The following is a 576,716-nucleotide window of genomic DNA, read 5'->3' on the forward strand; positions in this document are numbered from 1 at the left end:
GATACTGAGAGTATCTTCCACTCTGGAACGTGCCGCAAATATACTATATATTATTTTAAATTAATTAATTGTGAAATAACACAAATTAATCAAATAAAATTTATTTGCGCACGCCGGGTTCGAACCCGCGACCTTCGGATCTGTAGTCAAAAGCGTATACCACTAGACCACGCCGGCCGTCAAATGACAATATTTACAAAGTTATAAAAGTTAGTATAATAATTGGTACCAATGACATGTCGCTAACATATATACATAGGAGGTATATTATACATTTACGGTTAAGTTACATTTTTAAGTTAAGTTAATTAGTGTGCTGGGGAAGGAGAGAGGTGTGTGTGAGTGTTTGTGTGTGTGAACGTGTGCGTGTGTGTCTGTGTATGGTTGTATGTGTTATGTAGTCGAATTTAGTGTGCTAAAAAAGTTTTTCTTAAATAGAGGGAGAGAATCAAAAAATATATCGGTACTTGTGCTTGTTTGAATTGAGTTGAATGTTTGAAGGATGCGAGAAATAGGGAAATTGGCTGCAGCGTTTGTATTATTACTAGTTGTGTAAAAAAGGTTGGTGTGTCGAGTTTAATAATTAATAATTTAATAATTAATAATTTAATAATTTTTTTTACATTAATCTGTATTTTTATCCGAAAGAAACTCGACATGGAAATACTTTGAAGTTGGTAAGGAACTGTGAATTTGATTAAGTTTTAATTTGTTTTAGGATATGTAGATTTGATGCACTTTTGTAATTTTCTTGGAAATATATGTTAGTTGCGTTTCCAACCGTTTTTCTATCAGGGCAATAAGGCCCCGTTCAGATGAAGCATTTTATGTAGCGCTTTTCCCAATGTACGCCTCCAATTAACGAGTTTTGTTCAGTTCCTATTTTTGTTAAATCGCGTTGATCGGAGTGCAAATAGGACTTACTTTAAACTGTTTACTGGGGCATTCCTCCTCTGTCCCATAAAATAAACCACCAAACATGTTCATCGTATTTAATATTAATAAATAAACATTTTTTTCATATCCTTATAAAATATATCATAATGGAATAAATCAACTAAGCCAGCAACACATTAGGAATCTGTTGCTCCAAAGGCAATAAATATATTTAATCGAATGTTTTGAATGGCCACTGACATCATGATGGACATAGTAAGGCTATCTGAAAACCTTGCGATGACGAAGAGGGAGCCCAGTACGACGTATCACTCCAAAAATCAATCTTCACAATACACAATCTTCACAAGATCTGTGAGAATCTAAAATCATATCTTTTACTGAACTTTTTATTGCCTGTCACTTTTCATCCTGACCGGAAAACGGTCAGGAAAGCAACCGGTAAGGGAGTGAGTCCCTCCGCCCGCCCCCGGTCCCACCCCATTGTGGGGTGCTACGGATCGCGAAGGGTATGTCTCAGTAACAGCAGTAGCGCAGAGCGACCCGTGGAAGGCGCACGTACTCGGGTTAGTGAGAAGTTTGTTTATGTTTTCCGCGAATCCGCGAGCGTCATTATAAAAGGTAGGAAAACCAAATATTAATATTTCATTGAATTCATTTTACTGATTTTACAATTAATCAGAATATTTATCAAGTTTTTACAAGGGTGGCGAAAAAGATTTAAAAATAATATCTACGTTTTTAACTTGTTTGATTCTTTTCAATAAAGTGAAAACTTTGATGGACGTAACTTTAAGAACGTTATTTTCGAAAGATGTAAATTTTTTATCGATGTCAAGGTCGGAAATAGATAAGGAATTAATGACAATTTTTTAAAGTTTTTAAATGTGTCCACCAGTTGCGATTTTCGTAAGTAGACACTACTTAATTTTGCTATAACAGATATTTATTTATTTATTTTTATTTATTCGAGACACAAACAGGATATTTATAAAAACATTAATTATGGATTACAAAATAAAAAAGTACAATTATAAATATCCATAGACTAATGTGTCTGCAGCAATCACATTTGAACATTCACATAAGCAAACATGTAAAACAATGACAGTATTTATATACAAAACTTAAAAATAAATTACAAAGATTGAAGCACATAATAAGTAGAAAAATTTAAAGAGTACATATTAAAAAAAATTCTAAACCACTAAACAATTATTTTATTTATTTATTTTTCTTTTTTTTAAGTACAGAAATCGTGGAGATATTTCTTGAAACACGTTATATTATTTGCAAAAATATCTATGATAGTGTGTATTTTAGCAAGATCATTGTATGATCGAGACATTAATTGTTAAAAAAATATGTACAGTTAAATAAAATCAACAATAAATAATTGTTTAATACTTTGATGTCAAATGGCGAGAACACAATACACGCGATTGCAATTATTTATAGTAACAATGAGATTTAAAAAAATGGGACTATGGCATCACCGATTGAGATATGTTATAAGGCTGAAGTGAGTATTAGTGTATATTCAGAACTGGGGGTGTTTCGATTTAGAATGATGACACATCCGGCATCCACCAGGACGATACTGAGAATATTGCATAAAATATAAAGGTGGTTTTTTTAAGAGAATCAAAATTGAACCAACTTATTAAAAAAAAACACACCCTAATGAGGTTGAGAATGACAGTGGGTTTAGAGGTTTACAATAATCGATATTGTTTAATTTTCTGTAGACTAATTTACTTGCCATAACAACTAATGTTTGTAGTACCTACTGCGAAGACAAGTATCGAATTATTCAAGATAAAATATTGACTTCATAATATTTTCTCAATAGTTTTTTGAGTCTTGAGACCCTCCATTAGAATTGCTAAAGGGAGGGAAAAGACTTCCCTTCCAGCTGTTATTAATTAATGTTTTGACCGGATCACTATCTTCCAACCACTTGTCTCCCCATTTCAACCCTCACTTATAACTCGTTGGTTATACGTGGTTAATGAATAGTTGTTGATATTCATCTAAATTCAAATAGATTCCACGCTATAAGTTTTTAAGGGTTAGATTTTTCGACAATTAGCAATGTGCAATTTGCAATCCTTAATCTCTTCAAATCCAATCTCCTTCTTGTTTTTTTATTAGTTCATCTTTATTGATTCAATTACACGGGTGATATGTTGTGCCTGTCTCACTAGGAACTCGTGTGTTGAGAGCAGGCTCAGTTTATAATATTAATACAAATAACAGCACGATGTTATGTTTAAGTTAATAAACATATTTAAATTAAACACATAGCATTCTTATAGCAAACAGAGTACATCACACAATATTATTGTAGTAAAATAAAATGTTTTGGTCTGGATAAAAACAAAAAGTTTAGAAATTTTTACATAACTTAATAACACCAAATCAAACATAACACAATAACATCTGATAGTGTTTTTATCTAAATGACTACACAGTTTTGATTGTTATAGACGGAAGTGGAGCCCTCTGTTATTTTCAAAACGAATCGTTAAAGTTTTCAAACAGAACCCCGATGAAAAATAAATAATTTACAGTATTACGTCATCCTTACTTTACACTTCATAATATTGTACATATGTATTGTATATAGATATTTTTAATATTATAAATTGTTCCGTTCACCTGTAGCCCGCACAACGCGCTGAGCCACTTCCAATCAGCAAGAGGGTAAAAGGGACGTCAATTCCCATCAGTGTTCAAATTGGGGGATTATGATTTGAGATTTTCACGGCCAAAAGTAGTATAGTAATTTATTTTTGGGGTACTATGCCATGTTGCGTTACTTCCTTCTTTGGACAACATTTACACATCTGCCCTGGTAATGGACACTGTAATGCTTTCAAATCGTAGACTAAAGAAGGTAGCAGTTTGGCTTTGTACTTCCCCACTTTCCTTTCCCACATATCCTTCCCCTCCTCACACTCAGAACCTCAATTGAGGATTCCATAGTCTTACTGGTTCCGGTTAGCAGTTAGGAATCTTGTGCCATATTTACATAAACAAATCATTCATTATATTTGCAAAACCGAGTCAAATGTCCTTTTTTGTAAAAATTATTTATTTTGGCTTTATCTTGGCCATACAAAGATTACATTTTTTCTTAACGTTAGTTACATTTTTTTAAAACTAAACTATAGTTACATAAAATAGATAAACTTATAAACAAATGAGGGTAGAGAAAAATTACGGATGATTATAGAATAGTGTCTTAATATAAACAGTCGGAGTTTTTGTATAAGTAATCACAAAATTTTATGTGGTAACAAGAACAAATACATACAAATGAAAGTGGAAAAAATCTGATTAATGGTCAAATGTTAAGGCCATTTTTATAAATAAATTTTGCCCACAGAATTTTACGAGACTTGCGATTGAGATAAGGGTACACTGGTAGGGAATTCAAGTTATACCATTTCGACCAAGGGTTTATTTTTGTTGGTGTATCATTATCACCATGTTCAGGCTCTCTCTATAAATTTCATGAAGAGCCCCCACAACTTGCTCTAATCTCCCTCTGTAATTAAATTATGTTGCCACATGTTTCTGGCGAATTTATTTTTCTCCCAACGGACCTTAGAAGGGCAGAAGGACCTTAAGTCCTCTTACCTCCTATTGAATTGAAACTAATAATCAAAAAATAATTTATTTATAATATATATATATATATATATAAATATATTACATAATATTTATAATAATAATAAATAATTGCATAATAATATAGTTAATTCTGAATTTGAAATATGAGATCGATAAATATCACTTTTAATAACTTGGTTCCAATGGTCGAGTGTTTAGACGTAGACGACCAAGAGATCCTGGGTTCGATTCCTAATTGTGACCGTTATCTTTTTATTTTCTTTGTCTTGTTCTGTTTCATGTTTCATTGAGATTTGTTAGCATTATCTTTTTCTTCAATGACATTTTACATTGAAAAGTATAACCTTCAATAGCTAAAGGAAAGTGGTTTCATTTAGACTTTCAGAAAAAAAGTCAATAGGTATCCCATGCAAAATGAATATCGGATATGTTTATCCAAGACACTATTTAGGTTACACACCAATTCATTGGGAATATTGTTTATTCTGAATTTGAAATATGATGTTTAATAAATAGGTCCTAATGGTTGGGTGGTTAAGACGCTGTCCCGGTAATCCTGGGTTCGATTCCTAATTGTGACCGTTATCTTTTTATTTTCTGTGCCTTGTTTTGTTTCAGTTTTCGTTTAGATTTGTTATTATTATCTTCTTCTTTAATGATGGTGATAATAAATCATTTTATTTAAGCATCGGTAAATCCACGTTAGAAATTATTAATCCGGCAAAAGCAAATTTACAAGAACTAATTCCAGGTAAATATGCTCACGAGTTTTGTGGGAAAATTTACATTATTTCGTTTTTACGTTCATAGTGGTAATTATGTTCTTTTATTATCAAAGGTGAATTTTCTGGTAATGGTATCACGCATCGTAACACAATTTATTAATAATTATAAATCCTCCCTTGATTGTTTAGCTTCATATTACGTATAATGCTTTGCGAAGTTGTATCTACATAGGAAAATCACGAGAAATTTGTAATTGCCTACTCAATTAACGTTTGAAATAAACCATATTCGAAAACATGTTATTTATTAATTTCGAAGGTCGCGATCTCCAAAAGTTTTATCTTTATAGGTTTGAGTTTCCAACAATTCCAACTTCTTCCAGAATGATGAGCAATAGAATATTGCCGACGCAGTCATTTTGCCTTTTCTGGGTTGTTGCATTGAGCGTTTAAAGTTGTCATGAAGACATCTCCGTAAGTATAGTGTCAATAAGTTAGGAACTTATTTTAATACTATTACTTTTTCTATATTACTATAAAGATTTAACTAAAAGTTATCAATATTATATAAATATTGATCAAAATATGCAGTAAAGCAGGAAATATATACCAGTGCAGTACTTGAATATTGGAAAGCAGGAATATACCAGAAAAAAAATTTAAACAAGCGAAAAATCGTCAATTTTTTTCTCTTTGATTTCGGCAAGGAACTTTCAAGTGCATTTAATCCGTAGTTGACCACAACATTCACTGTAAAATGATTGTAAAAAGGTAATTCAAAATATTTTATTCAAACCCGAACTTGAAAAACTACATACAGCCTACCTAATTATGAATAAAAATTAAGCATTTTTAGTAAAATAACCACAATAATCAAAATTAACATTAAGGACGGGTTGTTTCAGAGAATTTGAACAATTCATCAAATTTGAAAGTTGATTTTCAAGTTCTATTACTATTTCAGTTATGGGAAGCAACTGGCCAATAATGATATAATAGTAGAACTTGAATAGAACCTCCACATAACTTGTGAATTAACTTTGAAATTTTAAGAATTGTTAAAATTCTGAGAAATATTTCACACATTTATAAGGTATTTATGGTTTGTGAAAGAACGCCATTAATAGTTAATATTGAGTAAATTAATCAGGATATAATCGAAATAGATAACTGAGAAAAATCCCTTATCATAACCCAAGGAACTTTGTGATTAGAATTTTTCACGAAATTGAAAACAAAACTGCTTTCAAAACGAATAATTAAAAAAAATAAACCCTAAATAAACACATTGGAAAAATGGACTTCGAAGATACCAACAAAAATTTAATTATATTATATTAAAATATCCTGCCGAAGATACGTGTTGTAGTATAAATCTTTTATTGTTTGTTATTTAATTACTACTGTATTTTTTGATTTATTTTTTAAAATGTTATATTTATTCATATTTGAGAATATTAATTTCCATTCCAACAATAATATGAGAGACGCAATGGAGATTTTATTTCGACTTACAACAACTATTAAGTAAATTTAAATTCTAACTGAGAGACTTCAGTTTGCAACACAAAGGGTATAAAAACTAAATATTTATTAGTAAAAATATGTCGTATATTAAAATTTACAAGAATTTTAACTCTTACTAAATAAAAGTTCTACGAAAGGCAATATATTCAAACTTTATACACGTCACATGTCACACTACACATCTTATATAATCGAAATAAAATTCATGATCCGGTCGACAGATTATATAAGTCGTAAATAAAATAAAATTGACATATAAATGCACTTAGTGAATGCTTCCTTGAATTGAAACGGCACGGAATATAGTTACAAGAAGGCTATAGTAACATACCTAAATAATATTAATAACTAAGCATAGTACTAATTTTATGCATTGAATTTCTATATAACTAATATCAAATTTTACTTCTTGATTACTGTTCCACAAAACTATTATGTACATCAAATGTTTGTAAAAGCCCGTATGAGCGGAGAATCCATATAAATAAAAATGTAAATCGTGTTCGTTTGTTCAAAATCTTAAATCTCTTAAAGTGCTTCACCGATTGCTTGAAATTTTGACATAACGTTGCATTCAAATACGTGTGTATTTTAAATGGATGTCACATGTGACAGGTAAAAACGTCTTTTTAAAAACAGCGCCATCTGTTGGACGTACATACAACACTCGTTATTGTTTCTTCATCTACACAGATAGACTAAGCCAATCAAGTCAATCTGATGAGTACAGCTAGTATATAAATAAATAAATAATATGCAACCAACTAATTCCTATTTTTATTCTATGCGATCAAAGGCTTTTTTAAATGAACATTTTTATTGCTATTTTAAGCTACTACTAAGATTTATCAACATTTTCATGTGTGCAATGAGTTGAGCATTTAAGCATCTTTATGAGAATTCTTTATTTTACTCGTTAAAAATTTGAAAAAAACAAGTTTAGAATTAAAAATATTAACTACCTTTTAGAATTAGTTTTCAGTCAAGTTCCCAATGACCGAGTTTGCTTAGGTGTTGTCTCGGCAAGACAATGATCCTGGGTTCGATGTCCAGTTATGACCGTTATCCTTTTATTTTTCTGTGTTAGTATTAGTCTTATTGTTATTATCTTTATCTTTAGGAATATTTTATTGTTCAATTTCTATCGTTTCTGGGAATGACAGACGGGAGCTACTGGAGCGAGATGAAACTAGATACAATATTGCAGTCTGCAGCACCTATAAGAAAGCATCTACGTGACTGGGAAATATTTCTAAATTGGGAACCTTAGGTGGTGAATTTTTATCAGTTTATCCGACCAAACATTCGTGGTATTTTTCATTGGGTTTTCAGAATTTCAGAAGAGAAGACGTTATATTTCTACTCGTATACCTAATTCATCAAATTTTCCCTCATTTTTATTTTCAAGTCCTTTTCCACAAAACTAGAATTATTTTTATAATGTATGCAAAACTGTATTTTGCCATTGTATAGTATTAGGTATAAGTAACAATAATAACTGCGAAAAATCAATAAATGCAACTTTCTGATTTTATAGTCGAAAGCCGAAACCAAACTAGAGAAAGCACAACAGAATATTGCATTACTAGCGACTAAGACCAAAAAGACACTACTACTAGACAATTAAGACAAAATCTGTTTTACAGATGCTATTAAAAGCAAACGGTTGGAGAAATATAGGAATATTAAAAATTAAAACGTCTCGTTCAATCTCGGTGAAATTCTGTATCTCGGTGCACAAACATCTTCTTGTTTTGACGTATATTATAAAATTTCACCGTCAGGGGAATTGTTTTTTGTATGAAGTATTTTGTGCCGATTCTATAACGCATAGCATGGGAATATCGGGTTAATTTTTGACAGTATTTTTCGACAGTGACGATTTCATATCTATTTTATAATTTAATTATTTTGATGGGGGTTCACAGCACAAACGCACCGTAGAGGAAACCGCCACTGATTGTTACCAATTTAATTAAAAATGGTTAAAAACAGAAGTTATTAATGAGTAAAGTTGGCTCATACTAATAAAAATTTTCTGACGTGGGAAATGTTTTTTCATGTTAACTACTTTTAGTTTCTGGTTTATAATCGTATGTCTTTCCTGTCGGTACTATGTTTTCCATACTTTTAATATCCTGTGGTTTTCCTGCTTCTGCGTAACAACTGATAATTTTATAATAATATAACTTAAAAATGTTTTGTTATATCAGGTATGATTAGAGATTTTCAAAGCCAAAAGTATTATCGTGTTTTATTTTTGCCAAAACTCATATTTGAACCTAACCTCATCTGTCCTGATGATTAACACTGTTACGCTGTTCGAAACGTTGGCTAAATGTGGACCGAGTGCGACATGGCATAATACCCCACAAACAAATCACGATCATATTGAACTAACTCATCACCACACCATTTCTCCGCAGGAGTAAGAACACAGAATAGAACGCCATACAATTCCTTGCTTCATTCACATTTATAAATCATCTCATATATACATACTCTTCTCTTATTCTGATCTTGACATGGCCCGACTCAAGGCTTTGATTAACTTGATCGTGCCACATCATTTTCGGGCGTCTCCGATATCTTCTGCCATTAACTTCCGCATCATTTATATAATTTACATAAGAATTTTCGACTCCTGGGGCCCAGAAGAGCGAACGAAATTGTTTGCAAGTTCAAGAGAGAATTTTTTATTTCAAAATATTTTATGTATGGTTTCATAAAAATCGTAGTGTCTCCATTACGTCATAGTTAGAAATATGAACTAATCGATATTAGAAAGAGAAAACACCAAGCTTTATACCCAAATAAAGAAGTTAACAACAACGTAATTAAAAAGTGCACTTCTATGACACTAAAAAATTATGAAAATTTATTAATCTTTCATTAATTATTTTCAAATAAAACTACAGAAATATTCGTCTAATGAAATATGTATTTTTTCGTTTTCAATAATTTTATTTTAGTTCAGTGTTAAAACCTAAGGTGAGATATTTTAAAACGTTTGTATGTTTGATTTGAAAATTAAAATATTTCAAAAATTGTGTTCATTTCTAATAACAAAAATTTTAAGCTGATTTCGATTCAAATATAGTTTTTTCGGATAGCTTGAGAAATGTTTCAATTTTACTATTTTTTATTTTTTATCATAGCTACCATTTAAGCATTGTACATAAAAAAATATTATATTAAGGCGATTCCATACGTAGTAATGCAAAATCATGTGTTTTTGGTTTGAAAATTTGGTCGCCTAGAAATGTTTCAGATGCTTTAATTAAATACATCTTGGCCTTTGAAATAATCGAATATTTTTTAAATAAGTCTTTTTATAAGCCCAGAAAAAATAATGAATGAAACCTATGAAAATTGCTTTAAAGTTCAAAATCTCCTGCTTACGAACCCATTTTCGCTTATGATTTTATTGTATAATGTAGAAAATTGAGTTATTTATAAAATGATCGAAAAAAAGTTAAATATTTATGCCTGAACATCCACAAAATAAAATAAAAGGCACTTTTTGGGCATGTTTTTTTCTTGCATTAATCAAAATAGGCGGATGGTGTTAAGTGGGAATTTAAACCTTATCGCCATCTGCGTAAGGGTTATTATTGATAGCGGCTCAATTTAAAATATTACACGACTTAGTGCATCGCCTTAAATCCTCACTAGGGTGACATGTGCTGAGGCGAATTAAAGTTATTAATTTCTTTTTTATTATTTTTCTATGTCGTTTTTAATGTTTTTTTCAGAGTTTTTTCATTAATCTCTTTCAGTCATATATTTATTCTTGATTTGTAATTATTCAAATTTTCTATTCGCTTTATATCAGGGGAAAGGATGTTGTGGAGTTTCGTCGCAAAATAAATATAATTTCTTTGTGGGAATGTGGTTTTGTGACCTGGAATATTTATTACGTCATTGTGATTTGACCTTGTTTGATGAATACGTGTAATTGTAGAGATTCAGTATTTTTGAATAGTTTCAATGGTACATTTTTAGCATAAATTTTTTGTACATTTGGTACAACAAAACTATTGAAAAATTCAATCGAAGGCTTCTTATGGGTACTTTTTGGATTGTATTCAGGTTATGTTTATACTTAGATACAGCAGATCCCCATCCTATAATTTCGTATTCAATACGAGAATGACATAAAGCGTAAAAGGTTTTTTTCTTGTCCTTTTTATTTAGAACATTTCTTAGATTTTTAAAGAAAAATATGAGCTTTTAAGTTTTTCCGTGATAATTTTGAAATGTAATTATTTGGATTTTATTAAAAATCGCAAATATACACAAATTCTCAGACTTTCTGAGAGCATCTTTGAGCAATATAGTGGTCAATAAGCCAGAGACTACAATATGAGGGATGAAATATATTTTTAAAGAAGCTACTAAAATTGATAAAGACTTCAAAAATAAATCAAATTAATTTTAGAAAGAAACATTAAAAATATGTGGTAGTTTGCCTCTGCATATAAAACAGATGTGAAAGCGAAATGAAAAAGTTCTTACTGTCTTATAAAAATAAACTTTCGCTTGCTGGCAATGTGTGCAATGTACGCCAAGTGTATCTAATATAATGGAGAATACACTGCCTGGTTCTAAAAAAATATTTTTCTCTAAAAACTGTTGAAATGGTAATTGTATGACACGTTATTTATGACATGTAATTTATACAGCATAAAAACAACACTATTATTTCGCAATGCTGCTACAATAATATTAAAAAATTGCTCTCAATAGTGAAAAATACATTTTCCCTCCCGCGTGAAAAAAGGACAACACTCTTATGTATCTAAATGTATATTGCTAAATTCGTTAGTGGCTGAGTTGACACATGCATCAGGTTTCTACTCAGGCATCGCGGAGTTAATTCCTTTGCTAGCTAAGTCCACTGTCATGGCACAAGCTACATTTTCCGCTTATAATGTTGGAAAAAGGAGGAATTGAAATATGGTAAGGTTATTGATGTCCCCGGAATTTTTGTCTTTCTTTAAAAAAATCAAACGTCATCGAAAATACTAATTTCGTTTGTGTGTGTGTGATATTAACTCTGTTCCCATAAATTCGGATTTTGTTTTGAATAAAAGTATAATTTTCAAAATTGGGACTGTTTTCGTGAAGAATTCAGACAGAAAATTATTTTGATTGTCATTGGAGCTGATGTACCAAGAATTCAAAAAGCTACAAAGTACCTACCTATATAATAGTTTTTTTTTTCCACGAAATTTTCAAAAGTGTGTTTCTATTGTGTAAATTTCTTAGGTTTAATCTTGATAAGTAAAGTAAGTTTTCTTGAATTTGTAATTGTCTGCGATTTTTAGCTAACATGTTAGTATTATCAATCCTATAACTATATGGAGACAAATGATTAATAACGGGATAGCGTACTATTTCCTTATAAACTTTTAGAACATTCATAATATTTCAGAACACGTGTTCATGCACCTGCGTTTGTCCTGATAGTACACAATGACGATATGCGAAAATATTATTGTATGTATACATTTGCGGACCGAAGTGCGGGAAAGGAACGAAGCAATTGCAAGATGCATTTCGCGCCATTTGCGGGTGCTAAGTTCCTTTCCAATTAGTTGAGGTTCAGCTCGGCAGTTCGGCTCGCGTGTGTAACTAGCATTAGAATTTTTATGAACCCGTGTTCCGACATCGCCAGTACATTCATGTTCTACTGATAGTTTATCAGGAAACCTGTCAATTCATTCGTTAAAGGCCCGCAGTCCCGTTTTTAACCGGAATACTAATATTTTAAGAAATTTTTAATAAATTATGAATATTTTATAAATGTAAGATTTCTTCGTGTATCCTACCCGTGATTTTTGACGGGTTAGTCTACGATAAAAAAACAGTGTTTGTATTTTCCATCATGATCCAAGTTATTTATTTATTTAAAAAAACGTATGGCAAAACATGTGCCATTAACATAGGTGTAAATTACAAAGTGTAAGAAAATATAAAAAGTTAAAACCAATTTGTTAAAATGACGTATTAAAATATAATAAATTATTTTAACCCATAAATAACAGTTATTATCAAATTACAGGTGACTTAAGTAGCGAAACTATCTGTTTGTTGTCAGAATAACCACTTATTTTTTATGGTTCAAGAAAAGATAAAAGAAAAAAAAATAATTGCAAAAAAACAATAATCTCTTAAGTGAGAATATTAGTAAGGGACAATATAAATGTATCAGATAATAAACAAGGCTGTTAAAATATCTGGATCAAAAACAAGAAATACAAGCTACGTAGCTTGTTCCAAATTATTCAGTTCAATTAGGAGAAAGAAAATTGTAAAATAATGTAACTCGATCAAAGCTGGGTAGTAACTACAGTAAAAATAGTTATTCTTTACTTTAGAGGTTTTAGAGGATTTAGCATTATATCCAATTGACATTTCTAATTATTTTGTAATAACTTTTATCTGCCATCCCCAAATGTCCCAAAAACATTAAATCCAGGTTGTGATTATTTATTTTAATCCGTTCAATCACGTTAATTATTAAATTAAAATAGAAGTTTTAGAACAAAGAAATCTTTCGTCCTTAAACTGTCAAAAATTTGATGAAAACAAATTTATTTTATTCGTGAGCAAAATTAAAGAAATTCCTGGAAATTTTATTTTTAATCTGATTTAAAACACTAGAACGACCGGGTATTACTCCATACCTATAAAGACCACGACCGTCATATTGACGGCTGATAGCAAGTTAGTGTAATTTTTGATATAATTTAAAACATTAATTCATGAAATAGATTACATTGTTTAATGAGGCACACATTTGGTAGAATTTTATCAACAAAAACACAAACGAAATGAATATTCGGTGACTTAAAATACGAGCAAAGAGATCAACGTCAGATATAATACAAACAACTGACACAAAAAAACAGTCAATCAACGTACAGATCAAGTTCGAATGATATGCGATACCGAAAGAAAGACAGACAGATTAGTACTATCTTTTTGCGAGGTGGAATGGGTATGTTATAAATTTGGAGGAAAAAGGTTGTAAACAAACTCACCTTAATGGCCCTAACCGTCACATTGACGGTGGCAGTCTTTATAGGCATAAATTATTATATTTCAAAAAGTAAATAAGATAATAACTTTCAGCAAAATATCGTCACGTTACATCAGGCAGCCGTCAAAATGACGGCTACGGTCTTTCTAGTATTAATCATTTTATAGGGTAACTTATAGGGAGTTCACAAAAAATAAAAATTATAATTTAATAATAATTTAATAAAATAATAATTTTCGAAAATAACATTAATATTTACAGTTCCCCACATTCACGTGCGACTGGTAACATAACAACCTCGCGTGAGATGCCTCTCGCGGAAATCATTTCATTCTCTCTCCAGTGGTCTCAGCCGCCGGTTTAGCCCTAAATCTCCTCCAACGTACGCGATATGTTTTGTTCATTTAATTATTGTAACGTGAGTTTGTTAAAATAAAAACTAAATTGAAAATATTCGAATTCTGATTTTACACACCGAGAGTAATCACGCAACCTTGGATTCTGCGGATTGGAGAACCACAGAATCATCCAGCCAACAATCCATTAATATTGGTGATAATTACTATCCTCCAAAATTTAATTGAAATTTTTATTAAATAACAATTTTTAATCATTTTGCGAATCTGTTCACAAAGATAATCTTTCTTTTGTCAGTTTTATTGACTTTAATTTATTCCCGTACTCATAAGTAAGATTGTACCTACGTTACTGAATGTACTTTTTCCAACTTCTTTGTGCGTAAAATATGACCAACAAATTGTAATACCTGCGTTAAAAGGGTGTTTGCTTAGCGACCCGAAAATAATTCCAGTAAAAACAGGGCCGAATCTACACAAGGAATCAGGATGCCAACTAACTAATCGTCACGCCGTTTCACGAAAGGGTAGGCAGAGAGGAAGGACCGTCAAACAACTCGGTCTTAGCATACACACATTTGCGTCATACATTCTCCTTAGACTTCTTTCATCGTTCATTCGATCTGCAAGCCCAAACAATCTGAGCATCCCTTTATTTAAAAACCATAAAATGCGCTAGGATTCGTTCAATATCGTTACAAAATAGTCAACCATGGACATTTAAGATTTTTACGTCGTAATTTTTCACAAATAATTTTTGGGTTACTATGCCGTGTTGCGCTTCCAACTTCTTTGGCCAACGTTTCGGACAGTGTTCATCATCATGGCAGATTCACATGGCAGGGCACACATACACGGAGAAAAATAAGTAATGCTCATTTACTGAAAATCTCTTCAAATTATTAGTCATCCTGTTAAAAACGGGACTGTAAGCCGCTTCCTCGTAGTGTTGGTAAATTCATAATAATAGACCACGGAATACGTGGTAATCTACCAGCGTTGGTCTAAATAATATATTAGGACGAAATGCAAAAATGTGAAGACTTTTTCAAACACGTTTCGTTACAAAACATTGGTATATAAATTTGGAGGAAAATGGTTGAAAAACAAACTCCCCTTAATGGCCCTAACCGTCACATTGACGGTGGTAGTCTTTGTAGGTTTAAATCATTATATTTCAAAAAATAAATTAGATACGTACCTGTTTTTTTTGCAATAGTCGTTAAATCTAGAATGTTGAAAAGATAAAAAAATTAATGAATACAATGAACTTTAAGCAAAATATCGTTACATTACATCGTTCGGTCTTTCTAGTGTTAAACATTTAATTGAAATTTTCATTAAATATATATATTTTTAATCATTTTACGAATCTGTTCACAAAGATAATATTTGTTTTGTCAGTTTTGTTGACTTTAATTTATTAGATACGAATGGTCTACAATCCCGTTTTTAACCGGAATACGAAAAATTTGAAGAGATATTTAATAAATTAGAAATTTTTTAGGATGTTTTATCCGTGTATCCTTATGATGGACACTATAACGCTATCCGAAACGTTGGCAAAATAAGGAGAAAACATACTTACTTTAACTACGTCATTATATTATTAATAATCTGATCATTCTCCTTTGCACAGTTTTCGAAATATCTCTCATATTTTTTCATGGGCATCTCTGTATTAATTTGTTATGTTCTATAAAACATCCAATCTGTCGTAATAAATGTTTGCTAAATAAAAACATGCTTTACAACAAACCGTATCGTGTTTATTTTTATAATTATCATCAAAGTTACTACACACTGCTCTGTAAGTACTTTCATAGTACTTATATTGTACTCTTGTAATTATATGCAATTATTGAACTCCTTTGAGCAACAGAACTTTCCACGATAGCTTAAATTGTACCTGCTTATAACGTTCATGCTCAGTTAATTATTTTATGTACTATACTTTATTTTACTTGTGCTTTATTTTTTTTTAAAGAAAGACTAATATTCCCTGGTTACTAATAACCTGACGATATTTAAAAATCTCCTATTACCACCACAGAAAATGTTGCTTGTGTTGTAATCGAGGAATTAGCCAGCCGAGGAATTGAACACACTACGCCTGAGTGGGACTTAAACGCGATGCCAACTTAGCCACTGACCGGTCAAATATATTTGCGTCATTTCTATGAAACAATTTATAACAAACACAGATATCCAATGTGCAACCTTTTTGAACCTTAATACACATGTTCGAAAAGACGGTGTTGGCAAATCATAGTGATGTTTCGCCAAAGCATGCTATATTTGCTTGCTTTTTGAACTCAACCCTCTACTTCTGTAATATTATATGTAATGTGAATATTTATATAATACGTATATCGTTGAGTTTCGATAATTGCATCGGCATGGCTGTGAGTGGAAGAAATTTACTGTTAAATGTACGGATGTAAATCATTAAAAAAACACATTATGGAAATTAACGCTGTGCAGGATTTTATTAAAGTGAGTTTCATATTAGTGCTTAGACCGGGCCGGCCCTGTGCAGGGGCAATTAGAGCAGTTCACTCCAGGTGCCGACTAGGCCAGAGCCAAGCTGCCAAGGCGCTGATAAAACCTAATACCTAATGCTACGTATACATTTGGTAGGCGAACTGCCGAGCTGAACCTCAACTTATGGGAAAGGAACGAAGTAGCGGCAAATGGCGCGAAATCTTTCCTTTCCCGTAATCCTTGTCTCTGTTCGCGTTTCGCTTCACAAATTTATACGTACAATAACAGCCCCTGAGTTTTTTTTACTAGCACCAGTCGCCGTTGAGCTCAGGTCCGGCCCTGAGCTTAGAGACTTAGAAGTTAGAGCTTCTCAAGTGAAGTCTCTTGAAGTTAGTAGATTTCGTAGAATTGAATTTGAAAAAGTCAAAGACTCGAATTTGAAAATCTTTCTTGTTGAAATGCGGCGCACTTTTTATGAAGAAGTTATTATAAGTTTGTTTTTTAACTTTCAAGATTCTTGTCATTTCTTTTTACGAGACTCTTACATAAATATAATTCAATACTGGTTTTCTTGAGTCCACTTGTCGGTCGCTTTGCGATTTGATACAAAACAATTTTTAATAAAAAAGTCCTTCACCGTTTCATAGGAAAAATACCTTTGACTCTTGACTGGTTGTCTGATGTAAGATATTTGTTTGTTGAAGTAAGTCTTCTTAATTTTTTTTTATTTAAAAAAATATATATGCAGAGTGATTTGTTCTAGATACTGAATGACCTTTTTTAAGAAAAAATCATGGCTCATTAGAAAACAATGAGGAGGAAAACAGCGCCAAACAGTACCTACGTGATAATAAAAAATTGCATCAGCCAATTCTATTGAAATATGTATCTGTACACATTAGAAAAAAATGTTTAATATAAACTCCAAACTGACCCTAATATTCTGAAAAACCGTAATTTGTTAACCCTTTTTATTAATTATTGAAGTATCAGTTTTTTATTGAAGCGTTGAATGTGTTGACAAAATACATAATAAACACATATTGGTTTTTTCTGAAGCGTTGAATGTGTTGAAAAAATACATGATAAACATGTATTGTTATTTACTGAAGCGTTGAATAAGGTGACAAAATACATAATAAACATATATTTTGTTTTGATCGGAAACAAATCTTAAATTTTTTGGAAGCTGTTTGTAAAATATTTTTAAATCTTTCGCTTTTCCTGCTTCCGACAATTTAATTTTACACCCGAAGATTTATTTATCAGTTCCACCCCCTTATCAATTCCACTGGAGTGTTACTGAAAGTAATTATTAATCACATAGATGGACTGAGAACATTTCATATTCCACTGTATCATTATATTTACACAAAAAATGTGGAAAATTGATTGGTGATTACTTTACGGGAATTTTATTGTATTAAATGGTGTTCAAGTTCATAAAACATAATATACAGGGTGTAACAGGACTTGTTCGACCTAAAGCTCCTAGATCTCAAGGCCGAGATCGAGAAACAGAGAATCTCCAAAAAAGTATTTTTTTAGTATTTTCTTAAAATTAATTGAAAAATTTTAATAAATTAAGATTAATTGAAAAATAAATTAAACCAACAGTTTTTTAGGATTTCATATAAGATATGAAATCTGGCGGCTGCTTTGAATGGGTGTCCCGGCCTTGTGATCTAGGAGATTTTGGTTGTACAGACTTGCAGCGATTCCCAAGATTATTTGATGAATGATATTTTGTAATAAATATCATTTTGGTTTCCGGAATGCGGCAGTGGCGTTATGATTTTTATTGTAAAAAAGATATTGAATTTTTTGCTGAACATAAATCGCTGGTTAAAGTACCTATGTAGAAATGGTCGTAGTACACCCTGTGCTCCCGTATGTTATTTATACAGCATGTTTCACGCTCTCACCGTGAAACTTTGAAGTGTAAATTCATGAAAAACTTATTTCCATCAGTCCCCCAAAAAAAATTGTCCTGATAAATTCAATATTTTTGTGTGTTTTATAAAATGTTCGTATGAACACACCTTTGTAAATATTATTTCTTCTCACTCGGTCAGCTGATCTATTTTAGATTGGAAATTTGAGGGTGGCCATTTTTTACCCAAACAGTTGCATTAAAGCGATGCACTACATTGTGTAATATTTTGAATTGAGCCGCCATCAAAAACACTCCTTACGTAGATGGCGATAAGGCTTAAATTCCCGCTTAACACCATCCAGCTGTTTTGATTTATGCAAGAAAAAAACATGGCCAAAAAGTGCCTTTTATTTTATTTTGTGGATGTTCAGGCATAAATATTTAAATGTTTTCAATCATTTTATAAATAACTTAATTTGCCACATTATACATTAAAACCACAACCGAAAATGGGTTCGTAAGTAGGAAATTTTTAACTTTAAAGCAGTTTTTATAGGCCTTATAAATTTTTTTTTCTGTGCTTACAAAAAAACTTATGTAAAAAATACTCGACCATTTCAAAGGCCAAGATGTATTATACACGCGGTATTTATTTGAAGCATCTGAAACATTTCTAGGTGACCAAATTTTCAAACCAAAAACACATGATTTTGCATTGCTACGTAGTGCATCGCCTTAAGGTAGAAATACACCGCGCACGCAATACACGCATTACTATGTTCCCAGGCCAACGTTTTTATTAGCTCTACGTATGCAACGCATGTGACCACGTGACAAGTGGTTTAGTGGTCTCTAGTTCTTAAGTAATAATACAAAATGAAATAAATAAACAAAGACAAACGTTCGGAGAGTTCCATGCTCTGGTAAAGGAACTAGAAACTGATTACAAACGATTCTTCATGAACTTCCGTATGAGCAAAGTGAAGTTTGACGAGCTTCACAGCATTGTTAAATTTAACATAAGAAAAGAAAATACACGTCTTTGGAAGTGAATTCTTGGTACCAGAGAAAGAATGGCTGTTTTTTACAGTACAATTGCCATTAATTCTATGGGTACAATGAGAATAATATTGAAAAGAATTATATTTTAGAATTTTTTTATTCAATATAACATAATATGTAAATAATAATCCTAGAGATTCATCACGTTGAGTCTTCTGCACCTGCTCGCTGAGCTGTTGAAAAGGTCCTCTTCATGTTTGGCTGAATGCAAATTCATATCTTATCTATAATAAATTCATTTCAAGCCAGCTGTTATTTAATTGACTGTCAAATCAATTCGTCAAAACAATGATAACCCTAGTGCCTTAGATGCACAGATAATGCATAGATAATACCACTCACAGATGTCTGATGAAATCTACTTGCTGGATGCGTGACGCTAACTCGCAGACCAGATCGGTGCAGCGTTTGGTGTGACAAGTGTGTTTCTAAAGCATCTGCTTCTATCATTAGTAAAGCTACGATTACACTGCACATTTTTTATTACAATTTTTTTGTGTTTAGATATGCTTTGTTTAAATTTTTTATTACACTTTTTTTCATGAATAACCAACCACCCCCAAAGTTTTGAGGTTCAAGGTGTATTTAGGTGTGTTTCCACTCTCATGACGTAATTGTACACAAAAGGCTTATTCAAAGTATTTAACTATAGTATTCACCTAATTAGGGTCTTTTATTTTATATTGAACTTTTTTCATATTTTTCCCGGCCACCTTGGAAAGCCGAATTCATTAAAAGGTACTTAACGAATACAAATTTAGAAACTGAAAATTGAAAATTGAGAGAAAAAAGAAATAACGATATGGTTATCGAGATTCGTTGTATATATTATAGCTAGGTAAGATCTTAGCTAGTTGAAGTCTCAGATTTAGTAAAACAATCACAATAATCTGATCGCCTATGCTACGACGCCTTGTCGAGAGTTCTTTCATTATCACATAGTAAAAAAATACATAACACAGTTTCACTAGCTTCGACAGAAGGAACTCCACAGAAAAATGGGACAGCGTTAATAGGCACTTATTATTTAAAAAAATACTTTGTATCAATTAGAAAACAATGATATATGACTGTTTCGGTAAACGAAAATGAATAAAATGCGTTTTAATAGTTATTTCGCAGAAATTAAAATCGATTATTAACTTTGTGGCCATTGTTATTGATGTAAAAGTTTTAAATTTTGTTTTTCCCTTCTCTTATTTATCCAAAACTCTAGATACCAGAAGCAAAAATAAGTTCTTAGTTAGGGTTTGATTTGATTTGAAGGCTTCTGCAGTCATGGGGTAAGGATCCGGACGTCGTGGGTTCTCAAATCTCCTCACCCTCCATACTACATTCAATCTGCAACATACCCCAATTGGGAATGTCACAGTTTCACTGGCTTAATGCGATTGGGAGCAGTTGGAACTCTTGTGCGGTATTCATATAAAAAAATAACTAGTTAATAAACTAGTTCAATATTCTTTTGTCAAAACATGGCGCGAAGTAAAGTATTTAAATATATTATTTTTACTCTTGGTTACTGAAATAGTTTTCTCATTGTTATTTATCTGATACAAAGCTTTTTAAAAATAAAATATACCTATTAACAGCCTCTCAATTTTCTTATATTTACCAAAAAAACCCATACCTACCTCTCGGCTTTCCTCGTTGGTAATTTTTTTTGCCTTGGATTTTTTTACTTTCAAATGCATTTAGCGTTTCGGAGCAGCTATCAACTTTTATTAGTTCAGAAACTAACTGTATTACAACCTCTCGAGAGCAGGCTTGCCTGGGGGGTAATGAAAACTTGTATTACTCTCAAAAGAATTCTTCTAAAAACATTATTTTATAAGAATCGTATGGTTGGATAACATATACAGAATACTGAATCAAGAACGTAAGATTTCCACAAAGCGAAGGCTCTATCAACAGATATTTGGTATTTGACCATAAATGTTTGAAGAAAGAACAAATACTAGAACCTTTAAACTATGGTTTGGTATATCAGTCGGTCCGTATCCTCGTTATGTACGACATTCCTTAAGCAACATGTCTTATTTGACATTTACGTAAGTAATTGTATACTTTCATTTCATTCAACATTCCTATGTTTTTGTCAGTGACAGCAATTCATGAAGGATGATAGTCAATCAAAAACAATCAATGTCCAGAGATTTGATGGGTTTTTGTGTAAATATTAAAAGTAACTGGTATTTAAGTTAGTGGGTCAATATAGATTTTTAAAAATGTACTGGAGTTCATTATTACGGAATTTTAAAATAAAACAATGAGAGGATTAATACCAATCATGCTGTTTCTTTGTAAGACTAGAAAGAGAGGGTGAAACCCAAAAACCCCCTGTTCTGCCACATAAACCTTGCTTCATCCAAAATTCATTCTGAAGCTTGACCCTTTTGTGTAGCGCCGTTCAATTATTACATCCCTTGAAGGACCATTCAAACAGTCGCTAGTGAATATTGAAACTTTTATGAACAAAAGGTTTTTTACATGTAACAGATCTAACATTATGTATGGCAGTTGATTTCAAGTACATATATTGATTAAAAGGTTTTTGCAAGTAACAGATTAAACATTATATTATATGGCAGTTGATTTCAAGTTTGATTAAAAGATTTTTGCAAGTAACAGTTCAAACATTATATATGGCAGTTGATTTCAAGTACATATATTGATTTAAAGGTTTTTGCAAGTAATAGATCAAGCATTATATATGGCAGTTGATTTCAAGTACATATATTGACCAAAAGGTTATTGCAAGTAACAGATCTAACCTTATATATGGCAGTTGATTTCAAGTACATATATTGACTGAAAGGTTTTTTGCAAGTAACTTGCAGTATATGTGGCAGTTGTTTTCAAGTATTGACCTAAAGGTTTTTTACAATTAACATATCTAACATTATGTATGGCAGTTGATTTCAAGTACATAAATTGATCAAACAATTTAAATGCTCTGTTCCTTTGAACAAAGGAAGGCACAACTGATCTGCCCACGAAGTATTTAATCATATTTGTTCAAGGAACCTTAAAAACATGCTTTTCAGTCATATTATATTTTCGCTAAACCCCTTTTTTCGTTCATCCGCTATAAAACTTGTATAAACCGTTTAGCGTTTATACTCATTGCTAACCTTTGTTAGATCTTTGTATGTCAATTGGAGGTAAAAAAATTAAACAAATTTTTTCGTTCATATCTCATTTAAATATAATACCTATTAAATAAATAAACATTTGAACTCAGATACAGGTAGTATCTGTAAGTTAAAAAAATATATATCTATTTAAACATTACAATTTCTTTATACAACACTTATTGGAATCCAATTGGAATACAATTAAGGCGATGCACTACGTAGCAATGCAAAATCATATGTTTTTGTTTTGAAAATTTGGTCGCCTAGAAATGTGTTAGATGCTTTAAATGAATACCGCCAGTAAAATATATCTTGAACTTTGAAATGGTCAAGTATTTTTTACATAAGTCTTTTTATAAGCCCAGAAAAAAATTATTAATAAGGCCTATGAAAACTGCTTTAAATTTCAAAATTTCTTATTTACGAACCCATTTTCGGCTATGGTTTTATTGCATAATGTGGAAAATTAAGTTATTTATAAAATTATCGGAAAAAATTTAAATATTTATGCCTGAACATCCACAAAATAAAATAAAAGGCACTTTTTGGCCATGTTTTATTCTCGCCTAAATCAAAACAGATGGATGGTGTTAAGCGGAAATTTAAACCTTATCGCCATCTACGTAAGGAGTGTTATTGATGGGGGCTCGATTAAAAATTTTACATGACGTAGTGCGTCGCCTTAATCTATCTAACTACCTACCACAACTAACTAACTACCAGATACGTGCACCTATTTCTCACTTTCATACAGTTAGATATAAATTCACCTCAAATATAGACATATTTAATATCAGTCTACCTTATTTTTTAGGAGTTAACAGAATGATATTTTTATATTTTGGGATATTGCAAAGAAACTTTTGCATTTTATGTTATATTTAATTATTTTTTATAATATTCATTACATTATATGCAAGGAAGCTTTTGACTGTCCAACTAGGAATGTTTCCCTTTTAGGACTGTCAAATGAACAGGTTAAGAATAGAGAGAATAAGTCTGGCCTAGATCTAATACATTTTAATATTCTTTCTATTTATCCACAAATGAAAAACTACTTGTTTGTCTTTTATTTTTTCTATAATATAATTTATTATGTATTATGCACTTCTAAATTATGTATTTTGAACCTCCATTATATTATTTCTTAAGCTATCTGCAATTCAAATACTGTTATTTTCTCTCTCTCTCTTTCTCGTATATTATAATATACGGGTTTATGGAAAACTACCAGGAATTATGTAATTGTTTAGTGTTTTATTTTGTTATCTAAAATCTTTAAAACTTATTTTTGTTCTCTTTATGCACTCAGACAGAAGATATTAGAAAAAACGAGAGGTGCTATGAGCAGTTCATACTGTGTGGAATTGTTACGCCCAGTGTCGCCGGTTTTGTTCACCAATACTACTGCACACCTTCGCTTACGCTAAGGTATCCGCACTAATACATAGAACAGATTTCTGTGCGTACACGTTCCGATAGCATTCAAAGTACCCTAATTAGGTAGTACTCCGCCTACGGTCCGGCGGCCAACATAGCATATCTCGTTCTTCTAATATCTTTGACTCAGACATATAAACTGTAAAAATATATAGAAAGTCGTTGATGATTAGCAAATAAAATGATTAACAATATGCTATCATTAGTTGGGGATGCGCATATAAAACTAACCTTCTCCCAATAGGAGTCTTAAAATAATAATTAAGAGCATATTTAAAAAAAAAACAGCGACTACCCAATGCCGACGGATCGCTTTTTAGAAGAATTTCAAGTACCTTCATTTAAAGATCTGTGAATTTAAAATTCAATAATTAAATTCACAAAAGAAAAAGAAAACTTCCAATTTTCAATTTACAACCATACTCGACTAAAAAATCCAAGCATCGAACATAGTTAAAAAATATTTTATAAACATTAAAAAAAACTATTTCCACTTGAATTAATCTTAAAATAACATATATTTAATTATTTTTTATGAGTGACAATTTCTTCTTCCAATACTTACCTACATAATATTCACATTTACCAAACACGTAATATAATTATTTTTTACTTTTTCACTGCAATTTATTTACAACATCTGCCCATCATATTATTAATTATTTATAAACAACCACAATAATATACTGTACACTCCTCTTCCAACCGCAAGCTAACGCTTCCATGGAAGAGTAGTTACGAAATAATAATAAATAATTAAGAAATAATAATAAAAAAATATGTCATCCCGCCTACACACAAGTTCGGTTAAATTATGGGGAACGTCATTTATATAAATATAAGACAGTCATACATATTACATTGAGAGAATCCAACATAAATTACTGTGTCAAAATTAGAGCACCGGCGAAAACATAATAAATATGGTTCACACAAGTCTCTTCAAAATCAGTACAAACTTTGTAAACATGTTTTCGTAATGAAAACGTGACTGAAAATGTTATGTTAAGTCAGGTAAAGAAAAACATTGTCCCCTCGTTTAGACATTTTGACGACAATTTTATCCTTTCATGTAACCGGACAAGTGTATTTGTTTCGGTAAGAATACGATTGCTTCTTATTTGATAAGAACAATTTGCATCCGAATCATTGTTTCATAATTTACGAGGGTGGCCATTGCTGAATTTACTGAACAATATAATTTTAACCATAGTTTCAATGCCTGTCCTAAAAAGGGAACAGGTTCCTAGTCGAGTCGCTAAACTTTTCTTCTAAAGTAATATAATGTATTGCTTTTAGTATACTATATAAACTAGTAGTTCTGTGAAGAGTTGTAGACAAATCTTTTTAAAAATCGATATCAAAATTACCTCAGAAATCATACGAATTGTTAGTATATAGGTAATACATATCTAATTTATTATTAAGCACAACAATTTTACATTAGTAAAACGAATCTTGATTTATTTTATTTACTAACCCGTAGTGTGCCGCGTAAATTATCGCCGTGCGCCAGCTGATAATTTATTAGAGTATTTCCGCAATAACAATTTTTGTATTTTGTAAAAATATGTATTTATAAATGGTACCATATTACCAGATAACGTGGTTATATATATATTTTTAAATAAAAATAGTATATGATCTAACAAAAGTACCTATTCACCCCAGAATGGCTACTCATATTGAGAGAAATGATTTTTTTGATCGTGTCTATCGGCTACTGCGGCGCGTGGCAGGTTAAAACGGCCACCATTTTGAACTGGAACCGAAATGTAATAAACAAATTTTTAGACACATGAAATGTCAAATTTTCAAGTTAAACAAGACTATCCACAGTTAATAAAAAATGAAGAAGAAACTGTTTGTAAAAGGCAAATGATTGCGACTCAATTCAATCAGATTTATTAGCCTACTAAATTAGGTTCAGCTTGACACGTTATTGATAGATTTTTTGATATCCACAAAATTACACTGGTTACAAATTTGATCTGCCTTCTTTTAAAAGCCGTCTGGAGTCTTGTCTTTTTATTGGCAATAAAATGAACATTAAAGTTACGAGGGTGATAGAAGTGAGGTTCGCAAGTTAATATTATATTACGTGCTAACCTAGAAATTGTAAAGAGAAAATCTGCACCAGAGTTCACCATTCGAGTGTTTGTTGTGCATCAGAAAACAGGCTTAGGTAAAATAGCGTATTTAATGTTTCATAATTCATGATGGAAGCAAAGATTGCAGGCTGATAATATAACTGTTAACTTAAAATATACAAAGAAAAAAGGTGCACGAGAGCTCACATTTCGAGAGTTTATACTTTTCAGAAAAGAGCTTTAACAATTTTCTTTTTGCTAAGTTTTAACAATTCCGATTTTATATTTTTAGTTACTTGTCTTGCCAGTCTCTTCTAGTGAATTGTAAATCTACAATTATAGTATTTTTCTTCAAGAAGAGGGGCTATAAATTCTATTGAGCAGAAGCAACCTATTGTTAATTCAAATGATATTCTATTCAACCCAGAATCTTAGGGAATTGAACCGCAAGTGAAAATCTCGAAACAGTTATTTACATTTTAAATTTTGATGTATTTTCTATACAGTTCTTTATATTACACAACCCCAGGGTAAAACTACTTCCCTTTAGTAAGTACTATTCTTACCTTTCAAATAACAATCAAGATTTTGAATATGATTCAACACTCGGAACATATATTCTTTATTCTATACTCGGAACATACTAACATCTCATTGAACTTCAACAAAGACAATCAAATTTCAGTCAAAAACACATCGTGCAAAATATGGATTGAAATCATTCAAATATAGGGTGTTAAGGAACGTACTTGACATACTTTAATTAGTGATTTCTGACATTGTTTGGAGTAAAAAGCGTAAATAAAATGTTGGTCTTGGGTGACACATGCTATATTTTTTTTCAACTAAAAATATAGAAAATGAGAAGGTGTTGGACAGCTTACTTTGGAGTTTCGAGATTTGGTGGTTACTCGGCTGAGCGACCAGCGATAAAATGTGGAAGAATTAAATAAAAAAAAATGAAAAAAAAAATTGTTAAAAAACATCCAAAAAGTATGTATTCTCTCGAGAAATATAAGTAAATTTAAAATTTAAGTTCGATTCTGACTAATTCATTAGTTGCATTGAAAAAAAAAATGCTTATTCGTACAATTAGTCGATCTATTTTAAAAGTTTCATCAAACAAACTACGTGGTAAAACGACCATAATGTCATCCGAGCCCAATCGCAGTGCCATTTCGGAGCATTGTGTAGAGATTGACAACTATTGTGACGTCATCTAATTCAAATCAGACGTTTCTCACAAGTAAGGTATGAATTAAAAAAAAAGTATAAAATATATATTAGGGAAGCGTGCCTTAACCCTCTGATTGCCAAGAATTCAGTGACGCCAAAAGTCAGGCATCACCATCAAGTATACATACATACAAGTATAATTGTAAAGGCAATCTGTGCTAATAATATTTTCTGGTTGCCACACTAAGAGTTAACCCATAACCTAAACTATCATCTGATTTTTGTTATGGAGAAAATTCCACCCTGAGAGAAGAAAAATGTCCGGCTATATAACTTACTTATGCTTCTAATGAAAATATAAAATTAATACAGCTGTCTGACCGAAGATTGGTAACTGATGACGTTTTTCTCTTTAAAATCAATAATTCCCTTATAGCATGCCTTGCATTATTGCAATCGATTTCATTTCATCTTCCTAATAGGGTCACACGAACTGAAAACATTGTTCACTGCAACAATAATGTCAATACCAATTCGTTTATAAACACTCTTATACCACGCCTACACAACTTAGGTAACCAATATGCAGAAGTAGCAGATATTTTTAGTAGCACCGAAAGAACTTACAAAAAAGCATTTCAAATATTTAAAAAAAAAAGTTATTAGAAAACATTTTGTTTCCTATAGCCTGATTGTAATTTTTTTTATAGAATTTAATTATCATATTAGTATAATTACACTGCATAATTGGTTTTCAATTCTTTTTACGAAAACATTATATATTCTGCAATTAAATGTACTTAATAAATTTCATGAGAAATTTGTGGAATTATTTTTTTTGTTTTTTGATAAAAAGACTTTTTTTGTATTTATTACAAGATGCCAACATATTGCTTATGACATTCAATGACATTCACAATACAAATTCTACTACCATACTCGTAGTCGGCACCCCGCTAAAATTACCAATTACGAGTATAATCGTACTTGGCGTTCAAAGGGTTAAAAATCTATTATTGTTAGACGATAAATATTGTCAAAAACCTCCTAATTAATGGAGTTTGGAAATCATTAATTTATAAGATTTTTATGCCATCTTCTAGTACTCAGCGAGATTTTCTCTTAGGAATCTTCAACCAGATTGGTGATGTATATAATCCCTGTTAATTATTTTCAAGCAAAAATCTTTAAACATTGCGCCTTGGCTTCGTTTTATAGAAAAAAATACTCCGTATCCTGTCCCTGATAAAAAATAATTTCAATACAAAATATATTCATTAATTAAATTGAAATGTTGTTATATTATTCCTGAAAGGGTGTCTTTGCTTGACACGTTTCAAAGAAAATCGAAACAACTCTTGTTTAATTGCGAAATTACGTTCATTAGCAGCTTACTCATTCGTGTGCTAATTCTAATATGTGAAACAATAAACAATCTAAACACAAACTAGAAAAGGCTGAAAATTGTGATTCAGAAAATCATCAGAAAATGTGCTATGTTTTATGGTACGAGTAAGTAGAAGATCTGAAAGGTCACCATTCAGAAATGAAACATTGCTTGAAATGAGTTTAGCTATGTTTACTGACTGTTGAAAAGGAACATTTCGGTTAAAAACTTGTAAATAAAAAAGCCAAACATATATTAAAAAAACACAAAAGTCAGATTATGAGCGACACGTTTCTTCAACATACCTGTTTGTGCAGAAGTTTTGTGTATTTGTGTCTCTGTCTCTGTTATGTCTCTGCTTTACTTGCAGATTTCTGTATTGGGAACTCTTTGATAAAGTAAAAGGTTCTTTTACTATAATTGTGTTTATTTACGTAACAATTAATAAGTCTGGATTTAGCTACACTGTACATTACCCGAGGGTTGGTAATTCTCTGTTTCTAAAAGCTTGTTGCCTACACTCAAGCGACATCGGTCGGACTCTGGAGTAAGCTTTATGACTAGTGCCATCTATCGCTTGAATATCCAACTTATTACCAAACATCACAGTCTCCATCCGAAATCTGAATACGGATTTGGTGAAGCTCCTTCCGGGAACATCGCTAGATGTCATCAAGTGTTGATTTACACTGCAAATCGTACTCACATATTTGTATAGCTATATAATCTGGTTGGGACCTTTTGAGTTTTTCTGACCCACATTCAGAAGCACAATAATCGCCGCAAGGAACTGATGAATTGCATGCCATTGCATTATTATTCGCTAAAAGCTCTTTGCTATTCGATATTCGCTATACGCTATTTGCTACTCGCAATTTGCTGTTAGCAGTTCGCTATTCATGCCACTCGCAGTGACAAATCGCGAAATTAAAAAAGCACACAAGAGAGTAAAAGATCGAGACCAAGAGAAGAAAAATAAGCCGTAGGTCCCCATTTCATGTTTATAGTGGAGGTTGGGCTTTTGGGATCTCGCATTACAATTCTTCTTGTGCAATCATAACCTCTTACATTTATTTTTCTTTAATAATATTATTTTTTAATTTTTTTATTTGATGCAATATTTTTTACATTTTAAAGTTTTCCAGTAATGTTGGCCTCACTGGGTGGCTTGTCCGTGCTGAGGCCTTTAATACACCTTTCGCTGTTACTTTAATTAAATATAGCAGTCGACTATTTATACGTCGATTGATTTTAAATCATAAAATGCCTTAAATAATTTTTCAATGTTGCTTTTCCAAATTTCCAAATCACATGAAGTGAATACTAGCCGGCTTTAATGTGGAAGCTCCGTGTGTTTTCCTTAATAATATGCGGAGTTTGGAACAATGGTGTTGTTTGAAATTTGCGACATTTTTAAAAGCAATTAAGCTGTTTTTCCCCACTGCACCAAATTTATGTGTTTTGACTATAATAAATTAATTCACATTTACAAGAGTCGAGGAATGGCGCCATTGTTGATTTTATCATTGTTTACTTACAACCATGTGCAGAGGATTGCACAAGAGTCCCTACTGCTCCCAACGGTATGGAGCCAGTGATACTATGGCATTATACAACTGGGGTATGTTGTAGTGGAGAGGGGAAGGAGATGGGAAGAGGAAGGTGAGGAAGGACCTGACTATTCATATCTGTTTACCAAACACTGCTAAAGCCATTTGAAGTAACGGTTCAAATCCGAATGGTGGTCTTACACCAGGGTAATACTGAGAGTATCTTCCACTCTGGAACGTGCCGTAAGTACACAATATATTATTTTAAATGAGTAAATTGTGAAAGAAAACAAATTAATAAAAAAAACTACTTGCGCACGCCGGAATTTGAACTCGCGACCTCCGGCTTGCTAGTCGAGCTGGTCAGATTGTCTGGATAATAAAAAAAATCTGGTCAAAAGAAAACAACGACAATAAAAAACTTTATTCATTCATTAGTTTCCTGATACCGTTCATATATAATGTAAATAAAATATAGATCCAAAAATAGGCAATCATTTTTTTTATATAATAAAATTTAAATGTAAATAAAGTAATAAATTATGTATCAAAAATATTATTTTTTAAAATGTTCACAAAAATTCCCTCAAGTTATGAATGAAGCAAGGAGTGTGTGCAAAAACAGAGTTGTGTGGTGGTCCACCCTTTTCTGCCTACACCTGCGGGAAAAGCTTGATAGTTAGTTAATTCTGATAGAGTGGTAGGTACTCTCAGTATCAACAACTTGAAAGACCCACCATTCAACACTCAGAATAAAAAATTATCAGGAGAAGTTGGTAATTTTGTGGCGTATTTTATCAAAAAAAAGGAGTTCTAATAAAGTTTTGCGAAAAACCATAATGTTTTTGGGTGTATCAATGAAACACACAAAATCAATTTACTTACAGGAATATTGTTTGATAGAAATACCTTAATCAACCATATCAAGAGGAAGCTACGAGCCAAAAATATGTATATTCTTGGTATGGTATATCGTAGAGTCTAGAAACGTTCGATTTCAAGCACAAAACCGTTTTTTTTAATTTATTTTGTAAATAATTTTATAAGAAAGCAAAAAAGTTAGTGAAATGAAACTGTCACTGATAATAATCTTAGCTATAATACTGTATTTTTTAAAAGTTGTGACCTTTTGCGTTTATACATTTCCATTGAAAAAAATATTTTTTTAGTTTACATTTATATTTTATGTTGAATAATTTATTTGTATTCTACTCAAGCGAAACGATAGGAAATCATTATGGATTCATAATGTACACCAATTCGTTATAAAGCTTTATGAAAATAGTGATTAATTAGGCATTAAGCTCCGCGTTAATAAGCAAAACAGTTGAAGAAAAAATCTACATAGTTTTAATGCAAATACAAAATTTGCGCAAGGTTACTTCACGTCACTCTCTGCATGACATGTATATGCTGTTTGGTTTGCTGTGTGGGATTATCCTGACTTCCCAACAATCTGGAATAAAGAATTTATTATTATATTTACCCAAAGACTTTACAAACTAAATCCGATGAAGCAGAGAAGTGACTTTTCTTTTTTGTCCCAACGTAGCTAGCTACAGTATGTACTTATTACGGCGCGGCGGGTTGTAAGAATGCTTAAATCAATTTTTCTCATCTTTCAAAGGCGGCACAAAGAATCAGGCAAAGATTGAAAATGCCCCATAGTGCCCCATCGATAAATCCTGTCACCTTTCTAGAAACTTTCCACAAGCTGCATCTTACCATCTTACAAAGCAAACATTGGAAAATTTATTTACCGCCGGGTAGCAGTTAAGCCAGGAGGCTTCGCTACCACCAAAGAGTGAGAGAAAGACTACTTTTTGGGATTTTTTTTATTTTGACGCGATTTAATTCATTTGTTTTGGAACTCATTACACTTTAGTTCATCGTGTTGGCTAGAAAAAATGATGTCTACTGCTAATAACTCTTTATTTCGCACTTTGGCTACTGTTATTAATTTGTTTCCATTCTTACTTTTTCACTATTTCCTGTGCCAATCAGTGAAGACTTTTTTTCTTAATACTGACATGGTTCCTAAAAAAATTCAAAAAAAAAATTAAATAGCGCATAACTGAGCGTGACTTGACGCAAAATAGAAATTCAGTGATCGATTCTTGCTTCTAAGAAAACAAATTTGTCGAATATGCAGGTTTTCAATATAATCAAAATAAATAATTAAAAGCAATAATTAGTCGCCTGAAATATTATTACTAATTTAAAATATCTCCGATTTGAACCCGTACCTTCTAATGCCCGGTCAGGTGCTCTGAACCACTGAGCTATCTCGGCTTATTTCCAACACGCCAAATAACTCAATACGTACTAGGACCCCAAACAAAAATTACTGCTTATTATATTTTTTTCCACCTGGAAACAACCAACTTTATTTTTTCAATTCAAGGTTCCATTCCTGTTGGCGGCATTTATTTTTACTCAGGAGATATTTTCAATTTGTATTGATGTTTCAGGCGACTAATTATTGCTTATAATTATTGGTTATCCTTTATGCTATGCATAAAACCTTGTCTTATAAACATTAGTTTATCATAAAAAAAATAAAAAAAAATAATTTAAAAAATCATGAGTCCGAAAATCATGAGTCCGAAAATCATGAGTCCGAAAATCATGAGTCCGAAAATCATGAGTCCGAAAATCATGAATCCGAAAATCATGAGTCCGAAAATCATGAGTCCGAAAATCATGAGTCCGAAAATCATGAGTCCGAAAATCATGAGTCCGAAAATCATGAGTCCGAAAATCATGAGTCCGAAAATCATGAGACCCAACTGTCTGGAACCGGTGAGACTATAGCATCCCTATTCGGGTTATATTGTGAGGCTGAAGCTAGTGGGGAGAAGGCGATGGGGTAGAGGAAGGTGGGGAATACCTGGCCACACCAAACACGACTAAAGCTATTTCAAGCAACGTTTTAATTCTTAAACCAAGGCATACTAAACTATATATTAATAAAAGTATAATAATATATGGTATACTATGTATATATTTTTATACTATATATTATTTTAAATAAATGAATTGTGATAAAACATAAATTCATCAAATAAAATTACTGGGATTTGAACCCGCGACCTTTGAATGGCTAGTCGAGAGCCTTATTCCTCGACCACGAATGTATTTAAGGCGATGTCATACATAGTAATGCAAAATCATGTGTTTTTGGTTTGAAAATTTGGTCACCCTAGAAATGTTTCAGATGCTTTAATTAAATACTGCGAGCAGAATACATCTTGGCCTTTGAAATAATCGAGTAATTTTTTAGATAAGTCTTTTTATAAGCCCAGAAAAAAATAATGTATAAGGCCTATGAAAACTGTTTAAAGTTCAAAATCTCGTACTTACGAACCCATTTTCGGTTATGATTTTATTGTATAATGTAAGAAATTAAGTTATTTATAAAATGATCGAAAAAAATGAAATATTTAAGCCAGAACATCCACAAAATAAAATAAGAGGCACTTTTTGCACACGTTAGGCGGGAACTTAAACCATATCGCCATCTACGTAAGGGTTGTTATTGATAGCGGCTAAATTTAAAGTATCACACGACGTAGTGCATCGTTTTAATAACTGGAGGGTTGTCCACCGCTTTCCCGCCATGGTAAACGTTATTCTTTCAGGACTCTCGCAAGGTTTTAAATTTTTTTTAATGAACGAATCTAAACCTCTAATGTCCCTGCGTGCGGGTTAGAGAGCATTATGCAGGATGCTAACACTATGTTATTTACAGAACATAGTGTTAGTAATATAAATATATATACAATAGTGGAGAAACGAAATCAAATATAGGCCGAAGTGCTGTTGTTGGCCGTGTCCCTATCTAGGAAGAAACGAAAAGTACTTAATAAATACATATTACGTATATGCATAAACAGACAGCAAGCATTAACAGTTATTCAATAAATATATAAAGGTGGGTTTTTTAGAATTTGTAACAATAAACATAAAGGACTTTATATTTCTTCGGATTAGTAGGTATTTCTCCTCATAGTGTGCCACCGTACTAACTTGGTACTAACTTTCAAAACGGTTATTGGATTTCGTCGCTTGGAACAAACACATAAGTCTCTAGTTTGCAGAAGGTGGTAAAGTTAGAACATTTGTTAACCTTTCGTACCAAAGGTGGCATCTTACATTATCTAACTTCTTTGATTCTAACTCTTCCATGAGCTTACACAATGCTAGCCTTAAAATTTCCACAAAAACGTATTTTTAACACTATTTTATGCATTATAAATTTAAAAAATCTCATTAAATAATTATTTTTACACATCAACATGTTTAGTTGACGAATATTTCCAAAGAGGCAAAATATTTAACATTTGAATGGTTTAAAAATGAATAAACCTTTAATTTTCTGTGTGATATTAATTACAATTGAAGGTAAGGCGGGGTATTCTCTTGATAGCTTATATCAAAGATAACCTATATTTTTGATTTACAATTCATATGTTTGAGTCTGAGTTTACAATTCGGTACTCGAACCCACAAATAGTGGTTGCATATATTTTAATAGTTAGCCGAGTTTCCTACCTATTAGGACTGTTTATTTTTTATTTAATCAATATTCGTTATCCTATCATAAACTATCGAAAGGATGGTGAGGACCCCAAGGTTGGGACCGAGACTCGAACTTGGGATCTTTCCTCTATCCGGGAGTAACTTAGTAGAATTGTAGAGATTGTATAGTTTTCTCGCAAAAGTGAGAGTATACAATTTTTTAGAGTAACAAACTAAATAAAGAATGAATAATCTGATTTAATAGAACCATTAAGGAGATATTAGCGTATTCCGAAAGGCTTTGAAGAATATAATCAAGAGGGGGTGGGGAAGGAAGCACAGGTAGAAAGTCGGGGACTTTTGTAAAAATATATGTCTGAAGGTCTTCTAACATCTGTGAAAAATTCAGCTTCCGGTGAATTAGTTCCGACACAAAACCTTCATTGACTGGTCTACTAGGATTTTTGCTGCAGAGTCTCCATCTTCTTTCTTTGTTAAACGTCACAGCGGTGCTGAAAAGGTCTGGTATCTATGTGAGGATATTGTGTCAGCGCTTTATTAGCAGCAAACACATACCTGGACGGATGACGAACCTCGTGCTGGCACTGTTGGTGGACTCTCGCTGGAGCAGCTGGTCCAGTTTCTTCACCCCTAGGATTCTTGCTGCAGTCTCCATCTTCTATCTTCATGTCACCTGTTCCTGTTCATTTTACTTAACTTAACTTCAGTTTATTTTTGTAATATTAATATTTTTTGTAATACCTGCATCAACTGTAAAGCGCCCCTGAGGTGATATCTCACAAAAGCGGCGCTATAAAAATTGTCCAATATTATTATAATACTATTATTGACTACCGATCTATTTTCTCACAGCCATTTTCATCAACCTAAAAATGATTTATTTCCCGATATTGGCATCCATCAATCGTAAAGCTTACAAATTCCAAAGGCTCCCATAGGCAAATTCGTAAATAACTAGAATGTTACGGTAACGCTGGGGTGCCAAATTGGGTGCGGAAGTAAATTTTTGAACTTGGTAACTGGAAAGTTAAATAATATGACATTGTAGATTAAGGTGTGTTTTAGCCTTTCTTAGATTACAAAATGCTTTTAGGGAAGTGCGATTCGGGTGAGAAAATTGCATGGCAAAATTTTATGATAATATATTTTTAGAATACCGTCGCGCACGCTATCTGCAGGAGGGTGTGCTGATTTTTGGGACCTTGCTCGCGCTTTCGGATTCTTGTAGAATTTTGTCAAGTTTATGCAATGCAAATATTGAAAAGTTGCCTGGCAGAAATTTAGATTTAATATTAAAGTTGTTGGGGTATGGTGTGTAGAATGCAATGTCACCGATTTCGGTAACGGTAATATCAATAACAAATGAATCAGTTACATCACATAATCCTACAACATGGGACTCTTCAAGACCCATGTTCACTCCTTCCTGTCCACAAAAAGACCCTCCACACAGCATCCCCAAAGATGATATAGGCCCTGAGGGAAATTATTTTCTTCAGGGCCTCCTGTGTGGAGTTAATATAAAAAAAAAAAAAAATAATACACTTTTTTGTATAAACTATGTTTAATCTCCTATGTATATATTTATATTTGTAATTAAAATGGTTGTTTTCTTATAAATAAATTCCTATTTAAAGATTTTGAAGATGCAAAGAAAAATCAATTTTAAATTTAAATAAAAAAAATAACTTTGTATTAACGAAAACTTAACCAAAAATAATCGACATGTTTCAAAACCAATGGTTCCTTCTTCAGGATAAACGTATAATGAAAATTTAAAAAATAGTTAACGCTTCCTAAACTAGGTATCCATACCCGCCTACCAAACAAGGTACCCATGCCCGCGTCCCAAACTAGATACCCAGGCCCGCTTCCTAAACTAGGTACCCATGCCTTCCTCTCAAACTAGGCACCTATACCCACCTCTCATTTTAGGTACCCATGCCCGCCTCCCAAACTAGGTACACATGCCAGCTTCCCAAACTAGGTACTTATGATTTCCTCACTAACTAAAATTAGGTACCCATGCCCGATTCCCAAACTAGGTACTCAAAACCGCCCCCCAAACTAGGTACACATGCCGGACTCCCAAACTAGGTACCCATGCCATCTTCCCAAACTAGGTACCCATGACCGCCTCCCAAACTAGGTACCCATGCCATCTTCCCAAACTAGGTACCCATGACCGCCTCCCAAACTAGGTACCTACCCATGCCTGACTCCCTAACTAGGTACCCATGCTCGACTCCCAAATTCTAAACAATGTAACCAATTCAATCCTACTCAACACCCATCTTGTGTGGTTAAAAAATATAATCAACGACTTTTTGCTCTCGTGCGTTTAGATTGTACTGTAAGGTACTCGGAGAAAATTTTTTATTGCTGATTTATTAAAATCCTGTAAAAACGTGATGGCAGGCCATTTCCTAATAAAATATTAGGAAATTCTGAATTTATCGGAACACGTGTTCTGGCAACTTAATAAATAAAATGACGAAATGCGAAAATATTAGAATTTTTATGATTACGTGTTCCGTCATCCTCATAAAACATTCGTTTTTTGCTGATAGTTTGTTAGAAATTTGATCAATTCATTAGTTTTCTACGTGTAGTTTAAAAATCCGATTCTATTCCAATCAAATGAAACGGCAAAAATTTTATAAAAAAAGAATCATTGGTACATATTAATGAATTGCTTCGATATAAGCTGATGCTTTGTGGAGGGTCTTTTGATTGAAAGGAAAGATAGAAAGTTCTGGAAATGAAAAAGGGTGTAGAAATCTGGGGGTTAATGTTTCCAGGAGTGAGGGAAGTAAGAATCAATCCTTCCCACTGCGATGCAAAGCGATGAGTCGATAAGGAATGGGAAGAAGTCAAAATATCTCCCTCAATCAGTCTTTCCTGATTCGGCCCGCCACGCAGTAGGTGAGCAAATGTCGAAAGTTCACTCCTTGTTATTATTACGCCCAAAATAACGCTAGATATAAATAGTCATTCCTACACAGAGAAAAATCGATTTTCGCCCTTACGACAAATTAACATGCCTTATTAATAAAACATCAATTTTACAACATTTTATTGATCGCCGATAGTATACCATAACGACACAAAGAATTTTCGGTGTGGTTGAAAAATATTCGGATTTTCATAATTCGTAATTTACTTTTATTTCGTTCATTCGTAAGGCCTGCAATCCCGTTTTAATTGGAATTAACAATACTTTGAAGAGATTTTTAATAAATTATCAATAATTATTTTTCTCCCTGTACGCAGTCTTACTGTCTATAGAAGATTATTTTATGAAAAACGAACGAGAATAAGAAACAAGTATAACCTTTTTGTATTTTGGAAATTGTGCAATTTAAATATCTGTAACCCAAATCATATTCTTTTAATTTAATGTTTACTATCTTCAAAGATGTAAAATAGGCTAAAAGTTAAAATAGTAGAGATGTTTTTTTTTCGGTAGGATCTTTCAGTGGCACATTATTTATACAAAAAAAATTGTACGTCGGTTTTTTTTGTAAATATAGACAGGGTTTTCCAATAAGAGGTGTTATTTTAAATAGCCCGTTATTTCGGTAGATTTTAAAGCAGTCATTTTTTGACATTTAACAATTAAAAACTACGCCATTAATAAAAATGGAACGATACACGCTTCAACAACGCATTGAAATTATTAAAATTAACTTGAGTGAATCAAATGCAAATCATCTTGAGTGATGTGGCCCATTTCCACCTCGGTGGCTTCGTCAACAAGCAAAATTGTCGCATATGGGACTCGGAAAACCCAAGATTTATTGTTGAAAAGCCTCTTTTTTCTCAACGTGTGACTGTTTGGTGCAGTTTATGGTCCGGCGGAGTCATTGGACCTTACTTTTTAGAAAATGAGGCTGGAGCAACAGTTACGGTTAATGGATTGCGCTATCGAGAGATGATTAATAATTTTTAATGGCCGAAATTGTATGGTATTGATTTAAACAGCGTTTACTTTCAACAAAACGGTGCTACGTGCCACACAAGCAACGAAACCATTGATCTTTTACGATTGAATATCAAAATAACACCTCTTATTGGAAAACCCTGCACATTTGAATTTCATTATTTTTTTCGTGAATGAAGAAAGCAAATCTTGGAAGTGGAAATAAATCCCTTCCTGACATCCGATCGGCAGATAGACTCTTTGTCGACGACAATGCATTCTATCAATTTTTGGTGGCAATCCCACGTACACACGTAGAAATATACTAATTTTTCTGAAATAGAATAATGAAATTACAGCAGTTAATATTCTAAATAAATGTGTTTACTCCAATTCCTGGGTAGGAAGGTTCAATCCTCAGTCAGAGGGAAAAAAATGTTATTAAGTACATTTGAAAATGAATTTTAGTAAAAAAAAAAGTTTTTTTGCTGGTTGAATTTTTTTCGTATGTAAATATCCCCATAGCGCAAGATATGTCTGGGCCAATGAATATTAATGATCCCAATTAGGAGATCCGAAAATATGTTACTAGGTATTTATTTTGTAATTTAAAAAATAAATTGCTCAAATAGGTTTTTTTCTTATCAACCGAGTTTCTCTAAAATTTCATGCACATAATGAAAATTTAGAAATACGCAGGAATTGTTAATTATTCAGCGAAATGACTTCAAAATATGACCAAAATATGACCTCGTTACAAAATCACAAAAGCTTCAAAAACAATTATTAATTTCTTTATCAGTGTAAATGAATTAACAGTTTTAATCCCTGGGCTTTAGCTTCAATGCTACAAGACATTGGATATCTCATTAGGCACCATAATAACGATCTAATAAAACGTCTTAGTAACTTTACCCCTTCAATTTAAAGATTTGAAACATCTTGAGGAAAATAATGACCGCTTGGTAGCGTTCTTGATTATACTGTTATTTTTGGAGTCATTTAAGGTTTGGTAAAATTATTTTTTAATTATTTTCAACACTTCAAAGGTTTATTCGATCTAAATGTTAATCGCATAAAATGTTGTGGTACGTCAGAATATGAACCGAAAACCAGACTCAGCTTATATCGAAGCAATTCATTAATATGTACCAATGATTCTTTTTTTATAAAATTTTTGCCGTTTCATTTGATTGGAATAGAATCGGATTTTTAAACTACACGTAGAAAACTAATGAATTGATCAAATTTCTAACAAACTATCAGCAAAAAACGAATGTTTTATGAGGATGACGGAACACGTAATCATAAAAATTCTAATATTTTCGCATTTCGTCATTTTATTTATTAAGTTGCCAGAACACGTGTTCCGATAAATTCTGAATTTATCGGAACACGTGTTCTGGCAACTTAATAAATAAAATGACGAAATGCGAAAATATTAGAATTTTTATGATTACGTGTTCCGTCATCCTCATAAAACATTCGTTTTTTGCTGATAGTTTGTTAGAAATTTGATCAATTCATTAGTTTTCTACGTGTAGTTTAAAAATCCGATTCTATTCCAATCAAATGAAACGGCAAAAATTTTATAAAAAAAGAATCATTGGTACATATTAATGAATTGCTTCGATATAAGCTGAGTCTGGTTTTCGGTTCATATTCTGACGTACCACAACATTTTATGCGATTAACATTTAGATCGAATAAACCTTTGAAGTGTTGAAAATAATTAAAAAATAATTTTACCAAACCTTAAATGACTCCAAAAATAACAGTATAATCAAGAACGCTACCAAGCGGTCATTATTTTCCTCAAGATGTTTCAAATCTTTAAATTGAAGGGGTAAAGTTACTAAGACGTTTTATTAGATCGTTATTATGGTGCCTAATGAGATATCCAATGTCTTGTAGCATTGAAGCTAAAGCCCAGGGATTAAAACTGTTAATTCATTTACACTGATAAAGAAATTAATAATTGTTTTTGAAGCTTTTGTGATTTTGTAACGAGGTCATATTTTGGTCATATTTTGAAGTCATTTCGCTGAATAATTAACAATTCCTGCGTATTTCTAAATTTTCATTATGTGCATGAAATTTTAGAGAAACTCGGTTGATAAGAAAAAAACCTATTTGAGCAATTTATTTTTTAAATTACAAAATAAATACCTAGTAACATATTTTCGGATCTCCTAATTGGGATCATTAATATTCATTGGCCCAGACATATCTTGCGCTATGGGGATATTTACATACGAAAAAAATTCAACCAGCAAAAAAACTTTTTTTTTTACTAAAATTCATTTTCAAATGTACTTAATAACATTTTTTTCCCTCTGACTGAGGATTGAACCTTCCTACCCAGGAATTGGAGTAAACACATTTATTTAGAATATTAACTGCTGTAATTTCATTATTCTATTTCAGAAAAATTAGTATATTTCTACGTGTGTACGTGGGATTGCCACCAAAAATTGATAGAATGCATTGTCGTCGACAAAGAGTCTATCTGCCGATCGGATGTCAGGAAGGGATTTATTTCCACTTCCAAGATTTGCTTTCTTCATTCACGAAAAAAATAATGAAATTCAAATGTGCAGGGTTTTCCAATAAGAGGTGTTATTTTGATATTCAATCGTAAAAGATCAATGGTTTCGTTGCTTGTGTGGCACGTAGCACCGTTTTGTTGAAAGTAAACGCTGTTTAAATCAATACCATACAATTTCGGCCATTAAAAATTATTAATCATCTCTCGATAGCGCAATCCATTAACCGTAACTGTTGCTCCAGCCTCATTTTCTAAAAAGTAAGGTCCAATGACTCCGCCGGACCATAAACTGCACCAAACAGTCACACGTTGAGAAAAAAGAGGCTTTTCAACAATAAATCTTGGGTTTTCCGAGTCCCATATGCGACAATTTTGCTTGTTGACGAAGCCACCGAGGTGGAAATGGGCCACATCACTCAAGATGATTTGCATTTGATTCACTCAAGTTAATTTTAATAATTTCAATGCGTTGTTGAAGCGTGTATCGTTCCATTTTTATTAATGGCGTAGTTTTTAATTGTTAAATGTCAAAAAATGACTGCTTTAAAATCTACCGAAATAACGGGCTATTTAAAATAACACCTCTTATTGGAAAACCCTGTCTATATTTACAAAAAAAACCGACGTACAATTTTTTTTGTATAAATAATGTGCCACTGAAAGATCCTACCGAAAAAAAAACATCTCTACTATTTTAACTTTTAGCCTATTTTACATCTTTGAAGATAGTAAACATTAAATTAAAAGAATATGATTTGGGTTACAGATATTTAAATTGCACAATTTCCAAAATACAAAAAGGTTATACTTGTTTCTTATTCTCGTTCGTTTTTCATAAAATAATCTTCTATAGACAGTAAGACTGCGTACAGGGAGAAAAATAATTATTGATAATTTATTAAAAATCTCTTCAAAGTATTGTTAATTCCAATTAAAACGGGATTGCAGGCCTTACGAATGAACGAAATAAAAGTAAATTACGAATTATGAAAATCCGAATATTTTTCAACCACACCGAAAATTCTTTGTGTCGTTATGGTATACTATCGGCGATCAATAAAATGTTGTAAAATTGATGTTTTATTAATAAGGCATGTTAATTTGTCGTAAGGGCGAAAATCGATTTTTCTCTGTGTAGGAATGACTATTTATATCTAGCGTTATTTTGGGCGTAATAATAACAAGGAGTGAACTTTCGACATTTGCTCACCTACTGCGTGGCGGGCCGAATCAGGAAAGACTGATTGAGGGAGATATTTTGACTTCTTCCCATTCCTTATCGACTCATCGCTTTGCATCGCAGTGGGAAGGATTGATTCTTACTTCCCTCACTCCTGGAAACATTAACCCCCAGATTTCTACACCCTTTTTCATTTCCAGAACTTTCTATCTTTCCTTTCAATCAAAAGACCCTCCACAAAGCATCCTCAAAGATGAATCTGAGGGATTTCTTTCCGCAGGGTCTCTTGTGTGGAGCTGATGTAAAAAGAGCATTGAAAAACTTACAAAAATGCATTTCACATTGTTATGAAAAGAGTTGTTAGTTAACATTTTGTTTCCTATAACTTTATTTTAAATTTGAGTTATTTTCAATGACCTACGTATGTTTACATTGTTAATAATGTACAAATGTTCATACTGTCAATAATAATCATTTTGCGGTAAATTTTTCCAGTTTAAATTATTCATTCTCTCTATTTGTAGAAAGGTAGGTACCGTGGAATAAGTTTCCTGCGCAATTCTACAGTATTGCCAGTTATCTATCATTTGCTACATATTCGATTACAGTCTATCTGCAGTTCGTCGTCAAACTTAATTAAATGTTGACAGGTGCTACACATTGAGATTGAGCACCATTTCTGTTTTAGCCGAACGATTTACAAACTGACAAGGTTTCCCCTAAAGCCTACCACAGACAGCTGCGTACGGCTACGTTTAACATGTGGCTTTATCTTCGTCATATATCCACATACAGCGGGCCACGGGCTAGCGGGCGTGGGTATGTGACGTCGTAGTCACACGCGTGGGCTGCAGTGTCTGTGCCTGCCGAGCGTAGCTTCCGGGGCCCACGTGCGGCGGCCACGTTACGCACGTTTCTCCCCCCGAACACCGCTCCCTTTCCTAATTTTCAAACTGTCGCAAGCGCTTGAACGAGTTGTGTTTTTCTTTGATAAAGCATCCTGAAAATGGATGTTTTCGTGGCGTAGCTCCGCTAGCAATGTGTGACCACATCGCTGTATCAAGCCACGCAGCTTTCGCGTTAATCGTGGCCGTAAACTTCGAGCGCAGTAAAACATATGAGTTTGTATAACCTTGATGAAGATTCCAGGTGAATAGAAACCGGTTGGTTTTATATATAAAAAAATAAATTTAATAAAGTGGTATTAAAAAAGAAAATCTTTATTATAATCTATTTTTATCAGTTTACACACTAAAAACCTAAAAACAAACGCTTAAAATGTATTATTAAGACATAGAAAATTTTTATATACCATATTTAGAAGTTGATGAAATGAAAAGAATTAAAAAAAAACTATCGATCAATTTTCAATGTCCATTTTCGAGTTCTGTGAAAATTCTATTCAAGTTATGTTATTATAGGCCAGTTACTTGACAGAACTGAAATAATAACAGATCTTGAAAATTGAGTTTCAATGTTCAAATTATCTGAAACAACCATCCTTTGGTGTTCAAATTTTTAGTGTGTTAAGGTGAAATTAAAAATATTTAGAATTGTTAATCATATTTCTGATTATTTATAAATGGTAATTAATAAAAAAATACATCCCCATTTTAAAAATTGAATTTTACAATATTTTATTTTATTTCTTTATATTTTGGAATTGGGAGAAGTTATGTGTGTTTAAGAATTTTACAATTTTTAAGGAAGTATTTTTGTTATTGTTGCTATTTTGCTTTGTATGTGTAATGCTTTCAGTGTTTTCGCTTTCAAATTCTTAAAATACACATATTGAATATGATTACGGTTTATTTAGAATAGTTTTAAGAACCCGCATTGAATACTACTTTTGGACAAAATACACAAAACTACTTAGGAACAAATTTGTATACTCCATATTATCCCAGCAGTAATTGAAACACAAAATAAACAAACTTGATTTAAAAATTTAAGTTAACAACAAGTAACAAAAAAACTGGATATAAATACATGATTTATTTTTATATTAGAGGTCCAAATCATTATAAGAAGTAAATCAATAATTATTGTATTATGTAGATCTAGAAAAACAATGAGTGTTTCGATCCACTCATTGCTCGAGTGGAATGACTTTCGACGTTTGGCGTATGTATCTTAGACGAGAGTCAAGAATAAGAACTTCGACCAATGTATGTGCGATTGCGAACGGTCTGGATTGGAGAATCGTTACCCAGGTATAATAATAATCCCTCTATAAACACAGGTTATTATCAATCATGGAGATGTTTATTAAATTAACAGCTTAGAACTTGTTATTTATTTGCATTGCTCATATGTTTAGCATTTTTGTTTTACATTATTTTTTTATATAATTAATATAGTTAATCTCTTTTTTTGTATGAAAATGTTAGAATTATATTTCAATAAATGAAAATAAAAAAATTAAATATTAATGTCTAATACAACAAAAATAAATAATTCGTTTAATTTTTTCGACTTATAAATTTTAAAAGATTCTACCCACTCATTGTTCGAGTGGAATGACTTTTGACGTTTGGCGTATGTCCTTTAGACGAGAATCGAGAGTAAGAACGTCGACCAATGTATGTGCGATTGCAAGCGGTCTGGATTGGAGAATCGTTACCCAGGTATAATAATAATCCCTCTATAAACACAGGTTATTATCAATCATGGAGATGTTTATTAAATTAACAGCTTAGAACTTGTTATTTATTTGCATTGCTCATATGTTTAGCATTTTTGTTTTACATTATTTTTTTATATAATCAATATAGTTAATCTCTTTTTTTGTATGAAAATGTTAGAATTATATTTCAATAAATGAAAATAAAAAAATTAAATATTAATGTCTAATACAACAAAAATAAATAATTCGTTTAATTTTTTCGACTTATAAATTTTAAAAGATTCTACCCACTCATTGTTCGAGTGGAATGACTTTTGACGTTTGGCGTATGTCCTTTAGACGAGAATCGAGAGTAAGAACGTCGACCAATGTATGTGCGATTGCAAGCGGTCTGGATTGGAGAATCGTTACCCAGGTATAATAATAATCCCTCTATAAACACAGGTTATTATCAATCATGGAGATGTTTATTAAATTAACAGCTTAGAACTTGTTATTTATTTGCATTGCTCATATGCTTAGCATTTTTGTTTTACATTATTTTTTTATATAATTAATATAGTTAATCTCTTTTTTTGTATGAAAATGTTAGAATTATATTTCAATAAATGAAAATAAAAAAATTAAATATTAATGTCTAATACAACAAAAATAAATAATTCGTTTAATTTTTTCGACTTATAAATTTTAAAAGATTCTACCCACTCATTGTTCGAGTGGAATGACTTTTGACGTTTGGCGTATGTCCTTTAGACGAGAATCGAGAGTAAGAACGTCGACCAATGTATGTGCGATTGCGAGCGGTCTGGATTGGAGAATCGTTACGCAGCTATAATAATAATCCCTCCCTAAACACGAGTTATTTTCGATTAGGGTGATTTTTATTAAATTAACAGCTTAGAACTTGTTATTTTTTGCATTGCTTATATATTTAGCATTTTTGTTTTACATTTTTTTATAACCATAATCGTTGATAATTACTAATTAATCGTTGGTAACTTCTAATAATGTTAATCTGTTTTTATTTTGTTTGAAAATGTTACATGAATTATATTTCAATATACGAAAATAAAGAAGAAAAAAAAAGTAAAGTCTAATATAACAAAAAAAAGTTGTAAAACTTTTTCGATTTATAAATTTTTAAACAACCTTTATAAATTAGTATTAAAATATTTTTTAGATAACAATCCGTTTTCTCAAAATTCATCCCTTTGCTGTCCAAAAAGACTATAAAAGAGATTCGGGATACAGATAAAATCACCATTTTGTATTTAAAAAGGGAATCACATAACATCACAGCGTATTTTTAGCCGAATTTCAATGATATTTTGAACACAATCTACGCTTTTATAACGAGAACTTCTATATTAATTTGTGAGAGTTTTTCCATCCCTAAATGGAACTGACATTTTTTTGTATTAATATAAATGAAATGTTGATTAGAAAACGTCTTTTTGAAAATAGAGCGGTAAATCTGTTGTTTTGTTTTTGACTAAGATCTTCTGAGCGGAAAACCTTCAACATTCATAATAATAATCAGTGATTTCTCCCAAATCTAGCTAATTTCGGATAAAATTATTGTACGTTGGCCGATAAGTAAAGTTGTACAAGCAAATAAATGGTCTGATATGAAATTATATGCTTTATTATGCTACATTTGTTGTAAAACCATTGACAGCCTATAAATTAATTTTGCCCGTAATTCTGCCTCAATACGGCTACTAAATGTCCAACTAAAATATACTTACTAATAATAACTCTTTTTTTCTGTGATGTTATAAATTATTCAGGATAGCAGTCACATTCAATTAGATGAAAAGAATGGCACGCCATGCCAAATAATAATTTACACAATGTATGAAAAAAATAATAAGGCTTTTTACAAAAAATGTACGGCGTGCTATTATCATAGAAGTAATAGTTTAAAGTGGACATACTCCGTGGTCGAGGGGTAAGGCTCTCGACTAGTAATTCAGAGGTTGCGGGTTCAAATCAGGAGTACGCAAGTAAATGTATTTTTATTAAGTTGTGTTATTTCACAATTTATTCGTTTAAAATAATGAGTAAACTATATTTGCGGCACATTCCACAGTGGAAGGTACTCTCAGTATCGCCCTGGTTATGACCTGGCTATGAAGAAAAATATTTGCTTACGTCTTACGAATAAAAATATTTGCTTAGTCTTACGAATGAATTAACAGGTTTCGTCACTTTTAGAAAATTACTATTAGTATGAAAATCCGAATATTTTTGCATTTCATAATGATATATTGTCAAGGCAGATCGTCTTGCAATTGTTCGCTATGTACAACGTTGCTTGAAATGGCTTTAGTCGTGTTTAGTGACCAGATCTGAATAGCCAGGTTCTTTCCGAACTTGCCCATCCCCATCTCTTCCCCTCCCCACTACTTTCAGTCTCACAATATACACCATTGGGGATATCATAGTTTCGCTGGCTGCAGATGGTTGAGAGCAGTTGGGACTCTTGTGCAGTAATTCAGATGAACAAATACAAAGGAGAGTAGTTTATTCTAGGGATTCCTGCCTGTCCTGGCGGACTGTATGTAGTTGCGTTGGTATTACATCATTATTTCCTCATCTTCGTGTTTGTTAATTTTCTCTCCTTTATGTTCGTTGATTTCAACATTTTCGTGTTTATTGATTGTAGGTTATGTTACCGTTACTTCATAATAATTGTGTTGTGATAAACTACCTTTAACCGCAGAATTTTCCTTGAAGTGAATGCAATAAATAAAACCGTCTCGATGCATAAAATAATAAAAATTTAACCGATTTAAGTTCAGAACTTTTTTTTGCAATGACAATTGAATTGTGAATATAAATAGTTTCACTTGATAAGTACGTAGTAGTTTATTGGTCGAAAACATTAAGGGGTATTATATTATAATAAATTTTATTTTTTTATTGTTCTACAGATTGATAATTATCAAAAATTACTTATTTTAAAATTCTTAACGTTTGAAGATTGATATAAAATCGTTTTTTTAGATTTTAAAATAATTAAACATATATACTGTTTTAGAAATTTCATTCAATACCGCATGTGCTAGAAAATCTGTTATGCATTGTGATATCTTGAAAAATTCCTGGCGATGACTATGGCTGAAGTTCTCAGGCGTGTCCGTTTTCATAATGTATTGTAACAAGCTGTTGACAACATTGCTTATAAAAACTTAAAATATATATAAACTATCGTAATCCTTAAAAAATAAATTATCGTAATCCTTATTTTTTGTTAATATTTTAAATACATAAAAGTTTTTTTTTACATTCGAGATATAAATAATGTTTTTGTTGTTGTTATTGTTGGTTCATTCTTTTTTTTTCGATCGATACTTAAAAGAGTCATAGTTACCTGAAATTTTAAAAGTTTACAGGATTTCAAACCTACGCGGGTAGAAAAAACGGCATATTTCGCGAAATGACAGTATAAAGTTGCGCTGACGCTTTATTGGTGGGATTTTACAAAGGTAAATAAAAAATGCACGTTTAAAGTGACAGAAAAAATATTATTCGTTTACCCAATTAACTTCAATCAGACAGACGGGTTATGAGAATAATATGACGTTAAACATTTGCAGACATGTAAAAATATAAAATATTTATAACAACAAAAAAGATCTTGTCATAAAATCTTACACCCAGGGTTACATTTAAAAACAGAATGTATTTAAAATTAATTGAAAGAAAAAAAATATTATTCTTAATGTAAAAGACAAGGTTTTTTATGCATAACACAAAGCAGCACCGGACCAGTGAACGGAAGGCCGCAGGTTCAATTCCCGTTGGCGGCATGTATTTTTTCTCAGAAGATTTTTTCAATTTGTACTGGTTTTTCAGGCTAATAATTATTGCTTAGAAATAATACGTTAAAATTATTAATTACGTTAATCACGAAATGTTCCGATGGGACAGAGTGTAGTGCGGGCTTTATAACGACTGCAAATAAATTTAATGTTGTCAAAAGTTGTAATTTTCGCTACTGTGACCTTAAAAATAAACCAATGTTTAGGTTTTTAGTATCAAATTAATAAGGATACTATGTTTAAACATTCTTGATACTATTATATAAATAATTATTAAATTATTGTCGTTTTATGAAAAAAATATAAGAAACAAGATTGAGATACACTTGAAGATATTCGTTAATACTTTGCACAAAATACAAACCATTATTAGTAATTGGAAAGTTTAATTAAAAGCTGTATACTAAGCGCTTCTTCAATCAATGCTTTCATTTAATGTTGTCTGTTGGGGTTCTTGTCACAATATCACTATAGAGCCTTTACATGTTGAATAAAAAATAATTTAAAAAATAATGTAAAGGAAAATTTTTTGTATTCGTCTCAGATATTATATAGTGAAAGTAAAATTATGTCAATAAGGCAGTTGTACATAATAAAGGCTGTCTGTAAATTTGACTGTCAACAAACAACATTGATTCTACCAAAAGATCACAACAAGTTCGCCACACTAGATTGGGTTCTTCTTTAATGTATCAGCGGGTGAATACCAGAACAACCTTTAGACAAAGGAATTTTTCTTATAAAGATCGTTTGCTTTATAATATGCTCGGTGAAAATATAAAAAACTATAGGTTCGTTGAATCTATTCAAGAAAATGGTAAAAAATACCATACTGGCTGAGAGTGGTGATGTTTGTTGGATTGCCCATGTCGTGACTTCTGTCATTAATTACCTTAGGATCCCCATATTCGATGTGATTCATCTGTGTGTATGTGTTATGTGATTTACTTATTCGATTAAATATAATTGTAAAGCTGCTTATCTCGACACAGGAAATCCCTAGTGAGATTAGCAGCGGACAAAAAAACATGAATAGAAAAATAAATTTAACATTTTCTATTTCTTTATATTTGTAAGTCCATTATTGTGGTCCGGGGCAAGAGAGTGAAAATGGATCGGTGCGGTGGTCTTTCGGTATACCTCGCTAAGTTTTAGTCGATTCTTTACGACCCATAGCACGACTTTAGTCTACAAACACTCCGTCTGCAGTCTTTATATAAATAAGCTTCTTTGGCTGTCGGATTTTTTCCATCTTACTTTATCACATATTTCGGGTTTTCTAATAAGAGGTGTTATTTTGATATTCAATCGTAAAAGATCAATGGTTTCATGGTTTAGTGGTTGGTGTGGCACGTAGCGCCGTCTTGTTGAAAGTAGACGTTGTCTAGATCAATACCATCCGATTCCGGCCATAAAAAACATTAATCATCTCTCGATAGCGATCCATTCATCGTAACTGTTGCTCCAGCCTCATTTTCGAAAAAGTAAGGTCCAATGACTCCGCCGGGCCATAAACCGCACCAAACAGTCACACGTTGAGGATAGAGAGGCTTTTCAACAATAATTCTTGGGTTTTCCGAGCCCCAGATGCGACAATTTTGCTTGTTGACGAAGCCACCGAGGTAGAAATGGGCCTCATCACTCAAGATGATTTGCATTTGATTCACTCAAGTGAATTTTAATGATTTCAATGCGTTGTTGAAGCGTGTATCGTTCCATTTTGATTAATGGCGTAGTTTCTACTTGTCAAATGTAAAAAAAAATGACAGCTTCAAAATTAACATCTACCGAAATAGCGGGCTATTCAAAAAAACACCTCTTAATGGAAAAACCCTGTATATATCTCTTGAGATCGATAGCTTTTTAAGCATTTGCAATAGTTCGTGATTGTACCTTGTCTATTAGATGTATTCTTTCTGTATGTCTACAAAGACCCTCCTTTCAAATATTTTCCTCTTAAAAATAAGTCTTTGACAATTTTTCATCAGTTCCCAGTAGGTCCTTACTCTGAGAGCTTTGTACTAGTACGTTGAGTGTCATATGGAATTCTCATTTGGTCCTTCTCAAGAGGCGTCTAAATTTTATATGAAAGGTAGAAAGCACTCTTATTTTCTTGGATTTAATCGTTTTCCCGCATGGTAAGAATTTCGAGGTAATTAGCTCATCAAGTTCACTCACCCATTAAATGCATGTATAATGAACATCTTCGGTGAGCGGTGAAATTGAGTTGTGAAATCTAAGTAGGATTTTTGTTGTAGCTTCCATCACTCCAAAACTCCCCACCTTGGCACTGTCTCGTTGTAGAGTAACTAATTTACACTTTAAATGAGAAATCCTACTTAATACGAATAGGTTGTTCTAAGAATTTTGCGTTATTTCTCTAGAGTGAACATAATACATGAATTTTGAAGGAGATTTCTCTAGTATTTAGTAGAGAACATACAAAAAAGGAGATGCCTTTGTGACTCCTTCTGAAAGCAGAATTTTTTTTATTTGATGGGCAGCCGCTTCAAGTGATGATGTCATGCTACATCTGTAACGTTATTGAAAATTCTTCTATCGTGACATGTTCTTAGGACGGTTTGTTTCACAGAATATGAGCATTTTATCAAATTTAAAATATAAAATTCAAGTTCGCTGAATGTTCTGTTCGATTTCTGTTGTTATTTCATTACGGACCGGTTATTTCCTCGTACTTGGATAATACCAGAACTTTAATAAAACTTTCACAGAGCTTGACATTGGAATATGATGAATTGTTCAAATTCTGTGATCATCTACCTCACAGGTCTAACCACAATCTGTTTTCCTTCAATATTGCTTTGGATAACAGATGTAAGATTAATTTTGCCAATTATAAGGCCAAAGATTATAAATTTCCGGTACTTTAATGTCATAATAACCTTAGTTCTTTCTTTATGCATGAACAAATTATTATAAGCAATAATTAGTCGACTGAAACATCCATACACATTGAAAATATCTCCCGAGTAAAAATAAATGCCACCGACGGGAATTGAACCCACACCTTCTGATTGCCGGTCAGGTGCTCTGAACCACTAAGCTACGTCGTGTTATTCCCAACCCGCCAAATAATTCCATATGTACCATTATTTCAATTATTGCTTATTATATTTTTTTCACCTGTAAACAACCAATTTTAATTTATATGTATACCATAAGTTTTTCTTCCAGACTCTGCCGACGAAATAATTTTTCATATTTTTTGACAGCTCAAAAAACAGTTTTTCCGATTCGTAGCTAAGATTTGATATACATTGATGATATACATATTCAATAAAACAAAGCCTACATTCTTAAACCATAAAAAACAGATCTTATTGAGATGTAGTGTTTTCTGGTTGACGTTTTCTTTATCGAGTTAACGTCTTTGTATCAATAAAGGATTTTCGGTTTCCATTTGTACCGAGTGGGGTATTCTGTGTGATGAATTGTTTATTGAGCTAACGTATTTGTGCCAAGGAACCTGGAATCCCTAGGCGGGTTGAGAATGAATCACACAGCGTACAACAGGACTTAGGTGTAATTTAATCAACATTATTTCCCACTACGAAGCTGGGACAGGACAAAACAATGGATGCACTTTAAAAAAGGATGGAATTTATTTTTATAAATTTGCCTTAGAGGCATTATTGACATTAATTCTTTGAAGTGAAACTTTTTTATGCGCGTTATACATTTTCGAAGACCGGAGTAAAACCGACTCATTACTGTCACGAAAAACCGTGATCATTTCGCTATAGGAGCCTAGCTTATATTATATACCTAGTTTAGGTCACTCTCCAAACTCAGTTTCACGGTCTAGAGGCAGAGCGCCCGACTCTCGTCGTGAAGAACCGAGGTTCGATCCCCGCTTTAACTAATTTTTTTTTTCTTTTTGTGTTTTTTTTAATACGAGGAGAAGTGATAAAATGCTCTCGTGCTGCGACTTTTAGATATTTAGACTATATGATATTTTGGTCGAAATATAGCTTACAAATCGAGCCGGTAGAGTCGCTCGGTATTTTGATTAATTATTTTTATTTTGAATCATTAAAATTACCAATCAAGGCCGATAACGCGACTAATTACCCTCGCAGACGTGCGTGACAATTTTTTTTATTAAAAAATATAGCCGTAAGTGAGTTTTTCAAAATTTAGACTCCATACGGGTATGAGACTGTTAAAACACGATAGATCTTTTCCAAAACGGACAAATATACGGAAATATTTTGAAAAACGACAGATATGACTTAAAACTGCCGATATATCTTCGATTCGACCCTATATAAAGCGTTAACGAGACGTTATGTGATAGGAGTACACGTTATATACGCGGTTCTCGTCGCGTGAGATACTTCTCCTCGCGGTCTAGAGGCAGAGCGTTTGACACTCGTTATGCAGGACCCGGGTTCGAATCCCATATTTTTATAACTTTTAATTTTTTTTTATCACATGCTACTTATAAATATGTCAATATTAGGAATCTAGTTAAACGTTCATTTGTTAACAACACGCCTATAAATAAATTTATGCTTTTTAAAACTATAATGTACAGCATTCTGAATAATAATAATATGAAATGAAAAGAGAGAGAGAAGAATACTAAAAGTTTCACTTCCGTCGTGCGTAGGCTTGCTGCACACTGTATTTATTTTTTTAGTATTTAAATTATCGTACAACAGATTAATTATTCATTTATAGTACAGAAAGTCTAATTTTAACATTTGAAAATGGTTCCATGACATTTCATCAAAATGAAAATTCAACACACCATTAAAAAGTGATATAGAGTGATTAAAAGTGATGAAAAAAAAGCTAGGTTTAATAGTTACCTACGTAACCTATTTAACCTAGTTTTTGTTGTACCACTTTTCATAACTTTATATCAATTTTAGAGGTGTGTTGAATTCTCATTTTGATGACTTTATATCATTTTTTGTTTTTTAATGAGTTTTATTATTCACAATGTACATTTGTAACTTATAAATTTTATTAATTAGCGACCGGTTTCGACACGTTCGTTTCATTAACTAGCTATCTTAAAACTGTATACGTTTTACAGTTAAACAGTTTTAAAATAGCTAGTTAATGACACGAACGTGTCGAAACCGGTCGCTAATTAATAAAATTTATAAGTAACAAATGTACATTGTGAATAATAAAACTCATTAAAAAACAAAAACCGCCTAGAAATTGTTACATAGTGAATGCCAAAGAAATAAAAAAAAGACTTTATATCAATTTTAGAGGTGTGTTGAACTCTCATTTTGATGACTTTATATCAATTTTAGAGGTGTGTTGAACTCTCATTTTGATGACTTTATATCAATTTTAGAGGTGTGTTGAATTCTCATTTTAATGACTTTATATCAATTTTAGAGGTGTGTTGAACTCTCATTTTGATGACTTTATATCAATTTTAGAGGTGTGTTGAACTCTCATTTTGATGACTTTATATCAATTTTAGAGGTGTGTTGAATTCTCATTTTAATGACTTTATATCAATTTTAGAGGTGTGTTGAACTCTCATTTTGATGACTTTATATCAATTTTAGAGGTGTGTTGAACTCTCATTTTGATGACTTTATATCAATTTTAGAGGTGTGTTGAATTCTCATTTTAATGACTTTATATCAATTTTAGAGGTGTGTTGAACTCTCATTTTGATGACTTTATATCAATTTTAGAGGTGTGTTGAATTCTCATTTTGATGACTTTATATCAATTTTAAAAAGTGTGTTGAATTTTCACTGTGCTGAGTTGCCATGGAATCCACTTAAAGGTAAATCATAGTTCTTACAGTTAACCCAATTAACAATGACAAAAAATGATATGGTATGATAGAATGATAAAAAATATTAAAATTTTGCGAGAAAATATTATAAAAACAAAATATGGCTCGCGATAAAAATATTGAAATTCAAGAAAATTATGCAAAAACAAAACATTGCTCGTGAAAAGTAAGAAAACATATATTTTATGGAGCTTATTCAGGTGAAATTGAAATTATCATATTAAGACAAAATATCATTTTAAAAATATATAAGATAGGATATAACATTGATTAAGTTCAATACAAAATTATATAAAGCTACAACGACAAAAAATCACTCATTATCACTCATGATGACTCAATCAAATAGTCCTGGCTCTGTGATTGGCAGAGAAGATAACAAAGTTAGCGTGAACCAATGGCGTTATGAAACAAAAATTATAATTCAAATATTTTTTTTTTCAACGTGCATACCTATAGTCACGTTTGTCATTTATTGGTAACCATAAAAAGTATGGAAATACAGGGTTTTCCAATAAGAGGTGTTATTTTGAATAGCCCGCTATTTCGGTAGATGTTTTTTTTTATTTTTTATTTTTTTTATTTTTTATTTATAAGAACATAAAACAGGCATGGTGCCCAAGAATTTACATACATGGATGTTTAAATACATAATAACAACAAAAATAGTAACAAAATGAATAAGCTAAATATGCAGAAGTAAATAACAATTAAGAATGGGTAAAAGGTAAATACAAATATGTTCATAAACGATTTGTTATTGTCACACCTGTACTGGTGAGACACTGATTAGGTAGGTACAATGTTGCTTCTCATTAAATAAAGGGTTTGTTACTTTTGAAGCTGTCATTTTTTGACATTTGACAAGTAAAAACTACGCAATTAATAAAAATGGAACAATACACGCTTCAACAACGCATTGAAATTATTAAAATTCACTTGAATGAATCAAATGCAAATCATCTTGATTGATGAGGCCCATTTCCACCTCGGTGGCTTCGTCAACAAGCAAAATTGTCGCATCTGGAGCTCAAAAAACCCAAGAATTATTGTTGAAAAACTTTTTTATCCTCAAGGTGTGACTTTTTGGTGCGGTTTATGGTCCGGCGAAGTCGTCGGACCTTACTTTTTCGAAAATGAAGCTGGAGCAACAGTTACGGTGAATGGATTGCGCTATCGAGAGATGATTATTGATTTTTAATAGCTGAAATTGGCTGGTATTGATCTGGACAACGTTTACTTTCAACAAAACGTTGCTATGTGCCACACAAGCAACGAAACCATTGATCTTTTACGATAGAATATCAAAATAACACCTCTTATTGGAAAATCCTGTATGTTAAAGAAATTTAATTGATAACAGAATTATAAATATACATAGCTGAATGGTAACAGAAGTCAGGGACGCCTGAGGAAGATATGGCACTACCAAGTAAATCAGATACTTGAGTCGGGCCATGTGAAAAGTCAAAATAATAGAAGAGTATGCATGAGACGATGTTTGAATTTGAATGAGGCTAGGAGTGTGTGCCAAGATCGAGTTGTTTGGCTGTCCGTCTTCTCTGACTACCCCTGCGGAAAAAGGCGTAATAGTTAGTTAGTCAGTCAGTTATTAGCAACAGAAAAGTTACACATTTATGAAATTGTAGTGGACCTTAGAAAAGTGGAACTAGTGGACCCGAAAAAGAGTAATTACTGGACCCGAGAAAGACATAAGCAATAGATTATATTATATTATAAGTCTTTCTCGGGCGTCTGCGACTTTTTCCACCATTCAATACCGTATACCATAATGTTACTGTTATTAAACTACATTACATCGACTTTAATTCGACGTTAAGTATTCCTCGTGTGTTCCCTACTTCTTCTACCATTCAAACACTCGGGGCACTAATAAAAACAAACTTTGAAATTTTCATCGATATCGGTAGACTACTTTCGAGTTTTACGAGCACAAAAACATGCTGGCTGAATTTTTATACATACTAGCTTTTTGCCCGTTGCAGGCAACTAATGGGTAAAAATTAATTGCGTGGTGTAGTATTTGAATGTAGATGAGGCGAGGGTGTGGGACTACAAATTTTTTAAGTAACAAAAAATTGCCCCTTAAATAACGCCTGCTCGCGTCCCCTTTAGAGTTACATCCCAGTTTTCAAATAGTATGTGGGCTACGCTAGGTTTGTATAGACTGGTTTGTGATTTAAATCTAATACATTTTTCCATGTTCTAACCTAACCTAACCTCAAAAACACGCAAAATTTTAAAAAATTTGAAAATGTAATATGTATGTTTGCATATAAATGAAACAATGAGTGTGTGACCACAAATGTATTAAAATATATGGATTTTCAGAAAGAAATGGATATTTTGAGAAAAAAAAGTGCCAAGGAGCTAACTGATCATTTTTTCACCGAGCCATTCGGATTTTGTAAGTCGAGACACGTAATTTGATACCCATATCGTATGTACGGTTTTTGTCACCGACATTCTTCAAAAGTCCCAGCGATTATTATTTTGGAAAAAGAATTGCTCGATGAACACGCAAAATTTAAAAACTTTTAAAAATATAATATGTATTTTGCATATAAATGAAACAATGAGTGTGTGACCACAAATGTATTAAAATATATGTATGTTTAGATAGAAATGGATATTTTGAGAAAAAATATTATTAGCTGACGAGTACCCGGAGTTACTAGGGGTTACGGTTAGGAGATAGACATATTATATACTATCGTCCATCTTTTTGTAGATCTTTGAAAGGTGTATAATTCCGTAGTACATAATGTTGATGTATCTCACAAGGTTTAGCCCTCGTTAGCAATGTAAGCACCCGAAAATATGTTTTTACGACTTGATTATAAAACATCGACTTTTCTCTACTTTCTATAAATATAATATTGCGTGTATTATATATGCAAACCTTCTGGTAGAAATTCTCTAAATGAAAATGAAAACCTTATCAAAATTCGTTGCATAGTTTAGAAGAACTAAGGGCTCAAACAGACAGACACGGATAGTGCTTTTATTTTATACTATTTAGTGATAGTGATTAGTGATTAAGATTAGAGAAAATTCCTATTTTCATATCCAATATCAAATTATTTTATCGTTTTGAGATTCTCGTATTATTATGGTCGGTAAAAAGTTTCCGGGTAAAATAAATAAAAAAATCATTTAATATTTACAAGCCCCATTCAAAAGTGGTTTAGTTATGTTTGAGGGGTTGATGGATGATTGGTGCGGAATTTCGGAGTTATTACAAAATAACTTGACGGAGTTGGATTATTTTCCTAACCCGTATTTACAACCCCTTACCTCTAGATTAAGATTGGAAAGTTTAAATAAACAATGCGGCATATAAATTATTTAAGATATTAAGATAAGATTAATTTTAACATTAATGTTAAAAATTATTTGAGACAGGAAAACATGTAAAAAATTTATGATAAATCTCACTTTTAAAGTTTTTTTTGCTTAAGATAAATATATTTTCGACTATATCAACTTAATGATTTTAATGTTGGTAGAATTCTTGGTCGAATTACCACAGTTAGGATGTGTTGTTTCATAGAATTTGAACAATTCATCAAATTTCAACGTTCATTTTCGGATTCTGTGAAAGTCCTCTTAAAGTTCTGTTATCATATCACTATAGGCTAATTGCTTGGCAGAACTGAAATAATAACAGATCTTGAAAAAAATCTTTCACAGAACTTGAAAATTAACGAACCAGCCACGCAGTGGGTGGACAAACCTCAACCCATGAACTCGGGCACCCCTGCTAAGTCTCCAAACGTAGAAAACCTCTAAGGGTGACCTATGGCAGAAATGTATGGTTGTGTTTTAAATAGTTCCCGGGGCGGCGGTACCGATACCTACCTCCTGAATTGATCTTGAAGCACTTTTCTTCTTTTCTTCTTCGAGTCGTTGAAGTAATGATGTTGGTAACATATTTGCTTATGGGGCACATTGGGCTCTAAAATATCACCAATCGCAGAAACTTAAAAAAAGCTTGTTTATTAACAAAAAACTCGCCTTTAAATTTGATTGCTATACAGCTGTCGATATAACCTTTTACGGCAATCAAATATGTACCCGACCATTATAAATAATTAGCAAGAACATAGTTTATCTTATAAAAGTAAATAAGTCCACCAGATACGACTTAATTAATACGAGTTAATAACGGTGCCAGAGAAACATAAATGAGAAAATAAAGTTTTAATGTAAAAGAAACGCAGTTGAATAATAACTAGGGAACTGATGCCAAAATAAGCGACAAAAGTGGCAGAGAGATAGGAATTTACAAAAAATAGGCAATTAAAAATTTAAAAAAAATGCTAATCATTTTTTGCATTCAGTTGTATTTTTATTTTCTTTGATGGAAAAATAGATAGAAATTCGATTTAGTTTTCTTGATTAAATGAATAAATGAAATGGAACATTGGAAGCCGAAAATAACCCGTTTCCCGACACGAGCTGAAACTAGGCAGAAAGACTCGTTGCCACTTATACACACGCATTTCTTTGAAATTGGATTACATTATAAAATTTTACAGCAGTTTACATACGAAATAAATCTCGGTACCATCCAATTAGGATTTGGCTTAAGGGTTAGCAATGTTCACTCATTCATCTAGTCAGTCCTTGTGGAGGAAGGTTCAACCCTCACACAAACCAAAAAAAAGTTATATATTTTTAAATAGATCTAATAATAAAAATAAATTAATTTTTGTTTTTGTTTTTTACGGGTTGATTTTTAATTCAGTGTGGTTTACTTTAGTAGGTATTATATTACTGTATAATAACAATACATAAATAACGTTCAAAATACATCATTAACATCAATACATAACAAACATTCGCTTTACATATTTAACATCAATAAGACAAATATACATAATATTTACATTACATAAAAAAATTCGCAATACATAATTACATCAATAAGAAAGGTAATAAATCGGATTTCTCTATAACTATATAACTATAGACCTGCAGCCGTCAATCCCGAAATTATTTGAATCTGCTCTGCTCTCTAAATTCTCGCCTGAGATCAATAAAATAATTTTGCACCGTCAACATGGTTTCATTGCAAATAGAACTACGCTAACAAACTTAATGATTTATCAGGAATATTTATTTAATACAATGAACAAACCTCTTCAAACAGACGTAGCGTACACCGATTTTAGTAATGTTTTTAATAAAGTCTCACTTTAAATTTTAATTTAAAAAATTAGGAACTTTTGGACAAAACGGGGAATATTTTGAGATGGTTAGGAAGTTATCTGCACAGAAGAAAAATATCAGTTAAACTCAATTAACACCAGTTTAAAGTCTTTACAAGTATTCCACAGGGGTCTCATTTTGGACCAATATTGTTTTCCTTGTTTATCAAAGACATAACTATGTTTTTGATGGAGTAATGATACTCCTATTTGCCGATGATCTTAAAATTTACAAAACTTTTACTAATCTCAATGACTGTTATGTATTACAATTAAATCTTGCGAGATTACAAGAATGGTGCCCCCCGTAATGAACCATTCCAAAATATTGAAAAATGTCAAACATTAACTTTTGCCTGTATCGAAAATGTTTTATGTATACCACCAATAACATTATTCTAAAATGAGTTTGTCTGAAATGAGTCTAAATGAGGACCCTGGTATTATTTTTGACAATAAATTAACTTTTGTTCCTTTTGATATGGTGGCATACAGCCAAAAAGGCCCCTTTCTCTTTCATCATGAAGCTTTTGTTCATATAAATGAAATAACAAACGAGGCCATGAAATGTTAAGGGTTTATTTTGAGGACGGTGAAAGATTTTAAAATAATTAATTAATTTTAATTACTATTTCCTGGGTTGGTGAGAAGCAATCTAGAGAATAATTCAACAATCTGGGCTCCATTGTATAAGATTCATCAACTAAATATCGAGAGAGTGCAGCATTTCGAAGTCAGTTAACTATAAATTAGGAATTCCAGTCGATCTTAACAATACCTTTTTAATGGACTTAATAAACTTGACCAACTTATCACGTAGGCGCACTATTACTGATTTAGTTTGTCTTTTCAAAATAGCGAATGGCAAATTGGACGCCATGGATTTAAGAAACCTTATTATTTATCGTGTACCCACGCGTAATAAAATAATAATAATAACAAGGCATTTATATAGCGCAGTTTAGTGTCATTTCGTTTCAAGTGCGCTTAACAAACTTAAAAACGGTAATTTAGTATTACTGGTCATGTTCTTAAAATCATTCCTACAGTGTGCCTTACCCAATACAAATCTAATATTTTACTGATAAATATACTGTTTATACAAAGTGATGACAAAACTTAGAATAACAATAACAGCAGGATAGGACAAAACAATAATATTAAAACTAAAGACATAATATAAAGCAGGAGGCAGTTTGTGCTCAGAAATGATAATCTTCTGAGTAGACATTTTAAAAGGTACAAGAAGCCAACCGAAACGAAACAATTGCCGGAAGTTTTAGAATATGGCTTATTATAAAATATCGAAAAGAAGTTAAGATTTATGAATGATAAGATTTTGAAAAAATTTGGATTTTAAAGCCCGTTTAAATTCAGCCAAATTATGAGAATTGGGAAGAGCTGAGGGAAGTCTATTCCAGATCAGAGGTTCTGTTATAGTTATAGTATACGGCTCGATTTGATCGCACTCATTTAAAAAAACAGATATCAAACCCAACATACCTGCTTCCATCCCGATGATTAAGTCTGAAACAACCCGCAAATTAAATAGTTACCGTTGAATGAAACCGTCGATAAGCGGATTGATTTTTGGCACACAGACCAGCGGAGTTCAAGTACCCCACTAATTGTTTGGCAACGATTTTCTCAAGCAGTTTTGATAGGAATGGTAGATTGGATATTGGCCTGTAATTATCTGTATTATCAGTATCAAGATTTTGTTTTTTTTAGTATCTGAGTAATAATTGTTTTTTTAAGTGTTCCCGGTCACCAAAAGGTAGATTTTTTCTGCGATACTTCTTCCTTGTAGGCATTTTGCTTCGTAATCCAAAGTTGCCGATTGCTGAAAGTCGTATTTCATCTGTAAAACCTCTCATATTTCCGCATTTCCCTTTTCTTCTTGAGACAATCAGCATCAAACCATTTGCAGCAATTTCGAATGCTGCATTCCTTCTCTGTGAAAGGCGAATTTTTATCAAGTAGAATAATAAAGAATTACTAACTCTTCTACCTAGTTTTCACAAAACTTTTCCTTATCACAGAGCGTCGAGCTTTTCAGCTCTTTGCAAAATGCCTCGAAGTCGAATTCTCACCAATTTCTATAAATAACGGATTTGAACTCCAATTTTGGAGGATCGAAGACAAACACGGTAGTGACGATACGATGATCCGATAGTCCAATATCAGTAACGTGAGTTCTATTTGGGGGAAACCCAACTCAGAAATTATAACATCAAGTGTACCTCCTGCATCACGAATAGGTGAATTCACCCACTGCTCGCAGCTGAAGTAACACAGGATTTTGATGAGTTTTTCGGACATAGGCTCAGTTCTCTTTTTTAAGTGAATATTTACATCTCCTAAAAGGATAACATCGAAATTTTAGTTGGAGGTGTATTCTAAAAGAGACCTGCTATTTAAAAAAAAAATAGCAGTCGGTGCGCACGACCCGGGACGGTAGATGGGGATTACGACGAGGAATGTACCATTGGCAGAAGCCTTGCAACTGACAAACTCGAAAGTGGTATACACCTGACGTATCCCTATACTGTCTAAGCGAATACCACTTTGCGCTACAAATGCGACTCCCCCGTGATTGTTATAATTAATACTGGTTGTATCATTTTTAATGGGCCTCGCAGCTTCATATACCGAGAACCCGCTTGATCAAAGGGTTTTGATTGAATGTGAGTCTGCATTTTCGTGCCAAGTCTCCGATAGCGCCAAAATGTCAATACCTTTGTCACGTATCAGATCCACAATATCATCGTGTTTGTTTGCAATGGATCGCGCATTCCAGGCAGCAACGGTTAGAAACTCAGGCGGATGAGCATTCCTGGTTTGTGCTAACCACAGGATTTTGACAAGCTTAACCTTAATCCCAGCTCTACAACCTCGTTTTATTCCTTTACGTCGGGGAAATAGTACACTATTGTTATTGTCATTATCACTATGGTTTTTGTCATTATCACTACCAATATCACTATTATTATTGTTTATTACTGGTAAGGGTCGTAAAGCTTACAATTCGTCCAAAGTATATCCTATCATGATTTATATTTATGACCCTCACGACCCATTTTGAAAGTTCACAGAAAAAAAAGAACGTACCCTTATATCGGTCATCGCTCCATCCCAGCAGAAAACATGTGGCATGCATCTGTGAACTCACACAGCACCATTCAACAAACTATGTGTGCTAAAAGTTTTTGAATAAAACTTTTACTTTCAATATTTGAAAATGTCATATCTATTAGAATGTACACAATACAATTATTTTAACACAAAAAACACATAATTTGGCATGTTTCACTTATAAGGACACACTTTAAGAACACTAGTATAAGAACTACCCTTTCAACAGAATTAAAATCTGGGAGCTTATACAGATACGTGTCTGCAGCTTCTAAGCGCGCTTTATACTGTTCCAAAGTCTGCTAATAGTTATTTAGAAAATACACCAATTCAGAGGCTACACAGAATAGGTAATAATTATAGTTCAATCGATGTTTACCGCCACCACTCGGTGACCCAGTGATTAGAATATTTGTAAGTGATCCACAAAATGTCTTTTTCTTACATGCACACTTTATCTTTATATAAATTTTCCATAAAACCCCCAATCGGGCCTAATATTTAATCAAAGTTTATCATTATATAAAAAATACCTGTGATGTTTTTTTTATGTAGCTTATAATTAATTTAGGAGTATCGCGTACGAGCGATTACATTTTTATCATTACTTATTATCGTAAATTACCTATTACCAACCTGTTCAATTAACTTATTTTTATGCCATATGCACTTTTAAAACTGGATCATATATTTTTTCTCTTTTCTTATATTATGTATGTCTAAATTTAAAATTATATTTACTAAGTATTATGTTAATTTTTTGTTTTTGGTTTTAATTTTGTTGTTGTTTTTTCTTTTAAAAAAAACCTTCTGTTGGCACTGTATTATGTAGTAAATCATGTAAAATTTGTATCATTTAAAAGCCCACCAGGGCGTTTAAATTAATAAGTAAAAAAATAAATAATAATAATAAATAATTAATACTCACAATCATAAACTAAAATTCGCAATAAATAATTAACCTCAACAGTACATACAATATTCACAATACATAATTTTTTTTTTAAAGTTTCTTTATTCATTGAAATTATTTGTTACATGCATTGAGGATTTTTCGACCATTAGCAATACATAATTAACTATATTAAAATTAACTATATTATATAAAAATTAGCAATATATAATTAACTATACAAAATTTACTAAATACACAATTAACATAGCGGCTAAAAAAATAAAAGATAAGAAACTAAAATGGGATATCTATATCAATTTAATCACAAAAAATCGGACACTATCGTACACCTTCAAAAAACAATATGAAACATCACGTCATTAAATGAACTAAAAAATATATATTTTGCGCATTGTCAGAGTATTCTAACGTGTCAGTATTGGGAAGAAAGAAAAGCAGATACTTACCTCAAACCACTTAAATAAAATATTAATTAGAATCACCTTTAAAAAGCCTTACCAATATCCGACAGAACTGCTAATGATTAAAAACGAATTATTAATTATGACGTGACAATACCCTAAAATAAACTTAACGACGAACTTAAAGAATCTTATCGACGTAAGTGAAGCAGCCGTTTACAAAAATATTCGACGCTCGGCCCTGGTGTACTGAATAGACCTACGGTTGAATTTGCCTTATCAAATCTTTAAAATAAAGTGATGAAGTCGTGTAAGAACAATATTCGGCGCGCGACCATCTTTATGAAACCTTTCACAATTGACTTGTTTTTTTTTTTTTAATTTCGTTAGGTAATAGTTTGTATTGTGTGTAAGCCATACATTAATGTTTGACTAAGGATATAGTCCATATGGTTTAGCTAGAGTTCGAAAAACATCTTAAATGATTTTTAAATAAAAAAATGCTTGTTTCGAGATTAATGAAAACATTTTCAAAACGTCATAAAATCCCCCAACGTGTCGATGTATGAGCTTGAAACACGGTGTATAATATTTATAAAGGTATTGTTTAATGCTGATAAATGTATAAAATATGAAGCAGAAGAATATTAGAGAACCAAATGTGAAGGTTGTGAATACCCTTTTATTTCTCAGAAGCGCGTGGCATTTTCCACATTTACTACTGAGCAAATATATTTTAGCAGATGTAAATGTAGAGTTGCCTTCAGCTACCGGAGGGATATGTAAGCTCAAAGTAAAAAGAAATTTTTATAAAAATTTGAGTATTCGTGAATTTTTCGAGGTTGTGTAGGTACATTATCCTCAGCATTGGCTTCCAGAGCAGTGCGCTGTTGCATTTAATATACATAACAGTAAATACACTTTATATTATTTTGTGGCTGTGGTGGTTGTTGTGCTTTTTGCGGTGGTTGTGGTTCTGGTTGAGTTGGTGGTTGTGGTGGTGGTTGTGGGGGTAGATGTGGTTGTGGTTGTTTTGATTGTTGTTTGGGTGGTTGTTGTGATGGTAGTTGTTTGTTTGTTGTGGTGGTGGTAATTGTGGTTGGTTGTTATGGTAGTTTTGTAGTATTTGTTTGTTGGTTATGGCGGTGTTTTTATGGTGGTTGTTGTGGCGGTTGTGGTGGTGTTTTTTTAAAAATTTATTAAGTAAATAGAAACAATTTTGTACAAATTTAAGGTAGTCCCACAAAGCTGTCATATGGCAGCTTGTCTGTAGGTTATACCAATTTAAAATTCTACTAAAAACAAGTTATACATATAGGTAGATACATCCAAAAAATACAAGGATACATGAAATTTTCATACATTAGCCACAGCTTTACCATTTTTGGACATAGTCTCTCATTTTTTTCAAATTTAAGATTTTTATTGATTTTATTGAAAATCACTGGAATTACATATTGAAGAGTACGGCTTCCATATTTATTTAATATTCGAGGAGTTATTAGACCCTTTCCTTCTTTAAATCTTGTGGTATGTTTGTGTACCAGTGGGTGTTAGTATGAGCTTTCCCCCATGTTATCCATAAAAATAGTGAACCAAAGGAGACCTTTTATTGTAACCAGGCTCTATGATCCATATAGTACTTTTAGGTTATGTCTCTGATTGTAAATATTAGTTGTGACAATATTTTTTACTACGGCAGTTTGTAAATTTTGAATATATTTAATGTAAATAGTGCTTGCGTATCCCCAAGTTCGAATTCTGTATCTTAGGATGGATTCGACCATAGAAAAATATAAGCATTTAAGAGTGTAATGAGGTAAAATAAATTTTAAATTGTAAAAGTTACAAGCTAAGGATCTGAGCTGGTTACAAATTTTTGCCCCTTGTTTATCCCACTTAAAACTACTATCAACAATTATTCCCAGATAAGTATATTCATTTATGAAATCAATTTTTTCACAGTCGCAAATATTAACAATTTCTCTATGTATACAGTCTATGAGTCTATGAGCGGTTATTTAAGGTATATTCCACATTTTCAAACTCGGTGATCTTATATACATGCATTTAGTTTTTTTAACATTTATAATTAGTCCTACATCATGGGTACATTTGAGAAGCTCGTTAAAGTCTCTTTGTAATTCTTGTATAGCTATTAAGGGTTTTTCATTTGATACTACAAGAGCAGTATCATCAGCAAAAATGAATCTACGAGATTTTTTGAAAATCTTACACAAGGCAATAACATACATAATATATAATTTTGGTCCTAGAATTGACCCTTGCGGTACTCCTAATTTGATATATCTTGATTTACTTATTATATTTAAAATTTCCCCACTCATTTTTCTATTTGATAAATAGTTTTTGAAGAATAAGAGGAATATACCCCGGATTCCTATAATTTCAAGTACTTTAATTATTTGTATATGGCTGAGTGTATCGAAAGCTTTTGAAAAATCAATAAATAGAACCAGTACATGTTGTTTAGAATTAAGTTGTGAATTTATATAATTAGAAAAATTTTCAAGCAATTTATCGCAATTTTTTTTTTGATAACCATACTGGCATTCATCAATAATACTCAGATTTTTTAAATGTTTATCTAAATTAATAGAGTATAGAAATTGGCCTGTAATCATTTATTAAGGAGTGATTTCCATTTTTAAAGATAGGCCTTACAATGCTATATTTTAATTCATCGGGAATGTGGCTCGTGTCAATTATTCTGTTAATTAAGTGTACTTAGTAAGAAAAAAAAACTTATTAAGTGACTAAGTAATTTTACATACTTTTTTAAATCATACATACGAATTAAATCTACGCCTGGTGTCTGGAATTTTTCATACCTCCGATTATAATTCAATTTGCTTTGCATTAGCTCTTGGTAGGTACATTGAATGAGGTAAATATTCCTGCACGTATTCAGACGCACGGACATTACATTCACTTACTAACTTATTTACTCCCTCATCAAAGAAGTCTGCAAAACTTTCTAATTTTCTATTTTTAATTTTCTTGTTATTGTGGTGATTTTTGTTGTGATTGTTTTGGATGTTTGGTGGTTGTAGGCTAAATAATCTAGTATTAATAATTAATGAAAAAAACATAAATAATTTAAGCTGTAGAGTAAAAGATAATGCGGCGGCAGTGTGTATTTCAAATTGGTAGATTAAAACACAGTGTGTTCGCACATGTAAGTATACATGTAGTCATTTCTGTGTAGGAACTGTGTATTTATTTACATAAACAAGAATACAAACCAAACCCAATTTATATTTATTTACTACAAAAACCGAGTAATTAAAAAATGCTTTTGATGAAACATAAAAAAATCGATACTTATTAAATTCCTTACTCAGTTTATTGCCGTCGTTTGAAATTTGAACCCAATGGCGTTAGTTTTTTTTTAACAAAAGTTTTTTTTCGTTTTTTTTCATTCTTTATTTGAAAAAAGTCCATTACAAGTAGGTTGATTTAAAAAAATCCATTGTACATAAAATTGTATATTATACGCATAGGAAGTAGGTAGAACTAAAAAAGTCCATTGTACATAATATATTATATTATGCGCATAGGAAGTAGGTACAACTAAAAAAGGTGTGCAATTTTTCTATACTTTTCTTTCCTTTCGCCACATAATTTTACTTTATTTTCACCACATAACATCTTTTCACGAAAAATACCGAAGAAACAAGAGATTTAATGTCGAGATATATCACCAATCACTTGGGTCATTAGGTTTCCATTACGCGCTGTCGTGACGCCGATGTTGCGGTGGTGTTGCGTCAATGTTGTATTAGTGCAGTACATCACTTTTCAACCCTCCTCACAATTTCAAGTCAAATCTGTTAAGAAGGTAAAAACACCCAATAAATTCTTTCATTAACGCGTTTTCCTATAGAGTGTGCACAGACAACATTTGAAGGATACTATTTCATCTTTTTCCCCTTGTCATATACGGGTTCGTTATATTGCTTAAGGTTTTTTAGTGAATAATTTTAAGAACATGACCACTAATACTAAATTACCGTTTTAAAGTTTGTTATAGTAACGCGCACTAGAAGGGAAAAAAACACTTAAATTGCGCTATATAAATGCTATGTTATTATTATTTAACTCAATCAGTTACTAATGATAGGATTGTGACAATTCACTCAATAAACAATTATTTTTGTGACACCAACCTCCCCTAAAATCAAAAGTGGAATCTAAAATTTTATTTGCCCAAGCGATGTCGATTTGGTTTTTCACACATTTTTCAATGCGTAAAGGACAAAATCACATCGCAAATAATTCTAACAACGATAATATTAGAATGCTCGCATTTTCCACGGAGACCCATCAGAATTTAAGGGTGATTTTGTTCGAAGTTTTCGTTTGTTTTTTTTTACCAATATTTCATTACTGTTCACAAGGGTATAAATACTTATCTATCATCCATATATATGGTTTAGTGGAGCTCTCGTTCAAGGGAATTAAACATTTTTTTTTGTTTAGTATAAATTATATTATTATATCAACATACCTTTCGCAATGGAATTTCTTGATGAAGAATTACATAACCAAAACCTGCATTATGCAACTTCAGATACTAATATGTATATGTAAACGCCTGATTGGAAACTCTACCAATACCAAAATTATACACCAAAACATAAGATCTAGAAATAAAAACTTTGATGAACTCTTAATACAACTTCACTACTTAATGTTGATTTCGACATAATCATTCTGACCGAGTGCTGGTTGTCAGACACATATACACCTAAAATCATCAAAAACTACACATCACACGACTCAACTATTTTTGATAATCAGAACGATGGAATTGTTGTTTACACAAAAAATAATGAAAACTTCACAGTAACCGAACTAAAGATTCAGGATGCAAGTTGCACACAAAAAGAATACAAAAATGATACAGTCGTCCTCGCTATATACCGCTCGCCATCGACTCGGAACATCATTCGACGGCCGGCGTGGTCTAGTGGTATACGCTTTTGACTACAGATCCGAAGGTCGCGGGTTCGAACCCGGCGTGCGCAAATAAATTTTATTTGATTAATTTGTGTTATTTCACAATTAATTAATTAAAAATAATATATAGTATATTTGCGGCACGTTCCAGAGTGGAAGATACTCTCAGTATCGCCCTGGTGTAAGACCACCATTCAGAATTGAAACGTTGCTTGAAATGGCTTTAGCCGTGTTTGGTGACCAGATCTGAATAGCCAGGTACTTCCCCACCTTCCTCTTCCCCATCTCCCTCCCCTCCCCAATACCCTCAGCCTCACAACATACCCCAATTGGGGATGCCATAGTCTCACTGGCTCCAGACGGGAGCAGTTGGGACTCTTGTGCGGTAATACTGTAAAAAAAAAAAAAAAATCAGGCCATTTCTAAACAGTCTTAGTTGCACACTTTCAAATCTTTCCAATGCTAAAAATATTAAAATAATAGGCGATTTTAATATAAATATACTACCGAGCAACCAAAACCACCAAAGCCAAGACTATTTTAACATTCTAGAATTTCATGGATTAGTGAGTACAGTCAAATCACCAACTAGAACAACAAATGGATCTATATCATGCATTGACCACATTATGGTAAAGTCCAAAAAAACCATCTAAAAGTATCGTCTACAAATCAACTATCACGGATCATTATTCAACTATTTTTGAACTACAAACAGCTACCAAAATAAATAAATGTAGCCTGTCTTTAGCATACAATAAAATCAACTTTCAAAACCTAAAACCCAATTTTAAGAACAGATCATTGCAAGAACTCTTCCAAATTAAACAATCGGAGGACGCATAGACATACTTTGTTAACTATTTGAAAAACGAATTACACCACCATACCTTGACGATGACCAAAAATACAAGTAACAAATTGAAACCCCTGAAATCATGGATTAACCACTCCATTATAAATTGCATTCCCAAAAGAAACACGCTACACAAAAAAACCAAAGATAATCCATTTGACCAACTAACATCCAACTACTATATAAAATATAGAAACATGTGTTGTAACGTCATCAGAAAAGCAAAAAAAAATTAATACTCAGAAAAAATTGAAGAAAGTAACAATAATCCCAAAAAATATGGGAAATACTAAGAGAAGCCACAAACTCGAAAACTACAAAAGAGAAACAGAGCATAAATAAACTTTATATTGATGGATATATTGTTGATACCACAAAAAATTCTAAACTCATTGCTGATCACGTAAACAATTTTTTATTAATATCGGTCCAAATCTTGCTTCTCAAATTGCCCAGAGTGGAACCACACAATCTACCGATACAGTGGATCAAGCAAATAACAAAAATACAAAATTCATATTCGAAACTGGGTCACAGGAAGAAATTTTCAAGACAATTAAATATTTAAAAAAACACTTCTTCTGCTGGAACAGATGAAATTCCAACCAAAATCCTTAAAACGCTGTCTTCGGAGATTACATTGTCTCTAGAATATCTTATAAATCTAAGCAAAATAATACCTACCGTCATTGATTACACAGATAGTGAATACGCTCCACATTAAAACTTCCAAAACATTAGAAAATTGCAAGTAAACACAACATAAAGTGTCGAAGTAGTTAAATCACTTCATCTTCGAAATATTCAATCAGTTAGATTTTTAAATTATCGTGTGTGCTGTGCAGTGCTGTGTTTTAAAAATATTAAAATAACAATTTTCAACTGGTAAACATACCAAACGCGCAGGCGCATTATCAGTCCGTCATTACTATCGCCATTGGTCGAAAGTGTCGTCACTTTTGAATAGTGCTAAACAGTTTGCGGGAAACAGGCGTTTGTGTATAAACTAATTACGAATAAAGTTAACATATTTTTAACTCTTTTTAAATAAATTTTAATATGGATTTAAACGAGAACTCTCTTAACTATATGACCAAGGCCAAGGATCTACTCTGTTCGCTGATAAAAATTATTAATGACCCCGGCAACAAATTTACGAAGGAGCAAATGGGTAAAATTACCCCGATAACAACGGATCTGTTAGGAACCACAGGATTGATGGCTGTTCGTATGGGAATGTTGGAAGGAGAATTGTCAACATTAAAAAGTGTAACGGATACTCAGTCTATTGTTACTAACCCGACAAATACTTCATCTTCAATAAATGATTTGCTCGCAGAGGCCGAGGAAAGAAAAACCCGGTCAAAGAACATTATTTTATTTAATGTTCCCGAAAGTATTTCAGAATCAACAACAACAATTATTAAAATGGACAGCGATAAAGTAGTTTCAGCGATTAGTGATATAAATAATGAATTAATACCGAGTGTGGTTAAGTCGTACAGACTTGGTGTAAAAAAGTCCAACAAAATTAGACCGATTAAGGTCGAATTCAATGACTCTGTCTCGGCTCGTGAGGTTTTGACCAGGAACGCAAAACTGAAAAACGGTATAAAGGCCAGTAACGACCAAACACCATTGCAGAGGACTCAACTTCTAGATTTACGCCAACAACTCGAGACGAGGAAGAACAACGGTGAAACCAATATAACTATCAAATATGTGAACTCTGTACCTAAAATTATTGAATGTGCGCCAAAAAACTGAAACAACAAAAAATAAAATGCTACTACCAAAATGTGAGAGGGATCCGCACTAAACTTCCCATGTTGCTGACTTCGGCGGCAACTATCAGCAGTGATATCTTCATTTTAACCGAAACATGGCTCGACTCAGGAATCAATTCCGCCGAATTAGGCTTCCCTAATTTCAACATCTACCGTATGGATAGGAATTCTAAAACAAGTGCCAAAACGAGAGGAGGTGGTGTAGCCATTGCTATCTCAAAAAATCTCAGTTCTTCAAAAATATCCACAAAAAACACATCCATCGAGCAACTATTTGTCAATGTGAACACTTCTAGAGGTAAAATAATAGTGGGATGTGCATACTTACCTCCGAATTCTGATGTCCAAAGCTACAGCAATCACTGCGACGAGGTTGAATCAATTTGTGCTAAATATCCTAATACTAAACTACTTCTAGTTGGTGATTACAATCTGCCACATTATGATTGGTGTAATATGAATTCTGTCAATTCTTGTTCTAATGTTAATATTCGTGTTATTAGAGATATGGCACTGTTCTTAGGTCTAACACAGTGTAATAATGTTCTTAATATAGGAGGTCGTACGTTGGATTTGGCACTGTCAAATGTGTCTGACATCTGTGTTGTGAGAAGTACCGAAATTCTATTACCTGTCGATGTTTACCATCCACCACTAGAAATATGCATGTCCAATCTTAAACCAATTCCTATCGTAAAAAAGGTAGTAGAAACTCGAAATTTCAAAAAAGCTGACTATGTTAAAATTTCAAATTTCCTTAAACAGACTGACTGGTCATTCTTTGATAGCGACGATGATATTAATGTACACCTTAAAAAATTTTACTTCATCGTTAATTCTGCAATTGAACAATTTGTTCCTTTAACGACTTACAGAGAAACTCTATACCCAAAATGGTTCTCAAAAGACCTGATAGACTTAATTTACCTCAAAAAATTATCTCATAAGAGATTCAAACAAAGTCGCCTGGCCATCGATTATACTGCGTTTCAAAAATTGAGGGCAGAGTGCAATAAGCTCTCCGCAAAATGTTACAAAAATTACATTAGTGATGTCGAAGGCTCTATCATGGACGACTCAAATTTCTTTTGGAAATATGTTAAATCCCAAAAAGAAAATGGTACTTACATACCTAGTAGTGTGTCATTCGATTCTAAATTATCCCAAAATCTTCAGGAAACTGTTAATCTTTTTGCTGATTTTTTTAGCGGCGTTTACATTAATGCAAGTGAAGACAGCAATATTTCGTGCTTTGATTTGGTTGAAACTCTTGATATATCTGACTGTAATGTAACCATAGACGATATTATGTCTAAGCTGAAGAGTCTTGATTCCCGAAAATCCGCAGGACCTGATAATGTTCCGCCCAGGTTTTTAGTAAATTGTATGCATACATTGTCATATCCTATTCATAAGTTATTTACAAAGTCACTCTCATCAGGTGTATTCCCGGACCTTTGGAAGTTTAGTCTTTTAACGCCCATTTTCAAAAAAGGTAATAAGAGCGAAGTAACAAATTATAGGCCAATATGTATAATGTCTACTTTACCCAAACTTTTTGAAAGCCTAGTACTAGATAAGTTGATATCCCGAATCAATCGAACCATCTCTCCCCTTCAACATGGATTCATTAAAGGTAGATCTACTCTTACCAATTTGATATTGTACACGAATGATATTGTTAATGCCCTTAATGCATCACATCAAACTGATTCCATATATACTGACTTCAGTAAGGCATTTGATAAAGTAAACCACAAAATATTATTACGTAAACTAAAATTGTTGGGAATAAGAGGGAGCATGTTGGAATGGTTTAAGAGTTATCTATTAGGAAGGTACTTAGCAGTCAAGATAGATTCGTTTACTTCTTATACATTTGCTGCCTCGAGCGGAGTACCACAGGGATCTCACTTGGGCCCAATATTATTTTGTTTGTTTATCAATGATATTGTTAATATTTTTACTAATGTTAAAGTCCTGTTATTTGCCGACGATCTGAAGATATACAGAATAATCAAAGACGATGACGATCGCGCAATTTTGCAGTTGAACCTTAATAAACTATGTGCGTGGTGTTCTGTCAATGATTTGCAACTAAATTTAGGTAAATGCCAGATTATCAGTTTTTACAAAGGCAAAAATCCACTTAATTTTTCCTATTTTATGAATGGTGCTAATCTTCTTCGTGTATCACAGATTCGTGATCTTGGTGTTATATTCCACGAGAGTCTACAGTTTAACGAACACATCGATGAAATAACAAGCGATGCGATGAGAATACTAGGTTTTATTTTGAGAATGGGAGCAAATTTTAAAAGTATGTCAACATTAAAACATCTGTATTGCTCGTTAGTACGAAGCAAATTAGAATACAATTCCACCGTATGGTCACCGTACTACAAGGTCCATTCTCAATCATTAGAAAAGGTACAAAATAAATTCCTTCGGTACATTAATTTTAAAATGAAAATTCCAATCGAATTTATAAATTACAATAACTTGCTTGCTGAAACTAAACTTCTTAAATTATCTGATAGAAGAGTGTTAATTGATTTGCTATTTTTATTCAAAATTATTAAATCTTTAATTGACAGCCCTAATTTGTTGGAACTTATTTGCATTAATGTTCCTGCTAGGCAAACTCGCAGTAAAGATACTTTTAAATTTAACAAGAACCTCAACACTAATTATTCTATTTTTTCACCAATTCCTAGAATTCACAACCTTGCGAATAAATACTGTGAACTTATAGATATGTTTGGTTTTGACAATTTTGTGAGCTTTAAAAGGCAACTTATTTCGATTCTATCGGCTAATAATTAACTTTTATAGCTTTAATAATTTTATTACATCTTCTCCCATTCGAAACCTTTCAAGTAAATTATATCCATATTTGTTTGTTTTTTATTTGCTCTACTATACACTTATAATTGTATGCATATACCTACTAACTACTTTTTATACATAACACTATGTTCCATCTCAGATCTTATTATTTCTTATTCATGTCGATATTGCTAAATTCTATTAGTTTTTGCTTTTTACAGGTGCAACTCTTATTTTGTTATTTTTTTTTTTTTTTTTTAAATCTCTGTTATAATGTTCTTTACCTCACGAGTAAGTTACACTCTAATTTATATTGGTTTATCGATTTGTTAAACTCACAATTAATACTGGGTTTAAACACACCCACTTACTTACTTTTTATGTTGAACTTTCTTTTACTTACTATTTCATGCTTGGGTATATTTTATATTGAATCCATCTTATTAGTGTTTTGCTAATTTGCACAAAATTTTATTATATGTGTTGCTTTCTTACAATTAACTCCATTTATCTTCTTATGTTCAATTATTGTAATCAATGTAAATGTATATTTTCATGTAAAAGCCCATTAGGGCGTAAATAAAATAATAAATAAATAAATAAATTACACAGGGCTACTTCCCCTCTAACCTAAAACAAAGTATTGTATGTAATTCCCATCTACAAACCTGGAAACAATACAGATACCAACAACTATAGACCAATTACTTTACTGAATAGCTTGTCTAAGTTAAGAATTTTTTGAAAAACTCATTAACGCACAACTTTTAAAATTCGTCGAGAGCCATAAAATACTTTCAAAAAATCAATATGGCTTGGGTGACTTTTTTTTCACTGTAAAAAGCCTTGATAAAGGAAATAAATGTATATCAATCTTTTTACACCTCTATAAGGTTTTTGATACAATATCACACAATAAACTAATTAAAAAACTAGAAAAAATCGGCATTACGGAAAAAGAGCTAAACTTCTTTAAAAGCTACCTAAATGGACGCAAACAACAGGATAAAATACAAAATACCCTCAGTAATCAGCGCTAAACTATGAATTACTGACTATGGAATTCCACAAGGAAGCGTATTGGGACCGACTCCGTTCTTACGGTATATTAACAACTTTTGCAGCCTATAAATTGAGGGAAGCATTGTTAACTTTGCTGACAATACTGTCTTACTATTCGAAGACAACAATTGGTGAGCTGTATTTAAAAAAGCTGAAAAAATATTAACTTACTTAAAAAATGGTTAGAAATAAACACGCTTACCCTTAACACGAAAAAAATGTCACTTCAAGCATCAATACTACAAGCCAACCTAATGATGATCCATAAAAATACATAACTGTACGAATTCCAATTAATGTAATGAGTGCCCCAGTATAGAGCGCAGTCCACAGATGAAGTACCTCGGCCTCACCATTGACCCATACCTCAAATGGAATCTACATACTCAGATCATTGCAAATAAAATAAGGAAAACAATACATTTCTTCAGATCCATAAGGAACTTCCTTAACGTACAAATTCTAAAGACGATTTATTTTGCAATCACCCAATCCATCATTGAGTATGGTATCATTGCATGGGGAGGGGGTACTTCATCAGATCTAGATCCTGTTGAAAGGTGCAGAAAACAATTATGAAAATTATTCTCCAACTTTCTCAAACTGCAGCAGAAACTTAATTTTCCACATAATGAGAGTATTTGATGTTAGACAGATCGATGTAAAAAATATCCTCATGCATCTTTTTAAAAACAAACATGTACCAACTTTAAAATTAACTTAAGATTTACGCGTAATTCGACAAAAAGACATATTGCAAGCTCCAGCACTATCTTCAAACTTTAATCAACGTAGCTTTAGATACTTAGCCACAAAAATATTCAAAATGCTCCCAGAAAATATTAAACTGAGTTAAACACAAAAAGAATTTAAAAAATTATAAAAAATTGGATTAATTCATATGATCGAGCATGTACCCACCCAAATACCTTGTCACTGATAGTTATTATAGTATGTATTGTAATAAAACTTGCTGTATTTGTATTGTGTTATACAATAAAAATATAAGAAATATAAGAAAATAACATAACATAAAATAACATAACATAAAATAACATATAAATAACAAATATTAGCATATTGCTAGTAAAAATGTAACCTAAAATAATGTATTACTGTATAGGAACCTATATTCAACATTTGTAAATAAACCATAGGCCAAATGCGAGAAATAATTAGCAAAAAAATTTTCTTCAACACAGTTTCGCATAGCGAGGCAGGTTATGCACAACTAAAAATATAATATATTGTGCCATATTTTTATAACACTCAATTTATAATACTCATAAGCCATTTATTCATGCTCTATGGTATCAAACGGGCTGATATTTTGGAATCCTGATAAGAATCATGGTCCAAAGCGAAATCAGTCACAAACACTGCATAAAGTTGGATTTTTGGAAAAATCACCATTCCTATTGGCACGAATTTCAGACTTGGGTTCGAACTTAAGAAGCCATTTTGTTATGCTCTATGGAACCAAACTGGCTGAAGATTTGACATCGAAATAAGAATCATGGTTCAAAACGAAATAAGTCACAAACACTGCATAAAGTTGCAGTTTTGGAAAAATCGCCATTCCTATTGGCACTAATTTCAGACTTGCGTTCGAACTTTGGATGCAATTATTTTATGCTCTATTGTACCAAACGGCTTGAAATTTTGGAATCGTTATAAGAATCATGTTCCATAATGAAAACAGTCACAAAATCTGCTAAAGGTTTTATTTTTTGAAAATTCATTATTCTGATAAGCACTAATTTCAGACTCGGGTTCGAACTTTAGAAGCCATTTTGTTATGCTCTATGGCAGGTGTGGCGAACCTAGGGCACGCGTGCCCGAGGTGGCACGTTTGATCATTTGGATGGCACACTAACGATTTCCAAGTTATTATTATTTTTTTTTAATTTTTTGTTTTAAAAAATATTTTTTTTTGATTTGACCAGTTGTTTCAAAAATATCTGAACAATCGTTCATATTCTTCTTTTCTTTTCAAATATAACAGTCATTCTGTTGATTTTTTTCAAACCAGAATTGGGTTGTTTCAACTCAAATTTAACTTACGTTACATTTGAAAATTTCATTCAATGTTCCCCGCCGAAACTGAAAATTTTTCCAGAGAAATCGATTAGAGAAATATTATCAATTTTCTCTTCTACATATGCTTGTGAGTCATTATTTTCAGAAATGAATTTCATAAAATGTGATTCAAGAACGAGAATGACTGATGAATCCAGTTGGTCGTGTGTGTGTTACTAAAAGTGACGAAATATGATACTGATATTAAGAATTTGTCATCGAATGTACAACAGCAAAAATCTCATTGATAAATAACTAATATGTACATTTATTGATTATGACTTTATTTTTATGAAACTCTATTGTAATTTTTAAGCTTATGAATAAATTAAAAAAAAAAAACTTTTTATTTTATCTATGTGGTTAATTTTTTTTACAGCTTGGGCACGCCACACAATCTAGAAATAATATTTGAGGATTTTTGGCACGCGAGCCCAAAAAGGTTCGCCACACCTGCTCTATGGAACCAAACGGGCTGAAGATTTGAAATCGAAATAAGAATCATGGTCCAAAAAGAAATCAGTAACAAATACTGCATTAAGTTGATTTCTGGAAAAATCATCCTTCCAATGTGCACTTATTTCAGACTTGGGTTAGAACTTTATAAGTCATTATTTCATGCTCAATGGTACCCAACGGGTTGATATTTTGACATCATCCTAAGAATCATGTTCCATAATGAAAACAGTCACAAAATCTTCTAAAACTTTTATTTTAGAAAATTCATCATTCCGATGGGCACTAATATCACACTTGGGTTCGAACTTTAGAAGCCAGTTTTTAATGCTCTATGGTACCAAACGGGTTGAAATTTTCGAATTGTGGTAAGAATCATGGTCCAAAACGAAATCAGTCACAAACACTGCATAAAGTTGCATTTTTGGAAAAATCACCATTCCTATTGGCATTTATTTCAGACTTGGGCTCGAACTTTGGATGCCATTTTTTCATGCTCTATGGTACCAAACGGGTTGAAATTTTTACATCTTCCCAAGAATCATGTTCCATAGTGAAAACAGTCAAAAATCTTCTAAAACTTTTATTTTTAGAAAATTCATTATTCTGATGGGCACTAATAATTTCACTGTTGAGTTGTTTAAATACTTAAGTGACACTGTAGATATTCTCTTGCCCCGTTACCCATCGGCCGAGTTTGTAATCCCGGGGGACTTCAATGTTCATAATGAACAATGGCTGAAGTTCTCGGGCCCAACAAACTCTGCCGGTAGATCAGCGGAATCCTTTGCTCTTATCCATGGACTAAGCCAACTCGTAGAATCTCCGACCAGAATACCAGACATCCCATCACATCGAGCCAACCTACTCGATTTGTTTCTCACTAGTGAGCCACTCAGGTACAGAGTGGAGGTGACAGCGCCCTTAGGATCCTCTGACCACTGCCTGATTACCACCTCTGTCCCATCCTCCATGAACCGTCAACCCGACAAACATGTAAAGAGGAAGGTATGGCACTACAGGGCAGTGAAATGGGACGGCATGCGGTCTTTCTTCGGCGCCTTTCCTTGGAGTACTGTATGCTTTAGCTCCGAGGACAATCAATTTGTGCACGTGAGGTAGGAGAAGTAATCACATCAGCAATGGATTGCTACATTCCCTTCTCCGTCAAATCCTCTGGAGCGGGCACAAAACCGTGGTTTGACCATCGCTGTGCTGAAGCTGTCAAACTCAAAAATACGGCTTTTAATGCACTCCGGAAGATTAGCTCCATGAATAATCTTTCGGATTACCGAAAACGGGCAAGGGAATGTAAGAGAGTTCTAAATAGAGCTAAGAGCGATCACGACCAGAGAATTGCGAAAAAGCTGGCTGACTGCCCCACTGGTAGCCGTGCTTTCTGGTCACTCGCTAGCTCGATCGGAAGAAATTTCTGCAGAACCACTTTCCCACCTCTGATCAAGCCTGATGGTCGGCTGGCTAACTCGGCCCGTGAGAAAGCTGAATTATTAGGCAAAATTTTCGCGGAAAACTCAACTCTTCAAGATAACGGAGAGACTCCCCCTTCCATTCCGCACTGCGGTTTTCAAATGGAGGAACCGAAGATCCGGAACAGAGAGGTTCTCCAGTCTTGAACGAGCTGAAAGTCAACAAAGCCAGTGGGCCGGACGGAATACCTGCCTTGGTCCTCAAGAGGTGTTCTGCAGAAATGACTCCAGTGCTCGCGAAATTATTTAGGCTCTCTCTCAAAAGTGGAAAGGTGCCAGATCTTTGGAAAAAGGCAATCGTTCACCCAATCCCAAAAAAGGGGGACCGCTCCGACCCTTCTAACTACCGCCCCATAGCCATCACTTCCATACTCTCGAAGGTATTAGAAAGGGTGGTTAACAACAAATTGCTCACATATCTCGAGAATAACAATATCCTAAGCGATCGGCCATATATATTTCGTCGTAACCGATCGTGTGGCGATCTACTCGGATATGTAACGCATATTTGGGGGCGGTACATGGAACGTTTTGGTGAAACCCAAACCGTTGGGTTGGATATCTCCAAAGCCTTTGACAGAGTCTGGCACCGGGCGCTTGTCGGGAAGTTACCATCGTATGGGATCCACCCAACCCTGCATAGTTGGATTGCGGACTTTCTGAGGGGAAGAACAATTCAAACCGTGGTTGACGGCTCTTCTTCCTCACCGCACCAAATCAATGCGGGGGTGCCACAAGGATCTGTGCTGTCTCCGACGCTGTTTTTATTGCACATCAATGATCTCGTTGAATGTGCACCAATTCACTGCTACGCTGATGACAGCACCGTTCACGAGGGTTATCTTTTTGACAAGCCCCCTTCCACCTATGATGTCCGAACAGCTCGGGAAGTTTTGAAGCAAAAAATTGACCACCACCTAGAGATGGTTCGTGCCTGGGGTAAGGCCAACTTGGTCAGTTTCAACGTTTCGAAAACCCAAGCGTGTCTGATTTCGGCAAAGAGGGAGATCAATGACTGTCTGGTGCAATTTGATGGGACCACTCTCCCCAATAAAGACTCCATTGAAATGCTTGGAGTTACTATATCAGACCAGCTCAAGTATCGGGGATCCATAGAAGCCCGAGTAAATCAGGCCTCCAAAAAGTTGGGCGTCTTGTACAGGGCTAGGAGATTCTTCAACAGTGACCAGCTGCTGACCCTGTACAAGTCTCAAGTCCGCCCAACTATTGAATTTGGGAGCCACCTTTGGGCTGTTGCCCCAAAATACTTGATAAACCTGCTTGAATCTGTGCAAAGGAGAGCGATCCGTCTGATTGACAAACCGTTGTTAACAGACCGATTGCCTTCTCTAATGCATAGACGCAATGTAGGCATGCTGTGTCTGTTCTAGAGGTATTTCAATGGAGCCTGCTCCAAGGAGCTAGCAGCATTGATTTCTGATGCACCGGTGCACGTGCGCGAAAATCGACGGACACGAACTGAACACCCGTTCACGGTTGACGTTGGCTTCATGAGAACGGCCGTTTTTACGACTCGTTTTTGTGTAAGTCGGCTCGTATGTGGAACGAGCTACCAGCATCTGTTTTTCCTCCCTCCTATAATCCGAGCCTCTTCAAGGCCCGCATTAACAAATCCCTTCCCACAGCCCCTACCTTACTCCGCCTCACAACGCCGCCCAACCGGGTGGTGACATAGTTCCCCTGTCTGTGCACTCCACAGGCAGGGACACTCTTGTGAGGTGTCACATAAAAAAAAAAAAAAAAAAAAAAAAAAAATTCAGACTTGGGTTCGAACTTTAGAAGCCTTTTATTCATTCTCTATGGTACCAAACGGGCTTAAATTTTGGAATCGTGGTAAGAATCATGGTCCAAAACGAAATGAGTCACAAACACTGCATAAAGTTGCTATTCTGGAAAAATCATCATTCCAATGTGCACTAATTTCAAACATGGTTTCGAACTTTATAAGTGATTATTTTTATTTTTTTTTTATTTTTTTTTTATTTATTTATTATAAATTTTTAAAGATACAGGTATATGCAGTCCCACAAAGCTGTCACACATGACGGCTTGTCTGTAGGTTCTACAAATAATATGTATAAACATTTTTAATTTTTAATACATGTATGACACAAAATTATACAATAAACAATATCACAAAATAATATATATCAAAGTACCTACCTATATACAAATTATTTAGGCAGGTACGTTGAGATGTTCAGGAATACATCAATAATAATGTTCAGAGATACATTGATTCGTCGCTTATTAGCCAACGCTTAGTGTTTTTGGGGCAGGGTCTCTCATTATTCTGAGGTTTAAAATAATTATTAAATTTATTGAAAATCTCTGGTATTAAATATTTAAGCGTTCGGCTTCCATACTTATTTGTTACTCTTGGAATAATGAGGCCCTTATTTTCAGTGAATCTTGTTGTGTGATTATGCACCGGTTGCTTTTTATATTTGCTATCTCCCTCATTATCCATTATAATAATGTACCAAAGAAGACCCTTTATTGGAAGTAGGCCCTCAGAACCATACAGTAGTTTTAGATTACTTCTTTGTCTGTAGATATTCGGTGGTACAATTTTTTTTATTATAGCAATTTGTAAGTTTTGTATATATTTAATATAAATATTGCTTGAGTGCCCCCAAGTTCGTATGCCATATCTGAGTATGGATTCGACCATAGAAAAATAAATTATTTTAAGAGTACAATGAGGCAAAACAAATTTCAGTTTATAAAAATTACTTGCAAAAGATCGGAGCTGGTTACAGATTTTAGCCACTTGTTTATCCCATTTAAATTTATTGTCTACTATTAGTCCCAGATAAGTATATTCGTTAGTAAAGTCAATTGTTTCACAGTGGCAAATATTTTCAATTTTTCTATGAATACATTCAGAATTATGAGAAATTATTTTGGGTATATTCCATATTCCCAGGCTTGGTGATTTTACACACATACATTTTGTTTTTTTAACATTAATAATTAAACCAACATCATGAGCCCATTTAAGTAGCTCGTTAAAGTCACTTTGCAATTGTTGAATAGCTATGATAGGATTTTCATTGGATACTACAAGTGCAGTATCGTCAGCAAAAATGAATCTAAAGGCCTTTTTAAAGAGTTTTGACATAACAATAACATATATAATGTACAATTTTGGACCTAAAATTGATCCTTGCGGTACTCCTGATTTAATATGTCTTCCTTTACTCATATCATTTAAAATCTTTACGTTCATTTTTCTATTAGTTAAGTAGTTTTTAAAGAATGAGAGGAGTTTACCCCGGATTCCAATGTTTTCAAGAACCTTAATTAATTGTATATGGCTGAGAGTGTCAAAAGCTTTTGAGTAGTCAATAAAAAGCACCAGTACATGTTTTTTAGAATTAAGTTGAGAATTTATAAAATCAGAAAATTTTTCCAGCAATTTATCACAACTTTTTTTTTTCTGGAACCCGTACTGGCATTCATCTATAATATTCAAATTATTCAAATATTTATCTAAATTTATCGAAATATATTTTTCTAAAATTTTTTCTAGTGCCGGGAGAATAGAAATTGGCCTGTAATTGTTAATTTCGGAGTGATCTCCATTTTTGAAAATAGGTCTTACAATGCTATTTTTTAATTCATCGGGGATGAGGCTGGTATCGATTATTCTATTGATAAAGTGAGCAATAACAGGGCTAAGTAATTTGACATGTTTTTTTAAATCAAACATACGAATTAGATCTATGCCCGGTGACTTTGAATTTTTCATACCTCCGATAATATATTCAATTTGCTTAGCATTAGCTCTAGGTAAGTACATTGAATGCGGTAGGGATTCTTGCAAGTGATTAGACGCTCGGAAATCACATTCATGTAACAACTTATTAACTCCTTCATCAAAAAAGTTAGCAAAATTTTCTGCCACTGCATCAGAAGATTGTGACTTTAGGAAATATTTAGATAAGACTTCATCGCAACCAGATTTATTTTTCCTACCCAAAATTGTATTAATTTCATTCCATGTTTTTTTAATGTCCTTGAAACAGTGATTAAATTTGTTATTATAGTATGCCTTTTTTGTGTTTAATATTTGTTTATTAAGTTTATTTCTATATTTTTTGAAAGAGATTTCATATTTTTTATTATTAGGCGTGTTTTTCCACTTTTTCCACATGGCATCTCGTATTAGAATTTAGTTTTTTGGTTATTTCGAAATTTTTTTGTTTTTAATTTTGTAAAGGTACTTTTTTCATAAATATTTTTAAAAATCGATTTTAATTCTGCATAAATAATGTTTGGTTCAGACAATTTTAACATTGCATTCCAATCGGTGATTTCGATCAATAAATCAATCCTTTTGTCCGATAGTGCAGTGTAATACTCTTGGTGCGATTTGTCGACGGTACATTTATCATAGTAACAGAAGTTAATACTAGCTGCAGTTAGGTAGTGGTCAGCTATTATTGAATCGCATACGCATGAACTGATTTCGGTCGTCTCCTTCACTCTTACATAGATATGGTCTAAACATGAAGCCGTTACATAGTTAGTCAATATCGCTTCTCTAGTCACATCATTTATACATCTGGTCATTCCAAAATGAGACATGAGGTTTTCATATTGCATAGTTATGGGTTCGTGTACATTTAATAAGTTAATATTCGTATCACCTAGAACCAATACGGATTCTTTTATATCAATATTTCCCAATATTGTCTCCAGCTCATCAAGAATTTTTTTTTTTTTTGTACTAGGCGGTCTATATATTGCTAAAAGATGTAAGCGAATATGTTTGTTTACTGAAATGGTTCCGTAAACGCATTCAAAATTATTAGTCATAATATTTATTTTTTCAAATGTAAGGTGATCTTTCACGTACACAATAATACCGCCACCCGATCTTTTTGTTCGACAAAAATGGTACGAATTAAATCCCGGTAATTTATAAAGATTTATATTATTTTCATTAATAGACGTTTCGCATAGCGAAATTAAGTCGATGTTTCTCAAAGAGCTAGAAACAATTAATAGTAAAGTGTCCCAATATTTAGATAAAGATCGTATATTTAAGTTGAGGGCAGTTATTTTATTATTTCCTAACACATGTTTTTTTGTAGCCCAGTTTTCAAAAATTGACGTGCGTTCATAATCTATTTCTGCTGTATCAAAATCACAGTTCAAGTCACCCATATAGAATAATATTTTAATTGGCAGCAATAATATATAAACATGTATTGGGATTTATAAATATAAATACGATAGATACATAACAATATAGCAGTAAGTATTTCCGATATGTTCCAGGTTAGATTATAGTTTTGTACAGAACAAGGTAGGTTTACTAATTGGCACCAATAATTACATATTGAACTTTTTCTACACATACGAATACACGAAGAGTGCGCGAACATCAATATAATCATAGATTTCAGTATACTAGCGTTTAACACTGTGGCAACGGGATAATGCATTGTAACATAAATGGGAAAAATTTTCGGCAAGGATATGAAATATTTATGTCTCAATAAATTATATACATTACGATGCATAAATGAAAGTGATAATATGAAGTTAAAAAATGAAAAAATTGTGATTAGCATTGTAATTGTTTTTTAGAATTATGATACATACCTAATCATAGTCTATACGACTTTGAGCGATATGCATCATCTTTTTGTAGTAAGAACAATTAGTATTATTAGCTTTGTGATTGGTATTTAGGGTCATCTTGAATAAGGTGTTCTGATGTGCACAGTTACTACATTTTTCTTCAGTGTTTTTGTTAGGGCATTCCTTCCATTCGTGATCTTTTGAGCAATGTAAACACGTCGCACGTTTGTCCTTATTAAAACATTTTAATGCAGTGTGACCAAATTTGAGACAATGGTAGCATTGCGTCAAGGGGCTGGCATCTTCCACTCGTACTCTGCTAAAACCAATGTTAATTTTTTCCTTTTCCATGAGGTAAGACCTTACTGCTCCGCTGGTTTCAAATATATAATTAGTGAGTCCATTTTGGTTTTTTGGCTTAAACATTTTTATTAGTTTAATCGTGTTTTTAGTATCGCTATTCATGATATCTTTTATTCCATCGTTTTGTGTTTTTATTGCCTCAATTATGTCCTCTTCAGTTAAATCTACTTGAAGATTTCTTATGAATATTTTTGGATTTTTCTTTCTTAATTCCTCTGCAACCATGTTTTTTTAAGGGTTTTATTGATTTCATCTGTCAATTTCTCTGCATGTTCTTTTGAAGGACAAGATATAATTAATTTATTTTGCGAGGCTTTTCGTATTCCGTTCACTGCGATACCCAAGTTTGCTATTTTAATTTTCTTTACGATTTGTTCTTTAATAGCATCCGATGTCATGTTCGAATCTTCACCTTTGATGATCAATGAGAATTTGGATTCCGGGATTACTTTGAGACAACTTGCGTATGTTTTTTTTTCAAAATTGCTCGTATTCTCGATTTTTTTTTCTAATTTTTCAATTAGTTTTGACTGGAGACAAACAATCTCGTTTTGAAAAGATATTTTTTCCTGAGTCCATTTTTCTTCTAATAGTTTTATATTTAATTCCAGATTATTTTTAGCTTTCGAGTCCTTTACCGTAGAAATATTTGAAATTTCTAATTTTATGTTTTCTATTATCGACAGCACGTCCATAATGGGTTAAGCTTGTGACCGCCTCGCGGAACACCTCGCTCCCCGGCAAAACTTAGATAAATGTGACAATTCTCTAATAATGTATTGTCTTTCTATAAACACGTCTACACACTACCACGGTAGAATGACGAATGATTTCATGCTCTTTGATTTTTTATGCTCTATTATACCAAACTGAAACGGCTTGAAATGTTGGAATCGTTATAAGAATAATGTTCCAAAATGAAAACAGTCACAAAATTTGCTGAAAGTTTTTTTTTTAGAAAATTCTACATTATTCTGATGGGCACTAATTTCAGACTTGGGTTCGAACTTTAGAAGCCATTATTTCATGCTCTATGGTACCAAACGTGTTGAAATTTTGACATCGTTCCAAGAATCATGTTCCATAATGAAAACAGTCACCAAATCTTATTAAAATTTAATTTTTATAAATATCATCATTCCTAGGGGCACCAATTTCAGACTCGGGTTCGAACTTAAGAAGCCATTTTATCTTGCTCTATGGTACCAAACGGGCTGAAATTTTGGAATCGTTATAAGAATCATGGTCAAAAACGAAATCAGTCACAAACACTGTATAAAGTTGGATTTTTGGAAAAATCACCATTCCTATGGGCACCAATTTCAAACATGGGTTCGAACTTTAGAAGCCATTTTTCGTGCTCTATGGTACCAAACGGGTTGAAATTTTGGAATCGTTATGAGAATCATGTTCCACAATGAAAACAGTCACAACGTCTGCTAAAAGTTTTATTTTTAGAAAATTCATTATTCTGATAAGCGTACATACAGACGTAGAAACACAAGTAAGATGCACATCAGGGATGTCACCAACATTTCCAATTAAAGTGGGGGTACACCAAGGATCTGTCCTCAGCCCATTGCTATTCAAAATGGTCATGAATTACCTAACGAGTCAAGAAATGAACAGTATTCTCAAGACTATGCTTTTTGCAGATTATGTAGTACTGATAGAAGAAAATCATTGTGATCTACAAAATAGCCTGGAAAGGTGGAGAAAGATCCTGGAGGATAATGGACTAAAAATTAGCAGGAAAAAGACGGAATATTTGTATTTACCATTTGAAGACCCAAATGCTGTAACTCCTTCGATGCAATTGGATGGAAGAACATTAGCCAACTGTGACTCATTTAAGTATCTGGGCTCACTCATCCACAGAGACGGAGGATGTGCAGCGGATGTCAACCATAGGATAGGAGTGGGATGGATGAAATTTAGATTCGTAACAGGAATTTTGTGCGACACGAAAATGCCAATAAAACTTAAAGGAAAGACATACCAGACTATTGTTAGACCCGCGATAATGTATGGCTCCGAATGCTGGACTATGTACAACTCCTACTCTAGGAAACTCGAATCAGCAGAAATGCGAATGCTTAGATGGACGGCAGGAGTATCATTAAAAGATAAAATTAAAAGCTCACGCATTCGTGGTAGCCTGGGTGTCACTGACATAAACAGTAAGCTAGAGGAACGACAGTTAAGATGGTATGGGCACATAAGACGGAGACCACCAGACCACACAGTGAAGCAGGCAATGTCTCTAGAGCTTCAAAGACAGTCATCCAGAGGTAGACCAAAGAACTCCTGGATGACCCAATGCTCCAAAATCCTACAAAGAAACGGCCTAGATGAAAGCGACACTCAGAACCGAAGAAGCTATAACCTGAGAACGAGAAGAGCCGACCCCAACAGCCTACCTAGGCAATGAGTTGGGATAGTGCTAGGAAGAAGAAGAAGAAGATTATTCTGATAAGCACTAATTTCAGACTCGGGTTCAAACTTAAGAAGCCATTTTGTAATGCTCTATGGAACCAAACGGGCTGAAGATTGGAAATCGAAATAAGAATCATGGTCCAAAACGAAATCAGTCACAAACACTGCATAAAGTTGCATTTTAGGAAAAATCACCATTCCTTTGGGCACCAATTTCAAACTTAAGTTCGAACTTTAGAAGCCATTTTTTCATGCTCTATGGTACCAAACGGGTTGAAATTTTGGAATCGTTATAAGAATCATGTTTTATTATGAAAACAGTCACCAAATCTGCTAAAAATTTTATTTTTAGAAATATCATCATTCCTAAAGCCACTAATTTTAGACTTGGGTTCGAACTTTAGAAGACATTTTTTTATTGCTCTATGGTACCAAACGAGCTGAAAAATTGGATTCGTGATAAGAATCATGTTCCGAAACGAAATCAGTCACAAACACTGCATAAAGTTGCTTATCTGGAAAAATCATCATTCTTATGGGCATTAATTTCAGACTTGGGTTCGAACTTTAGAAGCCATTTTTTCATGCTCTATGGTACCAAACATGTTGAAATTTTGACATCGTCTTAAGAATCATGTTCCATAATGAAAACAGTCACAAAATCTGTTAAAAGTTTTATTTTTATAAAATTAATCATTCCGATGGGTACTGATTTCAGACCTGGGTTTGAACTTAAGAAGCCACTTTGTTATGCTCTATGGTACCAAACGGGCTGAAGATTTGAAATCGAAATAAGAATCATGATCCAAAACGAAATTAGTTACAAACACTGCATAAAGTTGCATATCTGGAAAAATATTATTCCTATCCGCATTAATTTCAGACTTGGGTTCAAACTTGAAAAGATATTTTTTAATGCTCTATGGTACCCATCGGTCTGAAATTTCGGAATCGTGATCAGAATCATGGTCCAAAATGAAATCAGTCACAAACACTGCATAAAGTTGCATTTTTGGAAAAATCGCCATTCCTATGGTCACCAATTTCAGACTTGGGTTCGAATATTAGAAGCCTTTTTCATGCTCTATACTATCAAACGGGTTGAAATTTTGGAATCGTTATAAGAATCATGTTCCATAATGAAAACATTCACAAAAGCTGCTAAAAGTTTTATTTAGAAAATTTATTATTCTGATGGGCACTAATTTCAGACTTGGTTTCAAACTTGAGAAGCCATTTATTGATGCTCTTTGGTAGCAAACGGGCTGAAAAAATGGATTCGTGATAAGAATCATCTTCCAAAACGAAATCAGTCACAAACACTGCATAAAGTTGCTTATCTGGAAAAATCATCATTCTTATGGGCATTAATTTCAGACTTGGGTTCGAACTTTAGAAGACATTATTTTATTGCTCTATGGTACCAAACGGGCTGAAAAATTGGATTCGTGATAAGAATCATGGTCCAAAACGAAATCAGTCACAAACACTGCATAAAGTTGCATTTTTGGAAAAATCACCATTCTAATTGGCACTAATTTCAGACGTGGTGTCAGTGATGTTCAGACGTTCGAAATTTCGATGCCATTTTTTTATGCTCTATTGTACCAAACGGCTTGAAATTTTGGAATCGTTATAAGAATCATGTTCCATAATGAAAACTGTCACAAAATCTGCCAAAAGTTTTACTTTTAGAAAATTCATTATTCTGATGGGCACTAATTTCAGACTTGGGTTCGAACTTTAGAAGCCAATTTATTAATGCTCTATGGTACCAAACGGGCTTAAATTTAAGAATCTTGATAAGAAACGTGGTCCAAAACGAAATAAGTCACAAATACTGCATTAAGTTGCATTTTTGGAAAAATCACCATTCCTTTTTACACTTATTTCAGACTTGGGTTCGAAATTTTGATGCCATTTTTTATGCTCTATTGTACTGTGGTTATTGTGGTGTATAAATGAAAGATCTCTCCAATTCAGGTATAGCGTTTATTGATTAGTCGAAAGCTGATTTTACAATCGCAATATTTCACGTTTATTTTGCACAAATACTGTGGAATGCTCGCGAAACTGGGTCGTAGTACAATAGGTAGGTGCAGCTGACGATAGTAAATACTGAATACTAATAATATGCTCGCTGCGTCGGGCTTATTTATATTGTTCGGCTGGTGGCAGCAGTAGGTAGATAAATGGCAGCTAAATCGAGGCCACTCGCTCGGTCTGGACCTTTCGCGAACTTTCGGCGTCGCGGCAATTATGCCTAGGCGGTAGACTTGAACCTTCTGGCGAGTTCTCGTAGTGTCCCAGACTGACTGCAGTATTATTGTCGCCGATAGACAAGTAGGTGCTTGTAGTAAGTAGATTACTTTGTTTACGATGCGATTTTGACTGCAGGTACGTAATTAGGGAGTAGGTACTAAGTAGGTCGAGCGGTATATTATTAATTCGTTAATCTAGATTTTTCTCAACGCCACAACACCCCCTTCCCAGCAGCTTTGCTGAGGGCTGCGATAGAAGAAATATCTCGGAGACGAACGTTTTTTAAATTGTGACACTTCATAAAAGAAAATTTTTGCGAAAACACATGTTCACAACACAGGCTGAAGATACACTCAGATAACCATGGTGGCACTATTATCCGCGCTGGTGCGGAGATGGTCTGGTTCATGATGCTCCGTGGTGCCATAACTGATCACTACAGCACTCTTCGTCATCAAAACGCGAAGGATTGCGTTTAGGGTTGAACGTGCCTTTAGGCGTTAAAGTAGTCCGGAAAACGAACACGCCTACCGGAATGTGTGGTCGTATTAGTGCTATCCGGGTTGGTAGCGTGCAAAGGAAGGGCTGAACTTATTCCTTGCGTAGTTTCCTTAGTTTCCTGGGCAATGTACGCAGGTTTGAGGCGGTCTATAGTCACAGTTACCTCTTTGCTACTTTTCCACTTTGGGGATCAATGGTGAGGCACAAAATGAAAAGGCGTGTCGCGAAGGTCACTGTGTTTATTGAGTCAGTTGCCGTGACGAGTAGATGATGTAGGACAAATGTTGAATACTCCGGTTGCTGCGGTGATGTGGTCTAGGCGGTAGTTGGCGACGGCGCGTTGAGACCGGACTCGATGACTGTCAGGCACTGGCGATCTGGGGAATCAATACTCCAGTACTGACGGAAGGCCGAAGGTGCGGCGGACCTTGTAGGCAGTTGAACGGGAGCAGCGTAGACCAGTGAGGATGCTGCGTGTCCTCGTGGTGGTCATGGTGGCGTGGAAGAAGCGCTGGTCAGAGACACTGGAACCAGGGCGCTTGCAATCCGAGTAGCGCTTGCCAGGAACGGCGATCTGGACAAGGCGCTAAGATGATGTCCCAATAGAGTCCATGATAGTACGGGCGAAGCCGGGTACGTTGTCCTTCGCATTAGTAAGAGGAGCGCGAATTATCACTCGTTGAGATTTGTCCACGGACGGCAGATTGATGACGAACTGACTGACTGACTCGCTGCGTCGGGCATATTTATACTACACGGCTGACGGCAACAGTAGGTAGATGGATGGTAACTAAATCTTAGGCACTCGCACAGTCTGTGTGTTTCACGAAGTTTCGACGGCGCGGCAATAATGCCTAGGCGGTAGACTCGAATGTGAAAGATGGCCTGTGACGTATTGTCACCTGGTAGACAAGTAGGTGCTTGTAGTTAGTAGATTGATTTGTTTACGATGCGATTTCGACTGCAGGTACGTAATTCGGGAGTAGGTACTAAGTAGGTCGAGCGGTTTATTATTAACTAGTTAATCTAGATTTTTCTCGACGCCACAGTACCAAACGGGTAGAAATTTTGGAATCGTGATAAGAATCATGGTCCAAATTGAAATCAGTCCTAAACACTGCATAAAGTTGCATTTTTGGATAAATTATCATTCCTATGGGCACTAATTTCAGACTTGGGTTCGAAATTTAGAAGCCTTTTTTATGCTCTATGGTACCAAACGGGCTGAAATTTTGGAATCGTGATAAGAATCATGGTCCAAAACAAAATCAGCCACAAACACTGCATAAATTTGCATTTTTTGAAATATCATTATTGGTCTTCCTTTGGTCTTTAATTTCAGATCTGGGTTCGAACTTAAGATTCCATTTTTTATGCTCTATGGTACCAGTACAGGTTTTTCAGTACCAAAAGTGCTGAAATTTTGGAATCGTTATAAGAATCATGGTCCAAAACGAAGTCAGTCACAAACACTGCACAAATTACATTTCTGGTAAAATCATCTTTCCTGCTGGCACTGATTTCAAACATAGGTTTGAATTTTAACTGCCATTTTTTCATGCTCTATCTTACTAAACGGACTGAAATTTCGGAATCGTGATAAAAATCTAGGTCCAAAAATTAAATCAGTCACAATCATATATGTATACATTAGGGTGGAACACTTTTGTATGAAAAAATTTTTTTTTTCGAAATTCGAATTGGAATACCAAGGAAAAGTTGCTTTATGTAATTCTAAATAACAGTTCTCAATTTGGAACTTCTAGCTCGACATCTTGAGGTCCCGCCAGAGACTTGAAATTTTATTTTTTAAGTTTTTATAGACGTTTTGTATTAAACACCCTATAAACAAAATAATAAGTAAATATAATATGTTATGCATGAAATGATAAAATAAAAGTAGATTTTAATTAATAAAAACATTTATTTCAAAATTAAACACAGATTAAGAAAGTTTGTTGGTATGAATAAAATCATTTTTTATAGCAAAAAACCATTTTTAGGTTCAAACTTTGGCATGAGTTTTCGAGATGCTAATTTAGATTTTATGAATCCCTCTCGTCTTATCTTGTCGAATGCACTTAGAACTGCTTCTGTCACAACTTTTACAAATCTTTCCACAGCCTGGGTATGGCAAGTCAGTCTCATAAACTTCAACAATGTATCTTCTCCATTTTCAATAAGATCTTGTAACTGACCATCGGAAATATTCATCAGTATTGAGGGTTCGTATATATTTTGTTGCCAGTCAATCATGTCTATGTAAGAACATGCATTTAAGTTCACTTTTGGCACCTCAAAAATGCGCGAAACAGATTTTTTATTAACTTGACGAGCCTTTTAAATGCGTCTTGCAGCGAGTTCTCTAATGTGCTTACATGAATCTGTTATCATACTCAACAACAAGTTTTCTGGATGAGCGAAGTAACTGTTACAAATTATAACAGGGTCCACTATCACTAACAACTCGTTGGACAAATATCGAGTGCTGTTAATGAGCTTCCATAAATGATTTGAACCATCTTTGCAGGATGAATGTGTTTTGATAGTAAACCAGACAGGAGCGTATGATTATACGAAAAACGTTGCTAAAGTCACAAGATTTTGTTGTGGATTTTCTGCAGAAATATACAAATGCAGTATGCGATTAGCTCTTGTCAACCAGCGGGCATGGGGTAGTTTACCTGAGCTTCTCTTTAATAAATCCAGGAGACCAGGATCCATTTATGACAGCAGTAGTAATTTCTTGTAAATATTTCTGGTCTGTACTGAGATCTGTGGATATTTGTGGAGGTAGTTCACCTTCTATCTTCTCAAAGTTAGCCAAGCGTCTCGCATATCTCTAATGCTTTACCAATTTGACGTGCAAATGATTTAGGTCCTGCAGTAGGGCCATCCAAATAGGTAAACAAATGCCTCAATGGTAACTCATTGGAGTGTAAGAGACAAATTATCCATTGCAATGGTCGAGATTGTCTGTTTTCCCTGTATTTGTGTGTTTTTCCATCACAGCCAACAGCCATTAAACCATCTAGTGATATCTTTTCAGTCGTTTAAAATCTGTGGATAGCTCTTTCAATATTTCTTGCACTGCCCGATGTTGGAACCCCATACCCGACATAAACAGTACCTGGTTCTTTTATAATCGAAATATTTTCCTCTTGTACAATCACTCTTAGCCTCTTCGATCTTTTTAAAACAGTTTTAGCCGTCTTGTCTTTCCTTCCATCGAAATATAATGAAGGAATTTCTGTTACTCTTTCTTCGGTTAAAATTTGCTCGTGTCTCATTCTGCCCTATTGTTCTTAGTTTCATCCTATCTATTATGCCTCATTTCTTTTTTGAGAGTACGTAATCTTCTATTTAGGATTTTTTTACTATGGATAAGATCAGTTCTTCCTAAAGCCATTAGTCAGTTAGTGCGTTGGTCTTCTTAAAACATTTGTTCCTCTTTTGTAACTTTTTTTTCTCTCAAACAAGTACAGCTTACAAATTCTTGACATTTACTTGCAGCTATGTCAAAAATCTTTCTATTCTGTACTCTGAACTCTTCTAACTTTTCTTCCTTAAGTTTCTTCAAAGACTTTTTCGAATTATAACACTTCGAGTGATAACTTTTTAGTAACTGTAAGATTATTTTGTGTGTGACAATTGGAATCGAAGATTTTATCCACAATTCTTCAATTTTCGTTCAAACTACTACGGCAATTTCCAAATACGTAGGTTCTTTTGTTGTGTTATTCCTTACTTTTAAGTCTTGTCTAACCAATTCGTAGAATTTCATCACATTTTCGTAGGTAGGATATTCTCTTTCAACTCTGCGCTTACACCAAATATTGGACATTTTAAATTTTGTCTTCTAGAAATCAGTTTAATTCACTTAAAAAACGTTTATCAATAAGTACTCGTGAATATAATTGACGCGCGACCTTTCACCTGAGACAATTATTGACAGTAGTTTAAACAAAATAACTGCATTTCGTAGATTGTCAGGTGCCGCTCTCCGCTTCGTCCCGCACTTTGCACCTCTGTTACAGCGCCAAAGTATATTAAAATAAAGAAATATTTGATTGCAATAGCTAGTTAACTATATTTGAATATGTTTTTAAATAAAATAAACCTATTTTAATAAATTCTGTACTATTTTCTAGGCCGCGCAAATATCCCCTAAACTGTAGTTTTTGTAAATGTTCGATGTCTTGGCGGGGGCTCTTACCGTTGTCTGATATTTTTTATATTTTTAATTGAGGTAATTGATGGCAATTGGCAACTTAATACAACTATTCTAAATCAGAATTAGAAAAAAAAAATTTTCGTTCCGCCCTAGTATACATGTCATCTGCAACCATTTTTATTTTGCAAAGCAAACATTCTTGTGTTACGAATAACCTTACAATATTTGATAGTATCCAACTACCACCATAGTAAGCTAAATATGCTGGTTGTGTGGTTATGGAGGACTTATTCCGTCGAGGAATTGAATGTTAGACTCCTGGGTGGGACACAAACGCGATGCCAACTCAGCCAAAAATATTAAATTGTATATATGCACTTTCTTTGTTACTTACAACAGGTTGAGAAAGCGGCGGGTCTCTCAACTGTCATATACTGAGATAGTTTCGTTAACATGCCTCTAGGCATCCCCATCCCGGGTTACTACAGACCCAGCCTCTCTTCCCACAGATTCTGTTGCTTTCTCCAACTCTTTCGTATCTTTGTTTGCCTCAACATTTTATTTGCCCTTCCAAATTTCCTTCAACCTCAAAATACTCAACATAATAGGTATGCCGTCGGCCAACTGATCAAGGCAGTTGGGAGTTGGGATTCTTAGGTACATTAATTTTTTAATTGAATTGGACGTTCTTCAAAATTTGGTCAAGGGTCTAAAACATAGATTTTTGTTTGCGTTTATAACTGCGTTTGCGTGTTTTTTAACCATTTTATTTATTAAAAAAATAAGGTGTGATGTTTTGGTGTAGCTATTTGGACACTTCAAGATTAAATCACCGACTTATAACGACTGTCCAATACCAACTCTATATTAACATTTTTTATTATATTAATTTCGTTTGTGGGTGACAAAATCGTAATTATTTCCAACATTAGCTGATAAGAAGTTGTTGAGAAATAAAAATAAGTATTTAAAAACATTGTGTCAATGTGGAAAGCATGCTGAAAAAATCTATAAATGTGGCAATTTCATCCACGTGGATTTTTGCCTTCGCGATAAATTATTGTGTTCAGGAGTGGCGGATGTTTGAATTCATCCCTTTAACTGAGATGCAAGGCGACAGGTCGAGAGAGTCCGGCCAATAAGTTCAAAAGGCCTCCCTCAACTAATCTTAACGAGACCTAGACAAACATCATTACTTGAACCCAGGCACCTCTCCTAAGTCACCAAACGTATGGCAGATGTGTTGGTTATCCAATCAATGGTGCCCGGGGCGGCGGTACCTATACCGCCCTCCCAAATATATATCATGACGGTACAAGAATTTTCGTTGTAATGTAAAAATATTCGAATTTTGTTCTTATCACGTGGCATCATGAAAATATATTCGTTATTTTCTGAAAGTAAATTCGTTAAATGAAATTCATTCGTAAGACTTTTTACCGGAATTACCAATAATTTGGAGAGATTCTTAATATATTTTTTAAGAGAGTACATACCCTTGAATAATTACGAAATCTAACATTACTTGTCACGATTACCCCTAAAAAATTTAAACAATAGAAACACCAATTTCAAATTCAGCATGAAAATAATTTTCTGGTGAAAAATATAAAATTTTCGGTAGGCACTTTATCGTTTTTTCGACCAATTTTAATAATAACATTCAAAATAATTCGTTGATAAAATTTTATATTATAGGTAGGTACTTTATCTCTGATCTGAGTTTTTGACACAATCTGATCCAATTTTGAAATAGACACATAAATTCAAAACAAATCCGTTTGTTGTTCCGCTGTTCGATGTTGATTGTATTGGCCGATAAACATTTAAAAAACTCGGTTAATCTGTTGGAGTATTGATAAACAAACAAATGTTTTGACAACGAACCTTTTGATCACAAATTGTTGTGAAAGCTGTCAAAACATCAAATTTATCGGTAAAATTCGGAATTTAAAAATGGTAACACTGAAGCTTTGTTTCGTAAATGAAGCCTGTTAACTCGACAGTCTTTTGATATCATTTTCATATAATATTATTGTTGTTTTGTATACTGTAATCATATCTCCGTTATTATCATTATCTTACTAGTGTCATTTTCATGATGTTGTTTTTTTTTTAATGTGAAACCACACAAGATTCCCAACTGTTCCCGTCCGTCTGCTGCCAGTGAGACTGTATCATACCCAATTGAGGTATGTTGTGAGGATGAAGGTAGTGGGGGGGAGGAGAAGATGGGAAAGAGGAAGGTGGGAAAGTATCTGGCTATTCAGATCTAGTCACCAAACACGTCCAAAGCCGTTTCAAGCAAAGTTTCAATTCTGAATGGTGGTCTTACTCTTGAGAATATCTAACACTCTGGAACGTTCTGCAAGAATACTTTATTTTATTTTAATTAATAAATTGTGAAATTACAAATTAATTAAACTAATTTTACTTGCCCACGCCGGGATTCGAACCTGCGACCTTCGGCTTGCTAGTCGAGAGCCTTTCCCCTCGACCACGGAGGCCGTCACGGTGAAATTTATCTGCGTATATCTCACATTTAGGGAATTCAGTGCGCCTAAAAGCAAATCTATGTATTCCATATGATTTATCACTATTTACACCTATTCTAAGCGCAGGTAAAGGCAGGATTTGGAGTCCCCAGAGAGAAGATAATATAGTGGAAGGACTGAAGATTGTATACATGTATTCAATTTTGAAAACATTCAATTTTGAAGCTATTCAGCAAACACTTCAGAAAATCGATTGATTATATGGATAAACGCAAATAATGTGAACCTACTTGCTAACTGAATCGTCCGCAATCTTTTGGTTTTGCCAACATATTTAAAACTGTGACCAGATAAAATATTGAAAATAATAATTCATCACATCTTTATCATATCTTAAGTTATATAAAGTCATGGAAAGTGATGAATCAAAAACTTTATTAACTGGGTTAAGTAGGTTAGGTTAGGTTAAAAAAAAGTTTTTTCATCGTTTTTAATGACTTTTTATCACTTTTTAAAGGTGTGTTGAATAGTCACTGTGTTGTGTTAGCATGGAACCTTTAAAACATTTATTTTTCGGTGGTAAGAATCGAACTTACAAGAAGTTTGTTGGTAGAATTCTCCAACTGTCAACTAAGGACGGGTTGTTTATTGAATGTGCACACTTCATCAAATTTCAAAGTTAATTTGCAAGTTCTGTGAAGGTTCTATTACTATATAATTGTTGGCCAGTTTCTTCACAAAACTGAAATCACAACAGAACTTGAATAGAAACTTTGAAATTTGACAAATTGTTCAAATTCTGTGAAACAGCGGGTCCTAGCGGGTATCATGATTGTTATGAAGACTGAATTAAATTTATGACAATTATTTTCTTATGTACCTAAGTAAGTTTTTATACATGACATGTTTTTGTTCTTGACTGTTCGACTGTGAATAAATTAATTCTTTGGAATGTATTTTTGATGCAAATGGATATTATGTAATATTAAGCGAACATACGTAAAAATTATCAGTTATAAGCAACTGCCTCCTTTAAGAGGGTGCTAAAATCAAAATTGTGTATATTATTGGTATTCCTTATATTGTAGGTAATAGGCATTAAAATCGCTTGACAAACGGAGTCTAGAAACGTTCGATTTCAAGCACACAACTAGCATTTATTTATTTTTTGAATAATTTTATAAGAAATCAAAAAAATTAATCAACTGAAACTATCACAGATAATTTTAGCAATAATAACGTTTTTTTTAAGTTGTTTCCTTTACGCGTTCATATATTTCAAATATTTTTTTTAGTAGTTTACATTTATATTTTTTATTGAGTAATTTATTTTTTTATTTGTATTCTACTCAAGCGAAAAGATAGGAAAACCTTAAATTTATCTAAATCATATTTTTTGGTATTCATAATGTACACCAATTCGTTATAAAGTTTAATCAAAATGTAATTTAGCATTAAGCTTCGCCTTAACACACTCTAAAAGCATAACATATGTTGGCATTGGAATCGATGAAAATCTTCGATGGGACTCCCATATAAATAGCATTACAAAGAAACTCATAAAACTCATGAACTACTTGAGAAATATACGCAATATACTAAGTAAAAATGATCCTTATAAAGTCTACCATGCTATTTTCCAAACACGTGTAGAATGTGGTATTATTCAATGGGGATCTGCTTCAAACACTCACGTTAAATAGCTCGTTAAAACACAAAACGTAATAGTAAAAATAATCCCGAAAGTTCCCACAAGAACTCCACCACAAGAACCAATTTTTTTTTTAAAACGTTAATGTTTTCAGTATTATAGAACTCTACTAAAAAATGATCTACTCAAATTTAAAGGAAAAATGAGTACCCCACTTATCAACACACCTTCACTACAATGACGAATACCTCAAATCTACTGAAAAATCCTAAATTAAATACATCTTTTGGCAAAAAAAACACGATTTCCATAGTACAAAATTATATTATGCTCTTTTAAATGAACCTAAAAATACAATGGAGATAAATACAAATTTAAAAACTACATAAAATCATTAAAATTATGTAGTAACATAAACACAACTATGAACATTTTTTTTATTTTGTGGAAATCAACTGAGAATGAAAATGAGAAAATCATGACGTAATACCCAAATAACAAACTATTGCCCACCTCAGAACAGGAATATACTACATTGTGTTTTTAAAATAACCATTAATAAAAAAAATAAAAAATAACGGTAATGGTTTATAACTAAACACATTAATCTCGTTATCTGTGATATACATAAGTTATTACTGCGTCTTAATTTGTAAAATGGATCTAGTGGATCCATCTACCCACGAGGTATAATATAATTTAAGCAGTAATTCAAATATGGAAGCAGATTTTGTAAAAGCGTTGTGGTGTTTTTGTCAATTTTTTTGGATCAAACAGATTTGGATCACAAACACTGACTTTGGTCATGCCAGTTATTGGTGTCATAAATAACATATTTTCTGTAATAAAAATAAAGCGTTTATTTCATTATTTCACCGACCTTCAAAAACGTATTGTTTTTCATCAGACAAAGATATTATTCATTTTAATCACCATGTAAAGTTGACAATCAAAGAAGTTTGTAGTATTCATTCGGATGTCAGGCATTGGTTGCTTTACCGTACATGTTTTTTTGGTGACCGGATAAATCATCACAATGATAATTCATCACATCTTTAAAAAGTTATATAAAGCCATGGAAAGTGATGAAACAAAAACTTTATTAACTGGGTTAAGTAGGTTAGGTTGGGTTGGGTTAGGTTAGATTAATTTTTTTTTATTGTTTCTAATGACTTTATATCACTTTTTAAAAGGGTGTTGAATTGTCACTGTCTTGAGTTATCATGGAACCGTTTTTTTACATGCGAATAAGCGTACTCTAGTTTAGACCTCGTAATGTATTTGACCTTAGTAGGATTAATTTCAAGACGGTATAACTCTGAACGGAAAACCATTTGTCCTTAGTTGTAATTGTATTTACCCTAAAAAAAACTTCTATCCAGTTATAATTATAGTATCAATCTATTACCTCAATACTATTGATGGGTATCTCGCCGTATCGCTTTTACTTTGAGATCTTATTTTATTTTCCTTTAAAAAAACATCCTGATTACCTTAATATTACGAAAAAAGCGCTTAAAGTCAAAAAGACTCTTTCAAAGAGATTACAATGAAAGTCCCCCCTTAATAAATAAAAACTTAATGCGTTTATTTGGGAGACAGGGTAACGTAGAATAAAGAATAACACTAGAAGTGCCTTTCATAAAAAAGTTAATGAAAAAAAAAAAAGGGATTGCAGGCCTTATCCTGTTCACGAACACGTGTTCATGCACCTGCGTTTGCCTTGATAATGACGAAATGCGAAAATATTTAGATTTTTGTGGACACGTGTTTCGACATCGTCATAAAAGAGGCAAGGCTCTCGAATAGCAAGCCGAATGTCGCGGGTAAAAATCCCGGCGTGCGCAAGTAAATTTTATTTGACTAATTTTTGTTATTTCAAAATTTATTCATTTAAAATAATAAGTATACTAGAGTCACTTTTAAGATTGGAAGATACTCTCAGTATCGCCCTGGTGTAAGACCAAAATGCGCTACACCCTCCGACGCCCATGTCATAATACATTTGTATTTTACTAAAAGATAATCAGGAAACCCATCAATTTATTTGTTAGGGGCCTGCCATTCCACTTTTAACCAGATTACGAATAATTTGTAGAGATTCTTATTAAATTAGTAACATTAATTTTTCTTCGGTTAAGAAAAAGTCTTGCGGGCGTGGTTTTTTAAATCTGAGCAGGTTACCTACCAGTTTTAGTAGGTATTTAATAAGAGCTTAAGGCACAGTACAGAATCTGACAAAGTATTGATCAAGATTGGATATTTCTAGACGATTTTGTAAGACTTCATTCCGTAAAATTACCTTGTTATGGCTAATTTGGATAGATACGGGGAATGCCCGGTCAAAGTTGGTTTTCGTAACCCGATATCGAAAAGGAAATTCGCTGACATTTGTCGGTGAAATAACGTTATTGATTTTAAATGATTTGAAGGTTTTGTATCTGCTCATTTTGGGGTCAGTCAGAAAGTATTCATTACTACGTACCTAGTTCTATCGACCGGCCTCGCCCGTGTATTTTAACGATCTCTTTAGAAAACTGTTTTCTTAACAGAACGAATAATATTATAGCGTCTTGACACATTATCTACATAAATGTAAATGTTCGTTTGTTCAAAATATTAAATTTACGAAAGTTCTTCACCAATTGCTTTGAAATTTTGACAAAACGTTGCATTCGCATACACGTGTGCTTTTATATACCTATATTATATACAGGGTGTATCGGCACTAACCCGACAAACTTTAACCAGCTATTCCTTAGCACATTTGGAGTAAAAAATGTTATGGGCACTTTGCTGTCCGGTAGCATTTTTTTCCAATTAAAAACAAAAAAATTTAAAATTTCCACACTACATCACTGTCATTGGCATTGCGTTTCGTGTTCAACAGCTATTATAAGCAAGTATGTCAAAAAGCGTCTTCGCTCTTTCGCACACACTAAATAATAATAGTTAAAAATGAGACGAATGGTGTCGTGCCATTTCGTTGTGATTGTAGAAGTGCGCCAATATAGGTACACACGTGCATTATTCAACGGAATTCGAATAAAATATTTGCCAGATGGGTTTTCAAACTTTGACAAAGGATAAAACAGTGGTGACATGTGGTGAAAATATGAATAGTAAATTTTTTATTAAAAAAAAAATGTTACCGGACAGCAAAGTGCACATAAGATTTTTTACTCCAAATATGCTAAGGAATAGCTGGTTAAAGTTTGTCGGGTACGTGCCGATACACCCTGTATATGTCACCTGTGATAGGTAAAAAAGTGATATTGTTTTTTAAAAACAGCGCCATCTGTTGGACATACAAGGTTTTTGGAAAAACAGCGCCATCTGTTGGACATACAAGGTTTTTTGAAAAACAGCGCCATCTGTTGGACATACACGCTTTTCTGAAAAACAGCGCCATCTGTTGGACATACAAGGTTTTTGGAAAAACAGCGCCATCTGTTGGACATACACGCTTTTCTGAAAAACAGCGCCATCTGTTGAAGGTGAAAGCAAAACACGTTTTTGTTTCTTTATCTGCACAGACAGAAGAGCCATAGCAGCGCGTGGCGGGGTACAGCTAGTTAGAAATATAAATGGAGTAAATACATACAGTTTCATTATTCATGATTGAAATGACACGGAAAGCTAAAATTTGTAGTGTTTACCTGGAAAATCAAGACATAAAAGCTTTTAAAACATCATAACGGCTGCGCTTACTGCTTTGTTTAAATTTTGGCGAGTTCATGGAAGAGGTTTATTGTTATATAGTGAACATTTTCGGACCGTCTGGAGCCAGTGAGATTGAAGGGGCATGTTGTGAGGTTGAAGGGTGTGGAGATGGAAAGGAGATGTTGAAGAGGAAGGTGGGAGAGTACATGGCTATTTAAATCTGGTCACCAAAACACGGCTCAAGCCATTTCAAGCACCGTTTCATTTCTGAATTCTGGAACGTGCCGCCAGTATACTTTATATTATTTTTAATGAATAAATTGTGAAATAACAGAAATTAATCTTTTGAAATTAGTGATTTTGTGTTATTTTGCCGGGATTCGAACCCGCGACCTTTAACTCACCTTACCCCTTGACCACGGAGTCCAATAAAAATATGTAGGTACAAAAATTAAGTAAATATTAATAGTTACACCTTGCCTACACCCTTCCTTTCAATACTGTCAATCGTTTGACTCAGGATAAAATCGACGTCGTGAACTGAAAATATTTGGTCTGACCCAAAAGTTCTGTATTAAAAGAATTTTCTCAAGAACACACCAAAACATTTCCTATTCATAATGCAAGATACATATAGATAATGTAAGATAAGAATTTAAAAAAAATCATCCGTCGACGTAAACAGACAAAACAGTATTTTTATGAGACATTTAAAATCACGAACACATTGAAAACTAAATAAAGGGAACAAATTATAGATATAAAATAAGACTATTTGCTCAGTGAGCTTGTTTTTCCAAGCAAGTTACTTGAGATTAACGATAGTGGAAGGTGTTTTGGAATGGCCGTACTTGTGGAATGAAGACTGAAGTTAGGAAATAATTTCAGGGAGCTAGAATCGCAAAATCACACGGTAAACCTTCAAGCCAAATAGGAAAAATAACAATTTTTTTGGGATACCAAGAAAAGATATTATATGGTAAATAAAATAAATTAACTCGGGAATTGGTGGCTTGGAATAGGTTAAAAAACTGTGATGACATTAGCCACAATTTTTTGTAAAGGTGTTACGAATTCTATGACCGTGTAAAGATATCACGAATTTAATGATTCAATCGAAGATCTAAGCTATAAACAGGAAAAAAATCGAACCACTCTGGCATGTGCAACAAACAGGTAAAAGAGGTACGTATTATTTTTTAATTGAGTTGTATATATTATAATACACCATTCGTGAATTTATACTCATAAATTACATAATTTATATTTGAGCAGGTCGGGTTATTATTATATTTTTTGTCATCGCCATAATAATTAACTTCAACTAACTTGTGTTCTAATTCAATGGCTTTGATTTGTAGCTTAGATTCTTCTCGCACAGCTTGCGCACTTGTATGCATACATAAGCACTTGTATGGTTTCCGTTTCGGTTCGACCAACAATAACTAAAAGTCTTCTGTCTTGGCATCTTTATTACGTATCCTAATTGTCCAAGATACCTCACCTGGTATTTAGCTATAAAGGAAATCACAGGTTCGATGCCAAAATAGTGGAACACAGTTCCATTGTGAGATTCCTGCCTCCTAGGACGAGGCAATAACCTAAAATAAAGTCAAAGAGTTTCATAAAGACACCAATTTAAGTATTTTACCACAAAATTTTTGCCAAATAATTTGAATTTTTCAAAATTTTTATTAGGATATTTGTACAAAATGTGGCTTAGAGGGCTCTTGTGGACCCCATTTATATCTCATGCACACCGTTTTTTTTCATTGACATGGACCCCTTACGGATAAAATCGACCCCTGGGGGTCGACATAGACCATTTTGGGAATGACTGCTTTAGACTAATCAAAAATGAAATTGGCTGCTTTATCGGTATGATTCTTACATTTAACATTACCTTTCATTACATTTTATCCCTTGGCAAATTTCTTATTCTCATTTCTGTCTCGCCTCTTTAACCTTCCCCTCTCTTATTTTGTGACTGTAATGATCTGACCTTTCTACTTCAAACTTTTCCTTCTCTTCTTTCTACGATACATTTTCCTTAAGTCCCGTAGGTAACTTTTCCATAAGGCTTTGGTTATATATATATCCGGGGTAGGAAGGTCCTCCCTGCCGTCTTTTCTTTATTACACACCCCTTCAAGTGTGTACATCCTAGTTTGTCTACGTGACGTACGACCTTGAACGTACTCATTTCACGTGACGGTTCAGTATAAAAAGGCTTCACCGAACGTTGTGTTGGGTTTTTGTTTCTCGGTTTAGAAACCTAGTTATTTATGTTTTGTGTGGTATCCCTTGGTTCTTTTGAGATAGAGTGAGTTGAATCCATTACCGCTGTTTTTCAAAACCATTTTATAAACCTTATCTTCTAAGTCGCCTGCTCACCCCCCCCTAGCTACTCGATTCTACCTATCGTAGGGTAATGTGAATATAATAAAGTGTTAGATTTTATATATGTGATATACATACGATAAATTTATGGTGTTAGTTGTCGGCGCCATCCATGTATATATTTTGGGAGGGGAAGGAGAGGAAAGGAAATGAATTTTTTTCAAGTTAAGATTGGCTCCTCCGCTTACCAAACAAAACTGATGGATGATAATTTGAGCAAGGCGATCGATATCTGCGTGTCTGGATATCACAACCGGCCGGGTCTCCCCTTGTTCCAAATCGGCAACCTTCACGCCAGAATAAAGAAAACCAGGTCTCTTCACCAATTTCAGAATTGCCCCAATCTCAAACACCTCCAGGATAAACTACTTTACTGAGTGTATAAGGGGAAAACCATAACATCCCTTTATCACGAATCTAGTCGCGAAAATGTGACACGCAAGGTCCTAAGTTACGTGCCACCTCCAGAAAACGTTGTAACTCCCACGCCGTCGGGGATTTACATCCCTTTCTAGGTCAATACACATATAACACACGACGATCTTGTCGACATTCTGCCTGCTTATTAACGATAGGTTGTGTGCCTACCCATTCAGCCAATTATCATGTGAGATATATGTAAGGTCTACTCGATATGCCAAATTTGGGATGAGGACTGTCTGTATTTTAATATTTGGTTCCAGTATTTATTTTATGAGGTTACTAGCATCCTCGTGTATTAGGTATGGGTAACTTCTACTGAATACCTATCCTCTCAGGTAAGGTATAAACGGATAATTGGTTTGATTTTTTGCATTTAATTTAAAGAGGCTGCCTACCTCTCGAAAGATACCTGTTGAGAAAAGTTGTTCGGTTGGTAGTTTTATTTCGGAGATTACCATCTCCCTCTTTCGACTTTAGATTTGTTTTTGTGCATCCCAATTCGTAACTTAGAAAGTCAAACAATAGATGAAAAGTATTAAATTTGTTCCGTCTGGTTGCATCCGATCGCTTTCAATTTGGGACGGCATACGCTAGCAAAACTTCCCCTTTGACTGACTGTACTCCGCGCCTCTCGGCCTATATATGAAAAGGTCGTTGACTCGTCTCTCGCTCACAGCTGATTGACAATGCGTCTAGCGTATCCCTTCTTATGGGAAGATTATTTGGGTTGCAGGCGTTGCAAACTCGGTTCCTGTACCTCGGTTGTATCCTATTATTAAAAAGGTCCTCTGAAATTTAATAAATAATATAAAAAAAACTCACCCTGTTAGTCACCTCCAAATCCTCGTGTGAAACTTACCTGGTTACACTATATAGCTAAATCACTTTAATTTTCGACCTCCTCCCTACGCTTATAAAAGGGTAATTAAATATTCCTGTAAATAAAATTGTACCTCCCTAATCTGTTAGGATTCGAACCCACAGTTAATAATCTATTTGATTCTCTGGTTTTCGGTCTCCGTGGATAGAATGCCATCTCGCCAAATCAATAACTTAGCCCGATTAAACACTTCCTGCCTTTAAGTACATTCACTCTATTTTAAAACGCAATCAATATTTTTATTATTTTCATGTTTTTAAGACAAGCAATCTAGTTCGAACTGTATACGAAATCACGTTTAAATCAACACAACTTTATAACACAATCGCGATTGCACAACACCTGGCGCCCCTGAGGTGGGTTTTTACAAAACGGCGCTCTACAAATTATCCAATTATTATTATTGTCATTATTATTAATTGTTTTCCCACTGAGTCGAATCACTTTCACTTCACACAAACACCGGATCAATAATCTTTCACTTTAATTCAATATTCCGCAATATTCTCTAATACCATTTGAATTCAATAATTAACTGCAATTTCAAACAACACTTCTGATTTGTATCCCTTTCTCGGGGCTGTCAATCCACCCAAGTTCCAAACTCGACTGTCCTCCGGTCTCTCCTTTCCCGTGGGAATCTGTTTACTCAAGGCCTGTCTGTCAATAAATCTTCCGTCGTTGTTTAAACAAAAAAATTTTAGAGCACGTTATTTTATTATTTATCGTTTATTTTTGTGGATGTCCAAAACATCACATGACCTATTTAGAAATGGGGCACTTGTTGCCAAAGTTGGTAACACGCTGCTGTCTATATTTATACCTATTGATGCCACGTACTTTGATATTGGCAAAGATTTGCGTAACGACGCTGAGCGGAACATTAAATAATGTCTGCAAAATAACCAACCATTTAATAATGTACAAATCAAAGGGAAATCAATGTGAGGCGGAAAGTTTATGCGAAAACCTCGAAGGATAAGATCTGGCGATTTGAAATTTACGATGATTTTTCGTCTCACTGCATCATTTCTGTAAAGAGTTATGGCGATTTTAACTTTCTTTTTTTTTTCAAGAAAAATTGATACTCTAAAACAGCGTTGAAATTCAGGGAGATTCGGGTAGTAAAACAAGAATTAAGAAATTTCAGTTTTTTCTTTAATAATTTCAAATTAACTTTAATAATAATGAAAATAAATCAATTTGTCTGTGTTTTTTGTGATATAAATACAAAAATTTAATTACCTATTTTATAATAATAATATTTATTTTTAATAATATATTTTAAAATAGAAATAACTAATTAATCACCGCTCATTTTAAAATTTTTTGTCCACAGGTACTTAATTATCTATTCTTATTCACTTTCAATATATGATTATTATAATGAAGAAACCGTTGGTTTCGAAATATTTCTATTATTTTGATTACAAATGGTGTACAACGTGATTTATTTTCATTAAATTTAAATATATAATGTTTGTTATTGAAATGTGATGTTAAGAAAATTTTAGGGGAATGGAAGATTTCACTCGTTGCAGGAAAAAATCATGACAATAGTTTTGATAGGTAGTTACTGTATTTAATTCGTAGAAATTAATTTTTATATATTTTTTTTATATTTAAAGTAAACCAAATTTACTACAATAAAAACCTAGGGTAAATACGTTACGTTAGGTAAGACTTATTGGCTAGTTTATTTCCATCACTTTTCATGACATTATATTACTTCTCAAAAGTGTGTTGAAAAGTATGTTCGAATGAATATTAGACAAGAGATGTGTGCCAAACATTGATGTAATAGCTCTATGGTGCCAGTTCACAATTGAAGGAGTTCATCAAATCTGCCTGTCCCTAAATGACACGATGTAAAGGAGAGTTAGTAAGACAGTAGCGTAGGGAGTGTAGCAAACCCATCGCTCAGGGAGTGGAAACACGACCTACAATAGCATCCTAAGCTAAAGTGTGAGCTACTAAGCTCAGACGGAATGACCTGGGGAATAGCGTCACAAACGGCGCCTTCGGGAAACAGGGTCGCATCTCGGAGTACTTACCCCAACACTAGGGGCTTTACTGGAGTGGACATTCTATTTCCCTAGATAGTGGAACAAAAAATTGGACCATTCAAAAACTCTTTCTTCCCTCGTGGGGCCTTTAGTGAATCAAGGAGAAGAGGAGAGAAGATATGAGACCTGGGTCACACTGGAATCAGAAGACAGCCTCACATTCAATGACAACCCCGGTGAACTTTATAAAAGGGACCGGGTGACTGTTAACGGAATGTAGTAAAAAAGATACGATGAGTCTATAGCCCAAATGCTCACGAGAACTATACGTAAACCGTCTCCGCTCTGTAATAAAAAAAGACAGTAGTTAGTTACAACATGCGAAGTTTCAGGGTGTTGATTTAATTAAGACAAAAGTTTTGCTCTGAACTAGTAATAGCATTCCCTTTCGGAGCTCGTTCGCACTACTTGCTTTGTTCAAATTTGTATCTTCTTAAATATTTGTATTAATTAATTTATTTATTTATTGGACAATTTGTATAGCACCGCTTGTGTGAGATATAACCTCAGGGGCGCTTTAAAGTTGATGCAGGTATTACAAAAAATATAAATATTACAAAAATAAAGTGAAATTAAGTAAAATGAAGAACAGGAACAGGTGACACGAATATAGAAGAACCCTAGGTGGTGAAAAAACTGGACCAGCTGCTGCAGCGAGAGAGTCCACCAACAGTGACAGCACGAGGTTCATCATCCATCCAGGTCTGCTGCTAATAAAGCGCTGACACAATATCCTCACATAGATACCAGACCCTGGCAGCAGCGCTGTGACGTTCGACGAAGATAGAAGATAGAGACTGTGCAGCAAGAATTCTAGGTGGTGAAAAAACTGGACCAGCTGCTGAACTTACCCAAATTTTAATGCTCCCTATGTCGCAATTTTCCAGCCATGCATAAAACATATAGGTAGATTTAACAATATGCTTGCTTACGAAATACTGCGCAATGTTAATTGAAAAACTTACCTACCTAGATATTTATTTTATGTTACGGGCATGCTGTTAAAACTGAAAATAAATAAACGTTGTCATAAACTATAAGAACTCATCTGAATCCGCTATCCGCTCTGTGATATTGTGATAAATAAAAATAGAAACTACCAGTGCATAAAGCTTGAAAAAAGATATTTTAAAAAAACCACAGTTGCGGTTGCCTCGATAGCGGTTGCTTGTTTAGTAGAATTTTCCAGAGACCATATATTTTTTTTAATTTTTTTATTTATTTATTTATAATGTATTACAAAAAACATGGTAAGTAACACATTATTCCCAATGAGTTGAGATAAAACTCATTACGGGAAGTACAGACACATAAAATACATTTTACAAGGATATTACACTTTTAAAAAAATACAACATATTGAAAAGGAAAAGAAAAATAAATAAAAAAGGAAAAATACATTGTTAAGAATAGAGATTTTAGAAATACTGAGAGACATCTATACACATGAAACATAGTAAACCAACATATGAAAGCGAGCGAAAATTCACTGGTTTAAAAACATTTTCAGGAAATAATCTTTAAGCGTTTTAACTAATATTTTTTTGTTAGTTACTGATTGCTTTATTTCATTAGGTAATGCATTGTATTGTCTATATGCAATATATTGTAATGAGTTAATACCAAATTTTGTTGTGTGGGTAGACGATGCTAGGTGTATTAGATTTTGGGACCGTGTTTTGTGCTGGTGTATGTCTGAATTAAATGCTGGTTTGATGTTAGTGTGTGAGGATCTATGTATGATTTGTAATATTGTACAAGTGATATTGTATTTAGGTAGAACCGTAAAAGGAAGTATGTTCGTCTTTAAATATATATCTTTGATATGTATATCCCACGGTAGACGGTAGATATTCCTTATTGCTCGATTTTGAATCACTTGTATTTCTGATATTTGTTTTTTAGTAATAGTGCCCCAGATACTAACTAAATAACTCAGATGGGAGTGAATCATCGCATAGTATGTGGCCCTTAGTAGAGATGTAGAGAGAAGACCTTGGAGTCGGTACAGTACGCCGGTTATTGGGGATATTTTAGATTTCACATGCTCAACATGGGAATTCCACGAAAGTTTAGAGTCTATTAATAGCCCTAAATATTTCGTGACTTCTATATTTTGGAGCTTCTCAGTTCCAAGTGTGATATTCATTGGCACATAATCCTTATTACCGAAAGTTAGGTAGTGCGTTTTTTTTATATTGAGGCTCAATTTATTAATACGCAGCCAATTAGCTAGAATTGAGACATCTACATTCATTTGAGACTCCAGGTCACTCAGGCTTGTACTGTGATAATAGATTACAGTGTCATCCGCATAAAGTTGGAGGTTTCCAGAGATACCACATTTAGTTATGTCATTGACATATAGCAAGAAAAGCAGAGGCCCAAGAATTGATCCCTGTGGCACTCCACATGTGATTTTACCTAAGCCACTCGAGACACCTTTGACTTCAACAAGACAAAATCTATCATCTAAGTAGCTTCGGAGGAGATTTAGGGGCTTCCCAACAATTCCCAAATATTCCAATTTCTTTAAGAGTATTTCATGATCGACCGTATCAAAGGCTTTTTTGAGATCTATAAATATGGCTGCCACATATTCACCCTGGTCTATATACTGTTGAAGGTTGGAGATAAAATCAAAGGCGGCACATTGAGTACTAGAATTTTTCCGAAAGCCATATTGTTGTGGTGTAAGGATATTATTCGCAGATATGTATTTTAGGAGTCTATCTTTGATTATGGTCTCAAATACTTTTGAAAAAACCGATAGAAGTGATATAGGACGGTAGTTAGAGATACATGTTTTACAGTCTCCTTTGTGTATAGGTATTATCTTCGCTAACTTTAATTCATTTGGAAACTTTCCCGAGGACAGTGACCAATTAAAAAGTTCTGTAAGGTGACCCGCTAATTCTTCTTTACAAGTTTTAAGAACTGATGGTGTTACTCCATCGAGTCCCGGTGCTGCTTTCAGCTTAGTTTTAGAGATGATCCTCAGTACCTCATCTTTGTTTGTCCTAGCCATGTACAAGGATTGGCAAGCCTTCGGTTCCACAAAAACGGTATTACAGTCATCCGGGAATGACGGAATGGTAGCTGCTAGCTTTTTTCCTATTGAGAGAAAAAACTCATTAAATGCGGATGCTATTTGGCTCGGATCCTTAATTACGCAGTCATTTACCACGAGGGATTCTATTTCGTTAGTTGGTTTATGTGTTCGGTTTGATAGAATAGAGTTTATGATTTTCCAGGTTTTAGTGGGGTTATTTTGGTTTTGTTGAAAGCTGTTCGCATAATATTTGTGTTTTAGATTTCGCCTATAATTAGTAATGGTATTTCTCAATCTCTTTTTAAGTGTTACAAGAGTAAGATTACCAGGGTCTTGTTTCCACTGCTTGTGAATCTGGTTTCGTTCTTTGATTAATGTATTTAATTTGGAATCAAACCACGGAGTATTCAGTTGTACCCGACTTCTTAATCCTGTTTTTGGTGTAGTTGTACCTGATTTTATTGCCTTTTTAATGTGATAATTGAAACTTTTAAAAGGGTCTTCTGAGTTGCTTAAGTTGATCGTGAAATTGTTATCAAGAAGATAGGATTTTACTGACATACTGTTGATGATAGGTCTCGTAATCCGGGATTTGGTTCTATTATTAAAACATTTTTTAAAGTTGTTCTTATAATCAACAATAAGTATATTATGGTCACTAAGTGGATCATCAATATTCGATATAGTAGTCTGAATGTTTTGCCTATTTGATAAGATGTGATCTATTAAGGTGCAGCTTGTATCAGTGACTCTCGTGGGAAATGTTTTGTTATGTATTGAAAAATTGTAAGATTGTAAGATGTTGCAAAAATTTAATGAAGAATGTGTGGATATGGATATGTCAATGTTAAAGTCTCCGAATATTAATGTATCTTGTCTACTTTCGTTCAGTATTTTTTCTAGATGTATTAGAAAATCCTGCATATTTGTGTTGGGTTTTCGATAGATAGCATAGATGTTAACTGGTTTCCTATCACTGCTACTAAGCGTTATACCTAAAAAGGAATTTTCATTTGAGAAATTTTCAATAATTGCACACTTCATAGTATCAATCACATATATTGCTACGCCGCCTCCTCCTTCGTTGGGGCGAGAAGAAAAAACACTTTTGAAACCATTCAGGGAGTAAAACTTTTCCTCTCCAATCTTAAGCCACGTTTCCGTAATGACGAGCACGTGTACAATGTACCGCGAACTTCTTACTTTTTCTTCGATCTCATCAAACTTATTACGGATGCTTCTCGCGTTCATATACATTATTCGTAGACAGTTCGTCACGGGATTATAATTCTCGATGGTGAGGCACTTATGCTCATGTATGTTACACTCCATAATCTATAGTTGCAAGGTCGTTCTTGAGTGCAGCGATGTAGGCCGGGCAGTTGTCCCTATCTCCAGTTGAGTGATCAGCAGGCTTACCAAATCTGGTGCATGTCGCGCAAACTGGTTTGATGGTGGAATTTGGGCAGGACTCACCAGTATGATTCTGTTGAGCACAATGTCCACATGTGGGTTTGGTATCTCTGCAATACTTGTATGAGTGACCAATCATGTAGCATTTGGTGCAGACAGTAAGGCCAATAAAATCTCGGACGCGGCAAATAGTCCAGCTTATAAATACTTTCTCTTGCTCGACTAGAAATTTACGTACGGTAGCGGGTACTGCGTAGATACGGTGACAAGCGTTACCTGTGCGAGCACCAGCCAGGTGACTTAGTTTACAGCCTGCAATAGTTTCTTCAATGTCTTCAACGTTGGGAATACCAGTGAGAGCCATCCTTAAAAAATCTTCGTCGGTCAGGTCCCGGGGAACATTAAAGAATATCAGTCTCGGTAGACGCTTTGACGGTAGTCGGGCCTTCAGTTTGCTCGAGTTGTCGAAGCAAGGTGCATTTAATAGCTTTTGTTGTTCGCCCGTGGTTGCCGTATTGATCAGGATGCCTTTATTTCTTATTTTTTTTATTCCCGTGACCCGAACGCCTAGTTCAGATGGCCGAATTGTATCTTCAATCATTTTTTTCGTACCGTCACTGTCCTTTGTGGCGTCCGCATCCGTTGGAAAGATGCAAACGGCAGGTCTTGGTGGTCCGACGCGATGTCCTTGTTGAGTGATTGGTGGGGGTTGGTGAGCATCATATGGCTGTTTTCGGGCGATGTCAGCAAAAGAGAGGGTAGCCTCCGTTGCCACTGCCACTCTCCGCATTACAGGCCCGAGATCAGACTCTAATTGTATGATTTTTTGCTCAAGGTGCCTTTTTTCCCTCTTCTCGTGGCGTATTTTTATTTCTGCCATTCTAAGTTGTGCTGTAACTGTAGCTAAATCCGCACGCATCGTCTCTCGCTCCAACAACAGCTGAGATACGGATCTAAAAACTTCCGATACGTTTCTAGCGATCCTCAGCTGCTGGTCTTTTGAGACCTTAGATTGCTTCTCTGCTAACACAAGTTGAAGAGCTGTCAAATGTGCTTGGGTTTCATTGAGCACATCTACTCCTGAAGCGCAAGGATATTCCGCTTCGGTGACGTCCGAGCCTTTGGATGACGTAACCGAGCTGTTTTCATCCGCATCCTCAATCGTGACGCACTTTCCTCCTATATCCTCTGGACTAGGAGACATCATGGTGCTTATGTGTCGTTTTTTAGGACGATTCATTATTAAACACTACTTTATAAGGACACATAAAAAAAAAACAATGTTTGAAACAGAGTATTAGTTCTGTTCAGCTTTGCGCCTGAAAATTCGTAGGTGGGCAATCGGTCTAGCTCTATGTAAATCAAAACAAAAGTCGCCGTATCGAGTTTTTATATCACGATTTTTTTTATATTTGCACTAATTGAGCACAAATAACTTTAAACAGTTTATCACTATGAATGTATCTACGAAATCCACTATCGGTTTTACCGAAAAGTTTCTGTTTTATTCACGAAATTATCGGATATGTTTTTTTGTAGGTTCTGGATATTTTTATTTAAAAGAAAAAATACACAAATGTATACTAAAAAGTATTTTGCGAGATGAGAGTAATCTCTTTCGACGCACAATTGTCACTTTAAAAGGATTTAATACAGAGAATTTAGATAGTTTCGATTGTAAACAAGGGGTATGACAAATTCACAACACAAACGCAACCAATAGGAGCCCTGAAAGGTGAGCTCATAATTAAAGCGGCCAATCCGCGCACTTTATCCGTTGTACACAACACTTTGGTTTGGGATGCAGTGAATTTTATAGTTTATATTATAAAAAAAAAACAATGGTAAAATGTTAAAAAGTCACTGGAGAACACTACCACGTGTTAAACTTTCGTTGTTTTTAACGACGATTACGTTTTATCTTGCGTCGGATTTATTATAAAGTTGTTTACTATTATTAACGATAGCTTGACAGAGCACGACGCTTCGCTTTGTAGGTACGATTTTATTATTCTATTCTATTCTATTTTTTATATATATATCAGCACTTGCAATCAGGGTCGGCTCTGAGCGAAACGCTGCTTAGCACAAGTAAAATTTTAACGCCCTTGTTAAAACCAGTACATGCCAATAATATTCGGATGATTTTTGAGCGCCGATTTTGTGAAAAATAATTTCCTTGTATGCACTACGTCGTGTAATATTTTAAATCGAGCCGCTATCAATAATAGCCCTTACGTAGATGGCGATAAGGTTTAAATTCCTGCTTAACACCATCCGCCTGTTTTGATTTATGCAAGAAAAAAACATGGCCAAAAAGTGCTTTTCCACGGAAAATGTGCCAATCCACATTTTCCGCTTAGTGCGGTGGTGGTAGGAACATTTACAGGTTATTTGTACCAAGGGAATGTTTACACTTAGTAAAAAAAATTAAATTATGTACGATTCTATAACAATTTTTTTAATAAATAACTGAACTTGCCAAGCAAAAATCTTTTGTATTAATTTAGTGATAAATTGAAGATGTCCACTAATTCCATTAGTATCCTCATTCGATAAGGATCAGGTATAGATACATATTACGGTAGTTAGTCCCAGAATTTCTGCACGGAAAACAACCTAACTTCAGTTTTCTGATGTTGATGTAAACTTATAAGAATCGAATGCTTAAAAGCATGTAAAAATTTGGGAGGAAATGTCCCATGAATATAGAGCTATATAATCATTGACATAAATACACATCTAAGTATATAATACATCTATGCATGTGGCTTATCCGGGGAGCCCACGCAGCACAGGTCCGGTAGTTATTTATTTAGAATTAATGGCACAAGTGCCGTTCACATACATGAAAGTTATTGATGGTCATAGTACAATATGGAAAGAAAGGAGAAAATATAAGAATGTATAAATTAACAAGAAATAATAATTTACATTAAGAAGAACCAAAGAAGGACCAAAAAACTGTTGTGCAGTCCAGATTTTTCGAAAGAGGCATATTGAAAACATTAACTACATTAGCTACATTGCGTACGAGTGCGCAGTGGCGTGTAATCTATTAACTGTGGGCAATGCGCACTGGTGTGTAATCTATTAACAACTGTGGGAAGTGCGCAGTGGTATGTAATCTATTATAAACAGTGGGAAGTACGCAGTGGTATGTAATCTATTATAAACAGTGGGAAGTACGCAGTGGTGTGTAATCTATTAACAACTGTGGACAGTGCGCAGTGGTGTGTAATCTATTAACTGTGGGCAATGCGCAGTGGTGTGTAATCTATTAACTGTGGGCAATGCGCAGTGGTGTGTAATCTATTAACAACTGTGGGAAGTGCGCAGTGGTGTGTAATCTATTAACTGTGGGCAATGCGCAGTGGTGTGTAATCTATTAACAACAGTGATTATAGAGAATTATAGGCTGAAACCGTAGTATGATTGTTAAAATAAGTGATTTTAAAAACTAAATAATTTATCACTAAACGAAAATATATATAACATTGAGATTTCAGCAGTAAGTCAAATATATGTAAGTTGAAAACCCCTGCTTTAGTCTCAGATGAATGAGCATTGGCGTTTCAGGGTATTCAGTTATTTCAGTCCTTCTTTGCGAGAATCTCACGCGTTGCCGCCTTTCGGAATATTTCACCGCTTCTTGCGAACTAAAGGTTGGAATTTCTCCAGTTTTGGGCATAATAATTTCTTCAGCTTTGGCCGCAAAACAGACGCCTAGACGGCTCGCAGAACTCACATTACATTACATTACCTACATAGACTACAACCTCTGTACATTCAAGGCGCCGGAAATTCTTGCGTAATAGAGAAATATGCGATATACTTTTATCGCTTTGAGATGTGAGGAACGGAATGCTGGTGTATGTAATTTTTACACACTTTATTGACTTTATATAACTCACCACTGGCGCTTTTTCATCGATGATGCAATACATAATACGGACCCTTTTGACATATTTAAAACCTTTCAGTCCTGTATCAAAGTAAAAACATTTTTTTAATGTAACTAATGTGCATTTCAGTTATTTTAAGTTTCCACAATTATTTTGGTTATGTTTGACTAACTAATGCTATACTCCTATTGAACCAAAAATCCTACAATAAACATATAAATCAATATGATTACATTACTGTCTGCCGTACTAACTAGCTCCGTATGCCAACAGAAGTGGCACCATCTATAATTTTCAAACAGAACTGTTGAAGTTTTCATAATATATTATAGTACGTAGATGTATATTCTATGTATGAATGGTTTTCCTCTTTGGTATTGTCTGATTACTTTCGATATGGTTTGAAATTGGTGTAGGGTAGGTCAGATGGGAGATAAATTCGAATATGAAGTCAAAATGTAAAATTTCGGTAACCATCTTGAAGTTCTTGGCGAGTTCTCAACCGTTGTAAAATAGTATCAAAGCCTGATAATGGCAATTATTACTGAGCATCAAGAAATTAAGCATTTTGTGGGGGAGAGAAAATGTTTGATTATTATTTATAATCATAAGAAATTATACCTAACATAATTTTGCACTTTAATCGCTGTTTACCACTAAAATTAGACCACTCGTTCAAAGTTGTGTTCTATAGAAAAGTGGCGTGACGTAGAGTTGAATTTTTAAAGACTAGAAGAGTAATTCTGTAATGATTGTTCCATTTTCACGAAAACCCGGAAGAAAAAGAAGTGGAAAGTAAAAGGTTCCGGGCAAATTTCCTGGTTCCGCCACATATTTTTTCGCCGAAGGTCGTTTAATGCTTGATAAATCAAAATTCGGAAGGTACTTCCGTATGAGATTTTTTCCAATATTTGAACGGTTCTCATAATGTGTCTACGAGGTATAAACTTTACGATTTCATTGACATATTGAATTTTTGAGAAAAATAGGCTTTAAAAGGGAAAACAGTGCTTAAACGAGGGGTTTGAAATTGATCGAAGGGTAGAGGTGATTGGGATGAGATTGTTTCATGCGTGAAGTTTATTGAGTAGTGAAAATTGGATACCGAGATGTATACAGGGTGTTAAGAGACGTGCCTTATAACCTTTAACCGACATTTTCTGTGCTTATTTGGAGTAAAACATCTTAACGCCATTTTGATCTCTGTAATTTTTTAAACATTTTATTGGTCACTGTAAAGCCCTCGCATACCGAATTTCTACCGATTTATGACAAGTTTCTCGTGAACTCTTTAAGTTTTTAAGTTTCAAAAAAAAAGTTATTTTTGAAGACAATATTTTTATATTTGTTATGCCGAAACGTTAATTGTATGAAATTCAGTCGATAGAAAAAATTGCACAGTAAGCTCCGAAACTTATTTAAAATACGTTTTGTTCTGTTACTTAATATGTTTTTGCATGAAAAAATTCACAGTTTACTTTTAACGCAGCTAAAGTATTTGTCGGAAGATTTTTACTTCAAACGAGTCGTGTTTTATTACACATTTTCGCTTAATTATTATCGTTTTTTAATATTAGCGGGCTCCCTCTAACATTCGTATTTACATTTTTCCCTTTCAAACCATCTTTGCGCGCTTATGACGGGGCCTTAAACACCGACTCTAGGTCTGTTTCAGCTTTCTATGGAATTGTAATATTCTGAGCACCTTTAAAAGATGATAGTTATCCTCTTCAATTATCACAATTTGTAAAAAAGCTGAAACGTACTTAGAATCGGCGTTTGACGGAACGCTTTCAACTGTCAAAAAACGAATTGGCATTGAATGGCCATTTGATGACTTTGTCACAAAAATGGCCTATCTTGAAATCTGAAGAAATAAGAACTTAAGAAGGAAGACCGACGCGGGTGTTATTCGTTTGTTATTAACACATATATTTCATTTGTTTTACGATTGGTATTTTCGTCGGAATTGAGAGTGCGTGTTATTTTGCTGCTCGTATCAATAATCTCGTGAAAAGAACATTTAATAGTGCAAATATCATCCCCAAGTTCAATTTTGTCGCGTTATGAATGTAAACAGAGTTCGTATTGTGAAAATCTAACATTAATGGTGATTGTAACTTAGAAACATGGTGACTAACAGAATCTTCAAGAAACCAGCAGGACTCCGAAAAGAATCCGACATCATCACCAAGTAAATGCTTCCTTTCACCTCTCCTCGTATTTCCTTGTGATATAACACGATCCTCTCTTTTCATTTACATACAGTTCTTTTTAAATACCAATTTAAAATTAATGTTCTTTATACAAATAGAACGGCGTCATATGCGCCTCACATTTTTTACCTCATATGGGTGTTTTAAATGTTACCTGGCTATTACAGTCATAGAGGCCTTGTGTTTTTCTCGGTAGGGAAAATAATTGTTTGCCTAAAGATATGTATATTATGGTGAAGTGTGTATTTATGTATGTAGAAGTGATACCGTGTTGCAAGCTTTAATTCTCTTAAAGTGTTTAGTTCTGGTGTAGCCGTCTAATACCGGCTATCAAGAACTATTAATCGTAGCCCCATCGTTCCTATCAATACTTATGGTTTTCATATTAACCTTGCCGTGGTATCACATTTCGAATGTAGTGTTTTCAAATGATGCTATCCTAAATATTTAAGCACGTCGTCCCACGAAAGTTCAAAACTGAATCCAAACCGTGGGATCTCCACATAAATCACGTGAAGAAGAAAAATTACCCCCATTACTTGTGTACTATATATAGGCTTCAGAAATAACAACCCATTCTCTTAATAACTTCAGTGTATTATGCTATGGTACATTCGCACCTATCCCATCTGTGCTGTGCCCAAACATGAAATCACGACCACAATCCTACAAATTACCCAACAATCAACCCACACTAACATCAAGCTACTTTACAATCAAGACATCCACAATTACAATACAAAAACAATAAAATCAGCATTCATCTAAAACACACTACAAACTATGGGATAAAATTTCTTAAATATATTGCCTACACACTCTATAACGCTGTAAAAGAATATTTTTCAAATACATATAAAAAAGAAAATACGTAATTCGTGTCGTGTTGTATTTTGTCTTGTTTCTTTCACTCGCTTTTCCTATTCCCCGTATTTGAAATTGAGCATACTCCATTTTTAACAGTGGGTAATATTAGTGGGTAATAACCTTCTTGTAAATTCTTACCTTGGCTTTGTGCTTATGTGTATATCCCTGTCTGTTTCCTTTTTTGTTTTTTTGTTGTTGGTTCTAATTAACCTCCATTTTTCTATTTTTGTACTGTTTTGTATGTGAAACTTATAATTTTGATATCAAAATACCAATGTAAAATTGTACCTTTTAACTCCCATATTGTAAGTTTCTCTCGTCCTACAATGAGTTCTATAACTCATCGGGATATCTCTAGCAAGAAATAAAAATAACAAAAAACTGCGCTGCAGACTGTTACCTTAAAACTACGCAGGGTATTGCAGCATTTGGTTTATGTCGATTGCTAAGCGACCCGTGGGACGACTGGCTTAGATTTTTTTTTTGCTGAAACTGCCCCTCCTTTCAAAGTCTGAACTGCGCAGTGTGAAAATTAGTTTAAACTAGTTCACGATAGTTGCATAACTCCAAGATCAGCTACGTCATCTGCTAACGAAGGGTTGAATGAACAAAAACGTGGTCCAGATACGATAGGAGTTCCCACTTTGAGGCCCCGAGGCTCGTAATAAACTTCCCCTTTAACAAGACGTATAACTCATCTTTAAAGAATTTTTTTCAAATTCTTTCTCAATGTTTTCTCTTCTTTATCTTGTTCAGTTTTATAAAATTTTAGGGCTACGTCAATATGCTGGTGGTTTGACAATTTATGGATCATTTCACATAAATTTTTTTTATTTTTATTTAATTTTTAATTTAAAAACTTATTTAAAAAAATATATTATTTTATCTTTTACAACAAAATCTGTTTCAATGTATATAAATATAAATAATAATGTTACATAAAAGGGAAAGAAACCAAGCAACTGCAAGCGGCGTTTTGCGCTATTAAACCAATTATTGTGTACGTTGTTTAAATATAAATATATAAACAACGTACACCATAATTATGGGGCTGACAGATTACGCTATACGCATCAGTATAAAAATATAGCGCGCTTATACCGTGGTCTATCACAAGCTTTAAGCTGATATTGTGTGCATGGGTGTGTTCTATTTTTATTTATTTATTTGTTAATCATTAATATTATTATTAGCTATCTTCCGGACAAACATATATCTGGGACTCTAAACGAAAATCTGAAACAGAAAAATCAGAAAAGGAAACGGTCACATCTGGGACTCGAACCCAGGAGTCGAACAAGGGTCCTGGGTTCGAGTCCCAGATGTGACCGTTTCCTTTTCTGATTTTTCTGTTTCAGATTTTCGTTTAGAAATCACTAATATTGTCTTCAATATTTAAATATTACAATTTGAGGTTTTACTCAATAAAGTTATTCCGAAAAATAAATATTCATTCTAGACTTGCAGAAAAGTCAACAGATGTCGCACATTAAAAATAAAAAAAATAAGATAGGTTTATCTAAAAAAGACGCTGTCTGGATTGCATTTAGTTCGGGTTGAATCTTGCGATCATACATAAAGATAGTTGCCAATAAAAATGTGCGGTGAAAAAATGAAGACAATGTTAGTAGTTCTTATTCGAAGTATGATACAGTTAAAAGTGACCGAGGGGAATAGGGTCCCATTAGCTCAGTTGGAAGAGCACTGTCACGGAAAGACAAGGGTCCTGGGTTCGAGTCCCAGATGTGACCGTTTCCTTTTCTGATTTTTCTGTTTCAGATTTTCGTTTAGAAATCACTAATATTGTCTTCAATATTTTAATATAAAAATGTTCTACGTTCTTGAAACAACCCTTTATTCTTCCACTCTACCTTCCAAGATTAATGTTATACGTGCTTGAAATAGCCCTTTATTCCTACCTTCCAAGCTCAATGTTCTATGTGCTTGAAACAAGACTTTATTCTTCCACTCTTCCTTCTAAGATGAATGTTCTACGTGCTTGAAACAACCCTTTATTCTTCCACTCTACCTTCCAAGCTCAATGTTCTACGTGCTTGAAACAAGACTTTATTCTTCCACTCTTCCTTCTAAGATGAATGTTCTACGTGCTTGAAACAACCCTTTATTCTTCCACTCTACCTTCCAAGATTAATGAAATACGTGCTTGAAACAACCCTTTATTTATCCATTTCACCTTCCAAGGTCAATGTTCTAAGTGCAATTTCAGTAATTGGGATATGTTGCTTCGAAACGTGTATACGATCCTTAAATAGTAAATAGATATTACACATCAATAAAAATACCTACAATGTAGATTTGAATGGAAACCAATGTCGCCACCGACTTATAATTTCCACCGACCCTTTGCTTCTAACCCATTTAACACGCGCTCTGTTTGTCCATATCATATCACCATCCAATTTGAATTTCATTATTATGATGAAACAAAGTTATGTATTTCGAATTTAAGGTAAGAGTTTTTTTTACTTTGGGTCGCGAAATACGTCCACACCGCATTTCTTGTGTTTTTCTTTATTCCACGTATATTTTTTTACCGGATTCATTATTTCATTTAGTAAAATATGTGGAAACGTAAATCTATACAATATATTGGGCCTCTAAAGGTCTAGTGATGAAGTTTCAACGCCGGAATATTCTTAGGATGGTGGCCAAAAATACACCACAAATTTAGAAAAGTGTCAAAAATATATAGCAAAGAAGGTTATTCATGATGAGTTTTTACTCTGAACACTGCTACCTTTTCTTGTCACGTGAAATAACGATTTTTTGTTGTTTTTTTATTTGTTACTTCTTCCTACAATGAAAGCGACCAGATCACCTTTCAAATTTAGCTATAAACCATTTTATGGGAGATATAATATTTCAGAAAAAATATCGTTTTACCCTAAAAATGTTTTATTTCAAGAATTTTCATATTCGATTATTACATTTTTGGTATTGATACTAAGTTAGTAAAATAAAATTTTACAGAGCGAAGAAACACAAGCACTAATTTTGGGAGACCGGTTATGGGTACCGCCGCTCCGGTAATCATTCGTTGGATGACCAATGTCTTTGCCATAGGTCGTTCCGAGCGGTTCGGTACGTTTGGTGACTTGCAGGGTTGCTCAGGTTTATATGGTGAGGTTTATCACAGTTTTGACGGTGAATGCGTCTGCCGTCAGATGCGTGGCCGGCTGGATTCGTGAAGTAGACCCTTAGACCTCTTCAGCCGGACCCTTTCGAACTATCGCCTTGCATCGCAGTGGGAAGGATGGATTCGTACGTCCGTCACTCCTGAACAAATGACCCACTGCATAAGTGCACGGCATTTCCTCAGATGACATAGGCCCATAGGGAAATTGTTTTCCTAAAAAAAATAAAATCAGAAAGCTCTTTGGCTGGAAAAATGAACATGCTGTGAGTTATTTACGAGTCTACATTACTCCAATTATTGATCCGTTCCAGCTTTTGATCATATCGTGATCAGCTGATGATTTTGTTGTTTAATAAATATTCAATTTCTACGGTATAAATATACCATGTACATTGTACAATGACATCCGAAAGTATAAAATTAAAGAGACTCTAGACGGATATAAAAGTAAGAGATACAACTGCCTGTAAAAATTATAAGTAGACTTGGTTTAGATGAGTATTTATTGGAAAGATAAATTGCAGTTAAATAGATCCACTACATCGGAATACCTATTACTAACTTCATGTATTTTTTATTCAGGGGTGTGGGAAGATTGATTGTATAATATGATAGCTGAAGATACATAAATTTAAACAACAGTTAAGTGAAATTTTTTTTTAAGAAAAACAAGAGAATCTAAATATAAATAAAATAAACATTAATTACGTGAATTCGATTAACTTTAAGAAATTCGTGAGTCTAAAAATAAGCAATTTAGAACATTTATGCAGCTTAAAATTAAAATTTGACAAATAGTTAAAACGGATCAAGAATCGGCGTTTAGCGGTAACTATTTAATTATTGTCACAAATGGCACTGATCGTTGATCGTCGCCTCGTCCTTCAAATATAAATTAAATAACAACTACCATCACGCCGTTTCACCGCAAGGGAGGCAGAGAGGACGGACCGTCAAACAACTTGGTCTTGGCACACACTTCTTGCCTCATTCACATTCTTACATACTCTTCTATTGTTCTGACTCTTGACATGGCTTGACTCAAGTATCTGATTTACTTGATCGTGCCATGTCTTCCTCGGGCGTCCCTGACTTCTGCAACACTCTTTACACTCCTTTCTGCGCTGATTCGCTCTATATGCCCAAGCTATCAAAGCATCCCTTTCTTAACCTTACTCATTACGCTTACATAAGCCTTGCATTCTTTGCGGATCTCCACATTTCTCACACGATCATACATGGTTTAATCACACATACGCCTTAGGAATCTCATTTCTACAGCATTCAGTCTATAATTTTGAAATACCTCAACAATTATAAATATCATATATTGTAAAAAAAATAATAATTTATTAGATTATTAGAATTGTCTGAGCCCGAAAATAAACGCGGAAACACATGTCCTCCGGGTAACTGTTTACCCAGTCCTGCACACCAGCCTTGGTCTTATTTGCGGAAGGTTACTAATTTGCATATAATAATACATAATAAGTTAATCCATTTCACATTACTAAAAGGAAATATCATAATAATTTTAATAAAGGTTCATTTCAAAAAGGTCAAATGCTACACGAGTACTGAGAAAAATACTTAGAAGGACCATGGGATTACACTAAAAGTGGCAAATCAGTTTAATAAATTAATGTACGATTATGTAGGCTTCTATTTGCTTTGATCTGAGAACCTTTTAGCACCATAATAGTTGAATCCTACAATTTATGGTATCGTTGGTAATGTTGTTTTAGTAATTTGTCTTATATGTAGTATTGTCATTGACAATAATTAAGTCCATTAATTTTGTTCTTGAAAAAATCGCACATTATGATTGGGCACATACTTGTTTTTATATGTTGCATGGTAAATATGTTATTGTTATTACTACTAATTATGTACTTAGATTTTTTTTGTAAATTGTGTATGGTGAGAACCAATAAGAGTCTAAATAACAAAATAAATATTGTTCATATTATACCAAAACCTTTGTCAGAAGGTTTTAACCCCTTCAGAGATAAATATATATTACGGGGTACAGCTACTACCCGCCCGTCGTTTCTGTGACTCAGTCTGTCAGATAGAGAAACAGTAGTGCATGTTGCTTTTTCGTCCAACAGATGGCGCTGTATAAAAAATAATGTTTTTACCTGTTACAGGTGGCATCTATATAATATAGATATATAAAAACACACGCATATTCGAATACAAAGTTGTGTCAAAATTTCAAAGCAATCGGTGAAGAACTTTCAAAGATTTAAGATTTTTAACGAACGAAAATTTTTTTTTTTTTTTTATATTTAGTGATGATAAGTTAGATTGTGATTTCGAAAAAATGCCATCAATCATGATCTCTAGACCGTAGAACCGTTCACCGACATGTCAACTTCTCTGAAGTCATGGAAGTCACTCCTTGAAGACCGTCACCATAAATAAACTAATATAAATTAATTAAAACTAGATTGACAACTCTGAGATTTTTGTGTGGAAAAAGTTTGTCCACTATTTAACCATAGATCTGTAGCGGTTATGTCACCGCTCCTAGAGTCATCAAAATCATAACCAGACGGCATGTGTTAAACAGCCGAGACAGCAATCATTCTTACGAAACTTCGGTACCACCATACGTAGACTGCTGACTTGCATATAGGGTGATACAAACGCTCACACAATAAACCGAGTCAGCGGTCCTGCGGGTTCGAAGTCCAGACGCTACTCCAACCCGTGGCAGACGAGAACAAAGGAATCAGCAGCTTTATAAGCGGTGGAGGATCATCTCCTCGTCACCGCAACTGACTCTCAATAAACACCACAACAACAACATCCTTATCTTTCATTGTCTCACTACCAATTCCCATAGATCTGCCAATAATTAGACAGATTTTAGATATGACAAACCGTACAGACACAGCGTAGGCAATATGATCTTCCCTCGGAGCTTACGCCATTCATCAAATTATTATGTTGAAAAATAATGTATATAAATTGACAAGTCGGTGGCTGTGTTGACATCGCGTTTGGGTCCTACCCAGGCATAGTGTGTTCAATTCCTCGGCTGGCTAAGTCCCCCATAACAACAAAAGCAACATTTTCCGCTTACTGTTTTGGTAGTAGGAGATTTTCAAATATTGACAGGTTATTCGTAACCCGGGAATGTTTGGCTTTCTTTAAAAAAAATAATATATATTTATATATTTTTGAAATTTCAAAACGTTCTTTCAGGATAATAAGGCTCCATCTCACAAAGTGCGGTCCTGAGAAAAGGAGCTGTAAAAAGAGATGTAAACCTGTCGTTCTGAGAAGCCGTCGTAAAAATAACTTGAAACTACTTTAAATTTGGATTACTTTTCTTTAAATAAATTAAAAACATATTCAAATAACGATTGTGCTTTTCTAAGACAGTATTGAATGTTGACATTTCTCCTTTTATCAGAACAATTAAAAACTTACATACACACATTTTAAATGTGTATCAATACAGCAAGCGGAACATTGAAGACAAACGAAACGAGATTTGCACCTGTATTTTCGTTACAATAACGAATCCAATGTTGTTATAAATACGGATATTTACCGATGTCGAGAAGATTTAACGTTGGCAGCACATAATTTATTAATGATCCATTTGCCTTTTTGCTTCAGATCGAGAAATGGGAGCCACAAACTGACGCATATCTCGCTAATATAAGGTACGAAATGTATTCACATTCGGCCAATTATCCACGACCACTCACGTTTCCTCAAAGTTTCAGTGGGTCGGATATTTATGTCGAGTAGAATTTTTGTCTGTAAAGCCTTTTATACAACATGGCTTATTAACTTTATCGGGAGACATTTTGACACAAACAGTTAATTCAAAATATTAACGTTCACGACACGAGTTTGGATAACAATCAACACAACAATGATAAACGTCACTCAGAGAAAAAAAGCTGATAGCTTCTCTTTCTGTTACACGGGTCTTATGATAGAGAGAGCGAGAGATCAACAAAACAGTTTTTTCACTAAACAACCATGAAAATGTTTCCTGTCTTTTCTTCGGTTTCAAATTTGGATCGGAGTTTTACCCCCAAGGTTCGTAGAAAATGTATTTAAAAATGTTGGCTCAAACAGGCAACACCGGGTACACTTCAGCTATTAGATATAATTTTTGGTATATCTTTCCATGCACTTATGTTGGTTTGTAGCTCTACATACTTTGAATACATCGCCATTACATACTTTTAACCACTTATGAGTTTGGCAGCCACCTCTGGTCCAGAGCCCAAAGAACTTAAAAAACCCTTGATTTTAGTAAAAATTATAGGTTTGGTTGACCTTTTGTTTAACTTTTTGACTTACGTTTATTTATCTCACAATATGGGTTGTTTCTTCAACTCGTTCTTGAGTTCAACAGTTCGGCTGTGGAAAAACTTACTTACTTACTTAACTAGTGTTTTTTCTCCCTCCCACAACATGAGTCTCTTATAGACCCATTTTCACAACCTCATCTTCTCGAAAAGACTCTCCGCACAGCATCCCTAAAGTTGACATAGGCCCAGAAGATTTTTTTTGTCGGGGCCTCCTGTGTGGAGTTGATGTTAAAAAAATACTTATAAATTTGGGCTAATTCCATTTATCCGCGATGAAAAGAGTTGGGACTATTTCGGTACGGGGAGGGGAAAGAAATAAGAAAAAGGAAGGTGGGGAAGTACCTGGCTATTCACATTTGGTCACCAAACATGGCTAAAGCCAGTGGTGGCTCGTGACTTTTGGATTACTAGAGTGCTAATATTACAAAAAATGGCTTAATTGATGTTGTTGTAGCTGAAAACGATTATTTATTTTCGAAAAATTGATTTATTGTATCAAGATTTTCAGGAATTCCGTGCGGCGCACGGCTATACTGAAATTTCCTGAAAATCTTCATACAAAAAATCGATTTTCGAAAAAAAATCGTTTTCAGCTAAAACAACATCAGAAATGCCATTTTTTAAATATTAGCACTCTAGTACACCTAAAAGTCACGAGCCGCCACTGCTAAAGCTATACCTATATCAAGCAACGCTTTGGTTTCAAATGATGGTCTTTCACGACTTTCACCAAGGCGATACTGAGAGTATATACCACTATGTGCGACTCTTTGTATAAATACAATTATTCTCAACACTTTCCTTGTCATATCCTTATCATGATAGTTTTCTAAATGAGATTTTTAATTTGACAATTCCTGGTATTTTTCCTTTTTAATGTAATAATTAGTATAATGTTATCTACGCATTATTTTTTTTATATATTAACTCCACACAGGAGGCCCTGAAGAAAATAATTTCCCTCAGGGCCTATGTCATCTTTGGGGATGCTGTGTGGAGAGTCTTTTTGTGGAGAGGAAGGAGTGAACATGGGTCTTGAAGAGTCCCATATTGTAGGAGGGAGGAAACACAGAGGCTGGCAGTTCGTTCCACAGCCGAGCTGTTGAACTTAAGAACGAATCATTAGCATTATAAATAAATCATTGCAAATGAAGTAATTTTACGCCACTTGTATTTCAATAAATTCAAATCTCCCAATGGAAAATGGGCTTCTATCTACGTCACGATTTTCTAACCTTGTTATATACATTTTCTACGAACCTTCCCTCTGGCCGTCACCAAGTTACTGAAGAGCGAAAGCTATTTTCCACTGTATATCTTGGCTCTATACTAGCGGCTAGTAAATTAACCATGTCTCTCCAGCTTGCTAGTTTGCGCATTTCGGGATGTGAAGTTTAAAATCGTTATAACACCAGCAATTAATTGAAAAAGACATCTGACAATTTTTATTCGCTCCAGATAGAGAGGGAAATATTCTTAAATCTCTGTATTTTCAAATATACACTCGGAGTATTGTGATTTATGATCTCTGAGCCAGTAGGTACAATATATAATGACCACCCCATCCATGAACAAACCTCATATACCAGAGTCACCGATTTTGATCACCCAAAGGCTCATGATAAATAGAATAGGTATAGGTCTAATTAAACATCTACCCAAACAATTTAAAATGGTTAAAACTTAGGGTTTGTCTAATTAACAATTTAACTCTCTATTTCAATGAAAAAGTTATTCTAAAGTGGGTTCGCATTATTAAAAATGTATGTATGTCCTATGAATACTGAATTAATTATTATCACGACTGAGCTAAGTTGGTGAAATGAGTTAAAGATTACCGAACTTGAATGGCGCAATTAAGTTGTTATGTTTTATCTTTAATCTCCCAGTGAAATGAAACCCACGCAGAGTGACAGGGCCAAATTAGCATGCGCCATAATCCAGATTTCACTCAGACTTTAAGCCCCTGCAGTCCTAATTTCTACCGATTCATATTCATTGCTCTTAAACACTTAAGTTGCCGAAAAATACTTGTTGTTCTTGAAAATAATATCTATAGGTTTCTAGAGGCGAAACGATAATTATATGAATTTCCCTCGATAGAAACAAATCGAAACAGATGCTCCGAATATTATTAAAAACACATTTGATCTGTTATTTAACATTTTATAGGTATGAACAAATTCACAGTGTATCTTTGAAGATTGCATTGCAAAAAAAAAAAAAAAAATCTTTGAAGATTGCATTTAAATGCTACTTGGGCACCGGTCAGTTGCTGACTTTGCATCGCGTTTGGATCCCACCTTTTAATTCCTCGGCTGGCTAAGTCCTCCATAACAACACAAGCAATATTTTCCACTTACTGTGGTGGTAGTAGTGGATTTTAAAATATTGTCAGGTTATTCGTAACCCGGGAACGTTTGTCTTTCTTTAAAAAAATATATATTTATTTGTCTAGAGATTTTTGCTCTATTTCAAACATTGCATTTCTTAGAATAACATGATTTTTAAGAAAAAAAATTAATGATTGATTTTTTTTCGAATTGTTTTTCCTGACATGAGCATGAAAATAATGAAATACACATTATTTTCAATTCTAATAAGTCGTGCATTTCTAGCATCGAAATGCTATAAATTTTCCGTTTTAATGTATAGTGTAATGGTAGTTACCCGGTTTTACGCGAGTTTTAATGTATGGTGTAATAGTAATTACCCGGTTTTACGCGAGTTTTAATGTATGGTTTAAAAGTAGTTACCCGGTTTTACGCGAGTTTTAATGTATGGTGTAATAGTACCGGTTTTACACCATGTTTATATCCTTTCTCAAGAAAATTTGAATACATCTATTAATATTACTACCTTCTATATTTTTTGAGACTTAAATTTGAAAGCTCCGTAGCTCGTAATGGAAACGACTTTACTGTCTGAGAATAGTAAACAATATAAAAGACTTATCGTGATTTATTTTTGGGTTACTACGCCGTTTTGCGCTTTCTGTTTATTTTGCTAAAGTAAAGAAAGGCGTCTTCTATCATTTCATGATACACACACTTAGCTGAAAACAGTTACAACGACTTACAAACAAGCTGTATAATTTCAATGATGATCGTTTGAAAGTTGTCAGCGGGAGTTTATCGCCATCTGTATTTCACGTGTTGAATGATAATAAGCATTTTTAGAGCATTTTAAATTCGCCGAATGAAATGACTGAGTATTTTTCTTGGTTTATTTCACCCTAAGTGTTGGTATATTAGAGCTTTACTCAGTCCGCCTCTTCAGACCTCTCGCGTTATCCGAAAGCCTAGGAAGCTTAGCCTCTCAGTTAAAACAGAGACGGCCGTGGTATATTCAAATTGAAATACGACAAAGATTATTCGAATAAAACTTTCCCGTCATAATACAAAGGGATTTGCGGCAGGCAAATGGTACACACGGAAGAGGATTTTTAAATGTGAATATAAAATATGCAGGTCCAACATTAAATACCTTAAACCATGATCGCAGAGCCTGCAGTTGATGGAGGTTATAAAACTGATTTTGCTCCAAGAAAAGAAGATAGAAAATCGATTATAAATATAATAATGAGAACCCCTCGAGCTTTGATAAAATAATATCGTGTCAGCAAATATTCTCGCTTGTCATTCAATTCCAAATAGTAATAATTTTGAACTTATCCGAAAATGAAATGATGTTTTTGAAAGCAGATGAAAGATTCTTTCATAGCTAATATTTAAAATTGAAATGACTTTATCCATGTTTGATGACCAGATCTGAATAGCCAGGCACTTTCTCATCTTTCTTTATTCTACCTCCTTTCCCTCCCCATTACCTTTAGCTTAGCAACGTAGCCTGGACGGTTGGAACTCTTCTCCGGAATCTTTCATAATAATAATTTAACATACCTTTTTTAAATCGCCTACCGATTATTTGTAAAAAATAGTGATAATTGTTTTAAAAATAATTATAAAAAATTTTGGCAAACCTTTTCCAGGTGAACTGTATATAAAATTATACGGAAGTGTCTATTGTAAACTTTTAAATGCAAAAGAGAGCTTGGGGTTGTCTCTTTCTAAGACTTTTTTTATATAATATGTCTGACTATTATAGAAAATAAGTTAGGATGAGTTATATTAGGACATGTCATTTGGTGACACACTGCGTGGCCCAAGTGGTTAAGAGTATTTCTTTTGTGCGTGTCAATATTCACGAATGCATTAAATATTAATGTGGTTTTCACCGCCCACGTAGTAGAAGTCCAAAAGTGGCGTGGCCCAAGTGGTTAAGAGTATTTCTTTTGTGCGTGTCAATATTCACGAATGCATTAAATATTAATGTGGTTTTCACCGCCCACGTAGTAGAAGTCCAAAAGTGGCGTGGCCCAAGTGGTTAAGAGTATTTCTTTTGTGCGTGTCAATATTCACGAATGCATTAAATATTAATGTGGTTTTCACCGCCCACGTAGTAGAAGTCCAAAAGTGGCGTGGCCCAAGTGGTTAAAAGTATTTCTTGACTGAATGTTATTATTCACGAATGCATTAAATATTAATGTACTGTACATGTGGTTTTCACCGGGTACATAGTATGCTTGTAATAGTTAACAATCAATAGGACAATGTTCTAAACATACAAAAAGGGTACGTTTAAAATGTTGGAAAATAGAACCCAAATTGGAACAAATATGTATTTGTTTTAAAACACATAAAAAAACAGTAAAAGATACAGAATATTCACACAGTTAAGAAACGGTACACTAGAATCAATTCACAAATAAATTTAAATATAATATGGCTCGATGCCATCTAGCCGAAAATTCAGCACTAACAAAGCCTTACCTACAAAAATAAAGTTGATTGTTTCAGGAGAAAAAGATGTAATAAGCAATAATTGTTGAATGGATAATACTAGTATTCGTACATATTGAATTATATAATAAGCCGACATAGCTTAAAGGTTAGAGCAGCTGACTTGCAATCAGAAGGCTACGGGTTCAGTTCCCGATTGTATAGTGCGCGATTTAATCTTTTTCTAGAGATTTTTTCAATTTGTAACCTATTCTGGCGAATAATTATTGCTTATAATAATTTGTTACACTTGAAAACTTGGGTTATTGAATAAAGTATATCCGTCGTCCAATTCCAATAAATATTGTAGCTTATTCTGGCTCCCTCTCAAATAAATAAGTGCAGCAAACTTGGATAAACATATAAATAATATGGAATTCCACCAAAAATGAATGAATACTATAAATAACTACACCTATAAATATACTGATATAACTATAATAGGTCGCAAATTGTTGTACATATGTTGTATTGTTTTGGCCATTGGAATGTGGGGGTGTTTTTGAAGGTATAATAGACAGTAAATGTATCCCTGAAAATCAAAATAAGTACATCTACAAACAGAAACGGAAAGGAAAATAAATGTTATTTGGTGTTTCAACTAATAAGTCCATTACACTATTTTTATATTGTAACAATTTCATGTTGTTTTAATTCCCTACCGCGCCCACTTGCGTATATAAGTCAAAAGAGGGTACTATTTAATTGTCATCAGTATTACTTCAACTCTTAATTCTAGTGTTTTAACGAACTGTGGCAATAATGGTATCACGGCCAATTATGCGCTGTTAAAAGTAGAAATACAAGAAAATATGTGTTGTTTAAACAATTTCCCGCCGTTATTATAATTGCAAAATTGTTACATTTATTGTTTTAATAGGTGCGTAATTTATTCATGAAACAACATTGTTGTTTACAACCTCAACAAAATATTTGTAATGTTAGAATCATAAATCCCATACAGTACGGATTTCAAAAAGAAAAAAGTACTACACAATTACTTTCTAATTTCACTGACCACATAAATTGTCATTTAAATGAAAAATATTACGTTGGTATAATTTTTATAGACTTTAAAAAGGCCTTTGACACATTGGACCATCAAACATTACTAAAGGCAATGGAAGAATGTGGTATTAGAGGTCCTTTAAATAAAATGTTTAAAAATTATCTGTTAAATAGAAAAATTAAAGTTAAAATTGACGGAATTTTCAGTGATGAAATGTTAACAGACACTGGAGTAGCAACAGGGTCGATATCGGGACCTACGTGTTATATAATGCAAGTAAACAGTTTACCTAACGTAATAAAACGTTGTAAATGTTACATGTTTGCAGATGATACTTGCATCATAAGTGCTGACAGAAATCTACAGAAAATTGAGGATTTTTTACAAACAGACCTAAATAACATAATTAAATGGTCCCACGACAATGGAATTATTATTAACGCAAAAAAAACAAAATATATGCTTATACACTCTCCATATGCAAGTTGTCAGGATAAAGAACTGCATATAAAAAGTCATTCATACGATTGTGTTCACACAAAAAACCAATCTCTGCCATGTAAATGCCCAAACATAGAAAAAGTTTACCAATATACATACCTTGGTCTTACAATAGATGTCAATTTTAACTGGTCAAATCACATTAAAAATGTATGTAATAGATTAAGATCCATATTAGGGAAATTTTATCACCTAAAAAACTTTGTTAATAAAAATATATTATACTGTATATATAATGCATTAGCGGAATCAATTATAGGATACGGAGTAAATAGTTACGGATTAACGTATAAAACGTACTTAAATAAAATAGAACAATTACAAATCCGTTTCCTAAAATTGATATCAGGCAAAAAAAAAATACAATTATGTGAAGGCGATTATAAAAAAATGTTTTCTTTGTGTAATGTGCTCTCTATACATAGTAGGATAGATTACCAACTAACGCTAGATGAATTCTGGAATACAGAATTCAAAAAACCTGTAAACCATAACTACCCTACTAGGCATAGAGAAGCACAAATGTTTATTATTAAAATATCGCAAAATGTATACGGAGATAGAACAAAAAGACATAAAATTCCGGAATTGTTTAACTCATTACCAGAAGATATTAAAAATGAGACATGTCATTCAAAAATAAAAACGAAAATTAGATCGTTCTACCTCCGTCAAACATAACAACAATTAATATTGTGGTACCAAGATATCAAGTTGAAATTAAATATATTATTATAAGCTAATAAATAGAAAAAGTGAGAGATTTCTTACAATTAAACTGATTGATCAGTTTTGTAAGATCTAAGTAAGAGAAAATAATGTACAAATAAAAAAACTGAATAAAATCCTCAAATTTACACTCTACGTCGCGCTGTCGGTCAATGGCACAGTTACACCCAAGTTACACCCCTACACAAATGTCGAATAACATTCCCGAGACCTCTGTGATTATGAATATTTAATTCAATATTTTTCGTTGTATTGCCTTCTTTCATTTAGTGACAGATTAGCTATAAATAAAATAAATATTTTATTTTATGAATGTTTTGTTTAAAAGTGAAGATCATCTTTACAAGTTAGGAGGCTGCTTTGAATGATTGTCCCGGCCTTGTGATCTAGGTGGTTTTGGCTACACCCCCTCACTGTAACTCAGAATATAGTGGTATCTCCTTGGAAAATTAACTTCATCTCTGTAATGTTAAATTGCAGCTCGTTTGGTAAAAGCAGAAAACAAATCATTTTGTCAAATTTCTCAAATAATTATAATTTATCATAACCATTAATAAAAATGAAGCGTGCCTAATAAAGTGTAGGAGGGAATTCCTTATAAAATAATTAATGTGGGTAGTTATAAATATCACTTACAAAAGCAGACGTGATAAAAATATTGTGCTCGTAAACAGCCATGACTTTATTAAACACCCAGTAGTACGGGCACAACAAACGATAAAACTAATTTGCTTTGTTGGGACCATTAAGATGAAATATTTCATATCTATTGACCGGTTAGTAGCTGCGTTTAGTAAAGTCATCATTGCACAAGCAAAATTTTCCGCTTATGATGATGGTTGTAGGAGTTTATATTATATATTTATATATAACTCGGGAATAATAGTTTAAAAAAATCGGAATTCGGATATGAAAGATGGTCCTTCACAGAGTAATAAAAAATTATTAATTATTATTTTTTGGTAAAATAATATTTAAGACAAGATTTTTTATGCTTAGCACAAAGGGTAACAATTATTTTATAAGCAATAATTATTAGCCTGAAACACTCATCCACATTGAAAAATCTCGCTATCTAGTGAGAGAGTTAGCACTTACAATGCCTTTCTCATATAAAATAAAGTTGGTTGTTTCAGGTGAAAAAATGTAACAAGCAATAATTGTTGAATGAAACACTAGTATACATTGAATTATTTCGCAGATAAGAGATAAGCCGCCATAGCTCAGTGGTCAGAGTTGTCGACCGGAAATCGAAAGGACACGGGTTCCCGTTGGCGTCATGTATCCTTTATCAGGAGATTTTTCAATGTGGATAAGTGTTTCAGGCTAATAATTATTGCTTATAAAAAAAAAATATTGTTGCTTTATTTTTTGTACAGTGTGTGATTTTACATTTCAAATGAGACACACCTCTAGCGATCAATGTGTTATAAATACCCCCACAGAATATGAATCTATTGTCACAATTATTTTATCAGTAAATCAGTTTAACCGGTAGTAAATCATTTTAAATTGGGAGGGGGTAAAATAGAATCATATAAATAATTCGTCTAAACGTGGCTAAAACCACATTTTGAAAATGGCCTTGAAAGCCAAAACAGCTGTAACAATGACAAAAACCAAATAATACTTGCAGATTAATTTTGATTTTAATTAAATTTTAAAAAAAGTCATTTTAGTAGTTTATGAGGTGAAAATTTCTAATTAAAACCTAAAAGTAGTTATAATTTTTGATTCTTATTTATTTATGGGGTGGAGATGGTTTACATGTAGTTCCCGTGAGCCCTTAGGCCATAGGCCCATTGTGCTATCTCCCGTTTTACCTCAATCCTTTAACAGTCACCCAGTCCCTTTTATAAAGTTTAGCAGGGTTGTCGTTGTACATTTAGCTATGTCTTTTGGTTCCACAATGTGTCTTCCCATGTTTCATCTCTCCTCTCCAATTCCCCTTGGTTCCCTGAAGGCCCCACGAAGGATAAGAGCCACATTTCTCCTCTTCATTCCCCTTTGATTTTATTACTTTTTTAATAAAGATCCTCCATACAGCTTCCCAAAACATGACTTAAGCCCTAAGTGAAATTATTTTTCAAAGAGGCCTTTCCTTCTTGCAACAACCGGTATAAACCGGTCATGGTGATATTTTACGATGGGTACATTGGGCAGGTAGGATAATTGCAGGATTTGAAGTTGAGATTTCCTATTCACCTAGTATTTGCGAATACATACCTACCAAAACCATAAAATAAGGAATATGTAAAAAAAATATTTATACTTTTAAAAAACATATTCATGCACACTTGTTATGAATATACTCACATATTTTTATATTTTCACTCTCAAAATTATTAAATCGTTCTTGAAAAATGATTTAAAAGCTTTACTGGTCAAATGTATTCCGTGTTAAATTTGTATAACGTAATGATTACACATCTCTTTCTGTTACATGCGTACTTTGATAATAAGAGGGAGAGGTCGCTATACAGTTTTGAATTGCGTGGTAAGGTATGTTGATCTGAGTTTTTGAGATGATTTGCGTTAGTCTTTTTTATCTTTATAAATTGTTTTAACTTAAATCGTAGTATCTTCTGACATTTTAGAAAATTATGTTACATTCAAAGCGGTAAAATTGAATAATTCCATAATATAATGCAACTCAAACAACTAGCGCGATTGCCACTAAAATCAACTGAATGCTAATTTAAGGTATTTGTAAAAATGAGTAAGTAAGAACTTATTTCAAATGTACCTAAAAGCGATGGCAATAACCCCGCTGGCGAGAATCCGCCGTACTGCCGCCCGTGGCGTGAGCTAAATCGGTACATCGATGATACCGTGTAGACCAGGGGTGTCAAACTGAATATTCTTAAGGGCCGTTTATAACATTTGGCTTGTGTAAGCGGGCCGGACTCAATATTTAAAAAATAAAACACATACTTAATTGTTAAAATCTTTATTTTGTTAGATACCTATTTATTATAAATTCAGTAAGTTAAAAAGAAGGGTAACAAGGTAAATTATCTTGAGCCGGACACCTGACTTCTCTTGTTTTTGACAAGTTCATTGATGTCGGGTGTCATATTCGTCGTAGTTACTTTTAGAATCGATTGGAAATTTTCATCCGTAAGTCGTGAGCGATGTTTGTTTTTATTTATTTTCATAACGGAAAACATCTGCTCGCATAAATACGTACTACCAAACATACACAGGATACGTGCCGCATGATTTCTTATACTTGGATAGTTATTCAAACTCTTGAAATATTGTGTATAAAATGTAGTAACATTAACTTCCTTAAATTTATCCTTTACAATGCTGTCGCATTGGAGATCTATCAATTCCATTTGCAAATGAATTGGTGCCAGTGCAGCATCAAAAGTAAATGGATTGTTGAGAAGTGGGAATTCTATTTTATGCATTTTGCGAAAATCTTCAAAACGACTGTTAAATTCTGTGATCAGATTCAGCAAAAGTTGAGAATACTCATCCAATTTTGTCTGGTTCACTGTGCCAAATGATTTAACGTGAGGGAAATGATCGAGTGTTTGGTTTTTTATGTGAATTTCCCACAGTCTTAATTTTGTTTCGAAGGCTTGTAAATGCGAATACATTTGAGTGACGATCAAGTCTTTACCCTGTAACTTTATATTGAGGTCATTCATGTGTTTTGTCATATCTACCAAAAATGCACAATCAAGCCACCAGTCGTTGTCATAATCAATTGGCTTGCCTTTTTCTAACATGAAAGCTTGAATAGGGTCACGTAACTCAAAAAATCTTTCCAAAACTGCCCCTCAACTGAGCCAACGAACTTCCGTGAAATAAGGTACCTACATCGGAATACTTTTCGTCCAAATCTTGTAAAAATTGCCTGAACTGCCTGTGATTTAGACCTCTGCTCCTTATAAAATTAACTATTTTAATTACCGGTTGCATGACATGGTCAATTTTTAAATATTTTGATGCGAGTGATTCCTGGTGAATGATGCAGTGAATTTCCACAAAATTTTCTGATATTTTCTGTTTTAATTTAGTCACAACACCCGAATGTTTGCCAACCATGGCAGGAGCGCCATCCGTAGTTATGCTGCAAAATTTATTCCAGCCGAGTTCATATTCTACTATTAAATGCTCAATAGCAGAATAAATATCATTTGCTGTAGTGGTGCCTGTCAATGGAACGCACTTCAATAGTTCTTCACATATTTCAAAGTTACTATTAATACCTCGTATAAAGACAGCAAGTTGAGCAGTATCAATAATATCAGTGCTCTCGCCAATAGCCAGCGAAAAGTGTGTGAATTCCTTAATTTTTTTCTTCAGCTGGGAATCTAAATTTTGAGATAAATCACTTATTCTTGAAGCAACAGTGTTTCTTGACAGCGGAATATTTTGAATGGTTGATTTTTGTGATGGGAATGAAACATCAGCCACTTTTAACATACATTCTTTAGTAAAATTACCATCAGTGAAAGGTTTTGATCTCTTGGCGATTCTTAATGCAATAATGAAACTGGATTTTTAGGCGTCTTCGCTTTCAGTTTTAGCGTTAGTGAATATCGACTGTTGGCCGTGAAGGTTAGATTTTAAAGATAATAGTTTGTCCATTCTTATCTTTTCAGTGTAACCTTCAAATTTTCCTTTATGATTCGAATCATAATGTCTCTTTAAATTAAACTCCTTACAAACAGCAATTGTTTGATTGCAAATCAAACAAAGTGATTTACCTTTCCATTCCATGAAAAAATATGCGATTTCCCATTTTGTCTGAAAAAGTCTGCACTCACTATCAACTTTACGTTTTTGCGACATTATGCCACGTACCAATATTAGAACTTGAATGAACAACAAACTATGAGTACGTAAGTAATATAAACACTCGACGCGACCGCTCGATGCTAAGGCTTAAATCTGACTGCGCCGGCGACCGGCAACTGCGATCCTTGTGGTGCGGGTCGGGGGGGAGGGGGCGTCGTGAGTACAAGTCGTGCACCAGACCAGCGCCACCAGCCGGCGTAAGAAAAAAGGTTACGCTCACGCTCGGTGCACGGCGCACCGCGTCCGATGCGTGCGTCTCTTGAAATTACACTGTAAATCAATCGCTTGCAACTTTAAACACGCGTAGGCATCGACTGTTCTCTGAATATCTAAAATCTACAATGAAAGAGTGCGGTTCTGTCCTCCGCGACATAATATTGTCACGTGGTAGCGAGCCGTAATGATGGGACCTGAGTGCCGCATACGGCTCGCGGGCCGTATTGATAGGGTCCGAGGGCCGCATGCGGCCCGCGGGCCGTATCTTTGACACCCCTGGTGTAGACCTTACTGTACGAAATTTGTCCAACGATGTTTTGGACAGCATCATAAATTCTAACGTTAACAATTAATTCCATTATGTAATTTTGATATAAAATATATACTCTTAATTTTGTTAGACAGTGAACATATATAAAAAAATGTATTGGAATTCCTTACTAAAGAATAAAAAATATCTCCATAGAAAATGCACTAACCACAGGAAGTTCAGCGTACGGATGACGTCACGCACCTTCCCGCTTCTTACCGCTCGGATAGCGATCGTTTTGGCGGGCTAAAAAATATTCAAACTTGGAAAATTAATTTATCCATGAAAACAAACTTAATCGAAAAATACCAGTATTTAATTTTGAACATGAATGTTGATAATACATATTGTTTTTAAATTAACTCAAATTACTTATTCCTTATTAAGACCCTTATAGTATTCGCTACATATTGTAAATATTTCTTTTTGTATTAAAAGAACAGCTCCTTTAAATATCTTATGCAATTCGTTCTCCAAAGACCCTCTTCGTCTAATCTAAAATTCTTGACTTAATCCAGCATTCTTGTGAACCCATCTTATATATAGCCTCATTTCCGTTGAAATGACTTGTCACAAATAAATGGAAAACTTCTTGTAGAACCCAAACGAAGTTCTTATTACGAGGAAAATGGATTATGTAATTAATTTTGCGATAATTGGGATAGAAACACAGAACGCTGTTAAAAATCTTTTTATTGCTTACATAATTCATTATTTTTTTAAAGGCGACTAATTTATTATAAAACTAAATTCCAGAGTAGAAGATACTCTCCGCACCACACTGGTGTAAGTTACAGTATCGAAACGTTGCTTGAAATGGCTTTAGCCGTGTTTGGTGACCGGATTATGACCCACCTTATTCTTCCTCTCCCCACTACCTTCAGCCTGGGGATGCCATAGTATCACGGGCTCCAGACGGTTGGGAGCAGTTGGGACTCTTGTGCGGTATTAAAAAACTAAAATAACTTTATGCAATACTCACTACTGGCTTCGGAACAGTAAGAATGGTTTAAGAAAGATTTTTCATTTTAGAACTGAGATTTCTCTGAAATACGCTTGTGAACTTTAAAAATAAATTTTCACAACAATCCAAAAAATACCGATCAATACATTAAACCCAAAATGTAAACTGCATTCGACCATCTGGAGCCAGTGAGACTATGGCGTCCCCAATTTTGGTATGTTGTGAGGTGGAAGATACTGGAGACGGGAAGGATATTTGGAAATGGAAGTTAGCGAAGTACCTGGATCTTCAGATCTAGTCACTGAACACTACTAAAGCCGATTCAATTCTTAAAGGTAGTCTTACAACAAGGCGATATTGAGAGTATCTTCCACTCTGGAACGTGTCGCAAATGTACTATAGATTAACAAATAATTAGTAGCTTGAAATTGAAACACGAATTGAAAATATCTCCCGAGTAAAAATAAATGCCGCCAACGGGAATTGAACCCGTGCCTTCTGATGTCCGGTCAGGTGCTCTGTATCCACTGAGCTATGTCGGTTTATTTCCAACCCGCCAAATGATTCAACATGTACTAGTACCTCAATCAACAAATACTGCTGATTATATTTTTTCCACCTGTAAACAACCAACTATGTTTTTGTAGGAAGGCTTTGATAGTGCTAAATTTCTGACTAGATGGCGTCAAGACATACAATATCTTCATTTATTGGTGAAATATTTTTGACTTGTCAAATATTATTATTTTTTTTATTGATAAACTAATGTTTATAAGACAAGGTTTTAATTTAATAAATAAATAAATTTTATTAATGTATAACAAATACAAAAAAACAAATTTTATCCTTTATGCTACGCATAAAACCTTGTCTTATAAACATTATTTTATCATTAAAAAATAATAATATAGCTTATTTCAAATTAATAAAATGTGAAAATAAAACAACTTAATAAAAACAAAAACCTTAAACCCACTACCTCTAGAAAAACCAATGGCTTCTTCGTCATGAAAATGAAAATTAACGAATTTTGAAGCCATTGGCTTGAAACGTGTAGATTATTATTGATTAAAAAGTGGTGTAAACGAAGTATTTCGTTTATTTATGAACTTAAAAATTATACCGAATCTATTTCACAATTAAATTATATAGTTAAATTTAATATAATAAAACTATACAAACTATGTAGCTCTGTTTATCTTACCAATTTATCTATTGTAATTTTCCTAGTGTTATATTTTTCCATCTTGCTTGGTGGAGTATCTATTTTCGATTTTATTTGGTTTTTGACTTTGTTTTTGTTTTATAGGTTGTTTTTTATATTTTGTCTTCTATTTTACTTTTGATTTTTTTTTTTGATTATGCTTTAATTTTTTTGATCTTGCTTAGAAAACGCTTTTGTAAAAGCCCAGCCGGGCGTGAAATTATAAATAAATAACTTCTACTCCCTTCATACACGACATAAAATTTTTGATCAAAACTAATTATTTAAAATTCTGAATAATTGAAGTTAACTTGCCAGAGCTTACCAATTTAAGGCCCCTTAGTAAACGTTCAAAGATGGTTTGAAAGAGAGACGCGTGAAAATGAGCGAAAATGGTGATGATATTTCATGAAACACAACTCGTTTGAAGTAGAGTAAAAATTTTCCGATAAATGCTGTAGTTGCATTTGAAAATATACTGTGAATTTTTTTATACCTATTACATATTAAATAAGTGAAAAAAAGCGTTTTTAATAATTTTTGGAGAGTACTTTGCGTTTTTTTTCTATCAAAGGAATTTCATATAATTACCATTTCGGCATAACAAACGTAAAGATATTATCATAAATTTTTTTTTTTTTTTTTAAATTTGAAAATCTAAAGAGTTAATGAGAAACATGTTATACTGATTCGGTAGAAATTGGGAATGCGGGGGCTTAATACAAATTCGTATTCCGTCCATATAAAAATATAACACAAAATGGTTATTTTAACCTCCAGAAATTTCAACTAGAAGTAACGTACATATTCGTAAATTAATTCTCGAGTTTGGGATGTATCAGAAGCATTTCATATCCTTATCCTTTATTCCTGTTCCTTTCCCTCCTTACCTAAAATTAATTTTAAGACAATAACTTATCATAAGGTATTTTTGGTTTGACTTCAATTAACTTATTTTATAAATCATTCCTTGTATTCTATGTATAAATTGTTTTCTTCTAACAGATAAATAAATTAAAGTTATTCCCACTTTTTTCCTTTTAATATAATTTGCACATCTAGAGAAATATTTTTTAATTGCTGAATAATGTTGTTAAATAGAATTCTTTCAAATTTTTCGGGAGCGTATATGATAACTTTTTAATATGTAAACTAAAAGCTCGGTATTCTCTATCTTTCGAACACTGTTATATTCATATATATATTTATCACAGTAATACAAAATTAGATTTTTATGAGACCGTGCAAAGCTAAGAGGTATAATATATAGTCCTAAAAAGACTCTAAGGGTGTTTGTTGCCTCTGACGAACACTGGGTTCCATCAGATTGCTAAGGTTTTCCAAAACTCATAGATCAATCCAATAAATACGTGTTTTCATGAATATACTTTCGTTTGCCAGTAACGTGTCTTTGAATCGGCAGGGGGAGGGGCAGTTGACCCACTTCCTTGAAAAAATTATCAACAAAAAGATAATAACTTTAAAATTTTACTATTAACTCCGCACAGCAGGCCACGATTGAAAATTAGTTATTCCACATGGCAGACGGACGTTCTGGCCCGGCAGAGCATAATACGAGGTATGGTGCTACTAAATGAAATATCTAAGTCTCTTGACATTTTCGACATTGGCCTTGAAGGCTTCAAGAGTCATTTTACACCAGGACTCAATTATTGTTAAATATTTAAAGTTATGCATACTATCCCATGTGTATCGTATTAGGCTTTTATAAATCTTTAATACACAATTTTTTTTAAATAAAGTTTCTTAAGGCATGATGTGTCATCTTAAGATGCTATGAGAATGGAACATATTGAGGACATAGGGTTCGGAAAATAATATGTTAAATTTTATGTATGGCCCCAATGTCGAAAGGGGCCCCGGCTAGGTGTCAATATGACACACATTGAGGAACAAGACACATTTTTCGGCTAACATACAAATGTTTGTTGGCAATCATAAGGTGCGGGTTCAATTCAATGACCAGTCGGTGGCTGAGTTGACTTCGAGTTTGGGTCCCACCCAGGCGTAGTGTGTTCAATTCCTCGGCTGACTAAGTCCTTCATCACAACATAAGCAACATTTTCCGCTCACTATGGTGGTAGTAGGAGATGTTCAAATATTCTCAGTTTATTCGTAAGCCGGGAATGTTTTTTTTTATTTAAAAGAAAAAAAATTACCATCTTCCGCATTTATTTGTTCTCGGAAGATTTTTTCAAATTTTATATTTGGATTTCAGGCTAATGATTATTGCTTATCATATTTTTTTATCCATTGTGCTTTGCATAAAACCTTATCTTGTAAACATATGTTATATACCTTTAATAAATATTCAAAAATTTTATTTTTTAGTGTTCGTCTAAAGGAATATAAGCGGAGCATACCATGATCGTGCTACGCCCGAGCCGCGAATTATGTGAAAGGTACAAAGCAACTGCAAACGGCGCGAAATGCAGTTGATTTGTTCATTTACCGTAATCATGGCTCGGTCATAGCTAGGTCATAGCTCGGTCATAGCTTGCTCATGGCTCGGTCATATCTTGGTCATGGTACGCTCCGGTTATGTTGGCAGGCACTTTAAGTGTGTAATGAAGAATTTTGTTTGGAAACTCGGTGCTATAGAAATCGGTAAGTGTCTGAATAATAAATTTGTGGAATTTTTTTGCACGAAAAACAGTTTAAAATTTAAAAAAAAACCTTCCCGTGTTAAAGGTGGGTTGTTACCTATTCCATTTCCAGTATAAAAGTTCCCCCTTTACAATTATTCACTTTCCATTTTTACGAGCATCATTATATATTCATGACTCCGGCATTTAAAGTGTACTTGTTTATTGTTTAAGCTTATAATTTGTCGTTTTAAAAGCAAATTGCGTAATTAAAGCCAAAAGATAATTCTTACGACCAACCAACCAGTAAGAAGAAACTCCTTTTTATATAAGTATTCAGATTTAATTTTGCAATGAATAAAGAACGTTAACTCTTATTGAAGAAGTTTGTAAATCTGAACCCTATGAAGTATGTTTTTTTTTGATAATCTTTCTATAAATTAAACTTGAACCAGTCTTGATTTGTAGCTCTAAAAACGAACGCATTTTTCTCTCCTAATTTCGTACGTAAATAATTTGATTTGTCTTAGTATTTCGGTACAATCTGTTGATTAAAAAAAGTATTTTTTTTATTTTCAACTTAAACCAGATTTTCCATGTGAATCTTTATTTTATGGGGCACGAATGTTTAATCAAATACTACATAAACTAGAAGTACCTAGGCAGATACCACACGCTCAAAATGCTGGCAACACGTACGCCGCCCGCGCCGCACAGTGGTCCCAAATCCCGATCTAGCTAGACAAAAATATTTTTTCATGGCATTTGATACAAAAGGGTCACAATGTAATAAAAAAATACTTAAAAAATATACATTTATTTTAGCCATTGTTGCAGATTTTTTAAAACAAAATTAATTACTAATAAAATGTCTATAGTATAATGGTTCGGTTAAGTCATAACGAAGCACTTATTTTAAGTTATTAGTTAAAAATATTTTTTTAACATAATATAAGAACAAAAACGAATGACATTTTTTGTTTATGAATCATAGCCGAGTGGCTATCGTCACTATTATTAAATGCTAATGTTCCAACATTGGCTTTGTTAACAGACTTCTGTATTTTCTTCGCTAGAACTTCTGGAATCCATAATAATTTTAAGACACCAGTATGTAAGACATTGCAATATATTGTTGATATTTTGGCAGCATCCCGTTTTCCATGTGACCTCAAGTTGATTTGAGTAGTATGAGAGAATTCTTGTGGACTTCGAGATTTTCTTGTTTTGCTTTTTGACGAGCATAAACCAAATTCTTTTTCTGGTCTACCATGTAGTCTCTCATCACGCGTCTCTACAGGAAGAATAAATACTGTGTTAAGCCATTTTGCGTGTTTAAACTTCAATTTTAAAGTACTTCTTCCGACTTCAAACCATTTTCAAAATATTAATATAAACGAAGGGATTTTTTTCTTAAGTAAACTATCCTCGAAACTTTAAAAACTGTTTTTTTTTCAACAAATATTTTAAATGTTTATAAACACACTGCCGTATTGCAGCACAATTCAACTTTGACGTGCCCTTTACTTCTAGAATGTCCAAAATATCTAAACGATAGATTGTAGGTAGAGGCTCTGTAAAAGACAAAAGAGCAAGTTTGAGCAAACAAATTTTATAAGATATTATACATAAAGAATAAGTTTATATGAAACTAGTTTTGTTTGGTGGTAAAAATCGGTACACGATTTTGAAAGTTTAATTAAACTTTGGCAAATAATTTTAAATATTGATACTTTTTTCACGATTTTTAATTAATAATTAAGTAATGTTGAACAGGCAAATTATAAAATAATTAAACTAATTTGAAAGAACATACCATAGACTTCAATTTTTGCCTTTGCATAATTTCTCTCTGATTTCAAATAACAACACTAACGATCGAACAGCGTGCACACCCGAAAGCGTCAGACCGCTGGGCGAACGATTGGCACATCCGAAGTGTCGTGTTTACAACGTCGCCACGTATCGCGCGTATTGTTTTAATTTTTGTATCGATGTGAACATAATACTATGGACATTTTTCAATATTGTGATAATATTTTTGTACAGAAATAAAAACATTGTTGAAATCTTTTTGTCTAGCTAGTTTCCTCAAAGGGGACTATAGTGCGCCGGCGCGATTAGATTTGGTATAATTTTAGAATGTCGTTGTTCCTTTCGGACTATATTATAGCGGCAAACAATTAATTTAATAGAAAAATAAGAAAATATGAATGATTTATCATATTTTAATAGTGTGGAAACTTCCTGACAGTTAAACAAGTATATTATACCATCTTTCAAATCAATAAAGATAGAGCGTGAGCGCGGTGCTTATAAAGACTGTTAATACAAACCCAATAAATAGCTTCTTTTATTATTTTTTAATGAAAAACTAATGTTTATAGTTTTTATGCATAGCATAAAGGATAACAAATAATTAGTCGCCTGAAATATCAATACAAATTGAAAATATCTCCCAATGATTCAATATGTACTAATACCTCAATCAAAAATATTTCACCAATAAATGAAGATATTTTATGTCTCGACGCCATCTAGTGAGAAATTTAGTACTGACAAAGCCTTTCCTACAAATATAAAGTTGGTTGTTTACAGGTGGAAAAAATATAATAAGCAGTAATTTTTGATTGCGGTACTAGTACACATTGAATCATTTGGCGGGTTGGAAATAAGCGGACATAGCAGTGGTTTCAGAGCATCTGACCAGGCATCAGAAGGCAATTTCCGCTGGCGGCATTTATTTTTACTCGGGAGATATTTTCAATTTGTATTGATATTTCAGGCGACTTATTATTTTTTATAATTATTTGAGCTTCTTTTATATTTTTTTATAGATTACCAAAAAAGCAGGTTACCTTTTTGTTAATAACTTTAGTCAGCCTCAGCACAGGTCACCCTAGTGAGGAGGACTAAGAAATAAAATTTACTGTACATATATTTAATATCATATTTTATATGCACAATGTTTAAACAGTCGCTAGAATAAAAAATAAAAAAATTACTTAGGACGGGTTGTTTTAAATTACAGATTTTTTTATTTATTTTTTTTTATTAATATCAATAGCAAAATTTGTACATTATGTAGGTTTAAAGTATAATATAAGTATTTTTTTTGTATTTTTTTCACAGTCCTCCTCACTAGGGTTTCCTGTTCTGAGGCGGCCTGTAGTTTTTCTTAAATTTTTGTATTTAGTTTTGAATTGTCTTTACATTGTCTTCATAATGTTTGTAAGTTGATTATTACTTTGATCTCTAAGCCATGTTTTGACTTTTCTTTTAAATATACTCATTTCGTTTATTTTTTTGGTTTCATTTGGTAGAGCATTGAACAATTTTATAGCATGGAATTTATTATTTCTCTGTCCAAAGGATGTGTTCAAACTGGGAGTAATCAGGATATTTTCGCTTTTTGCCCTGGTTGTGTATTTATGTTGGGCAGTGGAGTATTCGGATATGTTTTTTTTCAGTTTAAATAAAATATTTTTTGAATATAGTTTCTGTATATTGTAAACATTGAAGTTTTTGAATATTTCTTCTGACGGAGTTCTAAGCGGAACTTTCAGTATAGTCTTTAATACTCCTTTTTGTGCTATATTGAGCCGCTCTGTGTGAGTGCTCAAGGCAGACCCCCATCCAGTTATTCCGTACTCTATTTGTGATTGACACAAAGCATAGTATACTTTTTTAATATCGTTTATATTGAGGATATTGCGAATGTTTCTAAAGAAGTATATGTACCTGGTTAGTTTTTTTTGTAATTACATCTATATGTGAGTTCCAACGGAGATTATCATCAATTTCAATTCCAAGATATTTGATGCTTTTGGAGTGTGCTATAGTGGGACAGAGGCATGATAAGCCTTGATTTTTTTGATAAATTCCTTGGCATGAATGTAATTTGAGATTAAGGTCCTCTGACGGCTGCCCTCTGGCTGTTTTAGAAAATGTCAGATATTTTGTTTTATTGACATTAAGCGTCAGGGAGTTTCTTTTAAGCCAGTTTTGCAGGAGACCAAGTCCGTGTTCAGCTTCTTTGTAGGTATTTATCCAATCTTTTTCTTTAAATAAAATTACTGTGTCATCAGCAAAACTAATGATTTTTCCTCTTGTTTCTAGGTTACAGATATCATTAATGTATATTAAAAATAATATCGGACCTAGTACGCTTCCTTGTGGTACTCCATGGTTGATTAGGAGAGGTTTGCTTTTTCTCTTGTTAATTTGGACGCTCTGTGTACGCTCCGTCATATAGCTTTTTAGTAAGTTTAGTGTTGTACATGACATACCAATTTTTGAAAGTTTTGAAAAAAGTATTTTGTGATCTATCGTGTCAAAAGCCTTTTGTAAGTCTATGAAGATTGCCAAAGTTTTTTCTCCACTCTCTAAACTTTTAGTGATCATATCGGTAATTTTTTCTATGGCGTCACTAGTACTTAAGTTCTCCCTAAATCCATACTGAGTTTTTGATAATTTTTTATTGTCTTCTAAGTAGGATAAGAGTTGTTTTTTTAGTATTCTTTCCAATATTTTTGAAAATGCATTTAGTAGGCTTATTGGTCGGTAATTGTTTATGTCATTTTTACATCCTTGTTTAAATATTGGTATAACAATCGCTTTTTTGAGGGCTGTAGGGAATATGCTATTCGTTATAGACATGTTGACTAAGTATGTAAGTGGTTCGATAAGTTCTTTGCAGAAATATTTTATTGCGTTGGTTGAGATTGTGTCCTCCCCCGAAGAAATATTTGATTTTAAAGAAGAAATTGTGTTTTTGATATCGTCAGCTGTAATTTGTTTAAAATTGAGCTGATTTCCTTGCTCAGGTGGTTCGTTTATTTGTACATCTTCATTACATTTTGTAACTTGCTTTGCTAGATTTGATCCTATATTTATGAAAAAATTATTGATTTTCAAGTTCTGTGAACGTTTAAGTTCCTTCATCATTTCGGTTTTATGAAACAACTGGTCAATAATAACATAATAACAAAACTTGAATATAACCTTTATAGAACTTGAAAATCAACTTTGAAATTTTATGAATTGTTCTAATTCTGCGAAACAACCCGTCCTTAAAGTTTATCGGAATATCTATCAGTACATTCGTTAATGACCTACAATCCCGTTTTAACAGTAATACGAATAATTTGAAGAGATTTTTAATTAATTGGCAAAGTCCGAACACGTGTTCATAAAAGTAACAACATTTTTGTATTTCGTCATGATATATATTAAGAGGGAACACGTGTTCCGATATAATTACGAATTTATCAACACTTTATCAGGAAGCAGCTTGCAGTGTGACTAAAAATTTTAAAAGATTTTCAATAAATAGCATAACTCCTTTTCTCCATGTTTCCTGACTAATGAACTTTTCATAGCATGGGGAGGCGGCACTTCATCTGCACTAGACCCAATCATAAAGGCTCAGAAAACAATTTTAAAAATAATTCTAAGGCTACCTATAATTACAGACTCGAATCTAATTTTTAATATTATGAATGTATTCGATGTTCGGCAGCTATATGCAAAAACTATCCTAACTCATCTATACTCAAATATAAATAATTACTACATAAAAAGTTCAAATACACGATGTACTCGAAGCAATAACAAAATCTTATTACAAATTCCGAAAACACATACTACGTTTGGTCAACGAAATTTTAAATACTTTGCGACAAGACTCTACAACATTCTTCCAGACAGCATAAAACAATGTGATTCACAAAAAAATTTCAAAGATAATGTAAAAATTTGGATTAAAAATAAGAATAGGGCCTTTACCGGTGCATTCACCCAAACTTGCAGTTATTGAAGTCACCACATTACCACCACATTATTGAGCGAATACTTCTTAATACAAGTATAGGTATGTTCAATGGTATTAGGAACTAACACAAATAATTCTGCCTCAACACAGGCTAGCCTAGTGAGGCGGTATTTGAGAAACCACAACTGTGCTTTTATTTTCTATTTACCTTCAAAATATTATGTTTGTATTAAAAGTTCTTAATTTTTGTTAAATTTATAACCTTAAATATAAAAGTTACAAATTAATGTACACCATAATATGTATGTATAGTTGTAATGTGTAAACTTTCCTAAATAAAGATATTATTATTATTATTATTATCATTTTCCTCACCATCTTTTTGAAATTCGGGGTAAAAAGCCTTGAACTGAATCAGTTCTTTTCCCAAATTATTGATCGTCCAAGTCATTGTAATATTTATGTTTCTACAAATATTTGAGCTGCTGTATTTATCTTTTCATTAGTATAATGTGGATCGAACTAGTCGAGAAAACAATTTGTAGTGTGGGCCCCTTTGGTCTGGGGGTATGTCAAAAGCTGGACGTATTATTATTCTTCGACCCCCTGTTACACATTCATGGTAAAACGTCGTTCCCTCGTTGTTAGATATCGTGACCTACATTTCAACAGCCAAGATGAACCCATTTCTGCCTCTCCCCATGGTTCTGCGCAACAAGAGATTCATATATATATATATCATTATTCTGAGGTTAATATTACGCCACACCTTATAAAACTTCGTGCCGTACTCATTCAAGAACCCATAAGCCCCTTCTATAAATGTAGCTTCTAGGTAAAAGTGAAACTTAATCTGGCACTGACTGATAGACTTATCTCGTTATTCAGTGGTGATCATAATCATAAGAGAATCTAATGCTACGTATTCATACGCGAGCCGAACTGCCGAACTGAACCTCAACTTATGGGAAAGCAACTAAGCTTCGTTCCTTTCCCTAATTCGTGGCTCGGTTCGCGTTTCGGTTCGCAAATGTATACGTACCATAAGGTTATTCTAAAACCCGTTCAATCGACAATATACACAACGTCGGGTTGAGTGATTGGCACCATTAAAGCAAGGATTGAGAAGAAAGTTAATAATAATGGATTTATGGAAATAATCTAAACATAAAAAATATTTTTTATCAGTAAAAGTTAAGTATTATTTTTCTAATAATTATTTAAACCAAAAAATGGAAATTATTTAATACTTATTTATATGCCACAAACTTACATGAATATTATGTATTGTGAAATACCGATGAACCCATTAGTATTCTGAAGGCCGATCTGATTATGCTAATGAAATATTAATAATAATTAATCTCGAAGGGGATATCTATTTTTGGATTACTTGCTTCTAAAACATACATTTTTACGTCGATATTTCGCAGAAATAATAACGATGTATCATAAAACTGTGTCTGGAATTTTTCCTACAATCCTTTACAAAGAATTTTCCATTACAAAACTTTTGGAAAAATCTTCGCCACATTATTTTTTGATACATGTTACTATTAAAAACTAATAATTGGTAGAACTATTACGGATTGCGTAAAATATGTTGTAGGACTTTCGTCGAATTTGTTATGTTTTTACTAATATTATAGAAATTACATATGAACAAACATTATTTTTATGTAAACAAAGTACATTCTTTTTTATTCTAATGTAAATTTGTTGGCTTGTCTCTGGACCCAGAGCGTAATTTCATTAAAATTTATATAATTTTATATGAAATTTTATTTAAAAATAATGTGCTTGCTCTTGTTCTATGGTGATAGATTATACGTTTAAGATCACCTAGTCAGAGACTATGATTCAGAATATCAAAGTTACCTGGAACAGATTTAATAACCTTCGATTTACCCATTTCATTCCCATCTCCACTTCCGTTAGCATCACAACATACCCCAAATTGAGTATATTTATGAAAAACACTTTTTTTTCATTGTATCGAACAAAACATTAAATTTACATGAATATTATTCTGTATTTAGAATTAATAGGTCGTACAACAAAGCTTTGACATGACAGCTTGTCTGTAGGTTTTACCTATAAATATTTATAAATATTTAATACATACTATAACATTTCTAAATACATCTAGTGTTTTATAGATATAATAATCTTAATTCTGTGTACTTATTTGTAATTTTAGCTTATTTTTTATTGTTATTTCAAAATATGAAATGTATTGCATTTCACTAACCCTGCATACATTTTGGAATAAACTATAATTATAGAAATAGGGACGTAAAGCTTGAAACTGAAACTGTTGCGGTAATCATTTAAAACATATGTTTTTTTTTATATTCTTGCGTTTTTTATTATAATATCTTTAATCTGTAGTGGAAGATACTCTCAGTATCGCCCTGGTGTAAGACCACCATTCAGAATTGAAATGTTGCTTGAAATGTCTTTGGCAATTTTAATATTTTTTTATTAACAAAAGACAAATAATACATACTGTTAGAAGTAAGTAAGAAGATCAGTAAGTGTACAGCAGACAGAGGTTTAATATTAAGAAAATTACAAACTACTAACAAAGTATATATACCTGAGATTCCTCTACCTGAGGGAGTATGGCTACTACCCGTGGCTCTATCCTACTGACTTTCTCTTGGGCATGCTCGGTATGAACCATCTACGGGTCAGAAGAGATGTGCATATTGTATCACACTTCTTCAAACTGATTCGTGGATGGTTTGAAAATCCAACTATCATGGAGAGTATAAGGCTGGCCGCATACATACGTTTTCCGTATTCGATTTCCGAATTCGTTTTCCGTATTCGGAATTCCGTGAAACTAGCGCAAACGTTCGTTTTTCTTCATTCGGAATGTATAAACGTCAGTACCAGTGTTGCCAACAAGGGCGATATATCGCCATTTAGGCTACTCAGAGCGAGAATCGGCGCCGAAAAAATCTAAAAGGCGACTGGTCGCCAATTAAGCTACTTCAAAAACATCAATTTTAAACATGTCCCACCTAACAGCAAATTCGGCTACTTTACGCTACCTTATGTATGAGAAACGGCGATATTAGGTCAAGATCCGTTGGCAACACTGAATTACTGAACAGAAATTACCGAACGTTTGCGTCGGCACAAACAAACTGTATGCAATAGCTGCGTTCCGCATGACGTCATTAGGTTTTTTCCATTCGGTTTCTCCGAACGCGCCGGCTCGCATTCGGAACGTGCGTAAGGAATTTGTTCCGTTCGGAACTAAAATGAACGTGTGCGGCAGTTAATGTATTTTCTACTGATTCCGTGCATTCGGATGTCCGAATACGGAAAACGAATTCGGAAATCGAATACGGAAATCGTATGTATGCGGCCAGTCTTAGTCTCTATGTTCCTGATGGTTATCTCCGTCACCGCCAGCATAGACTGTTTAATCTCCCGGCCTGCAGAATTAACTTGCCTGCAGGTCATGCCGGTGGGGAGAGCAGTCTTGCTGTTGAACAGAATCATTTCGGATATCGACATATTTAGCATCGGTGAAGCTGCCTTTAAAAGGCAAGCTCTATTGATGCTGATATAGTTGATACACCGCTTATTTATTATGTAATACCATTTTACAAATTTACTTAAAAACGAAATAAAATGTAATTTTGTAATGATTTTAAAGGAATAAACTAATTGAATTGAATTGATTTGAATACCAACCGTCCAATGGCGGTGTACAACAGTTGGTAATTTACATGATCTGTATAATTATATTATATATTTTTTTATTTTTTTTATTTTAGCGACTATATAAAATAATTGTTACATACAAAATATAATGGTGAAATTAAGTATAAAATATTGTATTTCTTAGTCCTCCTCACTAGGGGGTCCTGTGCCGAGGCGGACTAAAGTTATTTAAATATGGTTTATTTGTCTTCTATGTCGTTTTTAGTGTCTTCCATGTCGTTTTTAGTGTCTTCTATATCGTTTTTAGTGTTTTCATTAGGGTTTTTTCATTGACCTCTTTCAGCCATATTTTTATTAATGATTTGTATTTATTAGGATTTTTTATTAGTTTTATGTCTTGGGGAAGGATGTTATGGAGTTTTGTTGCAAAGTATTTATAGTTTCTTTGTCCGAATGTGGTTTTATAACTTGGAATATTTTTTATATCATTTTTGTTCGATCTAGTATTATGCATACACAGTCTAGTAGAGGATTTGTTATTTTTGAAGAGCTTCAATAATATATTTTTGGCATATATTTGCTGTACATTTGGTACGTCAAAGGAATTGAATATTTCAATTGAAGGCGTTCTAATTGGTACTTTCAATATGGTCTTTATGATTCCTTTTTGAATCGTATTCAGGTTGTGTAGGTACGTATGTGTAGCAGATCCCCATCCTATGATTCCATATTCAATTCGAGAATGACATAATGCGTAGTAGACCTTTTTCATATCCTTTTTATTTAATACGTTTCTTAGATTTTTAAAGAAATATATAAGGCTTGTGAGTTTTTCCGTAAAACCTTTGATGTGTAGGTCCCATCTAAGATTTTCGTCGATTATTACTCCGAGATATTTTATGTTTTGTGTTTTTTCGATGACGGGGCAGTAACATTGTATATTATTTCCATGGCATTCGTGTAGTTTTAGTTCTAGTGATTTTATTGGTTGGCTCCTTGCGTTTATTGAAAATGTTATATATTTTGTTTTGCTTATATTAAGGGTAAGCGAGTTGATTTTAAGCCAATTTTGAAGTGCACTAAGCCCCTTTTCAGCCTCATTAAATGTATCCGTCCAATTTTCTTCTTGAAATAATAAAACAGTATCATCAGCAAAACTGATTATGTTTCCCTTAATGGTAAGGTTAGTTAAATCGTTGATATAGATAATGAATAGGATCGGTCCCAGTACACTTCCTTGAGGGACGCCATAGTTTAAAGATAGTAGTTTGCTCTTTTGTTTGCCAATTTGTACTTGTTGTTCTCGCCCTGTTATATATGACTCTAATAAGTTCATTGTTGTTTCGGCCATTCCTATTTTTTTTAGCTTAGTTAGTAATATTTTATGGTCTATTGTGTCAAAAGCTTTTTGAAGATCTATGAATAAAGCCAAACACTTTTTCCCTTCATCTATGTTTTTTATGGCTATGCTTGTTAGATTTTCTATGGCATCATTGGTGCTTAGATTTTCCCTAAAGCCATATTGGGATGGTGATAATAATTTGTTTTGTTCAAGAAAATGAACAATTTGCTTCTTCATTACAGTTTCCAAGATTTTTGAAAAGGAGCTTAAGAGACTTATGGGTCGGTAGTTATATATATCCTTTTTGTTACCACTTTTATGTATAGGTATAACTGTTGCTTTTTTAAGGCATGAGGGGAATACATTTGTAGATATAGACAGATTGACCAAGTATGTCAAAGGGAAGGTCAGTTCATTTTGGAGTTGTTTTATTGTTTTATTTGAGATTATATCATTTCCCGATGATTTATTAACATTGAGGGATACAATTGCGTTTCTGATTTCAGTATTGGTTACATTAGTTAACTTTAATTTATCTATCTGGTTCATACTTTCCTTTTCTTCTGGTAAAATGCTAGTTTTTGGATGTCTGATTTGCTTTGCCAATTTTGACCCTATATTTGTAAAAAATTCGTTTACGTATTCGAGAATTTTGTCCGGATGTTTTTCGAAAGAGATTTGGGTATTTTCAATTGTTAGTTCATCTATGCTTTTGTTATGGGATGATTTTGCACTTGTAATTTCATTAATGATCTTCCATAATTTGCGTGGGTCATTGTTACATTCGTCTATTTTTTTCTTATAATAATTTTCTTTGACATTGCGTACAACATTTTTGCAAATATTTCTGTATCTTTTATAATATCATTGTATAAAAATATCACAAGGATTTAAACTAACTTTCCTGTGTAGTTCATCTCTTTTTCTAATGCAATTTATAACGCTTTGGGTTATCCATGGTTTAAGATGTTGATTTTTATGTGAAATCTTTTTTTCTATTGATTTGGTATTTGACATGATGGTATGAGTTATATATTCAATGAATTTACTCCAGGCACTATTTGTATCAAGGTTCTCCAGTAGGTTTATCCAGTTTGTATTTAGTAATTGTTGTTTTACTTCATTCCATATGGTTTCTGTCTTCTGCACGATAATTGGGTAGGGCTGCGATCTTTGTATTTTCTTTTTTGTAATAGATAAAATTGTTGTATAGTGGTTGGTTATAGTAGAGGTGAATATGATAGAGTTGGTTGGTTTAACAGTCTTACTGAATATGTGGTCGATGCAAGATTTGCTGTCATTTGTAACACGCGTAGGTTTATTTATCAAACTTTCAAGTCCGTGGGCGGTCAGTGTTTGCAGATAATCAGTTCTATTTGGATGACCGTTTTCTAGTATGTCAATATTTATATCTCCGATGAGGAAGACATTTTTTTTTGTTTTTTAGAAGATTGAGTTCATTAGAAAGCGTTTCAAGAAACTGATTAATATTAGTTGTAGCTGGTGATCGATACAGAGCTAATATAGTGGTTTCATCACCCACTTTGATTTTCAAACAGTTTGCATTTGGGAATTTTATTTCATTGACTTCAGTTTTAGTGTCATCTTTAATGTACACTATCACACCATCATTTGTGTAATTCAAATTGGTTGCATATGAGGTGTAATTATTAATATGTAAGGGTGAATATTTATCCTTTATCCAACACTCAGTGAGGATAATTATATCAAGATTAATTTTTAGATTCTTAATTAGTATTTGAAGTTCATCGAAGTTTTTGTTGATACTTCGTATATTTTTATTTAATATATTAAAATTGTTTTTAACAGTTAGCAGTTCATCTGGTTTGTTTGTAGTTATTGTTTCCTTATCCATGTTCTCAGTAGGTATTTCAGTTTGGTGTGTTTAAGTAAGTGATTTGTTATATTAATTTATCGAGGTCGTCCAGATGATTTACGTACAAAATTTTTTGATCATGACCTTTACGAACCATTATTTTCCCATTTTTGATCCAAACAAATTCATAATTTTTTTCTTTGGCTAGTTGCTTTGCTTTCCAAAGCAACTCTTTTTTGTAGGGACTTATTACTTCACCTATGTACACTTTTTCGTTTGTCAAATCCTTTAGTAAATTAAGGTCCATTTCTCTTTTTTTAGATAGAAGGATTTCTTTTAGTTTAATTTCTGTAAATTTTACTAGGATTTTTGGCGGAGCATTAAGTCTTCGGTCTGTAGTTCTGGTCACATTGTTTATATCAGCGTGTTTGATTTGAACTCCAGCTGCAGATGCGACTTTTTTTATAATTTCCTCCAGTTTTTCACCATTTTTTTGTGGAATTCCTGCAATTTCTAGGTAGTGGAGATTTGATGTATATTCAATTTCATCTAGTCTTAGTTCCATTTTTTTTATTATAGCGTTTTTTCCCACTTGCTCTTTTTTTATATTTTCAAGTTCGTTTTGGATTGATTTATTTTGGTTATTATTTGTATCCAATTTTTTAATAATTTTGTCATATTGAGCACTTATGTACTCAATACTTTTTATAGATTCCGTATTCTGACATTCAATTTTTTGAATTATATCCTTTTTTAAAGAATCAAACTTTTTGTCGATATAATCAAAAATTTTATCCATAGTTTGTTTGTCCTCTTTATCAAGGTTTGATTTATTGCTACGTGTTTGGGTATTAGACATTTTGTTCACAGTTTACAAGAAAGTTGGGTTCAAAAATGCCCCCACTTCAATTCAAATTCAAAATATTGTCTCTGGTTTCAGTGACAGCCAGAACAATATTTCACTAGGTTTAAGTCTATGGCTTTAAATGTCACTTGTCACGCAAATAAGATTTTGTTTTTAGAATCACTGTTATAGTAGATGTGTTCACACTTTGATTATTTAATAATCGGAAAACGATCCACTTTTTGAATGTGATACAATTAGTTTTTGTATGAAAATCACAATGTAGATAACGATTTTTAAAACTTTTTGTAGGACGAAAAATTTGCTTGCTTAATTGAAAACTTCATAGAAAAATTGCTATTAAAAATATTATAATCATATTCTCCTCCGTCTATTCTGATATCTTGTGCACTATCCCTCCACTCAACTATACTAACACTATTGATTTAAATAATTGCCAAATCACAAAATAAATTAAATTACCAAATCACTCATTAAAAAATCTCCCCAGCAAAACAAGCACTGGTCCTGATGATATTCCAGAAATATTACTGAAGGAATGTTAATTTACTATATCTAAACCAATTTGTTTGTTATATAACTTGTCAATATCATCTGCCACTTTTCCAGACTCCTGGAAAGTTTCTTATATCAGACCTATTTTCAAATCAGGCAATAAGTCGAACGTAGAAAACTATAGAACCATATCGATATTATCCCATATTCCTAAAATATTGGAGTCAATAATCACGAAGAAAATCACATCTATCTTTAAAAATGTACTGATCGAGGAACAGCATGGATTTAGATCTGCTAAATCTACTACTACTAACTTACTATCCTTTACCAATTCCATCGTCAATGGCCTAGAAGATAACTCACAAATAGATGTTCTATATACCGACTTCTCTAAAGCTTTCGACAAAGTAAACCATTCAATCCTTATGGCCAAACTATATGCTATCGGTATTAGAAACCCCTTGCTATCATTATTTAATTCTTATTTAAGCAATAGAAAACAAAGAGTTAAATTAAACAACTTTGTGTCTACTATTATTGAAGTAACGTCCGGCGTACCTCAAGGAGCACATCTAGCACCGCTTCTTTTTAAATTGTTTATAAACGATATTATTAGTATTTTTTTCTCATACACGCTTTTGACTTTTTAAGAACGAAAATAAGATTCTAAAAATAATAAAAAAATCACGATGATTGCCTTCTTTTCCAATCGAATATCGACTCTTTCAATGATTGGTGTAAAATTAATTGTTTGAAACCAAATGTCGATGAACCCAAAATTATGTCCTTCTATAGATCAAAAAAACCGATTGTCTTCGAATACAAACTTAATAATATTTGCTTAACAACTGTTACATCTATTAAAGACCTTGGTGTCTCTCTTGATAGCAAGCTTTCTTTTCGGGATCACATAACTGCAATCGTTAATAAATCCCTCAAACTACTTGGTTTCATCACTAGAATCACTTCGGACTTCAAAAACGTAAATACCCTTAGAACTCTTTACTGCTCCTTGGTTCGCCCCCATCTTGAATATGCTTGTGTTATTTGGTCTCCTTTTTATACTGTCCACAATCGACGCATTGGATCGGTTCAACATCGGTTCTTAAGAGGGATTGCTAGGAGGCTAGGTTTAGAAAAAGGCAAATACTCATATGATGAAATTGAACTAACTCTAAACCTCCCTCCTTTGGAAGTCTCCTCCTCTCGTCGGGAAAGAAATGACCTCATTTGCTTCTTAAAAATTATAAATGGTATTATTGATTCACCTACTCTACTGCAACTCATTCCCTTCAATATCCCCTCACAAAGACTCAGAAATAATGAACTGCTCTTCTTCAACCATCATTCGACAAATTATGGATATTATTCACCATTGTCCAGAATGTGTAGACTGGTCAACTCAAGTCCAAACCTTAACTTTTTTGGGATAAGTCTGAATGATTTTTGCCAGTCGCTAAACAAGTGATGGAATATTATAAGTGTCCTGTGGTCCTGACCCACGGCGTATTCTTGACTTGATTCGACTTGTCACTTTATTTTCTTACATTATATCTACCATATGTCTTTGCTTTCATGTACCTTTGTCTACTCCTGTATTTTTCATTTTAATTTATTCGTGTTATTATTTTGTAATTTGGACGATGTCCGTTAATAAATAAATAAATAAGGTTCCAAGCTGTTAATTGATACCTCCCTAATTGAGAATAACTCGTGTTTATGGAGGGAGTGTCGTTTTAAGTTTTTAACATTAATTTATGTTCATTAAGCCATGTTTGGTGACCAGAATGGAATAGCCAGGACCCAATATTGGTTTCCTCATCTCCAACCCCTTCCTACTACCTTCAGCTTCACAACATATCCCAATTGGATGCTATAATCTCACTGGCTTCAGACGGTTGGGAGCGATTAGGACTGTTGTGCAATATTCATATGAATAAATCCCGCTATCAGCATTTAATGATTCACAACATTTCAGCCAGTCTTCACAAAACATTAAATTCAAAACTGTGTGGAAGTGTAAATCATTTTCAACGTTTAGCTGAGGTTAACTCAAATGCATCACCAAAAATAACGCTAAGCTAGGTTGTGCATTGTGCAACGTGGTTTGGGGTAATGTACAGTTAAACTGTCACCGAGTTGAGGTGACTGGTCAATTTATATCTATAACTAATCGAGATGTACCCAGCGTTGCTGGACGTTATCCTTAGTAGATAGACATATACCACCATTTACTTTTCTGTTGGCCTTTTTAAGATATACATACAATTCCGTCCTGCATTATTTTGATGTATCTCATAAGGTTAAGCCATCGTTAGCAATGGAAGCGTACGAAACTATTTTTTTACGACTTGATTACAAAACATCGAATTTTCTCTACTATCTATAAGTGTAATATGCATGTATTAAAACTGTATATTTAGGTATTTAATTTTATTTATGTACTATTTATTTACTTATTTTTGGAAATGTTATTGTAGGATTGAAATGATCTTTATGAGTTTGTAACAATGAGTTCTTTTTGAATATATTATTTAGACTAACCACTCGAACGATCGCGCGTCAAAAAACTTTTTTCTCCGATTGCTCGCGGTTTTTTGGCGACGAATTTGAATATTTTCCGCCAACATTAAAAAAATCAAACCTCCGAATTTTAATACGGAGACATAAAACTGATTGTAGTGCTATACAGCCAATGAATTCACCTATATTTTTATAATTATTCTATATTTTTAGAATTGATAGATAAATTATTAAAAAATCTTAAACTTTATGAATGCGCGAAATTAGCGTTTTTGTGATTTGAAATTGCCGCCAGTGGCAGTTTTAAATATCTTTATAGAATATTTTCTACGTTTTTATGTTCTCTATGGCCTGTTTGATAACCACAGATGCAAGAATATAATGGGAAAATAATTTTTTGTACGTTATGCTCTCTTCAAAAGTTTGGTTAGAAAATATTTTTTTAAAATTTGAGTGCGTGACGTGTCAAAATTGAAATCACTGTATTATACTATATAATAAATTTACCACAAAAACTGGTATTACGTTAGGAAGATACATTAACTGTCTACAATTATTAATAAGCATAGTCGCCGTGTTGGCTTTATTTTATTCATTTGATGAATTATACAGAGAGCCTATTTCACGATGTCAAAATCATGGTGCTACTTTTTAAATAATTGTAAATTAGAACTGGAGATTTGTAACCATGTTTTTATATAACGTGCAAAACGAGGAAATAAGGCTTAAAATGAGATATACATCATAGATATAAACATTGCCAATATTTCAGGGGGATACTTTGAAAGTTGATGAAATTCACCAATATTTGACGAAAAATCACTACTGACAGCTACCTTAAGGTCAATCTACATAGGGTATATCGGAATATGTAAAATGATGATAAATTTGTATATATATATCAAACCTTTGTATGACCGTAGAATGGCAAATAAAATCATAGTGATAATTTTATATCTAAACGCAAAGGTATCGAAAAAAAAATGGATGAGGGGAAAATAATTGATGGAACCAATAATTGATTTATTTATTAAGCCCTAATATCCTTTTAAATCAATATTACAGTTGTATGGTTACAATGAAAGAGCAGTATTTTGATTTAAACATTGTTTACACACTTTGTCATAATAAAAATGTATTCAGTTTATTGGTTTATTCATAATTTAAGAAAATCAATACATAATAATATCATTGTGCCTCGCTATAGAGTGAGATTCTGAGTATCGCTCTGGTGAGGGACCACCATTCAGAATTGAACATTGCTTGAATTGGCTTAGTTATGTTTAGTGACTAGATCTGGAAAAGACTAATACCTTGATACATTAAAATTGCCAAGAATACATACATTTCCTCTTTATTCGTGGGAGCCCATTTATTGGTACGCGCATGACGCTTAAATTGTTTTTTCGCAATCCATTGATCTGCATACCTGTTGGTCTCTCTCGCGATCAGTTCAACGAAATCTGCATCAAAGATTTTAAGAAAGGCATCCACAGGTTTGCCCATTTCGTCGGTATTGAAAGTTGGTCCCGGCGTGCCTGTGAAAGTCTCCCTTATCCCAGTAAAACGTAAGATATCATTAGACCAATCGAAAGAGTAACCTTCAGGCGGCAGAATCAAACGCATTGCCTCACTATCTACCTGGTCTTGTCTACTAAAGTCTATGGCCATAGCGGAGTTAGGTGAAACGTTGATAATATTATGATAAGGTATTGGCGGCATGCAGAAGGTATCCTCATCGCTCTCTTCGTGGTCGACGTCACTCGCTTCGTCATCCTCGTCGCTCGATCTGTCCATTTCTGAAACAACAGAAAACCCAAATTAATTTAATGTGTCTATATTACGATAACCCACTGCCTCTGGTACGGCTTATGACTCGCAATACGATGGTCGCGGGATCAAATCAAATAAATTATATTTGAATAATTAGTGTTATTTTCACACAAAATTCATTTAAAATAATATATATTATATTTGCGGCACGTTCCAGAGTGGAAGATACCCATAGTATCGCCCTGGTGTAAGACCCCATTCAGAATTGAAACGTTGCTTGAAATGGCTTTTGACGGCCGGCATAGTCCAGTGGTAACGCATTGGACTGCCATTCCGAAGGTCGCCGGTTCGAACCCGGCGTGCGCAAATAAATTTTATTTGATTGATTTGTGTTATTTCACAATTAATTAATTAAAATAATAATTAAAATAATATATAGTATATTTGCGGCACGTTCCAGAGTGGAAGATACTACCAGTATCGCCCTGGTGTAAGACCACCATTCAGAATTGAAACGTTGCTCCAAATGGCTTTAGCCGTGTTTAGTGACTAGATCTGAATAGCCAGGTACTTCCCCATCTTCCTCTTTCCCTTCCCCACTTACCTTCAGCCTCACAACATCCCCCAATTGGGGATGCCATAGTCTCACTGGCTCCAGCTGAGGCTCTTGTGAGGTATTCATATAAAAAAAAATATAAAAAGTTAATCAAATACTTGAGGCGGGCAATGTCAGGAGTCAGAATAGCACAGTCAGGTAGGTATGGAATGAAGAAAAGAGTGTGTGTGCCAAGATCGAGTTGCATGGTGGTTCATCCTCTCTGCCTACCGAAATGGCGTGAAGGTAAGTTAGTTAGTTTTATAACTCACGGTTTCCAAGTACAGACTCTTCTAGTACAGCTGCCTCGTCCACGTTACTTTTTCTGCCCATGTCTGACTCTGAAATAAAAGAAAACACAAATTTACAGTAGAATTTGGATATAATGACTTTGCATTTAACGGTCTACTGTTTTAAGTGACGATAATGTAAACTCTAGTAAGGTTTCATAGCTTTTAGTAGGAAAACGTATCCGTTTAAAGTGACCAACTACGTAAAGCGACCTATTTTAATGATAATTTGTCCGGTTACAAAACCCACCTACCAATACAGCCTCGCAACACAATGAGTCCCGTGAAGCGAAAGTGTTTTTTCAATTTAAGAAAAAAATGCTGTATTACACCGTTTAGAAGCCGGTGAATCAAATGTAATCCTCGCAAAGAAGTTCGGCATGTCTTATTTCTCACTCTGCAATACCCGTTACAGAAAAAAGATGTGTAATGATGCATCCACGACATAACAACAATACATTTTGTATGTTTGTTATGTGGAATTTTTAAGTACTATGCTTATTTCCTGCCAATATACCAACAGTGAAACTGTGCTAGGGATATCAATATAAAATATAGATAATTGATTTTATATTGAGCCCCTGGTATGACATTTCAAAAAATAAACTCACCGTTCCCAAACGCCGACAATTCTTCGTAGAATGGTACGTCCACCCACAGCTCGCTGTGATAGCCGGCTTCCGGAGAGAAGAGTTCCCCACTCCGCGATGTCCCAGGTAACGGCTCGGGAGATGCTGCACGGATAGGCATAATTGGTGCATTGGGAGCCGTTGATTGGGTCTGTGCGGGAGTGGACATCCACGGTGGTGGTACGGGTCGTGGCAACGGTGAAGGCGTCCCTTGTGAAAAGGGACACGTTGTTCTCTCCGGAGATGGAATTCTGAAAACATTTACATAAATCATAGAAAATTGTTCTCATTCACGTGTGAAACAGTAAGTACAGTATGTAAATAAACAATAAAATAAGAACTCTGTAAAATATGCACTGAATGTGCCAAATGCACAGAGCGCTGAACTTACCAACTCTCACTGTAAGAGTGGAACGCTGTCAGGAAAAAACAATAATATTGTACCAAGCATCTAAATACGATTACTTACTTTTGTTTAGTTTTTCTTGGAGGTGCGGTAGGGAGCAAAATGCGCGCCGCCTGCTTCTTGAATTTTCGGCTTTCCAGCTCTAGCCGGATGGAAGCAGGCAGGGCCCTAACAGCCTTTAGGGCCTTGACGCGATCTTCTCGCACCAGTAGCAAAGCAGGGTCGCTGTTTAAATAAATACAAATATATGATGAGTTCAACGGCCACAGCAAAGTACTTTCATAAAAAAACATTAAAAAATACTAACACTCCAGACGAGGCTGCAATTGCAGCTCTGCGTTGACGTCCACGTGCAGGTAGTCCGGCACCAGCTCGTACCCCACGTCTCCCTTTTCCTCTGCCTCCTCTTGCAGTCAGCACCGCTCTATAAATTTTAAATTGAAAACACTTAATGTAAGTACTTAAATGTTTAAATTTTGTTAAATATTGCACTAATATAAAATTTGAAAATAATTATTGGGTTGTGGAGTGATCCCTTTCCCTGGACGACAGCTGTTTCTGCACAAATTTGGTAAAAGTAAACAAATTAATTAATTATACAACTAAATTACTAAATTTTTATTGTGTGACGAAGGCTTTACACCATTTTACATGTGAAAAAGAGTCAACTTTTTGACATATGACTTAAAATAATTGGTTAGCAAATATCTGTATTAATAATGAACCAATTCAAATAAAACTTATATATATCTCTTTGTTTTGAATCACTGTGATGGAATATCTATATTTCAAATGCGCGAGTGCAGTATTTAAGACATTATTGTAAATCAAAAACAGATGACGTCTTCAGTTGACGTAATCTTACACAAAAACTTCAACCAAAACAATATAATACAAACAAACGAATTAAAAACGCATTTCAAAGATAGATAAGTCAATCATGATTACACAGATATATAATTATGCGTTAAAAACCCAATAAATTAATTACTTACGGCATTTTAGGAAGAGTCCAAAATTTCGTGAATGTTGAAAATTTATAATTTTGTTTTTGACAGGACGCCATAAAAAAACCGCGAAAACTCGTTAAATAACACTTCAAAGACAACGGATAAGTTCATAGACAAAGAGAATATATTATCAGCTATTCGATAAAACAAGTAGCTGGCCATGGAAACGTTTTAAATAATTACAATAAATATTTTACGAATGGTAGAAAAATCGGTCCATTTTTGGACCGATATCAATCGCAGAAAAATAAAAGTGGTCGATTTTTCGACCGAAATCGTTCCAGTGGCTGAACCCTAAAATAGTTAAATAACTGTGTTGTTGGAAATAAAGATGGTTTACGTAGGATGACTTTTAGAATCAACCTCTATGCCTTTTCTACGTGTAAGAGGTTAGTTTTGTTTTAATTTTGTGATTGCATATAGAGTTTTCACTTTTTTCCGTGCAGCTATTCAGGAATATTGCCTTTAGAATAGACTATGTATTGGAGCAGTGTTTCTGCCTTTCCATTTGCCCGCTGTGTTAACCTCATATGAGAGTTTTTAGATGGATATGGAAAAAAAAGACAAATATGATGGAAATGAAAAAGTGTAGTTTATTCATGGATATGTGAAAGTTGCTGTGTTGGGCGATGGGGGCATGAGGGAAACCAGGAAATCATTTCAAAGTCTAGAATTGACTGACAGAACCTTTTCACAGAGAAATAAATAATATTTTGATTAAAAATACCTACCCTACCTACTCGATAAAAAGTGGTAAGATACTCTCAGTATTGCCTTAAAAACCACAGATCAGTATCTAAACTTGGTTGAAATGTATTTATTTTATAAAAATAAAATAAAACACATTGTGCACTATTGTTTTTGTACAATTATCGTCATTAATATACAGGGCGTCCCAAAATTTTAACTTTAGTGAAAAGTCGTCAGATTTCGAGATATTGGCACATTATGAATGTCGTGAAAATCAACACCTCAGAAAAGTTTTTCGAGTGGTACAGCCCCAAAAATGCATATTCTAAACTCGAGTAAAAAGTCGAAAACTGACGAGTTTTTACTAAAGTCATAATATTATGATATTCTAGTCTGTCATGAGTTTGCTTATCAGCCATCCAATTCGGGAGATTATTTTATAGGTACTAATTATTTTTTTAATATGAATATTGATGTATTTACCTTACTTTCTCTTTGTAAACTCTTTCCCCTCCCACCCCCAATTGGAGTGCACTCATCTCACTGACTCCAGGCAGTTAGGCTCTTGTGTGGTATTCATTTAACAATATTATGAATAAAATAAAACACTTAATTGACAAGATAAAATATGTAAAATTTGAAAACCATTATTGATATTGACATGATGATTTTTACAATATTTTTATAAAGCTCTGAAGGTTCTTTCTTTGACTCATTCAATTATTAATGAATTTTACAAAAGTCAAACGCAATAATAAAAGAGAAACACATTTATACGAAAATATACGACAGGTATCAAAAAAACAGCTGAGAGCTGAAGATTGAACGTATTTTAAAATACTTTCTTCCATTTTATTTATTTACTACACCCCTTCCACACTCTTTTATCAAAATTATTTTCCAAAAATGCAATTGAAAAAATACAGTGTGTGGCAAGCCTACGCACGACGGAAGTGAAACTTTTATTATTTTTCTCTCTCTCTCTCTTTTCATTTCATTCTCTCTTTTTTTCTGTCTATTGACATATTTATAAGTAGCATATGATAAAAAAAATTAAAAGTTATAAAAATATGGGATTCGAACCCGGGTCCTGCATAACGAGTGTCGAACGTTCTGCCTCTAGACCGCGGTTATTACGTATTCGACCAAAATATCATATAGCCAAAATATCTAAAAGTCGCAGCACGAGAGCATTTTATCACTTTAAAAAAAATTTTTATTAAAAAAATCACAAAAAAAAAAAAATAGTTAAAGCGGGGATCGAACCTCGGTTCTTCACGACGACAATCGGGCGCTCTGCCTTTAGACCGCGAAGCTGAGTTTGGAGAGTGACCTAAAGTAGGTATATAAAATTGGCTAGGCTCCTATAGCGAAATGATCACGGTTTTTCATGACGGTCATGAGTTGGTTTTACTCCGGTCCTCGAAATTGCATAACGCGCGTAAAGAAGTTACACTTCAAAAAATTCGACAAAGATAATGGGGTATTATCAAAGTTTTTTGAAAGTTTTATCTTAACTAACCATCGATCAGTTTCACTGAAGGGGTATGCAGATACAAAACACCGCCACACAACTCTGTCGTGGTACAAATTCCGTGTTCATTCACATTCATACTTGTAATACAGTTTAATAAATATTTAAAACTATCATATCTCATTACAGAGGTAAAGTTGTGAGCTGAAAATAGTTAAGCTGACCATACTAAAAAATCTGTGATAATTTCGGTTCCATGATAACTCAACACGGTGACAATTCAACACACCTTTAAAAGGTGATATAAAGTCATTAGAAACGATGAAAATTTTTTATTTAAACCTAACTTAACCTACATAACTCAGTTAATATTTTTTTTGTTTCATCACTTTCCATGACTTTTTAAAGATGTGATGAATTATCATTTTGATTGAATTATCATTTTGATCCGGTCATCGATAATTTCATCCCGCCAAGTCTCACAGGTTTTTATTTTTATGATTAAGATTGTTAAAAGATATCTTGACTCTTTTTAAAAGATATGGTAACCCCAAACTCTGTCTTTTATGTGGGAGCAACTGGTTTTGATTAGGTATCTGCTTACAATTTTCAGCACAATAAGATAAATCTAATAGTCAAATCTATTCAAATATAATACATATCAATCGTCTTCTTTTGCCCACCCATTTTTTCAGCCGAAATGTAATTCAATGGGATTTTATATGCCAAAACCTTTGACGATATTTAATAAACTAATTTGTCACTTTGCAAAATGTTAAAATACACTAACTAACTAACCAACCATCACTCTGCAGGGGTAGGCAGAGAGGACGGACCGTCAAACAAGCCGGTATTGCCACACACTTGTTGCCTTATTCACATTCATACATCGTCTCATACATACTCTTCTATTATTCGGGAGAACTGGTGGGCACTTTGGCCAACACGTACCATGTGCGAGCACTGATCAATTCAGCTATGCTATGTCACTAATTAAATAAACATCACGCTGATTTTCCGAGATTGGTAAGATATTCTGATCTAAGGGAGGGGTAGGCAGAGAGGTTAGACCGCCAAGCATCTAGGTCTTGGTACACATTTCTTGCTTAATTCATATTCATAATTACCTTTCTGTTATTCTAAATATTGAAGGTGACACGTTTTCTTCGGGCGTCCCCGACTTCTGCTACCATTCACATTTGCGTCATAGATTTTCCTTAAACTCCTTTCATCGTTCATTCGCTCTACATGCCCAAACCATCTAAGCTTCCCTTTACGATTTACGATTACATCAGCCACGCATTATTTGCGGATCTCAATATTTCTCACACGATCATACATGGTTTTACCATACATACGCCTCAAGGATATCATTTCTACATCATTCAGTCTAAAAAAAGTTAAAATACAGAATTTTTGGTTTTACGCTCCGCTGTGATTTTATATAGATTATAAGAACTGAATATACCTAACGAGCTATTCAAAATTATACAAAAAGTATTAAAAGCATGACGTAATGTAAAACTGATAATCTAAATAAGATAATATATTTGTAATACAAGCAAGAGTAACATAAAATAAAATAGAATCTAAAAACAAACTATAAGACAAATGACTAAAACTACACTACTTATGTTACTATAATTTGTAGGATTCCGCAGAGTATGGTATAGATTACGCTTTATTCTATAAACATAACAAACAACCAGAGATGTGCAAAATAGGTACCCAAAACCATTTGAAATGCAAAATGGAAATGGATCAAAACTTTTCCATTTGAAAATGCAAAATGCAAAATGGTTTTTAGAAAAGCATTTCAAATGCAAAATGCAAAATACCTATTTTCAAAATGCATTGAAAATGCAAAATGGTTTCTCAGGTCAAACAATTAAAATAATTATAGAATTTTTAAACAATTTTGTTATTTAATAATGGACATCAATGTAGAACAAACATATTACATGATGCAAAATGGTTTTTAGAAAAGCATTTTTTTTATTTTTATTTTATTTTTATTTTTATATTTACTCCACACAGGAGGCCCTGAAGAAAATAATATCCCTCAGGGCCTATGTCATCTTTGGGGATGCTGTGTGGAGGGTCTTTTTGTGGAGAGGAAGGAGTGAACATGGATGGGTCTTGAAGAGTCCCATGTTGTAGGAGGGAGGAAACACCGAGGCCGGCAGTTCGTTCCACAGCCGAGCTGTTGAACTTAAGAACGAATCGTAGAAGCGACCCGTTCTCATGTGACAAATGTCAACCGTGTACAAATGTTGGGCGCGCGTTTGGCGTGTATCCCGACTACGCACCGGTGCCGAAGGGATCAATGACGCTAGTTCCTCAGATCATCTTCAATTGTAATACCGATAGAACAAGGACAGCATACCTACCTGACGCCTGTGCTCTAAAGATTGCAGTCCGTTTGTTAAGATTGGGGAATCTATCAAACGGACCGCCCGTTTCTGCACAGAGTCAAGGGTTTTTTTAAATTATTTTTGTTATTTTTTTTGTTATTTTGGGGCTCCAGACCAGAGATGGCTGCCAAATTCGACAGTAGGGCGCACTTGCGATTTGTACAGGGTGAGCAGTTGTGTACTATTAAAGTATCTGCGGGCCCTGTACAGTACGCCCAGCTTCTGAGAGGCCAACTTTACTCCAAAATACCCATTTTGCATTTTCATTTGAAATGGATTTATTTGAAATAAAGTACATCTCTGCAAACAACAAATACACTGACTACTCAATAAAGACTGTGATACCACCACATCTTTCATTCGTTTACTTACCCAACTTCACCCAACCTACCACCCCCATACTTGTTGCCCATTTTATTGGTTAGTGAGTGTTTCTGATAGTTAACGCAATAAGCGAAAAAAATGCTTTTGCAATTATGGAGGACTAGCAGAGGATTAAACTCGCGGCAACTGGGTGGGAACCAGATGCTTTGGATCGCTCCACCATCTAAACAATTGTTTCCCAACGTCATGTTTCGAAAGGTGTTAATAATACGCCGATGAAGTTTACCAGTCTCATTACTAATCTGCAAGAAGCAATGTAATTACGAGCTGAATTCCACGAGTTCCGTGCAATTACGCAAATTGGCCAATACGTAACGAGTAAAGTAGATTAGGTGAATCGTAATTATTTTCGAAACCTTTACTATAGCTTGAATTAATAATGGAGGATCACGCTAGAGCTGATCACAGGGCCTAATTATATTGTACCACATGGAACAGAGCTTACGAGAATAGACTATTTAGAATGGTGTAATCAAGGAATACTAGAATAAAAAAATCATTCTGAAAGTATCATCACTGTTAGAATTGTTGGATTATTATCAATATAACTTTTATCAACATTAACCTCTTTTTGCACAGGTCCTGTAAACCACTTCTTTGAGATCGTGAGCATTTAATTTTTTGATGGAGGCGTGTATCAAAACATTATAAGCATATTAAATATGTCTCGCACAGTCTATCGCGCGACATGCGAAACGGGTAGTTGTGCACAGTTCCCATGATAGCTGGTCCATTGAACACTGTTAACAATTTGTATGCGATAAACGAATTATAGGCTGAGTTCATAGCATTATGGTGTCGACTCCGGTGTTGGACCAGCTGTGAACCAGTGTTCGCAAAAACAATTATTACGCCATAGATATTTCGTTGTGTCTAACTTCATTTATACTATTTTTTTAATAAATATAAACTCAAGATTAGACGTAAAAATGAATATAATTGGATACGGTTCAAGTGAGTTATTAATATAATAAATTGTGCATAAAAATGCGATTAAAGCCTCTCCCGTCGTAACGACAATGCGTGTTTTATTTTCTTCCCTTTTTGTAACAAGCACAGAAAATGACAACCTCACTGGGACCTTCCGTGCTGAAGATTTAAAATTTTGGTAGCATGGATAATATGAAATTATTATAAATATATTATGTACTGTTTTTTCTGAAGTAATCTTATATCTTCCATATATCTATCTATCTATCTTTATAAATAAAAATCGAAATTATCGTTTATTAAAAACTCTGGAAGATCTTCATCGATTGCTTTGAAATTTTTAAATACGCCTTTGTTTTTATATGCCTATATGTGACAGGAAAACACCAGAGGCGGCCCGTGACTGAATTTGAAAGCAGTTCTTTGCACTAAAAATTGTAACATGTAATACAGATAAATTAACCCCTCAAGTTAATATGTTCGCTTTGTTAACATGGTCTCATAAAAATCTTCGTATCTCCCTTATCGGCATGGTGAGAAATATGATAATAAAATGTTATAGAAAGAGAAAACCTCACGCTTTATATTAAAATATAGAAGTTAACCACAGAAAAATTAAAATATGCACCTCTATGAAACCAAAGGTTCCAAACAATATTTTTTTTAAATTATGAGACGTAATATAAGCCATTTTGTAAATAATTTTTTTCATATGAAACGACAAAATTGCGGCATCCTTGCAATTATTACTCAGAAGGCAATAAAGTCGGTCTTTGAAGCTGAGGGCAGTAAAATTTAGGTACTTCAAAGTAAAACGAACCATTCTTTCTGGAAAGAACAGCGTATTTCATCGCCTTTCAAGAACAGTTTTTAGTTAACGAATAAGTTCGAAAATATCCAATCTATTTGGATTTTACCGCAAAGCGGAAATACTCCGACTTTCTGACAGGATATGCCATGCATAAGGCATGAGGGTTAAATGATAACGGGAGCTGCATGCCTGTAACTCCCATTTTTTCAGAAAAAAGTGCCATTTCCGTCACTCCACGATAAATGGACTTCGAAAATTACACAACAAACTAACGATCACATCAACAAAGCCATGACAATGTCGATTGAAGTTATTTTTTTTTAATATCCGGCTTACATTTTTTGCCTTAAACTCATAAACATATATTTTTAACAACGGTTTTGGCCGGTCATTATTTTAAAAACAATTGAATCGCGAGAATTTGATTACAATTCATTTTTGAACTAGTTTTTTAACAGAGAAAATCACGCGAAAACCGGGAACAGTCAATACAGAATTAATACCATCAAGTTTGTATCTAGATTTGTATCGCTCTAACACAGAGGTTCCTAAACTTTTTTGCCTTGTAGACCACTTGCCAATTTTATTTTTCCGTAAAATTCAATATTCTGCCTGCCGAATATTGAATTTTCCTAAAACTATTAACGTCCCATGTGATAATCATTTATTTTTTTCGTAAAAAGATTCCCTTCCCTTGCCTGTCCAACAACCGGGTGGCGATATAGTTCCTCTGTCTTTACAATGTGCAGACAGGGGCGCCCTTGTGAGGTATTACACCTAATGAAAATGAAGCAGGATAAGCAACGTGAATTCCTTTCTGTAGCTGGCCCTACAGAACTGCCCCTTAAGTTCTTTGTCAGTGCTTATTCCGGTCAGTTCTTCTTGTCAGATGATATCCGATTCTTTAACGTTCTATTTTCATAGTCAAAATGTCCTCACAATTTTGAAGTCTGTGTGAAGTGCATTTTAATGTTGAACGTCATTATTACCCTGGAAGTTTTTCAAAAACATGTTGGGGAATCAGGAAAATTCGCGGCTTACAATGTGCAATGTTTTGCTTGAATATATTAATTCTGACGAGAAAAGGAACTTACACTCTATTTATATACTTCAATTAACAACTTTACGAAACAGAAAAATACAAATATAAAATAAGTAATTTCTCAGTCTATTATATTTGTTTCTTCATATGAAGCATAAAAAAAGCATAAAAAACCTCCCACCAGATATCAAACCAGCTTTTTACACTAACAATAGTATAGGTAAATTTTTGATGAACGTTAAGGACAAAGAACATCGGTTAAATCACTCAAGTATTTACTCACTGCAATGTAGTGACTGTCCCGCGTTTTACATAGGCAAAACAGCGCGTAATATCAACACACGAGTCAAAGAACACCTAAGATGCTTAAACAGTAATGGGTTCTCCGAATTTGCAAATCATCTCATAGCAACCAACCATACGTTTCACAAAAATACTGGCGTCAGTCTATTGCATAAAAACGGAATAGGTCTTAGGTTGGATAACTTAGAGGCGTTAGAGTTCCTGTGGAACATTTAAGATGTTTAAATAACAATAATTTTTCAGAGTTTGCCAATCATCTCATTTCCACCGATCATACTTTTAGTAAAGACACAGGGGTTAAAATTCGTAGTAATAAAGGCAAAAAATTAGATAATTTAGAAGCACTTGAAATCAGAAAATCCCTCAATAATAACTCCAGTATAATAAATAACCAAATTAATCTCTCTTATAGTCCTATTCTAGACATATTTCAAGTTAACCGCTCTGTTCTTCCTGGAATTCCCGTAATTACTCCTTACACTTTGTCCACCCCTCCCTCAAACACTTAACATAATATTTTGTGTAGTAGATCAGTTTTTAATATTCTCCTGACGAAGGAAGGGTTCTTCCGAAACCGGTAGAGTGAAAATAAAACAATAGTGGTCAAAAACAAATTTATGTGTTTTTATTGTATATTATATTTGTGTTAGGTCTATTGTGTCATTTACGGAACTCCTAAATGTTGATGTCCCTCGCTCGTATGTACCCCAATTTGAATCTCGTGGACCCCCAAATTTTTTTCTCGCTGACATAGACCCCCAGCAAGCCGATATCGACCCCTGGGGGTCCATATAGACCACTTTGGGAACCTCTGCTCTAACATGTAACATTGTTAATTAGTTCCAAATCTGCTAATCCTAACTAATTAATTCCAAACGTTTGGTAACGTATTGTCAACGACGAAGGTTGCGTCTTCGTTTGCTTCATTTCACGGTTTCAGCCGCTATAGCTCGTGCCCATAGTGAAAGCACGTCATGTGACGTCACGTTTTCGGCATTTTGATATGTGCACGACGCGAGTCTAGTATGGAGTTGTTAAGGTTTATATGGTAAGGCGGGAATCCTTCATGAGTGGAGAGTGGTGCAAGTATTCTCTCGTTATTACTGTGCTATTATCCTTTTTTTCTTATTAATTATATTAAATATCATTTTACGGTGAATGTGCGGCAGGGCATTGCACAAAAGCATTAAGACAGAGACCGCCTCTGGTTTTTAAAAAACAGGGCCATCTGTTGGACGTAAAAGCAACACGTGCTAATGGTTCTCTATCTGCACAGACATACTGAGCCACAGCAACGCGTAGCGGGGTAGAGCTAGTTATAAATATATTAATTACGTACATGGTGTTTTTTTTAGTGTAGTTGAGTGGTTTTGGTTTCAGTCTGTATTTGGTGTTACTATATTATCTATTTCTTATCTCCCTATGTTTTGTATCCAGTTTTTTTTTAAAATTTAAATGTTATAATATAGTTGTGAGTTTTGAATGAGAGTGGGATTTTGTTGTAGAGTTTAGTACAAATGTTGTATTTGCAGTTGCTTGTTGTATATGTTTTCGACCCTAGTATATTTCTAATATTCGTGTTAGTTATTATTTCTTGAGTTTAGTATTTATGAATATAAAGGAGTATTGTTTTATAACAGAGTTGTTTTATTGACATGCTGTCAAGATTGTTGAAGATTTCGTAGGTGCTAATTCTTACAGTTGAACAATTCCTTACAGGAAACATATAGGATATAATATAAGGAATTGCACAAGATCGTATTTTAAAGATAAAGATAAAAATTGCACGAAAAGAATTTTTATAGATGGATCAATTTATCTATAACAATCACCGCTGCTTGTGTTTTGTTTTGACTCAACTTTTTTGTTTTTGTTTTAGGTGTTAAAACACGACTTATAAAGTGAAAATAGCTATTTACAGGGCCGGCCCTACGCAGGCGCGATTGGAGCAGTCCGTTCCGAGCGCCGAATTGCCAAGGCGCCAGGGCGCTGATAATATCTATCATCTAACAGTATTAAATTATCGCCCTTGAGATTATTTTTCATTAAAACGGCGCTACACAAAAATACAAAACATCCCAATATTATTGATTACAGTGTTCACATACCTACTACCTACTACCTACTACCTACTACCTACTACCTACTACCTACTACCTACTACCTACTACCTACTACCTACTACCTACTACCTACTACCTACTACCTACTACCTACTACCTACTACCTACTACCTACTACCTACTACCTACTACCTACTACCTACTACCTACTACCTACTACCTACTACCTACTACCTACTACCTACTACCTACTACCTACTACCTACTACCTACTACCTACTACCTACTACCTACTACCTACTACCTACTACCTACTACCTACTACCTACTACCTACTACCTACTACCTACTACCTACTACCCACTACTCACTACCCACTACCCACTACCCACTACCCACTACCCACTACCCACTACCCACTACTCACTACCCACTACCCACTACCCACTACCCACTACCCACTACCCACTACCCACTACCCACTACCCACTACCCACTACTCACTACCCACTACCCACTACCCACTACCCACTACTCACTACCCACTACCCACTACCACTACCCACTACCCACTACCCACTACCCACTACTCACTACCCACTACCCACTACCCACTACCCACTACCTACTACCAGCCAGGCGCCGTTTGGCTCAGGGCCGACACTGGCTATTTATAGCACTTATTAGTCCAATCGAGCGTTAGCAAGAGGCAAGTGACATCATAGCAGATATGTGTCGTACACAAAGAAGGTCAAATAGAACATAGATTATAATTTAATAGACTTTAACTAACACATAGAATAGGTTGCCAAACAGGGACAAAGCAAAGCTGATCAATTATGCGAAATTAGATGGAATATCAAGTAGGGGCTATGAAGGATGGAATATGAAGTTAGTCTAGCGGAATGCCTAGGTTAATGAATGTAAATGTTGGACGAAGCATGTACCAAGCCAGAGTTGTGAGGTGGTTCATCGTATCTCTATCTACCCCTGCAGTTTCTTATGGTTTGTTTGTCCCTCGTAACTTCTTCCCCCTTTATTAACACAACAAGATATTACAAAGAAGCACCAAGCAGTAGAGAAATAAGTTTTACTATCATAAACAGCTTTCTAAGTGTCTACATCTTTCGTTGTTTAATTCTTGAACCATGAGGCTTGTCTCTATTTGGTATATTGTGTTCTGAACAGTTTTGTCTCATTCTAGATTCCTTGGTGTTTTCTTGTACATCGTTTCAGGATAATTAAGCGAGTTTATCGAGAAACCAGCTGTAATTCTTAAGATTATGTTAGGGTGGGTATAAAAACGCGAGCCGTATTGCCGAGCTGAACCACAACTAGTGGGAAAGTTTCGAAACAATCACAAATGGTGCGAAACGCTGCTTGCGGTTGGAATGTTCCTTTCCCCTAATTCGGCACGCGCGTTTTTTCTCGTGTCTGTACTTAGCATTAGAAAAATCCAAAATATATTATTCTGCCTGTAACACCATTCTTCTAGTGGTTCTCTCCCATGGGGAGAAGTGTATTGCTCTTGAACCAAATCTATTCCAATATCGATATAAGTATTTTAGTTAGTGAAGAGAAATTCAAAGGGATTCAAATCCTATTTTTTATTTATTTTTATTTTTTTATTTATTTATTATAAATTTTTAAAGATACAAGTTTTATGCAGTCCCACAAAGCTGTCACACATGACGGCTTGTCTGTAGGTTCTACAAATAATATATATAAACATTTTTAATTTTTAATACATGTATGACACAAAATTATACAATAAACAATATCACAAAATAATATATATCAAAGTACCTACCTAAATACAAATTATTTAGGCAGGTACGTTGAGATGTTCAGGAATACATCAATAATAAAGTTCAGAGATACATTGATTCGTCGCTTATTAGCCAACGCTTAGTGTTTTTGGGGCAGGGTCTCTCATTATTCTGAGGTTTAAAAGAATTATTAAATTTATTGAAAATCTCTGGTATTAAATATTTAAGCGTTCGGCTTCCATACTTATTTGTTACTCTTGGAATAATGAGGCCCTTATTTTCAGTGAATCTTGTTGTGTGATTATGCACCGGTTGCTTTTTATATTTGCTATCTCCCTCATTATCCATTATAATAATGTACCAAAGAAGACCCTTTATTGGAAGTAGGCCCTCAGAACCATACAGTAGTTTTAGATTACTTCTTTGTCTGTAGATATTCGGTGGTACAATTTTTTTTATTATAGCAATTTGTAAGTTTTGTATATATTTAATATAAATATTGCTTGAGTGCCCCCAAGTTCGTATGCCATATCTGAGTATGGATTCGACCATAGAAAAATAAATTATTTTAAGAGTACAATGAGGCAAAACAAATTTCAGTTTATAAAAATTACTTGCAAAAGATCGGAGCTGGTTACAGATTTTAGCCACTTGTTTATCCCATTTAAATTTATTGTCTACTATTAGTCCCAGATAAGTATATTCGTTAGTAAAGTCAATTGTTTCACAGTGGCAAATATTTTCAATTTTTCTATGAATACATTCAGAATTATGAGCAATTATTTTGGGTATATTCCATATTCCCAGGCTTGGTGATTTTACATACATTCATTTTGTTTTTTTAACATTAATAATTAAACCAACATCATGAGCCCATTTAAGTAGCTCGTTAAAGTCACTTTGCAATTGTTGAATAGCTATGATAGGGTTTTCATTGGATACTACAAGTGCAGTATCGTCAGCAAAAATGAATCTAAAGGCCTTTTTAAAGAGTTTTGACATAACAATAACATATATAATGTACAATTTTGGACCTAAAATTGATCCTTGCGGTACTCCTGATTTAATATGTCTTCCTTTACTCATATCATTTAAAATCTTTACGTTCATTTTTCTATTAGTTAAGTAGTTTTTAAAAAATGAGAGGAGTTTACCCCGGATTCCAATGTTTTCAAGAACCTTAATTAATTGTATATGGCTGAGAGTGTCAAAAGCTTTTGAGTAGTCAATAAAAAGCACCAGTACATGTTTTTTAGAATTAAGTTGAGAATTTATAAAATCAGAAAATTTTTCCAGCAATTTATCACAACTTTTTTTTTTCTGGAACCCGTACTGGCATTCATCTATAATATTCAAATTATTCAAATATTTATCTAAATTTATCGAAATATATTTTTCTAAAATTGAAAGAATCTCTCCTCGTTGACGCAATCTTCGCCACTTTTCGCCACTTCACCGATTTTTTTTGTATGATTTGTTCTGCGTACATAATATTACCAAATCTCTTTGTTTTTTATGCAAATATTAAAAATATAGTTTCTTATAATATGTTAAATTCAGTTTGCATCATAAACTTTGTAATGTACATTTGTGTTATTTCCCAATTTTTTCACATTTAAAATAATAAATGGTATATTTGCGGCACGATCCAGAGTCAGTATCGTCCTGGTGTAAGAATTGAAATGTTGCTTGAAATAGCTTTAGCATTGCTTGGTGACCAGATCTAAATAGGTAATCCCCTACCCCCCTATTAGCCATTTCCCCACTACCTTCAGCCTTAAAACATACCCTAATTGGGGATGCCATAAAATCACAGGATCCAAACAAATGGAAGCAGTTGGGACTCTTGTGCGGTTTCACATAAAATAATAATAATATTAGAACGCGGAATAATTGCGTCAAACCAATTATTTTTATTTACCAACAAAGTTACTGCCTTGTAAATCGAGTATAAATTCACCTTCTCTAATCTCTAAATAGTATAAGTCGCTCTCCGCGTCTGTCGGTGCGCTTAATTCTTCTAAAATCCAAACCTTTACTCCAAATCATTCACCACCCCGAACAACGCCAGGTACATGTCACCTAATATAATAAATTCAATGAAGATTATTAAGGACGGGGTTGTTTCGAAGAATTTGAACAATTCATTAAATTTCAACGTTCATTTCGGGTTCTGTGTAAGTCCTATTCAAGTTCTGTTATTATATCATTATAAGCTGGTTGCTTAAAAGAACTGAAATAATAACAGAACTTGAAAATAATCTTTCACAGATCTTGAAAATTAACTTTGAAATCTGTAGAATTGTTCAAATTCTCCGAAACAACCTGTCCTAAAAATTTCATATACTAAATTTAATAAAGTTGAACAATATTTTCTAGCTGTGTGGAGAATTTTTTTATTGGATGTAAAAGAGCGTACGGTACCAAATGTAACTCAATAGTATTCTATGGTTTAATCATTTCACGAATGGAATATTGGGTGACTTGACAAAAGACTTTTTTTTAATGATTTTCGAATATTATCGTAAGGTGAAGCTAACACGTGCCATCATTTGTCGATAAGTGAAAATTCTTAAGGAATTGATATAATGAATATTTAAACAAATAATTTTCGCAATTTTTATTCTCATAGATTTTAACAATTTTCTTAAATATTATTTACAATAAAGACTTTCACATACTAATCAAAACAATACATTTTTTTGTTGATACATAAGTATAAGGATGTTGCATTTATTTATAAAATATTGTTTGGTAATGCTAGACACATTGAGTGCTTACCCGTGCTCAAGGCCACATTTTACAATTTTATAAGAAAAACTATGTATGAAAATAAAATGGACTGTATTGAAATTAAACGAACTTTAATGAAATATCAAGAAATAAAATAATATAATGTAATAAAAATAAAATAATAAAAGCAGCTATAAAAAAATAGGCAATATATGTATGTAATTATTAGTACGGTTGTGTTAATGTGCGTACTTTGTATATTTTTTATTCTTTTAAGATTTATTTAGCGATATCGCCTTTTTGTTCTTTAATCCATCTTTTAATTTTTTTTGTGAAATGTTTTTGTTTTTCTCATTTTTGTATCGAACGTAAGATTGTTGAATACTTTTATTACCTGGTATTAGGGTGTCTTTGTTCAAAGCTTGTACTTATTGACGGATTTTATTATATTTTGTGCGTACGCTCGTCCAATGATCTATTAATGTTAGTTTGTGGTTGTTGACATTGAGTTTTTTTTTACAAAAATATACTTTAGTATTGTTGTTATTTTTATATTAATATCTTATAATAATAATAATGATAAGTGTTTTATTATCTTTTTTGTAACAAATAGATAAAATGATTTCCTCACTGAAATCTCCCTTCCTGAGGATTTCATTTACATATGATTAATATTTATTAGTATGGATAATTATAAATATATTGAGTAGTGTTTTTTCTGAAAAAATTATAAATGTATTACAAGGTGTTTTTTTGTTCATTTGAGTGTTTTAGGTTTCAATCTGTATTTAGTGTCTGTATATAATATAGTAGTACATTTTGAATATTTGGTAAGTGTCAAGCATTCTATGATTTTAAAATATTACCTTTAAGATACTTTTCTGTATAATTTCCATACGATCGATAGCTGAGCTTGTTGCGAGCAATGAGAATTAACAAAATGATAATCATCATTAGATTAAAATAATTGAACAAAAACATAGAATTGTATAATGCGTAAAGGCATGCATATGTATAGTTAAATTCCCTAGTGAAATAAAAACATACTCTGAAAAATCACATTCAAAGAAATTTTTTATTTTTTAAGTAAAATACTTGCGCATAATAAAAAAGGCCTTTTAAAATGTAAATAGTTTCCTCCTTATGTGATTTTTAACAATTACTGTCAAAAACCAAAAATGTTTATAATAATAACCAAATGGGAATACCCATACACCCAATCATATTTCTGTGAATCTGGTATTTTTATTGTTTTAAACGTCAATTTTATCTTTAAATTTCCTTGCACATTCCCGTGAAAATTATGGAATATTATAATTCAAATTTTGTAAACGACGAACGAATTAATTTTCTGTTAACTTATTATATTATTACAGGTACCTACCTACTTTGTCGCATAGCTGAATTTTCATACATTCAGTTCCAATTTTGAAAATTACACTTATAAAAACAAATTCGAATACTAGAGTTCATCGAACCGGAGTTACAGACACAAAGCCGAAATTAGTATTTGACGATGTATTGTTTACATAGGTTTTTGAATTTTTTTTTTGTAAATGTTTGACAAAATACATAGTAAAATAAAGTAAGATAAAATTTACCTTAGCTTTGGGTATACTGACACGCCCGAAAAAAGTTTCTACCGGTTAATCTCTTCAGTGACTTCCAAAAAATATAATATATATAAAAGAATGTAATAATATATAATAATAACCAAATGGGAATACCCATACACCCAATCATATTTTTGTGAATCTGGTATATTTATTGTTTTAATTTTATTTATAAAATACCTTGCACAGTCCCGTGAAAATTATGGGATATTATAATTCAAATTTTGAAGAAGACGATTGAAATAATTTTCTGTTAACTTATTATATTATTACAGGTACCTACCTACCTACTTTGTCGCATAGCTGAATTTTCATACATTCAGTTCCAAACAAATTCGAATACTAGAGTTCATCGAGCCGGAGTTACAGACACAAAGCCGAAATTAGTATTTGACGATGTATTGTTTACATTGGTTTTTGAATTTTTTTTTTGGAAATGTTTGACAAAATACATAATACAATAAAGTGAGATAAAATTTTCCTTAGCTTTGGGCATACCTACTGACAAAAAATACATGTTGAGAACTCGAAAAAAAAAAGATAAAACATAATCTCAGTCTTTAAGATCTACCGTCCAAAAGTACTATGAAAAACAATACTGTTACTCGCTTTCACGTAAGAGTACCTACAATAAGCTCGATTTGAGATTATATGATCATTGCCACGTATAACGATGATCAAACGTTAGGAAGTTGTAGTTTTTAGTACTCCGTTGGTAATAAAGTTGATTGAATATGGAAAAAGTATTGTCGTAGGTACATTTCCAAGGTAAGTGTTGAATTTTTTTTTGTGTCTTATTCATTTCACAAGCTGTGGAGAGTAAAACTGGAATGGAAGCACTTACTCGAAGTGAAAAAATACTATGTAATATTAATTGGACTGCGGCGAAATATTTTATAACTTTCTTTCAACAATTTTTTCGGTTTTAAGTCAAAGCAATTAAAAAAACGCATTCCTTGTACTTAACAAGCAAGGCGCGTCGCCTAAGATTATAAATATATTAATGACACACTTATTCGATAGTTTGAACAATTATTATAAAACAAAAGGTAGATTAGTTGGCATTTTTGAGAGCTTTTGGTTCCTTAGAACAAACAATCTGCTAGCTAGGAACTAATATCGTTCCAACAAGGCATAATAACATAATCAAAAACATATAAACACAACAAACAACTCCGATTACAACACTCGGGAAAAAAGCTTTAAAGTATGGTACTACACTCTATAATAAAATCCCACTCACATTTAAAAATGACAATAACGTTAAAACGTTTAAAACTCAAATAAAAAGCTGAATAAAAAAACATAGAGAGATCAGAAGTAAAATACATACTGACAAATACAGACTTAAACAGAAACCACTTAGTATTATATTTCTATTCAGTAACTTAATTTATTATTCATAGATTATACCCAAATTTGAAAGTGTAAATGAAATCCTCAGCATGGGAGATCCCAGTGAGGATATCATTATCTATACTTTAACAAAAACAGAAGATAATAAAATATTTATTTTAATATTATCGTTATTAGAAAAAATTATATATATTATATAATATATCGACCATTATCTTACATTCATCAGGGCTGGCCTTCACTGTAACATGGAAAACTTAAATTGTTTGTAATAGAATAGAACAGTTTCTAATAGAAGAAAAACTAAATATGTATGAGTGTTATAAAAATATGGCATAATATACTATATTTTAAGTTGTGCATAAGCTGCTTCACTAGGCGAACCTGTGTTCAGGCAGATTTTTTAGTTAATTATTTCTCGCATTATTTGTCTAGGGTTTACTTATAAATGTTTAATACAGGTTCCTATACAGCAATACATTATTTTAGGTTATACTTTTATTATTATATACACAATACAAATACAGCAAGTTTTAGCACAATAGATACTATAATAACTATCAATGACAAGGCGTTTGGTTAGGTTACATTATTGTTTGCATATACACAATACAAATACAGCAAGTTTTATCACCATACATACTCGTACTACAATATCTGTCCGTGAAAATGGGTTTTTGTGAGGGCACCAGTGTATGATCGATCATTTGAATAAATCCAAATTTTAATATTTTTTTGAAATTCTTTATGTGTTTGACTCAGTTTAATATTTTCTGGGAGCATGTTGAATATTTTTGTGGCAAAGTATCTAAAGCTACGTTGAACAAAGGTGGAGATAGTGCAGGAGCTTGCAATATGTCTTTGTTCGAATTACGCGTAAATCTTAGGTTATTTTTTTTTTCGTAAAGTACGTGTTTGTTTTTAAAGAGATGCGTGAGGTAATTTTTTACATAGATTTGTCTAACATCAAATACTCTCATTATGTGCAAAATTAAGTTAAGTTTAAGTCATGTAGATATTCCACCAAAACCAGGTTCAGAAATCATAATTATTGATGTAATGTTTTTGTGAAATTTGTGATTGAATTCAGGTGTACTTAGTTTGCAGGTACCTATAATTTTCTTCTTTCCTATACTCTTTTTAAGTTTGTGTTATATTGTGCTGCTTACTGTTTTATTATTGGAAAATACTCAGTAAACAAATGCAATAAATACTGTTTAATATTGAAACAGTTTTATGATTATTCCACATTCAGTTCTTCCCCAAATTGCCTTATCCCTTCTTTTTGTCCCTTTCCTAAAAGTCTTGCTTTAAGAAGAAAGAAACTTTGAAAAAAAGAAGACCAACGCAAGTATTATTTTGTTTTATGTTCGATTTTTTGTCGTATTTGAAAGTTGCATAATATTTCGCTCCTCGTAAAAGTTAATTGAGTGAAAAGTCCGTAAAATAGTGTAAATTATCGTCCTCAAGTTAAATGCATTAATGCAAATGTGATTGCAACACAGTTCGTGTTGTGGAAACAATGGTGCTTATTAGATATACATAAATTTATAAACTATTTACAGTATTAATGCCCATGGAACAGAAACCACCAGAACGTCAAAAGAAACAAGCACCATCAACAGGTAAATGCCTCCTTTTCCCCATTTCTAATATTCCTTGTGATAAATAAACACGATCACTGGAACTTTCTTCTCGTAAAATACAGTCCAGTCCAAGTACAAATCGTCAGTACGAAATAAATACATTTTTTAAAAATAAGATAAACAAACGTATTTTTATGCAAACTGGTAATTACCTTGTGTCACATAAACTACGAGTATATTATATTTTAATACTAGTGGATCCCTCGCAATGCTTCCCTATTGCTAATGTCTTTCTCGTGCGCCTCCGACATCTTTCACCATTCACTACTATATGCCACAATGTTACTGTTAAAAATGACGTTGCAGAGATAATGCGTAGTAGATAGTAGTATTCCTCGGGCGTCCCTAACTTTTTCTACCACTTAAATATTTCTAAACACTTCTGGCACTAATAAAAACAAACTTTGTAATTTTCAGCGATATCGGTAGACTACTTTTCGAGTTTTCGAGCACAAACATATGCAGGCTGAATTTTTATATATTAAGATTATATACTAGTTATAATTTAACTCAACCATTTGGAATGTATTTTATAATATAAGACGTTGTCCTGCCACAGATAGCCTTCTTTATGGGGAAGTTAAAATTGTGGTTCTATGTATTTTTGAAATTTAATTTTTTTAGGTCTCGACAACAGCACCACCTATCGGGTCCAAAACTATCTTATATTTAAAGCTGGAATCAACCATACACATTCAGAAAATTTCATTGAAATCTGCTTGGCGGTCTCTGAGATTACTGTGTACGAAAACAGTGACACGTGATTTTTATATATTAAAATATATTATTTCCACATAAATATATTCTACATAAATACTAGTTTTGCGTTGACTGTGGTTAAGGTTTAAGGACTGTGGTTGTGAGAAATGTCATTTTGCAATAAATAAATAAACTGTTGGGAGTGGAAAACACCAACATCTGTAGGAAATGTGAAGAGGAGGAAGAGACTCCAATTCACCTATGGTGCCAATGTCCCGCTCCGCTGGGAATAAGGCTCAGATACCTGGGAAGACACAGTGTGGAACCAGAAGACATCGCCACATATCCAATGACAGCCCTGGTGAACTTCATAAAAGGGACCGGGTTACTGGCAAGGGAATGAGGTAAAATGGGAGATAGTACAATGGGCCTATGGCCTAAGTGCTCGCGGGGAACGTAAGTAAACCGCCTCCGACTATAAAAAAATAAAAATAAAAAAAATAAAAAAAAATAAACGTAAATGTTTATTTACGTATATTATTTTTAATATATATATTAAATAAAGCTTTGTTGAGTATTTATGAAAAAAACTATTTTATGTACCCATATATAATTTCAGTTCACAAGTGTTCGATTTCTTAGCTCGATGTTGACGTCGTTAGGGATGCCACTCTTAAAATATTCTGGAGATAGTTTTCCTTCTGAAGTTCTATTGCCACCGGACGTATAACAACTAACCCCTTTAAATGTGTGACAATCTACAGATTTTTTTGCGGCATGGCATCACTGGACTAATAAAAAACTGGCTCGGTCGTGTATGGCTCCAATTTTGCACCGTGTGGATGCAGCCAAAGGGTTTGGGTGATATTGTTTGTCACTTTTTCGCCGATTAAGAAACTTAAATGGGACACGCCAGTGGTAGTTCGTTAAATGAGGTGGCAGATCTCCCCTAAAAAATAGAGGAAAAAAGGGGAAAAATATCCAAAGTATAATAATATAATAATAATTTCCATTTAAATATTGCCAATTTATGTATTGAATACCTAAACCTTAAAGTTACTTCAATTTAAATATTTTCGTATTTCATTATGACTGGTTGTCTTTTTGTAATTCATCAGCTTGGATATATGTTCGCCCAGTTACTACGTACACAACACAGGAAAATGATTTGCCAATGAGGCAGAGATAGTGACCGCCTCCGAGAGTCGCTGAATTTATGTAGGCGCAGGGGAACAGGGAAGTCACATGGAACACGGTCACGCGTTGTTTAGTTAGAGGCGCGCCTCAAACAACGAACACTTCCGAAGCAGAACCGATCATTTCCCATAAGCCTAGTGGCAAATATTTGTTTCGTTTTGTGATGTACGCGGTAGTCTCTACGGAGTACGACTATTAATTTTTGAATTTATTTAGTACGGGGAATTAGCAGTTGAGTTTTACGTCTTTTATCTCGGGTTTGGGTCGGTAATTAACTTGATCGTTTTTGCAAATTATAATTATTCAATTTTGACAGGGGTAATAGTAGCATTGTTTTTTGAGGTATAGTTAGGTGTAAGTAGGTGTAGGTATACATGTACATAATATCGGAACTTTTAACCCCACAAACCCCCACTGATATACTTTGCTTTCACTAAAAAGTTAACAAGAAACTGATTATAATTTCAATACTTCACTATTGAGAAACCAATTTTTTGCAATTTATGATTACTTCATTGAGTTATCAGCAATATGCTCTTACAAAGTATGGGGTTAATTTTTTAATCGTATAGTTCCCTAGATCATCTTCACAATTCGATAATAAGGGAAAACATCAATAAAGATAAGTTATTCAGTTTGTTTTTACCGATGATTAAAACTATCAAAATTAATTAATTTCATAATTAACTCATTCATCTTTACGATTCAATTTAATTGTTTGCTTAAAATTACATACGCGATATTTCGTCGAAATATTACTATCGTGGTTTAGCGGGTTGATTTAAAATTATACATATTATGATTGCCTGTGTTTGCTTTTGTAACAAGAATTAAATTTCTCGCAATCAACTTACTACAAGGTACTTCCTACTTATATTATTGTGACAAGTCTGTTCCGTATCACAATTTCACACTCCCTTGCTTTGTATTTCTAAATTAGGAAACTTTACAAAGATGTTGCTGATAAACTTAATGTACCATCATCATATTACCACGTCGAGCTAGTTTATTCGAAGAAAACTTTAACTCTGCGCCGGAGTATGAAATATTTTCTAATTTTGTTGAAATCTGTTTTAAAATATACGTAGTAACTTACTGTATTATTATCCTTTGTCCATATATTTGTATAAATCTACATACGTAGTTGCTGATTTCTGATGAGAATAGACTACAAAAAAATTTATCATAAAAATAAGGCAAGTAATCTCGCGCGATTTATTGAAATTAATATGATTGATATTTTAAATCTTGATTGCTGAATTGAAGTCAGACTCTCTTTGCAAGATTCATACAAACAAAATGTCTGCTTTAGGCTTAGTACGCACTGCGGTTAAATTCAGTACCACCATGAAATAGGATTAAGTAAAAACGTCAGCCGCAGTGCGTGTTTGTATGCGGTTTCGCGTTTTCAGCTATTGCAAAACCGCTGTGCTTAATCGCAGTGCGTGCTAAGCCTTACAGTTAAGATTACTACAACTTACCTACCGTACAATTTGTCATTTGTTAAAAAGGCGTATGAATTATACCGTTTTACGCACGATATTGGTTGTGGAGAGATAATTTAATATAATTCTCAGAATTATGATTTTATAGAGTCAAGTCATTAAATATTATTAAGTGATTTAAACAAAGTTAAAACGCAAAAAACTTTGTTTACATCACTTTAATATATATAACCTCTACATGTTTCATGAACAATGCTCATCTCATCAGAAGCAAGTATATACACCTGATGAGGTGAACATTGTTCATGAAACATTTAGAGGTTATATATATATTAAAGTGATGTAAACAAAGTTATTTGTGTTTTATTCTAATGAATAATGACATCAAAAAGTGATAAGCTTTCAGAAGAAATTTTCTTCGAAAAAATATTGAGTATTCAGTGAGGTAAACTGGTAAATCCAATCTGAACTGTTTCCTCAAACAATGTTCAAGTCTTTCAACTTTTCCCTCTCTTGACGCCAGTTATTTTTTGTGTATGTAAGGGGTGGAAAAAATACCTGAAAGCGTGTTTATGATGTTATATCACGAGAGAAAAGTAGTTAGTTAATTCAAGGAATTTTTACGTCACGTATTAATCACATTTTTTACTGCGATGCTTAAAAAATAATCTCACTCAGTGTGTTTATACCTCTAAAAGAATCCCCATATTGTGGGCGGTAAGCTAACGCTAACTGACAATTTTACTCTCGACGACAAAAAACCTTTTTCAAAATTGTCTAAAAAGCAGATAAAAAATTCATTGCCGTTCTAATTGCCAATCTATTTTCTCATCTCTCACTGCCTGAAACCGGAAACAAAGGGTAGCAAATAGAAAGAGAAACATTTTACAGGCCTCGCAAACGAATGGCTTATCTTAGTTTATTATTTACTATCTTCGTCCTTTTTACAAATTTGACTAATTCATTGCCCTTACTACCATTGTATTTACTTGCTGCTCAACAAGTTTGCTTTGGTTTCAGCTGTCAGCTTTTGAATTACCTTCATCCTAAAGTTTAAATCTCTCCAAGACACAGGTTAATTCCTATCTCTCCATTAAAAGCTATTTCGCACAGTAGGTAACTCCCGGAAAATCTCATGTCTAGAGATTTTTTTATGATTTTGAATTTAATCCTTTAAGGGCTTCAACCATCATGTCGAAACCTTAAACCCTTGATAAAGTTAAGGATAGAAAAATAAGCTAAAATAACTCTGCGACAAAACACCAAACCTAACCAAAATTTGAAGAAAATTCTATTTTGAAATGCTTAGAACGATCAGTCTTCACGGAATACAGGGTATTCCAGGGTAAAGTTCTGTAACTTCGGGAGGTAATTCTACGTGATAGTACAGTACAAAAATTAGTTACTTCTTTCGAAATTTCAACGTTGAGGGGTACTTTTCAGGTAAAAACGTAAAATGGCGCTGTTGCCTAATGTACCGTCCCGCATCCTAAGCGCTGTCATTCCGTCAGTCTTTAATTGGCGCACTTCGTGTCAATTTTTATTTATTTTATTCGCAAAAGATCTGATAATTTAATGTATCTAGTGGTGCTTAACTTTACAAACTATTATATTATTGTTTTAATCAAAACTTGTTAATGCAATGTGTCTTTATCTTAGTGTGCATTTATTAAGACGTACTTTAAAGAACATCTTTATTCAGTGCGTGTTTTCTCTAAAGACTTGTTTTTTAACATTGTGTTTATTTGTGAGTAAGTTTAATTACTGTGACAATGTCTGGCTTCACACAGGAAAAATGGGCAGACATTCATCAGGTTTGGTGTAAATACACATGGAAAGTGGAATTTTTTTTAATTTGTTAAATTAGTCAAAAGAAGTTGCAAATAATTTTATCGTTCAAAGCGTTACTACATTTTTTTAATTTTAGTGTAGTTCTGAATTTGGTTTAAAACATACGAATTGTAGCATAATTGTAAACTTCAAACTCTCGGCCTAATTTTATTGTTTACTTGCGGTTTCAATGGATACGGGGTGATCACAAAGTTATAGGCAAGCACACAGCGAATTTATCGGGTAAGCTTGTCCTCACACCAATGATTTTTTGTAGGTTTGTAGGAAAAAAAGGTGGGAATTTCTGGAAAAGTTATGTACATTTTTTACTACTACCATCATGTAGAATCACCTCCTGAAAGAAGTGAATCTTCCCCCCGATTCAATTTATAGTTAGAAGAAGACTATGAATATTATGAATAATTACTAATTTTAACATAATATTATTCCTTTGTATCACTCAGGTGTTCTACATAATTTATTTTTTCAAATATTTCTGGCTTTCATACTTCAAGGGTGTTCTAGGCCATCATTTCAATTTATTGAGAGAGGGAAAGTGAATTTAAATATATTTATTTTGTTTAACTTGGTAAATTTCAAAATTATATGGAAAATTCTAGACGAATTCAGACTTAGAAGAGATGAGAAGACATTTGTTTAGAGAGGGACAACCAACAAATATGTGATCTAAAGTTCCAATTTCTAGACCCCATAATGTACAATGTACAATATTAGCTAAGCTCGTGAATTTTAAAAAGGTGACAAGGAACGGAACAATGTCAAATCCTCATTCGAACAAGTGAAGAAATTTCTTTTTTTTTGAGTAATGGGGGAATTGTCGAGATCACGGTTTTGATGGTTTCCTTGGAATGGCTTGCAATGTGCCAATACTTTTTCCAAATATTGCGGGATCTATCTTTAAGGATGGAAAAAATTTCAGAGAGGGGAATGTTGTATACGGGGGTAACAATAGGGTTAGATTCTTCTTGTTTTGCCAAGGAATCCGCAATATCGTTACCCACGACGTACGTATGTAAAAACGCTCCTTATTGAAGAACATATAATGTAAAAAATAAATAAATTGAGAACAAACGTCGACCAGAAAAAAATAGTTTTCGAAAGCACTTGTAGGTACTCATTTTCATCAAGACAAACAAAAATGCTATTAGTTTTCCCGCTGTAGCATAATAATGTAACCAAGTCACAAATAAAATAGATTGAGATAATCCTGAACGGTGTCATAAAGCAATTAATTAATTTCGTGACTCCATTAAGATATTTCTATGTTATTTCTGTCCCATTTAATGATGGTTGTATTTGTAGTACTGACGTGAATTGTAAAAGAAGAAAGAATGAATTTAAGAATAGAAGTTTCGAGATACAGACCACTATTTAACAACTCTCAAACGAAAAATGAGAAATAACAAGAAGAATCAGATTTTCAGTTTTACATTTTTCGATAGAGTTTCGATAGTGATTAAATATTACAAATTGAAGTTTTACACAATAATTTATTCACTACAAAAATATTGAACTATTTAACTGTTCGAAGTAAGCAACAGAAATTCCTTATTCCCAGAAGTATGATAATCCGTAGAAGTATGTTATTAGGTTCGTGAATAATTAAATGAAAATAATAAATTATAATTTTTTAATTAGCTAATACCCTATTTAAATTGAAAAAAGACATACCGCCGACGAGCATTGTACCTGCAGACTACTAATTGCCGATAAGGTGCTCTACCAATTGAGCTACGTTGGCTTATTGTTATACACCCATACAAATTGAAAAAATTTCCCGAGAAAAATAAATGCCGCCGATGGGAATTGGACCCGCAGCCTTCGGATTGCCGGTCAGCTGCTCTATCAATCAAGCTACATCGGCTTATTCTAAACCCGCCAAATAATTCACTACGTACTAATATTTTTCATTAAACAATTATTGCTTTGTTTTTTTCATTTGAATAAAATCAGCTTTATTTTTGTTGAAAAGGCTCTGTTGATGCTGAATCTCCCACTAGATGGCGTCGAGACATATTATATCTTCATTTATTGGTGAAATATTTTTGACTTGTCATATATCAATATTTTTTAAAATTAGCTAATGTTTATAAGAAAAGGTTTTTATGCAAAGCACAAAGGATAATTGAAATAACTAATAATTATTAGCCTGAAACACCCATACAATGCAAGAGCTTTTTCACACCTTCGCCAAATTATTGCAAACTTTCGAGGCTTTTCAATTTTTTGCGTGAGTTAAAAAAAGTGAACTTAACAAACTCCAGTTTCCAGTAATATTTTTTTGAGTTATTATAATTTTTTTTTCAATTTAACGGCCATCCACAGAAGTTGGAAAATTTTAGTAAAATTTCAACGAACTCTATTTTTAATCGATGATTTCAGTCACATATCGCTAACATATCGAAAAATCAACCATACATCCTAAAAAAAATCCATTGATTTTCGAGTTAACATCTATCTAATTGATTTAAAACCACCGTTTTGCATTTCGTCTGTCTGTAAGTTTGTTTTGTACGTTATGTTTCCGTTTTAATATGGTGGCTTTTTTAATAATTCATGTAAGATTCTTTTTACAAATAATGTGAAATAAGTTTTCAGTATCTACTTACCTACCTGCCCGAAGAAAGTTTTGAAAAAATAATAGACTTTTCTTTTCAATATCTACCTACGTACCTGTCTGGTGAAAGTTAAAAAAAATAATAGATATTTCTTTTCAATATCTACCTACCTACCTGCCCGAAGAAAGTTTTGAAAAAATAATAGACTTTTCTTTTCAATTTCTACCTACCTACCTGCCTCAGAAAGTTTGAAAAAAGAATAGACGTTTCTTTGAACAAATTGTTTAATTCTTTATGAATTACAAACAAATTTTGTAAAAAATATATCGTTCATAATTAAGCATATATGAATTTATGTAGCGACTTACATATTTATGATTTCAGAGGAAAATTTTGTTTGGATTTATAAAATAAAAGAAAATTAGAAATATAATGTTTTTGGACGAGTGTGTTCCCCTGTTCAAGTACTAGGTAGTTTATATTATTATTCGCCAAATACCATAATACAAAGAACATCACAATATCTCCCGGCTTCTTCGAAGAATCAACAAGAAGTTGTATTAATTACATTTTCGGTAAATTAGAAAACATATTTATACATAAATATATTTGTAAGTACCTAATTTAAATTTTATCACAACGTTATTTCAACCGCTAGATAAGGGACCAGTACTTATCCACCATTACTTATGTACCTGATTCATAAAAATAAATCAAAACTCTAATTCTAATCATCTTTAATTCTTAGAAGGAATATAATATTTAGCAAAATCAACTATTGAGAGTATTTAGTACTGGACATTTCAATTTCCTGTTCTATGGGCAATTGCTAGAAACGTATTTTCATTTCTTATGCTTTTTTAATTGTATAGTTTACGAGATACGCGTTGGGGCAAACCAGATGAACGAACGTGAATCATAAAATTAAATTGGGAAAGATACCCAGCCGAAATGAGGAATAATTTCATAGGTATATTTTAGAACATGGGTCGAATATTGAGTTTTACACGTATGTGTCGGTTGCTCGCTTTTGCTAGGAAAAATACCAGCGATAGAAAGTAGATGTTTATAGCTCAAACCTAATATCGAATCCAAATAAATAACATTTTAAATTTATTAGAAGCTCAATCCACTTAGCTATAGCGTCAATCTTCTTGAGATAGGCCGTGTCTACCCTAGTGTATATTCTTTTGTATATACAAGGTGTAGTGTACGTCCTGGTCTAAAGGTGTTCAAAAATAGTATTTATCATGCTTGCTGGGCGATTCCTAAGATGTAGTAGCTACCTATTAGAACCTTTCAAGTAGTGAAGTAGAATGTAAAACATACACGGAGAAAAATTACTGATCCATTAAAAATCTCTTCAAATAATTCGTAATCCGGTTCAAAACGGGATTGCAGGCTCTTAAAGAATGAATTAATAGGTTTCCTAATAAACTTTTAGTAACATCTTTAGTGAATCCTGCATCTCATCGACTTTCGACAAATTCGACCAACCAGACAAAATAAATTATTCTACAATAATAATTCCGGGTGTAACTACCACACACACGCACCTTTATCTCGCCTTCATACACTCGGAAATAAATTTACTTCAAATCTTGACCTATTTAATATAAGTTTATCATTATATATAAAATACCTGAATTATGTTTTTACACAGCTTATATAAACATATAGGATTATCGCGTAGGAGCGATCACATTTTTTTCCATTTACTTATTATTGTAAATTACCTACGTATTATCAACCAGTCTTTATATTATTTTTATGCCATCTGCACTTTTAAAACTGGTATATTTATTTTCCTATTTTCTTATATTTATATACATCTAAATGGAAAATAACATGTACCGTGTAATGTTCATTTTATTTTGTTATTATTATTTTAAAAATAAAAACCTTTTGCGGGCACTGTAATATGCAGTAAATCATGTAAAATATATATCATGTAGGGCGTATAAATTAATAACATTAAAATACCACACCATTGTCACGATGTCGGAACAACATATCTCATTTCGTCATGATTTTTGTATGAACAAGTTTTCCGATATTATTACGAATTTACTTAAAGTTTATCAGGAAACGGCCTGCAATCCCATTTTTAACCGGATTACCAATCATTTGAACAAATTCTTAATATACCATCGAAGAAGAAGAAGAAGAACCAGAACAAGACACAGAAAATTAAAAAGACAACGGTTAGACACAACTAGAAATCGAACCCAGTTTCTCAGTTTTGGTTTCATGTTCCATTTTGATATATTCGTATTATCTTCTTCTTTCATTGATGGTTATAACCTTTAAAATAAGTTAAAAAGAAAAGGTAGTTAAATTAGCAATAATAATTTTTTTAAAGTAAATTATGAAGCATTTTATAAATTATAATACTTAACCTGTTTTTTTACTTTTTATATTTCAATAAATGCTGATTATCGGCCCTTTAGGACATTTTTAACACGTGAGTGGAATCTTTGTGGTGTAGTACGGAAGGCATTTATAGGCAAAAATATGTTACCAAGCCAAGTATCGGCCATTAATTATATTAAGATAGAGCCTATATTTCTTGCAATATCAGTGTGGAATATTGTTCCGGTGCAGAAAGTAGGAAGGGGGTGTGGCGGCTGTCGATGTCGCCCGAATCCTTCCGACCGCGAACGAACTTCACGAACGAGACAAAGGTGACCCAGACCCAAAGATCACAACCGCTGAAAGCCTAGGTATCTCAAGAGGATATGTGATGTGGGGATGTGAATGAGATAGGGAAGTACGTTGATATGCAAGATCGTTATGCATAGCAATGTTGAGATTGGCTCGAGACTTGAGATAAGCAATAACAAGCTCACAAAGCTTAAGAACGATTCGTTAAGGGTCGTTGTCGCTTTGGAGGCACTTGGAAAATAAATATACCTTCCACCGTTACGTTAAGGTGAAAAAAATAATTCTGACGTATTTTTTTAAAAATCACAGCATGCTGGTTAAAATTAAATAACTTCCCTATCGTTATCCTTTGAACTTGCAACACAAAAGTTCGCCTAGCGACGGCGTTCATGAGGTGGGAGTGAACAAAATATAACTAATTTACGGGGGTGAAACTGCAAAGGTCATATTAAATTATCATGTTTAATACATGATAATTTAATTATTAACACTTTTTATAAAAACCACTTAGCAAAATTGTAATCTTGTTTTTGTTTTGTATGCCTACAGTTTGTTTCTTTCTAGAGACAATATTATAATGTATATAACTATATTATCCACGCTCAGGCTGCGCCTTAGTGGGTTCCCATTATTCTTATTGATTTTTATAATATTGTATTTTTTTTATTTTTATAGTGAATACCTCACAAGAGTCCCAACTGCTCCCGTCTGGAGCCAGTGAGACTATGGCATCCCCAATTGGGGGATGTTGTGAGGCTGAAGGTAAGTGGGGAAGGGAAAGAGGAAGGTGGGGAAGTACCTGGCTATTCAGATCTAGTCACTAAACACGACTAAAGCCATTTGGAGCAACGTTTCAATTCTGAATGGTGGTCTTACACCAGGGCGATACTGGTAGTATCTTCCACTCTGGAACGTGCCGCAAATATACTATATATTATTTTAATTAATTAATTGTGAAATAACACAAATAAACCAAATAAAATTTATTTGCGCAAGCCGGGTTCGAACCCGCGACCTTTGGAATGGCAGTCCAATGCGTTACCACTGGACTATGCCGGCCGTCACGTCACGGCGTATGTAATTAATGTAAAATATATGCTGAGTGCATTCAAGACCAGCAACTGTAATCTCTTGTTCTAGTTTCGTGATCTAGTGTGGTAGATCCCCATCTCTTTTCCTTGTCTACAACATAGCCAAGTGTTTATGCCATAATCCGTGCGATATTCACATTAGAAAATCTATTTACAATTATTATTATACAGGAAGTCTGGGGGTAAAGTGCGCTAACATCAGGGGGTGATTCTACATTTTAGTGTAAGAAAAAAAGATTAAAAACTTTTTTCGAAATTCCAACGTTTTAAGGGAGTTTTGAAAGCACCGCCAGGTCCCGCCGCCCCTGGGACTATTTATTGAATAAGTAATAAATGGTCTGCTACGATTGGTGACTTGTCAGGGATGTCTACGTCTTGGCGGCGGACGTGTCTGTCTGCCTACGGCCGGATCGAGAGAGTCTGGCTGAGGGAGGCCTTTTCATCTCTACGACTGGATTCTCTCGATCAATCGCCATGCACCGTAGTTGGAGGGATGGATTCGTAAGTCCGTCACTCCAGGACACAATGATTCTTACATTCCTACCCAACGTTTTTCCTTCTTAGAACTACCTATCCTTTATTTCTTTAAAAAGACCCTCCACACAGCACCCCCTAAATTGACACAGGACCTTAGTGCTAGTGTAAAAAATATTTTTTTAGATTGTTCGTTAAAAAAACATCAATAAAGTTACTGGAAAGCAAAATTTCAATTTATTTTTTTACGTCCAAATAATGTGAGGAATTACTGGTTAAAGCAAAGATATTAGAAGAACGAGATATGCTATGTTGGCCGCCGGACCGTAGGCGGAGTACTACCTAATTAGGGTACTCTGAATACTATCGGGACGTGTACGCACAGAAATCTGTTCTATGTATTAGTGCGGATACTTAGCGTAAGCGAAGGTGTGCAGTAGTATTGGTGAATAAAACCGGCGACACTGGGCAAAACAATTCCACACAGTATGAACTGCTCATAGCACATCTCGTTCTTCTAATATCTTTGGGTTAAAGTCAACAAAGTACAACCCTTAAAATCTTGTATAATAAGCCCATGGGCTACATAAATGTATTCAAGATAGCTTCTTTCAAGTATTAACTATGAGACATTAGCAAGAACATCGGAAGAGAAATGAATGAGTGGAAAATAACACTAATTGTTTTATTTTTATTGGATAGATTTGGCTATTCGGGTTGTTCCTATCTACATATTCTCTACCCTCTCCCTTCATTAATATCAGCTCACAACATTCCCTCAAAACATAAAGGGACAATATAAAGACGTCAACTTAATTGAACATGTCGAAAAAGCATGAGGATGACACTAATTATTCAGAACACGTCCAGGTGACCCCATGTCACAATTAAGTGGAAACAAAAGAGCAAAAGTAAGCCACAAGATTACGAGGTCAATGATAAAAATAGTTTGTGCGAGAAGGTTTGTGCACGAAGAAAACAGATCGATGGGAATAATAGAATATGCTTTCTTTGGACAGAAGGATAAATAACCAATGACGATACAATGGTAATTCACTCTGTCAATATTTTCGTAAATAATATTATAAGTGTTTTATTTTCTATATCTGAAGTTTGGCATTTCAAATCAATTTAAAATTGAATATCTGTAATAAAATTCTGTGACGCGATTTAATTAATATATTTTTCCTCCTTCTTTCATCTAACTTATTTTGAACAAAATATATTGAAGATAAAGAGTTATTATTATTAAATCACTGCTTTGATATATTGGTACACAAGGTCACGCGAGAGCAAATTGAAATTTTTTCTCTTGGACAATATGTTATCAAGTTTATGTTTTGAGGCATATACTGGAGTCTTTAAATTATTTATTTATTGCATACTCTATTTTACTTTTACGTAATATTTTACAAGTTGTTTGTATCACTGAAATATTTGTAAATACTTAAAAAAATAGAAAATAAAAACGTAAATGAAAAAGCAAACATATGCAACAATTTGAATAGCGAAGAAATATGCTCAATTTACCACTACATAATCTCAGGAAGTATAAAAGTAAGTTTTCAAATTTGGCTGATTTTTGGTTTTATTTTCAGTTGGTGCGTGGCAATAGTATTGGTGCATGCAGCCGGTCAGCAGCAGCCTGTCCCCACCGCGCCCCCAGCCCCTCCTCGCGGCCCCCCTGCCCCCCCAGGGCTTGGGGCCTCCCTCGCGCCTGGAGGAGTCCGTCTCGGTCTGCACTATTCCCAAAACAAGGTAGGCAAAAGTCACGCAACAGTAGGTCAGAATAAACAGCAGGGCCGGGCCTCTAATTACTTCTAGGTGTTTTCTAAACTCAAGAAATAATTCGTTTGCTAGATTTTTAATCAATTTTAGATAATAAACATCAAGATATAAATTTAATATTATTTAAATTAATATTTTATATTCTTAAAAGAATTTAAAAAGTTCCCCGACCACGAATAAACTGACAATATTTGAAAATCTCCCACTGACACCACTTTAAGCGTAAAATGTTGCTTGTGTCGCGGCGGAGGGCTTAGCCAGCTGAGGTTTTGAACTCACAACTCCTGGGTGGGAACCAAAGAACCTTGAAAACAAAACGAATTGACTTCAATCAATTTTCCATCGATATATTCTACCGAACATTCTTACCACCTAAATATTTTATTTATAACTAGCTCTACCCCGCTACGCATTACTGTGGCTCAGACTCTCTATTCAGATAGAGAAACAATAGCGCGTTGCTTTTACGAACTACACATGGCGCTGTTTTAAAAAAATACATTTTTTACCTGTTACAGGTGACATTTATATATTACAGGTATATAAAAACACACGCGTATTCGAATGTAACAATGTAAAAATTTCTAAGCAATCGGTGAAGAAATTTCCGAGATTTAAGATTTTGAAGAAACGAACATTTACATTTTTATTTATACAGATTTATTTTATATCCTTTTACAGAAATTATAACCGATAGCAAAATGCATTAAACATATTTAAATAACACTACAATTTTTAAATTTGTTAACGTTCAATTGAAAAATATTTATATGAGGGGACAAGTTACAGCAGTATAATTTTTCCGAGCGACATTACCGATGGTGGGTTAGTTCTGCATCTCGGAAAAACAAAAGCCCTGCCTGCGCGCTATTGTGAAATTGTCGGGAAAACAAAACTATTTTTTTAATATTATATTAGGAAACAGATTTAGACCTTCAGACAGGTATGTGCTGTTATCACCAAAGAATTTTTCCTTCATCAGTGAGGCTATTTATATCCAGCGTACCAGGCAGACATGCTGAGGGATATGACCAGGAATAATACCTGAAGTCTCTAAGATAAACATATGCCAATAAAAAACACATAAATTTATTTTTGGCCACTTTAATTTTATTTAAACTCTACCAGTTTCGGAAGTACAAATACGTAAACATATGCCATTCACTGATTCACTTACTATCCAACTAAGCTACAGTACTGTAAACGATTCTGTATTCTGTCCATGTGATTGCTGAAGTTGGTACAACTAAATTAATATGAGTAAGTTAACTTACCCCTCCGAAAATTATATAAGCATCAGTTGATACACCAAACATTTAATCCCAAATTTACATCAATAAAATCAAAAAGATGAATAAAATACTTTATCAACAGCCTACCACACATATACAGCAAATTTCTCCCCTGTACCGCAAACATTAAGAAATTATAACGTGACACACTGCTCTGATTATGAAATAGGCATTTTAAAGATGAGTTTAAACACCATTTGTAGTATCAAGCTGATACTGTAATAAAGCCCTCTATGACAAGAAACATTTGCCAAATCAGTATCTCATCTGTACAGGGGCCAATAATACATTGTTTATGGACATATTTGTATTATATCTCTAACCCATTCTTGTTTGTCGTTTACTTTTGAATATTTAGCTAATTGTTTTGGTTACTATTTTTTTTGTTATTACTTTGCATTAAATCATCCATAAATGTAAATTTTTGGGCATCATGCCTGTTTTAGGTACTACAATAAAATAAAATAAAAAAATACACCGTTCTGTGCACTTTTTAACATCCGTATTGTGGAACCTTAAGAAAAGAGGTATTACATATTATTGACACATGCTACCGTCAACAGAGGACCTCTTTTCAGAGGATTCATGTCCCCAGTATTGTTTAACATAACTAATATGTAAAACAATGCTGGGGTAGGCTGCCATTTTGGAGGACAATGTATCAACAATGTGCTTCGCAGATGATGTGGTACTGATGGCATCGTCAATAAGGGCATTACGAATTTTCTTGAAAATTTGTGAAGAGTTCGCGCACGAAACTAACATGAAATTTAAACAAAAAAAAGCAGCACTGTTAATTATCAAATACGGGGAAGGTCCAAAATACATCACTGCTGCCTTTTTGAATGGCGGAGGCAACTAAATATTTAGTACACATCATCACAAATAAGTTAACTGAAGATAACCCCGTAGACAGACAGGGGCGAGCACTCAGTGTATAATCAAATATGCTCAGTAGAAGATTTCAGCTTTGCAGCTCACAGATGAAAAGGACGCTCTTCTCAGCCTTCTGTACTAACCTGTACATGTGGGAGCTCTGGGCCAACTACACAAAGAGAACTATGGAAATGTGCAATATAATAATGCATACCGTATGCTGTTTGGATTTCTCAGGCACTACAGTACATCCTCTATGTTCGCGGAAGGACAAGTTCCCGCATTTGCAGCCTTAATGAGAAAAAAGGGTTGTAAGAATGTGATGAAATTCTGTCAGAGTTCAGATTCGAGTATTAAAGCGCATTGGAAGAACTAATCGAGCGATTGGTGTCATTTTATTTATTTAATCATAATATGGAAACATATGAAACTGCTTGCGGTTTAAAACCGACGAATGCTACTAGATTTAACCGTATATTCCATATTTTTAGGTTATCTAATTTTTGCATATTATGGCAAGCAATCACTCAAAACGTTTTAGCAAACTTAGCACAATATGCCAAAAATCGCTCTAGTGGTTGGCCCCAATAATTTTCAATCCGACGGATCAATAACGACAAGGAAAAGTTAAATCGATTATGTTTCCTTATTTAATGCATTTATATTTATATTGTTAATTTACATTATATTGTTACCCACCTCAGAACAGAAATCTTCTATTGAGGCGGGTTACTTTCATGTTTCTAATTTTGATTATGTTTTTGCAATAAACGCCCGGGTTGCCGGCAATTAAAAATATATATATATATTTATTTTTCATTTCATACCAATTTCTTTTTCAATTTTTATTTATGAAAATTACTAATTTGCATATAATGTTTTTACACACTACGGGGATATGTGGGATAACATTATCATCCTCATATTCCGGAACAAATAAATAATTATTATTTTTAGAAGTCAGCTTGTAAAATTTAATCCATGAAAGTTCTGAAAATCACAAGCTTAAAAATATTATCTTAGTAACAGGGAATAAATTAAATTAGAATTTAGTTTACATTTAAACATTTGGTGATATGTAGTTTGTGGTAATTTTCTTCGGGGACGATCCGACAAAGTAATGTAATGTGAAACTAGAACAGTGTGGTTTCATAATTAACGCTCTGTATCCACCGTACTAGTGGAAGTAAAATCCGCCGGTCCCTATATTACTGAGCCGCTTCACAAAATACTTTTGTATTGTAAATATATTTTGTAACTATTTGCTATTTTGTTCTTTTGGTTCTTAGGATCGGTCAACGTTGTTACTTAACCCAAGTAGTAACCCTGGCCCTGTTGCCCGTGGTGGCCCTCATAGTCCAGAACTGTTCCTCCATGCTCAGGGTCTCCATGGATTACGACGATGCCGTCTCCATCAGGAATGAGGTCAGTGAGACACCACTATATTATATTAACCTCTAACTTCCAGGGATAAGTTAAGAACTATCTACGATCTAATTATCACTGGGTGAAATCATATTTGTATAACAGAACTCAATTAGTTCTTATTAATGGATACAAATCATCCCCTATAATTGTAACTTCCGGTGTACCACAGGGTTCAAATATTGGCCCCCTGCTTTTTCTTATATTCATAAATGACCTTGGCTCGAAATTAAATTGTGATTATGCTTTTTTCGCCGATGATCTTAAAATTTTTCGTAAAATCAAGTCTGTTTCCGATCATCAACTGCTTCAAAACGACCTCGACACACTTAATAACTGTTGTACTGTCAATGATATGCACTTAAATGTTGAAAAATGTTACATTTTAAACTTCACTAGAAATAGAATTATGAAGGATTTTTCTTATATTATTAATAATATTATTCTCAAAAAAGTATCTTTAATAAGAGATCTAGGAATCACTCTTGATTCTAAATTCATATTTGATGTACACATTAACGACATTAAGTGCAAATCATTAAAAATGATGGGATTTATTCATAGAATATGTAAACCTTTCCAAGATCCTCAATCAATTCTAACTCTTTACAATGCCTTAATTAGAAGTAAACTTGAATATGGAAGCTCTATTTGGAATCCACATTACTGCAAATATGAAAATATTGTAGAATGCATTCAAAAAAAAATGCTAAGAATGTTATCCTTCAAATGTGGATTACATGACCATCTTAGAACATATGACGTACGTCGTGATTACTTCAAGATTGATACACTTAAAACTAGAAGGCAATTGACTGATCTCATATGTTTACATAAAATTATTCACGGTCAACTTGATACTACATTATGTCTTAGCAATATTAAAATAAATGTCCCCAATTCGCATTGTTTAAGACGCCATAATATTTTTCACCTGAATACATTTATAAATAATATCGCCTACTTTAGCCCTCTGACCCAGATGTGTCGACTATATAACAAGATAGAGTGTGCTGAAATAGATATTTTCGTCGATAATTTGTACGGATTCAGAAAAAAAGTTCTGGCGCTATTAAAAAATATTAGCTAATTCATTGTGTCAATTTTCTCTCTATGCATACCTCTCGTATTTCTTATGCCTCTTACCACTTGTAATAATGTATAATGTAATGTGTTACTTGAGCGAGCTTGTATATGATTGTGTATTTTATTTTTTGATGTTTTTGTTTTCTATTTGTATGTATCTGTACTTAATTGTATGTATCTGTATTTAATTTTTTGTATCTTTATTTAATTGTAGATTTTTGTAATTGTACAATAACTGAGTTTTTATAAGTGGATTGTTCTCACGTAAGTGTGATCATCTGTAAAACCCAGTATAAATAAATAAATAAATAAATCTGACCGCAACAATAAGTCAAGTCAAATGCAAACAGTACATCTCGTATACGGCTCGAATAACAACATATTTTAGTAAAAAACTAAAATAATTTTATAATTTATTTACAATATGCATTTGATTAGATGAAAGTGTTGCGCAATTTTTATTTTTGGTTCTCCTGCTTGGTACTAAATATGTTTTGCTGAATTTGTACCAATGTTAGTAAATAATTCAAAAATAACATCACGTAACAGCATCACAGAGAGAAATATTAAATCCACGGAATTGAAGCTAGCTAACAAAATATGATTTTATTACAACACAGTGGCATTTTCATCTTTGGCTGTTTATCTCATAAATCTAAATATTTATTTGCTATCGTTATTTCCATGTATCATTAAGGCTTCGTTTAAAGCAAGGCTGCCCAACCTTTTTAACAGTTGGGCCAAATTGACGATTTTGAATCACTGGCGGGCCACTGAATACCTGACGGTTCCTATTTCCATGGGGGGGGGAGGTTGTTAGAGAATTTCTATAAAACATAATTCCTCACAAAAAAAATTCAAAATGAGTACTCCCCACCAAATATTTGAAATCCATGGGGGGGGGGGGGGTTGTTACGGAACTTCGCTGAGAAAAAAATCCGCGCACCCAAAAACATCATATATGATTCCCCACAACAATTTTTCGAATTCCATGGGGGGGGGGGAGGTGGCTACAAGATTCCATTTCGGACGCAAAAAATACTATATCAAAACCGGTGTATTTTTGTATAAAAAGTAAGTTCAACAGGTTAGATTTTTTCGTCGCTGATTCTCGGTCTGAGTAGCCCAAATAGCAATACTTTTTCAAATTGGCGGATTGGCGGGTTTTTTGAAAATGGTTCCTGCGGGCCACTTATAATTCGTTCGCGGGCCACATTATGGCCCGCGGGCCTGGGGTTGGGCAGCCTTGGTTTAAAGTATTTTCAACAATTATTATCTAGATAAATAGCGCCTTTGACAACATTTTTTACAAAACTTGTATCAATGTGCGCAGTGGGTTAAATTTCAGTCGGATATTGTTTTAAATTTACTCTTGAAAGTTTCGAACAAGGGCACTCTTGCTTTGTTGATATTACAAAGTTCCAGCAGTAAGTTTTTGAGAACATTTCCATCTCGAAAGGCAGACGACAAACAATGCAGAAAACTTTGAATTAAAAATTCCTAGTGGTTATTTACCGTCACGTATAGACTTTAGGTAGGTTTTGTGCGACAGTATTAAGCACGATACAATTTTGTCGTTTAGATTTTCTACGGAATCCTAGAAGGCTGCTGCTACAAGCACGATTGTCTAAATCTCTCTAGACAGATCACGTCTGTCATTTTTCATCTTTGATTAATGATTGGTATGTGAGACCCCCCTCTGCAACATCACTCTATATAGGTTTAGACTGATGTTGAGAAACAGTAAAACTTTTGTTTTTGGTACAGAAATAAGACATCTAAGGACTCATAACTCTTCTCCTGCTCGAATATTTACGATAGTGTCGTCCTTACTAAATGTGTGAATGTCAAACTAACAAATGAGAGACCATTTGCAGGAAATAGCACTTGGTTTGAGTTATAGCCAAAAGTCACAACTATTTCCTGTCGATTAGGGCTTTATTGCTCCTTTTCACAACAATTTTTACTAGTTCTAACCCTCTTGCATCTCTGTCTTCTATTTTCTTACTCGATAATACCATCTTAATCGATCTTTTTCTAACTTTGTTAATTTTTGGTATATTTATTTTTCCATCTTGTATTTTAGAGTATTTTTTACTTGTGATGTTATTCCCATTTAGATGTTATTTGTTTAAAAAAATCAACATGTAAAAGTCCAGCTGGGCGTGAATCAAAATACATAATTGATATACTCATATGTTTAATCATCGACAAACTCTTTGGGAAATAGATTTCTATTGTACCAACAAATCTCTAATTCTGTGGGCAAAGATGTGAATTTTTACAAAACAACTACATAGGTAAACAAAGAGATTTTGCTTGGAGCTCGTGGGAATACAGAGTTTTGTGAAAATAGTATAGGACAGGTCCAGTGGCATGCACAGAATTTGGAATCAGGGTAGGCAGAAAGGAAAACAGCAAATTCATAGAAAAAAATAGCAAAAAATATACTTACCACACTATATGTAAGTAGGTATTCGCTCAGCGAAATTTTTTGCTGAGAATGGCTAACCAGCTGTTTCATAAGTCAAATCATTCACCTACGCATAGTACAAGCCTGTCAGTGGATATATGTATAAAATGTCCATATTTTTTAGCCAACATATAATATTATCATTATTTCGTTATTAGTTGTGCTATTAATTAGAGGTGCCGACAGATGGCACTGATTGCTATATTTGCTGGCCGTCGCAATTTATTCCGAAAAGCTCTGCCTATTTAGATACTGACACAAACGAGTTATACCATGAATGTGCACACATCACGTACATATTTTGTGTGGTCTAATATAAACATTGACTACTTCGACGTGACTGACGTTTGACAAACTAAGGACGGATTGTTTCACAGAACTTGAACAGTTATCAAATTTAATATTCAAGTTTTGTTAGTATCCAGGTATTCATTTAATATCCACGGTAAAAATATACCATACACAATAATTACATGTCACAGAATACAAGCATAATCAAATTAAGTCATAATTTGAACAAAAATAAAAATTAACTGTGATTTAGAATTAATTTGATCATAAACTGACGACAAAAAGTATAAAATTAAAACAAGCTCTAGAAGGAGATACAAGTCCTTAACAAAATATTATAAAAAATATGAATAAACTTAGGTTTAATTAATAATGATTTAAAATAGCCGATAATAATGATATTATAGCCTTTTCGTACCTACGTAACGTGATACAACCGTTCCATTGTAAAGTATTACCAGAAATTCAATACAACTTTCATAGAAATTACAAACATATTTGAAACTTGAAATTAGATGATTTTTTTAAAATCTTTGAAACATTGCGTCCTTAGTTTCTGCTTTTGACACGTAATAGTGTGCGGTAGGTATGGTGCGCGTAGCGCTGCATTTCGTAGCAGGAACTTGTATCGCACGTATTAGTAATGATTGATTTGAACCATTTGGATCTACCGCATATCTAATGGTTGAAGGAAGATAAATATATTAATTATTATAAGCAATAATTATTCGCCTGAAATACCCATACAAATGAAAATATCTCCCGAGCGAAATTGAATTCCGCCGACGGGAATTGAACCCACAGCCTTCTAATTACCAGTCAGCTGCTCTAAACCACTAAGCTACATCACCTTTTTCCAAACCCGTAAAATAATTTACTAGTATTTCATTCAACAATTATTGCCTATTATATATTTTCACCTGTAAACAACCAACTTTATTTTAATAGGAAAGGCTTTGTTAGTCTTGAAGTTCCCACCAGATGTCTACATTTGTTGCTGAAATATTATTTTATTATTATTATTTTATAATGGCAAGACAAGGTTTTTTCATGGATAGCACAAAGGATTACAAATTATTATAAGCAATAATTATTCAGCTGAAATACCCATACACATTGAAAATATCTCCCGAGTAAAAAATGTTTCCATGACGTAATATATTTTGGAAAAAATAAATAGCACCTGCTGCTTCGAGCCACCATTATTGGTGTGCGCTTTGGATATTGGCTTCCCTTAAAGAACTTGATAAACATCCCATAACCAAAGTTATAAGATCCAACTGTGACCTAAATCTAGTTACCTAAAAATGTACTTGTATAAAAATACTGTCAATGGAAACCTTTCAAAACAAGTTTTATTTAAAGAGAAAACAAATTTAGATAAAAAAAACACGTACATAATATTGAAAATAATTATCATTTTCCAGAAAATTTGTCGAAATGTTCCTACTTGATATATTTAGAGGAACTGAAGAAAATCCTTCGATAATCTTTCACAAATTCTCGAGTAATTTTAAAGAGAGATTTCTTAAAAATTCGGTGAAATTTATAAATGGATTCCAATAACTATAACACAGTAATCATTAAATCATCATTACTTCAGAGTGAGATACTCAGAGCTAAGAATGTTCGATGTTTAAAAAAAGGTTTTTCTTGCTTTTATATTCAGTAGGGTACTTGGAAATAAGTTGTTAATCAGTTACTAAGAACTATTGTCGGCTTATCAATTTCAGAAAAACGTGATTTAAGTCTAATGAAGTCAATTTATCCTGCTTTTCATCTCCTCAGGCCTCTTATTTTGACAGAAGTTCAGGCATTTATGCTTTGCAATAATATCCAAAAAACTATATATAAACGAAAGGTTATTATTTTATATAAAAATGTTTTTTTTGATACATTCAAATTTGAAAGCAAACATAAAAAATATAAAAATAGCTTACTTTACGTTTTTCGAAACTAAAATTACTTATGACGAAATAATATGTAAAAACAAACGAATTATACTAGACAAATGTATTTTAAACGTTACTGTCACGTTTTTGTGGTTTCATATAAAAATAATTCATTAAAAAATCATTAGTATTATTTATTATCATCATTATCCTCTCTATGATTACGCGGAATTTTTTTTTTATTTTTTATGTTAACGGTAATCACTCAAAAATGATTACTGTTAGTCTGATAACAAAAGAAATGCGAATGATTTATCTGCTAATTTAGTAGTAAAAATGTACAAGTTTTCCAGTGAAAAAAGTTCGACTGTAAACTTTTGTTCTAGGAAATAACTGTAAACTGTTGTTTACGAGTAATAATAATTCGTACTGGAATTAGGAAACTAGGTAAAACGTTGGAAAATGCTTTCACCTCATGCAATTGCTCCTTTTACTGACATTTTTGAATGTATTTCAAAGAATTAAAATGATTACAGTTAGCGGATTTTATCACTGAAAACCTTCACACGTTTTCCTAACTACCTTCACTGAATTTACAAGTAAATTATTTGTGATGTTGCTTGAGTTAGCGACCCAAAAATTGAGGTAGCGGGCATTTTTGAGTGTTGGTCGAAAAAAATACTTTTCTTTTAGAACATATTTGTTTGTCTGATTATAAAGTTTTTTTCGTTATCTACCATATTCAATAAAACTTATACCACATTACTGCATACATTTTTCTTTGTGGTTTTCCTTTTATATTTATTCGTGTAATACTTCATCATTTTCCTTGTTTTTTTTTAAGTGAAACTTCTTTACGTGCGTTATGCAATTTCGAGGACAGGAGTAAAACCAACTCATGACCGTCATGAAAAACCGTGATCATTTCGCTATAGGAGGCTAGCCAATATTATATACCTTTTTTAGGTCACTCTCCAAACTCAGCTTCGCGGTCTAGAGGCAGAGCGCGCGACTCACGTCGTGAAGAACCGAGGTTCGATCCCCGCTTAAAATATATATTTGTTCTTTTTGTGATTTTTTTAATAATAATTTTATTTAAAGTGATAAAATGCGTTTTTTAAATGTGATAAACGACTTTTAGATATTTTGACTATATGATATTTTGGTCGAATACGTAATAACCGCGGTCTAGAGGCAGAGCGTTCGACACTCGTTATGCAGGACCCGGGTTCGAATCCCATATTTTTATAACTTTAAATTTTTTTTATCAACGATTTGTATTTTCTTTTTGCGATTTTTTTAATATTAATTTTTTTTAAAGTGATAAAATGCTCTCGTGCTGCGACTTTTAGATATTTTTATTATGATATTTTGGTCGAATACGTAATAACCACGGTCTAGAGGCAGAGCGTTCGACACTCGTTATGCAGGACCCGGGTTCGAATCCCATATTTTTATAACTTTTAATTTTTTTTTATCAACGATTTGTATTTTCTTTTTGTGATTTTTTTAATAATAATTTTTTTTAAAGTGATAAAATACTCTGGTGCTGCGACTTTAAAATATTTTGACTATATGATATTTTGGTCGAATACGTAATAACCGCGGTCTAGAGGCAGAGCGTTCGACACTCGTTATTCAGGACCCGGGTTCGAATCCCATATTTTTATAACTTTTAATTTTTTTTATCACATGCTACTTATAAATATGTCAATAGACAGAAAAAAAGAGAGAATGAAATGAGAAGAGAGAGAGAAGAATACTAAAAGTTTCACTTCCGTCGTGCGTAGGCTTGCCACACACTGTATTTTTTATACGCACAACAAACGCTCTGTTACTCTCATAACATATTTATGAAACGCGCTTTTCCTGTCAATCTATTTATAATAATAATGTGTTTTATCATCTTTCCTTTTTGGAACAAATAAGAAAATGATTACCGAGATTTCCTGAAAAATGACTTTCTCATTCTGACAATTTTTAACGAATGTTTTTAACTGTAATTTAAATCCATAATAAATCCATTTTAATGTGTAAATCACACGCGACAAACTCTTTATCTACACATAACAAATTCTTTATACGGTTGTATTAAAAGCATTTTTTTATTTTTTATTTCTTATTACAGCAAATATTTAGTCTTTCTCACTAGGGTGACCTGTGCTGAAGCGGACTAAAGTTGTTAATTTTTATTCTATTTTTTTTCGTTTTTTAATATTTTTTTCAGCCAGATTTTTATTTTTGGGAAGGATCTTGTGGAGTTGTGTCGCTAAATAAATGTATTTTTTCTGTCCAAATGTAGTTTTATGGCTTAGAATATTGTTTATGTCATTGTGATTTGACCTAGCCTGATGAATAAACGCTATTGTAGAGAATTCCGTATTTTTGAATAGTTTCAATAGTATATGTGGTAAATCCAAACTATTAAAAATTTCAATCGAAGGCGTTCTTATGGTTACTTTCAGCATGGTCTTTATGATTCCTTATATATTTATTTTACCTTTATAATTGATATTAATTTCATATTTATCCACAGCAACAACTTTTCCATATAATTTGTATTTCTGATTATACGTTATACGCATATATAATGACTAATTATTATCAAGATGTTGAAGTTGAAGGTGAATACTGAGGGTCGCATCAGGTCCTTCTCATTCAATCAGATCTTATCCTCCTGGAGAGCCAGTGTAAATTAAATTAATTAGGGGATGATGTAGATTTGAATGGATGATAAGACAGGTGTATTTTCAGATAAAAGCGACAGTGGCTGTGGGTGGGGCCGTCACAGCCCTTCAGATGGAGAGGGTGGCCATTGCCTACTACATCTTCAAGGAGGGAACCAGGTACGTTACTTTTAACCTGATTAATATTGATATTTTCATATGATACGGTTGCAGTCACTTCTGACCACAAACAAAACACTTTAACATACAACACAGTCAAAACACTACCGCCCCTAGCGATTAAACTCGCGGATAGCCGCTTCGGACGCGTGTATCAAAAAAAATGGCATACGCGACTTTAGTTTGGATGAGCTGTAACTTTAAATATTAATATAAACTTTAAAAAAAAATTAAAATCTTAATATTGTCTTAATCCTCCTCTCTAGAAGATCATGTGCTGAGGCAAATTATGTTTTGAAAACAGGTGACTTATAAAACTCAACTTTGAGGTTTGTGTAGAGGATTTTTCGTAACTTAACCTAACCATAAGATATATTTTTTTTAATATTGGAATCACAAAATTTGAACAATTTTCAAATTTCAATGTAAATACATAAGTTCAGTGAAAGTTCTTATTTATTTATTATCATACTGTGAAATAACCGGCTCATGATGAAATAGTAATAAACCTAGTTTTTTAACATTAAAAATAGTTCAAATTCTTTGAAACAACCCTTCTTTTATAAGTTCTTTTTCTGATAATCCCAAACCAATTTTATTCGAAATTTGCTGGAATTTATGTTTTCATAAATTGATTAATTTTTTTGAAATTGGTGGGAGTTTCATTTATAAGTTTACGGCTAAAATTCAGTTTTTTTTCTTCTTGCTGTCCAAAGGCAGTACCTATTAAACTTACGTACGCTCATCAACTTACTTTGCTCTAGTCTTATGATTTTGTAGGATGTTTGCCTTCTCATCTTTTTTGAGATAATGAACCAGAATTATTTTTTTAATGGTATTTATTTATGTTTATTTTTTTTAATACTCCATTGCCCAACATAAATACTCAACCAGAGCAATAAGCCAAAATATACTGGTTACTCCCAGTTTTAACACATCTTTTGGACAGAGAAATGTTAAATTCTATGTTAACGAATTATGCAATACTCTACCAAAACAAACAAAAAAATAACGGAAATTAATAAATTTAAAACAAAAATAAAAACATGGCTGAGAGAACAAACTTATATTCAACTTACAAACTAAGACGATGTAAAGATAAATTGAAACTAAATACTAAGTTTTTAAATTACAAGCCGCTTCAGATCAGGAAACCCTATCAGGACAACTTTGAGAAAAAAGAATTTATGGTTTTATTATACTTTATACCTACATCATATACAAACTTTGTAATTGCAACTAATAAAATAAAAATAAAATTTGTTTACGCCAGGATTTGAACGCGGAGCCTCCGGATTGCTAGGTCTTACTCAGCCTTACCCATCAACTGAGGAGGCCTTAAAAGTTTAAACCAGTTGGTTATATACATAAAAAAATTAACATTACTAAATGTATAAATGGTTTTTTCTTAAGTCGAAATAAGTGCTTACTGTTAAAAATTTATACTGAAATGATTTCTGAAAATTTTAAATTTAAGTGCGGGCTTCCTAGGAAAGCTTCTAAATAAAGTAAAAGCTATTTTGGTTGATCGGTGATGTGCTGCGTATACATTTGTAATCCGAAACGCGAGCCGAGCCTCGAAATATGGAAAAGAAACGAAGCAACCGCAAGCGGTGTTTCGCGCCATTCTTTTTTTGGTTTTAGGCATTTCACCCTGAAAAGAGTGCTTTGGTGTTTCGGCTCGCTAATGTATTCGCGCCATAAGACGACTGCCGCTTTTGATAGGCTTTGGTATTCGCCAGTTAGTAAACACACATTGATAGAATGAATCTGACAGCATACAGGCACTATCGCCCTATCAGTATCATCTAGTCTTCAAAAATATCACATAATTACGAATAAGTTGACCTCTTTACAAAGGCGCGCAAATTGCTGACTGAGTAAGAACCTTAACTGCAAATCCTAATTCGGGTAAACAAAAGTTCGGGTTTTTTCCAAAATCGAATATTTTGATACACTATTTAGTTACACACTTTTACAACTGTGTTATAATTTATTCCACTCAATCATTTTTAGGTCGCTACACAAATCGATTTGTAGACGGTTCTATTCAAAACGAACATTCAGACTCTGCGCTGTGGATAATGGACCGCGCTGCAAACCATACTTTACCTTTCTGCGCAGGTTTTCGTTATTTCAATGTGAACCCTTCGGCGGTCAACTTACGACTGATGTCGGAGTTTATTCAAATCATTCCCGAATTCTCCTGGTGCCTCTAGCTTGCCTAAATGATACCCGGATTATAAGTTACGCTTCGTTCTCTTGCTACAAGGAGTGTGTTTTCGTTAAGATGAATTTAAAACTGATATTAAAGATCGTTCAGACTTACTATAAAGCCACAGATACACATGTAAGCTTTTGGCGAGTAGCTGGCATGCTAACTACATGCGTGATTGTAAGCCAGTATACACTGGACAGATACAGGCATGCTAGCTACTTATCCCTTTCCTAACGGCTATGAGAAAAAAGTACAAAATTAATGGTTTTTTATGAGATTCTTAATAATATGTTGTAAAGGAAACACATAAATTTTTTTTAGATTTTTATTTGCATTCTAGGTATTATTACTGTGACCTGGACTAATTTGTACCGTCAGGAACTTTGTGTATCATAGTAATGTGTATAATAGGAACTTTTAATACATAGGTTTTTTTTTTTTAAACTTATTAAATCGTTAAATAAATATTAATAGTTATAAATAATTAAAAATGAATCTCGTGGTATTCAGTAAAGAAGTTTTTCTTTTCATTTAGACATAAGAATACATTGCAGTGAGAACATTTGAGTGAGGCTTTGACTGTATCTTCTTGATGCTGCATACTTCGCATCTGCCTCTGTTTTCTACAAAAGTAGGCCAGTGTATGCCTCTGTTACCCAACCTAACATCTTTCAATGTCGAATAGTTTGCTTTGCGCCTTTTAGATGGGCCGGGCTGGGTTGGTTTTCCCTCGATAACCTTTTTTTCTTGTCAAGATCTTTTTTTGTCATCAATCCTTGTGCAACTGACCGTCTAAACTCTTTTACAGAAGTATTTTCAAGTATCAGCCCATGAACAACATATGCATTTACAAAAGCTATATCCAGAACTCCCCAAAACAATCTGTGCCACCATTTTGGAGACTTTCGGTCTACACAGTACAAGGCCCTCAATCTGTCAGCTGTATCTACACCGCCCATGTAAGAGTTGTAGTCTTTGATAGATTTTGGACAAGATACTGTCGATTTGGATCAATTTTTTTCTTTGCGAGTTACAGTTTCTTCTTCGTTGCCATGAAAATTCGAAGCAATATTTACGACTTTATTGTCCTTCCATTTCCAAAACCCGATGCCCAAACTAGAAAATCGATAGTCACATTCTCCACGTTTCAATTTAGAGTCAGCTAACAGATTGTTGGGTACACCCTTACGATTAACCCTCATTGTTCCACATCCGTAAGTTCTTTCAGTCTTCAGTTTTTCCAGTAGAGCTACCGATGTAAAAAAATTGTCGAAGTAAACTACTTTATCCTTCCCCCAGTCAGATTCTGTCAATTCCAAAACAACTCTTTCTCCTAAAGTGCAATCGGAAAATTTTGCATTCATTACTTCGTCTTTTCCTTGATAAATCATGAATTTTTTTATAAAACCTCTTTGGTCAGCCAGACACCATAGCTTATAGCCTCTCTTTATTGGTTTCATCGGAAAATATTGTTTCAAGACTGACCTTCCCTTGAATTTTATCATTGATTCATCAACACTCACTTCTCTCGTTCCGTGGTAGCACCCTTGAAATTGTTTGTTCAAAGCATCAACTATAGGTCTGATTGTGTATAGTTTGTCTTTGCAGTTAGGAAGCAGTTGAGAGTTATCATTGCAATGGATGTTGGACAAAATAATTGCAAATCTATCTCTGGGCATGGTCTTGCTTACCAAAGGATTGTTCAAATCAGGGGCCGACGAAAAATGATCTGTCCATGAAGTTCTAGTATTGTAGGCCATGTAAAAGTTCATTCCAATAAAAGCCATCAGTTCTTCCTTTTTTAGGTTGAGGACCTTATCATGTTGGACTGCATATAAGTTACTTTGATATATAATTATATCCAGAATATCATCAATGAAAACTAAAAAAATATCGGTGGGTGTATTACATCCAGCAAAACATTCTTCGACCACACCCGTATTTGTAGAATATTCTGGAAGATAAGTTTCTAAATCGCGTTTTTTCCATTTACGATTCGGCTCAATATTCTTCTTCTTTTTAGATGGTATCAAAGCAACAGTTTCTGAAGAACCGGAGGGTAATGCGCATGGACTTACTTCTCCATTTACAAAACTTCACAAAATTTGAGGAATTTTCTTTGATCTCATTTGTAACCTCAAGTTCAGCTTGATCTAAAGATTGTTCCAACGCTTCCTCAAAAATTTGATCAAACGTTCTAGATGTATGTAGTTGCATATTTTCTTCGTCAGACAACTCCACATCTGAATTCGCATCGCAATCCGGAAGGTCTTCTAAAAGTAATGCTTCAATCAAAGCATTATTTTTTGAAATATCTATTTCGAAGACCTGAAAAAAGCGTAAAAAAATTGTACGGGACGATTGTATAAAAAAATTTATTTTTAAAATACCCACATGAGGTAAAAATTGCGAGGCGCATATGACGCCGTTCTATTTGTATAAAGAACATTAACTTTAAATTCAGTAAATTTAAATGATTCACCTCTTCAAGGCATATAAAATTCTAGTAAATCAAAAAAAAAATTAAAAAAATTGTTGTCTCATATGCATTCGTGGACTTGTTCGATATAAAAATAATAAATTTCACTCATGTCTCAAACAAATAAAGTATAACAAGAAGTTACTGACGGTACTTATTAGTCCTTAACGATTTTTCGAGTTATTCAAACACTAATAACTAGAATTATGCACTAAAAACACATTTACTACATAAACAAAACCTTAATTTCCAAGTGTAATAAACAATAATGGCACTTTCCAAGTAATAACTATTTTTAAATATTTTCTAAAACAACAGCACGTCACCACGCATTACGGTCGTCGTTGCGAAGACTTATTATTTGCCCTATTTGGCGCCAAATCGCCGTATGTCAAATACTTTGCTGTTATTGGCTAGCTAGACGGTACTAGAAAGTATCGTCAGGCTTAGCAAAGGTATAGACGATAATTCGGCATAGATTTTAGGCAGGAAATCAACAGGTACAAATTTGTACCGTCAGGAAGGAAAGGGTTATATCTCTAGTTTCGTGAGTGCAGCTGGTTGAGTTGGAGGTCCCGAAAAGAATCATTTGTAAAGCGGCCAACCCGTATTCCACAAGCACTGATAGCTGGTATAGTGCGTAATGAATTTCAGAGTCGTTTCATCGTCCCACCGAGCCTTTTTGATCGCGAAAATTCAATATGCAAAAAACCAAAAAGCTGGGTTCACTCCGATAGCTATTGGCAATGCATTCACACAAGCTGCGCGTCACCCACCACTTTCTCAGACCACGTGCCACTGGCATACAAAAATGAATGAATAATAGCTACTAGCATGAAAGCAGCGACACGATACACCTTCCACTGACACGCTGAAGACCGCTACTGGAATGCTTTTGAGCAAGATACTGCACGTGTATCTGCGGCTTTTCTGTCTTATTTACTTAATATCGAATAAAGAACCTACTCGGAGTTTTAATAAAAAAAAAACTTTCCCAAATCATTTCCCAATACTAAGAAATCATTGGTGAAATGGTTTTTTTCAAGGAATGCCTTTATTATTATCAAATAAAGAATTTTTTCATCCGAAACGCAAACTCCAACAGGGTGCGAAATTAGACAATTGAAGTAAACAGATTTTTTAGGAATGTTGGGGCGGAATACGAAAGGTTCTGTAACCTATATCTATTTGCATAAGGATGGCTGCAATTTCGTTATTTATTCAGGCTGCGACGCCCGTAAGGGATGAAATATACGAATAGGAATTTTGAGATAAATTTAAAAAAAAAAAAATGTTAACACATTGTTATATTTAGCTTTCAATGTTTTCACATTTTAACAATTGCCCTAAAATTAGTCCAAAACTATAATTGAAATATAATCAACACACATTATTACGACCCAGGGTTACATTTACTTTAAACCTTTTAAACAATCATATACATAAACCATGTAGGAATAAAGGTCAAAACGTTCCTATTAGTGTTCAAATACATATAAAAATAGGTTGCAGATGTTAGCCACTTCCGCTAGTGTGTATTTCTCTTATTTGAAAATTTCTCTACAATAAAGTTATTTCAATAAATGAAACTAACACGTGACATAACTTAGGAAACAAATGGTAAACCATCACACATACAAGTACAAAATCGAAAATAAACGATTTCCATAATAAGGAACTTGGGTGAAATGCATAATAGCTTAAAAAAAATTTCGTACAGATCAACAAACGCTGATTCTGAATATATAAGTTTTATTATACAATTGTACGTAAATTTTAAATCGTATATTAAAAATTATTAAAACCGTAGGAGACATAAACGTCCTATGATTGTTCTGATATATCTTACTTTATGTACACGGAGAAATCTTACTGATATAAAATATTGTTAATTTATTAAAAATCTGAAATCAAATTATTCGTTTTCCTGTTAAAAACGGCACTGCGGGCCTAAAACAGTCAGAACACGTGCTGTTAAAAATTATAATATTTTCACCTCTCGTCCATTATATTTATTAGAACAAGACCATCTGCCTGAACACGTGTTCTGATTGACTAATATTTTTTTAGGAAATGTGCATGTTGTCACATTTTGAACAGTATTTTGATTAAAAAAAAGCCGTACTTATATTTCTCCGTGTATAATATGGACTGATGAATGGAGTCATACATTAGGATATGTAACCAGGAAGTAGATCCAAAAAGTCTGAGAAGTTATTTTTATTTTACATCGACAACAATCGACAACAATAATACCGCTGTACAGAAACACGCTGTGAATTTCGTTCCTGTTTAAAATCAAACAAGTAAATATTCTAAACGTATTTGACAAAAAATAGTGCACTAATATATACGGAATTGCAGTAGCAGTGTAGTAAAGAAGTGTCAAGCTGTACTAGTACATCTGTAATAACCTAAATCCGAATTTTTGAAAAAAAAGTTTGCTCTCAAAACATTTGATAAACAGCGATTACTCGGTAATAGGCCAGTGTTGAACTCAGTTTGTGTGTGTGTGTGTGTACGTGCTACGACGTTCGACCGCCGACCAACATCGTCCACGCAGGGCCGCTAAACCTTTTACCGCTCTACATTTCGAAGCAGTACCATGGACACCAGTGACACCTTTTCTTTCATCTCTGCGGCAAACCAAATTATAAATTCCTTACAAAATACTATAATGGACCCAAGCAATAAGTTTACAAAAGAACAAATGGGGAAATTGTCACCAAAACTCACAGAACTGCTAGGGAATATAAGCCTTGTTGCTACCAAAATGGGCTTTCTGGAGAATAATCAACCTGCTGATATAAAAAAACAAAAAAATATAAAAAACAAGTACAGTATCTTAATTACTCCAAAAAATAAAGATACATCAACAGAAATACAAAATAAAATTCAAAGGCACTTTAAAACCAGCCAATTAGGAATATGCATTGAAGGCATTAAAAAAATCTCCCAAAATCGAATTGTAATCGATTGTGTTAATAAAGAAGACACTAAAAAACTACAAACTTTAATTACTAAAGATCTACATGATATTGACTGCAAAGAATTAACAAAGAAAAAACCAACAATGATATTCAAGGGAATTTTCAACGACTTTATCAAAGAAGATTTTACTGACGATATCTTGAACAAAAATGAGGATATCAAAATTGTAACGCAAGAAACAGAAAAAAATTCTATTTTTAACATAAAAGCAATAATTAAAAACAAATACAATGACACCGCTAACTACATAGTAGAAGTAGACAGCACAACCAGGAAGATTCTATTAAATAAAGAAAAAATAAACATTGGCTACCAGCGAGTTACGGTTGGCGACGCCTGCCCAGTAATACAATGCTACTTCTGTCTACGTTACGGACATACATCAAGAAACTGCAACCAGAAAGAGAAAAACAATTCGCCTTCCTGCTCGCACTGTGGAGCTGCTCACTTGTTCAAAGAATGTGCCTCAACAAATCAACCGAGGTGTGTAAACTGCACTTTTCAAAATGAGAGATTTCAACTGTCATTTCCTACCAATCATAATGCGAATGATAAAACCAACTGTTTATATTATAAAAAAATGCTGGCATTCGCACAACAGAAAATTGAATACTAATTTGGATTCAAGGTATATTTTTCATAGTAACTCATGTTTATTGTCAATATATTATGCATGTACCTGCACTTTCAAAATTTTAAAAACTAACAAAATTAATAATGCTATGACATATTCTTTAAAAAAACATGATGTTCCCTATCAATCTCCAGTATATAAAACAAGTATACTTACTATTAAAACTGAAAATTCTAAGAAATATTCAAAAATGATACTAACAATCAAAAAAAAAATGTCCATAATCAAACGAACTGTCAATATTACAAAAAAATACTTGCTCTCACGGAACAAAAACTGGAATATTGTTATAAATTTTAAAGATGTCTATAAAAATATTTCATATCTATTCTCAATGTCTTACAAATACGCATGTACTTTTGAATATCCACAAGCTATAAAAAATAATAATAATATAGTCTATACATTAAAAAACCGACAAATCTTTCATCATTCTACATACTTTAAAGTCAGGATATATGTATTTAAAACCAAAAAATTTAAATCATTCTCTATATATAAGATAAAAAACCTAAATATTTTCTTCATGATAACACATCTCTACTTACTACACTTTTATGTTTATTTTTACAATTCATTACATCTACGTTCTACATTTGTATATTCCTACCAGAAAATAGAAAATACAATAACAATCCACAACTGCATTTATCGAATGCTAGTAAATTACAGAATACTAAAGTCTAATTATAGATATATTAATTTGTCAAAATTATTATTATATACATTACTAATCCATATATCATGCTGCCAATATTCTATATGCAATAAATCTCTACACTATATGTTCACTTATACTATTGATATATTCTTACAAACGCTTTTTTTTATTGTAATTATTATAAAAAGAAGAACGAATCAAATTAATTATTGCTGTCAATTAAACAAACACTCACTATGTCTCCGAGTATTATCTAAACATAAAATAAATCTTATAGAAAAAATCAAAACCTACAATTTTAGATATGAACTGAAATCGAGCAAGAATAGTGTTACACTAATTATGAGCATTATTACTTATTCATTTACTCGTAGAATTTTATATACATATTTTATCACACCTAAATAAATACAATGGAAAATTTTAACTTAAGCGAAATTGATAAAAATCTAAATATAGAAGAATACGTATGTGAAGCAGCCAGTGAATGCAATAAGATCTATGACAATATAATAAATAGACTAACAATCTTACACCTAAACATTAGAAGTATAAATAAAAACATGGATGAACTTTTGGTATCCCTAAATACATTATGTTCACAGCCAGATTTCATAATACTATCCGAGGCGCACATACATGCAAACATAAATATACCAATCATCCCAAACTACAAAAATTACAATACAAATTATCAGATTAATAAAAATAGTGGAATTGTAGTATACGCTAAAGAAAAATTTACTGATATCAATATTACCGAAATACACATATGCAAAGCAAACTGTTTGTCATTAAATTTTGTTTTAAATAATATGCCATTCAATATAATCGCAATATATCGAACACACAGTTCTGATGTACCTTTATTTATAGAAGAATTTAAAAAAATACTATGTAACAAAAACCATCTAAATTGTATCGTAATAGGTGATTTAAATATTAATATTGGTCCTAATAACCACTGTAAAAATAAATTAGATTATATAAATGCTATGAATGAAATGAACTTTATATCATGTGTAAATAATTTCACAAGAGAATTTGCAAACCAATCGCCATCATGCCTGGACCACATATGGAGCAATATTAAACACACAGAAAAAATTAAATCTATTATATGGAAAAATGATATAACAGATCACCATACAAATATTTTTATTTATGATTTCAATAAAAACTTAGGATTAAATGACTCTAGAAAAAATATTGACATAATTTCCAAATTGAACAATGTAAAATTAAACAATAAATTAAGTAACGAATCTTGGTCCTCAATACTAAATTGCCAAAACCCAGACATGTGCGCAAACTTCTTTGAAGAAACTTTAAATGCTCATATCGCAGACTGTACAACCTTTATAAATAATCAACCAAGTTCTAAATTAAGGCAAATCAAACCATGGATTACGCAAGGATTACTCATATCTATCCGGAAAAAAGAAAAACTTTTCATAGACACAAAAAAAACCCTACCAGTAGCCAAGTAAAAAACGAATACAAAATATTCCGGAACAAACTCATTAAAATTATCAAAGACACAAAAGAAAAATATTACAGGGAGAAAATAATCCTCACAAAAGAAAACCCTAAAAAAACATGGAACACTATAAATGAAATAATGAATAAAAATAATAAAAATAAGTCTACAATAAATGTCATAAACAATAATGGAACTAACATAAATGCTATCCGTGAACCAAAAATGTGCGCAAATATTTTCAACAAATTTTTCGCTACCGTCGGTCAAAAACTTGCATATAAAATTGACCAAAATTATCAACCTGATGACATACATGAAGATAAAATAACAAATAGCAATCTTTCAAATTTTAAACCGACTTCAGAAAAAAATATTGAAAACATAATACAATCACTTAAAAATGGTAGTGCGCCAGGATACGACGGTATAACTACAGAAATCTTGAAAAAATACTGCAATTTTCTAACCAAACTGATTACGCATATAATTAATGTAAGTACTAAATACGGAATATTCCCGTCTAACTACAAAAAAGCCATTATAATCCCAGTATATAAATCCGGAGATCCAAAAGAAGTAAACAATTACCGCCCAATATCCTTATTATCCAACATTGCAAAAATACACGAAAAAGTAATAAAAAAACAAATTACTGATTATACAGATAACCAAAAAAGTATTAACCCTAGTCAATACGGTTTTAGAGATAAACTTAGCACACAAGACGCAATTGCAGAATTAACTAAGATTATTTACAAAACATTAGATAGAGGCAAAAAATGCTTAAGTATATTCATTGACCTCAGTAAAGCTTTCGATAGTGTCTCACATTCAAAATTAATTAATAAAGTAAATAATATAGGAATTACTGGCAAAGCTAAAACATGGTTAAAAAGTTATCTCTATCAAAGAACTCAACAGGTTAAAGTAAACAACGAATTAAGTGAAATAGAAAATATAGATTTTGGAATTCCACAAGGAACTGTTTTGGGACCTTTACTTTTTATAATATATGTTAATGAACTTTTTCAACTCCCAATCATTGGAAACATCATATCTTACGCAGATGATACAGTTATAACTATTGAAGGAAATTCATGGAATGAGGTCGTAGTATCAGCTAATAATGCAATAAATATCGTTAAACTATGGTTTGACGAAAATTTATTGACACTGAATGTCGAAAAAACCCATTTTATACCTTATAGCCTAACAGGGAATAACTCAAATGTAAATCTAAACATAAAAATTCACGAAAGAAATTGCCTCCTTAAATTCGCACCCTGTAATTCAAACTGTATAAACATTAGTAGTAAAAAAGAAATAAAATATCTTGGAATAATTATTGATAATAACATTAAATGGAAAAGTCAAATAAATTCCACAGTAGACAGAATGAGAAAACTAATCTATATATTTTTTAGACTAAGAAATATTGTATCATTAAAAATACTAAAAGATATTTATTATGCATTGGCGCACTCTGTCCTACAATATGGAATCGTGGCTTGGGGGGGGTGCATATAAATCATCCCTACTCCCACTGGAAACTATTCAAAAAATACTAATAAAAATCATCTTAAAAAAGCCATATTACTACCCAACTATAAATGTTTTTCAAGATTTCCCGGTTCCCCCACTTACAAAAATTTATGACAAAATTGCACTTCTACAAATACATAAAGATTTCTTTAGTAAAAATAATTTACCACAATTGAATATTAGCAAAAGAATAATATCTGTTGGAGGACTAACCGTGCCACTAGCACGAACCACAACAGCACAACATCACTATATATTCAAGGGTGTAAAATTATTTAATAAATTACCCCTTGATATACGATCGGAAGAAAACTACGAAAAATATAAAAAAAAAATTAAATTAAAATATTCTTGTACCACCTCATAACTTTACTTATTGTTTAGAAATATGTTTTTGCCTTTTAAATTCTTTGAATCATTTATTAACTAACCTATATTTTTATTACTTTTATTGTTATTTTTTGTGTTATTTTTTGTTTTATTACTAATATTTTTTGTTTAATTTAAACAAATGTAAAAATATTTTTGTTGTCCTCTCCTAAACACAAGCAGCTGCTTTATTAGGAGAGTGATTGATATATTTTTGTTTATATTGTTAAAAAAATTGTAACCTTGTTTATATGTTTCAATAAATAAATAAAAAAAAAAAAAAAAAACATGTAAATAACAACAGTTCGAATTCTGAGAATATGTTTTATGTAGAACGCAAACAAATTTGTTGACAGTTTCTGTTAAGAAGTTTATCTCATATACTTAAAACGCACAACAAGGACAAATGATAACTGATTAAAGAAGGCGGCAAAAACACAAATATGAAACAGTGGATTACAAAATTGAGAGAACAATGGAATATGTCAAAAAGTTTCCAGCAGCAGGGAACAAAATTATAAATAAACATTAATATTTTCTCTGGAGCATTGGAAATGAGTATCTACAGTTCATTTATTCATGACATTCAGTCAACACAATGCTTGGATTTGAAATTTGAAGATTCTTAAGTCCGATTTTATTTTATTTGATTTATCGAAGGAAGCAAATACTTTGTGGCTTGACATTATTACACAAATAAAAGAATATCTTTGTTTTAAACCACTTTATTAAATTTATATACGTCGACCGGTTTCGGTTGAACTCAACCTTCAACCTTCTCAACCTTCTTATTTTATTTGGTTTTATGCCCAGCTAGGATTTTATATATATTTTTTTTTTATAGTGAATACCTCACAAGAATCCCAACTGCTCCCGTCTGGAGCCAGTGAGACTATGGCATCCCCAATTGGGGGATGTTGTGAGGCTGAAGGTAAGTGGGGAAGGGAAAGAGGAAGGTGGGGAAGTACCTGGCTATTCAGATCTAGTCACTAAACACGGCTAAAGCCATTTGGAGCAACGTGTCAATTCTGAATGGTGGTCTTACACCAGGGCGATACTGGTAGTATCTTCCACTCTGGAACGTGCCGCAAATATACTATATATTATTTTAATTAATTAATTGTGAAATAACACAAATTAATCAACTAAAATTTATTTGCGCACGCCGGGTTCGAACCCGCGACCTTCGGAATGGCAGTCCAATGCGTTACCACTGGACTATGCCGGCCGTTATATGAATTACAATACCAGAATATACCTAGTGAGCAATCAAAAATTATTCACCATGTTTTTAAAGCAACGTTAAACTGATAAACTAACCATGAAACAACATTATTAAAACATGTAAGAGTAACGCAAAATAAAATAGAAACTAAAACAGTAATTCATATAAGACAAATCACTAAAACTACATTAACAACGCTATTAAAATTTGCAGGATTCAATAATGTGCTGGTATAGATTATACAAAATTCTGTAAATTTCGTCAGAAAATATAACCATAGTGCCCCCAAACTTGCTAATGCATTATAAGTATTTGCCGCAAAACCTTTATGACACGATCAATCAGTTGCACCATAGGAGATTTGGGGATATGTGCGGTAATCACAATATTAGAAAATAAAAATGTTTTTTTTTTTGTAGTGAATTCTTCTTTTTTTAACAGTGCAATACATGTTTTGAGGAATATTTTACTACCGTGATTTTAATACCTTTTGCCAGAAAAATGGTGCATGTAAGATAAAATTTTGGCCATAAATTCATTATAGAGCACAACACAGAGATAACACACCATCTGACTTGAGATTGAGATTTCACCCAAACATGACTACAATTATTTTATGTCTTCTTTTTGAAGATGTTGTAAAAATAACACTTTTTTGAAAAGGTCGAAAAAAACCACATATTTTTATTCCATTTGTTGAAAACTTTTAATATAAATTTTGAAAACACATTTATATTATTTAGGGAATCTGAAAGAAAACTGTCAACTAACTTTTAAAATCTCGTTTATACAATAAGAAAATTATAATAATTCCCAGAGAAAAACAACACCAAACAATTAGATTTTGAATTCATTGTTAGCGCAATATAAACTTTGATGTTTATGATTTACATTTACCTACACATACATAACACGTTTACGTTATCAAAAACATCACTTTCATAGAATTCTTATTAAATTCGCGTGGTAACAGTTAATTAAAGAATAATGTGTCCGATATAACCAAACATTTTCAATACCGAAATTTCTCGTGACAATCTGCGAAAAAAATCAACGTTGCCAGTTCTTTCGGATCACAGTAAAATATTTTTATTTTTACCAACTTGAATCTAAACTTTTATATTCTTTATACAATATGTAACAAAAACATCATTCAACGAATGTGAAATAGTTTTTCTTTAGCAAGGCTGTTTCTCTTTATCTCACGATCCTTTCCTGTCCCGCCTCTTTTCCAGGACACGCTTTGGCATGCATGAGATATGATAATTTGCAAGGGAATATCAACCGACTGAAAAGGATTCCTTTGCTGGGAAGAAATATTCTTACGAACAAAACTTTGGATGTAGGAATCCCGGACCTAACCGTGCCGGAAATTGGGAATCGGATAACCAAAGAATCGAAAGCCGCAAAAGTAAACTGGAAATGGGAAAAAATACACTCAATTTTCAAAGGTTTAATTTTACTAAATTTGTTGAAATGTAGTCAGAGATGTAAAAAATACTGAAATTTGTGATGTTGGTGTTGCGATTTTTTGTCTGCAAGGCACGACTTAATATTCAATCAATCATCATCGTCCCAGAAAAAATACTCGATGTACTGAAATTTGGTAAAACTTATGCAATGGTGTCTCGTGACGTTACTCGAGACACGATTCAGTACAAACTTAAAAATTCGGATGACAGTGCATAATTATTGTATAACCTGAAATTCATGACAAATAGATTTTACAGGTGTTCTTGCCTACACGTGACTAAGCCAATTTCAAAACGTTAGGATACACCTTGCTAAACTTCTTTAGGAAAAAATTAAAAACATTTTTTGCGGGATTGGGTACGCCATTTGCGGGGTTGGGTTCGCCACTTGCGGGGTTAGGTGCGCCACTTGCGGGGTTAGGTGCGCCACTTACCGCGTTAGCAGTTTTTCCTTGATATGTCATTTTGATGTTGTTCATAATATTAAAGCAGTGCAAAGAAGCTTCATGGATATTCAGAAATGAAGTATTCTGTAATTAAAATCATACTTTTGAAGTATTTTCTAATAGTAGGTATTTGTAGTTTTCAACTCAATTTAATTAATTGGCGATTACAAGTTGTGCTAATGGATATAACTTTCTAGGAAGTCTCTGGAGGGGACCTTTAATGAGACCGACCAGAAGATGGCGCAGCTTCCCTCGCACGGAGTATCCCCGGAGGTCATAGGAGACTTAACGTGAGTTCTACTTCTTTCTAATTATTAATATTATTTGCAAAATTTCTAATTATGTATATTATAAAAATACACATTGTTTTAAAAGTATACGAGAAAGAAGATTTGAGGCTAACAAGAAGATTGAGTTTTTAAAGTAAGATAAGTAAATACGAATGCTAGAGAGAGCGCGTTAATATTATAATTTTTTTTAGTTGAAAATATTAAAAAAAAAACACAATTTATTTAAAATCGACCGAAAATCTCTCGAAAAATGTAGCTTTCAATGAAACACTGTGAATCGTTTCATACCTAAAAATAGCATAACTTTTCTTCGCGATTTTTTATCAGTTCATTTAATGATTTTTTTTTTAAAAAGAGATGTCGAAGTATTTAAAACTTTGGGTTCAAGAAAGGTATGTTATATTTCGATTAAAATTTTTGTTTTTTCTTGCTGGCAATCTAATTTGCTAAGCATTTCTCGTCCAGTATCCGTGAATCTGGTTACTGTTTTTTTTAGTTCCTTAGACATCATTCCTGTATTAATTTTATGTTCAAAAATAAATTAATTCAAATATATAGTTTGCTTCAGGTTTTGGTCTTTTAATATGCTATTCGCATTGCCTTATTTTACAGCCTTTGAATTTTTAATAAATTCGTTTTTCATATATAATTAGTGGTATTTAAAATTAATTATAGCTAAAATTTACAAAATTACCTTACTATTTAACATGGAATAGGTCCATGAGACTTGAGACAGGACACACAGCGGAAGGATAATCACTTTGATCAAGATGGTAACAGAATATACGACGGTCTTTATTGAGTGCAGTTTGTATGGCAAATTGAATAAGAGTTAAGACGAGAAAATACCCTAAAATAAAGCCAGAATCTTAAGAAAGTAAGTGATCGAGCCGTGTACAAAAATTTGTGACGCGCAACCCTTGTGTGTTGGAAGGACTTACGGTTGAATTTGCCCTATCAAATCTATAAAATAAAGTGGGAATCTTAACGACATAAGTGATCAAGTCGTGTACTCGCGTAATAGACTTTATGGTCGACTTTGCCTTAGCAGGTCTAAAAAATCAGCTTTCCGTGTGGTATTTTTTTTCTCTGATGAACGTAGCCATAAAATCTCAAATGTTTTTATAGGAATCCCTCGAGAAGTTACTAATCCATCATCGAAAAAAATAAAAATTGGAGTTTAACGCTAATTTCATAGTTAAAAACATTTTGTTAAATTTTTAAACAGTTTTAAATTAAATATTTTAATAGTAAGGTCCTGCTTTTATTAGTTTTAAATATAAATAACTTACATCCGCAGGGATTCATTTAAAAACATTTACAATTTTACTAATAAGTTTTTCAGAAATAATTAAAATGTGAGCATCGAGCCAACCCCATTTATTAGAGTCTTATGTTGCCAATATTCAACAAAAGACAATATTTGGCCTTCGGACGGACGACATAGGTCAAATTTACTCTAGCAGGCATAGACAAAATTATACTAGACACGGCATATTCATTTAAAAATAACCCCAACACAATTTTGGTTTGGTTCACGTGCACATTTATGAAAAGGCCCACGCATTGCGTCGCAATGCGAAATGGGCATTGTGCATTGCGTTTCACCTTTTGTTGGCCTAGAGTGAGCTATTTTGCTTCTCAGCTATGCTGTTGCCCAGCTCTTTTTTTTCAATCACAAAAATAACCCAGTTCCAAATATTTAAATTTGAATTATGTCCATATTACAACACCTCTGACAACAAATTCTCCGTGGTTTCGCTTACGAGTTTGAACGCTTGTAAAGGAGTTTAAACAGAGTTGGGTTGTTAAGTTCATCTCCATATTTGTGACGTACGCTACATGGCGTTATTTTTAAAATAAATTTAACAAGACAGGGCTAATCTAGTATAATAGATCAATGCTAGCAGGCCTAGAAAATAGATCTTTCCGTGGGATTTATTTGAATTATTTCTGATGAACGTTTTACTGAAATCTCAATTGTTTCTTGACAAATCCCTCGGGAAGTTACTAATTATTCGTCTAGAAAAATAAACTCTGGTGCTTACCGCCAATTTAATAATTGTTTTTTTAATGTTTTATATAAAATATTTTAATGGTAAGGTCCTGTTTTTATTAATCTTAAATATGAATAACTTACATCCGTAGGGGTCTTTCTAGAAACATTTGAGATTCTAGTAAAACGTTTATCAGAAATAATTAAAATGTTTGCGTCGAGCAAACCCCCGAGAGTTTATTAGAGTCTTATGTCGCCTTAAGAGGAAACTACAAGCCAAAATTGTGTATATTCTTGGTATAAGTTATATTGTAGGTAATAGACATTAAAATTGCTTGACAAACGCACTCTAGAAACGTTCGATTTCAAGCACAAATCTGGTTTTTATTTACTATGTAAATAATTTTATAAGAAAGCAAAAAAGTTAATCAAATGAAACTGGCACAGATAATCTTAGCTATAATACTGTATTTTTTTAAAGTTGTTTCCTGTATGCCTTCATACAGGAAACAACTTTATTTCTATTGAAAAAATATTTTTTCTCGTAGTTTACATTTATAATTTTTATAACGTAATTTATTTTTTATTTGTTTATTCTACTCAAGCGAAGCGATAGGAAAACCTTCAATTTATCTAAAGCATATTTTTGGTATTCATAATGTTCACCAATTTGTTATAAAGATTAATCAAAATAGTGATTTGGCATTAAGCTTCGCCTTAATATGAATTGTTGTGTAAAATTAACCACTGACGAATACAATTCAAATGCCACTTTCGCAGACGATCGTAAATTCACAGTTTTTCAATATTAAATAGTTGCCATTGAAGCAACACCACAACTTAAAATTAACCCCATTTCTGCAAAACAAAGTTTGGTACCATTTCTCCTTCCTAATATTTATTTTTATTTTATTAACGCCCTGATGGGCTTTATACTGATTTACTGAATGCTACAGAGACAACTTGAGTTTTAAATGTTTAGATAGTTATTAAGTTTATAACAAAATATAAAAAACAAAAAATTAAGCATTGTAAAGATGCCATTAAATGTATTTATTATAAAAGAAAAGAGAAGAAATAAATCAGAAACCCGTTTGTAAATTGCAGATGGCATGAAAATAATAATACATAATTTACAGGTGAACAATTAGAATACTTTAAAAATATGTGCAATCGCTCATGTGCGATGATTTAGGTATCTCTTATATACTGGTAAATTTATATCAAATGTGTCGATATTCGAGGTGAATTTGTTTTCACATGAATGAAGGCCAGAAATAGGTGTATGTACGTGGTAGGTATTGTTGCAGAATAATTTATTTTGCCTGGTTGCTCGATTTGGTACTTTACAGTCGATGAGATGCAAGAGTTACTAAAAGTTTATCAGGAAACCTATCAATTCATTTCAACTAATGTTTTCATACTCATGTTCAGAGTGAATTATTTTAAACAAAAAAGTAATTTGGTTTTCTTCTATTTTCTAGGGAATGTATGTTAAGCGTATTTAGTAAGAATGTATAGTTTATGTGTCGAATAGGTAATGTGCTCAAGTTATTTTGTTGTATTGTATAATGTAAGTAAATATGTAATGGGTAATAGGTAGTGTGGATGTAGGTACATTTGTATAGCAAATATAATATTGCTAACAGAGATATTATTGACAAAACCGTAATAATTTTTTGTGAATCATTTAACTAAGCCAATATCCATTATTATCTTACATGCGTCATAGTGCAATAATCCTCCATATTGCTCGCACAACCAACATATCTTCTTACCAACTATTGATTCTGAAGCTCTGCAGTAAACCGCACAGTGAGCCAAATTGAAAGGAAAACTTAGTTTTAAGACTATTCAAATAAAAAGTTATTTTTTTACAAATATATTGTGAAATAGTTAAGTAGAAACATTTTTAAAGATTTCCTTTCCTTTCAGATCAATTTATATTATCTATTTTTTTAGTATATGTATTTAGGAAACACACAGTAGTTATACATGTGTGTTAATTATGTATTTGAGATGTTGAGTATAAAATAAACCAGTTAAGTTCAATTTACAATCTTTGTTATGGTCACAGGTAAGAAAGAAGGTAGATGTTTAAGGATAGTAAAGTAAAATAATTAATAATAATAAAAAAATATATTTTTTTCGTTTTAGTAAATTAAAATGTTAATTTGATTTTTTAAATGTTAAGGGTACAGTGGAAAATATCGATATTTCTTAGGGAATTGTAAGTTTTACAGATACGTCCGAATAAAGAGTTTCGGGAGTATTTTGATTTGAATTTTTGTATGTAAAATAAGGTATTCAGAATTAAGATTTGGAATTCTGACAAGTTTTCAGATATTGTAGTATGAAGTCATCATAGGGATTATTTAGTCGGAAATAACTAGTGGTTCGAAATGATAAAAAAAATATTTATTCGTTTGTTAGGGTCAGTTGAAAAAATACTTACCCATACGTCTTGAGTTAACCAAGGTGTTTGGTAAATGACTTGGATTAGACGGCAATAAGAACCCCGCCTCCTAAGGTCTCCTCCAATGAGATAATATTTTCAAACATTGCATTTGCATGCAATTACTCGCTTCAAATAATTAATTATGTAAATCGTAGGTAGTATTTTCCAATTTCTTTTGAATAATTTTGAAAAAAAACGGAGACGCATCAACGATACTTGAAAAAAACCCAACAGCTATCGGTTTTGATATTTTTTCTGTGGTGCATTACATAATTTTTTTAAACTATTTTCCTCTAGGTAGGAACTTTCAGTATTGCCCTGATGAAAAACCACCATTCAGATTCAAAATTTTATTAATTTTTTACCCTCAGGCCCTGAGGAAAATTATTTCCATCAGGACCTATGTCATATTTTTAGTCTTTTCAAGTAAAGGAATGAGAAAAAATTCTCGAAAGGAAAAAGTATTAGAGGTAGGTAGGAATCTGGCGATCAGCATTGTTGAGTTTATTTTTTATTACTGTTGTATGTGAATGATCAGGCAGACATCAGTGATAATCCGATATATAGATAATACATTTGTTAGATCGAGTACAGGATTACGGATACGTCTTGACTACCTAGCAGTTGGGATTTAAGAGAGGTCTAACTACTAACTACATTTATAATATTATTACCCTAGCGTCTGGACGGTCTGGGCCCTCTGATTGGTCGAATTCAAATAGTATGTTTCGGATAAATTCCGCTAACTTGAAAATTAAGACCCGATTTCATACTAAAATAGGATCGCCTCATAATAATACGAGATTTCTTCAAAAGCATCGTTTCTGCTCATATAATTTTTGGATAATATCGAAGAAAATATATTTTAGATAGTTCACAATCCATTGAATTAATTACATTACAATGAAAATTTTCCACAGTTACGTGATTATGTTTGACGTTTATAAAAAATCACGCGTTCCTTCAATATGGCCGATACGCAAGGCTATAGATGGCCGACAGAGCGCACCTCTGGCGGTATAAAAACGAACCAAATGACTGGCGCGAATATTTAAATATGCAGCTCACAATACTTGACTACTTGACCATTAACAAGCGTTTAGTAAGAAGATTTCTTCTGGAAGCTTATCACTTTGTAATAACATTTTTCATTATTATTTATATTTTTTTTTGCTAATTAATTATATCTGATTTAATATTGACATGTTTTCTAATTTCTAAAATTTAAAAATGATTTATTTGCGATGTTTTATATTCTGAGTGAAGTATTTTAAGACCTGAATTTTTATCGAAAGTGTGATTGGTGTGTAAGAAGTTATGTAGTTGTTTTTTATGTTAGTGTAAAAAATGATTGTCGAAGGACCTTGAATGATTGAGCAATGCCCACTGCACATAAGATAATATTTGTTGTATGGATACAGGAAGGACTCACCATTGGGAAAGGGGCACTTGTTTCTTCCCGTCTTTTCTTCACAACAATGTCACTTAACACAAGCGGATTGCACTATATCGTCGCGAATAATAATTTCGTAAGATAAGGGAGACGAGATCTCGAGCGGATGCGGTTTATTGTTAGCGGTTTGGGTTATTGCAACATACTGACTACCAAAGGGCACATAAATTAGCAGGAATGGGAAGGAAGGTAGGAACAAAGGAACAACAATACTATCTCAGTACAGTGGTCGCAGGTATGTGTGTATGTGTGCATGAGATGTGTATATAATTAATGTCTATTGCGTATTGGCGCAACCATGCCCCCCGCCTGGAAGGGGATGAAAGAATCCACTTCCATAAACCATAAAAAGGTCAGTACGCTTTAACGTTAAAACGAACAAAATTGTAGTAACACGCGGTAAAATTAGTATTAATTTGTAAAAAGGTCAGAAAAATGTTAATATGTGATGCTATTGTATTAATTTAGTAATAAAATTAATCAGCGGTAAATTTAAACTAAATTAAATAGAATAATGTAGAAAATAAAAAAGAGGGCCATAGATGTACCATCTGATGACCAAGTTGCCAAGGACTATTATTGCGACGGTAAAGGGCAGAGTTTTACTACTGCTCTGCGGTATATGCCGGTGTTCGTTTTGACATCAGCAACACGGGTCACTCCGTCCAAACCGGGATATACGTTGACTATTATGCCAATAGGCCATTGAAGAGGCGCAATATTGTCACACTTGATCATTACAATTGTGCCTGCCGTTACCGGGTTTGAACTCGTGTTCCATTTCTGCCGCGATTGTAAAGTATTTAAATATTCCATACGCCAGCGGTTCCAGAAAGTCTGGACGAGATGATCGACGAGATGCTTCCTTTGCAGTAAGTTTACGGACTCGTTGGACAAGTCAGCGGCGGGTAGAGATTTTAACGGCGTAAGTGTTAAAAAATGCGCGGGTGTTAAAGGTAACGGAGCTGAAACATCGGTGACACTAAGTACCGACAGCGGACGTGAGTTTAAAATTGCTTCAATCTGAGAAAGCACTGTCTGCATCTCTTCGTAAGTCAGTAGAGAGGTGCCTACGATTTTATTTAAATAACTCTTCAGGCATTTAATGTTACTTTCCCAGATTCCACCAAAGTGTGGAGCTTGAGGAGGATTCATTTTCCATTCGATGCGGTTTTCCCGTAGATTATTTGAGAGTTCCTTCTTATAATTACGAGACTCTATTAGATCGAATAAAGAGTTTAAATGAGACTTAGCTCCCACGAAGTTCGTTCCATTATCGGAGTACATTACACTCACAGGACCACGTCTAGATAAAAAACGCTTGAAAGCGTTGAGAAAGACTTCGGTGGAAAGATCTGAAGCGAGTTCGATATGAACCGCACGGGTCACTAGGCAGATAAATATGCAAATGTATGCCTTTTGACTTCGGACCCCCCGACGTCTATAAGGGATTATTTGTAGCGGGCCAGCGTAGTCAACACCTGTGTGTAGAAAAGCCTTAGCTTCGCGGACGCGACAAGCGGGTAAATCTCCCATTATTGGGAATTGTGGTTTAGGCTTAACTTTGAAGCACGTATTGCACCGATGGACGCGCTTCCGGACCAGATTACGCGATGAAAGTATCCAGAATCTCTGTCTTAGTAGAGACATGAGTAAAGTGGGACCCGTATGTAGGTTCTTTATATGATAGTAATCTATTATTAAATCGACTACATGATCACGCGCGGGTAATAGAATGGGATGACGACTGTCAAATTCTATTTCAGCGTTTTTTAATCTGCCTCCTACCCTTAGAATACCGTGATGAAGAAACGGATTCAATTTTGCAATAGCTCGCCGAACCTTCTTCCCATCATTGACTGCCTTTATATCTTCGGAGAAATGTTCTTGCTGTATTGATTTTATAACAGCTATTTCTGCAGTTAAGATATGACTTAATTCGAATGTTCGCGGTAATTTCTTAATGAAACGAAAAACATAGATTACAATCCGAATTAATTTCGGCCATGAACTAACACGAGAAGCTAGTGCACACAGTAAAGGTGGAGCAATTGTTTTGAGGCGGTTATTGTTTTGAACGGACATCAAAACTTTAGTTTTCAGTTCGGGTGGATCAGATACAGATTTCGAATCAAAACGCTGTAAAGGCCAATCATTTTTAGGTAACTGAGCGAATGCGGGGCCATTAAACCATAACGGATGGTCTATGAGTTGAGCGGGGGTGAGACCACGCGACAGGCAGTCGGCGGGATTGTCTTTCCCTTTTATATGATAGAAGCATTCAGCCCCCAGGTGTTTTTGTATTTGTGACACACGATTGGCAACGAAGGTCTGCCATTTCGCAGGCGGTGAATTTATCCACGCTAGAGCAACCGTGCTGTCGCAAAAAGCTAATGTCGTATGAGCTCTTGGATTTGATGCGTAGGTATTACTGACCGTATGCATTAATCGCGCAAGTATTAGTGCTCCACATAGTTCTAATCGCGCAAGTGAAATCGTCTTAGCAGGAGCGACTTTGGATTTGGCACATAATAAACTAATTGTGGTTTTATCAGTATTCGGACAGTAAACATGTAAGTAAATAACACCTCCGAATGCGCGTTCACTTGCGTCTGAAAACCCGATAAGGGTTAGTATACATTGGTGTTCGATTCCTACAAAACGAGGAATTTTAATAGATTGCAGTAATGGCAATTCTTTTTCAAACTGTCGCCAAAGCGTGACAACAGTTCCAGGAGGAGTATCGTCCCAATCAAGCTTGTATTCCCAAAGAGACTTAATTATAAGCTTGGCTAATAATACAACTGGTGCAACGAAACCCATCAAATCCCAAAGACGAGCAATCGTCGAGAGAATGTTTCGTTTAGTACAAATTCTTTCGTTGGAGTTTACAACAAATACGAAATTATCTGAAGCGGGTATCCAATGAAGCCCTAGTATTTTTAGGTTTTCATCAGGATTAAATTCCACATGTTCCTTAACACGACGCGCTGAAGGAATCGTGGACAAAAGATTAGGAGAATTGCTAGAGAACTTTACAAGGTCAAATCCTCCAGCAGCGAACAGCTGAATTAATTCCGTCGATAACTCGGAGGCTTCCTCGACCGACGAACAACTGGTGACGAAATCGTCCATATAGAAAGAGCCATTTTCCACCAAGTTTGCAGCAAGTGGAAAACGAGGTCGTTCATGCGACGCGAGTTGGCGCAGTGTACGCATTGCCAAAAATGGGCTGCAAGACATGCCGAATGTGACGCGATTAAATTCGAACAATTGTAAAGGGTCGCTATTGTTAAATCTATAAAATATTCGCTGATAACGACGGCATTCTTCTTGCACTACAATTTGAAGATACATTTGTTTTATGTCGGCGGTTATAGCTACTGCAAACAATCGGAACTTAAGTATAATCCGAAACAAATCACCTTGTAAATTCTTACCGGTATGTAGAATGTCGTTGAGCGAGTAGCCCGAATCGGATTTCATGCTCGCGTCCAGAACCATGCGGATTTTGGTAGTTAATTTGTCCTCGCGAACTACAATATGATGCGGAATGACGTAATGGGGTAAGTCAGAATTATCGACAGGCGAAATGTACCCTTTCTGTAGGTATTCGCGCAATATTTTGTCGTACTCTAATTTTATAGCGGGTTGAGCTATTAATCGGCGTTCGAGAGATCGGAACCGGCGCTCAGCGGCTGGCAACGATTCACCGAGGATAGAAGGACTGTTACGAAACGGCAACGCAACAATGTAACGACCTGTCGTGTCACGGGAAGTGGTGAGTTTAAAAATGTCTTCACATTCCTGTTCATCAGGCGTTAAAAACTTCTCGTCTGGAATGTCTTCCAATTCGAAGAAGCGCGAAAGGCAAAAGTCATCATTTTTCGCGAACGTACAAAATGATGGTGTGGCGTTTATACTTGGGGTTTCAGTCATCGTTGGAGCAGTGCCTAGGATGAGATAGCCCAAAGTAGTTTCGATAGCAATTGGCTGGCCGGGATAACCTGATATTTTGTTTGCTTTAAAAATGCGAGCAAACATGTCACATCCCAAGATAATATCAATCTCACCGGGCGTGTGGAAAGTATTATCTGCTAAGGGCAAATTGTCGAGATACGACAACGAGGCGCGGTTGACGTTAACAGTAGGCAACTCACTAGTTATAGTTTCTACTACATAAGGTTCAATCATATACGAGTGAGTGTCGTCGTAGCGAGAGTATAATTTTAGACAAGTCATGCCCTTTGTCAAATTTCTTGAGTCGCCTATTCCCGTGACGTAAGTGCCTTGCGATGATCGCACCGTGAGATTCAAACGTAAACAGCATTTACGCGTAATAATATCCCTTTGGGAGCCGCTATCTATCAGAGCGCGTATTGTCTGCACCTGGCCCTTAGCATCTCGGGTAGTGCAAACGGCAGTTCCTAAGAGTGCAATAGTATTTGCTCTAGTAAATGAATTTGTCACGCACAGTGATACCGGGCTTGCAGAATTTGAATCGTCATTATCGACGTCTGCTGGCGACGCGGGAGACGGTATTTGGTCTCGTTGTGGTTTTCGCTGATCAGTTTGTTTGAAATGCAACAAACTATGGTGGTTGAGAGTGCATGATTTGCACGTACTCTTTGATTTGCACGCTTTTGTGCCGTGCCTAGTACTGAGGCAGTTCACGCAAACTCGTATATTCGATGACTTGATTAAATTAAATCGCTCGCGTGGTTCTAAACCATTAAATTTAGAGCATTGATACAAAGGGTGCGATCCCCTTTGACAACAAAAACAAATTTCGACAGAGTGATTGTCGCCTTTTTCGACATTAATAAATGTCTTTGCGGAATTATTATTATTTGAGCCAAGACGGCTCGACGTAGGTTGTGCGATTTGCGCGCGATTAAGGATTCGTTGCTGTCCTCTCACAAAATCAATTAAATCAGAGCTGGACGGGAAAATTTCATCATTCCGAATAGACGATTCGAAAGCCTTCACTGTCTCTATGTCAAGACGTTTAAGGCCCAGTTGTAGCAATATAAATTCTGCGAGATCTTTGATTCGTAACTGTTTCAGTGCGGCAATGTTAGTCGCGTATGTATCTGCAAATTTTTCTAGCGAAGCGGGCGTAACCGAAGTAACAGCAGGTATTTTCAGCAATCGATCAAAGTATGACTCAGCGAGAACGCGTGGATCATTATATTTGGTGCACAATGCGTCCCATATCACTTGATAATTTGTACCGGTAGGTGTGATAGTTTTGCAAATATTTAAAGCTTTTCCCGTCAACTTGGACATCAGATACTGCATCTTTTCTGAATTATCCAATGAATTATTTGAATGGATAACCGAGATATAAGTCTCATAGAAAAGAGGCCAATTTTCTAATTTTCCGTCAAAGCACGCTATTTCTAAAGGCGGTAATTTAATTTGACGGCGAGGTTTTTCAACCGGATTGGCCAGCATGTTCGCTTCGGTATATTTAATAATGCCGAAAATTTCCTCAAAAGCATTTAATTGAGAATATTCAGCGACTGCTTCTGGGTTCAATTCCAGTTCACAATTAACCTTTTCATCTAGAAGCGTTATAAATTCGGACCGAATTCTTTCTAGTGTACTTGCGCCTGATAAAAAAGATTGCCGATTGTTAACACTATCAGAAGCCTTCTTCATCTTGTCGAAGACTGATTGTAAACATGCAAAATTAGCGGCCAATTTGGCATTTAAACGTTTCAAGAGTCTTTCGTCACGTGACGACCCTGACGCGCTTGTAGCCATTTTCTGATTCTGGTTATTTTATTATATAATGCGGTAAAAAATATTATAATAATAATATTTATAGAAAATAAATTAATTGATATTTAATTTTTATTCAATAAATTAACTTTTATGCCCGTAGGGTTAACTCAGTGCGGGTGCCGTGAAGGGTTAAGTATAGATAATGCGGGTAGACCAAATTTATCACTTTACGTCTTATTAAAGTATTATTATTTTTATGTATAATACATCCAATACTGGGATGTATTACAATAACCAAATAATTTATAATGAAATGCGGTTAATTTTAAATGCGGTTGATATAACAATATCGGTATTATTATTAGAAATAGATATTAAATAGCGGTATTGGCATATATTATAAATCTATTCTATTTGCGGGTAAATATGTTATTTCCATTCAATTCATCCAGTAATATCGGATAGGAATCTCCAGAAATAAAATGCGGGTAATTATTAATTGATTACGCGGGTATGTAAAACGCAATAACACTCTTATGGTTTATTACCGAAATTACGGAAATTACGGTTCAATATCAGGCTCGTTTGGGCCAACTATGGTGTGTAAGAAGTTATGTAGTTGTTTTTTATGTTAGTGTAAAAAATGATTGTCGAAGGACCTTGAATGATTGAGCAATGCCCACTGCACATAAGATAATATTTGTTGTATGGATACAGGAAGGACTCACCATTGGGAAAGGGGCACTTGTTTCTTCCCGTCTTTTCTTCACAACAATGTCACTTAACACAAGCGGATTGCACTATATCGTCGCGAATAATAATTTCGTAAGATAAGGGAGACGAGATCTCGAGCGGATGCGGTTTATTGTTAGCGGTTTGGGTTATTGCAACATACTGACTACCAAAGGGCACATAAATTAGCAGGAATGGGAAGGAAGGTAGGAACAAAGGAACAACAATACTATCTCAGTACAGTGGTCGCAGGTATGTGTGTATGTGTGCATGAGATGTGTGTATAATTAATGTCTATTGCGTATTGGCGCAACCAGTGATCATTATTAAAAAGATGATTTGCAAACTCAGATTCACTATTTCCATTTAGAGCCCTGAGATATTCTTTAGTTCTGACTTCAAAGTTTCTATTGGTTCTACCTTTGTAAAAGAAATTACAATCATCCTAATTGAGTTTTTAAACTCCTGATTTTTTTGTTTGATTTTTGCTATCTTTATTATTAAGAATATATTTCTTCATTGTTATTAGTGTAAAACGCCAGTTAAATAGTACCAGGAATGTTTTTATGTATAATTTTAGAAGTATCGTTATCCACAAACAGAATTCTACGCCACTGTTAATTTCTATCTTTAGAAATACCGTTTGAAGAGAATATGTTTAATTTTTTATTTAGTATTTCAACTATCAATTTATTAGATTAACCGTTTTTAAATGCTATTTGTCTTATGAATATATTGTTTTATGGTTATATGCTTTTTGTTTTTTTCAGGTCTTAAAATAATTCACACACGATATAAAGCATCGCAAATAAATAATTTAGAAATTTTAGAAATTAGGAAACATGTTAATATAAAAGCATATCCCTTATCCATAATCAATGGATTATGGATAAGGGAAGGAAGAATATAGATATAATTTTGCAACCCAACAAAGACTAAAGCTCGTATTATGTTTTATTTTTTCTCTAAATATTGTTTTTTAATTTTCTATGTAGTGTTTTAACATATGTACTTATACTATTTCAAACATATAACCATGTACAATGTGACCTTAGAACGGGGTACCCCAGTAAGGACACATTATCTTATATAAAAAATTGTTAAATAAAAAATAAAAAAATAAAAAAATAAATCCATATATATGGCATCCATAAAGGTTCAAAGATATTAATATTAATATATAATTAACAAGAATTTTTTTTAACTCTCTTTTAAATATTTTCCCACTTAACTGGTCTTTCCCGTCTAACGACATTGTAATTCCTAATTCTTATAAACCCAGCCTACTCTTACCCCTCCCCCCTCCTTCCACTTCTTCTTTCCAATTGCAATCTATATTTAATTTTTGACTTCGGTGTATATTTACTCCTGATGAGGTGAACTTTGCTCATGAAATATGTATTTGTTGGATATAATAAATTGATGTTAACAAAGTTATTTGTTTTTTTAATAAAATAAAGTTTAATCGGAAAACATTATTTTATCTATTTCCATTGTACATCAATGCATATGTACACAATAAAATGTAAACATTATGTTTATTTATTTATTGGAAAATTTGCATAGCGCCGTTTTTGTGAAATATCACCTCAGGGGCGCTATATATTGTAATAATCTACCTTTATATATAGATTTTTACTCTCTTGATGAAGGTGTATATATAATCTAACTTTAAACTTTATCAGATACAGTAACAGTTGTAGGTAAAGAATTACCACCAGTTGGAGTAAAATTAACACCTTTTAATTAAACCGACTGCTAATCTCATAGCACAATTACCCTCCTTTTATTCATAAACACGGGTACAATTAATCAATTTGTAATAATCTATTATTTCAGTCAAATTTGTTATAACTATCTTTGATTGTGACAAACTATATGATATTGATTCAACTTATAGACATTGACGGTTGTGACACATATTTAAGCACTGCAAGTCTCCTATGAGCTAATTATATTAGGTACGATAACAGTTAATATCAGTTGTAGACATTTAGTCAATAATAGTGTTTCATTTGAAATAATCCATCACAAATACGTAAAATTTAATTTATTCAAACAACTGTCATTCTTATTATGCCTAAATTAAGCATGTTACTATTCATTAACTCCTTTCTGTTCCGTGTTTTAACAATATATACTCACCTTCTCTGTGTGAATGACCTAATATCTATCTATTAAATGTAACTGTTGTTAGTAACACTTAAAATGGGCGAAGCCCAACTAAGTGCCGCCCGCAGGGGCTAGCAGGAAAAAACCCGCGGAGCTAGTTTCTATTAATACTGTATCCTATTTGAATCTCTACTGCCAGAGTCAACCTCACTACTTATTATCCCACAAGCGTGTTAAGATCTGATTCATCCCTCCCACTGCAATGCAAGGCATTGAGTTGTGAGTGAGTCCAGCTGGAGAGGTCGAAGGGTATCTCTCAATCGGCCTCTCCCGATCCTTCCTACCACGGAGCTGGAGGGCAGGAGCATTCAAACATGAGGCTGTTCATTCCAACTAAATAAGTGTTAGAAAATTCGCTTCAGTTATCTGTAAATTTTCGTCAGATTTTTTTCTCTTTTTTAGTTTATTTCCTGACCCACTGTGCGCCGCACCGATTTGGAATTTGACACTTTCCTTTATGGCAACTAGTTGCACCATCTGCCGTTGCAAAGCTTCGGAATTGGAAAAAATTATATCCTTTGCTAAAAAATAACTGCACACTCTTAGATTTTGTTCAGAAATTTAAATGATATACCCGGTATACTGTACAGATGTTTTAAATTAATTAGCCCGTGGAATGAACTTGCTTTAAAATAGCTTTTATCAGATAAATATTCGTTTGCATGAATTAGTCCGTGGTTGATTTTATAGATATCAGGTAATTAAGAAGAAAAATACAAATAAAAGATTATTTTTCTGCCGTAAACTAAGACTTCCCGCAAATAACACAATTTTTTAAACAAAATATTACCAGCATTTTCTATTCATTCTAGGTATTTCGGAAATAAAATTGTTATTTAGTTTAAAAGAATTTCTTGTGAATTGAACAAAAGTAGTCGTGGAATAAAATTTCGAGGAAATTCAATTTCAAAAGGCAATAAATGTGATGAGTTAGGTTTTTATGAATGTTTCGGGAATAGAGAAATATACCTATAAAATAGAGAAGAGTGTCTCTGGCGGACACAGGGCGGGAGGCATGGATTTGATTATTATACAAATCTACAGTTTTATTCCGAGACCGATAAAATTATGCACACTTGGCCTTCAAAACAAGAGAAAGGTCACTGTCTACATTAAATTTCGCTATTCCATTTCATACTGCAGCGAGAGAAAATATTCCACACTGGCTTTGCGAGAGATACGAAAAAATATTCCCTCATTTGCATGCTTTTGGAATCTTTTGAGATGCAAATCAGAGTTTTTCCACAAATCATATTACAGAACGACTAACAGTACCAAAGTAGTTGCTTGGAGAACACCACCACTGCAGTCTATAGATATTGTGGGTAGTCTTCCTCTTAATTTAATACTCTCGTGCTATATCATGCACCGGTAACTAATGCGAAAATATCGTGTTGGGATTAGTGACAGCACTCCTTAACAGTGGTTATCAACATTACATCAATAATTACACTATTTTTTTACGGTAAAAACAATTCCACGAAATCTATCCAGAATATTTAAAGGCTCTGTTATAAGCGTTCACAAAAGAAAAAAGAAAATGATTAGATAATGAAGATGGTTTGTAAAGAATTCACGTGGGTAAATACGAATGATAAAGAGAGCACGGCAATAAAAATACTATTATAAATAATAGGCGTAAGCGACTGTTGTAAAGACATTTAATAAAACACGACTTATTTAAAATAGAGCAAAAATAACTTGACATTTGAGTAAAGTAGCTTTTAAGGAAAGACTTCTTTTGAGATTTTTTTGCATTCCTTTAGCACGTTAAATAACAGAACCATGTATGTTTTTACAGTTTTCGGAGCATACTTTGCGATTTTTTTTATGCCGTGGGAAGTTTATAAAATAACTTATTCAACCTAGCATCTGAATAGAGATTATCTTTAAAAATAACATATATTTTTTAAGGGCTTAAAAACGTATTCAAAAGAACTATGTTGTATGTTGGTAGAAATTGGCATGAAAATATTTGCATCGAAATTATTGTTTCTGAAAAAGATGACGTAATAATATAAAAGCAATGGTTGTGATTGAATTTTGCTGAGGTCTTTATCTGTATGTGTATATCGGTCTCCCTCGCTTTGTATTGTTTGGCATATTACACAAGTTTCCCTAAACTAATGCGGTTTTGTACATGAAACAAAACTAATTTATATAACATTGCCAGTTGCCGATGAAAAGCCTTATATTGCCATTCACTGTGTACTTACAGACAGGGCCGGAACTCGGACCTGCAAAGTCAATGCAATGTCCACTCTGATGGACATTATTATTATATTTTAATATTCACCAAACTATTTAAATGTCAGAATGGTTTTTTGAACTACGAATAATCAATATATGTATTATAAAAATAAGTGTTACAAAATGCGTGCAGCTAAAACTCCGAAACGAGTCCCGGTACGATCAAGGAATTTTTATAGTGTGGTAGCCCTCTATCCCCCATCCATGAAGAAGGTTCCCATTTTACCTGAAAGGCGTGCTTTTGAAGATATAAAGGCTGGAATTTTTACCTTCTAGAAATTTATAGAATAGTCCAGAACATTTGAGAGTATTCGAGAGTATTCCACAACATTCCAGAAAATCCCGGAACATTCTGGAATATTCGGGAAAAGTCTGGAACGTTCGGGAACTCATAATGAAATAAAAACGGGATTGCAGGCCGTTTCCTGATAAACTTTTCGTATATCGTAATATCTCTAAATAGTATAAAACAAAGTCATTATCCGTGTCTGTCTGATTGTGCGCTTAGTTCTTCTAAACTATGCAACGAAGTTTGATAGGGTTTTCACTATCATTTCGAGAACTTCTTCCGGAAGGTTTATTTAAATATAATACATGGATAGTATATTTATTAAAAGTAGAGAAAAGTCGAGCAACTCTGGGTACACGTCAGCTAGTTTTAAATAAAACGATGGTTTTAAGGGTAGATATAATCATTAAAAAATTTACCCTTACTTAATTTACCGAGTGGTTAATAATAAAATGAGTAGTAAATTTAGGTGTTTGGAATTCATCGGACAAAAATTTAATAAATTGAAAATTTGATCGCTTAGAGATATTTAAGATGATTTAATCAAATCAGAAATAAAGCGAGCATTTTTTGACAGGTCTTTTTATAAGCCCAGAATATATGAAGTATCGTAAAAACTGCTTTTAAGTTAAAAATCTCTTATTTACGAACCCCACTTTTGATATTGGTTTATTGTATAATGTGTTTTGATTAATCTTTATAACGAATTGGTGTACATTATGAATACCAAAAAATATACTTTAGTAAATTGAAGGTTTCCTATCGTTTCGCTTGAGTAGAATACAAATAAAAAATAAATAACTCAATAAAAAATATAAACGTAAACTACTAAAAAAATATTTTTTCAATAGAAATGTACGAACGCATAAAGGAAACAACTTTAAAATATACAGTATTATAGCTAAGATTATCTGTGACAGTTTCACTTGATTAACTTTTTTGCTTTCTTATAAAATTATTTACATAATAAATAAAAACCAGATTTGTGCTTGAAATCGAACGTTTCTAGACTGCGTTTGTCAAGCAATTTTAATGTCTATTACCTACAATATAAGTTATACCAAGAATATACACAATTTTGGCTTGTAGCTTCCTATTAATTGATCAAAAGTTTACACAGTTTTAGGATCCAGCTGTGCCTTTCGCTGATCCAGCGCTGCTCGCGTATTACGTCTACGTTCGGCCCGGTTCAGCCATTATATTACAGGGTACAGTAGGTTGCCTAACCCCCGATTAATTATCATCGACAACTTAACTTCGCTCAACCGTTCAACTCTAAAAGCTAGTTCCGTGTGTGTAAATAATTTCAATAGCAATAATTTCGTTTGATGTCATACTAAGAACGCATTGCAACCAATATCCCAAGTTATCAAAGCCATCAATAACATTTGTGTATTAAAAATTTAATTAGAATTTCTGTAAATCAGAGGGGACCCACCCTTTCCTTACCTAAAGAAACTGATTACTTAACGTCCTTGGTCGCACATGTCTTGACTTAATAGGAAACTACTTTTTTTTAGACCCTCCAATATCCCTGCAAGCATAATTGTTAGTACGAAGTAATGAATGCATACTTACATCAATAGTAGCTCAAAATAAGGACACATCAGAGATGTGTTCGCCTGGTGGTTTGTCATATAAATTGAAATAAAAGCACCCGCGGCTCTTATCCGGTTTCCCGAGAGTATCTAAAATATGTATATTGTATTTAGCAAAATTAAAAACACTCGTAATTGATTTAAAAATAAGAAGAAAAGATATTATATAACTCGCGATGTTGTAGTGAAGCGATGTACGAACATTTTGCGTAAGGGATGATCTAGAAAAATGCGGTCGATGTAAACGCAATGAACAAGATTAGGAATTTGAGTCGTTAGGGCTTGTAAAGCGGTTGGCAAGAAAGCCAAGACAAAAAGTAATTAAAATTTAATATTGTTATTTTTATGTTCTGAAAGAATTTTGGTTACTCGGTTAATGTTGTATGATTGACCGAGTAATTAGAATTATAGACAACCCTTATTTACTGAGCCTAATCACCTAAAATATACAGCTACTAAATTCTTTTTAATTGCAACAACAATATCAGGACTAAGTCATTTAGATACTCGCTTCTACCTAGATATCATGCAGTTGGCAATACTTTCGCAGAAATATTAAATGTGTTAAACTTCACTGAATATAGTCACAATAAGGCTATTATAACATACCTCAATAATAGTTATTATTATTATGATTAGCGTAACACTATTCTTCTGCATGGGTTCTGTTTAATTTTAATAGCAAATTCGACTTCATAAATTAAACTTTTGTCATAAATTAAAAGCCTGTATGGGCATATAATATAAATAAATAAGTATCATAACAGAAGAGTATTATAATACTTGTATTTTAAATAAAGCAACGAGTGTGTGTCACGACAGAATTGGGTGGAGTTTTGTTGTCCAATCCTACCTCTCACATTTTGTTTCTTTCACATATCTGTTTGTTTTACTAAGTCAAATGCCTTTAATAATAACCACTGGACTTCTAAGTTTCCGAAAACGAACAGTGTTGTTATCGAGTATTTTTTTCTCATTCATGGAGGCTAGTTATGTAGCAATGCAAGGTTTGTTTCACTATTTCAAATTTATCTCGCATTCGAAACGAGAGCAACAGGAAACTGGCGGCAGGTGCCACATTTGACTCGTGCAACTTTTGCACGTATTTCACTATATTTCAAACTGTTCGAAGTCAGTGTTAAAATTAAATGTAGTATTTTCTATAGGTATTAACTAACCGTGCCATAATTTGCTACACAATTTAACGTGTTCTACCATTACATTATACATTACCTACTTCACTAGGACTAGGTGCAATCTGTCCTGAGGTAGGTGACCGAAATTTGCAATAAATATTTCAGTGCAATCATTGACATATTAGGTAATGTTCAATTTAAACGTATGATGTAAAAGAATTAATATTTAAGGTAGTGAATAAAATAAGAACCTATTTTAGACATAAGCGTAGTTTTAAAAATGACAGTAAAATAGAAATTAAAATGAAAATACGGCAACGCGTCTTACAGAAGAACAATTTATATTTTATAAGGTTTTCAATTTCTTTGTGATCATTTCTAACCATTCCTTCCATACTCATTACACTTTGAATTATTTGCGAAGTTCAATATTTTTCACTCGGTTTTACCACACGTACGCCTCAGGAATCTACTTTCTACAGCATTCAGTCTACTTTCACCCTTCCTCTGCCAGTTCCATGCCTCACTGTCAGAAATCAAGGTTGGTGTTTGGTATCAGCATTCCGTTGCGGGATGCTAGCTTCGCTTCTTTCAACATTTTTTTTTGTTACATTGTCAATTCAGTCTTCAACTAATGTTAGGAAATATTAAATATTAAATAAGTAGGAAATATTTCGCCGCAAACTGATTTTTCTCATATGGTAACACTTGTAGACATTAATTTTAACAATGGTTTTCTTTTTTACGCTTCCCCTCTATTCGGTGGTATGCACAGAGTTTTGAATCAAGACTAGGTACGCAGTTGGAAAAAACAGCGAATTAATTAATATTAGTGTACCATCTCACGATCTGCAGACATGGCAAGTTTTTGTAATTAAACATCCAAATAACCGCTTCTTTTATTCACGTTACAAGCCAATTACTAGTATCTAAGAAGTATTTTCTTCTACCGCATAAAAGAAAGACCATTTTATGTATTTTACGTAGTAATGCAAAATAATGTATTTTTGGTTTGAAAATTTGGTCGCCTAGAAATGTTTCAGATACTTTAATTAAATACTTCGAGTAGAATACATCTTGACCTTTAAAATAATCGAGTATTTTTTAGATAAGTCTTTTTATAAGCCCAGAAAAAAATAATGCATAAGACCCATGAAAACTGCTTTAAAGTTCAAAATCTCCTACTTACGAACTCAATTTCGGTTATGATTTTATTTTATAATGTTGCAAATTAAGGTATTTATAAAATGATCGGAAAAAATTAATTTATGCCTGAACATCCACAAAATAAAATAAAAGGCACTTTTTGGCCATGTTTTTTTCTTGCATAAATCAAAACAGGCGGATGGCGTTAAACGGGAATTAAAACCTTATCGCAATCTACGTAAGGGGTGTTATTGATAGCGACTCGATTTAAAATATTGCACGACGAGTGCATCGCCTTAATAGAGGTACCAACAGAAATACGGCACTGATCGATAAATTTGTGATTTGTATTGAAAGGCACTGCCTTTTCGACACTAACACATCGAGTCTTCCCTTGAATGCGTATTGCGCACAAATAAACATGTTTCGTAGAATACGGTCATCGTTCGAATAATATTCATGCGCGTCATTTTGCATATTTAGTTCCGGCTTTTGACGCTTCACAGTAGGGCGGTCGATTCGTAGCTGAAATTTTTGAAATTGATTGATTTCTTACAATATTTTATAAAATTTAGATTTATTTATATTTTTATGCGAGTAAAGTATGGTAGACAGTGCCAATAATAACACACAAAGGCAGTACCTATGCCTATATGGAATGCACGCTTCTGCCTCCACTAATTTAATACGCTAATATCTCCTTACTTAGCCACTGTATTCAATGCATTAATGCCTTGTAAATGTCAATTTAATGTTATTAAAAAATAAATAAAACATTGTACATAATCAGACCATTTTTTCCAAGGTTTCTAAGTATTTACTCTAAAAATAGTTACTCATCGATTTTGCGATAAAATCAATATATTCTTTGCAAATTATTAATAAAGTAAAAATATCAGTTTTAAAAAATAATTTACAAAATGCTTTTTGTAGATCGAAAAAGGTACAGAAATTATTTTTCCCAAGTTGCGACTACGGAATGATGCCCACTTAACAGAAATATATATTTATGAACACACACACACAAAATATTATTAATAATAAAAATTAAGGCGTATTATATCTATCAAAAACTGTATTTATATAAAAATGCAAAAAGTAGTCATTTTAAATACATGTGGGATTACGGAAGATTTTTTTAAATATTTATGTTGAGGGATCAGTAGGATTTATAGGCCCAGTTAGGAGTTCTACCGAGCCGAACCCTCTGATATGAAAATATCTGGAGTCGGTGAATTATTTTCCCATTTGATCTCTTGTGAGTTGACGTGTTGTTCTTGTATTGTTTTGTATTTATTTTGCTTATATAATGCAATTGCATAATGTTGATTGACTAGATGATCATTTGTGGAAAAGTGTGTGGAAGGGTTTAGTTTTTCCTATGGGGAATATTTAACCCGGACATAAAGTCGGAAAAAATAAAATAGCATTTATATAGCGCAATTTAGTGTCATTCAACAACTAACCAATTTAATGGCTTTGTTATCCGGCAATGCAGGAGAAATGGATTTTAAAATTTAGAATTAATTAATATTAAATAGTTATTTAATAATTATAGTTAATTATGAAAGAAATACAAGCATTCCCGGGTTACGATTGACCTTACAATATTTTAAATTCTCTTACTACCTCTACAGTAAGAAATTTGTTTGTTTCGTGATAGAGGACTTAGCCAGCCGAGGAGTTGAAATGACGACACCTTGGTAGAACCCAAACGCGATGCCAACTCAGCCACTGACCATGACTGGTCAATGTCTCATTTTACGGTAAATTAGGTGTAATTCTGCGTATAAACTTTGTGCAGAAAACTTTGAAACTTTCACAACAACAGAGCTCATAGTTAGAGAGGTTCTACTGCTTTAGAAAAAAGATGTTCCGCTTTATAGTCACGGCTTACAGAAGAGAGATGCATTTTGAAATTTAAGCTTTACATTCTAAACTCCCTACAAGTTTATAACTTTCGGTAGGTTATCCCAAGGTTATGGGTCCTCAAACTCAAAAACATCAGACTGCAAAGGATCCAATCAAAGTTGAAATCGAAAATCCAAATAGCCATATTCTGTCAACATCGATACTAATTTGCATACCGTTTGGGATAACATATTGTCAAAGGAAATTAATATTCCTAAGTCCTAACTAAATAACTAACTAACTAACCAATCATCACGCCGTTATCTCGCAGGGGTAGGCAGAGAGGACGGACCGCCAAACAACTCGGTTTTGGCACACACTCCTTGCCTCATTCACATTCAAACATAATCTTCTATTATTCTGACTCTTGACATGACCCGACTCAAGTATCTGATTCACTTGATCATGCCATGTCTTCCTCGGGCGTCCCCGACTTCTGCTACCATTCACATTTGCGTTATATATTCTTCTTACACTTCTTTGTTCGCTCATTTGCTCTACATGCACCAACCATTTATGTAAGCGTCCCTTTTTTAATCATTACGCTTACATTAGCCTTGCACTCTTTGCGGATCTCCACATTTGTCGCACCATCTTACATGGTTTTACCACTCATACGCCTCAGGGATCAATTCTACAACATTCAGTGTACTTTCATCCTTTCTCTTCCAGTTCCATGCCTCACTTCCATACATCAGGGTAAGTACCAGCACTCCATTGTGGACTGCTAACTTCGCTTCCTTGGGAAATTTTTTGTTAGAGCCAACTTCGTTCAGTCCTCCATTAATGGAGTTACCTGCATTTACCCTACTTTCAATTTCTCTGTCAGTCTTCCCATCTCTCGTAAACATACTTCCTAAATAAATACGTTCTAAATGTCTAAATACGTTCCTTTCATCAATGCGAACTGTGAAATTATGTTCAAGTGTGCAACATTGTTAACTACACCCGTTGTTTAATTTAAGTGGGTTTATTCGTTGAAATGCGTTCACCGCATTAATTTATTGCAACTGCAATGAATGATAACACAGTCGTGTTGTCAGACTGTTGGCTACAGTGAATTCATGCGTACTGTGCTTGTATTATGCACAGGTGCACAAATGTACACGATAATATTATTTTGATGTTTTGATTCCCTCACATGGATTATATAAACCTTAATAATGATAATAATTGGACAATTTACAGTTTTTGTGAAAAATCATCTCAACGGCGCTGTGCAGCAAAATAAACAGGTTGCAGCAAAACAAAAAGTACCGTTGTTCAATGTCCCGTATATCCAGTGTGGTGGGGGTAGTAACCTAGGAAGATGGGTCGTGCCGTTTTCAGTCGTTTTCATGTTTTGGTCCGGACACCACCGAGGCTTCACCGTACACACGTTTCTTGAAAATAGCCGTTCTTTTGTCTCCACCCAGCGGGCCTCCGATGTACCTTAGTTTCTTTAAGTTGTGCAGTTTCTAATAGCCCTTCAAAACTGCACGGTCTGTTTTGCTGCATCAATTACTTGCTAGGACTTATCTTTATAATATATCCAAAAGAATCAATAATTCCACAAAAATCCTCATCATAGACCCCCTCAGAGTTTAGTTTCGAGTATTGGTCCCAATAATCCAATTTTCAATAGCAACAAGGAAAAGCAAAATCGACCATGTATCCTTATTTGTTAATTTATTTTTATATAGGGTACTAAAAGACGTACTTGACGTACTACCAGTGATTTCTAACATTATTTTGAGTAAAAAAGTAAACGAAATTTTGGCTTTTGGTGAATTTTTTATATATTTTTTTCAATTTTACATATTGCACTACTCTCTTTTTAATTATATTAAATAAATGTCATTCCAAACATGTGTAATATGAATTTATGTATTATTTACACTTTATACGGGTTGCGTGGAATTGCAATAATCTGCCCACCTTCAGAAATCAAGATATTATTATTATTTATTTACAATTATATATATTTTTTTACAATGTCGCGGATTGTGAAAAGTTTCAAGTTTTTTGCACGAATTTATCAGAAGATCGATTTTGTGCACTAGTGCATGAAATATTTAATTCTGTAAATGACTAGAGTAGACACTTAACATAAAAATAATACAAATATTGCCTAATCGAGTTGTAAATTTCCAATATAAAACTGTGTTTAGGAAATTTAAATGGGATAGAGATCAACGATGTCAGTCAAATGCAAGTGGAACATTTTTTTTCATTCAAATTTCTATGCAAGTCACTGCTAGTGCTATTTTTTATTATTAACCGGATAGCTTAGCTGTGTAAATTGGGTTTGGAACTGTGCTATTTATAGATATACTTTTTTGAAAAGTTTTACCCGTAACCTTACTTTGTAGGGGTGTTGCTACAGCGATTACATTGAGAGGTTCCACCCTGGAGAAGGGAAAATGGAAATATGAATTGAGGGGGAGTTGAAAAATTTATTTGAAGGTTTTGGGACCACAATGCTTTGCAACAACTTATTATTTCCATCACATTGACAAAATAGACGGTGCCAATAATATTGTGTCATTTTCGAGGAATGTAATCTAGCCAATGGAGGGGGTTGGGGGGAGGGTGGTTGAAACCCTACATCCGAGTGATCTTTATCAGGATTTGTGTATATATCAAGAATTATAATCAATATACAATTAAGATCTAATTTTGCAAGTAAAACAATATTCATTTAAAAAATAGGGTTTTTGAAATAAATATGAACTTTTTTTTTCTTCGTTTGGCGAGCTATCAGTGTCGTCTGTATAAATTTTCCCGAGTCTTTAGTCATTGAAATTTCCAGACACAATTATTTATTTTATTTTTTATTTTGGTAGAATATTTTTTTACCTTTCATAGTTATATAGTAATGTTGGCCTTACTGGGTGACTTACCCGTGCTGAGGCCTTCATTTTATAATATAAAAAATAATTTATTTTTATTTTAATATCACATTTAGTTACAATAGTGTATTAAGTTACGTATTCTGCCAAGGAAAGATTTTTTTTTAAATAGTCTGCACTATCTGAAAAGTTCAGCTTTTAGTCCATAATGACGCCTAGATATTTAATTTCTTCCAAATTTTTATAATTTATTCATTAATACAAAGCTTTAGTTCGTCGTGCGTATTTTTACTGCCTATATTCATGTATTTGTTCTTACTAAAATTTAATTTTAGTTTATTTAGTTTGAGCTATTGAGTGCATCGTCTGCAAACAGTATTATGTTGCAATGTTTTAGTATTTTTACTATATCATTTATCTATAGTATAAACAATATAGGGCCTAATACCGATCCTTGCGCTACCCCCAGCGTATTTTCAATCAGATTTGATACATTGTTACTTATCTTAGTTGTTTGTTGTCTGTCGCTTAAATAATTTTGAAACTATTCTAATTCCTTTTCTTTTATTCCGTATTTCTTTAATTTTTTAATAATTCTTTTTCTACCTATTGTTTCAAAGGCTCTCTGAAAATCTGAAAACAGCGCAATAATACACATATTTTTATCTATATCTTCCTTCCAATTATCAATTACTAAATTTATTGCTGTTTCGCTTGAATTGTTGTTCTTAAATCCACATTGTTCATCACAAAGGATGCCATTATTTTCCAAGTATTCTTCAAGTTAAGATTTAATTATGTATTCCATCACTGTTCATATTTTGGTAACATTTTGACAGGTCGAAAGTCTTCACATTTATATGTGTTCGAAATCTTTGGAATCGGTATCACCATAGACGTTTTCCATGATTCCGGAAATTTTCCTGTTTCTAATGATTCGTTTGTTTTACCAAGAAAATGTTCTCCTGTTACAGGTAATGCATCTTGGTGTACTTCTTCGAGTAAAATTTGTAATTCTTCATGGTGTGCAGGCAAACTTTGTATATTAAAGTTTAAAATCTCTTCTGCATCTATTTTTTTTCAGAAAACATTTGTGAAAAAAGTGATATAAAAAATCAATTTTTTTTTTCGACTTCTTTTTTTCTCGTGTGCACTACACATTCATCACTCCAAGAATAATGGTCAGTTGGCAATTGTAATTTTAGTCGATCATTAATTTTTTTGTACTTGATGCATTGGATTTCGTTTTGAGAGTTTCACTGTCGTTTGCTCCGGAACATCGACTGCACGCTTTTTTACTTATGCAGTCTTGTGCCTTGTGCATGTAGCCATTGCACTTGTAACATTTTAGCAGTGAAATGTTGTCGAACACCCGACATCTATCCCATCCAATGTTTACTCTACCTTAGTGTAACATTCTTGTGTTTGTTTTCCCCTCAACTTCTATGAAAATTATGTAGTTAATGCCACCTCATTTGATTTTGACTTAAAATTTATTAAAATTTTTGTCTTTATTTTTTCTAGATAATCGTATTGCATTTTAATTTTTGATACAATTTCTTCCGGAGTGTATTTATCCGATAAACCAATAATTTTATGTTTGATATTCTTAGGTTTTGGTGTAATCACACCATATTTTTCTCCCATCTTTGAAATTATTTGTTCTTCCATCTTTTTTGTTGCAGCTATATTCTAACCTCTACTAATAATTGGATGAACTATTTTACTGATCAAATTTATCGAATTACGACACAACTTTAACCACCGCGTTGGTAACTTTGCCATGAATGAAATACGTGCCCTAAAATCGACCATCACTCGATAACATTCCATTCACTCTAAAGTTGATCAACTTTGCTCAAAGAATGTCCATATTTTTATAAAGTTATCTTGAACTCGCATTCAAAGAGTAAGTTGAGAAAAATCGATTCGCGTAAACCCCACAAAAGGCACGTAGAATGGTGACATTAAAACAGGCGATGACAAAATGATTTGAGGTGATTTTTTTATTATTTTTTATCCGCCAGTCAAACTGACAAAATGAGCAAAAAACGCAATTTGGGGACTTCCAGCGTATTTGAGTATTTTTCAACTATATTTAAAGTCGTAGTTTGTACATGGTGGTGACAGTTAATGTGGTTCTTCTAAAAGATTTCAATAAATGATTATTCGGTTAATTATACGCTTTTAGATTCCTTTAATTTTGCTATATAGACTTACTAATAAACATGTTTCAAATTTTACACAATTGATAAATACCGTTTAATAATGGTTATTAGTAATTTGATATGATCATTTATAACGTGTTTGATGTTTTCTGGAAGGCTGTTTATTGCCATGTAATTAGGACCATCTTGGAAAATACATAGGTTTTTGGTAAATCGTGCTTTATGATTATGTTGTAAGAGTTATAGTTGAAATTTGAGAGGATATCTGTGATGTAGATAATACTAATACTTAGATATATTCTTAACTCACGGTAGAAGGCCTCCGTGGTCGAAAGGTAAGGCTCTCGACCTGCAAGCTGAAGGTCACGGATTCAAATCCCGGCATGTGTCAGTAAATTTTATTTGATTAATTTGTGTTATTTTATATGTTACTCGTTAAAAATTATATAAATATGGCATATTTGCGGCTAAGAGAAGCACACTTTGCAGCTAAAATTTTACTGCCGCTTCTCAGAACACTGTGTAGATTGGACCCGTCTGACTTGCCGAATTAAATTTTAGATCATAAAATAGTGCATTTGATGCCCATTTTATCGGCACTTGAACGACATTGTACTGCTCATTTTGGCAAAGTTAAAATTTTTCAACCGTTTTTAATTTCTATTTACGATGCATTGTAACTTTTTAACTGTAACCTTTAAATAAATGTAACTGTCGAATATATTCGATTAGATATTTCAGTGATGAATTTCCAGTCCTTCTGTTGCTCTGTCCTCTTGAAGGATGGCTAACAGTAAATTACAATTAGAGAGGAGGGTATGGGTACCGCCGCCCGGGAACCATTTATTGGATAACCAAAACCTGTGCTATAGGTCACCCCAAGTGGTTCGTTACGTTTGGTGACTTAGCAGGGGTGACCGGTTACATGCGTGAGGTTTATCTAGGTCTTGGCGGCGGATGCATATGCCAACCTGTTGCGTGATGGGCCGGATCGGGAGAGACTGGTTGAGGGAGGGAGACCTTTTAATTTCTCCAGCCAGACTCTCTCGTACCGTCATTTTGCACTGCAGTGGGAGGGATGGACCCACACATCCGTCACTCCTGGACCCATTGACTCATCCCTCATACCTTTTTCCTTCCCTGAACTTCGCCTCTAAGGAAGAAATGTCTTTCCCTAAAAAGACCCCCCACACAGCATCCCCAAATATGACATAGGCCCTGAGGGAAATTATTTTCTTCAGGGCCTCCTATGTGGAGCTAATGTAAAAAAGTGGCGAGTTGTGGGATCTTCCTTTTTCTCTTTTTAACTTTCATGGGGATTCATTTAAGATTTTAATTAAACCTTCATCAAAAATATTCTCGGTAAAAGTTTTTTAATTGTCTTCCGTACTCTTTTCTGACGCTACTGTGTAATTTATATTTCAAATTCTCTTATAATAGACAGATATTATTTTTCGTACATCTCCGAAGAAACTGTAATAGGGTGCACAAAATAATTATATATTGTTACGTAGTTTCTGTAGGGATTGGGCAATGGGAAAGACGAAGGTTGGGAAGTATCTATTTGGATCTGGCTACTAAATACGGCTAAAATCATTTTAAGCAACAACAACGTTTCATTTTCAAATGGTGATCTTTCACTAGTGCGATTATCACAGTATCCACTAACCACTAGGTACGGAAGGAAAAAAGTGATTTAAATTCGTTTAATTCAGGGATAAAAATTAGTTTTGCTAATATATTACGAATCTCTCTAAATTATTGGTAATCCGACGAATTAAAAGGTTTCCCGATAAACTTTTAGAAACGTTCATGTACACGTGTTCCGACATCGTGAAAAAATATTCGTAATTTTCAAAAAAAAATTCAGGAAATCTGTTAATTCATTCCTTTGTGCCTGTGATCCCGTTTTAACCGGATTTTATTTCCAATAATTTGAAAAGATTCGTAATAAATTAAAAATACCTTCTTTTCTCTCTGCATAAATCCGAAAAAGACAATAATTTTCGCATATTATAGTTTATTGTCGAAAGATTTGTTCATTTATTTATTTAAGTAAGATAAACAGTCTTAATACTAATATTAAAATATAAATGTTCACAGATAGGTTAATTAAGAAATATAAAACTAAGTACTTCATAAATGTAAACTCAAAAAATAAGAAAAACCGAACTAAGTAAAAAATAGGTCAAAATTGAAGTACAACAAATATAATAAACCCACATAAATTATATAATACATACCTGGGTTTAGTGGTAAACAGGTTTTGGGGTTGAGACGGGTAGGGGGAGGAGAAGGATGAGGGGGTGTTGCCGCGCAAGCAAAATGAAAATAATAATTAATAAAAATAAACAGTTATTTTATTTAAAATCACGGTTTTTTATTAATTTATTTATTTAAACAGGTTGATCAATAAATTAATAAAAAATCGTGGTTTTAAACAAAATAACCGTTTTATTTTTATTAAATATGTCAAACAACAAAGAGATTGCTTTCTACAATAATATGAGAATAATGGGTCAGTAAAATATTGTCTTACTTTAAAAAAAAACAAGTTTTATAATTTCAGTTAGATAATTAAGAACATCTATTTAAATCATCGACCAACAATGTCTAGACAGGGCGGGTGGATGTTATTATAAATGACACCAAAATTATTGGTTCCAAAAATTAAAAATATAGAGTGTTATTTTGCATTCAAAAGACTGAAAAGAGCATTAATTTTTACCATATGTTGGTCTGGAAGGACCAAACGCGTCTTTAGAGATATGTTTCGAAGATGAGGAGTTTGCTTATGAAATTATCAATTGGCAGGATGAATTATTCGTCCGAATTTGTAAGACATGCCATATCTAGAGTCGATATATCGATGATCTAAATTGTATAAAAATTAGTTCTTCTAAACTACGTAACGGATTTTGATAGGGTTTTCACTATCACTCAGAGAATTTCTTCATGCATATTTTGTTTATAGGAAGTAGGGAAAAGTCGATGTTTCGTAGTCAAGTCATAAACAAAATCATTTTCATTTTTAACGCTGGCGAAACCTTATGAGTTAAATCAAAATAATTCACTACAAAATTATAAATATTAAAAAGGCCTATAGAAAAGTCTGCGATCCTATATGTCTATTTCCTAAGGATAACCTCCAGCATCGCGGGTACACGTCAGCTTGTAATAATATATTAACTCGAATCCTTACATTCAGAATCCAATATTTGTATGGTATATCATTTGCTTTAGAAACCAGAAAAAAATATGATTTTTTTTGAAACTTTTACAACTCTTTTCCCGGAACAAAAGATAGCCGATACCAAAATACGTCTGAACCTTCTTATTTGGAAAAATTGGTTTCCTGAAAAACTGAAAACTTATAACGTCAATATACAGGGAACAAGTTTTTCCCGTGGGAATTGAAAACGTACGAAGAATAATGGTAATCGCTGGAGGTATTGGGAAAAACGAAATAGAACAAGCATTTGGGGTGAAAAAACCTACAACTAAAAGTACCCACTTCATGGTTATATGTTTACATGGTTATATATATACATATCTGGACCTGGTGAGTTTAAGACACCATGTCCCCTTTTTTCCGATATGGACCTTAATATGTGTTCAAGATTTAAATTTTTTTCTCCATATAACCCTATTTCTTCACTATGGTTATCCAAAAGATGGTTATCGAGATGGTGGTACCCATACCCGCCTCTCAATTTAATAGATAACATAATAATTTTAGTAATGTACCAATACCATTTCCCCCAATTTAAGAAAATGTTGAGTTGATGACAACAAAACGTCCCTTAAAAAATATATTGGGATGGTTAAATTATTTTTTTTCCTGTCATTATGTTTGTACTCTTTAAAGAAATAATAAAAAAAAAATTTTTAATGTTTTTGGTTGTCTAAATAATCCAAAAATTCTATTACATAAACTTCTTTCTGCTCTCTTTTAAAATTATGAAAATGGGACTTGGTGTCCTTTGCCTCCCAGTTCCATATATTTATATGTTGACCTTTTATTTATTAAATACTAGCTTATCCCATGGATTCACTCGCGTGGTATTACGGAGAAATTACTGTACTATGAATTTTCCGACGGGAATATAATGATTTTCCGGGTTGAAAAGTAGCTTATGTGTTTTCCTAGTCCTCCAACTATCTGGATGTAAAAAATAAGGTTGATAGGTCGGTGCGACCTGAAAGAAGAACAAACAAATAAACACACTTTCAAATTTAAAATATTTGTTAGGATTGTGTGTTTGCTTGGAATTAAGGAGGGGAGATTTGATTAAATATTAACTGAGGTAATAAAACAAATAATTATATTTATTTATTTATTCACGCCATGAAGGCTTTTACATGTATACAATGTTTAAGGTAAGCTGATCAGGAGTACAATAACGAGTGTACATTACATGGCATAATAAGCCGAGTATGGATAATATTAGCAGTTACAATAGTAGTTATCGTTCAGAGTTTTTGTAAATTCAGTAATAGTTGTTCAATAAAAAAAGAATTTAATAAGAGTACAAGATAGGTACTGGTGTGTAAAAGGTGTTATGGTATGTTTTTTAAGGAGTGTAAAAATGTTTGTCGAAGGACCTTGAATTTTACTGTAATTACCATTGCACATAAGACAATAATATGTCTTCCAGTCTATTATTCTCACAGCAATGACACTGAACACAATTTTGTTTTGCACGAGACGTGCGCGGATGTAAAATGTAATAAGATAAGCGATATAAGATCTCGCGCGGATGCGCTTTATAGTGAGCTATATGGGTTATTGTAACAGACTGACTGCAATGTGTACAGAAAGGTACAGGAATGGAATGAAGGTAGGACAAAGGACAACAATTTTATATCAATACAGTAGTCGCAGGTATGTATATATGTGTGCATAAGATGTATGTGTAAATTAATGCGTATTGGCGTAACCAGGTACCATGAAAGTAGTAGCTGAACAATATTTAGTAACATTGTCGCTGTTAGTAAAATAAATATGTAACGTTTATTGTTAAGCGTGTTAGTATTTAGCAAAACTTTATAGTGAAAGATTGGGTATTATACAGAAAATTGCTTAACATTGTTATAAACATAAACAAGAACGGTTTAGCGGTGTTTTATGGAACATAGAAAAATGGATGTAAAGATAAAGTGTGCATGCAAGAAAAGAAATTTTGTAGATCAGTTACAATTGATTTTTAGATTGGTCACTCAGTGGTGGTGGTAAACATCGAATGAACGATACTCATTACCCAGTCTGTGTAGCCTCTGAATTGGCGAATTTTTGAAATGATTTTAACAGTCATATCTCCCTGTTGTAATTCCTTCGATGCGCTGTTGGAAAAACATTGATATTAGTTTGTGTCATTTTTTTGGATATCCCTTTAGAGCTATGTTGTGTCATAAAGACACAACATATGACTAAACCAAAGGGCATGGGCACTGGGCAGTCAAGAAAACGAACATTTTTAAATAATTTAATGAAATAATTTTTTTTTATGGCATTTTTAATCTGTGGTTGAATATCGTTTTCGTTACAAATTGAAACCAAAATATTTCAAAGTGGATATTATTATTATGTCTGTATCGATCAAAGCATATATTATTATTATGTATTTTGAATTATTGTGTGAAGAATATAATACTTCCAATCTTGAAGTCAATGTAGTGGATTTCTTCCATTACTTATTACTGAGTTTGACGACTATTGCCAAAGTATTTGCTACCCTACAATTGAAACTCAAGAAAATTGAAACTCATGAAAATCGAAACTCAAGAAAATTGAAACATAAGAAAATTGAAACTCAAGAAAAGTGATACTCAAGAAAATAGAGACTTATTAATCGTTTTTGTGTTTCATTTTCAGAACTACGTTTATTTTTTTATAAAAAAGTTAATGTAGATGAAATTCAATAATGTTTTATTAAGATCTGCGAGTATATTAGTTTGTATTACTGTGACAGCTGTTTCGCTTTTCAGTGCCATTTTATTTTTACAGTACATAATACGATTAGAGAGAGTTTGGAAATAGCCTGAAACACCGAAACAGCTGTCACAATAATAAAAACTAAAATACTTCCAGAACTTAAAAATAACATTATATTATTAATTAAATTATATTATTTGATTTACACTCAATTTTCATAAAAATTGAGAAATTTTTCGAGCATAATTTGAGAACTTAAAAATAACTTTATTAAATTTGATTTACATTTTTTTTTTTTTGTAAAATTCAGACTTGTTAAGAAATTCTTCGAGCATAAGTTACAAGAGTGTGGTCAGTTTAAATTCGGTTCAAAAAGTAAAAGTTCGTTTACTGATTGCCAAAAAAAAGGAATTAAAACTTAAAGAAGTATTTTTAAATGTACATCCTAGGTTAAGAAATTGGGTAGGTTTGGGGTCTACATTTATAGAGAAAAAAGTTGTTATGTATAAATAAACACAATTGTCTAAGAAGATTGTAATTAATCGATCATGAGTAGGAAGAAACGAAATAAACAACAAAATGAATGCCCTTGGAAGGTTCTAGAAGATTAATAAACAAATATAAAATATTTTGAATCCTCCTTATAGGTGATTTTATCATGTACTGAAAAAAGAAAAAGGATATGTAATAGAATATGAGAAACAGAAAAGAAAATATCTCTTTACGCCAATTTAAGCAACAGTTGTTCTATAAAATCACGGGCGGAATAACATGTTTTTTATTTTATTTTGGTAAAGGATTTCTTGGTTACTGTAAGAAAAAAGAAAGGTGTTGTTTTTCATTTTATGCGCATTCTATATTGGTCTGGTGTGGTAAAAATAAAATTTTACCACTTTAACAATGTTCTACAAATAAAGGTAGCAGTTATAATAATAATGTAGGACATACTTAAAACTTGCTGATATGAAATATGGACTGTTATTGTATTGAAAAACTGATCAAATTATTCGTTTTCGTGTTAAAAATTGGATTGCGGGCTTGTAACGAATGAACTGAAAGAGTTCCTAACAAAGTGTCAGTCAAAAGCAAATGTTTTACGGAGAAATACGTGTTCAAACAAATACTGATATTTATACTGACATACTTATACTGTAGCATTTCGTAATGATATATTCTGAATGACTAATATTTTATCAGAAAGTTAGCATGCTGTCATCTTTTTAATAGGATCACTTTTCTCCGTGCACATATCAAATAATAGCGGGGCTAGATAGATCGTACCTGATTTTATAGTTTACTTGCAATTCCATATTAGAAAGCATAGCGTTTTTTTTTCAAAGTTAAATTTCAAAATAAGCACCGTAGTATCAAATAACTGCATTTATCTAGACATTTCAAGTAGGAAAGCGTTGGGAATTTAATAACACAAACGTGTTTTCTAAATTAAAGTATATTTAAGATATTTTTACAAAATAATGACAACATTGTCATTATTGTAAAAAGTATTGGTATTATTTATTATTCACTAAGTCGAAACTGCAAACAAATAGACACCGAGCTATCGAAAGAGCAAACAAATAAACACCGAACTATCGATACAGCAAACAAATTGACACCGAACTATCGAAAGAGCAAACAAATATCTTAAATATACTTTAATTTAAATATTTAAAATAATTAAATTTAAAATAATAAAAAATAAATATAAATAAATAAACACCGAACTATCGATATAGCAAACAAGTAAACACCGAACTATCGATTCAGCAAACAAATAGACACCGAACTATCGAAAGAGCAAACAAATAAACACCGAACTATCGATACAGCAAACAAATAGACACCGAACTATCGAAAGAGCAAACAAATAAACACCGAACTATCGATATAGCAAACAAGTAAACACAGAACTATCGAAACAGCAAAAAAATAGACACCGAACTATCGAAACAAAGACAATGTGGTATTGAATTCAACCTCTGTATTATTTCAAATACGCAATTAACTGACAATGTTAAAAAGAAAAATTATTGTCACTCAAACAACCAAAAATTTTGACAAATAAAAAAATTTTACAATGGTAGCATAACGAACAAGGAAAATATCAAACAAAATCATCAAAGAATTGAGTGCAAAATGCCATTACGTGTCGTGTATTGCTCCAGCGAGTTTCAGCTCGGTATAACACACACTTAGTGTGTTTTTATTCCTTTAGTAGAGAATGGATACTGGTGAAAAACATGTTTTCAGTATTTTTGTTTGTTGTCAAAATTATACACATCCACAAAATAATTTGAAGGCTTTATGTACACGGAGAAAAATGAGTATGGCTTTTTTTAAAGATACTGTTTAAACTGTGATGATCATTTCCTAATAAAATATTAGTTATTCAGAATATATCAGAACACGTTTCCATTCATGTGTCCTTGTCCGAATAAATATAATGGACGAGATGCAAAACTTATTATTTTATTAAAATTTGTACAACACGTGTACTGACTTCCTCATAACATATTCGTGGTTTACTGATAGATTGTTTTATGAAATTTGGCAAATCATTCTTTATTGGCCTCCTGCCCCATTTTTAACAGGAAAACGAATAATTTGGCCAGTTTTTTTAACAAATTAATAATACTTTATATCAGTATGCTTTCTCCGTGTAATATTTAAGTACTTGTGCGACGCTATTTTCCTTTCAGAACCCCTCCCCCCACATCATCCTTTCATGGAAAAAATTATAAATATTCAGATTTTCTGTTAATGTAAAATGAATTCCACTTTCAGAATCCTTCATAATATTATTATGGAATTTTAAAAAACTTTGTTAAGGGTTTATGGGCATTTTCGTCAAAAGTTGTTCACGATTTCATCATTTTTGTACTTTACATTTCTTTACTTTTTTTAATATCAATATACCAAATCCACTCCAAAGTCGTATTTTTTTTTAGTGGCGATATTCGGAGACTTACTATTCCTCACTGCCCAGAATACGAAAGGAGTGTGTTAGTTGGGATTCTGTCTTCAATTTATCACTGCATCTTAAAGTACAAGTTTTAACTTTCAAGTCACAACCGTCTGGAGCGAGTGAGAGTATGGCATCCCCCATTAGGGAATATATATATAAGGTAGTAGGGAGGGGATGGAGATGGGAAACAGGAAGCTGTGGAGAATCTGGTTATTCAGATATGGTCACCAAACATAGCTAAAGCCATTTCAAGCAACGTTTCAATTCAGAATAGGGCGATACTGATAGTATCTTCCGCTCTGAAACGTGCAGCAAGTAGATATACTATAAATTATTTTAAATTAATAAATTGTGTAGTAACACAAATTCACTAAATAAAATTTACTTAAGAACGCCGGGATTTGAACCCGCGGCCTTCGGAAGGCTAGCCTTACCCCTCGACTACGGAGGTCGTAATATGAAACAATAACAGGTTTATGGTTTTAGGTTTAGGCAAAAAAGGTTCTTATATCATAGTATTAAACTCTACAATAAAATACCACTCTCACTCAAAAACCTCAACATTATAACATTTAACTCTCAAATAAAAAGCTAGATATTTAGTATAGGGAGATCTGAAATAGAAAATATACTGATATCAAACACAGACTAAAACCGAATCTACTTAACTGAACCGTTAAAAAAAACACTATATTACTTATTTTAAAATTATTTAAAACAAATTATACTACATGATATATGTTTATAGTTTTTGTTCATATGTTACTTTGTTGTAGTATTAATTTCTTATAATTAAATTATAATATGTAAATGACACCCTCAGCACGGGAGATCCCAGTGAGGATATCATTATCTCTATATGTTACTAAGAAAAGAAGACAATAAATCATTATTATTATTATTATTGTTTTTGTTTCTTCTCCATATCTTTCACTAACTTTGTACTAAAGTATATTCTTTTTTTAGTCTTGTTTACATGTACCTATAATCGAATAATTTTTATTTTCTTTCTTCATCATATATTGTACTATGACTGTAAATAACTATTATGTATGTAAATGGCTATTAATCAATGCGTGCCGCTAAAACTCAGAAACGAGTCCTGGTACGATCGAGGGAGTTATATGGTGTGGTAGCCCTCTATCCCTCATCCATGAAGTAGGTTCCTGTTTTTACCTGAAGGGTGTGCTTTTGAAGATATAAGAGCCTTAAGTTTCACCCTTTAGAAATTTGCAAGAATAATCTAGAACATTCGAGAGTATTCTAGAGCATTCCACAACATTCTAGAGCATTCTGGAACATTCTGGAATGCTGTAGAATGTTCGGGAATAGTCTGAAACGTTCCTTGAGCGAAACCTTGTACCTCAGCTAGTTCTAAATAAATACATAACGAGTAGCTGGATTAATAAGTATGCAACCACTATAATTATTACGTAAGCTGCAGCAATCTTGCACGATATTCATATTAATTTAAAACATAGTTTTCTTCAACGATCTCAGAGTTACAGCAAATAAGAAAACAGACCGGTAAATAAGACCCCGCCTCGCGTAAGACACTCGAGGCGCTAATCCAATTACGAATTTTCAGTCCATAATCAGTTTTCCACTATCAAGGAAAGACTGGAGTCCCCGTAATTACAATTAAATCCAACCTTTTAAGAAGCTTGAGCGAAGAGAAACCGGTTGGTGCAAAAATGATGGATTAAAAACAAAATGTATCAGTTAACAACAATATATTTGTCAAACCATAAAACGTGTATGTTGATAATCAGAGTCAAGGAGTCCAATTGTCTGAAACCTGTGAGACTATGGTATCCCGAATTTCAAGTATGTTGCGAGACTGAAGGGAAAGGAGATGGAAAGAGAAATGTTGGAATATACCTGACTATTCAGATCTGGTTATGAAATACCGTGAAGATGCTCGAATTAATATGAATAATTAATTGAGTTCGAACGAAGTTCTATTGTATTAGTTGGTATAAAATATATAATCAATAATTGTCTTTGAAAAAAATAATATTTCGACATAAAAGGCACAATTCGAGTTGACCCTAGACTTTTCAAATTGTATTGCATTGTTGAATACACCTTTGTCAGTGATATCCTTGCCAAACGTCACTCAGAAACAGCCCTTGACTTGCTCATGCCTACTTATAGTTCTAAGCGAAAAATTAAAAACAACCACTTTGATCGAATTAGAGTATTCGAAATGTTTCACAGCTATTGGAAAAGTTTTATACTGTGTCCATTTTATTACAAATATTAACACTTTTTTTTTAATTTTTATTAAAACGTTTTTCTTTAATGTTAACTAAGCTGTATACGTGAAATGCATCTCTGTGAGTATTAATTGTGTTCACGTAAACTCTGGTTGTTAGGTGGGGAATGCTATTTGCACATTACTCCTTGTACACACCGAAAACCCGAAGTGAGCCGATGATCGCCGAACCGATCGGGACAGTACGAGCATGTGACTGCTGCAATACCTACACCGACGAATTGAATTCGAAGCTTGTCGTTTGTCTGTAAAATTGATATTCCGAAATTAGTAAATAATGTTCACATTTCCACTCCATCCATTTCTGAAATCTAGATTCGTATCGGAACATTAATTACTTGTGCTTTTCAACAGTGCAATAATATTAATCACGATATTCCAACGAGGATTCTTGCCTGTCAAATAAAATTGACAAAGCATAATAATTATTATTATCTTGATGATTATTTCGATATGCATTTGACGGAATATGACCGCGTGACGCACGGCTTATGTCCTAATTAAAAATAATAATTTAAAGGTTATCAAAGGTCCACAATTGATAGCCTACCGCAAAATAACAATCACAATGCATTAACAAAATTAAGTCATCCAGAAAAATGTCAAAATGGCGTCTCTTCACCCAACTTTATAGATACATTAAAAGTACGTACGTTTTATTTAGTTATGTGTCATTATTCTTTTGAGAATAATACGAGCATATTTAGACAAAAAATTATTTATTTATTTAATTACTCATGATCTCCATAATAGTGTTATGGACCGATACATTCCGAAGATTTCTGAAGTTATAATGCATACATGCTACAGTTTGATAATGCCTTCAGAGGGCGAAACAGCTGTCACGCGTAATAATAATTAGACAGCAGAACTTGTTTAAAAATAAACTGTTTTTATAAACCCAATAAAAATATTATTGAATATATAAAAAAAAAAGTTTAAGGTATTATTAATTTTTTAGGACCTGGAAGATGACGGTCTTCCAACAAATATATGTAAAAGATGTCTCACAAAACTCAAGTCAGCTTACAAATTCAAGCTTCTTTGTGAGGATTTCTATATAAAACTGGACAAATATAAAGATATTATCTTGAAAAAAAAACCTTTTTTCTAAACATAAAAACATAGGGAGTTAACGAGAAACTTAATCGGTAGAAATTGGGCATGCGCTCTGTTGACTGGCGCGTTCTGATAGGCAACTTGATAAACAACGGTGTATGGAAAATGGTCGTTTGTCAGTTATGTTAGGTTAGGTTAGGTTATAATAACATAAAATAAAACCATAATGTAACAAAAAGTCAAATTCAAAATAAAATTTTAATAAAATAAAATAATATGGTAATCCATCGGAGAGGTTGTCGCATCATCTGCATACATCGCTGGTTGAGTGGAGAGCTGTGCCAAGTATTAAATTTAGATCTTCCAGCTTCTTATTTACGACATAATAATACATATTTACTGTACTCGGGTGTTTTCAGACTAGTTATATAATACATTACACAAAAAATAATGTAAGTTAGCTGAAAGAAACAATAAAATTAAATTAATTAAACCACCTCTACAGTATTTTATCACAGATAAGCTTCAGACAAAGAATTTATTTATGTGTTCATTTTTGGGAAATCGACAGTTTACATTTAATCAGTTTGTACATACGTATTATATAGTAAAATAAAATCAATTATGGATTTCCTCCTTGTGACTAACTGAGACAGCATAATATGGAATAAGTTATTTAAATTTGTGAGAAAGGAATATGAATTAAAAAATTTATACAAAACAAAAGATTATATAAAACGAAAAATTTACAAAACAAAATATTTATAGCCATGGAGAGAGGTTAATAATAATAATAATAATTGGATGACTTGTATAGCGCCGTTTTTGTGCGAAATCACCTCAGGGGCGCCGTACAAACTTATAATAAATTTCTACAGTTATCTATGTTATTACTAACTATTTATGGAGGTTGTAGGTATTAATCAAACCATAATAGAGATATAAACAATAGAGACATAAATATTATTGACCTCTTGTATTTGGTAAGTTCGCAACTGAAAATTTCAACCTTGGATAATACGCTATTGTAATTATTGCATTATTGCATAGTCTGTTCAGGCAAGAATTCCGCTTAGAGTTCGTTTTGCTTTGATCAACCCTGAACAAACATTTTTTTTATATTATTTACTGAAGTGAATTGCCATTGTAGTTTCATCGTCATTGGTTATTTATCCATTTTTCCTTCTGTCCAAAGAAAGCATCTTCTATTATTCATATCGATCTATTTTCTTCTCGCACAATCTATTTTTATCATTGAACTCGTGAATTGTTTCCTCTTTATTGTGATATCGGGTCATCCGGACGTGTTCTGAATATTGGTGTCATCGCCTCATGCTTTTTCGACATATTCAAGTTGACGCTTTATTTAGTGTCTTTGTGTTTTGAGGATATGTTGCGAGGTGATATTAATGAAGGGAGAGGGGAGAGAATGTGTAGATAGGGCAAACTGAATAGACAAATCTATCCAATTAAAATAAAAACAATTTTAATACTGAAACAAAACTGTTCGAAACCCACAATTTTTTTTAATGTTTTTAGTTGAAAAAAAACATCAAAAATGTTACCGGAGATCAACATTTCATTTCTATATTTTACTCAAATTAATGTCAGGATTCATTAGTTAAAGTAGGTCAAGTACGTCTCTCCCTGTATATTAAGAATAACAACATGGAAAATAAAAACAATATGCAAAACAAACTGACATAAACTACTCGCATGCAAAAAAGACAAGATGGGATACGGCCCAAGCAATTGGCACGTCGTAAAATACGTACATTCTGCCTAAGTTTCAGTATGATATAAAACGTGTTTTACGCGTAATATAAATAACATGGTCAAATAATATGAAAAGAATTTTATTTTGTTACGAACGATGTTAAGAAGTTTGTACAGTGATGGTGGAATTTATCTAGTGAAATATCACATACCTAATACAGATAAAAATCTTCCGTTTGAATTGAAAGAGTTCTATATTTTGTATGTTGCTTTGTTCTTTCAGTAAAATTAACCTGTTGTGACATTCTTTCAGACTTTTTAATGAAGCAGACTTTTCCGTTTCAAGCAGCCAAATCAGGATGGACAATCTTCATGTTCTGTAAGTATACAAAACAGTTTTAATTGGACAGTTAAAGGACGTCTTTAGTTAATTTAATTTGTAAGATTTATGAGTTCCATTGAATTCAAATTTATCTTATACCTTTGATAACTGAATTCTATGCACGCTTTTTTTATGTTTCAATCTACTTTATTTGTACGTGATTATATTGGATTATTTCTCTAGGATCTTTTCTAAGATACGATTCTGTAATACAGCAAGCTTTTGGAATGTATAACGAACCAACATTTAAGTGTACAATTTTTAATTTGAGTAAGTTTAGTTGTAGTTTCGGAAATAACCGTTCCTTCTTCAGGTTTGATAGGTAACTAACTGGCTAGATATTAAGCCATTTGCTGGAAACGGAAAAGGAGAGAGTGGAGCTTCAGAAACCGCTTAAAAATTGGTTTGCAGAACTTTAACGAATGAACTGATAAGTTTCCTAATAAAAATTCACAAAAACATGAATGTATTTTCATGACATCGAAACATGTTCATAAAAATTCTAATATTTTCGCATTTCGTCATTGTATATTATCAGGACAAACGTAGGTGCATGAATACGTGTTCTGATGTTTGTACTAAAAATTTTACTAGGAAATGCCTGGAATCACGTTTTTAAAAGGATTTTAATAAACCAGCAATACTTATTTGTCTCGGTGTATTCTTGTATATTATGACATAATAGGACTTAAGAAATTGATTGATTTTATCGCATATCACACTATTTCGATGTGTCTAATAAGGTTTAGCCAGCGTTAGCAATGTAAGCACCCGAAACGTCTTTTTTACTACTTGACTACAAAACATCAACTTTTCTATCAACTTACTAAACATCAACTTACTACTTGACTACAAAACATCAACTTACTAAACATCAACTTACTACTTGACTACAAAACATCAACTTTTCTATCAACTTACTAAACATCAACTTACTACTTGACTACAAAACATCAACTTTTCTATCAACTTACTAAACATCAACTTACTACTTGACTACAAAACATCAACTTTTCTATCAACTTACTAAACATCAACTTATTACTTGACTACAAAACATCAACTTACTAAACATCAACTTACTACTTGACTACAAACATCAACTTTTCTATCAACTTACTAAACATCAACTTACTACTTGACTACAAAACATCAACTTTTCTATCAACTTACTAAACATCAACTTACTACTTGACTACAAAACATCAACTTTTCTATACTTTCTATAATAAGTAATCGGCTTGTATTATATATCTTAACCTTCCAGAAAAAATTGTCTAAATGAAAATGAAAACCCTATCAAAATCCATTGCGTGGTTTAGAAGAACTAAGCGCACAAACAGACAGACGTGGACAGCGACTTTGTTTTACACTATTTAGAGACTAGCGGACTCGGCGAATATCTTTTTCGGGCGGCTCCGACTGCTTCCACCATTCACTACTGTATACCACAATACTAATGTTAAATATACTACATTATATCGACTTTAATTCGACTCAGTATCTCATTCCAGTGCTATATTTCATTAAGTACGGCTTCTTATACTATTCAAACTAATCTCTAAACACATTTGGTCGAATGGTTGTTGAGTCTATAGGACACGAATCCGAATATTGGATTTTATTGTTTTTAATTAATTAATTAATTATTGATTTTAACGTTTCAAAGACCCAATCCTGTCTGATTACGTCTAAAAGGGATCTAAATGATAATCTAGTCTCCTTCAACGGAAGCAATCTTCCGAACAGGCCTTTCATTGATATGCTTGGTGTAACTATAAGTGACCAGCTCAGGTACCGGGGCTCCATCGAAGCCAGAGTAAAGTTGGCCTCTCAGAAGCTGGGCGTACTGTACAGGGCCCGCAGATACTTTAATAGTACACAACTGCTGACCCTGTACAAATCGCAAGTGCGCCCTACTGTCGAATTTGGCAGCCATCTCTGGTCCGGAGCCCCTAAATACCTGAAAAAAACCCTTGGCTCTGTGCAAAAACGGGCGGTCCGTTTGATAGATTCCCCAATCTTAACAAACGGACCGCAATCTTTAGAGCACAGGCGTCAGGTAGGTATGCTGTCCTTGTTCTATCGGTATTACAATGGAAGATGCTCTGAGGAACTAGCGTCATTGATCCCTTCGGCACCGGTGCGTAGTCGGGATACACGCCAAACGCGCGCCCAACATTTGTACACGGTTGACATTTGTCACGTGAGAACGGGTCGCTTCTACGATTCGTTCTTAAGTTCAACAGCTCGGCTGTGGAACGAACTGCCGGCCTCTGTGTTTCCTCCCTCCTACAACATGGGACTCTTCAAGACCCATGTTCACTCCTTCCTCTCCACAAAAAGACCCTCCACACAGCATCCCCAAAGATGACATAGACCCTGAGGGAAATTATTTTCTTCAGGGCCTCCTGTGTGGAGTTAATATAATTTATTTTTTTTAAATAGACCTTAAATTTACTGAATACGACGTGTCTTATTAAACTTGATAATTGAATGCCAATAAAGGTGGTTTTATTGCTCCCAGCCTTAATTGAGAAATTATATTTATTTTCTATCTCTATTCAGGAATTTCATTAGACATTAACCTAGTTTGGAATTACAACGGCCATAGTCTTCACTTTAAAATCCAATTATCAATTCAAATATCACTTTCAGTACATTGAAAATAAATAATAAATAAATTGAATTTTTCAATAAAAAAATCAGATTTACGCTATGCTTACGGAGAAGGTACCTACACAACAGATGAATAGAAAAGTAGATTGACAATTTTGTATATTGGTTACAAAAATTATCTAAAAGATTAAATGCCTCCGGGCAGTCAGAATCTTGGAAAAAAATAATTCTAAGAATTTAAGAAACATATTGTATTGTAATATTTTCAATAGGAGATTTGACAAACGAAAATCCTAAGCCTTACAACTAAAAGTATATTAATTCTCAGAGTGATAAACTTTTATTTTTTCTATGACATATATTTGTTTTTATTGTATGGTTAGTAGAGATTTATAACGCTCAAAGCAAATTAATTCACAGAATCCACAGAAATCAAGAAGATAATTTTTATTTTATTTCATGGTTGCATGATTTTACGAGATTTATGATTGGTAATTTGTATTATTAGAGTATAAAGTAAATACACAGATTTGAATGTATATTGATTATAATAATGCTTATCTATCCATCCATATATCATTCTATCAATCGATCTATCTATATAAATAAAAAATGTAAGTGTTCGTTTGTACAACATCTTAAATTACCGAAATTTCTTCACCTGAAAAAACGTGATTTTTGGAAAAACAACGCCATCTCTTGGACGAAAAAGCAACACGAGCTATTATTTCTCTAACTCTCGAAGAAGAGAGACTAGATAATTATTTCTCATATATATGATATTATTATATTGGAGGTAACGTAAAACATATATATGTTTTAAATTTTAATTTATCTATTAACTTATACATACAGTTTACAGGTATACATATTGACATTGGGTGCAAGTAATACAGATAGATGTTCCATATATAAAGCATGGTAGTAGAACTAAATGTGATATGCAACTGTATATACATGATTGAAGCTTTGGTAGTAATGTTCTGTGAACACCTCACTTTGAGAACCTGTGCCGAGGTGTTCGCATGGGTGTTATTCTGCCGTTATAGGTAGAAACACAATATCCATCCATGGTGGCAGTACCTCCAAGGAAAAAAATCTCCATCTTCTTCCCCTTCAGCCCTACAACACACCCCAAATTGGGGATGCCATAATCTCACTGGCTCCAGACGGCCTCTTTTCAGTTGAGACTCTTGTGTTGTTTCAAATAAAAATAAAAATAAAACGAAATTCCTAAAAAAAAAAGGCAATAGTCATAATTTTTGTACAATGATGCAAGTAGTCGAGATTCCGGACTTTGGGTTGCCGATTGTCATCATTTTTTTTTTTTTTTTTTTTAAAGAAAGACAAACATTCCCAGGTTACGAATAACCCAACAATGTTTGAAAATCTCCTACTACCACCACAGAAAGCCGAAAATGTTGCTTGTGTTGTGATGGAGGACTTAGCCAGCCGAGGAATCGAACACGCGACGCTCGGGTGAGACCCAAGCGCTATGCCCACTCAACCAGTGACCGGTCAAATTTGAAATGAAATTTGAAATGTAAAATTATATAATAATGCACTTTAAAAATATATATATATTTTTTTTTTTTAATATATACAGGGTGTCCGGAAACTCGTAGTACAAGCGGGAAACTGGTGAATCTACATCACATTTGGAGTCGATTTTGTAGTATACTTTTTTTTTATTTGAGCTTTCGTTATCGAGTAAATCGAGTTTGAAGTTGATTTTTTTTTTTTTTTTTTTAATCAAATTCTTATAAATTATTACTGAAGATCAAAGTACCCAACTAATTAAAACTATTTGAAAGTAAAACAAATGAAGAAACTCGGATTTGAAGCATTATTTTGAAATCACCCTTCATTTAACCCGGTGTAATCATAAAATATTTCTGCTCTGCAGGGTTAAAACATCTGTTATTCAACCCTAAACACCAGAAAAAACTTTAACCCTAAAATAGCCGAAAAATATTTTTTTTTGGTTTTTTTTTTTTTTTGAAAATGCTCAAATCAAAAAACTTTATGTTTTTTTGGGTTCCCCATGTGGTGTAGATTCTCCAGTTTCCCGCTTGTACTACGAGTTTCCGGACACCGTGTATATTAACTATCAAATAAAATACATGATAATACCCAGGCCCATGACTGGCCAAGCGGTCGAATCTGAAGCAAACAAAATACGTGATAGTTTTCTACCCAGGCCCATGACTAGCCAAGCGGTCCAATCTGAAGCAAATAAAATGGGTGTTTGAGATGTAAATGCTTATATACTATTCCACGTACTTTTGCTACCTGCAACTTCCATTAAAATGTTTTTGATGACAGTAAATTGTGCTAATTCATTTTAGCATTATTTCAAGCAACGTGTAGATTCTGTGTAAATAAATCTCCCTGAAATAATATGCTTGCAGTCGCTTAGACATGCTTGAATACCCTTGGGGAATATAATTATTTTTGGAATATTCATAGCGAGAAACCTGAGGACTTAACCCTTAAATGCATGACTTTTTTTATTTAAATTTTTATTTTTATTTTTGCATTCTTTTTATAAATTAAAAATAGGGAAAAATAATTTAAAAAATATTTATCCATTTATCCATCCAACGTTATTATATCATATGTGAAACACTATGCATCCATGTCTTAAAAAATGCTCTTACCTAATGTTACAAAAATAATTATCAGTGAATAAAGCGAACTAATTTATGACCTATACGTAAAAAATGAAGACAAATAAAAACAGGGGAAAGTATTAATTTGAATGAAATGCCGTAAACAGTTTTTGTTCTTATTAAAACATAGAGGGACTTTGTACTTTTGGCAGTGGCAGTAAGTCAGACCATTGCAGTCGACACCTCTGCCTCTTTTCGTGCCATGTTGGCCAATGGGATAAGTCATCGCTTCTTATGTCTTTTGGTGGGACATTTAATTTTGGGCTTTTTTCTTCTTTTGTAAAACGGGCTCTAAACTTCCACTTGGCCGACCAGTTCATTTGTTGGTAAACTTAGAGTCAACGGTGCATAAAGATCAAGCAATTAGGGTTTTAAATTGGGCGAGACGCATAATATTTTTTGTATTGGCATTTTTTTGATCTTGTACTCTTCTATATAGAAACCAAGAATTTACTATAGTCATATCAACTAAGTGGCATAGGACCCTCATCCCTCATATACCATCTATTGCTTCTCATCACAATTTTATATCTTCCCATGACACTGTCTTGTAAGTCAACTCCTCCCATATGTCTGTTGTACTCTATTATAGCAAATGGGCACTGTGACCTCGGATTTCTTATTTTTTTGTCATAACGTTCAACAGTTTTCATTGGAAGTTCCCCTGCAAAAGACGATAGTAATGTGACCATCTTGTTATCCTTCCAAACAACATTAGACATTTCAACGCCTTGATACGATCCATTAAATTCCGAGCTTGTTCCTCATGGAGCATTTTTCATAATTTTTTCATCTGGTAGCTTACATTCAGGGATTCTATTCCTCCTAACTGTCCCAAGAGATTGAATGCCTGTACAAGCCAAATGGCTTAAAAGTCGAATTGAGGTGTAATAATTGTCAAAATAAAGTCTGCGGTTCAAGTTTTTTGGTACTACGCGACATAAATGCACAACAATATTTCCACAGGCTCCCAAGTCTGGTTCACTTTCAAGTCTTGGCAAGCAATTCTCTTGTCCAGAATAAAATTCAAAATTATAAGCGTAACCAGATACGCCACTCAATACAACAAGTTTAGAACCCCATTTGTGGGGTTTCATGGGCATGTACTGTTTCATATAACTTCTTGCTTTAGTTGAACACATTTGTTCATCAACGCAAATATATTTTTCAATTGGAATTGATGCAAGTCTTTGATTTAAGTCCGTGAGTAGAGGTCTGATTTTAAAAAGACAATTATGAGCTGGATTTTCTCTCGGTAAGTGTTTTGTCGTTGAAATGGATAAATTGACGTATTTTATCAAATCGGTCGTCATTGTTGATGCTATTGGTTCAAAATACAAATCACTGGACCAGTGGGACCAAATATTTGGTCCACGAATCAAAGAAGAATAAATACATATTCCGATAAATCTATGCAAATCAGTCGCAGTAATATTTGCAGGTCTTGAAACATCTTTTTGCAGAGCGTAGAGATTTGACTGTTCTAGTATTTTATTGATAATAGCATCTGTAAAAAAATATTTAAAAAAATCGAATGGGGTTTCCAATTCCATCACATCCGAGTGCAATTGCCTGTTTCCTGTAAAGTCCATGTCGGAGTCTTCAAACTGCAGGTTTTTTTTCTCGTCAAAATTGACGATTTCAAAACTTTTGAAGTAGACGAAACGGGCGTTGTCGTTGTAATATCAGTTTGGCCACTAGATAAAACATTATGTAGATTATCACCGTCAACATTATTTTGTAGATGATTCTCAACGTCTCCATCTCCCAAGCGGATATCTTCAGGTTCACTTTGATCATCTGAATCGTAATTTTCTACGGCGCAATAATTTTCATCAGCTATACTGTCATTATCCGTAAAATCCATTCCATTGTCACTGACAGATAAGCGATTATTTCGTCCAACTCCTTTTCGGATAAACCCCTCTTTGCCATTTTGAAACTACGTCATGCTATAATTAGTAATGACTAAATACAAATGTCAAAATATGGTCTCAGTGCATAGTGTTACATATATGATATAATAACGTTTTGTCAAATTTAGACTGTCAAAATACATAATACACATTAAATTTATATTTAAAACACATAAATGTACCTTATTATTTGTGAAATAATATAATTACGATCAAACACGTCGAAAAAACACTATATTTTGATATAATACTGGACATCAAAATGCACACAATCTGTAACCTCCAACTCTCAAGTTTAAAATCAAAATTTCAAATTATTGTGTGTAATCTATTGTAATTTTTCGACAACATTATTATGCAGAAATAATGTAAAAACAATACTGTAATACCAAAACCCACCAACAGATGTCGAAATGAAAAAAAAATAAAAAAAAGCTAATTATTATTTTTTTTTTTTTAATTTGCCGGTAACCCGGGCGTTTATTGACATCAATATTTGTTTACAAATTATGTGCGCTACCCGACTCACTAGACAATATCTGTTATATCAGATGTGTTACACTATGCAGTTAAGGGTTAAAGACATATTATGTACGGGAATTTCATTTCAAAAATACCCTAGCAATAAATCAAGGTGTGAATAAATTTACAATTGGGGTGAAAAAAAACAACCATAAAAAACACCAAGTTTTGTTAACACAACCATTTTCATTATAATGAAATAACTTTGTTTTTGAATATACAATTTTTTTGGAATGACTGTGGTGAGAGGCACTGCGGCCGAGTTTGTAAGTTGGTTCGCTTCGAAAGGTCCGTCTGATTGGGACACTATTATAAACATTACATTTGCCACCGCAATTTTTGTCGTTACATATATAAAACATTAGCAAGAAATTCATAATTTTTATCTCAAATTGCGCTCGTAACCCTCCGTTTCATGGAGGTGCACATTTCAATTCTGTAATTAACTTATAGATTTTAGTATGAAGTGTAATATTTTTTCTTTCTTATACCGTTTAGTTTATATATCTCTCAATAATACTCAATTTGTGCCACGGTTCAGAACGGTAAATACTCTAAATAAAATTAATAAATAATGAGGTAAAAATTAATATAATCGTTGTTAGTGTAATTAACGCGCACCATCGCCAGATGAATTTAAACAGCCGTCTAAACAATTGGAAAACATATATTTTTAATTAACAATTCCTTACTCGAAATGTGTGGTACATATGAGAATATGCACAGTATCGTTTTTAAAATTAAAGATATGGATAAAAATTCATATAATTCGTATCAGTGATTCAACCCAATATTGGATTTATATCCCTTACTTGAAAGAATTGAGTTTTTATGCGGACAAAACCATTTGTTCGTATTCATTTTGCAAATGCACGGACGCAAACAAATAATTCGTTTTAACATTGTAAAGCATTAATTGCAAAAAGGGTATTTTAATAAAATAATTTACTGTACACCACCTACGAGTATTAACACGTAGATTATTACTAACGCCGCGTTTAACCTTAAATTCTATTTTTTAAAGGTATATGAAGATATTGTATGCCTACCCATTGTCGTTACTTGTGTTTTTTATTGACCCACCGTGGTTTGGGAGCAAGTGAAATACCACCATCGGGATTCGAAGTATTGCTAGAAATGGCATTAGCCTGTTTTGTGATCAGATTAGAATAACCAGGAGCCACCCAGCCTTTCCCCTTTTGCATCTCCTTATAGTTCCACCTTGTTCAGCCTCATAATATTTGCAAAATAAGAAACGCTATGGTTCTACTGACAGTTGGACTTAGATGCGGTTATCACATAAAATAATCACGGACGCGGCGATGAAAATAATCAGATATAGGCAAAAAATTGTATTCCCATACGATGAAACAATCAGAAAAAATATTAGATACACTTTTATAACGTAATATGTGTATCTGTGTAACACACGAAAAAACCGAAACGATTAAATAGGTAGCGAAAAATTAACCATTAAAATAAAAATTGTCTTTAGATTTCTAAAAGCCCCGAGAAAAATCCTTTACAAACACGGCTCCTAGGTCACCCTGAGACAAAATAATCGGGTGAAATAGTTTCTACGGACAAAATAATTGCTCCAAGGGGAAAATGGTTTTTTGTCGAACCATTTTCATAGTTTTTTCCGAAATCTTTTTTCTTGGAATAAGTCAGCCCGGTTCACATATTGAATTCTGACTCTATTAACTTTAAAAATAGAATACCTGTTTTATCGGAATTCTTATCTTGTAATCATAAATAATACAATATATCCGATGTAAATATTGATATATTTATATTATTATAAAGAATATGGATTACATTAAACATACGTTATTTATAAAATATTATATTAAACGTCATGTATCTTATTAGAAAAGAGGAACCATGATTCTTACATTAGTTTATATTATAAATAATGCGTTTTATTTAAAATATACATTTTTTTTAAAATTGTTTGATTTTTTTTTGATAGTTTAACAATATATCATAATTCAAAAAAATAATTAAGGCTTCGTAAAAACACGGTATCCCAAAAATAGTGTCCAGCAGAAATTCCGCGATTTTTTCTAGTTTTCGAGTTATGAATATTTTTCGCATTTTTTATGAAACCGGGACTTTATTGGTCATAGAGTCATGAATTATTGAGATACATGCTCGATTTTTTTCTAATTAGGTGAATAGTATGCCTTGTATATACAGACACAATACAAAACAAACAAAGAATTTTGAATCTCTAAGTTTGTCAGAACTTTTAAATTTTCGTTAACGATTTTAACACAAAAGTCACTGAAAAAAATCCGCCTAGACCTTTTTTTAAACTTTGCGATTTCGTCATCTGTTTAGCCTGTAACTTTCATTGAGCTATCTCTAACGGCGTCATACTTAAAATTTGAAAAAGGTTTCGCAAAAGAAAAGGAAGAAAAAATCCTCGAAAACCACAGTAAATCGTGGAACATACGTGGGGGGGGGGGGGGGGTGATTTGGGTAGGGGTGCTCTAGCTTGACACTATTTTTGGGACACCTTTATAGTATTTTTTTTTTTTAATTTCATCTAGTAAATTGATTTCTATTTCTCATTAGTTTGTGGAATTTTTCTTTATAAATTTTGATAATAGAATCATTCTTAATAGGTCATCGACATTTTAAGCCCAGAAAAAAATAATGTAAAGGCCTATGAAAACTGCTTTAAAGTTCAAAATCTCCTACTTACAAACCCATTTTCGGTTATGATTTTATTGTATAATGTGTCAAATTAAGTTATTTATAAAAAGATCGAGAAAAAATTAAATATTTATGCCTGAATATCCACAAAATAAAATAAAAGGCACTTTTTGGCCATTTTTTTTTCTTGCATAAATCAAAACAGGCGGATGGTGTTAAGCGGGAATTTAAACCTTATCGCCATCCACGTAAGGGTTGTTATTGATAGCGGCTTAATTTGAAATATTCCATGACGTAGTGCATCGCCTTAACAGAATGCAACCGTATTTAGAACTTATTTTATTTATTTACTAGATTTCAATGAAAGGTGCTCCAAACAACTAGCGTAATTGATCTTATCCAATATTTTTGCACCAGTTGACCACAGAGAATGTGTCGTTTTCAGTTTCTGTGACTGGTTTTGTGTTTTCTCCTTCGTTTAAATTGGGTATTTTCAAAACACAAATATTTTCCGACCATCTTCAAGCTATCTTAAAGTGCCTTCTTAAAGTATAACAGTTACTTAGCCCATCAACACTTCCAGGCTTTTATGGCTATTTTTTTAAAGTTTTTCTTTTTATCTTATTTATTTTTATTATAATTGAATGTACGCGTGTGACCCAAAAGTCAATATAATACTTGCCAACATTACCAAGCAAAAACACGTAATTTACATGATTCATTATTAGCAGATTCAGTCGTACCAACCAATCGATGTGTATTAATGTAACGGTGTTTTATTAGTTTTTAAATAAAAATTTATAAATTCTACAAATCATAAAACTTTTATTTTCAGAATTAGCGTTTGTTGATCTATATAAATATAAACATTATTATAAATACGAGTATATTTCTCTTTAATTTAGAAAAAAATTATTCTAGAATTCATTAATCCTTGCACGCTCTGGAAATAGAGCGTAAAGAATTTATTTATTAAAAAAAGTTTTATTCCCGTTGTAATATAAAAAAGTAAGAACTTTCAGCTCTTTAATGAAAAATATATACTGCCAAAACTTCTGACATATTTTTCTCCCTTGCGTTATTGCTAAACGCTGACTACGTTTTATGACACGTGATGAGAGAGATAAAATTTATTTCATGTCGAAATTTTAAATAAATAAAAAACTAAACTTCTTTGATACCCGGCTCGCGTTTTAAGTCCGCGTTTTTTTCGTTTTATAGTTCGTCCAATAAGTGTTTAATAACGTTTTGATTGAAATACTTTAACCCCGAACACAGTTTATGGTAGTTTAGGTGAAATCTTTTAATGGTTATAAAGAAGAGTTTCTTTTTATGTTTTGAGCTTCAAAACGGGAGGAAGGTCACAGTCTACACGAGATTTCTAAAGACCACCCTCACCCCCTTTTCCCACCCCCTCATTCAGAATTTTGATACTTCTTGATGACATTTGGGGTTGACGTTCAGATTAAAATAATTCCTGTCCATATCTGATTTCGAAAAACTTGAGTTAGTTGAGATATAAAAAATATATAGAAAATTAATAGAAAAGCAATTTATTTAAAACATGCGACACCTTCTTGCTTTTTGTGATTCGATTATCATAATTATAAATTGAAATACAGCACAACAACGTAACTGCGCTAGAATTTTTTATTTATTTTTCTCTTTCCGTCGAAGATAGAATAACAAATAATTATAAGCAATAATTAGTCGCCTAAAATATCAATACAAATTGAAATTATCTCCCGAGTAAAAATAAATGCCGCCAACGGGAATTGAACCCGTAACATCCGATGTCCGGTCAGGTGCTCTGAAACCTCTGAGCTATGTCGGTTTATTTCCAACCCGCCAAAGAACTCAATATGTACTAGTACCTCAATCAACAATTACTGCTTATTATATTTCTTCCACCAGTAAACAACCAACTTTATTTTTGTAAGAAAGGCTTTGTTAGTGCGAAATTTCTCACTATATGGCGTTGAGACATATGTATATCTTCATTAATTTGTTGGGGAGATATTTTTGACTTTTGTGAAATATTATTATTTTTTAATGATAAACTAATGTTAATAAGACAAGGTATTATGCATAGCAAAAAGGATAACAAATAATTATAAGCAATAATTAGTCGTCTGAAATATCAATACAAATTGAAAATATCTCCCGAGTAAAAATAAATGCCGCTAACGTTTACAGGTGGAAAAAATATAATAAGCAGTAATTGTTGATTGAGGTACTAGTACATATTGAATTGTTTGGCGGTTGGAAATAAGCCGCCATAGCTCACGGAAACATTCGTAATATTGTCGTTGCAAAGGATCGTTATTCTCGTTGCACTCAAAATCTTTTAAACCGAAAATTACCGATCGTTACTTTCGAATATCAGCCATTTTTCCCAAATTGAATGTCGTCATATTGTGAAATGAAAGGCTTTATTCTGTTCTATCCTCTCTATATACCTTTTTAACGCGATCGAATATTTACACTAGTAATTATTTAAGAGGTTTGCTATTATAGCCCTTTTGTAACTATATTCCGTTCAGTTGAACACATCTACTATTTCTGCAATAGTTCTACTGCCAACTACACGTAAGCAATAATGTCCTGATGTTATTGTTACAATTAAAAAGAATTTTGGATTGAAAAGCTCTAGTTCAGGGCTGTCTATAATACCAGTTTTTTTAAAAGTCGAATTCAATTGGAAACGGTGGAAAGTACGTATTGCATCTGTACACAGATTTCAAAATTCAAATTCATGTACAGCACACAGCGCTAATATTTTATGAAGAATAATTTAAGTACCTACCCCTTGTGCATATTTGAATGAATTTTGAGTAAATTCAAATTTCTCGGTACTAGAACCTTAGAAGTAAAATTGCTAACCCATTTTTGGGAGCACTATCTGAAATGAACTTTCTTGTGTAACTATCTGTTGAAATGCGAAAGACATTTGCTTAGCTTATATTATTACACGTATATTTATTTTCATTGTTTCTCCGTAGTGCGTAATTCATCTGTTTAAAGACCTTTATTGGTAAAGACGCTAGCGGGGACTAGTGGATATTAAACCGATGGATACCGAATAGTATACTCGAACTTTATGAATAAATCGGTGGCCGACCCAGGCGTAGCGTGTTCAATTCCTCGGCTGGCTAAGTCCTCCATCACAACACAAGCAACATTTTCCGCTTTTTGTGGTGGTAGTAAGAGATTTTCAAATATTGTCAGGTTATTCGTAACCCGGGAATGTTTGTCTTTCTTTAAAAAAATAAATAAATCGAAAATATACAGGAGGATGGTGAAGTACCTTCTCAATGTAAAACTTCGTTTTTTTTTACTTTAGAAGATATGTTAAAAGTAGGTAGCTGTTTTTTCTGTAGGTTTATTTTTCTATACGTATGTTTTCTGTGCGTGCGTTTTCTGTGCGTGTGTTTTCTGTGCGTGTGTTTTCATTAATTTCAATATTTATGCTTCTGGTAGTATTCCCGAAATTATTTGATGTATTCAACTTATGATTATACTCCCCCTTAAACACGAGTTATTCTCAGTTAGGGAGGTATTAATTTACATCAAGAAACATATATTACATCTTTACCTTTAGTTGGCAAAAAAGTTTTTTTATTTGAAAAATTAAAAAAAAAATGTTTCAAAATTCTAGACTCTAGAGCAGTGGTTCTTGACCTTTTTGGAGGTACCGAACCCCACCAGTTACAAATTCAAAACATGGTATATATAGGTGTACAAAATGAAAAAAAATGAAAAACAAAGATCAAAACATGAAACATATTAATTATTATTTACTTTAAATCAGTGTGACTTCTGCTGTTGCATTTCAGAAACCAATTCAGAAATTCGCGGCTTTTCCTTGGCAAGTGCCACTCTCATGTCATTTTCACAACAAAGTCTATTCCTCTTCTTCGTTTTTATATCCAGCATCTTCGAAAAGGATTGCTCGCAAAGATATGTTGTAACAAACGGTATAAAAATCTCCAGAGCTTTCTTAGCAATAACAGGGTATGTTTCCATTTGTTGACACCAAAACGTTGAGAGCGATGTTGTTCTGAATAGTTGCTGTTGAACCTGGCTCTGCTGAATTTCAATGATTTCATCAAATATAAGTCGGGGGTCTTGACCTCCACCGAACCCCCTAGACTGACTCACCGAACCCCTGGGATTCTATCGAACTCAGGTTAAGAACCGCTGCTCTAGACTACTCTAGAGCATCACAGAAAGTTCTCTGTGGAGAAAATAACGTTCCAGTTGTCTCGGAGAAAATAAACGATCGTTAGTTATTAATTTATTAATATTGTTTTTTATTTATTTTCATGTTCTTCTCACGACTTATTTATATATTACTAGCTGAAGTATACCCGGTGTTGCTCGAGGACTTATTGTTGTGGGGTAAAGTTTTGAGTTTGCGAATTCTATAATACTTGACAACTGGGTGCATTTTTATATTTTGAAATTATATTCATTGTAATAAGTATTTGTTTTACTTTATCGTGCCATGTCTCGGCATCCTCGATCTCTTCATTTAACTTACAAGTCATACATTCTGCTTACAAATAATTGTTTGAATTATGTCTTCCTCAAGCATTCCCGACTTTTTTCTACCATTCAGTTCATGTGCTATCATAAAATCCACATTGTTACTGTTAAAAACTTCATAATGTCGACTTTAATTCGACTTCGTATCTCATTCCAATGCAGAGATAAGGCGTTAAGCCTTTCTCGAGCATCCACGACTTTTTATACCATCAAACTAGTATTTAAACACTTCTGGCACTAATAGGAACAAACTTTGAAAGTTTCATCGCAATCGGATGAATGGTATAGGAATGCGTAAAGGACAAACAAAGAAACAATTTTTGTTTATATAGATTATAATTATTTGCGCCTGAATTTGACAATCCCTCAGTTTATAAAAAAAAGTCATTATAAATGGAATAATGGAATAGTCGTCTGTTTTTTTAGCCCAGTAAAACCCAAGGTTATTAAATAAGTATTGATTAATACAGTTTTAGATATAAACGTGTAAATTAACGTCCTTATTCAAAACATTTCAAGCAGGCGCGATAATAACATAGTATATAGCTTTTAAATTGCGACGCTCAAAAGACATTTTTTCATAGTTTTCTGTTCCCATTTTGTAAAGCCAAAGATATTGCAGTTTCTGCACGTACGACAGAAAAAAACAACTAATTATTGAAGCGGTTATTCGAAGAAGGTATGCATACATATATAACCAAATTCGTTCAGAAAGAACCAAAGTTTAAAGATCCTTAGAAAAAAACTATTGTAACTAATCTAATCTAAAGCTTGTAAAGTAACAAGTTTCTAGCAAAGCTCACAGGTGTATTGATAAATTATTTATCGATACTTGAGAAGTGATACGAACAATAAAAAATAACACGCTTTTTCATGATGCTCGTATAGCCCCAGGATTTCTGAATTATTATTGGCTTTCTCAAGTTATTTATTTCAGAGTTAATAATTCAGTTCGAAATATGATCACGGATAGTTTTTGCTCTTTTATAAGAAAACACTTTGATATTGAAAATATTTTTATAAAACTCCCAGGAACATGTTATTAGAGATTACTCTTACATAACTTAACCGACATTAGCTACCTTTAATCGTGAAGTGAGAAAAAACATGGTGAAAGTTCTGTTAAAGAAATTCTTAAAAATAAAATAGAAAGTAAAATTCAATAAGATTTTGAACGAGAGCGATATTTCGTAATATTTTCATAGTTACTGTAATATGTATGTATTTTCTGTATTTCTACTTTCAATGTCAAAATGCTTTAAAGTGTTTAAAAATTCAAAAAGTTCTTTTTTCAAACAAGTGTCATAGAAATGTAATGTTTTTACTACATATTTTTGTGTAAGAGAAAATATTACAGTGCCACCTATCCACAAAGTTGAGACAGTTTTCTTTAGCATCTTTCTGACACTTCTCAAATTTCTAGTATTCCCATTCTGATTCTTGACATGTCCCACCACGAGTATTCGATTAACTCGATCGTGTCACGTCTTCCTGAGACGTCGCGGACTGATTTTTCCACTCACTTGCAAGTCATATTAAGTTATCCTGGCAATCATTTTCATGCATTAACTATTCGCGTCTAGTTCTTCTGAATTTGGGAGCAATCTCTGGTCCGTGAGTCTGTTTGATAGATTCCCCTATCTTAACAGGCGGATTGCAATCTTTTTAGCACAGGCGTCAGGTAAGTATTCTGTCCCTTTTCTACCGGTATTACAATGGAAGATGCTCCAAGGAACTAGCGTCATTGATCCATTCGGCACCGGTGCATAATCGGGAAACACACCGAACGCGTGTCCAACATTTGTACACGATTGATATTTGTCGGAAAAAGCTATAGAAGATGTTTCCCAAGTATGGAGTGAATACGAATCTCACTCAAGTAATTACGTCTCCGTATGAGGGAAGTGTTTAAAGTGGTGAACGGTGGTTTTACGGGGTGGTTTGATATCACAAACGGTGTTAAACAAGGCTGCGTAATGTCACCGTGGTTATTCAATCCATGCATGGATAATTGTATGCAAAAATTAAAAGAGGTGGGATTGGGTGCGAATTTGAGTAATCTGAAAGTATGTTACCTGTTGCATGCTGATGATTCGGTGCTGATTGCTAACAGTGTGGAAGATATACTGTTCTCGTGTCTAGGATGAACGATGTATGTAAGAAGAATGAGTTAATGATGAATGTAAGTACCTATGTCTAAATTCATTGTGTTTGAAAGAGAGAGTACGAAAGCAGTGTGCAATATAGTTGTGAATGAGGAATGCTTGGAGCATGTGGTTGAGTTTGTGTATAAAGGATGAATGTTGACTGAATAATGTAGAAATGAGATCCCTATGGGGAATGTGTGGTAAAACCATGTATGATCGTGTGAGAAATGTGGAAATCCGTAAGGAGTGCAAGGCTGATGTAAACGTAATAAGTAAGATTAAGAAAGTGACGCTTAGATGGTTTGGGCATGTAGAGCGAATGAGCGAAGAAAGGAGTGTAAGGAGAATATATGACGCAAATGCGAATGGTAGTCGGGGACGCCCGAGGAAGACATGGCACGATCAAGTTAATCAGATACTTGAATCGGGCAATGTTGAGAGTCGGAATAATAGAAGAGTTTGTATGAGACGATGTATGAATGTGAATGAGGCAGGAAGTGTGTGCCAAGACCGAGTTGTTTGGCGGTCCGTCCTCTCTGCCTACCCCTGCGGGGAAACGGCGTGATGGTTAGTTAGTTTTTTTGGTTAGATATAGATATTTGTCACACGAGAACGGGTCGCTTCTAAGAGTCGTAGATTACGACTCGTTCTCGAGTTCAACAGCTCGGCTGCGGAACGATTTGCCATCCTCTGTGTTTCCTCACTTCCACAATATGGGTAATATTACCACCACTTTCAATTCTGTCGCGAAACAAACCCCAGATATACTATAAATATTAACCGATGCGGATATTTAAACGCGATAAATCTGTGTACCTCCATAAACAACAATAATTACTTTGAATTTATAGCTCGGTCGGTTAATTTATTTATGAACAACTTCATTATACAGCTTGGGTGTAAAAATAATGATGTAGCTAATTAAAACGCAAGCAATGCAGTGATACCAAAAACCAAGGGATGGAAATATATGGCCGCTTAGGGGATATAACTTACTTCTTATTGTAAAATGATTTAGCTTCCTAAACTTTAGCTTTATAAATCAAGGTAAGCGTTAGGTATCTATTATAATACCCCGGGATAGTAATACTTGTAATCTAAAGAGGCTATTTCTCCAAGATTTATTAGGGTTTCAATTAGCAAATGCCTCATATTGCATTTCTTAACCTTTTACCGGCACGTTATTATGCTCAGGGGGTCTAGCACAGTGAAATCGATAACTTACAATATTGGATTGTTAGGAGTAACTGCCGATGATTTTATACGGATATCTCGAGCACGGTAGCATTATTGATATCCAGATCGATGTTGATCAGAAATCGGAATACGCTAGCAACGCTGTCGCATCTCTATATGAATAGGTTGGTTCCATGATAACTCAACACACTTTTAAAAAGTGATATAAAGTCATTGGAAACGATGAAAAAAAAATTAAACCTAACCTAACCTACATAACCCAGTTAATAAAGTTTTTGTTTCATCACTTTCCATGACTTTATATAACTTTTTAAAGATGTGATGAATTATCATTGTGATGATTTATCTGGTCAACCAATTGGTTATAGATCGTGCATACGATTTCCTTCAGTTCTAAGAGCATAGTTATTTCACTCCCATTCATTATTAAGCCAGTTATTTTGCATAAAGAACGGCGTTATTCAAAAATGTGTGCATATTGACAGCTTATCCGACGCCTTGGAGGCAGCGGCTTTTGTCTACCGACTGTCGGAATCGTATTCTGACCGTGCTCGCAAATATCGTTTACTGACCATAGAGACGGATTTCGTCGATATCGTACTGACATTGGGCATTGACAGAAAGCGAAACGCGGCTTTTATATCAAGATAATCAAGATAATATAATACCTTTTAACTTCATTTTAACTCAATTATAATAAATAAAATTAATAAATAAATTCTCCTTCCGTCTCTCCATAATTTGAAGTGATGGCGTAGAACACCCTTTAAGAGCAAAAACCAGAAACATCGACAAAAAATAATTTTATTTTCCCATTATTGATGTCGTATTTAAGCCCGATAAGACTTATTGCCTTCTGTATATCGTCATCATTAAAGTAATATTTTATTATCTTCCGATGAACTTGTTTTGCACAAAGAAAAGCTTATCTAGGCTTATTACTTTATATAAAAGATATGAATCAAAAGAACTTCAATCAGTGCCTTGCGTGCCTTTAATCTACTGTGCTGCTTTAATATTTCATAGGATAATAACAATATTATATTCCAGTATAAAAGAGATTTATAAGTAAGAACATACTTAGCTTAATCTCGCTAAGCAATATAAATACTAATTCTCTGAATTGGTTTACTTTTGCGTAGGTAGAGTATACCACAAACTAAGACTAATAATATGTGGTTTTGTTCTTATCTTTTAGTCGAACAGAATTTTTATTCATGGATTATAATAAATTCAAATTAATATGCATTGCTTTTTATTAATGTGGTTGACTGAAATGTCTTCTTGAAAATAGATAAAACGAAATCTTTCTTTGCTTTAATAAAAAATAATTTCTACCTGCTAGTCTTCAAGTACAAAGTTCTAGTAAACAATTTATCGCATCAATTAGCTTAACTGCAGAAGCACAGTGATTAACATATTTTATAAGCTACATAAACTAGATGAAGTGACAGCAAAATATAAGTTGGGTACAAGTTTGAAATTTTAAAATTGAAGAGCGAAAACAACACATTATTATTGAAATATTAACATCAACATAAAAGTCTGTTACGAACGGTGTTAGTAGGTATCTAAGGGCCCAAATTCGTTATTCGGTCTTCTAGATCTGCAGTCTTTTAAAATGACTCCATAAATTCGGTGAAGAAGAAAAGTTGCTCACAAAAGCTGATTTTCTTTCCCTCTTTTGTAATTTATTTATATTTATTGGCTTGCAAACAGAATACATCTTATAATTATTACAGTAATGAAATACATTTTCAACGTGGTTGTAGCGATGATTCCAATTACACCATTCATTACAATATTCTTGCAACGATAAGATTAAATTACATTTAAGGCGATGCACTACGTCGTGTAATATTTTGAATCGAGCCGCTATCAATAACACACCTTACGTAGATGGTGATAAGGCTTAAATTCCCGCTTAACACCATCCACCTGTTGTGATTTATGCAAGAAAAAAACATGGCCAAAAACTGCCTTTTATTTTATTTTGTGTATGTTCAGGCACAAATATTTAAATGTTTTTCGATCATTCTATAAATAACTTAATTCGCCACATTATACAATAAAACCATAGCCGAAAATGGGTTCGTATGGGTTTTTCTGGGCTTATTAAAAGACTTATCTAAAAAATACTCGATTGTTTCAGAGGCCAGGATGTATTCTACTCGCAGTATTTAATTAAAGCATCTGAAAAATTTCTAGGCGACCAAATTTTCAAAACAAAAACACATGATTTAGCATTACTACGTAGTGCATTTAAACAAAGAGGAAAAAAGTATGATTAACATTAGTAAATACATACATATTATATAGTTAATGCATAAGTACACGATATAATAATTACAAAAAGGTTTAAGTGAGGAGATCATCGAGTATTATGCAATTATATTTAATGTTGAACTCCCAATGATTTAGACTTTAGCCCATAAACCGCAACTGGGTCACCTATTGGTCCAGATTTTCGGTGTTTTACCACCTGGAATTATGTTTGTATAACCAGCCCATCGCAATCTTTGAGAAAGAACTACAGAAATTAAGAATATGTCTCTTAAATCATAATATTATGCGTCTTAGGTTCTCACATGTATATTTCTGTTTATGTCTTGTGGAGCACATACATAATATAGGCATTATTTATGTGGACTTTTGAGGTTACCATCGTCTGTGGTAACCGAATTGGACATTTTATAAAGGCTATTCCAGGTTATTGAATTACAGCTCCGAGTCGGATGAGTCCCTGGCCTCGCGGCAGGCCGACCAGGTTGCGCGGTACGCATCCATCAGCGGAGACCTGCTGGACGTGATGGCCCTCAGGATTGCCACCACCGCCACTGGGAACATCTGGAGGTAGGAACCCAATTACTTAAATCACCAATAACTTGCCCAAATGAAATCCCGAGACGTCTCAGAGAACACTTACCCTAGATTACAAACCTTCGACGGATCGACTACGCCAACACATATTTACTGTCGAATCAACGAAAGTTTGAAATAACATCACTTTTAATTTATTATGTATTTTTTAATCAGCTGCGATTTAAAAATAAATTAAACACACAAATTTAGAAAAATTTGCAATACGATTTTTTTCTGCATAATTGGACATTATATTTATCTTCCGAATTCATGTTTCATGTGTCTTTTTAATATTTGGTATCGGTAAATAATTATTTACACGCGACGGGTACAGATTTTTCTTACTGAATAAGCACTATTTAATTCCAAATAAATAACAAAATGGTATATACTCGTAAATACATTTTTTACAATATCTGGTCCATTTTATTTTATTTTTAACTAATTACTACTCATTGTAATATTTTCTTATTTGAATAATACTTGTTTGTCTATTTTTAAATTTGTTGATTTTCATTATTCTTTGGCCCTGTCGAAGAAACTATTGGTTTTGAAACAAACCGATCACTTTTGATTGAATATTGGTGTTTACAAAGTTATTTATTTTATTTAAACTTGTTTTGACTTATCATAATTTGATGTCGTATCTATTTAATTATTTTTCAATATAGATACAATTATGTATATAGGATGCAAAGGAAGACATGGTATGATCATCAATATTTGAAAGAAAAAAATTCTGCTATCATGAAAGCCAAAAGCGGTTTTTTTTAAAGTCTAGTTATTTGGAATTTGCAGGGAACTGTGCGCAAGTCGAGAGCTTCTCCGCGCCGTCGAGCACGCGTCTGCCGGTGCTGCATTGGGAATGTTCTATTTCGTGCACGGCGAGCTGGACAAGAAGACGTACGCGCGCTTCGTGCGGCACGACGCGCTTGCCACGGACCACCTCTCTGCTGCCAGGCAGCTGGCGCCCGACGCGTCCTCCTTCCTCAATACGGACTACTGCCCCATCTGCTTTGTGAGGTAAAACATGGACAGTCACAAATTATTTATATAATTAATAATAAACATAAAAATAATATAAATAATTAAATTTAAATATTATAATTAATGGAATTAAATGCATTTGTATTTTTACTGATTTTGAGTATGATTTTTTTTTCAACATGTATATATGTTTTTGTGTATTGAACATAAAGTGATAAAAAATGCTTTCTATTAATTAAAAAAAAACAAAACTTCTATTTCTGAGTGTTAAATACAGTTTTCTTTAGATAGACCTCAATAATTATTGATTTATGTAAATTATAAAAAGTAGTGGTCCAATTGCACTACCTTGAGGTACACCAAATTTCTCTAGTGGATTGCTTATGTTAGATATTCCTATATGTGATGTGAAACTCTTTATAATGATATTGTTAGAGTACATAGTCTATTATATAGAGAATACTATATATATTGGAGTTACAATTTATTTTTTTGTGCTTCCAGTCGAAATCAAGTCTACCACAACTCACCACGGGCGGGAAATACAACAGCTGCAGAGATATTCATGGAAGCCATGTCGTGGTACATCGACACTATCAGGATGTACCAGAAGCACTTGACCTCCACAATAGAATCTATGGTTATTAAGCAGATGTGGCAAGCGAGAAGAAGTCAGGCTGTCGGGGCCACCCTTCTGGTGCTGGTGCTGGTCGTATCGCCTATTATTATAGCCCTCGTGAGACATGCTACTCAGACTATACAGGTACCTACCGTTTCCAATAGCTATGTACTTTTATTATAATCTATTAAATTATCATCAAAAACATTTATTCATTTATTTATTCAAACGCCATATAATGGCTTTTACAATACAGTGATAATCGAATTACAAGCGTACAGTGATAAATAGGATAATAATAGCAATAAAGAACAATTAATGTGTAAACAAAAACACTATTTCAAGGGATGCAGTTATTAATATAAGTGCTGTAAGACAATGCATAATTCAAAAGAAATATATACCAGTGCAACAATACTTGAACTACTTTATACTAGGTTTGTATAAGACCTGTCATAAGTTGATGTATATACTATGATAATAGTCAGTAGTGAGTTTATTGTTACCTACAAAATTAGTTGTACTTGGAATAGCTGAGTATGCATCGCAACTTGGCATTAACAATTCAGGGCTGTCAGCGATTCTATGATACTTATGAATAAGAAATAATAATTTTTAATAAAATAATACATATGTTAGCTAACACCATAAGATATCAAGGAGCCATGCTGAAGAATATTATCATGGGGGATGTTATTATAGCCTTCTTATTAACTTTATTCCGTGCAGTTGAACAAATCCTCTACTTCTGAGAAAACATTGCCAACTACATGCAATGTAGGTAATAAGCGAGTATCTAAATGACTCAGTCCTGATATTTTGTATGTTTTTTTATACAGAACAGGATAAAAAACATACATACTATGAGTGAGCTCATACACTAATATCAATGATACTACACTATTCAAGGTAACGTTAGGTATATAAGAATAGTAACGGAAAAAATCATAAGTGCACAGTAATATAGAGAAAATAATAGTAGGTGTATTAAGTTGGACTTAACCTGCCTCACTAGGCGAACCTCTATTGAGGCAAAATTTTGTGAAAAATTAACTAATACACTGTCTATGGTTTACCAATACACATAACATACGAGTTCCCATAATACCACTTATTTACTAGTATAACATTTCTCATCGTACAACGTACAATATTTTTAAATTCGCTAGACTTGGGTGAGTTCACTGGTTATTGCACGACCTTTATTGAATATTTATTGTTTAGTTGTGGTTTTTGTCGGTAGGTTAGCAGGTGATTTAAATTTTACACAACTGATAAACAACCATTTACCCTTCATTCATGGCTCTTTAACAGCTGTGTAAAATTACAAACACCTTTATTAGTAAGGCTTTAGTGTTCAAGGGAAGTATGTTATATTTCGGTAGAAATTCGGAATGCGGGGTAAAGTCTCTTAGAAATAATTTATAAATATAAAATGTTTTAACTTTCTATGCGTGTTGCTCAAATTTTGTTCGTACGTTCCAGAAATTCGCGAGCAGCCTTGAGACGCGCACGCTCGAGCTGCGCTCCGAGAAGCAAAAGAGCGACCGCTTGTTGCGTCAGATGCTGCCCGCCGCTGTTGTGCGTCAATTGCGGCTGCGGCGTGCAGTGCCCGCCGAGTCCTTCGAATGCGTAACCGTCTACTTCAGCGACATCGCCGGCTTCACCGAGCTGGCAGCTTCCTCCTCGGCCATGGAGGTGGTCAACATGCTCAACTCGCTGTACAGGCTCTTCGATTCGAGGATACTGAAGCACGACGTCTATAAGGTGGAGACTATAGGCGATGCATATATGGTGGCCTCGGGGTTGCCACAGAGAAATGGTGAGTATTGCATGCCTTAACTTTTTACTTATTTGGATTGAATCACCGATACAATATTGTATTTGTATGCCTTTCTTGAAAGAATTGTGTTTTTATATGGACAAAACTACTTGAACTTATTCATAGTTCTTATGTACGGGCGCAAACAAATAATTCGTCTCAATATTTTAAAACATAACTTGCAAAAGTGTATTTTCATAAAATAATTAAATTAACGCCATCTTTGAAAGCGTAGATTATATATAATGTATGTTACGTTTACCCTATAACAACCTTCCACGTAAAATTAAACAAAAAAGCGGTATAATTCATTTTAATAATCACTAAAAACATTCCCTTTCAACAAATGTCACTACACCTTAAACGAATACTTAGCGTGAATTAAATACCTCTATTTCTATTTGTAAATTAAACACTAACATGTGTATTCTACTTCTTGCGAATTGGGTTAGCTGTAAGAAATAGGACGTACACACTTATAAGCTATATCCTTTGTGCTCTCTGTATACTTGAACAATACATGTTTTTATCTGAATTTGAAGGAATGCTCCTGCCAGGGCTGGGTAGGATCAGGGGATTATACTTTGCAGTCCCAGATTTATCATTACATATGTAATATAAGCTATGTTGTAAATATTCCAGGAGACCGACATGCGGGTGAGATAGCCGACATGGCCTTGGAGCTGATGGCCGGACTGGCAGGCTACCGGATACCGCACCGGCCGGGCGAGTCGCTGAGAGCGCGTGCCGGCGTGCACACGGGCCCGTGCGTAGCAGGCGTCGTGGGCACAGCTATGCCGCGCTACTGCCTCTTCGGAGACACTGTCAATACAGCCAGCCGCATGGAGTCCACGGGGGAAGGTACTGACACACTACACAACTGCGCCTGCTTACAAACCCAGCTAATCCCTGACTCTGTGCAGAAACTGGCAGTTTGTTTGATACAATAAATCAAAATTTGCTGAGTACCTTCTTAGGGGATGACCTCTTCGCTTGTTCACCGGTACCAATTGTAGTGAAACTGTTTTTTTTCAGTTATACTACTGTAACCAGTAACTCTCCTCCTCTTTACGACACCATTTGTAATGGAATTGTTTTTAATTTTTATGCTGCGGGTGACCTCTACTGCTAGTTTAATGGCGCAACATGTTTTATGTCATAATTTACAGTTCTCTGTAGGTGATTCAATTCGATTCCTACAGAGGTCGCTATCCTTCTATTTTCTTTAAGCCTTTGTAGCCCGAGTTTTCTTGTTTATCAGAAAATATATTTTTCTGCCGGAAAAAGCAAATCATTACAAGAAAATATAAATCATTACATATATCACAAACGGATTGCAATCACAGTAGCACAGACAAAAACGTCAGGTGGGAATGCTGTCCTTATTCTACTGGCATTTCAATGAAATATTCTCTGAGCAATTAGCATCATTGATTTCTTCAACATTAATGCACAGTCGGAAAGAAGCCAAGTGTTCCAACATTAGTACTTGCTAAACTTAACGGACATACTTGATTATGTTTAGATACTTGTACTTCTCCCGGAACATGGAACAGCTTGAATTTTGGCCCCTTGAAATGAAAATTTAAAAGAAGAGCTCAAACATTACAATTATATGCATTGAAAAGAGCCAAAAAATGAAAGATTTACAGTAAAATTGTCTAAAATATGCATTTAACCTTTTCGTTGCTACAGTGCAACGAAAGGTTCATATTTAGTTTAACTACATTCTCAAAAAAGTGTAGCAGTAAACCTGTAAAGTAAATAATGTACAATAATTCTTTCCAGAAATGAAAATCCATATATCAGCTATAACCAAAGAACACTTGGACAAACTTCAGGCCGGATACATGGTGGAGCCTAGGGGGAAGATGGACATTAAAGTAAGTTGTTAACAAAAATCAGCCATAAACAAATATATAACCATATTTATTTATTTTTATTCGTGTACATGGACTTAATATGACATAATTACAGGTTATATAACATTATCTACTTAATTTGTTATAAAAGTAGGTACCTATATACTGTTGATACATTTAGTATGTAGTGCCAAAAATCTGCTGAACACACTGTAGGTTTCGAAGGATACTTCTTTGTCATCTGATAGTATTATTATCTTAATGACTGTCGTTTATGATTGTTGTAAACGGAAGTGGCGCCCTCTGTTATTTTGAAAAAGAACCGTTGAAGCTTTCAAACCGCAGCAACCGGTTTTTATCTGCTAGGCTACATAATTCAGATAGCGGGTTGCTCTTCCCGAGGTTGAATTCACTTTACTGAGTGTGAGACTCTGGCACAGATAGGTTGATTTGTGTCAGAATCCCACTATTCGATATGTGGCGGTTGATTAAACTAAAAAATATATTTTAACAAAGTAATACATCTACGTGTTTATAATGAATAATCGTGTCTAGAGTTTTTGTTAGAATTTCTGTGATGCATAGAAGATTTGAGGTTACTTACATTAGGGGTCTAAAATCCACGTTGAAGAAATGGCTTAAAGTGATTAAATATATATTTCTGTAAAATAGCTCAGAAAATGTACCAATCTATTTACAGTTATCATTTTAACCCAAAGGGGCTGACCAGAAACATCAATAAATAAATAAAAAAATTTCCATGCATTTCTGATTCTATTTTCGTCATAACTTACTTGTTTTTTGCAAAATTATGTTTTTGTTAATTACCTTACCAGATAATATGTTAATGTGTGTTGTAGTATATATTATACCATATTTTGTTTCTTTAAAGTCTAGTTATATTCAGAGAAATGATCTTTTAAACATATCCTCCAATTGCATCTGCACAGGGCCAGCCGTGGGTTAAAGCATTTAATTTTTTTTCTCTAACTAAGCTAATAGAGATAATATCCAATGGCAAAAAGAATGTTTAAGGTCCAACACTGCAACTGCAGTGCTTCGTACCTTGCGTGGGCACGACTTTTTAACAATTCAAATGCAGGGCTTCGGTCCCAAGGGATTAATGGTTAGGTTTTTGTTTGCATAATCTGTTTTTGTTGCTTAGAGTGAAGATGGATGAAATGATAAATACTTATATAAGTCATCATGACAATATTGAGACTAATTGGACTTTTGTTGTTTCAGGGTAAAGGAGAAATGGACACTTTCTGGTTAGTAGGAAAGGAAGGAGAGGATCACAGTTTCCTAGATGACTATCCTGACCTCACGCAGGAACCTGAGTTCTTGAACATCATGCTCTGAAGAGCCAAAGAAACCAATGCAGTATTATCTCACATTTCAGTATACATAATTTGTCAATTTAAAGTAGGTTTAATTATTTAATATTGTTATTCCATTAATATTATAATAGACCTAAGTATTAAGAATAGGTCAAATTTTTAGTCATGGCACTGTTAATTTGAAAAGATAAATTCAAAAGCATGACAGAAAACAACAACGACCACTGTAAAATACAAACACTGCTAAGCGATCGATCGTTGTGTACAAAGAATACATAGGCATTACTTTCTAGCGCAAAGTGTTTATGTAACTAAGTCTTTTCCCTGCATAGATAGCCTCCCACCTGCCCGAAGCCAGTGGGACTATAGACAGTGGACATACCCAATTGGGGTACGTTGTGAGGCCGGGGGAGTTTAGGTTCTGAATGGTTGTTTTTCACCATTTCGATATTGAAAGTATCTACCACTTTGGACAGTAACATGCTGAGAAGTACAATACATTGATAGTGTGCCATGATTAAGCAATTGACCCGTAAAGTAGGTCTCACTCGAGTCGGTGAAAAGGGTAAATACTATATTAAGGCCCGCACTTAAAACAATATAAAAGAGAGAAGACTTTCGTACGTTTTTTGACCGTAGAAGAGTAGATACTGTAGATAGATTCATTAGATTAGAACAATAACTAATACCAGGGGCGGTCGGTGAGCAAGCAAAAGGTTCCACGCCCCTCGTGTCTACTTTTGGCATTAATTTCACAGTTTTAGCACTCTTGTTCTCAATAAACCTACCTATTTATAGTATTTTAATGCTTTACGATTTAAAATAGTAAAATATATTCCAAGCAAAAAATAAAGGGATTCTTTTGCTTGGCTTTTTCAGTAAGCAAGCTGTTTTTTCATGGACCGACCGCTTCTCACAAATAATGCGTTCACAAAATTCTCAAAATTTATTCTAAAGTTTGATAAAGTCTGGAAAATTTGCAAGAAAATGTCCATTCGATTCAATTTCTCGAAACATGGTCATAAAATTTATATTTTTCAATGAAATGTAAATAAAGTATCTCTACTAAGTAACAAAAGAATATATTTAAATCAATCAATTCTCTAAAAAAATGTATGTATGGATGCTATATAAGTTGTGACAGTCTGTAAAAAACTTTTGTTGAAATACAAATAATGTCTGAACTTGTATTCAGACATTATTTGTATTTTTTTGTGCAAAGTTCAATAACGCTTTAATCATGCTGACGAATTAACCACTCCATGTCTTGTTCGTTATGGACCTACAATATGATATTCTTGAACAATTTCATTTCATAAAAATCCAATTTTTGCTTCCAACACCACTCCGTTACTCCAGCTTATGAACCAGCAGGTTATTCTAATTTTAAGAAATTCTACACTAAAACACTCTTCAAGCATTGTTTTGAGGTGACTGAAAGGACTCAAAGTCTCACTCTCAGAGAGTTTTGGAAAGATCACTTTAACATCGTTGCACCCTCACTTCTGCATGGAAGAAGCTTTGGCCAGAGAGTATTGTCGAATGTGATTTTGAAGGGTTTGAAAGTATGCCTGTGGAATCCACAGTCAACGAGATTATGTCTTTAGCCAATATCATGGGACCTGGAGGTGGATAAGCTTGTGGAACAGCACAGTCAAGAGCTGACTACTGAAGAGTTTATGGAGTTGCATTAGTTACGGAGGAGAGTTTGTTAGTGGAGGAGGAGGAAGTAGCAGAGCAACAATCTTCTGGTGCATTAAGAGAAATGCTGAAAGCATAGAAAACTGTTGCATTGTACATTGATAATCATCACCCTAATAAGGAGGTGGCTGTGCGTTTTACAAATTTATTCAATGATAATGCTGTGTCTCATTTTGACCAAATTTGGAAGGCAAAAACAAATGTCAGTAGAAATTTTTCTAGTGAAAAAGAATGAATTATTTGTCATAAATTCATAAATAATAAACTAGGAGTAGTTATTTCGATTTTTTTATTGTTTTTTGTTAATCGAAATCGCATAGTGTGTAACTTTATTTGAATAAACGTTAAAAATAAAAAAGTAAAATTTATGTTTTTTTTTGGCATGGAACGCATTATCGTATATAACATTGATTTTATATGGGAAAATTTGTTTCACTTAGCGAGTGTTTCACATATGAGAGGTTCCACTGTAATGTGTAAGTAGGTATACACAGGTATTTATGAGTCAGTCTTTGACAATACTATCAACAGCCACTAAGTTAATTTTATAATTATCTTTGTTGAAATCATTTCATTCTCGTTATTTTGTCACCACCTTATTTAATATATTTTTAATTATGTACATCTATTTGAAATTTACTTTTGTTTTCTTGAATGAATGTATGAATGACGTGGAATCTTGGAATTGGAAAATAACCCACTTCCCGACATCCGATTGAGCTGTAACTCGGCAGATAGACTAGTTGTCAATGACAATGCATTCTATCAGCTATTGGTGGCAATCACGCATACACATGCGGACATATGGGCATTTCACTAAAATTGGATGACACAACAAAATAAATGTCAGTCCTACCCAATTGTGATTTGGCTCTGTTGTCAGCGTGGTTGGCACCAGTCCCTGGGGAGGAAGGTTCAATCCACAGTCAAACCAAAAAATTATCATTTGTAAATACATCTGTTAGTAAAAATAAATGTATTAAAGTAAAGAAACATTGTTTTTAATGGGTCTGTTTTTTCTGTACCTCTAAAATAATTTTGAACACGTCTGTTTTCCTGTTGATAGAATAATTAAACATAAGTATTACCTTCCTCTCCTATTTATCCCTACAACATTTAAATAATCCTTCAACCTAACTTCAACCGAACTTGTTTTCTTAACCTCAATCGTGTTTCCCTCCATCCATCTCTAATCCATCTGTCAAAACAACTGCTTTGCTTTTGTTTCCTTCATTTAAAAAAAATGGAACACATTCAAATTCAAAAGAAAATGTTATGATAAATAAGTTTTTAGTACCTACCGAGTTATTTTAGTGAATCGGATTTCATTTGCTTTACGATTTGTATTAGGTATTGTGATGGACTCGCCCTGGGATAAATTTTTTTTATTGTTGATTTATTATGGTGGGAAAGAAATTTTCAGTTGGTCTCACGACATAGGAGATTACCAGATGTTGGACAACTGATTTTAAAACAAGTGTTTAGATTTATTAGGGTAGAGAAAAAAAATAGGAACATGCACTGTATCGGCTGAGACCTCCGTGATGGTGGTTGATAATAGTAAGCCGAGCTAAAATGCTGGTGGGCCAACACGCCACTGGACTGGGGGTAGTCAAGTTTCATCCTTTGAACAAAGAGTTAGACATTTCACTGGAGGAGTAACAATTTATTGGTTTTGAGACGATTTAAAATTAATGTGACAGGTTCTAGGGCCATAATTGATGTGTTCCTTTAGTGCATTTCTGTCTTTTGAAAACAAAAAGCATTCAGAATTCAAAAGAATATAAATTAGAAATCGCATATGGGATTTGGACGGAGACCAATCGAAAGCAACACATGTTTTGTCTCTAGCTATTCCCGAAAATACCTACTCATAGAAATAACTCACAAAACTAACAATCCATAGTCAAATCATTAACTTAGAATCTTGTGCATCTTGAATTGAATTGTCTATAGTGAATTTCATGTACTTAATTTGTAATTAATTGTCTCATTATATTAGCACATTATCAACTGCAGCAACCGGAAACGTTTGGGCGAGCAAACAAGGTAGGAAAAGGTAGTTAAAATCAGGGTAGTCGGTCATTGTCTTATTTTCAAACCATACAGAATGTAACACGCCTCATCTAAAAAGAACCAAAGTTACCACAACCAATTAAAAGGATCCTTCAATGAATTAATCCCTGTCGAAACAAAAAATTGACACAACGTGACATATTAATTCGTTAAGATTGAAGGGTTGATAAACCGCGAGAAGTTGATAAACCGCGAGAAGTTGCAAATCAAACGTATAACAAAAGATTAATCCGTTAACGAGAGTAAGGGGGGACGGGGAAAACATTACAGTGATGCCGTTGGACCAGGAGGTGGGGTTTTAAAATGTTTTACATTCTGTTTGGTTCAAGACAATGGAAAAAATATATAAAAAGCTAGGGCTAACAGTTCAGTATTTTAAATACAAAACTGCGAAAAGTAGTGAATTTCTACAATAATAGTTGAGCTATACGTGAATTTATCAGTAGGGTAAAAATCAGTTTATTTAAATTCCAAATAAAAATATACGACCGAAATTTAATGATGTTATCCAACCTCCGATAGGACATAGTGAGTAAAGGTATTACATTGTGGAGGGAGAAAATAGTTCCGTCAGTAGTAGACCTAAACCAGCGCATTGGTTTATTTGCTTCAAATGCTAAATATCCGTAATAAAAATATCCGTGGATTTATCAGTAGGGAATAAATTAGATTATTTAAATTTTAAATAAAATTGTAAAACAAAATTTTGTATTGTCATCCAACCTCCGATAAAACATAGCTATTAAAGGTATTACATTGTGGAGGGAGAAAATAGTTTCTTCAAGTAGTAGACACAAACCCAGTTCATTCTAGAGGCTGATGTCCAACCTCCGATAAGGACTGAATTAACAGATAAAACTTTTTTTTATGTTTCCTTATTCATTGAAATTATTTATTAAATGCATTTAGGATTTTGTCGACCACTATGCTAGGCACATGCCCGTGTTACTTTGGGGGTAGAAAACCAGGGACAACAAAAAAAAAAATCACTTATGATAACAGTTTTTTTCAAGTTCAACTTTGAAATGAGACGGAAGGGAGAGTGCAATTTAAACAAAACATTTTAAAGTCAATAATACGTACGGTGAGAAAGTTAAGACGGTTGTAAAATCTAAACAAAGATGTATTGTACTACTAGACCGGAGCCTCTTCCCGGGGGGGACAAAACCAAATAATAGCTTATTACGTCACTTACTATGAACTTGACCATTTATAAGTGGGTCGACGGAACAGATTTATATTATCTTGAAATGTTAGAAAAGATTCAGTGAACAATTAAAGTGGGCACTGGTAGAGTATTTATGTTTCGTTACCTAACGGGTATTCTTCCGTGAGAAGAAGGCCGTGTCCTTGTGCAGTGAATATCTACAATAAATTGATTCAATTTTGATATAACCTAACTTGCTAATTGAATAAAGTGATGATGAGGACATTACGGCGTGAATCAGTGATTAAGTTTTGTGATTAAAACAATTAAATTCTTTTCAAATTAAACAACAAAATATGTACTACAATAATAAACGTAGGGATCAACTTAATTTAATAAAAATAATAATCTAACTCATCTTAAGCACAGTTCAAATGTAAAATCGATCGGGGCCTTCAATTCAAAACGGTTGAATAATAATAGGATCCCTGAAACGTAATAGAAACACGAGTGTTAAGATTCTAATAAAAGTTGCGTATTATGAATAAAGGGTTCGTGAAAAAAAAAAATGTATACATATAAACATATTTATACCTAGGGTTTCCCTGATACTTTTTCAGACTCCCCACCAATTCAACATTAATTACCTCGGTAGTGTCATCAACATTACTAAACCTTTCCCTGTCCCGATTTTCGACCAACGATTAAACTTCATAATTGGAGAATTAGATAGTTTCGCTGTAATAATATCACACAAATATTAGCAAGCCGAAATGGGTTCTTTTCCTGCGCTATCATGAGGACGGGGGCTCCAACATAAACTGGGCAGTTTAGCGCGGCGTACTGAAAGCTTCACCCTTTCGCGGTTTTATGCAATGAAAAGGGGAATGACAGACAGGGTGAGAAGACATGAGTGACTCTGGGATGAAAAGAGCGTAATTCGCTGTTGAAGGCGTCTAGCTGAAGGTAACCTGCGAGGTTCCTGCAAGGTTATGTGGAAGAGATGTTCGCGCGATATTCCGTAGGAATAAACCCGTTAAAGTTCTATCAAATACTCCAATGGCGTCGACCTGGAACCTGATGTAAGCCAACGCAATCTTGGCTTAATTACAACAGATTCTAAGAGGTGAAGTGTAGGTCTGACAGCACGTGGAAGGAGGGCTTCATCAGACGAAACTTACATGACACATTTTCGCGTCAGCATCGTGATATGGGATGCAATTACTTTCCCCATTTAGAGACAGTAAAGTAGGTTCACAGAAGTGAATACGCTGGAACAGTATCTGGAAGTGTTGGGAAATCTCAATTCGTTTTCCTTCAGACGTGGTGGGTTCTGGTAGGTCACGGTACCTTTAAGAAGTGGGTCGCCAGCAATTAGAGTATAGCCTAAGACACGCTGAGGTCAATGTTTGAGTTCTGATCACCATTCACCGTTATTGTTTGGCTAATGTAAGACAGCGTAGTTTGAAAGAGATTTCATTTGTATAGTTTACCCCTTTTTCCTTCCCCTCCCCCTCCACACTTCTTTTCTCATAATACGACTTAGTTGTTCAACAAAACTCTTATCAAAATATTAGTAGCTACTACAATATTAGGTTCCTTGAGTTAGCTTTTCACGAAAACGGCGCTATATAAATTATTCAATAATAATAATAATTATTATCAGGCGTCCTGTAAGGAGGAATAGGAAATAAGGCACACGGTTTTACGAGAAATAATTTATCAATTAAATTGGTAAAGAGATTATCCACTCTAATCAGACGGAACTGAATTACCGCAAAACATATAGGTACACTAATAGATTTTTCATATAGAAGGAGTCCTATTCACATGAATTAAAACATCAAAACAAATTACCCAACGCTTAAAAATGCGAAATAACTCTCAAGATCTCGGTTACTGTATGCTCAGTCATAAAACAATTAACAACGGCAGGAACACACAAAAAGTTAACAAAAGGGCCCCATAACGGACCTACCAGAGGTTTAACTGATAGCGTTCGGCCTAGGGAGAAAGATAAGATATAACGTCAAGTGAGACAGGGGCGGATTGGGAAATCTTTCGTAGAAAAAAAATAAATATATATAAAAAAAAATAACATAAAAGGTAAAAGGGATTAGGAGTTTTTAACAATTTTAACAACAAGAACAGAGCAGTGGGGAGCAAGTGAAACCTAGGAAGGTTTGAAAAAAAAAATATATTATTGGCGAGTTCAAACGTGTTCTGCTGCTAAGTTGATGGAACAATAATAGCTGACAATAGCTTATCTCCGTATCTACTCCCACTATTATTTTTCCAGAAGGGAGCTGTGATGGACTCGCCCTGGGATAAATTTTTTTTATTGTTGATTTATTATGGTGGGAAAGAAATTTTCAGTTGGTCTCACGACATAGGAGATTACCAGATGTTGGACAACTGATTTTAAAACAAGTGTTTAGATTTATTAGGGTAGAGAAAAAAAATAGGAACATGCACTGTATCGGCTGAGACCTCCGTGATGGTGGTTGATAATAGTAAGCCGAGCTAAAATGCTGGTGGGCCAACACGCCACTGGACTGGGGGTAGTCAAGTTTCATCCTTTGAACAAAGAGTTAGACATTTCACTGGAGGAGTAACAATTTATTGGTTTTGAGACGATTTAAAATTAATGTGACAGGTTCTAGGGCCATAATTGATGTGTTCCTTTAGTGCATTTCTGTCTTTTGAAAACAAAAAGCATTCAGAATTCAAAAGAATATAAATTAGAAATCGCATATGGGATTTGGACGGAGACCAATCGAAAGCAACACATGTTTTGTCTCTAGCTATTCCCGAAAATACCTACTCATAGAAATAACTCACAAAACTAACAATCCATAGTCAAATCATTAACTTAGAATCTTGTGCATCTTGAATTGAATTGTCTATAGTGAATTTCATGTACTTAATTTGTAATTAATTGTCTCATTATATTAGCACATTATCAACTGCAGCAACCGGAAACGTTTGGGCGAGCAAACAAGGTAGGAAAAGGTAGTTAAAATCAGGGTAGTCGGTCATTGTCTTATTTTCAAACCATACAGAATGTAACACGCCTCATCTAAAAAGAACCAAAGTTACCACAACCAATTAAAAGGATCCTTCAATGAATTAATCCCTGTCGAAACAAAAAATTGACACAACGTGACATATTAATTCGTTAAGATTGAAGGGTTGATAAACCGCGAGAAGTTGATAAACCGCGAGAAGTTGCAAATCAAACGTATAACAAAAGATTAATCCGTTAACGAGAGTAAGGGGGGACGGGGAAAACATTACAGTATAAAGATGCCAAACATTTATATACATATTATACACATCATGTATTATATTTTTAGTGAATAAAACTCTTAAAGACACTCATTGTTTTATTCACACATATTTTATCTACATTACAAAGTAATATTTTTTGGACGATTTTGCACAATACATTTTTTAACTACATGTCATTAAAAAAAAAAATTGTCAAAAAAAAAACTCGAGCAATGATTGCAGAACATGACTTTCTTTCAAAGAACTTAACAAAATAATAAAAATAGAAACACAATAGTTGGTAAGTAGAAACATCTAAAATAATGACGAATGAATTAAAGTTTTTGTAACAACTAATAAATGGTTATTTGTTTGTCTTTGGTTTTATTGAACTAAAATTATTAAGTATGTGACCAATGACATTACAATATATTATCCTAGACTTGTTATTGCCTCACAAAATTAAAACAAAATGTGGCAAACAATGAACACGCTTGCTTTTGCAATAAATTCTTAATTCAAACTTTGTTTGTTTATGACAAAGATAGGCATTCAAAGAATATAAATGTATAACGAAATAGATATAGGATGAATGGTACATCCTACATTACGGGTGCAAATGAGATGACACTACGCTTACACTAAGACGAATATAATATAAGACTACCTACTGCCAGTAGGCTGTAATTACAGTAATGTGTTGCTACGTTCAGTAACTTACTTTATTTAATTGCACTTAATATTTGCATGCTTTTTTGTACTTAATCTTTGCATCTTTGGAAAACAAACAATACATCTGAATTATAATATGACATATGCATGTATTTAGGAATGAAATGTTATTACTCAGCTTTTAATAGTGTTTGTCATGTAAAGAAAACACTCTCTCATCACACACTAGGGCGTTTGGCATTCATTTATGTCATTTGTTTAGAGATAGCATGAGGTTGTAACCTCACACCACGTGAGACAGTTTAGTATCTAATAAAACTACTAAATTGAAAGTATGACAATTACCGCATCTTTTGCTTGCCACTTTGAGATCTCTACAACGTGTCTAAGTGTTTTATAATGTCACTGAATGCAACTTTATGATTATTGATGGGTTAGCGTAATAATATGAATATTTGTATGTTGGTATAATGACTAGAATAATGTTGATAATACTAATTATTGTATAAACCAAATAACTTAGTAAAACGCAAAATTGTAATCAATCCATTGATATTATAGTCTTTTTGTTTTTTCATGAATTATGATTTTTTTCTAATATGATGAAAATTAAATAATATTGTATAATTTTTACATTAAGATTTTTACAAATTTAAAAAAAAAATATTAACAGAATTTTTGTAATAATAATTTAAAATTATCTGCCAAATTATTAAAATAAAAGTGAACACATTTCATAAAAAATAACATACCTATTATTTATTCAATACAACATTGAGTGAAAATCATATTGAAAAGGGTTGCAAAAGAAATATTCTGCACATTTAATATAAAGTTTTGGCAAAATCAAGCACAGACTTTTGATTAATATTGTGTGCAACATATAGCCAAATTGTGCCCTATTTTAGCGAATGTTATGTCCTATAATCAAAATAATTCTTTTATTGTATTATTAGTCAAATATCATAAAAATCTTACAAAAATATGACATTCATTTAATCTTTGCACGTTTACGTCACATCAAGATTAAAAAATAATGCTAACACAATTGAATTTTTCATTAATTAAACTTATTATCAATATGTACTAAGAAAACATTTACAGAGTTATTATATACCTATAAGTTATGTAATTAAATTTAAAAAAATGGCATCAGCATTACAGTTAAAATCACTGAAGAGATAAACCGATAGAAGTATGTTTTGTGTCTGAAGTAAGATCAATTTGCTCATACTTCGGGTGAAATAGGTACGTTTTTTATTTATATAATTTTTTTCTTATTAAATTTTCTTATGTCATTGGCCTGTCTGAGGCCTAAAAGTAAAAAATTCGTACATAATTTGGTAACATCAGCATTTATATAAATTGGTATTGATCAGATCACAGTTCTAAGGATTTTCTATTCAGTGGTCCTATTAATCAGGTGGGCCAATAAAGTTGAGCAAAACGGAAATATTCAAAATATTATAAATAATTATTTTGGATGACTCCTATTTAAAATTGAACCAGTTTCTTCTATACTGCCGAGGAAGTAGTTGAAAGTCTCAAGGAAGACACTGAGTTTTTATTTACCACGCCAGTATAGCAAACGCATGTGTAACATCTGTCTTTGTTGCTGTAAGTGAGGTAAAGCTAAGTGGTATACAAATGTTTATTTTATGTTTTCAGTACAAAAACTGTGCTCTATTGTTAAAAGTAAAAGATGGTCCCATGATATTTTATCAAAATGACAACTTAACACTAAACACACCTTCAAAAAGTGATATAGAGTCATTAAAAGTGATGAAACAAAAACCAGGTCAAATAGTTACCTATGTAACCTATGTAAACAAAAACTAGGTCAAATAGTTACCTATGTAACCTATTTAACCTATTTTTTGTTTCATCACTTTTCATGGCTTTATATCACTTTTTGTAGGTTTAAAAGTAGTTTTGTAGGTGTTGAACTGTCATTTTGATGAGATACCCGGCCACGGTAAAAGGTAAATATGAGTATAATTAATACATATTTTATTTTGAGACTTGTTCAATATAATCGTGGGTAGCAACAACTATTGATTCTATTGATCATGTCTTCCTGGAGGTGTTCTTGACTTTTATTCCATCCATTTGTCCGTATGTTATCTTCTTTCTCTGCCCTTCCGCTCTGTGTGTACCACAGACATATGAATATATAGACTAGAAATTAAAGGTAAGGGGTAAAATCAACTGTTGAAGAACGAAGGGGGTAAAGCTGACTGTGATTCGTCAATAAATCAATCTGACAGCATATAGGCATCTCGCATTATAATATCACCATTTAGTTCTTAAAAGTAAAATCTGCTTTTGAATGAATAGACATTTTTACATGGGAGCGCAAATTACTCGCCACGTTATGAACAAATTTGCGAAGTCCAAATTCGGCAAAAAAAAATTTCTTCTATTTTCAGAGTCGAATAATTTGTTTACGTATTTAGTTAAGACACTTTTATAAGTGTTCATAATTTACTTCCCAGTAACAACGATGCGCACACTTGAGAATCTCTACATTCGACCAATGTTGGCTCGATGTGATAGTATATGTTTCTACAACTGATTCATATTATACGACGTGAATAAGCTTAAAATGATGCTTACATATGGAATGTAATACGACAATTGGGTTTATTCTCTTTTTCACACCTATTTTTACAAGTTTTCATATCACAAGCCACTATTTTGCCGTGTTATTTCATAAAATGCCTCGACCATAGCTCGACGCTAGTTCGAACAAGAATGATGACGTCACATTCTCAAGATTCACGGGAAGCCATACGCGAGCACAGCCGGCTCCAATGGAACCGGTATGGGGAGTGGGGAATAATACGCTTTTAATCACTTAGGGCAGGTCTACTAATATTCATATGTCTATGATGTGTACATATAAACTGTTTTTAGGTTCCCATCATGAATCTTAAAATATTTTTTGATATAGAGATCTTAACTTTGATATAAGTATGTAGTTGTTGAGTGGTTTGTTTCTTAAAGTAAAATATTCACAGTAAGCACTTAAATCAAATTTGACTATGTGAACACATTTATAACTAGAATATTCTACACATGGAGGATTGAAGAATACGAACATCGAAAGCATATTATTTATTTATTAATGCTCCAGAATATCTGTAAAGAAAGCCGTTGCACTTAAATATAATATTTAAAATCAAACTTAATTATCAAAATCGCAACAAACATACTTGCAGGACCAAGCATTCACCTCCATAATAGATTGTCGTTTCGACAACAATGATTTTTTCTGTTTTAAACAAACATTCTCGATTTACGAATAACCTGACAATATTTTTTGTTCTACTTCCATCATTATAAGCGAACAAATTTGATCGTTCAATAATGGAGGACTCTTGAACCTGCAAAGCCTGGGCGGGACTTAACGTATTTGTCGACTCGGCTTCTAACGTCTGATATTTTTAACTACTTATTTAGGGTGCTTTATTAAAATTAATATTAATAATCAGTTTCAGTGAATGTCCTTGGAATATTAATAAAATAAATTATTACGTATCTATGAAAATATTTGGTTGGGGTTGTACTGCGAAACTTCATACCCGTATTTTAATTCTCAACACCTTCATTTGATTTTATTTGTTAACTGTGTTCCATTCGCGGTAAAGTTTCTGTACTCAGCTTGCTTTTAATTCTAAATACGTTAAATTGTTGATTTAACACCATGTTTCAACCTAATTAGTACAAGAAAAAACTATTTACATCAGGGGAGATGGAAAAACGTGCACAAAATATGTTATTAGGTTCCTAATTTGGGTTATATAATTTGTGTATTTATTTATTGCATGTCACTATACATAAATCATGCCTTTCTTATAAAAATCAAACTCACTAGGACTAAGCCTGTATCGAGGTTAACAATTTACAATTGAGTCAAGCAAACAAAGAGTAATCACAAACATTAAGTAATACTACATACAAACACAAAATATTTCAAAAATTTAAAAAATATATGCATTAGATGAGTTACCAAATGGGTAATTTGACAGTATATTGTAACAATATTTGAACCATAACTAATCAATAATTAATTGACACGGAACCTTCGAGCAAACTTCACGTCATACAAACTTTAACCTGTCGACTGCAGATGGGACACCAGTGTCCTCCATTTAAAAAATGAATGAAATTTTAAAAAGTGATTTTAACCCTTATGTACAAAATAACTGTATGAAGAATAAGTTCAAAATCGCTTGCGCCAAATACTGCTTTAGAAAATACTTTTTATTTGATGTATGCAGCTTCTTTGATGGCTTTGAAATAAATTATCTCCAAATTTTCGGAAGGTCATTTTTTTCAAGGTCATGTTAATGTATCTTTTACCATCTTCCCCGACATAAATAGTTTACTTGTAGTAAATAAGTTGATATGTAGTGTTATTGAAATAATTAACGGAACTTTTACCCTATTCAATTCACACAATAATTAATGATATTTCTCACTGGGCAGTCAATGCATTGATAATTCAAATAGGTACAACCAAATAGTATTATTTTGCATGTGACATATTATTTGATTGATGTATTTTCAATTATAAACATTGTACACTCATTCAGTCATATTTTTAGCATTCGTCCCTTTTGGTAGCAAACATAAAAACAGACCACAGTTTTAAATGGAATAAAGTAATTACTTGTAAGCACCACTGACTTTAATATTAAGTATTTCATTACATGTCTTTTCAAACCTGTTATATCACTTTATAATCATTCCTCAAATCTAAGAAAAACAAATTATTAATGTCAATAACTTTTGTAATAACTCGGTACTATAATTCAAAAATATTTAATTTCACAGATTGAAAAAATAACTCTTCGTCGAATATTATTTATTTTTTTATGTTACTGACTGCACTGAGTAGAAAGCGTTTTATTTCGACAACTTTTAAGGCGGCAGCCATTATATAAATATCAGTATTTATTTAATTACAGAGAGTGTGTGTTTTTTTAAGGAGTTTTTATCGCTCCAATATGGTTCGAAGAATGCAATAATAAAATATGTCCTTATAAATGCTTAATTAGTTGGTGTTGAAAACTAATAATTGTTGTTTGTGTTATAATATTATAATATATTGACTAAAAAACTCATCATTCAAACTCAAAATAACTGAAATAAACCACTTTTTGTCACACTCAAATGACAGAAAGAAACCACTTTTAGTCACACTCAGAATGACAAAGAAACCACTTTTATCACACTCGAAATGAAAAAGTAAACCACCTTTTGTAACAATTATCTAATCAATATTTCTCGGCAAAGTCATTCATCAGCTTTTTAATACCCGCTACATCAGTTCATCCATTTGTTTCTATTACAAATACCCGCCAAAGAATTTTGACGTGCCTTTTCTATTACAATGCTCGTCAAAGAATTTTCATGTGTCTTATCAATTTCAATATCTGTCAATTCCAAATCATTCTGCCAAGGACTCTCCGTCGCAATGTCCATGTTGGCATCATCTTGCAGTTTCGCGGCAATCACTTCAGTTGGCTCAGACGAATAGCGCTTTCGTCCTGAGAAAGGAAAGATCTCTCGGTGTCATTGACGGAGGTAGAAGCAGCGTTAGCCGAGCGGAATCGAGATGAGTTCCTCTCCCCCTTTGTGGCAGTTTTTCCGTAGCGTAGCTGGTAGTATCTGAAATACCACAAAAGATTGTTGATTCACAGTAATTATTGAAATCTCAATTGAATGTCCTATGATTACAGGTTTATGGTTTTTATGACTGTTCAGTTGTCAGTTACTATTTTAAATGAACAAAGAAGCAATATGTGACATATTGGTACATACTATGATGATAAATAATTTTGTATCTTGTAAAGACACAAAATAGATATCAATGTTTGATATTAGACGAACCAAAGTGATCATACGGTTCTAATACCAAACAAACCAGGAAGTACATATATATATATACAGTGAGGGACTAGTAAGACTAAATACCACACTGCCATTCGGAATGGAAAGTACCAATAGCTGAAGGAAATGAGAAAGGATAAAATAATACATATATGGTGCCAACATCCGATCTTGATGGGAAGAAATCTCAGATTAGAGCATAGCTTAGCATTGGAATGAGGAGACAATGTCAACCTAATGCCAAACCTTGTCAACTTCAAAAGCGACTGGGTTACTGTCAAGGGAATAAGGTCAAACACGGGATAGAAAATTGGGTCCAGGTGCTTACGGAAGTTGTGCTGACATTATTCGACATTTTGTTGTGCTGACATTCGCATATTTATTTAATCGTATCCATTTAAATTAGTAACTGATAGTAATATTTATGTTTAACAGCTTAAATATGTACTAGTTTATATTCTAAAAACATCAATATGTATCAATAATAAAGAAAAACTAGGCATTTCATGTTTTAATAATGTGACGTTTGGGTTGCTGAATGGTGTTGGGAAGGTAGAACCCTAACTAGGTGATTCTTCATCAGGGCATTCAGTGCAATTAGTTATCAGCACAATACTTAAGTTAACACATTGTTTGCGGGAGACGCTTAAAAGCGTCTTTTGCCTACTGTTGGTAGAGAGCGGGAGACGCTTAAAAGCGTTTTTCGTATTTGTACACTATTGGTAAAGCGCGGGAGACGCCAAAATGCGTTGTAGGTACACTTAGAGTAACAATATATTACGAGTAACGTATGATGTTGGTTACTCTGTGAAGTAAAAATTATGCGTCAGCTCTCGTGACACGTGTACTAGGTACCTGGCAATTCGTGGAATTGGGTCGGGTAGCCGGCCGACTGTGGTCATAAAACATGCACTTGAAATAAAATAACTGTAAGATAAATGTTTCGTTTTTTTTTTAAATCTTTATATTTCTTCAGTGTTAAAGCGATATTGTTTCGTTCAAGACGTTCTCTATTTTATTTTCTGTCTACATTCGGCTTTAAAAATTTCGTACAAAGTATTTGTGTGCTGTGCTCGAAAATTTATTTGTTACATATTTGTTACATAAAAAAGGGATATTATTTCATAAAAAATACCCTATAAAATGGACTACGGTAATGATAATCGATTACAATAAATATATGAAAGGCATTGACCTAGCAGACCAATATCTTTCGTATTATTCTATTTTACGAAAAACCACCAAATGGACAAAAAGGCTAGCGATGTATATAATAAATTGTGCATTATTCAACTCATTTGTTGTGTACAACTCCGTAAAAGAAAGGAAAATAAAATATAAACATTTTTTTAAGGAAATCGCAGAGCACTGGGTGGCTGATCAGATTTCGTCAGATAATAGTCAAGACCCGGAACCAACACCATCAACATCTGGTATCCGAAAAAAATCTTCAAAATCTGATCCTCCAGGAAGACTATCGATGGATATGCGAAAATATATATTGGAAAAGATTGAAGGCCCTGGTAAAAATAAGAATCTGCGAAAGCGATGTCGTGTGTGCGCGGTACACAAAATACTTAGCGAAACCCGGTACATGTGTAAATTCTATGATAGACCTTTACATGAAGGGAATTGTTTCCAACGATTTCATACTTTCAAACAATATTAGTGTTTAGTGGTGTGTATTTAAAAAAATATATATACTATGTTGAATGTGCATAAAATGACTAAATAGACAATACGACCAAAGCGCAGTTTTTTCAATTTTTTTTAATTTAAACTTATACATCGTAATTGTTTCTTCAAAAATATAAAAAATTGTGACCAGATCATAATAAAGAAATTTGAATAAGGTAAAATACTGAAAATTTTATTTAAATTTGATCAATAGTTCAGAAGTTATAGCTATTTTACATGAAACGGAATTTTGCGCGCGAACATGATAAAAATTGCCCGCTTTACGGCGTAGATTGATTAAAAAACACCCCGCAAACATTGTGTTAAGCCAAATACTATAAAATAGTTGTAATACCTCAACTTCTGATATTTCCCATACATTTTGATGGCAGTATTCTACACTAGCGCCTACTAGCGGCACAAGTTATGGGGCTTAGTTTACTTTCATGGATTTTATGCATGACTATGCCAAGGTACACTACCGCTCCTAGGGGCTAGAGTTGCCAGTTAATACAAGTTAATACTGCCAATACCTTATTGGAGTTGGACGTGTTATCAATATTCTAGGGTATTTGGTTAATAAAATTCAAATAGTTATTAACATCATTAAAAATATGTACAGCGTAATATAAAAACAACAATAAAAAATTTTGACATCTGCAAAAACAAATCACGCAATAATAATAATAATATAAATCTACACGGTCATTTCTGAAATAAAATAAAATTATTAATGAAACATTAAAATTGTAATTGCTACAAATCCATTCCCATATAATGTGTCAGTATGTAATGTGCAATTGAAACAATTATTCTGCGTACATTATTGTAAAAATTGATTAAACATATTTTAAAATGCATTCATTTTTTTTCTCTTCTGGAAAGTTGCAACATACATAGTAACTTATGAGGAGATGGATTTGAACTAATAAATATAAAATTTCATGCAGTTTACATCAAAAAGTTGCTTTATCAAAAAAATGGTGAAGTGAAGATAGATGATTCTATCCCAAAATAATTAAAATAGTTTTTGGTAACAATGATATACCTATTATTCTTAATGCAAGTTTTGGTGGATAAATGATAAAATAATATTGAATGGCAAAATGTGCGCAGCTGTGATATGTATAGATTGTCACATAATATACATTTTCAAAGGAATCAAAAATGTGTATGTTATTGAGAAATTATCTGGAATCCCAAAAACCTGCGGAAAACGTTTATTTTCTGAATGTATTAATTGATAACTAATCGTTAAGCGCCATCTTGTGACAAATTTCAAAAGCTTTGAAGTGAAGGAAAGGAAAAAAAAATGTTACTTAGATTATAACAAGTTATTGAAAAATTAATGACAGGCTTTTATTTTTCATGGATATAATATTATTTATTTTTGAGTTTTGTAGGTAGGTGTACCTACAATTATAATAATGTTTCCCATATACATTTAAAAAAAACTGCGTAAAGTTCAGTGAGTGAGCCGAAAAAGCGTGCCTCTTCAAGACCCGCATTAATTAATCCATTCCTACAGCTCCTACCTTAACCCGCCTCTCAACGCTGCCCAACAGGGTTGCAACATAGCTCCCCTGCCTTTACACTGTACAGACAGAGGCGCACCTGTGAGGTTTCACATGAACGACAAAAAACTTCTTGAAAGTGCTTTGTATGTTTATTTTATGTGTTAGTATTAACACCGTGCAATAAATTAAATAGCGGCTGTCTTATAAGATCAAATAATATCAAGTCACTATTTATCATTTCAGTAGAGGTCACCTCCCACTTTTTTAAACCGTTTTAAGAACCAGAGGGGCTCCTTATCAGTCTCATGTTGAAACAATTTTTTTTTATTAAAAGATTCTAAACGTCCCCCAAGTGTCCCTGGAAAGCAGAAAATAATTATGTACATAGAAGAAAATAAAATAATTGGAACATTCTCACCCCGAGAAAATTAACTCTCTCTTCAGATTTCATAGAGATTCTGAGCAGTCTACCAGTTTGCATAGATACAAAAAATTCATCGATAATATCTTGGTGATTAAAAACTGCAGACTTTTTTCATGTAATGAGGTCAAATAATATAACTAGATATGTAATAATAATAATAACCTAATTTAAACGGTATGAACAATTACCTATCTACATACTTCCTACATGACAAATGATAAAAAACCACTATAGCTATCAAAGTGAAATAAATTTAATAAGTCATTATTTGATTAGTTATGTATTAATCAGAGCATAATCCAGTACTATAATAGCAGTATGAAAGTAATTTGAAAAAGGTTCTTGTAGTCGAAATGAACCTATCCTAAAAATACATGTAAAATTTATAACTAACAATACGATGAAAGCAAAGTTTGGGTGATTGTATACTTTGAGGTTATGTTCTTAATGAAACATCAATTTTTAAAAAATGAGGCAAACCATTATGTTAGATTTATGATGAGATGATTATAATATATACAGAAATCTGACAAAACAGCAAGAGTTATTAGGTTGTTGAAAATCCTTTGATTTTCGAAACGGAAACAGAAGTTAGGTTAACTTATATAGAGATACGTTTTTTAGTTTCTGCTTCATCAGATTGTTGCAAACACCACAATGAGTGCCAATGGACAACAACTATAAGTCTTGCATTCATTTTAGTGACACCAATCTAGCGGACATTCAGTCACAGGTTGTGTTAGCCCATCTAGATATCCAGTACCTATGGCGGTTCATTTATTAGGTTGTAGTAGGGAAACAGTGGTGAAGAGGGATGTTGTCGACTTCCAGACCCGGAGGCCAAAGCTCTCCTTACGGCGAGCTCCCGCCGCACCAGCCGCATTGGTCTGTCGGGAAAACCTTAACATACAGATCGTGCGAATGTTGCAAGTTCGTTACCTCGGGCATTCGGGTACTTGATGCTATACCGCTAACTGCTAGACTAAACATTGGATAAACAGAACTGAACATACTTCTACCGCAAGAGTCATGCAGAACCTAGAGAATCCTACTATTTGATCATTTGTACTAGCATTATTGTTTTATTCACTGGGATGTCTTGATTTTGAACAGATACCTACTCATTTACATAGTATTAACCTGATATATGGCATTGTCTCTCATGTGACTTTTGAAGTTTCACAAAAACACAAACATTACGTCGAAAGGCGCCACTTGGTGTGATGTAGGTATATTGCATTTAAAATGTTTAAAATGGTAGAAACAAATGAGATATCAATTTCTCTTGTTAGATTGTCGAATCATTTCAAAATGGTCTTAATGGAATGAATTAGTAAGTGTATAGAAAGATTTTGTAATTATCGTATCCCGTTGGGCCAATAGTGATGGTGACGAAGTAAGTTTGACTGTTTTGAATTCATCAAATCCCCTTCCTCACCAGTACTCAGGGTTAACGTCACATCGTTGAATGTCTCGGCCGCTTCCGAGCAGTCACTTAGTTGATATTTAACAAGTTACATTGCCAATAAAGACATAAGATAGAAACCCAAAGACCAAATAATATAAGAACATTAAATTTACCACATCAGGTAATTAAAAATTACCACGTCAATTCTCTATACTTACCAACCAAAACATTGCTAAATTAAGTGAAAAATAATTATGTACACAAAAACACTTTTGGAGAATCAAAAAAAATATATTATTGTTCTTTGGTATTGTTTGCTGCTTCAATATTATATCTGCGTTCTATGTACTAATATGTACCTAAGTATGTAATTTCCAAATGCATCCTAAAATTGACCAGAAAACCGTTCATTATTTCTATAAAAGTGTTTATTTTAATGAACTTATGATATTAAATTTGATGAGTGTATGACAAGCGATGGTTTATTAATAAAAAAAATAATGGTGAATCACGCTAAGATGGATTTACTCATCTCCTCTTTAAAATATTCTTACATTGTTTGTGGTTTGAAAATATTTTCCCAGTGAATATAAACCAAATGCCAGTACAAACGTCACTCAAACAAATCAAATTTTATACTTCTAGAATGAAAGATTCAAAATAACCAAAAGAAGCGGTTAAAAGTGGATTGATTACGTCTTTTACTAATATTTGATCCGCGACTCTGTCTTGTTTTGAGCTCCTCGCTGTGCTTCGTCTGGAAAACCATATCACAAAATACAAACACCTTCATTAATATCTCAGGGTGATTTTAAAGCAGCCATGTTGTATGTTAACACAATACAATAATAAAGAATGTTCATTGATTGAATTATAATCACGTTTGGCGTGAGATCATGGGAGTTACGGTAATAATATAACATAAACTGTCAAATATCTTAACAAACGACTTGTGATAAATTAAATAATTGAAAGTTAACAAGTCAGGAACCCATTATCATATCTAGACAGTTAGATAGATTTGTTTCCATTTAACGTTGCAATCGACTCAGTGTGAGTAACAGTGTGTACACCCCTTTGTAACCGGCTTCACGCGAGCGTGAGTTTTTCTTTGAAAAACTTCTGCCAAAAAAAAAACTGTTTTTGGAAATGGAACCGGTGTCAATCAAACGTGCGGGAGATGCCTATGTAGAGTACCGTCACACGCACATATTTCAACCAGTACGTTACCCAACCCTATGGATCATAAGTAAAAGATTTACTAGTGTGGTCCATCAAAAATAGTTAATTAAAGGATACTGAACGATTGCACAATCAGCGCTGTTATCATAGAATGATGAGCTATAAAAGACACTAATACACCAACAAATCAAGTGTATTCCACAAAGAAACTTTTCCGAATGTTTTCAATCTGTGAAATTTGAAGGATGCCATTTCGAATTTCAAACTTTTAGATGGTTCTCGTTATGCACCGATTTTCGGACTGTTTAAATTTTTGATTAAATTGTGATTAACTGTCAAGCATAACAGAATGAACGTTATGCATGCTAATTAAAAGATGTAACGGGATGAGAGTCGGCGTTTGGCAGAGACCATTGAAATATCAAAAATGGTTGTGGTCATCGATTCGATCTTCAATCAAATGCGGGATTGAAGGAAATTGAAGCATTCCAACCTTAACTGATTGTAACACGTGGAAACAGTTCTATCACATTTATGACAAGATTTTGTTGAGGTAAACATTCTTCAGTTGATAGTCGTTGGTTAAAATATTGGACGGTAGCTTAGCAAATAGATAATATTTAAACTGTGTGTAAAGCTGTGTTTGAAATAGCATCAAATACTCGAATCTTTGAACACATCTACAATGGTTTATATACCTCTTGAGCAGCAGGTTCTTTATCTTCTTCTTCCACACGAATATGATGAAGATGAAGAGGCCCAGCATGGTGTTGCTGAGGTCGGTCAGGATCCAAAAGTAGCGGGATCCTCCGAGGATCCAGCTAATCCACTCAGCAACCCAGTTGATACCCATGACGAGGAACAGTTTCAGGTAAAGGTTGTACCTGAAAACATCGACACTAATTGGTTGTTAACCGTTCCGTTGCCAAAAGGGGTACTTACCCAAAATCTCTAATATTACTATTCTAGATGAATAATTTTAAATAAAGGCCTTAAAGTTTTGTTTTTTTTTTTGTATTCCTACAATACCCATAAACACATAATCTACCATTAAAAAAAAATAAAGTAATAGATTAAAATAGAAAAATATATTTTGTAAACATGTATTTATATCCTTGCAAATAATACTCCTTGCTCGCTGGAACCATAATCACCGCAAAAATGCGCCATCTCATTTGCGCATTAGTTCATTCGTGGGCTACCTGTACAGTAACTTTTGGGTGAGGCTTACCGTCTCACTCGCTCGCGCTATTACCAAAGATGCGTGAGGAGAAAAGGACATTATGTGCCGCGGGCTGACTGCCAGCAAAACCAAAGAGTAATATAAGTCATAATAACGCAAGATGTTTGTTGATGAATGAATAGTTCTAAATAAGTTTTTTTTAATAAAATTAAAAATATTACAATAATTATTCCTTGAAATACATTAAATATAAGCTATAAGAATAATTTGCAATAAAAATTTATGAATTTATGGGGAAAATGGCTCTAAAATGAAAAAATGCATAGGGTTACAGTCACATCATGGCAAACAAAGTTTTGATTTGCATCTTGGCATGCCGAAGGTTAAGATCTAAGAGTATGGATATTGGATTAGTTGAGGTTAGGTTGACCTACTTTAAGAATTTACTTAATAACTTAATAATTAACTTTATTTTTTTTTTTTTTTTTAATATTTTTTTATTTTTTTATTTTTTTATTTTTACTTACTTACTTAATAACTTACTAATTAATGAAGGTAAAACCTGTGTTTTTTATGTGAATTCCGCACTGTCCTAACTGCTACCAACCGTCTGGAGCCAGTGAGACTATGGCATCCCCATTTGGGTATATTGTGAGTCTGAAGGTAGTGTGGAGGGGAAGGAGATGGGAAGAGGAAGGTGGGTAAGTACAGGGCCATTGAGATCTGGTCACCAAACACGGCTAAAGCCGTTTCAATTCTGATTTTGGATTGCGGTTTGAGAGCTTTACCCCTCGGCCATAGAGGCCGTCGGAGACGTGTTTTCTAAAACAGCAAAAACTAAAAAAAAACGGTGAGCTCTGATGTCAAGAAATTTGTACTAATTTTTCTATGTCTCCAAACTATCATTATCTTTCAATATCTTTTTTGTCCTGGGTTATGCGACACAGTAATTTTTTTTGGTTTATCAAGATGAGCAATCACGTTGTCTTCTCCATATTTTTAATGAAAGTGATGCAGCGTGCATTTTTAATTAGCTTTGATAAATTCGTGTGAATAGAGGTTTTACAGAAAACATGGAAAAGCCACTTTTTTGAAATACTTATTTCAAATTTAAAGAAATCATATTCTATCGTACATCTTTTTATTAGCCTGTCTGGGGCCTAAGAGTCGAAAGGTCTGGCGCAAATTGGCGACATCAGTCTCCTTTCAAATCGGTACTGATCACACTTCTAGGAATTATCTGTTTAGTGGCAAGGACCATAAAAACGCCGACCAGAGTATTGGCAGGGCGCGCGAAGCCGACAGGTTTTGAAGTGTCACGTGATCAAGTCAGTGCCATCGAGCAACGAATGTTTGCAAATTTGTCAAGGACTGTAGGCCTCGTCGGAATTGACCATAAATAAATTTGCTAACCGGATAAATCACACGACACGATAAGATATAGGTTAGCTTAGTTTAGGTTAGGTTAGGTTAGGTTGGGTGTTTTGTCTTGGAAGCATTCAGTGGCGAGGGCCATAAATATGTTTATTAAGTTTACCTCTGTCTGTCTTTGTTGTACTGATCGTGTCTGGAGCTGTCTCCAGTCTTCAGCATGGCCGTCTCCCGATTGATCTGCAGGATCTTGCAGCTGGTGCTGGCGAAGAGGGCCAGGTTCACCACCACCAGGATTATCACCGGCATATAGAAGTACACCAGTTCACTCTTCCACTCTAGAACAGGGAGAAGGCATTATAAAAATGGATGATGGCTGATTTTTCGTTGTCACTTCTAATGAAATTGATAACAGGTTTAAACAAAGAATGAGAACATAAAAAAGTGAATACCACAACTGGTCTCACAAGGAACTCCAATGAAAATTACTATGTTCATATGGGTCAACAAACGCCGATTCCGCATACATGAGTTTTATTTTGTATGATTATTATAAGTACAATTAATAAACATATATATTTTTAAATGAATTAAACACTATCCTTTCAAAACGCCCTGCTTTAAAATTCTATTATTGTATAAAATTTTTGATATATTTATAAAACTAATAACTAACTAACTAACTAACCATCACGCCGTTTCTCCGAAGCGGTAGGCAGAGAGGACGGACCGCCAAACAACTCGGTCTTGGCACACACTCCTTGCCTCATTCACATTCATACATCGTCTCATACATCCTCTTCTATTATTCTGACTCTTGACATGGCCCGACTGGAGTATCTGATTCACTTGATCGTGCCATGTCTTCCTCGGGCGTCCCCGACTTCTGCTACCATTCGCATTTGCATCATATATCCTCCTTACACTCCTTTCTTCGCTCATTCGCTCTACATGCCCAAACCATCTAAGCGTCCCTTTCTTAATCTTACTCATTACGTTTTCATCAACCTTGCACTCTTTGCGGATCTCCACATTCCTCACACGATCATACATGGTTTTACCACACTTACGCCTCAGGGATCTCATTTCATCAACCTTCATCCTTTCTCTGCCAGTTCCATACATAAGGGTAGGTACCAGCACTCCATTGTGGACTGCTAACTTCGCTTCTTTGGACATTTTTTTGTTAACGCCAACTGAGTGGAGTTACCTGCATTTACCCTTCTTTCAATATCTCTGTCAGCCTTCCCATCTCTCGTAAACATACTTCCTAAATACACAAACTCATCCACCTGCTCCTAGTATTCCTCATTCACAACTGTATTGCACACTGTTTTCGTACTCTCTCTTTCAAACAACATTACTTTAGACCAGAGGTTCCCAAAGTGGTCTATATGGACCCCCAGGGGTCGATATCAGCATGCTGGGGGTCTATGTCAGTGAGAAAAAAATTTGGGGGTCCACGAGATTCAAATGGGGGTAGATACGATGGGACCCCCATTTACCTCAAGTCACCATTTAGAAGTTCAGTAAATGACACAATAGAGCCAACACGAATATAATAGACTGAGAAATTACTTATTTGATATTTGCATTTTTATATTTCGTAAAGTTGTTAATTGAGGTATATAAATAGAGTCTATGTTCCTTTTCTTGTCAGAATTAATATATTCAAGCAAAACATTGCACATTGGAAGCCGCGAATTTTCCTAGATCCCCAACTTGTTTTTGAAAAACGTCCAAGGTAATAATGACGTTCAACTTTTAAATGTACTTTCCACAGACTTCAAAACTAAGTTTGAGGACATTTTGACTATCGAAATGAAACGTTGAAGAATCGGAAAACATGTGACAAGAAGAAATGACCGGAATAAGCACTGACAAAGAACTTAAGGGGCAGTTCTGTAAGGCTAGCTACAGAAAGAAATTCCCGTTGCTTATCCTGCTTCTTTTTCATTTGGTGTAATACCTCACAAGGGCGCCCCTGTCTGCACAATGTAAAGACAGAGCAACTATACCGCCACCCGGTTGTAGGGTAGGCAAGGGAAGGGAATCTTTTTACTAAAAAAAATAAATGATTATCACATGGGACGTTAATAGTTTTAGGAAAATTCAATATTTGGCAGGCAGGGGGTCTACGGAAAAAAATATATTTGGCAAGTGGTCTACGGGGCAAAAAAGTTTGGGAACCTCTGCTTTAGACTTACTTACATTCATCATTAACTCATTATTCATACATGCTTCGTTCATCCTAGACACGAGAGAGACTGTAGATCATCCATAAATAATTATTTATTTAATTTAAAAACTTTGGCAAATTTGAAGCAAACATGCACAATTTTACGGCCGATGACTTTTGGAATATATTACAATTATTTGGAAGTGTGTTGTAAACTTTTATGTGCAAATACTAATCATAGTATTGCCTCTTTTGAACACTACTTAAATCACGTATCTCATCGAAATACAACTGACGACTTTTATGAATCCCTCTCAGTTTGTGTTGTAACGTTCACAAAAAGGGAATAACTATACGGAAAATTTTAATCGAGTGCGGAAATGGTTGTATTTGTACAATTTTATAAAAGCAGTGACGAGATGCCAACATTTTACTGAGTACCTACTAACTAAAATTACCCTGTCTAAATAAATAAAAAAATGTGGGCTCCCTGTGACGTCACACCTGACACGCCATAGATTTGTTTTCGATTTGATTACGTTTTGGCGAGACTCAAAAAAAAAGTTAAAAATGAATTAATTTAACTATTTAAACTAACTACATAATTTTAAACTAACTAAATAACAATTAAAAATGCTGGTATTTAAGAAAGAAGGTCACCATTTAAAAAAATATTGACTTAGTTCTTTGTTGTAAACATGGAGAAAATGTTGTAAACAATAAATTTCAACATGTGAAGAAATAATAAAACTATTCGAAAATTGAATACGGAATTAAAGAAATTACAAAACACGTAATGTAACATTCGTAAACATGTCGCTGAAATACAATATTTCAATTTTATTCCTTCTATTATAATCTTTTATTGTTTCAGAAAACCATATTCACTGAACAAAAGCTCTGCCACGAATGACCCCTCGTCCGCAGACTACTGCCTACTTTAAAACAAGCCACGTATTGTTATGTTTCTCGGGATAGAGGGACGACGCCAACATTTAAATCTTCCAGCTTTTCTCTTATGTGGTTACAGAAATTTAAACTGGAACAATAAACACCCGCGCGTGCGAGGATAATGTCTTATTTTCAAAACTTTGATAGTTTGCAAACGTGCGATATTATTATTTGTGATAGAGTTTTGGTATATGAATACATGAATAAAGTTCCACCACTGAGAGTTTGCACACAGCGAATTTAAGAACAAATTGATGTCGACGGAAGTAGGTGCATATGTTTGAGTAAATCAAACAAAACAAATAAAGATGTAGTTCCTGGTAATCTTTTAGTGGCACTGTACTTTTATCACCAGGCTAGAAAGTGACGTTACGATACCAACCTGAAACAGGTCCTGTCCTGAGTAGGAGGTAAATATGTATCTTTAATAATTTCACAACTAGTATCTTCAGAATCTTCCCGATAATGTCTCTACCAGTTACCTAAGAATCGTTTATATAATGATAACCAGTTACCTCAAAATCGTTGATATAATGACTACCAGTTACCTCAAAATCGTTCATGTAATGTCTCTAACAGTTACCGCAATGTTATACGTATAATAATTACCAGTTACCTCAAAATCGTTCATATAATTTGCTACCAGCTACCTCCAAAACGTTCATGTAATGTCTCTAACAGTTACCTCATAATCATTTGTATAATTATTACCAGATAACTCAAAATCGTGCAGGTAATGTATTTAACAGTTGCCTCAAAATCGTTCACGTAGTGTCTCTAAAAATTACCCCAAAATCGTTCATATTAAAACGTCTCTACATTGTCCAGTTACCTCAAAATCGTTTATTCAATGTCGAACAGTTATACAAAAGTCGTTCCTATTATAATGTCTCTTCGTATTATATTGTTCGGTTACTGAATTAAGTTAATTAATTAATTCTTCGAAGGTTGTTCATATTTTTCGGTTTAAACATGGAGATTATTCGTAGCCCCATGTGACAATTCTGGGCGGATATTCGAATTTGAGGAAATGCTATTCTAAGAATTGAGACTTTGAATTTATTAGTCTGAATTGAAAAATATGTCCTTCAAACAATTAATTTCGAAGAATTTACCCATGATCATCTAAAACATATTCAATTCTATTTCGAAACCTGATTGCAATACTGTTTTTAGTGTTGTTTTACCTGTACAAAAAAAAAAGATTTAAACCCTTCCTACAAAACACCAAATTAATTATCCCCCACTTCTAGAAGGGACCAGTGATTAAAAAAACAGGACTACGGCATCCCGAATTTGTGTGGTTGAAGGTAGTGGGGAGGGGAAGGAGATGGGAAAGAGGAAGGTGGGGAAGCACCTGTAAATCTGCATAGTATTGTGTCAGTGTTAGCATACCCCTAAACCAGCACTTCTCCACCCCAAACTCGGGTCGCAGGTGGTGTTTGGGGATTCCCTCATGGAACTGCATGAGGGCGCAGACCCCCGTTAGCACTAGAGGCAGTCCCCAGGCGTACAGGCAGTACAGTAGAAACCGACGGCGCTCTGCCACGCGTCGGCCTTGGCGGGGGGCGCGGAAGCCACTGGAAGATAAAGAAAACCAATGTTAGACACTTTAAACGAAATCGAATCAACAGGATGCATATGAAACATTTTCACAATAGAATGGTGCCTGTAACAGTAATTTTAATTTTAATTTAATTAAATAAGAATGGTACCTAATCTTATAACGCAGAAAGCACTAACACAAATGGAGCACTTCATAGTGATCTGCTCAAAATCGTTTATATAATGACTACCAGTTACTTCTAAAATTTTCATGTAATTAATGTCTCTAACAGATACCTTAAAAATGTTCATATAATGTCTCTAACAGTTACCTCAAAATCGTTCATGTGTGTTCATAATTTAACGTTTTTGTTTAACGTTCATAATGGAGCAATTCGTAGTGCCCTGTTTGTGTCCTTGTCCTAATACGTACAATGTTTTCCCGCGGTAGGTTTATATATGAGTGGCGCAATTTATATAAGGGCACTCAACGTGTGAATCTAAGAGTGTGGTTATAGTGCTTCTGGTAACAATGTTCCCAGTTAAAGTATTCCCGGTCAAAATGTTCCCAATTCGAAAATATAAAATAAAATGTCATTATATTGGCACAGTCAGTCAGCAAACTAAACATGTCCTAACCTAACCTAACCGACTGTGCGACTATTAACAAGGCGCATTTTGGCAGGGAAAGTTTCGACCGAGGATATTTGTCTAGGGAACCTTTTAATTGAGGGCATTTTTATTGGGAAAATTTTGACAGGGAACATTACAACCAGCAACAATATTACCGGCTACTGGTGACCGTAGTGTAATATTTATAGAAGGTAGATGATGGCTTGGCGGAATCCCTTAGTGACTTAATGATCCAGCCGGATGTGAGGCACTCGAAATATTCTGCTTGTTTATACTCAGCATGCTTTTATTAGTAAAGATTTGTACAAAATTAATCTAGACAGATCAACCAATCGATTGTAATGTGGAAGGTTTATTATTTTCAGCGAGCCAAAAAGTAGAACATCAATAAATTCAAATTCTCACCTTGGCGTAACTATAGCATTTACATGGGGGGTGGGGTTCAACAATTGGTGGGGAAAGGGTAAAGGGGGTGTTGGAATTTTATTAGAAAGATTTAAGGGACCTCTACTTACAACAACTTATTATTTATTGATAATGTAAATAATATTGTTATATTTTCCACGAATGTTATTTATTTATTTATTATACGCCTATGGCTTTTACATATATATAACAATATACTCGAAAATAGTGCAGGAAACGACTGTTTAAAACACTTAAATAAATATAAAGTAAAAATATTATTGAATTTGATCCACACAGTATGTAGGTACAAAATATAAAAAATCCAAAATGTGTTAGTCAATTTAAATAGCTTTTTCAAAATATTCCCCTACTTGATGAAAAAAACTTCAATAAGGTATGCTTATACATATATTTAAATTGATGTACTAAATTTATGAACAACATCGGAGTATTTGTTTCCTAGCTGTTGAATCCGTCACATAGGAGTGTGATATTGGGACGTTGATGTAGAATTGCTACAATGATATGGTAGGTACTGTCTTGTAACTGACCTGCTTGGAGTATGAAAAGAGATTACAAATAATAAATAAGGGGTATCAAACGTTGAATTAATGATTTATCTACGATTACTATTACCTTTTTCCTACTAAATACTGAGGTTGATGGGGGGGTGTGGGGTTTATTCCCATAAGCACCCCTGTTTGCTTCTCACCATTGCAAAACACGTTGAATCTATTAACAAGAGTGGAGTATTTATTTATGGGACGCCCACATAATATTTTTATACATAAAACATTTGTAATATGTAATAATTTCTTAAATTACCGAGTTGTGATTATTCTCAGCCAAAATATCGCTTTCCTTATAACGGGTAAAGTAATAAATCTGCAATGATAGTGAAAAACGTCTATAATCGGGCCTTAATGCAATGTTCCCGCCAAAGACTTAGCGTTTTTCGTTATTAATCGACTCGATAACCGATTTGGGGATGAAAAAATATGCTTTGGCAATGTGTTGACCCGCCTGCCTGTAAATTATCCAGCTAAGTTAGGTTCTACCCTCTACCCCTTGTCCCTACTACCCTTGGGTCCGCTGTCAGTGATAATTCTCTAAATCCGACCACACTTACATATTTAAATAGGGGTAGATTATAGGGTGGGTGAAGCTGCTATTTTTATTACGCCTGGTAAAGTCTATCTGTATAATTTGTATATTTTATAAGCTAGAGGCTTTGTTCGGATTCTCCCGTGTTTTGCATTTAACATTCGGTGAAAAACTGTATATTTTCTAACTGAAAAAATATGGAAAAATTATGAGACATTGTCTTATTTATGACAGTCAAATTGAAATTTTAAAGTGGCATATGGCTGGAGGCTGGAAATGAAGTCGCGTTGGCCAGTAAAATTTGAACGATAAACAGCGGTCCAAGTTCTTAGAAAAAAACAATTTAACTGAACAAATTAAACGTTGAGAAACTTGAAAAAAATAGCAATGGACTGAAATAAGCTAAGTTTTAGTATTTTTAAACACTGTGTTGTTTTCATAGTGAAACATGTTGAAGAAATAATAAATAAATCTTATCTTATTTTTATTTTATACAAATTAATGAATATTTCAAAGCGCAATGGAAATGACTTTGCAAGTTGAAATTAGTTGTGTTTACCTAAAAATAACTTTTTTTAGATTAGCTCCACACAGGAGGCCTCGAGGAAAAAAATCCCTCGGGGCCTATGTCATATTTGGGGATGCTATGTGGAGTGCCTTTTAGGGGAAAGGAAGGAGAGAAAGTTCTGGGGAGGAAAAAGGTATGAGGCGTCGGTCGATGTGCCCAGGAGTGACGGATGTATAAATCCATCAAATGGAGAGGTCATAAGGTCTCCCTCAACCAGTCTCTCCCGATCCGACCCGCCACGCAGTAGATGGGCAAACGCATCCGCCGTCAAGACCTAGACAAACCTCACTCCATGAACCTAGGCACCCCTACTAAGTCACCAAACGTAAGCGAACCGAATGGAACTGAGCCAGAGCTAACCGCTACACGAAAAAAGCGTACTAATTTAAAATATTGCTAATTTATTAAAAATCTCTTAAAATTATTCGTATTCCGGATAAAAATGGGACTATTATCAGAACAAACGCAGGTGCATGAACAAATGTTCTGATATATCATGAATGTTCTATAAGTTTACCAGGAAACGGCACGCTATTCTGTTTTTAACAGGATTTTAATAAATCAGCGATACTCATTTTTCTCTGTGTAGGAAGGTTTTCTGGTTCAACTCTCAAAATTTTCTGTTTTATACTGATAACATATATATTTACATATTACCCGAGTGATTGTGATTGTGTTGTGATTGTATAATCTCAGATCATTTTAATTCTATGATCTGAGCGTCCAATGTTATTCAATTCAGTTAGTTATATAAAGACTCTTAATAGATTATAGTCTGTATTCAGCAACTTCTTACTTGAATCAAGCTTCCATTTAGTCACCCTTCCATAGAGGGTAATAATCATCCCTAATTACCTTCACGGAGACATAATTACTTTATAAACTGAATTCCGCTAATGAATCTGCCATCAGCTTAAGTTTAGCGAAATCAAATGACTGCTTGGGTTGTGAGATACGTAAGTAAATTATAACACTAATTGTACTCGAAACAGTATACATTCATCATAACGATGGCTTAGATTAAAAATACTGTATCTCAAATGAGTTATGTACTGAAATCTACCAAATATAGCCTATTTTTTTATGGGTTGAAATAATGCATCTTCTGAATCTCCGTCCCAAAGATATAAACATACTTAAAAATATTGTAAATCCTCCAAGCAATGCGTTTATGACTACAGATATTTTATATCGTCAATAAAATATAATATTACCATAAGATAAAGATACTGAAATATGTAACTAAATACTCGTTTTAGTGTCACAAAATCTAATGTTTCCAGGTTTGCAAATTTTACAATCAGTTTTCACAGCTTTATGTTTTATGGAAATACAATATTTTAACCATTTTAACATGTTATTGAAATTCCCAAGGTGTATATTCTATAATACACAATATACGTACGGTAAATTTTTTCTTTTGGTTCTATCTCCTATCGGATATTAGCTATGTTGGCGTTGGTTTCTAAGCCATGAATTAAGGTTTGTTTATAAGAAATTGACACAACTATTACTGTTAAAAAAATATGGGCCAAAGCATTATGACACATGTAGGCATATTGTTTGTTTCGTAGGAACATTTCATTTGCCCGGTGAGAAAAAGAAAATGCAGAAGCTCGGGCAAATTCTGTACGTGTTTGAAATTTACCAAAAGTTTATCAGGAAACCTGGTAATTCATTCGTTAAGTGTATTTGAAGACATTCTTAATAAATTCGCAATACACATTTGTCTCTGCGTCTTAGTAACTACCAATATACAGATTACTCTTGTGGTGTGATGGAGCCTTGGATCTAGCTAAAAAACATTTGTGTTATGACACACAATAATTTTTAACTACATATAAAAGTTTTAGGTATGTTTAATGTTTAAATGTAGATACAAAAATTGATTTAACGTTTAATACTAATATAACTGTAGTTAAAAAAATTGATTTAACGTTTAATACCAATATAACTATAGACACAAAAATTGATCAAACGTGTAATACCAATATTACTATAGATACAAAAATTGATCTAACGTACAATACCAATATAACTAAAAATACAAAAATTGATTTAACGTTTAATACCAGTATAACTATAGATACTAAAATTGATTTAACATTAAATACCAATATAACTGAAGATACAAAAATTAATTTAACGTTATATACCAATATAATTCATTGAATGATTTCAATTACGATAAAGCTGTTTTTTATTACTCTCCACTGTGGTATTTGCAATCTCACGGCATTTGGACTCGATGTGAATTTCATCGAATAGCTTATAAAAATAGAAATATACGAGGAATTCCAATCTCCCAATCAATGATTATTATTGCTTTATTGGAATTGAAAATCCATTGTTCATTTTCTTAAATGTCATATTAAGAATTTTTTCTATGAAAGCTTAGGAAAGTCCGTTTGCTTATTAAATTATTTATTATATTTAAATTAAAATGACAACACAAAGTAAATTTGCAATTATTAAAGAAGTAAATATTATTTGTTCGTCATAAGGTTATGAACCTAAAAAACCTATTCATTTTGTCAGTATTTATTTTTTTATGTAATAAAATTACTTTATAATAACTTAATAATGATCTTTATTATATGGTCAAGGCGTAAAATTTAATTTCTGAAAACATAATTAAATTTTATACAAAGCTCTTTTAAGTCCTATCAACAAGCACTGCGTATAAAAGCTCTGAATAGTTTATCAATTTCCTATTGATTGTTGATGTAACATGTCGATAAAACTATAACCCAATGCCATAATTAACCGACCAGCCGTTTCAGATAAGTTGATTAAAGGCGGGAACACATTATTAAAACCCGACGCGACCCGATGAAACGCGATGCGTGTTGAGTCGAATCAAATGTATTGTTTTCTTATGACCAGAAACACACTATGAACATCCGACATGGCGTCGCGTCGGATGTTCATAGTGTGTTTCTGGTCATAAGAAAACAATACATTTGATTCGACTCAACACGCATCGCGTTTCATCGGGTCGCGTCGGGTTTTAATAATGTGTTTCGACCTTTATTCCTGTTCGACTGACTGAACCCGCCTGGAATTATAAATACATAATCATACTAGTAATATAACTATTTACAATATCGGTTAAATTTCCTGCTTATACAACTTAATGGCAGTAATTAATGACATTGTGATTTGACATTATGATCTAAAATAAAACGATCAAATTTTTGTTCATAGTCTGTGAAATGCGTCATATGTGACGAACTGTGTGGTCAAAGGTTTCAGATCTTCGATTAATAATCCAGAGGTTAAATAAATAGTTTTAAATTAATTCGTGTTTTTTCATAATTAGTTAATGTAAAATGTGTACTTTTGGCCGTGTAAATCTCAAATCATACCTGACGAACCTCTATGGGGAGGAAGTTCACACAATGGTACGACGATTGGAGAATCTGAGGCAGAGAAAGAACCATCTATTGGGTAGCCTGGCTTTCCTCAAAAGACGCAAGGAGGAATCGATCGTACCAGTACACATTCGAATCAAAAGACACATCACATCCCGGAAAACCACAACCTTAAATTACACATCTGCCCTGATGATGGACACTGCAATGCTGTCCAAAACGTTGGCTAAAGAAAGAGGTAGCGCAACACGGCATAATACCCCAAAAACAAATCACTGTAATACTTTTGACCGTGACAATCTCAAGTACAATCAAGACAATCTTAATGTAAAGTATATTGGAAGTACGTTTCAGAGTGGCAGATACTCAATATCGTTTTAGTGAAAGACCACAAATCAGATCCGAAGAGCCAGGTATATATACAAACCATCCTCTTCCCCATCTCATTCACTCACACACTCCTTTCAGCCTCTGAACATTCTCCAAGTGGGTTTTAGTCTCACATACCTAAAGACAGTTAATAAAAATTATCCATGTCTGAAGGATGTTAGTACAGTTTTTTACTGAGAAAAATATAGAACCACCAAAGCACGGCTCAAATCTCCACATTGCGCTACACTATTAATCCCATCAAAACTAATTTTAACAAAAGGGTTGCGTTATTTATTTACTTATAAATTCACGCCCGACTGGGCTTTTACATGTTGTTTTTTTTATTTTTTTACAAAGAACATCTAAATAAACAACAAAATAAAAAATAAAAATAAATCAAAAAAGAAAATATAAGACATAATAAAACAAAAACAATGTCAAAACGAAATAAAGTGGAAACTAAACACACCACCATGCAAGATGGTAAAATATTATTCTAGGAAAATTGCAAAACTTTGGTAAGTTAAACAGAGCTACGTAGTTTCTATAGTTAAATTATATTATATTTGATATTCTTCTTTCTGAAATAAATTGGGTAATGACTTGTTTATATTTGGTGAATGATGTGTTGAATATATCAACAACATCTTTATAGTCATTACCTAAATTTAGTATACGGCGAACGGGGGGTATAGAATTGGGATTCTGTGTTGGAGTTATCACAATAGAACGGTACATAATGCCTCGATGTTAGTTTGCGAGGTATATGTAAAGAAATCAAGTATAATAGTTCAGGGCTGTCAATTATTGAATTTATGATTTTATATAAACATTTTAAGTCATTAACTATTCTACGTTCTGATAATTTTAATAAATTGAGTTGACATAGTAGATAATCATAGTTGACGCATTCCCTTGTTATCAGGACGATTGGAATTAAATGAATTTTGAAATGAAATTATGCATATTGGTATGATCGTAAAGATAATACAGTGCCAGGCTCATATAAATTCATTGGTGACATTAGAAAACGCATTTTAGGCCTCATTGAAAGGCAGTCGAACATTACTTATCCGCTGAAACAGTTACAGTACAGACTGTTCAAGTAATTGCATGCGGTTTAAATAATTGCTTCTCGAACAGAGAAGAGAAGTTGTAGATTGTTACGTGTTTTCATGAGTAACACTGCTACAGTAGGATATGGTCACCCCACCACCGGCTGCGGTGGTCGAATTTCCGTCATAAATTTCCATGATATTTAAATATATATTTCATTTGAATACGTAGTTAGCTTTTGAACCCGCAAAGCTAAGGAGGCAATAAAAGCAAATGAGCTTCAAGAAATAAGAGAATCTTTTATTTATTACGCAGTAATATTGTGCCACTTCAGCCAAGGTATAGCAGTAGCGGTCGGTGGATTTTTGTAGAAGGGATGCTGGACATCAAATGTTTATACTCGTACGTACTACGTACTTGATATCAAATATGCACATCTAGACGCTAGCCCACGAACAAGATACAATTGGGTACCGTCTAAAATTATCTCAATAAATCCATTTAGCTCCATAATTCAATATTTCCAGTATCCAGAATAAGTTTTTTTTCGCAAATGGCCGAGAAAAAAACTTTTTCGCATTAATGATTCAATTACACAACCACATAATTCAGTATTATTATTTACATCAGAGGTTCCCAAACTTTTTGACCCGTAGACCACTTGCCAATTTTTTTTTCCGTAGACCCCCTGCCTGCCGAATATTGAATATTCCTACAACTATTAACGTCCCATGTGATGATAATTTATTTTTTTAGTAAAAATATCCCCTTCCCTTGCCTGCCCAACAACCGGGTGGCGGTATAGTTGCTCTGTCTTTACATTGTGCAGACAGGGGCACCCTTGTGAGGTATTACACCAAATGAAAAAGAAGCAGGATAAGCAACGGGAATTTCTTTCTGTAGCTAGCCCTACAGAACTGCCCCTTAAGTTCTTTGTCAGTGCTTATTCCGGTCAGTTCTTCTTGTCACATTATATCCGATTCGTCTACGTTACATTTCCATAGTCAAAATGTCCTCAAACTTAGTTTTGAAGTCTGTATGAAGTGCATTTAAATGTTGAACGTCATTATTACCCTGGACGTTTTTCAAAAACAAGTTGGGGAACTAGGAAAATTCGCGGCTTCCAATGTGCAATGTTTTGCTTGAATATATCAATTCTGACAAAAGAACGTAGACTCTATTTATATACCTCAATTAACAACTTTACGAAACATAAAAAGTCAAATATCAAATAAGTAATTTCTCAGTCTATTATATTTGTGTTAGGTCTATTGTGTCATTTACAAAACTCCTAAATGTTGACTTGAGGTAAATGGGGGTCTGTTCGTATGTACCCCCATTTGAATTTCGTGGACCCCCAAATTTTTTTCTCGCTGACATAGACCCCCATGCCGATATCGACCCCTGGGGGTCCATATAGACCACTTTGGGAACCTCTGATTTACATCACAAGAACACGTTGGCCAAGTATCCATCTTATTTTGGGAATTCATTTTTATTTATTTAAATTATGATTGAAAAGTGAATCGCAGATTAATAATATTCAATATAAGAATTCGACTTCAGTATTCAATCTCAAAGCAAACTGTCAAAGCAGCGCGCGCATACAATCCAATGGATTAGTAATAGATTATACGATTCTGAGCATTATACATATTAGCATCAAATACGATTTTTGTACGTTGGATGCTGTCATTAATATCGCATAAAGTTGACGATATTGGCTTGCGGTTCTCAGTGCGCATGCGCGGAAAGAACGTACACAGACTCGCCTGTGCTGTTTGTACCGTGTCGTTCGTTGTGCGTACACAGAAACAGGACGATAATATGCACGATGTCTTATTATAATAATATTTGAATGATTTTTACAGCGCCGTTTTTATAAAAAAAATCACGTTAAGATCGCTGTAGAAATATTAAAATATTTAAATTTCAGTATTGCTGTTTACGGCTAGAAGTCCAAATATTTTTACTCTAAAATGCAAGAGATGTGGAGCATCCACAGCATCTATGGACGGACCGCGCCTGGTATGTAGCTGACCGTGTTTGAATGAACTTTCCCGCAGAATTGCAGAATTTTCCCGTTGCTATTTTGAAACATAAATCTAAGTAATCGCAACTCAACTGTTCACCTAGGAAAGGTTAAACTAAAATTAAACTATGAACTGAATCCAACAGCCTGAGTGGTAAGAATACTTTGAGTACCCACCACCTATATATTTCAGTTAAATTTTGATATTTGTGTTTTTTGCTGGAATCCTCAAAACCCGCGAAACGTATTGTTTTAGCATCAATTTCTAAAAATTAAATACCGAGGTACATATCGAGGACTATATGCTACTTACTTATACTATATATGCGGAACGGAAGCTGAGTGAAAAGATAAAGAATGGATTTTGTCACATCCTCGTTGAGAAACTAGTTAAACAAACGGATTGCAATCTTTAGAAGGGAATGCTCTGCTTGTTCTACCGATATTTCAATAGAACAAGCGTTATTGGTACCTTCGGCACCGGTGCATAGTCGGGAAACATGCTGAACATGCGCCCAACATTTGTACACGGTTGACATATGTCAAATGAAAACCGTCGTTTCTACGACTCGTTCTTGAGTTCAACAGCTTGGCTTGGAAATTTTTGAGGGCCTCTGTGTTTCCTCCTTCCTATAAAATAGGTCGCTTCAAGATCCACGTTCACTCTTCCCTCTCCTCAAAAAGACCATCGACAAATCAACCCCAGAAATGACATAGGCCCTTAGGGAGATCATTTTCCTAAGGGCCTACTGTGTGCAGTTAATCTAAAAAGTCAGAAATGTTTTCTAATATCTTCAGTTACGTTTATCCACTAAATCTAATTTCATTTGTTTCCGTTACACCAATGGATCTAAACAGTTGGGATTAATGTGCATACACTTACATTTTAAATATATCACACCTAACTTAGCGTCAGAAAAAATATATGAACCAATAGCAATGACCTCGACGTATGCTTTAAATAGACGCCTCAGAATTTTCATTGGAGACTCCCATCATTCAAATTTTTTCAAAGCGGTCATTCAATCACATTTCCATTCCACCATTGCAGTATTGTCCAATCCAATTTCCCTAGGATGGTGTAGAGATGATTAATATTATTAGTCAATGCACTGCAGTCAGCACGCAAATATCAAAGCTATCACACACTGCCCAAAACTAAGCAATAAATCATGAAAACCAGCTTTTAATTCTCTCTCTCTTCTCCAGTACCTAATGCAAGCCCAAGGATGATTTTAAGAATGAGGGTCTTGTTGCTTTTGCTGTAATTACCAAACCCTAAGCCAACTTTCTAAATTTAAAACAAAGTTTCCGTCGCCAGCAAGTCTGCAAAGCCAACTGAATGGTAGATGAGAATGATAAGCCACACGCCATATCGTGATGGGACCTTAAATAGTTTATATTCCGTGTAACATTGCCTACACAATGCTTTTTACTTTGTGGCCATGAAATCCTGAACTCTATCAAGATGCATGTCGCGATACCATAAAGCTCTTAAAGTCACTGGCACGTGATGGAGGAATTACTTGAATGAGATATTATGAAATTGTTGAATATGATAAGAAATTTCGCGAATAAATTATTTTTATAGCAGAATGCACGATTTATGGTAAAAAGTTGGGTATTCAAGCGATAGATGGCACTAGTCAGAAAGCTTACTCCAGAGTCCGACAGATGTTGCTAGAGTGTAGCAATTGCCTGTGGGGTATCATTGTCAGACTTCAAGCTTCTAGAAACAGATAATTACCAACCCTCGGGTCATGAACAGTGTAGCTAAATTCAAACTTATTTATTAATAAACGCAATTATAGTAAAGAACCTTTTACTTTATCAGGAGTTCCCAACACACTAAATCTTCAAGTAAAGGCAGAGATATAACACATTACGACTTTTTTTAGGTGTGAACTCAAAATAAATTTATTGAATTTGGATGGGAATAAGCATCGGTCACATCACATTACTAAGCATAAATGAGAAAACAATTCTTATTATTATACTTCATTGAGAATATTAGAAAATTTTCAAGACAATATTAGAATATTTTAACGACACATGAAACATAACAAGACACACAGAAAAAGTGATCTCAAAAGGGAATCGAACGGAAGATCTCCACCATCTCTGGGACAACGTTTGAACCAACTCAGCCATTGGGACCTAATTATTTTACGTCATTTTTGTCGATATATTATGAAATTAACAATATTATGTTCAACTAATATTGATTTTTTTACTTTAAACTTATGCTAATACAGCTTTTTCAGTTAAAAAAAACAAATTTTGCAGCTTTTTCTTAATATTTTACTTTTTTATTCCTCTACCTGCTAGGCAAAACTAAAGCGAACTAGTCATCTTATTAAAAGATTAGTATTAAATCAAAAAAACTCCTATATATTATTTTAACAGGTATTCCGCAAAAACCGGGACAACCTTCGTCATCCTTTCAAAAATGTTCCATTGCAATACAGAGACAATATTTGATTCACTCGTTCGTCCCCGACTTCTGCTACCATTCGAATTTGCATCATATATTCTCTTTACACTCCTTTCTTCGCTCATTCGCTCTACATGCCCAAACCATCTAAGCGTCCCTTTCTTAATCTTACTCATCACGCTTACATCAGCCTTGCACTCTTTGCGGATCGCCACATTTCTCACACTATCATACATGGTTTTAAGTCACAGTCTCAAATCTACAAAATGATAATACGATTTTTAGGTAACTTTGCATTTGACCCATTGAATCCGAGTACCTACACGTGTCATGAGTCAAAGGTACTTAAGCTTTAATTTCTCTGTGATGTGAACTTAACGACACTTAATACGTATTAAGTTACGAAGCTCATTAATTAAACCCTTAAGGTAGGTCTTAAGTTACAAGATGAGCTCTGGACAAAGCTGTTTACAACATAATGCGACGCAACATAACACGGCGCAACATATTCATATTATGTTGTACGTATGCTGTTTTGTCGGAGAGATTTGTTTGTGGAGGGTGATTTACTCATGGGATTACACAGCGAAATTTGTTTACCTACTAATTGGCTCTGCTAGGTTATGTAAACATATGCTTAATTTTTGTCGCAAAATCGATTAAACAACTCGAAAAAAGAAAACTCTTAAAATGTTTTAAAATTTGAGTACGTACACTACTTTATCCTCTGTACTTTTAAAACGACTCAATTCTAGCCTGCATACCTACCAAGTTCATTTTTTCAGTGATATCAATAACTTTATAATATCGGATTGATAAGCGCAACTACCGATGATTTTATACCGATTTTTCGAACACGGTTGCGTTGATTGATATCCAGACCGATGTTGATAAAGCAATAAATCAGAATTGATATAGACTGGCGCATCTCTCTACGAATTGACATTCATAAACATCAGACGGCTACTTTAAAGTTAAAAATGCTAATAAACTGTTAATGTTGACTTGAAATATTAACATATACATTGGCAGTCAGCATGTATTTTATGACACTAAAAAAAAGAGTTAATTAGTTCATGAAGTTATTAGTCATAACTAACAACTTTTGTTTCTCGATGCTCGAACGTAATCAATTGATTGCGTCTTGGACTAATTAATTATAGTGATCGTATATACGTATATGTATTTCTTTCAGTTCTAAGAGCATAGTTAGTTCACCCTATTATATATAATAAGTCAGTTATTTTGCATAACGAACAAAATTATCCAAACAGTCGTGCATATTGACAGCTTATCCCACACCTTGGGGGTCGCGCCAAAAGTATCGACTTTTGTCTACCGACTGTCGTAATCAAATCTTACCGTGCTCGCAAATATCGCTATCTGACCATAAGTGCTAGACCTCGTTAAAATTAACCTTGCTATCTGTTAAACACGTTATAGTATTATAATGACGACATTTGAGCGATAATATAAAGTAACATTCATATTAGTAAGCACTTGCGTAGTACGTGGCTACTTAAATGAAATTAACTCTATAAATATGAATAACTGCATCAATTGATTGATGTTAACAGTTTCCCGCTGTTTAATTTGCAAGACAACTACTTCCGTAATTTGAACGATGCTTTTATTTTAATTGGTCTATATTTTTTATTTTATTTTATTTTTATTTATTTAGTAAAAGATTATACATTTACATACATTATTTAAGAAATGTTTTGTCTGCCCATATAAGAGGATTCTCGTTTTAGGACAGTCAAATTAAGATGAGTATTAACATTTTGATAAGTTGTTTGAGAAGTATAGTATTAAAATAATAATTAGATAATAGGTATATGTACTTTTAACTGGTGCCTTAGCTTACTAACATATTTTTTATAAATATGAATAACAAAGAGAAGAAATAGAATAAATAAAATATCCAATTAAACATAAGATTAACTGCTGCGTGGGTAGCATTTCAATTTTAAAGTACTAGGTAGGTACATATTTACACATAATGATAAAGATTAGAATATAAAGGTATATTTTACATGTTTTTTTTTGTGGAATTTTTGTTGTTTTTTTATAAATACCAGTATAAATACCAGTTCTAAATAAACAGGTTCTTCTTACTTATTCAAACATTTTTCTTTTAAATTTACGTAACTCGTGTTGTGTGCGATGGAACATTAAAACACCAAAATAATTTTAAAGGTTGCTTTGTTGCCTTTTTTGTCAATGATGAAAATAACCAACACGTTTGGTCCTTCCATTAAAAGCTCCCTTGTAACGTTCTCTCTCTGTTACAATGTGCGTCCCAGATTTGAAGCTATTTACGAGTGTTTGACAACTCTTTCGATTTTAAACTTTGAAGGATCTATTTAAATTAAATAAATAAATGTAATTTAAATAAATTGTAAATGCATATTGAAAGTCAGGCCAATCCAATCATAAATCTTGTATATTTATGACTCAGGGATTGAATTTTGTCTCCGCTAATTATGGACTATGCGGTGTTTTATTTTAGCGTGTGAGCTTTCAAACAGCGAATTTATACCATTTTCCTTCTCTTTGGCAGAATGCGAATTGTTCTAGAGACGAATAGCTATCAGTCACGCAGGTTATTTACGAAAAACATACTATATGCAACAGTTAGCTCTATATAAACTTAAAACAACTGGTATGAAATACACGCTCCGGTTTTTCCTGGGCTGTGAGACCTTGGTTTTTCACGCTGAACCTTCGGGAAAATTAATGTGTAATGTAACTACAGCATGTGTGTGTACCTGGCATTGATATAAAATAAGCAGGTCGGTTGGTGGTCGAATGGAATGGAGTGTCGGCTTCGCATGGTGTCGTGAGTTCAAGGTAAGTTCTTCATCATGTCACAGTCTACAATTACAGCTGATCTGTGAGTAGGGAAAAGTCTGGTTATTCGTATCCCGGGATTGTTTGTCCTTCTAAAAATGATAGAATCCTACGTTTAAAACCTTTGTTGTGGTCACTGTCACGTTTTTAATTCAAATTTAAAGGCAAAAATTAATATGGTATCTTACGCCACGGTAGGAGAAGCAAAAGTTTTAAAGTTAAAAATAAAGGATAACTTCTAGGAACCGAATGAAGAGAGTTTATTTTTGGAGAGTTTGTTTTGAAGAATGAATCCCCATAAAAAATAACCGTTGCCTCCGGTGTGCAAAGAGAAATAATCATTTTCTTGTAAATTTAATTTTTATTCAAGAACATGTTTGAATTTTGTTTTATTTTATCTTGTGACCTTGCGCAACACTTAATGGTGTTCTATTTGTGTGGCTTTGACTCATATGTCGGTTAATTCCGTCAATTTTCCAGCCGTTTCCATGAGGATAGAGTGTAAACAAACTACCCCCAATTTAAATAGAGGCTTTTGGTGGATGTGTTTTTTTGCAAAGACTCCCCTGACACGCCACGATGTCTGAAGGGTAGTATTACCGCTGGCTGTGGGATAGGTCACAGGTAATGTGGGGAGGGTCACATTACACACAGGTCACAGGTGTATCAAAGGAAACCTTAATGCTCTGGTACAATTGGTACGTAATTCCCGAGATGAGTCTTTTACACGAGATGTACTATTTTTATAAATTCAATGTAAGACAACGTGTGTGACATATATGTTTACATACAATGTGGTATGACCTGACGTTAGTGGCAAATACACCATATACCAACATTGTAACACGCAGTGTTTAATTCAATAAAAACCTGTAGTTTTGATGACAATCAATCTGGTGATAATGGTTTGATGATCGGATGAACCACCCTTCTTTCAAGAGTCAAGCAGGTAAAATTCTTTTTTTTTTTATTTTATATTATAGAAACAAACAGTACATGATTTACAGAGATGAAACTATATACAGGAATAAGATACTTTATGTTGTGTACCTATGATATGTTTCCTTGTAATGTCTGCTAAGTGGTATGTTTATTCCTTAATTACCAGGTGACTTGTGTAGTTTATATGTGTGTGTGTGACGTGTGTAATGTATGTGTGAGTGTTTGTGTGTGTGTCTGTATGTATGCGCATTGAATACTTTAAATTATTGACATGATGCCACGTTTGAATTTGGGCAGTGAATCCGAAAAAATGTCAATGTTAGAGATAAGACAAATATTATTTAGAGTAGTATATGCTAATAATATACAATAGTCACTTTTCCACTTCCACTTCCACTAAATAACTAGTACACGGAAAAAAATAATATTGCTAATTTACTAAGAATCTCTTCACATCAACGGTTATCCGGTTAAAAACAGTATTAGACCCTTAACGAATGAATTAGCAGGTTTCCTGATAAACTTTTAGTACATTTCTAATACATTATCACGATGTCGGAACACACGTCGGAACACGTGTTCGAACAAGTGAATGAAGATGAAGAACTTTGTCGTCGACATTATCCAAATGGTCAAATATGTCAAAATTGACAACTTTTTCATCACCGGGAACAACTTTAGGAACTCAATTCAACATCGTCATTAATGTCAACGTAGCCGATTACATCAACATTTAGAAAAATTTCTGTTGAAATTCTGGCGAAGCTTTGTTTACTGATCGGTCTTAAAGACGAGTGTTTGAAATGGTTTTCTTTCTCGTTCGGATAAATAATGTAATAAGTTTCTCTCCGTTTGAAAAATCTGAGCCGTAAAACATAAGTGTGGCATTATTTCATCCATTTATTTCGTCCAGGGGCAGAACATAAGCGTGGGATTAAAGATCCATTTTTTAGAGATGAAAAAAATATATCACCATGCCGATTATTACTTTTCATGTTAAAGTGTTCTTTGCTTTAGCAGTTGTGTATTTTTTGTATAATATTACAGTCAAAATAATTTTTTAATGTGAACACCCTAAGTTAATCCCCACTGCTCAAAGACCGTGGGATTATTACATCTCCAATTGGGGTATGTTATGAGGGAGAAGGGTGTAGAGAGGGAAACAAGATGGGGGAAAGCAAAATTGGAGTTACCGGACTATTCACCAAACACGAATAATGCAATTCAAGTAACGTTTCGATTCTGAATGGTTGTCTTCCTCCGAGGCGATACTGATAGTATTTACAAAAGTGTACATATCATAACAACGCAGACTAGTAGCGCACAGATTTATTTTGATGCTTTCATGGCAATTGAGCCCGAATCTCCCGACTCAAAGCTAATTGCTTAAACTATTATGCTATGGAGACCATCCACTATCTTAACTAATTTTAAAATACGTTTTAAATAACAACTGTACTGCCAAAATCTCACAACCAAATTAACACTTAAAACAATCTAAAAGTACCAAATCTACAGCACAACTCGTTTACATAACAACGTTTTATTATATGCGGAAACTTCAGAACTACGTAATTTACTTAAATAAAGATATACAGGGTTTTCCAATAAGAGGTGTTATTTTGATATTCAATCGTAAAAGATCAATGGTTTCGTTGCTTGTGTGGCACGTAGCGCCGTCTTATTGAAAGCAAACGTTGGCCAGATCAATACCATCCAATTCCGGCCTTAAAAATCATTAATCATCTCTTGATAGCGCAATCCATTCACCGTAACTGTTGCTCTAGCCTCATTTTCTAAAAAGTAAGGTCCAATCACTCCGCCGGACCATAAACCGCACCAAACAGTCAAACTTTGGAGAAAGAGAGGCTATTCAACAATAATTCTTGGGTTTTCCGAGCCCCAAATGCGACAATTTTGTTTGTTGACGAAGCCACCGAGGTGGAAATGGGCCTCATCACTCAAGATGATTTGCATTTGATTCACTCAAGTGAATTTTAATAATTTCAATGCGTTGTTGAAGCGTGTATTGTTCCATTTTTATTAATGGCGTAGTTTTTACTTGTCAAATGTTGAAAATGAAAGCTTCATAAGTAACATCTACCGAAATAGCGGGCTATTTAAAATAACAACTCTTATTGGAAAACCCTTTACTAACATTCATAATATAATATGAGTCTATTTAAAATAGTTGGTGCTTAGTAAAAGTCTATTTTCCGAAGGAGACTCTCCTAAGACTGCGTATACCCAATTTCTACCGATTTATAACAAGTTTATCAACTCTGTAAGTTTTTAAGGTCCGAAATAAGGTCCGAGATTTTTGCTCTATTTCAAACGAGTCGTGTTATTAAATATTTTCACCATTTTCGATTAATTATTATGGTATTTTAATATTAGCGCACTCCCTCCAACATTCGAATTTACATATCTTCCTTTCAAACCATCTTTAAACGCGTACTACGGGGCCTTATGGCACGGAGATATATGGAGGTTTCCCTTTAAGGGTTTTCACTAACATCTCCTGTTCAGCTCGGGGAGGGGAAATCATGATCTATTATGATTTTTATATACCTCCCGTTACTTTATTAATATTGATTTTACTATCTGTGTTACCTACTTGTATTTAAAATGTAATATACCTAGTAGGTAACGTACCTTGAATCATTTGGAAAATTAACAAGACTTTTTAGTTTGTATCTTTTGTAGCGGAAAAGGTTTTCATAATTTGGTAGGTACAATTTGCTTCTCCTGTTTTAATACCTATTTACTAATTAATACATGATTATTATGTGACGTGTCACTCTTACTTATCTAGATGTATTTAAATATAAAATTTAACAGTTAAATTTATCAATATATTCTTTCCTATAAACAGAGATGAGATCAGCTTGCACTATAATGCCATTAAATGTGTTTAGTATTCATAAAATACATCGCCATCCTTTGTGTGAATACTTGAAGGCAAAAGGGAACGCCAGGAAACCGCAATGGTTACTGTTCACACATCCTGCCAACAAACTGTAACCAATCTAAGGATGTTTGTTATCACACAGCTAAAGTACACACAAACTTAGCTGCGTTTACTTTTACTGTACTTATTTTTGTAATCGCGAAATTTGTTTTAATTAATGTCCTGCCAATTAAAGGTTATATTGTGTCCTTGTATATCGGTTAAAAATAAAAATTAAATAAAAAAATCTTTTCATTTCCTAGGTGGAAGATTACCTTTATACCGTCCTGGTGAGAGCACACCATTATGATCGAAACTTTGTTTAAAACGGTTTTTGTAATGTTTATTGATTATATCTGAAAAGCCAGATACTTCCTAAACTTCCTCATCCTCTTACTCTTTTAGATTCCTTATCCAATGTTTTTTTAATTATTTTTTTATGTAAATACTGAGTAAGATTGCTCAATTGCTCCCAACCGTACGGAGGCAGTCAGACTAAAGTATCCCCGATTAGGGAAGGTTGTCAAGTTTTTAAAACTTGTTCAGTGTTACCTCAGATCTTAGCTTTCCATCACAGTTATCCTGCTATATAGTTAAATTTTTTTTTCTTTTAGATTGGAGCCAGTGAGACTATGGCATCCCCAATTGGGGTGTGTTGTGAGTCTGAAGGTAGTGGGAAAGGGAAGGAGATGGGATAGAGGAAGGTGCCTATCGTTAATCTTTAATTTAATCCGGGGTATGATAGTCCCACTGGTTTCGGACAATTTTGCTCATATGTGGCTCCTGAAAATTAAAATAATAAAAAAAAAATTAAATTCCTAAATTACTTTTTCAAAATCTTCTAAAACACCTAAACCTAAATTTTTTCTAATCACTCAGCAAAAATTAAATGTAAGCTAACATTTAGTACTTTTGAGTTGATTCTGTAATCTCAAATATAAAATAGCATTTCAGTAACCGTGCGGTGTGTGGTAAACTTTTCAAATTTAAATGTGTAAAAACCGGTGACCGGATAAATCATCACAATGATAATTCATCACATCTTTGTATTGTATTGTATTGTATCATCACAATGATAATTCATCACATCACGTCATGTAAAGTGATGAAACAAATACTTTATTAACTGGGTTAAGTAGGTTAGGTTAGGTTTAATTATTTTTTTTCGTCGTTTCTAATGACTTTATATCACTTTTTAAAGGTGTGTTGAAATGTCACTGTTTTGAGTTATCATGGAACCGTAAAAACCAAGCATTTTCTGCTATTTATAATATGAGCCATTTTACAGGAAAGCAGAAATTTATAAAGTTTGTCTTAAGTTGAAAAACTTTTGAATTGTGAGTTCTGGTAAGATAAATATTCTGATAAGATTCCATCATGATCTATGGAGCTGTGAAATATCTTTGTTAACGTCTACAAAAAATTGAGCTGACGCCATAATACACGGAGAAAACTTACTGATATAAAATACTGTTTACTTATAAAAACAACTGTTATATTATTCGTTTTCCTGTTACAAACGGTAGTGAAGGCCTTCATCGAATGAATTAATAATAAATGAAACGGCGGAACACGTGTTCATACAAATACTGATATTGATATTGACATAATGATATTGTTGCATTCCGTCATGATATTAATTAGGAAAAGCACACGTGCTCTCGATATATTCTGAATGACTAATATTTTATCAGAAATTTGACATGCTATCACTTTTTTTCCGTGTATTGTTAGTTCCAAGCGAGTAACGACTCACAATTGTGTAGTAACTATTCGATTGACAGGGAATAATATTTTTTGATTGTGTTTATTTTGGGGAGTTCTAAAACGCTCACAATTCATTGGGCACAAACAAAGCTAAATTTATAAATAATGTTGGTACCAATAAAATATCTATTGATTACGACGTAAGTAAGATTTATTTTTATGCCTTCTCCAAATGAGATAGGAAATAAATCGACCATTTGCCAAGGAATTCGCCCGAATACGTATTATTTGATAGAAACTAACAGGCTGGTTACTATAAAATTGAAGAGACGTCGAATATCTAAAACCATTGTGAACATCAAAATCGATATCGAAATCAAAGCGTTTACCTTTGCGTTACTTATATTATTTCGTATTCAATTAACAAATTGAAAATAGATAACATCTTGAACTAAGGCTGAGATATTTCAAGTTGAAGTTATAATTTCGACTTGAAGTTATCACTTCATCGTTTTAAGAAACTTTTTCCATAATTCATACACTTCCTTTTGCGTGCTTTCAGACATTTATTTTCATTAAGAATAATAAATATACGTATTTCTTTTAACAACTACTGCTAAAAAAGCAATTCGTGCGGTGATTATCTCGCGTTTCTTGGGAAATTATTATTTTCGGAAAATCATTAATATTATCATGTTTGCAATTAAACAAATTATGAAGGTATTTCATAACTTTAGTGTATATTTTTGTGTAATGCGGCACAATGTTAACAACCGCCCGGTGTTAGTGGAGCTATGGCATTCCCATTTAATGAAAAATTGGAGGCTGTGAAGGAAGTGAGGAGAGAAATAATATGGGGAAGAGAGGGGTTTAAAAAGTATTATTCAGATTTTATCATTATAAGTAGCTTTGCGAGCTTGAATGGTGATTTTTATCCAAGGCGATACTGCAAGTATCTTCTACTGACAGTAGACCAGGAACCTGTCATTCTTAAGTTCTTAAGTTCAACAGCTCGGCTGTGGAACGAGCTGCCGGCCTCTGTGTTTCCTCCCTCCTACAACATGGGACTCTTCAAGACCCATGTTCACTCCTTCCTCTCCACAAAACAACCCTCCACACAGCATCCCCAAAGATGACATAGGCCCTGAGGGAAATTATTTTCTTCAGGGCCTCCTGTGTGGAGTTAATATATAAAAAAAGGAGGTCTATCACGGACGATCGATAAAGTCCTATTTCAAAACAATATTGATGAAATCCGTCATCTATGATCAGTTAGCGATATTTGCGAGCACGGTTAGAATATGATTCCGACAGCCGGTTGACAAAACTCGCTATTTTTAGCACGGCCTCCAAGGTGTCGGATAAGCTGTCGATATGCACAACTGTTTGGATTATGTCATTTTTAATGAATGGGAGTGAACTAACTATGCTCTTAGAGGTGAAAAAAAAAGTATACACGATCGATAGACTTAATTCATCTAAAGACGCGATCAATTGATTCGGTCCCAACTTTTTAGTTGTTAGTTATGAGTTATGACTAATGACATCATGAACAAATTAACTCCCTTGTCAAAAAGTACATGCGGAATTCCGATGTATATTAAAGTTGATATTAAATTCAAAAATATCCAAATCACGTGCTCTTTTCCTAGTAAATATCATGACGGAATGCGACATTAACAGTATGTCAATATTAAAATTAATATTTGTATGAACACGTGTTCCGCCGTCTTCGTAAAACATTGGCTTCTAACTGAAATTTGTTAGGAACTCTGTCAATTGATCCGTTAAAGGCCTGCGATCCCGTTTTTTTAACAGGAAAATGAATAATTAGACCTGTTTTTTTTTTAATAATTATGTCAGCAAGTTTTCTGTGTAGTATTTATTGCCAGCGTACATCGAATTCTAATTTATTGCGTTATCAACATCGGTCTGGATTTCAACAGTGTGACCGTGCTCAGGAAATCGGCTTTAAATCATCAGTAGTTACGCCACTAAAAAACGAAAAACCGTAACTCTGTTTTGGATTCTTGGACATGTTGGCATCGTATCGCGGATTCCTTTGCAAAGCATGAATTTTCTAATCCAATTGTTACCCTCATAAACCACATTAACCTATCTGACATTTTTTTGCACCCTCATAGATAGATTCCGCAATATTTGGAAAGAATATTGGCACATTGCTAGTCAATCAAAGGTAGCCTGCTATGTCTCAATACAAAGGACTATCCTATCCCATCAAAACTGTGGTTTCAACAACTCCCCCATTTCTCAAAAAAATATATTACCTCACTTGTTCCAATGACGATTGGACATTTTTGCGTTCCCTCTCACTTTTTTAAAATTCACGTACTTGACTCAACTTGACAAAACTTTAGAACACACTTTTTGGATGTCTCTCTGTTAACAAATATCCTCTCTTCCAAGCCTTCTCAAGCCTCGTCTAAAGTTGTCTCCCCTCCATTCAACATCTCATCTCTGAAATCGACTCAATCTTCTATATAATTTTGAAATTTGCTAATTTAAACAAAAATAATATATGCATTCGCCTTCCCCCTTTCAATAATAGAACACCCCTGAAGGGTGAAAGCCAGAATAATTTTAAAAAAAGTAAATTAAATGTTATAATATATATTATTACCAGCGCAGATCCGTGAAACATCACGGAATATTATATTTGTTAAATTTGTGAAGCTGAAAGATTATGTTACATCAGAACATATGAACACATCAGAACAAGGAGAATAATTGTAATAAATTGCAAGGATACATATTCACGTTTATGTAATGTATTTATAGGTAGGTACTTTATCACTTGGCTGAATTCTTGCAAAATCAGTTTCAAAATTAAAATCATATTCTGTTAAAATATAAAGGTAGGTACTTTATCGCTTGTCTGAATTCATTACATATCAGTTACCTGCCAATTTCGAAAATGGAAATAAAATAACATTTTGTTAAAAGGGTAGGTATTTTATCACTTATCAGAATTCTCCAAAAAAACGCTCAAATTCGAAAATCTGAGTTCTACAGTTTATTGAACCGGAGTCCTGGCAGATAGACGGAGTCACAACCAAAATTTGTATTTTTAATTAAGTGTAAACATATTAAGGCGAAGCTTAATGCTAAATCACTATTTTGATTAATCTTTATAACAAATTGGTGTGCATTATGAGTACCAAAAAATATAGTTTAGATAAATTGAAAGTTTTTTATCGTTTCGCTTGAGTAGAAAACAAATAAAATAATTAATTACTCAATAAAAAATATATATGTAAACTACTAAAAAAAAATATTTTTCAATAGAAATGTATGAACGCGTAAACGAAACAACTTTTTAAAAATACAGTATTATAGCTAAGATTATTTGTGATAGTTTCACTTGATTAACTTTTTTGCTTTCTTATAAAATTATTTACAAAATAAATAAAAACCAGTTCTGTGTTTGAAATTGAACGTTTATAGACTCCGTTTGTCAAGCGATTGTAATGCCTATTACCTACAATATAAGGTATACCAAGAATATACACATTTTTGGCTTGTAGCTTCCGCTTAAATCATTTGCCAGCACCAGTATCGGAACATGCGAGTCCCATATTCATATCCACCTCTACAACAACCACACTCCGCATAGATAAACATTTTTTTTATTTGCGTTTTCGCATGTTTTTCTTTTCACCTTTTATCTCGGTAGGAACCTACTAAGATAATTGTTTTGATAGTGTTTTCGCATTTTGGCCACAGTGTCAATATTAGTGTTGTAAACATTTGGCGACAAAATTGATTCAACCCTTCGAAAATTAAACCATCATCCTGCGGTAAACAGGGAGAAATTAAATGTAATACGGAATTACCTAAAACACTTGCCCATAGGTAGAGAACGACAAAAAATTTCTTTGATTTACGGTGCAAAGTTTGACAGATAGTTTTATAACAAGAAGCTATAAAGTATTTGAAAAAAGGATAATAAAACTAGTTCAAAAGAAAAATGAACCTTTACGGACTTTTCACAGCCCATTAAAATAAATAAATTCTAAAGTAACTGAATTATGTTTCTCCTTTTGGTGACCTCTCCTTTCTAAGGTCGGTTGTTGTGCGACATATGATTTTCCACTCAGTTTTGAATAAGTAGAAATATTGTTTATTAAATTCTTTTAGATTTTCGAATATTTATCGAAATTTTCCATCAGTGTTTGGTGAATAGACTTAATAATAATAATAATAAATTCTTTATTCCAGGATGTGGGGAGGTTAGTGCAATCCCACACATCCCATAGATGAGATAAGTACAAATAATATTGTTTATTAAATACTTTTAGATTTTTGAATATTTGTCGAAATTTTCCGTCAGTGTTTGGTGAATAGAAGTGAACGGCAAATATATCACCCATATTAATTGACGTCACGATTCTATGAAAAAAAAACATATCTCGTTTCAGGAAAGAAATACGATATTGGGGTGAAGATCACACGAGTAATGAAGGCGCAAAGTAAACAAACACAGAACATTGTGTGGGGAGTTAATGAGGGGTTACGTTGATAACATAACCCCAATTGTGGACTTTAATAAAAAAAAGAGGAAGTGTAAAACCTTCATTCATTTTTTTCAAATGAATCTGCACCATTTTTTAAACGTAACCATAAAACAAAGATATGTGCATGTCAATAAGTTAAAATACATAAATATGAGTTCTAGTGTTACGAAATTTGAACAGTTTTGTTTTTGTTTTAAATTTTTAATTTCTAGGATATTTTCACCGTGAGCAATCGAGCTTTGAAACAAATTAACACAGTTTGACGCAGGTTTCTCTCGTCATCTTTCGTTTTTTCCACAAAAAAATTAGATTGATAACTCAGAGAAATATTGGTTTTCTTCACAATCTAAATATTAGTGGCAATAAAATTTACTAAAAATACAAACTTTTCACTTTAATCCGTAGTTTTAAATCACAACTAGCCAATGATGATATAATAACAGAACTTAAATAGAACCTTCACATAACTTGAAATGAACTTACAACTTGATTTAGACGCAATATCTTCATGGGCATATGAGAATAAACTTTCATTTAATGTAAAAAAATATGTCACTATGACGTATACGCGTTCCAAAAACCCGATCAAATTTGATTATAAACTAAATGATGAAATATTGTCATCAGTAAAATCCATAAGGGATCTCGGGGTTACATTTGATCCCAAACTTACTTTTTCAGATCATATAGTAGGATTGGTATCATCTTGTTATAAACTTCTTGTATTTGTGATAAGAATAAGCAAACAATTCTCCAAGCCCGAAGCAATGACATCGATGTTCAACTTCCTTTTACGATCAAAATTAGAATACGTTTCTGCTATCTGGGCCCCATACCAGCAAAAATACATAGAATTATTAAAACAAATTCAAAAAAAAATTCTAAGAAATCTTTATATGAGAAAGCATGGTGAATACCCACGATGTATGCATCACATAGATTTGCTCTCCGAAACGCACTACGAAAGTCTCCAATCTAGGAGAAATGGGACCCTTCAAGTAACAGCTTTTAAAATAATGAACTATTACATTGACAGCCCATACCTCTTGGAATGCTTTAAATTGTTTGTACCGAACAAATACCGTCAGAGTCGACGCCACGACTTGCTCTGTATCCCACAGGGAAGAACGGACGTAATGGTCCAGCATAGCATGACAAGATGTATGGTGCTGCTAAATGATACCTCTATCTTGACAGAAGTCATTTTAGGCAAAAACTCTAAAATATCAGTTCTTGCTTTGTATATTTTCGTCATATTTTTTTATTTTTACGTGTATTGTAATAGAATTGCGTCAATCTGTAATCCACCAAAAAAAAATCAACTTTGAAATTTGATGAATTGTTCAAATTCTGTGAAACATCCGTCTTTAATGCTGCAATCGTCTACGCTGTTCACTTTGACCCCGAGTTTCTTCCTTGAAAAAAAAGATCTGATCCTTTCCTTGAAACACATATTACAACAATGTAAAATATTTATTTGTAATAAATTATTATAAGCAATAATTAGTCGCCTGTAATATCAATACAAATTTATAAATTAATTAATAATTAATAAATTATTGATCTCTGACTAGTGTTCATCCACATCACACTTTGATTAAATCTGTAACTTGTTTCTAAAAAGGTTTTTCCATTTTCTCCGGCATGTCCTGTTTGATTTTCTAGTGTAACATTGGCCCTGAAGATAATGAAATGGCAAACAAATATAAAAAAACTTCCTTTGGCCCTTTTAGAAGCAAGCCACAGAAATAGGATTGAAGTTTATGGACGCTGTATCAATAATAATATTAATTTCCTATCGTTCGTAGAAGGACGCAATTTCCCGATAGGATTAGGTGGAAGTGTTGGCCTATCTGTATTTCTGTGACCGGGTATCAGAAGGCGTGGAGGGTTATAAAACTCAATTACTTTGTGCTTTGTCACCAGATCAAATAACAAATCGATTTTAGTGACATGTTGACTTGTTCATCAGAAAACTTTATGAATTAATCCACGAATACCATTAAATTACAATAATGTGATTTCAATCAGAAACACTGTTTAAGATTTTTGATACTACCAAAAGGTTTTGTTGTCAGTCGTGTAAATTTATTATTTTTATTTTTTTTAAAGTGACGTTAAAGTAAACCAATATAAAAAATAGCATTTTATTTTCTCAATTAATTAATATAATTCATCCTTATTGCGTTTGTTCTGAAACCTAAGTATATTTGTTTGTCAAAATAGTGGTTTAAACAATGTTAGTTAATAAAAAATCAATCTGTGAAAAATCAAAAAAACCTCGTCAAATACCGATCGGGTATGACCGACATTTATTTCGTATATTAATTGCTGCAATGTCATCCGATTTCAGAGAAATAATGCGTATATGTCCGCATTTGGTACTTGATTTCCACAGTTTATAGAATGCATTGTCATCGACAACGAGTCTATCTTCCAAGTTTCAGCTCGATCGGGTTTCTGAAAGTGGGTTTATTTTCACTAACAAGATTTGTATTAATTCATTACCGAAAACAAAGGTGAAATTCAAAGAGATCTATGCAACAAAATAATTTTATTTAATAAGACATCACTTTATTCAGAGTATTTTACTTAATAAGACACCACTTTATTTAAAGTATTTTAGTAAATGAGACACCACTTTATTTAGATTATTTTACTTAATAAGACACCACTTTATTTAGTGTATTTTTTACTTAATAAGACACCACTTTATTTATAGTGTTTAACTTAATAAGTCACCACTTTATTAAGAGTATTTTTTACTTAATAAGACACAACTTTATTTATAGTGTTTTACTTAATAAGGCACCACTTTATTTAGAGTATTTTTTACTTAATAAGAAACCACCTTATTTATAGTATTTTTTCGACCGGTTTCGGAATCATAGTTCCTTCGTCAGGTTTTTCTAGCTTTACAGTATTATAAAATTATGGTGATTTTTTTACATTAGGTTTTATGTTGGGGTGGAGGTGTGACTCGGGTAGGAGGAGTAAGTAAAGATTGGGGTGGGAGAGAGACAGATGGTGCGAAGAGTAGGAACATACTCGATTTAGAACTGAATGACAGATTTTTATGGTTATTAATTATTTATTCACTGCTATTTATGGTTATTAGTTATTTGTTCACTGCTATTTATGGTTATTAGTTATTTGTTCACTGCTATTTATGGTTATTAGTTATTTGTTCACTGCTATTTATGGTTATTAGTTATTTGTTCACTGCTATTTTTGGTTATTAGTTATTTGTTCACTGCTATTTATGGTTATTAGTTATTTGTTCACTGCTATTTAAGGTTATTAGTTATTTGTTCACTGCTATTTATGGTTATTCATTATTTATTCACTGCTATTTTTGGTTATTAGTTATTTGTTCACTGCTATTTATGGTTATTAGTTATTTGTTCACTGCTATTTAAGGTTATTAGTTATTTGTTCACTGCTATTTATGGTTATTCATTATTTATTCACTGCTATTTATGGTTATTAGTTATTTGTTCACTGCTATTTATGGTTATTAGTTATTTGTTCACTGCTATTTATGGTTATTAGTTATTTGTTCACTGCTATTTATCTAAATCTTAATTTCTAAGGCCTCTAAGTTGTCTACCGAATCGTTTCTTCCTTGATGTTAATATTTGGTCGGAAAAATACTATAAATAAAGTGTTGTTTTACTAGGAAAAATTCTTTTATTTCAAAATGAACAATCACACTGTATTAGCTGAATAAAATAGTCAAGTTAATTATTTCAATTTTTTTCATTTTAGATATAGACAATGTCTATTCTGGGTGTGCATGGCTTATAAATAAATGTAATGTAAGTTCTAAAAATGAATTTAAAAAGTGGTGACTAATATTTATAAATGAAAATGTTTTAAAGGTCATCCCTGTGTGGTTTTCACTAGGTAAAGTGCATTTGATCGAAAGTATTATATGTTTGAAGTAAAGTGATTCCATTACCAGTACTTGTCTAAAATAACTGTTCGTGATATCAATCACTCTAGCCGATAATCTTTTAAACTTGTGTTAATTTTAATGTTGAAAAATTATAATTTCTTTGGCGAAATCGATGGTTTAGCTCAATTTATGCCTATTTTCCAGGTTTCAGTTGCTTGCAAACAGGTTCTATCAAAGCCAACAGTCGCATAATTAATTGAAAGGAATTTAAATCATTCGTATGCGTTCGCCAATTTAACTTTGGAAACAATTTCACGTGGAAAGATTACAAAACTGTATGTATACCTTTTTCCGAGAATCACGTAAAAATCTACTTTGTTTCAGAAACTGCAAGTAATGAGGAATATAATGAATTTCAAAACTTTTTAATGTTGCAAAAAATAATCGGTATTTATATGTCTAGGAAAAGAAACTCGAAACTCAGGTAGCGATAGGACGAATATCTATGGCCCATAGGATGAGAGACTACAGATAGGAGACTAAAGAGGGAAGGAAATTGGAAAGAATTGCTCCAAAGGAGTCGGAGGACATCGTGGCAACAATGGCAGACCTAGGTAATTTAAAAAAACGTTTGGTTTTAACCCTTTCACACCCGCATTATTGTATTGTATTGTTATATACCTACCTCAGAAAATTATTTGAAAATTTTCGTATATAATTTTGTTTTGTTTAGAAATAATTCTATGTTAATTTAGCTTAAAAATGGACGTCGGAGGGTATTTTTTAAATAGTTGGGTAAAATAAACGTAACACAAAAGTAATACAAATAACATTTTGACCGGTCGATGGCCGAGTTGATATCGCGCTTGGGTCCCACTTGGGCGAGGTGTGTTCAATTCCTCGGCTGGCTAAGTCCTCCATCACAACATAAGCAACATTTTCAGCTTACTGTGGTGGTTGTAGGAGATTTTCAAATATTGTCAGGTTATTCGTAACCCGGGAATTTAAAAAAAAAATAATAAAACTGTTTCATCTAAAAAATGCACATTTACAATGAAGTAATAATATGATAATATGTAGTGATAATCTCTAAGGTTTGAAAAAAATAACATTTTAACTAAAATTCATTCAGAAATAAAGAAATAATCTTTGAAAATTCGCCATACTAGTCAAAAATATGTCTGTCACTACCAGTGTTTATTTGAATGAACATTGAAATTCATTTACAATCTTCTGGAAAATAACTGTGAACAGTGAATTAAACTGATGTTATTATAATAGAACACTTCTTTATGCGTTAAAATATTTGTAATTCGAGTAGAAAATATTGATATCTAACCTTAAATGAAGTAATCAATGACGGCATGAATGAAATTCGATGAAACTTACAATCAGATTTCGACCGAGCGGAAAAAAGAGACGCCACAGAAAAAATTACAAGCTATAAGAAAACAAAAACATGGCTTTTATAAATCGTTACCATTACGGTAAAAAAATCACAAAGACTGACGCGCGCCGTACTGTTTCTTTGCGTTTTATTCGAAACTGCTTTTTTAAAACTGGTGTACAATATATTTCTAGATCTACTTGTGACCGATTGTGTTAAAATTTACAACACGCATTTTTTTTTATAATATCTAATATTCACATTCATAAGTTATATTTTTTTTACCTCAAAAATTTCGATAAAATCAGAAAATTTCTAATATATCTTTTTAAAATTACCTAGGCAACAATTTTTTTCAGACGATGCCTGGCATAAAGAAGTAGGTACACCATCAGCAAAGATTTTCAAAAGAGGGTCCTACTTGATGGCTCATATCTCCTTTATTTTTTTATTATTATTTGTTATATTTTTAAATTATTTATAAAAAACTTTATATATTTAATAACTGAGTCAAAATTAATTTTTATACCTATTTTTTAGAGCGCCGAGGTGGGTAAACCCCTTAATTAAGCTGCAACCTTGAGAATGTTATTTGCTTTATAGACCTTAATAATTGACACATCCCCTGACACTGAGAGGTGTGATGAAATTTATAGGTGAGGAATAACTTGTTTAATTAGGCGGGGGAAATATTTTTAATGTCAAATGAATAAATCGGTCTCTAGAGCAATCTAATAATTAAATTAAATTAAATAGAAAAATGACATATATTTAAGTTCAAAGGTAGAATAGGGTGGAGTGGTTGATGAGCTGAGAGTATTAATTGAATTATCGTGTTAATATTCTAGTAATTCTGTGAACAGTAGACCTAGCTTCCAAAAAGGGAAGTTTCAAAATTTCTCTTATTTAATAAATCAAAACCTAAATTTCATCTGAAATCATAAGATTTGTGAGTAGGTACTTGACAACTCCTATCAGGAACACGATCGTGCGAACTCTGGTGGGATAAAAATTCAACACTTCCACCATCTTGAACCGGAACCAGAAGGTAACAAACAAAATTTACAGACAGATAAATTTCCAAATGGCCGAGTTAAAAAGGACACCGTCACACTAAAGATAAGAGTGTTTCTTATTTGTCACATTTTATCATGAGTTTGTAAGAAAATAACGAGTCTAGGACAAGGTGTATTGTAACGATGTAAGTTTTTTTTTACTTACGGTACGCACAGCATTTCATTATTTATGGATTGCATGATACTGAAATACATAAGACTGAAAATTCGCCAATAGTTAAAATAAACTAAATTTAATGGTCGAAAAAATAACACACATTTGATAATTCAATGGTAGAAAGGATAATAAAAAAACGTAGTTAATGAGGCATGGGAATTATTTTAATGTCGTATTAAAATATATTACCTCTCTTGAGTTAAATCATCCCTACTCCCACTGGAAACTATTCAAAAAATACTAATAAAATCATCTTAAAAAAGCCATATTACTACCCAACTATAAATGTTTTTCAAGATTTCCCGGTTCCCCCACTTACAAAAATTTATGACAAAATTGCACTTCTACAAATACATAAAGATTTCTTTAGTAAAAATAATTTACCACAATTGAATATTAGCAAAAGAATAATATCTGTTGGAGGACTAACCGTGCCACTAGCACGAACCACAACAGCACAACATCACTATATATTCAAGGGTGTAAAATTATTTAATAAATTACCCCTTGATATACGATCGGAAGAAAACTACGAAAAATATAAAAAAAAAATTAAATTAAAATACTCTTGTACCACCTCATAACTTTACTTATTGTTTAGAAATATGTTTTTGCCTTTTAAATTCTTTGAATCATTTATTAACTAACCTATATTTTTATTACTTTTATTGTTATTTTTTGTGTTATTTTTTGTTTTATTACTAATATTTTTTGTTTAATTTAAACAAATGTAAAAATATTTTTGTTGTCCTCTCCTAAACACAAGCAGCTGCTTTATTAGGAGAGTGATTGATATATTTTTGTTTATATTGTTAAAAAAAAAAAAAAAAAAAAAAAAGTTATGTGCCAAAATAACATCTGAAAATTAATGTAAATTGAGAAAAATACGTCAAATATAGCAGTTAAAAGGTGATTAGTTCCCTATACCTAAATAAATACGAGGGGTAAGGGACAAATAAAGAGAAAAAAGTAGTAGCTCCTATACAATTAGCTAATTAAAAAGGGGACATTTAATATAAGATATTATGTTCGTAACCCTTCGTTTACGAAAAAATTCAATTACAAATAAACACGCCGCGGTTTCAGGGTGCGTCCAATGTTTCAGTAATTAGGAGTGTTCACTTTAGTGTCCGCTGCATGAACCACGTTTTAATGAGCAATTGGGGTTGCCCCTCTATTAAAACATTTGGGATTTTCAGGTGTAAATTCTCGTTAAAATCATGGAAATTAATTATGTACGAATCACTAAAACACTGTGATAGGATTTTTAATGCAATCATTTTGACGAAATTGTGGGGAAAGAGACATTTATGCGTTTGAAATTTAGATTTTCAGTTGCCGCTCAAACATTTGCCTTTTTCAACATTTTATTATGACGTATGCATTGATACAAAGCAGTGGGTTAAATACTTGAAAAACTAAAGTACAAAACCACTAGGCGTTGTTTAGATAAATTAAGGCGAAGCTTAATGCCGAATCACTATTTTGATTAATCTTTATGACGAATTGGTGTACATTGTGAATACAGAAAATATGCTTTAGATAAGTTGAAGATTTTCCTATCGCTTCGCTTGAGTAGAATACAAACAAAATCAAAAATTACTCCATACAAAATATAAATGCAAACTACTAAAAAATATTTTTTTCAATAGAAATGTATGAACGCATAAAGGAAACAACTTTTTAAAAATACAGTATTATAGCTGAGATTATCTGTGACAGTTTCACTTGATTAACTTTTTTACTTTCTTATAAAATTATTTACAAAATAAATAAAAAAACAGTTTTTTTATTGAAATCGAACGTTTCTAGACTTCGTTTTTCAAGCGATTTTAATGCCTGTTACCTACGATATAAGGTATACCAAGAATGTACACATTTTGGCATGTAGCTTCCTCTTAATAGAAGCTGAATGAAATGCCGAAAATACGAATGAATCCCGACGGAGACGAAGTGTCGTCAGGTGCTCGTGAGTACTTGAACTAGACTATGAGTTCTAAACTGAATCAGTGGTGCGACGCAGCGCGCTTTTTGGAGGCGCAGTGCTTTGTAGATCCGCCCGGAGTATTCTAGATCGGCGCGCTTTCGTCGCGAGTCTAGAAGCTTCCAGGTGCAATGCAGAAGTATCGAAGGTTCTAGGTTGCGCTACGAATAGCTCGTATTATTATAGTAGCTACCAATATCAATACGTCGTCATTACATCTTTAACCCTTTATAGGACCACTTTTTTTAACGATACGCCTGATGCGCCCTTAATTGTTTTATTTATGTATTCTGTATTCATTTTGATGAACAGAAAAAACATAATAAATATTTTTTTTTGCTTTTTTTTTGAAATTTTAAATTTTCCAGCGGTCTTTTTTCTGACCGTTGTCCATTTAGGTAAAAAAATTGATTTAAAAATTTTGTTTACAACATGTGCGAACTTCGGGGCGGTTGGTTCGATTCAAAACCTCTGTGCGTTACCTCAGAATGATTACAACCCATAAGGGCGATTATAACTTGTAAACATAAAGAAATATAGACTTTAATGTTGCTGGTCTCAAAACTATCCGTTTTTAGCTTATGACCTTTAGAGGGTTAAATCAATATAGCCCAGCTACACTACTCGCGAAGTTGATCGAAGTTGACCAAATACGATAGTGTGGGCACGAACTTCGCTTCGCTTCGGGCATCTTCGCTTCGCTTCGCAAGACTTCCGATTGTTGTCGGTAAATGCGCCCGAGTCAAAGGACTCGAAGCGTCACGGCATAAATAAACCAATCACTGACTGGTTGGACTGAGTTACTCGCGAAGTACACGAGTGTGTGGGCACGCACTTCGAACTTCGTCGAGGACTTCGTCGAAGCGTCGAAGCGAGTAGTGTAGCGGCCGCTATACATTCGTAAGTACAAAATAAAACCATGCATTCTTTACCAATTACTACAATGACAAGTGACGAGTTTCGATTCTATGACAAAATCCAATGTTTTGGATTTGCATGTCCGTGTGATAATGTGGAAATTCGAAAAAAAGAGTGCAAGAAAGAGATGCTTAGATGGTTTGGATATGTAGAGTGGACGCATGTAGAAGGAGGTGTATGGTGCGAATGTCAATGGTATACCTAGTTAGGTACGCCCGAGGAAGACATTGGCACGATCAAGTGATTGAAATACTTGAGTCGGGTAATGTCAAGTCAAAATAACAGAAGGGTGAGTATAAGACGATGTATGAGTGTGATTGAAGCAACGAGTGGGTGCCAAGACCGTCCTCTATGCCTACTCCAGCGGGAAACGGCATGATGGTTAGTAATTTATTTAGTTTTAAAATCAAAATGTTTTAATTTTGAAAATCGATGGGAATCAAACGGTATTTTTAAGCGCGTCAAAAAAATTCAAAAAAGTCATCAACCATTCAAATCGCACTGAAATAGTCAAATGGATAAAACAGTATTCGAGTTCGGAGATCATTTTTTAATTTATTTCTCTTTTATATGGTGGATGATGATCTGGCGTGTAGGTAGCACAGATCATCCAGGGAATATTATATTTCCCTATGAAAATGAATTTGTGGATTAATAAATTATCTCTGCAGGGAGAAAAATAACAAACCAGTCACCAAAATACAAATGAACAGAAAAACTCACCCAAGAATGGCATTCACAAATTGAGGTCTTCTATTTTTGTCATCAGATTCGGTTTCAGGCAGCAATCAGCAATCACTTTGCATTTGCACTAGATAAGGTTATAAGGAACAACCAGCTCACAAGAGAGAAGAATTATTAATGTCTTAGATGAATCAGCACATTCATTGTAACACACAGCCGAGATTTGTGACATCTTATTTTGTCAAAAAATATATTTTATTCATTTTTGTCTTAAATAGACCTCTTTTGACGAAATATCACAATCTCAGATGAATCCACTGAACAGATGTAAAAGGTGACCGCAATTTGCTTATCATTCACCTGCAGAGAAAATACTATCCGAAATTGACAAGAGATGTCTCTTTATGTCCATTCTATATCTTAAAAATTAATTACTTAATTTATGTTTATATATTAAAAATAATTTTAAATTAAGTTTTAGATCTAATGCTTCTCCATACTCCCCGCCTTGGAAGTTCTCAGAACTTGCAAAGAAGTAAGAGAACAACGTACAAATAAATAAACGTCAAATCATTTCAAGTGACTCTATTCACATATAATATCCAAGAATTACGTCGGAAAGTCACCAAAAAAAAGCTTTCAACAGAACGAAAAGTATAAACTTAATAAAGTTCAACTGACAAGAGTACAATTAACTGTAACGGAATATCAAGGCATAGTCGGAGATAATTTGAACTACCAAAAAAAATAATAAAAAATAAAAACAAAAAATAGAAGTAATCAAATTATTGAGTCGGGAGGGGATATAACTTGATAACCGGTCGTTTGAAGAACCCAAATCGTGTCTTCACCGTCGCAACGCGAACAATTTTGTCCAATCCGGGATGGACCTCAGTGATTACACCCAAAGGCCAGTTCAACGGAGGGGAATCTTCCTGTCCCACTAGAACGACAGTTCCGATCTCAATCGGATGATCAGGGGTAGCCCACTTCTGCCTGACTTGCAAAGTGTGCAGATACTCCACACGCCATTTTTTCCAGAAAGACTGAACCATACTATCCAATAATCGTTTGCGCTGAGCGAAATTAATTTTACTGCCCGTCGGGATAGATGCAGGTAAGTATTGTAATGGTGTAGTCATTAAAAAATGCGCAGGTGTTATGATTTCCGGATCAGGGTCAGAAGATACGGCTGTGAGCGGGCGAGAGTTCATTATGCACTCTATTTGCACCAACACAGTCTGAAGCTCCTCATAAGTGAGAAGCTGACTTCCGATCACTCGGTATAAGTGAGTTTTCATGCTTTTCACGTTAGACTCCCACATACCTCCGAAATGGGGTGCGCGTGGTGGAATCATTTTCCACTCGATACGACGCTTGGCGAGTTCTCGTTTTAACGCGGGCTCATATTCCGATTCAACTAAAAACTTGTAAAGGTCATCCAATTGTGCCTTTGCACCCACAAAATTGGTACCATTATCCGAATACAAGCACGACACAGGGCCACGCCGTGAAATAAAACGGCTGAAAGCAGCCAGGAAAGCATTTGAAGTTAAGTCAGAGACCAACTCAATATGAATGGCCTTAGTCACAAGGCATACAAACAGACAAATATATGCCTTCTGCGAATGTTGTCCTCTCCGACGAGCAAGCGTAATACGTAGAGGACCCGCGTAATCAACACCGGTGTGAACGAAGGCTTTTGCTTCAGTAATACGATATGAAGGTAAATCTGCCATCTTTGGGGTAGGATGTGATGGATTTGAGCGGAAGCAGCAGTTGCATTTCCGCACCCTTGCCCTAATAACCGTCCTAGCATCTAATATCCAATAGCGCTGACGTAATATAGACATAAGAAGTCCTGGACCGGTATGACAGTTCATGACATGAAAGTGATCTATGATAAGATTTACAACACAGTCATGTTTAGGTAGTAATGCCGGATGTTTAACCTCAAAAGGTAAGTCCGATTTAGAAAGGCGTCCCCCGATACGTAACAAATTGTCTTCATCAAGAAATAAAGACAAACCCTGAAGCCTTTTGGAGTGGAATTTGCCTTTCTGAAGTGCAGCAATATCATTTGAAAAATGAGCATTTTGCACGGAACGAAGTACAGCCTTTTCAGCAGTCACAAGATTATTGACAATTCCAGAGGAAGGTGATATCTTTTTTATGAATCGGAGAATATAAATGACACTCCTTAGTAGTTTATCCCAAGTAGATATACGCTGGGCCAGTTCACCCAGAACCGATTGTTCACCCAGAACCATTGCAGTGAGCACATTAACTTTGTGTTCAGGCATTTCACCGGTATTGGTGGGGCGAAACGGTTTTACTGGCCATTCCAAAGGTGGGTGGCGAATCCATGATGGGCCGTTCCACCATAAATCATGTGAAACGAGTTGAGAGGGTAGCATGCCACGAGAAAGGCAATCGCTCGGGTTTTCAATACCGGCGACATGGTAAAAATTTTCCGGAGACAAATTTTCCTGGCACTGAGCTACACGATTGCTAACAAACACCGACCAACGATGCGGTGAGGAATGTATCCAGGAGAGCGCAATGGTAGAATCTGAAAACGCGTATGTTCCTGCAATAGAAAGACGCGCACGATAACTATCTTGAACCGTCCGTATCAACTTTGACATCAAAACTGCGGCACAAAGCTCCAAACGAGCGAGAGTTGTCACTCTCGTGGGAGAAACCTTTGATTTTGCACACAATAACCTCACTGAAATATTTCCAGAGAGATCAGTGGTGTGCAAATAAATCACGCAGCCATAACCATTCATGCTCGCATCGCAGAAGGCGACAACGAGCACTGTACTGTCCTTTAGGACGCCAACATGGCGGGGGATTTTTACTGTCGAAATTAAAGGAAATTCCTGTGTGAGAGCCGAAAACCTTTGAATAACGCTCTCAGGGGGTATATCATCCCAACCAATGTTACACAGCCATAGCTCCTTAATAAGTAATTTCGCATACAGAATGACAGGGGCGACCAAGCCGAGAACATCGAACAAGCGGGCTACTATGGAGAGTATGTTCCGCTTCACTTGCACTTCTCTTGAACATAAGAAGACGTAAAGAAGAAGCTGTCATCAGCTGGTTCCCACGAAAGGCCTAACACCTTAGCGGCATTGTTAGAACCAACAATAAAGTCCACTGGGCTTCGGTGAGAATCTGGAAGATTCTCAAGTACCACTGAAGAATTACTAGTCCATTTTACCAAATCAAAGGCACCGGACTTAAACAACGAGATCAATTCTCGCGACAGACGTACGGCACTGGGTTCATCTACAATAGAATATACCAGGTCGTCCATATACAACTTAGACTCTGCCACATTGGCAGCGTCCGGAAAATGTTGTCTCATATCCTGGGCTAACTGTCGAACAGTGCGCATTGCCAAGTATGGACTAGCTGTTAGTCCGAAAGGGACCCGATTGAATTGAAAGGTTTGTATGGGATCGTTGTCCGCAAACCGAAATAGAATTTTCAAATATTTGCGATGCTTGCTTGGAACCTCAATCTGCAAATACATCTGCTTTATGTCTGCAGTAATAGCAATGGGAAAAAGACGAAAGTCTAACAGAAGCAAAAACAGATCGGCTTGCAAATTCGGACCAGTATAAATCACGTCATTTAATGACAATCCTGTATGTGTCTTAGCGCTCGCGTCAAGTACAATCCGAGGCATAGGTTTATCCGGGCGAGTGACAGCGTGATGCGGAATGTAATATCCGTCATCGGTAATATCCGACCTTGAAAATTTTGCTAAATAACCGTTTTCAATGTACTCATGAATAACTTTATTATAATTCTCCCGCAAAGCCGGTGAATGTTTAAATTTTCGCTCCAAAGCCATAAATCGGCGCTGAGCAGTAGCAAGGGAATTACCCAATTGCTTCGGGTCTTTACAGAAAGGTAAAGCAACAGAATACCTTCCGTCGACGGTGCGAGAAATGGATGATATAAATAAATTCTCACATTCCGTCTCTTCCGGACTTAGAAATTGCATGTTGGGTATTTCCTCTAACAGCCAAAATTTTTGTACTAAGTCATTAAGCGCAAGTGCCGAAAATGACGTACTTGTATTAAGCACATTACTAGGGTAGTCACCCATTAATACAAAACCGAAAGTAGTCGCTAATGCCGGAGGTTCGCCGTTACCAGATTCAACCCTGTTCCCTAAATAAATATATGGGAACAGTTGTGCACCTAATACTATATCCACGCATCCAGGAATATTCCACGTTAAGTCAGCGAGAGGTATACCCTTTAAGTAACTCATATCACCCTTGGTTATATAGTGATTAGGTAGCTGATCTGTAATACTGTCAATGACAAGCGCATAAATATTATATTTATTATTCGGGTACACGCGGGACTCAATGTCCAAATAAACGTAACCCAAAATTGGTTTGGATGCTGAACCGATTCCTTTTACAAAGGAATTGTTTAAAGGAATTATTGGTAAGTTGAGGATCTTGCAACAATCAACAGTAATTAAATTGTTCTGTGAACCGTTATCCATTAAGCACCGAACAATAACTTTATTTCCATTTTTACTCTTTGCGAATACTTGCGCGGTTGATAATAGAATCGTATTATGTGTCGCTTTCACAGAAAGGGAACATGAGTTATTTATGTTTAGCGGAGGTTCTTCTAATTGTGTATCACAATTTTCAGATGTCCCTGTAGATGTTCGCGACGTGTGTGCGTGGGTACTTGATGGAGTTTTAGCATTGTCATCAGCACTGCCAAAATGCAACAAAGTGTGATGACGTTTTTTACAAAACTCACAAGTTAAAACCGATTTACACGCGTTTATTGTATGCCCTCCACTAAGGCAATTTACGCAAGCATGTTTTGACTTTATAAATTCAAAACGCGCCTGTGAAGAGCTCATATTTTTAAATTTAACGCAATCTTTAATTGTATGATTAGTTTTATTACAAACAAGACAACAATTTGTGCGCGAAGCCGTAAACCGAGGTACATTCTCGTTGCTAGCAAGGAACGATTTAAAATTTTTATTAGAACGAAATGACGACGTAGTGGGCAGTTTTTTACCGGCTTCATTTGAATTGCCTAAACGTTCTAAAATCTTAACCTGATCTTGAACAAACGAGACTAAATCGTCATATGTCGGAATCTCTTTATTCCTGACTGACAGCTCGAAAATCTGTGCGATTTGAAAATCAATTTTTCTAAATGCACAATGAAATAAGATAAAATCAGTTAAATTTTCAATCTCTAATTGTTTTAACGCTGCTACTGATGCAGAAAAATTTTCAATAAAAAAGTCAAGACTGCCAGATGTATTTGTACAATTTTTTGCATCAAGAATATTATTTAAATAATGTGTGCCTAGTGCACGTTTATTTTGAAATTTGTTTACCAAAGCATTCCAGATTATATTGTATGTGTCACCTCCAGGTACAATGCCTGAAGTAACCTTTAAAGCGCCGTGTGTCAATTTACCAATTAAATATTGAACACGCTGGGCGTCGGTTAATTGTCTATTATTATGTACATTAGATTTGAAAGCTTGGTAGAAAGTAGGCCAATTTCCCATTTTACCATCAAATGGTGGTAATTCCAAAGGTGGCAATTTAATAATACAATGATCCCGCGAATCGTTGTGTGACGCGTTTTGAAGGTTAAATCGACTTCGTTTGACCTTCAAATAAATATCATCAAATGCATTTAATTGTTGGAAATCCGGTTTAAATGAGTCGTCCAAAGTCAACTGACGGTCGTTAAGTTTATCAATAACGGTTTCAAACTGAACTCTCAAGTCTTCAATCATATCCGACTTTGTCATGAAGTCTTCATTTTTTCTTGACTCGAAGGTATTTAAATTATTTGATAAATTATACAATTCATTCATCCGCAAAAAAAGATTTTCCTTTTTTGCCGTCAAAAGAGTCAACGTTCTATCCTGAATATCTCCAGAAACTTCTTCAGCAATTCTCGGCATTTTTAATGAGATGACAAAATATTCTTAACCAAAAAAGTATACAATAATGTTGTAAGTATTGTAAATTAGAATTCTCCAAAAATTACGACAATTCCAATATATTATATGTTTCGAATCTACCAAAGAATACGTAAAAAACGAAACTAAATTCACTATACCTAAATAATATTAAGTAATTTGAGCTTTAATGAAATTTACCAAAAAAAATACGCAAATTTCCAATGCTAGAAAAATTATTTATGTATGCTAGAAATTGGTACTGATAGGTACTTCTTAAATCACCAAAAAAATTACGTGAATAGAACATCCATTTATCATGTTTCCAAATCTAAATCACTAAATATTAATTAATTTTCGCTAGCAATATACCCGAGCTACGTAGGACCAAAATTATGGATGATGATCTGGCGTGTAGGTAGCACAGATCATCCAGGGAATATTATATTTCCCTATGAAAATGAATTTGTGGATTAATAAATTATCTCTGCAGGGAGAAAAATAACAAACCAGTCACCAAAATACAAATGAACAGAAAAACTCACCCAAGAATGGCATTCACAAATTGAGGTCTTCTATTTTTGTCATCAGATTCGGTTTCAGGCAGCAATCAGCAATCACTTTGCATTTGCACTAGATAAGGTTATAAGGAACAACCAGCTCACAAGAGAGAAGAATTATTAATGTCTTAGATGAATCAGCACATTCATTGTAACACACAGCCGAGATTTGTGACATCTTATTTTGTCAAAAAATATATTTTATTCATTTTTGTCTTAAATAGACCTCTTTTGACGAAATATCACAATCTCAGATGAATCCACTGAACAGATGTAAAAGGTGACCGCAATTTGCTTATCATTCACCTGCAGAGAAAATACTATCCGAAATTGACAAGAGATGTCTCTTTATGTCCATTCTATATCTTAAAAATTAATTAATTAATTTATGTTTATATATTAAAAATAATTTTAAATTAAGTTTTAGATCTAATGCTTCTCCATATGGTTTCATCAGTGGCGGCTCTTCTTAGATGGTCATTTGGGCAGTGAACTCCCAAATATATGATGCAATAGTATTAGTATAAAAAAAGGATTTAACAAACTACCCGATTATTAATTTAGTTTTTATTCGCGCGGATTCGTTCCAGTGTCATATAGCGTCCATCTAAAGAAGCTATTGCATGTCCTAGCATGGGTCACTTTAAATTTTGTCCCAAACCAATCTACTTTCTTTCTCTTTGCTATAGGGACAAAGGAGGTAAACACTATCATGTCTGACGTATGCTTAGTATCATACAAAATTTATTTTAAAGGTATTCCCGGACATGACCGCGGTGGGATAGAGATATCTACGACCTAGTATTATTAAGGTATTAGAGGTAGATGTGAAAAAAATGTCAGTCGAAAGTTTTTTGTGTGATAAACGATAGCCATCTTGTACTTGAATATTAGTTTGCGAAATTATGTCTAATTTGCATGGAATAATTTAAAATGTCAACTTATGTGGATATCGTATTGAAATAAATCGCAAACAATTCATTGAACACGCCAAACGTGTTCAAATAAAGTTACAATTAGTTTATGTTAAAAGAGAGAAAAATAAAGAGGTTAAATACGATATTTTAAAACGAAAAGTTATATTTTTGTCAGTGGTTTTGCGGGTGCAATAAAATGAACGTAGGTAAAGGTAATTTTGCTTTCATAGTTTACTTTTTAAATATAGTTATAAATAATGGACTGTGGTTGGAATCAGTGATTTAAAAACTTTTAGGAGGAAAAGATCCTTAAAAAAGATGTATTAGTTATTTGTGTAAATAGTTCGATAAATAACCTTAAATTAAACAATATTTTACTACCGACTTTAGAATATGTTAGTACCGGTAAATTAATTACATACATTGGCGTTTTTATACTATTTACTACGCATTAGCAATTGAATAAAATTTTTAAAAAATTTCGAAAAAAATTTCAGAAAATATATTTTGACATAAAAGATTTGTTTAGGTATGTTTTAAACATCGATATTTTTTAATATTACATATTTGTTTATTCGTTTGTTAAACCATGTAGGTGCAACATAATTTATTTGTGAACAGGGACAAAGAAATACGTTCTTATGTCTAGTGTATCGAATACACGGAGAAAAATGTGCACGGTTTTTTTTAAAGAAGATACTGTTAAAACTGTAACTGCTGGACCATTTCCTAATAATATATCAGTCTTCAGAACATACCTCATCACGTGTTCAACGCAGGTGGATTGTCCGAATAAATATCATGCACAAGGTGTGAAACTATTATTATTTTGCAGAACACGTATTCCGACTTCCTCATAACATATTCGTGATTTACTGATAGTTTATTATGAAACTTGTGAATTCATTCGCAATTTAGAAACGCTGTCAATTCATTCGTTAAAGGCCTGCAGTCCCATTTTTAACAGGAAACCGATTAATTTGACCAGATTATTAATAAATCAACAATATTTCATATCAGTTAGTTTTCTCCGTGTAGGTACTCTTATATTGACTAGCTATGAATGGCAAAAATAATGGTAGAGGTGAAATGGGAATAAGCTCTGGGCAGGTTCAAAATATCCCCTGTTAGATCTTCTACTAATTGATTGAGCGTAGAGAAGTCCTATTTTAACGCGAACGATTGGCATTTTATCTGTCTGTAATTTGTTTGTACGTTCCGTTTTATTTTTGTAAATGTGCTGCATTCACATAATTATTAAAGCAAGCCTTACTTTGATTAGATGTCTAACTTTGACAGGGGGCTAACTTTGACTAAATAGTGGATTTTTTAATGATAAACTAATGTTTATGGGAAAAGGTGTTTATGCATAGCACAAAGGATAACAAATTATTATAAGCATTCATTACTCGTATTCCCGTCGGCGGCATTTATTTTTACTCGGGAGATATTTTCAATTTGTATGGATATTTCAGGCGAGTAATTAATGCTTAGGTATAGTAAATAATGGACTGATTGCGTATTCGAAAATCTGCTGCATCCATTTTATTATACAAGCGTAGACAACTAGCTTTAACAAGATAGGTAACTGTAAATGAGATTTTCAATATTATGGTACCTACCAGATTGAAGAAAGTTTAAAAAAAGAATTGTCGTTAAGATCAGTTCCTTTGGAAAACTTGTGTAATTCCTTATTTGAAAATTTTTAAAAGTGTCATAAAATATTATACGGTTTTTAAATTAAGTTGACATGTATTTAAGTACCTACTTACAAATTTTATGATTTCAGGGGAAATTTTAGTTTTGATTTATTTAATAAGAGAAAATTTGAAACACACTTTCTTGGATGCTATGTCTGTTCACAGAATTAATAGTATAATACATTAAACGATTTCTCTTTAATTATTGCTGTTTTAATTTATTTAGTTTTCCGGTTCAACCTCGAGTGGAAGTGTAGAATCGTGATAGTAACTCGTTCCGTAATTAATCGAGAACCCTTTCTAATTAACTAATGACTTCCATATCAACAATCATAAAAGGGGATATTGTGTGATAAATAGGACTTATCTTTTCTGCTTGATTAACTAATAATTATCGGATATCCCCAGTGAATATTATGTTCACTCGGAAGTGGATAGATTCGCGTTTATTATTGGTATAATTTTTTAGTATGAATTTGACATTTAAAACAACGCTTCGTTTTTGAATGCTGCTCTTTCACCGGGGCGATATTGAGTATCTACTAGTCTTATACAATGTTGTGTTTTGCGTGAATTAATTAGAAGAAATGAATGGTTGGAGGCCATTTCCACAACAAAGATAATTTTGTAAATAGAACAATAACACTAATTGTAGATTCGAAATGAGCCGTAAGGAAAATAGATGTTTGGTGAAACACCCTGCTAAACTAAAGAGCAGAAATAAAAAATAAACAAAAGGAAGTGTAGAAAGGTAACAGCAGAAAAGGAACGAAGAAATCAAGTATGCATTGTTCCTAACCCAGAAAGCTTAGAAATACGGGAAGGGGTCTGTATTAAACTAGCTGTAGTCCCCGGCGTTGCCGGGGATTTACCCAGCGTTTTTTCGAAACAAGATTTAGAGACAATAATTCTCTTCTTATTCTGAACATCAAGTGTGCAAATTTTCATAAAGAAGCATCAAAATTCTACTTTACGTGGTGAGTGTTCGGTTTTGAAAAATCTCACGTAGATGATAGAAGTGACCTTCCTCTTGTGTGAGTTCAGATTTTCACGACTAAAAGAATTATAGTGATTTATTTTTGGAGTATTATGCCGTGTTGTGCTACGTCCTTCTGTCCAAAACGCTGTCTAAAGAGGGAGGTAGCGCAACACGGCATAATACCCGAAAATAAATCACTATAATGAACTTCTTCTTGTTTTAATCTTAATCTAACAACAAAAAAGATCACAATGTTTTCTGCATAAACTTTACTCATTTAATTTCCTTTCGAGTTATAAGTTAGGTTTTGTAGTTTAAAATACGTATAAACGTCACTGTGAGACTAATTAAGTAACAATAATTGACCTTCTTAATAAATGTGTATTATTTTTGTAGTACTGTTTATAAAATAAAGACATGAACAAGTGGAATGGCACTAAATTGCGCTAAACAAATGTTGTTACATATTATTAAAACAGAAAAAAATCTCTTAGTTTTGATTCCCAACAATCCATTAACGGATATCTTTAGAGATAAATTTAAAACTTGAGAAATGAAATGTTTTGAGCCCCACTATTCATTATCAAACGAAAGCTCGCTGTTTAACATCATTATAGTTCTAGATAGTTCACTTAATAAACAGTTCAGAGCTATTAACCCACCCCCTTGTTCAACATTCAGGAGTATCGGGACCCATTGGGGGTTGATTATTTCAGGAAAACCCGAAGAGGATGGTATCAGATAAAGTGTTGGTTCGGATTAGATCAAGATAATTGGTGCTCTGTGACCTATTCCAGTCGCACTGCGTCATTCCCAAGCACTCCAATCTACCATTATACCGTATCTGGCATTTAATCAATTTTTAAGCTATTCTTACAGCTTCACGGGAAAGGCTGAGAAAAGAGAAGAGAAGTTCAGAAAAACAAACAGAACTGAGCCAAGAATCTTAAGAACAAATAATTTAGATAATTTTCTTTGTTTTGTTTTGCGTTGATTAATTGCTGCAGTATATAATATGGATGATGCCACGTAATATCTCACAGGTTAGGAGAATGTCACGTTCTACTGAAATGTATAGTGTCATCCCTTGTGGGTGTTTTATCTTTTAACAAGTAATATATCAGAGTGGTTGCGGTCGTTCTTCGTAATGCTAAGAGAGAGATTTATATTACGAGTAATACATCAATAGTTCTCTGAACTGTAGACCTTGCGTCCAAAAAGTGTGTTTCTAATTTTCTCTAATTTAATAAATCAAAACCGCAATTTCCTCTAAAATCATAAGATATGTAAGTAGGTACTTATCACTTTCATAACTTTTAAAGGTGTGTTAAATTGTCATTATGTTGAGTTATCCGTTTACCGAAATCTCGCTTGTCAAAATGTTTAGATTTCAACAAGGAAGAGATGGACATAATCTCCTAGGTTCTTCGAAACAAAAATATCAGGGTATAATAACCTTTGTTATGCAAATTATAAACACATAAATAAAAATTTGCATTGAATAAAATACCATATAAATAAAAAAAAATAAGAAAATACACAGATTTAGGAAATGTAATAAAAAGAATTTAGCATTCTCAGACTATAAAAATATTACCATTCGTTATTTCGGCTACTGGCATTATACCTAGCTCTCTCATTAAAAATTTAGGCGTATTAGATCTATGAAAAAAATTATATATCCTAAAGATGCTAAAGTCGGTCATTTTGAATACATGTAGGATAACAAAAGATTTTTTAAATATCTATGTTGAGGGATCAGTAGGATTTATAGGCCCTGTTAGGAGTTCTACCGAGCCGAACACTCTGATATGAAAATATCTGGATCGGTGAATTATTTTCCCATTTGATCTCTGATGAGTTGACGTGTTGTTCTTGTGTTGTTTTATATTTATTTTGCTTATATAATGCACTTACATAATGTTGATTGACTAGATGATCATTTATGGAAAAGTGTGTGGAAGGGTTTAGTTTTTCCTATGGGGAAGATTTAACCCGGACAATAAAATCGGAAGTTAAAAAGTTTTACTGTTAAATACATGAGGCGTTACTAATAAACATGTTTTAATTTGTACATAACTGTCAAACCGATTCCCATACATAAATGGTTATTTATCAGTTATAAAATTAAAAACACCTTTATTAGTGAGGGGGATACTGCATAAGTAAAATGAGGAAAACTATAATTTGTTTCTCATCCAACCATATTGTAATTTAAACTGTAAAATTACCCGGAAATAAAATAATGATGATAATAACACACAAGGGGGGAAGTTCGTACAATTTAAAAGAACATCTTCAACAAAAATAACTCACCTATATCGACTCATAATCATTGTAATGTGTTGAATTATGAGCAAGTAAATTATTTTATTAGAAATTCGATATCTTGTTTTAGTAGTACTATAATTTTTCCTAGTATAGATAGATAAACACTTTGCTTCTTAAGTAAATTGACGAAGGACACCTGTATAATCTATACGGGAAATAATGAATCGGTGATGTCAATCTGTCGATGTGTTCAAGAATTTTATATAAATTCATAAATTTGTTGCAGGTATTAAATAAACATCAGTGGCACACTCACAATCGAAAAAGATGATTGAGTTAAAAAAATACACCGTAAAACTATTGAGCTAATTTGGCGCCCAACGTGGGGCAGTAAATTCTATGACGGATCATAATAATTTTCTGTCTGTGGTTTTGAAGTTTTTATTGATTACGAGCTTTACTAGCCGGAATTGCCCGAGTTCGATTGTTGGGAAATGTTTATTTTTATTGAACGGTTGAAGAATATGGAACAAATAATATGGCTTCCTGTCTTATTTTTTACCATTAAATTGTTATTTGTTAAAAGATATTTCAAAACTTTATAGCTCATGATTGAAAATTTTAAGACAGTGATAAGCTTCTTCAGAGATGAACGATAAATATTATCTATTGATTATTAGAGAATTATATATATAAATATTATCTATTGATTATTAGAGAATTATATATATTAATTATACAATAGCGTCAGAGAAGAGTACGAAAAACAATTTAAAGACTTTTACTGAGAGTCATTTTGATGAAGGCTCAATTGAAATCTGAAATGAATCCCCATGAAAGTTAAAAAGAAAAATATGAAGATCCCACAACTAGCGGTTTTTTTGCATTAGCTCCATAGGGGAGGTCATGAGGAAAATAATTTCCTTCAGGGCCTTTGTCATCTTTGGGGATGCTGTGTGGAGGGTATTTTTTTAAGGAAAAGAAGGAGAGGAAGTTCTGGGAAGGATAAAGTTATGAGCGGTGGGTATGAATCTAGGGATCAGTGTGTCCAGGAGTTACGGACATATCCAACCCGCTGCGGCGCAAGGTTATGGATCGAGAGACCAGTTAGAGAGGTCAAAGGGTCTCCCTTAACCAGATTTTACGGATCTGGCACGCCACGCAGCTGGTTGGAAGGCGCATTCTGAACACACCTCATCCGATGAACCCGGGCAACCCTGCTAATAAATCACTAAACATAGCGAACCATTTAGGGTGACAAAGGTGTTGGTTATCCAATAAATGGTTCCTGGGGCGACGGTACCCAGGCCCGCCTTTCGAATTTTGCGCTTTCCTTCTATTCCGGAGAGAAAAGAAAATGCAAATTTCATGATTTCAGAGCTCAACACAAAATAAGTTTGCTGGTGGAAATATGAAACATAAAGATTTTCTGATTTTTGCGATAAATTGGAATGAATGAGTTATAAAATCAAGTAATATTTTGTCGTCTTTGTGACAGTTTTACTACCGTCTGAATTGTGACAAGACAAATAACAAAAGGGAAAAAATAGACGCCAGGATAAATCTATTATGTCATTTTTATGTTAATTTTATTGGGTAAAATAAGACGTTGTGTATCACTTTAGATACGCACAACATAAAAACGTGAGTAAATAATGTGATCATAAAACATTTTTCCACTTCTAGAAATAAACGCGTTATTATACGTCAAGTACCTTTAAAAAATGTTTTGAGATAATAAAAATGTAAGCAACACTTATAATGAAAGAAAATATACACTGTTGATAAATTAAGGTGAACTTCATAAGCTTTTTTATAACTTAAGGCTGTTAACAACATTGCTTGATTTAAAAAAAAGAAGTGTACACAAAAGTCCAAATGCTCCCCACAGTCCTAAGGTAGATAGGAATATGGCATCCGCGATCGGGGTATTACGTGAGGTTGAAGGGAACGGCTAAATGCGGGAGATAGGAAGGAAGGATTAGGGAGTACCTGGGTATCAGATCTGGTTACCAAACATGTCTTAAGTCATTTCAAGCACCACGTCGATTCTGAAAGGTGGTCTTTCCGATACTGTGAGTATCTTTCATTCTGGAACGTGCCGCAGATATATTAGATATTATTTTGTAAAAATCACGGGATATTAAAATTGTAGGATTTATGAAGCTGATTGTATTCGTAAAATATTTTCCAGGGGATTCTTTATAGCAAAGATATAATTTTGGCTAATAAATTAGAGAGAAGTCAGAAATTTGCCTTTCTAATTAACAGAGTTAGTAATTTTGAAAATCATCTGTCAAAAATTTTAACAAAATATAAAAATGATCTGATTATAAAAATGTCACACAATCCTCACTTTCAGTTTTAAGAATTTCAAAGCAAATTTAAGTTCATTACACATGAATAATTCACATCACAGACAACCAACATTTTAATGAAATACGAAACAAAAAAATATTTAAATGCAACCTGTGAATTATTCGTAGTTGAGGATAAATTAAAAAAACAAATACAAAATATTTCTACGACGACCTGCACAATTTATTGCATATTATGAATCTTATGACAGCATTTGTACACTGTTTAACATTGTCGATGGAGTTCATTTCCTTCGGAAAACTTCCCTATTCTCAATTTTTGACAACATGTAAACATATTTTTTAATTTACTGATTTTATTTAATTTTTTATAATTTCCAATTTCATGTCCACTTGGGATTCAACTTATAAATCCAATTATTAAATCAAACACTAGAAACAAACTGCTTTAAAGTTAGCTCGTGTGTAGTAACAGATTTGCGGAAAAAGTAATTTAAGTAGAACATGTCGATGTGTTCAGAATTCAGACACAGCTGTACCTGCGATCGCGCTAAGACGAGACTATACCCTAAAATAACGTCAGAATCTTAACGACGTAAATGAAGAAACAATGCACAAAAATATACGACGCTAGGCCCTGTGTATTGAACAGAGCTAAAGTGTTGAAGTGGAAATCTTAACGCCGTAAGTGACGAAGTCGTGTAAAACAATATACGGCGGGCGGCCTGGCGTAATGGATGGACCTATGGTCGAATTTGGCCTAGCAGGCCTAGAAAATTGATCTTTCTTAGGGTTTATTTTAATTATTTTTGATGAACGTATTACTAAATCTCAGATGTTTCTAGTGGGATATCTCGGGAAGTTACTAAATCATCGTTTAGAAAAAAAATCTGATGCTTACCGCTAATATTATAGTTGAAAAACGTGTTTTAATTTTTTCAAAGCTAAAAGTTTCTTAATGTTGAGGTACTGTTTTTATTAATCTTAAATATAAATAACTTACATCCGCAAGTCAATTAAAATGTGAGACTCAGACGAACCCCGGTTGTTAGTCTTGTGTCGCCTAAAATAAGGTTTCTGGTGAGCTTTCTTTGTGCGGTAATGTGAGCTTTTGTTTGTAGTAAGCTTCTCACAAACGAGCAATCGCGGAAATCTACAAGGTGATTGCAGTGCTAAACCAACGGCGTGATTTGACTGCAAGCACTATAGAATTCATTTCACGATAATTCATTTCTTTATTTCAACATCTTTTCTTCGCAATCATTCTTATAGATAAAGAGCATTGTGCAGATAGGAACTTCTGGAAATAAAACCGAAGTCAAATAAGATATAGCTATCTTCATTATCTACTTTTTTTCTTCTTGGGAATAATTAGTAATGATTAATTATGGTTCAAATATTGTTACAATATACTGTCCAATTAGCCATCTATTCTGGTAACTCATCAAATACAAATTTTTTCTTTATTTTTTAAATATTTTGTGTTTGTATGTAGTATTAGGTACTTTATGTTTGTGATTACTCTATGTTTGCTTCACTCAAATATACATTGTTAACCTCGATACAGGCTTAGTCCTAGTGAGGTTGATTTTTATGAGAAAAAAATGATTTATCTATAGTGAGATGCAATAAACAAATCAATATAATTGCACAGAAAAAAATGAGTTTTGCTAATTGCGAGCTGTTTCCTATTAAACTTTTGGTACATTCCTCATAAATCGGAACAGGTGTTCATGAACTTGCGTTTCTCCTGATAAAATAAAATGAGGAAATACGATAATATTAGAATTTTTATGACCACGTGTTCCAACATCGCGACAACACATTCGTGTTTTACTGAAAGTTTATTAAGAAACCTACCGATTCAATCGTTAAAGGCCTGCAATCCCATTTTCAACCAGATAATTAATAATTTAGGATTTTTAATTAATCGAAAATATTTTATATCATTAAGTTATTTCCATGTAGATAAAAAAGGTACGCACCTACGAGGATAATTAATAGGTAAGAGTGATATACCCACCCATACACACAAGCCCTGCTTATTTATGGGGGTACATCAAATACTTATATTATATTATATTATGTAATTAATAACTGTACTATATTGTGTAATGTAATTCGTGTATCTTTTGTTATTAGTAAAAATTTTTTTTTTTAAATATATATGCTTAGAAACGATAGATAAATACTTCTTTCACGGTTAATGATGTATTGTATATTATAAATTACTAGACGCAGAAAAAATCATTTTGTTATGGCAGATTTTATTTTATTTTATTTTATTTTATTTTTTATTTATTTATTGCACAACAGATAGATTATCCAATTGCTGTACAATTCTCAATTTGACAATCTTAACACCTATGAAGATAATTATTATACAAAAAAACTTTAGGCTATTTAAAGAAGAATTATATATATCTAGTGCTTCTGAGATTTCATTCAATGGCACCATTCCTCTTGTCATGCTATGTTGTGCTAGAATATCTGTTCTGCCCTATGGTATTTTGAATAAGTCGTGTCGACGACTACGGCTGAAGTTTTCGGGCACGTATAAACCATAGCATTCCAAGAGGAACGGGCTATCAATATAGTTATGGATTATGTTAAAACTAAGTATTGCAAGATTTGCATGACGTCTAGTTTCCAAGCTAAATCTATTTGTTGCCTCAAGTAAGTCCACATGGTGCATGAACCTTGGATAAGTTCCACGCATCCGCATATAGACATACCTGAGGAATTTTTTCTGGATTTGTTCCAGCATATTAATATACTTAGTTTGGTGCGGAGTCCACACACCACTAGCATACTCCAGCTTACTTCGTATGACGCCATCAAACATGGCTATCATTGCATCTGGGTCGTGAAATTGTTTACATGTTCTGGTGATAAACCCCAGGAGTTTGTAGCATGCTGTAGTAAGTCGTGATATGTGGTCCGAGAATGTTAGTTTGGGATCAAAGACGATACCGAGATCTTTATAGCTATTGACTCAGCATAATTTTTTCTCTTTAATGGTGTAATCAAAAACTACGGACTTCTGAGAGCGGGTATATGTCATTGTTACGCATTTTTTTATATTTTTTTTTATTTTTTTTTTATTGAATAAATAGTTAATACATATCAACAAACAAGTCCTGCTAAGCCGATTGAATTGGCTTGTCAACAGGTGCTTAAAGTTAGTTTCAAATACATTTTTTAAATTACATTTTATTAAATTTTATTAAATTATTACATTTTATTAAATTCTAATTTGTTTTTATCTGACCATTCTGCTATAGCATCAAGGTCAGATTGCATTTTTAAGCAGTCTTCGTAAAATATTATTTCCATCAAAAGTTTGAGATCATCCGCAAATAAAAGACATCTGCTATATTTTACACAGACCTGGATGTCGTCTATAAGTATTAGGAACAACAGAGGACCAAGGTTTGACCCTTGGGGAATACCTGACAAGGCGGGGAATAGATAGAAGTAAGCGGGATATTTGCTTGTGTTGTGATGAAGGACTTAGCCAGCCGATGAATTGAACTCAAGACGCCTGGGTGGGATCCAAACGCGATGTGAACTCAGCCACTGACCGGTCAAATAATAACCTTCATTTTTTAACTCGCAGACCATTTTATTCACATTTCAACATAGAAATACAAAAATCCTCACTAAATACACATAATTGTTCGTTTATCAGTGTTTCTTAATCTGTTTAACGTGCATGTTTTTAATTTATAATGAATCCCGATTCAAAAACCTTTTCTATTTTCTATTCAAGAAGTTAAGCCTCTAATTGGCCTCTAATTTTCCAAAAAACACAAACAATCAAATTGGTTTATCTCAGTTCTATGTGGTTCAAAGTTATTAGATTTTCCCAGTAAGAGGACAAACGGCGCATGATTAAATAACAAATTGTTAATTATTAACGTACACTTACACGAAAATCTCAACAAGCTCGAAACGCAAGACTCCCTTAACCCAACAGAAACTATATTTATTTCAGGGGTAGGTATTCCATTTTATTTCCCCTTTTTAAAATGGGTTAGGGTCGAGCAATAAATTTTAATTTAATAAGTGTTACAAGTTACAACTCGCTCCGGGGCGCGTGTAAAAATAAAATAAAAATACTACTTTATGTGTTCGAACGAAAAGCCTACTTATACCGTTTCACGGTGTACACGTTAATAAACTTTATGGTGTGTGGAAATTAAATTATGAAATAATCCTTAGGAAACAACGCAGTAACTTCATAAAGTGTGTTGGTTCGCCTCACTGCTGCAGCATTAAATCAACGATTTTATGACCACTAAGAATACACTGATAGAATGTTAACTTGCAGTATGCTGTAAAGTACGATTTGAGATATTTATTGCCAAAAGTATTATCGTGATTTAATTTTGGAGTATAATCATGTTGCGCTACCTCCTTCTTTAGCCAACACTTTGAACAGCGTTGCAGTGTTCATCATCAGGGCAGATGTGTGATCATTAACATTAACATGAAACGTTGGCTAAATAAGGTGGTAGCGCGACGCGGCATAATACCCCGAAAATACATCACGATAATACTTTCCAAGTTTATTTTTACAAAGTAATATTGGTTTCGTATATGTAGGATTTCGACCCTGACTAATTATTTTTACTAATACTTTATCCAATTTTATATTTAAGCTTTGCTACTTTTAATAAATTGAATTGAAAAGTCGATTGGATACATCGAAAAATCTAACTTCAAAATTACTCAACTCATAGAATTTATTAACATTAGTACAAGAGATTTCGTAGGTTCAGGCCAATAAATAAATTTACTGGCGAAATGCTCGCCAATTCAAGCATATTTTTTACGTTTTGTGACACGTCTTTTAAAAAAACCGCAACCAATTTTTAAAAAATCTATTTGCAATGTTGATGTAAGACGGTCCCGAGAGCTTTTAGCCCGCCAAACACCAAGTAAACACCAATTTGTCTCTTTTAATCGTGCCGTATCTTCTTTGGATATGGGGGCTTGCTTTCAAGCACACTGAACGTTGAACATCTGCAAGGTGCATATTGCATAGAGTTAATGTTTCATTTATCCAACCTGAAAACTGCGCCAGTTTATGTGGGAATATTTTGATTTTGAAATGCGAGCTTTTAGTGGTAGGTTTTTTCACAGTTTTGTGCTTCACTATATATTATGGGATTATTACTAATTAGGCTTAGGTAATTCTTAGGCATCGTGCAATTTCCCCAAATAGTTTGGCAGATATGTTGAAATGCCATTCAACTATCTGCCACATATTCATCACAATAGATCGAATCAAAATGACAATATAATGAATGAAAAATATTCCAAGCTGCAAAACCACATTTGGACAAAGCAACTGAATTTATTTTGCTACAAAACTCTGCAACATCCTTCTCCCAGATATAAAACAAAAACATAGAAAATGGAAATGGTAATGAATAGAATGTATGTATGTATGTTAAAATCTAGCTGAAAGAGGTCAATGAAAAAAACACTAAAATACGACGTGGAAGACGCATCTAATTAAATAGTATAAAATAACTTTAGTCCGCCTCAGTACAGGACCCCCTAGTGAGGAGGACTAAGAAATACCATTGTTCTACTTAAATACACCTTAAGATTCTGTACCTTCACATGTTTTATAATAGAGTTGCTTAAAAAACTAAAAAACTTCGTATTTTTAACATTTGCTTCGTTCACTATTACGTTTTGTTTGTGCCAATAATTGATATAACACGACACATTTTTAAAAACAGAGTACATAAATGTTTTGCTTGATCGTGCTATGTTTGACCTCACTCATTCACTTGCTCGTCATTCATATTTCCTGGCACTCTTTTCCCCGTTGCATCTACATAATTTCCATAACCGAAACATTGTTTATTGCAAGTCAACGAGGTTTCAATAATACGTGATTCGGGGAAATGTATTCCTACACTTTTTTGTGCCTTTTAATATTATATGTTAAATATTTTGAGTGTGGATGATCAGGTAGCTTCAAAGATACTCCAATATAGATAATGATATATTTATAACACCGAATACAAGGATTGCGGAAACGTCATTACTACGAGTAGTTCACAGTTGCGAACTACCTGCTTTAGTACAATTTAAATTGTCTCGTTGACCACTCAGTTTTGCCAGAGTCAACATCTGTTATTTATATTGTCTAGTTGATCACTTACTTTTGCCAGAATCAACCTCTGTTATTTATATTATCTCGTTGACCACTCAGTATTGCCTGAGTCAACCTTTGTTTTCTAAATTGTCTCGTTGACCACTCAGTATTGCCAGAGTCAACCTCTGTTATTTATATTGTCTAGTTGATCACTCACTTTTGCCAGAATCAACCTCTGTTATTTATATTGTCTCGTTGACCACTCAGTATTGCCTGAGTCAACCTTTGTTTTCTAATTTGTCTCGTTGACCACTCAGTATTGCCAGAGTCAACCTCTGTTATTTATATTGTCTCGTTGACCACTCAGTATTGCCTGAGTCAACCTCTGTTTTCTAAATTGTCTTGTTGACCACCCAGTATTGCCAGAGTCAACCTCTGTTATTTATATTGTCTCGTTGACCACTCAGTATTGCTTGAGTCAATCTCTGTTTTCTAAATTGTCTTGTTGACCACCCAGTATTGCCAGAGTCAACCTCTGTTATTTATATTGTCTAATTGATCACTCACTTTTGCCAGAATCAACCTCTGTTATTTATATTGTCTCGTTGACCACTCAGTATTGCCTGAGTCAACCTTTGTTTTCTAAATTGTCTCGTTGACCACTCAGTATTGCCTGAGTCAACCTTTGTTTTCTAAATTGTCTTGTTGACCACCCAGTATTGCCAGAGTCAACCTCTGTTATTTATATTGTCTCGTTGACCACTCAGTATTGCCTGAGTCAACCTCTGTTTTCTAAATTGTCTTGTTGACCACCCAGTATTGCCAGAGTCAACCTCTGTTATTTATATTGTCTCGTTGACCACTTAGTTTTGCCAGAGTCAACCACTGTTATTTGTATTGTCTCGTTGTTATTTATATGAATTTAATAATATTTGTGTATAATTTGTGTAAGCGGTTAATATTGTAGAGTCGACGCACATTTTTAACGATATGAGAGGTGTAAAAAAGCGATAACTTCTAAATTAAGATACTACTTATAATGTTACCCAATCAGCGCCATCACAAGTGGATAATTGAAGAATTTTCTGATTAAAAGGGGAGATAAGGTTAATACAAACACTTACTTACGGGCAAGTATAATATGTTATAATTGCAACTAGAAATTATCACATATTACGTAAAACATTTAACGGTAATAATTTCCCGCAAAGAGTAAAACCGATGCACACATCTCTAGCGGGGTTCACAACTCTACTCTAGTGCATGGTGCGGCCATCTTGGACGCTACACTCAGCACTCAATCGAATGTTAACAGCTATTTGATCTGTTTGCAACATTATTATTTGTTTTTTTTTACATTTCATCACTTTGTGGGAATACATGTTTATAATAATTATTATGTTTCTATATAAAAGTGATGAAGGTTCAGTGTGAATCGAAACCGGTTGGTTTTATATATTGAAAATTTATGAAATAAAGATGTGTTAATTTTTTTCTAAATATTATTAATTGTTCTTTTAAAGTAAAATGCTTGTATTACTTAAAAATAAAGTCCCTCTCCAGAAATTACAGCATTTTTAAATCACGATTTGTGCCCTTTCAAAAGGTACACCAGACTCAGTAGCAATCCGGAGGTTACGAGTTTAAATCCGGGCATGGGCAAGTATTTTATTTTAATTAATTTCTATTGTTTCACAATTAATTCACTTAAAATAATAAGTAAGAATAATGTATTACATTTGCGACAAAATCCACAGTGAATGTTTTCGTCCTGGTGAGATCCCACCATTCAGATTTTAAAAGTTGCTTGAAATGGCTTTAGCAAAGTTTTGTGACCAGAAATGAATAGCCAGGTACTTTCCTACCTTTCTCTTCCCCGTTTCCTTCTCTTCCCCATTATCTCAAGCCTCACAACATACCCCAAATGGGTGTGTTTTAGTCTCTCTAGAAGGTTGGGAGCAGCTTGGACTATTATATTAATTCTCATTTAAAGGTAATTGGAATAACGGTTAAATAAGATTACGGCGCCATTATGTTGGCAAATTGCAACACATAACGATGGACACTAATCCATTTTACGTCCCATTTGTGGCCATTCAGTCTAAATCTAACGGTGAATAGCGGAAAACTCCCCTTAGTGTCGAAAAAAAAATCAAATTGGTATGCAATAAAACAAAAAGGTCATTCATATCACCAATATAAAAACTCAATTTCAAAATAACTCAACCTTTCAACTACCAATATAAAATCAACAATGTTCCCCTCACTTCAGTCAGTGAAATTAATGATCTTGGTGTTATTTTCGATTAAAAATTTAACTTCCTTTCACATATAAATTCAGTTACCAACAAAGGATTAAAAATTCTTGGTTTCATTCTTCGAAATGGCAGAGATTTTCTAAATATTTCAACATCAAAAATCTTATATTCTTTTTTAGTTCGAAGTCAAGTCGAATATAATTCTTTTATCTGGTCCGCTGACTTCAAAATCCACTCTGACTCCACTGAAAAATTTCAACATAAATTCCTAAAATGTATTAACTATAAACTCGGTCTACCAATTGAAACAATAAACTACAATCATTTGATTAAAGAAATAAACTTATTAAAACCCTCAGATAGAAGACTTGTTTCCGACTTGATTTTCAATTTTAAAATTGTTAATGGTATTATGGACAGCCCTGATTTATTAAGTCTAATTACCTTCCATATACTGTTACATTAGCGCCTGATAACGTAACTTATAGTTATATGTTGTTACATTAGCCTTCAAGCCAAGTAATATTCTATAGGTGAGTACACAAGCTGAGCTTGTACTCCAATCTTCAGGGCGTGGATTTATATATAGTCAATTTCCCAAATGAAACAAGTCTCTTGATATGAGTTTTTATTGTACAGGTAATACAGGTAATACAGGTTATCAAACAGATCTACAAAAGGTACATAGCTCTTTAAGGCCTGACTTGTTTCTAGCAATCTATTGACTCTAAGGGCTCTGATTGACAAAGGTATAATATTAGCTCACGTGTACTTTACGGTGGATGCGGTGAGACGGTCAGCAGGTGCCAGGGCTGGTGCCATGGCAGGGTGCTGGATGGAAGCCGAAGGGTTGCCACGTGGGCACGCCACGCTGGACGACAAAGGACGCCAGAGCGGCGGCTGGAGGCGCAGAGACGATGGAGCAGGGCGGGGGCACTGATTGGAGGGCCAAGGGGCTCCACACAAACAGGCTGGAGCGGCAGACGCCCAGGACTGAGGCAGGGGTCTATGAGTTCACTGTTCTCAGCCTGGCGTGGACGGTAGGAAGGGCGGCCGGCATCAACAGGCGAGGAAGAGCTGGAGCACGGGTCGGTTCGCCAAAGGGGTACTTCACGACCCGGCTGTGGTGAGCAGAGGTGTCTGGGCCGTAGACAGCATGTGGCCCGGACGGAGGAGACATGACCCAATTATATAATGTTACGTGCTGGTGGGCCTCAGGCAGAGGGAGACATGACACAGCTCTACAACGTATGGGGCTGGTGGCCAGCGGCCGATGGAGACAGGACACAGCTCTATAATGTAATGGTGCTGGTGATTCGGGGGATCCCTTTGAAGTGGAGAACTGGTACTCGAGAGGCGACACGCAAGGTGAAACAATTCCGCCGGTCCATTTTTACGGCGTCACAGATTTGAGCGGCAAAAGTTAACTCGGAACCAACACAGCATGTTGCAATCCACGCGCTTCCCAGGGAACTGAAGCGTGGGTAGCTGGCCGCGAGTACTTGACCTGCGTTGGTCGCTCGCGGGGGGGGGCTTGTCCCACTCTTTGGCGCGTGCCCCATGCCCTTATAAGGACACGTTTTGCATCTTAGCCATATGATTGGTTGTAGGTACTTATAGGCCTACGTGACCAATATCAGGTCGGAGACATCGCGGATGTACGTGTATGTATTGGTGTTCACCCGATTGTAGACATGCCGAGATGCGTATATACTAGTGTGTTTACACGCTCTGGGTGTATGATCGAATTCCGGCAACGCGTGAGCATATACTTAACTTTGCAGTTAGCTCTTGCAAGCTTTGTGCAAACATAACACTACCCTCCTTGTCGATGAAACAAGATCCCAGGCAACGTGGCTGAAGCAGGGCAACGTCCTCTTGTTTGCCGTACGAGAGGTACAAAGCTACCTCATTTCACAAAGATTTAAACACTCCCTAACGAGCCAAAACAAAAATTTAACTACCTGAGAGCCAAGTTGAACAATCCTAACAAGTACACTGAACAAGGGTTGCCAAACCTCTTTCAAAAATAATTGCAGAAATGATCTCCAAGGCGCGATACAAAACACGCTATGATTTACATACACAACTTTTTTCCAAACAAAAGAAAACACATGGCCTTCTTCCCAAACAGAAAAGAATACATACGATTTTTCCAAACAGAAAAGACTACACATCACCTTCTTTCCAAACAAAAAGAATACACCTGGCTTCCTTTTTTTTTTCTTAAAAAAAAGACAATACCAAAACAACCAATGTAGCATACAATGTGGTATTACCGAATGGATGTACACAATTTACCACCAGGCCTACACTTTCCATCAAACCACAAAAGAAGAACAATTAACAATGTTCACAATTGTACAATGTTATACAAAATGATATTCTGGTTAGAGAATATTATACGCTTATGCGATTGACCAAAATCAACCCATATTTCGCGTTTTTTACAATGAAATTCTTAAACTAGACATGTTTTTTTTATACACAAAATTCCTGTTATGGAATGTGTACGCTGATTATATCATGCGATTGATCGAAATCAACCCATATTTGCGTCTTTAACAATGAAATTCTTGACACTATACAACACAAGTATCAATACACATGTTATGTTATTTCTTATTATCCATTGATAATTTTGAAAAACGGAAAACAACAAAAATTCTACTCAAGATTTTAACAATATATTCTCATTTAGTCATGGTTTGTCTGGTTGCTAATAATTCTTAGGCATATAGACCAATCCTCTCGTATCGCATATTGATTATACAGGTCAACGCTACCAAGACCTCCCATGTAATTAATTATAAGGCTAATATTATCCTATGACATTTAACGATTTATTTCCTATAAACCGTACAGCGCTGTACCAGGTGTTAACAAGAAACACCAGCACGTCGTAACGAAAACGTTCGACAAAATTTTCAGAACACTCATAAAGTGTTCTCACCAAATGACCAGACAAAACCCAAAATGACCTTAAGTGCAATTATTAACCCAATTCATTGGTTAAGATTCAATAATGTCCCAAAATGACATAAATATGCAACCACCATTTGTCCTTAATGACCAACAATTTTAGATTTCCAAATCTAAGACATAATTACGTTATCTTTACAAAAACTATTTCTTCTTACCGGGTATATATTATAATTCATCTTCCTATGAGAACATACACACCACACTTGACATGGCGTAACACATATTACAATTACACAATTTTATTTCGTCTCAACTTTATGAAGGACTTTACACGCTGGTTTTTTTTTATTGATACCGAGGCAATCAAATACGTGTTTACAATTAAAAAAAATTTACACCATAATTGACATGGCATAACATATAATACAATTACACAATTTTATTTCGTCTCAACTTTATGAAGGACTTTACACGCTATTTCTTTTTATTGATACCGAGGCAATCAAATACGTGTTTACAAAAAAAAATTCACACCATAATTGACATGGTGTAGCATATAATACAAAAACACAATTTTATTTTGTCTCAACTTTATGAAGGACTTTACACGCTGGTTTTTTATTATTGATACCGAGGCAATCAAATACGTGTTTACAAAAAATTACAATACACAACCCATAACTAATTAATAATTAGTTAGGGAACAATTACACAATTTTAATTTACAAACATATTACATACCACTCAACAACTACTGTGTGTGATAATTCAATTTCTGTTATATAAGACTTATTCGAGTCTTTTTAATTTAAAAATCGAGAACTACATAATCCGATTTCTAGAGATTGACTTCCTTAAAAATAACGACACGTATTCACTACGCAAGAAGGAGAAGAGAAAAAAAATTCCAGAAAAAAAAACAAATAATTGGTATGTAACCAATTAAATACAAAAACATTTGACATAATTTTCTATATAAGAGAATGTCTGAACAAAAACCACATACGGGGTTTCTCATTTGAACTATACAATTTATAACACAAGATATTTGAGTTATATTTACAAAATGGGTTCCTAATCTACCACTCATAACTTTAAGTGATGAAGAACGAAATCATCACTTCAAAAGTACAGGACATTTCTTACGCCGTTTCCTGTCAACGAAAAGAAGATTATATATACAAATATAACCTTAATTTGTACTAAAAATTGGTATATATTCTTAGTACAATAATTCCACGAAATATAAATTAAGTTTATTTTTCGGTCCCGGGCAGGATATTGAATACTTAAGGCGGTTTTTTCCTTACTAACATAAAAAAAATTCCACTAAAACTTAAGGTTCTTGAATTTAACCCTCAATCAATGTAACGTGTCGTGTTTCGTAACGAAATATATACAAAAATGTATATTTTTAAATATAATTTTATATAACTTATGTAGTTACTTCATAACTACAACTTATATCTCCTATATCACAATACTCACTTACTGTGATATAAATGTCTGAGTTTTGATTTATTGTTATTATTACTTTAAAACGAGTTATAGTTATGGAAAGAGAGATGAAAAGAGAGGAAAAAAAAAAATTATATATTGTATTTCTATAAGATGTCTGCTAGCTAGTCAGAACCTCACAGAAACACAATAAAATAAACAGAGTGGCTACTATGCCAGCCAATAATAGATGTACTCAAAGATTCATGACGTCTTTGAGTTATAAACATTGGATGACACATAGCACCTTGTTTATTTAAATAATATTATTAGAAATGCACGAAATATGTATTATAGTTTACGTATTATATCGCCTTAAACTGGGTGCGAGAATAAACAAATATATGTAACAACATGAAAGCGGCGACCTTTGACGAATTCATATTTATTATTATTATGCCTAAATATTGTCTGTTGCGACGCGGGAATGGATCCTTTGTCGGTATTTTTAATAGTCGTGAATTATTAAGATATATCAAGTTACTGCTCGTAGCGTGTTTTATTTTTGACCAAACATTTATTTTCTGTGTAATATTTTTCTGTTGCGAGTTTTTATTCTGATCAATGATTTTATTTTCTGTAATATAACAACAAATTCAGCCCGATTAGTGACACGTATTAAGTGACATTGTTATTAAGAGATGCATTATATGCCACACATTGTTCTCTTAGAGATGACACGGCCCTTTTTGGAACAATCCCTCTTTCTATTAACCATTTTTTTATTGATGACGCCGTCGCTTTTTCAAAATTTAAAATTCTACCAATATTGTGAGGATCCATGGTTTAATAATGGGAACGACCGGTAAAGTCTATGGATCTTAATTTAAAAACAACCAATACGATATTTATTAAAGAATGTGAATTAAAATAACTGAATTTAATCCTATCGCAAATTGACACTTGGAAGTTCTTTATAGTATTTGAATTATTTCAACTTATTATAATGAAACAGATAAGCAAAGCTTAACCTGACAAAAGGAATTATTTCTATACGAAACAATTAAATTGCATTTCAAAATTGAAATAACACCTCTATCTCTTGGAAACAACCACATTTAATGTTTATTACGCCGTAATTTCTCGTATTTGTTTATTGCGTATTTAGAAATTGGAACTGCGCATTACGTACATGCGTAACCCGGCGGACAAAGCGCGTATTACTACGTATGTGTACCGGTCGACGGAACAAACACTCCCGAATCAGAAATGAATTATAACACACAGCTGTGGATAAAAACATTAATAGACAAGAATATTACAGTAACACATTACAAGAAAAGACACATTCCATCGGGTAATTGACTATCCAGTTGTGGCGCCAGTGTTACATTAGCGCCTGATAACGTAACTTATAGTTATATGTTGTTACATTAGCCTTCAAGCCAAGTAATATTCTATAGGTGAGTACACAAGCTGAGCTTGTACTCCAATCTTCAGGGCGTGGATTTATATATAGTCAATTTCCCAAATGAAACAAGTCTCTTGATATGAGTTTTTATTGTACAGGTAATACAGGTAATACAGGTTATCAAACAGATCTACAAAAGGTACATAGCTCTTTAAGGCCTGACTTGTTTCTAGCAATCTATTGACTCTAAGGGCTCTGATTGACAAAGGTATAATATTAGCTCACGTGTACTTTACGGTGGATGCGGTGAGACGGTCAGCAGGTGCCAGGGCTGGTGCCATGGCAGGGTGCTGGATGGAAGCCGAAGGGTTGCCACGTGGGCACGCCACGCTGGACGACAAAGGACGCCAGAGCGGCGGCTGGAGGCGCAGAGACGATGGAGCAGGGCGGGGGCACTGATTGGAGGGCCAAGGGGCTCCACACAAACAGGCTGGAGCGGCAGACGCCCAGGACTGAGGCAGGGGTCTATGAGTTCACTGTTCTCAGCCTGGCGTGGACGGTAGGAAGGGCGGCCGGCATCAACAGGCGAGGAAGAGCTGGAGCACGGGTCGGTTCGCCAAAGGGGTACTTCACGACCCGGCTGTGGTGAGCAGAGGTGTCTGGGCCGTAGACAGCATGTGGCCCGGACGGAGGAGACATGACCCAATTATATAATGTTACGTGCTGGTGGGCCTCAGGCAGAGGGAGACATGACACAGCTCTACAACGTATGGGGCTGGTGGCCAGCGGCCGATGGAGACAGGACACAGCTCTATAATGTAATGGTGCTGGTGATTCGGGGGATCCCTTTGAAGTGGAGAACTGGTACTCGAGAGGCGACACGCAAGGTGAAACAATTCCGCCGGTCCATTTTTACGGCGTCACAGATTTGAGCGGCAAAAGTTAACTCGGAACCAACACAGCATGTTGCAATCCACGCGCTTCCCAGGGAACTGAAGCGTGGGTAGCTGGCCGCGAGTACTTGACCTGCGTTGGTCGCTCGCGGGGGGGGGCTTGTCCCACTCTTTGGCGCGTGCCCCATGCCCTTATAAGGACACGTTTTGCATCTTAGCCATATGATTGGTTGTAGGTACTTATAGGCCTACGCGACCAATATCAGGTCGGAGACATCGCGGATGTACGTGTATGTATTGGTGTTCACCCGATTGTAGACATGCCGAGATGCGTATATACTAGTGTGTTTACACGCTCTGGGTGTATGATCGAATTCCGGCAACGCGTGAGCATATACTTAACTTTGCAGTTAGCTCTTGCAAGCTTTGTGCAAACATAACAATACCTACAAGAAATAGTCGATCCAAAATTATTTTTAATTGCAACACCAATATCAGGACTGAGTCATTTAGATACTCCCTTATACCTAGATAGCATGCAGTTGGCAATGTTTTCTCAAAAGTATTAAATGTATTCAACTGCACGGAATATAGTTATAAGAAGGCTATAATAACATACCTCAATCACAATAATCAATGTTAGGCATGAAAATATTCTTATTTGACTACATCTAAACTATTTACTCCAGATATCTTATAGTGTTAGCTATCATATTATGTATTATTTTATTAAAAATTATTACTTCTTAACCAAAAGTATCGTAAAATCGCTGACAGTCCTGAATTATTAAAGCCAAATTGCCCAGATACTTGCCCAACTATTCAAAGTAGAATTAATTTTGAAGGTAACAATAAACTCACTACTAATTACACTATTATAATATTTTGCTAGATTATACATGTTAACAAGTCACTTTTTCATACATATTAATATTCTGTTCAAATAAAATATTATCTGTTATTATAACATTCTATACCTTAATAGAATTTATTTTATATTAATTAATATTTTTATAAACACCTCATACCTCGATTTATGTCAGGTCTTATACAAACCTAGTATTCAATCAACTATAGATAGTAGATATTTCTTTTAATTATGTATTGTCTTACTGAACTTCTATTAACAACTGTTTCACTTGCAATAATATTTTTGTTTACACATTACTTGTTCTGTAATTTATTACTAATATTCTCCTGTGTACCACCGTATGCTTATAATTCAATGAATAAACTCTACTGTAAAAGCTATTTTGCCATATAATAAAGTTAAAATTTTCTAAAAAAAATATTATTTTTTGTAGAATGGAACATTGTTAAAATCACAAATTTTTTAACGTATGGAAAAGGAACGAAGCAACCGCAAGCGTAAAATTTATTTGTGTATTTTTATTATGTAACGGCATAAAAAGTAAAGTGACTTTTTAAAAGTGATTAAATTGAGTTGAATAAAATTTATTATCAAAAAAATTCAGTAGAGAAAACCCCTGAGAAACAACAATATTATATCGACTTCGATAGCCTGCACAACTTTACAAAATTTCTCGAATCTCCTTTTGACCACACTTGACCCAAACTTTATTTCTTGTTTTTGTTGTTGCTGCTGTCGTTTCTTATATTTATGGCCTTACTCATAAAAGTGTTTTAAATTTGACGTGATTGATAATCAACCGTTGTAAAAATCAAAATTTAAAACAAGTTTATTGGGAAAGGGGGTTAATTAAATATTGTTGTGCTTCGATATTGGACAGTTGGTGTTTTATTTATTATCTGTTATATCTTTGTATTTTTATGTTAACCTTCTGTAGGTTATGTACATTACAAGTAAAAAAAATAACGGTCGTATGTAGTTGTATAATATTTAAAAAAATTGTAATTATATGTGTAAAGAAAATTATTCGAACTAAAAAAAGAATCTTTTCATAAAAGCAATAAAGCCCAGTAGAATCATTGTAAAGAGATTGTTGCTTACGTAGTGGTGTACTGTATTGAAGGACTTCTGTGGGGTAAGAGGGGACTTGAATTGGACTTGAGGGGATTTTAAAGTTATGAACAACAATAGTGTTGGACAGATGTTTGAAAGACTATCGGTGTATATAACTTAAAAATGATTTTCCTGTACGTACCTATTTTCAAATTTTATTCTGCGCGAAATGTGCTTTGAAATTTTATCTTGACAATTCAGCTTGCTTTCCGTGATTTTTCACAGGTATTAAAGAACAGTATTCGTTGATATTTAGGTATTGTTTCTAAGACCAAAGTATGAATGTAGCATGGTTGATCGATAAGCATTTATCGATAAAGTCTATTTGTCATGGTTTCCGAGAACGACTACGGATTGCTAACGTTAAAACCATAGATTGCGTCGAATATATATTTTTTTATATAATAATTAATTTTTTTTACATTAAACAGATACTATAGATTTATTTATTAACACACACTAAAAACAAGTGTACATATATAATGATAGGTGCGCCTGTACCATCTAAAAGTTAAATAAGACTAAGAGCAAAGAGTGGTTAGTACTGTATGCATATTAAAAGATAAGGAATATTGTGTCACGTCACAGGGTGCAGGAAGCAGGGTGTAGGAATCTCATATTATATTGAAGTAAACGAAGTGATTAATCTAAATAAATAATGATCAACATCTTGTTTTTAACTAAAATCTCATAGGTTAGTTTTTGTAGCTACTGGGCACATATTTTTTTTAACAGTGTGTTTATTTATTAAATAATTAATCAATTTACAGTATAATAGTATTACAGAGTTTAATTAATAATGTTAACTAAAATAATTCATACAATTAGTTTTCACTGCTTTTGATTTTTTAATGTTCCTCTTATATAGAAGCTGGCGCTTGTGCCTAGAAGAGTGGTATACATGATGAATATTTGTTTTTTGGTGATCTGTATTTATTTAACGGGAACAATGACAAGTTACCGACATTATCTATAAAACATTTTACGAACGACCATTATAGAAACCCAGATTATCAATTTTATTTCTTCATCGTTTGCACGGACGTGGTAATAACAAAATTAAGTGGCAATAACTTTAAGTGTTCATGAAGAGCAAATAAGGAATGCGTAAATAATGAGAGTTTTCCCATAAAAACATTAAGTTTTCAATTTGTTTAAGTCAATGTATGTACAACATATTTTTCGCAATAACTGTTACGATTTTGTTTAATTTATCGCAATAACTATTGCGACATTGTTTTCTTTACCGCAATAACTAACAATAATAATAAGATAGCATTTATATAGCCCAGTTGCGACATTGTTCACTGTTCTGCAATAACTATTACGAAATTGTTTACTTTATCGCAATAACTATTACGACATTGTTCACTGTTCCGCAATAACTATTACGAAGTTCTTTACTTTATCGCAATAACTATTACGACATTGTTCACTGTTCCGCAATAACTATTACGAAATAGTTTACTTTATCGCAATAACTATCGGATACGATTATAAAAATATCATACATTTTACGGAAAATAATGCTTTCATCTTTCCTAAAGATATCTACCAACTACGTATTTCTAAGATTACTTTAAGTAGTCACTTTATTATAAATTTACAAACTGATTTTACTACACATTTAAATAATATTATGGGTACTTAATTTTGTAAGACCTTTACAGTCTTACTTATAAAGATTTTCTAATACCCGCTGCAGCGTTGGTATAGCTCTATATGAGGAAGAGGGCCGTATGCTGCTCGGGTTTAAATCGTTACTCATAATAATATTCGTTCCAGATTTTTTAGGCTGGCATCAAATTGTTTGTCAACTTTACGTTTCTTCAGACGATAGGTATTTGTAACGTCATTGACCTGGACTGTTTTTATTTGTATCGAAATCCGGCCAATCCGATTATGCGTCCCGTATTTGCTTTGGTAAATCGGTATTACGATTTAAAATATTCATCCGATAGTGCTGCAAATGGGTATTACTGCTTCATTATAAAATTTGTAAATTTAACAAAATAAAATAGTCGTTGAGGAACTACGTTGTGGTTTTATTACGTGTTTTTTCAAATAGGTCAGAAGAAAGGAGTACAAAATTGATACAAATTATTAAGTAAGTAGGTACCTATCTATGTTAGACGAATCTTTCGTTATCGTGCTGAAGAGTATTAAATTATCTAAAAATATTTCTCTTAGTTGATTTTTTGGATATTTATAGGGCGCCATGTAAAAGACAATTGCAAATTACCTAACTTTGGTAGCCCTAATCCAGATATTTTTAACTCAAAATCACAGTTCTGTTAAATCCATTTAACCATTAGATTGATATGGAAAAGATATTTCAAAATATTAATTGGCTTTGCTCGCGGTCAAGCGAGAAATTATCCAAAATCACTGGTAAAACCGGGTTGTAAAGTACTTATAGTGTGAATTATAATGTCAATCGATTCGTAGATTTTTATTTTTTCCCTTTTTTCCCACAAAGTAAACACATTTTTAGCATAAAAAAATTAAATTTGTATACAATGTTATAAAAGGTAAGTTAAAGGATCCTATAAAGGCATTGCCTATGCGTGGGTAATATAAAAAAAAATCCTGATAAAACAAGAATATAAATTAACTTTTTAAATAAAATAAAATGCTTAAATATAACATCAAGCAAGTAATAATGTAAATTTTAAAGTAACGTAATATTTTTGTGAATATGAAGTTTCATGATTTCATTTTATTTTACTTTAAAATATATATTTTAAATACAATAGCAAGTCGGTATTTAATTAATGTAAATTTTGAAGTGATGATAATGCTGAAGTGAAAATAAATCATGAAGGTTTGCAAAGAATTTATATGAATAGTGTTTCAACAGCTAAAAATCATTCAGCCATAATAATTCCGCTGAGAATATTACTGGTGGAACTTACATTTTTTTGGATCTGTTTCCGTGAAAGTTTTATTTAAGAGTCTAATCTAAAGAAAGGGCTGTAAATTCATAAATTGCCATGTCATAACGCTGATCTGCGTTAGATATAAGTCTGCAATACACTTATGTATCTCTAAATAGTAAAAAATAAGTCATCATCCGCATCTGTCTGTTTGTGGGCTTAGTTCTTCTAAACTACGCTACGGATTTTGATAGGGTTTTCACTATCATTTAGAAAATTTCTTTCGAAAGGTTTATATATATAACGCATACATATTATATTTAAATAAAGTAGAGAAAATTCGTTGTATTGTAATCAAGTCGAAAAAATATATATTTGGGAGCTTACATTGCTAACGCTGGCTAAACCTTATGAGATGCATCAAAATAAAGTACTATGGAATTGTACACATTAAAAAGGCCTACAGAAAAGTCCGCGGTGGTATATGTATACCTCTTAAGGATAACCCCCAGCAACAGCAACGCCGGGTGCACGTCAGCTTATTATATAATATTTCTGTGTGGCAGGTTTTAGGTTGGCTGGCTGGTCCGATGGTACGCACTCAAATCAGCGGCAGATGCCTGGTAAAGTAGAGAGGGGGAGGTCTGGTTGCGAATATTTATGGGCCCATTCATCACGAAAATATGGCGGTCCAATGGGTTCGACTTACGAATGCGATATTAAACGTTTGATCCGACGAAATTACATTCGGAAATATACCACGAAAAGAAATTTTAATAGATTCACTTAAAAAATTGTATCAATTTTTTTCCTCATAAGTAAAAAAAAAAAACAAAAATATTTAGATATTATCGTACTTTTATATTCGTGAAATGATATTCCTGCGAGTCATTTTCAAAATTAAATCTGAAAAAAATGGAATTGGAAAAAAAGCTGTGCGAAGAATTCAAAAAAGTCATAAAGTAGGTTACTACTATTTTTTAAGATAAGGAAGAGGAAAGTTAAGTACCAGGCTATACAGAACCGGCAACCAGACACGACTAAAGCCATTTAAAGCAGCGTTGCGATTGTGAATAGTGTTCATTCACCAGGGCGAGACTGAGAGTATCTACCACTTCTGATGCAGATTTAACTCTTTAATCGCTTTAAAAAAGCGTTTAGTCACTTGCCAACCATTCCATCAACATTAAAAACTTTCAGTTATTAATCAAATCCTTTTTTTAATCTGTATATTGCATAATATGGAAATTCTTTTCATATTTACCATTAATTTATCAAGCTGCCGTACGGGGGCGAGTTACATTAGAATTTTCCCGCCTTGATGTGAAAAGGCGGGAAAGGCGGCCATTGTAAGGGCATCCATTAATCATGTTCATATCTTATCCAATCAAAATGACGAATCGTTCTTGAATATTTAACACATATTTTACAGCCATTCAAACAATTTACAAAACACACATTATCCTTTATATAAAGCAGAAAATCTGTGGTGGAAAGGTGAGTTCTGACGTCACACTAGACATATTTCAACTACTTGACAAACTTTGTAGTTGGTGGAGTCAGTGCTAGTGGCAGCTCGTGACTTTTGGGTGTGATAGAGTACGCTTCAAAAAAATGCCATTATCGATGTTGTTAATTACTATGGATTTATTCTAAAACACCAGATTAGTTGACGGTAAATATTCTGCGATTTTTTTAACGCATAATTTGGACAATCACCACAAGGCTTAGGTTAATTTGTGTGGGAATTTAGACTTTTTAGCGAAATTTAGGAAAAAAATTAAATAAAATACATTAAACTCGCACAACGTAAAAAGAGGATTTTTTGTGCGCTAATTGACAACTGTCAGTATCAAAAAGTTAACCACACGCCAACAAGAGTGGCAGGAAATGACAACCGTCAATTTTAATTTAGTTGGTGGTTACGGAATAATGAAAATACGCCAGCAAAAATTGTGAAGCGAAAGAAAGCGCAAGTCGCATTGATAAATTTAATAAGATATCACAGCAACTGAAATAGTAGTTATTTTTTTATTTTAATTTTTTTTTTATTTTATATTATTGAAACAAACAGTACATGATTTACAGAGATGAAACAATATAAAGGAATAAGATACTTCATGTTGTGTACCTATAATATGTTTCCTTGTAATGTCTGCTAAGTGGTATGTTTATTCCTTAATTACCAGGTGACTTGTGTAGTTTATAGGTGTGTGTGTGACGAAAAAATAACACGTGTTATTAAAACACTTTTCGGTTTTCCTCATTAAAGACGATGGTTATCCCGCCAAAACGTACTTTTCAGGGATTTCAAATGTACCGCATTATTAAACTCATGTGTTATTTCACATTAAATTAATATTAAATAATATACAGAGTGGGGCAAAAGTAATCACCCGATGTTCTTTTGCTGTATTTTTTTTTATGATCAACTTTGGCACTGTTTATTATTACGCGTTCTTGCGGAGTAAACCGATTTATGTCTTGTTGATTTGTATTCTGCGTTTGTTTACTTCACAAATGTCAAAACCGAATTAACATTTGACGCCATTTGCAAAAGTTATAGCGTTTTCCAATAGGGTGATTACTTTTGCCCCACCCTGTATGTATATACACGGAGAAAAATATGTACTGTTAATTCATTAAGAATCTTGGTAATCCAACGAATGAATCAGCAGGATTCCTGATAAACTTTTGGTAACTAGGAATATATTATTACGATGTTGAACACGTGTTCATAAAAATCAGAATATTTTCGTATTTCGTCATGATATTTTATCAAGATAAATGCACGTGAATTATATAGACTATATTTGTAGCACGTTTCAGTTTGGCGATACTCTCAGTATTGACTTGGTGATATACCACCACTCAGAATCGAATTCGCCATCTCCTTCAAATCCTCACAACCTTCACCCTTACAACAAATCTTAATCGGGGATTTCATAGTCTTACTGGCTCCAGACGGTTGTGAACAGTTGGAACTCCTGTGCGGTAAAAAGGGGGTAGGTACTTTCTTTGAAGACTTTGATTCAGATTTTTTGTGACCGTCGCCCAAGAATTCTAATTTCCCGCAGTAAGTGGAACATGCCCAGTAGAGTATGTGCGGGTTTGTATAAAGTTGGAGGGAAAAGCATCAAGGAGAGTGAGATTAGTTAACTAAACGCGTTCCATCATAAAAGTGGACTGATAAAAATGATGGTTTCATAAGAGTTATGGTTCAATAAATTTAATGGCAATGATTGAGAGAGACAAACACATTAGTTGCGCCAAACGATGAACAACCAATGAATTTTAATAAACGTAGATAAGGAAAAAAACGTTGACCAATTAAATTATTATTGGTTTTATGAATAGAATCATCGACTGTGAACACACAACCAAACCTCGGATAAAGCTTTTAAGCTTGGCATCATTCGTATACAGAGGCGGATTTGCCCTTAGGCCTATGTAGGCCCGGGCCTAGGGCGGCCAGATATTAGGGGCGGCCAATCGTGACAAAAAAAGTCACAGATGATAACAAGAAATTACTTCCTAAGTACCTAAATATTCTACGTACGAAATAGCGATATGCAAGAGCGTGTTCACACACAGCACACAGCGCGCCCCCAGGCCCCGCAGCCGCCCTCGCCACACCTATCATGCTCCGTCGCTCGCCCGCTCGCGTATTTCCAATCCCTACCGTGATTCAGTTGCGCTAGTAACTGAACCGCGTTAGGTATTGTTATGCATAATAGCGTGTTCACACACAGAGCTATAATATGCGTGGGATGGCGTATTTCAGCATATCGCTCGCCATACTTTCCAATTTGGAATGTACGGCGAGCGATATGCCGAAATACGCCATCCCACGCATATTATAGCTCTGTGTGAACACGCTCTTAATCACCTTACAAAAGCTATAATAAATAATCCCGTATCTGGCAACCCTAATTGTAACTGTGAAACAATTATGTATTATTGTATGAGAATAAACCTGAAACTAGTTAAATAAATTAAACCTAAAACTGTTTTAAATGTTTTATTCAAATCCTTGAAACCTTAGAAAGTATTACAAACTAGCAGCTATTATAGTTAACTAAATTTCTGAATCGATTTCGATAAAAGTTGTCAATAAAGTAAATTCATTATGTAGTCTATAGTCTATATCAGGGGACTCCAAACAACGGCCCGCCAATGTCATCAATCCTGCCTGCGACAATCGACAATTATACAGTAATTGAACTAGCGAATTTAGCAAGCGTATTTTTTTACATTAATTCCACACAGGAGGCTTTGAGGAAAATATTTTCCCTCACGACCTATGTCATCTTAGGTGATGCTGTGTGGAGGGTCTTTTTAAGGAAGGGAAGGATAGGAAGTTCTGAAAAAGAAAATGTATTAGGGGTGGGTAGGAATCTGGGGATTAGTGTGTCCAGGAGTGACATACGTATGAATACATCCCTCAAACTGCGGTGCAAGGCGATGGGTCAAGATAGTCCGGCTGGAAAGGTCAAAAGGCCTCCCTTACTCAGTCTCTCTCGATCCGGCCCGCCACGCAGCAGGTGGGCAGACGTATCCGCCGCCAAGACCTGGACAAATCTCACCCCATGAACCATGAATGATAATGGCAGGAAAATTAAAACGGTTTTGACCCTAGGAACTTACTGAAAAGTTTAGATACTCCTGGTCAATATGATGGGTACTGAGAAAGGGGCGGCTACATGGTCTGGGGCCTAGGGCGGCCAAGACTGCAAATCCGCCTCTGTTCGTATACGAGGTTTATCCCGCTTACGCTGCATCGTTCAACATGTGACCTTAAAATATACTTTTCTTATTGAGGAAAACCTCAGATCGTAATATTTAATCATTGAAGACAACCTACCACTGAGCATATTCGACCCTACTAGGTTAGTTATGACCGAAGGGGATATGGTCGAATTAGCTCGGTGATTGCAATGCCCCAGCAAGGCTGAGGTCCTGGGTTCAATTCCTAGATGCAACCGAATCTTATTCTGATTTTTCTGTTTGAATTTTTTTTTATTTATTTACATGTATTTTAGTAAAAGTTGACAGCAAATCTTTAATTATACAACGATACAATAATAATTTAATTAATTATGCCAATTATGAACTTTCCACTAATGAATAGTTAATGGTAAGGTGTACAATGTCTTACATTGTAATGTCATACATTGCAATGTCATACATTGCAATGTCATAAATTGTTCTCTTAAATTAATTTCTTGTTTAATTAGAAAATATTAAAATTAAGGAGGGAGGGGGGGGGGGGAGGAGGAAATATAGGATTAGGATTAAGAGGCAAAGGACGGGAATATATAGGAATTGAACTTCTAGTTTGAGTTTTGTTGATTATTGAGTTTTTGTTTTATGTCGCGTAAATTCGAGTTAAAAATGTCAATATGGTAATAATTTAAGTTAAATGAATGTGTGGATCTGTAGATAAATGAGTTTTGTTTGGAATTGGTCTTACAATGAGGGATATTAAAAGTAGGCGACTGTCTGCTGTTGCGATTGGGAACATGGAATAATAGGCGTTGAAGAAGATCAAGACTATCGATTAAATTATGTGTAATTTTAAATAACATTACCGAATTTGCTATATTTCTTCGGAAAGTTAACGTCTGTATATTGAAGAACTTTGCAGAGTCTTCATTACTAATATGAGATCGAAAAGAGCAGAAATTACGGTACCTTAAAAATCTATTTTGAACACTTTCAATTCTATTTTTATGTATTGCATAGCCTGGGTTCCACACTTGTGATGCGTATTCAAGGACACTACGAACGTATGAAAAATAAAATATTTTGAAAGTAGTAATATCTTTGAATTGTTTACAGGAACGGATTATGAAACCCAGCATAGAAGATGCGGTAGTGACTACATGGTTACATTAATCATGACTATGTTATGATTAATGTTTATTTGACAAGGTTTTTATGACAAGCACAAAGGATTACAAATTATTATAAGCATTTATTACTCGCCTGAAATATCCATAAAATGGAAAATAATAAGCCGACGTAGCTCAGTGTTCCAGAGCACCTGACTGGACATCAGAAGGTGCGGGTTCAATTCCCGTAAGCGCCATTTATTTTTATTGGGGAGATATTTTCAATTTGTATTGATATTTCAGGCGAGTAATTAATGCTTGTAATAATTTGTTCACAATTTTCGTTTGCGGGTTATATTTACAGATATTTTCTTTGAACATCGATTAATTTATATAAACATCGATTATAAAAAATTACGAAGGTTTCAGTATATTGATTTTTTGGTCTAAATTAATTAAAGCTAGAACTTAAGTATGTAGATGTTGTTTGAAATGGGAATGAAAAAAGATTTGAAAGATACTGAAAGAACTGAGTGAGCTGAAAGAATTGCGTTAATAGAATTAGCGATTATTCCATTAGCGAGTTGTTCGTATGAAATGCAAATAATTATACACAACACGAAGGGCAAACTTTGAGATTTATAATGTAGATAATTGTGCGGGTACTAATAAATTAAACAACCAACTAAATTAATTCCATAATTAGTAAATTATAACCATTTCCCTACAGACAGTCGACTTGGTAACGAATTTCACGACATCACTAACTTTAAACTATAAACTGTAGCGTACGAGGCAGTAAACAGGTAAATCGATTAATCGTTAATCTAGAACCAGGGAAGTAATCAAGTATTTAGTATTGCATGCTCTACTAGAAGATATGTCTTGATGAGAACGCTAGCAAGAGATGGAAAGACTGATACGAAGGATGAATACAAGAAATATCACACGGAGAAAACTTACTGATATAAAATACTGTTAATTTATTAAAAATCTGGGTCAAATAATTCATTTTACCATTAAAAACGGGATTGCAGGCCTTTAACGAATAAATTGACAGAGTTAAAAGCAAATGTTTTATAAGGACAGCGGAATAAGTCTTAAAGATGATCCGGTCTTATTTGAAAAATGTCAACCATGTACAAATGTTCCCGTGTACACCGGAACCGAAGGGATCAATTACACTAATTCCTTGGAGCTTCTACCATTAAAATACCGATAGAAAAAGGGCAGAAATCCCGCCTGACGCCTGCACTCTAAAAGATTGTAGTCCACGGTAGGGGAATCTATCAAACAGTCCGCCGATTTTCACAGTTAAGGTTTTTTCAAGTATTTTGGGGCTTTGACCCAGAGGTGGCTGCCAAAATTAACAGTGGGGTGCACTTGTGATCTACACAGGGTCAGCATAATACATGCGGGCTCTTAAGAGTACGTCCAGCTTCTGAGAGGCTAATTGAAGGCCTAGCTTCATTTATATAAATTGTAGAGCCGTTTATTAAAAAAAAATTAGATTCATGCGAGAGCTCCGAAGGGGTGACCATAAGTCACCTATACCGGAGTGGGACAGGGTGGGTGTACCTTCAATGAGAGGCTAACTAAGACTATGGACGATATAGACCAGGCCCTTGGAGCAAGTGGATGTTTTTGGGAAGTATGTTCAAGGGGAACGGGAAAGCTTACAAGGACATTGGAAGAAGGGTGATAGCAGTAAATTCAATTAATAGAAGACTGGATTTTTAGCATTAGCCGCTTATAAAAAAAAATAAACTAGTAGTCTTCAATGGAATACTTATACCAAAACTTACTTAAGACTTTGAGACAAGAAATTGGTAGTGGAAGGACGAATGTAGACTGAATGATGTAGAAATAGCATTTTGTTGTAGAACCGTGAACTAAGTTACTACCTACCACATTTTTGACTAGGTATAAAGATCTAAAAGAAGGTGGCCCAAGGTCGATATAACCGTAATGATTAAGATTAAGAAAGGCACGCTTTGATGGTTAGTGCATGTGGCATGGATATAGTGGAATATAGTATGAAGCGCAAATGAATGGAATAAAACATCAAAGTAAGCTCAATAAAACATATAAGGATAAAAAATAAAAGGTAGCGCCAATAGTCCGTATAACAGGAGAAAACGAGTATGTTTGAGTCGATGCATGAAAGTAATTGAAGCAAGTAGTAACGGCGTGATGGATAGTTAGAAATCTAATAAATCGAACATCAAAATAACTCTGTTAGAAAATTGAGCTTTTCCGGCTATGTTTTCCAAATTGCTGCATCAAAATTTTTGCTGGAAAACTGCCAGACAATTTCACGCCTCAGCTAGAGTTTTTGCCGTATTTAACCCAATAAAACAATAATAGGCAGACAAGAAGCCTAGCGGGCATTTTCTAATTAACCGTTTCTGGTCTACCGGTTTGTAAGTTTCCTTGTTAACTGGTTGAGAACAAAAACGGAAAATGAATACTGATGAAGGTAATTAGCAAGACAAGTGGATGGGTCTAGTGGGATGAAATGGAATAATATCTACCTCTATTTTCTTACTTTTTCGGCTTTTTCGTTTAGTCTGGTACGATTATCCTTCTCGACGAAGTGAAATCACGCAACGTAAGTATAAATATATGATGAAGTATGTATTTTTTATTTTTTTTATTTGTTGCTAGAGATCCCGATGAGTTACAAAACTCATTGTAAGACAAGAAGAACTTACAATACATAGGTGGAAGTTAACAAGTACAATTTTACAATGGTACTTTGATATCAAAATTATAAGTTTCACATACGAAACAATACAAAAATAGAAAAATATCATAATAATTAGTTTAACATACAAAACAGTACACAAATAGAAAAAGGGAGGTTAAGTAGAACAAACAAGAAGAAACAAAAAAAAAACAGACAGGGATATACATATTTACTCATGCTATTCTCTTTTTAACTAAATTATGTACGACCCACAATAAAGGCATATAAATTAATACAAGTCATGCATACGGGTTTCGTAATTTCACATTCTGGAAAAATATAGATTGTGGCGTGACTGATTATATAAAACAAAAATCTATCTAAACCTTTTTAGCTTGGTGTATAAACCACGATTCAAAATGATTAACAATGTGTTGTGTTAAACGGTACAAAGAAAGTTGAAAGTTTTGCATTGAATTTGATTTTAAGACGAAGTTTTGGTTTATATTGTAAAATGTAAGTGGTAATGGAAATAATTTACTATATTTGGAAGATAAATCGACTGAAATTTTAACTTCTGTTTCCATGTTGTTTTAAGTACTGAGCTTTTACCCCAAGTATTAGGCGATTTATTATCTTTTCATTATAGAGTTTTGTTTCATTGATTTTTAATAAATATGTGACAATAATATAGAGTTTTGTTGTTATTTAGTTATTTTATTATTTTTCGCTGATTGTCAATCTTTTTGCCTTTGGAAGGTGAAAAATACTCCTTTCGATATAAAAGCAACATTATTATCTGTCGTCTTGATCAACATCCATATTTTTAATAAACTGGCATACAGATTATCTACTGGGTAATTTTGTAACGTTTTTGAAACAATTAATTAAATTGAGTAAGGTATTTTCACTGTTTTTTTTAACTCTTGAAAACAATTACGATAATGAAGGTGTTTTTATTTTATATTTAGGTTGACGAATACATTTTTTATAACGATTGAAAATGTGCCAAAGCGACATGTTATTTTTATTCGAGAATTCGGTGGCGTTGACTCACGGGAGTAGTTGGCGACAGCCGTCTTATCAGACATTGGCATTTTTTATTTCATAGTGACGTTGTAGCCAGTTGGAACCATTTTGGAATGTGTGGTCTTAGATCGTTTATAAAATCAATAATTGTCGATAAAAATTACACGTTTTTAGTATAATGATCAGAAACAAAAACTTCACACATTTTTACAATATAAAATGAAATTTTTTAAAATACTGCATGAAGTTGTGGGAAAAGTTGATGGGAGTGGTTTTTTTTAAAGCTTGTATAGATAATGACCTTCCTCTTGTTTTGAGAGTCAAGTGTTGAAAATGTCACAAAAAGAATCAAGGAAAATTTTTTTATGTATAGAGATAGGTAATAGATACATGAAGTCACATGTAGATCATAATTTCCCTCTAGTTTTGTACGTCGAATGTGCGAAATTTCATCAAAATACTCTGTGAAGGGTGGAAAAGGGGGATAGGGGGTGATTTTTCACAAGTTATTATAGACAGTGACTTTCCTCTTATGTTTATGGTATAGCACTTCTAATATGTCATGTTTCTTCAAACGAAAGTTATAGTTAATGCTAGTTAATGCGAAAGTTGGCCATGAAAAGAGAATAACATAAAATACAAGGAGATGTTGTATGAGCGGAGGAATAGAGGATGTTTTTTTATTATTATTTATTAGTTGCAATTGCAAAGTTTGTATATGATGTAGGTTTAATGTATAATATAAGTATAAATTCAAATATTTTTTTCACAGTCCTCTTCACTAGGAGGTTTAATATTGGACTTTGCAATCGAACTCCAAAACATTGCATTTAAAACATGTAGAAGCATTAAATTTCTAGAATTCACGGCAGTAGGTCGACATGTTCTGTAAAATTACCAATTTAGAATGTTGGTACGTTAATGAGGTTTGTTTGAGATGTTTTGTTACCTATGCAGATATCCTCGACTTTAAATCATGACTACAATAGTGGAAATACAATACCTTCTGATATGTGCATCAAAAAGTTTATTATATCTCATTCGCAATATATTAGACAATAGACCATATAGTATGTCACACTATTAACTACTTTGAAGGCGTACGTGTAGTGGCATGATATTTAAACAGATTCGATTACCATTATTGGGAGATCCCAGTGAGGATATCATTATCTCTATATGTTACTAAGAAAAGAAGACAATAAATCATTATTATTATTATTATTATTAATATAGTCCATGATTTATGGCTCGGTATGGTGTATGTTGCATTGTTTCCATTATTTTATGTGAGTATATGTCGAATTACGGTGTCAAATTTAATTTGGTCATGAAAGACCAGTCAGGTAAATGAGTGGAAGACTAAAGAGGTAAAAATTCTTGAAAATTTTAGTGGCCATGATCATAAGTACATAAAATAATAAATAGTATTTGCATTCGCCTACTCAATATTTTCTAAATCAACTGAATAATAAAGTCATGTATTTTCATAATAGTTTTGTGAAAATACACCAATAAATTCAATTAAAAATGATGAATGATTAGGTTGTTTAGTAATAGTAATGGAAAACTTACGCAAACAGTATATTTCTAGTACGAAATAATTAGTAATTATGGTAAACATCTGTCACTTTCATTTTTTTGAAGAAATTTATATCGCGAAAACTAATTAATATGACAGCTGCATGCTGTCAATACGTTTGTTGAAATGAAAATCCTTTCAGACAGAAGCTAACTTTATCGAAAATAATACGGCTAATTGGCAGTCGAAACAATAAAGCTTTTTATAACTCGTGCAATTTCGTACGTTTTTTAAAGCTCTAATTATCTTCTATCTTCTGACGGAATATCAAACAAAACAATCAAATACACATCCAATCTGTTATTTTGTTTTTGTTTTGATTTTATCACTCTACAGTTTTTTATGCAGAAAAAACCAACAGATATATATATTCCATGTTTTTATGTACTTATACACCGCATGACACTTCAGAGGATGATAAATTAACAAAATGTAAGGAAGTAATACTTTATGGGGGACAAAAATTAAACGTTTAAACGGAAAAAGAGTTGGAATAAGCATATCATTTATATAACTTCCCTCAATAAATAACCAAAATAGTTTTGAAACTTATCCTTACTGCCTCAACACAGGCTAGCTCTCTAGCCCGCTAGCTGCTGGTAAGGCGTGTTATGAGAATCCTCAAATTATAACTATACATTTCTAAACATTGCATACTACCGACTCTTCATATATTATTATTTTCTACTGTTAACTTACCAAAGTTGTAAACAAATGTAAACTTAATATGCATTTTTAGTTTCAATTTGCAAATTTCTTACAATAAACATTGATTATTATTATTAGAATCATTAAAAAATGAACAATCCCTTACTTTTACGGATAGATCGTTTTCAAGTGAACATTTTTTATTGTGACCAAAATTTTACTAGAATTTTTTTCGATGTGATTTTAACATATGTAAAAACTGTACGAAAGACAAAATTACTAAGGGTATTCTGAAGATTTTCTGTTATTGTGTGCTGTCTTTTTGAAGGTTAAGTCTCGCGGTAGGTAGAATATTGAATTGTCTGCTCTCTAATCATTAATGCAATACCTTCTAGGATCGCGCTTCCGTCCCTCCCTGACCTTTAAAACCCCTTTAAAAGGACATAAATACATGTGTATATTATTTTAAAATACCAAATGATACAAATATTGGTCAGATGAACTATTGAACCCTAGTTAAAAAACACACACACCCACCACCACCACCACCATCCCAACTCACCCCTCCCATCCCATCCCATCACTGGACCAGAATTTGCATACTTCCACGTCGTTTAAAAAGTTTTAGAGCTTCCTCTATATATTATCTATGTGAGTACGGCTACCACTCGTAACTCTAATACCCAAAGTATTTTATGCAGGGCATGTTTGAATTTCACCCCCTAATACCAAGAAGAGAGGAGTATGCCGCTACCCTTTCTTCAGACTATTGCGGGATGTTTTCTAGAGCATAAATCTCTAGGTTCTGATGACTATCAATGACAGCATCAGTATAGATTGTTTTATCTCGCTGTCTGGACGATCAACCTGCCAATGGTTCAGCCGGTGCGGAAAAGTAGATACCTACAAATGTGGCTGTAATCGCTTCTGATATCGATATATTTTATGTCAGTGAGGAGACATTTAATAAGAAAACTCTTTTTTTTTTGTTTTGAAAATATCTTTCCCGATGACGCCAAATTCTCACCACACACTACATTTGTATTAAATATCCAATTATCTTTACGAAATATGCTATTTCAGGTGTTTCTTTAGGGTCTGCGATAAAACAAAATTAGATACTGTTTTTAATTTTTTTTAAATACATAACAATAGATTTTTGAAAATGTTATGTGTTGCCAAATTGAAAAAATTTACAATAATCTATACATAGTACTTTACTAAATCCACCTATTTTATTTATTTATTTATATATACGACTAAAAAGGCTTTTACGTGTTTTTCTGATTTTATTATGTTTTCCCACGTAAGTTAATTATTTATAAATGTACTCCATTAAACGGATTTCCATTTTGAAAGAGATTAGCTTATGTGTGCTAACAACAAGTACACTCATGAGAGATTCAATGCCCTTTTTCATACTCCGAAAGCGAGGACTTCTTCATATTAGAAAGAGCCAACATTGACCATCTTCAAAATTCTGCATTGACCATCGACCAGTGACACTTACAACGTCACTTACAGACACTTCAACAACTATTATCTTTAGAAGCATGCCATAAAATAGTTAAACTGACCCAATGAACCTTTTATATCGACATGCACTTCTAATTTGTAATCATCTCCGAATATGTTGGTGCAAATCCGTTTAATGGAGTACATGAATAAATAAATCACACTTGGGGAAACATAATAAAATCAGAAAAACATGTAGAATATTCAGCAAACCGGAAAAAAAATTGTAAATCCCGGGCATTCCGTGGTCGAGGGACAATGCTTTCTACTAGCAAGCCAAAGGCCGCAGGTTCAAATCCCAGCGTGCCCAAGTAAATTTTATTTGATTAATTTGTGTATTTCAACAATTTATTCATTAAAAATAATATTTAGTATACTTGCGGCACGTTCTAAAGTGGAAGATACTCTCAGTATCGCCATGGTGTAAGACAACCATTAAGAATGGAAACGTTGTTCGAAATTGCTTTAGCCGTGATTGGTGACCAGATCTGAATAGCCAGGTACTCTACCACCTTCTTATTCCCTCTCTCTTTTCCATCCTCACCACCTTCAGCCTCACCCCGATTGGAAACACTAGTCTCACAGGCGCTATTCTCTTAAAATACGCCGACACAGATCATAGGTATTCCAAAATCGTATGAAGAGAAATTTGAAAATTTTCACTGGTTGTATTAAATATTCAGACATACTGAAATTTTAAATGGTAAAATCCGGCTCTCAGAATCGATACGAATATCTCACTCAAAGCGAACTGGAATTATATTATTTGAAAGAGACCTCTGGCAGGTTGATGGAGGGGGGTTTTATACCTCCTGGCAGCAAATGACAATTCTATCGATTCATTCGAAATGACCTGCCCGGCACCTGTGGGCAATTTCACTAGGTAAGTGCTGTGGATGCAGGTCATGTTTCTTGCACGGATACTGGGACTGCATACTCGAGTTAGTAGAAATACACTGAAAATTTAGTGGTGATATATTGCGGTGATTATTTGTGGACTGTTATGGGAAAATTTCACTGTTTGTTTAATATATGATTATAATATAATATTTTACGCTACTTTCGATACTATTTAAGTAATGTCTAAAGATATTCTTAACTAAACAACACAAAATTTCAAGTGTGACATTTTGAAATTTATTCAAAATTATGTAAAAATAATCATTTCAAATCCAGACAAACGATAAATTCCCTAGGTACCAATAATACTCGTATATTTTGGTAGGACATTATTTTACCTCTCTACTATTAATAGCTGTAGGTACCCCGCCACGCGTTGTTGTAAATCAGTTTGTTTGTGCAGATAGCGCGTGTTGCTTTTACTTTCAAAAGATGGTCCTGTTTAAAAAAACATGTTTTGACCTGTCACAGTTAACATCTATGTAATAAAAGTATATATAAACACACGCGTATTTGAATGCAAAGTTGCAACAAATTTCAGGTCGTTTCATGCAGGACAAAGCAACGAAGATTGAAATTAGGTAGTTTAATGATTTGTTTAATTCACACCGAAAATCGTGAAAAGGTGAAAATATCCAACACCAGCAAAAAAGGTTCAGTTGTAGGTAGGTACTTAGGTTCAATTTGGGAGGCGGGTTTGATAACAAACACCTCTGCGATAGGTCACCCCAAGTGGTTCGTTCCGTTTGATGACTTAGCAGGGGTGCCCGGGTTCATCGGGAAGTTGTGTTCAGGATGCGCCTACCCACCAGCTACGTGGGTGTCAGATCGGGAAGGTTAGTTTAGGGAGACCCTTTGACCTTTCCAACTGATATCTCTTGACCCATCGCCTTGCGCTGCAGTGAAAGGATAGATCATACATCCGTCACTCCTGAACACACTGATCCCTAGATTCCTACCCATCCATCATACCTTTTTCCTTATGAGAACTTCCTCTACTTTCTTTCTTTATATAAACCTTCCACATAGAATCCCCGAAGATAACATAGGCTTTGGAGGGAAATTATTTTCCTCAGAGCCTCCTGTGGGGGTTTAATGTAAAAAAGGTACTTAGCTAGCGGAACAAGGGTCATGCGCAGTTACTACTCGCATAGAAGGTAGAGTGAGGAGAAAACGCGTCGCGCCTGCAAACTGTCACACGCCGTGTAAAACGTTTGTCACGACAATAAGTTGTGAGGCCGAATAGGATTATGAGATTTGGTAGTTGGAAAAGGTTGTGCCTGCAGATGTTGCTCGAATACAAATCTGAGCAAAAGGGAAAATCAATATTATATTTTTAATGTTATTGTATTGAAGGAGTCTGTTTAAAACGTTTTTTTATACCTCCTCAAATAATGATTGTAATATTTATATAGCGCCATTTTCGTGGGAAAATCATCTCATAAACGCTTTAAAACTTAATTATGCAACCAATAACTTATCAGTCATATCACTCATAAGAAATAAGAGAAATAACAATAATAACATTATTATTAGGTCCCAATGGCCGAGTGATTAGAAGCGTTGTTCCAGTAACACAAAGATCCTGGCTTCGATTTCCAGTTCATACAATTACATTTTTATTTGTGACTCAATGGTGATTACTAAAAAAATAATCTTACCTTTTCTACTATGCAAATATAATTTAAATAAAATTTTAAAAACTATTTAGATCGGCATGAAATTCATTTTAAAATCAGACACAAAAACGTCTTTTTTGAGATGTTTAATTTTTTTTATTTATATTTCATAATATTTACATAGTACATTGGGAAATAATAATTTAAAAAAATATCATTTACTCACAAGAAAAACAATTAAAGTTGCCTCTAAAATATTGAAAAATTGAATTCTTTAATGGCTTATATTTTAAAATATAAAACACAAAAACAAAAAAAAATATTTTATAATTTAAAATGTGAACAAATAAATTGACTTCTTTAATGGCCTATATTTTAAAATTTAAAATGTAGGCCATTATTTAGTGGCCTATATTTTCTTATTTAATACACAAATAAATAAAGCAGTTCATATCCGTACTAGATATTTGCTAAACCTTTTGATTACAAAAATAGTTATTAAAGAGTATTTTGACCTCAAATCTAAATTTAAGTATTGTATGAAGAAGGCCGCGCAGCCGTTCCTCATAAACTTATTTTTTAAAAATATACAAAATCTTGGCATAAAATCTTTAACAATTACGCTAAAGCTATTTATTCCAATGTGGTTTCACCGCCATGTTTCTCCGGAACAATGTGGTAAAGCATTTTATTATTTATAGACAGCAGGAAGCTCGGACTTGGAAACAATATACAAACCCGTCCAGCTTAAAATCCAATATAAACGCTAACGTTCGAAACAAATAAGCAATTTGTATTACATATATGTCATTTTCGAACCCATTTGAATACGTATTGGATTTTTCGTGAACGGTATTGGAACCAAGTGGAAATATGTGGAAAGCGGCAATGTCGAAGCTTAAAGGCTTAGGTTTATGGTATTTTTGTCTAAGAGAAAAACAATATTGATTTTGCGCTTGTTATGAACGGTGACTTGAAGTATTTGTCAATGAAAGAATATGAGAAGGAGGAGACAGTAGATGAGGGAAAAATATGATACGATGCAGTGCTTGAACTCAACAATTTTACCAACCGGAACGTTTTGTGCTAGAAAATTTACCTGCGAAAAAATACAGTTAATTTTCTTAATGTTCTATAAATCTTACTGGCATGGGGCAGCATAAAATACGTTATTACATTTTTTGAATTTTTACTACATTGTATTTAGGAAATAAAAGTCTTCAATTTTATTTATTGTAGTTTACTTATTAATTCAATTGTATTAATTAGTGTAATTTTCGCTTGTTCATATCTGTACCTCAGAAGTCAAAGTTCGGTTTTCCAGTTTTTTGTGATAATAAGTTATGTATGAGACCTTTTTAGTTTTTTCAGTATCTATACAAAGTTATCCTACTACAATGTGAAACTATGTTGGGTCGACATAAAAGGTCTGGTATCCCCATAAAGTTCAAAGGAAAAATTTTACTATTTCCTCTCTCATGAACAATTTTAAAAATGTGACAACCGACCTTTGACTTCTGAGGTACAAATATATTGAAATGTAAAAATGTACACTTTACAAGTAAATATATAAATATATTATATTTCAGAGTGACATTTGCTAAATCAAGTTTAGTATTTCAAATTCATGGAAAGGTAGCCACATTTGCTACGCTTGATGATGGATTTCAATAACCGGGACCACGTTCCGGTTTTTTTAGGTTGAATCATAGCACAGTAACAAAGTTGTTTTATTAAATAGATTTTCAAGATTGCAAAGAAAAACTGGAGAATAAAAGTGATTGGGTGAATTATACTGTCATATACACGCTTATACGCCAAGAATGATATTTCACTTGAATCATGCATGAATAATGAAAACGGGCAAAGTACGGACAGAAGTACGAAGGTAAGGATTTGTTTCGATTAGGGGAAAACGTTAAATTGGGTTAGATAACGGAAAGTAGACGAACGTCAACGATTCATTGCGGTTATATTACATTGCGATCGTAAAGAAGAATATATTACTTGATAGGAAAATCCACACATGATCGCTTTTCCGGTAGACAGTGAGTGAGATTGGAGTGCTGATGCATTATTGATCTGCCTATCTTTGGTTCGATGTGAAAGCATACAAATTGAGTGAATTTCAACGAAGCTAATCAACTAATGAATACACGTAATTAGAGAAGAATTGAATACTTAAACACTAGTTGATAAATTGGAAAGCGTTCTTTCAAAGAAATAACTGTGTATTTGCGATAATGTATGAAGTAATGCATATTAAAAATGTGGACACATCTATAAGTGGCGACTATTCTTTTTATTTTCTTGAAAAGTTTTTTGGGAATCTCAGTTTGTACCCATCCAATCAGAATTAAATATCTGAAAGCAAATAAGCAATAAGATAAAGTCATAAAATACAAATATTGATATTTGGCGTTTGGTCTAGAATTAGAATTCACATCTTGAAATTTACTTTAAAATTACGTCCCATTTGACCGTTCATGGATAATAATATAAAATTTAAATTTTGGCAGCTGTCCAATTCCAACATATTGAGCTTTTCTTATAAATTATTCAAATAATTCACCAATTCCCATTTCCTTTATATGGCCCTAATTTGATTCGGGGAATTCTAATAATAATTCTTGCGATGTCTATAAAAGGATAACTGAATCGCTGATCAGTAAAAACCGTGGATATTAGAAAAATTAGAAAATATTCCAGCTTTCTGTTATTTATGTATTAATCCTTTACATATTTATTATTTTATGTCGTAGTATAAAATATAGCTTTTTGCCAGGTAGCAGTTTGTTCCAACCGACCCATATTCTAGTTGAGAATTAAAAAATAAAGTTTTTCAAATAATCCTTGCTTTAAAATGAGTTCCTTTCTGGATTGCCTAAACATCATTTTTTATCACGACAGCAAAGCTATCCGTATTGGGATTTATTATTTTATTCAACAATGTGTTATGGTAAATATAATAAAAATAATTTTATCGATTATATCCACTTCTCAGTATTTTTGAGGCAGGATGAATTTTTTAAATATATTTTATAAATATTAAAAAATACAATTTTGGTGACTTTCTCAACTACCACACTAGGCTCATGCCCTTGTTATGGCAGTCGCATATGATTTATGTAAGAATAAAAATAATAAAACATAATTGTAATAAAACAATTGTTAATGTAAACAAAATCTTTAAAAATATACTATGGAATCATTATAAAAACCACATTAGAAATTATCGCAAAAGATTAAAGAAAAATTGTATGCTCTTCTAAAATTTTTTTGCCAACTCAACTTTTTCAGTTCTAAACCTCCTTTCAACCATGAGCAAGACAAAAAGTAAAAGTACATATTTTGTAATGGTTCGATAAGAGAAAGAGATTCCTTAAAACAAAAAGACATTTTCCTAAATAAAAGAACAGGTCACGCCGGGTAAACTATCACTGAGTACCTACATAAATTTAAACAGGTGTATGGAAAAGTAACAAAGAAAAATGCTGTAAAATGCATTGATGTAGAAAGGAAACGATAAAACATTTTGTGTATTTTCATATTTCAGTGGAGTTGCATTCTCGACGTGTTATCTCCATAATAATGAAAAAAGCTTTTAAAAGCATGCGAATGCTAACACTTTGAATTATTTCCGCCCCAAAGAGTTTTGTAAATGAGGGATGATTTTATAAATAACAGAGAGCTGACGCATTGTTTTAAAATATTGCGTAAAAAACACGAAATTTACCACCAGCGGTGTTAAAGTTCAATCAGTCGATACAATCATTGTGTGAAAAATGTATTCCCTTTAAGTCATTGGTCGATCGATCAATTTACACGATACGGGTCGATCACGACATCTTGTCAAAGTGATCGGGTACTATAAACATTAAAAAAATACCATAGATTGATCAATGCGCTGCTGTAGACCATAGGTGTATGAATTGTGTAGAACGGACGCGCGTCTCGAGTCTCGTTCTCACGACCTGAAATGGATATGGTTAATCTGAAACGGACTTTCTCTGTAGTTCCAGGCTGGTACCACAATGAAAGCATATTTAAGATATATCTAACATCTCTATTATTCCTCTACTGCAAAAACGAGATTCGAGGCGCCTGATTTATAAAATGTAGACATATATAGTCACTCGCTACACCCAGCACGCCCACTGATACTGATCAAATTTTCGAATATTTTTTAATGACCTGATCCATAATTGGCGGTTAGTGATCGGGTCAAAATGATTGGGTCGAACCCAACCAATCCAAAAAAAAATGATTTTATTTTAAAAATTCTATATTGTATCGCACGCGCAACTTCCAACAGCAGGGAGCCATTTGAGAAAGTTGAGAGGTTAAAAAGGCTGACTGGTGAGAGAGAAGGAAAAGAGAAATGTTGGTTAGTACCTACCTGGTTATTTAGATTTGGTCACCAAATATAGTTAAAATCAAGAGTCAGCCCATCTAAGATTAGATTACGAGTACTTATGTAACTTTATATTTAGCTTGATCGCAATCGTTTCCAATCGTAAATTGTTGTAATCATAGATTATGTAAATGCCCATCACGTACACAACCCCATAGAGAGACAACCAGGGTTATCACTGCTTCGTATACTCTGGTCCTCCATCGACAGGATAAGTTGCTCCCACAGCCGGTGTGCCTGATGATGCAATATGATGCATGGGCGCAGCCTTAAAGAGTCGGCGTTGTGTGAATGCGTTGCGATACAGACTACCGAATAGTATGTGCTCGATGAATGCCCGCTCCATACATTCCCCACAGGGATTGTTGAGGTCCATAGGATCACAGACCTTGAAGTTCCCATCTGACCCCTGCGCCCCACCATACGAAAGAAGAAAAATGTAAATGGTAACTATTTGCCGCAAGCGACCAATATATGTATAACTTCAAATTTTTTTTCACGCCGAGTGTCGAACTAGCGAACTCCTGTTCAAAATCCGAGGAGTCAATCACTCTAAGTCTGAAGTCATCAGAAACTAAGTAAAGTCGAACGTGTTACAAAATTTGTGTGTTTTATGTTGCTGTGGCGTGTATTAATAAGATAATAATGAAATAATTCCGCATATTTTCCAGCATTTCCATACAAGCCTTTTAATGCATACTAAAAAAAGGATTATTCCGAGATAAGTAGCATATGGCTCGAATAGTTTATGGGGTCGAAGACAAAACGTGTTGGCTCTCCGGCTGTACGCTTCACGCCGTAAAAAACAGGCACCAAAAAGAAGAAAGAAATAAAAATGTTTAATTCGACTCGTAAATTAACGTTGGTGCTTTTGTATAGGCTTTGGAAGTTAAAGGTTTACAAAACAAATAAACGTGGGATATCTCTTTCTCAGTGGACAACAATCGTTGAAAAAATAGGATGGTTGAATCAAAATGAGGAACAAAATGGAATCCGTTACTTCTTTAGTAGGTGAAATTTGAAACAGTTTTGGATAATATCTACCATTTTTCCCATCATATACTATCATACCTACTATCCATTTCCTTCCTTAAAAACAGCCTTACCCACATTGGAAAGAAGATGATTTGTTGCACTGTAAATTGTCGCAAGTCAGTACAGTATTCGTATTCATGTCGTGTGACAAGCAGTTGTAATCGTCGTGTCCTCGTCGTATATTCACATGCTTTGTGCTGTTTGCAAATATCAAAATCATATCGAAGATTATCTTTTTTTGGAGGAAATTTCACCCTGTGAACAGTGCAAGTTCGTCGAGAGCCCTACTGCCGGGATTCATGGGAATTCAAGGTAGGCTGTTTTCATTATTCCACATTTCCCGTTATTTTCAAACCCAATTTAATGTGCTTTATACTCTCGTATCCTTTTGGATTTGATCTACAGTCTATTTCCGTGTAATAGAACACGGTATAGTACGAGTACCGCAAACAAGTTCCAAATGCTCCCAGTCTGAAGCCAGTTATATTATGGCATCCCCTTTTAATGTATGTTGTGAGTTGTGAGGCTGGACGTAATGGGGAGGCGAAGGAGATGGGGAGAGAAAGGTGAAAAAGTAGGGAGATTAATTAGGTAGACGTCCATTTACTGTTATATGCCATGTCATCATTTACCAGAGTTTGATTAGGGTAAATGTCAATCCATTGTCACATGAAATATTTGTAAAAAATTATTCGATGTTATGATTTCTCCGGTTATTTTTCTTCATGAAAATGACTGGCGTTTTATTGTTATGTAGCTACATAATAGATTAAATTGAAAACACGCTTGAAAAAAATATGAAAAAAAAATTCAAATGTTTGTACTTCTCACAGCAATGGCACTGAACACCTAACTGTTTGCACGATGTTGGCGCGGATGTAAAAATGTAATAAAATAAGCGAGGTAAGATCTCGCGCGGGTGCGGTTTTTTATAGTGAGCGATGCGACTTATTGTAACAGACTGATTGCAAAGTGCACAGAAAGGTGCAGGAATGGAAGTAGGTAGGATAAAGGAACAACAATACTATCTCAGTACGGTGGTCGCAGGTATGTATATATGTGTCCATGAGATGTATGTGTAAATTAATGTGTATTGGCTTAACCAGTACTAAAACTAATTTTGTGAATTATATTTAAATGCCAATCTACACACAATACACCCCTAAAAAGACCTGTTTGCTAAAATGAGTGTTTTAGATATTTGCCAGTTATTTACAAGTCAAGCAAGCTTATGCTTCATATGGAAAAATCAAAAACAACATCAGTTGGAAACAGTCGGGACTCTTGTGCGATCTAAATTTTTAAAAAGCACACACTTGCTGTTCATCAAACCTGGGATGCGTTGTTACTAAAACTGTAATCACATTCGCTCTATGCATGGCAATAATTCTGGTTCATTTCTCCTAAAATATATTTGTTTAAAAAAATATCAAAAATAAATGTGATCTCTTTTCGTATTTTCTTGAGTTATTGTATTTATTTTAAGTAATGTTTTAGGACGGGTTGTTTTAGAGAATTTGAATAATTCATCAAATTTAAAAGTAGATTTTTAAGTTCTATTAAAGTACTGTTGTTATTTAAGTTTTGTAAAACAACTGGTCAATAATGATATAATAACAGAACTTGAATAGAACCTTCACAGAACTTGGAAATCACGTTAAAATTTTATGAATTTGTTCAAATTCTATCCTTAATGTTTTTTATACTTATTATTACATTTAAAAAAAGGTCACATTTTTTTCAGTTTAAACACATAAACAATATTATTCAGCAGATTAACGTAGGTATTAATATAATTGAATTCTACCATGAATGTAGTATCTTAATACTGTATTTATGAAGGGTGTGTCTGTTCGGTTACATTTTCAGAAATAAACGGTTACCCAAAAAAAATCCATTTCACTTACAATCGATAATTCATCCAATGTTATTTATCAGTTTACCATCAAAATTGCTCCTAAAGAAAGCTGAAATTTCTTAATACACCCTATAAATTTGTTTAATCCCCAAATTCCTTTCACGAAGAGAATGATAAGGAAAATATTCCGTAATTTAGTCCGGCATTTCATTGAGATAGCTATCACGTAAATACCCCATCTGTATCTCACATTTTTTCAGGATTTGAACAAACTTTCGGCAGTTTCCACTGAAATTCAGCAGGTGAGCTTTCTAGAATCGCTTTTCAACGCTGTTAACGGCTTTAGAGACATGAACTTGATATAGCAATTCACGTACATAGGACATAGGTATGTACTATTTATTTCATAATACTAATAAATTTGACTTAACTTCATAATAACATTTGTATGGTTCACCAAAACCCCTTTATATGTTATGATTTACTTTAACTTTACTATATGTAGTACCCCTTAAGGCTAATTTGTTTACTTTTGGGAACAGCTTATATGTTCTCATAGAATTCGATATATATCCCTTACCATATGATCTAAACGGTGTATATTTACTTTTTTATGTGTGAAATCGCACAAGAGTATCAACTGCTCCCAACCGTCTGGAGCCAGTGAGACTACGGCATCCCCAATCGGGGCATTTTGTGAGTCTGAATATAGTATGGAAGGGAAGGGGATAAGAAAGAGGGAGGTAGGAAAGTACCTGGCTATTCAGATCTGATCTCCAAACACGGTCAAACAATGCAACGTTTCAATTTTTATTGGTGGTCTTATACCAGAGCGATACTGACAGTATCTTCCACTCTGGAACGTGCCGCAAATATACTGACCACGGAGGTCGTCAAGAAAAAGAAAACAACACGCTTTTTATTCCAATCAAGAAAACAGATAATTTTACGCCTTTATGAAACCAAATATAAGACATATACATTCTGTTCAAGTGCAAATGTGAATGGCAGCAGAAGTCGGGATTCCAAAATTTTTATTTAATTTTATTATATATATTTTTGAAGTGAAACTTCTTTAGCCGCGTAATGAATTTTCGGGAACGTAGTAAAACCGAGTCAATATCGAAACGAAAAAGCGGGTACCCCCACCACCGCTCACCGTTCAGAAAAATGGTGTACAAAATTCGTTGTAATTATTAAACAAGTTAAATAACGTATTTTCGCACAATTTCGCAAGTCCAGTATGGTCTAGTGGCTAGGATACCTGGCTCTCACCCAGGAGGCTCGGGTTCGATTCCCGGTACCGGAAATTATTTTTGGTCAATTTTCTGAGATACTGTTTTATTTAATTTGTGTTTTGATTATTTCAGGTGATATTTTTAAGAATTCATTTTATTAAATACAAGCAGTGACTTGAAAAAAATCATAAAATTGTTAATTTTTCAATATGGACTTTTGGCAGCCGGGATGTATTTATAATTTCACAATTATTTTAGGAATGCGGAAGCACATCATGCAAGATTCCCATTCTTGCGACCCGGGTTCGATTCCCGGGCAGTGCACTCCTTTTTTATGGAGAATCATTATTTTTCAAAGGAAGGATATTTTTGATATTGTATTTTAGCTCCAGTAGTATGAAATAAATTTTTATTTCATATTGAAGTGAAACTTCTTTAGGCGCGTAATGGATTTTCGATGGACGGAGTAAAACCGAGTCAGGATCGACACGAAAATGCGGGTACCCCCACCACCGCTCACCGTTCACTGTCCCTCTCTCACCATATGCGCTTGTTGAGGTGGGGGAGCCGCTCACGAACGTTCTCTCTCTTCTCTTCTTTCCTCTCTCTCAGACACCAGCGAACTGCGCCACGCCAAGCATCAGCTGCTTGGTTAGTATACTGCGTCGTGAGTGTAATACGAGTGAAATACGTAATTGATTGTGGTTCATACGGTTTAACAAAAGAAGTTTCACTTCTGTCTTGCGTAGGCTTGACACACCCACTTTTTTTTTAAATATTTTAATCTACATTCACTCAACACTTAGTTGTATATTACCAATTCAACCATCTGTGAGGTCACTTAAATTTTTTTTTTTTGCAATTATTTTTTTTTCTAAGGTAAATTTGATGAAAGACGTGATGCATATTCAATAATGTAAACTACTAATAAAAGTTGTAAGACAAACAAACTGTTTTCTAAAGCATAATAAAATCTCGAAACTTTCGTTTCATCCATTTTGCACAGCTTATCGGAAGGCTGTCGGAACTTCCAGGTCAAAACACTTCTAGGTATTATCAGAGAGCAACTCCATTTCCATCGTGAGCTTTGAAGCTTTAAACTATCCTATTTCTAACTGTCAAAAAATAAGAGGAAATAGCCATTTTTTTATTCGTTTAGTAAGATAATCGATTACACATAATTTAATGAGCGAAACGTCATTTTATATTTAAGAAAAAACAATAAACCGCTATATAAAGTTGATAATACAAATTAAAACCGTATGTATTAACTTTATATAATGGGTTTAAGAATAGACGTTAACTCTATATAATATTATTATTAAAATAATATACGTTTACGTATATTCACAGTCAAGGAAATTGGTTTGTAGTTTATCTCAAATAGCAAACCGCACTATTTTATTAATGTTTTGATATCACAATCATTTTAATAATTGCAAATTATGAAAACGTTGGCGTACCTTCACGATAATGATAAAAATTAGCTAACCGATAAAAGTTATCGAATGCATTAACTTACCACAAAATTACATTTACCGACATAAATAAATAACCCATGTTTTTACAAAACTAAGTAAATTTTTTTTTTTTAAGTTATGTACATGAAATAATAATAATAATAATACGTATTTATGTTATTTGCTGTCTTGTTTTACAAAATATCTTGAATCGTTTATATAATTGAGGTAACATAAATGATTTATTTTTAAACGTAAACAAATGTCAATCTATCAGTTTTACTTGAGGCAAAAATCAAATACTCACTCAATATAATAAGAGCAACGTCAATCTTTCAAATGTATCATTATTAATAAAAGATCTGGGTGTGGTTTTGGTGAAAGGATGACATTCGTTTCCTACAGTTTGTCCGCTTAGTTCTTCTAAACCCCACAACAGATTTTGATACAATTTTCACTATTGCCTAGAAAATATCTTCCGGAAGGTTTATATTTATAATACATGCCAATTATATTTATAGAAAGTAGAGAGAAGTCGAAGTTTGCAATCAAGTCGTAAAAAAAATATTCACGGACAATTACATTACTAAAGCTGGCTTAACCTTATGAGATAAATGAAAATAATGTACTACGGAATTTTATATCTTAAAAAGGTCTACGGAAAAGTCTGAAATGGTATAGGTCTATCTCCTAATGATAACCCCCAGCAAATCCGGGAACACGTCAGCTAGTATGAAATAAAGTCACTATTTATTTATTTATTTATTTATTTTTTCATGTTCTCCATGAAACGGTTATACACCAATATATCATGGAGAAGATTACATATTGAAAGGTTTACACAGGCAGTTTTACTATTTTGTCACATGTGTTATAAGATAGTTACTGAATTGTCTGTAGGTGACATTGAAAATGTCGATGGCTAATGCAGAGTCGTTAAGCAGTTGATTGTCGCTCTGTTCATTGGCGCGTTCTGATAGGCAGAAGTCCTCGCTTTCGAAGCATATAATATAAGAGTGCATGGGATCTTCCTCGAGTATAATTGTTAGGGACATAAAAGTTAACCTCTTACTATCGGCGTCTGTCTGTTTGTGCGTTTAGTTCTTATAAACTACGCAACGGATTTTGATAGGATTTTCACGGTGACCGGGTATGTCATAAAAATGACAATTCAACACAACTCCAAAAAGTGATATAAAGTCATAAAAAGTGATGAAACAAAAACTAGGTTAAATGGGTGACATAGGTAACTATTACTAAACATATTTTCTGTTTCATCACTTTTAATTACTCTACATATATCACTTTTTAAGGTGTGTTGAATTTTCATTTAGATGAAATATCATGGAACCGATTTTCACTATCGTTTAGAGAATTTCTTCCGCGAGGTTTACATATATTATTTTTATGGAAAGTAAAGAAAAGTAGATGTTTTGTATTCAAGTCATTAAAAAATATTTTCAAGCGCTTAAATTGCTAACACAGGCTAAACCTTGTAAAATACATTCAATAAAATTCTATGGAATTGTACATCTTAAAAGGGCTAATAGAATTCCGTGATGGTATATATATATATCTATCTCTTAAGGATAACCCCTAGCAAAGCCGGGTACACATCAGCTAGTTACAAACAAAAAATGTCTCGGTTTTGTATTAAGATCGTCCAAAGATCTAATGTATATTAATACACTAAAAACACTGTACATATCGCTAGTCAGAAGTATTCTTGAATACAATTCTTCTCTCTGGTCACCTTTATACAACATATAAATTCACTTAAAATTGAGAGAATACAACATACATTTTTAAAGCATGTGGACAATAAATTAGGTATTTTAATCCATATAAATAAAAAATGAAGATATTAAACAGAAACATCAGAAAAAAAGATTTGATCGCATCTAGGAATTAAACATTTCTAGATGCGACCAAATCTTTCGTTTGAGAGTCGTTAATATTGTCCTCAATCTATGTATATATATATATAAATAGAAATGTTAATGTCAAATTTCCATTCTACGTTCTTCACCAATTGCTATGAAATGTTGACAAAATGTTGCATTCGAATACGCGTGTGTTTTTATACCTACACCTACATTATATAGATATCACTTTTGACAGGTAAAAACACGCTTTGTTTAAAAAACAACACCATCTGTTGGACAAGCATGCTTTTTTTATTAAATTTTGTTGGACGTAAAAGTAATATGCGCTGTTGTTTCTCTATCAGCACAGACAGAGTGAGCCACAGCGATACGTGGCGGGTGTGCCCCTTGCTAGTGAATAAATGTTACAATTAAGTCAGATAACTCAGATACTCAGATGTCTGAATTTCGTAAGGATACGAATGCCACTTTTTGATTATGCAAACGGCTCACTCAATCTTTTTATATTAAGGGGGTATTTCACTATCTCTGATTATGTTCTGACTCAGCACCAATCCGCGGATTAGTCATTTTTTCGTTTTCACTATATCTGAATAACGCTAACGCTCGGGTTAAAGTTCGATTTGACTAATCAGTGCTCGAACTTCACGTTAGGCGCTATTCCTCGAATCAAAAATGGCGTCAAAACATTCCGAGTTTGACAGCTGAGAAGTGAGTCGAATTTTGTTGAATGAATTTGAATGCTTGTATGATCCATCCTGAATTATTTGATTGTGTTCAAAATAAGAAACAATGTATTAATTCGACACGAATCTATCTAAAATGACCTGATAATCAACATAACATAACCAAAAAAATGCACACTTTGCGGTGTGCGGACTGTGACGCATGACAGCCGTGGCAGTAGATGGAGTAACTGCAAACATTTTGCGATGTTGCCAGACTATTTCGAGTGTTATCTATCCGGAAGCTCGAAACAATGGTGAAACGGTCGCCGTTGAATAACGAAGTTATTCTGATCTTTAAAGCCAGCCAACGGATAGTTAGTCAGATATTTAGCCTGACATAGTGAAATACCCCCTAAGTGTTTTTGCTTTCTGATGACGCATTTTGTATGCGTATAAAATTAGCCTAGTATTGTTATTAATTTGAAACTCTAATCAAAAAAACTCCGACCGAGCTGTATAATTTTTTAGGAATAGGTATTATGGTCTCTGAAGATTTTCAATGTCACTGTTTTTGTCGTTTGTCTTATCAACACAGTAAACAAATGATTACTTACTTTGAACATTTGGACACACAATGCTATGATGGTTAATGCCGGTCATCTGCTTGACTCATATTCATATCTCATTGTGATTCATTCAGAACTATTCGCAGTAACCGCATAACAAACGTGTAAGTAAGTACTTGTAATATTTATCTCTCGTCGTCATTGTTATGTCTAGAATACAGTTGTTTGTCGGTTAACCTCTGTGGTTTCCTTTGGAAGATTTTTGTGGTTTATTTTAAACGATTATTTCAAGTAAAATTAAAACATTTTCACATTTAAATCTTTATAACAAATAAATATAAATAATCCAATTCCGATCCCCGTGATATAAAGCGAATGGAAAATTTTAATGATTGCAAATCAAGAATAAAAATCTGACTGAAAAAGATTAATGCAAGAACTCTGAAAAAAAAGAAAAACAAAGTAGAAAACTATATAACAGAAATTAATAACTTTAGTCCGCCTCAGCACAGATCAACCTAGTGAGGAGGACTAAGAAATACAATTTACTATTCATATATTTAGTATAATAATTTTTTGTATGCACAATAGTTGCTATAATAAAAAAAACTAATGAGGCAAAACATGTACATTGTACAATTAACCGCTATTCAAATATCATCAATAAAAAAATATTGTTAGGAATCGGTAGAACTTCAGCCTAGAGGTCACCAGTTCAAATTCCGATCAAGGCAAACTCAGTGAATTTATTTAAATATCGTCATAATAAAGCGATATTACTGTAACAATCATTAGCTACCAACATTATTTTTATCGATTATTTCATCCAAATATACAAATATTCAGCAAACACATTCTTATATAAAATATCAAACAAAAACATAACGAAAAAATCTAATCAAAGTAACGCATAGTAAGTATACATCTTAAACCTTGAAACAAATTTACAATTTAAACTTAAACCAGAATTTCTTCGTTGCTTCGTACGGCTAAAAATAATTTATAGCTCCCACTGCGTAACTTCCCACGTATCACTTTATCCATCTTACTACTTACGTTGAACATTTAGGCAAAGTAATCAGCCTTAATTATTTGATTTGGGATCTACTTCGTAAGGCCTTTGACACCCGTATTCAGAGTCGATCCTTAAAGTTGTCTAAGTCAAGTGTCAGCCTTACCTAAGCAAAGGTAAGAACCGTCCTTACCTTTAACGCTTCTATACAGAGTCCACACTTTGAGCTTCCTTTCCTCAGGTAGAGACCTTTTGTCTACGCCGAAAGAAAGGTGTGACGTCATCCGAAACTTGTCGATGTCCTGCTTCTACGGAAACAACATGCCCCGTTTTGGGACAATCTGTGTGTTTATCTATGCTGTTGTCTATGGATTTAGTTCAAGCGTCTGTCGTAAATAAGTAAATAACATCGGCCTGTCAAAAGTCTCTGTTACATCTTCAGTTGAGTGTCTCGAAAGTTTCCTTTTTAAACAATGAATTCTCGTATTATAATCACGCCGAGTGAAAGGCAATGTTTATTAGATTTAATAAACACATATCCTGCCGTTGCCAGCATTTCGACTAATCATCTGCAACTTGGCGAGAAGAAAAATGCGTGGGCCATGTTGACAGATGATTTCAACTCAATCGCCGGCAATCAAAAGGTTTGTATCTTTTGTAATTGAAATACTAACTAGCCATCACGCCGTTTCCCCACAGGGATACTCTTTTTTCATTCATATACATACTCTTCTATTGTTCCGATTCCGTAATACTATTATAATACTGTATTATTGAATTCCTTCTTAGCGGACCCAAGCGCAGCTTAAGAAATGCTGGGACAACATTAAGTCAAAAAGGAAGATGGAGCTCTGCGAGGAAAAGAGGAGCAGGATGAAGACGGGAGGGGGCAGGCTGTCGCCAACTGTCTCTGATGAGCATCATCCCGTTGACAGCGTGCTGGACTTGGCCACCAACGTTGAACTGAGCTTTAGCAACGACAGCGATCGCGGTTAGTTTAAGAAAGTTATGTGAAATATTTTGGCTACTTGTTTATTTAACTTTGACCTTATTTCTTATAAAGTATTGTTTAAGTTTCAGATACCGCTGTGCCCAGCACCAGCACGTCTGCTTTATTCAGCATGCCATGGACTGACCAGTCGACGGAAGTGCCGGTGTTTGGTAAGTCAATTTTTGATAATATAATTGATTCTTATCAATTCAAAATGTGATTTGTTGTTAGATGGTAGTGTTCGCATTTCTCTGTAGGAACTTATTACATAATTTTATCAGTTGTCATGCTAAATCTTAAATAATTTTCGAGATAGAAATATTGCAAAAGTGTTTTTAATTTTCAGATATAACAAAAACACCGGAGAAAAGTTCAACGCCCCAGCTCAAGACGAAGACACGTCGCATTATAGCCAAGAAAGGTGACTATATTTACCTCTCTATTTGCTGTGATTACTTGCATTTTCGTACAAAGGTTCAAATAATGCTCGGAGTTCGGAGAGCTTTACTTTAACCTCTCGTTTTCCACCATAAAGAAAGAGGGGCCCTGTTGAAGATGCTGTGTGGGGAATGTTTTTGAGGAAGGAGTGAAAATGGGTCTTGAAGAGACCAATGTTGTAGGAGGGAGGAAAAACAGAGGCCAGCAAATCGTTCCACAGCCGAGCTGTTGATGACAAATGTCATCCGTGTACATGCAATGAATATGCTAATATCGATCACTTCGTCGGTAATCTGGCCTCATACAAAAGATGCATTAAACTTAATTTGTTTGCTAGTAGGTACCACGATAATACATCATGTAAACATAATATGCCTACCAGTACTGCACTCCAAAACTATTTAATGTACTAGAAATCATAGGTACTTGAAAAATTTATCAAATCGGATGACATAATCCAGGATTTCTTACTTTTTATATTTAAATCTTTGTGGGTACCTTTTAGAGATAATTTATATTTCTACATTTTTACTGTTTTTTTTCTTACTTTAAATTTTAATTTTTACTTGTAATTTATAGTTTGCACTTTATATTTACTTTACACTTACTTACTTTACTGTGTAAATAAATAAATATGTTGGGCGCGTGTTTGGCGTGTTTCCCGACTGTGCACTATGTCATGGGGCACAGAGTGTTATTTACACAAATAAACCTGTTATTTACATTGATGACTAATCAGCTTGCAATTTTGTGTTGTTTCACTAATCAGCTTGTAATTTTGTGTTGTTTCAGACTTGATACCATCTAGTGGGCAGGTGGTTCGGGACGAGGGCCAAGTGCGTTGCCTCAGAAGCACCAATCTAACAAAGTACGATGAAGAAATGCACGTAGTAAGGATGGAGACTGCCCGGGAGCAGAGAGAGACTGCCCGGGAGCAGAAGGAGACTGCCCGGAAGCAGAGGGAGACTGCCCAGGAGATTGCCCGGGAGCAGATCGAGACTGCCCGGGAGCAGAGGGAGACTGCCCAGCAGATTGCCCGGGAGCAGATCGAGACTGCTCGGGAGCAGTCGAAAGGAGCTCGTCTGCAGAACGAACTTATAGAACTACAAATAAGAAGAGCGAAGGCAGAATTGGAAAAAGAGCTCGCCAATAAATAAATATGAATAAAAAATATATTAATCTCCAATAAATGTTTTATTTATTTTCCATTCTGTTTCAATTTTTTTGATAATGGACATTATTAATACATACATAGGTATATATTTAAGATAAACCCTTGTGCTCTTTCATAATTCAATACACAGCATAATTATAACATATTATAAAAAATATGACTTCACTACTCATTACATTAGATAAGGTGTCCTTTCACAGCATGACATTACACAGCACAATTACTATGCATTAAAAAATATGACTTCATTAGTCATAACATTAGATATGGTGTCCTTTCACAGTTCAATACACAGCACAATTACTATACATTATATATGGTGTCCTTTCACAGTTAATTACACAGCACAATTATTATACATTAGATATGGTGTCCTTTCACAGTTCATTACACGGCACAATTACTGACGTCACTATTCATTACATATATGGTGTCCTTTCACAGTTCATTACACATCACGTAAAATGTCTTTGGATAAATGCATCTCTTATCGTTCTGCCTGAAGCAGACTGCACCACCGAATTGACAGGTATATTTATACCCTCAAACCGCCCAAAATGCTGGTCGTTTGACGATATACATAAATTATGCAAAATGGCACACGCAACGATAATGTTTGTAGTATTACTTAGTTTATTTTCTAATTTCCTCCTCAGACAAGGAAATCTCCTCTTCCATACACCAAATAATCTTTCGACTACATTCCGTGTGGAAATTTGCGCCTTATTATATTTTTCTTGCCCTTCATTTGCAGGATTTAATACTGGTGTGAACATATAATTTGTCTGGCCATATCCGCTGTCCCCGAGAAGAATGCCTGTAATCCTTTTCTCCTCAAACTTTAGGCGGCACGCGCTGTTTTGAAATATCCTGGAATCGTGGGTAGAACCAGGCCACCTGGCAACTATGTCCAAAAATTCCAAACGTGGACCTGACACAGCTTGCACATTCAAGGAGAACCATCCTTTCCTGTTGCGAAAAGATTCCCCTATTGTTCGGCTTGGGCTCTTGATGGCAATGTGTGTACAGTCAATACATCCGACGACTCCTGGAAATTGGGCTCTTGAATAGAAGAGTTTCCGATTTTCAGCGTAGTCCTGGGGCCGTTGAGGAAAATGAATAAATTCAGTTATCCGTTGCGCCAATCTGGAGGAAATCTTTTGCACTACTCTGCTGGAGGTTGGTTGGCTCAGTTTGTGTAGATCTCCCGCAACAATCTGGAATCATATAAAAATATGTAGGTAGTTAATGAACATTGAAAATAATACAAGATGAACACTCCATCTAGATATTTTGTACATCTAAGGGCATCTGGTTAATTTTAGGTTGACATCATGTTTTCATTAAATAATATATGCATTCTTTCATTCTTTGTCGATTTCAAATCAGTACAGACATAATGTAAATAACAAGTTTCAGCATCACAAAATGTAATATTTTCGTTTCACAAAAGTAGAACATAATTTGACAATAGATATCTAGTAAAAAAGACGCATTTACCTGATAATTACCAGTAGCGTAGAATCGCAGCGCGATAGCTACCTGAATAACAGGAGGTATGGGCAAGCCTCTATTATTAACTAAAGCGTAATTCGGAAATAATAGAGGAATTAATATATGCATTACAGTTGTTTTCTCCAACCGATAACGATCCTTAAATTGCCGGTCACTGTAAAACTCCACGGGATTTTCAAAATCGCGTAAATAACGCCGCACGCTGCCCATATTGTCCGTGCCAACGTCGTCACGTGTATTGTATGGATCAACGATGTAATCCAAAAACTCGTTATCCATTTCCATGATCTCCATTTCCATAATCTGCATCTCCATTGTTTTATGTTTTCAACAGCAACAACCGCAACAACTGGGAACAAATCACCGACTTAGCAAGGCAAAGGTACCCTACCCACCAACCTCGAGTTTTGACAGCTAAAAGTCAAAGTAAGCAAGTATGCGCGTGCGCAGTGTCGTAGAGACTTCCATAGTGACGTCTCTGAATACAAAATTTTTTGAAATCTTGAGAAAGGTAGCTTCCTTACCAGGGGGGTATAACTCCGATACTTTTTTTGGTTTTTGATGACGTCGCTACAGCCCGACCAATGAAAAGCCGTCGTGGTTTGATCTCTCACTCTCTCTAGCATAAGACCCGTGTAACAGAAAGAGAGGCTACGTTCCACCTACCCGGAAATGCCTGAAACCATGTGACGGATGTGAATGTGACGCCATCTTGACAGTTCATATTGTTGTTTTGATTTGTTTGATATGTGAAATGTCTGAAGGTAAAGTTATCAAGCCGTGTTGTGTGAAGGGATGTACTGACAGACAATCGACTCGACATAAATATCCAAAACACGGAAGCTTTGAGGAGCGCAGGTTCGGCGAATGGGCCTGTAGAATCGACAGAATCGAATTCGTATCTTAACCTATATTCGTTTGTGCCTGCCATTTCTCCATCAGAAACAAAAAGCCGAATGGATCACTTCGAAGTTCCGCACTGCCGACTTTAAATCTTCCCGGCATTGGTAGTTATCCGGATTTACGACAGTATCGGACCCGTTGTGACGAAAATACAGGTGCAAATCATGTTCCGCCAGGACCCTACATTACAGGACCGTGTGATGTCACCAAAGACCATATTATTACGTCTTGCGAGATATGAATCCTTCTTCCAAAAGGACTAAGGAAGATTATGAAGGTAAACATCTGTTCTATGTTACTTGGAAATATTCGAAAATGTCTTCATCCATTATGCAGATCTTTTTTCATTCCTTTCCTCGATCTAAAAGATAATTTTTTTTCAGATTCAAGTGTTCCTGTAGGACCCAGCGGTAGTAATTCAGTCGCCACACGAAAAAACGATGCTCCCTTGTGTAAGAATATTTATAGTTTCTTGTTTGATAATCATTATTGTTTCTGTCATATTAGTGAAATAAAATAAAAATACTTCACATGTAACAAAGTTTTTCATTTTTCTGATAAACAGAGAAATGTTAACATTCAACACTGTCGTAGAAAAGCACAATAATTGTTTGAAAATGTTTTTCCTTTTAAAGTAAAGGAATTCAAATTTCTAGTAATTTGAAGCTATTTTTACGACGGCCTCGGGACGACAGATTTTCAACTTACAAAGCGCCGTCCTGAGAAAATGTGCCGTAAGGAAAGATACCTTATAGCTCATTTTTGCAGGACCGCACTTTGTGAGTTGGAACCTTGTCGTCCTGAGAGAATTTGTTAACATTTCTAACATTTATTTTTTAAAATAATATTTTAGGCTGATGAATGGCAATATGATCTTTCCTAGGTAGGCACCTAGGAAAGATCATATTGTCTATGGCCGCGCCTTTTTTTTTTATTGTTTCGGCTACCTTGTCTATGAAATCAAAGGCTGTAATGACGTCATCGGTTAAAAAATAGTGGACAAAATTTCCCCCTACAAAAGCTCGGAGTTATCAATCTAGTGATTGGTTTATTTATGTTCCTTACTAAGTGACGTCACACCGACTTTAGGCGTGTCTCTGAATATAAAACGGTGTTTTTTAAAGGAAAGGAAGGTTTCTTGAACTAAAGGATCGACTCTGAATACGGGTGTGAGACCCGCTCTCCGTCCCGAAAAGTTCTTGATATAAAACGGGATAAACATTTGTATATTAGGCCCATGAATATAATTTTAAAAATATCTGCATAGTAGAAGATCCCGTAGGGAAGAATTTTATGTCACAGAAATGTTAAGTTTATGTGAGATAAAGAATAAAATATTTGATGTACATAAACAAATAATTTTTTAAATGATTTGAGATTTTAACGGCCAAAAGTATTGTATTGGTTTATTTTTGAGGAATTATGCCGTGTTGTGCTGCCTCCTCGTTTGGCCAAAGTTTGCATTACAGTGTTCATATCAGGACAGATGTTTAAACTACATCCACCACATGTGTAAACTTTATCTTTTTATACATCTGCCCTGATGATGGACACTGTAATGCTGTCCGAAACGTTGGCTGAAAATGAGGTGGCGAAACACGGCATAGTAACCAAAAAATAAACCACAATAAAAATAAAGTTTTGATTTATTTGTGTGATATTTTATATTACGGAAAACAGAAATGGATGAAATAAACTGTATGAAAGGAGGAAAATACCACCTTTAATCGTTTTACATAGATATATATGGCATTGTTTTATTTTCATTACATTACATTATTTTTATTTTACTGAAAGAAGTCAAATCTGTTTATGTTTAAATATTCATTCATGAAAAACAAATATTTTAATGAGTTTTTTCTTACAACTTGCTACTAATAATTTCAGATCATTAATTCCATTTATACAAATATTAACCGTAAAAAAATAGTCCAGAAAAAATAAGTAAACGCATAAGTAAAAAAATTCTGTCGGTTGCAAATGCATTTACTCCAATATGCTGTGTTTGTTTATAAGATTCCCAATTTCATAGTTCTGTTTTAAAAAAAACGCAACTAATTTTAGAAAAATCTTTGATTAAATAACGAAAAGCGCCCACTTATATTGTACACAGGTTCCTATTTTTATAATTTTGTGATAACCTACTGTTGTTATGTTTATGATATGTAATCAATTATATTTTGTAATTTGTTGTATTTATTAATAAGAAAAATGTTAATTTGGCATGGCCAAGATCACCCCTAATGGGTGAGAGCCAAAATAAGGAATAATAATTAAAAATAAAAAAATAAACCCCGAAAATACACTATTAATCGAAAACCATTCTACGGAATATTATCTAATAATTCATTATATTGGATTAAGAGCATCGACATGATATAAAATACGATACTACAATTCAATGCAGTGAATCAATTTCCTATTAAATTTCCCTGCGCCAGAGAAGGATATTTCCGGAATACATATTACTATAGCATGATCGCCTTGAATTTAAGAACTCAAACTAGCGTGCGAATAACATAGATTAATATGTTATTTTTCAGCGTTCATTACTGAATATCAACTAGATAAATGTAGCTTATTTGAGCTTTAACACCGGTTCTCAAAGCTCGCATGGGTAAGCCGATTATACTAAAGCGCTATGCCTTGTATCTGTGGAAGCTTTTAAATGCTAAGTGCTAGTTTAACTACGTTTTGAATACGATGTTATCACGCAAATGTGAGATTATTCCCATATACTGTTAATGGACATCGGGTAAATAATGTGAAAACGCTTCGTGTGAATTCTGGGTAAGATCGAAAAACTGAACGTGGTTTAAAATCATTTAATATACTTTACATTTAAATGTAGTATGTACTTACTCGTAATTATTATCAAGAAATAGAGAATTTTGATCAATTTATTAGCGGTAAAAGGTGACACAAGGTCATTAAGAGTGACGGAAAAAAAACTTGCCTAAAAACCTAACCTAAATTTCTGTCTTTCTTGTTACTTTAACTTTGGTTTTTAAGATTTATTTGATATATTTAACATGTCGTGTATCTTTTTGATAAATATTTTATTTATTACTTTTTGGTATGTTGCATGAATCTGTGTGAGATGAATTATTGAGAAAAAATCAACAGTCAATGGGATTATCGAAAGTAAAACGGTATCAGAAAGAAGAAAAAATCCATCTAAATTCAAACTGTGAGTGTTTGAGATGGGGAAGTGCTCGGCTAGTAATTCCTGCCGGGAACAGAAAGAATTTTACCTGAAAGCTTTATATAAGTTGACATTCGCACGCTTTTATCAACCAAGAAATTTGAATGACAGACGTGGAAACTGAATAAAGCTGAATATTATACGGTGTGAGCCTAAAAGCTCGGCCACAGCTTTCGTGCGCACACTAGGTAAACAAAAAATAGAATAGTACTTTTTGAATCGCTCTCCAACACTCATATTGTGTGTGCTAGTGAAAAACTCCAGCATCAAAAAGGAATCCAACGAATTAGGACGGGTTGTTTCATAGAATTTGAACAATTCATTTAATTTAAAAGTTGATTTTCAAGTTCTGTGTAGGTTCTATTCAAGTTCTGTTATTATATAATTACTGGCCAGGTGTTTCAAAAAATTAAAAAAAAAACAGATTTTGAATAGAACCTTTAAAGAATTTGAAAATCAGCTTTGAAATTTGATGAATTGTTCAAATTCTGTGTAACAACCCGTCATTAGAATTCGTTAGAATCCTTTATTGTGGATTTGATTCGATTGGGAAAAACAAAAGGTTTTTGTTGGCCTGGGTATAACGTGGTAGATTTTTTATACAATCCAAATAAAATATCACGATGACTTGCGTAATATTTTAGTGGTAGCAGAAGGGAGGGGGTACAGGGTGGGAGTAAAGTAATTAAGGCGTAAGAGGGCGATAGCCATAATCATATTAATAAAATAATTATGTAAGTAAGATTGTTGAAACCACAATTAAACTGTAACTTTTAAGTATCAATTGACAATTAATTATCAATTAACATATTTTACCTTGACTTATTTTACAAGCTTTCATCCTAATTACTCAACCCTACGATGGGCATTGTGGCCTGGCCAAACTAATTCGATTTTCAAAAGTGAGTTTCTTTTTTTCCGCTGTGTTTTTGGCAAGCGGTATCAATATACTACACAACTTGGAGAGCTGCGTCGAATGTGCTATTGCAGATGAGTTTGGGTTAAGTTGGTAGAATACAAATTAAGACAAAACTTCAACTGGAAGGTGAGTGATTGACTACCCGTTCAGAGGTCAAACTTATACCGGAAAACTTCCAGATGATGATCGTGAAGCGAATCAAATGGCACGAGTGGTGTTAGGTTTAGATTATAAGTTTATTATAATTATTTCTGTTAAAGTTGTACCACCTATGTAATGTAACAAACAATAATGGAGTTCCTCTCGAATAATTAGAAACAATCGTAAACTTATAGAGTTTTTCATTGATAATTCTTTAGTTGAAGTTTACAAGAGAAAACTTTGGTCGTAAAATAGCATAAAATTAGATCAAACAAAGTAATTTATAGCGTATCGTGTTTTTTACCCACTCCCCCAAAAACACTTCTTGAAAATTCTTCTCGTTTTCACATCCATCAGTCTGAAAGAAAATAAATACGAAAGGAATGTAGACTACCTTGAACTTTCTAATTGTTAATTTAATACAAACATTCTTATTCTTCGCAATATGATTTTAGGTATTCGTCATAATTTGACGGCCTCCGTGGTCGAGGGGCAAGGCTCTCGACTAGTAAGCCGGAGGTCGCGGGTTCAAATTTTAATTAATTAATTTGTGTTATTTCACAATTTACTAAATAAAAATAATATAGTTCCAGAGTGGAAAATACTCTCAGTTTCACCCTGGTGTAAGACAATCATTCAGAATTTAAACTTTGCTTGAAATGGCTTTGGCCGTGTTTGGTGACCATATCTAGCCAGATAATTCCCCACCTTCCTCTTTCCCTTCTCCTTCCCCTCTCCATTACCTTCAGCCTTACAATTGGGGATGCCATAGTCTCACTAGCTTCAGACGGTTGGTAGCAGTTTGGACTCTTGTATATTTAAAAAAAGAGTTGTTTTTGTTCCAGCGAGGTTTTTTAGTGTGCTAGAAATAAAAACTTTAAAAATTATATTTTTTTAAATCAAATTATTTAAGTAAATAATTGAAGCGAGGGTAAATATTTATTTATGAACTCACCCCTGGGAAACTAACTTAATCCCTTAATGCAGTGGATCATAAGATCGATATATACCTGTATTGTTCATGTCCTACAACGCATTTGGTTTTTGGAATTGTATATACATTGTTTATACACGAAAATTTTAACGAATTATTGAACAAATGTTATCTGTAATGTTATAAAAAATGTAGAAATTGAATAAACAAATAATATAGAGTAAAATAAAATATAATTTTCCTAATTAGGGGAATGTTGTATGTCCCAACGAAGTGTGGAGAGAAAGAAGATTGATTGGGGGGAAGGAATGAGAGTATAAGTACCACCGCCCGGGAACCATTTATTGGATAACCAATACCTCTGCTACAGGTCACCCCAAGTGGTTCGCTACGTTTGGTGACTTGGTAGCATGAGTGCCCGGGTTCATTTGGTGAAGTTTGTCTTACATTTCTCTCTTGGTGGCGGATGCGCCTGCCCAACAACTGCATGGCGGGGCAGATCGGAAGAGAATTGTTGAGGGAGATCTTTCGACCTCCCCAACAGCCTTTCTCGGAACATCGCCTCCCACCCCAGTGGGAGTGATACATTTATACCTCTGTCACTCCTGGACACACTGACCCACACTGAACTGCTTCTTGTCCTAAAAAAACCCTCCACACGGCATCCCCAAAGATGACACAGGTCTTGAGTAGAATTATTTTCCTCAGGGCCTCTTGCGTGGAGTTAATGTAAAAAAGGAGAAGCAAAATAGCTGGCTATTCAGATCTTGTCAATAAACACAGCTAAAACTCAATGTCGATATGCCACCAGGGCGACAATGAGAGTAAGTGTGATGTATGGTAATAATTTGGGTATTCGAGCGATAGATGGAACTAGTCATAAAGCTTACTCCAGAGTCCGATAGATGTCGCTAGAGTGTAGCAATAGCCTGTGGGATATTATTGACAGACAACAAGCTGCCAGAAACAGATAATTACCAACCTTCGGGTGATGAACAGTGTTGCTAAATCCAGACTTATTAATTTTTACGTAAATAAACCCAATTATAATAAAAGAACCTTTTACTTTATCAAAGAGTTCCCAACACAGAAATTTGCAAGTAAAGCAGAGACATAACAGTAAGTATCTACTATTGCGGAATATTTGCAAATAGAGATACTACATATTACTATTTGATATTATTTATACTTGAAATAAATACAATATATGATTTGTGAGGATATGTACTTTATTTGTGAAGAGGTTGTCTAGATGGGATGCATCATAAAACTGTTTATTTATCTGAAAACAACTACAGCTGATTTACACCTTGAATATTTGGGCAGGTGAACAAAATAACAACAGGTATTTTTAATGCGGTTCTTCCTCTTTTAAGCTGTTGGCTCTGGATTATATCTGGCTAATTTTAAACCAGGCAGAAAGTGGTTCATAATTTCAAGGTTTATTGCTCTGTTTAGCAGAACCATTCTTCATAGTTCTATGGTATACAACGTTCCAGGTTCCAAAAAAAATAGAAAAATAATACCTACAGCAAAAAACAAGATAAATGTGTGCAATAAATATTAACTAGTGTGGTTACCGGTAAAAAACTTTCATTTGTTCCAATTTTTATAATGGCCTGCAAATGTAAACTATATTTTCAAATATAGAATAAAAATAATCGTCCACTAAAATATATTATAGGCAGGTACCTACGTTGTAATTGCTTCTCTGAATTTTAAAATATTATTTTGATTTGATAATTACCCGAAGACATCGGTTCTAATTTTGAAAAGTTCACTCTCCTCGTACGTAGGCACAAACCATAGACCAGAGATGGGCAAACATTTTAAGAAAAGGGCCAGATAAAATAAAAAATTATCTAGGCGGGCCGGAAAAAAAATTTAATAAAATAATTTTTTATAAGTGACATAAGTACTTTATTTTTTAATTTTTACATCATGCATAATATTGAGTACATTATATGCTAAAATGGTAAAAAAGTAACAATAATTGATTATTCTTTAGAAGAGTATGAAGGCGTATGTGACAGATGAAACTGTGGCTGAGCTTCTAAAAGTTTATCATAATCTGGTAAAAAATGGGATGAGCTGATTCGCAGTAGTGAAGCTAAATGGTGGTCAGTAAATCGGTTTCTAACACTGTTTTTGCGAAGCTTCATAGTAGAAAACACCTGTTCACAGATGTAGGAAGATGCAAACATTGCAATTATCTTCTGAGCGTGAGATTTCAGGTTTGAGAAACTTGATTTTGACAGGGCCTTGTAGAACTCAATTTTGGAAACGTTGAGAAACAGTTGCTTCAATTCAGTGTTACATTGCAACTCAATCAATTCGAGCTGCAATTCTGGTTTGACTGATTCACAATCCATATTAAATGGCATGCTAAAAATGTCCAGGTCCTGTTCTATAACTTTGAAGTCTTGGAATCTTCGTTCAAATTCTTCATAAAGATATTTCACGCTTTTCTCATAGTTCTTAAGTTGGTCCTCCCTAACTGCTATAGTTTTTAGTCTTGGAAAATGAGTAAAGTCTTTCTTGACTAGTTGTTTAGAAAATAGATTCAATTGCATTTTGAAACTCCTGATATGACCCCAAATATTATTGATTAATTGATTTCTTCCCTGGAGTTTAACGTTCAATTTATTGATGTGACTGAGAAGATCTGTAAAAAATGCAAAGTCTGAAAGCCGTACAATATCTTTCATATGTTCACATTCGTCCATTCCTTTTTCTTCCATGAAAGAGATTATTTCGTCTTTTAAATCCCAAACTCGTTCGAAAACTCGTCCTGCACTGAGCCACCTTACTTTAGTGTAGTAAAGTACATCAGAATACTCAGACTGCAATGAGTCAAGAAACTCTCAAAATTGTCTATGATTGAGTGCTCGGGAACGAATGCTATTGCACGCGACGTAGCGTCGTGACTGTCCGAACTACACTGATGAACATTGAACGATTGAACACTGACCTTGAAAACAGAGGAAACGAAAATGGTAGCGCCCGATTCGTCCCAAACTTAGCCGAGCAACACACGCATTGTACTTCACATCGCCATGCATTTGCCATGCTACCGATCTGCAAAGCGCGAGGTTGTGTGCAAACTAATATTAGATGCAATAATACCGTACTTAAAACACAATGAGAAGGAAACCGTTAAGTATTCTATTCTATCTACGTAGAAAATACATTTTGTTCAATTGGTAAATTGTGGTAGGGTTATTCAAAACAATGTCGCGGGCCGGATCGACTAGCCTGGCGGGCCGGACTTGGCCCGCGGGCCGTACTTTGCCCATCACTGCCATAGACCTACTAAGCTGTGGACGGAACTATTCGAGATAAACTTGAAGCCGCGGAGTGTCCTTTACCTACATATTTTTTTTAATAACGTAGTCCATTCCCTGTCTCCTCAAATACCTAAAAAAAGCATAAGCCGTTATAATTGTATTCATAAAATAGTTACAAGATTTGTAACTATTTTTCATTTTGAATAGAAATCATTTCAAAAGATTGTCATACAAGATGGCTTACTGGCCTGGCAGCGCCCCAGATTTGGCTTTAATGCCATTCATCCAAAATGGTACGAATACTCTGTCCAGGGCTTTTTAGGTCCATGGTACAAACAGATGTCCTCATGAAGGAAATTATTTTGCATAATTTTTGTTTCCCCGAGACATTTTAAAAACGCTAAAACGGCTGATATAATTTAATTGGACAGTCAACATAAAACTAATCTACTCCGTAAATTCGCAATCTGATGATAAAAAAAGATTTAGTTGTAATCTGTTTCTGATACTAATTGAGTTGGCGGTACTTTGGCAAAGTTATCTAATCAAAAAATTTATGATACTAAATACGATTTCTTTTTTTTTAACTCTGTAAGTAAATAAATATGTTTGCGCTAGTGAAGAAAGTGAGCAGAGTGTGGTTATTTTATTAAATATATAATGACATAAGTTACTAGTGATATTTTTGCTAGTAGAATTCTCAGAGCCCTGGCTAGAATCAATCATTCTTATCAACCGTTTTGGAAACTTCTCTGGTTTATGCAACCTAGTAAACATGTATTTTTTATTAAAAAAATCTATGACTTTCATCATATATAAATAAAATCACTAATAAACTAAAATGTATTTTTTTAATATGTATATCATATGGAAATTTCATATATGCAATGGTTTAGGTGACAAGATCTGAATCGATTTGTACCTTTCTCCTTATCTTTACTTCCCAACTTTCTTGGGACCATGTACAAAATTCCTGAAATTGGTTTGCTACGAGTATATTTCCACTGCCTCCGTGCTGTCGGAGCTTTAGTGCAGTATCACGAAAAAAATGAAAAAGAAAAAACAAAGGAATCACATACATCAGGAATTACATCATCAGTAATCGGTTCTATGGTAAGTCAACCCAATGACAATTCAAAACACCTTTAAAAGGTGATTAACAGCGATGGAAAAAATACATAAACGTAACGTATTTAACTTAGTTTTTGTTTCACCAATTTTCAAGGTGTTTTGGGACCTCAGAAAACATAGTTAAGATGTCCCGAGAAAACTATTTTTTATTAAATATTTTATATATCACGGTTTCGATAAAATACACAAAATAGTATAAATTATAAATGACTCCCTTAAATTGAGATCTCTTCGCTGACGATACACAGCAAATGTGACCCTAACAAGAAATTCTCTTAATAGAATTAACCCCAATCCTGTGTTTCCACAGGTGTAATGTGTGTACAGTTGTAAAGCCTTCAAACAGGCCTACTAAGTACAACGCCACAAGGGAAGGTAAACCACCTTACGTTTCGTGGTGAAATTCCTTGTTCTTGAGGACTGAATCTGACAGATTTCACTTAAGAGAATTTATCACACGAAGTAATTTGATCACTGTGGTTTCAATGGGCTGTGTGAATTCAAAATACACAAAGAATATAATATAAGGATTCTGAATAAAATTGACAGTAATAGAACAAACAATAGGTAGGTAATCTATAACAATATTGTAAGTAAAATAATAATGAAACAGAAATTTTAAAGTTCGATTTGTCATATTTGTCATATATGAAACAGAAATTTTAAATTATTATTTTTTTGGTAAACTAATGTTTTAAGACAAGGTTTTTTTATGCATAGCACAAAGGGTATAAATTATTTTACAAGCAATAATTATTCGCCTGAAACACTCATCCACATTGAAAAATCTCCTGATAAAAGATACATGACGCCAACGGGACTCGAACCCGTGTCCCTTCGATTTCCGGTCGACAGCTCTGACCACTGAGCTATGGCGGCTTATCTCTTACCCGCGAAATGATTCAATATATACTAGTGTTTCATTCAACAATTACTGCTTGTTACATTTTTTCACCTGAAAACAACCAACTTTATTTTTTTTCTCTTTTTTTAAACATTGCGCATTTCTTCGATGGTGAATTGCCACAAAAAGTTGATAGAATGCATTGTCATCGACAACGAGTCAATCTGCCGAGTTTCAGCTCAATCGGAAGTAGGGAAATGAGTTAATTTCTACTTCCAAGATTTGAATTAAAATTATTTATTAAAAAATATATATATCTGACCTTAAAAAAATTTATAAGTAGACAACAATACTTCAAATATCGGTACTTACCTAAAGGTCCACCATATATCAAAGCACATGACGTTCAGCCAGAAGAAGCTCACCATGAAGAAGAAGTAGATGGTGAAAGCTGTAAGAAGACAGAAATGAAAACTTTTAATGAAAAGCTGTTTCGCCGTAGGCTGTTCCCTCCTTCCCCCATTCAGAACTTTCCAAGGGGCATTTGTCATTCAAGTACGAGCAGCATCTCAACGTTGTTCGCGTTCTTGGAATCACAGAAACGTTATGATTTTATAATCAAATAACTTTCCAAAGTATTACACAATAATTCATTTTCACTCCAATAAAATTAGAGGGAGGAAATTTACACTTTTGAAATTTTGTCCCAATTGCAACATTAAATATGTTATCTGTAGACTAAAATGAAAAACTTTCTACTTTCTCAGTCAGAGTTTTCATTCATTTTTATAATAATTTCTGTAATATAAATTTATTTTATTTTTATTTATTTATTTTTTATTAATACCCCAAACTAGGCAAATGCCCGTATTATGGAGGTAATAAATAAGAAAATATAAAAAAGAAATCATAAGAAAATATAAAAAACATATAAAATAAAATATTAACACAATTATACAATGTTGTCCATATATCGTTATACAAATGGTAAAACAAAAACAAAAATAATAAATATATATGCGATAATATGGATTCAGTCAGACAATAATTTCTTTCAGGAAGCTTTCCGATTTCATTCTGCCACATTCTATGAGCCATACGGTTATTTTCTTTTGAAGAGGGCTTGTTTTAATCTTACTGCATTGCTGCTTGAACCCATTATACACATAAAATTATACAAATAATATAATAAATAAAATAAAAATTTAACCGATACCTACTAAACTTAACGTCCAAAATATGAAAACATACATTATCTATAACAATATAAATATGTAAAATGTATATAGCATAAAGCAATGTCCTCAATACGATATGGCGAAAAAGCCTGGCTGAGCGAAAAAACAAATAAAAAATAAAAATGCGGTAGTTATGAGAGTAAATTGACTATAAATAAGTTTACATTTTATGGACTATTAATGGACGATTAATTATTATAGAAAATATAGATGTGATAAAAGTAGTTTCGACGGATGTGGTTGAAAATTGTGACCTCATTTGATTGCAATATACAATTTATAAATTTAAATATGATTTTTTTCCCTATTGGTTGATAACAAAGCCACGTTCATTCAGATACGTTATCCTTTGACGCGTGAAAAATTATTATAGCACAATCCTGCAAAATGTCGCGTGTTAATTGAATTATTAAGTAAATATAAATAAACAATTGGACCCCGCAATGTTTCGCTATTGCTTATGTTTTTTTCGGGCATCCTCGATTTCTTCCACCAATAACTACTGTATACCATAAGTTAACTTTTTTTGTTGTTGGTTTTTGGGGTGTTATGCCGTGTTGCGCTCCTTCTTTAGCCGACGTTTCGGACAGCGTTGCAGTGTCATCATCAGGGCAGATCCGGTAGATCCGAAGATGTGTAATTGTTGGTTGTCGAGTTTGTGCTTATTTACTTGGAAGCGATACCGTGCCGCCAGCTTCAATCCACTACGAGCTTGTAGGTATTACAGTACAAGGGAGCTAGCTAAAGAAGGAGTTAGCGCAACACGGCATAACACCCCAAAAACAAACAACAAAAATACTTTTGGCCGTGAAAATCTAAAAACTTACATAAATTAACTGTTAAAAAACTACATTACATCTACTTTCTCGACTTCGTATCTCATTCCGGTGCAGAGATATCGCGTTAAGTATTCCTCGAGCGTCCTCGACTTCTTTTACCATTCAAAACACTCTCTAAACACTCCTGAAACTAATAAGAACAAACTTTGAAATTTTCAGCGATATCGGTAGACTACTTTTTTAGTATTGCGAGCACAAACATAAGCAGGATGAATTTCAAATATTAAAATATTGATTATAGGAATAATTTTTACCTTTTCTGATACATAGTCTCACTGGCTCCAGGCGGGAGCAGTTGGGACTCTTGTGAGGTATTCACTATATATATATAATGTAAATTATTACATTCATATTGATATTGAGTGACCGCTGGCCGCAGAGCTATTTGGAGTCAAACATGCGAGATGCCGTGATTTGGAGACGAATGATGTTATATACGGTAATGGATAGGATTTATGGTATATAAAAGTAAGGTGTTTGACTCCGTCAGTGTAGAGAGAGACAGATATATTATATTAGTATAAAAGCCCATGTATAAGTTTGATCTTTCGCTCACATCCCAGCTGGCAATTAGTAAACACATACGTAAGATCTATACTCGGTTACCAATAAACGAAGTATTCAAGCTTGGAGTGTCATTGTGGGAATAATCCCAGAACCTTAAGGCCCCTTAGTAAGCGTTCAAAGATGGTTTGAAAAGGAGATATGTAAATACGAATGTTGGAGGTAGCTCGCTAATATAAAAAATGATGAAAATATTTAATAAAACACGACTCGTTTGAAATAAAGGAAAAGTCTCTCGGCAAATGCGTTAGTTGCATTTAAAGATACACATAAAAAAATTTCGTGCCTATAACGTATTAAATAACAGGAAAAAAAATTTCGGAGCTTACTTTGCGATTTTTTTCTATCGGGGGAATTTCATATCATTAACATTTCGGTATAACAAATGGATAGATATTATCTTCAAAAACAATATATATATATTTTTTTTTAAACTTAAAAACTTAAAGAGTTAACGAGAAACTTGTTGTAAATCGGTAGAAAATAGGTATGCGTGGGCTTTATATAATAATGTTACAACCTACAACTATATTATAACAGTGGACTAGGATTGAAAAGAGCTTTTGTACTATCTATTTTATCATAAGGCGTGAAATCCTGAACGAAGGATACACTCTAGCTAAATATTCCAGAGAGGAAAATATCCGATGCACTCGATATGCAGTGCTGAAGACAAAAGCTGTGAGACCCTGGACAGATAAGTACATAGGATAAACAGATAAGTCCTATAAGAATATAAGATACATTTATTCATGAGGTTCACTCCAATGCTGGATCGACCATAGGACTAAAGTTGAATTTTTTTTATAAAAATCGTTTGCATTGATGTATTGATGAGACATGATGCGAAAAAATTGGTTCCACTTTTTTTACCTACAATTGATCTACAACGCTCTAACTGAAACTAAGGAATCCGGTCTACGCGCACCTAATATCGCGTTCTAATATTGGAAGATGTGTTGACGAGATATTTTACTCAATAGCGCCTCTAATAAACTGTACAGCTCAATATTTTTTTGGGAAGCAAGCTCAAAATGCAAAAATTCTGCTCTCCATGTGTAACGAATGCAGAAAATTTGCGTTTTAGCCAATCGTTTCATATATCAATGCCATCATCTTGTGATAAATTTATTTATCATATTATGTTTGAACCTAAATACACATGTTCGTAAAGATAAATTTGGCATTTCTGTAATCATCAAAACGTGGACAAGTAATGTCTTTTTTTACCAGGATGATTAGATATAATTTTCAGACGAGATGAGGAGAACGAACGATCGAAATCGTGCACTAAGCTGAGGACCTAAAGAATAAAATAAATCGGTGTAGCAAATATTGTATGCGAAGCAGTTTGTGGTTTTATTGTGGGCTGTAATCAATTTGTGACAAAACTATTGGGGTAGCTGAGGTTAACAGTTAGAAATGGAAAAGAATTATGACTTACCCTTGATCTTTTCATTCGATTTTATGGCCTTGAGGGACAGAGCTGGTTAAATTAAATTAAACGTACTGTAGGAACATGTTCACTGCACCAGTTTTCTTAACAGATTGGTTGAGTATAATAATTTGTTTGCAATGTAACACATGTAGGTATGTAGGTACTCCACACTATCAGACAGGGACAGGTAATTGGGTGGAGGAATTGAGAGTTGAAGAGAGATGCGTTTAGTTGCGTCAACATAAATAATAATAAATATCCTTTTTTAGTAAAAAACTATCTCCTTAATTTACACGTTCATTACATATTAGAAGGATAAAACCATATTTGGTATTCGTGTATCAGAGACAGGCATTGTAAACTAATGAATCAATAAGAATATTTTTATTGACTCATTAGTTTACAATGCCTGTCCCTGATACACTAATAACAAATATAATTGTATCCGTGTATCAGAGACAGGCATTGTAAACTAATGAGTCAACAAAAATATTTTTATTGACTCGTTAGTGCTCATTACAATGCCTGTCTCTGATACATATTTGGTATCTGTATGTCAGAGACAGACATTGTAAACTAATGAGTCAATAAGAATATTTTTCAAAAAGAAATTCAAGGTAAAGGGCATGACGCTTTCTGGTAACAATATTAGTGGTTACAAATAAGTAAAGTTGTGATGCCAATTTATGCACTGAATTATACTATGAACCAGACCATCAGCAGATATCTTTGTGTACTGTGGCGTAGCAACTCATAACCTTTGAAACCACTTTGACAGCCTGGGTAACCGCATTGGGGCCCAAGCATCGATAGGTTTATAATGTGTAAGGGATGAGCAAAATTAATACCTGCGGCGCCATTTAATGTTTATTTTATTGGGTGAATGTTTTGAACCTTTTTTCAATTTTGCTAGACGAACAATACTTACAGAAAGCTCTGTCTCGTGTAACTTGCTTACTTTACAGCGGTATGATTAAGGTGGGGTTATTTTACTATGACGACTTAAAAACTAAACTGCGTTCTATCATTTAGAACTTAACTAACTAACTAACCATCACGCCGTTTTCCCGTAGAGGTAGGCAGAGAGAAACAACTCGGTCTTGGCACACACTTTTTGTCTCATTCACATTCATACATACTCTTCTATTATTATGACTCTTGACATGGCCTGACTAGAGTATCTGATTCAATCGATCGTGCCATGTCTTCCTCGGGCGTCCCCGAATTCTGCTACCATTCGCATTCGCATCATATTTCTCTCGCTCTACTTGCCCAAACCATCTAAGCGTCACTATCTTAATCTTACTCATTACGCTTACATCAGCCTGCGGATCTCCAAATTTCTCACACGATCATGTAAGGTGTTACCACATATACGCCTCAAGGATCTCATTTCAACAGCATTCAGTCTACTTTCATACTTTCTCTGCCAGTTCCATGCCTCACTTCCATACATCAGGGTAGGTACCAGCACTCCAATGTGGACTGCTTTCTCTGCCAGTTGCATGCTTCACTTCTATACATCAGGGTAGGTACCAGCACTCAATTGTGGATTAGATTTTAAATTTATTTTATTTTATTGATACATGATTTTGAGAGTAGGTACATGTGGTTATTTGTGATATTTCACCCTCCATGCAAGGGATGACCCTGTATTGTGGCGGGTGAATTTTACAGTTTACGGACATAGAATCTATACATTACTATAATATAAAAAAGAAAAATTATTTATTGTTAGTTTGGGTTGTAAGAAGAGGATGGAGAAGTTAGAGAATTATAAGAAGATGAAAAATTTGAGAAATTATTAGTAAATAGATCACACTAATTAATTATGTACATACTATACCGCTAAGTTAGGGAATAAGGATATATTATGTTTTGTCTGAAAGGTGATTCAATTGATAGAGTGTAGAATGAATGGGTATTGTAGTTGTAATGTATTCCGTGTGTAAGGATCCATTTCGCAATTTGTTTTTTAAAGGAATGGGGTTGACTCACGGTTTTTAAGTTTTCATTTCAAGATTTTAGGAGCTAGGAAGAAAAATTGTCTTTGAGCTGACGTGGTATGTAGTGAAGGTACTTTCAAGTATTTATTTATATTTATTTCGTTACATTAGACACAATTGAGCGAAATATTGAGTTTTTATTTTATTTATTTGAACCGTTATACCGCCAAACACCGAATCTCGGCACGTTTCAGCTTTTGAACAAATCAACGATAAAGCAAAGCAACATGACCTTCGTCGCACAACAAGAATAGCATTACAAATATATTTATTGTTAAATAACAAATAATAATGTTTTTATTGTTTTTAGACTACTAAACGCTTTGATGGAAACTGCACAAACAGCAAACTCGCACATTCCTGGAAAATATTATAATACGTGATAAATATAAACTTTCTTTGAAATATTGTTTGTTTACAAAATAACAATAGCAAAGTTATTATTCTTAAACTAACACTGATCAATCGATATTTAAAATAGCTGCACGTGTTACTTGCTACAATATATGTAAAACGTGCAATATTTGTTTTCCGTGAATAATTTTTAATCTAAAATGGTTTACAGAATATCTTCCACGACGGTACGAGAAAATGGAAATCTGATTATTTAGTAGGAATGTTTGACACTAAATTTCTTCAATTTAATAATACCCATGTTACGAAAACCAAAAAATACTCTGTCAAAAAACAATTTAAACAGTCGACTGGTATGTGCCTAATTAAAACCAGGCTTAGTCCGAGTTTTTAAAACTTTAAATTTTTTTCTATTCTCATTGAACAATGTGGAATATTAAGGAGGATTTGTCTATTTTTTTAAAATATTTAAGTTGATGTTTTAAAGATGTGTAGCTCACGATGGAAATGATGTTACGGATTAAAATATTCAAAGATTTAAAGTTGCAAATAGAGAAAATTCAAATTTCATGACGCCAATGTTGCCGTTGTGGATTTTTTTCTTCAGCACATAGATTTTTTTTATATCTGCAGATTAGCAGCAGACACATACCTGGACGGATGACGAACCTCGTGCTGGCACTGTTGGTGGAATCTCTCGCTGCAGCAGCTGGTCCAGTTTCTTCACCACCTAGGATTCTTGCTGCAGAGTCTCCATCTTCTATATTAGTCGAACGTCACAGCGGTGCTGCCAAGGTCTGGTCTATGTGAGGATATTGTGTCAGCGCTTTATTAGCAGCAGACATATACCTGGAAGGATGACGAACCTCGTGCTGGCACTGTTGGTGGACTCTCTCCCTGCAGCAGCTGGTCCAGTTTCTTCACCACCTAGGATTCTTGCTGCAGAGTCTCCATCTTCTATATTAGTCGAACGTCACAGCGGTGCTGCCAAGGTCTGGTCTATGTGAGGATATTGTGTCAGCGCTTTATTAGCAGCAGACATATACCTGGAAGGATGACAAACCTCGTGCTGGCACTGTTGGTGGACTCTCTCGCTGCAGCAGCTGGTCCAGTTTCTTTACCACATAGGATTTTTGCTGCAGAGTCTCCATCTTCTATCTTCGTGTCACCTGTTCCTGGGGCCTTAGCATGAGAATCGATCGAACTTAACGATATCGGATTGCTAAGCGTATCTACCGACGATTTTATAACGACTTCCCTAGCATGAGAACGCTATTGATATCTCTAACGACATCGATAAGGCAATAAATATAAATCGATATACGCTGGCAATACTGGGACGGAATTGTCTATGAATTGGATAGACGTCAAACGTCAGATTTCAAGCGTGATCATTGTAACCGCCGTGTTTTTTTATATTTTACGATGTCGCAAGCAATGGTAGCTGGGTAAGTTATTTATTTATCTTTTTATGTGAAAGAATTTCCATTATTATCAAAGAGATATACTTACATTCTATTGTGTCAAAATTTTGAAGTTATTTTTACTAATATTTCAATCATACGCAGTATTTTAAGATATTCAAAATGCTGATATTATGATAAATACAGGTAAAGTGCTATATAGTCAATGAATAATGACTATATAGCACTTTAATAAGTTTTTATGTTTCCATGTTAAAATTCGAAGTTATGATTTTTTAAATGTCGGCGAAAAATTATCATCTGGAAATCTCTAGCAATCGAAGCAAATTTATTTATTTCACGTGGTCGTTCCAGTGGTGGATAGATTTATATTGTGTTTTTGTTTTACTAAGATATCAATAATATTTAATACTCTCACTTTAATGTATACTGGAAGTCCTAATGTATTTTTTGACACTAGAAAAGGAGTTAATTGATCAATGAGATCTTTAGCCATAATACGAGATATTCGAAACAATTGTCTGAATTCCGTCTCTGCAAGTTCGAACGGATTCGATTGATCGCGTAAACGACGCCTTTCAATCCTACGATCTTCCCTAACCTGCCTCCTTTCATTGAACCAGAAATTTTGCATAATGAACGACATTATTAAAAAAATACGTATATCGACAGCCAACCAAAGTTTTAACTGACACTCAAGACCCCACGTTATATTCGGCGGGCTTTTAGCAACCGTCGGTCGGAAGTTATCCTATCGATACATTCTCATGCTCGCAATTTTAACGATACCGTCGCTACTTTGACCATAGACAAGGAATTTTAACAATCGTCGGTTGTTATATTTTGATCGTGCTAGCATATGTCGTTAAGTGCTCATTGATGACGTATTTTAACGATATCGTATTGCTATAGGGCTATATCGACTTCTCATGCTAAGGCCCCTGTTCTTCATTTACTTAACTTAACTTCACTTTATTTTTGTAATATTTATATTTTTTGTAATACCTGCATCAACTGTAAAGCGCCCCTGAGTTGATATCTCACAAAAGCGGCGCTATGCAATTTTTCCAATATTATTATATAGTTGTCTATACGCACAAGCCTTAACTTGTTGACTTTAAAATTCGCGTCTAAACATTTAATAGTCCGCCACTGTCTGTTGATTCATTTGTAAGACCTGCATTCCCGTTTTTAACCGAAATTACCAATAATTTGAAGAGACTTCTTAAGAAATTAGCAATATATTTTTATTTATATAATTGTTTCCTGTTTGTTTGTTGAGACAATCTATAAATTTTAAAATGATATTCATTGCATTTAGTAGGTGTATAGGTAATTATGGAACAATGGTTGATGTGAAACTATTCCCTAAAGTTTCTAAAATATGTTAATTTCTTGATATAGGTATGAGATTTATAAAACACAAACTTTAAGAGAATGTTAACTTCTTCGAGAAAGTAGTAAAAAAACTAGAAGGAGCGTTTTACACAAAGCCTTTTCGTTGTGTTTTCAAATGGATTCGGGATGAAAAAAGGTATTCTATTTTGGAACCGATTTTCGTATAGTTTTAAGACGGCTATTATTTGACAATTTCCGTAACTCTCCCTCTGGTTTCAATCCTGGGATTGGTTTGCAGCAATTTCATCTAATCTCCTCTCCCATTCTTCCCTGTCTTGTGCGGCTCTTTTGACTTCTGCATATGATGAGCAGCGCACGTCCACCAGCAGGTCCTCCAGGTACTCTCGGCGTGGGCGTCCCCTAGAGTTGGTCCCCTCGGTCATACCCTCTATTATGACATGCAAGAGGCCTTCTTGTCGTATAACATGGCCGATCCATCTTGCACGCCTTTCGGACAAGGTCCTGAGCAGGTGCCTTCCTCCTTCGATTCTTTGGAGAACCTCCTCATTTGTAATATGGTCTCTCCAGGAAATTCCTAACAGTCTTCTATAGTAACTAATATTTTATAGTAATAACTATAAAAGATTAGTTACTTAAAAACTTCTATAGTAAATCTGTAACTAACCGTTGTGTTTTACGTAACTCTATAACATGGAAATGTGGCATATTTAAATTATCGATTAAAAGGGTGAGTTTAATTAATACTGATTGTGAACGTGTATTACTGTTCGGTATTGTGCGTATCATGTGATTTTTTGATGATTTGTTAACGGCAATAAACAAGTAAGGTGATCTGATGCTTTCATGTGACCTATTGTTAAGTTCGAGGTGTTGAAATTTTTAGACTATTTTAAGTATGAAAATAGTGATTGTGTAAAGCAAAGATTTTTCGAATGAATAGTTTCAATATTTGGATCGGTATGAAAAAAAAGTCATCGTGTAAAAGGTTCATTACTTTAATTAAAAACTTTAGTTATTCTACAAGCATACTAACACTTAAGTTTATCTGTGTACATGGCTTTAATTTAAGCTAAATAAGAGAGGTCCCCATTAACCCTAGTGCCACTGTTTGTTAGTCCGGCCGCTGTCACCCGTGAGATTACTGCCTCTAAAGTTGGTGTGGCCCGCTGCTATCTTCGGGAGCATTTAACTCTCAAAATGCTGTCACCGGGGAGGAAGGAATTGCCAACCATTTATATTAACATGATTTTATGTTTACTTTTATTAAACACTTAAATGTACGCAACCTAGGACAAGCCATTGAAAAAAATTTGTACTATTTAAAAAAAATAAATTTCCCACTTCAAGTGGGAAATATAATCTCTTTGATGAAACATTCCTTCATATTCCCGTGTATTGATTTTTTTTTTCATTTTTCCAAAATTTTTATTACAACATTATAATATTTATTTATATTATATTACAAACACTCTCCTGATAAAGATGAGGTTTGTGCTTAGATACTATACAGGGTGTCCGGAAACTCGTAGTACAAGCGGGAAACTGGTGAATCTACATCACATTTGGAGTCGATTTTGTAGTATATATTTTTTTATTTGAGCTTTCGCTATCGAGTAAATCGAGTTTGAAGTTGATTTTTTTTTTATTTATTTTTTTTTTTTTAATCAAATTCTTATAAATTATTACTGAAGATCAAAGTACCCAACTAATTAAAACTATTTGAAAGTAAAACAAAGAAAGAAACTCGGATTTGAAGCATTATTTTGAAATCACCCTTCATTTAACCCGGTGTAATCATAAAATATTTCTGCTCTGCAGGGTTAAAACATCTGTTATTCAACCCTAAACACCAGAAAAAACTTTAACCCTAAAATAGCCGAAAATTATTTTTTTTTGGTTTTTTTTTTTTTTTTTTTGAAAATGCTCAAATCAAAAAACTTTATGTTTTTTTGGGTTCCCCATGTGGTGTAGATTCTCCAGTTTCCCGCTTGTACTACGAGTTTCCGGACACCGTGTATATTAGAACTGCTAAGATTTAAATGCAGGTACGTAAAATTATTCACGTTCAATGAACTTGTAATGGCAAAAATTGGAACTAGTTGTGGGAACCAAGCGATAAAGTAAGTGGGTACCAAAATAATTTTATTATAAAAATAATTTTAATATATGAAACGCATATTGCTCTTGTTTATTTCTTTTAAATATCTGTCAAACATTGACAGATTTAAATCTGAATTACTAATAAATGATTTTTTAAATTTACTAACGCTGTTCAATCGAATGGTGAATTTCTGACCGTCTTTTTCTAATTATTTGTTTGATGGGCAAATATTTTATAAATACTTTCAGCTTCACAAGTTCTACAATATCCCGCGATTTTCAAGGGTCTGCGCTATTTAAATAATAGTTTTGTTACGGTTTTGGAGTGAGAGTAAATAAATATGACAATAAAATTAAAAATAATAGTCCCAAGAGTAATTAATTTATGGCAGGACACTCGACTGATTCGAGCATGCATTCATTCGTACTTAATACAGTTCTCATGATGGTGGGGAACAACTGCATTCAGAATAATCAAATAGGTGTATCTTACACATCTGCGTATATATAATTATATATATTGGTACGACGTACAATCTAGGTAAAAGCTAAAAACTATCAAAGGAGTACCCTAAATTGAAAATGTCTGCAAATCCAACCCAGGATCAATAACTCTCCAAAGATTATGGCTTATTTTCATAAAATAAAATTCGCATTTTGAATGTTTGGCATTTCACTAGCATTTTGTGCATTGAAGCAATGTGTTTTTGAGAGCTTCGTGTGTGTTTTAGTGGCACTTTGGTATATGATATACCAGGCTGACTGATGCATAAATATTGCGAAGGAATATTTTTTATATGTATCTTATAAAGATTTCATCTTTTCCGTCTAAAACTCACAAACGAATCCAATAATTATTTTGTTGTGCAGGTATAGTATAAATATAGGTACTTTTTTTAGTGTATGGGGGAAACAAACAGTTTTACAATTTCGAATAAATAATTACATTTTACATGTTGCGTTAACCAGTGAAGTTTCCATATTAAATTCATCTTACATACAGAAAAAAAATAAACATAAAAATACCATAATGAAAATAACTGAGATATCTTAGATATCTTACACACAGCAGGGGAAGAGAGTACGTAATTAACAATTTTATTTAATTTTCTCCAATATGCATTTAGTAAACTGAACTAAGGACATGGAAAAATCGGCGCCTGAAAATATATTTTTGTATTTTTTGCATTTCCTTCTGAAAAATTAATGTTGTATGTTGTTAGTTTTTGAGTGTGGGATGTGGAATAATTTGTTTGACCGTGTGTTTCGAACTGGACAGTGGGAATGAACATTTTAGGTACCTAACTTAAATAAATGAAAATAGGTTTGTTTCGACATTTTACGTTAAATCAATATGGACATTTTTAATTTTTGATTGCAACTGTTAAAGAAAAACAATATATTTATTGTTATTAAGTTTAATTTGTAGAACTACATTTTAATTTTTTATTTTTTATATATTCAATAATATTGTTATTGGGTTGATGAAAATAGTTTATTTTTAAACAAGTTCTGCTGTGTAATTATTATTACGCGTGACAGCTGTTTCGCCCTCTGAAGGCATTATAAAACTGTTTGACAGTTAAGCAGTGGTACTTATGCATTGCGCTTTGACTAAGTATGGTTTTGAAATTTAATTTCCTTATTGTATACATGTATAATCCTTTAAAATCTTTATTTCTTGTAAATTTCTTCGCATTTTAACGAAAGTTATTATTTAACACCCTTGAAGGGTGAAAGCCAGAAATAATAAGAAAAAAAAAACCAACTCTTAGATTAAGGGGTACCTAAATACACTGTTTTTAAATGATGATGAGTATTTTTTTGTTTGAGATAAAATATCATATAAGTGGGTTCGTTTCTCGAAGGTTTACCAACTCTACCAAGAGGTGGAAAGACGTTGTTCTTCCATTTCTTTTTGTTATATAACCAAGTTCCTAGAGTTTCATTTTTATTGAACTCTCAAACGACAGACGCAAAATTAACATTTTGAAGACTGTTTTGAACAGAAATATCGACAAAGATAATAGCACACAGCAGCGAGTTTGGATTGTACTTTGGAAAACTTCGGAAAAATAATCCATACCGTGTAAGTTCTCCCTGTTTCGTTGCCTTCATTCCCTTCGTGTTGGTACACGAATTTACATACTCTATGGTAAAGCCATATAAAGATGCATATTTTACTTACGATAAACTCTAAAGTCATGCTCCTTGGAAGAAATACCAGTCTTTGTCTTGAGTAGAACTGTTTTCTCACAAGTAAATGTTTTGATTTCAATATTTACATCTAATTTTTTTTAATTTTATGAGAGGGCTTTTACATGTAGGTGGTACAATTTTGATGACAGATAATTTTGAAACATGAGAAAGAAATAATAAAAATAAAATTACATTAAAAAATAATATATGCAAGAAACAAAAATAAAATGAACAAGAACATAAATTTAAAAAAATACAGCGATTTGACTGGTTTACAAAAATACAACTTCCATTTAGGAATAGTGTTGAAATAAATCTTTTACTTGATCCACAAAATTCGCAAAGTTAATATTAAATATATCGACATCACCTAAGTATTGTTTTCCCATAGTGTGAAACCGTTGTATTGGGGAGTTCGCAATGTAATTGCGCTTATGTGTGTTGCAGTGGAATAGTGTATTTTATCGTGTTTTTATTGTAGGTATTCGTAAGTTTATGAGTTGTAGAAGTTCGCAGCAGTTAAATTTAGAGTTTAGAATTTTAAATAAAAAAGTAAAGTCCTTTATTTTACGCCTGTCTTCCAATGTGTGTATTTTTAGAGTATTTAATAAGAAATGATATTGTTAGTCTTCTAGTGGGATAGTTAATTTAAAATTTATAAAACGTAGACATTTTCTTTGTATTCGCTCAATGTTATTAGGTAATGTAAATTTTGTAAGAGAGAGACCAAACTACTGAATTGTATTCAATTATGCTTCTAACTAGAGATATGTATATCATTTTAATGGCTTGTATGGAGTTAAAGTTACGTTTGTTTTAGATTTGTTCAATACACGCTAATGTCGTTTTAGGTGATGTTGTCGAAAATTGTACCTATGGCCAATGCAATTCATATACCTGCGGACAATGCACAGGAGCAAGCTTGAGTTTCTAAGCTTAAAACATAAGGCTTAAATTTTAAAGCTTGGTGTATAAATTAACACCATTGTAATACGAACGATTTTTCCCATTTAACCTTTCTAAAGAAAATGGCACTATATCAGGTGTTTCCTAAATGTTTCAATTAAACGTTTCTTTATAGGGTATTGTCATATTATTTTTTCTTATTAATATGTGAGATTGAGTTACAAAACATAATTATATTATTTTACAAACACATTTTATTTAACTTTGTTTTATATTAAAACCGCTTCGCACCTCTTTAATTTCCAGCCGTCAATTCAGCCATTTTAATGAAAACAACTTACGAGTTAAAATGTAAAATTATAATATATTATTCTACGATTTAAAAAAAATTTGGTTACTGTCAATAGAATACACATCATCGATCTTACTGTACTTACTCACACTTAATCGTAAGGTGAATCGCTAATGGAAATCATTAATGGTATAATGACATCAACGCAAGCGTAATCCGTCAGTAATTAGGTACTGGTCGAACAAATTTTCATTACGATAAACTCCTCCCACAGCTAATATCTCGTACATACACAAATCATTTTGAAGATATTGAACTTTTAAAGTCAAATTTTGTCAACTAGGGATTTAAAGATAGTATACTATGCTTTATGCCACTCTTTATTGGAATATGGAATAATAGGATGGGGCTCAGCAGCATCAAAACACGTTAAACAACTGAAGGTAACTCAGAATTGCACCATAAAGACCACAATAAAAGTTCCCATAAGGACGTCAACAACAGAAATTTTTTAACCGTTTGATATTCCAAGTATACATAAAATCTATACCAAAAAACATTCTGGTACGTAACCTCAAAAGTAATTTACAAGCAAACACCTTACATACTCATAAAACCAGAACCAAACAACCAAACAGACAGATATACTAAATATACCAAAGCGTAACTCTACCTTTGGACAAAGAAGCTCTGAATTTTTATCAGTAAAGGTATATAACAAACTCCCACTTAGTATCAAACAATACAAAACAAAAAATATCTACATTAAGGACATTAAATCTTGGCTTAAGGAACTACCGGATAAAGGACTTACTAGCATACTTAAAACATCGTCGTAGAGGGTTATGGAAAACCTTACCCAAAACATGAAGACGAATCATAGAAGTCGCTGAAAACTTTCAAAACCTAGTCCCCCTCAACACAGGATCTCCTAGTGAGGAGGACTACGAATGTAATCAATATCTATTATACATATATACACGGTGTCCGGAAACTCGTAGTACAAGCGGGAAACTGGAGAATCTACACCACATGGGGAACCCAAAAAAACATAAAGTTTTTTGATTTGAGCATTTTCAAAAAAAAAAAAAAACCAAAAAAAAATATTTTTCGGCTATTTTAGGGTTAAAGTTTTTTCTGGTGTTTAGGGTTGAATAACAGATGTTTTAACCCTGCAGAGCAGAAATATTTTATGATTACACCGGGTTAAATGAAGGGTGATTTCAAAATAATGCTTCAAATCCGAGTTTCTTCATTTGTTTTACTTTCATATAGTTTTAATTAGTTGGGTACTTTGATCTTCAGTAATAATTTATAAGAATTTGATTAAAAAAAAAAAAAAAAAAAAAAAAAAAAATCAACTTCAAACTCGATTTACTCGATAACGAAAGCTCAAATAAAAAAATATATACTACAAAATCGACTCCAAATGTGATGTAGATTCACCAGTTTCCCGCTTGTACTACGAGTTTCCGGACACCCTGTATATAAATATACATATTCTTGTAAAAATGTAAAAAAATATGTGGCTATTAAAAAAATAAATAAAAATCAAAGCATAATAAATATTCATCAAATGTCTGCGGCATTACTTTCATCTTCGTTAACTGACCCATTGGTGAATGATTTTTTTTTAAATTTTGACATATTGACAGTTCTATATTGGTAGGATAGAGTCCCGAGTAAGTAGTAACCATACTCCTACAGGTAGTTAAACCCGTATCGTCAAAAAGCAGTTTAGCTTGCCTGGGGTCGGGAGTTTATTGCTACCACACTGTTCAAAAGCAAGATTATTTATTTCATTGCATACGGTTCATTGTGCTAGAATAAATTACATACTAGTTATGTATCCAACCTCCATTATATTGGTAATTTTTGTACAGGGTTCCACGAAAGAAAAAGTGTTTACGCATCTGATAATATTAATACTCCAGCGTCTGGACGGTGTAGGCCCTCTGATTGGTCAAATTTAAATTGTCTGTTTCGGTTAAATTCCGCTAACTTGAAAGTTAAGACACGATTTCATACTAAAATAGGATCGCCTCATAATAATACGAGATTTCTTCAAAAGCAACGTTTCTGCTCATATAATTTATGGATAATATCGAAGAAAATATGTTTTAGAAAGTTCATAATCCATTGGATTAATTACATTACAATGAAAATTATCCACAGTTACGTGATTATGCTTGACGTTTATAAAAAAAATCACGCGTCCCTTCAATGGCCGATACGCACGGCTATAGATGGCCGACAGAGAGCGCACCTCTGGCGGTTTAAAAACGAACCAAATGAATGGCGCGAATATTTAAATATGCAGCTCACAATATTTGACTACTTACGATTAACAAGCGTTTACTAAGAAGATTTCTTCTGGAAGCTTATCACTTTGTAATGGCATTTTTCATTATTATTTATATTTTTTTTGTTTATTAATTATAACTGATTTTATATTGACATGTTTTCTAATTTCTAAAATTTCAAAATTATTTATTTGCGGTGCTTTATATCCTGAGTGAAGTATTTTAAGACCTGATTTTTTTATCGAAAGTGTGATCATTATTCAAAAGATGATTTGCAAACTCAGATTCACTATTTCAAAGACCGTTTGAAGAGAATATGTTTAATTTTTTTATTTAGTATTTCAACTATCAATTTATTAGAATAACCGTTCAGGTCTTAAAATACTTCACTATAAATAATTTTGAAATTTTAGAAATGAGGAAACATGTTAATATAAAAGCAGATATAATTAACAAGATTTTTTTTATAAACTCTCTTTTAAATATTTTCCACTCAACTGGTCTTTCCCGTCTAACGATATTGTAATTCCTAATTATTATAAACCCAGCCTACTGTTACCCCTCCCCCTCCTTCCACTTCTTCTTTCCCAATTGCAACCTATATTTAATTTTTGACTTCGGTGTATACACAATAAAATGTAAACATTATATTTTTTCATTTATTGGACAATTTGCATAGCGCCGCTTTTGTGAGATATCACCTCAAGGGCGCTATATTGTAATAATCTACCTTTATATATAAATTTTTACTCTCCTGATGATGTTGTATATATAATCTAACTTTAAACTTTATTAGATACAGTAAAAGTTGTAGGTAAAGAATTACCACCAGTTGGAGTAAAATTAACACTTTTTAATTAAACCGACTGCTAATCTCATCGCACAATTCCCCTCCTTTTATTCATAAACACTGGTACAATTATTAAATATGTAATAATGATCTATTATTTAAGTCAACTTTTTTATAACTATCTTTAATGGTGACAAACTAAACGATATTGATTCAACTTATAGACATTGACGGTTGTAACACATATTTAAGCACTGCAAGTCTCCTATGAGCTAATTATATTAGGTACCTAAGATAACAGTTAATATCAGTTGTAGACATGTAGTCAATAATAGTGTTTAATTTGAAATAATCCATCACAAATACGTAAAATTTCATTTATTCAAACAACTGTCATTCTTATTATGCGTAAATTTAGCATGTTATTATTAATTAACTCCTTCCTGTTCCGTGTTTTAACAATATATATACTCACCCTCTCTATGTGAATGTCCTTATATCTATCTATTAAATGTAACTGTTGTTAATATCACTTAAAATGGGCGAAGCCCAACGAAGTGCCGCCCGCAGGGCCTAGCAGAAAAAAACCCGCGGAGCGGGTTTTTAACTGCTAGTCTTTACTATTATAGTAATTCCAGATGACTCTAAACGCACGGAAAGAATTTTGTAATTGATGAACTTTAACTGCTATTTACCTAATACGCAATAACACTTATTTAAAATATGCGAACACCTCAGCACAGGTTATCCTATTGAGGTGTTCACAAAAAATTACCACTTACCCATTTTCATACAACTATTGATTATTTTACTCTCTACTACCATGTTTAATGCTAGGAATATTTTTATACTTGCACTTATCGTCTATTCATCTGTAAACTGTAAGTACAAGTATATACCAAAAACTATAAAAAATATATAAATATACTCATATATCGACGCCGGAAAGGCAAAAGGGCGTAAGTGAAATTTTAGTCAAAAAAGAAGTTAATATACAGTTTTAATCAGACGAAAATTCTAATCAAAACTGTATATTAACCTCATTTTTGACTAAAATTTGACATACGCCATTTTGCCTCTCCGGCGTCTATATATATTGAAATTATAGAATAATAGTTAACAATAGTCACATTTACAACATCAAGGAACAATATGTAATATATAATTGAACTAACTAACTAACTAACTAACCATCACGCCGTTTCCCCGCAGGGGTAGGCAGAGAGAACGGACCGCCAAACAACTCGGTCTTGGCACACACTCCTTGCCTCATTCACATTCATACATCGTCTCATACATACTCTTCTATTGTTCTGACTCTTGACATGGCCCGACTCAAGTATCTGATTCACTTGGTCGTGCCATGTCTTCCTCGGGCGTCCCCGACTTCTGCTACCATTCACATTTGCATCGTATATAATTGAAGAAGAAGATAATACTAATAAATCTAAATGAAACAGAACAAGACCCAGAAAAATAAAAAGATAACGTCACAACTAGGAATCGAACCCAGTATCTCTGGTTTTATTACTATTATTTTCTTCTTCAATGATACTTTTACAATAATTTAGCCGGTAGTTAGATAAGTTAGGTCCGTTAAAAATTAGTAAGACAAGTTTTAATTTGAAAATATTACTACTTTCCAAAGTACCCTATACTACCATGTATGCGTACATACAAACAAGTCCAAGTGTGAACATTTTAAACAGCCCATAAATAATTACATATATGCGAAACTGCTTACCATAAACTCTTAAACAAAGAAAAGTTGTATAGAGCGTCGCGCGTCGTTTCAATTTATCGTTTAAAACAACTTCATGTAAGAAAATACCAACACTGTATTGTTGAATAATTAAAATATGATAAAAATATCAACATTGCAATAAACTATTATGTATCTACCTAAGAAATTCTAAAAATATAGTACTATAGGATTCATATGTCTTATACTGATTTATAAATGTGGAAATTCTAACTATACAATTGTAAATGTTCGCCAAAAAGCCCTGGAAAGAATCTCAGACTTGTGATGTCCCGAAAGAAACCATTCATCTGTTCTGAATGCAATTACTAATGTTATCCAAATTGACCCTGGTAATAAATTACATCTTTGAGATTCTTTCAACCATCCTGTCACTTCGAATGCAATCAACAATGTTCTCAAAATTTGTTTTGAAAGCATCGCCATTCCATTGTAAGAATTTTATGTACTAAATACACAATTTGGCTGTCCTGAAACGGGAATCCTTCCCAGTTGGACAGCCAAAGGTTCATTTTGTTTTGTATTGTTTGTAATTTATATATTTATAAAATAAAATAAATACTTATCAAATGTTTGTAATAGCCCGTATGGTCGTAGAATCTATACAGGGTGTATCGGCACGTACCCGACAAACTTTAACCAGCTATTCCTTAGCATATTTGGTGTAAAAAATCTTATGTGCACTTTGCTGTCCGGAAACGTTTTTTTTAATAAAAAAATTATTATTCATATTTTCACCACATGTCGCCACTGTTTTATCCTTTGTCAAAGTTTTAAAACCCATCTGGCAATATTTTATTCGAATTCCGTTGAATAATGCACATGTGTACCTATATTGGCGCACTTTTAAAATCACAACGAAATGGTACGGCACCATTCGTCTCATTTTTAACTATTATTATTTAGTGTGTGCGAAAGAGCGAAGACGCTTTTCGACATACTTGCTTATAACAGTTGTTGAACACGAAAAGCAATGCCAATGACAGTGATGTAGTGTGGAAATTTTTAATTTTTTTGTTTTTAATTGAAAAAAAATGCTACCGGACAGCAAAGTGCCCATAACATTTTTTACTCCAAATGTGCTAAGGAATAGCTGGGTAAAGTTTGTCGGGTTAGTGCCGATACAACCTGTATAAATAAATAAATAAAGACTGGAAGGACGGGAATTATTTTAAGAGATTTTTCAAAAATACTCATGTCGTTAAAAATATTATTTGCAAAATCTCTCCTGAACCAGTGGGAATGGAAGACAAAGATAATGAAAGAAGTTCCAGATTTTCGAATCAAACTGACTGAAATCATTTCAAGCAACTTTTCAATCCTGTTCTGTTGGTCTCTGAAGAGGGCGATACTGAGAGTATCTACCACTCTGGTTTTATTAGAGTCTGGGCAGAAAGCTAACTGTCGCATTATCTGGAAAATCATCTTTCCTTCCCTTAAAATCCTTCGCCTAATAACTGTCCATAAGCATTACGGATGCAATTATAGTTTAGAGTTAGATATTTGAAGTGAAACTTCTTTAGGCGCGTAATGGATTTTCGATGGACGGAGTAAAACCGAGTCAGGATCGACACGAAAATGCGGGTACCCCCACCACCGCTCACCGTTCACTGTCCCTCTCTCACCATATGCGCTTGTTGAGGTGGGGGAGCCGCTCACGAACGTTCTCTCTCTTCTCTTCTTTCCTCTCTCTCAGACACCAGCGAACTGCGCCACGCCAAGCATCAGCTGCTTGGTTAGTATACTGCGTCGTGAGTGTAATACGAGTGAAATACGTAATTGATTGTGGTTCATACGGTTTAACAAAAGAAGTTTCACTTCTGTCTTGCGTAGGCTTGACACACCCACTTTTTTTTATGTTATATCCATTGTTACCTCTCTTTATCAATTAAGACGCACGTAACAGAAAAAGAGGTTACATTATAACTTATAACAAAAGATAATAAAAACTGAGTGAGATACGACATGAAAGCGTGTAGACTATCGCCTAGCTATTAAACGGACTATTAAAGCGGCTGAGCCAATGAAAGTCATGTTTATTTATTTCTTTCTTCAAGTTCCCCGTAAAATGGTTATACACCAATGGGTGCAGTTTTACTATTTTGTGAATTGCATCAAAAGATAATTGCTGTACTGTCTGTAAGTGACGTTGAAAATGTCGATGGTTGATGCAGAGTCGTCAAGCAGTTGAGTCGCTCTGTTGACTGGCGCGTTCTAATCTTCTTTCTCAGTCCTCATTTTCGGAGCATAAAAAATCTCACATGAGTCTACTTTATTAGTCACATAAAAGCTAACCTTTTTCAGCATAGGTTTAACTTTTGTGTATATGTGGCGATTTGTCGTAGTATGGATAAACGAGGTTGGCGATACTTTTATGCACCCGCTTTTATACTAATAACTGTCTGGTTCATTTCCTTAGTTTCGATAGCGGCAGGACCACAAATTCCATGCAATAAAAAAATATTCAATACAGAAATAACTCTTATGTAGGAATCCATTGTTGGTTCGTCTACAGATGCTGGAATTTCACGGGCGAACACAAACACTCCATTCGACATGAATCACTACACTATATTTTAGGAATTTTACGATGTGACCTGTCAAAATAAACGTTAGTGCTGCCGTACAAATAATAATAGGTATACGAAAATAAATTCCATCGGGCTAAGCCAGAACAATGCAAGAGGAATTTAAAGTATTCAAGTAGGTACATATCTACATTTTTAAAGTTCGTGTAGAATTAAATGCTTGAATAGTGATATACAGACGTGTTTCAGGCTCCGTAGTAAGCCTTTTAAAGGGAAAAGAAGTTGGCTTAAAGGGAGATACATAAATACGAATGCTAGACCACCACAAGATTAAGTCAAAATGAAAGTACGAGTATGTCCATTCTAAAATTTACAAAGACATACGACCAACGAATATTCAATTACCTTGTGCGTTCTATATTTAATAAGATGCCAATGTATGTAAATAGCGAATCGTCCTGAACAACTGACTTTTCTATATTGATATTGTTTATAAATACATTATTATCCATTGATTGTATGTATACAATTGTATAAATATGCATATGAGAGTGTTATAAGTATGTTGTGTGCCTTTGAATGTGTGTGTGCCTATGAGTTTTTTTTTACTATGTTGTGTCTATCTGTTTATGTGTTTTATGTCTTTGTATTGTAGTCACTTAATATGTGATTCTTCTTTATAAATTTTATGTATAAATTTTACACTAATGTTAGAGATAGCGCGCTAATATTAAAAATGGATAAAAATTAAATGAAAATTGGGAAAATATTTTACAAAACTTATTCGTTTAAAATATGGGAAAAATCTCTTTCAAGTTTGAAAAGTTGCATTTAAAAAGGTACTATGAATATATTTTTTTAAAACATGTTAAATAACAGAATAAGATGTGTTTTTAATAAATTAATACTTTGCAAATTTTTTTTCTATAGAGGGAATTTCATAATATAATTACAGTTTCGGCTCTACAATTGTATGGATATTATTTTCGAAAACAGCATATATTTTAATAGCAACTTAAAGTTTTCAAGAGAAATATGTTTCACGCCGGTAGAAATTCTGAATGCGGGGGCTTAAGTAGGTATCTAATAGGTAATAATTATTGGGAAATTGAGGAATGATGATTGATTATCTGCTTTGTGGCTAACCTCAATACTAATAAACGTGTTTCAAAATTTACACAGCTGATAAACCATTTGTGTGGTTTAATCTATCAGTTGTGTACAATTTAAAACGCATTTTTTAGCAAGGGAAGTGTTAATCTCTACAATTTTTTTACAGACAAAAGACAGAGAGCATTGACAAAAAAAACTAGAAAATGGTTTTGAATAGGCTAGGTTTTAGGCTAGTTTTTGTCATCATTTTTCAGTGTTCTGATTTGTCGCAGAACCAATTATGTATGTCGTATTATGCGTACATATATCTCGTAGAAACTTCTTCCACCATTAGAACTCGATGAGCGGTGAGCGTAGACCGGATTCGGTAGTTTTAATTAGAGCGTTGGGAGAGTTGGAGGTCAGTTGGAGTTAAAAAAGCGGAACCTATTTTTGCGCTTCATGTCTAATCGAAATATAATACATTCATGAGATAAGTTTAAAGCTATTATTTTTATATTTAATTCCACTATAACCTCTCCCTCCTCCTCATAAACGATGCATTTAACAGAAAGAGGAGAAAAGAACGTAGCTCTCAGCAGTAGAACAACAGAAACATCCACGCTTATTGTTGCATTTGTTTGCATTATTTATGTGTGAACTGGGAACATTTGTACATATGAACAGCAGTGGAAACTAAACTCAAGGTGAATATTTAAAATTGCATCGTGCAGTGCTAGAAGCCATTTCATTTTCGAATTAAATCCAATTAAAATTTCCATTACTTTGGAACATCAAGAAACTACAGTACAAACATTCTCGCTAAGCATAAATTGTCTGAAATTGAAATCGCTTTAAAATGTTATGTGTAATCTCTCATGGAAACAATTGTAAACAAATAAATGAAACAGTACCCGCTGTGAGTAGGTATCTAACTCCATTCGACCGACTGCTAGTCGAGCGTCTTACCCACTAGACAGTCAACCACGTCAATCAAACAAAAAAATACAGTGTGTGGCAAGCCTACGCACGACGGAAGTGAAACTTTTAGTATTCTTCTCTCTCTCTTTTCATTTCATTCTCTCTTTTTTTCTGTCTATTGACATATTTATAAGAAGTAAAGTCACAGCACGAGAGCATTTTATCACTTTAAAAAAAATTATTATTAAAAAAATCACAAAAAGAAAATACAAATCGTTGATAAAAAAAATTAAAAGTTATAAAAATATGGGATTCGAACCCGGGTCCTGCATAACGAGTGTCGAACGCTCTGCCTCTAGACCGCGGTTATTACGTATTCGACCAAAATATCATATAATCAAAATATCTAAAAGTCGCAGCACGAGAGCATTTTATCACTTTAAAAAAAATTATTATTAAAAAAATCACAAAAAGAAAATACAAATCGTTGATAAAAAAAAATTAAAAGTTATAAAAATATGGGATTCGAACCCGGGTCCTGCATAACGAGTGTCGAACGCTCTGCCTCTAGACCGCGGTTATTACGTATTCGACCAAAATATCATATAGTCAAAATATCTAAAAGTCTTTTATCACTTTTAAAAAAAGCATTTTATCACTTTAAAAAAAATTATTATTAAAAAAATCACAAAAAGAAAAAAAAAATAGTTTAAGCGGGGATCGAACCTCGGTTCTTCACGACGAGAGTCGCGCGCTCTGCCTCTAGACCGCGAAGCTGAGTTTGGAGAGTGACCTAAAAAAGGTATATAATATTGGCTAGGCTCCTATAGCGAAATGATCACGGTTTTTCATGACGGTCATGAGTTGGTTTTACTCCTGTCCTCGAAATTGCTTAACGCTCGTAAAGAAGTTTCACTTCAAAAAATATATACTTACTTGAAAACCAGTAAAATTATTTAAAAATGGTTAAGTAACAAAAAATCACAACACCCATATATAAAAAAAATAACTAGACGTGCCTTCCATACAATGAATTTGAGTGGAAACAAATATTTCATTTAGCTCAATAGACCAGCGCTTTATTTCGCCTGACATCGTAGATCTCCATTCCATTTAAATTTCCTAAACATAGTTTTGTATTGGAAATTTAAGTCTTGATTAGGCAAATATTTGGATTACGAAACACACCCACAAGGCATTTTTTGTAGTCTTCCTTATTCGAAGACAATTTCGAAATGGTCTGGAAGAGTTCTGACGTCATCGGAACCCACGCCACAATAAGAAAGACTACTGATTTTGATACATGTGACGTCACAAACATCCCCGATACAAATTGGGCCGTGCACGCGAGTTTAAAAAATACTTGTTTAAAATTAATGTTACTACTAACCAACATGGTATAAATAAACCAAGAGGAATTCCTCATTGTATTAACCTACCAACAGTTTTTTTTTTTAACATTACCTACGATTTATAAAAATAATATGATAAGGGTACGTATACATTTGCGAACCGAAACGCGAACCATACCACGAAATACGGGAAAGGAACGAAGTAACTGCAAGCGGCGTTTCGCGCCATTTGCGGTTGCTTCGTTTCTTTACCAAAGTTGAAGTTCAGTTCGGCAGTAAACGTAGCATAATACGACATGAATTTGACCTTGTTCTTACCAAATGTAATATCACGACTTATTATTGACCAACCAAGGTATGTATTTTCAAGGTGCATCCTTTGCATATTTGTTTGCGGAATGCATCGCACACTTGATAAAACAGTTAACCATATTAATAATCAAGTGATTCAATTATGTGACAGAACTGATAATTATAGATAATGTCTAGCTGATGTGCATCTTGCGTTGCTCGGGGTTAGGAATGGTTTGGGTATGTGCTATATATGAAAGAATCCAAAAGATTATGATTACATACGAAGTTATTTATTTTATGTTTAAAATTATTTTGTAAACCAATGTAACTGTAATTCTTGAACCTGATCATATTTTTATTTATTTAACGCCCAGAGGGCTTTTACATGAACATAGGTGGTACAATTTTGATAACAGAAAATTTTGAAACATAAGAAAGAAGTAATAAAAATAAAATAACATTAAAAAATATATGCAAGAAACAAAAATAAAAACGAGAAAAAGAACAATAACATACATTAAAAACTACAGCGATTTGACTGGTTTACAAAAATACAACTTCTATTTAGGAATAGTGTTGGAATAAATCTTTTACGTGATCCACAAAATTCGCAAAATCACCTTAGTATTGGTTTCCCATAGTGTGAAACCGTTGTATTGGGGAGTTCGTAATGTAATTGCGCTTATAGTATTTTATATGTTATTCTACTAGATGTACAAAAAAAATTACATATATCGAAATAAATATTGAAAATCAATCAAACAAACAAATGTTTTGAGGTTATGAATTCTGTTGTACCTGAAAACTGGGGGCATTTTTAATGTAGAAATAAAATTATTGTATTGTAATAAGTATTTGTTTCTCTCGAACGAGCCATGTCTTCCTTAGACCCCTTTCTTTGTTGATCACAAATGCCACATTTTACCACACATTGGTTTATGATTCATTTGATCACACCATGTCTTCCTTTTGCGTTCCCGACTTCTACAACCATTAATTCCATGTAATATTATATTCTCCTCACAAATCTTGCTTCGTTTATTAATTGCGCCCACAGACATGGGAATTAATAGACGAGAAGATAATGGCGAGGGGTAAAATCAACTGTTGAAGAACGAAGGGAGTAAGGCTGACTGTGATTCGTCAATAAATCAATCTGACAGTAAATAGGCATCTCGCATTATAATATCACCATTTACTTCTTAAAAGTAAAACCTGCTTTTGAATGAATAGACATTTTTACATGGGAGCGCAAATTACTCGCCACGTTATGAACAAATTTGCGAAGTCCAAATTCGGCAAAAAAATTCGGTTTTATTTTCAGAGTCGAATATTTCGTTTAAGTATTTAGTTAAGACACTTTTATAAATGTTCATAATTTACTTCCCAGCAACCAACCAGCTTTGTGTTTCGCGTCCAGACGTTTCTCGATGTGATAGTATATGTTTCTAAAACTGATCTATATTATACGATGTGAATATGCTTAAAATAAAGTAAAATAATGCTTATATATGGAATGTAATACGACAATTGGGTTTATTCTCTTTTTCACATCTATTTTTACAAGTTTTCATAGTACAAGTCAACATTTTGCCGTGTTATTTCGTAAAATGAACCGATGATGCCTCGACCATAGTTCGCACAAGAATGATGACGTCACGTTTTCAAATTTCACTTGAGGCCATACGCGAGCACAGCCGGCTCCAATGGAACCGGTATGGGGAGTGGGGATAATACGCTTTTAATCACTTAGGGCAGGTCTACTAATATTCATATGTCTATGATTGCGCCTCATTTTACAACACATGATTATTTGAATCATGTCTTCCTCGGGCGTCCCCAAAGTTTTATGCAATTCACTACTGTACATAATATTGTTACTGTTAAAAAACAACATTATATATATATTTTAAATCGACTACATATCTCATTCCAGTGCGATAAGTCTTCTTAGAAAAAGCTACCATTCATTATTGTACATGCTAGATAGTAGAGATAATTCAGTGTCTTCCACAAGTGTCCCCATACTTCTTCTAACATTCAAACCACCCTCCTGGCAATAAGATAAACAAATTTTTAAATTTTAATCGTGATGAGATGAATTATGAAGGTGTCTGAAAAATATGAAGGTGTCTGTAATTTATGAAGAGTATAATAGATTAATTATATAATCAGCAAATCCGTAATGGAGGTTTGAAGACAATTCTAATGATTGGCAAGTAAGTATTGTAAGTGGCAGAGGAATGACAAAAGTATGATGAATGCTGTAGAAATAAGATCCTACAGAATGTCTGATAAACTCAGATTTGACTATCGTGGTCATAAGTCCCGTTTTTATGGACCCTGTCCTGTTGTCCCGAAGGAAAGCGTCAGAAAGCGGCCCACTCCCGACATCAAATTGAGAGTAAAAGATCAACTCAAATATTATATCTTGTTATACAAAAACTAATTTAGTTGTTATAAATGCGGTCTATACCGATTTGTCGGTAAAAACAAAAGTCGTAAGACCTTTTAACTTTTAGGCCCCATGCAGACAATCAAATTTCAAGAAAGACTTTCGACATTTGTAATTGTTGAATCGATTTCACTCCGAGTTAGATAAAATTGTCCTTACTTTGGGGACATAACACACTTCCACCGCATCTCATTAGTGGGTATCGTGGATCAAATGTCTAGAGATGGTTTCGGTGACTTTGGGGGGAGGGGTTCGTCCCCTCCCGCATCTCTACCAAGATCATATTTCCTCCAAGACCAAGACAGAATTGTTGTAAGGCCTAATCCTCACTATTAAATTATTATTACCCAATTTCACGTGGTGTAACGGACGTACTGCTCCGGGATCGGACGCGGTCGCCCCATATTTCAATCTATTTTTAAAATGAATAAACTGCCTGTAAATGAATATGTAAAATGTAGAAATTTGTAAAATTGCTATGTAAAATGTAAAATTGTTATGTAAAATGTAAAATTGTTACAATAAACGAAACGTCGGAGCTTGGCTAGAGGTATACGGGCAGAGAAGTATTGTGAGAGCTGGTAAAATCATAATCATATTTTAATTCGGGCACGATTGTTAGAACCGTGCCAAAACGTAGTGGGAAGCCGTGCCGTGCGCCATGCGCCGTTATAGCGTCACAAATGACCGTTGGTACGCCGTCGTTACGTCCCACGGGCACGGTTCTGAGGATCGTGCCCAAACAAAGGAAGGCCGTGGTCACGTTCAACCACGGCCCGATACTACCGGCCGAGCGGCGGTAGACGGCCCGGCGGGGCGCCGCGATAGCGTCGTAACGGCTCACGGATTCCAGGAATCAAAGAGAAAGTGAGCCCGTGTGAGCGTCGCACGCCCGCCGGTGGCCTATAAAACGTGAAACACCCCCTCGAACGTCAGATAGCCAGCAACCTCCACCAGCTCTACATCTCTCTCTGCTCTGCCTTCTACCTCGCTCCGACTTCTGCTTCTACTCGCCTTCTCTTCTTTTGACCCTCGCCTCACCCCGGACCTACCTGCTTCTACGATCAGACCCGGACTCTACGACAAGGACAAGAAAACAGCATTCGGAAAAGCTACAACGGCTACAGAGACGCCCCGCTCTACCCCTCCACGCCACTGAAGCAAGACATCTCACGCCTCCACAGATTGGGATCACCGGCCCCCTTTTACAGTCTTGTGTGTCACGATTACGTCTGATACACGTGGCATAATTTCAATAGTAAACTGTTCAATGCGCATACATACAGACACACCCTAACATTCACCCTCACATTACACACACACACCTATATACTACACACGTCACCTGGTAATTAAGGAATTTACCATTTTACCATTTAGCAGACATTACAAGGAAACATATCATAGGAACCCAACGTAAAGTATCTTTTTCCTGCATATTGTTTCATCTCTGTTAATCATATACTGTTTATTTATATAATATAAACTAAAATAAATTAGCTTCCGTGAGCAAATGACCTGATGGTTATTTATCTAGACGTAGCGAAGTTTTGTGGGAAGATAGGCAGACTGTTAAAAATCTTTTAAATTTTAAAACTGATTGCCATGTAACACAATTAGGAAAGATATTGCTAGAATGCCTTTCGGGGCTCTTAAAGCCTTTCATCTCGCCAGGCATCACTTCACGGACAACAGACATAACAATAGATTATTTATAACGCCATTATCTTACTCCGAATACGAAACGAAGTAAATGTCCTATTTAAATTCGTTTAAGGGTAGCTTGGAAATATGGCTGCCATTATATTCATAGCTTTCGCCTTTGGCTTTCATTAAAAGCAATTTTGCGGTGAGCTTATCGTTTGCGGGATAAAAACTTTACGAGTATTACTATAATGCTTAAACGTATACCCCGTTTCCACTGAGTAGATAATACACACTAGAAATTACTTCCATGTAGATTTGAATGGAAACCAATGTCGCAACTGATTTAGTACCCTTTGGTTCTATCACATTTAGCACGCGCTCTGTCTCTCTTATACGTGCCTGGTGTTGTATATCCAATTGCAATGTCCGAAATAAATATATCATTATGATGATGAAACACAGTTATTATGCAATAAATCCTTAAAATATCATTAAATACTCCGCAGAACAGTAGTTGTTGTTTTACAATTACATATTTAAAAATAAAACAAAATGGACCCAAACAAGAACCTTGCGGTATCCCATAAATAATTTTTTTAAATTCTTACCTATGAAAAGGCAGGAAGCCATTGAGAGCGTATTTCCTGAGCCCTCCCGATTGTTGATCTGAATAAAGGCAAGGAAGCCATAGGCCATCATCAGACCGGTAACGTAGCACATAAGTGCCTTCCCATGAAGGTTTCGCAACTCGGGAATGATGGCGTAGACCAAAAAGGTGGCCAGCAGGAAAGGAATGGAGATAATCATCCCTGAAACAAAATAATTATTTTAAACGTTAAATATTGAGAACAGTTAAATATCACAGGCATTCGGTACGTCGGTGTCTACAGTCCTCCACGCAGCGCAAGACCGCGGGGAGTTAACCAGTGAACGGAGTGGGGACACGATCCTCAGCAACAAGCAAACGAAAAACACAAATTAATTCAAACTACCTTAATTACCCAGCTACGTAATAGTTACAACGTTATTTTATGGACCTCCTATTTTTAATGAAAGTCTTTTGTCATTAAAAATCGATGTTTTTGGATCTCGTCATTTTTGCAACAACTTCAAAGTACCATCGTGATGGAAAATACATTAAATATAATATTTCAATGATCTTTGATTGACCTAGAAATCTTACCCAAACTTTAACAATTATGCTGAGAATACACAAAAGAAAATTGCAAAGAAGATTTCTTCTTTGGGAAAAATTCGTTAAAAAATTCATAAAAACTACAATTACTATCTACAGCTCCATTATTGCTCCTAATTTCAACTACTGCTCAACGATTATAATCTTATGTAATGACTAATGACATATAACAAAATAAGTGGCAAATTCTCAAAAATAGAGGAACGAGAATTTCACAATGAGGAACAGATTTTCAATATTAACTAAGATGTTAAATGAATTAAATTGAACAGATGCTGACCTTGAACACGATAATATTTATACATAAAATAATAAACAACCAATTACCAAAATAATTTTCAAAGAAAATTAAATTCAACATTCACAAACATAATACCAGAACGTTCAACGAAATTAGGCTACCACAAAAGGACAAAGCCAATACATAAAATAGTATGCACCAATTGATAGATTCAGGTCAGGCTGGATTGTAGGAGCCATATTGATAGAAAGAAAATGGAGTAAATGATGAAAGTGTTTTAATGTATGTTTATAATTAACTAGCTGACGTGTACCGGCGTTGCTCGGGGTTGTGAACGATTTGGAGTAACGTTTTGAGGATGTGAATTCTAGGAAAAATTACGACTTTTTTCTACTTTCTATAAATACACCTAAATAAACCTTCTTGAAAAAATACTCTAAATGATGGTGAAAACCCTATCAAATTACCTTGTTTAGTAATTATAACATTTGTAAACGATGTACAAATGGCTAAAATGAAAATAAAGATTTAAAAAAATTGGCTGCATTTCACACAAGCAGACTTTCTACTTTATAAATATTAGTGTTATGAACTTTTGCAATCACTTCGCCGGATATTCTTTATCGGAGTTGGATTCTTTCTTAACTCCTGCCACAGCGATACGGTGACTAAACATTAATTTATCAAGCTATACCATGACACAATCAGGGTATTGTGTGTAAAAATATACATGTAAATTAAAAACAAAAATACACCTCTATTGTATTTGACAAAAAATAAATATTCTTCGTGTACGCCATAATCAGCAAGCGATGTCACTGAGTTGATGAAGAGAATACCTTAAATTCTCGAGATATAATTCAGAATTTTTTACCTACATTGTGACAGCTTGCAAAATTTCGTTACATGTTTATAAAAACGAAAGACAAGCAGCATTTGTCTCCAGTTGGCCATTGTGTTGAATACTGGCAATTTTGTACAATGAGCTATTTGAAACTTTCCACCTGACGCTTGTGTCAATTTGTTTATTGCATTTAATGCTGCGTTTATATTCATTTATTTAATCGTGACACATTGGCAGAATTTTTCTGCTTAGTGCTACACGTGTTGTGTTCGAGTCTGTGAGATTATTATTTGGACGACTAACTGTCCAGTATCTGGTGTCACGATTAATTTGTTAATTGTGAAGTTTTACTAATTGGTTGATGCAGCAGTTCTTGAATTTTTTTGGTTATATATATTTCAGTTCAGACCATTTCATTTACATACATATTTGGTGTATAAATAATTTAAAACAAATAAAAAGTGGCACCCAGCGAGGCTCACATTACAAAAAAAAATATTTTATTAAAGAAAAATACTCTAAATGTATCAATAATAATAAATGTAACATCAATATCATCACTTTTATACTCATATTGTTTTTATTTTATGCACCTAGAATTATTTGGATAAAATGACAACTAAACCAAATACAGCGTCAAATAGATACTAAAACAGACGTTTTCAATTTTTTTAAATTGTTTCTGAAGAATTAAAACCATAACTAACTGTTGTTTACATGGAAAATGCCACCGGACAGTTGAAATTACAAAATTGGCTATTCGATATAGCTTGGTTGAAAGGCTATGTCCATCCGATTCTCCTGTCCTTACTCCATTAGATTTTCATTCGTTCGTTGATTGATACTTCTGTTTTTCTTTAACTAGCGACAATACCCTTCAATATTGGCATTTTGCCTTCACTGCCTCCAAAACATGGGATACATTCATTGTTATTGATTACTGTTAAACTTCAGACATCATTGGTACCTACTTGAACTCATTGTACAATGATATATAACAAAAAAAATACAAAATTCAATTACATATTAATCAGGTAAGTATCTACATCATTTATGCAGGTATCTACTATTTATAGTGGTTTGCAAGGAACACAAAATTGAAATATAGTCCCAACGGGATGGCTAATTCATTGTTGGTTTGTTGTGAGTTTTGAGTTCTGTCCGTAACAGTTTTCTTAACTTTCAAGTTTGCCAGAGCGTAATACTCAAGAGACCAGATGGAATTAACAGAACTTCAGTAAACAGAATAGGATAGTATCTAGTAGCTTAATGGATACTTTGAAAGGAAAGTATGTACTCAGCACAAATTTAGACATATTTTTATACATAATTTTGAATCAAAGGAGGCAAAGCATAACATACCGACCCAAAAATACTATCTCCCATCATCTGGGTGTTTTTTTCTGAATCATTTCAAACTAGCTTTAATTGTCACGGTGGATATCGTATAAAAAATGATTCCGTTAAGTAAAATTAAAACATGTATGTCCTTAATCATAAGCGTGATCATCGGAGGCAGATGATTTCAGATGTTACTTTGAAGAGTTTTCTGTCTAAAATGAAGGTGGAATTTTATTAGCTAATATATGACTCTAAAATCGAAACTCAATTGTTAGACAAATTAAAACATTTGTTAAAGAGATTAAAAACCAGAAAACCGATATAAATTTAAAATATAAATTTCAAGGTTGGTTTTAATTTCGAAATTAGAACATCGTTATCATATTGGAATAACAAATAACCCGTCAGTTTGTTTTTATATAGGTACCGGTCTTAACAATTTGAATTTTATAAATTAAATAAACAAAAAGACCAATTAATAAGTCAACTGTCCCGAATCCAGACTTCTAATGAATAATTGTTTAGATATTCCGTCGAGAAAAGCCAGCCTGTGTAATAAATTTACTTTACGCGAAATTGTCCGTTGCTGTCAGAGTAACTCCATTATCTACCCGAGTACGGAACTGACAGATGTGTTTGTTGTTATTTGCGACAGTGTTTGATGAGATCGTAAATAATTGAATTTTAGTCAATGGGAACATTATTTATTGTTTGAAACATTTACAGTATGTTAAGAATTATTACATTAAGACGAGACAATATCCCAATCTGCGGTTCAATTTGCCCTAGCAAATATCTAAAATAAAGTGGGAATCTTAACGACGTAAGCGATGTAGTCGTGTAAAAACAATATTCTTAACATACTATGAATGTTTGGACCACTAAATGACTTGCAGGCCGAGAAAATTGATCTTTCCGTGAAGTTTATCTCATTTATTTGTGATGAACTTATAACTTAAATCTCAGATGTTTCTAGAGGGATCCCTTGGGAAGTTACAAATTGACAGCCAAAGCTGACTACGCCTCTTTCCGGATTGGAGTCCCGGAATCGAAGCTTTCATTTTATATGGACCCGAACATATGGCCAAATCATGTTGCATTCAATGAGTGGTTTTTTCGGAGAAACGTTGCAACCAATGATAAAACGAAACACTCTAAGAGTGAGAAGTAATTCTAACCTCTCTATCTATTACCAAAACGTTCGAGGGCTAAATACGAAATTGGCAGTATTTAAAAACAACCTATTTGCTCGAGATAGCTTAGATTTAATAGCAATCACTGAATCGTGGCTGAAACCAAGTGTGCATAATTCAGAGCTATTTCCAGAAAATTATGTTGTCTTTCGTCGTGACCGCCTCACACGAGCGGGGGGTGTCGTCCTGGCTGTTCGTGCTGATTCTGTAACCCATGCTGAGAGGATTTCTTCAATGGACCTCCCCGACACTGAATCCCTGTGGGTGAAGCTATCCTTGAAATCTTCAACTGTTTTCGTATGTGTGATATATGTGCCACCTCGTTCTTCAACTTCGTTATACTACAACATGTTCGAAAAAATAGAAAGTAATTATAATCTTCTCAGTGACAAAAATATCTTAATATTAGGTGATTTGAACCTCCCTTCCTGTAACTCCAATATTGTGAACATGTTTAACTATTTTAAATGTTTCTACGGTTTGCAAGAATATAACTTGATATGTAATGATTATAATAACACTCTGGACATAGTTTTATGTAATGCCAAGGATCTTATAAAGTGTGTTGAGAAATGTCATGACCCTATTACAAACGAGGACAAGCACCACCCTGCTTTGTCTATTAGTATTAGTGAGACTCACTCAGGTGTTGCAAATTCATGTCTAAACCCAAGTCCGATAGAAGTTCCCTCCTATCATGAAGCTAGAACCATAAACGCATGGAGATTCAACAAAGGAAATTTCCACTTATTATATGAATTGCTTTCTGAATGCTCATGGCAACCGGTCTGCCAAAGTTCAACAGATATAAATGCATTATGTACAAATTTTTACAATTCAATTTACAATATATTCGACAAGTGTATACCCATTTCCACAGCTCGCACTACGGCACATAGAGTATATCCTAAGTGGTACACCAATAGTATTATTTCAAATATTAAAATTAAACATATTTTTCATAAGCGATGGAAAAAAACACGTCACAACTTGGACTATGCTAGTTTTTCAGCCTATCGCTCCATCGTAAAACATGAAATCAGTGAAGCTTTTAAAAATCATTTAACTTCAATGGAAGAAAAATTATCTATCGATCCCAAACAGTTTTGGAAGTACATTAAGGATCAAAAAAAATCCAACAACTCATTTAAGTCTATGATTCTTGACGGAGAGGAATTGACTACTGATCGCAAATAGTTTTGCGACCTTTTTTTCATCTGTTTACAAAAATGTCCAACCAACTCTCAATATTGACTCTACCCTTCACACTGTACAGATTGGGCCCTCATTCGACCTGGTCAGTATTTCAGAAAAAGATGTTAAGGAGGCACTCTCAAATTTAAAGAAACCTCACTCCATCGGTCCTGACAATATTCCAACATTTATACTAAAGGGTTGTTCCGACCTTTTAATACCACCATTATGTCATCTCTTCAATGTTTGCCTAAAAAACGGGATTCTCCCAGACATCTGGAGATTAACTAAAATAACCCCTATCTACAAGAAGGGAGATAAACGCGATATCCGGAATTATCGACCAGTTGCCGTTCTATGTTCCATCATGAAAATATTCGAGAAAATTCTACATAAATATATACTTAATCACGTTAATCCAATTCTTGACGACCGTCAATATGGTTTTAGACCCCAGATGTCAGTAACATCAAACCTCTTATGCATCTCAGATTTCTTATCACAAACTCTCGACAATCGGGGACAGGTGGATGTTGCTTATTTCGACCTGGAAAAAGCATTCGACAAGGTTGACATCGACATTCTTCTAAATAAGCTAGCTTCATTTGGTTTTTCCAAAAGACTACTCTGTTTTTTTGCTTCATATTTTCGAAATCGTAGACAGTTTGTTTATTATAAGGGTTCCAGTTCTTTGGAATTCACAGTTTTTTCTGGAGTTCCTCAGGGGTCTATCCTTGGACCATTTCTGTTTCTGATTTTTATCAACGATATTGGTTCAGTCATCACACATTCGCTGTATTTACTATTTGCAGATGACTTGAAACTATATCGTTCAATAAAAAACCATCTTGACTGTATTCTCCTTCAACGTGACATTGACTGCGTCTCAAACTGGGCCAAAATAAATGGCTTGAACTTCAGTACACCCAAGTGCAATATCGTCTCGTATACAAGATCAAAGAAACCGCATGTATTTGAATATACAATCAATGAAATTATTCTCCAACACCTAAATCAAATCAAAGATCTAGGAGTTATTTACGACAGCAAACTAACCTTTCACCAACACATCGATGATTTAATAAGCAGAGGATACAGGCTTCTCGGCTTCGTAATTAGAAACTCATATCCGTTTCGTAACACAAAAACACTGACGTTATTATATAACACACTAGTCCTAAGTGTACTTGAATCAAACTCGATCATCTGGGCTCCACATGAATTAACATACACTTTACGCATTGAAAGAGTCCATAAAAAATTTTTAAGGTTTTTATTCTCGCGGCTCTATGGACGTTACCCTTGGCTTTACCCATCGATTTATATATTAGGCATGACCAATTACCACTCCCTAGAGACACGTAGAGGTATTGCTTTGCTTAAATATTTTTTCCAACTAATAAACGGTCACTTATCTAATAATGAGATACTGGCCCAATTAAATTTTTTTGTACCAGAGTCTCACTCTCGAGGACGTCATCACAATCTTCTATATAGTAGAGCAAGCCGCACTAATTTATTAATGAACTCACCTGTGGGGAGAGCTACGTGCTTTTTGAATGCGGTAGATAAGAAATTAGATTTATTTTTTGTGTCCTATAGCGCATTTGCGAGATTTTTGGCATTGCATATACACTGCATAAATGGTACAATTATAACGTCTTAGGCTTTATTACCTGTAATTGTTATAAATAAATGTACAAATTATAAATAAATAAATAAATAAATAATGCATCACCTCAAAAAATAAATCCTGGTACTTACCGTTAATTTTATAGTTGAAAAACGTTTTATAACCGTTTTACATAAAATATTTTAATGGTTAGGAACTATTTTTATTAATCTTAAATATAAATAACTTATGTCCGTAGGGATCGCTCTAAAAATATATATATGCTTTTCTATTAATTAAAATGTGAGCCTCGAGCAAACCCCCGTTATTAGAGTCTTGTATCGCCTTAATATAAAACATCTAATCTTACAGAATGCAAAAAAACTCATTTGGAACTGGCAACAATCATTTTAAATATTTAATTTTGTTATATTTCGCATTTGTTTTTGTTAAAACTACGTAAAAATCGATATTATATTTTAATTTTTATTGTTTCTCTGTGTTAATAATCTCCACTGTATTTTTTACTATTATATAACTTTACAATTGAAAAAGTCCTCGAAAACACAGGTAAACTCTTAGCGTGGAGGATAATGTACTATATCTTGCATAAATTAAGTTGCTAAGCGCCCTTGAGGTGATTTTCTCACGAAAACGGCGCTATAAAAATAATCCAATCATTATTATCTTTGTAATACTAATTAATTTAAGAATAAATAAAAAAAATAGTACTTAAATCAAAGTTTAGTTGTTACTAGGTGAAGTAACTCCTAGTGAAATAATAATAATAAGCAAAATAAAATATAAAACATAGTAAGTTTAGAGTACACAGAAAGAGAAGAAAGAAAGAAAGAAACAAAGAAAGAAAAGAAATAATAATAAAGCAATTACATCATTTTTAGTTCAAATACTTATATTTACCATGACGTCACATTAGCTTACAGCTAATAAAAATAGCACTTTTTTAAATAAACGAGGCTGTTTATAAAAATGTCAATATCATCACATTCTACGTTATTATACATTCGAGACATTGGATTGAAATACGAAGAATTGTTATTAAATAACTCAAGATGTTTTATGACTCCTTAAATAACGTCTGTTAGGAACTTTATCGTGGATATTACTTAGTGTACTTATTTTAATGAGTGGTTTCAAGCTGGTTGTGAATAATTTTATATGAAAATATTAAGTCAGTAGATTGTCATCTTTTTTATCTATAAAATTTATTAAAAATGTTAATGTTCTTCAGTTCAAAATCTTAAATTTCCAAGGTCTTCACCGATTGCTTTTGAAATTTTGGAACAACGTTGCATTCGCAAACGCTTGTGCTTTTTATATACCTATATTATATAGATGTCACCTGTGACAGGTAAAATATGCCATTTTTTAAAACAGCGGCATCTGTAGGATGTAAAAGCAACACGCGCTATTGTTTCTCTATCTGCACAGAAAGACTGAGCCAAAGCAACGCGTGGAGTGGTACAGATAGTAGTATAATAAAATTGGAACCATATATTATGTGTACTACAAAATACATTCTTTTGGTAATCAAAAACAACAAAGATATGATTTAATATATTTAATAAATTACCTTATTTATTATAGTATACAGGGTGTCCGGAAACTCGTAGTACAAGCGGGAAACTGGTGAATCTACATCACATTTGGAGTCGATTTTGTAGTATATTTTTTTATTGATTTGAGCTTTCGTTATCGAGTAAATCGAGTTAGAAGTTGATTATTATTTTTTTTTTAATCGAATTCTTATTAATTAATATTGAAGATCAAAGTACCCAACTAATTAAAACTATTTGAAAGTAAAACAAATGAAGAAACTCGGATTTGAAGCATTATTTTGAAATCACCCTTCATTTAATCCGGTGTAATCATAAAATATTTCTGCTCTGCAGGGTTAAAACATCTGTTGTTCAACCCTAAACACCAGAAAAAACTTTAACCCTAAAATAGCCGAAAAATATATTTTTTTGGTTTTTTTTTTGTGAAAATGCTCAAATCAAAAAACTTCATGTTTATTTGGGTTCCCCATGTGGTGTAGATTCTCCAGTTTCCCGCTTGTACTAGGTGTTTCCAGACACCGTGTATAACAATAATAATAAATATGTAAACAAATATACCTTCTCTCCCCACATTCTTGAGTCTCACAATCTCCTAAATTGGAATGGCATGCCCCATTCGTTCTGGAGATTGGGGACCCTTTTGGAGTCAAATGTAAAATATCTCTACTTTAAAGTTTTTCTAATTATTAAACCTTTACCAAAAGGCCCAAAACTAAAGGCAAAATTAAAAATGCAGTGACTGGTTAACTGTTTTTTATTCACTTGCTACATTCTTTATTATTTATTTATCAGATGCCTAAATCTATTAATTCTAATTAACACATTTTTTAATATGTTTGTCTCACTAGGGATATCCTGTGTCGCGTTAGTTGTAGTTAGAACAATGCCGTCTATAAAAACGTTTATCCAATAAATTAAGAAAATTATTAAATATTCTTATTAAATGGGGACTTTCATAAATCGTAATAAAAAACACAGTCCGTAAATGCCGGATGGAATTGTTTTAAAAAGTACGACAAAAAGAGTAATAAAAATAAAGGCAGAGCCAAATATTTTACCCTATTTTGATTTATGGTTCGAAAAGAATTGGCTGAAATAATATTTAAAATAAGAATTAGGATTATCTGAAAAAATTTAAACGATTAACTATTCAAATGAGTAAGTATTCCTATATTGTTGGTCATTTGGAAGTATAAAAAAAATACAAAAAATTCTCTTCGAATTTCTAAGCTCAACCTTATCAGCTATATATCGCTACGTCATTTCCATCATGAGGTTTAGAGTTTTGAAAGGTAGGGTGAGAGATAACAAAATATTACATAAAATTTTGTTATTGAATAACTAGTAGTTCTATGAACGTTAGTCTTCGCGTTCAAAAAAGTAAGTCTAGTTTTCTCTTGTAATAAAAAAAAAAACAAAATTTCCAACCACCTACTTGATTATAAAGTACACTTTTTCAGTTAAAAATAAAATTGAAGTTTTTGTCCAAAGAAACGTCACTACCTCGATTACAAGTATTTTTTTCAAACTCTCTTCAGGTATGTAGGAACTATGAACTATAATATTGAAAAAAAATGCGAATTAGAAAGTTAAAAATTATTCACGACGTTCATATAAAGCGGCTAACATCTTGAACCGGAAACTGAACGTACAAAAAAAAATTACAGACAGAGAATATTGCAAAACGGTCGAGTTAAAACAGGATTTCGTTATGCTCAGTCAAGTATTAACAATCTTTGAAAATATGTTTATGAAAACAGGGAGACATGGAAAATAAAACGATTTGGTTGTGACCGAGACACGAACTCGGGACTGCTACTCTAGCCGAGGAATTTGAAGTAGGTACCTACGCTAAACGAAGCAAGGAGATGGATTTAATCACAGAGTAGTATGGTGTGGTTGTTATTCATTTTTATAATATGCCCATACTGGCTTTTACAAACATGTGATATACAGGGTTTTCCAATAAGAGGTGTTATTTTGCATAGCCCGTTATTTCGGTAGAAATTACTTTTGAAGCTGTCATTTTTTGACATTTGACAAGTAGAAACTACGTTATTAATAAAAATTGAACGATACACGCTTCAACAACGCATTAAAATTATTAAAATTCAATGAGTGAATCAAATGCAAATCATCTTGAGTGATGAGGCCCATTTCCACCTCGGTGGCTTCATCAACAAGCAAAATTGTCACATCTGTGGCTCGGAAAACCCAAGATTTATTGTTGAAAAGCTTCTCTTTCCTCAACGTGTGACTGGTTGGTGCGGTTTATGGTCCGGCGGAGTCATTGGACCTTATTTTTTCGAAAATGAGGCTGGACCAACAGTTACGGTGAATGGATTGCGCTATCGAGAGATGATTTATGATTTTTTATGACCGGAATTGGATGGTATTGATCTGGACAACGTTTACTATAAACAAAACGGCGCTACGTGCCACACAAGCAACGAAACCATTGATCTTTTACGATTGAATATCAAAATAACACCTCTTATTGGAAAACCCTGTACATAATAATTTAGTGGAACAAAAATCATGAAGCAAACATATTATTTAAATTTTATAGAGCCCATGCAGAAGTATAACACTATGCTAACTTTAATTATTATTATTGAGGTATGTTATTATAGCCTTTTTGTAACTATATTCCGGGCAGTCGAACACTCTGAGAAAGTATTGCCAACTGCATGCAATCTAGGTACAAGCGAATATCTAAATGACTCAGTATTTATTGTTTTTGTGTTTAAATTGTAGAACTCCATTTAATTTTTGTTTAAATTAAATATTAATCTAATTTAATATTAATATTATTAAGTTCTGCAAGTATTTTTTGAATATGAAATCTATTGTCAAAATTATTATCAGTAAATCGGTTTAACCGGTGATAAATCATTTGAGTCATCCTAAATTTTAAATTGGGAAGGGGTAAAATAGAATCATATAAATAAGTCGTCTATACGTGGTTATAACCACAGTTTTAAAAAGGCCTTAAAATCCGAAACAGCATAACAATAATAAAAAACAAAAAATACTTGCAGAACTTAATAATAATATTATTAAATTTGATTTATATAAATTTTAAAAATTATATTAAATGACTTAGTCCTGATATTATTCTTGTTTCAATAAAAAAAAATTTTTTCGATAGAGTGGTTCTAGTTGGTTTAAGAAAGGTAATTATTCCGAGTAAATCGGGATAGTCTGTAATTCCAGTGATAATTTAAAAAATTAAAATCAAGTCTCAAACAAGTCTTGTATCTGAAAGTTTAAGTAATTTTAATTCTTTCATCGTGTGGTTGTAATTTGTAGTTTCTATAGATAGACCGTGTTTATAGTATCCGTTTATATATCTTAGAAAATTGGACAAATATGGATTTGACACTCCGCCCAGTCCCTCACGGACCTGACATTCCTACACCACAAGCACCCCAAAGCCTAGACGATTTGCCATCATCAGAAAGTGAATCAGAAGAAGTTCTAGTGACGAGTTTCAAGTAGGCGACTCCAGTGGACCTCAAGCTGAATTAAATGAAAAGAAAAAACACAAAACGATGCTTCGAAACTAAAAAAAGCAGATTTTATAAAGATTTATAATTGTATATAATGTAAATAAAATATTTTATGACTTAAAATTAATTAAATTTGTATAATTTTATTTTATTTTTTCTTTTGAACATTCCTTACAGAAGTAGTGTAAGGCGGGTTTTGCCCATATTTTAATTTCCACTTGGCGGAAAATCCTTATGTGATGGGTCAAAATAGATGGCATTCTCGATTCAGCATACCGAAATACATATAAATCACCCATCAACATTTAAAAAAAATGTCAATTTGCAGACCTGTGTAATCTAAGATCTTTAATGTTGAAATGTTTTTAAAGCCTCTACCATTGCTGATTATTAGTTTAGTTGTACTTGAATTTATATAGTATTGCTAATTGCGCTAATTTAGTCATGAATTTGTATTGATGTAAACGTGCCTGATATAAATTAGTTTTGATAATGGCTGATAAAATTGGATATGGTTCTTTATTGCAATTTTGTCCAGCCTTAAACTGCGTTAGTGACGTTTCGATGTGTTCAATTAGGTGTCTCACAGCGGCAGAATCATACTTTGATGATATGGCAGGTCACATTCTCAAAGTCATATTCAAATATGACTTTGAAAAAGATGAACGTGTCTTTGAAAATTGCTCATTAAAATATCGATGTTTCGTTTTTCGCAGATTCACTACTTTAGTCAAACTGAAAAGAATATAATACAAGAAATAAATGCCTCCCTTGTAGAATTGAATGAAAGCCAATATAATTTTTGGTTCTAGCCCTTTTAACACGCACTCTGTCTCTCTTACACCAACTTGTCTGACATAGAATATTGCCATGCATTTGAATTTCATAATGACGATGGAACACAGTTCCATAATTGAAATTTAGGTAATCGGGCAACTCAGAACAGTTGCAATTCAACACATTCTTTAAAAGTGATATAAAATGTTGAAAAGTGATGAAAAAACACGCTTAATAATAATTTTTCAAAAGCGTGTTGTATTGCCACTGTTGTGTGTTGCCAGATTGCGTACGTAATAACAACGTAAGGTAAGTACGGTAAGTTTGGTTGACATGCAACCGCAACAGCAGGGCAGCATACTCGCGGCATCGAATATATGCCGGAAAGAGACGAATTAAACCGAACCCACGGTCCCCTCCCCACCCCAATCACCTCCCAAAACCGAAATGCAAACCGCTTTTGATAAATGTTTGTATGGGCTTGAATACTCTGTTATTATGTAACTGTGTGAAATTTGTAAAATATTTAAAAAATATTGTACGCAGATTAATGACCCATTTACAATAGCTGCGAGATTTTTTTTTCACATTGAATCATTTGGTAAGAAAGGTACACAAAAAGATTTGATCTTCTTTAATGGGTAATTATATATATCGCACACCTAGATAAAGGGTAGCACAACTCAAAATTATTCAAAATTGAGTTATTGCGATTGTCGGAATCTGCGTCGAAAACTACACAAACTACAAAGACACCTGGTAAGTTTTTAGATTCTCACGGCCAAAAGCATTTTTGTTGTTTGTTTTTGGGGTGTTATGCCGTGTTGCGCTAACTCCTTCTTTAGCCGACGTTTCGGACAGCGTTGCAGTGTCCATCATCAGGGCAGATCCGATAGATCCGATTGAATTGAATTTACACATCTTCGGATCTACCGGATCTGCCCTGATGATGGACACTGCAACGCTGTCCGAAACGTCGGCTAAAGAAGGAGTTAGCGCAACACGGCATAACACCCCAAAAACAAACAACAAAAAATACAAAGACACATGTCTAAAAATCTCCATCAATAATAATGTGATGGCGCTGTAAGTTAGTCTTTCTGAGTTGCTCCAAGTACGCCCCTCACCAACAACAGTAACACATCACCAGTTACGACATACCAGCCGTAGGGGAAGGTGCTGTCAATACGCACAAAGACTGGATTATTTCGACTTAGTTTTGTATTCGTGATTAACTGCAGTCATAAAGCGTGAATTATTTTAGTTGATTTGGTATTCGTGATTGAACCTGTACTGTTTCTCGGGCGTTCTACATATCAACTTCACTTACTCCGGTTTTGTTTACAAAAGTAAGTAATTTTAATTTTACTAATTCATAATAGTTTAGTGTTGTTGAAATTATTTGTGTTAGTCTGGTATTGCTGGTTAAACTTAAATTGGCTTTAATTCTAAAGCAATACATGCTATTGTTTATTTTGACAGAGGCATATTTAAAGCTGTCCTTGTATTTCTGAAATTGATTTTTATAAATTTTAATTGTCTGAAATACTGCGATTTAAAAACATTTTTTTGAGTTAGTATAGTATTCGTGAATTTTAACTACTTCGCATTTTTCTACAGACCATGAAGGGCCCTGGGCTTTTACTTCTACAGAAGGCAATGGAGGCTAACTCAAATGAGAGCAGTTATACGAAGATGGAGCTTCAAGAGAACTCAACAATACCCTCCACGAGCACCAAGGTGATGAGAAATGACACTATGGAGTTACGAAATAACCCAACGACGGTAGCATCACCATCAACCAGTACCCAGGTAAAACTATCGCACTGTATTTCACCAGTTAACAGCGATTATACGGAGATGGAGCTTCGTTAAAACTCAATAACACCTTCGACGGGCACCGAGGTGATGGAAAAAACCTCGAAAAATGACACCATGAATTTACAAAAGAATCCAACAACGGTAGCATCACCATCAACTAGTACCTACTCAGGTAAAACCATCGTATTATATTTCACCGGTTAACAGCGATGGAAGCGATTTCGACGATTCGGATGCGGATCCGCTCTTCAACCCACCTCCCACAGAGGTAACTCACGGTTCATCACTCATCGTTCAAAGGATAAAGTCTCGTTCCTCCAGTACTACCTCCTCCTCCAGTTCTAGCTCATCATCAAGTAGTTCCAGCAGCAGCTCTTCAAGCAGTTATAATACAGAAATAGATAGTAACGCTGTGCCATCTGCCATGCCGGATACTGCCAATCTTTTAAACGAGAATCCGCTTGCTGAAGCTTTCACCTCTCAACCGATCATAGAGCAGTTTGCTGATTCTGAAATCCTTCAAAGGGGTAAGAAAAGGATAAGAAACCCTGCCGGCTGGTCCTCAAATATCAAGAAATCTCGGTGAAACGCCGGGAAGGCTTATGTGAGTTCAACAAATAAGAGCGTCCCTGAAAGAGCAGTCAAGCCTCCATGCCAAGATAAGTGCAAATTGAAATGCAAAACTAAAGCAGGTGAAACATTACGCAAAACTTTGTTTGACAGATTTTGGAGATTAGGCGACCTTCAAAAGCAAAGAGAGTTCATCGTAAGGCACAATCAAGAAATTAAGCCTAAATACAGATACAGCAGTACCCAAAATTATAGGTCACTTAATTCTGCATTTTTCTTTGAGGTTGAAAACTTTCGTATTAGAGTCTGCAAGACTTTTTTCAAAGCTACCTTAAACTTAAGCGACCAGTTCATTAGGACAGCTCTTTCGAAAAGACAAGAAGGCGGTTTCATAGAAGATGACCGAAGGGGTAAGCACGGGCAGCACTCGATCATAGATAATGAAATAAAAGACAGTGTCGTAGCTTTCATTAACTCTATCCCCAGAATTGAATCTCATTACCTTCGTGCACAAACAACGAGAGAATTCATCCCAAGTGAAAAATCACTTGCAGATCTATACCGAGATTACAAAGATCTACGCGAAAATGAACGTTTACCGATTGATTCGTCATCTACTTTTAATCGCATTTTTAATACACAGTTTAATATTTCTTTTCACATCCCGAAAAAAGATACGTGCGATCTTTGCGAAACTTACAAAAATTCTAACGGAGAAGAAAAACAAAAAATGCGTGAGGCTTATGACCAACATTTGAAAGAGAAAGTTCTGTCCAGATTAGAAAAGGAAGCTGACAAGAAAAGGAAAGACGCACTTGTTGCTGTGTACGATCTTCAAGCTGTGATGCAATTGCCCAAAGGACAAGTATCCTTGTTTTTTTATAAATCTAGAATTAATTGCTTCAATTTTACGATAAGTGACTTGTATGCAAAAGATGTAATATGCTTTTTTTGGGACGAAATCGAGGGCAAACGTGGTGCTGTGGAAATTGGATCCTGTGTACTGCAATATCTACAAAGTATAGTTGAGAAGAATACATCAGGTACCGAACTGGACATTATATTTTTTAATTATTTTTTATTTTTAATAATAAGTTTACATGGTACATAATTCATTTTACATCTTGGGTTTTTTTACTACTCTTCCATTGAAAGCATTTGCTTGTGTATGGAAGGGGAGTGTACATAAATGTTGTTGTTAGTTAGTACTTAGATAATTCATTGTACATAAATGTATGTTTGCTGTAGTATTTTTTTTTGATAGTAGTGAAGGATAATATATTAATATAATAAATTTTAATAAAGAAAGAAAGTTATGGAAAACTAAGGATATTTGTGAGATTAATTAAGTGACAGTAGTTTTTTTTTCAGAATATTTTTAAAGTGTCTCTTGACAGAGAGCAGTATTTGGGTTTTATCATTAATGCTTCTGATTTCTTCTGGTAGACGATTGAAAAAAGTTCTTCCCTGGTAAGTATAATGATGTTGTGCAAAAGACGTATTTAGTTTTGGGCATAGAAAAACATGTCTAAGTCGCGTTCTGTTTTCATTTAAAAATTGATATTTATCTTTTTCTTTTATAATTTGGATTAATGAGTTTTTAATATATAGGTCTTTAAATGTAGGTACTTGAAATTCTTCAAACAGGCGTTCTTTTGGGTAGTCAAAGGATTTTTTTTAATATAATTTTAATAATTGTTCTTTGTATAATTTCAATTGGAAGAAGGTTACATTTATACGCGGATCCCCAACTAATAATAGCGTATTGTAAAGTGGATTGAACTAAGGCATAGTAAATTAAATATAGATTTTTTATCGACAGAAAGTTTCTAATTCTTAAAAATATATATATTAATTTTCTAATTTTTTTTACTACTTGACATATTTGTTCCTTCCATTTCAGATTTTTATCAATAATTACTCCTAGATATTTAATTTCATTTGTTGTTTTTAGTACTGTACAGTTTGATTTGCAATAGTTTTGGCTGTGAATTTTAGTATTATTATGTATGACAATGTTAAAATTTTTAGGAGTATCATTTGTATGGATTGCAAATGGAATTACAAATGTCTTTTCATTATTAAGTGACAGTAAATTGGTGTCGAAAAAATTCTTGAGCTTGTTGATGTCTTCTGTGGCCTTTAATTCTACTTTTTCCCAAGTCTTATCACTTATTATTAATACTGTATCATCGGCGTATGACGTGATTTGACCATGTAAAGGTTGAAAAAAAATATCGTTTACATATATAGTAAATATAATTGGTCCAAGCATTGTACCTTGGGGGATTCCAAAGCTTGTAATCTCTTGATCACTTTTAACACGATTGATTTTTACCACTTGAGGACGGTTTTTTAAGTAGTCGGTGATCCATTTAATCACGTTGCCTTTTATGCCGATATTATTCAATTTTTTTAATAGCATCTCATGGGATATGCTATCGAATGCCTTTCTAAGGTCAATAAATATACCCGCACATTTTTTACCTTTATCTAATGATTCGTGAATGTATGAAGTTACGTTAGCAATAGCATCTTGTGTGCTGAGTGATTTTATAAAGCCAAACTGGTTTTTGTGTAATATTTTATTATTATCTAGAAAATTTACCAATTGTTTTTTTACTATTTTTTCAAAGATCTTTCCTATATTAGAAATTAGACATATTGGGCGATAGTTCGTTGCTTGATGTGGATCTCCAGATTTGTAAATAGGTGAGATTATTGTGGTTTTGTAGTTCATTGGAAAAATTCCATTTGTTAAACTTAAGTTTATTAAATGAGTGATAGGTTTTATTATGTGAGGTTTCATAGTTTTTAACATGTGTGTCGTAATAGAATCAAAACCGGGAGACGAACCTCCTTTCATATTTTCTATTATTTTCGAGATTTCACATTCTGTTGTTGTTTCAAACATTGAAAGTATATTATGTTTCTGTATATTTTTATTTTTATGGTTTTCTTGGTTTGAAGGCTTATGGATATTTTTCGCAAGATTTTTCCCAACATTTGCAAAGAAGGAATTAAGTATGTTTGCACATTGTTTAGGCTGTATATTGGCATCTATAATTTTTTTATCATGTTCAATGTACTTAATGTTTTGTGTTTTTTTTGTATTTTCTATGGCGAAATTAACAGTTTTCCACATTTGTTTATGGTTATTTTCTGAAGATAATATTTTATTTTTAAAATACTCTTCCTTACTTTTTTTAATATAAGATGTTAATTTATTTTTATATTTTTTATAGAAAATATATGCTTTTTCATCTTGGGGATTTTTTAAAGTTATTTTGTAAAGTTTTTCTTTATTTCTGATAGATATAATAAGCCCTTTGGTAATCCAAGGCTTTAAACATCTTAATTTTGATTTTATGTGTGTTGTTATCTCAGTTGTCGAATTTTTAATGTGTTGTGACATAATATTTTCGAAGTTAGTCGAACAAATTTCAGTATTATCACTGTTTAAAACATTATTCCAACCCTCCTTTTTTAATTTTTCAGAGAGAATAGTCATATCTATTGTTGATTTTTTGGTTATTAAATTATGTTTTTTATGTTTAATATTATTATTATACAGAAGTAAGCATGAGTGATGATCAGTTGTGTTAGTTTTCCAAACAATTGATTTTATTTTGTGAAGATCTTTAATGTTTACATTTGTCCAAATGTGGTCTAAACAAGATGGAGTATGTTCTTTTATTTCCCTAGTATTTTTATTTATGCAAGATATAAAATTTTGTTCAGTCATACAATTGATGTATTCATTTTTGTTATTAATTTCTATTTTTTCATTAATATTAACGTTAAAATCTCCTACGACGAAGCAAAGTTTATTTTTTAATTTTAATAATATGTATTTGAGGTCATTAATAAATGTAATAATATTCGAGCCATGCGTTCTATAGATAGCTATTAGATGGTATATTGATTTGCCGAGTTTGAAATGTACTTCGATGCAGTTTACTAAGTGTATTGGATGTTCTATTATGTTAACAATACTAAATTTATTGCTTGCAAATATTATTATTCCCGAATTTTTATTGATGTCTAATTTGGTAGAAATATAGTTGTACTCAGGTAAGTGATAAGACGGTGACTCATCGTTTGTAAATGTTTCGGATAACACTATAAAGTCCGGTTTTTTAATTAAATTATTTATTTTTAGAATTAATTCATCTAAATTTTTTTGAGCGCTACGGTTGTTTATGTGCATAATAATTATATCATTGATGTTTTTAGAAATAATTTTGTTACACGAATCGGTACATATACATTCATATTCTTGAATTTTAATATTTAACTCTAATTCGTTATTTGAGAAATCATCCATTTAATGCATTTTCGGTTGTATTTTACAAAATTATTTATAAGATTTTTATTCAATGTCGTAGTTAATTCTTTCTTTGGCTAATTTAAGCATGTAAGATCGGAACTTACATGTTTCGCTGTTTGTTCGGTGGTCTACTTCATTCATTTTACTGTTCAAGGAGTTTATTTCTTTCTTCTTATTAGCTGAGTTGCAGTTAGCGCATTTGGGTGGCAGTTCCAGGGATTTACACTCGGAGATGGGATGATCTTCTTAACAGTGCTTGCATGTTGGTTTATTCATTCTATTGTAGCATTTTTGTGCTGTGTGTCCAAATCTTTGACAGTGGAAACATTGGGTAAGAGGATTGCAGTCTTCTACATAGATTCTCATGAATCCTAGATGAATTTTTTTTTATTAATAAGATGTAGTCTCATTTCGGGATTTGTTTGTAGTATTAAGTTTTTGCTGTTAGTTTTTTTGTTTGTAATGATGGCCTTAACTTGTAATATTTCTTTGTCTTGGTATTTTTCACATATCATTTTGATGTCGTTGTTTTGTTCAATGATGTCTTCTAAGAATTCTTTTTCGGTATAGTCTTTGTCAAGACCTTTGAATATTACGCATGGATCCGTTTTCAGAAGTACCTCCGCTATTATGGTTTTGTCGACTTCATTTATCTTATCTTTTAATTTTTTTGCGTCTTCTTTTTCTGGGCATGTTATTATAAGGTTTTTTTTTGTTTTTTTAATTTCGCAAACTCGAATTCCCAACTGTGAAATTTTAATCTTTTGTATTTTCTCTTTTATTTTTTCAGTGTCTTCTTCTTTTAAGCTTTTAATTATTATAGGAAATCGTTTTTCTTGCGTTTGTGATATTAAGTTTTTTACTGCAGAAGAGTATGAAAATGGGTATTTTTGTGCTTGGTTTTTTTCTTGAATATCACACTTTTCTTGTAATTTAGTTAATTCTATTGCCATGTGCGATATCATTTCCATGATGTTATTTATTTCTTTCATCATTTTTTATTTGGTTTCTTTGGTAAGTTTATTTTCTTCTATGATTGTATGTAGGTCACTTATGTTTTGTTTCGCCTTTGTTATGAAGGCATGCGGATCAACCGCTTCCTCCATTTTTCCAGGTTAAAAATATATTTTCCGTAAATTTATGTATTTATATAATTTGTCTTGGATTGAAGGTGTTATTTTATTTATTTACCGCTTACGGCGCTCAATCGCGTCCAACACCGTTGGAGGTTTGGGCGACACCTCCTGTATTTTATAGTGACAACTGCTGTGGTCAACAGAAAAATAAATATCTGCTGTCTGCCTACGCCTATGCTGTTGCAACCATGAGAATAAACTCAATTACTCATAAATTTTTAATTCGTGGTCATTCCATAAAAGTCTGATTTAATTTAGTAAATTAAAATCCTCTCGGTGAGTCTGATTATAGGTAATAATAATATGTAGTAGTTATGTGCTTTAGATGCCTTTATTGTTACCTTTTCGATGTCGTTTTTTGGAACCTAATTTAAGTTAACAGAAAACATTTTAGATATTTTTTCTAAAATATCTATCAAAGAAGAGCTGTGTTTTTTTAATAAAATAATACATTTCCGGTTATTTATAGACTAATGCTATTAAAATACTTGTTAAAGATGTTAACACCTAAACTATAAGAGAAATGTCAACTTTGTTAAACGTTAAACTAATCTATTTTAAGCTTAATAGTTTTCTAATTAGAATTATGTAAGTGTTCATTTTATTTTCCAATCCATTTCCTAAACCTGTTGGGTTTTATTATTGTCTTCATTTGTTTGTTATCTTAATATTAAATAAAGATGTTTTGTGACAAAAAAATATTTTACTTTATGATTACATAATACAAAACATCCAAAACATAATATAGATACACTACTCTTTCTGTGAAGATTATAGAACAAAATATACAGAATAAGAGTGCATTAATTCAAAATTTATCACTAATATGGAAGCAATTTGAGTTGATAAAATTATTAAACAATGATCTAGTCACGAATACTAAAATAACACGAAATTAATCAATAAACAAGTGATACGTGTATTTGATGATAAGTAATTGAGCAAATAAATATCCTAGTATAATAACATACATTATTATATAACAATATTTTTAATCGGTCACATACAAATCGAGTAAAACGTTTTTTGCTGTTCCTGAAAAAAGAGGTATTTTGAGTTGTACTACTCTTTATCTAGGTGTGCGATATATTTTTTTACAAATTTCATTTCAATAACATCATTCCTCTTGTCATGCAATGCTGTGCTAGAACCTCTGTTCTGTAGTATCTTGAACAGGTCGTGGTGATGGCAACGACTGAATTTTGTCAAGAGAAATGGCCTTCAATAGAATAATGCAGTATATTACAACTAAGTATTTCAAGACGTACACTACATTAGGGTATCGATTCTCCGATCCAGGCCGCTCGCAATCGCCGCCGATAATACGTACATTAGTCGACATTCTTATCTTGTGTCTTGTCGAAGAGTGCAAACATACGTCAAACGTCAAAATTCATGCGAGTGGAATGACTTCGTCGAGAATTGAGGCCCTCGTATCTACCTGTTCTTTGACTCGAGAAAGTCCGTATGGTGCCTGAACCTCAGGTATGTATGCACCCGCACATAGTATAGACGCCTACGTACATTTTTTTCATTAATATTACCTACTAGTGTTCTGTGAACAGTGGACCCAGCGGTCAAAAAAGTTCTAATTTTTCATATTTTAAACCATGTATTTATTTAACACTACAATTTTTTTCAAATAAGGAATTATATAATTTGTGCAAAGAAAAGTCGCAATCTCAATTCTTTTTTTGAACTTTCTTCATGCTGGTAGGTACCAAAATTTTGATTATTCCGATTTGATAGTTCTAAGCAGGAACCACACTCGCGCTCTGGCGGGATAAAAAAGGTAATATCCAACACGGCTACCATCTTGAATCGGAAACAAAATGTAACAAATAAAATTACAGGCAGATAAAATGCCCAAATGGTCGACTTAAAACAGCATTTCGACAAGTAATTTGGTGGTAAGCTCACCGATAGGAAAGAGAGCCAAGATGAGGTCCGTCTTTTCTTCAGTAGCGTCGAAGCAGACCAGCGGCAGGTACTGGGTTGTCCAGTTCGAGATTTCCCCTTCAGGCGGTTCGACGAATGCCTCCAGGCAGTAGCCCATCTGGCTGGCGAAGGTACCCGGTTTGTCCTCCTCGGGGATGTAAAGGGAGCCATTCTGGAACAAGGGTGGTAAGTTACAAATAATTTATTGACAAAGATAACCTAGAATAGCCCATCTGGCTGGCAAAGGAGCATGGTTGGTTCCCCTCGTTAGTTACAAACAATTTACTGACATTTAATATTGTAAACGATTGTTTATCAAGTTTAATGGTAAGGCCTTTTTATTTTTTTACTAAACAAACAGTTATTTAGGTATATATTTAGCATAAACAGTAATTATTTTCAAAATAAGACCAATAATGTTCCATTAATTCTAGTCGTTGATTCAATATTTGCATCTATACAATATATTTATAAATGACAAAGAAATATAAAGAATAAACATTATAAGGAATTACAAAATGTTATAAAAACAATTAAAGACAGTTAGTAGTAATATAGTTTTCGCATGATTATAATAAAAACAATAAAATAAACTAAGATGATAGGATTATTTTACCAAATAAAAAATTAAGTTATCAGTTTAGTAAGTTGAATTTTATATGTTTTCAAGGGTGACCGGATAAATCATCAAAATGATAATTCATCACATCTTTAAAAAGTTACACTTGAAAATGTCTATATCTCGTAAGGCATTGTGAGTTTTAGAGATAAGTCCTATTAAAGAGTTTTGCGCATATTTGGCTTTACAGTTTGGTGTTCTAAATAAGTCGTTCGATCTGGTGTTGTGTTCAAGGCAACGAAATGCAATCTTTCCTAGCAGATATGATGAATCAACAAGACTGTTCACGATTTTGTATAAGAATAGGGCATCAGAATTTTTTCTGCGTTTATATAAAGCGGTAGGGACAAACCGATGATCGCTAAAGTGATACGATAGTTGTTTAATAAATTAGGATTGGATATTCTCAATTCGATCAATGTATGTTTGATATTGAGGATTCCAAACGACTAAGGCAAAGTTGTGACCTTACCTTATGACATATATAGCAGAATTAGTGTGTGTGCTATAGTAAGAGGTTTTAAATCCCAATTATTTATAAGCTTTTTCTAAAATATGTTCAATATGGTCCTAAAATAACATTTTAGAATCTAGCAGTACCTATTCCAAGATCTCTGATTGATTCTACTCGTTGTAGGGGTACATGGTTTAATTTGTAAGTATAATTAATCGGCTGTTTTTTGCGTGTAAATGTAATAACGTTACACTTTTCTGTATTTAGATAAAGTTGATTGATATCGCAATATTGTTTAATTTTGCTTACATCTTCTTGTAACAGGTTGCAGTCATCTGTGGAGTCAGTAAGTTTACATACTTTCATGTCATCTGCGTAAAATAGGAAAGAAGAATGACTAATAACACGTTTTATGTCGTTTATATATAATGTAAAATGCCATTATATAAAATGACCTAGAACTGGCCCATATATTTCCAGAACTAAAATTACGGTTACGCGACGTGGAATAGAGAATAGATGACTCCAGCTACAGAAAGCGCCCGGCTGAATAGGACAATAATAAATCAAGTAACAAGTGGTCTGGTACATACTCTCATTCACCAAAACCTCCTCAAAACAGGCCAGGACGCTGAATCAAGTTGGCCTGCTACTTAAATAAGATCCCAATATATAATTATGTCATGAACCATTCTACCTTACTTACTCCTACTCATATCTTATTTCTTTCCAAATCTTCGTCTCCTTCCTTCCCATAAAAAATACCCCCATAAAGCATCACAAAAGATGCCTAAGGCCCTGAAGGAAATTATTGTAGAGTTGATGTAAAAAAAAATATATATATATATACAGAGAGGGGCAAAAGTAATCACCCGATTTTTTTTTATTTTTTTTTTTTATAGTGAATACCTCACAAGAGTCCCAACTGCTCCCGTCTGGAGCCAGTGAGACTATGGCATCCCCAATTGGGGGATGTTGTGAGGCTGAAGGTAAGTGGGGAAGGGAAAGAGGAAGGTGGGGAAGTACCTGGCTATTCAGATCTAGTCACTAAACACGGCTAAAGCCATTTGGAGCAAAGTTTCAATTCTGAATGGTGGTCTTACACCAGGGCGATACTGGTAGTATCTTCCACTCTGGAACGTGCCGCAAATATACTATATATTATTTTAATTAATTTAATTGTGAAATAACACAAATTAATCAAATAAAATTTATTTGCGCACGCCGGGTTCGAACCCGCGACCTTCGGAATGGCAGTCCAATGCGTTACCACTGGACTATGCCGGCCGTCAAAATGATGATCTTTTGCTGTAATTTTTTTATGATAAACTTTGATACTGCTAGTTATTCCACATTCTTGGAAAGTAAACCGATTCGTGTCTTGTTGATTTGTATTCTGCGTTTGTCTACTTCACTAATGTCAAAACCCAATTGACATTTGGTGCTATTTGCAAAAGTAGCGTTTTCATAGCGTTTTTTTTAATAGCGTTTTCCAATAGGGTGATTACTTTTGCCCCATCCTGTATATATATATATCCAAAAATTATTATTATTGTAGCTAAGTACTTTAGTAAAACATTATAAGAGAATCATATTAAATAACAGGCCAATTTGATTCAGTGCCCTGGCCTTGGTAGAGGTGTTTTTGCACTGAGAGTGGCCTGAATGGTGAAACTCGAAATGGGATGTAGATATTGTTTGGCTGCAGATTTAGCACTGTCTTAGGGTAGGTTTCCAATGAATTACATTAACACTGTTTGTGATGAAAGGCTTTAAATCACAGTGAAAAAACAGATAAACCATAGCTGCAAAAAAATATACAAATTATTTATGAAAACGGACATGCTAACGACATCTGGCGGAAAAAGAATTGATTCAGTTTGCTTGCAGTAGGCGCCTGTAATAGTTGGACTTAAATCGAAGTTCCGGGATGAAAGCAGAGAGGTCGTAAAATCGTCTAAGACGAGAAAGGAACCCCATTTCTAGGCTTAAAAATAAATATTGAAGGTTGTCGACCAATTGGATCTGGTCGAGAACGATAAAAATTTTGAATAACCAATCAGTGAACGGAGAGGCGTGCATCTACTACAGACAAAGGAATAAACTTTGGATCGGGCAATAAAATAGATAATTAACGACATTTCGATTCCCACAAAAATTAGAGGTAAATGCACTATAGAGTAAACATCGACGTTTCAAGGGAACTAGCCCTGGGAATGTTTACAATGACTGAGACATTTATAAGATATCGAACCGTTGAAATCGAGGGCTTTGGAAGTTTTACAAGTTGTAAAGCACACACACAAAAATGCAATGAAAAAATTATAAACGTGATAGTGTAAGAGAGGGCGGAGAAACTTAGGGAAATTACTGGCAGAATTTTCAACTGTAGTACAATTATTTATGATAGAAGGAGGGTGTCATGTTCGATAAAAATCGTACTAAAGAGAGGTGAGAGTTTTGGAAACAATGGAAATTAATCGTTATCAATTTAAGATGAAACGGACATATTGGTAAATCAATTTTGAATGAAAATCTCGCAAAAAAAATAGACATTTTAGAAAAGTGCGGCGACCGAATGGAAGGATAATACAGAGATTTTTGAGCTGCTACAAAGGTCCTAGGGACATGAAAATTGAGTATCAGAAGAAGACAGTAAAACTAAACATATAGCGATAGATTAGATTCAGGAAACGTAGGCATTTTACATGATTATTAGGTTAGATAGATATTAGAGCTACACAAGACGGCTGAAGAAGTGACATGAGATAAAAGGTTGACAGTCTCATGTGTATTTTAGGAGATAAACAATCGAAATCCGAACATGATTTTTATTTACGTTAAGGTAATAAACGATTAACTTTAACGTGGAGCAGATGAGGTATTTAGATAAGGCAAAAGAGATTAAAATTAATAGGTTTGAAATTAAATTAAATTTACGACCATAGTACATAAATTCAAGGCGTAAACAGGTGTCCAGACATATAATTTATGTGAAATCTTGTATGACAAAGATAGAAGTTGGGGCGGAGATTGGGTCAGGCAATAAAAATGACAGATATCCCAGAGTCTAATTAGGTATATCTCCCATAGAAGTGTGGAAAATTATATATTAATTAATAATAGATGAAGTATGAAATTTTCCTGGAGACCACACACATTGGGAAAAGTGGAGAAAAGATAAAAGAAAGGGTAAAGAACGGAGATAAAGAATAATCCAAGTGGAGAAAAGTGATACAATTCAAATTTATCCGTGAAATAAATAAATACGACTTGGAAAATAATTAGTTATAGAGTTATGAGAAATAACAAAAGAATAAAGAAGAAAATTGTGCAGGAAAACGTCGCGAATAAAAGAAAATCCAAAAAAATAAGGAAAACTCAAATCTGCGACATAAAGAGGGAAGGTACGGGTGAAAATGGAAAAGCTCGTATAGGTGACAATAAAATTAAGTAGAATTTAGACAAATCGAAATTCAAAAATGCGTAGTAAAGATCTCAGCATGGATTTAAACAATTTTCGCACGAGATGCATAAAATTGAGATCTATATATATATGTTATTGAGGATGGACCTATCGTGAATTGGAAAAAAAAAGGAACGCAAAATCATGAGATTTTAACTACATTTTGTATGAACGGAGGACAAAGGTAGCTTGGGCGACTAACGCGGACTTACCCGATTCGGACCCTATCGATTTAGAGTTGTGAGATAAAAATTAACCACCGCCCAGAGCCGGAAAGCAGAAGATCTTATGGAAGCACAATCGATATTAATGGCAGGGATGTTCGGATTTGCGAGTTGGTAAAAGATAGAATCGATCATCAGAGGAAATTCAGATACGTCTTTTGGAATCTGAGAAAGGTATAAAATGGCGGTGCAGACCAGTTTTCAGGGAGTCGCGCCGAGGATTTGAAAAGTTGTTACGTGGCAGTACTACGTTCTTTGGTAGGATTAACAGTGAAAAATCTTTAAGTGTTAAATTTTGAATAAGTCCTTGGACTTTCGGAAAGAGTACAAGTGCTAAGATCAGTGAAATTTTAATAAGTCTGTTTAATTTAATTAAACAGTGTTAATAAATAGATAGAGTTAAACTCAGTGCTTAAAAGTGTAAAGTGAGAAGTGCTAAAAAGTGAATTGTGAATTAATTAAATTCTAAAAATAATTATTTCATTCAAAGTGAAAACATTCAAATTCAATTAAGAGTTTTCGGAAATCTAAAGTGAACGTGATCGCGTCTTGATATTTAAAAATAGATTATAATTTAGTATCAATTTTGTTTTAAAATATTAATAGCAGATACTTTTATCTTTGTTTAAAGAAACACAAAACAAAAGGGAAACAATAATAAACGCTCAAACCTTTGTTCTAAAAGTAAAAGTTCGGAAAAAAAAATAATTGTGTATAGGTTAAAATATTGGTGAAACCAGTGCAATTTAGAAGAAAATTTTAACAGATATTTAATTTATTCAGAATCGAAATAATTAAAAGTTTGCGCAATTCGGACTGAATTTTCTTATAAATTTATTTAAAAAAAAATTTATAAAGGAGTGAAAATAACAAAAATAGTTCGACCTACATAATTTTTAATTTTCCGGCACATCTATATCACAAAATATTAATTATCAGCTAATTTATATGATTCAAGCAAGAATAAAATATTACATAGGAATAAATAGTCAAAGGATTTATTTTGAAATTAGTTGGAAAATACAGTTAATTAGGTAGGATTTACTTCGGCAAGATTTGTTGTGTGGCACCCAATCGGAAAAATCTTGTAGAGGGTGAGTTTTCCTTTTATAAATAATTTTCAGGCCCAAGGAGTGAGGAGGCACAGCTGATCAATGGTATATCATTTAAATTATTAAAACAACAAAACAAAGAATTACACATTAAAATATGTATATTGTGTATTTGTGTATATATATATATATAAATATAAAATAATATATTGTATATAAAGAATATATATATAAGTAATGTAATTATATATATGTATTTTATTTATTAATCGAAGCATCGAAATGGTAGCGATTTTTAATACCTACCCGAGGACATATCTATATTATTGAAAAAGAAAATATGTATTTATTAATATTCAAGACTAAGTAGAATCATATATTTTATATTTATTTATTAATATATGTAATCTTATTTAACGTTTTTGACAATCGAGATATGTGTACTTATATATATATTTATATCTATTCTTCAATTAAACTCTAGTAAATTTACTAAATTCGGAAAAGAAATAAATAGTTTAACTTCAATAAAGGAATTAAAAATATTTAAATTGACTATGCACAATAGAGGGTAGCGAAACTGAATCACAAGGAGAGCGCGAGATAATTTTTAAAATAAACAATCTCACATCTGGGTTAGTGGGTCAGATGAGATGTTTACATTGTTCAATTGTTGATAAAACAAGAGATCACTGGAGAATTGGGTCAACCGCATAGTTTGGAAACGGCCTTGGCCATAATTAGTTAGTCACATAGGATTTTATTAATTACCCGAAACAGCTGGAAGATGCGTGCTCTCAAATACCTATCAATCACAAACGACAATTGAAAAATCACGGGTTAGCAAGATTATGTCGAATAATTATACGAAACATTTGAATTTTATTGATTGGGTGCTCATACAGAACCCCATCAGTTGCCTGAGACATTTGAGAGTCGAGTACTCTCTAATGTGGCAACCAACTACTTGAAACAATTGGAAAAACACGGGATAGGATGAACAAAATTAATGTTGAAACCTGGAGGTAAAATTTAAAACAAATACAGTTCATCAGATAGGAGGCAGTGGTCGCTCCTACAACAAGACCATTAACCAAACCAAATAGAGATGACGATTCTCTTAAATAAAAACGTCAAAACCAAACAAACAAAAAACCTGGAGTTCGATAGCTCTCCATAACAAACTATCATAAGATCTTATTTTACTAGTATTTATTAGTATCACCTTATTAGTACGTATTTATTCGGTTACCAAGCTAAGAATTGTGCAGAATTCTTTGTGCGAGATCCGAGCTTGGAATGCGAGGTAGATAGCCTCGTATTGCGAGTTATAAACCTTTCCCAAACTGTATGTATACATATATTTATTCGTATGTACTGTTTACTGGAGGATGCGGACCTGCATACAGCTTGCATTTTAGGTCTTCTGGACCACTCTCGCATCTTCTCTTAAACGTGGAATGAGGATTCACGACCCGTAAGTCCACACCAACCGTGAGTATATGATTGTATATAGGACGAAACCGGTTCGCCCTAAGTAAATTGTAGTCCAAGGAGGGGTCGGAATTTGGGGGTATCGGGACTCGAGGGGAAACTTGAAGGCAGTGCATGATGACGTGGAAGGCTTTTTGGGACGCGATAACTTAGGTATCAATCATAGAGCCGTGTCAAAGGATTGTGCGAATTTCTCGTTGACTCAAGATCATCTCGTTTACTTGCAGGAGGATTTGGAGCCAAATTATGCCAGCAAATGGGCTATTCCGAGTTCGTCAAATATGCAATTAACTAATTACATTAACCTACTAAATCAATCTTTACATGTACCTTATAGCAGCAGAATCATAAAGGAGTGGCGCCAAACAGACACAAGAGTTTACCAAAATCAAATTTACTAACAATTAACCATTTGAGTTTATATTAAATTACCTGTCCAAATAAACATGTATGATATCTTTTACTTGCGATTAACTACGATTTTGTTAGGGTGCAGGGAATCAGAATAATTACAATAGGAAAGTTAGCTCATTCAGGGAACTCATTTAAGTCTAGGTTTGCAATGGAAAGACCAATTAAATTGTGAAACTCAACGCCTCGATCAGAACCAAGGGGGTTACCACAAAAATGAAGGTAATTAAAATCCTATATCATAAATCAAAAAATTACACAACGTTTGATGGAATTTAATTACGATATAAATACGGAAATATTTGCGTTCAAGTTCGTAAATAACGTATTAATTAGTTAAGTACATATGTCTATAAAGATATATAGTACAAGAGAGCTTTAAGTAGCTTTCTGTAGATATCAAAGAAAAGGGTCAAATTTTCATGGAGGCTTATGTGTTGTAGGGGAGGAATTTTTCCATCCCTGCGAACACATATGCAAAGCCTTAGAAAAAAATTTTTAAATATCGGTCATAGCCAAGAGAAAAGAGAGAAGAAAATTTTATATTGTTTTAAACAAAGTAAAAGAATGGGATAAAGAAGATAGAAAATATTACATGTTAGACGAAAGATAAATCAATAATCAAAATCCCTTCCAAATGTTGTAAATAAATATTTCATTCCCTAGTCACATTATTCTCTGAACTTTGGCAAAACTGTCGGCCACATCTCTCATACATCCTCTTCTATTATTCTGACTCATGGTCCGACTCAAGCATCTGATTCACTTGGTCGTGCCATGTCTTCCTCGGTCGTCCCCGACTTCTGCAACCATTCACATTTGCATCGTATATTCTCCTTACCCTCATTTCTTCGCTCATTCGCTCTACATGCCCAAACTATTTAAGCGTCCCTTTCTTGATCAAACTTATGAAACTTACATCCTAACATACGCCCTACACATACGCCTCAGGAATCTCAGTTCTCTGCCAATTCCATGCCTCACTTCCGTACATCAGGGTAGGTACAAGCACTCCATTGTGGACTGCTAACTTCCTTCTTTGGACATTTTTTTGTTAGCGCCAACTGCATTCAGTCCTCCATTAATGGAGTTACCTGCATTTACCCTTCTTTCAATATCTCTGTCAGCCTTCCCATCTCTCGTAAACATACTTCCTAAATACACAAACTCATCCACCTGCTCTAAGTATTCCTCATTCACAACTATATTGCACACTGTTTTCGTACTCTTTCTTTCAAACACCATTACTTTAGACTTACTTACATTCATCATTAACTCATTCTTCATACATACTTCGTTCATCCTAGACACCAGAGATTGTAGAGTTTAATCCATACAATTATCAATCAGCACCGCATCATCAGCATATAACAGGCAACATACTTTCAGATTACTCAAATTCGCGCCCAATCCCACCTCTTTCAATCTTGCATACAATTATCCAACAATAACCACGGTGACATTACGCAGCTTTGTTTAACACCTTTTGTGATATCAAATAACCACACGCAACGCTTCCCTCAAACATAGTCAGATTCGTATTCACTCCATACTTAGACAATACCTTCCATAGCTTTTTCCTGTCGAATCGGTCGTATGCTTTTTGTAGATCTACGAAGGCACAGAAAAGTTTCTGTTTTTTTGCCAGAAATTTTTCAGTGAGCATACGCAATGAGAAGAATACAATGTTTTAATTAAAACATGTTTCAAGAAGTTCGTTTTTAGAATGATAATATAATATATAAAAATATCTTATGTCGTAATTACCTGGTTAACAGACGTTGCCCGGGCTTAACACAGAGTTTTTCGAGATCTAATTTAGGCAGTAACCATCCTCTTGTTTTGAAGGTCAAAATTCCATCAGTCTCGGAACAAAACTGTAGATTTGTTTTTGCTACAGACACACTTCTTTACATAAACCATAGAATAAAGAAGAAAACTAAAAGTGCCTTAATCTTTAATATTATGAATGTGTTTGATGTTCGGCAGATATAAATACTACACAAAAAGTTTAAATACTAGCTGTACTCGAAACAATAACAAAGATTTACTCGAAATTCCTGTAATGCATACTTCTTCCGGTCAAAGAAATTTTAGGTATTCTTAGTTATAGTTGCAAATTTACTTAAATAAAGATATATTATTACGGAAACATTTGTGCTACTGACTTAATAACTTTTGGTTCTAGACCATTTATCACGACGTCTGTTTCTCTTACACTTGCCTGAAATTGTACAGGGTTTTCCAATAAGAGGTGTTATTTTGAAGAGCCCACTATTTCGGTAGATGTTACTTTTGAAGCTATCATTTTTTGACATTTGACAAGTAGAAACGATGTAAAATACGGTGTAATGACGTTTGTGGAATGCCTAATTCCAAAGAACGACGAGGAATGGACAAACCTGGGTTTTTCTTCAACACTTTCGGCTACAGCAGCAATATTCTCGGCTGTTCTTGAGCGACGTGCACGGGTTTTATTTTTCACATCACTAAGTTGTCCCAACAGCTCGAATTTTTCCACCAATTTCTGTATTGCGGTCCGACAAGGTGCTTCACGACGACCCAAAAATATTGGAGTTTTACGAACCGTCTCTGCCAAATTTTCACCATATGAATTTTAATAATTTTAATGCGTTGTGGAAGCGTGTATCGTTCCATTTTTGTTAATGGCGTAGTTTCTAGTTGTCAAATGTCAAAAAATGACAGCTTCAAAAGTAACATCTACCGAAATAGCGGGCTATTCAAAATAACAGACGAAATTAAAAATGAAAAAAGTATAGGTACATTTAAAAAAAAATTGTTCAGTTTTATGCTCAATCAACAAAACAATGAAAGTGAATAATATCGGTGTGTAATATATTTATGTGTAATATATATGTTATTTCTAGTTAAATAAGTGAAAATTTAATTTTCTTTTATCTAGAATAAAAAATAAAATAAAATTTTTTAAAAAACACCCCTTATCGTAAAACCCTATTTAAGTATCCAAAGATATTATGATACATGTTATGATATCTTTGGAAAAAGCTACAGTTTGTAAGAATTTGGGTAGGTATTTGGACAACATTTGACATGGGTATATACTTTTAAGATTTACTTTAATATTACTTGGCGATGACTGAGTTAATAACTGTAAAAAATCAACGAATTTACGTAATAATATTTCAGAAAATATATGTTTCCAGTACAGTCATATCCTAGGTATTCTTGTAAAAAACATATTTATTATTTTATTTTTATTTATATTGCAGAAAAAAACAAAACATAATTACATAGAGGACAATAGTTACAAAGTTATACAAGTTAATACAATAATTAGTACCAATGACATGTCGGTGACCATATGTGGTATATTATACATTTTACTTAAGAGGAAGCTACAAGCCAAAAATGTGTATATTATTGGTATACCTTATATTGTAGGTAATAGGCATTAAAATCGCTTGATAAACGGAGTCTAGACGCGTTCGATTTCAAGCACAAAACTGGTTTATATTTATTTTGTAAATAATTTTATAAGAAAGCAAAAAAGTTAATCAAGTGAAACTGTGACAGAAAATCTTAGCTTCAGTACTGTGTTTTTAAAAGTTGTTTCCTTACGCGTTCATACATTTCAATTGAAAAAAAAAATTGTAGTTTACATTCATATTTTTTATTGAGTAATTTATTTTTTTATTTGTATTCTACTCCAGCGAAACGATAGGAAAACCTTCAATTTATATCATAATTCGGTATTCATAATGTACACAAATTCGTTATAAAGATTGATCAAAATAGTGATTTAGCACTAAGCTTCGCCTTAAGTTAAGTTAGTCAGTATGCTAGGGAAAGAGAAAGGTGTGGGTGAGTGTTTGTGTGTGTATACGTGTAATATTAGATTTGTCAGTGTAAGTAGGTTTTCCAGATGTGAAAAATATGTACATTAATTTATCGGTACGAATATTTTACCCGTTGAAAGAGTGCTAGAAAGTATTTTTATTCATCACAGTAAATTTACTAGCGCAGACCCGTGGTAAATCACGGGATATTATAATTGTACATTTGTGAAGCTTAGTATTTATTAAAAAATATATTTTCCGAAGAAGAAGAAATTTACAGAAAAATTACATGTATGACATCTTTGAAGCATCTATCAAACATTTGTCAATTTTTTTAATGTACCTTCTTTATCGCTTACCTGATAATATGATTTATTATTGAACTTGAATAATTTTACGCACTTTGAAGGAATTCAATTTCAGAACACGCACCCATGCACTGGACAACCGAAATTAGTATGTTCTTAATAATTTTATTATATTTATTTATTAATTATTATTTTGGTTGGTAAAAAAGTTGTCTTTTCAAAGCCAAAAATAATTTTTATATTATCCGGGTTAGAAATAATAACCTGACAATATTTCAATTTCTCCTTCTACCATAATAATTATAATTGGAAAATGTTACTTGTGCAATGATGGAGTGCTTAGCTAACAGATGATTGAACCCGTGACGTTGAGTATCCTGACACTTGGATCACTAACTAATCAAAGTTGTTAGTCTAATGCTTACCAAATTTACATAAATTTTCTCATGCTTATTACATTGAAAAATTATTAAAGGGTAAATCAGTAAAAAACGTTTGTGGACTTTTTCGAAGTCTGTATAAAGCAGTGAAAACTCTCAAATTGTGAGTTCTAGCGACACGAAACTTCCACAGGATTTTCTATCTCGAATTATTACATCAATACAACTTGTTTTAGTTCGCGACGTCATTACTAAGTTTTAAAACACCCGTTTAACTATTAGACTTGATGCCGAATCGTTAATTCAATGTTTTTTCTAATGTAAAATAATTTTTAAAAAATCGAAGTTGAAAGTATAGAGTTAGTTAACTATTAGTATTATTGTAATAAAAACCATTGATTTGACCATTGAGAGAGACCATTGAGAAAGAGAAAGAAAGAGAGAGTACGAAAACAGTGTGCAATATAATTGTGAATGAGGAATACTTGGAGCAGGTGGATGAGTTTGTGTATTTAGGAAGTATGTTTACGAGAGATGGGAAGGCTGACAGAGATATTGAAAGAAGGGTAAATGCAGGTAATTCCGTTAATGGAGGACTGAACGCCGTTGGCGCTAACAAAAAGTTGTCCAAAGAAGCGAAGTTAGCAGTCCACAACGGAGTGCTGGTACCTACCTTGATGTATGGAAGTGAGGCATGGAACTGGCAAAGAAAGGATGAAAGTAGATTAAATGCTGTTGAAATGAGATCCCTGAGGCGAATGTGTGGTAAAACCATGTTTGATCGTGTGAGGAATGTGGATATCCGCAAAGAGTGCAAGGCTGATGTAAGCGTAATGAGTAAGAAAGGGACGCTTAGATGGTTTGGGCATGTAGAGCGAATGAACGAAGATAGGAGTGTAAGGAGGATATATGATGCAAATGCGAATGGTAGCAGAAGTCGGGGACGCCCGAGGAAGACATGGCACGATCAAGTGAATCAGATACTCGAGTCGGGCCATGTCAAGAGTCAGAATAATAGAAGAGTATGTATGAGACGATGTATGAATGTGAATGAGACAAGAAGTGTGTGCCAAGACCGAGTTGTTTGGCGGTCCATCCTCTCTGCCTACCTCGGCGGGGAAACGGCGTGATGGTTAGTTAGTTAGTTAGTTACCATTGATTTATTATATTTAGATGATACATGAAGCGAAAACATAGGTTCCGATTTATTTACCTCTAACTGACCTCCAACTATCCCAATGCTCTAACTATACCGAATTCGGTCTACGCGGACCACTTATCGCGTTCCAATAGTGGAACAAGTTTCGACGCGATATTAGTACACAGTAGCGCCTCTAATTGTAGCTCTATGATTAAAACTGATTCTTCTTCATCTCGATTTCCCTATGGCTGTTTTTCCTTACTTTCGATTACGAAACGCTGAGCCAAACAATTCTCCTTGAGCAGACGAACAGGTAATTTAAGATAATTAATGGATTTCCTATAATTACTCAGCATCTCTTAGTGCTAGATGTAATGAAAATAATTCATAGAACGTAGAAGAAGAAAATTTTCTCAGGGTAAATTATAAGTCCTACCTATTGAATGTATTTACAACTGATGTGGCTCTGTCTGTCTGTGCAGATAGAAAAACAATAGCGCGATTTGCTTTTACGTCCAACAGATGGCGCTGTTTTTAAATAAAGCATATTTTTACCTGTCACAGGTGACATTTGTGTCTTTCCATATCTTTCTCCGGCGTCCCCGACTTCTTATACCATTTAAACATCTCTAAACACTTCTGGCACTAATAACAACAAAATTTTCAGCGTTATCGGTCGTATACCAGTTTTGCGAGCACAAAAATTACGCAGTATGAATTTTTGGTTCCATGCTAACTCAACACGGTGACTATTCAACACACTTTTAAAAAGTGATATAAAGTCATTAAAAATGATGAAAAAAAAAATTTATCCTAACCTACTTAATCCAGTTAATAATTTTTGTTTCATCACTTTCCGTGACTTTATATAACTTTTTTTATCATTTTGATGATTTATCCGGTCACCGAATTTTTATATACTAAGATTATATTATACCACTTAGAATGTAACTCAACCATTTGGAATGCATTTTATAATATAAGACGTTGTCCTGCCACAGACCGCCTTCTCTGTAGGGAACTTAAAAGTTGTGGTTATATGTATTTTTGGAAGACATATAAAAAAAAATGTTTTTTGTTTTGGATTTTTTTATTTTAGAATTGACAACAGCGCCACCAATCGGGTAAAATATGTTTTATTTCAAGCTGGAACCAACCATACATATTCAAAAAATTTAATTGAATTCGGTTGGGCGGTTTCGGAGATTGGCGTGTACGAACACCGTGACGCATGATTTTTGTATATTGAAGGTATATACAAATACACGCATATTCGAATGCAACGTTGTATCAAAAGCAATCGGTAAGAGCTTTCAGAGATATAATATTTTGAAGAAACGAACATTAACATGTTTATTTATAGCGATATAATATCAGATACGAATTCCACGTAAAGGTGTGAACCAAATATGAGTATTGTGTTGGGACGACTAAGCGTTGATTGCAAGTAAAATAAGTATATTTTAAATAACTGAAAATCGGAGTAAAAAAACTAGTAAATTTAAAGAAGATTTTTTTTAATTAAACTTATATCTACAGTATTATGAACACTTTGGTTGAGTTAAAACCCATAAATGTTATATTTTTCATATGTCTACTCATGTATTTTTCATTTTACTGATTTCGTGTTATTATTTTGTAATTTGGACGATGTCCGTTAACAAATAAATAAAAAATATGTACGATGGTTTATTTGGTGTACAAGTGAATACATTTTTAATAGAGTTCTTATCCAATTGAAGATATAAAATCACAGGGCATTCTGAATTTAGGTATAAAATATCTCGTCGAAACTTGTTCACCCATTGCGTGTAGACCGAATTTTGTAGTTTCCGGTAGTTCGGCGTTAGAGCGTTGGGAGCGTTGGCGGCCATTTCGGACTTTTGGACGTACAAAAGCGAAATCTATTTTTTCGCTTCGTGTCTCAACTAAATCTAATACATCAATGGTTCAGATTCATAAAATGACAATAACTAAAAAAATCTGTTAATATATATATATATAGGTACCACAGATAGGTCTCTATATACTTTGTCACTTGTCTGAATTCGTCACACAATCAGTGCCAATTTTGAAAATGACACTTAAATAAGGTAGTTCATTGAACCAGAGTTACACAGACAAGACAAACATCCGTAATTAGCATTTTTGATTATTTAAAGTAAAGGCATATTTAATAACGCAGTTAGTACCTATCGTAATGACTGCTACATACATACTAGTCATTACAATAGGTACTGCAACACTGCAGTCGTATTTTTCGGTATCTTTGTTTGTTGTATCAGAAAATAAGTGGTTTTATGAGAGCATAAAAGGAACCATGACTCGTCTTTTTGTTAAGCGTTTAACGTCTATCACTGTGAACTATGAATCACAATAAAGAGCCTAAGCAAGGAATCTGAATGATTTGTGTCAAGGACTTTTATACAGTAACAGTTTTACACAGGAAATATTCAATTATTGTGAAACTTATACCTACCACTTTAAAACTACCCACCAAAATGACCCTTCCCATCATAACCAACATTTCACAAGACATTATTTGAGATTTTCACGGCCAAAAGTATTATCGTGATTTATTTTGTTGCGTTGTCAACTTTGAGTCCCAATATAATATTCTAATAAATCAAATTTGATTATGTTATGATGATGTTATTAATCTAACTCTAAAAAAATATATTATTGACAAATGAGTGCAGCACCAACCGAATTAAATTTAAAAAATGAAAGCGCATCATATCTGAATAATTTTTTTTATGATTTTTAGCCATACCTTAGTGTAATTACTGTTAAATTAGATGTGTGTGTGTGTGTGGTTATAACTATGATAACGTTACAATTATAAGATAAATAGATACCGATTGGTGATAGTTCCGACCTTCATCAAAGGTACCAACATAGGCTTATCTAGAAAATGGTTTCATCGGGGATCTTTTAATAAATTCGTCAATAAATATGGGAATTTCATATAGACTCAATGTAACCAATAACCACGTACTAAATACACATGAGATTTTCAAATATTTACTATGTATCAACGAGGGGCGGCCCTTTTATGAGGATAATTTGGTCAATGATCTCCCAAAATATGCTGCAATAGTATTAATGTTAAAAAAAAGGATTTAAAAAACTACCGGATTATGAATGTAATTTTAATATTCGTGCATATTCGTACGTTTTTACGATCCGTTCCAGTTCCGTCTGGCGTCCAAATGCTATTGTATATACCTACCGTGGGTCACATTAAAGTTTGTCCCAAAACCATATCCTTTCTTTCTATTTGCCATACAGACAAAGGAAGTAAACACTATCATGTCTGATGTATGCTTATTCTCGTTTGTCGTCTGTTTTCGGACTAGATATAAAAAGTAAGCAATAAAATCAAAAGCACCTATACGTTCATTTTATTGCACCATCAAAACCACAGACAAAAAAAAACTTAAATCGTTTTAAAATATCGTTTTTAACCTCTTTATTTTTCTCTCTCGTAAGTTTACATAAAGGTTGCTATTTGTTTTCAAAATGTTCGTGTAAAATATTGAAATTCTATTTATACATATGAGATGGTTCCATGCTAACTCAACATAGTGACTATTCAACACACCTTTAAAAAGTGATATAAAGTCATTAAAAACGATGAAAAATCCTAAAAATTTAACCTAACGTAACTTAACCTACTCAACCCAGTTAATAAAGTTTTTGTTTCATCACCTTCCATGACTTTATATAACTTTTTAAAGATGTGATGAATTATCATTTTGATTATTTATCCGGTCACCGTGTATATATGATATACCCTCCACATAACTCTTCAAACATGACAGATCGAAAGACCAAGGGAAATTATTTCCCCAAAGGTCTCCTATGTGAGGTTTATGTAAAAAAACCGTTATCTCTAGAAGGTTCAGCACCATCGGTTTAGCGGAACATTTTGTACGTTTAAAATGCTGACTATCCCCTAAAAACAAAACACACTATTTTCACATCAGTGCATTAATTAATTCGGTTTTGTTTTGCGTTCAGAACCTCTGCCAAAACGCTGATAACTAGTAAAAAAAAAATATCAATAATTTTCAAAGAAAACACACACTTTTAGAAAAAGGCTTTAACAATAATAAGCAGACTTCATAAAATAAAACAGGGTTTTTTGACCAAAATATTTGAAATCCGAATCTGTCGCTTGCAGAGCGGATGAGTGATCAATTGCATAACTGAACCCAGTTTACAAACTGTATTTTTATCCAAGATATATTTCTGGAAAATCGCTAAAATTGTTTCAATCTACGAAATGGAACATTAAGCTTGAAAATGTTAAATTATTTATTTTATCGCCTGTCTCGACATGGGAACTCTTCCCAGTGAGACAGGTAGGCAGGCGTAACAAAACTATCGTTATAAATGTTACCAAGACAAAAAAGAAAAATTACTTACTTTTTGCAAGTAAAATCGGTCATTCGGCGTTTTTGGATTGAAAGGGTTCAGGGCGTAGCGATTTCCCTCTCCCAAATTTCCTTGTTTATTTGGACACGGGTTTCCTGTCAGCATGCCAAAGTGTTCAAGAATCTTAAGCTCTGGCAACTCTTCTTCTAACGAATGAATCATGGGATCAAAGTTGAGGACTGCCGCATCCCCACTTGGAGCACATGTAGCGCTTTTGCCGAGGGCTTCTCCCATAGGACAGCACTTCCTAAAACAAAGCTTTAGCTCGCAGATGCAGCCTCTCGTCTGGACCATCCCATCCTCTCCTTTATACTCGAAATAAAGATTGGGAGGATACATGAAGCCATTAGTAATGATTGAGCCATCTTGTAACTTAGTGCCTTCGTCAATATTTACACTCATGTAAAAATGACAAGGGTCTTCTGACCAAACTGATGTCAAAACAAATAAAAGCAAAAACCACAACATTCTACCTATCGTAAGAGTATAATTTACGGAATTAAGATAAGCAATATCATTATTCTTTTTATTTATTTTATTTAAAGGTTTGTTTCACTGTCTTTAACACTTCTAATCTAAATCAAAAAATGAATAAAACGCATTAGCGGAGCACAATACACATGTTATTTATCACAGAACTCTAATAAGGTATTATATATTTGCACTGCAATTTTAATTTACACTTATACACTTTAATTTTAATATACACTTTATTGAAATACGTTTTTTAACTTCTTAACAATGTCGTAGATTGTTACCTAATTACAACCTTTTTGCAAATGAAGGATAGGTCTAGAAAAACGAGTTGTTATCACAAAACTTCTTATCTTTCTTAGATAATATTTTTTATCGAGTACTATATTTGTTAGGAGCGGTATTTCTTCGGCAGTACTTCGAATTATGGTATCGTAAGACGGTAATGTAGGACGTAGGTACCTACGAAACTTGATTCATATCCTCTGATAACGTTGAAACAAACATAGTTCTACATAATGTTGCCAACTCTAAGGTAACTAGAGGTGTGTGCATACTTGTGTTTGTGTGTTAGTATTTCGACCTTACAAGTTTAATAAAGGTGAGATACAGGATGAAGAAACTTAGTAATAGAAAAATGAACTGAATAGGTACCTATTTAAATATATATTTTTTTATCCCTCAGGCGGTCAGGCCTCTGGCATATTCTTTTATAAGGTAGAAATATTTCCGCTTTGCAATAGAATCAAAAGAAATTGAATATATATGAACAGTTGAAAACTGAAAACTAAAAACTAGTTTAGAAAGGTGATGAATTACGTTTTCAAATGTTATCATTAGAAATATACAAATAAGTTTTTTAACTCAAAAATAAAAAAATAAAAAATTTGGTCACCTCACGTCTTTTTACTAAAATTAACTAAAATTTCTTTTCGAAACGAAAAAAACCACAATCACTTTTCATAAGACGAATGTCTAATTATTAATTATAATTAATTTAAAAAATCACTTTTTATTTTCAAATTTCTGCCGGAATTTTTGGTTTGATAGAGGTGAAAATTTTAATTTTTCTGTGGTTAACTCTTAGATTTGAATATAAAGCGTGGTGTTTTCTCTTTACAACACTGTTTAGATCATAATTCTTACCATGAGAGTAAAAGAGACAACGTTTTCCATGAGACTTATAACGTTTTCTTATATTATTCCCAAAAGCTAACTTGGAGGGTTAATGCCTACTTATGTAGTATAGAATAATAATTGCTTTTTGCTACAATTAAATTCATTGTTTTACAGGAGTATATACATTTTAAAATTTATTTGTATGTGACAGAGTTTGGCAACCGGCAGTTGTATGTACAAGCAGTCAAATAAGATCATCGCTTTAAATAATTCCGTCCATATAACATATAAATCGGTTGACTTACATATTTATTTATTACCAGTGAACCCTTCAATGCTTCGCTATTTCTAATGTCGTTCTCAGGCATCTACGACTTCTTCCATCATTCACTACTGTATACCACAATGTTACTGTTAAAAAACTACATTACATCAACTTTAATTCTACTCCGTTATCTCATTACAGTTCAGATAGGTATATAGCGTTAAGTATTCAAACAATTCTCTGAACACTCCTGGAAGAATAAACTTGGCAATTTTCAGCGACATCTGTCTACTTCTTTTCGAGTTTTGCAAGCACAAACGTACACAAGCTGAATTTTTATTTTACTAGCTGACGTTTACTCGGCGTTGCTGGGGGTTATCCACAGATATAGGAATTAATAGACGAGAAGATAATGGCAAGGGGTAAAATCAACTGTTGAAGAACGAAGGGGGTAAGGCTGACTGTGATTCGTCAATAAATCAATCTGACAGTAAATAGGCATCTCGCATTATAATATCACCATTTACTTCTTAAAAGTAAAATCTGCTTTTGAATGAATAGACATTTCTACATGGGAGCGCAAATTACTCGCCACGTTATGAACTAATTTGCGAAGTCCAAATTCGGCAAAGTAAGGCAGCTTCTATTTTCAGAGTCGTAGTTAGTTTCAGAGTATTTAGTTAAGACACTTTTACAAATGTTTCATAATTTACTTACCCCAGTAAACAACGATGAGCACACTTGAGAATCGCTACATTGTGATGTGATAGTATATGTTTCTAAAACTGATCCATATAATACGGTGTGAATAAGCTTAAAATAAAGTAAAATAATGCTTACTTATGGAATGTAATACGACAATTGGGTTTATTCTCTTTTTCACATCTATTTTTACAAGTTTTCATATCACAAGAACATTTTGCAGTGTTATTTCGTAAAATGAACCGATGATGCCTCGACCATAGTTCGCACAAGAATGATGACGTCACGTTTTCAAATTTCACTTGAGGCCATACGCGAGCACAGCCGGCTCCAATAGAACCGGTATGGGGAGTGGGGATAATACGCTTTTAATCACTTAGGGCAGGTCTACTAATATTCATATGTCTATGGGGTTATCTTTAGGAGATATCATAGGCCTAAGATATCCAATTCTCATAAGGTTTAGCCAGCGTTAGCAAAACAAAAATATTTATTTTACGACTTGATTACTCAAAACCGACTTTTCTCTACTTTCTATAAAGATAATATTCATGTTTTATATGTTCAAACCTTCTGGAAGAAGTTCTATAAATGATAGTGAAAACTCAATCAAAATCCGTTGCGTGGTTTAGAAGAACTAAGCACATAAACTGACAGACGCGGATAGCGACTTCATTTTATACTATTTAGAGAAGATTAAATAATCCCCAAACTAGGCAAATGACTTGTTCGTGGCACACACTCCTTGCCTCAATCACATTCATACATCTTCACATACATACTTATCTATTATTCTGACTCTTGACATGGCCAGATTCTGGTATCTGGTTCACTTGATCGTGCCATTTCTTACTCGGGCATCCCCGACTTCTTGTGCCATCCCCATTTGCGTAATTTATTCTCCTTACACTCCTTTCTTCGTTCATTCGCTCTACATGCCCAAACCATCAAACCGTCCATCATATAACAATTTAATTTAAGGCATTTATATAGGCAGCTAATTTAATTGAGGTTGAAAAATCCAGAGATTTCATGATGGAGAAAACAGCAGACTCACTTCTTCGCACAAACACAGAAATCTTCTTCTCCACGATATAACTACAAAATGTCTTAGGACGGGTTGTTTCGGAGAATCTGAACAATTCATCAAATTTCAACGTTCATTTTCAAGTTCTGTGAAAGACTTTTTCAAGTTCTGTTTTTATTTCAGTTTTGTCAAGCAACTAGCCTACAATGATATAAAAACAGAACTTGAATAAATCTTTCACAGAACCCGAAAATGAACGTTGAAATTTGATGAATTTTTCAAATTTTCCGAAACAACCCGTCCTTATTCATCTCTTCAGCACATTGTTATTTCGAGTGATTTGGGAATCGCATTTGATACGCACCTAACATTTCACGTCCACATAGAAACGATATGCAACAAAGCTTTAAGAATGCTAGGATTTATGCTAAGCAACTCCAGACATTTTTGCAGCTCGGCCGCGATTCGTGTGCTATACTATAGTTTAGTACGTAGCATTTTGGAAAGTGGTTCTGTAATATGGGAACCAATGGATTTAACTTACTCTCAAATGATAGAGAAAGTACAAAAGAAGTTTCTGAGATATTTATATCTTAGAGACTTAGGATATTATCCCTGGTTATATCCCTCAGCTTTTTTATCCGGCATGCTGGGTATTAATAGCCTCACCGATAGAAGGAAAACTGATATGCTGACAACAGCATATAAACTTCTAAACGTTAACATCTGTATTCCCGATGTAATAGAAAATTTTGAAATTTATGTCCCCGACAATTACACAAGAGCGCGCAGGCACAGAACCTTTGTCGTTCCAAAATGCAGAACTAACTTACCATTAGTAATACCGCTCGGAAAAATGATTCTGTTACTAAAAATTACCTGTCCCCTGATATAGATATGTTCCAATTAAATATTCAACAGTTTAAAAACGCGATTATTACTTAATAAAATAAAATAAAATGTATATTTATTATTGGTTGTGTATAACTGTAAAAATATGCATTTAAAATAAAATAAATAAATAAATTAGCCCTTATTTTTAATAACACCCTTTATTTGTAAAGGAACTGCCCAAGTAGATATATGAAAAGAAACGTTTTGTTATTAAAATCATACTATCATACTTATAATCAGAAATTAGCAATTTTTCGTGGTTAAACTGCGTATTGCAGTGGAAGTTGCGGCTGCAACGACAAAGTGAGTTTGTGGTTTGCTTCAAAGGTTTAATTTTATCCCATAAATTCAATCATTAAAATTTTCAAATCTATGCGCTTAGTGTCTGCGTGATATGCTTATATAGTAACCGGATAAAATAGAACAGTGACATAACAGAATACGATAAAATAATAGGTTAGGTTAGTTTGGGTTGGGTTAGGTTAGGTTGGGTTGGGTTGGGTTAGGTTAGGTTAGGTCAGCTTGGGTTTGGTTAGGTTAGGTTAGGTTGGGTTGGATTAGGTTAGGTTATATTTTCTCGTCACTTCTCTTCATCGTTTTGTGGAGAATTTTGAACTGACAACCTAACTGCAAAAATCCTGAAATCTTCGACCTGAAATTATTTTTTTGAAGATGAACGAAGACACATAACATTAAAGAAGATAATACGAATTAATCTAAACGAAACACGAAACAGAACAAGACACAGGAAAAAAAAGGTGACGATATTAACTGGGAAACGAAACCTGTATCTCTGTGTCACCGTGACAACAACTCTAACCACTCGGCCATTGAGACCTAATTATTTTCTGTCATTTTTGTCTATCTCATATTTCAAATTCAAAATTAACAATATTATCTTTTTGAATGATTACAAGGTTCTAAAGAATTTGTTTGAAATCTAGATAGTGTCTTGGATGAACACATCTGATTTTTATTTATATGACTTTTTCTAAAAGTCTAAATGAATTTTCAATTTTTATTGGAATAACTTTTCTATTAAATTTTTAAAGCTATAACCATCAATAATGTAACATAAATTTAAATTAAATAAATAAATTTATGGACACCACAATTTAATAAAAATAATCGACAAGATTCGGAAGCAATGGTATATTATTATTTATTTACTCTTATACTTGTTAATTTTTTTAATATAGTACGTTTATCCAGACAAAGAAACCATTGTTTTCGAAACATTTCGACTATTTTGATTAAATATTTATGGAAAGTTATTTAATTTTCATTAAATTACACAAAGTGAATGTGCGATTATCGAAGAAGAAACATTAATTTATCACGTAGGTATTTAGTAAGTTATAGCAACATTACATCGACCACATCATTGTCAAATCGATACAACATTACAAAACATTTGCATTATTTTATTTGCCGTCATAACATTTACATACATAAATATAATATTACCCAAAATGGTGTAAATAGAGACGCAAACAGCATGAGTTAAAAATATTCTAAGTATTTCATTCTGATTTCCCCTCTTTGAATACTTTTTTTGTGTTGTTGTCGTATTTTTTCTTCGTGACAATATTATTATCATTGAAAGTAGCGATACAATATTTTAGTTCAGAATATCGATTGACAATCGCTTCACACTCAACATCTCTAATATCTTATGCTAACAGAAGATAATATATTATATTTTATTGATAACATTGAAAGCGAAAGACGATAAACAGAGACGGGTGATTTACAAATGCAAACAGATACAGCTTGACATACTTATCTCTGCAAGAGGCCAAAAGAGTAACTAAAGAAGCCATGTTTTTTTTTTGTTTTTCAGCTGTCAAAATATTTACAGTTTTCAAATTTTTTGTTTATATTATTTAAATCCATTATAATGGGAAAACCTGTGTAAAGTGATGAACGAAACATTATGCTCTCTAACCCCAATAATAAATCTATTTTCAAGCCGAGTTGCCGGCTCTTGAAGTTATGTTGTCAACTTCGTGGTAAATAATTTATTGACCAAGAAAAGATTTTAATGATTTTTTAATGTTGGTAAACTTTTAAAATCGATGGCCACACTCAATACAAATACGTCAAACATGAAAAAAAACATGGCCGAACTGTCAAATCGCATGATATTTTGAAGATTTTGGAAAAAAAATATTATTATTGATTGCAGTATATTCTTTACCCCCAGATGTAAATAAGAGGTTTTTTTATTGTTTTTAAGTATTTTAATAATTATCAAAATAATCGAAATTATATATAAAAAAATGTCTCGAAAAAAAACTAAATTTTAGAATGAATCAAATTTTTTCGAATGATTTCAAATGTTTAGAAAGAAATAAAATGTTTCGAATGAACAAAAAAGTTCCAAATGAAACAAAAAAGTTTCAACGATGAAGGGGTAAATTTCGAACGACCTCGATATTTTTTTTAAATAAAAATATTATAAATTACGAACATTTAGAAAAAAAAAATTTATCTTATCAACATATTTAGCCGCCAAGCATTTAAGAATTTCAGGGTCGTAGGACCAAAAAAGTAGAACCATATAAACTTTATACTTGGGCTATCTCCCCCTGCTAAAGCATCTTACTGGTCAAAAATAACAATGAATAGGAACAAGAATATTTTACTGTTATCTCAGGTCTTAACGGGATCATAAATAAAATTGAAATTATTTTATTGACAAGATCTACCTAGATAATAATCTATATGTTGATAAGCGTGTGACTGTTGAGGTATTGTAATTTGATATAACATTTATATCAAATATTTAGCGGGTTCGAACCCGGCGTGCGCAAATAAATTTTATTTGATTAATTTGTGTTATTTCACAATTAATTAATTAAAATAATATATAGTATATTTGCGGCACGTTCCAGAGTGGAAGATACTACCAGTATCGCCCTGGTGTAAGACCACCATTCAGAATTGAAACGTTGCTCCAAATGGCTTTAGCCGTGTTTAGTGACTAGATCTGAATAGCCAGGTACTTCCCCACCTTCCTCTTTCCCTTCCCCACTTACCTTCAGCCTCACAACATCCCCCAATTGGGAATGCCATAGTCTCACTGGCTCCAGACGGGAGCAGTTGGGACTCTTGTGAGGTATTCACTATAAAAAATAAAAAAATAATAATAATTTATAATATTAACAGAGATGTGCGCTATGCATTTCAAACATTATTTTTTTTTTATTTATCGCTCTACCGACCTATTTCTCGTTTGGGTTATCACGAAATCTGATTCAATCGAAGACAATGATCTACACAACTATAAATTGAGAAAAATTGAAAATGCAGGTGTGCTAAAATAAATATACATTTTTCTATCGGTTTGAATGTTTTCATATTTGTTTAACATTTGTGTTTTTTATATTTTTTTATTAGCCACTAGTTATAAATAACATGTGAACATGCTACATATTATGGTGTAGATAAATATATAAATAATAATTCTTAGTCCTCCTCACTAGGGGTCATGTACTAAAGTTACCAGACGTACTAAACTTATTTAATTAGGTGCGTCTTCTATGTCGTTCTTTGTGCGGTTTTTAGACTTAGATTTTTTAATGTCCTCTTTAAAAAAAGGCAACACTATTTCGGAGAATAGACTAATGTAAATATAATATTTTTTAAAACTCAATATTTTTGCATTTCTGACAAATGAATGCAGAAAAATAGGAAGACGCTGCAATAATTTATGTTGTTTTTAATGACAACGTAAAAGTAAAAGGGGCTAACTTTTTAGAACACTATGGTCCATGTGCGCGTTTTTCACATTATATACCTATTGGTATACAGTGATCAGAAATTTTTTGTCTAACGTATTACAGTAATTAGTTGGATAAGGTGGTAGATACTTTCAGTATCTACCTTGTGGAGGAATCTAAGCTTCACAATCTTACTCTTTCCCTTCCCCTTTATCTTCTTCCCTTTTCCACTCCTTGCAGCATCGTAGCAAACCCCGATCGGGGATGCCGTGGTCCCACTGGCTTCTAAAAAACGGGACTCTTATGCGATGTTCACATCAAAGACAATTATAAAATAAATTTCACTCACCGGTTGTAAGTAAGATATGTCGCTGGGTGTGTCTGGATCGTATGGATTCATGAGGAATCTCTGCCCGTCGACACAAGGATTCCCGTACACCAGCCCGAAGTGTTCCGTAGCGTTCAGATCATCCAGCACCCTGTCCATATTGTGAATGGGAGGCCTAAAGTTTACCACCAAGGAATCATTGCTGGGGACGCAATTCTTATTTTTCAACGTAAGACCCAAAGGACAACACTTCCTAAAACAAGGCTTGACCGAACATATGCAGCCCCTTCTGTGAACATCACTACCATTCACATGTTCGTAATGAAGTTTTGCAGGATACACCAAACCATCGTGGACGATTGAACCATCAGTCAACAAAATACCACCTGTTATATTTACACCCATGTGAAAGGTACAAGGATCTTTCGATAGGTTGGCAAACGTTACTCCCATCATTTGCATCACATACAAAAACAAAATCACTGTCTTTCTTTCCATCTTTACAGTACTCTACGTCAATTTGTAAAAACAATAGAGGCGGTCATTTGTAATAAAATAATTTATCTTCAGTTTGCACTCATGCTGTCACCATTTTTGATAATCAGTGTAAAACGCAACAAACGATGATCACAACATTACAAAATAAACACTTCGATAACAACATTTTACGATGCACACAAGTCACAACAATCACTTGTAATAAAATTATTGTAAAATTGAACGAAACACGATTGCTCAATGGATTGTTCATGTATTAATCATTCACTGATTAAAATTACAGTGTCACTAATACAGACAATTTTAAAAATATTATATTATAAAACGCTGAGAAAATTTCATATGAATTAGTAGTTCTTTTAATTAGAAACCCATTTTTGCATGGATTGTTTATTTCTGTGTTATGTTCTTTGAAATATTACTAGAGTTTCTAAAATGAAATATCGGCGTTTTGCGCGCATCATATCCCAGTACACGGATAATCAGACGCGGACCCCACGACAAGTTCTCAACTCAACTGAATGGAGTTGTTATGGTGGCTCGTAGCTTGGCATTCCCGCCTTTGCGGGTCCTTAAGGCGACACAATACCCTGATAACGGGGATTTGCCCCGACGCTCACATTTTAATTATTTCTGATGAGCTTATTACTAAAATCTTAAATGTTTCTAGAGGGATTCGAAGGGATGCAAGTTATTTATATTTAAGATTAATAAAAACAGGACCTTACAATTAAATATATTATGTAAAACGATAAGTACATTTTATTAAATGTAAAATGTTGTAAGATAAGCGGCAAGTACCAGATTTTATTTTTCTAGACGATGAATTAGTAACTTCCCGACGACTCCCTCACAAAAGATTAGAGATTTTATTAATGTATTCATAAGAATTAATTAAAATAAAAACACTCGCGAAAATTCAATTTCTGGCCAGATACACGAAAGTCGACCGCCAGTACTCCAAAACTCTGGATTGTTCGTAGTATATTTGTGTGCGCGTTGGTAAGGAGTTATTACGTAATGACTCAGACGCCGCCAAAGTTCCGGCCTGTAAGGTTGTGTGTCATCCGGCCCGTCGCTGCGGTCATTTCTTTTGCGTATTATTTTATTTAATCAAACGATTACTTTGAAATCTATTAGTGAAATTTTCTTTTTTTTATAATTTAACTTCTTCCTCAAGTGAGTAAAGGTTTTTTATATAAATAATAAATATAAATATAAATAATAACCAATACAAAAGAATACATTATTAAATGCGTAAATGTGTAGGCACTTGAGAAAAAAGATGACACTAAAGTATTGTCGTTATGTTATTACGTATCATTTCTAGCCCAAGTAGACTTTTTTACTATTAATCCGTTTTTTACGACACTTGGCGAGCTGGCTGTCAATCAGCGGCACAGAATGTTATAGAGTGGCCCCTTCACTAGAATCGTTTTCCTTTATTTACGCCCTACTGGGCTTTTACATAAATTTCTAACTATACAGTCGTTGTATAGTTAGAAATAGAGTAGTTGTAACAATAGTATATCTAATAAATTATGGTAAAATAAAAGGAGTTTTTTACTAAGGAGTGGTATTCTCTTATATTTCAATTAAGTGTTTGTGAAGAGTTCGTTTCATTACTAATACTCCAGGGCAATTAGCGATTCGCGATCGTAATTATTCCGGTAGTCCCAATTTTTTTTATATGTTTTATAAACTGGTCCCCTGATGTAAAATCTGAATTTCCGACCTTGGCACACCTGTGCTCGCGCCGCCATTTTGAAAAAAACCGGCCGAAATCGCTCCAAAATCTAGTTTTTCCAAAATATCTCATTTCCAATGCAGATTTTGGCTAAATTAGCTAAACAATTAAAGTAGAACATAAAATTACTTACAACTTTTGCGAAAACAATTTTCTTCAATCTCTAATAGGTACCGAGGTAGAAAGTCGTAAAGGTGCGTATATTTTTGAAAAAAACAAGTTTTTTGCGCGACTAGCTTTGGTTTTTTGTAAATATCTCGTTTCCAGTACAATTTTGTGAAAAAATTATTGATACTAATTTTGTAGAAAATAAAATTTCATAAAATAAATAGGTATTTAATTTATGTGTTTTAACTCTAATATGTATCCAAGCTCTAATCCACCAAAACCAGTTAAATTACCCAACAACAAATTTTTGAAATTCGAAAGTTTTTTTTTCCATAAAACAAAAACTCTACATCGAAAGTTTTTCTCCATACAGACAATTAGACATATGTCACCTATAAAGTACCTAAAGTCATTCGAATATTAAAAAGAGTCATTAATCTTTTAAGTTTAGATTGTTAGATCATTTGTTGTAGATAGAATTGTGCAATTATCTCCCCAAGTTACTGCACTTACTTACGTTGAAATGATTTTCAATTTTAAGGTAAAATTGAACCAATTTATAATAAATCTCTTGGCTAATATATATACTTACGTTTCAGTTAAATATGGGAAAACAGAAGACAAAAGGAGTTTTATCCCGAACAAAATTACGGCACCAAGGAAAATGTTTAACGTATAAATAAATAACGTATAAAAATATAAATTATATACCTATTTATTTTATGAAATTTTATTTTCTACAAAATTAGTATCAATAATTTTTACACAAAATTGTACTGGAAACGAGATATTTACAAAAAATCAAAGCTAGTCGCGCAAAAAACTTGTTTTTTTCAAAAATATACGCACCTTTACGACTTTCTACCTCGGTACCTATTAGAGATTGAAGAAAATTGTTTTCACAAAAGTTGTAAGTAATTTTATGTTCTACTTTAATTGTTTAGCTAATTTAGCCAAAATTTGCATTGAGAATGAGATATTTTGGAAAAACTAGATTTTGGCGCGATTACAGCCGGTTTTTTTTTAAATGGTGGCGCGAGCACAGGTGCGCCATGGTCGGAAATTCAGATTATACATCATGGGATCAGTTTATAAAACATATAAAAAAATTGGGACTACCGGAATAATTACGATCGCAACCCCCTTTTTGGCGCTATGTGTACTGGCCTATAATACGGAATCCCCAAATATATCGACAACATTCTCACATTTATAACCCAGATAACATGTAGGTACGTTTATCATCAACAAATCAATACAAAAACCGACCAATATCATATAACAACAAAGGCAAAGGCATATGGCAACAAAGAAAAAAAGAACAGGTATCCGCTAGTAAGCAGGGTGAAAAAAATCAAAGGCAGAATAAAGAACACAGAAAAAATGTGCAATTAATGCTTGCTTCTAGACTCAGCAATATACCACCTCTATCTATATTACAGCAGGTAATTTATACACTTGTATATACCCGTCTATACGTACTTATACGCTCGTGTGTATAATTCCAAAATTTGATTGAAAAGTGAATTAACATAATGTTTCTAATATTGTTTTTATTTCATCACGAAAATACTTAATATATCAATAATCCGATGCCGAAAGGACCGATTTCACCGGAGAAAAATTCTGAGCAAGTAATAACTGATTTAAACATATAATTTTATTATGAACGTATTGAGTCGTAAAAAATTTTCAAATACATATTTCCCATACATATTGTTTTCAATTATATATCCGTAATAGAAATTTTAAACCGTTAAATATTTATGTTATATACAGAAAGCCTACCTCAAACATTAACGAATTCTTAATGTATCATGAATCTATTTTAAATAACTGTACAGATGATACCCTTATCTTTGGTGATTTCAACATTGACATTCTTCAAAAAAATAATACATCTCTTAAATACATCAACACGCTAGACTCATACAACTGTTTCATATGTAACACATCCTATCCTACACGAGTAACAGATACCTCTACTTCTCTAATAGACCATATCATCTCAAACAGACAAAATATTTCCTCAACTACTGCAAATATAGATGCCTAGCTAAGTGATCATAACATTTTGATATTAGATTACCAAAACAGCTTGAAACATCACACTAATAATAGAATACATTCTTTTTAAAACAACACCAAAACCGATAAAAACATGTTAAAAACATATGTAGAATCCCACAACTTTCCACACCAAACCACCAGTAATGCCAATGAAATCTATAATAATTTTAATGAATACATCAAAACAGCAATAAAATCATCCCAACATAAATCTGAGTTACGCATAGGAGACCAACGGAGGGGTAATACTCCATGGTTTGATGCAAAATTAAATGCACTTATCAAACAGCGCAACAATGCGTTTAAAATCTGGAAAAAAAATCAGCAAAGTGATATATTCACAGCACTGAGAAATAAAACAAGAAATCAAGTTACCAACTATAGAAGATATGCTAAAACCAAATACTACACGACTATATTTAAAGAAAACCTGCGTAATCCGCGACAGACATGGAAAATAATAAATGCAATTCTAACAAATAGCTCGACACCCCAGAAAGATGAAATTGAATGTCTTCTCATTAAGAATGAAGAAATAACATGCCCAACACAGATAGCTTCAACTTTTAACAACTTCTTTATATCAGTTGGGGAAAACTTAGCAGCTACAATTGCATCATATCCAGATAATTCTATCACTATAAACACGGATCAAAAAGCAATCCAGTCCTTATACATGGCCAAAACAAATAAAACAGAAGTTCTCAGTATCATCTCTCAACTAAAGTCTAATGCATCTCCAGGTTTAGATGGAATTACACCAGTGTACCTGAACTTTTGCAAAGATATATTAGCTGACCACCTTGTATTTCTTATTAATCAATCCCTGAATAGTGGAATCTTCCCAGATCAACTAAAGATAGCAAAAATAATTCCGATTTACAAAGATGATTGCAAAAAAAATCCTTCTAATTACCGTCCTATATCCATCTTCTTTGTCGTCTCTAAAGTTTTTGAAAAGGTTATTAAGCTTAGGCTCACTAAATATCTCCTATCAAACAATTTACTCGCATCCAGACAGTATGGATTCAGAAACCAATCTAACACAAAATGTGCTGCCTTCGATTTTGTATACGCCCTCCAAAAGCATATAGACCAGGGTAAGCATGCTGCAGGCTTATTTATAGATTTTAAAAAGGCTTTCGATACGGTTGACCATGGGATACTACTAAAGAAGCTAGAACACCTAGGCATAGTAGGCACTCCCCTGAAGTTACTGTGTAGCTACCTCTCTAACCGACACTGTCAGACCTTTGTTGGAAAGGGGACAAGCAGCATGGGAACGATAAAATGTGGCGTGCCTCAGGGCTCCGTACTTGGACCATTACTATTTTTAATATATATAAATGATATTGCTAAATGGGGACTTAAGGGTACAATACAACTCTATGCAGATGACACAGTGATTCTTTATCACAATAATGATTTAAACGAACTTGAAAAGGAAATGGAAAGGGATGTAGCTTGCCTGGCAAACTGGCTGCGATTAAACAAACTTAGCCTAAACATAAAAAAAACACATTACATACTGTTTGCAAATAAAAAAATGTAAGTCTTAATATAAGTCTTGATAATAACCACCTTGAAAGGGCTGATGTTACAAAATATCTTGGCCTTTTCATTGATTCACAACTCACATGGAATCACCAATTTAAACATGTTCTATCCAAAATTACTCCTATAACTGGTGTTTTATATAGACTTCGCGGGTTACTTCCCCCCTCTCTATTAAAATCGATTTACCATGCTATGATTCACTCACATCTAATATATCTCGCCGGAATCTGGGGATTTGCTACAAAAAAATGATTTCAGAAGTCCAAGTCGTCCAAAATAGAGCCCTGCGAAATATTTTCAGTTTACCTTGGGACACACATGTCAAAGACATCTACAGAAACACCCAAATACTTCATTTTAATACCATTCCCACTTTTGAAATAACGAAAACTATATTAAAAGTAATTCAACACTCGGCACATTCCAACACTACACTCTATTACAATTACGACGTACACCAACACAACACAAGAAATCACAACAAACTACATATACCAAAAATCAAATCAACAAAATATGGACTAAGATCCCTGGAATACATAGCTCACACAAAATATAATCAACTACCCAACGAGATCAAATGTGCAAGTCAATGTAAAAAGACCCAAACTAACATACTCAAACTTCATCTTATTAATGACTATCTGAAATAATAATGTTGTGTATGTCCCATCATATGTCCATTTAATACATACAGCTATATGTTTCATGTAATGCGTATCATTCCCGCAATGAGTTTATTAACTCCTGGGAGTACAATGCTTTATATAATATACTATATTCTGTATTGTATACTTTTAATAAAAAAAATAAAAAAAAAAAAAAAATTGACGTAAATAAAGTAAAAGTTTTGTTTACACAGGAAGAGAAGAAACCCGTTATTCTGGAAGGAAGGAGAATAGAAGACATATTTTTTCTTTAACTGTATTAAATAGAATTTCGCAGCACGACTCTTTTTATGATTGTAATTATCTAACTTAGAGATAGTTGAGCGTATACTTCGAGATGACAAGTTCTGGGAAGAAAAAATGCTTATTAAATTAACTAATTTTTAAATGGATTGCATTCTTGTCGAGCTTATCGATCCTGGAGTCACAAGGTCTATGAATGTTCGTGATGCTCCACATATCTTAGATATTGTATGTAAAGAACGTCAATTTGGAAATCGTCGTTTAGATTTCGACGAAATGCTATTTATTGAATAATTATTTTCGTTTTTTATATAAAATTATTTTTACTATTTCTAACTTATATTATAATAAATGATGGCCTTTATACAAAAAAAGTTGCATCTTATGCTTTTTACATTACATAATTATTTGTTTTGTAACTTTTTGTAAACGATAATAATAAATATTGAAAATGACTGATATTTTATTTATCTTGTCAATATATTCAGATATAATTATAATCAGATATTATGAAAATGATTCGTGATTGAATACCGTATTGCTTTGACATCTGTCAATGAAGAACACGTCGGTTACGAGTCATAAGTTACTGCCTACCGTCTATCAGTATGGTTACAGAAATCTGATAAGAATCATAAAATCATGAGCTCCTTCTGCAATAGGTAACGTTTCTATCGAAATTTACCTAAAACATGCACATTCAACTTAATATTACTATTCACATAGTTTGAAAGACGCCCATTATTAAGCATTTCATGTTCAAACCTTACTCATGGGTACCATCTAGTGGATTTCATAGCTGCTCTGACTTCGAACCGAGTTGACCGCGCTTGGTCAACTCAACGTGTCGTGTTCCCCGTTCAAATTTACTTCATTCCTCCACACCCCGAAACATTATAATATTTGTTTCGATACCGCGGAGCGCAAGTGAAACTTTTTTGGCTTCGCCCACTTAAAGCGCGTTCACGCCCATAACTGATATATTTTTAGGATCTTATTTCGTCTTAATGCGCATGACTGGATATTAAAATATTATTATTATATTATGTTATACAGTACCGACAAAGATCTATCTCATTAAACTCTATAACTGGACACAAACTGAAAACAGATCACGGATAACAATTTTTTCTAAACCTATTTATTCACCCCAAACCTACACAATTTAATTACCAAGTATATTATATTAGTTGCAGATTATTGTTGTATAATTATTTGGTTATGTTTTTAAATTCCTGCATTTTGAATTGCAGATCTATCTAAACAAATCTATTGTAAACAAAAATGTAAATGTTCGTTTGTTCTAAATCAATTTGCAAAAATTATTTACCGATTGTTCTGAAATTATGACAACGTTGCATTCGTATACGCGTGTGTTTTGGTATACCTATCTTATATAGACGACACCTGTGACAGGTAAACTTTTTAAAAACAGTGCCATCTGTTGGACGTAATAGCAACATGCGCATCTGCATTGACTGACTGACCCATGGCAACGCGTGGCGGGGTGTATGTAATAACTAGACATCGGATTATATGCATTTGCATATTTGCATATGCAAATGCATATAACTCTCTAATTACGACGTTAATGCATATTTCAGCCTTTTTTCCCAAATCGTGCATATTTCGTTTAATAGCGGGAGGTATCATCTACGTATAGGGAGCGATATATAGTGAATTTGATAGTTGGAAAACTAACAAAGGAGCCCTCTATTCCCCACTTGGTTCCCTGTAAAATCCTTGAAAAAACAAATCATTCAACTGTTGCTCGTTTCATAAATGATTACATAAGATCTTTGTTTCCCGATTGTTCTGTGGATGAAAAAATCTGCATGTTTGTTTCTGATGCTGCGCCATACATGGTGAAAGCTGGCTAAGCCTTTTTATCCAAATTTACTACACATTACCTGCTTAGCTCACGGGTTTCATCGCCTTGCAGAAGAGATACGGCAAGAGTATGGGAATTTGGGAATGTTAATAAATTGATCTATATTAATCTCCGTTGCGTATGCAGCCTTATAAAGATCAATTGCCAAATCTAGCATTACCGCCAGAACCCATAATTATTACTCGATGGGGTACTTGGCTAAAGGCAGTATTATTCTATGCTGAAAATTTTGAGGTCGTAAAACAAGTAGTTGTGCAATTTGACAGTTCTGAGGCCATTGCAATTTATTCAAGCAAACTAGCATTTGAAGACGCATCCATTAAACATAATATCGCCCTCATCTCAACACATTTCCAAAAATTACCAGATACCATAAAAAAATTGGGAACAAAAAACCTTCCTCTAATTAAAGCAATAGAAATACTGGAAACAACTCGCCAACGCCCTTCCTAATTCAATATCAGAAAAGATTCGTAAAAAGTTAGACTCTATTTTGATTAAAAACCCGAGTCTTGAAGATATGAAGAACATTAATGCCTAGATCAACGGCACAGGTCATACCTGCCTAAACAGATATCTCCAGAAATGGCGCCAAATTTTAAATTTTGTCCAATGACGTCAGTTGACGTAGAGAGGTCGTTTTCGGCGTACAAATTTACTGGGTGACAAACGTCACAAATTTGAGCTCGAAAATTTGGAAAAATACTTAGTTGTATATTGACATAAAAACCATGCATACTAACAAAGTGCCAAAATATGCATGCAAATATGCACTAAAAAAGTCCGAAATATGCACTAAAAACTCTTGATTTGCCCAAAATATGCACAATGCAAAATCATAAAACCATTTATATTTTTATATATTTTAATTAAAGACCCTACAAAAACAGCGAAATATTCTTATACGTTTTCAAGGTGCCTACAGTTGTAAATGTCTACAAATTATGTAACATTTACAACTGTAGGCACCTTGAAAACGTATAATAATATTTCGCTGTTTTTGTACGGTCTTTAATTAAAATATAAATGGTTTTTTGATTTTGCATATTTTGGTCAAATCAAGAGTTTTTAGTGCATATTTCGGCCTTTTTTAGTGCATATTTTAGCACGGGGGGGGGGGAAGGAGTGGAAAGAGGGGTGAGAGGAAGAGGTGAGGGGAGAGGTGGTGGGAGGTGGGTGGTTGCTAGGAAGGAGGGGAAGTGGAGGAGGAAGACGAGGGGCGGAGGATTGAAAATGAGGGGGGAAAGGAGGAAGGGAGGGGAGGAGAGAGCGAGAGCGGAGAAGAGACAGATAGAGAGAGGTGAGGGCGGAGATGAGATATAGATGGGATGACAGAGAAAAGAGAGAGAGACAGGGGTGGATGAAGATCATTGCTCGTTCAAACATAACAAATTGAAACTCAACAAAAGAGCGTGAATACATAAACGAAGAGGTTTTTTTTTGACCGAAGGTACTTAAATGAAAAAGACGAAAATCACAGAGTTTTATTGAAGACGGATTAACAAAATATGTTATAATTTAGTCGACGAGTGTAGTCCAATGTTGAATCATTTCCTCCCAGGCTAGAAACCCACTCAGTCGACATCGGCGGCTTCCAGCTGAAAAACGACATGACAAATGATGCTTGGAGAGGAGAGGCGGGTTTGTCAGGCGGGGAAGAGGTCATCTGAGGATCAGAAAAACTTATGATCAAATAATTAAAGTAAAGATAAAAAAGTATTTGGCAGCTTGCAAATATAAAAAAAATATATATACTGCAGTTATTTAAGATTATATTTATAGTACATAGGTTTCGGTTATACATATAACTTAACAGACAAAACTAAGATACCTACTCAATTTAAGGTACTAAAAAAAATCAACAAAAATTTATAATTCGATGGAATTTTTATTAAGTATACGCGTGTCGGAAAATCATAATATAAGCTAATACATTAAATTTCAATTTAAAAAGATGTTTTGCTATTTTAGACGAGAACCCCGGAAATCTCAATTTGTTGTCTTGGCATGACATTAAAATTTAAATCATCTCGTTTGTTGCACAGCACTTTAAATAAGGTATTTGATATCAGAACAAATTGCTGCGCACCACTATGAAATAATTGCATAAAATCAAAACACAAAATATAACTTTATAAAATAATCATTGAACCAGTTAGCATAAAATTAAGATGATCATTTATTTTTTTATTTTCAATTTATCTTTATTTTAATGTTGTTTTTCTTTTCTTTTATTTTTTTTTAAATGTATAAATTCTTAAATTATAACATGGGGGCCTCAGCACGGGTAAACAACCCAGTGAGGCCAACATTACTAAATTGAAATATGAAATATTGTAAAAAAAAAATGTATCAACAATAAAAAATAAAAAAAAATCTACAATCAAATGCTTTCAAAATAGCATTGCTTTCGTATTGCGCAACATTAGCCTACAATCTGATATGCGTGCAAAATAGCAATGCTCTCGTATTGCTCAACATTTACCTACAATCTAATGTTCATGCAAAATAGCAATCATAGTAATGCTCTCGTATTGCGCAACATTTACCTACAACCTAATTAGTTCGTGCAAAATAGCAATGCTTTCGTATTGCACAACATTTACCTACAACCTAATGTTCATGCAAAATAGCAATCATAGCAATGCTCTCGTATTGCGCAACATTTACCTATAACTTAATTAGTTCGTGGAAAATGGCAATGCTTTCATATTGCGCAACATTAGCCTACAATCTGATATGCGTGCAAAATAGCAATGCTCTCGTATTGCTCAACATTTACCTACAACCTAATGTTCGTGCAAAATAACAATGCTTTCGAATTGTGCAATATTAGCCGACAATCTAATATGCGTGCAAAATACCAATGCTTTCGTATTGCACAACATTTACCTACAACCTAATGTTCATACAAAATTGCAATCATTGCAATGCTCTCGTATAAGCCAGCTCGAAATATTATGAAATAAAACAAACTTAATTATATTGGCTTTAGCCATGTTTGGTGGCCAGATCTGAAAAGCCGACTTTCCAACCTCCCTCTTCCTCGTCTACTTCACACTTATACTTCCCACACGGCTCTTCAGTCTGAAGTCTGAATATACCGTAAGTACGGACGCCATAGTTCCACTGGCTTCGTACATTGGCGAAACAAAAGTATAATGGTGTCGGAAATTAAATAATATCAAACCGCTTACATACGCAAATTATTATGCTTAAAATTACAAAATTTTTTGTGAGAGTATGTATTTTCAGAACAAATCAAAATGAATAAAGTTAAATGAACAATGCTGATTTGACTCAATAGCGTTTGTTGCAGAACACACGAATTATAAAACTCTTCGTTTTTAAGATACTGAAATCGTTAAAAAGTTATAACAATTTGAATGTACTCGTATCACAAAACCGACCGACTGCGAACGAATTCGAAATATGAATCGATGAAATTAGAGGAAGATTCACTGACCCCTTCCATTAATTTTGAACGTCGAATTTCACAACAATTTCAAATTTACTGCTACATTATTTGTTGATGGATTTATTTAAAGGCCCTCCACACGATCCGATTTACAGAACCCATATTTGGGGTTTCTGCAAGTCGGACCAAGTTTAGTCAAAACCGCCAACCGAACTAGTATTATTCCCTTTGTCGGGCAATCGGAATAAAAATAAATCGGTTGGCGGTTCAACAAGTAGTTCTGTAAAGTTGTTCTGGAAATCAGATCGTATGGAGGCATTATTTGGAAATTGGGCTGGTCTTTGTTTACCTCTCCCTCTTTTTAGAAACAACTCTTGTGAAAGAGAAAGAGGTTAAATGGAAGCTCTCGGTGGCGTTTCGGGGGTAACGCGGTGACAGGACCAAATATGGAAAGTACCCTATAAATAAAATACCCTCATACACTATGTGTCGTATTGTATCATGTTACTGCTGCCACTACCTAGCATTTACATATAAACTTTACATTTCTTATTAACTAATTTAAGTCTGTATAACTTAGGAGTTAGTAGGAATATTATTATTCTTATTTTTGTACAACAGGTTTATACCTACAAATAATTATTGTATGCATTTACTATTTACTTGCTGTTATAATAATATATGTCAAATGGGTATGGTTATATGTATTTTTACTATTACTTTTGTGAACTTACAATCTTCAGAATATTATTTTTTTATGAACTATGTATGTAAAAGCCCAATGGGCGTATAAATAAATAAATAAATAAATAAAATGTATGATGTATTTTTTTCGTTCGCACTAACATATTCAAAAATGATATTGGAAGATGAAAATCATATAGAATCCACAAATATTGACGGATGGAAACAAAATAATAAAAAAGCTCATAATAATCTTCTCATGCATATCCATGAATAAAGCAAGTTGTCTGTGTGTACTGTAAATGATTTAAAATATAGTGTTTCGCGAATACTTCACCAAGAGAACGATTTATCAAAAAAGATTTGTGACATAACTACCCAGAAGATTATGAAAATTACTTACTTATGAACAGTGAAATTTTCGATAGCATAAGAAAGTCTTACAGGCACCCACCTTAAGCCCCCGCATATCCAATTTCTATCAATTTATAACAACTTTCTCGTTAACTTTTTAAGTTTTTACTTTTAAAAAAAGTTGTTTTTAAAGATTATATCCATACATTTGTTACGCCGATAAGTAAATCGTTATTCATTTATGGGATGAGCGCATTTAATACCAAAGCCATAGCACATGCTGCTCGCCAGAAACCCATGGTGGTACTTAAATAGAATTAAGTAAAAACGCCAGCGTACAGTTTGTACGGAGTTTGGCGTTTTCAGTGCGTGCTAAGCTAACGCAGATTGGAAATGGCGAGTGAACTGGCCGTTCGGACTGCGGGTCGATTGCAGTTTCTCGCGCGTTTCGGCTAACGATTTGGAGCGAAGTGTGGTGAAACTCTCAAGCCGAACTCTACGTGTGATAGGCCTTATTTGTCTGAAAACCCTTGCGTTCTTCAATATTATATTAAGAGGTACCTACGTAGTCCAAATTCTTTATTTATTTCAGCTATCCAACCGAGACGTTCTTGTAGCCTCTCGGTTAGAATCATTGTAGCTACTCGTAAAAAGTTTTTTGTTTAGCCGCCATTTTTTTAACTAGATGTTTCGATATTTTCTTTGACATAATCACACCGAATCACACATAAGATATAATATTTATGCGCAATTTCGCGATAAGTAGAAAACAAAGAAAATGAATGTAATGCAAGGTGATAAATTTTGTAATCGTCTAAGAGGTAAAAGAAATCGTCCCAATGTCAACTCAAGGTTTGGGAACAGGAATTTTATGGGCAAGTAAAATACCAAGTAAATCTTTACTAACAATTTAATGTCAATGCAATTATTTCGGAACAATGACGGTAATGTAACGGAATATTTTATTTATTTGCATATATAAAGTAAATACACGAATAATAATAATAAATATAAGAATTGTATTTAGGATACATAGATTTTGCCAATAACGTGTACCTTTTTTTATGTTATTTCCTCATAGGAAATGTTTCTTCGGCAGCAGCTAACAAGCCCTTTAAAACGCCGAAGTATTCGTTCGACGGAATTATTGAAAATGCTGAAAATACTAATAAACGAATGGGACCACCTCCTGTGCCATCTTGGGGTTCTAGAAAAAGGTAATAATAAATAACATCATAATAATAAATATGATTGGCATTCTTTATAAATCAGTTTTGAAATGCAGGAGTATGACCTTTTTACAGCAATTTATTCCTCACGAGATTTCAATGTTTTCGTTGCACTTTTAGACCTTCGACATCTTCTACATCTGGTCACAGAACCACAAATTCCGGATCAACTGAAAATACTGTACAAGGCCCTTCCAACAGTACAAGTGTGTTGGATATATCCTCAAATAATAAAAATGCTATGTGGACTCCTAAATATAGAAATAATTCCTCAGGAAATCCAAGCAGCAGAGGTAAGAAGCACCTTTTTTAATTCTTTAAAAACAGTTCTTTGTTTGGTTTGTACACAATCATTTAGATTTTTAGAAAGAGTTACCCAAGTTGGTAATTATTTCCTTAACTGCCGTACTTTTAGGCACATATTATGGAAATTACTCTTTGTTTCAACAATTATGACAAGAAACAATTGTTTACATCCACAAAATAGGTTATTAGGTCCTTCGTTTGGGTAAATTAAGTAATTTATGCGTATTTAGATTGAAAAGAAACTTCCGTAAGTATCACTACATAAAAAAGTTCAAAATGGCGGCGAAGGGATCATTTTATAAGGTAAATTTTGAACTTTGATTGAATGAAAATGGAATTAGAGTGCATATTTTACCATCTATCCCGAAGTAAATCGTTGTTTTTTTTTGTAGTAAAAGTTAAATAAGTTAATTAATCGAAGTGTAATTTCCATTATCTGTGCCAACTAAAAGTGCGGCGGTTAGGAAAATATTTACCCCTAAATTTATGATGTGAATATTTGAGAAAATTAAAAGATATTTTTTTCAATTTTAAATCTCAACCGCTTCATCAAAACTTCAGCGGCTGTTGCCATCTCTTGGCAAAATATCAAAGCTATACCAGCTACACTGAAACTGTAAAATTCTACAATGATCAGCACAATTTTAGTGAGAAAAAGTAGAACTATGTTAACAATCCGTGGGAAAGATATTTTGAGTAAATTGGTTCAACCAAAATGATTATTAGTTTCAATCTCTTCTGATAGATGGCAATACAAAATATGTTGCAAATATGCTGCATTACCGTTTTGTATTTTTATTCACACAAAAATAATGGATGACTGTGTGTAATATTTTTTATAAAAAAGGTTGTGTGAAGAAATTAATAAATATTTTATTACAGGTTTAATAAGCGGAAGTCGGTCTAGGACCACACCATGTTCTACACCTAGCAACACCACCGTTGCCGATTCCTGCATACTCGTTGGTAAAAAATTAAAAAAATTTCTTGTTATGTTAGAAAAGGGCATTGGGAAAGGTACATATCTACCTGATTTTTTACAAATAAATTTTTTACTAGTTACCAAGCTTCTCAAGGTTTTATTTTTTTATGTGTGTGTGGACTTACAAAACTTCCAGATTTATGTTTAACAGTTTTAGTGCTTTGTTTATTTCGTAAGTATGTAGGTAAATTGCTACAGTTTTTAGATTAAAAAAGTAAGGTATATAAAAAAGCAATGGACAAATATCAATAAATTTGAATGATTCTTTTTGCAACTAAATAAGTAAAGAGTGATATTTTATGCTTCTAATAAAAAAATATTAGAAATATATAAACTTGTATCGCTTCAGAATCGACTTTTCCTGCCCAAAGTCCATGTATGTAGTCCATAGACATATGAATATTAGTAGACCTGCCCTAAGTGATTAAGGCTGTGCTCGCGTATGGCCTCAAGTGAAATTTGAAAACGTGACGTCATCATTCTTGTGCGAACTATGGTCGAGGCATCATCGGTTCATTTTACGAAATAACACGGCAAAATGTTGACTTGTACTATGAAAACTTGTAAAAATAGATGTGAAAAAGAGAATAAACCCAATTGTCGTATTACATTCCATATATAAGCATTATTTTACTTTATTTTAAGCATATTCACATCATATAATATAGATCAGTTTTAGAAACATATACTATCACATCGAGAAACGTCTGGACGCGAAACACAAAGCTGGTTGGTTACTGGGAAGTAAATTATGAACATTTATAAAAGTGTCTTAACTAAATACTTAAACGAAATATTCGACTCTGAAAAGAGAACCGAATTTTTTTGCCGAATTTGGACTTCGCAAATTTGTTCATAACGTGGCGAGTAATTTGCGCTCCCATGTGAAAATGTCTATTCATTCAAAAGCAGATTTTACTTTTAAGAAGTAAATGGTGATATTATAATGCGAGATGCCTATTTACTGTCAGATTGATTTATTGACGAATCACAGTCAGCCTTACGCCCTTCGTTCTTCAACAGTTGATTTTACCCCTCGCCATTATCTTCTCGTCTATTAATTCCTATGTCTGTGATGTAGTCCCTTTTTACATTGAGCGCATAGGTTCTCATCTCACCGTAATATCTTTTTTCCAATAAGAAAGAAATGGTGGCTCGTCTTGTTATCCCCATTTCCAGTAAGACTGCAATGAATTCTTTTATGTTCTTCCCAGTATTTGGTGTCCCTTTTATGCCCTTGTGCAGCATAACGATTGTTTTCTTTGACAGTATATTGAAGAAGTAACAAGGTGAAGAATAAATAGAAATAGGCGAATGGTTTTGCATCAGAAGAAGGAGCGCATCTAGGTCCAGGAAGTAAGTTTTGTAAAAACTTTTGTCAAAAAAAAGCTGTTAAAATTTTTACAAAAAAGTTTTGTCAAACAAAGGTCTTGTTGTTCGTAGTGTCGCTGTCATTTTACACATCGTCAGCAATAGAACTAACATCCGACATGGTGAGAAATATCGATTCACTCTAGGGTCTATTAAACCGCGCAGCGTAGCGCTGCATTGCAATTTTCGTGCTCACATGCAGCACATGCTCTGAGGAGAGGAACAATTTTGGAGTTCAATCAACCGATATATATGGCAACCTAATAAGCCAATATTGAAATTTTGGATGGGCGGCAATAAAGGAATTGATATAGCGTTGTTTTTTTTCCTTATGTCTTCCTTCTTCTTTTTTTTTTTTTTTGGCTCTTGGTTCTTCTTGACTCTTCTTGGCTCACCTTTATTCTTCTTGTATCTTTTTGCCTCTTCTTGGCTCTTCCTGGTTCTTATTGACTCTTCTTGGTTGTTTTTTTCTCTTGTCTCTTTTTAGTTCTTCTCAACTCTTCTTGGTTTGTCTTTACTTTTCTTGCATTTTCTCACCCCTTCATAGCTCATCTTTGCTCTTTTTGGTTTTTCATGGTTCTTATTGACTCTTCCTGCATCTTCTTGCAACTTCTCCCCCTTCTCTTACTTCTTCTTGACTCATTTAGGCTCTTGTCTTTTCTTGGCTCTTCTTGACTTTTCTTGCTTCTTGGTTTTTCTTGCTTCTTGGTTTTTCTTGCTTCTTCTGGCTTCCTCTCGCTCTTCGTGCTTCTTCTTGACTCTTCTTGGCTCTCCTAGTCTCTTCCTGCATCTTCTTGCTTCATCCTGCGCTCTATTTGTCTTTCTTAGCTCTTCTAGTCTCTTCCAGCTTTTTCTTGGCGCCTCCATCCCTTTCCCGCTTATTTTATACGAATTTGATATTTCATCGGGTCGCCTGCGCAGGTCTAGATAACTGCAGTTATTTTATCCAGGTGTGCCTGCGCAGGTGACCTTTGCAGGCCCACCGTACAGGTTTAACTGAGCATCAGGAGCCTGCATTAGACTGTTCAAAACGTGGTAATCCTTTCTTTTCATGGGATTTTGCATAGATTTTTGTGAAAAACACTTCCGACTTCTGAATCTTACAAGTTGACTTATACTAATAAAATGACATAACTCGGGTTTTCTTGACCTTTTTATTTTATTTTTTCAAATTACTGAAAGTGCACATATTATTTCATAAATATAGCAGTGTGTGAAGGGCGTGGTGCGGCTAGGGGGGAGGTGGGGATCGCTGCGGTGGACTTGAAGAGACCCAGACTGACGCTGTGTCAGCTGAGCGACCGACACTCCTATCTGCACACCCTCACCACCATTCACTTCTTTCATCCAGTTGAGGTTTGTATTCATTATTAGTATTACATAGTTTTTAAAATGTGCCTTCATTCTCAAAAGTTTCAATTCATTCAGCATCAAAGATTTGCTTGAAATGGCGTCAGCCATGTAAAACTCCAGGTACTTTCCTAACTTTCCCATTAAAATTACGAATTATTTTCAAGATATGAATCCTATAATTTCTATACCCGCTATATCCGATTTTTTGACAAAATGATCTGAGTATGACATCTTGTTCACATTTTTGCGAGCAACAAGAGGAGCCTAAAATTGAGTTTCAAAACCCTCCTTATCATGACCAAAAACCATGTTAAAACTGCGAGTAAGAAACCAAATCCGCTATATCATACAGAAAGTTACTATCAAAACGCGCTATATCGGATTCAACCAATCACAAGCAGTTATTTTGCCAAAATACAATATGGCCGCCGCTCTGACGCCACGCTCGTGTGTCAAAATAATCTACGCGTGTGTTTCTAAACCCGCCATGTCGGCTCAGTTGACTTTCAAAATCACGAAGTGAGTATCAAAATCCGCTTTATCCATTTTATTTATCGAAATTACTTAATTATTGCTAGACATATATAGAAAAATAAATGCTTTTCGAAATTTTATTACTCCAATTCATTATATAAAAAATTTTGATGCAAATTCTTCCAGATAATTGTCCCAAATACCTTCTGCGAATCCATTCCCACGGAGTTATACCGGGTGATCAGGACACAGTTTCCGGAGATACCGGTGACCGCCGTGCAGCGCAGACACTTTTCCGACGGAGCCGGCCTGCAGATGATTCAGCACCTGTGCGCCCCGGAGTACTCTTCAGTACAACTGCAGCTGATACACAAGTAAACAAACCTTTCACATCGTTAAAAATAAAATAAATAATGTAGTAATACATTAAATTTGTAATACCTACATTCTCAAACTATGCTTTTAAAAGTTTTACTTTGTCAATTCTTTTTTTTACTACATAAATATGTAAACACATTATCTGGTACGACGGTACAATTTACAGAAACATAATTTTGCCAAAAAATGTGGATGTACATTTGTGGTCCATGGATTTTCACTAATACACATGCATTGCATGAAAATGTTCCACGTGGTGGGAAAGATTGCATTGATTCTCAGGGTACCCAAACATATATGTGGTGGTAGCGGCGAAGAGGTTAACTAGCAAAGGATGGAACCCGCGACGCCTGGGGGAAACCCATAGATTTTACTACTACATATATTCAAGATCAATCAAGGTCAAAAGATCTGAAAAACCAGATACTTACCAATCTTCTCCTTCACCTTGACCATTTCCTTTTACCTCTCTTTCACACTTGTTAACACACTTCGGTAGGGAAAGGTAGTTCTACACTTTCGGTCGATTGATGCTTAACGGCGGGAAGGGTAGTTCTAACTTTTGCGCTGGCCTCATTTCAATGGCAGAAAAGACGGAATTATTCAATGTTTTTATATGAATATTGACCTATGGTGCCAATGTCCTGCCCTGGTGGGAACTAGGCTCAGATACCTCGAAAGACAAACAGTAGAATCAGAAGACATAGCCACATACCCAATGACAACCCTGGTGAACTTTATTAAAGGGACCGGGTTGTTGTTAAAGGATTGAGGTAAAATGGCAGATAGCACAATCGTCCGTAATAAACCGTCTCCGCTTTTAAAAAAAAAATAATAATATTATATACCAATCTCTTTGTAAAGGTCAAAACTATATTTACATAATTATCGAATCGCAAGTCTTCTTTTAATATTTATCTTCGTGCCTTTCAGTATTTAAACAAAAGGGTAGTATTTTATTTAGATAACATATTTTGTTATTGTAATAATTCAATTCCTGGAATGAGGGTTTTTAGGACCCTGAAACCCTATTCGAATCTCTATTTCTGTGCCGCACCCACGAACTCCCATGTGCAAGCGAGCGAGAGATGTCGGGCATATTTAAAGAAAGCAGGTATGGGCAAATACTGATAGGCGGATCCTAATAAACATATTACAAGGTTAATTGAGTTGCATTTCAAATATGTAATATTCGATTCTCTTTTAGTACTTTTATATCTTGAATGCTTAGTTACTACGTAGAAAAATACCCGCCAGAAATAATATTATCATTGAGAATAACGCCAAATCATCAAGCGGTACCATTGTTCCACTGGCTTCAAGTAGTGCAACTCATGTGATGTGTGAGCACTGCTGAAAGTTTCACTAAAAAAGGTTAAGGCCGTTATCAATAACACCCCTTACGTAGATGGCGATAAGATTTAAATTCCCGCTTAACACCATCGCCTGTTTTGATTTATGCAAGAAAAAAACATGGCCAAAAATTGCCTTTTATTTTATTTTGTTCATGCATATATATAAAAAAAAAATTCCGATCGTTTTATAAATAACTTAATTTGCCACATAATAAAATCATAACCGAAAATGGGTTAGTAAGTAGGAGATTTTGAACTTTAAAGCAGTTTTCGTAGGCCTTATACATTATTTTTTTCTGGGCTTATAAAATGACATCTAAAAAATACTCGATTATTTCAAAGGCCACGATGTATTCTACTCGCAGTATTTAATTAAAGCATCTGAAACATTTCTAGGCAACCTAATTTTCAAACCAAAAACACATGATTTTGCATTACTACGTAGTGCATCGCCTTAATAAAAGTATGAATTAATTTTTTTTTCAGGTTTTACGCATTGACAGCTGCTGCTGCTCTACTCAGATATGTGGAGTACATCCAATGTATTGTTTTTCAACCGCACTCCCTAAAGATTGAATACCATGCCTCTGAGAATTCCACATTTATTGGTAAAAACATTTTACTAAAACATAATATCATCTCACAGCTTCAATTACAAACAGAATATAGAAGAAAAGTGAAGAAAAAGAAAGAAACTAATTTAACCTACCCTCACCTAAACTAACCTATTATTTTTATTTTTTCTTTGTGATCTGGTTAACCATCTAATCTTAATTCCCTTATTCTGTGACACATCGCTTCGGCAAGGCGCTTCCAGATGTTCCTGTCCAGAGCTGCTTCAGCGGCCTCCGTCCATCACCAGGGGCGGATCTTAGTCTTAAAAGACAGTCTGCAAATATATCGAAGGGGCCTTTGGGAGGGGGGTGGGGGGGCGCACAGGCAAGAGCCCGGTTGTCATTTCAGTAAATGCCGACTGTTTTACCCGTCCTTGTCCATTGCGTGTCCGGTCTTTCCCCGCACAGCCTCTGGAGTTGCTTTCCCCAAACAATCTCAGCCCTAGCTTAACACTGATCATTATTAATGAATAACAAATATTCAGTCCTTCATCAATAGCTTAGCACTGATCTCTTCATCAATATAAATTAATAAAATACATATGTGTTTTGACTCTTTAATTATAAATTATCACAATCAATATCAATCATCGTTTACTAATTAATAAACCCTTAAACTTTCTTAAGAACCAATATGATGTTAACCTTTTCCCAACGTTTTGTTCGAATTGGTCCACCATGTAACACTTCAATTTTTAATTCAAAATTTCAATTTATGCGGATATAATCGTATTTTCATGAATTTACATTGCATATCTGTATTAATATTTTCCATGATAGAGTTTGTTTTCTGTTTTAGTTTCTTTCGTGATTCTTGTTGAGCTATCCTCGAATAACGAGGTCATTTCGGTTATTTCCTTCTTGGCTTTATTTATATACTCGTGTGGATCAAATTATTCACTGCTCCGACCTTACGCATCTATAATCTGTAAAAATATAATGCGGTGCATAAGGTCGGATGTAAGGGGGTTATAGTTTTATTCTTACATATTATCGAGTGGTTGGTATAAATTATTTGTAATTTTTATGTGAATTGTCTGTCTGCTGTGTACAATACGACTAGTAAATAAAATCTGTTATTTTTCAGACGTGGAGACAGCTATACGACTAGAGCTGGTTGAGTCATTATCTAGATCTACAGACCGCGGAGGAAGCTTGCTATCCATCCTCAACCACACTTACACCGCCGGTGGTCTCCGCTCTCTGAGGGCCAACATCCTGCAGCCTCCGTGTGACGAGTCCAGCATCACCACCCGCCTGAGCTGCGTGAGGGAACTGATCGAGGATACGGACGGACTAATGCCTACGCTGCAAGTACAGTGATATTGCTCAACAATGAAGTAGAGATCTGAAGCACCGAAATATCTCAGACAGTGAGCTCTGGCATTATAAAATTTGAGTAGATGTTTCTGTCTGGAATACAGATGCTATAGTTTTCAGCTTGCAATGTCATTTCTTTAACCTTTTCCTTACTGTGCTAAAAAAATCCACACATTCCGGTGCTGTGTAGTCAATACACATCTCAAAATAAGCGATTTAATATCGGAAAAATATGAATATTCATAGTTAATCGCTTATGTTTATTAAATTTTATATCCAAAGTGATAAAAATTGTAATTTAATTGCTGAAAACCTGAAAAAACCAGTGGCAGATGCTAAAAAAACCAGTGGCAGATGCTAAAAAAACGTGCGAGAAGTCCATATCTAACAACGGCCCGTGACCGACTGGCTTCAGGTGCTGGATGTGCGCTGGACTTACACACACAGCTATGCGGTCGTAGGTATCGATGGTCTAAATACAACTGCGGACGTGTGGATTTCTCATGTTCCCGCAGAGCGAGACATCAATGGCGTGTCATTTCCTCGTACACTCTTCGCGTAGCAGTGTCACATGGTTGATTGTATTGGTGTATTTATTCCCGATTTTTAACAAAACACTCTGATTTTTAATTGAATTTGAAAACTATGTAAAATATTATTTTTTAATTCAGTGCAAAAATGTATAACAGAGGAATACCTAAAATCTGAACCCAGAATTTATTATATTTATAGAGTTATTAAAGTTATTAGAAGCAATATGTAGTAAACACACATCACAGATAAGGAAAGGTTAATGAGCTGTAGAGCTCTAAAATTTCCTTTGACAAATAGTAATTTAGTAAAGATTCCGTATTCTCATTTTTAACAAAAACGATTGGAACTAGAGTTTAAGGGTATACTTAGAAGAACTCATAATCTGCTCTTTCATAGATGGCGCTAATTTAATTATTTTAGGAAAAAATATTTTTGCAAGTTATGCTTTAAAATATTAAGGTTAAACGCAACATGCGTTATAATCTACGCGATCATAGGTGGCGTAAATTGAATTATTTTAAATACACTAATAGTTATGCTTTAATATTAAGACGAATTATTTGTTTGTGCCCGTACATATGCAATATGAATAAATAGTTTTGTCCGAATAAAAACTCAATTCTTTCAAGAAAAGCATACAAATGCAATATTGTATCAGTGATTCAATTCAATATTGTATTTGCATGCCTTTCTTGAAATTCAAAACGAAATATCAAAATTGAGGAATACACCGACTCTCATGTGGTAATTACATAAATGGTGGTATTTCACCACCCCCAAGTATACTGTCGTTTATCACTTTATGTCAGATAGCATATAACTGCCTGCTTCACAAAGGAGTCTACTACTCTACTACTTCTCAAGTAAATGTCTATTGCATTGCATGTAATTTCCAGAGTGTTATGAAGCAACTCTACGACGTGGATAAGATTCTGTGGCTGTGCATGGAGTTGCCAATCCAGGACGGCAGCAAGATGGGCGAGGCGCAGCTAAACCACACTCTGCAGCTGAAGACCACCATGGCGCTAGTGCCAACACTGATTGCCGCCCTGGAGATGGCTAAAGGACAGTGGTTCCATACCGTTCGACAGGTCAGTTTTGCCATCTTCATAATATGGTTGATAGCCGGATGGGTAAGACATTTGTCTAGCAGTTGGACAGGCCGAGTTCGCACACACGAGCACTCACAGCGGGTGACCGACATCAAATTATGCTCAGTGAAAATGCCAGTTCTATAAAGCCCTTCTTCCACATGGATGTGCAAGTATTCAATACTCGATGATTAAAATATCATACATCTGCGCAAAGGCTCGTACAAAGCCACATGTTGTTGATATTTTGCTAACTCATCAGCAATGTATGCAATGGCAATGGCAGTCTCCCATGAACAACCGGGCAAGGTTGTTTCGACTCACATCGTAGATACTTTAAATATAGTGTCACTCGTATCAGATATTTTGTAAAAGTGCTTAGATCAATGCTAGAAACAGAACAGTTGAAAGTTGGATATAAAAATGACAGCTACAAGACCTATGGCAACATGTTTGGTTGTGAGTGAATTCTTATTTTGACATTTAGAGAATTGGTGGTGTCGCGGGTCTTGCGATTTCAGTAGCGATGTGTACAGACTCTGCATGATAAGTTGTTTCAGAGTACACAACATGAGTATCGGATACTTGGTATCTCTCTTGGCGAAAGAAGGGCCTAAATCTTTTTTTGAAACGCCAGACCTATTCACAAAATGTAGCTTTAAATAATTTCCAAACAATATTTAAATCTTTTACAAAAAAATTTTTTTTTTTAGATATAAGTACAATTTTTTTGTTATTTTGGGTTAACCTATAAACTTGCCTATTTTTTTTTTCATTGCAGGATCTAGAAAACCCAAAGTTTGTGGAGATATCTGAAAGAATAAAGAGGGTTATTCAAGATAATGTTTATATCGGTAGAGGGGCAGCCGCTCATCACCAAAGGTAAACTACCAAATATGTAATATATATATTTTTTAAATTGTGTACCTAAATATCTTACAGCAGCGGCAACCATTTTTTGAGGTTTATTAAATTTAATAACCAACACGGTCACACCATAATAATATTGACAATGCCTTTCTATGTTAGGTAAGATTTAATTTTTTTTAGTTGGCTGTATAAATCACTAAATCACGTAAAATTTGAAAACCCATTAGATGCTTGGTAATTAATAAATAGCAAAAAATATCACCTAAACTAGGCAGTATCAAAAAAGTTACCCTATATAAAAAAAAGAAGTAGCCAAAACCACCTAACTTGAGTTAGGCAATAGCACAGAAATTTACCCTAAGTAACCCTGAAGTTCTCTATAAAATTGTACTTTCAAAACAATTCAGTTTTTCAGAGTTTTCAAACGTTTGTAAAATGTATTTCTTTACTGTCAGATGTTTTGCCGTCCATCCTGAGATAAATGGCTTGTTGGACGTGGCCCGACGATCCTACTCAGAGCTGGTCTCTGACATAGAGGAGAGGGTCCAGCAGCTCAGCGAGACCTACTCCCTACCGCTGAGGGTGCAGATCAACCCCACCAGGGGATTCCACATCGCCATGACAGTCGGAAGTAAGAATAAACGGACATTTAATGTCAAGGACTTGCCACCTGTGTTTTTTCAGGTAATTAATGAAATTGTTGGAATCGATAATATTATACTTAAAATTGTTTTTTTTTCTATTCATTTGTTGGACAAAATGTGACAAATGTTTGAAACACCTCAACCGAAGTTTTGTAGTTTAAGTTGTAAGTAAGTTGATTAACATATAACATTTTATATAGATACAAAACCATGGTGTCACAATATCCATGACAACAGAAGAAATAGTCCTGATGGACCAGCAAGCCAAGGAATCCTTGACTGAAATACAGACCATGAGTAACATGTATGTTTATTTCCTTTATCCTTTATCCTTATCCCTTCCATCCTCATCCACCATCGTTACGAGATCACCTTAAGCAGGGTACTCACCTAACCGTGCAACATGTAACGTATCTGATACTGTATCAAGTGAGTACGTAGGTACGAGCCTACTGCGAGCCGCTCGCGGGTGGAGCGCAGTGTGCTCGCAGTGACCTGCCGACGGCGGTTTCACAGCGAGCACCATAGCGAGCACTAAAGGCGGATCCGGGAGGTCGTAGCTGGATACGCGGTTACCGTGGACGAGCCGTACCCACTTGCAGATTGATACAGTATCAGATACGTTACATGCTACACTCTTGGTGAGTACCCTGCTTTACATAGTCTTCATTCATAAATTACTGGATCCGTGATCATCTGATACGATCCAGTTTGTTTCAGCAGCTCTGAACCCCTTAGCATTCTTTTTAAAATTACTTCCATTCTATATATTTTGGCTTTGCATTTTTCTATTAGATTCTTGCCTTGGTATTATGAGTTTGATTTTGTTCATTTACAGAGTAATATTTGGTTTGCTGAAGGAGCTTCGACCCTACATGGGCTGCCTGTACAAACTGTGTGAGCATGTTGCAGAGCTGGATGTTATTCTGTCATTAGCTCAGGTAAGTGAACGATATATGCATTTAATTCATAACCTAATAAATCAAATCCTCATCCTGTGTGGATCTTTGCCCTTTGGTTGGAAAAAGTGGTCATTCATCCTATTACAGTAGAACCTCGTTAATTCGAAATCCATGGGACATCAAAAATCAAATTTCGAATTAACGAATTCCCACGTAATTCGAAATTTAAAAAAAAAAAAAAAAAAATACGCCGAAAATCGATTTTCTCGGCCGCCTCTTCAAATCCGGGTGGTATTTTAGGAGTAAATTCGTATTAATACCAATTATTTCTTCATTTCGAGGTCGATTACCGTAGCGGCCGGCCCTTTAAATTCAGATAATCGCAATAAATTCGTAAAATGCTATATATTTACGCGTAAATCGAGATTTCGCGGCCGATTTCGGTCGCAGCCTACCTTTTAAATTGAGATATTCGTAAAAATACGATATATTTCCGCGTAAATCGAGATTTCGCGGTAGATTTCCGTCGCGGCCGGCCCTTTATTTCGAGTATCTGAATTTAAATTCGTTAAAGTACGATATATTTCCGCGTAAATCGAGAATTCGCGGCAGTATTCCGTCGCGGCCGGCTCTTCAAATTCAGATATTTGAAGTAAATTCGTAAAAATATGATATATTTCCGCGTAAATCGAATTTTATCGGCAGTTTTTCGTCGCGGCCGGCCTTTTAAGTTCAGATAATTATAATAATATATCATAAAATATGTCATATTTCGGCGTGAATCGAAATTTTTCGGCCGATTTCCGTCGCGCCGTATGTTTAACTCGGATATTCGAAGTAAAGTTAGTAAAAATACGATATATTTTCGCGTAAATTGAAATTTCACGTCCGATTTCCGTCGCGGCGGGCCCTTTAAAATTCGGATATTCGAAATAAATTCGTAAAAATACGAAATATTTACGCGTAAATCAAGATTTCGCGGCAGATTTCCGTTGTGGCGGGCCATTTGAAATTCAAATATTCGAAATAAAGTCGTAAATAAATGATACATTTACGCGTAAATCGAAATTTCGCGGCCGAGTTTCGTCGCGGCCGACCCTTTAAATTCAGATATTTGGTGTAAACCCGTAAAACTACGACATAGGTATATCCGCGTAAAACTTATTTTCTCGGCCCTTCAAACTCGTATATTCGAAATAAATTTGAAAAAATACGACATTCCAGTGTTAATTCGATTCAGATTTACAAAATAATAATACTAATTAGGACGATGTATAACCACGTAAAAATACATTTTTCGGCGTTTTACCGCCACGGCTGACTTTTAGATTCAGATTTACGAAATATTATGATTTATTTTCGCAAAAATCAAATTTTTTCGAATTACACAAACAAATTTTCGTGCGCGGACAAAAATAAATTTCGAATTACGAATTAACGAATTTCGAATTAAAAACCATTTTGTATGAAAAAAATTTTCTGCCGAAATTTTTTGGGCGAAAATTTCGAATTACGCGTTTTTTCGAATTATCGGGGTTCGAATTAACGGGGTTCTACTGTATAAAACATGCGGCCAGCCACCGCTCCGTAACAATCACATCAATTCTGTCTGAGGTGATCGAATGCGTGATTAATGAAAAAGTGCTCTCATACCCTCCTTGAGAAGAATATAATATGATCAATGACTGATAAAATAGATTCCGGCAGAACCGCTCATGCTGTGATATTTTCGGGTATGCAATGAACTGTATTCTTTTGTACTTGTATGTTGCTAATATTATTACCTCTTCCTCACATTCAATAAATTTTGGTGTCCCACAGGGATCGTTTTGACCTCCAACATTGTTTTTGTTACACATCATTGACCTTCTGTCGCACACACCAATTCATTATTACCCGAATGATAGTATAGTCAAAGATGATTTTATGATTGACAAGCCTTCAAATGGAAGACAGACACTCATGGCTCAGGGCGCTTTGATGTTAAATCGGTTGATTACCTGCAGAGAATTTCCTCACTATCTGTAATATTGTTAAAAACTTCTTTTTTTTTTAAATTAAAGGTGAGCACCGCTGGAAATTATGTGCGTCCACTATTCAACAAATACTTGGAATTGAAGAATTCTATTCATCCGATGTTGGATTACGTTATTCCCACTTCATCGATTCCGAACGACGTGGTAGAGTTCACTTTTTTAAATTAAATTTAACTGTTTTGGATTACGTATATTAACTTAACTCCTATAGTGCAGCTGGCTACATTTGCAGTACGGTGAAATTTTCACAACCTTAACCCTTTGCACTCCTAATTTTTTTTTTTAATTACCTACTACCAACTCCTTAATTAATTTACAAAAAGGGATAAAAAGTGGCCTCAATAAAAAGTTAAACAAAAATTTTTAAAATATGTAATTTTTATTACTCTTTCTTTACAAAAAGAAATGTAAAACTATATTTTCACCTAATTACTGAGTATTATTTTCAAGACCGAACGACACATGTGCTTTCTCGGCCACGAAATATTTGCTACTAAAAACAGTAAAAACAAATGTAAATACACAAACAGAACAAAATATTATGTGATAACAAGTGAATAGGTATAATAATCCTTTGTTATGTGTTGGGAGAAATCCCTCAGCGCTTCCTATTGTTACGCAGGTAGACAGGCAAGTACCTACCTACTTACATGCGTCGCAACCAAATAACTGCGCAGTGCATTTACAAGGTTAAAAATAATACGATTTTAAAAATTATCTAAAAGGCGAAACTTGACGAGATATATGTATTTTGCGTATTCGGAATATTCAGAATGAGATATAAAGTGTTTAAAAGAAAAAAAAATACATTTGATAATTTAAATTATTTTTCGAAATTGCGTTACTATAATGTCGAGTATGACTCGACATAGGAGTTGGTGTAAGAAATATAATGTCGAGCCACACTCGACAAAGGAGTGGTATGAGTTAAGGTGCAGTGCAGTGTGTAAAGCTAAGTTTTATTATTTATTTATTTATTTTTTCATGTTCTCCATGAAACGGTTATACACCAATATATCATGGAGAAGATTACATATTAAAAGGTTTACACAGGCAGTTTTACTATTTTGTCACATGTGTTACAAGATAGTTACTGAATTGTCTGTAGGTGACATTGAAAATGTCGATGGCTAATGCAGAATCGTTAAGCAGTTGAGTCGCGCGTTCTGATAGGCAGAAGTCCTCGCTTTCGAAGCATATAAGAGTGCATGGGATCTCCCTCGAGTATAATTGTTAGGGACATAAAAGTTAACCTCTTTCAACATAGGCGGATTGTGTATTGTACCAGAGATTAACTTAAAAAAGTGTTTGCCTAAAAATATTTTTCTGGGGCTTCTAATGTATTGAAATCGAGCATTCCTGTTAAGAACAAGGATGGATACAGGAATGGATAGTATGTATATTCCCTCATATACAGGTAACGCATAAACCTTTTTTGTACTTTTACTATTTCTAAGATATGGTTTTGTTCAGAAGGGGCCCAAATAATGGAGCTGTATTCCAGGATGCTGCGGACAAGTGCTTCATATGTTCTCCGTATTGCAATTCCATTAGTAAATGATCTCGCATTACGAAGAACAAATCCAAGCATTTTGTTGGCGCGGGAGACAATGTCATATATGTGGGATTTGAAAGAGAGATTTGCTTCGAAGATCACCCCAAGGTCACGAATCTCGTTTTTGCGTGTTAATATATTTTTATTAATGTGATAAGGGAATAGAAATGTATCTTTGGATTGTAGAAGTGTGCCTATTATTTCGATTAGCATTTTCAATTGTAATGTACAATTTGTAGAAAACGACTAAAGATTATGCAGTGTGTATCCTAATAATTTATATCTGTATCTCTCAAATCAAAGGCCTGTTATATGTATTTTAACACAAAAATGAGTTATGTACGAGAGAATTTTTATTTTTTTATTAGTATGGTAATATTTAAAAAATAAATTATTGTGATGCTACCATAAATGTTATTAGGCTAAAGTAAGTGGGGAGGACAAGGAGATGGGGAAGAGAAAGATGAGGAAATACCTGCCTTATCAGATTTGATCACTAAACATAAAACAATTTCAAGTGATGTTTCCAATCTGAATGGTTGTTTCTAACCGCTTAGTGATAGTAACAGTTTCTTTAAACTTAATGTAATATGTATACAATTGAAAATGTAGTCAAAATAATGATTATGTATTTCACTATTTCCTCTCTCCTGAACAGATTAAAACCTGACATCCGACCTTTGACTTCCGAGGTACAGAGATATAATATACAATTAAGATAATATTAGATAATTCGCCAACTAATAAAAATATGCAACAAATTACATAATTTTTTACGGTGTATTTTATTATTTTTTCAGTTTTCAAGTCCTGAATATAATTTTCATATAATAACAGGACCCAATATGGGAGGGAAAACTATATACATAAAACAAATAGCTCTTCTTCAGATCATGGCCCAGGTAAATATCTCAACAATATGTTATTATTTAAAATACTTTCTTATCATCGATAATACTCATTGAATAGTCGCAAGTTAATATTAAATGGGGTGACTGATCAATCTTCATCTTTAAAACCATTCAAAGTTATGAGTCTCCGACTAGAATAGGTCAAGGAGAAGAAAATTAGATGAGATAAATATGCAAATATATATGGTTTTATTTATAGATTGGCTGCTTTGTGCCTGCTAGCAAAGCTGTGTTTAGAATTGCTGATCGCATATTTTCTAGAATTGGATTCAACGACAGTATTGAATGCAACGCTTCTTCTTACGTACTGGAGGTATATATTAATCATTATTGTAATCTAAATAAAGTTTTCTTACAAGACAATAAAAAACTGTTGAAAAACTCACTTCAAAAATTTACATAGGGAGTTGAAAATGTTCAAATCTTATGATATTGGGTGTTGAGCCATTTTTGTAAGTTTGAAAAGACAGTTTGAAAATGGCCTTAAAAGCCGAAACAGCTGTAACAATAAGAAAAACAAAAAAATACTTGCAGAACTTAATGATAATTTGATTAACATTAAATTTAAAAAAAAAACATTTCTGTAAGTTCATCAACTAATTATCACAACAAGTAAACCTGACAGCGCCTGTATAGGTATATTGACTAAACATTGGATCATCAATAAAGGTCGTGGAATAATTAGTCAACTGAATATTTTTTCGCCAATTTATTAAAAAAATCTACTTGTCGAAAAATTTACCTACTACACAGAATATCCTTAGTGAGACAGGAATAGTCTCGACACAGAATATCCCTGGTGAGACAGGCATAGCCTCGTCACAGAATGTCCCTGGTGAGACAGGCATAGTCTCGACACAGAATATCCCTGGTGAGACAGGCATAGCCTCGTCACAGAATGTCCCTGGTGAGACAGGCATAGTCTCGACACAGAATATCCCTGGTGAGACAGGCATAGCCTCGTCACAGAATGTCCCTGGTGAGACAGGCATAGTCTCGACACAGAATATCCCTCGTGAGACAGGCATAGTCTCGACACAGAATATCCCTAGTGAGACAGGCATAATAAAAAATGTGTGTATAATATATATACATATATATATGTATACCAGAGTGGAAGATACTACCAGTATCGCCCTGGTGTAAGACCACCATTCAGAATTGAAACGTTGCTCCAAATGGCTTTAGCCGTGTTTAGTGACTAGATCTGAATAGCCAGGTACTTCCCCACCTTCCTCTTTCCCTTCCCCACTTACCTTCAGCCTCACAACATCCCCCAATTGGGGATGCCATAGTCTCACTGGCTCCAGACGGGAGCAGTTGGGACTCTTGTGAGGTATTCGCTATAAAAAAAAAAAAAAAAATCTTGACGAAAAAACCGTCAGTTTTGAATCCTGTGGATCCATTTTGATTAAATAGTGGGGTATACAAAGTTATTTATTTTATTTAAATTAAAATTCTCGGGTTCTGTGAAAGTCCTATTCAAGTTCTGTTATTATTTCATTGTAGGCTAGTTGCTTGACAAAACTGAAATAAAAACAGAACTTGAAAAAATCTTTCACAGAACTTGAAAATGAACGTTGAAATTTGATGAATTGTTCAAATTCTCCGAAACAACCCGTCCTAAGTGAATTTGCAATTACATATTGAAAAACAACTTTTTAACTAGAGAATCGAACTCACATCCTCCTGACAAGTCAAATGCATAAAGACCTCTAGTCCACAGAGGTCACCTTTTCAATACAGTTTTCAGTACCTACCTAAACAAACTTTCTGCTTATTCATAAAATTATTTTCAGATGAAAGAGATTCATTACATTTTACAAACTATTACACCCACAAGTTTGGTTATCGTTGACGAACTCTGCAGGTATGAATTAAAAATATAAATATAAGTTTTCTTCTTATTATATAAAGATTAGGTAATTGTTGGTATTGATAATATGTATTGGGGATATTTTTCAGGGGAACTTCATGTGAGGAGGGAACAAGTATGGCTTGGGCGATCTGTGAACGCTTATTGAGCACGGAGGCCTTTGTATTTTTCACTACACACTTTCTGTATCTCACCAAGCTACAGGACCTGTATTTCAATGTTGTTAAGTATGACCAAAATTGTCTAAAAAATCCTTTAAAGTGCATAAGCATATAAATCTTACTAAAATTCCAAATGGATTTGACAAGAAAAAACTTTTCAAAAAATTAAGTGAAAGCTGAGAAAAAGAATTGTTATAAAGAATGTTTCCTCTTTTTTTCAAAGTACATACATGCATATATATATTTAACTTTGAATCTCTCTTAATTTCTCCTCCGTTGTCGAGTGGTAAGGCTCTCACCTAGCAAGCTGAAGGTCGCGGGTTCAAATCCCGGAGTGCGCAAATAAATTTTATGTGATTAATTTCACAATTTATTCATTTTAAATAATAAATAGTATATTTGCAGAATGGTAGATATTCTCAGTATCTCCCTGGTGTAAGGCCACGTTTCAGAACTGAAACGTTGCTTGAAATGGCTTTAGCTGTGCTTTTTGTGCGGTATTCACATTAAAAAATCTTATTTTTGCATGAATCTCAAACAACTTATGTAATAAGTTTGTCAGTTCGTCGCTCTAGTTTGTTTTTGTCCAACAGACCATTTTTGGCGAAATTTAGTTAAGTATGCAGTTGTTCTCAGAAACCATTTATTTATATGATACAAGTGAAAGAAAATATTTTTAATGTTTTTTCAAGATGCAGTTTGTCTTGTCCACCAAAATTAAACAACATTCCGAGCGTGTTTATCCAACACTTTGTCCTACATCCAAATTAAAAACGTGTTTTCTGCATAATTTTAAACATTTGGAATGAATTTTACTTAAAAATAATAATTTCTATCACTTTATATAGTTTTTCTTAGAAATTATGTAACATCGCTTCCAAGCATAATACCACATATTATTTGCAGTGGGTTTTTGTTTGAAATTATGTAACACCGCATCCAAGGATATATACCGCATATTATATGCAGTGGGTTTTTCTTGGGAATTATGTAACACCGCTTCCAAGGATATATACCGCATATTATATGCAGTGGGTATTTCTTGGGAATTATGTAACACCGCTTCCAAGGATATATACCGCATATTATATGCAGTGGGTTTTTCTTGGGAATTATGTAACACCGCTTCCAAGGATATATACCGCATATTATATGCAGTGGGTTTTTCTTGGGAATTATGTAACACCGCTTCCAAGGATAATACCGCATATTATATGAAGTGGGTTTTTCTCTCTCGCGAACAATTTGTTTCACGGCACATTTGTGATATTGAATGATGAACGGCAATATTTTGTTTGAAATGTTGTTACTAGAGATGGTGATCTTTTACTGCCGAAGTTATTTAATTAGTTTAGATATAATCGCAACTGATTACTATACTTCATCCAATTGTGATTCTAGTCTACACACAAAAGCAGAGGAAATAGATGGTGATGGTGGGAAGAAATTGGTTTATAAGCACAAGATAGCTGCAGGGGTCACAGCCATAGAACGCTATGGTCTGACCTTGGCAAAGAACACAAATCTCCCCAAGACTGTCATCAGCTTAGCCGAAGAACTTGCTATTATTATTGCTCAACAGAAAAAGGTAACTAATTTTGCTACATATAACCCCTAAATAATATAATTTCTCTTCCCTGGTAAAAGGTGTTTCTTTCTCTCTTGCACATAGAAGATTAAAAAAGTGTCAAATTAGCAAATATGTACCAGAGTAACTCTTGGTCCTGACATTAATAGCTCCTTTGTAACTTGTCTTTTGGTTACACAAATAGAGATAAAATGAAGTTATCAGCAGTACATATATCCTTGCAGGAACAAGGGTATGCTTTTGTTGCTTTATGCTGGTAGTAAAAAGTCCCGTTGGTATGATACTTTCCTGACATTCAGTCAGGAATAGTTTTAATTATGCCCTCGTAATAATTATGGTTCTTTTAACTGATGCCATCATTTTCAGCCACTTCCTGAAAGCGAAAAAAGTAATAAAGATGATGTGGTTTTATACAAGTTGGCGGCCGATTTGCAACAAGAATGTCGTAAACCACAATCAAATGATACCCATCTTGATTCAATCATCAAGAATTTCAAAGAATTGCATCCTCTATTAGTTGAGACTTTACTCTCGGAACATATACAACAGCCCTTTGAAGAGAATACTACCAGTGACAGTAGGCGAGATACTTCAAGCTCTCAGATCAAGAGTTCGTCTCCAATGGCCACAGCATCCAAACGGAATGATTTTAGATCTCAAGAAGATCCTCTTGCTTCCTTGGAAGAGATGTTACCATCTCCAAGAAGGAATTTAGCTGACTCTAACACAATGGTAACCCTTACAAATGTAGCCCAAATGGAAGATGTGCAGGCTTCTGTCACAGTTTGCAGGAAAAATGAAAACACTCCATTGTCGGTTAAATGCAACAATAACGATTCAAGATGCACAATGCAAGACAGTTCTTCATCTAAAATCATCGACAAAAGCTTAAGCGTAACGCCAGTTATGAAAGCAATAAACAAACCAAATGTGATTGTTTGCGATAGCGATGTGATTTCAGATTACAATAAAACGTCATTCATTTACGACTCCTCAGATTACAGCGATAACAGGTTTACTAGAAAGAATGTTCCGTATGAATTGCAAATGCCTCATTTTGATACAAACCTTCCTTCAACATCAAAGGGAATAATGCATTCATCTGTTAAAAGGCAACGAATTAGCTCACAAAGTACAGCCAATCATTTCAAAAGTGTCGAAGGTATTACTGCAGATGATGATTTGCAAATGTATCTAACGAATAAGATGTGTGAGATTTTCGACGGGATCGATGAATCTAATCCAACAGAACAGAATCACGAAGTAACAGATACAGAAGAATTAAAAGAAATTCTCAAGTCTTCACAGATAATGATATCATCACAAGTTTCCAATAAAAATAATTCTGTTGAATGCCTTATGTTTTCTCCTGATGTAAGCGAAAGAGGTCAGAATGATTTTAGCGAGAACGAAGACATGTCCCAGGTTTCTGGTAATGTCTGGAATCCGTTTAAGTCAAAGAGTTATGCGTCAAGTGTCAGTGCACCAGAGGATATATCTGACCTTGAGAATTTTATTAACGAAGTTGCTATGTCGGAAGATAGTTCCATATACTAAGTTAGAAGTTTACTTAAGTACTATAAAATATGTACCTAAATCATATTTAACTATTCATTAAAATAAAATATTTAAACTATAATAATGACCTAGTTTTTCTTAAATACTATGCAGTTGAATGGAAGTATGAATAGGGAATGCATTTTTAACAGATTATCAAAAGTGGCTGATGCAATAAAATACATGCATTTGGTACTTTGTATTATAGTAAATTATTTCTACTGTGTCGATAAGCTTGCGATTATTTTGTGATATAGCATGTCAAAATGAAACATCAAACAATTATTAAGGACCGGTAGTTTCAGAGAATTTGAACAATTCAAATTTCAAAGTTAATTTTCAAGCTCTCTACATTCACAGAACCCGAAAATGAATTTGATGAACTGTTCAAAATTCTATGAAACAACCCAACCAATTTCCTTATTTATTGATGTACAATATTATTATAATGATGTGCAGAAGAGGAAACAAATACCTACCTTTGTAGTAATTACTTAAAAAGCTTAATTCTATAAGGAAGATAAATGTATTCAAAACAAATTATCTACAACAAAACTATCATAAGCTATCTATGGATTTACGTATGTATATAATTTCATATATTCGGGACACTTTTCTGCCAATGCATGATCCCCCTTACTTATAAACACAGTGTAAATATTATGCGGCGCGGAAGGTCAGAACAGTGAAAAACTAGACTTATTACCATGGCGTTTGTTTGGTTAAAACGGTCTTAAGCCAGGTTCAAGGCCTGCTTTACCACCAACGTTGTATGGCTGTGTAAGAATCTAATGAGTAAGGCCCAATATGTATAAAAGTTTTTTTTTTTTTTGAAGGTGAGGTGTGTGTTACTGGCAGCCACGATTTTACAGGGGTTACATATATTTTTTTACATTAGCTACACACGGGAAATTATTTTCCTCATGGCCTATGCCATCTTTGGAGATGCTATGTAGGGGGTCTTTTTAAGGAGATTAAGTATGAGGGGTGGGTAGGAATCTTGGGGGTATGAATCCATCCCTCCTACTGTGGTGCTAGGCGATAGGCCGAGAGCGTCCCTCTGGAGAGGTCGAAAAGAGTCGACCAGTCTCTCCTGAGCCGGCTCACCATGCAGTATGTGGGCAGACTCATCCAACGCCAAGAACTAGACAAACCTCATCTCATGAAACAGTCAACTAATGCTAAGTCACCAAACTGGGTTGAACCACCTGGGGTGACCTATGGCAGAGGTGTTGGTTATCCAATAAATGGTTCGAGGGACATTATTATACTTAAATAATATGACGATGATGATTTATTATTACATATTAACATATTTTTTCTTAATAAAAAAATGTTATGTTTTATAGGCTTGTAAAATTTTAATATATCTTGCATCAGCTGTATTATAAAACCTGATGAGCACACAGAAAACAATTGTGTCAACATTTTTCGATCACGTCCCTTTGCGGTGCAGTTTTGTGCTAGATTACGCCAGTTGGTATTACTAATCTCACCAACTCTAGATATTACCATAAATATATAGTCCTTGTAGAGAAGTTTATAAACCGAGCCTGTTCAGTTTAACCAATTTTCAGATTACCTTTTATTTTTTTTTAAATGAACTTCACAGGAGGCCCTGAGGAAAATAATTTCCCTTAGGGCCTATGTCGTCTCTGGGGATGGTGTTTGGATGGTTTTTATGAGGAGAGCAAAGAGTGAACATGGGTCTTGAAGAGATCTGAGGTCAGCTAATCGTTCCACAGCCGAGCTGTTGAACTCAAGAACAAGTTGTAGAAGCGACCCGATCATGTGACAAATGTAATGTCCTCTGAATGCGCTATGCATACTGTTTTATTATTTTTGCCTGTGGATACCGCAGAAGAGTCCCAACTCTTCCCACTTGTTCAGGGGGAGCGGGACTATGGCATCACCAATTGGAGTATGTTGTGAGAATGAAGGGAGTGGGTAGGGGAAAGGACCAATATGAAAGGTTAGATGAATGGAATTTTAGGTAGGACCTGGTTATTCAGATCTAGTCACTAAACACAGCTATTGCCATTTCAAGCAACGTTGAGAATGTTTTCCACTCCATCTCAATTGCATATTTTTTCTTTCCCCTGAGGTAATATTGAAGCATTATTCATTTAATTTTTACTTTTTTCAATTTTTTTTCTGTATAGTTATTATTATTTTATTTTGTGTTCTTTTAATTCATATATTATTATCTTACAATCTTTATTTTTACTTTGATTTATTTTTAATATGCACCTCTTGCACAATCTTTTAGACTAGCTTTAATTATAATCCTACCGTTTTTCTTTATTATGCTTACTGTTATTTTTAGGTACTTACAAAAATCTAATGTATAAACTTATATTACCCACGCACAGGCTGCGCCTTAGTGGGTTCCCTTTCCTATTATTATAAAACTTGTAATGTCAAATATATAAATTGGGAAAAAATAAAGGAAATAAAAAATAAAAATTCTAACAAAAGGGAAGTGGGTACATAGTTTGAACATTAATAACAGTTGTGTGCTGTAAATTTTCTAGTTTTCAAAAATATATTACTTACCAAACAAAATAAAGCCATCTCAACACATGGAACGAAAAAGAATCTACCTCCTTATAGCTTAAAAAAATGGCACGCAGGAACTATTTTTTCAAGGCCAACCACATGGGTACCTCAGTAACTATCAACCAGTGTAATGAACTAAACCCTACCGAGGTCGATTATGACGTATTTCAATTTACTTGTGACGAAGACACAAAGCGTATGAAAAAAAAGATAACTAGGTACATGTATGTAAATTTATTATAAAAAAAATTATGGAATACTTTAATTTTCGTTCAGTTATTATTTTCCTTTCGATTTTGTTTTGATTGCATTCTTTACATTGTATAACTTTATTACGCTTTCTTTTTAGCATAGTATTTACATTATAAAATTATTCACCGGTTTCACCTGAGTATCAGCACTCTTTTTTCTTTTGAACAATAGTTGTATAAAAAAAGATCTATCAATATGGCGTCCTACCTATTTTTTTTTGACAGATAAATGGATAGGTATTTCAAAGCTCCATAGCTCATACTGAAAATGGTATTGTTAGCTGAAAATAGTTGCGATGGATTAGGAATTTTAGTAATATACTGTAGAATTTTCATGATACCAGAGATCACCGATTGTGAGTTTTGCAGCTTCAGGTTTTTTTGCAGGTTGATATTATTTGATTACTGTTTGTGTTCCAAAAGGACTTATACACGGTGATCGGAAACTAGTAGTACAAGAGGAAAACTGGGGAACCTACATCAACTAAGGAACTGCAAACTAAATACAGCAAACAGCTGAATGCCCTTAGCGACTATTTCAAATTTGACCTAAAAAATTCAAACTTCGAACTATATTTACTCGAAACGAAAGCTCAAATTAAGGAAGTTATATTGTGTACCACAAAATAGACTCCTATTGTGATTTTGATTCACCGTTTTTCCGATTGTAGCATTAATTTTCGGACACCATGTATTCCATTATTATGAATTATTTCTAATTAAAAATATTTTCTTGTTTTGAATATTGATAACATCCACAACAAAATAAGATACAATATTTAGATATAAAAATCCATATATATACTTACATAATTTTTGCAATTAATTTCGTGTGTAATAAATATGTACTAATAACACATAAAAGTATTTTATTTATTTGCTAATGTCGGTTTTGTGCCATGACTTCTGAATCAATTTTTTTTAAAATTATTTTACCTACATACATAAAATGATCAATATTAATAAATGTTTTCAATATTCAAATCAAAGTAAAAACAAAGTACCTACTCTGGCGATAACGGAACAGCTGTCATAAGCAAATAATAATTTGTGTGACATAGGCAGCAGGCTACACTTTCTTATTGGCACTTGAAAAACAAATACGTATTATTGTTTTAGTACCTACCCAAGCAGAAATGCTCTGACATAGTTAAAACTTATAACACAACTTGTGACTGTGCATATTACGAAATGTTAGGGTTGCCAAAAACTGCTGAGTTGATCAATTACAGCAGAAGTAAGAAAACATTGAGCTACGGGCATATGGACACATTCTACAAAATACTGGTTTTATTTTATTCAGTGATAGAAAACCTTAGCATCGCCCAGTCGAAAGACCGCCATTCAGATATGAAAAGCAGCTTACGATGACAATAGTCGTGTTTGGTGATCAAATCTGAGTAGCCAGGTACCTTCCTCTTCTCTTTCCTACTCCTTTCGGCCACACAACATACCCCAATTCCATAGTCTCACTGGTTCAAGTCAGTCGGGAGCAGTTGGGACTCCAGTGCGGTGATCTCATTGAAAAGTTAATTAAGTATCATGAAGAATTTTTTTACCATAATCAGATCCCTTTACCTAAGGATGTTGACTGTTACTTGTTACAAATAACTGAAGGACATTATAGAAGCGACTCTGGAGGGATATAGCAGGAGAGGTATTCAGAGAGACTCTTCGAGGGTTGTAGTTCTGATGATGGGTCTACATTAGGACGTATTATGGAATTATTTCCGCTGGTGCCGAACGTGCTTCTCCCATCGAAGGTTGGCCATCTCCACTCTGCATTCTTCAGCCAAGAACAACTTGAGGAAATGATATTCGGACTCTTTGTCTGCTTCGTCTTCTATCAATCTTGTTTGTCTGACTATTCCGTTACATATACCTACGAGTACAATTCAGCATACCATGTTCTGTTGCTTGCTGGTTTTGTTTTGTCCATTAAACCCTTCAGTATTTTGTATCAAGTAACCTTGTGTATTATCATATTGTTATTCTAACAGATAATGCACCATTCACTAATGAAGTAGTGAGCAATCTACAGGGTGTTTAAAAGAAATCATGTAACCATAACCACTCGTGCGATAGCTACCCAAATTTCAATTTTGGTTATGTGATATTTATAAATTAAAATAAATAAATTAAATTTTAATGATTTAAATTTTTTTTTAAAACCTAAAAATATGGGATAAACAGTAAAATCAGGTGGATTCATTGGCTTAAAACTGCAGTAAGCAGTTCATATGTTTCAGTATTAATATTTGGATGTATGATATTAATTATATCGAACACTTGGAAATTTCCATCGCCCGGATGGAAAATATTGACAGCAGCGAAACCCCCAACATCTGTTCCAAAAAGTTTCCATTAATCATAATAATTTTTGAAAAATAGAAATACTTTTATAGCTTGACATCATAATACATAAATGCTTGACATGAGTAAATTTGCTAGCGGCCAAAAGAGGAAGTAACTAACGGAGAACTATTTTTAAATCCATAGATTTTTTTGAGTCAACAAAATCTACTGTAAAATTTTCGAGCCAATAAAAACCAAATGTGTTTGAAAAGTACCAGAGAAGATGCCTGTTAATTAATCTCAATATTTTAACAAAATATTCAAGATTTTGACATCACCCTGTTGAAAATGCATCGCTGAGTTATGAATATGACCCTGGTGACTGCACTAGACATGCTATGGATTCCATAATACAGTTGACTGCTATGTATTTATTCAGTGGACGTTTCTAAGGTAGGCCAGTACATAACAAATAATATTATTGAATAACAGATCATTTAGAATAATAAGCTACTTATCTTTCATCTTCCCAGAGACTAGGCACGGTTACAAATACGTAAATATAAATTAAGTCATGTTGAAAATATAATATATGTACTACAATTTACTTTATTGTATTTAGAAAACAAACAGTTATGTAATACTTATATGTTACATTGTGAAATAAATGTAAGATATACCAGTTAAGTTCCATTGTTTATACACATTACCCACATTAGTAGTTCTATGAACAGTAGACCTCGCGTCCAAAAAGCATGTTTCTAATTATTTAATAAATCAAAATCTCTGTATTATAAGATTTGTAAGTAGGTACCTAAATACCTACCTACTTAATTAAAAACCATAAATATTTAGCATAACATTTTTTATTTCAAATAAGGAATAATTACACAATTTTTCCAAAGAAATGTCACCATCCAATGACAATTATTTTTTTCCAACATTCTTCTGGCTGATAGATACCATAATATTGATTATTTCGATTCGACTGCTCGCAGTAGGAAGTAGGAACCACGATCATGCAAACTCTGGCGGGATAAAAATCTAGTGTCTCATAAGACAAGGTACAGGATAGTTACGCCAGAGAACAGGAACATAACAAAGAAATTTACAGACAGATGCAGTGCCAAATGGTCGAGTTAAACTAAGTTGCAAAATTGATAAACTAATAATATTATTAATTTAAATGTATATATATAAAGTAATAATATTATTAATGTGGTGGTAATAGGAGATTTTCAAATATTGTCAGGTTATTCGTAACCCGGGAATGTTTGTCTTTCTTTAAAAATTAATATATATTTTTTCTTTATCCTCCAATTCAAGCAAACTTCAGACAGGAGGCCAAAATGGATTCCATCAGGGCCTACGTCATCTTAGGAGATGGTGCGTGGAGGGGGCAATATAATCTAGTATGAACATATATTCAGTAACTACCAATCTACGGCAATAGGTATCCATATTATAATAACTTGTTATCCTGAAAAAGTTAAAACGATAAATTTGGTACAGGGTGAAAAAAAGGCATAGCTAGTAGCGCAGTAGCTACTGTTGTACAGTATCTACAAAATCTAAACTGGCAACACCACCGACTGCAAAGTTAACTGTATCGATCTCTAATAGCGTCTTCTTGGTTTTGATTGGTGGGACCAAATACCCTATAATATTATTTGGTGAAACTAAAACTAGAATGCTCACATGTTCAAATATTATCCCCGAAAGAAGTAGGTACTTCACTTACCTGTGCGATGTCTAAATAAATACAGGCAAGTACCCAGTTTGTGATAAATAGGTGGGTATTATTAAATATTGGTAGTATTTAATTTTTTTGGCTGGCAACTCTGGCTGTTAAAGGCACCAGTGTGGCATGACATAATCGTGTATAAATAATAAAATGTATGAAAGTAAACCAAGCCTCTCAACTCGGGCCGCTAGGAGGCGCTAGTGTAACATTCTGTCCAGTCAAAAGAATGTATGGGAAATGTTGGAAGTTGGATGGATGGGAAGTTATCTAACTAAAGAGGTAGGTATTATAAATATTTGGTATTTCTGGTTGGAAACCGAGACCGGAAATTGAATGATGACACTGAATTAGGTTGTTCTGGCTAATCTGTAATAGTCATGAACTCCGTGATGATAGTACCCAGTACTTCGCCCTTGAGTTTCACAGATGCTATACAAATCGACCAAATCAACCTATTACTATTGTAAATAATTAATATTTGTCTTTATATTATGTTATAATATACACGGTGTCCGGAAACTCGTAGTACAAGCGGGAAACTGGAGAATCTACACCACATGGGGAACCCAAAAAAACATAAAGTTTTTTGATTTGAGCATTATCAAAAAAAAAAAAAAAAAACCAAAAAAAAATATTTTTCGGCTATTTTAGGGTTAAAGTTTTTTCTGGTGTTTAGGGTTGAATAACAGATGTTTTAACCCTGCAGAGCAGAAATATTTTATGATTACACCGGGTTAAATGAAGGGTGATTTCAAAATAATGCTTCAAATCCGAGTTTCTTCATTTGTTTTACTTTCAAATAGTTTTAATTAGTTGGGTACTTTGATCTTCAGTAATAATTTATAAGAATTTGATTAAAAAAAAAAAAAAAAATAATCAACTTCAAACTCGATTTACTCGATAACGAAAGCTCAAATAAAAAAAAAAATATACTACAAAATCGACTCCAAATGTGATGTAGATTCACCAGTTTCCCGCTTGTACTACGAGTTTCCGGACACCCTGTATAAAGACAACTTTTTTCAAACGTTTCAATTTTAGTTGATCAACTCGACACTTGAAAGCATATTGACAAGTGTGAACCTCCTTTCAACAAAGTTTTTTGTTAGAAATCTTGTCATTCAATAAAAGTTGATCAATTAAAATTGAAACATTTGAACCCGCTATTGCTGGTGATTATTTTCCGAATTTTTCCATTGATTGGAGTATGTTTTTCATGTGTATGTTTCTAACAAAAATTATCACGAACTTTCGAGAATTCGTGTCAGTACTTAAATAATGGTAAATATTCGGGATCGCTGGCCACAATTAATTAAATTATTGTAAATGGCTGTCATCCATTGATGTTAGTCTATGCTGTCATCCCATATGACGAAAGCAAATTACTTAATTGAAAATTATAAATTAAAATTTCCCAAATGCAGATAGTTGTAGTAATTTTTATAGTAATTCAGGTGAATCTAAAGGTTTTACTTAAAACAAATCGTACTAAGCGTGTCCAGCGATCCCGAATAATTAACTAAATAATATATAGGTACTTGAGTAATGAATGCACAGGTAGATTCTTATTGGAAATTGGAACTTTTAACTCGTACTAAATATACTGAATGGATTGTAGTAAGAATCTATTTACGTGAAACGAATTATTAATATTTCTGCTTTTCATGCCAAGAGTATTTTTATAATCTCCATAGTTGGACGGAAAGTTTTGCGGCATAATCACGAGACACGATAAAACGGGTAAATCGTAAAATAATAATAATTGCACGCGTGAAACAAACCATTATAAATATCATAGATGTAGGTATGTAACTCTATAGCCATATTATTATTCTATCTGATCAACATTCTGGCAAAAACAATTTTACTTCGAGAGATAGAAGCAGAATGCTAGGAGTGCGAAAGGAATGGCTATATTTGTTACGCTCGTTTGATACGAAACGTCCGTCAACTCTCGTCTGGCAAATACGAGAAGCACATGGGCCGCGCGTCATTATAGTACGTAGCTCACAGATAGACGTTTATTCACACCGCTTATCTGTAAATCGCCTAGAGATTTCATCATTTGAACTATTTTGACTTTCTGACCCGTGTTTGCAGTTAAATAAAACAATCCCCCCAGCGAACGATGTTTTTTGTGCATGTGCAATCTGTTTACATTATGTTTACGATGTGTTTTGAAGAATTTTACCCGTCGGCCGCCTTCCCCATAAAACGCGGGCTTCCGATGATCGTGATACATTTTCTTCGCAGACACTCGCCCGACAGCATTCTCCAGTTCATCGTCTGCTCGCATTTCAAACCTAAACCTCCTTTGTGCTCCCCGCTGTTCGACTTTCGCGAATTAAGTTGACCTTTCAAAATTCAAACGTCAACATGAATTGGTGTGTACTTATTCCTGTCGTCGTTGTTTTTATTCAGTTACCTAAAAAGGCATCGAGTGGTCTAATAATTTTACATTTCGCTTGTTACAGCCTTGCGAAAAATCTTCAGTACTCCACGCTGCAGACCTTGGGGCTAGTGTCAATCAGCGTCATGTCTTCGGAGTCGAATATACGAGAAGTTTGGAGACAAGCTGATGCCGTCTGTTTTGATGTGGACTCAACTGTCATCAAAGAAGAGGGGATCGACGAATTAGCTAAATTCTGTGGCAAAGGAGAGGAAGTATCTAAACTGTAAGTATCAAATATGTTTCCATCAATTTCATACGAATGCTTAACATAAAATAATTGCTGTACATCTCTAAAAGTTTAATATTTTCATTTGACAGGTTGAGCTTCGCACTTTTTTGTTTTCCTCCCTTTGACATTCTTTCTAAACACATTGTTGCCATATTGCTAAGATAATAACCATCATAGAAAATAGATTGTGACTTATATTTTCGAAAACATTGACTTTCCAAAATAATATATTACATCAAATGTTAGCATTATGAAATAAGCACCATGCGAATACATAATGTAACTTTCTCTTCTGCTTGAATGCAACCTAAATTAAATAATGGACTATTTTCGAAACATTACCCAGGTACTTTCCCAGTAAAAAAAACACTTGTATTTATTTCCCTTAGAACCAAAGAGGCGATGAAGGGAGCTATGACCTTCCAAGAAGCCCTGAAGAAGAGATTAAGTATTATTAATCCCAGCTTAAACCAAATCAAAGAATTCATCAAACACCATCCAGCCACACTTACCCCAGGAATACGGTGAGCAAACTAAATGCAATTACCTTGCGTGACATTTCAAAAATTGGAACTGTGTTGAGAAAATTATCAATTTATAAAAATAATCTTTTCAAATCAAGATAAGTACCTCTATAATCTATTTTACAAGACAATTAATTTTATTCTAAATCGTATTTGAAATGTGTAATATTTTTTTGATTTTGTAGAAACAAAGTTTCTCATTGCTGGATTTATAGAATAAACTCTTTAAGTATAGCAGCTTGTTTTAGAAAGGGAATAAATCAGTGCCCATTGCGATTTGAATTTAATCTATTTGAATGCTACCATCAGTATTATTAGTTTACCTTTGTAATGAATTTGTATTTTATTATTTCAGAAATATGTTATTTATATTTCAGATAAATTGGTACCTTTCTTGTAAATTGGTACCTTTCTTGATAAATTTCCAACTTGAGGGGTATAGAAGCACACTTGCCACTTAACATTTTACAAATTTTTCAGTTTTTCGCTGTTGTTTAGCAAGTTATCAAGAAGATTTGTTTAGATTTTACTTATTATTTTTATAAACTCACACACAATAAAATAATTACGAATTTCTGCACCTTGGCCAAAATATTGGACATTATAAAATGAATAGTTGCAGTTTTACATCTCATCAAAATGCACAGTGGCGATTTTGCATCTAAGTAAATTTCAAAATACAAGAAAACAACAATAGCGGCTATTATAGATAAAGATGAAAGGAGGATTCTGATAGAATTTAAAAGTGGCAGTTTTGCATCTACCTAATCCTTCTTAGAAAGTTGTTGAAGAAGAGGCGTTTCTGCTTTCAAATATCGAGTGTAGTCGATGGGGCTTGCAATATAGCTTCATAATTGATGTAAATCTAAAAAAAATTACAATATGTCAGGTTTTGCTGCTATATTCAAAATTGTTGTACTTTCCTAAGAATCTGTATCATTTATCTAATTGCCTAACAATTTTGTGATTGTGATATCTACAAACAAAATTATACAACCACCAATGATATAATATGCTAGAATTTATGATAAAAAATAGCAGTTTAGACTAGTAAGTCCAAAATATTCTAACCTTTGAGATAGTGGTATAACTTTTATTTTTATGTTGCCTTCACTACAATTAGTTTGATATTTAACCTCCTTGGACCCGAACCTTGAGATACAAGTTCTCTATTAAATTATTAACCTATCCTAATAAATCTCTTATCACCTTTCAGTTATTTATTCATGTTTCTAAGAGGATTTTCAATTATTATTCAGCCCGTGTATAGTTATATGACAATTGGATGGCAACACCACGCACTAACCTTTTAATTACTTATTCGAAAACAGAGCAGGTTTGAGCATTTATTATTTTACTACTTATAGTAGTTACCCACTTCTCCCCAATTCAAAATTCTTTTTAAAATCATAGAACAATTTGAAAATATGTGTGGAACAAACCCTCCTCCACAGACATAGGAATTAATAGACGAGAAGATAATGGCGAGGGGTAAAATCAACTGTTGAAGAACGAAGGGCGTAAGACTGACTGTGATTCGTCAATAAATCAATCTGACAGTAAATAGGCATCTCGCATTATAATATCACCATTTACTTCTTAAAAGTAAAATCTGCTTTTGAATGAATAGACATTTTTACATGAGAGCGGGATTTGTTATGAACAAATTTGCGAAGTCCAAATTCGGCAAAAAAATTCGGTTCTATTTTCAGAGTCGAATATTTCGTTTAAGTATTTAGTTAAGACACTTTTATAAATGTTCATAATTTACTTCCCAGCAACCAACCAGCTTTGTGTTTCGCGTCCAGACGTTTCTCGATGTGATAGTATATGTTTCTAAAACTGATCTATATTATACGACGTGAATATGTTTAAAATAAAGTAAAATAATGCTTATATATGGAATGTAATACGACAATTGGGTTTATTCTCTTTTTCACATCTATTTTTACAAGTTTTGATAGTACAAGTCAACATTTTGCCGTGTTATTTCGTAAAATGAACCGATGATGCCTCGACCATAGTTCGCACAAGAATGATGATGTCACGTTTTCAAATTTCACTTGAGGCCATACGCGAGCCCAGCCGGCTCCAATGGAACCGGTATGGGGAATGGGGATAATACGCTTTTAATCACTTAGGGCAGGTCTACTAATATTCATATGTCTATGCCCTCGTCCAATTTTTCAACAGTTTACCAGCGGAATGCTGATGGGTCTCTGGAGAACATGCAAGCATTCTAATATGATCCTTATTAGAATAATTCGCGATGCTATTTTGACCTTAATGCTTCGAAAAATGTATGAAAAACCAAATCAGCATCGTTTGGCCTAATAGAACGTTAGGTTCCACTAATATTTTTCTGTTTTATGCTCCGGCCTTTAACAGTTTAAATCGATATTTCCAAGCTCCAAAGCTCATGATTGAAATGCCACACAGAAAAGATGTGCAAATTTCGTTATGGCAGTGCTCTCCGTTTGAGATTTTTCCGTTTCAACGCACATATTTTATGCTTTATGTTTTATGACACAACAATTTTTTTTAACCCACTGTGCTAATTTACAACATTACAAGCTGACTTAGATCTCCACTTGTGTGCCTAAAAAATTATGTTGGATTTAAAAAAAAATCTTCATTTATTATTTTTATTTCCCAAAATGCTTATAATTTTTTTCCAACAATGTAAGTTTATTTTAATGTCGAGTTTGCCAATATATTTGTAAAGGGATTAAAGTCTGTAATATAAAATTCAATTCAGCCACACATTTTCTACTCAGCCGGTACTCCAATCGATTGCAAAAATTACAACTTTCTATTGCCGTAACAACAGTGAAAAATTACAATAATTTAATATTTAAAATAAATAAAAAATCTGAATGAGTCAGATGTTTGAGGTCACTAGCGTATAATTTGTGAGAGAGATAATAATATAGTAAGGCAACACTCTCATAACATAGTTTTTTACAACTAGGTAACACAAATTTATGTAACTAATATAACCCCAAATTAATTTATTATATGCCTGTTTTCTTTCCTTGTTAAAATAAATACTCTGTAATAAGTACCTCAGTAAGGTACCAACCAATAATATACATACTATTTTTCTTTTAAATATGACAACACCGATTTTTGTTTGAAACGTGGAATTTATTGAGGTATTTTAGGTAGGCACTATTTTAAAATGAAGAGTTTGTTATAGAATACCTCATAAGGAACCAACTTGTTATTTCTATTTTATCTTAAAAATGGCAACACCAATTTTTATTTAAAAAATATTCTCTTTTGAATTTTAGATAGAGGCAAATTCCCTATAATATTAATAATATGTCCAACTCCAGTAAAATACAGTAATAAATAAAAATGTTAATGTTTGTTTGTTCAAAATCTTAAATCTCCGAAAGTTCTTCAACCGATTACTTTCAAATGACAACAATTTCAACAACGTTGCATTCGAATATGCATGTGCTTTTATATACCTATATCATATAGATGTCACCTGTGACAGGTAAAAACATGTTTTTTTAAACAGTGCCATCTGTTGGATGTAAAAGCAACACATGCTATTGTTTCTCTATCTGCACAGACAGACTGAGCCACAGCAACGTCTGGCGGGGTACAGCTAGTTTCATATAAAATCCATTAAAATGTATGAAAGAACTCATGCCTCTAGAAGGCGCTGGTGTACCATGTCGCCATCAGAATATACGGGAAATGTCGTAGTTGGAGGTATTGTTAATATTATAGGGTATTTGATAACAGTCACAAAGTATTGCTTTAAAACAGGAAACACTTTGATGAGATTATTGCTTTTATAATGGTGTCGTATTATATTTGTAAATTAATTTGGTGAGTTGAGTTTTGATTGACCCCATCAGATACTTGCAGGTTATGTACCTTCTGATAACTCGTTTAATTGATTCGTTGCCAGTGAATGTATTGAATCAAATTGGACTTTGAGACAGAATTAATTTTGATTGCTTCTAATGGTTTCTGGCTTACATATACGCCACTGCTATGGCTGTGATTGTCATTTTATGTGGTACATTTTCAACATTATTCTCCATTACTCATAAATAAATAATAATTGACAATTATTTTCTTTTGGTGTTTCGACTGCTGACATATATTATTACATGGGCTAATATCATATTTATTAAAATTTGTTGCTAGAGTTAAAGAAAAAGATAAACTTGTTGAATTCCCCTTAACGCTTAATAAGCAGAAAAATATATGTAGCACTTGGTTTCAACTTAATTACTACAAGAAACAACTACATATTTATGTTGGGGGAGATAAAGAGTAAAGTTCCATTTTTTCTCAATCAAAGTTATGTTTGACGGTTTGGAAATACACATAAATTATTAAAATAACCCAAAAACCTATTTTGTGCATGTTTACTTAAACCCCCGACTTAAATAGTTACTTAAGTTGAAATCGAGTGTTGTTTTTTTAAAAAACCTTTGCATGAAGCGGAATTCAACAACTTTACCAAAAAAAAAGTAATACAAGTTACATAGTTATTTTTGCAGTCGGTGGTGTTAAAAAAATTTATGTTGTATTATTTTTCACATGGGCGGGCATAATGTATATATTGTCAGAGAAAGTAAACTAATAATTCATGGAAAATTTACTGTGAATGTTTTTTTTTTTAATCTTTAACATTTTGTTTTTACAAGATCGTTACAAATAACTTGACACAATTTGAACTCCTCGTATAAGCGCAAATTTGTTGTTTGTGCAATGAAGGATGACTTAGCTAGGCATTTATATAATTATACGGTTTTAAGGATTGGTTTATTGTTGTTTTCAAAGCTATATAAGATGATAACGCTAGTTTATTTACTTTATTCATATTTATTTGTGTAAATTGACGCAAGTCTCCCAAAGGAATTATAATACTTGTTTGACCACTTGCGATTGTCACGGCCTTAGCACGTGTGTATGAACAGCCTTGACATTCATTCCAAAAACATGTGAACATTACAATATTTGATTTGGATCGAATATGGTTAGGTTAGGTACCGTCAATTGATTAGCAGTAGTTATTTTATGTCACCGATCAATATCTGCCTGTTGCCGGGTGACGAACATTCTTTGGGGATATTCCATTCACCATTATTATTGTTTGTTTAACACGCACACCGATAGACATAGAGTGTTTTTTGTTTCGTCGTGAACATGCTATATGAAAATATTATTTTTGAATCGTGCCTTAGCACACTTATCTTTTATGAATTTGGTTCTTAGGTATAACTTAAGTTGAAAATAATTGTTATTACATATCTTTATAATATTAAGTTTGAATAAAGTTCCTACATGCGAACATTTACAACTTAAATCTAATGTTTTAGATTTGTTCTATTATTTGGACTGATATTATTGTTTTGCTGAGAGCTCCGATTTCCGCTGCAACCTCTCTTTCTGTTACATGCATCATTTATGAGAAAGAGGGAGAGATTACAATGGATGTGTCGGCACTAATATAATATGTATAATATCACTTTATAAAAGTTATTGTGTTTCATTTGATGATGTTGCACAAACTTACTAATTTTCACAATATAATTATTGTTTCCAGAGACCTGGTAGATGTTCTCCACAACCGAGGAGTTCCCGTTTTCCTGGTGTCCGGTGGTTTCCGGTGCCTCATCACCCCGGTGGCCGAACAATTAGGAATTCCATTAGACAAGGTTTTCGCTAACAGACTGAAATTCTACGTCACCGGTGAGTTGATTTCCAAATTCATTCAATACGTATTATTAACACATTTATTTCCAAATTCATTCAATACGTATTATTAACACATTTATTTCACCATTTAGCTCGATTTAAAATAATCAAAGTTGTTTAATATGCCTAGAAATGGGTAAATTCCCGAGAATTTATTTTTTAGGGATATGTATTCCCAAATAGGGAATACTGCGGGAATTTTCAGCTAAATGGTGAAATCTCCAGATTAACCAATGAGGTTGTCTCCGAAAATGAAATTTTACATTATTTGCATTAATTAGAGCATGCTAAGGACAGCACTTTTGACAGAATTTTTGGAAAACTCCAAATAGTACTGATGATATTAGCCGTCCAAATGTTGATATTTGCGGCCGGTTGATGTCACGGTACATACAATGTCTGGCGCAGCATTACTGCAGCACATTCGAATTATGAATTCACGAGACACAATTGAGAATGTTTTACCCGAGTTCACTTTGAAAGCACATGACTTTGTCACTTTCATATGTCCATCACTCCTAGACACACTACCCCCAGATTCCTACTTATCCCTCACACCTTTTTCCTTTCCAGAACTTCCTCTCTTTCCTCAAATCCCCAAAGACGGAATAGGCCCTGAGGTATTTTTTTCCTCAGGGCCTCCTGTGTGGAGCTAATGTAAATAAAATAATATGTTGTAATGTTACAATAAAAACGTGAGATAATGCAACCAGTTCTTTAAAGTAGGTATATTGATGGTGACAAAGCAGATGCGCTAATATCCAATAGGATTTATTATTAATTATATATAATATAGGTTAGGTTATTAGGTTATAATTAAAAATGATTAAATAATTATTTTTCTCATGGTGATTTCATCGTTTTTGCAATCATTTTGCTTTATTTACAAGCGGAATGGAGATATGTTTTATGTATTTTTTTTAATTGAGTTGCTAGTCTTTAAATTAAAATTAAGCTCGTATGTACTCACTTGAAACATGAATATTTCTTAAGTATGTCACAGTGACATGAATGATGTAATATTAATGAAAATTACGCAGAATCAAAAATCGGTCTTATCTAGAATTAAAAAAATAGTCCATAATAATAATATGCAATTTGCAACAACTTACTGGTAACGTATTATTTTTAACCTACAGGCCTCTGGCATATTGACCGTTATATTTCTTAACCTGTTGAAGGCCAGAGCATAAAACAGAGAAATATTTTTTCAACCATTCATAAAAATCAAAAGTGTAACCTAAAGTTTTATTAGCCCAAACAATGCTGATTTTGTTTTTAATACATTGAGGTTAAAATGGCAATCGCCAATTATTCTAACAGGGAATTATTAGAATGATATTAGAATGCTCGTATGTTCTCCCGAGACCCATCGGCATTCCACTGGTGGAAGATGCTGTCAGAAAGTCGGCGAATTTGTGTGTGTTTCCGCTTCTCAATAAAATCAAAATAAATAGGGTATTTCTGAATGTATCCGAAAACTAATTTCTTATTTGAAAGGTGACAAAATATGCCTTCAAATATAATTTTTAAAATATTAAAGTTTTTAAATCAACCATAAAATTTTTAAAACCTTACATTTTTTCGTCTAAACACTGAATTAAAATTACTGATTAACCTCTCAGAAAAGGACTTTTATTTACTTTGTGTTCCTTTGCGAACTGTCAAAACGCGAAAATTTTTGTGTTATTCACGAGTTTTGTTAAAAGCTTCATAACTCACGTTTTGGGAAACGTAGCCTCATTCTAAAAAAATGTTTTGGAAAGATTATGAAATTCACTATCGTATTGTTTTGTTACACGTAAATATTTGCGTGTCTAAATATACATTTTCTGAAAACGTCAAAAATATGTAAAAATCGATGACCATTATTTCAAAGCTGTGAAAAATGTACTTTTTTCTGAGTATCATAAAGAAATAACACTTTATATATTGAAGAAATATAATTAAAAACTATTAGTCACCTCAAAATATTAACCGTCCAAAATAAATATTTTTAATAAATTATTTAAAAACGCAATAAATTATGAACGAACAAGATGACAGATTCAATCGACTCAGATAATGCACCTCTACATTCCATAGATATTCTTGAATGCAGACGCGTAGCGTTATTCATTATCGATACTCTGTTTTTTAAATCATGGCAATCCGTATACTAGTGATGGAAATAAATCGATTTTTGTAAAATCTCGCGCGTTTACGTGAAAAGACGTACTAATGTCTTGACCGCTATTATCATATTTACGTCTTTTGACGTTCTAATGTTCCGAGTGGTTAAGAAAAAAAAACAATTTTCTTAGACAAATGTATTACAAACATTACTGCCACCTCACTTTTTTGTTGTTTCATATAAATTTTTTCCCAAATTGTGGTCCGAACCTTTGGTTTCATAGAGGTGTACATTTTAATTATTCTGTGGTTTTATTTGAATATAAAACTGTACACAACTGCTGACCCTGTACAAATCGCAAGTGCGCCCTACTGTCGAATTTGGCAGCCATCTCTGGTCCGGAGCCCCTAAATACCTGAAAAAAACCCTTGACTCTGTGCAGAAACGGGCGGTACGTTTGATAGATTCCTCAATCTTAACAAACGGACTGCAATCTTTAGAGCACAGGCGTCGGGTAGGTATGCTGTCCTTGTTCTATCGGTATTACAATGGAAGATGCTCTGAGGAACTAGCGTCATTGATCCCTTCGGCACCGGTGCGTAGTCGGGATACACGCCAAACGCGCGCCCAACATTTGTACACGGTTGACATTTGTCACATGAGAACGGGTCGCTTCTACGATTCGTTCTTAAGTTCAACAGCTCGGCTGTGGAACGAGGTGCCGGCCTCTGTGTTTCCTCCCTCCTACAACATGGGACTCTTCAAGACCCATGTTCACTCCTTCATCTCCACAAAAAGACCCTCCACACAGCATCCCCAAAGATGACATAGGCCCTGAGGGAAATTATTTTCTTCAGGGCCTCCTGTGTGGAGTTAATATAAAAAAATAAAGCATGGTGTTTTCCCTTTCTAACACAGTTTAGTTCATATTTTTAACCATGGTAGTAAGGGAGACAACGATTACTATGAGACCATATGAGCTGTTTTGAAAAGCGAACAAGTTGACTCTGCGGGTAATAGCTGTTGGTTCCTAAAGCTGAACAAATTAGCCTGAGCGGTTAATAATCTTCTCTTTATTTCAATACATATCACTATATAATTTAAATGGCAAAATATTGTTGTTATTGTTCTTTCACATTGTTTCCCTTTCTCGATAATATAAAAAAAAAACTCATTGTTTTGTTGTATTTGACCCACTCTGAATATCGTAATGTTTTCTTGTTGTTGCTATCAATAAACTGAAATCAACGTGATGACATATTTGACCTTCCCGCCGATTGATGTTATTGTTTGCGACTCTTATTCAAAACAATGCAATGGTCATTGATTAAAACGTCAGCTATTTAATTTGTTCATTCGACTTATATGCGAACCTACAAATGAAAGCAAAAATAATAATTAAGAAAAATACTTTTTGAATAATTTCAGAAACAACTTGATTGTATGCAGGTATGTTTTTTTTTGTGTGTGTATAATCGGTATGTCAAGTACATCTGCCCTGATGATGGTCACTGTAATGCTGTCCGAAACAGTGGCTAAAGAAGGAGGAAGCGCAAAAGGACATAACCTATAAATCAATCACAATAGTATGTCTATATTTTATACATAGTTAATTTACGACCTTAGTTATTTTGGTGATTTCAATTTTTTTTTTTGAATAATACAAAAATTCTAACAGATCAAAGCGACTGTTAGAATTATTTTACAAAAAAAAAACAGTTTTACAAGACTGAATACAGTAAAATAAGATCCTTGATGTGCTTGTATGGTAATATGTTTAACCTCAATACGAATGAAGAGATCTGAAAATAATAAGGCCGTTGTCAGTAAAATGAATAAGATTTAAAAAGGGATGCTTAGATGGTTCGAACATGTAGAGCGAGTGGCCGGAGAAAGGAGTGTCTGGTAAATATAGGACACATAAGGAGATGTTAGAAGAAGTCGGAGATACTCCACAGAGACATCATGAATAGGTGAATCAAATATTTAAGTCTGGTTAAGTCAACAATCAGCATCACAGAATGATTAGTTTGTATGAATGTGAATGAACCAAATATTTGAGAATTTCAAAAATGAACTTCATGCTCATTGTTTTTATTTTATGTTGAAATGATTATGAACTTATTTACAAAACCAAACACATGTTCAGCTATTTGCCCAATAAACACAGTGATACGATATGCTTCTTTTCCAGTTAAATCTGGTTATGTAGATTGGAACAAAGATATTTATATTTGTGTAAGCAAAATAATATAATTATTATTCACAATGTTTTCGTTTGCCTAGCAACATGATTTACATATCTTGTTTAAACCGCTGTTTG

General features: G+C 33.6%; 6 protein-coding genes across 8 annotated transcripts in view; 4 read left to right on the plus strand and 2 right to left on the minus strand.

Moving 5' to 3' along the window:
- Nucleotides 1–1,452: 1,452 nt before the first annotated feature.
- LOC149420584 (uncharacterized) lies at nucleotides 1,453–300,314 on the plus strand. The gene is made up of 13 exons (XM_089636389.1): nucleotides 1,453–1,518; nucleotides 199,166–199,325; nucleotides 202,813–202,948; nucleotides 211,445–211,536; nucleotides 227,254–227,346; nucleotides 269,483–269,548; nucleotides 290,558–290,686; nucleotides 291,494–291,718; nucleotides 292,187–292,445; nucleotides 293,787–294,123; nucleotides 294,766–294,984; nucleotides 295,912–296,006; nucleotides 297,231–300,314. The coding sequence occupies exons 2-13, from the start codon at nucleotides 199,192–199,194 to the stop codon at nucleotides 297,345–297,347; spliced, it is 1,902 nt and encodes a 633-aa protein (XP_089492515.1). The 5' UTR covers nucleotides 1,453–1,518; nucleotides 199,166–199,191; the 3' UTR covers nucleotides 297,348–300,314.
- LOC149420585 (uncharacterized) lies at nucleotides 162,948–166,392 on the minus strand. The gene is made up of 6 exons (XM_089636388.1): nucleotides 166,346–166,392; nucleotides 165,658–165,774; nucleotides 165,414–165,575; nucleotides 164,927–165,195; nucleotides 163,299–163,456; nucleotides 162,948–162,953 (listed from the first exon to the last, which is right to left on the minus strand). Exons 1-6 carry the CDS (start codon nucleotides 166,348–166,350, stop codon nucleotides 162,948–162,950), a joined length of 717 nt encoding a protein of 238 aa, XP_089492514.1. The 5' UTR covers nucleotides 166,351–166,392.
- Nucleotides 300,315–311,486: 11,172 nt separating the features above from the next.
- On the minus strand, nucleotides 311,487–521,148 carry LOC149420586 (G protein-coupled receptor Mth2-like). 2 transcript variants are annotated; one of them, XM_089636817.1, is made up of 8 exons: nucleotides 520,173–521,148; nucleotides 493,793–493,982; nucleotides 471,135–471,335; nucleotides 441,036–441,114; nucleotides 325,377–325,561; nucleotides 321,018–321,189; nucleotides 318,996–319,181; nucleotides 311,487–311,867 (listed from the first exon to the last, which is right to left on the minus strand). In XM_089636817.1, the coding sequence occupies exons 1-8, from the start codon at nucleotides 520,647–520,649 to the stop codon at nucleotides 311,711–311,713; spliced, it is 1,647 nt and encodes a 548-aa protein (XP_089492943.1). In that variant the 5' UTR covers nucleotides 520,650–521,148; the 3' UTR covers nucleotides 311,487–311,710. The 2 variants fall into 2 exon arrangements, with proteins under 2 accessions (XP_089492943.1, XP_089492944.1); XM_089636818.1 differs by lacking the exon at nucleotides 311,487–311,867 and adding an exon at nucleotides 317,686–317,872.
- On the plus strand, nucleotides 426,404–427,783 carry LOC149420587 (uncharacterized). Its single transcript, XM_089636304.1, has 3 exons — nucleotides 426,404–426,425; nucleotides 426,519–426,593; nucleotides 427,403–427,783. Exons 1-3 carry the CDS (start codon nucleotides 426,404–426,406, stop codon nucleotides 427,765–427,767), a joined length of 462 nt encoding a protein of 153 aa, XP_089492430.1. The 3' UTR covers nucleotides 427,768–427,783.
- Nucleotides 521,149–534,070: 12,922 nt separating the features above from the next.
- Nucleotides 534,071–556,563, plus strand: LOC149420588 (mutS protein homolog 4-like). Of its 2 annotated transcripts, XM_089636220.1 has the most exons (20): nucleotides 534,071–534,264; nucleotides 534,471–534,606; nucleotides 534,739–534,911; nucleotides 535,807–535,890; nucleotides 538,485–538,633; nucleotides 539,291–539,478; nucleotides 541,324–541,445; nucleotides 542,539–542,765; nucleotides 544,202–544,396; nucleotides 545,178–545,278; nucleotides 545,722–545,950; nucleotides 546,111–546,214; nucleotides 546,749–546,851; nucleotides 548,876–548,992; nucleotides 551,204–551,305; nucleotides 551,514–551,627; nucleotides 553,114–553,184; nucleotides 553,280–553,417; nucleotides 554,753–554,939; nucleotides 555,306–556,563. In XM_089636220.1, the coding sequence occupies exons 1-20, from the start codon at nucleotides 534,168–534,170 to the stop codon at nucleotides 556,494–556,496; spliced, it is 3,828 nt and encodes a 1,275-aa protein (XP_089492346.1). In that variant the 5' UTR covers nucleotides 534,071–534,167; the 3' UTR covers nucleotides 556,497–556,563. The 2 variants fall into 2 exon arrangements, with proteins under 2 accessions (XP_089492346.1, XP_089492347.1); XM_089636221.1 differs by lacking the exon at nucleotides 551,514–551,627.
- Nucleotides 556,564–565,350: 8,787 nt separating this feature from the next.
- The window catches only part of aay (phosphoserine phosphatase), a 16,966-nt gene continuing 5,600 nt past the window's right edge, over nucleotides 565,351–576,716 (plus strand). Inside the window, exons 1-4 of the mRNA XM_089636222.1 lie at nucleotides 565,351–565,729; nucleotides 565,820–566,020; nucleotides 566,416–566,550; nucleotides 572,129–572,274. Of these exons, the coding sequence (XP_089492348.1) occupies nucleotides 565,722–565,729; nucleotides 565,820–566,020; nucleotides 566,416–566,550; nucleotides 572,129–572,274 (490 nt within the window). The 5' untranslated portion in view covers nucleotides 565,351–565,721. The remainder of the gene's footprint in view (nucleotides 565,730–565,819; nucleotides 566,021–566,415; nucleotides 566,551–572,128; nucleotides 572,275–576,716) is intronic.

The sequence above is a fragment of the Hesperophylax consimilis genome, chromosome 10 (genome assembly GCF_061612785.1).
Source record: "Hesperophylax consimilis isolate HC1 chromosome 10, BYU_Hcon_1.0, whole genome shotgun sequence".
Classification (NCBI taxonomy): Eukaryota; Metazoa; Arthropoda; class Insecta; order Trichoptera; family Limnephilidae; genus Hesperophylax; species Hesperophylax consimilis.

Coding starts and splice junctions, on each gene's coding strand:
- LOC149420585 (XM_089636388.1), bottom strand. Junction 165,576..165,657: donor ATTGCAGCCTCGTCTGGAGT/GTTAGTATTTTT, acceptor TTATTTAAACAG/CGACCCTGCTTTGCTACTGG. Junction 165,196..165,413: donor CCAAGAAAAACTAAACAAAA/GTAAGTAATCGT, acceptor AAATGTTTTCAG/AATTCCATCTCCGGAGAGAA.
- LOC149420584 (XM_089636389.1), top strand. CDS start 199,192: ATGCAGCCGGTCAGCAGCAGCCTGTCCCCACCGCGCCCCCAGCCCCTC. Junction 291,719..292,186: donor TGCCCCATCTGCTTTGTGAG/GTAAAACATGGA, acceptor TTGTGCTTCCAG/TCGAAATCAAGTCTACCACA. Junction 292,446..293,786: donor ATGCTACTCAGACTATACAG/GTACCTACCGTT, acceptor CGTACGTTCCAG/AAATTCGCGAGCAGCCTTGA.
- LOC149420587 (XM_089636304.1), top strand. CDS start 426,404: ATGGTAGTGTTCGCATTTCTCT. Junction 426,426..426,518: donor GGTAGTGTTCGCATTTCTCT/GTAGGAACTTAT, acceptor TTTAATTTTCAG/ATATAACAAAAACACCGGAG. Junction 426,594..427,402: donor TCGCATTATAGCCAAGAAAG/GTGACTATATTT, acceptor GTGTTGTTTCAG/ACTTGATACCATCTAGTGGG.
- LOC149420586 (XM_089636817.1), bottom strand. CDS start 520,649: ATGGAAAGAAAGACAGTGATTTTGTTTTTGTATGTGATGCAAATGATG. Junction 493,983..520,172: donor ACATATCTTACTTACAACCG/GTGAGTGAAATT, acceptor CCCTTGTTCCAG/AATGGCTCCCTTTACATCCC. Junction 441,115..471,134: donor GGCTTCCTGCCTTTTCATAG/GTAAGAATTTAA, acceptor GTCTTCTTACAG/CTTTCACCATCTACTTCTTC.
- LOC149420588 (XM_089636220.1), top strand. CDS start 534,168: ATGAATGTAATGCAAGGTGATAAATTTTGTAATCGTCTAAGAGGTAAA. Junction 545,951..546,110: donor TGCCACCTGTGTTTTTTCAG/GTAATTAATGAA, acceptor CATTTTATATAG/ATACAAAACCATGGTGTCAC. Junction 551,628..553,113: donor CTTCTTCTTACGTACTGGAG/GTATATATTAAT, acceptor AATTATTTTCAG/ATGAAAGAGATTCATTACAT.